The 500406-nt window shown below is 36.9% G+C and overlaps 5 protein-coding genes and 2 long non-coding RNA genes across 17 annotated transcripts; 3 read left to right on the plus strand and 4 right to left on the minus strand.

Moving 5' to 3' along the window:
* Positions 1 to 44911: 44911 nt before the first annotated feature.
* Positions 44912 to 78048, minus strand: COPS2 (COP9 signalosome subunit 2). 3 transcript variants are annotated; one of them, XM_072808461.1, is made up of 14 exons: positions 77890 to 77951; positions 69729 to 69802; positions 64850 to 64963; positions 64103 to 64180; positions 59454 to 59579; positions 57128 to 57217; positions 56934 to 57011; positions 54054 to 54228; positions 53196 to 53374; positions 53025 to 53077; positions 49610 to 49707; positions 48212 to 48294; positions 47635 to 47693; positions 44912 to 47014 (listed from the first exon to the last, which is right to left on the minus strand). In XM_072808461.1, the coding sequence occupies exons 4-14, from the start codon at positions 64124 to 64126 to the stop codon at positions 46870 to 46872; spliced, it is 1110 nt and encodes a 369-aa protein (XP_072664562.1). In that variant the 5' UTR covers positions 64127 to 64180; positions 64850 to 64963; positions 69729 to 69802; positions 77890 to 77951; the 3' UTR covers positions 44912 to 46869. The 3 variants fall into 3 exon arrangements, with proteins under 3 accessions (XP_072664562.1, XP_072664561.1, XP_072664560.1); XM_072808460.1 differs by lacking the exon at positions 69729 to 69802 and having other exon boundaries at positions 77890 to 78048; XM_072808459.1 differs by lacking the exon at positions 69729 to 69802 and having other exon boundaries at positions 57128 to 57238; positions 77890 to 78048.
* Positions 78049 to 78161: 113 nt separating this feature from the next.
* Positions 78162 to 215107, plus strand: GALK2 (galactokinase 2). 5 transcript variants are annotated; one of them, XM_072808455.1, is made up of 10 exons: positions 78162 to 78394; positions 95668 to 95756; positions 98542 to 98665; positions 108214 to 108304; positions 111370 to 111516; positions 158131 to 158229; positions 159696 to 159848; positions 169748 to 169958; positions 197793 to 197994; positions 214227 to 215107. In XM_072808455.1, exons 1-10 carry the CDS (start codon positions 78375 to 78377, stop codon positions 214432 to 214434), a joined length of 1344 nt encoding a protein of 447 aa, XP_072664556.1. In that variant the 5' UTR covers positions 78162 to 78374; the 3' UTR covers positions 214435 to 215107. The 5 variants fall into 5 exon arrangements, with proteins under 5 accessions (XP_072664556.1, XP_072664557.1, XP_072664559.1 ...); XM_072808457.1 differs by lacking the exon at positions 78162 to 78394 and adding an exon at positions 84508 to 84729 and having other exon boundaries at positions 197793 to 198022; XM_072808453.1 differs by lacking the exon at positions 78162 to 78394 and adding an exon at positions 84509 to 84729.
* LOC140622744 (uncharacterized) lies at positions 184413 to 200214 on the minus strand. Its single transcript, XR_012022433.1, has 3 exons — positions 199544 to 200214; positions 199152 to 199258; positions 184413 to 184941 (listed from the first exon to the last, which is right to left on the minus strand). It is a non-coding gene; the product is annotated as an uncharacterized lncRNA (long non-coding RNA).
* FAM227B (family with sequence similarity 227 member B) lies at positions 214661 to 403754 on the minus strand. Of its 4 annotated transcripts, none has more exons than XM_072808449.1 (17): positions 403552 to 403752; positions 393551 to 393677; positions 390314 to 390367; positions 386093 to 386324; positions 384640 to 384707; positions 379826 to 379861; positions 379269 to 379373; positions 375744 to 375842; positions 361529 to 361630; positions 351347 to 351473; positions 345586 to 345723; positions 250058 to 250155; positions 245771 to 245932; positions 222419 to 222495; positions 221462 to 221536; positions 218138 to 218207; positions 214661 to 214930 (listed from the first exon to the last, which is right to left on the minus strand). In XM_072808449.1, the coding sequence occupies exons 2-17, from the start codon at positions 393596 to 393598 to the stop codon at positions 214811 to 214813; spliced, it is 1611 nt and encodes a 536-aa protein (XP_072664550.1). In that variant the 5' UTR covers positions 393599 to 393677; positions 403552 to 403752; the 3' UTR covers positions 214661 to 214810. The 4 variants fall into 4 exon arrangements, with proteins under 4 accessions (XP_072664550.1, XP_072664551.1, XP_072664553.1 ...); XM_072808450.1 differs by lacking the exon at positions 403552 to 403752 and adding an exon at positions 401268 to 401288; XM_072808452.1 differs by lacking the exon at positions 361529 to 361630 and having other exon boundaries at positions 403552 to 403754.
* On the plus strand, positions 275884 to 328282 carry FGF7 (fibroblast growth factor 7). Its single transcript, XM_072808464.1, has 4 exons — positions 275884 to 276177; positions 276951 to 277327; positions 325696 to 325799; positions 327088 to 328282. Exons 2-4 carry the CDS (start codon positions 277042 to 277044, stop codon positions 327280 to 327282), a joined length of 585 nt encoding a protein of 194 aa, XP_072664565.1. The 5' UTR covers positions 275884 to 276177; positions 276951 to 277041; the 3' UTR covers positions 327283 to 328282.
* Positions 403755 to 403858: 104 nt separating the features above from the next.
* DTWD1 (DTW domain containing 1) lies at positions 403859 to 425010 on the plus strand. Of its 2 annotated transcripts, none has more exons than XM_072808462.1 (5): positions 403859 to 403976; positions 408226 to 408544; positions 413063 to 413206; positions 415317 to 415560; positions 424694 to 425010. In XM_072808462.1, exons 2-5 carry the CDS (start codon positions 408281 to 408283, stop codon positions 424939 to 424941), a joined length of 900 nt encoding a protein of 299 aa, XP_072664563.1. In that variant the 5' UTR covers positions 403859 to 403976; positions 408226 to 408280; the 3' UTR covers positions 424942 to 425010. The 2 variants fall into 2 exon arrangements, with proteins under 2 accessions (XP_072664563.1, XP_072664564.1); XM_072808463.1 differs by lacking the exon at positions 403859 to 403976 and adding an exon at positions 406504 to 406592.
* Positions 425011 to 448902: 23892 nt separating this feature from the next.
* On the minus strand, positions 448903 to 451444 carry LOC140622745 (uncharacterized). The gene is made up of 2 exons (XR_012022434.1): positions 451287 to 451444; positions 448903 to 449470 (listed from the first exon to the last, which is right to left on the minus strand). It is a non-coding gene; the product is annotated as an uncharacterized lncRNA (long non-coding RNA).
* Positions 451445 to 500406: the final 48962 nt, after the last annotated feature.

Genomic DNA, 500406 nt, shown 5'->3' on the forward strand with positions numbered 1-500406 from the left:
GTTCACGCATCAAGCATAAGGAAGTGGTTTGGGATGACCCAATCAGCTGGCATCAAAGAAGAGCTGCAGCTGCTCCAGAGATTCAGATGTACAAATGTCTGTTAATATATCTTCCCAAGGGCCACAAGAAAATGCATTGTTTCCTTCACAGGCAGTAAATGTACCCATTCCAAAAGATGGGAAACCAGTGTGTTAATGAAGAGGAGAGGAGGGCGACAGGAGAAGTGCAGTGAGGCAAAGAGGAAGGAGGAGAAATCAGAGCAATAACTAAAGCAATTATTAGTTATTAGCAATAACTAATAATTAAAGCAATAACTAAAGGGACAGAAAGAGGCCTCAGGATGCATGGTGGGCATGGTATGAAGTCTCCCTGTGTCTCAGCACGTCCATCACCAAAGCCTGAGTGCAGGACCGGAGGCAGGTGGGGGCATCCCCCACACACCTGCCCTGCCCCCATCTCCACCCCACCTCATCAAATCTCCCTGGCTTTCTCTCCTGCTCTTCTTCCCCTGTTCACCATCCCTTCCCCTTCTCCATCTCTCCATGCTTTACTTTCTTTCTCTCTGCCCATGTTCTCATTCTGTAAATGCTCCGCTCGGTAGCATGCGGTGCTAAAAGAGCTGCTAGCCCTGGCTCTGGAGCATGACTCATTACTGTGTTGTTATACTGGGAAATGAGGTGAGTGGGACATTTAAGTCCAAAGCATTCAGTGTTCCTGTGCTCACTGAGGTCAGGTCGGGAGGGTTAGCAGTTGATAGCATCTAGCACTTTCAAAGGTGTAACTCAGTTCTGAGTCCGCCTCCTCCACCCAGGACCCTATGGCATCTTTGAAGTGTGTATTGTGTAACATCTTGCAATTCCACTGCTGCAGGGGAAGGATGTTTGCTTGCTATGGGAATCTGTGACTCAGTGCTATTAAGTCTTAACTCCATCCGAGATCTAGTTTGGTGTTGTTTGTACCTTTGTGCTCTTTGAAATCATATGTTAGTGTGATTAAGTTTGGGCTTAGTATTAAAGCATTAAAATATTTGTTTTACCACCAGAGGAGAGTATGTTCTGAGGGGAAATATACTATATTCAGAACGAAATGATACAACACTACTATTATATAGAAAGTTAGATATTAGATGGTAAAATTCCCTCTCTACCGCCATTAGTGAGAGTGCTAGACCATTCCTTCATTCAACACATATTTAAATATGTCAGCAGCGATGCCTGCTCTAAATAAAATTAAAGTTTGGTAAAGGGATAATATATCCAGGAGGGCTATGTTGGAAAGGTTGATAAAAAAAAAAAAAAAAAAAAGAAAGGTTGATCAGGGAAGACCTCACTGAAAAAGTGGCCTTGAAGCAGAGCACTGAAAGGAGGGGAGTGAACCATGCAGACATTGGGGCAAGAACATTTTAGATAGAAAGGACAGCAAGTGCAAGGGGCCTGAGATAGAAATGAGCTCGATGAGCTTAAAGAACAACTAGAAGGCCAGTCAAATTAGAATAGACTTAGGAGGAAAACAGCATAGTCACAGAGGTACACAGAGCCTGCAAGGCTGCAATAAATAATTTTGGTTGGATTATATATGTGATGAAGGATCACTGGAAGGATTTGTTTTAGAAAGATCACTCTGGACTCTGGTTGAATAGTAGAGGAGAACACAGGTATAAGCAGGAAAGCAAGTCAGAAGGCTATTAGGGTAGCCAAGGTAAGAGAGGTTGGGGGCTCTCAGGTTTGGGATATACTTTGGAGAGAGAAGAGGACTTGATAATGGATTCAGAAGTGAGTTTTGAGGGAAAGAAAGAGAAGACTCAAGATCACCTCTAGGTTTTTAGCCTGAGCAATGGGTGAATGATAGAGCCATTTACTGAGATGGGAAAAGTTGGGGGAAACGGTATTAAATCCAGTGTTCCGTTTTATTAAGTTTAAGATTAAGTTTGAGATTGCCTTAGACACCCAAGTAAAGATGCCAAACAGGCAGTTGTAAAGCAAATCTGTAGTAAATTGAGAGGTGACATTTGGCTGTGATCTTGACTAAGACATACTTCTTATTAGTCAATAGTTGGATATTTGAATTTCAAAAAAGCAGTTCACCTCCTACCCAGGTCACTGCAGTCCACCTTGCAGAGCCCTGTTCTCTGTTTCAATGCTGCTTGTGGAGGAGTACCAAATGAGATAGTAAGGAATCGCCTAGCTTATGTAGTTCATAATCAGATCCTCCAAGAGTGTCTCTTGAACAACGAATATTTGACATTTCAAAAGGGCCCCAAGTAGAGAGATTGTGTGCTGCTTTAGATATCGTCCATAACCCTGGCAGAAATTCTGGCCAACAGAAGCAGCTGAGAATAAGGAATGCACGTTCCATAACATCTGCAGATCATTTTCAGGCACAGTAACCACTTTGGAGGATGTGGTGAGTAACAGATTTAAAGGTGTGAAGCACGGATTCTGGATGAGGAAAGGGCACTTTGAAAGAGCATACTATTCAAACGATGCTGGATGGAATAGGGTCACATTACCTGACATTAGATGATCTGAATTATTCACAGAACACTAAAGTCCAAAGATTGAATCGTATTGAGAAGGTTGATGATACATGCTTCAGGATACTTCAGAATATTTAACAGGATTAGTAAATAGCCATGCACACAAAAATGGAAGATTTTTCTCAGCCACGGCATTTCAAGAATCAATGAAGACTTTTCCCACAATATTTTCTCATGGGGTGTCTTGCCAGAATTACCAAATAAGCCTGGACTACTTTAACGTTGTAATGTTCACACAGCTGATCTTGCCAAGGACTTCTTCGTGTAGAAACTATCACTCATCCTTTCTAGAGATAAAGACTTTTGGGAAGGAACGCAGAGACCTGGGGGCAGAGCATCTGTGCTATTAGAAAATCTGATTTTAAAAGGTGTCAGCAGAATTCTCAAAGTATTTCCCAAGAGACTGGGAGCTTATAAAGTTCATTGTGGCTTTGTGCCCTTTAATTGGGTCAAGTCTGTTTGGCATCTCCTCCTTCAAGGAAGTTGCTTACCAGCTAGACCCTGTTATTGTACTCATTCGCCTGAAAGCTAGGCAGGTGTATTTTTGCTATTAGAAAAACATATAAAGAGCTTGGTTATCTGAAGGTCTCTTCAAGTCGGTTGCATGTACCACCATGGTATATATTTATCAGTTGTATACCCAGAGTCATTAACCGGGCCTATGCCTTGAATAGGTAAGGTCAAGAGTTTTGAGTGAGGATTTGCCACTTACTGCTTAGGTGGGCAAACTTGCACAAGTGTCAGATTAAGATAATGTCAGTATTCACTTTATAGTGTTACTGTGAGTATTATATGAGTTAAAGCCCTTAAAGAGATTAAAAGTGTGCCTAGAACATAGCAAGCACACAACATATGTTAGCTACTATTACTATTAGCCTGAATATCTTCAAAGTCTGTTGGCAAAGAGATTTTCTTGTAAATATAGATCCAATACAAATGAAACATTTAAGTAGACTTTCATTAGGTTTCTGCAGTTGGTAAATACCATGTTGTTTGCAAATTCAGAGAATGAAGTTTGATATTTTTGATCAGCTTAAGGCTCCTGATGACTTCTATTTTTTAGATTGAGATAGAATTAACAGAGCGTAAAGTTAACCATACTGAAGTGTACAGTTCAGTGGCACTTTATATATTCACAATGTAGTGCAACAATTACCCCTACCTAGTTCCAACTATTCTGGATCATTCATACAAATGTGATCATATAATAGATGAACTTTTGAGTCTACCTTCTTTTACTTCAAATGACTTATTATTGAAGATGAAATGGCAGATCCCCGAGGAATCACCATCCAGTCATCCCATCATCTCTGATATCTTTAGAATTTTCTGACGCTTGATGGAGACCCTTAGTCTCTAGGGTTTCAGATTCTGTCCTCTGTTAAAGAAATGCTTGAATTAGCGGTGGATGGATTCTTGAGAAAACTACAGGAAGTCCTAAATCATTTTAACATATCAAGCATGTGAGACAAATGATGCCCTCAACATCTGGAGATTTTGGCAATGATGCAGTTCACCCTGTCATTTTATGGAGAAGGACTTTGAGGCCTAGTGTCGTTTTCTTTGGTTTCTATGAGACACATACACTTATTACACTTATATATACATGCACTTATTACAAAAAAACAGTTTCTCTAAGGAGAGTATATAATGTGTTGGAGCCTAATGAAAAACATATTTCCTGATTCAAGCTTCCCAGAATCCATTGGAGAAAAAAAAAAGACAAATGAGTAGACATTAAAATACAATGTAGGGATCCCTGGGTGGCGCAGCGGTTTGGCGCCTGCCTTTGGCCCAGGGCGCTATCCTGGAGACCCGGGATCGAATCCCACGTCGGGCTCCAGGTGCATGGAGCCTGCTTCTCCCTCTGCCTATGTCTCTGCCTCTCTCTCTCTCTCACTGTGTGCCTATCATAAAATAAAATAAAATAAAATAAAATAAAATAAAATAAAATAAAATAAAATAAAATAAAATAAAATACAATGTAATAAGTGCTGTGATTGAATTAAGCACAGGGTACCATGGGATCACATGCGAAAGTACCTATCCCATAGCAAGTTGTTGGAGGGATACTCCTTATACTCCATCTTTCTTCCACAAAAGGCTAAGTCATTGTATTGCTAGTGGAAAAACAGATTTTATACAACATGAGGTAATACTTTTCAGAATGTTAAATGGTTGTTGACTTTGGAGACTGTCTTAACTTATTGTCACAGAGAGTGCTGTTACCATGGGTACTTCTTACATTACTGGTGTTCAGTTTAGCCATTGATGCCACACGGCATTAAAGTTTAGATTGCAAACTAAGGATAACATTCTTTATTGTATGGAACTAGACATTTATTGATTGATTCGGAAATCCTTGCTGGTATTGAGAGAGTTATTTTCTTCTTAAACTATTTAACAATTTAAATTCCTCACAGCTTTTGGGAGGACTTACACTCCATCTCAGCCCTCTGCTACAAACATAAGTCTGCCCCCATTATTTGCAGCATACGTGTGTTATCACACATGGTCTTATTGTCTTTTGCTCAAGATCAATCTCAGGCTGGGTAACAGCTAGTGGTATCACCAAGTTTGTAGCATGATGGGCACACCCATTTTCAAATATTTAAATAAAAATAGCTCTTGAGTACCATCCTCATCTTTCCTTGTCCTCAGAAATTTTAGGCTTCCATTTCTTCTGTCCTGCTTTTGCTGAATTCTCAATCCTTGCCCTGAGTCTCACCCTTTGTATGTACTGAATCTTTTCTGCACCACATCATCCTATATTGGACACATCTGATCTCTCCACTCCCGAAAATGCTACTGATCAAAGCAATATCCGAATGCTTAGAGACTTGAAAAGGTTCTAATGCAGGACAGGAGAGCAAATAACTTAAAACTGCATATTTTACTGGCTCCAAAGTCCCTTCAGCTGTTTCTCTCACTATTTTTTCCCTGCCTCTTTTTTCTCTCCCTAATTTCACTCAGAATTCATATTTTCTCCCATTCTATTATTATGCAGAGCCCCCCAGATCATTATGATGCATGCTAAATGTTGAGAAGCCTTGACTGAAGCAAACTTTGACTATATACAATAAGCACACTTCGTCATATTTAATGGTTATATGGATTTTTTTAAAAAAAGATTTTATTTACTTGTTCATGAGAGACACAGAGAGAGAGAGAGAAAGACAGAGAGAGAGAGAGAGAGAGAGAGAGGCAGAGACACAGGCAGAGGGAGAAGCAGGCTCCATGCAAGGAGCCCCACGTGGGACTCAATCCCGGGACTCCAGGATCGAGCCCCACGTGGGACTCAATCCCGGGACTCCAGGATCGAGCCCCACGTGGGACTCAATCCCGGGACTCCAGGATCACGCCCCACGTGGGACTCAATCCCGGGACTCCAGGATCACGCCCAGGGCAGAAGGCAGGCGCTAAACTGCTAAGCCACCCAGGGATCCCCTGGTTATATGGATTTCATGATTCCATACTCATGGACATTTAAGTCACTTCCAAGTTTAATATATGAACATACACTAGAAGAATATATGAAAAAATTAAAACAATTATGAGAAGGTCCAGCTATTTTATTTTATTTTTTTAAAGATTTATTTATTCATTCAGAGAGAGCGAGAGAGAGGCAGAGACACAGGCAGAGGGAGAAGCAGGCCCCAAGCAGGAAGCCCGATGCCGTACTCGATCCCAGGTCTCCAGGATCATACCCCAGGCTGCAGGCGGCACCAAACTGCTGCGCCACCGGGGCTGCCCAGGTCCAGCTATTTTAGGTGAAAAATTTCTTTAATTCCTTTAGTGTCAGAATATTATTTAACAAAAAATACAAATTGGCACTTAATGGGTTGAGCAATAGGTGTTATACTATATGTTGGCAAATTGAATTAAAATAAAATATTAAAAAAAAACCCAGTCACAAGGACAGAGCTATATGAAAAGACATAAAGTATATAGAAAATGTGGTCTAATGAAAATAAATGAAATGAAATATAAAAAGAAGAAAAGAAATACAGATTGGAAGAAAAAGTGATGTGAAGTAAGCTAACCAAGGGAGGGAGTTATGCGTTCTCCACAGAGGGCACAGGGGGCACACTGTAGTAGGCAAGAAGCTCCATGAGGCTAGGGACTGTATCTGATTTGTTTACTTTCATATGACCAGTGTGTTGAACAGTGCCTGACACATAGCAGGTGCTTCGTAAGTATTTAAAGAGTGTAAGGATTAAGCAAGTGCTGCTGAGTCTGGATTTGCCACAGGTCAAGCTCTGGGCCTGGAACTTTTGGGCCATCCAGGACTGTTCCTGAAACCCTACTTCTTGCTCAGGGCTTGTCTACTTTGGGAAGATGCCCATGATGGTACTTCAGTGAGAAGCCAAGAGTGCACATCAGCACAACTTTTCATTTGCTCCTTTCTTCTGAAAGACCTTAGCTATGACCCATCAGTGGGCAGGTTCAGCAGTCTGGTTCTACACCAGCTGCATAATGGAAGACATTAAGGGATATTGTTACTTTTTATTTAGTTTTAATAATGGTATCATTTCATGCAATAAGCTGAAAAGAGCCAAAGAAAGAATAATGGCTTAGTAATTACGGTTGACCCTTCTGAACAATGTGGGAGGTTAGAGGTACCAACTCCCAGCATAGTCAAGATTCTGGATATAATGTCTGAGTTCCTAAAAACTTATCTATTAATAGGCTACTGTTAACTGGAAGCCTTACCAATAATATAAACAGTTGATTAACATATATTTTGTATGTTATGTGTATTATATACCAATAATATAAACAATTGATTAACACATATTTTGTATATATATTATATACATACAGTGTTTTTACAATAAAGTAAGCTAGAGAAATGAAAATGTTATTAAGAAAATCATAAGGAAAAGAAAATGCATTTATAGTACTGTTTATATTTATCAGAATATGTATTTATCAGAATTCCTGTACAAATGGACCCATGCAATTCAAACCCATGTTGTTCGAGTCAACTGTAAATAAATATATATATATTTAAAAATGTACATGAACTTTATATATATCAAATAAATGTATTTCAAAATCATCAGAATGGGAGAGTTGAAGAGTAGGAGTACAAATGAAACAAGATATGCCATCAATTGGTAATTGTTGAAGCTGGATAATAAATACATAAGGACTCATAATGAATATATTGAATATATATTTATAAAGAATAGCATAATGATTATATCACCTTTTCTTTTTAAAAAAGTTCTTTGAGACACCTGAGTGGCTCAGCAGTTGAGTGTCTGCCTTTGGCTCAGGGCGTGATCCTGGAATTCTGGAATGGAGTCCCATATTGGGCTCCTGCAGGGAGCCTGCCTGCTTCTCCCTTTGCCTCTCTCTCTGTGTCTCTCATGAATTAATAAATAAATCTTTAAAAAAATAAAAAATAAATAAATAAAAATAAAAAATTCTTCAAGTCATCTGCAGGTGTTCTCCCAAAAACCCCATCCTGGCTGTCTCACCTATACACCAACTCCTGAATATGTCTCTTATTCCCTTTGGTACAGCAGAGCACACTCCGATTCCCAGTCATTCTAAAATTTTTTAATGCATTTAATGCTATGAAACATTTCTTCTCTCTCCTGTATCTTCAATCTCCACCTCTTTTCTGGATTTTTACCCTCGGCATTTAAATATAACTCAAACATCTCCCATATTAAAAATCAAATAAACACATACCCCTCAGTTCAGACATCTCCGGTAATTCCCCTTTCTCTCTTTTCCAGAACACCCAAACTTATCATCAAGAATTGCCTACTTTTCTCTTTATATTTCTTTGCTTTTCTCTCAATCTACTCCAGTCTGGCTCTTTTATCACTCAGCATGAATGGCTGTCATCACAAAATTCAGTGTGCATATGCTTCGGCTGTTAAAATAACAGCATCAGCCCAGATAGTCTTCTTTTTGGAGAGACTTCTATCCAAAACTTTGGTGACATCTCCATTTGGATATTCCATGGTTGCCCCAAACTCAGTAGGTTGCAAATAGAACTTGTGGTCTTCCTTCAAACTTATGGTGCTCCATTTTGGTGAACCACCAATAATTAACCAAACAAAAAAACACAAGCAATGTCTTTTTATTTTTAAAACAGCTTTGTTGAGGTGTAATAGACATACCTCAAAAAATGTGCATACTTACCTGATTTGCTTTTCTGTCACTAGAGGTTACTTTGAGGTTTTTTAGAATCTTATGGAAATGGTCATATAGGATGACTCTTTTTATCTGGCTTCTTTCACTCAACAGAGCTATTTTGAAATTCATCCATGTGTTATGTGTATTAATAGTTCATTCCTTTTTATTAGTGAGTAGCATGCCATTTTATGGATATATCATAATTTGTTATTCATTCCCCTGTTGATGGCCATTTGGGTTGCTTTAAGTTTGGAGCTATTATAAATAAAACTGGTATAAACACTCATGTACATATGGACATATGGTTTCATTTTTCTTGGTTCAGCTTCTGTAGGGGGGAATGTCTGGGTTACATGGTAGGTGTGTTTTAATTTTATTTTATTATTTTTCTCCATGGGGAGAGGACTTTTTAATCTTAATTTTTAAAGATTTTATTTATTTATTCATGAGAGACACACAGAGAGAGGCAAAGACATAGTCAAAAGGAGAAGCTCCCCACAGGGAGCCCAATGTGGGACTCGATCCCAGACCCCTGGGATAACGCCCTGAGCTGGAGGCAGAAGCCCAACCACTGAGCCACCCAGGCATCCTTTACTTTACTTTAATTTTATTTAATTTTATTTTATTTTGGCATCCTTTAATTTTATTTATTTATTTTATTTATTTATTTTTTTTATGGCAGTCACACAGAGAGAGAAAGAGAGGCAGAGACACAGGCAAAGGGAGAAGCAGGCTCCATGCACCGGGAGCCCGATGTGGGATTCCATCCCGGGTCTCCAGGATCGTGCCCTGGGCCAAAGGCAGGCGCCAAACCGCTGTGCCACCCAGGGATCCCTAATTTTAATTTTTAAAGAAACTTCTGACTTTCTGTAGCAGACATGGTTGGCTACCTTCCCAACATCTCACCCCTTGATCCCTACTCTTCATTGCCTTTTCATTGGCAGAGGCTGAAAGGTAACATTTGCTTTCCCAGCACTCTTTGCAGCTGCAGTTGGACACAAGACTCCATCTGGCTGCACAGACATGAAGGGAAGTCTACTGGAGGTGTGGGGTAGAGATGTAACAGAAGGATCCGTTGGCACTCCCTTGTCAACACCCCTTCCTACAGGGGGTAGTGTTTGAGGAACCAAGGGGCCACATCTCCTTGAGTCTGCAGCCCCCTCCACATGAGTCTGTATATACCCAGAACTATGAATTCCCTAACCTCCCAGCCCAAGCGCCTCGTGGTCTTCCTCCAAACTGAGCCAGCTAGGCGCCTCGTGTAAATGTTGCCACATATTTAGTCAAGAATAGAATGGGCTGTTTGGAGGAAGACCACAAGGTGCTACGGAAAGCTTCCCAAGCTGCCTTACCTCTGGTTTATGTCAATTCTGGTGGAGTCCCGAGGTGTCTCTTGTGGGTCAAAACATCCTGACTGATCTCTCCCCTTCTTTCTCACTTCTTTCAATCACAAATCCTTTTACTCCTATGTTCTTAATGGGGCTCAAATCTGTCCACTTTTCTTAACCTATCTGCCACTACAGTCCTACAACAGGACACTGTCATCTCATTACTTGAAGATTTGGGAGGTTCTGCTCGTAGGACAAGAGTTGAGTACATCCTTCCTGAAGTCACTGAGTTCAAATCCCAGCTTGCTCCCTATCATCTTAGTGTCTTCTCTGTGCTTCAGTTAAAGGTACTGACCTGCCAAGATTGTCGTAAGAGTGAAATGTAATTTTAAAATGTGGAGGATTTAGCACAGTTCCTGGTTTGATAAAAAAATATTTATTATCTTTTTTTTTTTTAAGTATCCTTGTAATTTGCTTCTGTTGGTTGGTTGGTTTGGAAAACCTTTCCTGGATATTTCTATATCTAGTTAAATTCTACTTGTTTTTAAATTTCAGTTGAGGGACTGGCTCCTTCAGGAAAGATTTCTTGATTAACCTACTCTTTTACTTTCCTTGCCAAAGAACAGCTACTTTACCTTGCTGAAGTACTTTGTCATGGTGCTAATCACACTTCTTGGCCATTATTATTATTATTATTATTATTATTATTATTATTATGCTTCTGAATCCGCACTAGTTAATGATGAACTCTTTAAAGTCAAGGATAATATCTTTAGCATTGAAAAAAGTTTGCTGCCATGAGATTAGTGTTAGTTAAAACTAGGAGATTGACATACTGTATGATTCCAACGTTAATGACATTCTGGAAAAGACAAAGCTATGGAAACTGGAAAATGATCAGTATTTGCCACTGATTTGAGAGGAGAAGGGGATGAGTAGACAGAGCACAGAGGATTTTTAGGGCCGTGAAGCTACTCTAGTGCATAGTGTATGATGGATGCATGTTGTTATATTTGTGGAAACCCATAGAATGTACAACACCAAGAATGACCTTAATGCAAACTGTGGACTTTCTTTGAGATAATGATGTATCTAGTTAGGTTCATCAACTGTAAACAAATATACCACTCCGGTACAGGATGTTGATATTTGGGGAGGCTATCATTCGCGCGGAAAGAAGATACATGGGAACTTTGTACTTTCTACTCAATTTTGCTGAATCTGAAACTACTCTTTAAAAAAAGGACACACACACACACACACACTCACACACACATTAGGTGCCTGAGCATATACCATGACATAAGTCAGTTAGACATTCATTTTTCCTATATGCTAGGTGTTGGGGATGCAGCTGTGAAGAAATTAAATCATTCCTGCCTTTGTGGAGACAGACATTAAACAGACATGATTATGCAAACTATCATTTATTTACCATTTAAGAAATGCTATGGATCATGGGGTCTTCCCTGAGAAAGTACAACATAGCTGAGGACAGGGAGGAGTTAATCCTACAAAAAAGGCTATTCAGGGGTCCCAGGACCAGAATGAACAGTCGTTCCAGGACCATGAGGCAGAGAGGAGAGTAGGTACAGGCAGGCCAGACTAGTTGAAGCATGGTGAGCCAAGAAGATAAGACTGAGGAGGTGAGCAGAGGGCAGACTATGTAGGGCTTAAAACCATGATAAGTTAGGAGCTGTGTCCTAAGAGCAATGGGAAGCCATCAAAAGATTTTAAATAAGAGAGTAATATGGTCAGATTTTAATTTAAAAAGAAAAATCTCTCTGGCTTCTGTGTAAGAGAATGGATCAGAAGGCATAATCTAAAAATTACTGGACCAGAAGGGAGAGTACTGTCATAGTCCAAGTGAGGATGAGCCTATAGTAAATGTGACCTACTTAGCTTTTGTAGACATGCTCCATGTAGCCATGAGTGACATGCATAGTGGTTGAAGACAGTGGAGAAGAGGAAAAGCATGTGGAAAGAAAGGATATGTAAGCAGACAGCTAGCAATAAATGGACATAAATCATAAAATATACTTTTTAGTAATACTATTTTCATATCAATGATAAGTGATAAGAGCATAATGACCAATAGCCAGTATTTATTGTGTCATTACTATGTGGCAGGCAACTGTTCTGGGCTTTACACACATATTAATTTATTTCATCTTTTTTCTAGTTATCTGTTGCCTAGGAACAGATCACCCTAAAACAGTGCTTAAAACACTTACAATATATATTTTGCTCCCAAATATGTGAATTGGGCAAGGCTTGCAGGTTGGAGGAAGCCTGTTCCAAACCTCCTTGGTGTCTACAGGGACAGCTCAGTGTAAGAACCAGAATCTCTGAAGCCTGCTCACTCCCATGCCTGCAGTGGCTGCCACCTGTGTGCCGCAACTCTATGTCTACACTTCTGTTTTTGCACTCAACCTGCTATATTGCAGTGCATTTGCTCACACGTCCAATTCTCTACTAGACTTTGAACTCCTCCAAAACATGAAACATGTCTTACTTATCTTTGTATCACTTATCTTTGTATCACCATGGGGTGCAACCCCACAGTGGAAGCTCCATAAAAGTTTATTGAAAAAAGAACAAAATAGGGGCACTTAGGTGGTTCAGTGGTTGAATTTCTGCCTTTGGCTCAGGTCATGATCCCAGGGTACTCGGATGGAGTCCTGCATCAGGTTCCCTGAAGCAAGCCTTCTTCTCCCTCTGCCTATTTCTCTGCCTCTGTGTCTCTCATGAATAAATAATTAAAATCTTTTTTTAAAAAAAGAAAAGGAACAAATAAATGAATTCTGATCCTCACTAATACAATATTTTCCTTTACCAAATCCTGGAAGGAAACAACCCACTGCCCCTTTGAACATTCCTAGTGACTGGATTTTTATAACTTTGCAGAGCTACAGCTTTATTAGGAAGTTTTTGTCTTTAGCCCACATCTCCTTTTGTATGACTTTTACTCAGTGCTTCTGGTTTGGACTCATAGAACTCCACACAATGAGTCTAAGCTAACTTCCATACAACATCCAAACCCTCAGTGGTAACTATCAGATCACATCTAAATCCTCTTTGTGGGGATCCCTGGGTGGCGCAGCGGTTTGGCGCCTGCCTTTGGCCCAGGGCGCGATCCTGGAGATCCGGGATCAAATCCCACGTCAGGCTCCCGGTGCATGGAGCCTGCTTCTCCCTCTGCCTGTGTCTCTGCCTCTCTCTCTCTCACTGTGTGCCTATCATGAATAAATAAAAATTAAAAAAATAATAATAATAAATAAATCCTCTTTGTGCTCAATACCTCATTTCCTATCATTGTTCTTCCCGGATATGGTTTCAGTGGTGACCTCACTCTTAGGTCATTATTGGGGTTCATAGAGATCGAGGACAAAATGCCTGGACAAATATTAATTGTGAGCCCATGGACACAGAGGAATGAATGAGATAGAGAACCATTCTTCTACCTTCATGAGCAAGTGGGCCACTACAGGAAGTGCAGGGTGGGATTGAGAGGTGAGGATCTAGGGACAACATCCTTTCATGGTCCTTCTCCCTGGAAAGGCTGATCCTGGTGAAAAGCAGATGGAGAATGTTTTCAAAGGTAATCCGACACCCTGACTGGAAATAGGGAAGGAAAAACTGGAAGAGTGGAAAGCTCATTGAAAACCCAGTTGTCCACTTCTCTCTTAAAATACTGTTCCTTGAAGCATTCTTTATTGATCATTTTCATAAGAATCCCATAGCATGCTGGTGAATATGCAGTCCTCCAGCTTAGCCCTACACCTACTGAATGTGTATCCTTTACAAACTCCAAGGTAATTCTTATATACACAGAGAATCTTGTTTTAAGGGCTGGGGGTAAGATGGGAACGGCTCATACTCAGATTTAGGAGTGTTTTTCAAACTGTTTCACAAATCTTCAGAAGTTTCTTGAGATATGAAAAGTCCCAGCTCATGTTTTTAGTCTGTGCACATTCCATCTCCTTAGGTCCTCATCCCAAGCCATGAGGGCCTGAAAGACAATAAAAAAAGAGCTGCCTTTGTCAAAAGATCCTACCACAATAACTCTTAGAGAAAGGCCTCCCACCCCTCAGCCCCCCACCTCCAGGAAAAAAGCAGTTGAAGAATTCAAACCCATGACACATTCTTTCTATTCTCTGTCCCCAGCTTTATTAAATTCTTTCCTTTTTCCTACTGATAGATTTAAAGATGGATTTTCCAATGAATTTTTAGTTAAACAATGAATGGAAAGTGCCAAGTATAGTTATAGCAAACGTAGATTTTATGCTTAGAGTAAGAGAGAGACTAAAATGGAATTTACCTAAAATATGTTTTTTGCTCTTTTAGGAAAATATTTTAAGAACATTTGCTGAGTGTCCTGAGGAAATCAGTGCACATTTTTTCCCTCCTTCCCCCTATCAGTACACATTTTGAAATGAAATTGTAACAGGTGAAAATCTGACATCACTATACAAAAATATAAGGGCCAATTTTTCACATGTCAAAAAATTCTTGCTCTAATACAATGATTTTACAATAGCATTTCTTCAAATAGAAACCTTTGCCTTTTAGTCTATTTCCTCCAATTATTAAAGCTTTTATTTATAGAGTAAAGGAATATAGTGAAAACAGATTATTAATGAGATAATTACTATTATCTCATTAATTACTAATATCTCACTATTAATGAGATAGTGCTAAGAGATGAGCAGTCTGAAATGAGGAGAAAGCATGAGTGATAATTTCATCGTATGTCTTCAGAAAAAGAAAAAAGTGGATTCAAAGTGGATTTACCAAAGCCTTTCAGAACCACTGCTTTAAAAGTAACACAGACTATGGGGTGCCTGGGTGCCCCAGTTGGTTAAGCATCTGCCTTTGGCTCAGGTCATGGTCTCCCAAGGGCCCTGGAATAGAGCCCTGCCTCTGACCAGCTCCCCGCTCTGCAAGGGATTCCACTTCTTCTCTGTGCTCCCACTCTGCCTCATGCACTGTCACTCTTTCAAATAAATAAATAAAATCTTTAAAAAAAAATTTTTTTTTAAATAACACAGACTCACTCATTGACTCCTAAAATATTTATTGAAATCACCTACATTGTGACAGCCGGTGATAGAGGGAACCAAGACAGACACAATTCCTCTCTCACTACAGAGCTCCAAAGCAACCAGGGCCCGAGGCATTTAATTAGGATGTGATGAATACGGTAAAAGAGAAATGCAAAATGCTTAAAGAATAAATTTATCATCATTTGAATGCTAAATTGAGGTTAACCTTAAAGGAGGGGACAAATGTAAAACTTTTTTTCTAAGCTTCAATTTGTAAAGAGTGACCTTCCAAAACATGCATTGTGGGCCAATACATGTTTGTACATTCCCTATGTGCTTCTTCCTTGAAAGCAAGGAAATTCACATTTATTGAGCACTGACTCTGTAGGAGGAATTGGACCCATTTTGCCCAACAACCCAAAATATGTATGTCACCATGCTCTTTTTGCTAAGGAGAAAACTGAGGCTCAGAGAGATGAAATGATTTGTTTCAAGTCTGCGGAGAACCTGTCTTTGCCCTCCCACTTAGCTAGAAAGTGGAGGAGGGGAGAGGGTGACAGATAAAAGGCTAATTTCACTGACAATCAGGCTATTGTTAGTGCAGCTAATGGGTTGAGCCAAAGCAATTAGAGCCAACAGAATGCTGGCTTTTTATCAAAAATAAACGCCCGGGTCTGTAGATGAAAGGACAACTGGAGATTCTTGAGAAAGGAATAGCAGTTGAGATTTTGTGTGAAATATAGTTGGTAATAAAATCAGATTGTACTAAAACGCATGAAGGAGACTTGAGCATTGCATTTCAAGCATTTTACTGAGAAGTGTGTTTTACCTTTAGCGAAGTTGGTAACAGATAATAACATAACAGATTTTATTTTGTGAAATGGAAAAAAATTGCACAACATTAATTTACACAACAATTTAAAGCTGCTGATTTTAAGCAAGGAGTGAAGAAAAGAACTAAGTAATTGGATCAGAGAAATCATAGAATCAGAGTTAAGACTTGTCAACAAACAGTATTACGGGAAATCAAGATTGGCGTCTTTCAGAAGAATAATTGGTTATAATAACAGAAAACAACAAACACTGAGATTAGTAAAATTCTAGTCTGGTCTCTGCTACATCTGCTCAATAAAGGCCAGATGTCAGCTACTCCAGAGAGTTAGAAGATTTTAGTAAGTCCCAGAGCAGCTGGTGAGAATCAACATTTAATTCATTCTAAATTCAAATGTGTCAGGGCCTCATCATCCAAGATGGCCAGCAAAAAGGTGACAAGGTAGGAGCAGAGCAGAGAGCTAGGGTCTAAGGTGAAGAGAGATTGAGACTCACCCTGAGTTTTTATTCTCCATCAGTCATCCTATTTATTCAATTTTCATCCCACTTATCATTGTATGAAAAGACAAACTAAGGGTACATTTACGTGCAAGGAAATATTTATATATTCTAAATAATATTATAGATGATGTTCAATAATGCTATTCTGTTCATTTGGTTACAGAACATTCTCTTCAGTGATATTTTCTATGGTAATAAATTATCTTACAAAAGCATTCTTTTTCTGTAAATAAAAATGTCTGATTTTGATGTCAACATCCAAATAGCAATGTCTGGTTACTCTTCCTCTTTCTCCACTAACTATCTCAGTCATCTCCTAACTTAAAGCAAATCTAAACTCTTAAACCACTCACCAAAAAATAATATTCTAAAAGTCCAGACAATTAAAAGAGAAAGTTACTTGAGATTAATTTGTATATAGGACATAGCCTACTTTCCACTGTGCATTTAAGATATTTTAATACTTTTAATTTATTTACTAGGTAGCAGGTCAAGTCTGTTTAGCCTCTAGTTCCTATCAACTTGAGTAAGAATCCTAGCAATTCACTGGAATAATAGAATCCTAGTTTTTTTTTTTAAGAGTTTATTTATTTATTCATGAGAGACTGAAAGAGAGACAGAGACTTAGGCAGAGGGAGAAGCAGGCTCCCTGTGGGAGCCCGATGTAAAACTCCATCCCAGACCCCAGGATCACACCCTGAGCCCAAAGCAGATGCTCAGCCACTGAGGCACCCAGATGTCCCTAGAATCCTAGTTTAATAAAACAACATGCATATTCTTTTTAAGTATACATGGCTTATATTTATAAATAAATAAGATGAATTTGAGTTTGTATGTCTAATGTTCTATTTTCTTTCCTTTTAATGCAGATTCTCCCAATCGAGTTTTCTATTGACAATCCTACTTGTACAGAAAAACGCAGAAGGGGTGGCAGGGGGAGATCATTCATGATGAATTTTTAAAGATTGTCAGCTCCTGGAAAGCAGCAGTCTATTTATTTTTTAAATAAAAAATATGCCCATGAATAAGAATGTTTCTTTGAGATCAATCAGAACTGTTTCTACTTCGTATCTAATGACAGATCGATTTAAAATAATTGACTTATATCTCCAGAAAGAATTTTAGGCATTTAGGCCATAAATTTTAGAAATTTAGGCCAAAACATATAAAATACCCATGGTAGAATTGTAACAAAGACATATCACAAAAAAATAATAATAAGATGAGGCTACCCATAAGATTAATGCACACGCCTTTAAGTTCTGCATACTTGCTAGAGGTGGGCCCCAAACATGGGTCTGATCTTTTCTGACAGTAAAGAGACATGGTCAGTAAAATGATTTATGGAATCTGTGAGCAAGAAACTTGCCTCTCCTTCAGGTGAAGCACAGCTACTCAGACTTGCCTGAGAAGCTGACACCTCGCTTCAGTCACATGCGACAAGTTGACTGAGGGAATCAGACTCAGTCCGCACTGGGACAAATGGATGGTCCAAGGCCTAACATTCTGTGCCATGGAAGGACAGCTGAACATGCTGTGGTACATGAGGCCATGGTAGCACAACTGGGGAACATTTTTATTTTATTATTTTTTAAGATTTTATTTATTTGAGAGAGACTGAAAGAGAGAGAAAGAGCAAGAGCACACGAGTTGGGGAAGGGGCAGAGGGAGAAGGAGAAGCAGATTCCTCACTGTGCAGGGAGACTGAGTCCGGGCTCCAAGGCAGATGCTTAACCAACTGAGCCCCTCAGGCGCCCCAGGGAATATTTTTAAAGCATGTTTCACCAAAACCAGAAAAACAAACACAAAAAACAACTCTCCATAAACACCTGTACAGAGTCTAACCTTGAGTAGTCCCTTCTGGATTAAGTTTTTTATCAGAGGTGTACTTAGGTAGGTCTCTAAATGAAATCATTTGCTGAATGCAGTTAAATTTAAGCCAGTTCTATCTTGAGAATTGGATACCAACACGGGTGGCTTTGGCTAAAGAGGAGCTGGCTCTTATTTGCTCCATGGCCATCTTGTTTCCTCTCACAACAGAACCAGTTCATCCAGGATTCGAGAAGATCTAATCTTCTGTTTGCGTAGTTGGACGCTGAAGAAACAGTTTGTCTTTCCCAAACTCTGAAATGGGTACAGGCAAATGTGTGGTTACTGGGTATGTTAGCGTTAAACCCACATTCAGAAGAGATAACGTGTCCAAACTGCGGGCCTAAAGAATGCAGAGACAAGAAACCGAGGAGAGTTACAATCACAGGCATTGTGTTGGGCTCCATGCTCTGTGACTGTGTGGTGCCTGGTGAAACAGATTTTGTGGGGGTGCTGTGAAAAAGCTTTTCTTCCTCCAAAATAATTAAATAAAAAGGAGGATGCTCTGGAACGCTGCATAACTCTGGGGAATTTGTCTGCTCTGGGGGAAAAAAAGGCTGAAAATAGGACATTGAATAGGATATGACTTACGAAATGTTGAAGATTTTCTTAAATTCCACTTTAAGGAATTTGCAAAATCCTCAGTCTGTAAATTTAAACAATGCATTCAAGTAGGATGGACACATGCCTTCAAGGTTTTTTTGTTTGTTTGTTTAAAGTGGTGGCTCATGGGAATGAAGTCAGGAATGCCCTAATACCATAGGGTAAAGAACGAAAGGAGCAGGAAAAATTTTTCTTTTTACAAAATGTCAGAGACCTAACCAGAATAACATTACGTATGTATAAAGAATTATATATAATCATTATATATATATACATATACATATATATATATATAACATTAAGTAAAAAGAGAATAATTGAATATGGAACACAATTTCTATGCTGGTTGCTTGTTTTGAGTATGTAAATAAAGAGTGATGACCTCTGAATGCTCTAGCTGGAAGGATTCCAGGACTTCACTTCTTTGTATTTTTTACTTTCATTAACTAACTAATTAATTAATTAATTTTTAGATATGTACACATATACAGATGAATGGGTGGATGGATTAGGAAGACTGTATTACTTTTCCCCTCTTGTATGTTTGGGGGGAAAGCATTGTCTTTAAAGAATTCAAACAGATAGTATACATGGTTATGTTTTTCCAGTAGGAAAAATACCATCCCTAGTGCAAAGTATTTTAATCTGTGTCATGGGCTCTGGGTTGATTGGTTTCTTACACGGGTTTCTTAGATTCATAAAACTGAATATGGCTTTGTTGTGAAACAAATATTCTTCTGCAGTCCAGCTGGCATCCCCTGTATGTAGGCTTTTACTTAATAATCCACACATGGCCTGAAGTTCAAAGCAGTGTGGATAAATGAAGTCAGATCTTTTCGATATTAAAAGGGATCCTTAAAATGTTAAAAAGGATTATAAATGCTTGGCCAGGTTTTTGTTTTGTTTTGTTTGTTTTTGGTTAAAAAGACTTCTATCAGATTAATTATATACTTTTTTTTTAAATTTTATTTATTTATGATAGTCACAGAGAGAGAGAGAGAGGAGGCACAGAGACAGGCAGAGGGAGAAGCAGGCTCCATGCACCGGGAGCCCGATGTGGGATTCGATCCCCAGTCTCCAGGATCGCGCCCTGGGCCAAAGGCAGGCGCCAAACCGCTGCGCCACCCAGGGATCCCAATTATATACTTTGATATTAGTTTGTTTGTATATTTTAGCGATATGTTAGCAATAAGCCTTAGACCATGTTCAGGAGTTGACTTACTTAAAAATATTTTGAGGCAGCCAATATTCAGTCTTAGGTTATAATTGAAAGAAATTATTTCTCATTTCTCTACCTCCTATTGGACTAGTTCTAATTTTTGGAATAAGATTGATGCCTCTTTCTCTGTATAGGTGTTAAATTATTTGAAAACAGCTATTTCCTCCTCCCTAAATCTTCTCTTGTCTAAGCAAAGAATTCCAAGTGATGTAACTTTTTTTTAACTCAAATGTGAGATTTTATAGCAATCCCTGCTAAATTGCAGTGTATTATTCTCATCAATTAGTGCACTCAGAGGATATCCAAATATTTATTCTGGGATCTAGGACGTTAGATACTTCTCCCAAGTTCATGTCTTCCTTCCTTTGAAATACACTGGAAAAAGCAAGAGTCATTTTTACTTTCTAGTTTATGACTAATCAAAAGAGGACAGTAAAGATAAAATTATTGAATTCATCTTTAAAATTTCTCATTTGCACCCATTAAAAGCATTTAACTTTTATTTTTAAATGTTACGTAAAATAGTCAAATATATTTACATATACTTGTTTTCAAAATACCTGAAACACATTTTTTTCATTCTCTTAAGATAATTTATACAGTGACAGATGTTATACTGTACAAAAATATTTTTGAATCATCAGATTAAGCTCATGAATTAGAGATGGTTTCTTTGTCTTGAAACTTTATAAACACTACTTTGGTTAGAATAATGAAAGAAATTCAACTTTCCAATAATATAAATTTAATTCTATGTCATGGCTTTAAGATAAGACCTTCATCTGTCTTTAAGTTGTGAAGAATATGTTTTAGGGTTTTACCAAACAATACTAATATACTTTTTGCAGGAATAGGTTAGGCTAAATCTTTCTATTTTAAAAAATCATTTTTATTTTTAAAAAAAATTTTTAAAGGATTTTATTTATTCATGAGAGACACAGAAAGAGAGGCAGAGAAATAGGCAGAGGGAAAAGCAGGCTTCCTGCGGGGAGCCTGATGCAGAACTCAATCCCAGGACCCCAAGTTCATGACTTGAGCTGAAGGCAGATGCTCAACCACTGAGCCACCCAGGTGCCCCTTAAAAAATTTTTTAGGGGACCCCTGGGTGGCTCAGCAGTTTAGCGCCTGCCTTCCGCCCAGGGTGTGATCCTGGAGTCCCTGTATCAAGTACCACATCAGGTTCCTGCATAGAGCCTGCTTCTTCCTCTGCCTGTGTCTCTGCCTCTCTCTCTCTCTCTCTCTCTCTCTCTCATGAATAAATAAATAAAATCTTTAAACAAGATTTTTTTTTTTTTAAATAAGGTGATTTGCCTTCCTGGCTGGCTCAGTTGGAAGAGTATGACTCTTGATCTTGCAGGTATGAGTTTAAGCCCTATGTTGGGTGTAGACATTGCTAAAAAATAAATAAAATAAAATAAAATAAGGGGGTTAACTTAAGTAATCTGTAAGGTTACTTCTAGTTTTTAAAATTTTTTAATCCAGTAGAGAAATAATCTCATCTCTTGAACTATACCTTCATTAGCGAGTTCATGTACCCCATTAAAAAAATACTTTTAGGGACGCCTGGGTGGCTCAGCGAGGATGCCTGGGTAGGTCAGTGGTCTGACCTGAAGCATCTGCCTTCCACTCAGGTCATGATCCCGGGGTCCTGGGATCGAGTCCCACATCGGGCTTCCTCTATGGAGCCTGCTTCTCCCTCTCCCTGTGTCTCTGCCTCTCTCTCTCTCTCTCTGTGTCTCATGAATAAATAAATAAAAATCTTTAAAAAATATTTTTAAATGATTACTCTTTAATTTTCAATTTCTGTTCAGACAGTATAATTCAGCAGTTATCTATGAATATTTAGTTACAGCTTAGCTAAAGATCAGAAGAATCGGCAAAACTCTTCAGTGGAATAATGCCACGTTTTTGACTCTCAGAATGAAAACATTTGTTTATGTGTTGCTGTTGTTGGAATTTGATTTTTATTTTCTTCTGTAAGACACACCTCAAATGTGCTGGGAAAAATACTGTGGAAGCTGTAGAGCACTTTGCAGCTCTGAGTCTAATGAATACAGGAAGTGGAGCGGGGAGGCTGCTAAGGCACCAGCCACTTTCTCCTTTGAAGGCTCTTCCACTAGTGTACTCCTGGCCACACCTCCAGCCTGGCTGTCGGAAGCCATTCAGGTATTCCTCAGGCACATGGCTACCTTGCTTCCAAATATCACACGGCCCCCTTTGTCTTCCCTAAAGTAATGCTTCCTTCTTTGGATTGCACCCTGACACAAAGCTGTCAGAGTGGGCCAGGGTCTTTCCCAGCTCTGACTTTGAAATAAGCAATCTGTTTATATTAACTCGACAACGATCCTTGGAACATCAAGTGTTATGCTTACAACCTAGCATTTCATGTTTTCTACTTTTGAGAATTGGGGGTGTTGTACCCTGAAGTCTATAATAAAGAGGGTACCAGGGACTACTTAACCAGGCAGATCTGCTTCCACCAGCACTTAGCATCCAACCCCAACTGCTCAGACCTGGCCTGGCTCCAGAGGAGCAGAACCCGATCTGGCTCCGCTCTGAATCCAGGCAGCCCTGGGAAGAGAAATCCAGATTTGGATCAGGTTTGTTTCAAAGGAATCATGAAGGAGAGTTGTAGACAGGGCACTGTTTACATTTAAAGAAGGTTTAAACCTTTTTCAGAAAGGCCTGGTCCTGGGCCACAAGACAGGAGATGTGACATCGGATCCCAGATCTGCTACTGACCTGCCCTTGGATAGGTTATTGTTTCTCTGGGCATTAGTTTTCTCATTTGTGAAATACCAGGTCAACTAGATAGTTTTCTAAACCCCTTCCATTGCACCACGTGCTCCTTTTAAGGAGACCTGAAACCTGAGAACCAAATTAATCACCTTGTACCATACCATACCTTTCCCAATGTAGATCAAATGGTCAACAAGCTGGAGCCTACGGTGACACCAGTCTTCACACCAAGTTAGTTATGGTGTCAGGGTGAAGGCTTTTATTTATGTTCATATTATTTGTATCAGTATCATTTTGCTATTCTCATTACAGATAAGACACAGTTGAATTCATACCAGCTTACCTGGTACAGAATATCTCTTTAAGAAGAAAGAGACTAGAGGCCAGTATTTGATATCTTCACAAAGAAAATATTCTTTTTCTTTTTTTTACAAAGAAAATATTCTGAAGTAGAAGAAGCCAAGATGAGAAAAGAGATGTCAGGTTGTCCTATGTAGTTTACAATCTCAAATTGATATTTTTTTTTTTTTTTGCATATGGTTAAGGACAAAATAGTTTGACTTTGTATTCTCCTTTTCTTTCCCCTTCCGTCCATTACATCTTTTCTCCTTTTTTAGCCCTAACACAAAACTCTGAGTTTTCATATTTCCCTGGACTCCTTTTGTCACAGAAAGCAAAAGCAGGTCTCATAGAGCAAATTCTTTTTTTTTAATAATAAATTTATTTTTTATTGGTGTTCAATTTACCAACATACAGAATAACACCCAGTGCTCATCCCGTCAAGTGCCCCCCTCAGTGCCCGGCACCCATTCACCCCCACCCCTTGCCCTCCTCCCCTTCCACCACCCCTAGTTTATTTCCCAGAGTTAGGAGTCTTCATGTTCTGTCTCCCTTTCTGATATTTCCTACCCATTTCTTCTCCCTTCCCTCCTATTCCCTTTCACTATTATTTATATTCCCCAAATGAATGAGAACATACAATGTTTGTCCTTCTCCGATTGACTTACTTCACTCAGCATATTACCTTCCAGTTCCATCCACGTCGAAGCAAATGGTGGGTATTTGTCGTTTCTAATGGCTGAGTAATATTCCATTGTAGGGATCCCTGGGTGGCGCAGTGGTTTGGCACCTGCCTTTGGCCCAGGGCGTGATCCTGGAGACCCAGGATCGAATCCCACATCGGGCTCCCAGTGCATGGAGCCTGCTTCTCCCTCTGCCTGTGTCTCTGCCTCTCTCTCTCTCTCTCTCTCTCTCTGTGATGATCATAAATAAATAAATAAAAATTAAAAAAATTAAAAAAAATATTCCATTGTATACATAAACCACATCTTCCTTATCCATTCATCTTTCTTTTTTTTTTAATTTTTTATTGGTGTTCAATTTACTAACATACAGAATAACCCCCAGTGCCCGTCACCCATTCACTCCCACCCCCCGCCCTCCTCCCCTTCCACCACCCCTAGTTTATTTCCCAGAGTTAGGAGTCTTCATGTTCTGTCTCCCTTTCTGATATTTCCTACCCATTTCTTCTCCCTTCCCTCCTATTCCCTTTCACTATTTTTTATATTCCCCAAATGAATGAGAACATATAATGTTTGTCCTTCTCCGATTGACTTACTTCACTCAGCATATTACCTTCCAGTTCCATCCACATCGAAGCAAATGGTGGGTATTTGTCGTTTCTAATGGCTGAGGAATATTCCATTGTAGGGATCCCTGGGTGGCGCAGTGGTCTGGCACCTGCCTTTGGCCCAGGGCGTGATCCTGGAGACCCGGGATCGAATCCCAAGTCGGGCTCCCGGTGCATGGAGCCTGCTTCTCCCTCTGCCTATGTCTCTGCCTCTCTCTCTCTCTCTGTGACTATCATAAATAAATAAATAAAAATTAAAAAAAAAATTCCATTGTATACATAAACCACATCTTCTTTATCCATTCATCTTTCGATGGGCACCGAGGCTCCTTCCACAGTTTGGCTATTGTGGCCATTGCTGCTATAAACATCGGGGTGCAGGTGTCCCGGCGTTTCATTGCATCTGCATCTTTGGGGTAAATCCCCAGCAGTGCAATTGCTGGGTCGTAGGGCAGGTCTATTTTTAACTCTTTGAGGAACCTCCACACAGTTTTCCAGAGTGGCTGCACCAGTTCACATTCCCACCAACAGTGCAGGAGGGTTCCCCTTTCTCCGCATCCTCTCCAACATGTGTGGTTTCCTGCCTTGTTAATTTTCCCCATTCTCACTGGTGTGAGGTGGTATCTCATTGTGGTTTTGATTTGTATTTCCCTGATGGCAAGTGATGCGGAGCATTTTCTCATGTGCATGTTGGCCATGTCTATGTCTTCCTCTGTGAGATTTCTCTTCATGTCTTTTGCCCATTTCATGATTGGATTGTTTGTTTCTTTGGTGTTGAGTTTAATAAGTTCTTTATAGATCTTGGAAACTAGCCCTTTATCTGATACGTCATTTGCAAATATCTTCTCCCATTCTGTAGGTTGTCTTTTAGTTTTGTTGACTGTATCCTTTGCTGTGCAAAAGCTTCTTATCTTGATGAAGTCCCAATAGTTCATTTTTCATAGAGCAAGTTCTTTATTTTTTTTTATTTTTATTTTTTATAAATTTTTATTTATTTATGATAGTCACACACAGATAGAGAGAGAGAGGCAGAGACATAGGCAGAGGGAGAAGCAGGCTCCATGCACCGGGAGCCCGATGTGGGATTCGATCCCGGGTCTCCAGGATCGCGCCCTGGGCCAAAGGCAGGCGCCAAACCGCTGTGCCACCCAGGGATCCCGAGCAAGTTCTTTAAACAGAACTAGAAGTGGTGGTGTCTTCCCCAGAGTAATTCATCATTAAAAACCACAGAATTTTTATCTGTTGATAATATTCAAAAACACAGAAAGCAAATCATCAGAGAAAAATCAGCTTTATTCTCACCTTCCTCTCATACTCCTATTAGCATTTTAATTCCTTCTCAACTTTTTGTTGTTTTTGCATAGGTTTCTCCTATGTGGTTGTAACGATATAGTATATGGATTCCATATCTTGCTTTTCTATGTTTTCACATAGCCTTTAATGGTTGTGTGCTAACCCCCTGGGAGCAAGTGACAGTTTTCTTAACAACCATTAAGGGATAGATGAAGCAACGGAAGGACACAGAGGGATTATTGCTCAGTGGCAAGACCTTACGTGCCCTGGGAAGCACATGAGGGAGAGATTTTGAACATTGGTAAAAGTTCATGGGCCCCATCTTCTAGATGCTAAAGGGAGCCCATTATAATGAGTTTCTTTTTCTTTTTTTTAAATTTCAGACTTCACTATGATATAATTCACACACTATAGAATTTACCTATTTAAGGTGTACAGTAGTTTTTAGTATATTCACAGAGTTTGGTAACCATCACCGCAGTAAATTTTAGAACATTTATGGTCAATTTCTACGAGAGATGAGAAACTGAATATTACCTTTATTTCACATGCCATTTGAAATCAGTTTCCATTTTTTAATTAAAACTAATTAAATTAAAAAAATTAAAAAAAAAACTAATTAAATTTAATTGTAAAACTACAATTGTTTGTTTAAAATGTTTTTCAAACCAAGACGGTAGGCTAGTAAAACCCTGAAACTCAGGGATCCCTGGGTGGCGCAGCGGTTCGGCGCCTGCCTTTGGCCCAGGGCACGATCCTGGAGACCAGGGATCGAATCCCACGTCGGGCTCCCGGTGCATGGAGCCTGCTTCTCCCTCTGCCTATGTCTCTGCCTCTCTCTCTCTCTGTGTGACTATCATAAATAAATAAAAATTAAAAAAACAAACAAACAAAAAAAACCCCTGAAACTCTATGGTTTTTACTTCTGGACAGGTAGGAGGGTTAACAGGTTCCAGTGTGCCAGCACACACAACTCCCTTTTAGCCATTGTGAGAGAGCAGATAGCAAATAGTTTTTACCATAGGGCCAGGCTTACCTCTGTGTTCCCACTGCTGGTATTGTGTTTTGATCTACCTTAAATTCTATCAGGAGTCAAGAGAGTTGATTACTTCTGTTTATTTGGTGGGGTTTTTTGTTGTTTTTTATTTTTTAAATAGGCTCCATGCCCAACATGGGGCTCAAACTCACAACCCCAAGATCAAGAACTGCATGTTCTACCAACTGTGCTGCCCAGGTGCCCCAAGATAACTTCTTCCTTTGTGGGTCTCTGTTGGCCTCCAGACCCTAGCTTACTCCTAACTCCAGGTAACTCACTGATACCCAGGTGTCTGCTTAGTGCCTTGGCCTCCTGGCCAGGGTTCTTGAACTTGCTCCTGATCTCTAGCTACACTGGAGTCCTCACCTTCCTGGTGCAAGTCCCAGCCCCTGACACTGCTTGGCCCTCTCCCCAGCTGCTCAGTCTCATCTGTTGCCACCCACACCCTATTTTGAAATCATGAGTGATTATCTGCACTTAAGCAGGGCTGTCTCTCCAACTGAAGATAAAGAAGCCCATATTTCAAAGGTCATGCTTCCAAATTCAAGACTTGTAAGATATACTAACAACCAGGAATAAGCTAGATGGAAAAATAAGTGGTGATTCTTTTTTGGTACAGAGATGTTTAGCATATGTTATTTATAAAATTGAAATATCCAGCATTGGAGGGTAGATGAATGAATTAAGATATATCTCCAAGATGAAATATTACTCAGCTATTGATATTGATATTTATTAAAACCCTTTAACAATGAGGATGCCTGGGTGACTCAGCAGTTGAGTGTCAGCCTTCGGCTCAGGGTGTGATCCTGGGGTCCTGGAATCGAGTCTTACATCGGGCTCCCTGCATGGAGCCTGCTTCTCTCTCTCCCTATGTCTATGCCTCTGTGTGTGTGTGTGTGTATGTGTGTGTCTTTAATGAATAAATAAATAAAATTTAAAAAAAATCTTACAAAACAAAATTAAATAGGGTGTGGTCAGGTACTATACATCTCAGAAGGTGGTATATACAGGTACCTTCACTTTCCAAATTTGCATCACACCAGTTTGCTTTTACAAAAGACCTAAGTTCATGCCTGTTTTCACTAACCAAAAGAAATCCAAAGAGGATTTTTGCTTTTACAAAGAGAAGCCATTACCTTATTAATGGTCTTTCACGAAAGCAAAGTGGCATATAAAACAAAGTTTCAAGAAGTGAGGATACTCTTCACATTATGCCATTTCAGCTTATGAAAAGTTTCACAGGAACACTCTACTCTCAGACAGCAAGAAGAACCTGAATATATGAGAAAAGAGCTGAGATGAAGGCATCAGATGTGTGGCTCTCCAGAGGAAGGAGTATTTCAGGCACTGGAAAAAGCAAGTACGGGGGCCTGAGGAGGAATGTGCCTGGCAAGTTTGAGAAACCGCAAAGAGCCTGGTGTAGGTGGGGTGAAGTGAGCAAGGAAGTGAATAGCAGGTGATCAAGTCAGAAAAGTGAAGGGGGTGGGGGAGTGGAGGAGGGGAGAACAGTCTGGGCAGGGCCATTTTAAGAATGTGTCTTCTGCCCTGAGTGAGAAAGGAATCCAATGAATGGTTTGAAGCAGAGGAGTGAGATCATGGATGAGCTTTAACAGAATCACTGTGGCAGTGTCCCAGGAGTAGACTAAGGGTGGAAACACGGAGACCAGTTAGGAGGCTGTTGAAATAATCTCTCAAGAGACAGTGGGGGTTTGAGCCAGAATGGTCACAATGAAGGTGGTGAGCTGTGGCTAGCAAGATTGTATTTTTTAAAATATATTTTATTGAACATAAATGGATAGTCTCTGATTTTATTTTATTTTATTTTTTAAAATTTAAGTAATCTCTATGCCCAGTGTGGGGCTTGACCTCATAACGCTGAGACCAAGAGTTGCATGCTCTACCAACTGAGCCAGCCAGGTGCCCCTGGCATGGTGGTATTTTGAATTAGGGAGCTTTCAAAAGAAGAAGAGACAAAGGGGTTCAGGAAATGCTAAAGAACCATATTTGAGTAGTATAGAGAATGCTAAATGGGGAGAAGATGGAGATGGAGCTGAGTAATTATGGTAGGATTGAATTTGGTAGAGTATCTAAAAGAGACGGGAGTCAGAAAAATACTTAGCCTAGCATATTAGTCTGCTTGGGCTTCCATAACTAAATACCATAGACTAGGTGACTTAAATAACAGAAATTTATTTTCTCATAGTTTTGGAGGATGGAAGTGCCATATAAAGGGGCTGGCCAGTTGGGTCCTGGTGAGAAATCTCTTTCAGGCTTATAGGCAGCCACCTTCTCACTATGACCTCACATTGCCTTTCCTCTGTGCTGGCTAGAGAGAAAAAATTCAGGTCTCTCTTATTATTATTAGGACACCAATACTATTGGATTAGACCCCACTTTTATAATCTCATTTTACTTTAATTACCTCCTTAATGGCCCTATCTCCAAATACAGTAATGTTAGGGATTAAGACTTCAGTTTGTGACTTTGTAAGGGACACCACTCAGTCCACAGCAATGTGATTCTCTCTCTCTCTCTCTCTCTCTCTCTCTCTCTCTTTAAGCAATGTGATTCTCAAGTAGAGAGTTTTAGGGAGACAAATCTGATATCAGCTACCAGGATGAACTGAAAGAGAAAAGTCTAGGGGACTAATTAAGAAGCCATATTGTGAGGATCAAGACATCGAATATTGCAAGCCTGGACTAAAGGGTAGAGAGATTAGTGAGGCAGCAGGAGAGAGTCTGAGTGGAATCCCCTAGCTCTCTTACCACATTTTTGTTATAGAAAAGGAATTTTGGGTGGGGTTTGGGGGTGACTGGGTGGTGGGCACTGAGGTGGGCACTTGACAGGATGAGCACTGGGTGTTACTCTGTATGTTGGCAAATTGAACACCAATAAAAAATAAATTTATAATTAAAAAAGGAATTTTACATCTTTATTCCCATTTATTGTATTATTGAACATATACCAGAGCACATATCAAAGAGTATACTAGGCATTCAGATACTGCATTTACTCATCCATACACACACACACACACTCACTCACTCAATTGTATGTACTCTCACTTACCCCCACCCACTTGTACATAACTGTATTCATCTATAAAACAGTAATTCAAAGATACAAATGAAGAAGAAAAAGAATGAGTTCAAAATATGAGTTAGTGAGAGAAAAGACTGGTAGGTAAGAGGGAGAGTGGAAAGTGTGACAGTTAAGAGAGAGGGTAGGATGAAGCCCAGGGAAGGATTCATGACTATATGCAATGAATTTCTAATCATTTATTGTGAGAGCCCAGTTACATTTTCCACTATTCCATGGGCAAATAATACACTAAAAACCGGTGTTTCATAAACAGGCATATGTGGCATACAAAGTTGAGGTATCATCTTTGTTAAGTTTTATGTGAAGAGGCCATCTGGCCAAAGGGAACTCCTGCCTTTTACTTTGATGGACAATGTCTGTTAGCTCCTGTTCTATGAGAGTAGCCTGGGTTGAATATGGATAGGACTTTCCAGAAGGGAGACTCAAAAGAAACAAACAAGGTAAAACAGGCCATACACTGTTTAAGCTAATACCATGGATATGCTGACTGGGGTGCACCAATAGTTAAAGGGCAATGTGTGGGCAGAGAAGTGGCAGGTCTTGCAGAGGTGTAGAAGTTAGGTAGCATAAAGGTTAGCTTCTGGCCTCTGGACTCAAGATAGACTTAGGTTTAAATCTCAGCTCCCCTACTTGGCAGTGTGACTTTGAACACATTATTTAGCCTTCATGTGCCTATGTTGCCTTAAGTGAAAGGAACCGAGAGAAGAATAGTACTTATCTCACAGGTTGCTGTGAACATTAAATGTAATAATATATACAAAGCATTCAGCATATCTTGGCACACATTAAAATAATTAAGTGGTGGAAGTTATCCTTAATATCCAAAAGAGAAACCCTTCACGGTGCTAAAAATATTAAGTGTTAAGCTTTCTGTGGAGCTTATTTTTAAAAATCTAACCAATTTATAAGTCCTTAGAATAGTGGGAGTATCTTGGTCAAAAAGATTTTCATCAAACATCCCACTGGTAGAATGAGTTTTCTCACAATCCCATTCTTTGTGAGACTGAATATGGAATGCAGTAGAACTAGACAGGAATCCCACTCCAAGTTTGCTGACCACCAAATGCATGATGACATTTTCCCAAGATATTTATTTGCTTGATTTTTTTTTCTCCAAATAATGAGTCATTATTGTGAGATATTGTTTATTGTAAAACTCCTGTGTTCCTGCCATCCATACCAAAACAAAAGGTCACTTTACAGGCACTTTAAGTTACAGTCCAGAACAAAAGAAAATAATATAATGCTGTGAAATGTCATACTGTGTAGCATGGCGGACACTGTCTTGCTCTGCCTTTTTTATATTGACCTAAAATATACGGATTAAGAACAAAGCAAGTGGAAGAACATTACTTGGGCCCCATTTATGCAAAAATTATATGCCTTTATATGCACAGATAATTTCTGGAAGGACAGAACATAATCTGTTGATAGCAATTAAATCTAAGGTCAAGATTCTCTTGCTTTTCATCATATACCCTATATATGCCTGAATTTAATTTTTAAATGAACATATAGTATCTGCAAATAATTTTTTTGCATATTTTTTATTGGAATTCAATTTACCAACATATAGCATAACACCCAGTGCTCATCCCGTCAAGTGCCCCCCTCAGTGCCCGTCACCCAGTCACCCCAACCCCCCCCGCCCACCTCCCTTTCCACTATCCCTTGTTCATTTCCCAGAGTTGGGAGTCTCTCATGTTCTGTCACCCTCACTGATATTTCCCACTCATTTTCTCTCCTTTCCCCTATAATCCCTTTCACTATTTTTTTATATTCTCTGGTTGAATGAGACCATATAATGTTTGTCCTTCTCCGATTGACTTGCAGAATAATTTTCTAAGTCATATGAAAATGCATACAGAAAAAAAACCTTACATTGCCAGATTAAGAGTAGGTTTCAATACTCTAGGTATAATTTAGGGAGGTGGATAAAATATTGTTTTCTGAAATTATCTTCCAAAATAAAAGACAAATGTAAAGATAAATAAACATACATGTGTGCATGTGTATACGTAACTATTGTATTACAGCAATTGCTTACAGCTTAATTGCTGAGAACAAGGAGTTCCCATTAAGACTTACCTCCAAGCACTCCCATGATTACTCTGTAACTGTGGGAGGCTGAGCCGAAGCATTTTCAGGCAACCCAATGAGGCAACCCAATGGAGTTTAGTACAGAAGAGACTCTTCTGATACAGGTTCTAGCCATACTTCTTGGTGACAGGGATCACCATCTGGTTGTCTCAACCTGGTTGTCCCTCTGGATATATCTTTGCTGCCTCACTCAATTCTGCTCAACACTTTTCCTTCATTGAGTCAGAATAATGATTCTAAGGACTGTATCTGTAACATAAGGGGAATGGATTACCTGTCCCTACATTGCCTAAGTATTTTGCTTTTTATCCTGCACCCACACCCAATTTCTTAACTATCATGACAGAAGAGTCAAATGACATCTATAATCTAATTTGTCTGCAGTCTTACATAAAGATAGACATTTAACTAATGGAAAAGTTCAGTTTCTTGGTAAGAAATTTCTTGATATGGGGGAGCATACGGGAGGGAAACCAGAGAATGAAGTCATGAACTCCCTCCTAAAGTCCTCAAACTGAATGGCAAACAAAATCCAGATTAGGATCAGAATAAGCATTCTAAGGCTTAGGGAAAAGTCTTCCAAAAAGCAGGGGTCTTAGCTAAGCCATGACAAAATGCCAGTTTCTGATAGAGTCCTTCTAAGGTAAGCAGATAGTTATGATCTTCTCTCCCAACGTCTTCAGTAAATATACAAAATAAAATGTTGCAGAAACTTGTAGCTCCTCTACCCACACAGTAATCATTTTTAACTGCTCTATGGATAGTGAGCCTATATATGGGTAGTGTGAAAAGAGTTTATGGAGGAAAAAAGCTTCACTTTGTTCAGATTAACAGAAAGAGACGACATGGCCAACGTGAACTCCCTGCCTTCACTTCATAGGACAGAGTCTGTTAAAGCCTCTCCTAATAGGATGGTTTGGAATGAATTGAGGACAAGGCTTTCTATAAAAGAGATTCAGAAGAAAACAGCAAAAAAAGTCTTTGTCTTTGTGAACCTATAGGTCTCATATGACCTTCTCTGTATTTTACAGAAGCATCTTATAATCTATTCCTTTATGCTTGATTTCCCAGAATAGTAGCACTATAAAAACCAAACCCTTAAATATATTAATTCAGAGTCAACAAAACAGAGGAAACTGGCTGGATTTTGTTTGTGGCACAAGTACAAAAAATACATTATCAATAAGTACCTGGAAGGAAAAAAAAAAAAAAAAAACAAGCAAGAAGACTCACAGTAAAGCAATTGAATTTTTTAGATTAGTTATCTTTTTTTTTGTTTTCCCTTTGGATTAGTTTTCATTTTTTACTATTCAGATAATAGATGTTCTAGCTTTAGTTTAAACCAGGTTATGGGTTCAGTTTTTTTCTTTTTTCTCCATATTATAAGCAGACAAGCAAAAATGGTGATGGGTATGGCAGGCCCCAAGTCTGTACCAGTGGAGAGTCAGAATACTAGGAAGAGATGCTGACCCTACTAAAAAAAAAAAAAGAGAGAGAGAGAGAGAGTGAGGTAAAAGAATGACCTACCAGCAAAGGGAGGGAAACAAACACAGGAAGAACAAGATGTCCTTTTATTTGGGTATGGACAGCATAATGTGGAAGATGCATTATAGAGGGAGCGTTAGGCAGCTGGTTTCAGTTGGCTATGAGGGACCACAGAAAGTTTAGTCAACTTGATGAGTGTTAGATTCTTTGCAATAACTAGTATTCAAATCCTGTATAGTACTGTAGCTTTACCTTTGAAGTTATATGAAATCCCTCCTTACCTTGAGTTCCCTAATGGAAGGTTAAAGCATATGTGGATTTTGTTCTAAAGTTCATTCTCGTTGTTTGCAGAGTTCATATTTGTGAATTCACCTGCTTGCTAAAATTTATCTGTAGTTTGAAAATCAACACTCCTGTTGCTTTCATGGTCATTCACAGACATGCACATGCACAAAGAGGTGGAAAATTTGACTCATGAGCTGCACATTCCCAGCTGAGGTTAAACAAAGTGACACTCTGCCTTCTTGTTTCAACTCTCATCCTGACAACAAGTCTCCTTTTGGAGGTGTGTTTAATCCCATGTTTTTTGTATTTTGGCGCTTTTGGTTGGTGACTTCCCTATTTAAAATGGGCCCAAGCACAGTGCTGAAGTACTGTCTCGTGTACCTAAGTGCAAGAAGGTTGTAATGTGCCTTGCAAGGAAATGTGTGTGTTAGGTAAGCTTTGTTCAGGCATGAATTCATGTTGTTGGCCATGAGTTCAATGTTAATGAACCAATAGGTGAATTACATAAAGTGACTTTAAACAAAACACACATAAAGCAAGATTATGTATTGATCAGGTAATTAATTGGCTCATAGGACACTAGCCCTATATTTCTTCCAAGTTCTTCTTAGAGACCAACTTAATGGATGGGTGTTTTAGTTTCCTAGGAGAGCTATAACAAATTATCACAAACTTGGTGGCTTGCAACCGAAATTTTTCTCTCACAGTTCTGTAGCCAGAAGTCCAAAATCAAAGTATTAGCAGGGCCACGTTTTTTCCAAAGGCCTTAGGGGAAAATTCTTCCTAGCCTTTCTCCTAGCTTTTGGTGGCTCTTGGCATTCTCTGGCATGTGGCAGCATAATTCCAATGTCTGCCTCTGTCTTCACATTGCCCTCTTCTTTGTGTGTCTCTGTGTCCAGATGTCCTTCTCCTTTCCCTTATAAAGACTCCAGTTATTAGGTTTGAGGCTTGTCCTAACTCCAGGATGTTTGCATATTGATATCTTTAGCTAATTACATCTGCAAACACCCTGCTTCCAAATATGTCACAATCTGCAGTCTATGTGTACCGGAGTTTTAGGAGGATACTATTCAACTCACTACATTAGGTTTAATAATAGATTATACAATGGAAAAGAGTATAAAAACCTTGGAGAATGGGTGAAAGAATATCCAAAATAAAGCATGGGAGGCAAAAAAAAAAAAAAAACTGCAAAAAACATCAATTAGGATAAGAGGTATAGATGAAAAGTTCTAACATAGGTTTTGTGTTTTGGATTTTTTTTTTTTTTTTTTTTGAGTCTCAGAAGGAAAGGAGAGGGAAAACAGGGCAGAAGAAATACTTAAAAAGACAATGGTTAATATTCTGCTAAAATTGGTGAAAGATTGGGACGCCTGGGTGGCTCAGCAGTTGAACGTCTGCCTTTGGCTCAGGGTGTGATCCCGGTGTCCTGGGATCATGTCCTACTTTGGGATCCCTGCATGGAGCCTGCTTCTCCCTCTGTCTGTGTCTCTGCCTCTCTCTCTGAATCTCTCATGAATAAATAAAATCTTTTTTAAAAATTGGTGAAAGATGTCAATGCACAGATACAGGAGACCTGATAAAAGCCAATCATAATAATTTTTTGAGACATCTACATCTAGAAACATCATAGTAAAATTGTAGAAAATCAAAGACAAAGAGAACATTATAAAAGTAGCCAAAGGAAAAAAATGACTGATAATTTTCAAAGGCAAAGCAATTAAATTGACAGTTGGCTCTTCAATAGAAACTCTAAAAATGGGTGAAGGTGGTCAAAAGTTACAAACTTACAATTATACGATGATTAAGTTCTGGGGGTTAAAGTACAGCATAGTGATTATATTTAATAATACTGTATTGTATATTTGAAAGTTGCTAAGACAGTGGATCTAAAATTCTCATCATAAAAATAAATTTGTAACTAAGCAAGGTGATAGATATTAACTGAAGTTATCATGGTAATTATTTTGCAATATGTATATATATATCAAATAATTATGTTGTACACCTTAAATTAAATGTAATATTATATGTCAATTTTATCTGATAAAACTGGGAGAAGAAATTTTAAAAAGGCACAAAAACAGTGAAGTATGTTCAATGTACTAAAAGGAAAATAAGAAAATAAAAGCAAACTTAGATTTCTATACTCAGTGAAAATATCCTTCAAAAATTGAGATGAAATAAAGGCATTTTCAGATAAACAAAAACCCAGAGAATTCATCATTAGCAGGTTGAATACTAAAGAATGTACCAAAGAATACTGTGCAGGCTGAAGGAAAAATTATCCCAGGTGGAAAGTCAGAAATGCAAGAAGGAATGAAGAGTAAAACTATTGGTAAATATGCAGGTAAATCAAAATAAATACTGACATAAAAAATGACAACAAAGTTCTTTGCAGTGTCTAGAAACATAATTTGATAAATCAAAATCCATGCTGTAATCTCTAGAATAAGCACTAAAGAAATGGTAAAAGCTTATATATCTTCCAAAGAGATAAAAGGAAAATAATACACTAATGAGAAATAATAGGTCTAAAACATTTAGTGAATGAGTTACATAATATAATAAATATACCTGAAGAACAAATTAGTGAACTGGAATATAGGTCATACAAATAGATCAGGAAGGGGGAAAGAATTGGAAAGAATAGAAAAAAGGTTAAATACACGAGGATGCCTGGGTGACTAAGAGCTTCCAACTTTTAGTTTTGGCTCAGGTCAATGATCTCAAGGTTGTGATATTGGGCTCTGCACTCAGTGCAGTGTCTCCTTGAGATTCTTACTCTCCCTCTCCCCTTCCCTCTGCTTGTACACATGTGCATTTGTGCTCTCTTTCTCAAATAACTAAATAAATCTTAAAAAACAAAGTTAAATACATGAAAGACAAGAATATAAGTGTCAACATGCATTTAATAGGTTTCCAGGGATGAAAGACAGGAATAAATGCAAGGGAAGAAATCTTTCAAGAAGTAATGACAATTTTCTAGAATTAAATGCAGATATAAGTCTTTATATTGAAAGAATACCAAACAGAATGGATAATAAAAACACAATAGACAAAAACCCCTCACCTAAAAATATTGAAATGAAACAAAATAATATTAAAGAAACTGCCAGAAGGTATAAGCGGATTATTTGCAAAGTAATAGAAGTCAGACCATGTCAAATTTCTCTATTGGCAATAGTACATGCAAGGAGACAACAGGATAATGTGTTTAAAGTTTTGAAGGAAAAAAATTGAGCCTAGTTCTAGCTAAATTATCATTTATATGTAAAAATTAGTCAAGATAAACACAGGCATATCAGGAACTCAGAATAATTACCACACAAGATTCTCTTTGAAAGTATTCACCAAGAAATGAACGCAGACTTTCTGTTATTGTCTAAATAAGCAGTGATCAATGTGTTCAAAATATTCTGCAACTTGGGATCCCTGGGTGGCGCAGCAGTTTGGCGCCTGCCTTTGGCCCAGGGCACGATCCTAGAAACCCGGGATCGAATCCCACATCAGGCTCCCGGTGCATGGAGACTGCTTCTCCCTCTGCCTATGTCTCTGCCTCTCTCTCTCTCTCTCTGTGTGACTATCATAAATAAATAAAAAATTTAAAAAAAAATATTCTGCAACTAAAATTCTAAAGGATTCCAACATAATGGTTGGGGGAAGAGAATAAACCAGAGGTAGGTGGGGGAAAATGTGAAGGTACTTTATTTTGTTGATGGAAAGAGAGTGAGATAAGTTTTAAAAATTCATAAATGTACCATGATAATATAAGATGTTAATATTAGAGGAAAGTTGGGTTAAGAGTACATGTTAATATTAGAGGAAAGTTGGGTTAAGAGTACATGTTAATATTAGAGGAAAGTTGGGTTAAGAGTTCTCTATACTATATTTGCAACTCTTCTATAAATCTAAAATCATTAAAAAAAAAAATCCTACTAGGGGCGCCTGAATGGCTCAGTTGAGTGAGCATCTGCCCTCAGCTCAGGTCATGATCCCGGGTCCTGGGACTGAGCCCTATGTTGTGCTCCTCACTTAGCAGGGAGCCTGCTTCTCCCTCTCCCTCTGCCTCTCCCCCCACTGGTGCTCTCTTGCACTATCTCACTCTCCCTCTCTCTTGAATAAATAAAATACTTTTAAAACCCCTACCATGTACTTATCTCAAATCATGCACCAAAATAAACTCCAAAAAATTATTCTACTTGCTCTATGAACAACAAGTATATAAGCAAATGTGTACTTTCAGATAAAATAATTTCTGGATAAGGCATATTGTTGTTCTACAGTCAATTTGAGATTACTCAAATACCAACTCTTAATTGTCACAGTGTTGTTCATATTTGAACAAGTTCCTTGGAGACAAATCCAACATTTCAATAATTCATGATTTTGGTGACATTAACATCCAGCTATACTGATATCCCAAGATATAATGAAAGTTGATAAGCCAAAAGGGCCTTGTTTACATATATAATGAATCCATTCTTCATAAACACTAGGAAGATTAGACAGCTTTTGTAGGGACATGAAAATGTTAAGTCAAGCCATGGATTTGAGACAATTTCATGGTTAATAGGTGTCAAAGAGAAAATTTAAGTTAAATGCTTACGAGTTTAAATATTTTATAAGGAAGAGACATTTTGTAAAAAGTCTGCTTGGTCTTTTAAAAATTTCCTAAGTTCTCTTGCTTAACATTCAGAAGATGTAAAAAATAGATTTTTTAAAAAAATCTTCAATTTATAAGAAATAAAGGACAGTGACTAAAGAAGTTCCTTGCAATTCCATAGAAGAGCTGGAACATACCCATCACTCATTAGCCTCTCGAATGACTATCTTGCTAAATCGTAGGTCTTTATCTTATTTAACCTAACCCCCTACCTTATTTAACCTCTCAGCAACATTCCAAGTTGACCACTGTTTTAAAATACCTAGTTTCTGTGATACTACTATTTATTTCCAAGTTTCTAGTCCACTCTTGTGTTCTTGGCTCACTCTGCCTCTTTTGCCAAAATTAGGATTTCCTAGTTTTTTTTTCATTTTTATTTAATGATACAACTATCTACCAGTTGCTTAGGAAGAAAACCTAGGAAACTTGTTCTCTTTCCTTTACAACCTTCAATTCCAATTCATAAGCCAGTCTGGTTAGTCTATTCTGATTCTGTGCATACTTTACAAAGCCTAATGTGAAAGCCTCTATTACCTATCATAGACTTCTGCAATGGGCTCTTACTGGTCTCCGTGGTCACACTATTGTCTCATATAATCATTTCTACACATGATAGCCAGAATCATCCTTTAAAATGCTTTATCAGAATTTAAATTTCCAATGGTTTCCCATTGCTTTAGAATAAAATCACAACTCATTATTGCAAAACCTAAGGTTACTTATAATCTAGTGTCTGACCACCTCTCCCATCTGAATGTCATACTCTACCTTGCCTGAATTTGATATGCCCATTCTACCTCATATGGATTTAATCTCTGCCTGGACTACTCTTTCCCTAACTCCTTTTCCTCATTCATGTGTGAAGTCAATTTTCACGTACTCAGTGATGCCTCTCCCACATTCATTGATTGACAGAACTTTTCTCTATCAAAAATTATCTTGCTTATCTGCCTCTCCCTGTAGCACGAAGCTTTTAGCACAGGGATTATTTGTGCCTTATGGTATTCTTCAACTTTAGGACAGAGCACCTGGTCCCTAGGACATACCAGGCACACAATAAGTTTCTGTTAAATAAAGATGAAGGGGTTAGAGAAAGTATTCTATTCTTTTCTTTAGTATTCCAGTACTTCCAGATTTCTTTCCTAACTGCCTCTTGGTGAAGACAATAATGAGAAGGGGGGGAAGACCAGGTTTTAAATATCAATCCTACTCTACTCAATAAAATACATCAGTTTGTAGTCTATGTTCACAAGTAATTTTTGACAGGTCCAAGATAGGTAATCCTTCTTAGGTTGAAGGCCACTAACTGACAGTGGATCAATCAAAATACAACAAAATTTAAAATAAGTTTCTAGAAAGAAAACTATAAGCTTCCATTTATTATTCTAAAATTGGATTGGGACCATAAACTTTATTTTTATTTTTTTAAGTAGGCTCAATGCCCAGGGTGGACCTCACTACAACACTTGAACTCACAACCCTGAGATCAAGACCTGAGCTGAGATCAAGAGTTGGACTCTTAACCAACTGAGCCACCTAGGCACTCTGGGACCATAAAACTATTAAGTAAACAAAAATACAACTCAGGATATTTGCTGTATATATTGTGTAGTAGTTCCTTCCTGGGCTAATTCTATCAACATACCAACTACTACTGCTATTTGAAATGTAGCCCAAAGAGTAGTTGATCTGCCTGTTTTCCTCCTACTCCCACAACTTGGAGGGCCAAAGGATTTGCAATGTGCAAAGGGACATTGATTTTATATATTTACATTGGAACCGCGGCCACATGGTTTAGCCTGGAAGTTCCTTTGACTTTCTTTTTTTTTTTTTTTAAGCTCTAGGCTTTTTTTAAAAATTTTTATTTATTTATGATAGTCACAGAGAGAGAGAGAGAGAGAGAGAGAGAGAGGCAGAGACAGAGGCAGAGGGAGAAGCAGGCTCCATGCACCAGGAGCCCGACATGGGATTCGATCTCAGGTCTCCAGGATCGCGCCCTGGGCCAAAGGCAGGCGCCAAACCGCTGCACCATCCAGGGATCCCTCCTTTGACTTTCAAAAGCTGTCTGATTTATCGTATTTTGAGATTAAGGTCCTTTCCACTAGGTTGAAGGTTACACCTGAGACCATTATTTTTTGGATACATAACTCCACAAGTGTTTTCTTACATGTTGCAGCCCTAAAAGGGTTCATTTTAAAGCACTCTAACAAAGATTTAGGAGAGTACATTTTTCCTCCACTTCCTTCCTCAGCTTAATTTCCTCCTTAGAAATGTTTAATTTTATACTGAAGGAGTAATTCCTGAGACACTTGTTTGCAACATGAATTGTTCCAGGATAGATCATTAAACAGGTTCAGGGGAGGCCAACTCCTCCATGAATCAAATAACAAGAAGTAATCTTAAAAATGGAAAGTACTTAAACCCTGAATTTCAAACAAAATAAGCATGATTTTCAGTACTATTTTCTGAGAAATATTCTTAAAGCATTTAAAAGCTATTTCAGGGACATACACGTTATTGAATTACTCAAACAAATATATAAAGTGTACTGTTTGATCCACTGTGGTCTTGTGCTGAGACTAGTATTTACACAGTAAATATTTAAGAGGTAGAATATGTAACTTTTATTACCAATAAAGAATGTGTACTTTCAGTCAAAAATCCTTGAGTAACCAAGTCTTAAGGCATCTTATGACCCATCCTGCACATAACCAATTCTGTTATTAACTTGTGGGACTTCTAATTACAAGTACACATCCTTTGCCATGCTTCTTAGTAACCTGTCTTCTATCACCCAGTTAGTAAGAGCTCAAGAATTTGTCTTTTTTTAAAACTAGTTTAAGAACACTGAGGGGATCCCTGGGTGGCTCAGCGGTTTAGCACCAGCCTTTGGCCCAGGATGTGGTCCTGGAGTCCAGGGATCGAGTCCCACATTAGGCTCCCTGCATAGGGCCTTCTTCTCCCTCTGCCTGTGTCTCTGCCTCTCTCTGTCTCTCATGAATGAATAAATAAATAAAATCTAAAAACCAAACCAAACCAAAACAAACCACAACACTGAGAAGACCTGTAATGCAACCAACTATGTAACATGGCAAAACTATGATTGTGCATTTTCCGTATCATTGCTCTAGTTCTTGGTTGACATATAATTGAAAATTTATCTTAATTATCCCCAAATTGTTATTTAATAGTTGCATAAAAATTTAGTATTGTAGTAAACAGGAGATTGAGAAACACTTTAGCAAAAACTTAGATATTCAACACAGTATTAGCATATACTGTAACTAAGCATGCAAGAACTTTTGAGAACTTCATGGGATGATTAAAACTTTCAGATTTTTATAATCTCTAAATTCACATTAAGATGAATGATGTCCAAAAAATACCTTTATCAATTGACTTTAAACTGCCCCAATTCAGAAATTAAAAAACAACTACCTAATTCCTTTAGGTTATTTTTTTACTTTGGACACTGACTTCCATGAGAAACTTAGTCATGACAGGTAAGTTATTGGTACACTGGCAATTCTTCTCATGGCATATGCCTGAGTCAGAAATAAGTGATAAATGGAAACTGGAAAAAAAATCATGATGAGGAGATTGGGGAGTGAGATTTTGTATTCCCACTTGTATATACACTCACATGTATAAGTGTATACACACACACACACACACACAAATACTGGCTAGCCATTAATGTGGAAATCTTTACCAAGGTTTATTTATTCATTTTTTTAAAGAAAGATTTTATTTATTCATGAGAACACAGAAAAAGAAGCAGAGACACAGGCAGAGGGAGAAGCAGGCTCCATGCAGGGAGCCCAATGTGGGACTGGATCCCAGGAATCCGGGATCGCACCCTGAGCCAAAGACAGATGCTCAACCACGGAGCCACTCAGCGTCTCCTGACCAAGGTTTAAATTTAAAATCCTGGCCAAGAGGAAACAAAGTTGGCCTCAATAGTAGTAAGATAAGTAAGAAATTATTTTTTTCTGCCTATCCCAGGGTTTTAAGGTATAGTTGTTGTCTACCTTTGATGCTGTATTTGACACCATTTTTAATGATTCTGGCAGGTTTTATTTATTTATTTTATTTTTATTTATTTATGATAGGCACACAGTGAGAGAGAGAGGCAGAGACACAGGCAGAGGGAGAAGCAGGCTCCATGCACCGGGAGCCCGATGTGGGATTCAATCCCAGGTCTCCAGGATCGCGCCCTGGGCCAAAGGCAGGCGCCAAACCGCTGCGCCACCCAGGGATCCCCCTCCGGCAGGTTTTAAAGTAACATGACTCTAAAGCAAAAATTTAGAGAACCACACACATCGGTTTCTTTTGGGATATTACCCAAGTTAAATAAATCTTTTCAAGATTCAAAAAGCAAATCAAGTGATACCGAATTTTAACTCTTTGAGAAATATTTAGAATTGGTGATTTAGAATCACTGACAGTTGTTTTGTGGTGCTTAGCATCATAAAACTTAAATTCTCCAAATGACATTGCTATTCTAACTTGCCTTGAAATTCCAAAAGTGAAACCTCATCAAATCTCATTGAATGATTCAAAGAGGAGTAAACAAAATTTTTAAATCATTGGCTAATCCATGCTATTAAGGGCACATGCTAGCTAGAAGATATAGTAAAATCTAATCTGAAGTTAATAGCTGATACACTTGCAAAATTAAAAATCTGATGTCTACATTAAGGCAGTTCTTACAAATGATTCCTACTTATAACTGTATCAAAATATAGGGATGTTCTTATTATGTGTGTGGGGAGAAAACCAATGCAAACACAAGTAAAGCCTCCAAAAAAAAGAAAAGTTTTGATTTTGGTCACAGATATGAAGATCAAAGTCCTTGAGCTTCAAATTGACACCTGACACCCAGTGTTTTATTTATTTGAAGTACTTGGATAGTATTCATTAACACTTTGAAACAAAATAGCTAAAAGTCAATTCTTCCTGTGTTTTGTTAAAATATCTCAGTTCAAAATATTTTATAAATCCCATGTAAAGAATGAAACTCCTAGCTTTACTAGTTTCTTAAGCACAAGTCTCACTTTAAAGACCTGAATCAAATGAAAACTTTTCATGTTTATTTAAATATAAATGATAATTAAAATATTCTAAAAACAAGTTATTATTATTATTTTATTTTTTATTTTTATTTTTTTACAAGTTATTATTTTTAAAAACCATCTTCGGTAAATAAAAGTATCTCGGAGTCCCTTAAAAAAAGGTAAGAGGGAATCTACTAGGCAAATATATTTTTATCCTATGGACTAAACTAAACTGGCCAGTGTTCCTTACCAACATAATCTGCTTTGTATGCTGATTAGATATCCTCAACCCCCAGCCCCACTCCAAAAGTTTACTTACCTGTGTTGACTGAAGATTAAGACTATGGATTAAAAAAGAAAATTAAAAAAAAATTTTACCATCGTAGGTATTTTAAATATGAAGAATAGCTCTTTTCTAGTCCACGACAAACCATTATAAGGTAGTAAATAAGTACTAACCCCCCACTGTGTAGCCCATTTAAAACAGGCCTCACTAAAATTATACCCTAATGTGAAACCAGAGTCTCAGATTCTCCATAGTCTTGAGCAAGTCTTAGTGCATACATATTCATCTCATCTTAAAGTTATTTGAGGGGCACCTAGCTGGCTCAATTTGTGAAGCATGCAAATCTTGATCTCAAGGGTCAAGAATTCAAGCCTCACATAGGGCATAGAGACTACTAAAAAAAAAAAAAAAAAATTACTCTAAGTGCCAGAAAAAGTAGTGGAAATTCAGCTCTTGTAGCAGACATTTATCTATGACTCTCAAATAGCAGCCAAAGTTTGTTGTGGAGTAAGTTTTTCCAGGTTTGGGGTAAAAGAAAAAGGCGATAAACACATTACAATACGATATAAACTACTTGTTACTATAGTTTTCACAGAAGGAAAGATTTAATCAGTAATTCAAAATTTGCCAATTAATTTTTTACTTCTCTTAAATTTAGTTATATTTTGATAGGCAATCTCAAAAAAAGATTTCAACTCTATAAGATGCACAGGAACACAGAACACATTTAATGGGAAAAAAATAAAAATAGCTTTAAGTTAGTCAGACTGTTAAGATGTATCAAAAACCTCTGTCCTAAAACAAATGTGGCAAATAATTTTTAAAAAAGAACTTATATTTAGGGAATATTAAACAAAGCCTATATAATACATACAATTACATTAAAGATTACGGTATAACTTTGGATATTGTTATACGCTTAGCCCAGTTTCCCAGAGTAAGTGCATGCTTTCCCTCTAGAAACTGGAAGATGCACTACTGCCACAGGGCAAGGATATCACAGGTGAACTGGGCATTGTGAAGGTTGGAATTGAATGCAAAGGTTAAATCACATGGTTCAAATCCTTTAAATTCTAATTCCATCAACTCAAAGTTAAGCAGGGCCTTTTCCCACAGTTGTCACATGCATACATATTTGAATACAGGCACAGAAACTTGTCAATTTTATTTGGGTAACAAAGGGTCTCCAAATTATATTGAAAAATAAGTCCTAATTATTATCACTCCTGTAAAAAAAATTTAGCACATTTTTCACAAATGATGTATGTAAAAGAGAAGAAAATACACATAATTTTATAATATCTTAAACTTTTTTATTCCCTACCAGAGACATTTTGTCTTTCGTTTTCTTTCAGTTTTCTACAATTTCCAAGTTGCACCTGTATTTAATACTGCTTTAATCTGCTAAAGACATTAACTGATTGCTTTCCTAAATCTAAGGATTATATAGTTTTAGTATAAATATATATCACATATTTTCGTAAAATTTTGACAAAACCGAATAAGCATGCCTTGTTTTAAGTCCATGCTCCTTCCACTGTTTATAAAATCTGATTTAAATGATCAAAAATTCTTGGTTGTCATTCTTCAGTTACAACAGTCTTCCTTCTGAACTGCCACTCACTTCTTTTTACATAATAACAAGCAATAGAAAAACCAAAGAAATTATCTTAATCTTAGTTCTTCCTTTTGACACTATAAAATAATGTGATTTTTTTTTTTTTAATGAAACAAATACATCCAAAACTCAATACATTCAAATGAGCTGTGTCTCCTTTACGGTAGTTACCGTGGAAGGCCACAGTTCATTATCCTAACTATGCTACCACTGCTCAAAATACCTTTCAAACTCTTTTGGGATCGCCTTCAAAGCCAGATGCATACTTTCTACTATTACCTCAAAGACAGATTAATTTTTGGAAACTGTCCAAAGTCATTTGGTGCCAAATGATGGTGACCATAAAAAAAATTTAAAAAAAATCAAGCTTAATGATACTTTTTGTTTTCTTAAACATGTGTATCATAAGTTAATAGTGCGTATCACTTAAATGAGCTCTGAATGCAATTCTAAAAGAGCAAAACCCAAGAGGTTTTGAGCAATGGTAGATTGCTGGAATTAGGAAATAATTTCCCAGCATGATCACTATACAGGGTAACATTCATTTAGCTGTCTATGTTCTGGCATATTTGTTTAAAGTGAACATTCTGAGTTAGAATTTGTTTTTAAAAAGGAATATCATTCTTAGAAAAAAAAAAAGAATTTTATTCCTTTAAAGCATCACTGTCAAAGTAAGTACTATGCAAGTGTTTTGTTAGAAACTAGTTCTCCTTACTTTATCAATAAAGACTACTTTAAAAAACTTGAAAGCAAATAACCAACTTATTTGCTCCCAGGCTTTTTAAAATCATTAACTGAAGATAAAATAATTTTCTAAGGTACTAAAAAACAAAAAACCCCAAATGTAATAAAAACACATCAAGAACCAAACTACAATTTCTGAGCTGCACTGTTTATTTTGCTGCTTGAAACCTAAGTGACAGTATGCCACTATAATTATGGGGTTTCATCTAAACCTTTACTACACTGCAGGTACAGAAATATACGGACACATTTTTTGGAGAATTGACATTTTGCAAAATGCAGCAAACATTTTTAATTTATACATGAGAAAAGGAAGTGTTCAAAAGGGTATGCATTTCAAGTTATTGCAGGTTATTTGTGAGAGAATTTCTGCAGGTAAAACATGTTTAAATTTAACCAACAGTAACATGTCAGTGTATTTAAAATCATGACAAAAATCTTCTCTCTGGTCATGTTGCCCATGACAAATTACTATGATGTTGTATGTTTAGGGCAAGATGTCAATACAGCATAAATCCCATGGCATTTTGGTTTTCTTCTGGAGATTAAAGCTGTTTTTCTTGGGATAAATGCAGCAGCAAAACACAAACCAGTTGATCAAAAAAAGCACTTCTGCCATAACTCCAATAATTTTCAGGACACATCAACCGACAGTAGTTTTGCCATTCCCAGTTCTTTTTAAGGATTACATCTCTGCACTGTTGCATTAAGTACGTCTGTAAAAGCTTGTTCTCTGTTAAGCCAGTTTACTGACTACAGCCTGGTTGAGAGAATTTAGTTGATTGGTCCATTTATCTAGTGCAGTATATCGGGCACCACCCCTCTTCTGGTGATCCAATTCAAGGAGTTGGTTGACTTGATCAATTCGGCCATGAATAGTGCTAGAAATAAATAAATAAAAGAAGACATGTCTACAAACCATTTTCATTGAGTGTATCTTTTAGACTGTTTCATAAAATATTTAGAATATCAATAAATGCAAAAGAAAAAACTGCTGCCTCCACTAAGTGACTGAATTCAGGATTACTTATTTCATTCATCGCCTTATAAAACTTTAGACAGAAACTGGAATTGAGCTACCTTTCATCAATTTCACTAAAAGAACCAAGAGGCAAAGACTTATATGATTAATCAGGAGCAAAGTGACTAATTTGTGAAGCTTTAAGTATCATATTGCTTTCAAGAAAAATATAATTTCAAAACTATTCTATACCATATCTTATACTTTTAAAAAAATACTATTCACTAACTAGACACGGGTCATATACAGAATCAGAAATCTTACTGAAAACCATTTACAACTTTTTCAGAGATCAAGGGCTTAATATATTTACTCATTCACAAAAAGCCACCATGCATACATAATATATCTCTTTTAATAGAAAATCCTAGCCAAGGGGTGCTTTTTTGAAAACTCAAGAATTCTATTGCTATCTTTGCTCCCATTATTCAAATGTTATGGTCCTAAACATTTTGTGATAAGATAGAGCCAAGTACTTACTTATCCAATATGCACTGCACCAGCAAGCTCTCCACATCAGCTACATCTATGTTTAACTCCTAAGACAAAAGACTCATTATAATTCTACTAATTAACTTCTTTAAAGGCTTTATGATAATGAATATTCTAATTTTAAATTTATTTCTACCACTTAAAAGAAATATAATGAAAAGAAAGGTTAAGACAAATCTCATTATCACATGAAAATATTCCTGAGAACACAGATCTGATCATATTTAACTTTGTAATTTTTATTTTTTTAAACTTTGTAACTTTTAAAGTACATTCTTACCATAATTTTATTGTGGTTGGGTCAACACTACATCAATTACATATTTTAGCCACTACTCTGTCTTCTGATGTTCTCTGAGGCTGAGGAATCTTTAAAAAGAAATTTAATGACTCCTTATTTCTCTTTATTGTTAATTTATGCCAAGAAAACACAGAATGAAAAGGAAAGCCCTAAGTTATGTTGTATTTTGAAAATGTATTATAAAATGTTACCAAAAATCATTTTTAAATATGCTGCATTTATAACTACAAATTGTAAATATTAAGGTCCATGAATATTAAGTACCTTAGAAATAAAAGGAATATGTATTCTTGTGTAAGGCTTAATTAATTTTATGAGCACTTGTGTTCTGATGTTTCGTAAAAGCTCTGAAAGAAAAGACAAAAATGAAAATAAATTTAATAGTTTGTATATCTTCACTAAACATTATGCACTCTAAATCATAATAATTAACTATATCAATTATTTTCTCAAAATACATCTTTCTGCCTGGCAAGGACATAGCATATTTGGCTTTTTTGGTTTGTTAAGTAAGCTCTATGCCCAACAGGGGGCTCAAACTCATCACCCCAAGATCAAGAGTAACATGCTCTACTGACTAAGCCAGCCAGGTGCCTTGGACATAAGGTATCTGGATCCAAAAATATCTGGGTCCAACATACACAGATTAAGACTAGAGGCTGACTTTCCCATCATTTTTTGTTCCCACCTCCCTGATTTTGCTTATGTTGTGATGCTACCTAAAATAGTCTCTTGCCTTCTCAATAATACACCACACTGCTCATCATTTCCTCTATAGTTAACATCTTTCAAGAAGCTCTGATTCATGCCAGTCAAGTCTCTTATTTTATGCTCTCTCAAAGCCTAGAGTAATATATTTTTACAATGATCTTGTAATTTTCTCCAATTTCTTCAAAGACAAGTGCCTTAAAAAAAATAACAAAAAACTAGACTGGAGTTCATATACAGTACTTCTAAGTTTTCCTATATCCACTATGGGTAATATCATTCTAGTTTCCTACAAGAATTTTTAAAATGTCTGCTGAATGAAAGAGAAAGGAAGGGGGGGAGAGAAAGAACATTACTTCCAAAGTATTCTTCAGATTTTCCTGATGCATCTGGAATTTAAGTATTTGAGTTGTTCCAAATGGTCATTTAAAAACCCTCAAATAGATCCATAACAGGTGGGAACACTGGAGGTACAAAAGAGGTCCCAGAACAAGGAATGATTTTTGTCCTTGTTAGTCCAACAGAACTTACTAAAAATCTCATACACTTACTGGTACATTAGCCTACTACCCTTCAAATAAATGCATCTCTGTATCACCTATAGCAGACTTCTTAAAGCTTTTGTTACTTGTCCTAACTCCTAAAAATGAACTGTGAACCTAAATATCAGTAATAAACATGCAATAATATCTAAATTAAAATAAAAAGGTAAAGGGACAGCCACCTTAAATGAAATGGACATATTAGAAATTGATTATGTTAATTAACAGCAGGAAACTGGTGAATAATTTACAACAGCTTCATAATTTTAAATAATATCCTATTCTGTGACAGCATTTAGAAACATTTCTATACTTAGCAACACAGAGGAAAACATGCAGATCCATTAAGAAGCACTGTTTGACAGTGGCAAGCAAAGGAGGTAACTGAATTCAGTTAGTAGAAAGAACATACCTTCAATGTGTTCCCTAATGAAAGGATCATCCATGATGTTGCTGTGATTTGTTTTCAGAATCTTTTCAAATTCAGTAATGTCATTATTCTGATAGGCACTAAAAGAAAAAGTATAAATCTTGTCAAACACAAAGAGGTCATGTATTAACTCAGATAATCCAAAAAGCCTATTTCTCAAATGTAATAATATAAATTACATTGTAGTTTGTCATAGAAATCAGAATTAAACACACATACCCTTTTGCAAATAAAATGAATTTCTTTTTTGATGCTTTTGGTTTTATAAAGGAAAGATTAAATAAATCTTCTGGGGTCATACACTATATTTACTCACTAAAATCTCAAATCTTAGCACTGTTAAAAACTGACAGATATAATAACTGTTTAATGTTTGATACTTTCAAACTGTGCATTTATCATTTAGTCCCTAAGAAACGAAGTTTTATGCATACTACTGTATGGAGGAGTTTGGCCTTATCTTTGAAATAAGACACTACACATCCTCTCTGAAAATCATTCAGAAATGTAGCTTCCTAATTTTTATCTTCTAGAAAGCTACCAGCAACTGCTAACACTCTGCAAAGGGAGTATCTGATTGTAAATTTTCTCTAGCCTTAAAATTCCACTGAGTTATACAGCAGAAATATCAGTGGTAGGTAATTAGTGCCAAATGGGACACACACAAAGGAGAGTGATGGACCCTGCTGCAGAAGGCCAAAGGCTGATTTATATTCATAATTCTCTGAGGTGTCTATTATCTATTCTTAAAATAACTCTGTAGGGCACTATGGGGACTGCTAAAGGTGCTGAGAAGGAAGAAGCCAACCTTCTGGATATGGCACCACTGTCTGCTTTATATGTAAGACATATCATCAGCCATTCTGCACGCCCTCTGCTGTGCTTCCATCTGTTGGGTCGCAATGTAACTTCATGTTAGGGGCAGGTGATTCAAGTGCTTCAACAGGAATTATTTTCCTCTAGTCTGCTGGCAACTGACTAGGAAGATAAAATTAGGAAGCATTACTTTCTCACCTACCCCAAATACATTATTGTAATATATATTATAGGAGGATATATTCAAGTAATGAAAATACTTGCACATGTGTATATTTTAATTAAGTGACATTCTTCCACTATTTAAGTGACTTAGGAAGAAAAAATCTTATATGAGGGATGCCTGGGTGGCTCTGTTGTTGGGCGTCTGCCTTTAGCTCAGGGTGTGATCCCGGGGTCTTGGGATCGAGTCCCACATTGGGCGAGCCTACTTCTCCCTGTGCCTATGTGTCTGCCTCTGCCTCTCATGAATAAATAAATAAAATCTTAAAAAAAATAAATCTTACATGAAATGTGGGACACCATAGACCACTTGTCTGGGTCAAAATTTACCATTAAAATCAGTTGAGTTCCAACATGGAGGTTTCACTATAATAAGTTATATAATATATAAACATAGCTACTGTTTTTTAAAGGTCTAATAAATCAATCTTTTAATCCATTTTAATGTATTTAACCAATTTAATTTAGATGAAATATTAATGTCTAGGGCAAAACTCTCCCTCAATTTTTCTTTAAGAGTTTTAAAAGTTTAAACTGTTGGGGTGCTTCAGTGGCTCAGTAGTTGAGCATCTGCCTTTGGCTCAGGTCCTAGGTTTGAGTCCCACATCAGGCTCCCTACTGGTAATATATTACCTCTGTCTATGTCTCTGTCTCCCTCTGTGTCTTTCATGAATGAATAAATAAAATCCTAATAAAAAAAAAAGTTTAAACTGTTGCTTAGCAATTTAACTTTATAAACATTTTTTCTCAAGTATTATGAAGTAAATCTCTAACCAAATTATCTTTCAGTTAATGTGGCCAAATGTTGATGGAATAAACCATTTGAAATAAAGGTGGAGAAATCTCCTTTCATAACTAAAATCAACATAATTCAACAAATACGTACCAAAATAAACTACAGAAATAAACAATTAAATTATTATTATTATTTTTTAAATCACGCTGATATGGAGCCCAGCAAGAGGCTTGAACTCATGACCTTGAGATTAAGAACTGATCTAAAATCAAGAATTAGATGTTTAACTGACAGAACCACCCTGGCACCCCAAAGAAATTGATTTTTTAATACTGCAATTTAGAGTTTTTATCTCCTATGTTTCATCCTCTTAAAGTAAAATCATTTTTATTTTTTACAGCTAGAATTAAAGTTTCCTTAAACAAACCCAGTAATTTGTAAAACCTATAGCCAGATAAAAACAAAATAAATGAGGACATTTTACATAGGAACTTAATATCATGTAATAAGCTTTTCCTCCAAATATATATATGGGTGACTCATAATTTATAGTCTAACAGTACTTTTAAATCATAAAAGACTATTAAAAGAATGTCGGGGATCCCTGGGTGGCACAGCGGTTGGGCGCCTGCCTTTGGCCCAGGGCGTGATCCTGGAGACCCGGGATCGAGTCCCGCGTCGGGCTCCCTGCATGGAGCCTGCTTCTCCCTCTGCCTGTGTCTCTGCCTCTCTCTCTCTCTGTGTGTCTCTCTTGAATAAATAAATAAAATCTTAAAAATAAAAAAATAAAAAAAATAAAAGAATGTCTGTTCACTTAAGTTATCTACATACATATGCAAAAAACCCCACCCTACCCTCTGTCCCTAACAATATTCTTTTTGTCTTGGTAAACTCAGCTGCACAATCTAAAATGAAAGACTTGAAGAAACTTAAACTCCATTTATTCCCAGGCCAGAGGTAAATTTTTCTTGTTCACTGTTTTCTTTTGCAAAAAGAGGCTTTATTTTCTAGGTTTTCCACTTTGTTTTATCTTCTATAATTTTATTTAATACTAATTGATCATAGCACCTTTTTCAGTTGCTAACCATACCATTCTTCATGAAAGTCATCAATAAATCCTTGGGTTTCTTACCAGTACTTCTCTGCTCCTCACCTGAGAAAATTATCTGAGGGAAACTTTTTAAAAATGATTTTTAAATCTTGTCAATTGAGAAAATGTGTGAATAAAGACATTGTCTTGTTGAAAATATTTTATTTATGTGGACCAATTCATAATTTTATTTAGGATTAAGGCAGTTAGAAACAGCAAACACTGTGAAATTGTTTTAAAGCATCTATTGTCAGCTTTCCACTGAAAACTAGCACACACACATGTGGATAAGAAGAGAAAAAAGGCAAGTAGCCAGTACTGTACTATATAAATCAATACTGTATAAAATCTTGTGACTACTGAACAGAATAAATGACTTCAAAAGATAAAAAATTTCACAAATTTTGGAATATTTCAAACCAAAATACAAGAGTAAATTTAAGAGTATTAACTGAATTCTCAAAATTTCTCTCTTCTTCCCCTCTAATTCACTGCTTTATGAGATTTACCTTAACTGAAATATAAAATCTTACCTTACTAAATTCGTCATTGCTAGAATTTCTGGATCATTTTTGTACGGTTTGGCCTAAGAACAGTAAAATAAATAAATAAATAAATAAATAAACAAACAAAGTATGCTATATGTAAAAAGAAACAGTAACATTTCCACAAAACACAGCTAATAGAAATGAACACACACATACCTCCTGTGAGTCAAATGGATTTATTCCCGATTTCATTAGCATATTTGCTAACACCAAATATTTTAAGCAAGTGGTTCGTCTTGGACTTCCCGATTCATCATAATTCTTGAAGGCTTCAAAAAAATCAGTGTGTGCCTTTTCAAATTCACCTTCTCTCAAGTGCATTTTACCACCACATTCTATAAAGAACAAAACAGGATAAAAGGGCATTTGCAGTTCTGTAGAAAGATTGAGCACTTTATAAAAATCAAATGAAAATTAGGATAGTGGCTTTCCAGTCTTTTAATTCTATAGCCTGAATTGTACCAGCCCAAGGTACTCATTTTAATTCTTTTTCTTAGAGGAGGGTACAGAGGGTGGGGGGAGGGGAGAAGGAAAGGGAGATGCGAGACTTGATCTCACAACCTTGAGATGATAACCTGAGCCAAAATCAAGTCAGTTGCTTAAATGACTGACCCACCTGGGTGCCCCAGTACTCACTTTAATTCTAAAAAGCAGCTCTTCATTAAACATCCAACAAGCATTTGCGAATCTTTATTCTCAGTTCAGGCACAAAGTAATTTTATGTGTATCATTATAATTCAAGAATAGAACTTTTTCTTTCCCTCTTCCCTACCCCATAGTCACAAAAATAGAACTTCTGATGGTAAATTTCCTATTGAAGTATTTCACTGACATAAAAGTATACAAGAAAAAAAATTCAACTTCTTATTTCTAAGACAAGATCATTTCATTGATTTTGGTAACTTTGCCATTTGTTTTCACTAACACAGAAACAACCTCAGTTATTTAGTCATATATAATGATGCCTTGGTAAGTTCCTGTGACACTGCCCACCCTTCTCCAAACAAAACTTGCCTCTGATGACTCCCATGATCAGTGGATGAGGGATGGCAGACTTGATGTGAAGTGACTGTTCATAGAGTGCTTTAAGTTTTTTGTTATTCTTCTGTGCTGTGTACATTTGAATTTCCAAAGCATATATTTCTAATAACTGTGTACCTTTTTTCAGGTCATCTTCTCCATCATCAGTCTAGGAAAGTAAATAATGACCTTTAGTCAAAATGGAATTCACAGTCAACCTAGTAATTTTTGAGTTAGCGTGAGATCTTTACATTTGTAATACTAATTATGTGTGAAAACGCACCATAATTGAGATCTTGAATACTAAGAACACTACCTTTCATAGCCAAAAACAGAATGTACACATCCTTTGTACTTCCTAGTCTTTCAATAAGAGAAAAGTGACCAGATGTACTTTTTTTTAATGTATAAAACATTGTAATGTTTGTTTCTATCTAGGAGATTCTTCAGTCTTCCTCAAATCTTCACAACTACTTTATATTCACTGATCTGATCAAAAAGTAGTTCCAAGTGCCTTCCTAGTGCTAGGCACTGTTCTACCTTGGAGAAATACACAATTAAATATAAGCTAATGTTCCTCTCCTCCAAAAGTTCACAATCTAGAAAATTAATCTGTCAGCAGATAAATTACAATATAAATAAATGATCATGATTCTAGTTGAAGTATGAACCATGAAGCAAATACCCAGAAGAATGGAAAAGAAAGTGACTAACTCTGCTAAGGGATGTTAAAGGAGTAATAAAGATAGTAACATGTTAGTTCAACTTTGAAAAATTACCAACAGCCCAGAAACTACAGACCATGAAAAACAGCATATGGGCCACAGTCTGAGAATCAAATATCAAGTGCTTACACAAAGCCAAAATGTATTATTTGATTTTCCAACTGAATTGTTTAGTCATTCACTAATGAGTTACAACCAGAGTACAACATATGACATATAAGACATAATTTGTACATCTAGATTATCATGTTTCTGCTATTGTCATTATCAGATAGAATCTTCTTATGTTCCAAAATAACCTGAGCAAAAATTTCTCCAGAGGACTTTCTCTTATATATATATATATATACACACACACACACACTGAAAGACCCTCTTCCATTCAGAAATGGCTTCTCTTACCATTTCCACTTTTTTCACTTTTCCACTGTGGAATTGAACTCATAGTTGTTTATGCATCAGATTAAGCTTTTCTAAGACTGTGTAGGTAAGAAAGAATTCATATATAACTAATTTGCTTTATGAAGCAAAACTATTATGAAATAAATACATTTTTTTTTAAAAGACCCCATTCATTTATTCATGAGAGACACACACACAGAGAGAGAGAGAGAGAGAGAGAGAGAGGCACAGGCACAGGCAGAGGAAGAAGTGGGCTCCATGCAGGGAGCCTGATGTGGGACTTGATCCCAGGACCCTGGGATCATACCCTGAACCGAAGGCAGATGCTCAACCTCTGAGCCACCCAGGAATCCCTGAAAACATTTTCTTTAAAAATTGGAAAAAAAAAAAAAAAAAAAAAAGTAAACAAAAATATCTGCAGGTGATTTAGAACACTTTCCTGATCAACTTTTCTCCCACTTGTAGAAATAACATATAAAATTAAAATAGTATGTAGCATAGGAAGAGCTTAAAAACATTTAAAACAGTATTCCCATATAAATTGTAAACCAATATGAAATAACTTATTGATCAAGACAAAAAAAATACAAAAGTATAACCACAGTTAAAAAGTTACAGAGGTGTACTGTCCAGATCATGTGGCTATTCAAATTTAAATTAAAAGTAAAATTAAAAATTCAGGCACACTAACTGCCTGAGGACATGTACAACTGGCACTATCATATTAGTGCAGATACAGAATGTTTCTAGTTTCTAGTTATCACATGATGTTCTAATGGACAGTACTGTTATAGAAGATTCACATATTATAAAATAGAATATGAAATATCTTTATTACATATCTCTCATACATATATTACATGTATTACGTGTTCTCTCCGATTTTCACAGGATCTGTAACTAAACATGAAAGGTTTTTTTTTTTAAAGATTTTATTTATTTATTCATGAGAGACACTGAAAGAGAGGCAGAAACATAGGCAGAGGGGGAAGCAGGCTCCATGCAGGGAGCCCAATGCGGAACTCTACCCAGGAACTCCAGGATCATGCCCTGAGGCAAAGGCAAATGCTCAACTGCCTGAGCCACCCAGGCATCCCATGAAAGGCTTATTCTTAATAAATAAGTATTAATGCCTAGTCTATTTGTGGATACCTGTGCTTCACTCCACAAAAATAATGATTTAATTAAAACAAGAAGAAATATAACACTAAGAAAAACCGAGCTTTTTTTGGTATCTTATTTGCCAATTTTTGTTTTGGGGACGATTTTTTTTTTTTAAAGATTTTATTTATTTATTTATTCATGAGAGATACAGGCAGAGGGAGAACAGGCTCCCTGTGGGGAGCCCCATGTGGGACTGGATCCCTGACCCCAGGGACATGCCCTGAGCCGAAGGCAGACAGACGCTCAACCGCTGAGCCACCCTGGCGTCCCATGGGGATGTTTCTTGAACAAAAACATCCCCAAGTTTCTTTTTTTTTTTTTTAAAGATTTTATTTATTTATTTATTTATTTATTTATTTATTTATTTATTTAGACACAAAGAGAGAGACAGGCAGAGGGAGAAGCAGGCTCCATGCAGGGAGTCCGACGTGGACTGGATCCCAGGACTCCAGGATCATGCCCTGGGCTGAAGGCAGCACTAAACCACTGAGCCACCCGGGCTGCCCCCCAAGTAAGTTTCAAATAAAATTTTTCTTATGCTTTATTATGAAGAAATATTGAGGAAAAAAAAAGAGAATGGTACCTGGCAGGACTGATGTAACTGGCGTAAAATTTTTTGAAGCTTTCCATATTCTTCTCGTTCTAAATATAATTTCCCAAGCTGTAAAAGAACATACTTATTAAAATTAAAAGATTTCAATAGGAAAAGGTGTGAATCTTTAGGAGAGTTTATTAAGGACACCCTCCCACTCTTCAAAAAAGAAAAGTAATTGTTACCTTTGTGTTTGTCTTAAACCACAGTCTATCATTCTTAGCATCTTTCAAAGCTTCCAGTGTTGTTTCATAGAATTCCTGCAGTAAATCCATCTGACATAAAAAATCAGAATTCTATAATTGTAAACAGCAAATTTGTACCTGTTAATAAAGTTAATTTGAGCAAACTAAAAGTGCATCTTTGAACTTTAATACACATAAGAATCTGTTTCCGAATGTGTCAGTCTATAATTTAACAAAACTTCAGCAAAACAGAGACCAAACTTACAAAAAGTGCCAAGATCTGTTTTTATGTGAGTTTTTAAAAAATAAAACCCAGAAAATATCTAATGCTCTAATAATAAAGATTTGTCCTTTCTAATCTAGTAAACTCATCTTGTATTGACAGAAGTGAATGACATCCACATTGATCTAGCTGTGCTGTTATTAACAGCATTTATCTTATTTACTCAACTCTCACTTGGTACCTATTAAGTGGCAAACACTAGCCAAGCAGCTAAAGAAACAAAGAATAACCTCTCAAAAATTCTTCAATAAATGTAATCAATCAAGTAACCGAACTACAGGCTCGTAAGTACTGATAAACTGCTGGAGTTGGGTAGAGGGAAAAGTCTAGCATAATTTTAGCTGTGTCTAAACACTATCAATTTACCAATCTGAGTGTGACATTTTTTTCATGGAAATCATTTTATTTTGTATTATGATAAGCTCCCCTAAGTACTCGCTTTCCACCACATTGGGCTGTGCGTTTGAAAACCTGATTCTCTAGGTCTCTATTTAACAGGATCAAGAGGATCCACGAAAACAGGAAAGTTTAATACTTTCAGAAAACCTTCCTATCTATTCATGACTGTTGATGGCATACTGAATAAGTTGAGTACGCCCACCCAGTATCTATTCTTACTTTCAAAAGACAAAAAGTATACATATAATAGCACGAAGCAACACGCAACCTTGAAGTTTGAAATTAACCCCCCCCCCAACATCTGGCATAACATTTATAAATAGTGTACCAAAAATGTTTTGATGACACTTGTTTGTAAAACTCAGAAAACATTTCCCCACATAAGAAAAGCCCCCTCAATATGTAATAACTTTAGAATTAGTGCCAATACCTACTCATGTTTTAACGAAACATATATAGTTGACCCTTGAACAACATGGGTTTGAATTGCACGGGTCCACTTATATATAAATTTTTTCTGGTAAATACAGTACATTATTATAAATCTATTTTCTCTTCCTTATGATTTTTTCCATAACATTTTCTTTTCTCTAGTTTACTGTAAGAATACAGTATACACATAACATACAAAATACGTCAATCAACTGTTTATATTATATGTAAGGCTCTTGATCAACAGTAGGCTATATTAGTAGTTAAGTTTTGAGAAGTCAATAGTTATACCATGAATTTTCAACTACATGGCAGGGGGGCAGAGGGGAGGGGCTTGGCACTCCCATAACACCCATGTTGTTCAAGGATCAATTGTAAGTTTATTTGTCTCTATTTCCATTACGTGTATTTTAGATATAAGATTAAAAGTAATAAATTAACTCAAAATGATTTCTAGTAGAAAAGACTAGAGAGATTCTGACATGAACATTTTTTTATAAGTATTAAAAGTATTAAATATTTTAAGAAATCCTAAAAGACATGGAGAATAAATGACATAGAGAATACTTTTTGTGCTAAAACATCAGATCACGGTGTTTAAGAAAGCTATGTTGCTTAAAAGATTATGAACAGCAATCCAACTAAAAATTATCTTAGCAATAGAATAAAATCATCATTGCTTTTCTTAATAACCAAAATCTAGAATAACAAAAGCACTATCCTTCCTAAGGCCCACTATAGTTTCTTCATCATTAATTACCCACTCATTCTTTGTAAAAGCGTCTACTAAATACCTATTGAGTAATGCCAAGTACTAATATGAGTACAGGGTCTTCTCTTAAGCATCTTTAATCAAACCTACATAAATCTAACTGAAGTGGTGATGTTTTTTGGAAGGAACTATGATACTAACTATATGGGAGTTTAAGCCTATAAAAATTGTGTAGATTATGTATCTCAAGATATTATTTGAAGAAATTTAGCTAGTTGTTGCTTTTTAATATTGTATAATTAGTACTATAATTAAGAAAATAGTATTATATTATTTCTGAAGCATATCAATGCCTGGCATAACTGCTTAGCTAGAAACTCTAGGCCTTAAAAAAGCCTTTAGTATATAAATAAATAATTATAGAAAGTTGGAAGGGTTTGTTATAACAGTATAAATAATAACACATTGATAAGTACCAAGGGGAAAAACCAGATTCTAACCTGTTTAGAAGTGGAGATATAATCAAGAATAGAATTAATGGATTTTTCAGAATAATTTCTTGTGACTGCACTCCGAATATAAGTCAATAGCTGTTTATATCTGTTCATCATTTCTGGAAAGTTTGTCTGTCAAGAAAGAAGATAAATGCATTATTAGATATGTATTTATGTATTGAAATATCTATATGATTAAAATTATAGCATTACTACATAATTAAAAAACAATAAAGTTTTATGATAAAGTATGTATGACAGAAACACTAAACATTTTAGCTTAAATTTGAAATTTCTAGATTATTGACATGCAAACCAAATTTATGAAGTTATTCGATAAAAAGTACAATTTATAGATTTTCAAAATTTCAGATATTGTTCTCATTGCACAAAAAACATTTATAGATCAAAAGAACCACTAAAATATTCACAGACCAAAAATTATAAATAAATCCAACTTTTCAAATGCCTTGGATACCAACTATACAGGATCAGCTATATCCTCTCCTGAAGATTTACCTCTTGATGAGAAAGCTCTCTAGGAATAGTGGTATGTTTCTTTTCTCCCATATTATTGGATGGCTCAATGATAAAATGTGAAGTGAAGGAATCTTTTCAAGCCCAGCTACTCATTCCCCTATCAAGAAAAGTCCTCCCGAGATGCCTAGGTGGCTCAGTGGTTGACCATCTGCCTTTCATTCAGGGTGTAATCCTGGATTTCCGGGATTGAGTCCCGCATCAGGCTCCTTGCATGGAGCCTGCTTCTCCTCCCTCTGCCTGTGTCTCTGCCTCTTTTGTCTCTCATGAATAAATAAATAAAATCTTAAAGCTTTTTTTTAAAAAAATTTTTATTTATTTATGATAGTCACACAGAGAGAGAGAGAGAGAGGCAGAGACATAGGCAGAGGCAGAAGCAGGCTCCATGCACCGGAGGCCCGACGTGGGATTCGATCCCGGGTCTCCAGGATCGCGCCCTGGGCCAAAGGCAGGCGCCAAACCGCTGCGCCACCCAGGGATCCCTAAATAAAATCTTAAAAAAAAAAAAAAAGAAAAGTCCTCCCTCCCAAGGCTCTACTCAATAGTATATGTAGCTAATGTTGCTATTCCTTGCCGTACTATTTGCACTACTGTGAGTATTCCAAGAAACATGAGAGATCTGAGGAAATAAAGAACTACCAGTCAAATTTCCAGCACTTAAGTATTTTCATGGATGGTCTATTCTCCCTTAGAGTGTACATTTAAGTCAATTTTTGAGTCCAACCTGATAACCTGCATGCACTGTCCCCACAATCTCCAACTGCTGTTAATCCCTTTTTCACTGGGTTCTACTCTACTTTTAATCAAGGAGGTGAGCATTAGCAGATAGAGTGTTTTTCTTGACTAATAGACCATATGTGTTTATGAACATGAGAAGACTCCCTGAAACCTAAGCAAGAACTGACTTACAAAAAAGAAAACAGTAGTTGAGGTGGGTGGGAAAAAGTGGACAGAACAATGGGAAAAGCCTTAATTACGTATATTAAGCTACTTTTATTTCCAAGAATGCCAGTACCATGCGAGGAAAAATAATAGGTAATATCCTATCAGTGAGCTGTTAAAATCCACGTTACAGAAGAACATATTTTATGGCAAAGGCAAATCAGAAACAGGACTGTCCTAGCTTTGAGACTGTAACTAGATACTGAAATAGGATTTTAGCAAAGAGTTAGTTTTGAATTCATTTCCTTATGCTCTAATAGTTTTAAAACTCATTTTTCACTAATTCTGTTATTATATTTAAAGACTAAGGGAAGATTAGATAAATTACACTGGTGAACATAGAGCAGTTGATAACAAACCCTTCCAACTTTTTATTGCTCAAAACCTTCACATAACAACATGGGTTCTATTCTGAATCCAACTAGAAAATGAGGGATGGAAGCTGAAACTACTCTTATAATACCCAACTTATTCACAGATGCTGTTTGAGCAAATAAAAGGCAGAGAAGGAAGACAGGCAAAATAACACAAAATACAAATAATCTTTTCCCTTACTTTCTTCTTGGCTCAAGGTAAAATAGCAAAATCAAGTTTTAAGGGTAGCATGTATGTATGTATGTATGTATTTATTTATTTATTTATTTATTTATTTATTTATTTATTTTGGGTAGCATGTATTTAAATGAGCTCAAAAATTAAATCACTGCTAGTATGTTAAGATAGCAGCTTTCTATAGAGTCTCTTTGTATTATTTCAAATCGTAGAATCCTAAGAGTTGAACATTGGGCTTTTATTTTTATTTAAAGATTTTATTTTTATTTATTTATTCATGAGAGACACAGGGAGAGGCAGAGACACAGGCAGAGGGAGAAGCAGGCTCCTCGCAGGGAGCCTGACGCGCGACCTGATCTCAGACCCTGGGACCACGACCCGAGCTGAAGGCAGATGCTCAACCACTGAGCCACCCAGGCGTTGGGCTTTTAATGTCACTAAAATTGTTTAGTCAAAATCTCTGTCCCTTGAGACACCTGATGCTCCTCCCATATCCTTCTAAACTATGAATTTAAATATAGTATGAGTGTTTAGTATTTTCACAAATAATAAATGAAAAGATAGCACGAGAGCTTTGTATAACATAAAGATATTTTTTGAGAATATCAGCAGAACTAGAAAGGTTAAATTCAAGATAGACATTCTCTCGTCTTTAACTATATTTAAATGCAACATACAATATACTTATTAATGTTTAACATATTTTGAATAGTCTTGATATTTTGGGGGCGAAGAATGAACTAAAATATTTTGTGGATAGTTTTTGTAGATGTAATGGAGGGCCCCTCCCACTGAAGGTCAGTGAGGATGCCAGAGTATGTCAAGAATAGGATGCAAGATTAGTGGAAGTTAACTGGACAAGGCAATAGTCAATTCAGGGAATTGAAAATTAATTTCAAATGGATGGGATAGAGAAGTTAATGAGGAGCGGGAGGAGATATATGAGAAATATAGAGATAGGAAAAAAAAAGAAAGTAGTAATAGATTATCAGCTATCGGAATTCCTGGGGGCCTCAGTGGTTAAGCATGTCTGCTTCAGCTCAGGATGTGATCCTAGAGTGCCAGGATCGAGTCCCACATCGGGCTCCCTGCATGGAGCCTGCTTCTCCTTCTGCCTGTGTCTCTCATGAATAAATAAATAAAATCTTAAAAAAAAGAAAAAAAAGATTATCAGCTATTCTTCCATTTGCAAGTATTTATTTCTGCTAAGCTCCACTTAATATTTTTCTCAAAAATACCTCTATCCAAAAAAAAAAAAAAAAGAAAAAAAAAGAAAAGAAAAGAAAAGAAAAGAAAAGAAAAAAACCCCTGTATCCTTAGGGATCTTAAAGGTTCATATCTGTCCCTAGACCTCTCATCTTTTTATTTTCCCCTCCACCTCTACTCTGCACTCTTAAGACCAGCAATTCTGTAAGAATACAGTGTCATGACAATCCCAGCTTCTCTACAAGTTCATACGACAATATATTTGAGCATCTACTAAATGTCAGCCATTATTACAGGTGGTAGGAATGTAACAGTGAATAAAACGAAGTCCTGCTCTCACGGAGTTTATAGCCTCTGAGGATGAGGCAGCAGAAAGGCACTAAGTAAACAGACCAAGTGGTGATGCATTCAAAAGAAAAAGTAAGATGAATATAAGTGATGATGGGAAGGATGAGATTTTATGTAAGTTGGTCTTACATAAAAGGAAGGCCATAAAAGGAAGAGGAAAGCCATCCTGATATATGATAACACTGAAAGAACTCTCAAAAGAGCCACATGGCTATTTGAGAGGAGAATTTGGGGCACAGGAAACAGCAAATACAAGTGTTTACAAGTAGGAACATGCTTAGGATGACATGAGGACAGCAAGGAACCCAGTAAAGGAGAGAAGACACAATAAGATCAGAAAGGTAGCAAAGGATAAGTTGACATAGGGCCTTATGGGCCATAGTAAAAATCTGGATTTTTATTAAGGAAAGTAGGATCAGAAGATGTAGAGCAAAGGAATGACATAATCTGACCTATATTTTAAAAGTATCACTCTAAAAACAAAAACAGAAGGATCACTCTGCTGCTTGTGGAGAACAGATTGTTAATAAAGCATGGATAAAAGTAAGAAAACCAGTTAAGAAGCTACTGAAATCATCCAGATGAGAGATGAATGTTGGCTTGGACCAGAGTAGTAGAGGTAAAATGGTTACGCAGCAGTCAGATACTAGATATATTTTCAAGATATATAAAGACACCTGGGTTTACCAAAGGATTATTTGAGGGGAGACAGACAAAGAGAGGAGTTAAGAATATTGCTAGTTTTGGCCCTTACCATGAGAGGAACTCCTTGTAATACAAAGTAGAATTTCTAAACTCCAAAATTACACTAAGTTTGTGGAAAAATCATTCTGTTAATAATGCAGCCAGATATGTATCTAGAGGATAAGTTTTCTTAAACAGAAAAGTTTGACTCCTATGCAGAATTTTTACTTCGTGTTACTGTCATCACAAATGAAAAGTAGGCTAAATAGAGAAATATATCAACAATTATTTTAAAGAGGTAGAATGACATTTTGTTGCCACGAGGTTTTACCCACAAAATTTCATTTAATAATGAAATAATTATTGCCCCTCAAAACAAATCTTACCAACTTGAAGTTAATCTTAATCATTTGCTTCAGTGCTTTAAATCCCCATTCTCCTTTTTCACCTTCAAGTTCCAAAACCTAAAACATAGAAGACATGTTTAGTCTTAATTAATGCTAATGTTATTTTCTAATGACACCAATATCTGTTTTGAATTAATTTTACATCATATACATGACAAACATTTCCACCATTTCTCAAGGCCATTTTTAAAAGGCTTTAAGAAAGAAACAGATCTTAAAATGCCTAAGGGTAAGTGAGCTTATTTCGAAGTTTCTTCATCAAAAAATTAAATAAGAACTACTGCTCAATTATTCCGTAGTCCCAGAAGCCCTTTTTTTCCCTCTGAATAATCCGTTGGTAAGAATAAATCCAAAGGTGTATCAGTTGTCAAGAAATCACATTATTTAATAGTGAAACTACACCTGTGTGATCTGGCCCCCAATGGAGGAACAAAATTGCAGGGATAATACTATTGATCATCATGCTGGTATCCTTCTGCCAAAACCATACTAGCTTTTCAGGACAACAGACCTGCTATATATATACATAGCTTGACTAGAAAAAACAACAGGACATCCCCTTTGGAACATCTCTTTGTACTGCATAATGCAAACTTATTGACAGGATTATCACTTGATCTCCAAAACACACTTCTGAGATAAAATCACTTGGAACTTACTTGCTCTAAGATATCGTTTAAAAAAATAAACTTTAAAACACAGAATCAATCATAAAAAAAAGTAAACCTTTTGAAAACTGCTTAATGCTGCTTTTGGGTCATCTTCTTTTAGCGCTTTGGAATTATAGTACTGATTTTCCAAATCCACATTTGGCTCAGAGTTACTATCTTCAGAGTATTCCTGTGTGTTAGAAAGAGATACTAAAATGAAAAAAAACCTACACATTGCCCCATAAAAAGTGAATAATGTTAAGATGCAAAAACCATACATTTATACAAAGCAACTTTGCACAAATAGGTGAAATGCCATTGATACTTAATCATTATTCAAAAAACAAATGAAAAGGCCAAAATCAATAGAAGCGTTTCTTTCAGATCAAAACTACAATTTCCATAGAATTGACAGAAAAGTAAAATGCAAAGAAATAATACTGGTTAATGACCCCCCAATTCTGCAGTGGTTAATCTTTTATTGGTCACAGAGCCCAAGAAAAATAATCATATTTTCTAATTATTACATAAATGCTAATATTCATTTTAAGTTCTAATAGAAATTTCTCTACTCCTTAAGTCTAAGTTTCATTTTTCTAACATGGCCTGACTATCTACGATGATAATCTATACATGGCAGAGTAATTTATTGCTAAATATAATTATATGTTAATAACAAATTTTTGCTTTATGTGCATTCCACATTACCCAATAGCTTTTATTATATTAATACACTCTAACTAGCTTTAACAAATCAAACTAAAAGAAAATGAATTTACATAATTTTATGTCCCTTTCATCACATAAGTTCAGTTCTTAGTACTGAAACAATAAAGTAGAAAGTTGGAATAAAACAACTATTTTGTGGAGCAGTATAAACAAGAGTTTAAATTAGTTCCAAGATATTCAGTTTAATGATGAGGATTATAAAATTTACATAGATTAGCATAATGAAAATCATTAGGAAGACACAAAATTATTTCCATCAACTACAAGTCATTACAAAAGGCAAGCTTCATAAAAAAAAACCAAACAAAAAACAAAAGGCAAGCTTCATGTGAAATTAAGTAAACACACAAAGACAAGAACACTATTACAGTTATTTTTTTTATTATTACAGCTATTTCTAATTCCAAATACTTGATAATTTTTTTGAGCTATTCATGAAAAATTTATAATATTTCATAAAGGCCAAAAAATGAATAAAGTATAGTGAGTGTAATGCTAGAGTGCTCAAAAATACATGAATATAAAATGAATTTTTCCTGTGACCGGCAGATAGAGGGGGATGTTTGATGTTACTACAAAATCAGTTTTATCTGACCACAGAGGTTTTGTAATGTGCACCCTCTAGAGGACAATTATTTCCTTGAGTAAGGACATGAAGCATGGATGCAGTCTTCCAGATTTGATTGGGAATTGTTATGTTTAACTTTATGAAAATCCTTTGTATCGCTTCTCTTTAGGATGAGGTCAAATTCTGGGTGATGAATACATTTCATAATCACTCATTCGCTTCTTGACCTTGTAAGTTAGGTCTGACTACAACCAACCAAACTAGCAAACTAGCAAAGCAATTAATAAAGACTTAATAAACTATTCATCAAACAATGCTGTAATAGTGACAGCTTCTGAACTAGGTTTTGAAAGACCCAAGGGAGTTTGCCTGCTAGAGGAAATAGGGAGAGGGGTAGTAAGAGAATAGCAGATACAAAACAGCATCATCAGGGGCAAGTAAAGAACTAAAAGCAGTCACGTTGTTCGAACATAAAAAGTCCTTTTTGATTCTATCTTCAACATACATCTCAAATTCATGTACTTTACTCCCTCCTCTTCACCACCACCCTAGCCTACCAAGCCACTGGCATCTCTCCACAGCTTTCCCATTCTCATTTTTAACTTTCAAGTTCCAACTTTCTCATGGTAAGCAGCCAGCATCATCTTCATAAAATGTAAATAAGTACATTCCTTTTCTAAAAAATGGTTTCATATTGCTCTTAAAATTAATTTCAAAAATCATCAAAATCTTACTGACTACACATCTGATCATATCTTTTAATTCAGCTCTCCCTGATTCATTCCATAGCAGCCACCCTGGCCTTACCACTCAAGTGGCCAAAACTCTTTTCCCTCTCTCTTCATCTGGTTAACTACTACTGCATAGTATCACCTCCTCAGGGAAGCTTTGGGAATAAGGAATCACAGCTATAATACCTACTTTATACCTTCAGAAATCAAGTCTTTTCTAGCTAACTGTTCAATAACTTACAGGACCAGGTAACTAGATCAAGAAATGATTTTTCTACAACTCAAACCTTCAGAATACATCCTTAAACCTGGACTTTTTTTTTTTTTTGATTTGTATCTATCCTAAAGTCTAAGAATTTGGACTCTCACCCAAAAGTCCATTTATTTTTGCTTTTTTAGACCATAATGGATTATAGTAAAACAACTTAGTAGGCCAGGATATGAGAAGAGGGAAGTAGATAAAGTAATATTTTTAAAAATTAAAAATTTGTTACCCAGGAATTACTGAACTGATTATGCATCACTGAAGACAGGAATCTTTACATCTTCTACCACGTCTAATACAGTTCTTTATCATTCACTGAATGCTTTTATAGTACAAGAATGGTTACCTACAATTTCTGATTGGCTCCAGATTAATATTTCTAAACTTTAGATGTTATAACTCCCCAAAATCACAATGATTATAAGATTTAATCAAGTCCTCAACATTTTGTGAATATATTCTCTTCATTTTTCATATTACAGCTGACCTCTGGACAGCACAAGTTTGAACTGCATGGGTCCACTTACATGTGGATTTTTTCCCCTGATAAATACAGTACTGTAAATCTATTTTCTCATTATGATTTTAATAACACTTTTTCTTTGCTTACTTTATTGTAAGTATACAGAATATAATACATATAATAGAAAATGTGTTAATTGGCTGTTTTGTTATTAAATAAGTCAACAGTAGGCAATGACTTTAAATTTGAGGGGAATAAAAAGTTATACACGGAACTTCAACTGGGAGTGGTGGCATACCTAACCTCATCGTTCAAAGATCAACTATATACGGATGAAGAAGTGGCATGTATAACATTTTTGCATAATTGCAATTCAATTCTTAAATGCTATTGTCAAAATGTATAAATACGTAAGAATTGATGTTACTGACTGGCATTCTTATAATCAGGCAGTCCCCTGTTACGATCTCCAACAGTGTATTCAGATGGTTTGAACCAGGTTCAAACCTGTCATAAACAGCTCAATCAATTACAAGCTGTGTACTACGGCAACTATTCTTCAGTTATTACACAGATATTTTGAGAAGTCTTTAGAATAATTCTGTTGGTTAGATGTCTACTGATACCTATTTAGACACTCAATGATAATGATCTTTAGCATATACCAGTAATTAAGTGTTGCTCATACAAATGCAAATTAAATCTTTCTCCTCTGGGTGCCTGGGTGGCTCAGTCGGTAAGCATCTGCCTTCAGCGGCCCTCATGATCCCAGAGATGTGGGACTGGACCCAGAGTCTGCTTCTCCCACTCCTACTCTGCCTTTCCCCCTGCTTGTGCACCCTCTCAAATAAATAAAATCTGAAAACAAAACAAAACAAAACAAAACAACCAAACCAAAAAAAAAACAAAAAACCTTCCCATCAACCTACTCATGGTCAGACAGATATGCAAATAAAACAGCAATGCTATAACACAATAAAGACACATAGTAGGTATACTGGCAGCTCAAAGAAAGGAGTGAGTTCGAGAAGGAAAAGTTACCTGAAGCAAGTCTAAAAGTATGAATGGGAGTTGCCTGGCGATAAGGAAAGGCACCTGAAACAAAAGAGTTAACATGTGCAAAGGCAAGGAAGCTTGAAATGGTACTGCATATTTGAAAGAAGCATGAATAAATAGATCGGGCTGTGTATAAAGAACTGATTTGAGATAAACTAGTATCAGACTGAGGAACAAGACAATAGAAGTCTAACAAGGAGTTTAGATTAAGTGAAGCCGCTGAACACATTTTACAGGGAAACAATCAGATTGTGTTTTAAGAACAGTACTCTGGTAGTAATGAAGTAGCCCATGGAAGTTTGATTCCAAGTAGTGGGACAGAGAGAAAAGGAAGGACAGAGTAAGTATAGAAGGCAATTGAATAAGTATAGAAGATGTCAGGTGATGTTATAGATGTAAAATAAAAAGGACCCACCACATGGGCATAGGATAAAGGGAAATAAAGTTATCTCTAATGACTGAGGTACCTGGGTAGCTCAGCTGGTTGAGTGACTGGCTTATGTTTTTGGCTCTGGTCACAAGCCCCAAATTGGCTCCTCACTCAACGTGGAGTCTGCTTGAGATTTTTCTCCTCTTTCCCTCTGTCCCTCCCTGCACTTGTGAGCTTTCTCTTTCTCTTAAATAAATAAATCTTAAAAAAAAAATGTTATCTCTAATAACTTGGTTACACACAGTGTTAGAACAGAGACTATACAAAAATATTAAATATTGTTTTTTTTAATATTAAATATTGTTATCTGAATAACATCAGATGAGAAGGGTATAACTAAAATTTGTAAAAGTTTAAAGAAAATGCTTTTAAAAAGAGAAACTGCTATTTCAATCAATATATTAAGACTGCTTTAAACAAAATTAAGCAATATATGAAAAGCAGTTAAACACTGTTAAAGAGATTAAAAAATTAAAACCCACTGAAGTACTTATTTAATAACTCACGCCTTAACATCTCCCCAAAGCAATCTGTGATCCATGCACACCACCCAAACCTACTCTTCCTTCCCCCAAATGTGCCACACAATTCAAAATCTCTGCTTTGGCATAAACTCTGCTAGGAATTCTAAACTAACAACCCTCTTAACACATGTCCCACTTTTCTCCTATGATGTCCTAACACTCCTGGAAAATGTATTCATCAAGGCTTACCTTGTGGTTCTTTCCTCCAGTTCTACTTAGCAAAAGAAATTTTCTCCTTAGTCATGCTTCTACATGACAGGCATCTGTAACATGGAGCCTTGTTCAGTATTTTGTTTGTTTCCACCTCCCCTCATCTCACTACTGAGTTTCTCAGAAAGCAGGAACTTTCTCTTCCTTATTTTGGCATCCCCAGAGTCTGGTATAACACAAAATGCTGAACAAATGTTTGCTTAATTGAAATGAAAAGTGGATGAATGTTTCAAAATAACACACAAGAATACAACAAACAGCCAGGGGCAATTGTGACTCTATGTTGGAATCCACCTACTGCTAATCAGGATCAGTTTCATTGTTTCTACTCATTCCTGTGTCCCTTGTTAACATAGGTTTTTGAAATGTGCTCTAGGAACACAAGACTCATCATTAACAATGCTTCCCAAGCTCTGACCATATCTGGACAGCTGTACTAGATGTCTAGGACAGAGGCAAAAGGGCAAGGTCTCATTATCCTCAAGGACTAGATATAATACAAGTCCTAGGTGGTTGTTTGTGGTTCAGCCATTCATAAAGTTGTCCTGAGTTTTTAAAATTTCACTTAAGTTAATGGTCCTAATTCATCTATGGTGTAAATCAGAACGTTCTTTTATTTGTCTTAAACTTTCAGCCTTCAAATTAAATTTTCCAAAGAGGGAAATCATAAATGTCATGAGACTTGGGCTATATTTTTTATTCTTCCACTAATTTGTCCTGTAAATTTAAGTAAGTCACTCAGACATGATGCTTAGTTTCTCTCTTATCAAATGTGGCGGGTGAATCCTAGGAACTTTCTAATTCCCCCTGAAGTCCATATGTTCATTTTGAGATATAATACATAAGCACAAATTCATGGTGCTGGATAGTCACAGTTTACAGATTTCAGTTAGGGATAAAAGCCCTAAATTTACCTTATCCTTAGCATGTAAGAGCTTTTTCCTGTTACCTATCATTTTAGTTATTCTTGTTTGAACCTATCTAATCTTATTATACAGAGTATACCTACGAGGTAATGCAACAGAACTTTTTGGAAATGCATCAAAACTTATATTCCAGGGGCACCTGGGTGGCTCAGTGGTTGAGCATTTGCCTTTGGCTCAGGTTGTGATCCTGGGGTACTGGGATAGAGTCCCACATCAGGCTCCCCGGAGGGGAGCTTGCTTTCTCTCTTTGCCTGTGTCTCTACCTATGTCTCTCATCAATCAATCAATCTTAAAAAAAAAACCTTATATCCAAAACCAATGTCTATCTTTGAAGTAGTAATTTCAAGAGGTAGTAAAATTATTCCAATCATTATACTGATATGGATTATTAGGTAATGTTTCTGAAACTCTGAAGAAAAACTTCACTAGATGTTTTTAACCTAAAAGAGTATCATCGGCTTGATGGCCCAACTTATTTATCAAACCTGACTCAAAATAGGTTTTGACATCTACAAAAGACAAACTCTATCACTGAAGTTTAAAAACAAAACAAAACTACACATTGTTTATAACAGCAAAAGAAAAGAGGCCAAATGCTTATCAAGGGAGAACTGGTTATATAAAGTATAGCACATCCATACAATCAATAGAGCTGTAAAAAGAAATGTGCGCTTTTTGCATACTTACATGGAATAATCCTTAAGGCACATTAAAAAAAAAGTGTAGAACAGTATGTATAATAGGCTATATCCTGGTTTAAAAACAAAGAGGAGATAAAAACATGTATTTGATTATGTATGGGAGGAATGGGAACTGGACAAATGGGGAATAAGAATGGAAAGGAAAAATTTTATATTTTGAACTATGTGCATGTATTACCTATTTTAAAAAGCTACATGCTTCAGGTTCTTTGAAGATAATTTGTTAAGAACTCTAAAAAACTGTGAGCTATGACAAAATCATTGTTTGGGCTCTTATGATCAAAGTAAGATTTTTGTTCATCATTTGTACCCTAGAATCTGCCCCCTTTCACCTCAGCAATAAAATACAGATTCACTGTGAAAAGTTTGCAAGAAATACACAAATTTTAGTTTTCCTGACACTTTTCAGATCTTCCATTTTTTTCTGTATTTTCCCACTCAACCTAATTTTATTCCCATCCAATATTTATAGTGCACTGCACAGCATTGGTGATCACCCCTTCCTCTCCCAGGTGAGAGGGATTACAATGCCCTACCCACAGAGGAGGGCAAGCAATCTATCTCCCTCTCTGCAGTTGTTCACAGAAGGCTACACGGATCTCTGAGTCAATAAAAGTCCTTTCTAGGGCTTTGCTGTTAGCCCTAGCAAGGAACATCCTTTTGCCTTTGGGGTTATAATACTAGAAAGATGTTGCATTACATCTTGTGGTATAATGTGAAGGCAATTATGCCAATACAGCAAGGAAAGCAGGCCAGGATGAGAGAGACAGTAAAAGACCCACCACCATCATCTGAACCATGAATCCAGCCACACTTCTACTTCCTGGTGATGTGTACTAATACATGCTCTTTTGACTTTAAGCTAGTTTGAAAATATTCCTCTTATGCCCAAGAGTCTTGGCCAATACAATTTACTCTTTTTTTTTTTTTTTTTTAATTTATGATAGTTAGAGAGAGAGAGAGAGAGAGAGAGAGAGAGAGACAGGCAGAGGGAGAAGCAGGCTCCATGCACCGGGAGCCCAACATGGGATTCGATCCCGGGTCTCCAGGATCGTGCCCTGGGCCAAAGGCAGGCGCCAAACCGCTGCGCCACCCAGGGATCCCGGCCAATACAATTTACCAAAGTTTTTCATATCACTAAGTATTGTTTAGAGCATGGTCTGAAATGCCAAAATAATATTCCATCACATGGATACCCCATAATTTATTTATTATTAGTATTAATAGTACTAGTATTCTCCTACTATGGATAGTTTGGAGTTGTTTCCAATTATTTATGATTAAACATACTAAGTTTCTTTTAGAAACCTCAGCTGTACAATCAAATTTCTTCTTCATGAAGAGTATATGTAGAATTCCAAATGTGTGTGCAGCATAAAAAACACCGGCCCAGACCATCAACAATATACTTTGAAAATCTATACTTAAAGGTCCCCCACAGTTTGTGAAATTGTAAGTTCCTGGGACAACAGTCCCAGAGAGTCCCAGAACTTCCAAGCTCCTTATATGCACAATGAATGACAAGTGACAGCCCTTGTACTAAATAAACAAATTCCTAAGGCTATTCTTTTGCACTTGTTCTATATCACCACTTCTTTTTCAAAGAATATATATTCTATCTGTAGTAATTCAAAAGCACCTTTTAAAAATTTAACTATTATTTTTTAATTCGTTACACTATGTCTTAAGGTTCTTTATAACACAAGAAAGTAAAGTTCAAGCCATCATTTGCTGATCTTGTTAAAATGGTGACAAATAAGAGATTCTGTAAGATAAACTACAGCTACAACTCACCTCTCCCCCACCTCAAAAAAGTAGATGAAAGAGAAGCATTTAGAGCACTAAAAATGCAATATATTAAGGCCAAAAACAAACAAACAAAACAAAAACCCACCCAAACCCCAAAAGAAGCATTTAGAGCACTAAAAATGCAATACATTAAGGCCAAAAACAAACAAACAAAACAAAAACCCACCCAAACCCCAATACTAGTAAACACTCATTCACTAGTAACAACTATGAGCTTGACTAGGAGAATATGAAGCTCACAGTTTGGTAATATTTATCTTTTTATTTTATTCTATTTTATTTTTAAAAAATATTATATTTATTTATTCATTCATGAGAGACACAGAAAGAGGGCAGCAGACATAGGCAGAGGGAGAAAAAGGCTTCCTGCAGGGAGCCCTATGGGGGATTCGACCCCAGGATCTTGATCTGAGCCAAAGGCACTCAACCACTGTGCCACCCAGGCATCCCTTGGCAATATATTTAACCCAGTGGAATTATTCTACCTTTTTGACAATTTTTTTTCCTTGAAAAACACTTAAATTCAAATATACAATTCCCTACCTATCACAGGATTAACTAAAGAGTAATTTTTTTAGATTTTATTTATTTATTTATTTATTTATTTATTTATTGAGAGAGAGAGAGAGAGAGAGAGAAAGAGAAAGAGAAAGAGAAAGAGAATGAGAATGAGAATGAGAATGAGAATGAGAATGAGAATGAGAATGAGAATGAGAATGGCTGGGACACAGGCAGAGGGAGAAGCAGGCTCCATGCAGGGAACCTGACATGGGACTCGATCTCGGATCTCCAGGATCACACCACAGGCTGTAGGCGGCGCTAAACCGCTGCGCCACCGGGGCTGCCCTAAAGAGTAATTTTTGATATGAAATCAGTCTGTCTTAAGTCCTTTCTAAAAAGACTATTAGAAGTACTAAGCAACTTTAAGCTAGTGGCCGGACTGTGGAATTACAATACAGTTAACGTATCAATAGCCTTATTAATTTAATGAATGGCAGTATCGTTATTACTTAGATCATCAGACCAGCAAATAATCAAGACATTTACCAGTACCATCTCCTACTTCTCCATTCACTGCTACATAAATTCCCATGCTTACAAAATGCCTGCTTCTGGGGGCACCTGGGCAGCCGACTCTTCATTTTTGGCTCAAGTTGTGAGTTCAAGCCCCAATGTGCGGCTCCATGCTAGGCCTGGAGTCCACTTAAAAAAAAAAAAAAAAAGCCCGCTCTTGCCTCTAATAAAGAAATAAAATAGGTCTCAGAAATAAGAGCTCAAGCAAATTAAATTTTTTTCATGTTTGTTTCTTTTCTTTTCTTTTTCTTTTTTTAAAAGATTTTTATTTCTTTATTCATGAGAGACACACAGACAGAGAGAGGCAGAGACACAGGCAGAGGGAGAAGCCGGCTCCATGCAGGGAGCCCGACGTGGGACTCGATCCCCGGTCTCCAGGATCACACCACTGGCTGCAGGCGGCGCTAAACTGCGCCACCGAGGCTGCCCATGTCTGATTCTTTTTTTTTTTTTTTTTTTTTTTATGATAGTCACAGAGAGAGAGAGAGAGAGAGAGAGAGAGAGAGAGAGAGAGGGGCAGAGACACAGGCAGAGGGAGAAGCAGGCTCCATGCACCGGGAGCCTGATGTGGGATTCGATCCCGGGTCTCCAGGATCGCGCCCTGGGCCAAAGGCAGGCGCCAAACCGCTGCGCCACCCAGGGATCCCTGATTCTTTTTTAAAGTAAGCTAGTTCTGTTTTCTTCTAGATCTTGGGCACAAACCATTAATTATTTTCCTATATAAAAACAGTATAGTTTTAGAAACAGGTTTTTACTTTTTCTGGTGGTATACTACCTACCTATTTCCATAAGATTGCAGAAGCACAAAAAGTGATTTAGAGCATTAAAATTTATCAACAGACAACCTATAAAAGACATGCTGAATATATCTGTGGTCAGAAATACCCATGGCTTTAATTAACATTTTAACTAAGAGGAAATGATGGCAAATTTTCCAATAAACAATACTTTTTTTTTTTTTTTTTTTTTAATAAAAAAGAAATTACCTGGGGCCTCTGGGTGGCTGCTTTCAGCTCAGGTCATAATATCAGGGTCCTGGCACAGAGTCCAAGCCCTCTGCCCCAGCATCATATCCCCTCCCCACTCAACCACAGTGGGCTCCCTCTCAGTGGGGAGTCTGCTTCTCCCTCTTCCTCTGCTTGCACCTTCTTGCTAGTACTCTCTCTCTCTCTCAAAGAAAGTCTTAAAAAGAAGGAAAGGAAAAAATATTTCCCTAAAACAGCAAGTCAATTTTTTTTGACTCTTTAAGCCCAAGAAACGATGTCCCAAGCAAATATCCATGTAAAAACTCCCAACTTCTTTTTTTTTTTTTAATTTTTATTTATTTATGATAGTCACACAGAGAGAGAGAGAGAGAGAGGCAGAGACATAGGCAGAGGGAGAAGCAGGCTCCATGCACTGGGAGCCCGACGTGGGATTCGATCCCAGGTCTCCAGGATCGTGCCCTGGGCCAAAGGCAGGCGCCAAACCGCTGCGCCACCCAGGGATCCCAAACTCCCAACTTCTTTTATCAACATGTAAGCATGAAATGGCAACCTGCCCTGTTAATCATTTTTTTTTTAAATTTCATTTTTAAGTAATCTCTATACCCAATGTGGGGCTTGAACTTACAACCATAAGATCAAGAGTCCCATGCTCTACAGTTTGAGCCAGCCAGGTGCCCCCTCCTTAATCCAATTTTTTTAAAAACATACAGTGGTTTAAGGAAATTAACAAAACAAACAATAAACTGCTAAATACATTTCACCATCAAAGGATTTTAACTCATAGTAAACAGAGCATAAAAGTTTTCACTACTTGGTATCTGATTGGGAATCCAGAGTGGTATCTCCATAGGACAGAGATGGGGAAGAACAAAAACCTATTTAACAGAGTATGGGGGGGGGGGGGGGTAGGTATTTAATTATGTAATAGTGTAAAATCTTACTTTTTTTGGTTAAGAGAAAAAAGTCAAAACAACCATACATTCAACTTTATATTATACACGTAGTGAAGGCTCCAAAAGGCTGAAAAAACCCAGCCAAAGTAAACTATGTTTAATTAAAATCCTTACAGAAATTGAGTACTTTATGCGAAAACAAAATTCTCCTTGCCATTTCTACCTTACATTCGCAATGATGATCTTCAAGTTTATCAGCGCTAATAAGTCACGTACTCAATAAACTATTGCTTAGGAAAGATAAGCAGAAACGTTTAAAAGCAAAAATAAAAAATACAGACATATTTAAAAGAAGCCCTTCCACAGTCATAAAAATACCTGTAATATAAATAAACATGCAATCAATAAAAACCCACAAGTAACACATTCTTCACGCACTGCCTACAACTGGCTTGATCTGCACAAACTAAAACGTAAAGCAGAAACCGTTAACTATTAGCCAAATTAAAATTCGACATTCAACTTTTAAAGAATTACTGAAACCTCGACTATGATTTTCAGGTAAGAGCAAGCCTTTCCCGCTACCTTCCACAAATGTGCCTTCGTTTAAAATAGATTAATTGTAAATGACTACACCAAGAAGTTTTACACGAATTCAGACGAAACTATTAATGTTTAAGAATATTTGGCACTTGAAATATAAGACGAGCCCGATACCCTTAAGGATCCACTTCATAACTTGACGGTAATGCAGCATCACTGTAATATACAAGAAACATACACAAAACGCCCCCAGAATAAAAAACAAAGTTGATGCTAATTCTTGGCCCGGATAATTATCCTTAGCTGGCACACAGTTATTGTTTCTCAAAAGCAATCTGAAATGGTAGTAAATTTTTTTTTTAAAATCTTGTAAATCTGTTTAAGTTAAGCCCTTTAAAATCTTTACAAATCACCATTCAGCTACATAATAAATTCGTTCATTTTTATACTGTTGATATTTTTTAACACTGAATACTGGGAAATCTCTTAAAAAAAAAAAAATCCACTGGGCCAATTCCTTTATCCCTCCCCCTACGTGTACCAAAACAAACAAGCAAAACCTCCTCCCCAGCTTTTCTCAAAACAAGTAGTCTTACTTTTTTTTTTTTTTTTGGAAACAGCTATCCTTGCTCTGAATGCTCTGCTGCACCTTTACCTTAAACCAAAACGGACCCTGGACAAGACTTATTATTAGGCTGTTTCCAGGAAACCCACGAGCGGCGTTTCGCGGTCGGGCCTAGGAGGAAGAAGGCCGTCCCCCCCAGTTCTCAGACCCTTCTCTCAGGATTTCGCACTCGCTCAGTTCCAGGGTGGAGGAGAGGGGCCCGGAAAGCGGGGCCCGAAAGGGCAGTCAGGGCCTAGACCGCTTCCCGATCCCGCAGGCGGCTGCGCCCTGGGGAGGAGGAGAAGGCACCGAAAACCGGACGCCGGAGGCCAGGGGTGTCCATGTGAAACCAGGAGGCGCTCGGAATCGGAGCGCGACGCTCGGGACCCCTCTCGCTGCCTCCTTTACCCTCCCCTCCCCCATGCTGGAGGAGCAGGGCCCGGGCCCGGTGCGGGAAGGGGGAGGAGGTAAACCCGTCCTGTCACTGCACCGGGAGAGACTGAAGAAGCACATGTTCTACGGGTAGAGGCCGCGGTCGCCCCTGCCCCAGCCCCTAAAGCCAGACACCACCCTTAACCCCAGAGTTCCGTCCCCACCGCCTCACCAGGTCGTAGTCCTCCTCATCATCGCACATGAAATCATCCTCCATGTCAGACATCTTGGCCGGGAGGGGGGGAGAGGGAGGAGAAATTGGAGACAACCTCCTCCCACAATCCTCCACGGCTCGGAGGCGTCACTCCCAGCGGCTCCTCGCCTTCCCGTCGCTCGCGGAGCGCCTGAGTGTTCCCGCCCGGAACAAACGCGCTGCGCGTCGAGAGGATTCGCTACGACGCCAAAAGGGAGTGCACTGCCCCGTCTTCCTGCGAGACGGTTGGTGCCTTGGCAACGAAGCCTAGCAACGGGGGAATCGTCTAGTGCTGAGGATCTCTGCTGAAGGGCCTTGGAAACCTTGCGCTCACACTGAGCAGTTTCCAGCCTCCTGGGCAAGGGAACAGTCTCTTCCCTTGCCTGGGACTCTGGAACCATCTCATTCTGGTGAAAATAAGAGGCACCGTAGAATCAGAAGCCTTTCGCGGAGAAAAGGCTGACATGCCCGTCCTATTTGACAGGTAGTAGTACTTCTGCCTTGATTATCTATGTGCATTTCGCCCACACATTGGGGTGGGTGTTGCTGTGATGTCTGGAGACCTTTTCAGCAGCACGGTTTACACAGAATGTTTGTTATATTTGTAGTCGGCGAAACGGTGCTGTAGCTGTCCCAAACCAGCTAAGCATCAATTAATTGAGGCGCCTAAAATCTCATTCAGTTTTTCAACGATTTACAAACTGACCTTTACTGCCCTTAACCTAAATTAATGATAACAGGTAACGATTTTTTTTTAATATGCATTGTTGCACAAAATCATTAGCAGAATTCAAAATGAATGAAATACGCGGGGCAACTGCGTTTTAAACGGCATTTCCCATATAAACTTCCCGTTCTGTCCACTTGAATCAACAAATTTTATATAGTTAGAGCACAGATAAAATCTCGGATTATTTTTGCACCTATTTATGTAACAGCATGGGACAATGTATGCAATATGTTCTCGGCAGTGATTACTTTAGTGGTTGCATAATAATGCCTCCATTGAATAATGCCTCCAATGCACCATGATTTACATAAGCATGCCATTATTGTTATACAGTTAGAATATTGCAAAAGCAGTATGATGTCAAACAATTTTGCAGCGAAAATCCTTGCCACTTTATTTTTTTCTTAGGAAAAAGTCCAAGGGGAGGAATTACAGGTTTGATTTTTTAGTAATCAATTGAATTGCCATCTTTTTGGTTATAGTCCTTCAAAGTTATGTTTGAAGACTGCCTACCTATAAACAAAGTTTTTCCCTAATAGTCCTTTCCTGCCAACTTTTTATTTTGAGAATTTCCGACATACAGGAAAGTTGAAATAGTCCAGTGAATGTGTGTATACCCACAATCAACTTTGTGTTTGTGTGTGTATTCCCTGAATCAATTGAAAGTAGAATGCAGATATTGTGATGCATCACTCTTAGATGCAGCTATGTGTACTTTCTAAAAACAAGGACATTATCTTATGTTTTCAGATCATTATTGCATCAGGAAATTAATAATACCCTGATATATAATATCAACTTCATATTCAAAATTCCCCTATAAGATGGGGCGCCTGGGTGGCTTAGGACATGACCCCAGGGTCCTGAGGTCAAGCTCGTAATTGGGCTCCCTGCTCAGAGGGGAACCTGCTTCTCCCTCTCCCAGCTCTCCCTGCTTGTGCTTTCTCTCTCTCTCTCTTTGTGTCAAATAAATAAAGTCTTTTAGAAATTCCCCTATAAGGATTTTAGAGCCAGAAGAGACTTTATGATACTATCTTAGGGTCCAAGGCTTTCCAAGCATTAGATTATAAACTTCCCACATCCCACATCAGAGATTCTGATTCAGTAGGTCTCGGGTAAAGCTCAGGAATATATACTTATAAACCTCAAGATCTCCCTATAACTGGGGTGACTACACATCCCGGTTTGCCTGGGACAGCCCTGATTTAGTACTGTTGTCCCAGAATAATAATTATCAGTATCCATTACTCTCAGAAGTTTGGACAATAAATCACATGGTTACTTCACCTGAAATCCGTAATTCTTCAAAAGACAAAATAGTATTCCAAGATGGTTAAGAGGTTTATTTGCTCAGAGTAATTGGAACCACATAGTTTTGCATTTTAGGCAGTATAGCAATTATCTAGTAATCATGTGCATAGTAATCACATGAATAAAACTGCATGTTGATTTTCACCAAATTTATTGATACAATTTTCTTTTTAATATAATTCTTTATTCCTACAAGGGGAAAAGAATTATTCAAGTAAACTAGTGACTAGGTGCCCTAGAAAAACAGCTAAATGTTGGGCATAATATTTTTAATAATTTCCAAATCTAATCAACCCAGTCTGGAAATTTGCTAAAACAGGCTAAAAGGTCTTCACAGTGTTTAGCACACTGCTTGAGTATACAAGTGGTAATAAATGTTTGTTGAATAAATAAACATGTTAATTTTTCTGTGCAAAGAATGCCCTTATAGCTATCTCTATGCTTCAGAATCTTTTCTGTCCTTAAAAATCCATTTAAATGTCACCTTACTCACACAACCTATCCTGAATACTTTGTGCAATTATGATATTCTCTTTTTCTTGACATCAATTTTATTCAATGGTAAATAACAATGCATTTTTTTATTTTAACAGGAAGCATTGATGTGATGTGGTGCCCTTGTAGAAAGTGGATCCTATGTTTTAAAAGTATATATAAAAAACTTTATTGAGGTATAATTTATCAGCTTTATTGACGTACGCTTAAAGTGTACAATTTGATGAATTCTGACATATGTATACACTTGTAAAACCATTACCACAACCAAGGTAATGAGCATATTTATCACTGCAGAAGCTTCCTCATTACCTCTTGGTGATCCTTCTTTTTCAAACCCCTTCACTTTTCCTAGGCAACCACCAATCTACTTTTTGTCATATAGATTATTTTTTGTTTTCTGGAAGTTTATATAAATGAATTCTCTTTTGCCTGACTTCTTTTGGTCAATATAATTACTTTGAGATTCATCCATGTTGCTTCAATTTTAGTTCAACTGATGGTTTCTTTTTATTGCTGAATGTTCTATTGTATGGATATCTCATAAGATATGTATTCACTTGTTGATGGATATTTGAGTTTTTTCAGTATTTGGCTACTACAAATAGAGCAGTTAGGAACGTATCTGTACAAGTTTTTGTGTGGACGTATGTTTAGATGGATATTTGAGTTTTTTCAGTATTTGGCTACTACAAATAGAGCAGTTAGGAACGTATCTGTACAAGTTTTTGTGTGGACGTATGTTTAATTTCTCTTGAGTAATGTGGTGGACAGAGGTGGTCTCCTTATTAACTATGCTCTTGGATAATCCTTACCCCCTTGAATGTGGGTGGGATCCCTGACTTGTTTCTTTTTTGTTTGTTCTGTTCAGTTTTAGTGGGGTGTAATTGACAAATAAATGTGACTTGCTTTTAGCCAATAGGAAAGACACAGTAAAGGTGATAAATGTGATTATGTGAACATAATTATATTGCATAAGATTGTAAACTCATTTTACTGGGAGTGAATCTATCTCCCTTGCTGCTTCAGGAAAGCAAGTGGCCATGTTATGAAGGATATGTGGCAATGAGCTGAGGGTCACATCTGGCCATTAGCCAGCAAGAAACTGTGGCCTTCACTCTGACAATCCATAAGGAACTGAATACTGCTAGCAGGTGATCTTAGGAATGAATCCTTCCCCAGTTGAACTTCAGATAAGACTTTGTGAGACCCTAAAATAGAGACTCAGCTAAGCCATACCCTGACTCCTGAACCACAGAAAGTGTGAGGTAGTCAATATGCATTGTTTTATATTGCTATGTTTGTGGTAATTGTTATGTAGTAATAGAATGAATAAATAAATAAATACTTAGCAAAATAAATACTTAGCAAAGGAATGGTTTTAATATTTTAATCCAGAAGTTTTTCTATGGTTTAACTCTTACATTTAAGAGTTTAATTTCAAGTTGAATTTTTGTATATTGTATGAGATAAATATAGAGGTTTATTTTTTTTCTGCGTGTGGATATCAAATTGTTCTAACTTTATCTGTTGAAAAGATCCCTTCTGTGTTGAATTGTCTTGGCACCTTTGTCAAAAATAATGGACATTTAATTCCTAACATAATCTGACCCTTTAAAAGTATGTTTTTGATAGCTTTGCTACTCTGTATTATGATTATTTTATATTCTTTATTAAGCTGAAAGTTCCTGAGGACACAGCTATCTTATTTACTTCTGAATCCCTTGAAACTAAGCATGTGCTTTGCCTATAGAAAATGCTCAATAAAAATGTGATGTGTTTAAACTCTAGCATTCATGATCCCTCACTTCTCTGGGTTGAGACATATGGTTACTCCAAATAGGCTCCTGATTTGACATCGCTTCAGATTGATCATCTTAATTTTTTTTTTTTTACTACATTTATTTAGAGAGGCTGACTACCATAGGTTAGAAGGCAAAAGAGGAGGATTCCTTTTGTATTAGTTAAGATCTGGACAGGAAACTCATGGTATACTCAGGGGGAATAAATAAAAATTTAATGACAAGACTGAGGTGCCTGGCTGGCTCAGTGGGTAGAGCATGAGATTCTTAATCTCAGGGTTGAGGGTTCAAACCACACATTAGGTATAGAGCTTACTTAAAAATATATCAACTGGATTTTTTTTTTTCAACTGGATTTAATGAAACTTAAGATGGACTTCCAACAGCAGCTGTGGTTATAGAGAAACACAGCTACTGCCCTAACTGTGTAGCAAAAGTGGAGGGGATGGTGATAAATACCTCAACTTTGGCTATACCTAAATTATATACTTCACTCAGGGAAGGAATTTTCTCTTTCAAAGGCAAATTGATGACTATGTATTGTTGGAGCATATTCCTTGATCTTACCAAACAACTTAAGTGGCTAGTGAAAATGTTATTTCCCCCTACATTTAATACCCACTCCTTCCTGAGAGGAGTTCTGATAAATACAGTTGGCATGATCTCATTACATTCCCACCGTATAGACTAATGACCTTTCCTAGTTAGTGTTCCTTTTAAGCTGCCTCAATCTTTTCTGATTAAATAAAATGATGTATGTAAACACATAGTGCTTACAAAGTGCTTAATAAGTGTATCATCTTTAACTCAACCAACTTCTCATATTGATCCTTCAGAATGCTCTATACTGCAGTTACATCTTTTATCTCTAAAACTGCCATAGGAGGAATGTGCCAAAAAAAAAAAAAAAAAAAGATGATTGGGCATGCTGGGAGTTTTAATTTCTTTTTTTTTCTTTTTGAAAGATTTATTTATTTATTTATTCATGAGAGACAGAGAGAGGTAGGTAGAGGCAGAGACACAGGCAGAGGGAGAAGCAGGCTCCATGCAGGGAGCCCGATATGGGACTCGGTTCTGGGACCCCAGGATCATGCCCTGGGCCAAAGGCAGGCAGTCAATCACTGAGTCACCCAGGCGTCCCCGGAGTTTTCATTTCTTACACTGACATTGATTTTGTAAAAATGCAATGTTGCACACTTTTAGCAATATTATTGTTGTTTGCCATTTTGGTATCTCTAATGTCCATTTGTTCTTATTCCCACCCTAAATGGTGACCATACATCCCTAGGTCTATGAAATGAACTACCTACTTTTCAGAACGATATACGGGTGTGGAGGCAAAGCAGGGAGCAGACAAAATTCTATTGTCATTACAAATTTGTCTTTGTTCGTTTCCTTTACTGAAATCTAGAAGTTCTTTATGTTCTGCATTAACCCTCCCATGATTCCTCTGTGAACTAAAGCAGCACTGACGGTGCTCAGTTGACAACTCAAGTTTCACTAGCAATCAACAGTGTGACCTTTGGAAGTCACTTCACCTTTCATTTGTTCATTCAGTTCTTCTTACCTGTTAAGAACCTATCTGCCAGGTGCTGCCTGAATACACAGTTCCTACCCTCCACTTGCTTACTTTGCAGCGGTAGTGATGGTGGAGGTGGTGAGGCCACCATAGGAAAGAAAAGAAATATGCAGAACTTATGAGAACGGTGAAGGAAAGGATAGGATGGAAATGCTGTGCCTTTTGAGTAGGGTATCTAGGATTTCTCTAGGTAGCTGTAAAATGAAAGGGTTGAACTGGATGCAAAGAGTTCTTGGCTGTTTGAAAGACATGTATTTTCTTCTTTTCACTATTCATTGTGTTCTAGGAAGGCCCACCAATGCCTCCATTCTGGAAGTAAGCAAATACATTTAGATCAAATGCTGCGTCAATTTTATACTGCCTGATTATTAAATAATCCACGCAAAAGACGTAACTAAACAATTCCGCGTAATTTGGGGGTGTAGCTGCTGGTCACGAAAGAAAAAAAAAAGGCACCCTAACTTTAAAAAAAGGAAAGGAAACAGCCACCTGAGGCGCCAGGTTATAATCGTGTCCTCAGACCTACTGCCCCAGGGCAAGAAAATGAACTCTGAGCGCGTCGGCGGGCGCTAGCGCAGGGGCCCGGCGGGTCCGGCCCGGGTCCCCGAGCTCCGAGCTCCGCGCTCCGCGCTCCGAGCGGCCCGGGGAGGAGGAGCCGTGGGCGGGGCCGGCGGGAAGCGGCGCCCTCGGCCGAGCGCCAGGATTTCCGCGGGGCGAGGGCGAGGGCGAGGGCCAGGGCGAGGGCCGAGGCCGCCCGGAAGCCGAGGCTCCCGCCGCAGACGTCTCGTGATTACCTGGGAGCGCTGCCTCGCCGTGGTCCCTGCGGAGGGAAGGAGGATCTAGCGCGATATGGCTGCGGAGGGCCCTGCCACGCGTCGAGTCCAAGTGGCAGAACATCCCAGGTGGGGGAGAGGAGACGCTGCGCTGGGGGGCCGGCGGGGTAGGCCAGGCGGAGAGCTCCGGCGCCCCTGGCTCCTCCCTCGCCCGCGCGGGCTTTGCTCCCCGGCGTGCACCGAAGGCCAAGGCCGGGGAGCCTCGAAGGCGGCGCGCCCGGGCTTGCAAGGAAGGCCGCGCCGCGAACCCTTTACACCCCGATCCCTCAGGGGTTGGCTGTTTTTCTTGGTTCGTGCAGAGAGATCCTTGCGGAGGGTGGTGGTACTCCCTTTCTGCCGGGCCTTAGCAGAAGTGCCCAAGTTGACTTTGAACCTCTTCTGTCTCTGTCTTGCCTGCCAGTTGGGACTGGTTTTTAAAGTCCCCTTTCTAAAATAGTCATCGAAAACAAACACCAAACCCACACAAAACCCCCTTGGTCTCTACATCCTTTTAAGCGAATCACAAAATCTGTGCACTGTCACTTAGGGAATTCATGGGCTGCCAGTGCCTAGCCACCGAGGTACTGTAGCTTAGGGATACCTGGTGGAGGAGCTTTTCGCTTGAGGGCATCTTGCGGATACTTTGTAGACCTACCTGGTTCTGGCCTAGGAGGGAAACCTCCTAGAATGAAGTCTCTAGCCTGCTACTTTTTAGCCTCGCAGCTTTTCTAAGGTCGACTTGTCTCCCCCTTTGCTGTTTGTGATTTTTACTTTTTTCCCTGTTAATTTTTTTTCCTCTAGGGTTAAGCCCTCAAACTCTCCCTACTTCCTGGTTTTTCATGGTCACGTGACAGTTGATGATATTATAACTTACTAAAACTTGCAAATACTTTTTCACCTCTAAGAAAGCAAACAATGTTTAGTTACCCAGAAGAAACAATTTTTGGCATGGAGACCAGCAGGGCTTTAGACTACTTGTGTATGTCTTTGGATATTCCCTGGAGGTCCTTGGGAGGTACTAATTGGACTTACACACTTGAATAAATTAGGACACATTCTGAAAGATATGCTTCAAATAAAATTCATGAGGAATTCCCTATATGAAAATAATCTGGACCCTTGTAGTTTAGTTTTATTTTTCACATACAACATATCTGTGTATTAATTTCTTCTGTGTTCCCATTCGTTAGGATTTAATCATAATACTATTTCTATAATTACCTGTGGGGGAAGGGAAATGGTGGTAATATGTACGAAAAGTGAAGAGTTGTTTACTAGGTTTCCTTAAAGCTGTTTCTTGCCTTTATGACTTTCACAGTATTCATTCACGCAACAGATATTTATTGTTAATATTTATTCTGTGCTAGCTGCAGAAGAGATCAGAATAGTGGTCAGATAATTGTGTTGTGCCACTTTCTTGTTTTTCACTTCTGCATGAAATACAGTGATAAGTTTCAAGCAATGTTTCAGCCACTTATTCATTTTAACAGGGATGAGTTCAGTTAAATCTAGATAGTGTATCTCTAAGCCCACCTAACTGGTCATATGTTGAAATATGCTGAAGGGGAAAAAAATGCACAAGGGCCCCATGGTCAGACTACCTTCTTTGGAATTCCTACTAGTTCTTTAGAATGCCTCTTCAACTTCACGTGATCATCCGAGTAAAGGTTCTAGTCCATCACATTAAACATTTCAGTAAACTTAATTTCTTTTTTATTCTTTTTATATAAATGTCAAATAGAAATAGAAACTCTAATTTTATTTTTCTGCATTTCAATCTTGCATGCACCCTGTACTGTAAGACTTCTTCAAATTCCACTCTTTTAGCTTTCTTTGCATTCTTAGGAGTGGTGTATGTCTTCTCTTTGGAATGAACTTTTAAATAGTTGGATTGTTATTATTTTTTTATAACAGCTTTATTGATACACAATTCACATACCATACAGTTCACTTGTTTAAAGTTTACAATTAAATGGTTTTTAGTATATTCACAGGATTGTACAGCCATTGCTATAATTGAAGCTAGAACATTTTCATCATCCCCCAAAGAACTCTGTATCCCCTAAACTATCACCAGGCCCCCCATCCCACCCTCTCCTACCCTGCCCTAAGCAACCACTAATGTACTTTCTGTCTCTATAGATTTGCTTATTCTGGACATTTCAAATAAAAGGTATCATATAATATGTGGTTTTGTGACTGGCTTCTTTACTTAATGTAATGTTATTAAGGTTCATTTATGTTGTAATATGTTATCAGTATGTCAATCCTTTTTATGCTTGAATAATGTTCCCTAGTGTGATATATCGCGTTTTGTTTACCTGTTACTGGTTGATGGGCATTTGGGTTGTTTCCATCTTTTGGCTCTGTGAATAATGATGCTACATGAATGCATTCTTAATATGGAAGATTTGGATTCTTTAGAAATACATTCATTAAAGCTTGAAAATCCCACAGTTCCTTTCCTCACTATAGTCTCTGATTGCTATCCTATGCTGCCAATTCTTACTCCCGTCTTAGAAGTTATCCATTTGGTTTACATTCTTGCAATATCATTTTATCTTTATAGTATCACTGTGTCTTTATATCATTATTACCATTTTTTATAAATATGGTATCATTATATTCATACATGTGAAATTTATTTTTCTTTTATTTTTTTCACCTAACAATATTTCCCATAGATCCTGGCATATCATTCCATAAAGATTTATATCATTGTTTTTCTTTTTCTTTAAGATTCTTTATTAGTTTATTCATGAGAGACAGAGAGAGAGAGGCAGAGACACAGGCAGACGGAGAAGCTTGCTCCACACTGGGAGCCCGACATGGGACTCAATCCTGGGTCTCCAGGATCACGCCCTGGGCTGAAGGCGGCGCGAAACCGCTGAGCCACCCGGGCTGCCCTGTATCATTGTTTTTTAGGGCTGAGAGTATTTCATAGTATGAATACCATTATTTATTTAACCTCTAAACTACCGTGTACATTTAAGTTTCCAATTTTTCACTCATATAAACAATGCTCCAGTAACCATCTTTGTACATGTATCTTTGAGTATTTTTGATGATATTTCTTTAAACTTATTCATGGAAATGGAATCAAAGGTAATAAATATTTGAAATTTTGATAATTACTGCCAAATAGCCCTGCAAAAAAAAAGATGCTATTTGATTATCTATTTCTTGAGTTTTTAGAAAATCTTTATGTATGTATGCATTTTTTGCTATGAACAGATGTAGTTTTGGATATAAACCATTTGTTGTTTTGCATATATTATATATTGTTCCCAGTCTAGCACTTTCCCTTTAACTTGATGATATCCTTTGTTGTGTAGACATTTTATACTTTATGCATTATAGTACCCTTGTATATGATATCACCCTTTCCTTATTCTGATTTCAGTGGGGAAGCTTCTAATATTTTGTCATCAAATAAGATGTTTACTATTTCTGATAAATAGCCTTTATTAAATTTAGGACATTTCTTTCTTTTCTAGGATATCCATGGCTTTTTTTTTAACTTTTAAATTTTATTTTAAAAAATTAGTCATAGTTATTGAATATTTTTTTGTGGCATATTTTGAGAGGACCATGGAATTATATAGAGTTTTCGCCTTTTATTCTGTTGTAATAGTGCATTTAATTAATAGATTTCCTCCTACTATCTTTAGATTCCCAGAATAAACTCTGTTTGGTCACAAATATTAAATGATGTGTGTTCGATTAAAATTACCAACATTTTACTTAGGTTTTCTCTGTTTTCACAAGTGATAGTAGCCTATATTTTGCTTTTGGGGGCTATTGTTTTAGCATCCGGGTTTTTCTGGCCTCTCAAAAGGAGATGGAAAGTGATATAGGAAAGATGTTAGGATTGGAAGCTGATGGCCAAGAAAATTCTTGAGATGTCTTTGGTGCAAAAAGATGGTTTTGTTAAAGCACAGGGACAAGACCTGTGGGCAGAAAGAGCTGCACTGGGATTGTGAGGGGTGGCAATTATATACCTTCAAGCTGAGAGGGGGTTAGGGATAGTGTAAGCCTGGAAGAAATTTTGAAAGCAAGGTTTCCAGGATCTTGAGGGGGCTAGCTATTGTTAGGTCATTTATTCTGTCCAATAAAACCTTAGTCATGAGATCCTTCAGATGTATATTGGTGGGTCATAAGCTTGGGGGATGATTGCTAACAAATATCTTGGGGGGAGGTTTAGAGGTAAAGGAAATTTCCAAGGAAATTTTGTATGTGAAATAGACTTACAGGATTTTGGGGCGGGGGGGCAGTGGTCGGGCTAAGATTGCCTTTTGCCCTTAGCAAAGTGTCAGCATGTAGGCAGCTGAGTTCCTAGAAGAATGTCACTTTGCCTGTTTCAAAGACTTGCTGATGGACTGTAAGGAGTAAGGAAATTTAATTTTTCTTTTGCCTTTGTTTCCCACTTCAGAAAGGCTTTCCATAGCTTGTACTGTTAGAACCATTTATAAAAACAAAGGATCATCTTTCTTTTAAGGTCTGGTAGAACTAACTCCTAACATTTTCTGGGCTTTGTTAAGGAGATTATTTCTGACTTACTTTTTCTGTGTCTCTTCTGGCAATTTTTAGAAATTTATATTTTCTTAGAAAAATCACCCCTTTTTCTGTATTAAAAATTTTAAAAATCTTTCTTGAATCTATAGTCTCTTACTTCTCATATTGATTTGAGAATCAATATGAGACTCAAAATTTTTTCTATATTATTGTTTTTATCAAAGAACCAGTTTTTAATTATTTGGACCATGTCTGCTATTTTCCCCCTAGTTCAGTAAATTCTGCTTTTATGTATATATATATATATATTTTTTTTTTTTTTTTTAAGATTTTATTTATTTATTCATGAAAAACACAGAAAGGCAGAGACACAGGCAGAGAGAGAAGCAGGCTCCATGCAGGGAGCCTGATGTGGGCCTGGGTGGAAGGAAGGTGCTCAACCACTGAGCCATCCAGATGTCCCCACTTTTCATTCATTCCTTCTGATTTCTCTATTGCTATCTTCTTGTGCTATATGCATACTTTATTTATATTCATTATTTCTTGTTTTCCTATACTGAAGTTTTTTCTAAGTATCATTATGGTTGCATCTTGTAAGTTTTGATATATAAATCCCTGGTTATATTCTTTTTTTTTTTAATTTTTATTTATTTATGATAGTCACACAGAGACAGAGAGAGAGAGAGAGAGGCAGAGACACAGGCAGAGGGAGAAGCAGGCTCCATGCACTAGGAGCCCGATGTGGGATTCGATCCCAGGTCTCTAGGATCGCGCCCTGGGCCGAAGGCAGGCGCTAAACCGCTGCGCCACCCAGGGATCCCCCCTGGTTATATTCTAAATAATTGTAACCTTGGCCTTAATATCTACTTTCTCTCAGCTTTATCTTTTTTTTTTAGATTTTATTCACCCATTTGACAGAGAGAGCACAAGCAGGGGGAGTGGGAGAAGCAGACTCCCCACTGAGCAGGGAGCCCAAAGTGGGGCTTGATCCCAGGACCCTGGGATCATGGCCTGAGCCGAGGCAGACACTTCACCGACTGAGCCACCCCGGCACCCCTACATTTGAATTTCTGATCAGGAGGAATTTATTGTGAAGGTTTCCCCTCCCTCAGTGACAGTCATCTATGCTTTGAAATGCCCTTTTTAACATTCATCATATTTTCAAAATAACAATTAAAATCATAACTAATAATTTTAGCATGCTTATAAAACCCTCAAAACAGGGGTGCCTGGGTGGCTCAGTCAGTTAAGTGTTGACTCCTGATTCTGGCTCAGATCATGATCTCAGGGTCTTGAGATCAAGGCCTGTGTGGGGCTCTGCACTCAGCAAGAGACTCCTTGGAATTCTCTCCTCCCTCTGACACTTCCCCCCTCCCTCCCTCCCTCTCAAATAAATAAATGCTTTTTAAAAAAAGATTTATTTATTTGAGAGAAAGTGTGTATGAGAGAGAGAGAGAGAGAGAGAGAGAGAGAGGGAGAGAGAACTAACAGGGGCAGAGGGAGAAGCAGACTTCTTGCTGAGGCGGAAGCCTGATGTGGGCCTTGATCCCAGGACCCTGTGCAACCAACTCAGTTGCCCAGGTGCCCTCAAATAAATAAATAAATCTTGAAAAAAAAATCCTCAAAACAAAACTTTGCAGTGAGTTCTGTTATTATCCTCAATTTGTAGTTGTGGAAAGTAAGATATTGAACTCACATAAATCACCATTATAAGAGAGGACTTTTTCTCTCCCTCTTAGATTTAGTAGCTTGGGTCCTCAAGGTCACACTGCCAAAGGTAGATTAACAGGAGAAAAAGTTTATTTCACATGCACTAGGGGGCTTCACAGAAAAGCAGTAAAATCCTCAGAAGTGGTTGGATCTAGGAATTTATATTATTTTAACAAGATGATAGATTGCGAGAAGTGAGTAGGCAAAGGAACGCTGTTTGGGCTTCTAGGGGTGGTAAGTAGTGGGGGTCTATATGGGGAGAACTAATGGAAGGTCAGGGTTATTTTAGTAAGTTTTGTTTATGTAGACTCCAGTGGGTGAAATCTCTAGTGATGAGTCATCTCTTGGTGTGGGAGAGGGGAGGAGAGACACTTTCACAAAGGGAAGGGGAAATGTATGTCCTGCTTTTAAGCAGACAGAGGGAGGGTAGAGAGCGCTTCCTGTGTCTGCTATTTCTTGTGGCCTTCTGCTCAAGATAATCCTATGTCAAATGGCATACTTTGGAGTGGCATTATTCTGATCCCTTTCACCATAAAAATACATATTAACCAATTATTCATAGTAGTAAAAATTAATATTTTCTGTAATGTGTGACTAGGTATCCTGATATTGAAGAGGAAACCAAAGCACAGACAGGGTGGGAGACTTGCCTAAGGTCACAATGGCAAACTAAAGATACATACTTTGTCTCCTGAAATTTTAATTCCTTCATCTCTGCGGTTAGCTATATGATCACCCTGGTGTTTTCTGAGAATCAATCCTTATACTAAAATCCACTTCAATTACTGTAATCATAATTTTTTTCTCAAGTTCTGTTACTAAAACTTCCATTTTATATATATAGACATATATATATATATACACACACATATATATGTGATATATCTTAAGTCAAAAGCATTCAGAGCACTAGATTCAGCAATTTGTATGGTGATCTTTTGGCTAGTTCTGCCTTTAACAGTATAATCTTTGTAGGAGCTATTATTTTCATATTGAAAATACTCATTGTACTTTTCAGGAGGGGGCATACTTTAAATGACCATCTTTTAAGAAATGGAGTCTTGCTGGTGACGCCCAGAGCTTTGAAATCCAGCTACTTCCCCAATTACAGCCATACTGCTTCATTATTAGAGGATTAGGTATGAAGTTTAGAAAAACATTGTACACTTCAGTTCTTTCTATTCTTAGAGAGAAATACTTTTCTTGTTTCCTTTTATAGCCTCCATGCATTTGAATTTCAAAGGGAGGAATGTTGAATGGTAAGCCTCCAGCACTGAGCAGTTATAATAAAGCGAGGACAGAGTGCCTTCCTGAGGTAGTCTGGGAAAACGGCACATTTGAGAACCCAAAATCATTTCATTAAAGCACATTTTAGGAGATGAATTTATTTTAACTTTGCTGTTAGCACTTCACTTTGTTTGTGTTTGCAGTGCTTATAAAAGCAAATTAATAAGGATTCAAATTCAGCGGAACTTGAATTTTGTCTGCATATGATTTCCACAAGCAGAAACAACATGAACCTCTTTTTGAGGCTAGTGGGGTAATGGAAGCCAGAAAACTAGGAGTTACATGCTTCTCCCTCTCTCTCCCTCTTTCTTACTTCTAATTGGTCACCAATTTCTATGGATTTGACTTTTTGAATATCACCTTAATTTAATTTTCACCTTTCTCTATCCCAATCACTAATGTACCCTCAGCCTTTCTCTCTAGGTTTACTACAAATGGCCATCTATTGGATTTCCTTTTTTTTTTTTTTTTTTTTTTTGCTTTGTCTTCCTATAACCCATCTTTCATACATTTCTCAATGAGCTTTTTCAGGTGTGAAACTGATTAATATCATGCTATCTGTAAATGTGTGTTCACATTCATTGCCTATGGGTTAAAAGCCAGATTCCTTAATAGGCCCTTTAAGACCTGGAGTTTGATTACCACAAGCCTCCTCCTCTGATGTATTTAAATCCTAATTATAATTTTCTGAATACAGTATGTTGGGTCTTTTCATTCCATTTGCCTAGAATACATCACTTCATCCCACTTGTCTGACATCATCCTTTAAAATTCAACTATTATTGTTTCTTGGGGAGTCTTCTCTAACTTATCCTCCCCCTTCTGGATTTATTTTACCACCTTCTACAGTAGGGATGAAATAGCTTTTCTCTGTGCTCCCAAAGGACTGTGTTTGTCTGGCTTATCACTCTATTGTCTCTATATTGTACTTTTTAGTTTAGCTATCTTTCTTTTCTGCCAGATTTTTCCTAGAGGCCAGGGGCTGTTATTAATTTCTAAGAGTACTTAGAAAAGCACTAGTAAATGCTTCTTTAAAAACAAAAAAAAATTTTTTTAAGTAGGGCTTGAACTCGACCTTGAGATCAAGAGTCAGATGCTTAACCCACTGAGCCACCCAGGCACGCCTTAAAATTTTTTTAGTTATTTTGGAATAATTTCACGTGCATAAAAGTCAAATATAGTAAAAAAAATTACCATATACTCTTATCCCAGATTCTCCAAGTGGTAACATTTTACCTTACTTGCTTTATAATTTTTTGTTTAATATATGCATACGTTCTTCTTACATATATAATATATATTATAAATTATTATTTGTAACGAATATATTATTTATAATAACTATATTATATAGTTATTGTATATTTAATTATATATTATATATTATTAATATATGAGAATTTACTGATGTGTTCTTTATGATTTAATATATGATGAATATTTGTGAATATTCCATGCTTTCTTAAGTTATATACCCCATTATCAGAGTATGATGTTAAATATATGTGCATATTCATAATCTACTTGATCAATTTTGTTGTTTGAGTCATTCTTTCTTTTGTCCATCTGATCTGTTATTATACTGAGAATGGTATTTTTTAAGTCTCTTATGTTAGTATATTCCTGTCTGTATTTCCTTACATTCCTTATAATTTTTGCCTTATTAAAATGGTTGTAGTTTCATTTGGAGGCATTTCTTAAACTATTGCCTTCATTTTGAAGCCCTCAGCATTAAGAATTTTCCTTGTATGCTCTTTGACTTACATTCTATGATGTTTGATATCAAGATTACTACCTCTGTTTTCTTATTGTTTCCTAAGCTCTGCCAACCAGATTATCTTTTTTGAGAATTTGAATCAATGGGCACAGAGATCTAATCAGATACTATGGGACATTGGAGCCATTAAATCTTGTAGAGTTGTCATGAAAACGGAAGGTATGGAGGAACAGAAACTAAGATGCTAACAGAGGCAACTGAAATGTGAACAGCATTGAGCAAAGGGAAGTAGAGATGGTGTCTTTGGAGGGATGATGGAATTAGACATGAAAAGAGAACCAAAGACACTAAAATAAGCAGTTTCTGACGGCTGTCTGATTCTTTAGAGGCCATCTTGAATAACTTCCAAAGATATTCAACATCTCTTTCTATTATTATAATAAGTTTCCTTTTTCCTTGAGCTGGTTTTGGTGTGATTTTCTATTTCTTACAATGAATTCATCTTTAAGATCAATTAATGAGTCTTGAATATAGTAAGCTTTTATAGATATTTATTGTCCTGGTGTTATTATTCAGATACACTATGATGTGGGATGATAATCAATGAGACGTATTCATTCATAGAAGTGCTTTGAGATTACTTAATGGTATACAATTATTAAATCTATTATAAGACTTTTGGATCTAGAGGAGGCGTATAAGGAATATTTAGTCATATTTTCTATAATTTCACAGAAGAGAGGCCAAGGGAAAATGATTTGCCCCACTGGAATTAGAACTGTGGTCTCCTGATATCCAGTCTAGTTTTCATTTGACTACTTGTACTGAGTTGCATAGTGACTCCTCACCCCCAACCCATTCACGTCCATCTGGAACCTCAGAATGTGACCTTATTTGGATTAGCATCTTTATATAATTATTTTATCAAGTTAAGATGAGATCATAGTGAATGAAGGTAGGCTCTAATTTACTAAGACTGGTGTCCTTATAAAAAGGAAAAACAGAGACACAGATAGAGACACAAAGGGAATTCTATGTGGTGACAGAGGCAAAATTTGGAGTGATGCAGTTGTAATCCAAGGAATGCCAAGGATGGATGGCTATTACCAGAAAGTAGAAAGAGGCAAGGAGGGATTCTCCCTTACAGGTTTTAGAGGTGCATGGCTCTGCTAACACTCTGGTTTTGGACTTCTAGCCTCTAGAACAGTGAGACAATAAATTTTTATTCTTTTAAACTACCCAGTTTGTAGTATTATGGTAGCCCTAGGAAACTGAAACACTACCCTATACTCTTTCTTTTAGTATAGAGATCCTTCTCTGAATATCATTAAGAATTCTGGGATCCCTGGGTGGTGCAGCGGTTTGGCGCCTGCCTTTGGCTCAGGGCGCGATCCTGGAGACCCGGGATCGAATCCCACGTCAGGCTCCTGGTGCATGGAGCCTGCTTCTGTCTCTGCCTCTTCTCTCTCCCTCTCTCTCTCTGTGACTATCATAAATAAATTAAAAAAAAAAAAAGAATTCTACAGAAAGTTATATTCTTTGTACTTGAGGAAAATAGTTTTTCCTGTTGAATACATTAGTCTTTTTTACTCTTCTGTGTTCTTAGCTATACACTATGTCACTTAGGGAATTATCGTATTGTCGTATCCTAGGATTTTCAAAGAAGTATGTCAGTAAAAGAATTTTGCTTTTCTTTTTAGAGATAATTAATGGTGGTAGACATATGAAATGTGTGTATGTATATTTTATGGATTTTTCTGTGATACAGATATTGTGATGTATTGTACTCTTGCTTTCAGATTCCTGAAGCTAAAGGAGATGTTTAACTCTAAGTTTGGATCCATTCCCAAGTTTTATGTTCGAGCACCAGGAAGAGTCAACATAATAGGTATTTCAGAAGTTCCTTCTCTTGACTCCTAACTCTTGGAAATGAACAAGGGGTATTGGAAGGGGAAGTGGGCGGGCGGATGGGGTGACTGGGTGATGGGCACTGGGGGGGGGCACTTGATGGGATGAACACTGGGTGTTATATATTGGCAAATCGAAGTCCAATAAAAAAATAAACAAAAAACAATAAAAAACAAACAAAAAAAAGAAGTTCCTTTTCTAATTTTTTTTCCTCCTTTGGTAAGATTGAAATTTTTGTTAAAATCCTGTTTTTTTTTTCTTAATTTTTCCCAGGAGAACTGAGAAGAGTATTTCATATAGTAAGATAAGCTTTTGTATTAGGGAACACACTATGTTTTCATCTATCCCAATGCATGTTATTAATGTTAATTTTTTCCACTTATTTAAAAAATTTGTTGAAACCTGGTTATTGATATTGTTTTCATGGGCAGCCCATGTGGCTCAGCGGTTTAGCGCTGTCTTCAGCCTAGGGCCTGATCCTGGAGACCCAGGATCAAGTCCCACATCGGGTTCCCTGCATGGAGCCTGCTTCTCCCTCTGCCTGTGTCTCTGCCTCTCTCTCTCTCTCTCTGTGTCTCTCATGAATAAATAAATATAATATTTAAAAAAAGATATTGTTTTCATGAAAGATGAAAAGATTTTTTTTGTGCTGCAGGTTAAATTTTTAGATTGTGGTGAATACTCTTGGTGGTTTTACATTTATTCATTGGATTGGAAGAATACTGGGAAGCCCTTTTAAAAGTGTAGTGACATGTTGGGAGCACCTGGGTGGCTCAATCGATTAAGTGTCTGCCGTTGGCTCAGGTCATGATCTTAGGGCCCTGGGATCAGAGGCCTGAGTCAGTTCCCTGCTTGTCAGGGAGTCTGTTTCTGCCTCTGCCTCTGTCCCTTCCCCTCCCCTCGTCCATCCCCCATCCACCCAGGATGGGTAGGAAATATCAGAAAGGGAGACAGAACATAAAGACTCCTAACTCTGGGAAGTGAACTAGGGGTGGTGGAAGGGGAGGAGGGCGGGGGGTGGGGGTGAATGGATGATGGGCACTGAGGGGGACACTTGATGGGATGAGCACTGGGTGTTATTCTGTATGTTGGCAAATTGAACACCAATAAAAAATAAATTTATTATTAAAAAAATTTTCTATAATTGAAAATGTAAGCATACAAAAAATAGTTGGAGTAATATAATGAACTCCCATGTAACTGATATCTAGCTTCAATTATTATTAACTCAGGCAACTTATTTTACTTTGAGGCAAATAATGGGGGCTTTTTTTTTTTTTAAAAAAAAAGGGATGTTTGAGCATGGTTAAATGAAGGAGGGAGGGGGAATGGAGTAAAGCCAGTGGAGAGAGAGATTGTAGATAACTGAGAAGGGAGGAACTGATGGAGCAGATTTCCTGAAGTCAAGAGGGGCTGGTACCTAGGGCATCAGAAGAGGGCAGCTTTGACTCTTTTAGCAGCAGGCAAAGAAAGAAAAGGATGCAGTTTCATGTAGATAAATGTATAACTTTCTCCTTGTGAAACCACTGTTTTATATCCCTGTCTTTTTGAAGGAAGTTTGTGAGAATGACAGCTTTGAAAACTACTTCTCCGTCATTGTCAATCCATAAAAAAGAACCCAACTCTTTATCATTTTATTTTATTTTATTTTATTTTATTTTATTTTATTTTAATTTTTATTTATTTATTATAGTCACAGAGAGAGAGAGAGAGGCAGAGACACAGGCAGAGGGAGAAGCAGGCTCCATGCACCGGGAGCCCGACGTGGGATTCGATCCCGGGTCTCCAGGATCGCGCCCTGGGCCAAAGGCAGGCGCCAAACCGCTGCGCCACCCAGGGATCCCTCATTTCATTTTATTTTTATCTTTTTTTTGAAAGATTTATTTATTCATGAGACACACACACACACACACAGAGAGAGAGAGAGAGAGAGAGAGAGAGGCAGAGACACAGGCAGAGGGAGAAGCAGGCTCCATGCAGGGAGCCTGACATGGGACTCCCAGTGGGAGGCCTGCTTCTCCCTCTGCCTATGTCTTTGTCTCTCTCTGAATAAATAAATAAAATCTTAAAAAAAAATTGGTTAGGCATTTAGTTATGCCACAAATTTGAATAAAGCAAAGTCCTCAACTTAGCATGTTGGCTAATAAGGAAGGATGAGGTAATGTAAGGCAGAGTGTGCTAAAGGCTTCAATTGTTCATATTTTAAAAAATTACTTCTTTATTTATTCATGAGAGACACAGAGAGAAAGAAGCAGATACACAAGCAGAGAGAATAGCAGGCTTCAGGCAGGGAGCCTAATGTGGGATTCGATCGGGGGACTCCAGGTTCACGCCCTGGGCCGAAGGCAGACGTTCAACCGCTGAGCCACCCAGGAGTCCCTTCAATTGTTCATATTTAACAAAGTAATAGGAAAGAGCAACAGAGAAATGAGATAGTAGTTTTTTTGATACTCCATATAACTAGTCACAAAACAAGATGTTTGAAGATGATCACTATGAATTATAAAGTAGAAAGAAACTTGTGAAGATTTAAAGGAATCTAAAAATTAACAGAAACTAATAAATAATATACTTATTCTAGCAGATGTTTCAGGCTAGAATGTCTGGGAGAAAAAGAGAACTGAATCATTTCCAGTGCATAGTATTTTTATTTTCTGTTAAAACCTGACTTGTGGTCAAATTTTTCTTGTATATCAGCCTACTTTGAGTTTCTCTTATTTCTTATGCTGCAATATTAAAAATTCTTTCTCTTTTTTTTTTTCTAGGAGAACATATAGATTATTGTGGGTACTCTGTTCTTCCTATGGCTATAGAACAAGATATGTTAATAGCTGTGGAGCCTGTGAAAACACAAACTCTTCAACTAGCAAATACAAATCCCTTGTACACGTGAGTATTTAGGATTGATACTATGTGTAATGGGGTGTGTGTGTATGTGTGTGTATTCATATCCAAATGAACTCTTTAGAAGAAATCAAATTTGTAATAAATCATTGAATTTATTGAAAATTTACATCTTAAAAAAAAAAAGAAAATCTATATCTTACTTCCCAAAAGAGTCTAAGGCTTCTCTTTCATATTTTTCATTTGCTCATTCATTTGAGAAACATTTCCTGTAGACTTACTATGTGTATGGCATTGTTTTAGATACTGGGCCATACAAAACTTAAAATAACCCTGTCCTTTCCCCGAAGGTATTCATTATCTGTGTAGGTAGCTGTCTTCAGCCAAATCAGTGGTGGTGCCTTTCTGGTATTACTGGGGCACCCTCTAATTCTCTCGTCATAACATTTTATCACATTATATTATGATTACCTGCTTACTTGCCTGTATTCTCCCAGTAGATCATAAACTCTGTGACATCAGGTACTGTTGTGTCTCCAGTGCTGTAGGCTCAGTGTCAAACTTCAGGTCTTGTGCATAGTATACATAAGTTTCTAGTGCATATGTTTTATCAAGTTAGGGACATACTTTGTATTTCCTGTTGTTTTTGAGTTCTTAGTTTGCTGAGATTAAAAGAAATTTGTTAATGGGTATTGAATTTTATTAAATCTCTATTCAGTATTAAATAATGGTTTAAAAAAAGTACTATGAATTACACAGATGGGTTTTCTTTCTTTTTTTAAGATTTTATTTATTTATTCATGAGAGGCAGAGACACAGGCAGAGGAAGAAACAGGCTCCCTGTAGGGAGCCTGATGCAGGACTCCATCCCAGGACCCCAGGATCATGCCCCGAACCAAAGGCAGATGCTCAACCACTGAGCCACCCAAGTGCCCCTGATAGGTTTTCTAATGTTGAGCTATTTTTGCATTCCCGGATATGTCCTACTTGCTTATAGTATAGTTTGATGGACTTGATTTGCTAATTACAAAAAAAGATTTAGGAATATGTTTGGCACTTTGTATTTTTGGCTTATTATTCATTGGCTAGTTTGCTTACAGTAATACTAGTTCATTCAGTGAATATTTTTTGTGTGCCATTAATAAGGCACAATACAGGTTGTGCAAAATACAGAAATTTCTGACTTTTATGTCCTAGCCTCAGCAATCAGACAACAAAAAGAAATAAAAGGCATTCAAATTGGCAAAGAGGAAGTCAAACTCTCCCTCTTCCCAGATGACATGATACTATACATAGAAAACCCAAAAGACTCCATCCCAAGATTGCTAGAACTCATAGAGCAATTCAGCAGTGTGGCAGGATACAAAATCAATGCCCAGAAGTCAGTGGCATTTCTATACACTAACAATGAGACTGAAGAAAGAGAAATTAAGGAGTCAATCCCATTTACATTTGCACCCAAAAGCATAAGATACCTAGGAATAAACCTAACCAAAGAGGTAAAGGATCTATACCCTAAAAACTACAGAACACTTCTGAAAGAAATTGAGGAAGACACAAAGAGATGGAAAAATATTCCATGCTCATGGATTGGCAGAATTAATATTGTGAAAATGTCAATGTTACCCAGGGCAATTTACACGTTTAATGCAATCCCTGTCAAAATACCATGGACTTTCTTCAGAGAGTTGGAACAAATTATTTTAAGATTTGTGTGGAATCAGAAAAGACCCCGAATAGCCAGGGGAATATTAAAAAAGAAAACCATAGCTGGGGGCATCACAATGCCGGATTTCAGGTTGTACTACAAAGCTGTGGTCATCAAGACAGTGTGGTACTGGCACAAAAACAGACACATAGATCAATGGAACAGAATAGAGAACCCAGAAGTGGACCCTGAACTTTATGGTCAACTAATATTCGATAAAGGAGGAAAGACTATCCACTGGAAAAAAGTCTCTCCAATAAATAGTGTTGGGAAAATTGGACATCCACATGTTGAATTCTTTAAAGAAAACTTTAAATTGCCTCAAACACAATTTTGTGTCATTATTTGTAAACATTTAAAACTGTCTGCATAATAATTTGTTGTATTGATTTACTCAAATTTACTTTACCATTCCCACCATCATAAATATATGGTTTCAGTTTCATTTTTTCTACAAAAGCAGAGCCTGAGACAGACCTGAATGAAAGTAGAGTATTTGGAATATGATCCCAGGTATGGAACTCAAACAACATGGAGAATGATTTAGGGAGGCAGAGATGATTCCTAAGGTAGGTAGTCCTTGCTGTAGGTAAGGGGCTTCATTCTATCAGCACTCCTAGGAAGTATGCAGCATGCCTCCCAGAATTGTCCATATGTTGTGCAACACTCATTGCATGGAGGTACCATAATTTATCTATTCACCATTGATGGGCATTTAGATAGCTTTTGGCTATTATGAACAATGCTGTTGTGGATATTTGTATACAAATCTATGTGTGGACATGTATTTCATTTTCTTGGGTAACTATCTGGGACTATCTAGTTCACCTTTTTAAGAACTTGCCTAACTGTTTTCCAAAGTGGTTGTACCATGTTTCATTCCTACTACTAATGTTCCATTTGCTCTACATTTTTGCTAACCTGTCTTTTTAAAATTTTGGTCACTCTCATAAGTGTGTAGTATTACCACATTGTGTTTTTTATTTTTAATTTTAATTTCTGTAATGATGTTGAACATCTTTTCATGTACTTGTCACCTAGATATCTTATTTGTTGAAGGGCGTATTCAAATCTTTTGCCCATTTTTAAGCAGGATTTTCATTTACTATTGACCTGTAAGATTTTCTTTTATACTGTAGCTACAAGTCTTTTGTCAGATTAATATTTTATAAATATTTTCATTCAGTCTGTGACTTGGATTTTCATTTTCTTTACTATGTCTTTTGAAGAATAATAGTTTTTAACTTTGATGAAGTATAATTTATTCATTTTTTTCATGATTTATATAGTTTTAAAAAAGATTTAATTAATTTATTTGATATATAGGGAGAGAGAGAGAGAGAGAGAGAGAATGAGTGGAAAGGGAGGGACAGAGGGAGAGGGAGAAGCAGACTCTCCACTGAGCAGGGAGCCTAACTTGGGGTTCTATCCCAGGGACCTGGGATCATGGCATAAGCCAAAGGCCAATGCTTAACTGATTGAGCCACCCAGGTGCTCCTCATGGTTTGTAGTTTTTGGCTGTTTTTAAGCACCCTTTGCCAAACCCAAGGCACTAAAAGTTTTTCTAGTGTTTTCTTCTAGAAATTTTATGATTTTAGCACTTATATTTAGGTCTATGATCCACCTTGAATTAATATTTGTATGTAGCATGAGATAAGGGTTGAGCTTTATTTTTTTGCATATGGCTATCCAATTGTTTCCCACCATTTATTGGAAAGATTATCATTTCCCATTGAATTATCTTGGCAACCTTTGTTGAAAAGCAGGTGACAATAAATGTATGGATCTGTTTCTGGACTCTATTCTGTTTATTGTTGCATTTGTCTATCTTTTTTTAAAGATTTGTTTATTTATTTGAAAGAGAGAGAGAGAGAGAGAGCATGCACACATGCATAAACAAGGGGAGGGACAGAGGGAGAGGGAGGGAATCTCAAGGAGACTTCCCACTGAGCATGGAGCTCCACTCTGGGCTCGTTGTCATGACCCTGAGATCATGACTGAGCCAAAATCAAGAGTCAGATGCTTAACTGACTGAGCCATCCAGGTGCCCCATATATTTGTCTGTCTTTATGCCAATATCACATTATCTGAAAACCATAGCTTTAAAAAAATTTTTTTTTGACTACGGTTGATATACAATGTTACATTAGTTTCAGGTGTACAACATAGTGATCCAACTTCTTTATACCTTCTGTTATGCTCATAAATATGGCTACCATCTGTCACCATACAATACTATTACAATATCATGAATATATTCCCTATGCTGTGCCTTTTATTCTGGTGACTTACTCATTCCATAACTGGAAACCTGAATCACCCCTCTTTTTCATCCATTTTGCTCATCCCCTCACTCCCTTCTGGCAACCATCAGTTTATTCTCTGTTTTTAGATCTGGTTCTGCTTTTTGTTATTTATTCATTTGCTTTGTTTTTTAGATCGCACATATAAGTGAAATCATATGGCATTTGTCTTTCTTAGTCTGACTTATTTCACTTCTCATAATACCTTCTATGTCCATCCACATTGTCACAAATGACAAGATCTCATCCATTTTATGGCTGAGTAATATTTCATTATATATATGTACTACATTTTCCTTATCCATTGATCTATTGTTGGACACTTAGGTTGCTTCCATATCTTGGCTATTATAAATAGTGCTGCAATAAACATAGGGGAGCATATATCTTTTTGAATTAGTGTTTTCATTTTCTTTGAGTAAATACTTAGTAGTGGAATTACTGCATTGTATGATGTTTCTTATTTTTTTAAGGATTTTATTTATTCATTTGAGAGAGTGTGAGAGAGAGCATGAGCTGAGGGAGGGGCAGAGAGAGAGGAAGAAGCAGACTCCCCGCTGAGCAGAGAGCCCAACACAGTGCTTGATTCCAGAACCTGAGATCATGACCTGAGCCAAAAGCAGACAACCATCTGAGCCACGCAGGTGCCCCACCTTGTATGATGTTTCTATGTTTAATTTTTTGAGGGACCTCCATATTGTTTTCCCCAGTGGCTGTATCGATCTATACTCCCACCAACAATGCATGAGGGTTCCTTTTTCTCCATGTCCTGTCCTTTTGATCCTAGCCATTCTGATAGGTGTGAGATAATATCTCCTTGGGTTTTGATTTGCATTTGCCTGATGATTAGTGATGTTGAGCATCTTTTTGTGTGTCTGTTGGCCATCTGTGTATCTATTCAGATCCTCTCCTCATTTTATAATTGGATTGTTTGGGTTTTTTGATATGAGTTGTATAATTTCTTTGTATAGTTTGGTTATTAATCTTTATTAGATAGATCATTTGCAAATATCTTCTTCCATTCAGTAGGTTGCCTTTTTATTTTGCTGATGGTTTTTTTTATTTTGATATAGTCCCAGTAGTTTATTTTTGTTATAATAAAAAATAAACTTGCCTGAGGAGACCTATCTTGAAAAATGTTGCTACTACTGATGTCAGAAATTATTGCCTGTGTTCTCTTATGGATTTTATGGTTTCAGATCTCACATTTAGCCATTTTGAGTTTGTTTTTATGCACAGTTTTAGAAGTGGGTCCTGTTTCATTCTTTTGCATGTAGTTATCCAGTTTTCCAGCACCATTCATTGATGAGACTGTCTTTTCCCCATGGTATAGTCTTATCTCATTTGTTATAGATTAATTGACAATATATGTGTGGGTTTAATTCTGGGCTCTGTATTCTCTTCCCTTGATCTAGGTGTCTGTTTTTGTGCCAGTACCATACTGTTTTGATTACCACAGCTTTGTAGTATATATTGAAATCTGGAATTGTGATACCTCTACTTTTGTTATTCTTTCTCAAGATCACTTTTGGTATTTGGGATCTTTTGTCCTGTACAAATTTTAGGATTATTTTTTCTAGTTCTGTGAAAAATGCTTCTGGTACTTTGATAGGGTTTGCATTGAATTTGTAGATTGTTTTGGATAATATGGACATTTTATCAATATTAATTCTTCCAATCCATGAACATAGAATATCTCTCCATATGTTTGTGTTGTCTTCAGTTTCTTTCATCAGAGGTTTATAGTGCAGAGTACAGGTCTTTCATCACCCTGGTTAAGTTTATTTCTAGGTATTTTATTCTTTTCAGTGCAATTGTAAATGAAATTGTTTTCTTACTTTCCCTTTCTGCTATTTTGTTATTAGTGTGTAGAAATGTTACCAATTTCTGGGCATTAATTTTGTATCCTGCAACTTTACTGAATTCATTTATTACTTTGAATAGTTTTTTTTTTTTTGATGGAGTCTTTAGGGTTTTCTGTTTATAGCATCATGTCATCTGCACATAGTGACAGATTAACTTCTTCCCTACCCATATTGTGCCTCATTTCTTTTTCTTGTCTGAAAGCTGTGACTAGGACTTTCAGCACTATGTTTAATAAAAGTAGGGACAGTGGACATCTTGTCTTGTTTCTGATCTTAGAGGAAGAGCTCTCAGTTTTTCACCATTGAGTATGGTGTTAGCTGTGAGTTTTTCATCCATAGCCTTTATGATATTGAGGTATATTCCCTCTAAACCCACTTTGTTGAGAGCTTTTATCACAAACAGATGTTGAATTTTGTCAAATGCTATTTCTGCGTCTATTGAGTTGATCATATGATTTTTATCCTTCAGTTTGTGGATGCTATGATGTTGACTTGCGAATATTGAACCATCCTGCATCCCCAGAATAAATCCCACTTGATTGTGGTGAATGATCCTTTTAATGTATTGGTTAATGTGGTTTGCTAATTGAAAATTGTAGCTTTATAAGAAGTCCTGGAATCAGGTGTAAGACATATCTAACATTGTTTATCTTTCTCAAATTAATTCTGGCTATTCTAGATCTTTTGCATTTCCTTATTAATTTAATTTAATTTAATTAAAAATATTTTATTTATTTATTTGAGACAGAGAGAGAGAATGAGCCAGGGGATGGGGAAGAGGGAAAGGGAGAAGCAGATCCACGCTGAACAGCAAGCCTGATGTGAGGCTCGATCCCAGGATCCTGAGATCCTGGGATCATGACCTGAGTTGGAGGCAGATGTCCAACCAACTGAGCCATCCATTAATAAGCCCCCCTTATTAATTTTGGAATTAGCTATTCAACTTCTATGAAAGAGCACACTGAGATTTTATTGGAGTTATACTGAGTGTAGAGATCAATTTGGGAAAAACTGACATCTTAATAGTATTTACTCCAATCTATGAGTGTGATATATCTGTCCATTAATTTAGGTCTTCTTCAATTTTTCTCAGAAATACCTTGTTGCTGTAAGGGTATATGTCTTGTACATTTTACCTTAAACTTTTCTCTAAGTGTTTATTTTTAAAAGGATTTTATTTATTTATTTGAGATAGAGTGAGAGAAAGCAAGCATGATCTTGGGTGGGGGTGGGGCAGAGGGAGAGGGAGAAACAGACTCCTTGCTGAGTGGAGAGCCCAATATGGGGCTTGATTCCAGGACTCTGGGATCATGACCTGAGCCAAAGGCAGACACTTAACTGACTGAGCCACCCAGGCACCCCTAAGTTTTTTTTTTTTTTTTTATGATACTGTTATTGTAAATGGTCTAGCCCAGTGTCTGGCACACACAAGGTAGACATTGGGCAGAACAAGTCAATCACTGAATAAAATGTATAGGTGGAAATAATGTAGTAAATCGTAACTGTTCATTTTTAGGACTTTTTCCCTAGCATTCTGCAACATGGATGCAAGAGTGGAGAAAGCAGATGGGTGATACAAGTTAGGAATTGATGGGAAAATGTGTGCCTGTTTTTGAATCTTAGGAAATGGTTGGGCAGAGAGGCAAGACATGGATGCTAGAAAGAACAGACATGAAATAACTAGTCAAAGAGAAGTCTTTTCTATGACAGATTTAAGCTATGTTTCTAATTCTGTAGGAACTGGCACTTTTCAGCTTTTTCTTTGATATTTCTCATGTAGCTTCCTGCATCTATAACAAATTTTCTCCTCTTCTTCTTTCAGTATATCACCAGCCCTGACTCCTTCCTGGTTTTCTTTTCTTTGTGGTGACTTTCAAGATTTTGCTTAACTAGAAACAGAATCTGATCAGTTTTGCTAACATAATTTTATCTGCTTTCCAAATTATGTGACTTCTTGTTGACTGTGAGCAATATATTTTAACTTCTGTGGCTGACAGTAAAATGCTTGTGAGCTGGAGACATACTGTGTGTGTTCTTGGAGAGTCACTCAATCTCTCTGAGCTCCCAAGAAGGCCTCACCTCTCCACTCTAATATGCTGATTATAAAGTTGATGCCCTCTTGATCTCATATCCCATTCCATATTATACACCATCGTGTGACAATAGTGTGTGATTATGATTTGTGTTCATGTTTCAGCTAGATTACAAATGCTTAGAAGATAAGCCCCTTGCCTTTTGCCTTTATATTCCTATGAATGCCTTGCATACTTAAATATTTTTTTAGAAGATGATGTGTCCATGTTATTCTTTTTTAAGATTTTATTTATTTATTCATGAGAGAGACACACACACACAGAGTGAGAGAGAGAGAGAGAGAGAGAGAGAGAGAGAGGCAGAGACACAGGCAGAGGGAGAAGCAGGCTTCATGCAGGGAGCCTGGTGTGGGACTCAATCCTGGGACTCCAGGATCACGCCCTGGGTGGAAGGCAGGTACTAAACTGCTGAGCCACCCAGGGATCCTGATGTGTCCATGTTACTGAATTAAGATAATGCATGGAGGGTACCTACTACAGGGTCTGGCGCATAGTGGGTGTTTAGTAAACTAGGTCGAAAGCATGTTCAGTCAATATAGGGAATGTTTCTTATTTCCTCACTTTTTAAATGACTCCCTCCTCCTCCATTTCATGTTATTTTGTCCTTTAGCTGATATAGAAGCCTATTTATCTATTTTTAATTTTGAGATAATTTTTGACTTACAAAGAACTCACAAAATAATATAAAGAATTCCTACATATCAACTGATATGTTCTCAGTGCATGATATCAAGGAGGCACATGATGTCCCTTATTGGTGGTGTTAATTTTAATCATTTGGTTAAGGTGGTGTCTGTCAGATTTTTTGTCATAAGACAAAGAACTTTTGTCTTGCAAAGTATTTTTCCCTTTTCAATAAGTATCTGATGGGGAAATACTTTGAATCTATGTAAATATTTTGTTTCTTATCCAATTTTTACTCCCTAACTTTAGCATCCATTGATAATTCTTTCCTGACACAATTATCATGGAGTTTACCAAATAGTGATTTTTTTAATTTCTGTCATTTCTACTTCATCTATTATTTGGCATTTTACTCTAAGGAAGAGATTTTCCTTCTCCTTCATTTAGCTAGTTTTTCATTTGTTAATTTGTATCAGTATAGAGTCATGGACTCTTACTCAATGAATTATGATACATTAGAATCACCATTACTTGTTTTGTTTTTTTCTGTCTTCTTCTTAAACTGTGCAGATGGTAAAATTTGATGGATGGCAGAGAGTATGGGGAGAGAAGTCTTTGAGTACCATTACAGTTAGAGGTATGCCAAGCAGCAAACCCCAAGGATAAGCATTTAGTGATTTACATCAACATAATAAGGACCATCATGAAATTAAAAATGTTGTAGATTATGCTGAAGTATATTGGTTCCTCTCTGTTTCAGGAAATAGAAAGGGTCAATCAGATGTAGTTTAATTGTAAAGGTCACTATAACTTCCCTTTTAGCATGTGGGGATGTATGTTGTTTTTGAACGGACTGTGAAGTACATAGATGAAAATAAGTCGAAAATGAAATTTCAGTATCACTGTCTTGGCACAAGATGGCAGCAGTAAGCCATTGATTTTGCAGCCCTTTTTTTTTTTTTGTTACCTTTAAAATTAATGGTGTCTTTTGTTTTTGCAGGGACTTCAGTACTAGTGCTAATAATATTCAGATTGACAAAACTAAGCCTCTGTGGCACAACTATTTCTTGTGCGGATTTAAAGGAATTCAGGTAAATTGGTTTATAAGGCAACTACTAGCTGTTGAACTTATAATGTGTATTATATATCAATAATTATTTTATTTTACTTTATTTTATTTACTTTATGTATTTTTTGGTCACCTTTCAATGCTAACTGATGTTTCTGTTCTATTTTGCTGATTTATATATTTCAGAGGATAATGCAGATAAGACTGTTCCTGGGTGGTGTTCACAGGGGCAGGAATGGTTGTTCATTGGTTACATCTGACAAAAATCCTTCTCTTTTTAAAATCTTTGTTCAAGTTTTCTTTTGAAGGATGCAATCTAGTAATATATATGTTCTGATGATATGTAGGTATGTAGTGTAATAGGATTTAAAATCCAACAGCCCTAGGTTTGAATCTGAGCTCTACTCAGCTGCCTAATTCAACCTCTAATTGTCAGGTTTGTTATCTGTATAATGATGTCTTTGCCATCCAGCAAAGAGTTGTTACAAAGATTACACAGTGCTTGACGCATAGTAGGCATTCAATAAGTAAACAACTAGTATTGTTATTACCACTTCAGATGGGGTTAAAAAAAAAGATGTAGTGATGAAGTTAGCTAGGATAAGCATTTTCCTTAGAAACATTGAATAATTACCACGACATCTCTAATGTCATGGGCAAGAACAAAAAAATGAAATGTTTCTACTTTTTCTCTGAATTAAAAAGTGTAAAGATGAAAAGAAAATTGATTTGCTAAATCATTTTGATTTGTTTGTTAAAATCCATGTTTTAGAGTTTGTATTCTTTACTGTCTGGTGGTCCTATATGAAACTTTGTCACGAGTAGCTTAGGACTCAGTGGCATATCCATTACAAAAAAGAATCACATTTATCTCTGATGTGTAGTCCTGTACTCTAGTTATGGTGGTTTTGGTCTTAAGAGTTCCTGCATTCATTTCTTTCTTTCTTTCTTTCTTTCTTTCTTTCTTTCTTTCTTTCTTTCTTTCTTTCTTTCTTTCTTTCTTTCTTCTTTCTTTCTTTCTTTCTTTCTTTCTTTCTTTCTTTCTTTCTTTCTCCTTTTTCTTTTTCTTTCTTTCTTTCTTTCTTTCTTTCTTTCTTTCTTTCTTTCTTTCTTTCTTTCTTCTTTCTTCGTTTTCCTTTGCCTTTTTCTTTTTCTTTTTCTTTCTTCTTCATCCAGACACATGGTAATAACTTATGGGAAGAGGTATTGGCAGCTTTTAAATCTTCAAGATATTTGGCTTATCATATGCATTAGTGGGAATTATGGTATTTGGAAGGATTTGCCTGGCAAATGCAATTTGATCTTCCTTATAGCAACATGCCTTTTATAGCATATGGGTAAAGTGACCTAAATACTGCATGTTGCTTTGGATTGTTTTTGAGAATTTGAGGTCTTACAGCCTTCTTTTTCGGTTTGACAACTTATGTGCAAAAGTAGGTTTGTACAATAAACTTTTGGCAGAGAAGTAATTTAAATGTTAGCTTGTTTAGAAACCTTCAAATTCAAATACTAGAAAATATCAGGATAATCTGTTTATATTAAATTGAACATGTTATCCTTTTGGGATAGAGCTATTACAGAATTTGGCAAAATCCATTTACATTTTTGAATCTGTTGTACATTTTAATTTAAACATTGTGTGATAAGTTTGTAAGTATGATTCACATTCAAGATACACTGTGGATCAGTTTATGGTTAAATATATAGCATTCTCCAAGGATTTTTTTTAAACAAGCTGTCTGATGTTCTTATGAAAGGGCATTGGCAGCAGCAGTATTTCAGTTTATAATTTGTTTGTATTTCTGGAAAGGAAATTTTTAGATGACTTGAAATCAAGAAGAGAAGTACATCCAACAGAATCTCTTTTTTTTTTTTTGTGGTGTGTGAGTCTTGCCAACATAGGAAAAAAGGACAAAAAAAAAAAAAAGGAAAAAAACAGCCTTTAATTTGCAGAGTTCTGTTGTTACTTTGGTTATTCTAACTAGTTTACTGAAATTTCTCCCTAGAATAATATGTATGATGAAATGCATAATTATGTAATATAATAGTATTTTGTATTTTGGTCTTGAGCTGTTTGAGTAATTTGCAAACATGATGGTACTTTTTCTAGAGGAGGAGATGGCCTTGCATTTATTTTTAATCCTAAACCACAAAGATTAAGATATAATCTTATAATATCATCCTAAGTGTCATCCTAGATATTCATCTAAGTATTCTGGAGATTTCCATCTTTAGATCAGAGTCTCATTATTTCTTTGGGCTTTCCTACTTGTAAAAATAAGAGTTTCTCTGCTTCGTTTAGAGTCTGTGTTCTCATTTGTGGCTGAATTCTAATTTGGCCGTCTTGAAAGCTACCATATGGTTTAACTGTATCTATAAACTCTAGTAAAAATCTGGATTTCCTCATATGGCTGACTTATATTAAATCATAGTGACAGTATGCTGGCCCATGTTTCTGACTGCAATGGAGAAGTTCTCAACCAGAAATCAGAGACCTGGGTCCTACTCCCAGCTCCCTATATGTAATGTTGGAAAAAACTTTTAATCTTTTGATGCCTATGTTTTTCCATAAGTAAAATGAAACTGAAGAAATTTAGAACACTTTTTCTTCAGAGGACCTCTTGAAGAAAGATACTCAATAGAAACAAGCTAGTGCTTTGTGTTAGACTTTCACAGTCATGGTGTGTTGGGATGTGGTACATGGGATTTAACCTGCCTTACTAATATTGTATATTTCTTCTCTTGCTACCTGAAAAATTGAATTATAACTGTCTAATATTTTTTCTATATTTATTCAAATCAACATTCAAAGAAAAGATCATCCAAGGTAATTTTAAGAAATGGATCAATAGCTTTTTGTTGAAAAAAGTAAAAAATAATCTTCAGATTACCGAACCCTATGGCCAAGAATCATTAAATGAAATGTCATGTATAGACTCAACTAAATTGGATTGCACAAGTCATTTCTATAAATAGCATAATAAGTCCATTGATAAACGTTTACTCTCTAGGGAACGAAAAGAATGTTTTACTTCTTCTCAAATCCAACACCAAAGTTACTAGCACTTTTTCTCCTTCTATTCTTAGGAACACTTTGGTCTTAGCAGCCTGACTGGAATGAATTGCTTAGTGGATGGAAACATCCCACCAAGTTCTGGACTCTCCAGCTCCAGTGCTTTGGTCTGTTGTGCTGGCTTGGTGACACTTACAGTGCTGGGAATGAACCTATCCAAGGTAACAAACTTGAATATGTTTACCTCACCGAACTCTCTCTTTCCAAGGCCATTAGTATCCGAATCTCAAAATTATAGTATCTTCGTTTGATTAAAAACTTGGCCTTATCTGAAAGGACTCTACACGTGGGCATGCTCTGTAACCTAAGAAATCAATAAGTCTTGCTTATGACAAACCATGATAAGATATCTGATACTTTGGAAATAATAGGCAGATATGTGAATAACTGTATTAAAATGTTCTTACATTAAGTGTGGAGTTTGAATGCATAGACATCTTTTTCGATCACTTCACTAACAAGTTCAGTTTAGACCAAGAAATTATAGGCCTCATTGTTGGACCTGCTTATTTTCAACCGAAACCTTAAATTAAATATTTGACAGGCACTGGGTAAAAAGGGTAAAGAGCAGGCAATAAAGGAACTGAACAGCATATCTGTTTATACTGGCAGGTTAGTCACTGACATAAACTTAAAAAAAAAAAATTGCATTACAAAGAGGAAATGCTTATTTAAAGGAAACATAAATCCTGCGAAAGGTTAGAAAGCCTCAATTTTACAAGTTCACATAAATCTCTGATTCTGCAGTTCAGAGCAGGTGTGCTCAGCTTTAATTAATGTTCTAGAGTTCTGGTTCAAGCAAAATGTTATCATAGGTTCTTTTTTATCCCATGTACATAGATGGTTTGGGGAGGGCATCAGGCAGAGCAAGAGAAAGTCAGCCATATGCTTTGTCTTCAGCCTGTTTCAACTGTCAGTTTGAAAATTTTATGTGTAAGAGGAAAAAGAGAAAGGATAAAGCAAAGGCTCAGATAGAGTTCTCCTTGGCTGTCATTTATAACTAACTACACGTTAGTTACCTCTTTGTAAGCTATGGCTTATTTGGTGTGAAGGGTAACTTACTTGTTTTTTGTTTATTGAGAGGTAAGAAAGCAAGAGAAAGAAAGTCCATATGTAAAATGTACTTCCATTGGTACTATGTTTAATCTGATGGTTTATTTGTTTATTCTCTTGGTCATCATTCAACCATTATTTATTTAGTGGCTACTTTCTACCAAGTAATGTTCAAAGCATTGGAGCTATAATAGGTTCAGTTTTAATCCTCACAGTGCTTATGATCTAAAAGGGGAAGAGAGACAAGTAACAGGCAACTATAACAGAGTGTGATAAGTGGATAAGTAGTGTGCTCTGGTTGCACACTAAATGCAGATTTAGAGAGCATGGAGACTTCTAAGCAGAGACTTAAGGATTTGTAGATGATAATACTGGTAACATTGATAGGCATGTAATAGGTGGAGGGAAACTTGTGTGGGAATATTTAGAGTAAGAGTGATCATAGATTGTTGGAGGAACTAAAGGGGGCTTAATTTGGCTGGAGTAATTTGAATGACAGGATAGGAGACCAGGTGCTGGGGCTTGTAAACCATGTTGAGGAATATGGGCTTTGTCTTTTTAGGAGTGTAAAACCATTTCAGGCTTTTAGGAAGAATGTAACATGGTCTTACCTATATTTTATGAAGATCACTCTGGCTGTATTATAGAATCTAGATATGAGGATAGTAACAATATTAGTAGGAGGGAATTGATTTGGTCTAGGGAAATGGCAATGAGAATGGAGAGACCTGGATCATAGACTTAAAGTACATCTCAGACAGAATCAATAAGACTTGATCATTGATTGGGTATGGGGATGAGGGGCAGAAAAGAGTCAAGGATTTTACCCAGATCTCTGGCTTGGTGTGATTCACTGGAATAGGAATATAGATGAAAGTGAAATGTTGAATAGGGGGAATCTGTGGTCATGCTGATAGAGTTATCTAGTGTTTAGTCACAGACAATATTCTTGAAGGTCAGGAGGAAGATCTGGACTTGAGATGACCCATTTGAGAGTCATTAGTGTTAATTGGGTTTTGAAGCCATAGGAGTAGAGAAGAACATTCAGTGGAAGAGTGTAAGTAGGAAGATAAGGAAGACTAGGACAAGGGGAACAAGGGCTTGACAAGCATGAACATTTAAGGGATGGGCTGAGGAAAAGATGTCCACTAAAGAGACTCAGAAGTAATCAGATAGATAGAAGGAAAATAAAAAAAGATGAGACAACAGCAAAGACAAGGAAGAGAGTATTTCATGAAAGCAATGGTGTCTAATGCTACTGAGATGTCAGGTAAGACAAAGACTAAGAAGCATCCATTGGATTTAGCATCAGAGAAATTGAAGAAAACCTTGGCAAGAACAGTTTAAAATAGGAATGAGTTAAAGGGTCTATGAGAGGTGAGAAAGTGGGTCAGTTCAATTGGTACAAAAAATCTGACTGTGCTGGTGAAAGAGATAATCTGATGTCTGTGGTGAGGGTGAGGTCAAGGAATTCATTTATTAATGAAAGGATTGGTGAAAAAAATTTTTTTTTGCATTTTTTTGGGCCTTTAATGGTTTCCTTTAGTATCTAAGAGAAAAGAAGAAAAAAATGTTGAAAAATGTTGAAAAAACCCAATTGAAACTTTGGAATTAATTTTAGCTATCTCTGTGTTTTCAAAGTCAAAAATAGCAAATGTGTTGGCATGAAAAGAAATACATGGATCAACAGAACAGCATAAAGAGCCCAGAAATAAACCCATGCATATATGGTTGATTAATTTATGACAAAAGTGTCAAGAATATATAACGGGGAAAGGACTGTCTCTTCAATAATTGATGTTGGGGAAAGCTGGACAGCCACATGCAAAAGAATGAAAATTGAACTGCTGTCTTATACCATACACAAAAATTAACTCAAAATGGATTAAAGATTTGAACACAAGACCCGAAAAACTCCTAGAAGAAAACATAACCATTAAACCCCTTGACACTGGTGTTGGTAATAATTTTTTGAATTTGACAACAAAAGCAAAAGTACAAAAACAAAAATAAACAAGTGGGACTACATCAAAATAAAAAAAAAAACTTTTGTACAGCAAAGGAAACCATCAACATAAGAAAAAGGCAATGTACTGAATGGGAAAAAATATTTGCAAATATTTATCTGCTAAGGGGTTAATATCAAATATAATAAAGAACTCATATAATTCAGTAGCATAAGAACAAATAATATGATTAAAAATGGGGACACCTGGGTGGCTCAGCGGTTGAGCATCTGCCTTTGGCCCAGGGCGTGATCCCAGGATGCTGGATTGAGTCCCACATCAGGCTCTTTGTGGGGAGCCTGCTTCTCCATCTGCCTATGCCTCTGCCTCTCTCTCTCTCTCTGTGTCTTTCATGAATAAATAAATAAAATCTTTAGAAAAATAAAAATAAAAATGGGCAGAGTGTCTGAATAGACATTTTTCCAGAGAAGACATACAGATGGCCAACGGACACATGAAAAGATGCTTAACATTACTTATCATCAGGGAAATGCAAATCAAAACCACAATGAGATATCATCTCACAACTATCTGAATGGCTAGTATCAAAAAGAGAAGAAATAAGTTGTTGGTGAAGATGTGGAGAAAAGGAAGCCCTTGTGCACTGTTGGTAGCTATGTAAATTGGTGCAGTCACTATGAAAAACAGTATGGAAGTTCCTCAAAAAATTAAAAATAGAGCTACAATGTGCTCTAGCAATTGCATTTTTTGGTATTTATCTGAAAAAATTGAAAATGTAAACTTGCATCCCTATGTGCAATTATATACACCCCTATGTGAAAAACGATATATGCACCCCTATGTACACTGAAGCATTATTTATAATAATAAGGATACAGAAAAAACCTAAGTATCTGTTGGTGGATGAATGAAGAAAATGTAGTGTATATGTACAATGACATATTAGTCAACCATAAAAAAGAATGAAATCTTGCTAATTGTAACAATATGGAGGGAACTTGAGAACATTGTGCTCAGTGAAATAAATCAGATAGGAAAAGACAAATATGTATGATTTCACTTGTCCAATCTAAAAATATATTTTTTAATGTTTTCTTTTATTATTTTCATTTTTAGAGAGGGAGAGAGAGGTCAGGGAGGGGCACAGGGAGAGGGAGAGAGAAAATCTGAAGCAGATTCCACGCCCAGTGTGGAGCCCAGTGTGGGATTCAATCTCACAACCCTGAGATTATGACCTAAACTGAAATCAAGAGTTGGATGCTTAACTGACTGAGCCACCCAGGTGTCCTTAAATTTTTAAACCTAAGCTAATAGAATACAGAGAACAAATTAGTTGTTGCCGGGGGCGGTGGTTGGGGGATGGGTGAAATGGGTACAGGGAGTCAAAAGGTATAAACTTCTAGTTACAAAATAAATAAATCATGGGATGTAATGTATAGAATGGAGTATAGTTAACAATACTGCATTGCATATTTGAAAATTGCTAAGCAAGTAAATCTTAAAAGTTCTCATCACAAGAAAATAAAATTCTATAATTATGTATGGTGATGAATGTTAAATAGACTTATTGTGGTGATCATTTCACAATATATACAGATATCAAATTACTATGTTGTATGTCTGAAACTAATATAAGTATGTCAGTTATACTTCAATTAAAAATTGAATAAAAAATAACAAATACATTTTTATCAGAACTGACTCCATTGTCTAAGGGGAACAATATATATATCCTAGCTTTCTCTGCTAGTTTAAGTTGCATGTATAATGCTTATATTTCATAGGGGCTTAGCATCATTATTTGGAGAGTTTCTTTGCTATAGTAAGAATCTTAACTGAAAGGAAGCCTAATTTTCTCAGAGCCTTTATAGTTAAGTGCCAATTGTTGACATAGAACATAAGAACTCAATGGACTTTAGAGATGAGCTAGTTCAAACATTTTTTAAAACTGATGTATCAGTCAGTGTCCAATAAGGAAGAAATGGCACTCAGAGTATAATTGAAAACAGTTTAATAAAGAGACTATTTACAGAGATGTAGGCAGGGTCAAAGGAACCAACTAGAAAGAGTTCCCTTGTGAAACCAGGAGCTATTATACTGTAGGGGCTATGGCTATAGAGTAATGTTGCCAAAGATGCAATGAGGCAGGGAAAGAGTGAAGTGGGTAGGAATGGCAGTGAGTGGAATGGGAGAGGAGAGTTGTCCATAGAGGTCAGTCTTCTGGGGCACAGAGAAGTGTGAGAATGGAGGGGCAGGACGGCAAACAGAATAACCAGCCTATCTGATAAGAAAGATAAATCCCACAAAGAGATTGATCACTTATCTCTTCCAATTGATGAATAATCCCCTCCCAATTAATATGTACACCCAGTGTTCCCTATTAAGTTGCAGATAGTAATTACTACAAATGAGATATGACAAGTAGATATGGAATTTGTTAAGTCATTAATAAATGAAATATTGTATGTCTGAAATCACTAAAACAAGAAATTCTGGAAGACTGAAATTACAAATGAGAAGGAAACTGGCAGGAGAGAATATGATGTAATAAAAAGACCTATGAAATAGAAAGGTTTCAAGATGCCAAACCAAAGAACATATCTACTCTTTCTTTCTCCAGCCCTCATTTATTTTTTTCTCAAAAAAAAAAAAAAAATCATCCTCAAACCATAGAGAAAGCAAGAAAAAGGAGGCACAAGCTCCATCTTTGATAAATCAAGGTGATATAAGTAACCCTAAACCACAAGATATAAAGATGGAAAGTAGGTGGAAGGATGGTGCATGACTTAGCAGAGTGAAGAAATGTCAGAGCCAAGTGCCAGTGAAAGGAAATGCAGATGGAAGGCAAGTTGACTCACAGCTGTCTGGAAAGGCTTAGGAATTCGAGGTACCCAGTACCATAGAAAGTAGGGTGATATGGTGAGTGGGACTCTATTTGAAAGCTTTTATGAGGAGAAGATAGATCTTTAGAGCCTACTCTTAACTCCATAAACAAGGAGACCATTCCCCACCCCCAGTTTTGTAGGCATCTCTGGAGAAACAATCAGAGATAGTCTGGGAACACTGAGCACTGAGAAAGTCACTGATGAGAATAGAATTCAAAACTGGGGGATTACAGGACATTCTACATTTGAACAGTGAAATTCCCAACTCTCTTCCTGTTCTCAGCTCTAACATACTGGCAGTCTTACCACTATGCCAGGAATACTGGACGATCCTCCTCAGAAGAAATGGAACCATCCTGGGGAAGAGACCTATAGATACTGACATTTCACCAAATGTGACTTCCTCCCGCAAAAATTTTCCAGCTACCTATAACCTGATTAGAGGCTCGCGTACAAAGTTTCAACTCACCTTTCTGGTGATTCACTCTTAAATATGAAAGGGCATCAAAAGATAATCAGACTTTGGAAGAAAGCTTCCAACATGAAGCAAACAACCAGAGAAACAAGGATTAAAAAAGGAACTCAGTGAAAACAGAGACAATGTTGAGAGTAGGAAAATGCTTCAAAGAAGCCATGATATCCTCAGAGAGATAAGAGAAAATGTTGAAAAAGAGCAGTTTTATTTTTTTGAAACGGACCAAACAATAAGAGCTTTTTTTTTTTTTTTTTTAAGATTTTCTTTATTTATTTATGAGAGAATCAGAGAGAGAGAGGCAGAGACATAGGCAGTGGGACTCGATCCCAGGTCCCCAGGATCACGACCTGAACCAAAGGCAGATGCTCAACCGCTAAGTCACCCAGACTCTCCAAGAAAGAGCTTTTGAATATTAAAAATATGATAGCTAAAACAAAATGTTCAGTGACAGGACTGGAAGAACTCTCTGATAAAGTAGGGGAAAAAGAGACAGACAATAAGAGAGAGAAAGAAAAATTTATAGATCAGTTCCAGACATTTATTATGCAACTAGTAAGGAAAAAAAGAGAAAAGAGTCATTAGAAAATTATATTAAAAAAATAATATTTCAAAAAAAATAAAAAATAATATTTCTCTAAAGTGAAAACATGAATTATCACATTGAAAAAGTGCTCAGCATAATAAATGAAGATAAACAAATTATACCTCCACAATTTTTTTTTAAATTTTTAAAAAAGAAAAGAAAAAAAAACAAAGTACATCATCTGGGAAGTTTGAAACTTAAATGTTAATAGAAGACACACTAACAGCTGATTGAGAAAAGAGGAGAGAAAAGAAGGGAATGAAATTTAATTTATCAAAAGTAGTTTTGGAAGATAGAAGGCAATAGAGTAGTATAATGAATTACAATAATTTGAGTTACAATCTTCAAAATATAAATGACTTCTAGTTTAGAATAAATGAATTGATCAAGGATAAAGATGGAATAAAACATTCTCAGACATGTAGCATAAAAGACTATAGGACATAATCCACCAAAACTAGGGAATAAACCAAGGAGGATGACATGGGAACTAGGAAATGGGAAATCCAATATAGTAGAAAGGAATTGGGTATTTATAGAACATTGGTTAAGACATACATAACACCCATGACACCCGGAAGCTTAGGAAACAGTAAAGATTAGAACCAGGAAAGGGAGGGAAAAAATGGAATTGATAAATATTATCAGGAAAAAATAAAATAACAAGTGGTAAATCTGACATGTTTGACTATATGGAAAAATGAATTGAGAGTGATTTTACAGAGTTATTGTTTGGGGTAAGAAGGCTTAGTTGGACCTGCAAATAAAACTAAGGAAATGAAGAAATTAGGCAATTATTAAGTATAGGAAAAACACAAAAATAATTGTTCCAGAAAGGAAGTCAACAATTTTTCATGACTTGGCTCCTAAGTGAACACTAGTCTCAATAATAAATACACCAAATATGGATTTAAGCAATAATTTTTGGCATAAATTTAGATTAGGAGGAAGGGAAAGTCTAAGAGAGAAAAATCCTTACTCTAATATGAAGGCTGTAGATAAAGTTTAAAATGGAATAGCAAGGAAATAGTATTTTACTCAGCTTATTTGATACTTTTTCTCAAATTTAAATATTTTTTCTTTTTAAAATGTTTTTAAAAATTTAAATTCAATTTGCCAACATAGAGTATAATACCCAGTGCTCATCCCATAAGTGCCCTCCTTAATGCCTGTCACCCATTTACCCCATTCCCCCACCCACCTCCTCTTCCACAGCCCTTTGTTTCCCAGAGTTAGGAGTCTCTCATGGTATGTCTTCCTCTCTAGCAAGAGCTAATAGTGGAAAGTGACTCTGGGCATGCTGCACTGGGATGGGGATGAGACGGGGGAGAGCTATGTTGTTTTAAGCCTTGCAGCTTCTTTGATCTTTTAGATTATGTGCATATATCCCTTTAGCAAAAGTAAAAATTAACTGAAAATAAAGAAAAGGATGGTAAGAATGGGTGAATGGAAGGTAAAAGTAAGGGAGGGGAATTGGAGGGTGGACATGAAGATGCAAGAAAGGGATTCAAGGCATCATAGTTAGAGATTGAGAACAGATGAGCTGTTGGGGCGAGACCAGTTCAGAACAGCCTAGGGAGAGGCTTGCTGATGGGATTTGGGTGAAAGGATCTAAGAAAATACAGGCGACTTCCACTTAACATGAGGAGTCCATTCCAAAAATCAGTTGTTCTGCAAAAACTCATAGGCCTAATTCTTATATTTTAATTAGGAGAAATTATAATGCATTACTCTCAACTCAGAACCTCTGCCTAATTTCCTACTATGTTACAAAAACACAGTAAAAATTCCTCCATGTAAGTAACACAGAAATACAATGAAAAATACTTAAAACAGTCTTCTAGGACATGAAACCATTAATTTGATTGTTAAGAAGCAGTTACTTTACATAGTAATACACTGTATGTCTTCTTGAGGACACCTGGTATCCCAGTATACTGTACATTATTTTGTACAATGTTGTTTTTAGGCTTTAGGATGTAAATATATGTATATTTACATAAATGCCTTTAAAAAAATGTTGTATTGAGAGATATATGTAGCCTATGAAGTTTGAGAATCAAAAAACCACGTGTTCTAACAGGAAAATGTGAAGTAGTGAGGCATTCTGCATGCTTGTGCCTTTTTAGCTCATGATTCAAGTTGCTCTAGACTTGTGTTTAGTTTCTGTCTGTTCTTGAAATGTCCTTAGATGCCAAGAATGAAGGACCAAGCTCCCTTTAAGGATCTTAAATTAGAGGTAGGGGGCTGGCTTGGGAAACAGGTTGCAACTCTGGAGGCTAGCCTTGGATAGTAAGGTGTGTTAGGTGGACTTCCACCCACAAATTCTTTCTTCTATTAGCGTGGGGGTAGGGTAGGGTGTAGACTCTGAATTCAGGAGATGGTAGACTGAGTAAGTGATGTTCAGAAGACCTATTTTGGAGGAGTGAGGGGTATAAAAGAAGAATATAGGGCTGAAGTCCATCCTAATGTTAAAGTCTAAGGAGGAGAAATTCCCTATGAACTTGGTTGATGAGGGTTGAAATGACCAGCAGGGAGCAGTGGGGTTGAAGGGCATTCTGTACACAGTTCTCTTTTGGCAGTTGTCAAAAATACAATTCATGTGACGCCTGAGTAACCTGGAATGTGGATTGGGGATAAAAGTTTCCCTTGAGGGTTCTGTTCACAGAGGAAACTGGAGAAGCTCATAGTTAGGCATCAAAAATCCTGTTTGTTATTGAGAAGCCTAATAGAAATAACACTAGATTTGTGAGGGAGTGCTTCACAGAGAAGATAGGCTTTTCAGCCATGTATGAACTTCCTATCCTAAGTCTTGGTGACAGCATTCAGTGACATTTATTAAGCACCTACCATGTGCCAGGCATTGTTCTAGGCAGCAGGCATACAGCTGTAAATAAAATTGATGAAGCCCTGGCTTTCATCTAACTTATATAGTGGTGGATAGGTGGTGATGGCAGATAATGAACAGCTATACAAATAACTATATAATATAATATCAGCAATGGCTATGAAGAAAAATAGGCTGTAGTGAGGGGAAGTTGCTATTTTATTTTATTTTATTTTATTTTTTAAAAGATTTTATTTATTTATTCACGATAGACATAGAGAGAGAGAGAGAGGCAGAGACACAGGCAGAGGGAGAAGCAGGCTCCATGCAGGGAGCCCAACGCGGGATTTGATCCTGGGACTTCAGGATCACGCCCTGGGCCAAAGGCAGGCGCTAAACCACTGAGCCACCCAGGGATCCCCAGAAGTTGCTATTTTAGATGAGGAGTCTGAAGTCCTCCTTAAGGAGGAGACATTTTAACAGAGTCTGAGGAAGTGAGCACAAAAGGAAAGCAGAAGGAACAGCACATCCCAAAGCCCTAAGGCTAAAATGTGTTTGTCCTGTCCCAGGAATAGCAGAGGCCAGTGTGGGGAGGTGTGGGGAGTGGGGAGAGGGCAGGGTGGCAGGAAGTGAGCTGAAGAGTGGTGATCAGAGCCCACACTGTCACATTGTGTAGAATCTTCTTTGGATTTCATTCCAAGTATAATAGAAAGACTTTGAAGGACTGTGAGCTGAAGTGTCAAGACATGATTTACATTGAGTTGGAGGTACCATACTGTACTCTATACAGGCCAAAGAGAGAAGAATCTAAAAGACAAACAAAAAGAAAAGCAGAGAAACAGCCAATACCCTTATGGAACTTCAGTGCACATAGTGGAATACTAACAGAAGACTTATTGAGGATCTAACTCATATGAGTTATGAAGTATTTTATGTGTAAATGGAGAAGAGGGTTGTAAGAATGGCTACTTGGCAACATTAAATGGGGAAGTTTTCAAATAAGTGTTAAGTTCTAAAAAAGGAAGGGGTGGCTGTGTCTTGACGCAAAATACTGGGAGGGGCCCGGGGAATTTTGGGCAGAGTGAACTCTTAAGTGTATTGTAACAGTTCTCTGAGCCAGGCTGATAAAAACGTGTTAGCCAAGGCCTAGAAATTCCTATGCTGCCTCATGAAATTCCTTTTCAAAACTTTAAGTGATGACACGATGTTTTCTAGTTGCTTGAGTCCCTCTACAAGTTTAGATAACTTAATTTCAGGGGCAAGTTAGTTGTTTAGACATGAATTGGTCCTCTTTCAGAGGAGTGTTTTGGTGTTTGAAATCCATACTATACAAGGGATCTTTGAGTTCAGAAGCATGGTCAGTGTAAGCTCAATATTTTGTGCAAATATGTCCAAGTTTTCATTTACCAAGTTTCCGGAGAAAGTATAAGGATATACTTTTCTCTGCATATAGTTACATTTAAGTTAAATATTTCTTGGCCTTCAGAATGAGATCTTGTCCTTAAGAAGTAAAGACAAGGTCTACATGAAAATGAGAAGCCTCTCACAATTACACAAAAGTTTAAAGTATGAGGAGAATGTTTTAGTAGCAATTTTTTTTTTTTTTAGTAGCAATTTGCTATATAAGAACAATCAGAAAACAGTTTGCATTGTCACTAATTATTATGTTTAGAAGTCTATGGAAGGACATTGTTTCAGTTTGTATAGAATAACAAAAGCCTCCTCCATATAATGGTTAAGGAAAATAGTAGTTTAAAACATCCCAGCCAGATGTGGATTGCTGATGAACGGCAGCAGACGCAGACGGCAGCAGCATGGCCTCTAAGGAGATGGTAAATCCAGAATACAATCTTTGAAAAGGACCTCTTAATTAAGTGTTGGATATGGACTAAAGCCATGTGTTCCCCATGATATTAAGTACCCCACATATGTGCATAGTCCTTACCTACTACATTTACTGTATGCAGAGAAATTAACTAAAAATGAACATACAAGGATAAAATAACCTGGTACAAAAACCAGGAGGGCTGAACATTAGTACTGGGTGGCCTATGTTTCAAAATGTTTGAAATTTAAAGTTAATATTGTTAATATATGTAAATATAAAACCATTCATATAGTTTTATTAATAAAAAAAGAACCAAGTTTCTTTTAATTGTGTGGCATTGTGTTTGTATCCCTCATTATATTCTTTTTTTTTTAGGAGTATTGGAGACTGAATCATTTATTTAATAATTTTGAATAATTTAGATTCACTAGGATGCTGTGACTAAGCTACTTGCAGATTAGAAGCCTTGCTTTGCAGGGGTTTTTAGGTCACCTCTGTTTTTTGTTTTTGTTTTTTTTTTTTCCATTTCCTTTACTAGGTTAAATACGTGTTTACCTTTAGCATAAACTAAGGCAAACAAGACAAATTAGGGAGCAACAGATTGAAAGAATATGGTTCACTGTTTCCAAGTGGTTTCACATGAAACTACTATTGCTGAAAATTCATGCATATGGTTCGGTTGTGTTTTGAACTCTTGCTGTGATCCTCAGATCCTTATCATTATTAGGTCATTGTGTTTCAAGGCCTCCAAGCTTGGATTTGCACCCAGGAATAAGTTATATGTTATATGTTATCTAGTAGTTAAAGAATCAACTGGAACAATCCCCATGATATTAAGTACCCCACATATGTGCATAGTCCTTACCTACTACATTTACTGTATGCAGAGAAATTAACTAAAAATGAACATACAAGGATAAAATAACCCCCTAAAAATTCAGAGAGGTTTGTCATCTAATTCCATTCATTTATGTTTCACAGAGGTGATGGTAGCCATCTTGATCAAGAATCACTCTATGCTGATCCCTAGACTAATTGATAGAGTAAGCAAGACAATCAATGAAAGGCTCTCTAGACTTTGTCTCCCTTCATGACCAATTTGCTTTGTAACTTGTATAAATTCTTCTTTTTTAAGATTTTATTTGTTCATGAAACATACAGAGAGAGAGAGGCAGAGACATAGGGAGGGGGAGAAGCAGGTTCCTCATGGGGAATGATACAGGACTCAATCCCAGGACCCCAGGATTATGACCTAAGCCAAAAGCAGATGCTCAACCACTGAGCCACCCAGGTGCCCTTGTATTAATTCTTTATGCCTTGATTCCTAAGTGTAAGAGAGTAGCTGTCCCTTTAAGTTCACAGGGGTGAACTTGTTAAGTGTGCCAAATATCTCAAGTTCTTTGACCTTCCTAATAGAGGATTTTAGAAGAAGTTTAGGGGAAGAGGTTAGCAAAAAAATAGATAAGGTAGGAAAACAAATTTGTAATCACGGAGATTTTTGTACCTGTGAAATTTTTTGGTCATGGGAATAAATAATAATGAGACACACCACATTGTGTAGAGAAGAAAGTGACCCTAAAGGGAAAAGAAAGGTGAACACATAGGGACTGTTGAAGGCATGAATGCAGTTCTGGAGACACAAAGATTTGGCGGTTACTACTGAAAAATATGACCTTCAGGTTATGTTAGAATTTTTTTTTTTAAGATTTTATTTATTCATGAGAAACACACAGAGAGAGGCAGAGACATAGGCAGAGGGAGAAGCAGGCTCCGTGTGGGGAGCCCAATGTGGGACGATCCCAGGATCCTGGGATCATGACCTGAGCCCAAGGCAGACGCTCAACCACTGAGCCACCCAGGCACCCCAAATTGTGTTAGAATTTATGTGAGAGTAAAGGGTATCTTTTTTTCATTACTAGTAAGCACCTGGGTGTTTTATAAATACTATCTCTAACATTATGGTAGCTTTGCAAAGTAAGTTTTATTGTTTCAGTTTTGCAGAGGAAAATATTGAGGCTCAGAGAATTTATATAATGTGACCAAAGACAGATTGGCCATGAATGGATTGTCTGGATTCCAGGTCAGATAGATTTGATTCAAAATACAGTAGATACTTTTACCACTTAGCCACACTGTCACCCATAATAATGTAGTTAGTATTGCAAACATAGGGAGCACATTGGAGAGGAGTCCAGTTTTAAGATTCTGTGAGCTTTCTGATGTCCTAACACAGTGAAAGTGAACTATAGTTTTTCATGTGTATGCTTAATAATGTGAATTGAATATTTTTAAATAGGTTGAGAGATTTTATACTCTTTGTCAAGATAATGATTATTTTTTCAAATTCTGATATAGCAGAAGCAAATTATTGGATGCTTAAGATACAGAAAATCATGGGTCCCAGATATAGTCCTTGGTTTTAATGAGCTTACAATTTAGTTGAGGAGATTAGATTAGTATAAATTAGAAATGTCACATAAAAGTAGCATGTATAAATTCTTTCAAAGAATATGAAAAGAGAGAACATTTCCCAATTTCTTTTATGAGGCCAGCATAACCATGTTATCAAACCAAATGTGATACCTTGATATCAAATCTGACAACGACATTATAAGAAAAGAAAGTTACAGGTCATTATTTCTTATGAACTTAGATGCAAAAAATTCTAGACAATGTTATTAGCATATTTAATCCAGTAATATAATAGGATGATATATCATGGCCAAGTTGAGTTTATTCCAAGAATTAAAATCAATGTAATTTATATTAACAGAGTAAAACATATGGTAATCTAGATAGATAAAGGAAGGCATTTGATAAAATTTAACATTCATTTATGATTAAAAAAAAACCCCACTTAGCAAATTAGAAATAGGATTCATAGAGTGGCAACCTTTGGCAAACTCTTGCCTCCACAGATGCATAAAACCTCATTTCTATCAACATTCTTCACCAGAGGTTACACCTGGCAGAGCTACACCAACATAACGTTTTCACGTTTTACATAAGAGTTCACTTTTGGTGTCTTACTCTCTGTGGGTTTGGATAAATTTATAATGACATGTATCCTCCATTATAGTAGCATTCAAAGTGGTTTCATTACCCTACAGATCCTCTGTGTTCTCCTGTTTCTCCCTCTCCTCCCTAACCCTTCGTGACCACTGATTTTTTTTTTTTTTTTACTGTCTCCATAGTTTTGTTTTTTTGCAAAATGCCTTAGAGTTGACACCATATATTATATAGCCTTTTCAAACTGGTTTCTTCCATTTAGTAATATGCATTTAAGTTTCCTCTATGTCTTGATATAGCTCATTTCTTTTTAACACTGAATAACATTTCATTGTGTGGATGTTACACAGTTTATCCATTCACCTACTGAGGGGCATCTTGGTTGCTTTCAAGTTTTGTCAATTGTGACTAAAGCAGCTATAAACATCTATGTGCAGGCTTTTGTGTGGGCATAAGGTTTCAACTCCTTTGGGTAAATTATAAGGAGTGCAATTACTGGAATATATTAAAAGAATATGTTTAATTTTGAAAGAAATTATCAGTCTTCCAAACTGGTTATATCATTTTGCATTCCCATGAGGAATGAATGAGAGTTCCTGTTGCTCTACATTTTCACCAGCACTTGAAGTTCAGGATTTTGGTCATTTTATTAGTCATGTACTGATATCTCATTGTTGGTTTTTTTATTTTTGTTTGTTTGTTTGTTTTAAAGATTTTTATTTATTTATTCATGCAGAGATGTAGGCAGAAGGAGAAGCAGGCTCCCTGAGGGGAGCCCGATGTGGGACTTGATCCTGTATGTCTTAATGACATATGATATGGAGCATCTTTTCATATGCTATTTGCAATTTGTATATCTTCTTTGGTGAGGCATCTCTTAAGGCCTTTGGCCCATTTTTTAAGCAGATTGTTTATTTCATATTGTTGGGCTTTAAGATTTTTTTGTATATTTTAGATAACAGTCCTTTATCAAATGTCTTACTCCTAGTCAGTGGCCTCTCTTTTTATTCTCTTGACATTGTCTTTTGCAGAGCAGAAGTGTTTAATTTTAATGAAATCCAGATTATTAATTCTTTTTTTTTTAATGGACTGTGCTGTATCTCAGAAGTCATTGCCAAACACTAAGTCATCTAGGTTTTCTTCTCTGTTATCTTCTTGGAGTTTAATAGTTTTGTTTTACGTTTAGATCTGTGATCCATTTTGGTTTAATTTTTGTAAAGGTAGAAGGTCTGTGTTTAAGATTCCTTTTCTTTTTTGAATGTGGATGTCCAGTTGTTCCAGCATTATTTCTTGAAAAGACTATCTTTGCTCTATTGTATTGCTTTTGCTCCTTTGTCAAAGATTCTGTCCCATTGATTCTCTATTCTGTCCCATTGATCTAATTGTCTGTTCTTTTGTGAATACCAACTGTCTTGATTACTGTAGCCTTATATTAAATCTTGAAATTGGGTGGTGTCAGTCCTCCAATTTTATTTTTCTCCTTTAATATTGCGTTGCTATTCTGGATATTTTGCCTCTCCATATAAGCTTTAGAATCCATTGATAACCACAAAATAACTTGCTGGGATTTTGGTTGGGATTGCACTGAATCTATAGATTAAGTTGGAAAAAATTAACATCTTGATAATATTGAGTCTTCCTATTCAATGAACATAGAATATCTCTCCATTTATTTAGGTTTTGATTTCATTTGAGTTTTATAGTTTGCCTTGTAGAAGTCTTATTATACATATTTTATTCAATTTATACTGAAGTATTTCCTTTTTTTAGGTGCTAATGTAAATGGCATTGTATTTTAAATTTCAAATTCCACTTGTTTATTGCTAATATATAGGAAAATGATTGACTTTGTATATTAATCTAGTATGTTACAACCTTGTTATAATTGCTTGCTAGTGGGGCACCTGGGTGGTTCAGTGGTTGAGCATCTGCTGTTGGCTCAGGTCATGATTCCGGGGTCCTGGGATCAAGCCTCGCATCAGACTCCCCACAAGGAGCCTGCTTCTCCCTCTGCCTATGTCTCTGCCTCTCTCTCTGTGTCTCTCATGAATAAATAAATAAAATCTTAAAAAAAAAAAGTTGCTTGCTAGTATCAGAATCTTTTTTTTGTTGTTGTTTCCTTTGTATTTTCTACATAGATCATCATGTCATCTGCAAAGAGACAGTTTTATTTCTTCCTTCCCAATCAATCTGTATCTCTTTTATTTCCTTTTCTTGCCTTATTGCACTAACTAGGACTTCTAATATGATGTTGAAAAGCAGTGGTGATGGGGGATATTCTTGTTTTGTTACTTATCATTTTACCTTTTGAAATTCATTGTCAAATTTTCATCTAGAAGGATTTTAATATGCAGCAACATTACATGACAGTCAATTTCCCCACAGCCTTACTAACAGTTTATCAACCTTTAAAATCATTTCCAATCTCATAGATGCTCTCATGGCATATCTTTGATGATTAGACAGTTTAAACATCTTTTCCATGTTTTATATTGGCCCTTTGCATTTTTTGGACTTTGTTGGACTTTGTTGAGTTCATATTACTCCATAAGAGCTCTGTATACTAAGTATTCATATATTATGTGTTGTAAACACCCACCTCTTTACTAGCCAATTTTCTGTTTGACTTCTTTTAAACTAATAATTCTCTGTGTGTGTGTTTTTTTAAAGTAAGCTCTATGCCCAGTGTGAGGCTTGAACTCACAACCCTAAGATCAAGAGTTGCATGTTCCCCTGACTGAGCCAACCAGGTGCCCCTAAACTAGTAATTTTGAAGCAGAAGTCACTTTAGTCATATTTAAGCAAATACATAGAATGGGATCATTGTATATCTGTTTACTTTTATCTTCTTTGAGTTGAAAATACTGCACATTTCACTTCATTTTGAAGTAAAGTACTGTACACAAAATAGCCTGACAAACTCAGGGTTTTTTTTTTTTTTTTTCCGTAGGATTGCTCAGGAATAAATCACTTGCTTCATTAAATGAACCCTAGGGCTCTCTAATTTACCACGTTTGACATAGTATCTTTAAAGCTTACTCAGAGGAACTAAAATTATAACTGATTTGTATTTTTTTTTAATTTTTATTTATTTATGATAGTCACACACAGAGAGAGAGAGAGAGAGGCAGAGACACAGGCAGAGGGAGAAGCAGGCTCCATGCACCAGGAGCCCGATGTGGGATTCGATCCTGGGTCTCCAGGATCGCGCCCTGGGCCAAAGGCAGGCGCTAAACCGCTGCGCCACCCAGGGATCCCTGATTTGTATTTTAAACAGGAATATTTTCCAAATAGCATTTGTGCGGTAAGATATATACTTTTGAATTATGAATAATGCAACTTAGCATCTGTTTAGCACTTGGAGAAATGCAAAGAACTTTACAATCATCCTTTTTCCAGTCCACTTAACTCTGTAAAGTAAGGTCCAACTGCCAGCTTCATGGAACAGAGTCTTGCCCCTCAGGACTTCTTAGAGCCTAGCTCCAGGATTATGTCCTTACACTTTATGTTATATCAAAGAGATATGGAGGTTTTACTTTTAGAACATGTTAATGTTACTTCTACTTCCCCTTAAGGTCTGAAAACATTAAACAACAACAATAGCAACAGCAGCAACACAACAAAACTGTTTGGAGGGCACAGTCATTATGTGGGTGGACCCAGATTCATTCAGCCCTTTTAGGGCCTGGGTGAAGCATTGGAGATTCCTTTTAATTTTAATTTTATTTTTAATTTAAAGGGACATATAAATTCATTAAGAATAAAAGAAGGGCAGCCAATCTGGCAAATGGTAAATAACCTTAAAAACTTTTCTCTCTTTCAGAAGAAGGAGATGATTGTATCACTTTCTTATGAGCATCTTTACACTGCCTGGCATAAAGGATACAATTAGTTGAGTTGGATTAAATTAGTGAGTTATCACCACTATCATCATCTGCATAATAGCCATTTCCCCCTATTATTAGTATTGTATTTGGATGAATTAAAGAAAAACATAAAATGAATGATTTGTTCCAAAGAAAGCAGTATCTTTTACTAGGAAAATACATTTCTTTTTATTCTGAGAGTATGGGACTGAAAAACAAAGCTGGGCCTGAATTCTGGTGTTGCTACTCTGTAGCTTTATAGCTGAGGGGACGTCTGTGTCTGGGTCTCAGTTTCCTCAATAGTAAAATAAGTGAATTTAGACCACTAAATCTTTGAGGCCCCTTCTAGCACTAAGATTATGTGATCTAAGAGGTAAAGCAATTCTTAAGACCATCTCTTTTTGAGGAGTTGCTTAATAATAATTAAACTATTGCTTATACTATATCTAAAATCTTCTAATGGATTTTTCAAGATTCTAGATACTAGTGACAAAAAATCAATAATGGGAACAAAACCTGAACCCTGGGAAAGCTATATCCAAAATTTGGAATACTGCCATTTTAGGTACTGATTGTAGTGTGGTAATGTAATATAATTCTGATTGTATTGCTGATTGACAGCTCCCTTCCCAGGAGGAAAAATAAACTCTTGCCTTTCTTTCTTTCGTTATCTTTCTCATAATTACTTTGTTTAATAACTGGCAATCAGGAATTTATTGAATAAAATAAACTTTGGTAATCTTAGTGTCCACTAGATGGAGATACTGAGGTAACCAAGGTCTTGAACTGACCACATATATTTTTACTTGGGGTAGTTTGCACTTAGTTTTAATTAAAATTAATGAAATAGTAAAAAAGGAAAAGAAAAATAAAAGAACAAAAAAAGTGAGGGTGAATATAAATAATAGTGAAAGGGAATATAAGGGAAGGGAGAAGAAATGTGTGGGAAATATCAGAAAGGGAGACAGAACATAAAGACTCCTAACTCTGGGAAACGAACTAGGGGTGGTGGAAGGGGAGGAAGGCGGGGGGTGAGGGTGAATGGGTGACAGGCATTGAGGGGGGCACTTGACGGGATGAGCACTGGGTGTTATTCTGTATGTTGGTAAATTGAACACCAATAAAAAATAAATTTATTAAAAAAAAAGTGAGGGTGAGAACTGAGAGTGAAATTCAGCTATCCATGGCTCCAAGGAAGGATTCAGATACACCGTAAATCATTGTGAAGCATTTCAAAGCTGTACTGCTTATTTCCTGCCATTAAAAAACTAAGTGCATTGATTTAATTTGCAAATACCCGCACCCCTTGAATGATTGCATTTAATTTACTATCTGAAAAATCTAATAAAAACTCATAAGAAAGTTTCATTTTTCAAGTTTTCCTGTTCCTCAAATTTAATTTCTAGATTTAGTATTTATAGACATAATTTTAATTTTTCTCTTTTGAGTATTTTTTCCTATTAAATTTTTAGTAGCTCACTCTTAAAAGCATATTGAGCAATTTATAAGTATTACTTTTACAGAAATGGGATGCATTTTAGTAAGTATATTGTGACTTTTTTTTTTAAAGAGATGGAGACACTTATTTATTTATTTTAAAGATTTTATTTATTTATTCATGAGAGACAAAGAGAGAGAGGCAGAGACACAGGCAGAGGGAGAAGCAGGCTACATGCAGGGAGCCCAATGTGGGTGGGACTCGATCCTGGGTCTCCAGGATCACACCCCGGGCTGCAGGCGGTGCTAAACCGCTGCGCCACCAGGGTTGCCCTATTGTGACTTTTTCTAACACTATTATTCTAAGGACTTTGATGATTATAAAAGCAAGAGGCTGAGGTCAAATCCTAGGTGAAAATGCTAGAAGTGAGACTGTAAAACTAATATGTTTAGGAACATTTTAGTGAAGCAAGTAGGAGGTGAATGATACAGGCATATAAAAATAATTTAATGGTACTTATCCAGGTATGCCCAAAGTGAATGATCAAGACAAAGAGTATTTTAGAAATTAAATTTTTCTTGGTTACCAAGTATACCAGATACTTTAGTTTTCTTCAAGAGTGCGAGAGTGAGGGGAAGGACAGAAGAAGAGGGAGAGGGGAAATAGATTCCCACTGAGCAGAGCCCAGTGCTGGGCTTGATTCCAAGACCCCAAGATCAGGACCCTGAGATCTCAACATGAGCAGAAAGCAAGAGTCAGACTCCCAGTTGGCTAAGCCGTCCAGGCACCCCTACCAGATACTTTAGAAGCACTATTAGAGATTATTTGGAATTTGGATGAATGGATATAATTTCTTAATTTTAATAGTAGCTGAATGGGTAAAGGAAAGGAAGATAAAAAAATAATTTAGCCTGATTATAAGGACTGAAGGATGGAATTAAAAGATGATTGTAGCTCAGCCTCTCACAGGATATTATGGTAGGAAGAACATGTCCTTTAGAGTCAAGAAGACCTTGGACTCCCAGTTCAGAACCTCAAGAGCTGTGTGAGTTGGCACATTACTTAATTTCTCTGACTCTGTTTCTTTGTCTATAAAATTAGGATCATGATATTTACCTAGTAAAGTTGTTGTGAAGATTGGAGTAATTATATGAAATACAACCACTAACTCATAGTAGGTGGTAAGGCTCATTACTGTCATCCTCACTTTATAATGATGATGATGATGATGATGATGGTGATAATAGTAATAATCTATAATTCTCATCTAAATTAACAATTTAGATTTTTCTCTACAGGGGAGAATCTCTGGAAAATGATTAGGCTAGTTTTACTGGAAGCCTTTTTATTTTCCTTCTAACTCTGAGGTTCAGGGACACCATGAACCCCAAATGGGTTAGGAAAGTAAAAAGAACCTTACTTTTCATTCCTTTATTTAACAGTGTTATTTCAACCAGGCACTATTCTAGAATTGGCGATGGAGAAATAAAGTAGACAATGAGCTTATATTCTAGAAGGGAGAGACAGGTATAGGAAATAAGTAAGATAGGGGAGCCTGGGTGGCTCAGCGGTTTAGCGCTGCCTTCAGCCCAGGGTGTGGTCCTGGAGACCTGGGATCGAGTCCCATGTCAGGCTCCCTGCATGGAATGGAGCCTGCTTCTCTCTCTGCCTGTGTCTGTGCCTCTCTCTCTCTCTCTCTCTCTCTCTCTCTCTCTGTGTGTCTCTCATGAATAAATAAATTAAATCTTTGAAAAAAAAATAAGATAAAGTTCATTTGCTAGTTTGCAAAATTTTCCTCTTAAGGGGATTGGTAATTCTCTTTGGATGCAATCTTGCTGATTCTGCCATAAGGAGCCATTTGTAGGTGTAGAGAGACAATGGTAGAGTGGGATACTCCAGGGCCCTGGCAGGTTGGGCTTCTTTCCTTTCTGTGGGATGTCCAAGGTTAGGTAAAAGTACAGTCAGTAGACACCCCTCAAGGGCAGCCTTCTGTGTTTCTGTATTAGAATCTTCTAGTGGATTTCCAGACTTTATTTTGCATGTCTTCTTACCCGTTTTTCCTGCGAGTTCCAGTTGGAGCTGAACACGGGGAACAAGTGAGTACTATTTGTCTCACTTTGTCTAGGGAATCTTAGATGATCAATATTAGACTTAAAATTAAGGGAAAAAACAAAATTAAAGAGGAAAAACTATCTATTGAGTTTTCCGATCAAGTTATTGCTTGGTATTTTAAGGATCCTACTGTCCTCTAATACACTGAATTGTGAAGCTACCCTTCTGGTAAGAAAGTCTCAGACCTTTGGGGCACCTGGGTGGCTCAGTCAGTTACGAATCTGCCTTCTGCTTAGGTCATGATCCCAGGATCCTGGAATCAAGCTCCTGCTCAGTGAAGAGCCTGTTTCTCCCTCTTCCTGCCCTTACTCTCTCTCTGATACATTTTATTTTTCTATTTGAGAGAGAGAGAGAGTGTGCACAAGTAGGCAGAGCAGCAGGCAGAGGGAGAGGGAGAAGCAGACTCCCAGCTGAGCAGGGAGCCCAAAGCAGGGCTCGATTCCAGGACCCTGGGATCATGACCTGAGCTCAAGGCAGAAGCTTAACTGACTGAGCTATCCAGGTGCCCCATAAATAAAATCTTTAAAAAAAAAAAAAAAAAGAAAGAAAGAAAAAGAAAATCTCAGACTTTTGACCCTGGTTAGAGTTACGTATTATTAATACTGCCAATTGCCTCAAGTTCCCTAATTTTTGTTATCAAATCTAATTCTGTTGTTTAGAGTGGTATAATTTATGCTTTTTGCCCTCATTTCATGATGTCTTTGTGTTCCTGCTGTTATCATTTCTCTCTTATATGAAGAGATCCCCCAATAAATTACTAAAATAATGTAAGCCAGAGTTCCTATTGTTTTCTTTTTATATTTCTTCAAAAATAACTATTTTAAGGAATTAAAGCTTTTCAAAGAAGGAAGGATTTTCTTTCTAGATGTTTCAACAGCAAAGGTAACATTTGCTAAAGTTTCATTTCATGTATGCAGACTGTTCAACTGGCAGGTTGGCAATTTGACATTTTAAGGTAATTTACCCCATAATTAAAATATTTCCCATGGAATATTGTAACTTGTTTGAAGCAATAGTGGGAGCATGAGTGGTGAATCCCATTTCATTTTGTTTCTTATAATGAGCTGAGGAAGTTCTTTAATTCATCTTCTAGAAATGCAGGTTGTGCTGTTAACATTTGGGTGCCTGCTTTCTATCAACATGGATATGCTTTTACTAAGGACAACATACGAGGGGGTTGGGTTTTTTGGGTATCACTTTCAAATGATGGATTTTAATGAGTGCCACCCAGGTTACTCTTTGACTAATATGTTGATTTAATTATTTTAAGCATGCAAATAAAATATAATTGTTTCAAAGATCTTGGGTAACATCCCACATAAGAAGAGATTCTGGGCTATTAAACAGTTGTTAATTTTGACTGTGTTTATTTAAATCAAGTGGAAGCAGGGCTCTAGGGAACTTTATGTGTGGTCATCAAAGCTCATAATCTCCTATAATTTAAGAAAATTCAGGGAAGGTAAAATTGGTCATGACTCCTGTGGTTACAAGAACATCCAGAGAATATGTGACTAATGTTTCTTCTTTTGATACAATTTTGGGTGTTTTTGTGAAATATATGCAAAAATTTAAGCAATCAGTAAAATTCAAAATGAAAAGAAAATTTTAAACGTGAATTTATTTTACATGCTGTAAAGACCTCCACCCAGTAAAGAGGTAAAAGTACTCCTTTTTTTTAAAGTACTCCTTTTTATTGTTATAATTCAAGTTGTATTTATGTTTATTTTCATGACAAAATATTCTAGTTGTCAGATTTTATAATTATTTTAATTCTTCAAATTGGTGATAAATTTCATGAAAAAGCAAAAAAAATTGTCAGAAAAAAATTAAAAATGTATGTTTCCTTTAGGAATAATTCACAGAAGCTTGTTTTAATGCAGGATGCTTTAATATTTAGAAGTTTTATTTCATTGATTTGCTTCAGTGTTTTTGAATAAAAGTTGAACTATGATACACGGTTACTTGTTGACAATAGTGTTAAATATTATATAATTAGATCAATTGTTAGCGTAGCACTTAATGCTTTTTTCTCAAGTTTTTATTGTGGGGAAATTTCAAATGTATAGAAAAAGTGCAAGAATAGGCAATGAATATGCATATGTGTTTTACCTATATCCTTGTAAACATTTTGCTATATTTGCTCTTTTTCTCTGCTTTTTTCCTGAACCATTGAGAATTAATTACAGATTTCACCCTTAATACTTCAACATTTGTCTCCTAAGAACAAAGCATTGTTCACCCATAACCGAATAAATTATCACATTGATACAATGTAATTATCTAATATGCAGTCCATATTAAAATTTCCCAGTTGTCCCAATAATAATGTCCTTTACAACTTTTCTTTTGTTTCTTTTAAATTTTTTACTGACCCAATCATTACATTTAATTGTCATATTTCCTTAGTTTCTTTTATTCTAGAACTGTCCTCCAGCTTTTTTGTCTTTCATGACATAAACATAAACATTTTTGAAGAGTCTAGACTGTTTTTTTTTTTTTTTTTTTTTGGTCAAATTTCCTCAATTTGGATTTGTCAAGAAAGTTGTCTTATTGGATTGAGATGAACATTTTTCCCCTCAGTAATACTACATAGGTGATGTCCTTCTCAGTGAATCATATCATATGATTTCTGTCTTCCATTATACTTAATTTTTAATACATAGGTTACTGATAGAGCTCTGCTGTCTATCCAAAAGAATGCTTTAGTTTAGGTATGTAATATAAATTCCCTTTTTATAAAGGTGAGTTTTTTGTTAATAATCGTTTAAACATAGCTTAAAAAGTCCTTTAGGAGTGGAAAAATATAACATATCTAGCTGTCTTTTATGTTTTAATAAACACAATACTCAATGCATATTTGTTGAATGAATGAACATACTGATGACTTAAAAATTAAAAATCCTCAGCTTTGTCAAGGAATTAAACCCTCTATTCCACTGCCATTTAACTATTTTGTTTTCCTTCATTGTTTTGTTTAGGAAACAAAATGTACTAAGCTTAGAATAAACGGTTTGAAATACCTAACATAAAAATAACCCAAGCAAATGTAATTTTAAACTGTCATGGTGTATATAGGGTCACATTATTTCACTTGCAGTCACTCAGGGTTTGTATATATCACATTTCAGTGTAATGACATGGGCTGGCTCCAAAGAAAATACTAGGCAACATGAATTTGGTTTGACTAACAAATATTTACATGTCTCTGTATCTCTAATTATTGTAGTCCTTTAAAGGGTTTATGTTACACAGGCTTAATTCTTTAAAGCTTTCTGTTAGATTAAAAGAGGTTGATCTGTAGTATCAGTAGTAGATCTAACTGTAAAAATGATACTGCAGGCTGTCTAGATAAATGTTGGAGTTAAGCCAGAGCTTCTGCAGAGAACAGGTGGACTTAAGAGTGGCCTGACAAGCAGACAACTGTCTGTCATGTGCATGCATTTTTATGTGTACTAACTTTTTTTAATTTAAAAAAAACATTATTTTACTTAAATTCAATTAATATATAGTGTATCATTAGTTTCAAATGTAGATTTCATTATTCATCATTTGCATATAGCACCCAGTGCTCATTATATCATGACATGCCCTCCTTAATGCCCATCACCCAGTTACCCCATCCCCCCACCCACCTCCCCTGCAGTAACCCTCTGTTTGTTTGTTTCTTTTTTCTTTCTTTTTTAAAATTTATTTATTCATGACAGACAGAGAGAGAGAGAGAGAGAGAGAGAGAGGCAGAGACACAGGCAGAGGGAGAAGCAGGCTCCATGCAGGGAGCCTGATGTGGGACTTTAATCCCGGGACTCCAGGATCACGCCCTGGGCTGAAGGCAGGTGCTAAACTGCTGAGCCACCCAGGGATCCCCCAGTTTGTTTCTTATAGTTAAGAGTCTCTCGTGGTTTGTCTCCTTCTCTGATTTCATCTTATTTTATTTTTCCTCCCTCTCCTATGATCCTCTGATCCTCTGTTTTGTTTCTTAAATTCCACATATGAGTGAAACCATATGATAATTGCCTTTCTCTGATGGACTTACTTTGCTTGCATAATACCTTCCGGTTCCATCCACTGTAACTGGATGTAAATGGTAAAATTTCATACTTTTTGATGCCTGAGTAATATTCCATTATATATACTTTATACACACACACACACCACATCTTCTTTATCCATTCATCTGTCAATGGACGTCTGGGGTCTTTCCATAGTTTGGCTATTGTGGACATTTCTGCTATAAACATTGGAATGCAGGTGCCTCTTCGCATCATAACATTTGTGTACTTTGGGTAAATACCTAGTAGAGCAATTTCTGGGTCGTAGCTCTCTCTTTAACTTCCTGAGGAATCTCTATATTGTTTTCTAGAGTGTCTGTACCAGCTTTCATTCCCACCAACAGTGTAAGAGGGTGTTCCCTTCTCTGCATCCTCACCAACATTTGTTGTTTCCTGATTTGTTAATTTTAGTCATTCTGACTGGTACAAGATGGTATCTCATTGTGGTTTTGATTTGTATTTTCCTGATGCCAGTTGATGTTGAGCATTTTTTCATGTGTTTATTGGCCATTTGTATGTCTTTGGAGAAATGTCTGTTCAAGTCTTCTGCCCATTTCTTGACTGGATCATTTGTTCTTTAGGTGTTGACTTTGGTAAGTTATTTATAGATTTTGGATATTAACCCTTTATCTGATAAGTTGTTTGCAAATATCTTCTCCCATTTTGTAGGTTGTTTTTTGGTTTTGTTGACTCTTTCCTTTGCTGTGCAAAATCTTCTTATCTTGATGAAGTCCCAGTAGTTCATTTTTGCTTTTGTTTCCCTTGCCTCCATAGATGTGTCTAGCAAGAAGTTGCTGTGGCTGAGGTTGAAGAGGTTGCTGCCTGTATTCTCTTAGATTTTAACAGATTCCTGTTTCACATTTAGGTCTTTTATCCCTTTTGAGTTTATCTTTGTGTATGGTGTTAAGAAAACGGTCCCATTTCATTCTTCTGCCTGTGGATGTCCAATTTTCCCAACACTGCTTGTTGAAGAAATTGTCTTTTTTCCATTGGATATTTTTTCCTGCTTTGTTGAAGATTATTAGTTGACCATAAAGTTTTGAAGGTATATTTCTGGGTTCGGTTTTTTTTTTTTTTTCTTTCCAAGTGGGTAGTGTTGATAGAAGTCAGGATGGTCACTTGATCTTTTAGATTTTTCTAGTCATTTAGTTGGTACATTACAGGAAAGAAAAGATAAACAGCGCTATCCTTGGCTTGTAAGATTAGTAGTTGGGTAGATGGGTAGTTGTATTGTTGGCTACAGAACCATTCACATGTGTTTTCCCATTTAGTACCATCCATCTCAATGGCATACTTTTGCTTTTGTGAGATGACCAGCTACAACTGTGGGTTAAATCTGTAAAACCATTTAATGGATTCCTCTCCTGACAAAAGCTCCCTTGTCAATGTGACCACAATATAACCTCTAACTTTACTATAGGGCTTCTCACTTTGTACGGCAAAGATATTTCCCTTGAGGTTTTCAAGCACGGAGGCAGACTATTGCTTTTTTAAATCTCTGGATTCCCAGTGTGGGCTGGTGCCTTAAGAAAAAAATATGCTCTCATTTGCAACATGATAATTTGCTGGGGATAATGTAAATAATTACTCAGGATTTTATTTAGGATTAACACTTGAGATTATATTAATTTGACAGGCTTAATCCAGAAGATTAATTCATTTATCTGCATTTATTTAAGAGTTATTATATTTAGGAAGGATTGATCCACCATTTCTCTTTCCACTCCTATAGTTAATGTCCATTTTGAGTAGTTGGAGTCTGTGCCATACTGTTGTTAAAAATGTAACTATAATCTCTAGTTTCAGGTGTTTGCACTAGGTACTGGATTCCTCTTACTTGCTAATAGGCTTTGTCTGTCATATACATATGTGAAAACATGTCCCATAAATCCAAGCCTGCACATTCGTAGAGATGTCACAGTAATAGGATTTGTAAACACTGTACCTCTTAGACTCCAATACGAACTTTCTGAATTTTATCCCCTGCCTCTTACATTTTCAGGTGAAGGAGTTATTACATAGGGAGTTGTTCAAAGAGCAAAAGAGGTGATGAAACTGACACACTCCTATAATAATTTGTTACCCAAAATAGTGGTGTTTCTTTTTTTTTTTAAATAAATTTTTATTTATTTATGATAGTCACACAGAGAGAGAGAGAGAGGCAGAGACACAGGCAGAGGGAGAAGCAGGCTCCATGCACCAGGAGCCCGACGTGGGATTCGATCCCGGGTCTCCAGGATTGCGCCCTGGGCCAAAGGCAGGCGCCAAACCGCTGCGCCACCCAGGGATCCCTCTTTTTTTTTTTTTTTTTTTTTTAAAGATTTTATTTATTTATTCATAGGGACACAGCTAGAGAGAGAGGCAGAGACACAGGCAGAGGGAGAAGCAGGCACCATGCAGAGAGCCCGACGTGGGACTCGATCCCAGGTCTCCAGGATTACGCCCTGGGCTGCAGCTAGCACTAAACCGCTGCGCCACCAGGGCTGCCCAATAGTGGTGTTTCTAAAGATACAAATCTCCCTTGATAAATGTGAAAACATCTTTTTTTTTTTTTCCTCTAATTGTATTCTTTGTACTTGTATAAATCAACCTATCTTTTTTTTTTTTTTTTTTTAATTTTCTGCTTCCTAATTTTCTTTCCATTGGAGAAAGGAAGCTGTTGTAAAGTAGCAAAGTGAGAGTTTTTCCTTGTTGGCCAGGAATTTAAGATCAATGAAATATTTTCTATCTGAAGTGTTATAGTTAAAATTTCTAAGTATTGACTGAAAGTAATGGCAGTAGGAATACAAACAGTTTTCAAATGGGAGTTTTAGTTTTGAGGACTGCCTATGAGCTGTAGGTTCCTAGAGTCATGAATAGAAGTGGAAACTACAGCATACCATCTTAAATGGGTGTAAAGATAATTTTAATAACTCCAGGTTTTTCCTGATTTCATCAGGAATGATTATAGATTCTCACAACTCAATCAAGTGGGCAATTATAACTACCATTTTTGTAGATGAGTAAATGTATATGCTTTAACCACTGTGTTATACTGATGAGTTCTATGATAGAGCAGAGCATTAGAGTATGTAACTCAATTCTAGGAGGCCATGAAAATTTCCCAGAGGAATTGCTGCTTGAATTTAATCTCAGTGAAAAGAGCAATTAGCAATAGTTAGGAAGATGAGAAGACCATAGAATTCCAGTCTCATTTCTTCACTTGCTTTATCACTTGAATGCACAATAGTGCCTTGCCCATAGTCAGCATTCAATAAATATCAATAAATATCTGTTGAATGAATGCAGGTGGATTAACATTTGCAAAGACATAGATGCATAGAGAGTATATTCAGAAAACTGAAATTAGTTTTCTTAGACAGGAGCATGGACTGTGTGATAAAAGTAGCAGGAGCTTATGGTAGAAGAAATAAGCAGAGGTCAGACCATGAATTTATTGTTATGAAAATACAGCAGGGTATTTTAGTAGCACATATATAATAAAAGTTGATGAACTATAAAGGAGATGATTTGGAGCCTGTGAAAGGATAAAGTGCGGTTGTGTAAATAGTTCCAGAAATATATATATATGATTTTATTTATTTATTTGACAGAGAGTGAGAGAGAAGCAGGTGGAGTGGCAGAGGGAAAGGGAGAAGGAGAAGCAGGTTCCCCATTGAGCAGGGAGGTAGATGTAGGGGCTTGATCCCAGGACCCCGAGTTCATGACCTGAGCCCAAGGCAGATGCTTAATCAACTAAGCCAACCAGGTGCCTCCCAGATATATATTTTAAACTTGATGGAACAAATGTTTAAAACTGAATGTTGGGCCGCCCGGGTGGCTCAGTGGTTTAGCACCACCTTTGGCCCAGGGTGTGATCCCGGAGACCCGGGATCCAGTCCCCCGTTGGGCTCCCTGCATCAACCCTGCTTCTCCCTCTGCCTGTGTCTCTGCCTTTCTCTCTCCCTCTGTGTCTCCCATGAATAAATAAATAAAATCTTTAAAAACAACAACAACAAAACTGTTTGAATGTCTGAATATTCTTGGATTTATAAAATATTTCAAATGCAAATGTAGATATCAAAAGTCTTGCCTCCAAGATAAAAGACACATTCAAGGGATGTGTCCTGAAATGCAAAGGTGGGTTTATCAGCTTTTCCCATGTAATAAACCCTACCCAGGGATCCCTGGGTGGCGCAGCGGTTTGGCGCCTGCCTTTGGCCCAGGGCGCGATCCTGGAGACCCGGGATCGAATCCCACGTCGGGCTCCCGGTGCATGGAGCCTGCTTCTCCCTCTGCCTGTGTCTCTGCCTCTCTCTCTCTGTGACTATCATAAATAACAAAACAAAACAAAACAAAAAAACCCCTACCCAAACTTAGTGACTTAAAACAACAACCATTGGGCTGGATTCAGCTTGACAGTGCTTGGCTAGGCTCATTCACACATCTGTTCTTAGCTGCTGGATAGCTAGGCAGTGCTGCTTCTGGGTTGGCTGGTTGTCAGCTGCGATGATGAGGGCAACTGGGCCACATGTCTCTCATCATCCACCAGGCTAGCCCAGGCTTGTTAAAATGGAAATCTCAGGCTTCCAAGGACAGCAAGAGGACAAGCTCCAAGTATGAATGCTTTTCAGAGCTGTTTATGTCACACTTGCCACATACCTCATTGGTCAAAATAAGTTGCATCCTATATTCAAAAAGTGGAGAAATAGATTCTACTTATGGGAGGAGCTGCAAAGTCACATTGCAAGGGTTTGGAAATAGGGAGGGAAAGGATTTGTGGCCATTTTGTAGTCTACAATAATGGACTATAGCTGGGTTTCGGGAATGGACAGAAATTTAAATGTTATTAGATTTGCCTCTGTCACTGCCTTGGTTTCTTTTGCCTGTCATTCTTCTCTATTTTCAGACCAGCTTCCTCTATTTCTCTGGTCCCTATGGTTAAAAAAGAAAAAAGAAAAGAAAAGAAAAGAAAAGAAAGGAAAGGAAAGGAAAGGAAAGAAGAAAAAGAAAAAGAAAAAGAAAAAGAAAAAGAAAGGAAAAGACTGCTGACAGCCTCTAAGATCATATTGAACAGATCCAGATATCTCTGAACTGACTTTCCCTTTCTCCATTGGGAAGATTCCCTTGGAGAAGGGAATTTAGAATCTGAGTGGGAATCTGGTTAGTTTTCCTTCAGGAAACTGGATCTATGAACTGTGGTGGAGTGGGTGGGGTGAGTGTTTGTATAGATAGATGGAAGATGGGGATTCAAGAGTTATATTGCTATAACCTTGTGATAGTTGGGTTGGGGGAGTAAGGAGAAGGGGATGGTGCCCTCAGAAAACAGTAGATACTGGAAGTGGGTGGCTAGACATACATCTCATAGGGGTCCACCACACTGAGTTTTATGATGTAGAAAACTCAGGGGACTGAGAACACTGGCTGAGACCTTGGAAGAAGAATGTAAGAACTGTTTTTACTTATAACAGCTCTGACGCCAAATGTATGGGTTTTTCCTAACACTAACAGTTCTCCAACTCTCCAGACACCAAGCAGGTGTTATTTAATTCAATCCAATTCAATTCAATTCAGTCCAATCCAATCCAATCCAATCCAATCCAATCCAATCCACTTGGAGTTTTCATCGGGTTCCGTAAGTTCCATAAGGACTTCCATAAAGACTCCGTTAAAATAAGACTGCCCCCTCATTGCAAATGCCAGTTCCAAGTCCCAATTGTACCTGTACTTCTGACCAACCAGTTATAAATTCAGGAGTTCCACCAACCCCTCTTCAGTTTCAATAATTTGCTAGAATGACTCTCAGAACTCAGGAAAGTTTTTAACTTATTATTAATGGTTTATTATAAGTCATACAACTCAGAAACAGTCAAATGGAAGAGAAGCATAGAAGAAATATGGGATGAAGGAGTTGCACAGAGCTTCAATGCCTTTTGTGGGTGTGAACCCTGCCAGCACCTTGATGTGTTTACCAACCCAGAGCTCTCTAAACCCAGTCATTTAGGTTTTTTTATGGATATTTCATTACATAGGCATGATTGATTAAGTCATTGGTGATTAACTCAATCTCTAGGCTCTCTTCTCCCAAAGAGGGTGGGTGGGCTGAAAATTCCAATCCCCTAGTCCATGCCTAGGTCATTTTTGGGACCAGCCCCCATCCTGAAGCCATCTGGGAGCCCTCAGCCACCCATCATTCATCTCATTGGTATACAAAAAACAGTCAAGAGACTCCAAGAGATTTAGGAGCTGTGTGCCAGGAAAAGGACAAAAATAAAATGTTTATTTTTATTTTATCACAAAGGGTAAATTGGGGTACCTGAATAAGAAAAGAAAAGAGTTATGATTCAGTCATAGTTAGAGTGGCTACAAAGGGTGGCTAGGATAAAAAAGCAGATCCACTTATGAGATAGGTGCAATCATGAGATTAAGCCCCACATTGGGCTCTGTGCTCAGTGCAGAATCTGCTGGAGATTCTGTCTCTCTCCTTGCCTCTTCCTTAGCTTCCTCTGTCTCTCTCTCTCAAATAAAAAGATAAATCTTTTTTAAAAAAGAAGGCTTTTTCTGGCAAAGACAGATTAAGGAGGAGGTGTGCAGAAACTATAAGAGGTTAGATGGGGCTGTCACATGTTCCTGTAAATGGAAGATATGGCTGCAGTGGCCTGACTGAGGGGTTAGCTTTTTAGCCTCACTAGAAAGGGCTGGAGAATCCCAATGTAGTTTCAAGTTGAAAGTATTAGGAATCAGATTTTCTGTGCAGATATAGACATTTGTTAATATTTAATGAAAGTAAGAAATCTGGATTCATAAATAAGCAATGACCTATAAGTTACCTATTTGTCGCTTGCTATCTAAGATTTCTGCTACTATTAATTAACTACTCTAAATCAAAGTTTCTTAAACTTTTTAACCATGACTCCAGCAAAACATGTTTTACATTGCAATGTAATATATAATATACATGGTCAAACACACTCTGAGAAGTCTCACCAAACCATATGTACCCTTTTTTTTTTAAGACTTATTCATTTATTTGAGAGAGAGAGAGAGAGAGAGAGAGAGCACAGTGGGGAGGGGCAGAGTGAGAGGGAGAGAGGGTCTCAAGCAGACTCTGCACTGAGCACAGAGCCTGACATGGGGATTGATTTCACAACCTAGAGATGATGACCTGAACCAAAACCAAGAGTCAGATGCTCAACCAACTGTGCCACTTAGGTGCCCCAATACATACCCTTTCTAATTGCAATGATTTCCATTCCATTCTATTTAAAAGTTTTATTTTGAATGATTAAAATGATACATGATCAACTAATAGATTGTTACCAATTGTCTGAAAGCATTGCTCTAAGATGTTTACTAAAATTATGATGAGCATAAGATCAGTATGAAGAAGAGGTATAGAAGCAAAGTAGAGAAGTAAAGCAGTTCTGTCTCAAGGTCTCAGTCCAAGATGGGGAAACACTAATCTCTTTAATAATGGCAGAGGGAGTTCCCAGTAACATACTGAGAAATCTTCTGTTTGAGAATCTCTTAAGTGGTTTTATCATTCAGTTTCTTCTATGCATAGTGTCATTTATTTGATAACAAATTATTTTATTTGGGAGAATTTTCTAGGTCCTTTATTTCTTCCTTTTCATGTTGTTGACATTGTAGATATTTTGATAATCACTGGCACATTTTCCATGAAATAAATTAGAAAAATGGAAAGAAGTGAAATCATTCTCTTTTATATTATTATCAAAGGTGGAAGTTGGAAATTATTGAATATAATGAGTTTTCTGGACTTTTTTCCTGTATCTTAGCACATGGAAGTGTAGGGAAGAATAGACTTAGATGAAATAAAAGAGAGGAAGTGGTAGTTCACTCTCCGAGGTGTGCCAGTGTCATGCAACAACTGAGTAGTGAACAATTCCAGGGTTTTAATTTTGTACATATTCACTTGTTAGGGGCATATTTTTTTTTTTTTTTTTTTTTTAGGGGCATATTTTTGTTTGTTTGTTTGTTTCATTATTATTATTATTTTTCAAGAGGGAGAAGGGGGGAGGGGCAGGGAGAGAGGGAAAGGGAGAATCTTAGCAGGCTCTACATCCAGCACAGAGCTTGAGGTGGGGCTGGATCTCACAACCCTGAGATCATAATCTGAGCTGAAATAAAGAGTCAGACACTTAGCCAACTGAGCTACCCAGGTGCCCTGGGCATATTTTTGTTTCTAAATATGGTAGATTGGTAGCAGAATGAGAAGTTGACATGTATATTCACTTGTTAATGTGTTCATTCAATATTCATTTATCAACAAATAGGTTAGGTATTAGAGATACAGAAGTAAACAGACACATGCTCCCTCACCTCATGGAGCTTAGACAAATGGGGGAGACCAATAGTAAACAAACATACACCAATGTCTTCACACAAATGGTGAAAAGTACTATGATGGGAATAGACTATGAGGAAGAACAACAGGAAGGACCCAGTTTATGTGGGGAGTGAGTTTTAGGGAAGGCCTTGTGAAATTGAGATGTGGAAGTGGAGTAGATGACAGGCAAAAATGACCTGTTTTTTAAAAGTATATGTCATATTTGTTTTTTTTTTAAAGATTTTATTTATTTATTCATGGGAGACACAGAGAGAGTGAGAGGCAGAGACACAGGCAGAGGGAGAAGCAGGCTCCCTGTAGGGAACCAGATGCAGGACTTGATCCCGGGGTTAACAACCTGAGGCAAGGGCGGATGCTCAACCACTGAGCCACTCAGGCACCCCTATATGTCCTATTTGACATAAAGCACAGAATATTCTATTGCTTTGAAGATCTAAAATTTTAGCTGTAGAAATAAAGGATACACACATCCTCCCAAAAGAAGTGGAGGGAAGGACTCATGGGGTGAAGATGGGAAGTGAGCAGAGCTGCCTTCCAAGGCACAGGTCTCAGGACTGCGGCTGATGTTGCAGGTTGCTCTTTGGTCCAATGGCAGAGAGACTGTCACCCACTCTGCAAAGCTGCCAGGGCCCATCCTTACTGGTGTCTCTTAGAAACCTTCTTTGTATTGTTCTCCTCTTCTCTCGTACCACTCCCCTCTGACAACATTAGTGTCTCTTGTTCCATGTGTTGGCAGGATGTAAAGTGGATGTATTTTGTAACAAATTACCTTACTAATTGGGAACATCTCCTGGTCTAGGTTAGCTCCTCTTCCATTAGGAATTGTTTCCCCTTCCTCTGAAACCTTCTGCCAAGAGTTTGCTAAACCTTTGGCATTTCTGTGCTTACATTCAGGAGAGTGTTTATGCAATATCATTTCCAATACTGTTTCTGTTTTCATCTTAGTCTTTTGTTGAACACAGTATTTATAAGATTTGTAATTTAGGGGAGTGTCAGGAATGACTACATGTAGGTACCAAACAAGGAATGAAAATCTGGAGAAGAAGATTGCAATCAGACAGTTATTTTCCAAAGGACAAGTTTTTTTCAGTCAGTTTTTCTACCTTTTGGATTAGTCAGTCCTTGGGATTATTGATTTGTAATAACACTAGCCATTCACGAAACCAGATACTGGATGGATTTTGGCCCTTCTTTTGGTTCTCCTGCAGTACATGGTATAGAGCTCTGAATATATGTTCAAAGATGCTGTATGAAAGATCACATCAATCTGTTCCTAGCCGCCCTTACATAGGGTATAAAGTTCAGTGCAGAGAGGTGGCCTGGTAGATCGCGTGGTGGGTGAGGGTACGCTGTCCTTGTGGCCCCAAGCCAGCAAGTGCCTGAAGGGGCCTCATAGAGATGATGGCTGGGAACTAGGTGTGTGCCTGAGGATTCACATTTTGGGATATAGGGCAAAATGGAAATTCCTTACTGTTTCATGAAGTTCTCTCTTTATTTCCCTCTCCTACCCTACAAAAGACAGACTCTTTTCTTCCCTTGGAAATATTTTGTGAAGTCACAGCAGTCTTTAGGCCTCCTAATTTTCATCTTCATCTTTTGTCAAACAAAATAGTTATAATATTTACAGTCTTGGGGAAGGTGAGGAAATATGTGGTTTCCCCAACAGTTGAAGTGAAGAGGTTCCTGTGTCTGAATCCCAACTCTCAGGGACTCTCTCCTATGTGCATAGTTATTCTAGTCACCTGCCAACTGGAGCAAAATTCTGCTCTTCAACATAGGAGACAATTTTCTGGTTGAATAACCTCAATGATCTCCATTGCTTCACAAATTAGCCCTTTTCATTCTTGGACCACTTTAGTCATGGGAAAGATTTTTCTTTATTTGATGTATAGTGGACATACAGTGTCACCTTAGTTTCAGGTGTACAACATAGTGATCAACAACTCTATATGTTATGCTGTGTTCACCACAAGTGTAGCTACTCTCTGTCACCATACAACACTATTACAATATCATTGACTATGTTCCCTTTGATGTCCCTTTTATTCCCATGACTTATTCATTCCATAACTGGAAGCCTGTATCTCCCACTCCACTTCACTCACTTTTCCCTTCCTCTCTCTCCCCTCCCCTCTGCCTACCACCAATTTATTCTCTGCATTTACGGGTCTGTTTCTCCTTTTGCTCTTAGAGTCTCTCATAGTTTGAAGGAAGTTCTCCTGGTTCCTCTTACTCTTTCTTTGGGTCACATATCCACCATTTTTTTCTGGCTATTCCTTCTGGAATATGGTTACTGGACCTCATTGCTATTTTTACTTTCCCTTCTTAGTACATACTATTGTTTTTCATTGCCCCCCTTAACATGATTATTCCACCTGCTTCATATTATGTCTCAGTTTTTTCTTTTATTTGTTCCAAGGGTCTATTTATTTTGAAAGAAATCTTAAGAATTATATGACCAAGAGTATATATTAAATAAGGTTAATAAATTAGATACAGGAAACGTAGGGCAAAAGAAGGAAATGAAAACACACCTGTTGATGACTGCTAATTACTTAATGTAATTGTAAAAGCTGTTAGTTACTTAATGTAATTGGGTTTTTTTTCAATAGTTTGAGATTCCTGGAAGCCAAATTAATGAGGAAACATAGTAAGTTATATAGATCTTGTGACCAGAATAGAGAAATCATTTCAGTTCTTTAGAAGAGGCTATGTTTTCCCTGGGGGTATTCTAAAATGTGTTTCTTACATGGATTCTTTATAGCACACAAAACATAATGAAAATGACCTCTGCGGCAGTCTGAAAAATGCAACAGTCATGTTCACATGACTTTTTTTTTTTAAGATTTTATTTATTCATGAGAAACACGGAGAGACAGAGAGGCAGAGACACAGGCAGAGGGAGAAGCAGGCTCCATGCAGGGAGCCTGACGTGAGACTCGATCCTGGGTCTCCAGGATCATGCCCTGGGCTGAAGGTGGCGCTAAACTGCCGAGCCACCCGGGCTGCCCCACATGACTATTTCTTATACTGATCTTCAGTAGATGCTCTTGGCATAACATTCTCTTTCTTAGCACTCTCCACCATTTTCTGACCCTAAATATTCTTCCCACTTCTTGTCATAGTCTTTGTGAATTGAATATTGTACACATAGAACCCTTTCTCCAAGGCAAATGTGTACCCCAAGTTATGGATTTGGTTGCTTTTGATGATAATCCGTAGCACTTATTTTTTCATCTTTGATTTGGGTCCATTTCTGTATAGTTGGAGTCATACTAGGAAAACTAACAATTGTTAATTTTAACAATTATGATTATGTTGGGGGGGGGATGTAAATCATACTTAATGCCTCAGGTTCTTCTTTACTTTCTTCCAGAGAGTTTAGATTGGTTTACAGTCAGAGTTACTGCAGTCAGGACCTTGAAAGTGGGACAGGATTGTGCTGCTGTATAAAGAACCCTCCCCTGGGGAATGGGAGTGTCCCTTTGACCACGGGAAGGGACGTCCAGTTCCAGGAAACACTTGCCAAACCCCAGAGATTGCAGGCCTACTGCCCATCCATTATTATCATCGTTATTTAACGTCTTTCAAAGGTCAGAGCCAAAATAAATGGTCTGTCAGCCAAGTGAGCGACACCAGCCTTTACCACAGGCATTGGAGGCCCTTTTGGTATTTAGTAGCAATGACTTGGGTCATATTCTTGTCTGATTCCATCATTGTGGCTGGGCTTCTGCTTTCTGCTGTCTTGCCACAATTAAAAAAAAAAAAAATTGGCAGTTCTCTCACCAGCACCCTCTCCCTCCCTCCCCTCAGTAGTTACTTGGTATGTGTTTGCTGCTTTCTTTCTTTCCTCTTTTATAATTTAAACAATGAAACCGGTTGAATTAATTGTGAGTGATAAAAGTACTCAGGGAGGCTTTATGGGGCTCCTGAATTTTGGGTTCTGGTCCACCTCTGAAATTCTGTTCCCCTTTGGAATAGTATTGTGGTCAAAAGCATAGAGCTAAAAGTCTGAGTTCAAATCTGTCACTTACTAGCTGAATAATACTAGACGATTTACTTCTCTATGCTTCAGCTTCTTCCGTATAAAATGGATTTAATAATAAAAACCTCCCTCATGGATTTGAACTTTGATAGTGCATAAAAAGTGCTTGAAACAGTGTCTGTCTCAATGTGCAGAAGTTATTATTATTAGGTTGTTATTATTAGGCTGCAGAAATCATACCAAGATGTCAGTTTTATATTGAGAACACTCCGGGTTGAGGTTGTTTGGGAAGGAGGTGCTTAGGATTGTATGTGGAGATGGATAATAGGAAAGCCCCCCCACTCCTAAGCCCCAGACCATCCAGTGAAATGGATTATTTTTTTCATCTGGGCATTAAATGGAGTGAAATTATGATAACTTAGAAGTGTCTGCATCCTAAGACTCATGGCAAACTTCATTGTTCATTCTAACAGAAAGGGTGTTCAGTTCAAGCATGCATCAATTTTGCTCCATCTGCTTACCAGGGCCCAGTATCCGGCAGAGCCTCTGTTGCCTGAGGCAGGGGAACAAGGTAGCCTTGTGGACTTTGAACTAGACCTATCTGGCTCTGAATATTAGGTTAGCTTGTTGACCTTTTTAAGTTTCAATTTCTTTCTCTATAAAATAGCAATTATAATTCTGACATTTCAGGGATGTTTTAGAGACTAAAAAATATGGCACATGTAAAACACCCCACATTGTGTCTGGCCTTAGGAGACAGTTGCTTTGTTAGCTTCCTTCCCTTTCTTCTCATTCTTCCTTGTCTGCTAAGTTTATTAAGAAAACCTCAGTGTAGGAAATAATTTAGAGGAGTGCTTTCAAATTTAACGTGGGGTATCTGGGCTTTTGTTAAGCTACAGATTCTGATTCAGCAGGTCTGGGGTGGGGCCTGAGTCTGTACTTCTCATCAGTCCCCAGGTGACACCAATGCCGTGTCTGAGGCCCTCACAGCAGCACAGTTCTGTATTTCCTCTCTTTGCATCTCATGATCACCTTTTAGCTTCATGTTAGTTTTTTAATAGTCTTGCTATACATGTGCACTTCTAGGATTATCATTTGGAGAAATAGCAAAGGCTGTATGTTATCACGCCCCCCAGAGCATTCTCCCTTGTCCAGCGTAGGCAGCAATGGTTGAGGTTTAGGAGAAACCTATCTTAGACATTTTGTCAGAATTACCATGAATCTGGGCTCCCAAACTGTTTTCCATAAAATACTGTGCTCCTGTCTATTGACAGTCTTCTTTCTGAATCTGGGTCCCTCCATGCTCCAGGATGCAGATTGCAGGTCAATTAGGTTGGGGAAGTGGTCTTTGTCTGTCTCTTTAGAGTTTGGGGGGAGCTGACTTGAAGACTGTGCTTCTGCCCTCACTAAGCACCTCAGATATTTTTAGAGCTATGTGTTCCAATTACTAGCCTTCTTCAGGTTTATTAGATTATGTTCTCTCCAATGCACACAGATGGAGGAGTCTACCTTTGTTCTTTTTAATTTTTTATGATACATACTTGTGAGTGCTTGTGGCATATTCTTTGATTGGTTCTAGATTTTATTAGGTTTTTCAGATTTACTTTTGAGAACCTTCGTCACTGTTGTTTCTCTGTAGCATTGGATTTAAAAAAAAAAGATTTTATTTATTTATTTGAGAGAGAGAAAGAGATAACAAGACAGCTTGAGCAATGGGGAGAAGAAGAAACAGGCTCCCCTCTGATCAGAGAGCCCAAAGTGGGGTTCGACCCCAGGACCCTGAGATCATGGCCTGACCTAAAGGTAGATGCTTAACCCCACATTGGTTCTTTTAAATATTTTAACTCCTTTTTTTTTTTTTTTTTTTTCCTTCCCTGCATTACTTACTGGAACTTCTTTTAGCCTGAACCATCATTAGGGTCAGATGCATTTGCTGTGTGCATTTTGGGAATTGGCCCTTATTGTCCTCAGGCAACTTTTCTTGAAGTAAAAAAATGCAAAAGTGACTAATCTCTTTGGGTTATATCCCTTTGAGTTAGAGATGTGAAGAAGAATAGCCTCTTTTTTCTTTTCTTTTCTTTTTTTTTTTTTTGGACACTCCAAAGTGTCTACAAGTTAGAGCTTGGTCATCAGCCATGTTACAACACAAAGCAAGTCTACATCAGTCTCTTTTAGGCTTACCTTGATCCTATTTCATGAAGAGTTTCTCTTACCTGGCTGGGGTCTACCTAATAGGTTTGCCAGCATGGGGAATAATTTGAAAATAGTTCCAGGTAAGAACCCAGGTATTTGGAAAGTTTAGATGGAGAAATATTACAGTGGGAGAAAAATAGGGAGAATATTTGATATAAAGAAAAGTCAGAGGAGCCATTAATATTTTCACCTTATCTAGATATATTAGAGCCATAAAGAAAACCACACACTCAATAATAAAGGACAGAGTACAAAGGTGTTTGGAAATCCAGGACTACTTGTAGCTGAGTTGTTATTGGCCTTGGACCTGAAAGTGACCTTGGCCCAGAAGGGTCTGACCTCATTCTTCTTCCCTCACACATTTAACTTCCCTTTTTCCTACCAGAGCTTTGTGTTGGAAGAACCTAATGGGAAGCAGGATGCGGTGGGAGCCTCTTGATACAGTTCATGATGGGAAGCCTCCTGGGCCAGATAGCAGGATGAAGGTGGGTGGACAGAAGACCTAGAGGGGCAAATAGCTGACTGGCACACTAGTTTTACACTTTCTTTTGAAGGACTTGGTCACTTGAAGATAATATCAATATTGTGAGCTCTTTGAGGGAAGACACTGGCCTTCCCACACTTATCTGTGGAACACTATTTAAAGGATTGTTGAGTAAATGAATGGGGCTGTTCACTTCCTTCCTTTCTCTTGACTTGCACTTGGGGTGGCCAACAATAGCTGGATAATGCTCTTGGCTAAGGTCTTGTGTTCTGAATAGCAAGGCTTCTTATAGTCATGGCTAACTAACTCAAAGAGATTAACACTTCCTGCTTATGTAATTATTCTACTTTTAACAATCGCATTAATAAAATTGCTAAGCAAAGATAGAATTTACTGTATTAATATCTTGAGTCTTTGTTTTATTGTTTTTATAAACATCCAGATTTACGTAGGCAACATGTTCATGAATCTATAGCCCTTCTCAGTGACTTTTTTTTTTTTTTTAAGATTTATTTATTTATTCTAGAAAGAGGGAGACAGAGAAATAGCATGTGAGACTGGTAGGGAGGGGCAGAGGGAGAAGAAGACCAGCAGACTCCCTGCTGAGCAGGGAACCCAATGCAAGGCTCCATCCCATGACCCTGAGATCATGACCTGAACCAAAATCCAGAGTCAGACGCTTAACTCACTGAGCTACCCAGGCACCCCCTTTCTCAGCAACTATTAAATCTAGCCCTGTTATTTCTCCTTTTACCCATGCCCCACTGGCCAGCAGATAGTCAAGCTGTTTCATTTGGGAACTCATGTGACTTTTGATTCTTTCCGAGGCTGCTTCAACAAAACACACAAAGGGATAAATTAGCTTCATTAACTATCTTCAGTAGCTTTAAAAGGAAGTCAATGAATAATGCTGGGTTTCTCGTAACTGTCCAGAGAGCAGGAAAATAGAAACAAGTTTATTAGCCCTAAATTTTGGAAAAGTTCCTCATGCTATCAAATTGTCATCCCTAATGATTCTCAGATATTAGTATTTTGCGGAAAAGGATAGAGCTAAATGCTGCAGGTGACAAGCTTGGAGGCACCTGGGGTTCTTGAAGTATTCAGGTGTAAGGGCAGAAGAAAATACATTGGTGGGAAGGAGAATGAGTCCCTTTTCACATAGAGCTCTGCTATTCTTGCCTCAGGGTTCTCAGGGCTGTGTGTGTGTGGTGTGGGGAGATAGAAAAAATGGGGGAACCTCAGAATACTATAAACAACCAGGAAAAAGATGACTTTATCCTTTGTTAAATTAAGTTGGATCCTCAAATTCTATTTGATCTTTCTTTGGAGTTCCAATAGGTTTCTTCACATACACTTTGCTAATAATGTATTTTTGACAGATTATTCTTTTTCTCATGAAATCTCTTGCTATTTTACATTCTTCAAATGTGAATAGAGTATTGATTATAACTCTTGGAAGACTTTTTTATAGTTCTATTTCCAGGGTCCCCAGAGACAGAATAGGCATGGCTAGCTCACCTGAATCCCTCACCTCACCCAGAATGATAGGCATTTATGCTCCCATTTACACCCCCTGCTGGTAAAGTCACTCCATTAATGTGTTTCTGAGTTTAGGTCATGACATCTCTGGCTGAGGCTATGGACCTACAGAAGAAATATGCCATTTTCTCCCCTTAATCAGGATTTGAGATTTAAAAAAATTTGTTTCTAATTTCTTCACATGTCATTTTATTTATTTATTTTAAAGATTTTATTTATTTATTCATGAAAGACACAGAGAGAGAGAGAGAGAGAGAGAGAGAGAGGCAGAGACACAGGCAGAGGGAGAAGTAGGCTCCATGCAGGGAGCCCGACGTGGGACTCAATCCTGGGACTCCAGGATCAGGCCCTGGGCTGAAGGTGGCGCTAAACCGCTGAGCCACCCAGGCTGCCCCACATGTCATTTTAGATTTGATCTTTTTGCGTTTGGTATGGGGGTGAAAGGCTAGAGCCACTGGAAAAGTTGCTTGTAGGCCTGCAGTTGAAGTTTCTACTACAAGCATGTTTTGTTTGGCAGGCAGGGACTCCTCCCCACAATAATCCCATAGCTAGAGAGGTGAGTATTTTTCTCTGTAGTATGGATGGGGGGTTATATAGCAGAGTGATTAAGAGTATAGGCTCTGAAGTTTAGTTAGACTAAACTGCTTCAAATGGAGCACACACTCTCCTATTTGTCTCAGGCTCTATTACAGACTATTGTTGAATTAGTTCTCCTGGGGGCATCCAGAATCTTTCACATTCTATCTTTTCCTAAACACTTTTAAAAATGTTCTGTATTCCAGAATAATTATACCTGTCTTTACTTTTGACTTGGGACTGAGTTACTTGTGTAAATCAAATGATTCCTTTTTTTATTATGTACAGATAATAAAATTAACAACTGTATAGTTCTTTAGAGCTTATGAGGTATTTTTATTTAACTCACTGGATTATCACAATAATCGCATAGCTAGAGAGGTGAGTATTTTTCTCTGTATTATGGATGGGGGGTTATATAGCAGGGTGATTAAGAGTATAGGCTCTGAAGTTAGACAATTTGAGATTGAATTTCTGGTTTCATAATTACTAGCTTAGCCTTAGCTAATAAACCCACTTGTTTCCTCATCTGTAAAATGAGTATATACTACCTATCTTATAGGGTCATTATAAGAAGTAAATAATTCATACAAAGTAATTAAACACTGCCTGGCATATAGTAAGTGCTCAATAAATCTTAACTGCAAAACTGTCATCCTCATTATTAGTAATAGTATATGAAGAAATGGAAACTCGGAAAAATGAAGAAATCTAAGATCACAACAACTAGTTGGCAGGAGCGCTGGGGCTTTAACCAAGGTTTGAAGGTGTTTGGTACTTTTTTCCTCCATATTTACTACTGATTTCCTCATGCACCCTGGAGAGACTGTAAAGTGAATCATCTTTTTTTTCATTTTTCAGCTTCCTTATCTTCATTTTCTTTTGTTTCCTCACGTTTAGAACTCTTGAGTATTGTCTGTCCAGTCATGGGAACTATCTGTCAGAATTCAGCAAGGTGTAGGGATGTTCACATCCCTACAGGATGGACTCTCATCCCTGCAGGTGGACTCTCCTTGACACAGAGCTATTAGGAGATTCTGGGGTCCCCCCAAATTCTGTCCAGAAATAGTCTGGAAAAATCAACATCCTGTTTAAAGTAAAAGGATCCTATTGTTGCCACATGGAAGACATTTTTAAAAACAATAAATAAGCATATATTTCTCAGTGCATTAGTTCTTTCCTCTTAAAGGGGAGAATACTTAACTTCTAGTGATCTCATTTGTCATTTCACATCCCTTTGAGGTAGTGAAAAAAGGGGTTATATTATCTTCAAGGGTGTGGGACCAGGAGAGGAGTAACGAAGTCCAGTGTGAAAAGAACATAGGCTATGGAGTCAGGCAGATGAGATTCAATGGGCTCTTCCATTTTCTGTTATGAATTCAAGTACCATTTTCCTCATCTGTGTAAGGAGGATAAGCAGAGGAGATACTGCTCATAAAAGAGACCATGCTAGGTACTTTTTTTTTTTTAAGATTTTATTTATTTATTCATGAGAGACACAGAGAGAGAAAGGTAGAGAGGTAGGCAGAGGGAGAAGTAGGCTCCAGGCAGGGAGCCCGATGTGGGACTTGATCCTGAGACTGCGGATCATGCCCTGAGCCAGGGGCAGGTGCTCAACCGCTGAGCCACCCAGGCATCCCTAGGTACTTAATGTGTAAAAGTGACTGCTACTGATATTGGGGACATGAATTTTAACATTGGCTGAGGGTGACAGAGAGACTCAGGTGTCATCATTCTTAACTCGGTGCTGTGTGGACTTCTTCATATTGTTTCTCTACATTTTAAAATCTAGCTGTTTTGATCTTTTATTTGGTGCTTTGTTTTTAAATATACCTATTATGGACAGGTCACTGGCTCTGTGTATTTAGCAAGGCCATGCACAATGCCCAATACGTCAAAGTCCCAAGTTTACCTCATGTCCCAAGTTAATGTTAGTGAATCCACATGACCAACAAGGAGTATGATACAGAATCTCTCAGATGGTATTGGGGCAGCGATTCTCAGAAAGTAAAAGCAGCAGGTATTTATTATTTACAATGTTGCTCAGCATTGTGTAAGGTAGGGGACACAAAAGAGACACCAGACTTTTTGTGTCTTTTAAAAGACTAACAATTTTCCAGGGAAAACAGATGTGACCGAAACCTGACACAATTAAGTACAGTAATAAACACCATGTGATTCAGTCGCATTAGGTAAGTGGGCTCTTGTAGGCTGGTGGGTAAGAAAACAAGTAAACTCACACTTAAAGCATGGTTTGATAAATACGAATAGAATAATATGCAAGGATGCAGAGGAGGTGCCATGTAGTGTGGGTTCCAAGGAGAGGCCATGCTTCAGTTGATCCTGATGAGGGGGGGATGCTGGAGAGAGAAGTATTGAGTGAGGAGGACTGAAAACCACATTTTGAAAGGCACTGAGAGATGAGAAAGTCTAAAGAATAGCATTTGTTCAGCATTCTTGATGGTCCGAACTTAGGTTTTCCAGAGTTATTGGTAGGAGAGCAGACTGGAGAAGTGGGCAAGGGATGTCATTAAAGACATTGTGTTTTTATGGATTAAAGACATTTTGAGAAGTATGAGCATCAGGTTGTTGGCAACCAAGCAGGCCAGAGATGATTATATCAGTGTTTCAGAATGATCACTCTGGGAAGATCTTCTAGTAGAAACAGGTAAGAAATAGTAAGGGCCTGAATCAAGTCTTAGGAGAGAGAAAAAATGAATGAACGAATGGTTGAATAAAAGAGTGAGTAAATGAATAACACTAACTCTAAGTGTTGTAGAAGTTCAGAGAATGGGGATGCCATAGTAGGAACAGTATTTGAGGAAGACTGTATGATGGAGAAAGATTTGAGTGGTCAGCCCAGTAACTTGCCCATACTAGGTGATTGGAAGTAATACTAGGTTGCACAAATGTGTGAGATGGTCAAGTAGACAAATTTAATTGGAAAAGAATGGTAGATAATATGATTTCATATGCAAATTAGTTGCACATTTTAGAAAGCTTTGAAATGCCAGATTGAGGAGCTTAAACTTATTTAATTAATCAGTAGAAAGCCACTGAAGATTCTTAAACACATATTTTGACATATTCGGTTTGGATTAGAACTGTGTGTGTTGAGCCTCTTCATCATGGTTGGAGGAAGATGTGTCTAGAGAAATGATGCCAGTTCTGATTCTTATATTTAATGGAAATGCGACAGAGACAACATTAATTTGGACTGGAAGATAAAGTTGAGATTTTTGGTGATACTAGTCTACAGAGGGTTGGAGCAAGTGGAAAGATGGAAGAAACTGCTTGCCTGATCAAGTCTTTTCTGGAGAGTGAATACAGGGCATGCACAGCCAATATCTCATTCCATCCCACTGCAAACATTAATTCATTATGCTATGTTTTCCTAGTGAATTCAGTGGTAGCTTAGAGTCCTTGTTAACACAATACTTCAGGCAACTTTTGTCAATTGACATTGGAATTCAAGCCTATCTGTCATACCTGAACTAAGAAATGAATAAGAAATTATGGCTGTACTCACAGTGCAAATCAATTTTTACTCTTTCAGGTGGAACTTGCAGAAATCTGTGCCAAGAGCGAGCGTTATATTGGCACTGAAGGAGGAGGGATGGACCAGTCCATATCATTTCTTGCAGAAGAAGGAACTGTAGGTGATATTGAGCTATTTGGAAATATCAACTAGGCAAAGTTCATATGGAGAGGAAGGCCTTGAGATCTTGCACATGATTGACTCTGGGCAGCTAATTCTATTAGATTCTATTCTAAATGGTATTGCTCAACTACTTTGTAATTCAGGGCTGCTACCAGTTCACCTATTCTGTTTCATGTTGATCACATCTTCCTTAGGCTTCCGGAATCATACCTCACATCTGTTTTTCTCTTGTGCCTAGTTTTTCTCCCTTCTATTTCTCTTATTAAGACGAGATTTCTCAATGCCCTAGTTATTAAGATTACCTTTCCTGCTCTTCTCCCAAATCACTTCATCTCATGGCATTTTCATAATCTCATGTTGGTTTTAAACCCAAATGTTAGCTTCTCTTACCACATACATTCATAATCCCTCTTTTATAATTTACTTTTTGGGATCATTTTTCTCTGTCAACATTTTTGGGGCTTCCGTGGTGGGGAAAAGAATGTTGACAGTAAGCCAGGGGTGAATTCCTTAGCTGGATACCACTTCCCCTTGGCTATAACTCCCTTAGGCAGAGTAGAAGTTTTGGGTGTTGCCCATAAACTGTCTATTTCCAAAATAGAAACAGACATTTCTTTAAAATCTTTTCTTAGTTTTTCATCAGATTCTTACAGGCTTGGCTATTTTCCAAGAATACCTGGATTTCTTCTTATTAAGAATATTTATTGTTGATTCCTCCAAGCTAAAGACATGAACCATAAGGATATGTGGTTTAATGTTAAGAAAATACTCTGGGTGTTTTGGATGAGACCTGACAGGCAGACATGGTGGCAAGAGTCCTGATGTTAATGTAAGTTAGCTATAGAGTCTGAACAAAGTCCAAATTCTTTGAGCTTGCAAAGCACTTCATAATGTGGCTCCTGCTTTACCTCTCCATTCTACTCTCTCACCAACTCTCAACCCTCAAATTGAGCTCCAGCCAAATTTCAATAAAGCTCAATTAATACTTCATGGTTGTGTTTTTTCTTGTTGGTCTTTTTTTTTTTCTTTGCCTCTGAACTTGTGTATGTTCTTCTCTCTTTTTTGATATCCTATTTGGATCAAGAAATCCTTTGTCTGCCCTACTCTTGCTTATCCTTTAAGATAGTGTAGATTTCTCTTTTTTCAAAAGAGCCTGCACTAAGTGATTATATGCTTCAATGATGTTCTATAAAGCACCCTGCACTTTGCTACCTTCGTAATTTTGTCCATTTGATTGTCTTTCCTGCTAGATTGTAAGTTCTACGAGGGCAGGCACAGTGTCTTGTTCACTGTTGTAGCTCCAATGCCTACTATAATGCCTGGAAGTCAGTAAACAATATTTGAATTGAATGAGTGCATTTTTAGGAAAAATTTTTGCTAAGGTAAATAAATAGATAAATGATTAAACATTTTCTGGATTCTAATACCTTATATCTCACCTGTCATTTTTCTTTCAATAGGCCAAATTGATAGAATTTAGCCCTCTGAGGGCAACTGATGTGAAACTCCCAAGCGGAGCAATATTTGTGATTGCCAACAGTTGTGTGGAAATGAATAAGGCAGCCACTTCTCATTTCAATATCAGGGTGATGGAGTGTCGGCTGGCTGCAAAGGTATGAACTTGGCAAACCAGTGAAACTTGGAGTAGACTTTCTCTTATCCTTTTTCCTCTTATTTTTTTCTCTGCTACTTTGTCTCTTTCCCTGAAGTTTAGGGCATCATTCTGACTATAGCAGTATTCTAAATGAAGGTCTTTGGGAAGAGAGCAATTTGATTCCAAACTCAGGAGATAAATAAACCTATAAGTGTGCCCTGCAACCTCGAGGTATTTGGAAGCTATATGAACTTCACAGTTGAGTCTCCTAGGGCAGCACAGGGCAGAAGAAGATAGTTTATATCTGTGAAACATAGACCATGAATGAGGTAAGGGTGGAATAAGATAGCTGGAGGTGATATTGATGGGAAGTGACCATAACTGATTTTGTTTCCTCAACAAATGTGATGGTAGCCTCAACACCTGGTCCTCTCAGATGCACCATTTTTGTAGTGGGCCATCACTGGTCACTCTAAAAATATAGGCTTGATATAATGCTCCTGTGCCCAAAAGACTTTTACATGTGTGTAAAGGACACACAAACCAGAAGGGAGTCTTGGCCATTCTCTGTTCTACAGTGTTTTTTTTTTTTTTTTTTAATTTATTTATGATAGTCACAGAGAGAGAAAGAGAGGCAGAGACACAGGCAGAGAGAAGCAGGCTCCATGCACCGGGAGCCCGACGTGGGAATCGATCCTGGGTCTCCAGGATCGCGCCCTAGGCCAAAGGCAGGCGCCAAACCGCTGCGCCACCCAGGGATCCCTGTTCTACAGTTTAGAAGACCTTGGCTGATGAACCCTTAAATCTACTTAGGAAGTATTCATTGAATACCTATTATATGCCTAGAAGCATGAAGATATACAGAAGGATATAAGACCTAAGAATAGAGAGAGTAGAGTGGAGAGTTAAAAATAGAGGGTTGTGAAATAGGAAATGTTAGTTTGTGATCAGGTGATATGTAAGTTGGTGCTCCAAAAAGTGACACAGAAATGAAATGTTGTGGAGGATCCAGAAGGGTACATGGTATGACCAGAAAGGTGGAGAAAACAGGCTGGGAGCCGGGGAGTGGGTTCTGGCTTAGGAGCTGCACTATGCTTTCTCCTAGTTGAAATGATGGTTTAGAAATTTAAATCTGATCAGATAATTCCCCTGCTTGCCACCTTTCAAAACTTTTTTATTTCAACTTTTTTTTTTTTATTGCCACCTTTTCAACTTTTTTATTTATAAAGAAAATAGTCCTTATCACTGCCTGGAGAGCCTTGCAAGATCTGTTGCCTGTGCACCTCATCCTTTAACTATCTTAGCTTCCCCTATTCCCATTACACTCCAGCCATAATGCTTGTTCCTACCACAGGGACTTTGCACATGCCCAGAATGCTCTTCCCCTAGCTTTCTTTGAAGTCCAAGTTTAAATATCCCCCAGAGAAGACTTCCTTGACTTCCTTACTTCTAGATTAAGGTATATCTCCCTCATATTTCATAGCTCTTGAACTTCTCAGTTATGGAATTTATCACAATTGTTTAATATCTGTTTCCTCCTTTTCATTCAATTTTATCTGAGAGTCAGGGCTGCATCCATCTTGCTAACTCTTATATCTCTAATGTCTGGCATAGTGCTTAGGCTGAAATAGGCACAGGATAAACATTTGTTGAATAAATGAATGACTACTCCCCATGTTACCTGCCCTTTCATATTTATTTTGATCAATTTCACAATATTTTACAAGTGTATATTGGACTAGTTACTCTGGAGATATGTAGGTGTGGGCTTATCCCTTGGGACTGACTTGCCACTTCATCCTACTCCCACTCCCTGAAGTTGTGAAATTAGGGAGACTAGAGAGATGATGAGCCAGAAAAATAAAAGTTGGGTTTTTTTTTTTTTTCTGGAAAATTTTGGCATTAACATAAAAAGTCATTTAAATGTTTAAAATTGGAATCTACTCATTTAGATAATTTCAAAAAAATTATTAAAAGAAATGTTTTAATATTAAGCTCTTAACAGTATCTGATCAGTGCATATATGAGAAGCAGTGCAGTAAGCTTTTCAGTAGCAAGGCTTCAGTGAACTGTTTTTTCCTTTAGGACAGGAAGAGCTTCCTCTTTCAGGAGATGGAAGAAATTAGTGCCTTATTTGTTTGAGGGCTTATTCGTGCTGACTTTACTTTGAGATTGATGAGTAAGTGTTGCTTTCCTGAGGAGACTTCAAGCATGTACAATGTTTTCAAAGTTTTATCACGAAATGAGATATCCTCTATGAGATCTCTGGGTGAACTCAAGCAAGTATGAGATGTGAAATAGGTTCATGTTGTGACTACTCTCTTCCTGAGATGCAAGGAGAGAGAAAAATGCAGTTGTGGTGCCAAATCTCCAGTAAAAGTTATCAGAATGAGGAAATGGTCTGAGAGTTAACTGGAAAAAAGGCATCTCTTTTGGAAGTAGTCGTGTCTGAAAACCTTAATGCACTGCAGAACCTCTTCAAGAACAAGAGTTGATAGCTCCATATGAGGCTTTGAGGTACTCTGCTCAGGGAAATTGGCATCTGAATTTTGCTTTTTGCTGCACACTCCTCCCAATTGGGCATACTCTAAGTTTGTCTCTCTTTTAAAATATGGAAAAAAGAAAAGTGAAAGACTTTATCAAGATGGGAAAATGTTTTCTAAATCATGTGGCTACCAATCACTAGAATCCAAGTGTATAATAAATAAAGATAAAAATAAGCTAAAGATAAAACTACTAATATGATCTTGATGTTAACCATACACTTTTGCCTAGGTGGGGCACCTGGGTGACTTAGTCAAGTGTCCGACTCTTGGTCTCAGCTCAAGTCTTGATCTCCAGGGTTGTGAGTTTAAAAATTGATTTAAAAATAAGTAAGTAAGTAAATAAACAAGGAAATATTAAAAAAAAGAATATACTTTTGCCTAGGAACATAGGCTGGAATTCTGCTAAGTATATTTTCCTTATAATATGGTTCTATTCTTTTATTTATATGTGAATGAATATAATATTTGTTTGGAAATGGTCTCTTAAGTTGAGAAATAAACCTCCCATGTAGGAGGTTAAGCATCTGCCTTCAGCTCACATCATGATCCCAGGGTCTTGGGATGGAGCCCCATATCAGGCTCCCTGCTCAGCAAGGGTCTGCTCCTCCCTCTCCCTCTGCCCGGCACACCCCCCCACTCCCCGCACATGTACTCTCTCTCTCTCAAATAAATAAATCTTAAAAACAAAAAAACAACAAAAAAAAACCTCCCATAAAAAAGGTAAGGAACATTGTCTTAATCTGGACAAACTTTCTGTTTTCAGAAAGTAAAAATGAAGTGTCAGGGCAGAAATGACTAATCAGAATAGTTCTGAAAATGAGACAGATCAGATGGGGCTTTACATGGCAAAACTGTAATGAAGGACACTTATTTTTCCACTCCTCCTACCTCTCCAAGATCCTTTTATGAAACTGAGTATCTTTTATATCTACTTAACACAAGGAAGTATGGTGAACCCGTGAAGATGGTTTTTCTTTGTTTTGCTTTAATGTCGATAGTGTCATCTCTATCCTCAAGTTTCCCTCCTGTCCCTCTTTCTCTTTCTCTCTCCTCCTCCTATTCCAGTAGTTTCCAAAAACTAATTGATGAAGATTCATTGAAATTCAGAGTCTTATAGAGCCATTTGAACTAAAATTAAAAACGTTTCAAAGCAAACTCAGTAGAGATTTATAATTACTACTTACGTGATACTTTTAAGTGAAGCACATTTTTATGTTCTTAAATTAACAAAGTGGCCAAAAATCTTTAATGAGCACAATTTTTTCATACTTTACATACATTTAGTGGCTTAAACTTTTCCAGAAATGTTTTATGTTTATGAAAGAGAGTATCCCTTAATTATATTGAGGGATAAAATGTGTGATGCTGATAATGAGTATTATGGGAAGTCAAAAAGGGAAGAGAAATTATTCTATTGCTTTTGCATACCCTGAGCTCCTTGTGGCAACAAGTGAAGCAAAGAAGGAGAGAATTTCATGTGGTCCTTTGGCACTTCAAGGAAATTTTACAGTGTGATTCTTCATAGAGCCTGTTTGGTCAGGGCTGTCACTCGCCCAGTTTTCTTAGCTTCTGCCACTTAATGGTCAATATGGAATTTACTCTCTGTCTAGTGACAGAATGTGAGAAGTGGGCATAATGTCAGAGCTTTGGCAGTTCCCTTGAATTTCGGTGGAAAAAACCTAAATCCCTAGGAATGTGGCCAGTTTTGCTCAGCACCATTGATTCAGTAGAGCAAACCCTGCCTAGACTCTAGTGCAGAATATTCCCACTAGAGGGAATGGAGGGTCCACGCCACAGGGTGGGGGACACTCATGTTGGGGAATACGGTCCATGTGTTTAGTGGGACCAGGTTATGGCAGCGCCTTCAGGGCTGCACTGAGGATCAACCAGGCTTGGTTCTGGAAGCAGTGGGTTGCTGCTAATGTTGTTAGAAAGGTATTTGGTGTATTAACCTGGCAGCAGGAATTTTTGCCTTGGTGGTGGAGAAGTGAGGATGGGATAAAAAGGGAAGAATATGAGAAAAACTGTGACTGAGCCTATATACGGGGCTGAGTATAAGGCTCTCTAGGATTGGGTTTCTGTCCTCCTTTGGGCATGAAGCTTTCACCAGCTACTCTCCCAACTCCAGTTAGGCTAAATGTCCTTCTATGTGCTCTCACCACATCCTGTATTTTTCCATTATAGTAGTTTATCGCAATTGGGTTAAGTTCTTCACAGTGTGATTCTTCTTGAATACCTGCCTCCTCTGGTCGACTGAGCTCTCTGTGGTCAGGAGCTGCATGTGCTCTTCACTGTTGGGTGCCGAAGGCCTGGACAGTGGTGAATGTTCAGCAAACTCTCATCGAGTGCAGGAATGTGAGAATGGAGGAAAAGTGTTGATTTGATAAGCTGCAGTTTCAAGCTTAAATGGTGGGGTGGAAAGCATGGTGCTGCCACTGGTAGGTTTACAGAAGGTTGGGTGGAAAGTGACTGGAAAATGAGGGGCGGTGACACCTCCCCGTTGCGTTTTCACATGGGTGGTTAGGAGTACATCTGAAGGCTGTCCCCTTGTATCACGTGTATCTCTGGGCTTGGGGGAATGACCTTCAGATGTATTTATTTGGAGATAACAGTCAAAGCCAAGAGCTAAGTTCTGTTTGCTGAGGGAAAGAATATGGCAAGAAAAGACAGGAAGGCCAGGGGTTAAACTTGGAAGGCGAAGTCAATTAGGGGAAAAATGAGTCATGGGAAGAAAGGTGCGAGGACCAGAGAAGTGAGAAAGAGACCAGGAAAATCCAGCTCTATCGAAGCAATAAAACAAGGAATTTGAAGAAGGTAGGCACTGAAGAGCACCAGAAGTCACTGACTTATTAAGGGCGAGAGGGCTGAGAGAACTCCAGTGGCTTCAGAAGTGGTTTGGGAGATAAGAAAAGACCATTGGGAGGCCTCATTCGGTGGTGAGAGTGGCTACTGAGGGCCTAGACTGTGGGCCACTGGTTGACAGTGAAAGAGTGGCAGAGATGGAGAGCAGTCTCATTAGGATTAAGGATTCCCAAGACGGCAGACACCTGTATATATTTGAAAGCATGGAAAAAAGTATCAGGGGAGTGAGAACTACCTAGAGGAGCAGGGGAATGTGGGGAGGGAAGGAAACTTGACCTTCACAGAAGTCCCTCTTCCAGGCCGGGTTAGGTGCTAGGTATTTTTATTGTTCTCTTATTTAATCTTCACAGTAGCTTGTGAAGTAACCATTAAGTTTAAGTAGGCCATTTTATATCCTGGGAGTGGCAGGCCAAGGTAGGCTGTGACCTGTTGTAAGTAAGTGCAGGAGTCCTGGTCTGTCTTCAGCCCTGCTCTTTCCATTGTGCCCCTTGGGAATGAGGCGCGCATGAGATCCAGAGTATGATGTTTGGGGATGCCAGGAAGTGCTGAGGGTGCGGTGAGAACGGTAGTAGATCCATTCTGCACAGTTGTGCAGGTTTCTTCAGATTTATCCTATAGCCTGGAAACTGACATGGAGCGCAGACAGTGGGGATTACTAACGTCGGGGAAGGTCAACGTGGTAGTTTTCATGACGGTGATGAGTAGAACATATACTCGAAAGTCACCAGCCACTAAGGAATACTGGAGAACAGCTCTATGTAGTTGGAAGGGGGAAAGGAGGATATAAGCAAAAAATAAAAGCAGTCACGATAAAAGCAACTACATATGATCCCATTTATGTGACACTATATGTGTGTAGGTGTGGAGAAAGTTTGCATAAATATATAATAGTATGGTTATCAGAACAATGGTTGATGGTTATCTTGTTGGGGTAATTACAGATGATTTATTTTACTTTGTATTTTTTTTGTACTTTGACCTGGTTTGAGCTTTTTGAAATTTTAAAAATAAGCATGTGATTTATATAAACAGAAACAAAAACAACATAGCAGCTTTTGTTGTGTGTACAACAGCTTGTTCGATGAATTGTTGTTTTTAGAGGTAACTCAGAGGAGGGATTAGACATTTTAGACTTTGCTGACCAGGTGAAGAAAAGACTTGGTACTTTTCCCATTGCTTTGGTAACACTGCTAAATGTGATGGGAAAGTCAAAGAGAGGTAGATTCTGACCGGCAGGCTCCTAAATTAGAGTGCATATCTTAGCACTCTCCTAGCACGTCCTCTGCCTGGAGCTCCAGCAGCTCTTCCAGACTGAAGAGCAGTCTGGCAGGATCTGAGCTCTGAGTTTGCATCTGAGACAACCTGGAAGTGGTAGGGAGCTAATATACTTGGAAGTAGCCCTCAAAGGATGATGGATAAGAGTTAGTGGGTAAATATCCCAGCTTCCTTGTTACAGAGGGCCCAGAAGACCCAGCCTCACCTGTCCATATCACTGCACCTTGAATTGGCTTTTCCTGTCCCACTCTCCACTCCTCTACTGGCATCTTGGAATCATCCTTCCCCCTAAATCCTTGCCTCAGGGTCTGCTTCTGAGAGACACCAACCTGAGACAGGATCCTAGCACTATTTATCTGCCTCTTTCTGAGACTATGGACAAAACACTTGTTGCCTGCCTTCTTGCCCATAGAGCATGGAACAGGTTCAGGAACCTCCCAGAGGTGGTATCTGATATGAATACTTAACACTTGCAGTGGTGAAAGAAAGTGGTGAATGTTGACAAAGAACTGCTTTCTCTTATTTCCCCACCCTGTTACAAGTGGGGAACTTAGTGATGAAATGACCCATAGCCCTGACTCATAGCCCTGCTTCATAAATGTGATGTAGGCCAATCACCAAGGCCTCAAGTGGCAAATTCCTTCATGAAGTTCTGTCTTTGAGTGACAGTGATCTTACCCACCCACTTCCCTCATCTGCAAGTCATCCTTCTATGTCCTGAGCCAGATTTCAGAGGGCTTAAGCAGCTTTCCTATTTTGTTCCCACAGTGCAGTGCACTGTTATTCAGCAGTTTATGGCTGTGCAGCTGTCATTGACAGCATGTGGTAGATTTCATCCTTAATTGAAATAACATACCAAATTGGCTATGTGGACCCCTCCACCTGGGCAGGTCCACATAGCCAAGAGCAGATGGGGATATTGCTGGAGTGAATTCGAACTTTTGTATGTTAGTACATCTCTGTAGAAGGAAAGCACACAGGGAGGCTGCGTTTGAAAAATAGCCTTGTAGGCAGCAGGCATCCATCCCAGACTTTCTTCTCTCACATCCCTGGCCCAGTTTCCTTGGATCAAGTGCCTGAGGCAGTGCGACTTGTTCAAGTGAGCACAGGGATGGAAACTTGAAGACTGTTGTTGACTAAAAGGTTCATAGGAAGAGCCCAGTCTCATCACTTGGGGGCCGTTCTTTGATGTTTTTCCTTTTCCTTCTTCTTTTTTTAGAGGGAACACATCTATCAAAGTATTTGTTTTTAAATCACTAGAATGTTCATTTCTTTTTTTAAATTAATTAATTTAAAAGTATTTTATTTATTTATTCTTGAGAGACATAGAGAGAGAGAGAGGCAGAGACATAGGTAGAGGGGGAGCAGGCTCCTAGAGGGGAGCCCGATGTGGGACTCGATCCCAGGACTCCAGGATCACGCCGAAGGCAGACACTCAGCCGCTGAGCCACCCAGGCATCCCTAGAATGTTCATTTCTACCACAAGTCTTAGTTTGTGCTTAGAAATCCATTTGTAGGACCAGAATAGCAATTTGAACTAGTGTGAGCAGCACTGCATTGGTATGGGCCATAACTTAACTGAGATTATGGCCTTGAAGAAGCCAGAAAGAGTTAGAGGACCAGGGTTCAATTTCCAGCTCTGTTTATTACTAGCCTTTGAGCAAGTCATTTATTCTTACTTCTTAAATAGAGTAATAATACCCATCTCACAAGGTTTGTGAAGCTTGAAAGAAATAAAAAGTACATTTTAAATCATACAGCAGTATATAGGTATTAATATACTTCTGTTTGCTTCGTTGTTTATTTCAGCAGGATTTGGATTTGTGTTTTAAGAGAGCATCATTCTAGATTATCAACTTCAGCTCTTTTTCTGTATAAAATCAATATATTGTTTTATGTATGTCTTTATAAGGTTTTTCAGATTATTTTTAGAACACATTAGAGTATAGAATTAGAATATATGAATCAATGAATTAAACAAACGAATGAATCTGTGGAGGTAATCAGTCTAGCGCTGCTCGTAAACACTAAGTATGCTGAGCCATCAAAGTCAGAAGAAAGGTTTTAGCTTTAGTCCTTGCTTTAAAAATGGTACCATGTTCTGGGAAATAATTGAACAGAAAAATATAATTCTTTTTTCTTTTTTCTCAGTTCTGCCTTAAAATCATTAACTCCTTTCAATGTATGAGCCAGAGTTTTAAAAAGAGGTTTAATGAATATAAGAACTGCCACTATTAATATTCTTCAGAAGTGAGTGGCCCTAACCAAAGTTCAATGATCTTTTGGTAAACCCTGCTTCCTGTCTAAAAGAAAGAAAATCAAATCATTAGCATAATAGCAGAGTAAATCAGATGCACATTTCCTTGAAGACTAGTTTTCCTTCTTTCATTTGTTTCTTTTTGCTGTTTGTCCTGTGTGCACCTGCCTCACACCAGGGATTGAATTTTATAGACCTCAGGATGAGAGATATCTTCACTGTTTTGATTGAGGGGATTAGCCAGTGCTTTGGGGAGAATGAGAGAAACATATTCCAGAATGAGGTTCCCATGCGTGGACCTGGTTACGCGTGGACCTGGTTTTGTTTGTACTTAACCACCTCCATCAGACTGAGGGATGCCCCAAGATACAGTTGGGAGCCAAACTCTTTTCTTGAGAGTGGAGAAACATACAGCTCTAGGTCTACCAGTGACCCAATGAAGTGGTTTTTCCTAAGGTCACCAATGAGGTTTTCATTTAAAATCTGGGACTTTACTCCAAATGCCCAGATACTTAAATTCATTAGCCATTTTCAAAGAGGCCTGTGGTAAACAGGAAATGCTCTAATGAAATCAGGGATACAGTGTCTACCTCAGGACCCAGGTCACATGAGAGTTGAGCAGTTTTCTGTAGACTTTATAGAGAGTGGTGTATTAGGGATGAACTGAATAGGGATAAAAGAACAAAAATCATTCAAAGCAATAGCCTGAGGGAAAGTGGTGACAGACCAAAAAAAAAAAAAAAAAAAAAATCAGTGGGATATTAGGTTTTTTAAGGAAAAATATTTAACTAGCCTGTGAGTGTCACACAAGCATGTTTTAATTCCAAACATCTGAATCCAGTGTACATTTTCAAGCAATGATGGGAAATGTGGAGAGGTTGAATGGAAAAAAAGAAAACAGTTGAATTTGGCTAATTAAAATAGTACATATCAATTTCTGAAATGAAAGCTAACCATTATCTTGGTTTGAACTTGCAGCTCCTGGCTAAGTACAGAGGCTTGCAATGGGATAAAGTATTGCGACTAGAGGAGGTACAGGCCAAACTCGGGGTCAGTCTGGAAGAAATGCTTCAGATCACAGAGGATACCCTTCACCCTGAGCCCTATAGCCCTGAGGAGGTTTGCAGGTGTCTGGGAATTAGCCTGCAGGAGCTTCGAACCCAAATCCTGAGTCCAAACACTCAAGATGGTGAGTCTGCAGAAGAAAGTGAAGAACATGGGTTGTTCTCCTACTCATAGCTGTAAAGACTCCAGTTTCCCAATGAATTTTCCCAATGAATTTTTTTTCCCCAATGAATTTTGAAGCACACTTGAGGGTATTTGGAGAATATGTATGTTTTGGCAAACTTAATTATCTAGATTCTTGGCTTCATTAAATCCATTGATTTGTTCGTCAGCATGCACTTCCTGATCTCTGCTATAAGCCAGGTATCCTGGCTAGGCAAAGGTTGATAAAACATGGTTCCTGCCTTCGAGAAGGTCCTATTTCAAGAAATTTCTCTTTTTTTCCTCTGTGCATGTTTCTGATTATTATACTATGTACACAAAAAGGTCTAGGTTAGAGCCGTGCTTATAACTGCTGAGACACCCCCTGAAACACCAGAAAGTTCACTGCTTGGACTGAAACTTATTGCCCACTTTTAATGTGAAAGCCTTTTCTGTTTGCCTGCTGCTTTCAAGCAATTTTGTTTTCACACTGATAATATTGGATCCCTGAGATTGGATGTGCAGGATGGAGCCCTGGGGTGGCTTCTCTTCTCAGAAGTAAAGGTTGTCTACCTGTGGGCAGTCAACAGTGGGGAGCGGGGACATCTAGCTAAGATCCAGTTGTCTCTGGAGGTAGAGTGGGAGCTTGGGTCAGCCTCAGGGTACCATTTCCGTTCAGTGCATTGCCTATGCCGCTTAACATGAATGTTAACTTCCTACTCAGTCTGGCCTAATTCTGTGCTGTCTTGTCTCCCTTTTGAGTCCACCCATGCCCAATGGGACAGTGTTGTCTTGGCTGAACCATTCCACTTAGTAATTGCATCTTGGTCTTGCTTCTGGACTTTTAATCCTAAACATCACTGCTCTTTTCTGACTGGAGCTTTTCTGTTTTCCGAAATGTGGTTTCTATCTATCTTAAAAGTTCAATATAATTCTCATCTTTTCCATATCCTTCTCAATCCACAGCTTGTTCTCTCTGTATCCATGTTCCTTTTTCTTGGCATCTGCCTATCTTTCCAACCTCTCTCTTTTTTTAGCATTTAAAAAAATAAGCGAATTTCCCAGAAAACCTTGGAAAACACAAAAAGATAATTTCCTTATCATAGTACCTGTATCGCTGGTTATGTACATATTGAATGTTTTCCTCCCAAAAAAATAATGATTTCATTGTTTTTTATAAAAACGAGGCGTGCTTAATCTTACCCCTTCATCTAAAATAACTTACCCACTGGCCTGCTTGCAATGCTTCCTATAATTTACTTATGTTTTGTTTGTATTTAGTAAATCTATGTTGAATGAATGAATCCATTTTGTAATTCTGTCATCCTCAAAGGGTTTCTTCCTCTTTTTGCTATTGGAATTAGTAAGTTAAAACAAACAAACAAACAAACAAACAAACAAACAAGAAACTATGAGTGTCAGTCAGTCTGTGGGGCTCTAGAATCTTCTAGATATATATCACTTGATTTACTTTTGGAATCTAGCAATCTAACTTCAGCCAAATTTCCAGCTGAATTCTCTTGGCACTCAGCTTTAACGTTAGGGATCAAGATCCTATTGTATCTTTGCCTTGTTCCTTTTGAGTTTGTGCTTGATTGGTCTAAGACCTTAAGCAAATGTTTCTTTTAACCCTTTAGAAGATGAGATTCTTACTAAATGTGCTGCTGCACTTAGGTTGTGTGAATGGGCGAAGAGTTGACATGTGTCCCCAGCAGAGGACTGTGGAGGATGCCTCTACCCTTTATTCCAGCTGCATACATTTTAACATACTTAGTTTTGACTACAACTAATTTTTCTCATCAGGGTTATCATGTCTTTCTCAAAGCGACGAATTCCTCCCTTTTGAGGAATATATAGAGGAATCCAATGTTCTCTTTCTGCCAAAATTGCTTTCTTTACCTGGACATGAGTGTGAGTTGGGAGATACTGACTGTGAGGTGAGAGTGTAGGGAGAGATGTTTACAATCAAACTGTGGCTGGCAGCCTTTGCTAAGGGTACATTTGCCAGAGGCCCATGTACAATTGTTGTTTTCTCTTTCCAAATTTCTAATAATTAGATTTGGAAATGCTCAGAGGCCATTAAAATTAAACACACAAAGGAAAATCCTCAAATCCTTTAGACATTGTTTAGAATGGCTTTAGACAGTCCTTCACTAGAAACTGGCTAGGAATATTTTAAGTACTATTTGTCAGGCCTTGCCCCCAGGTAGGAATAGTCTAAGGGTGCAATGCGTTGTATGGGTTTCCAGAGTCTTGGGGGCCAGGCTGATTTGAGCAGGGGTGTTTCTTAAGGTGTGAACCAAGAGGAAAAGATGAAGCCATGGTCAGAACTAGGAGAGGTGGGCACATATAGCTGGCACAGGGGTGGTCTTGCTGCTCAGATGCACTGTGCTGGGCTGGACAAGAATCTCATTGCTTAGATTAGTAACTGCCTGTGCCCAACCATATGCTGACAAACTGCTGGCCAGTTGCTGACTAATTTGTTTGGATCCTGTGATTTCCAAAGTCGTGAGCAATAATCAGGCTTTTGAGCAAGCACAGGGCAGTGACATGGACTGCTTGTTAGAAGACAGATCTAGAATAAATAAAAAGCAACAAAAAAACTTCTTGTTTGCTTTATGGTTTACATATTATTATTCATTCACATCATATAGTTTGAGTTTCACAACTCTGAGTCATATGGTTATACTTTCCTAGGTGAAGAAAATAAGGTCAGAGAGTTACATGATTTGTCAAGATTTACAGATAGTAACTGCTAAAGCTACATCCCAAACCCTAGTCTTCTGATTTAATCCAATTCTCTTTCTGCTATTCATTTTTTTCTTAGCATATTAACAAGCTGGCCTTAGCAACCCTGCGCCTAGTCAGTATTGAATTTGATTTTGCTTGGCTCTGATTTTTTTCTTGAAACTAAAGACAGCTGATGAAGATAGGTTATTTGTGGTTAAAGGGTTTCTTTTTGGCTCTTTCCCATTCTTGTCCTCTGATCTTAGAAGCGTTAAATAGTGTGGCATCCAGTAGCTTGCTTTATTTAAGGAGCAAACTCAACTTAGCCAGAACATACATGAGCTGTTGTGTTATAGAGGAGCTATAAGAAGTGCTGTGGAATTTCTCATTTGATAAAGGTGCAGTCCTCCTAGATTATCTCAGTCAGGCTTAAAAAAGTAGTTTGTTTTTATGTGATAGAAAAATATAAAGGTACTTTATAAAATAAAAATAGTTGGTCAGTAATTTCATTTTCTAATTAAGTGTTCACAGGTATTAAAGAAATTGATTTAAAAACAGCTTGTAAGATATCAGGCACTAAATTCTATGACCTCAACGCATTTAATTGTTCTTGTAAGAATTTTGGAAGAAAAGTTTTCTATGAAGAGCCTAGAAGAAGCTCCAAACTCCAAAGGAAACTATAGACCTTTCTAGAGTTTACAGATATTGGTTGATAAGAAATCCTTAAAATCTGATGATGGACTTCTAATAATGCCAAATAAAATGAATCTTTCAGTTTTGTTTGTTGTTTTCATTTTACAATATAATAGACTCTTATGAAACAAAGTGTAAAAGGAAAAATCAAGTAACTATTTTTGTTATGTGCAAAAGATAGGCTTTAAGTTGTTTTAGAAGTCAAGTGTGGGGAAAATTAGCTTTCACTTAGTACTTTTTCCTTTCCCTCTCTACCTAGTCTCTCAGTTCCTGTTGACTTCTCAGCTATCTAGCCACAGAGGGCAGGATCATGCCAAGAATAAAGGTTTTTTATTTTCCTAGAAAATAAAACTTTCATCTCTGATCACTTGGGGATAATGCTTCCTTTGTGGGTTTTCCTCTTCTTTCAACTCTGTGCATTATATACCCCTATTTGTTGGCTTACCTTTCCCTTTCCAAATATTTAAGGACCTAAACAGGAATGTGAACATGCCTTATTAAGCATGATTTTAAAGACATGGCATCTTAAAACTCTAAACTTATTTAGTATCCGTGTGTTGGAATCATGCCAGTGATACTTGTGTCCTGGCCAGTGCCTATACCACTGATGGGTAGGCTAGAGCTCAGAACCTCCCCCTCCCACAAGGCTAATAATAGTTCTTGAGCCACCCTGGAGCCACAAAAGCATTCTGGAATTTTCATCCCCTTGTGTGAGAGTTTTAAAAGAGCTAAAATGAGACAGATTCTAAAGGTACATTTTGAGGAGGAGTTGCCCCTGCAGCAGTCTTAAATACATTTGGCCATCTTGAACTGAGATAGGCCCAGAATGAACCTATGAGCTTTACCACCTCTTAATACTCTCTACCTTCAAACCCTTGAGTCCACCAAGTTTCTCGAGTTAATGTCAGGAGAGGACATGGTGTGGTAGAGAGTTAGACCAGTGAGACTAAACATTTACCTGTGTCAGACACTCTGATCCTCTTTGTTGAAGATGAGCATTTTCCTCTGTCTAGGAAGGTCATCCTTGTATATCAAAACCTTAGATTCAGGAAGACCATACATGGTATAGGGAAGGAGGAAGGGGGCATCTACCTTCCTGACAACTGCAGCCCCATAGATCCTGGTAACCTATAGCTATGAAAGTAAGCTGGAAACAACTTCTCCAGCTTCATATGAAACTCACAGACAGTAGTTATTGTAATAGCATTTCCCATAAATAAACCCTGAAAGAGTCACAGCAACTACGTATGAGCCACAAGGCACCACCTTCCCCTAGGATTTGTATCCTTGCAAAAGGGTCCCTGTTTTGTTTACCTCCATATTCCCACAATGCCTAGCAAATATTGCTGCATGAATAGATGAGTTAAATTAATTTTCTTCTATCCATATGGAGAAGTAATGGGTAGGAGGGCAATTCAAAAAAGCACTAAAAGTCTCAGTAAAGGATGGTAATATTTAGCTTTAAAAAAAATCTGTTCATCCTAAATTAATAGCAAGAATGGTATTAACAACATCTAACATTGACTACTTACTATTTTCTAAGCACTTACAGTATTCTGATACCTTTTAAAACATTTGCTATACTTGTCCTCATGTTTAGAGGACCTGCATGAAATAGTCCTTTTCCAGGCTGTAAACACATTCAGACACACACACACACAGATACTGATGCATTCACAGTTCCTTTACACTGCCTTCTCCACCCTCCTAATCTATTCATACTATTGAGATATGACAGTCAAACTCCTCAAATTAGGCAGCTCGTGGGGAATAAAGAACTTTTTGGTAAATGCTCTTTTTGTTTGAAATTTTCTTTAAAAGAGAAAGGCAGGGATCCCTGGGTGGCTCAGCAGTTTAGCACCTGCCTTCAGCCCAGGGCATGTCCTGGAGTCCTGGGATTGAGTCCGTATCAGGCTCCCTGCATGGAGCCTGCTCTCCCTCTGCCTATGTCTCTGCCTCTCTTTTTCTCTGTCTCTCATGAATAAATAAGTAAAATATTTTTTTTAAAAAAAGAAAAAGGCAAATGCATTTTCTGTTACAATAATAATTAGGCTTGTGTTTACTGACGTAACTGCTAATAATGTTGACTATTCCTTTTTCATTCTATAAACAAAGAGTGATACCAATGTTTTGCAGCCAATAGAACATTCTGTCTTGTATCTCAATGTTTTTGACAGTAGTCTTTGAATTCACACATGGACTTTTCTTAAAACATTTGAAATCTATGTAAGTGAAATATAGCACAGGCTACATAGATTTAGTTTAGAGGAGCATAAAGAATAAAGACTGGCTTTCAGAAGATTTTGCTGCTAAGAACATCCCATAAGGTTCCAATATTTTGCTGTTTTACAGATGAGGAAGCTGAGGCATAGAATGATTAAATAACTTACCCAAGCAGCAGTCTTGGGATTCAAACCCATGCAATGACTCCAGAGCCCTCCCTCTACTTAAGCCCTCCCTCTTACCCACTCATGTGGGGCTGTGTTGGGCTTTTATCAGAGAAAGGGATTTATTTATTTATTTATTTATTTATTTATTTATTTATTTATTTATGAAAGGGATTTATTATTTAGATTTGACCACATGCAATTATGTAAGCTGTTGCAACACTATAAGGCTCTATCTTGACATTTGGTGCTGGAGCCTGAAGTCAATGGGAGAGACAGTCAGGCAGTGATGATGGATGTGAAGTGGGCGGGGGGGGGGTTGCAGCAAGGATAAGCAGGAACTCATGAGGATGGACAGGAACGGGAGTCAAACTCTCACCACCTCTAGGCCTGCAACTTTGATGATACTGGTGTCCTGCAGGGGCAGCTAAAAATGTCGCTGGCCCAAGAGTCAGAGAAGCTGAAAGAAGGGCCGGGGGATCGGGGCAGGGGGTGGTGCTATGGACGGAGCTGCTGCTCCATGCCAGTAAAGTGAGCTGGTGGATAAGTGATGAGGTACATGAGTGGCAGTGGCACCTAGTGCCCCTGCTTAGACCATTGAAGCATTAAAAAAATGCCTTTCATCTTTCCTAATATATTTTTTTATTTGCTTGTTTCTTCTATAACTACCTGGTTTCCTGGCCCTGCCAGCTACCTTCTTCACCCCAGCTGCCTCCTTGGCCTTGGCATTGCTGGTGCCCCTGGGCTGCTTAGCCCTGACCACTTGCTACCTTGGTCCCAGCCCTGCCAGCCTTCTTGGCCCTGACCTTGTAGTTCCTAGCTACTTCCTCAGCCCATATGCCTTTTTGACTCCGGTTTTGCTGGCTGTGCCATTCTTGGCTGCCTCAAGGGATGAGAAAGAGAGGAAAGGAAAAAGAATTTCTAAACTTTTAAGTATGTGTTTTTCTTAAGTCTAGGATACGTGACTTGACATTATTCAGTGTTCCTTTTGCTTGAAATTATCATGGATGTATCTCTACCTTCTGAGAGGTAAAATCATCAGAAGGTCAACCATGAATTTATTAGACACTTTGTTTTAAGTAGAATGAGGCTTTTGTGGATAGGAGGACGGCTGACGTCTCAGTGTATTCCGTGTTGCCCCTCTACTGGTTTGAATTAGGAAAACACCTTCTATAGCCTTCATCTACCTAAGAGGACAGACTCTTACTGCTCTTCTTTTACTTTTTTTGCTTTCATTGTCACAGTTTTAAGTATCCATGTAAGTAAATATTTTCCTTGTATACAAAGCTGCTTTCCTTATAGTTAAATCTGTTTGTTTTGGTCAATGTGATGATCTCCTACATTGATGTGTTCAATCTGATTATGTGTCAGTAACAAACAAGTTCAAAGTCTCAGTGGCTTGACCCCTGAAAAATATGCCTACTCTGCATATTCAACGCAGGGCAGCAGAGGGGTTTGTTCATCTGAGACATACAGGAACCCAGGCTTGTGGAGCAGGGGGTCCCTATCTCAATATATTTGTCCATAATTCCTGTGACCAGAAGAGGGAAATTGCTAATCACCCATTAACTTTTAACATTCACCAGAGAGTGAATGTTAAATTCTCATTTTGTTGGCTCAAGCAAGTCATGTGGATGTGAAGAACTTCAAAGGAGGTGGGCAAGTGTGTAGTCTGTTTTAACATGTGTAAGGAACACTGGCAACATTTTGGAAACAACCCTAATGACAACCACACTTCCCAAGATGTACTATGTAGCTACGAGTCTCATCCTTTCAAATCTAAGTGTATCAAATCTAAGTGATGAGAACCAATTTACTTTCTCATGTAAAATTATGAAGCTGGCATTTCTCTCCAGACATCTGGGACAATGAATATTTTCTTCACCAAATTCCAAGTATTTTCACTTAAATATTAGGCATACTGTGATCTCTTTTTATGTTGCACATTTCTCTCATGCTGGCATTTTATCCTTCGGGCATGGTCCAGGAAAACATCTCTAGTTTGATATTAGTTGTTCACTTCCTATGCCTTTGTTATTTTTCAAAGTACCCAGCTTCAAGTGGAAAAAGTTCCTAATAACTTTTAAATTAGAAAATGTATACTTTCTTCCTACCCACATGAGTTTGTGTCGAGTTTCTTTCCACATGAGTCAGGAGAAGTAAGTAGGTATGGATCTAGAGACTTTGAGCAGGTTATTGCCAAATTTTATTTATTTATTTTTTTAAAAGATTTTATTTATTTATTCATGAGAGACAGAGAGAGAGAGAGAGAGAGAGAGAGAGAGAGAGAGACAGAGAGAGAAAGAGAGAGAGGCAGAGACACAGGCAGAGGGAGAAACAGGCTCCATGCAGGAGCCCAACGTGGGACTCGATCCCGGGTCTCCAGGATCACGCCCTGGGCTGAAGGAAGCACTAAACCGCTGAGCCACCCGGGCTGTCCTTATTGACAAATTTTAATAGTAATGGCAACAAAATAATGATCCATTGTATCTGTATAGACATTCGCAGTTTTAGCCCCATGAGATCTTGATAGATTGTCATTCATGCTTCAGATTTCCTGACGAAAACATGACACAACACCACGTTACATTCAAAGGCAGAGGTATTGCATAGCTTTAAAAATCTTTTTATTTATTTATTTATTTATTTATTTACTTACTTACTTATTTAATTAAAATTTAAATTCAGTTTGCCGACATGTAGTATAATGCCCAGTGCTCATCCCATCAAGTGCCCTCCTTAGTGACTATCACCCAGTTACTCCATCCTCCCCCCACCTCCCCTTATGCGACACTTTGTTTCACTTATAATCCCTTTCACTATTTCTTATATTCCCTGTATGAGTGAAACCATATGATGATTGTCCTTCTCCGATTGACTTACTTCACTCAGCATAATACCCTCCAGTTCCATCCATGTCGATGCAATTGGTGGGTATTTGTCGTTTCTAATGGCTGAGGAATATTCCATTGTATACATAGACCACATCTTTATCCATTCATCTTTCGATGGACACCGAGGCTCCTTCCACGGTCTGACTATTGCAGACATTGCTGCTATAAACATTGGGGTGCAGATGTCCCCTGTTTCACTGCATCTGTATCTTTGGGGTAAATCCCCAGTAGTGCAATTGCTGGGTCATAGGGCAGATCTATTTGTAACTCTATGAGGAACTTCCACACAGTTTTCCAGAGTGGCTGCACCAGTTCACATTCCCACCAACAGTGCAAGAGGGTTCCCCTTTCTCTACATCCTCCCCAACATTTGTTGTTTCCTGTTTTGTTAATTTTCCCCATTCTCACTGGTGTGAGGTGGTATCTCATTGTGGTTTTGATTTGTATTTCCCTGATGGCAAGTGATGTGGAGCATTTTTTCATGTCCTTGTTGGCCATATGTATGTCTTCTTTGGAGAAATGTCAGTTCATGTCTTCTGCCCATTTCATGACTGGATTATTTGTTTCTTGGGTGCTGAGTTTGGTACGTTCTTTATAGCTCTTGGATACTAGCCCTTTATCTGGTATGTCATTTGCAAATATATTCTCCCATTCTGTAGGTCGTCTTTTAGTTTTGTTGACTCTTTCTTTTGCTGCGCAGAAGCTTTTTTTCTTGATGAAGTCTCAATAGTTCATTCTTGCTTTCGTTTCTCTTGCCTTCATAGATGTATCTTGCAAGAAGTTGCTGTGGCCAAGTTCAAAAAGGGTGTTGCCTGTGTTCTCCTGTAGGAGTTTGATGGATTCTTGTCTCACATTTAGATCTTTCATCCATTTTTAGTTTATTTTTGTGTATGGTGTAAGAGAATGGTCTAGTTTCATTCTTCTGCACGTGGCTGTCCAATTTTCATAGCACCACTTATTGATGAGAGACTGTCCTGTTTCTAGTGTATATTCTTTCCTACTTTGTTGAATGTTAGTTGACCACAGAGTTGAGGGTCCATTTCTGGGTTTTCTATTCATTCCATTGATCTATGTGTCTATTTTTGTGTCAGTACCACACTGCCTTGATGATCACAGCTTTGTAATACAGCTTGAAATCTGGCAATATGATGCCCCCAGCATTGGTTTTCTTTTTCATTATTCCTTTGGCTATTCAGGGTCTTTTCTGATTCCATATGAATCTTAAGATTATTTGTTCCAACTCTCTGAAGAAAGTCCCTGGTATTTTGATAGGGATTGCATTTAATGTGTAAATTGCCCTGGGTAGCATAGTCATTTTCAAAATATTAATTCTTCCAATCCATGAGCATGGAATGTTTTTCCATCTCTTTGTGTCTTCTTCAATTTCTTTCAGAAGTGTTCTGTAGTTTTTAGGGTATAGATACTGTACCTCTTTGGTTAGGTTTATTCCTAGGTATCTATTCTTTTTTTTTTTTTAATTTTTATTTATTTGTGATAGTCACAGAGAGAGAGAGAGAGAATGAGGCAGAGACACAGGCAGAGGGAGAAGCAGGCTCCATGCACCGGGAGCCCGACGTGGGATTCGATCCCGGGTCTCCAGGATCGCGCCCTGGGCCAAAGGCAGGCGCCAAACCGCTGCGCCACCCAGGGATCCCTATTCCTAGGTATCTTATGCTTTTGGGTGCAATTGTAAATGGGATTGACTCCTTAATTTCTCTTTCTTCAGTCTCATTGTTAGTATATAGAAATGCCACTGATTTCTGTGCATTGATTTTGTATCCTGCCACATTGCTGAATTGCTGTATAAGTTCTAGGAGTCTTGGGTTTTCTATATATAGTATCATGTCATCTGTGAAGAGGGAGAGTTTGACTTCTTTGCCAATTTGAATGCCTTTTATTTCTTTTTGTTGTCTGATTGCTGAGGCTAGGACTTCTAGTACTATGTTGAATAACAGTGGTGATAGTGGACATCCCTCTCATGGTCCTGATCTTAGGGGAAAGGGTCTCAGTTTTCCCCACTGAGAATGGTATTTTCTGTGGGTTTTTCATAGATGACTTTTAAGATACTGAGGAATGTTTCCTCTATTCTTGGACTCTGAAGAGTTTTGATCAGGAATAGATGCTATATTTTGTCAAATGCTTTCTCTGCATCTATTGAGAGGATCATAAGGTTCTTATTTTTTCTATTATTGATGTGATCTATCATGTTGATTGTTTTATGAATGTTGAACTACCTTTGCATCCTGGGGATAAATCCCACTTGATCATGGTGAATAATCCCCTTAATGTACTATTGGATCTTGTTGACTAGTATCTTGGTGACAATTTTGCATCCATATTCATCAGGGATATTGGTCTATAATTTTCCTTTTTCGTGGGGGTTTTTGGTTTTGGAATCAAGGTAATGCTGGCCTCATAAAATGAGTTTGGAAATATTCCCTCCCTTTCTATCCTTTGAAGCAGCTTTAGTAGAATAGGTATTATTTCTTTTCTAAATGTTTCTTAGAATTCCCCTGGGAAGCCATCTGGCCTTGGACTTTTGTGTCTTGGGAGGTTTTTGATGACTGCTTCAATTTCCTTGTTGGTTATTGGCCTGTTCAGGTTTTCTATTTCTTCCTGTTCCAGTTTTGGTAATCTGTGGGTTTCCAGAAATGCATCCATTTCTTCTAAATTGCCTAATTTGTTGGTATATATCTGCTTATAATATGTTTTTAGAATCACTTGTATTTCCTTGGTATTGGTGGTGATCTCTTTCGTTTGTGATTTTATTAATTTGAATCTTTTTTTTTCTTAATAAGGCTGGCTAGGGGTTTATCTATCTTATTAATACTTTCAAAGGATCAGCTCCTGATTTTGTTGATCTGTTCTACAGTTCTTCTGGTCTCTATTTCACTGAGTTCTGCTCGAATCTTTATTATCTGTCTTATTCTGCTTGGTGTAGGCTTTACTTGCTGTTCTTTTTCCAATTGCTTTAGGTGCGAGGTTAATTTGTGTATTTGAGTTTTTTTCCAGTTTTTTGAGGGAGGCCTGTATTGCGATGTATTTCTTTTAGGACTGCTATTGCTATATCCCAAAGATTTTGCGTGGTTGTATTTTCATTTTCATTAGTTTCCATGAATCTTTTTAATTCTTCTCTAATCTCCTGGTTGACCCATTCATCTTTTAATAGGATGCTCTTTAACCTCCATGTGTTTGAGTTTCTTCCAAATTTGTTCTTGTGATTGAGTTCTAGTTTCAAAGCATTTGTGGTCCGAAAAGATGCAAGGGACAATCCCAATCTTTTGGTATCTGTTGAGACCTGATTTGTAACCCAGTATGTGGTCTATTCTGGAGAAAGTTCCATGTGCACTTGAGAAGAATGTGTATTCAGTTGCAATAGGATCGAATGTTCTGAATATATCTGTGAAATCTATTTGGTCCAGTATATCATTCAAGGCCCTTTTTTCTTTGGTGATGTTGTACTTAGAAGATTTCTCTTTTGCTGAGAGTGCCATGTTGAAATCTCCTACTATTAGTGTATTTATTATCTGTGTATCTCTTTATTTTGGTTATTAATTGATATGCTTGGCTGCTCCCACGTTAGGAGCATAAATATTCATAATTTTTAGGTCTTCTTGTTGGATAGACCCTTTAAGTATGATATAGTGTCCCTCTTCATTTCTTATTGCAGTCTTTGGTATAAACTCTAATTTATCTGATATGAGGATTGCTCCCCAGATATCTTTTGAGGACCATTTGAATGCATATGGCTTTTCTATCCCTTCATTTTCAGGCTGGAGGTGTCTTTAGGTCTAAAATGAGCCTCTTATAGACAGCATATAGGTGGGTCTTGCTTTTTTATCCAGTCTGATACCCTGGGTCTTTTGATGGGATCATTTAGCCCATTCACGTTCAGAGTTACTATTGAAAGATATGAATTTAGTGTCATCATATTACCTACACAATCCCTGTTTTTGTGGGTTGTTTCCTTGGGCTCCCTCTATCTTTTACAGAGTCCCCCTTAATATTTATTGCAGAGCTGGTTTGGTGGTCACATATTCTTTTCGTTTCCGTCTATCCTGGAAGCTCTTTATTTCTCCTTCTATTCTGAATGAGAGCCTTGCTGGATAGAGTATTCTTGGCTGCATGTTCTTCTCATTTAGGTCCCTGAATATATCCTGCCAGCCCTTTCTGGCCTGCCAGGTCTCTGTAGAGAGGTCTGCTGTTTTTTTTTTTTAATTTTTATTTATTTATGATAGTCACACACAGAGAGAGAGAGAGGCAGAGACACAGGCAGAGGGAGAAGCAGGCTCCATGCACCGGGAGCCCAACGTGGGATTCGATCCCGGGTCTCCAGGATCGCGCCCTGGGCCAAAGGCAGGCGCTAAACCGCTGCGCCACCAGGGATCCCGAGAGATCTGCTGTTAATCTAATATTTCTCCCCATATAAGTTAAGAATCTCTTCTCTCAAACTGCTTTAAGATTTTTCTCATTATCTTTGGAATTTGCAAGTTTCACTATTAAATGTCGAGGTGTTGAATGGTTTTTATGGATTGGGGGGGGGGTTGGTCTTCTGTATCTCTTGGATCTGAATGCCTGTTTCCTTCCCCAGATTAGGGAAATTCTCAGCTATGATTTGCTCAAATATACTTTGTGGTCCTCTCTCTCTCTCTCTCTCTCTCAGTCTTTTGGAATCCCAATTAGACGTATATTCTTCCTTTTCAAGCTATCATTTTTCCCCCTAAGCCTTTCCTCATGGTCTTTTGATTGTTTTTCTCTTTTCCCCCCACGTTTCTTCCTTTTTATCAACTTGTCTTCTATGTCGCTCACTCTTTCTTCTACCTCATTAACCCTAGCAGTTAGAGCATCCAGTTTGGAACGCATCTCATTTAATTTATTTTTAGTTTTGGTCTGATTAGATCTCAATTCTGTAGTAACAGAGTCTCTAGAGTCCTTTATGCTTTTTTCCAGAGCCACCAGTAGCTTTATAATTGTGCTTCTTCTGAATTGAATTTCTGACATTGTATTTAAATCCACATTCAGTAACTCTGTGGCAGAGAGTATTGCTTCCAATTCTTTCTCTTGTGGTGAATTCTTCTTTCTAGTCATTTTGTCTAGTGCAGAGCGGCTTGTCAGAAGCAAATTTTTTTCTGTCTGTAGCATTTCAGCTGTTCTCTCTTCACCTCTCAGGTCCAATTCATAGGTGTTCAGGATGTTTTGAAAGTTATCTAGGTAAGTTTGTGGGACCAGATAAGTTGAGGACCCCCACTCTTCCACTATCTTGCCTCCTCCTTTACAGAGTTTTTTTTTTTTTTTAAAGCTTGAGGAAGATGGTTCCTCATATTGTTTACAGGCAGGAATGGTATAGGAGAGCACAAGAATGAACACCTTTAGTCTATTAGTGCCACTGGGAGGCCTTAATTCTATCAAGGGTTATTGATGAAGTAAAAAAGACCAGAGACCAGGGAATCCCTGGGTGGCTCAGTGGTTTAGCGCCTGCCTTCAGTCCAAGGTGTGATCTGGAGTCTCCGGTTCAAGTCCCACATCAGGCTCCCTGCATGGGGCCTGCTTCTGCCTCTGCCTGTATCTCTCTCTCTCTCTCTCTCTCTCTCTCTCTGTCTCTCATGAATAAATAAATAAAATCTTAAAAAAAAAAGACCAGAGACCACCTCCCTAGGAATAGCAGTAACATTTAGTCTTTTATTTTTTATTTTTTTAAAAAGATTTTATTTATTTATTCATGAGAGACAGAGAGAGAGAGAGGCAGAGACACAGGCAGTGGGAGAGGCAGGTTTTATGCAGGGAGCCTGATGTGGGACTCGATCACAGGACCCCACAATCCCAGGATCATGCCCTGAGCCAAAGGCAGACGCTCAGCCACTGAGCCACCCAGGTGCCCCACATTTAGTCTTTTAGTGAGAAACTATAAAATGTTCTAAGAACAAGGAGTATAAAATTCTACTCAATAACAACAAATAGCAAGTTATATGCTTCATTTCTGTATATTAGTCCAAGAGGGGAAAGGGTCAGAGAGGATACAAATCAAAAGGAAAAAGTCAGACAAGGAGAAAGGAGAAAAGAATCTGATAAAGGGAGAGAGACTGATGTGTATATAGAGCCAGTTTATGGAAAAGCACATAAACACAAACAAACTCATGCCTGTGTGCATTCACTTGCCACCCTGGTCCCTGGGGAGTCTCATAAACACACGTGTAATCACCGGCTTCTGTGAAATGGCAGCCTCCTCATCTGTCTCTGCAGGACTTACCAGTTTTGTGGTAAGCACCTTGAGAATAGAAACATCTCATTAGATGATTGTGAAAGTGTGCCCTTTTCTCTTCCCTAATATCACACTGTGTTTTGGAAAGTCCAGGTGTAGTGTGGGTCTACTGTCTTAGTACTTGCCATGAGGAAACTAAGAGTGGGGAGGCCTTTTAGCATGTCTCAGAGCTTCCTCCTACTTTCCTCTCTTGTGCAGTGCCCAGGCCACCTTCCTGGTCTGCACTAGTGCGTCCCTCTCAAAAGCAAACTCTGCACAACAGCCTACTCAAGGTAACTGGGTTTCCTTGTATGGTGGATGACATAGCTTCTCACTTGCTTAATCTATCGTTGTAATTTGGCAAACTCCTACTTTTTTATCATAATGACAAATAAATGAGTAATACAAGTAAATAGGAGTAAGTTTTTATTCCTTTATTCAACAAGTACTCAATCGAAGGGCAACTATTCAAGCACCATCGTAGGGACTGTGCATAGCAGTCAGGAAGGCCAGCATAATCCTTGTCTCATTTATTCAGCCTTATGGGAAGTCAACAATAAAATAAATGCTAAAGTGTTCTTTTTTTTTTTTTTTTTGCTAAAGTGTTTTGATGAAAATATACTACTTATTTCTCAGATAAACAATGAGTTTCCCTTTGCCTCTCCTCATCCTTTTTGCTCTCTTACATTTTCCCCATGTAGTTCAATTAGTAGAAGAAAATAAAGACAAGAGCCCATTCCCTTTGATGTTATAATATTAGAGCAGGCCAGCTCTAGGCGAGGATGATCCTTTCCAGTCCTTCATTCAGCTCTGCATTGACCAAGACTCCTTCCCAACTCCCTAGGCTCCTTTTCAAATGACTTTAAATTGTCTTCTTGTCCTTTCACTTTTTCCAAGAACAAAGTTTTAGTGAAATTCTGAGAAGTTAATGGGAAAGTAGTTTCCTCAAGAAAGAGAGGAAAGCATAAATAAAGTGTGGCTCATCCAGGAGGCAGCTTCAGTTCTTTTGCCGATGGGATGGAAGCAAAAAGTTGACATTTATTGAGAATTGAGAATTATTGGGGATTTATTGTTACATTCAAGACTCTCTATTAGGCTCTAGTGTCTGGAGAGAAAAAACTTCACTGCTAATAGAGTCACAGTATTTCAGTGCCGCTTGGGCAGGTGCCATAGTTTGGTTACCTAGCATTCAGGCCCCTGTCCTAGGGAAACCTGCTGTATGTGTATTGATGAGAGGGTGGGTCTTGCTTCCTATGGTGGGAACTGAGGGGTCGGATTTGTTTCTCCCACGTCACTTGTCACTGGGTATGAGCAAGGACCTTAGACTTCTCCAGGTGTCCTGGCATGTACTTATGTCTGTGCTGAAGACAGCACAGCCTCTGCCTTCCTGAAGCAATGTGTGATAACTACACTTAGAAGGGGACACAGTAATTAGGGAGCATGGGTTCTGTCTTGACATCTGAATGGCCCTGGACTTAGCCAAACTGTGGAAGGAGCCTCAGTGTCCATGGAAAGATGAATGGATAAAGAAGATGTGGTTTATGTATACAATGGAATATTCCTCAGCCATTAGAAATGACAAATACCCACCATTTGCTTCAAAGTGGATGGAACTGGAGGGTATTATGCTGAGTGAAGTAAGTCAATCGGAGAAGTACAAACATTGTATGTTCTCATTCATTTGGGGAATATAAATAATAGTGAAAGGGAATAGAAGGGAAGGGAGAAGAAATGTGTGGGAAATATCAGAAAGGGAGACAGAACATAAAGACTCCTAACTCTGGGAAACGAACTAGGGGTGGTGGAAGGGGAGGAGAGCGGGGGGTGGGGGTGAATGAGTGACGGGCACTGAGGGGGGCACTTGACGGGATGAGCACTGGGTGTTATTCTGTATGTTGGTAAATTGAACACCAATAAAAAATAAATTTATTATAAAAAAATAAAAAATAAACTAAAGCTTGTCACAACACACTGAAAAAAAAAAAAGAATGGCCCTGGACTTAACACGGGCCTCATGTGTTCCAGAGTATAAAATGCAGGTTAGGGTGACAACAGCAGAGGGAGGCAAAGGTAGGTTTCAGGATCAGAGGAGTAAAGTTTATTATGACACAGACAATGCTGGCTCTTGCTGCTCTTGAAAATCTGAGCAAGGGAATTTATAAACATGTGGGGTGCCCTTACTCTCCACAGACAAGATGGCATTATGCTGTGGATTTGAAAATATTCACAAATGACGTGTGGAATGTAGTTTTCCATGGATTAATGTGGTTTGTGTTGAAAGTGCATATATATAAAAATATATACATATTTTTTTTATATGTGGTTTTGCTTTTAAGAGCAGGTAAAGACTTTTTCCTCTTAAATGTAAAAATGCTAATTTAATTTAGTTTTGCAGCATGGGAATGGGATGCTAATGTGACTGAAAAGAGCAGTTCATTTTTTGTGGGTTTGACCATTTCAGAAACTTCACATTTCTGAAAAATATTATTAATAGGAAAATAAATTTGAAACCACAGTCCAGCTTCAATGAGGAATATATAGTGTTTTTCCGTTCTACTACTTAAATAGTCCAAAGATTCTATGCCTCAGAGCAGAGACTTATTATAACTTTGCTGCATAGGAAAATAGAGGACTCCAGAGTAGATTTCTGAAGTTTTCCCCATCCACCTCTGGATCGCTGTTCTTGGAAAACAGCTTTTGGGTTAGCCCAGGGGAGCTTTTTGTTTTGAAGAGAAATGTCTAGTAGCATGCAGCTACATGGTGGTGCAAAGACAGCTAAAGACACGACTGCTTTTAGCCCCTCACCCAAATACTGGGTAAGTATTTTGGAGTATGAGAGTCTCAGAAAGATTAATTATATACATACATGAGAAAGATTTCCAGTTCTCCCGGACAAGCATATTTATTTATTCTGTTTTGATTAATTGTCCTGGGATGAAGTTTTTACCCAAGCCTGATTCCCCAAATATTTATCACTTTTGAGCTTGTTAGCTGACGACCAGGGCTTTGCATTCTTACATATCCACACAACCTTTATGCAGCTTGGTAACATGAGGCTACATGAAGAAACTCTGTGTTTTGAGAATGAGGGAGACGATGGTCTAGCCATACTCTGAACTCCTCAGACTGACTCCTAGGACACATGGGGAAATCACCCTTAGAAGGAATAATCAGTGAAGGAGACTTGAAATCCAATCATGAGAGGGAAGCGGGGTGGTTGATCTGGAGAGGAGAAAACTTCACTGCTAATGGAGTCACAGTATTTTACTGCCGCTTGGGCAGGTGCCATAGTTTTGGTTACCTAGCATCCAGGCCCCTGTCCTAGGGAAACCTGCTGTGTGTGTGTTGATGAGACAGTGGGAACTGAGGGGTCGGATTTGCTTCTCCCATGTCACTCATCACCTGGGTGTGAGCAAGGGCCTTTAGGCTCCTCCTGGTATGCTTATGCCTGGGGCTTTGAATCAAATAGGCGCAGGGTCTATTGATAAGGTATCTCAAGTCCAGTGTCATATCTAGATGTGTGAAGTGACTGTGACAGTGTTATTCACTGCCTACTTCCCTTGGCTTCTGACTCAAATGAGCCTGGTTTTCTTGCATTCTAATAGAGAATAGGAATGCATAATTCTAATAGAATTTGTGAGTCTCTAAGATCTTTTATTTAAGTTTTTAAAATATTTTTAAAGATTTTATTTATTTATGCATGAGAGACGCAGAGAGAAAGAGAGAGGCAGAGACACAGGCAGAGGGAGAAGCAGGCTCCATGCAGGGAGCCCGACGTGGGACTCGATCCCAGGTCTCCAGGATCAGGCCCTGGGCTGAAGGCAGGTGCCAAACCGCTGAGCCAGGCATCCCTCTAAGATCTTTTAAATAAACTCCATTTTTTTTTTTTTTATTAAGTTAGTCCATGTTAGTTTCTGTTATTCAGAAACAAGGATCCTGACTGATATAATTGCTAACAGCCTGTAATGGTTTCTTATTTCTAGCTGGAATTTTTAACCTGGATCCAAGGATAGCTTTACAGAATCTTGTGTGTATGGTGTACTATATATGTAGAATTTTGGATATTTGTGCATTCAGATGGGTGGAGGGTCTATAGCTTTTATTCAATTCTCAAAAGTTTCTGTAACTCTAAATAGGCCAAGAACCACTTATCTGCAGGATACAATTTAAATACCTTAGGAAAATTTACAAAACCTTGATGATCTGGCCTCTGTCTGCTGCTTCAGTTTTCTCTTTCATTGTGTTTCCTGTCGGTTCTGCTCTTTGTCTTCATTCCATGCAAGTCACAGCTAAGTACTGTGGATTCTCTAAAAGCACCTCATGTTTTTTATTCTCCATGTCTTTGCTCATGATGTTCTTTCTGCTGTAGGTTCCCAGTCCTTTTTTTTTGTTGTTCTTTACCCCACCTTTTAGTTGGTTTTCTGTATACCTATTTATCAGGTTTCACCTCTTCTGTGAAGGTCATAATCTCTGTGCTCCATCTTCTTGGCTCACCTGATTCCAGCTTTGCCATCAGCCCATGTCACATTAGCATCTTGTGTGAGTGTGTCTTGGGGCATTCTCCAAAGTCACTGAAGGTAGCTGCACTGCCCAGGTACATCTCTGTGGAGAAGTTAACCCCTTTGGGGGCCACAGTGGGCATGTCTGTGGATAAATGCCTCAGGCTTCCCATCTGCTGTTTGGCCTATTCTGAGGCACTTTCTACATGGCTCTTTAGAGAGGCCCCTGAGCAACTGGTACCCCAGTTGTCCATAGTGGTGACCTGTTCAGCACCTTTTATGGGCCTTTCTTTTTTCCTGTCTCCCTTTCCTTCCTCCTCTGCTCCTTCTTCCTAGATTGCTGTTACCTGCTCCCAAGTCTTTGTCTCAGCCCCTGCTTTCAGGTTAACCCAGATCAGGACAACCTCTTGACTTCATGCCTTTACGTGAGCTCTGAGGAGCTGCCTCAGCATCTGTTGTTGATAAATCTTGAGTGATTTCTCTAGAGTAAACTATTATTTCTTTTTTATTTTTCATTGTGATAAGAACAGTTAACATGAGATCTATCCTCTTAACAAATTTTAAGTGTTATATTATTGTTGACTATACATACATTGTTGTACATCTTACTTGTTATTCCTCTTATTTAACGGAAACTTTATGCCTGTTGATTAGTAATTCCCCATTTCCCCTTGGGCCCTGGCAATTACTATTCCAGCCTTTGATTTTGTGAATTTAATGACTTTAACTACTTCCTATAAGTGGAATCATATAGTACTTGTCTTTCTTTTGTTGGCTTGTTTCATTTAGCATAATATCCTCAAGGTCCATTCATGTTATTTATATTGCAGAATTTCCTTCATTTTTAAGGCCGAATAATATTCTTTTATGTGTATATACTACATTTTTAAAACCCATTCATCCCCTGGTGGACACTTAGTTTGCTTCCACATCTTAGCTATTGTGAATAGGGCTGCAATGAACATAGGAGTACTAGTATCTCTTTGAGATCCTGATTTCAGTTTTTTTTTTTTTTTATGTATACCCAGAAGTGGGATTGCTGGATCATACGGTAGCTCTATTTTTAATTTTTTGAGGAACCTATGTACTGTTTTCCATGGTGGCTGCACATTTTGCATTCCCACCAACAGTGTGTAAGGGTTCCAGTTTCTCCACATCGTCACCAACACTTTTCTTCTGTTAAACTATTACCTCTTGAGGGTAAAGAGCTCATCTTATTCATTAGTGTTCCCTCAGTATTAAAAGAAAACTGTATCCTCATCAATGTGTGAAAAAAACATAAGACATGAGAGCTTTCTTCAGATCTCTCAAGGACTGTCTTGTGTTTACAGATCTCTGGAGAGCAGAACTAAGACCAATCAGTAGAAGTACAAGAAGACAGAGTTTAGTTCAATATGGAGCTATCAATACATCTAAGGTGGTGGGGGGTGGTATTTTTTAGTAACAGTGGCTTATTATGGCATGATGACCCACATGGTTTACCCCCTCTTCCCTCTCTAGCCAGGAATTCCTGTAATGGAGAGTTTTATGGAAAAAAGTCTCGTGTGCAGATGCCTACAGGGAACAGGGAGGCATGTAGACTTGTGAGATGGGCTGAGTGTCAGACAAGTGGGAGTGGAAGGAACTATGTGGAAATAAAGTATGTACATTCTTTCTAAAAGGGCTAGCTGTTCCTCAGCTCCAGTCAGCGACCTTTGTGCAAGAATATAGGTTCAGTGCTGCCAGACTTCAATTTTTCAAGGGAAAGCAGAAATCCAGATTCTTATATAAAAATTCTCAGTTTAGGGGTGCCTGGGTGGCTCAGATGGTTGAGCATCTGCCTTTGGCTCCAGGTACTGGGATCAAGCCCCACATCGGGCTTCCAGCTCAGCGGAGAGTCTACTTTTCCCTCTCCCTCTGCCTTTCCCACTGTTTGTGTTCTCTCTCTCTTTTTCCAATGAATAAATAAAAAATCTTTTAAAAAAATTCCCAGTTTAGAACACAATACATGGGCCAAGAAGGCATCACTGTAGCAGGGCGTGGACCATGGGTTGTTAGTTTGCAACCTTTGTGTAGCATGTCTAGTAAAGGATGTTAAAACTTCAAGTGTGAGGACAGCCTCCTCGAGAGACTGCCCTAGGGTCTGGTCAGTTTGCCCTCTTCAGGTCTATAAGCACACTATTCCTGTTCCCAGCTCAGGTCTTTGGCCATCCTCTTTGCAGCAAGGAAGCTCTGTGGCTTGGGCTCTTCTTTGGTACTTCCCACTACTGTTCCACCACCAAACCCTGTCATCTTAATGCATCTTCAGCGTTTCTAGCACTTGGATATCTGCTGCACAGTGGTCTCATAGTTTTAAATCTGTTTAGCTGAGTTGTTAAGTTCCTCAAATCCAGGGCTTCTAATTCCCATGTCTTTCTTATCATTTGGAGCATGGTGTGGGGCACATAGCAGGTGCTCAATAAGAACTATTGGTTGACTGATGCTAGATGGCCATCTTACTCAGGGCTTTTGTCATCACTTTTAGAAGATGAGGTAATAAAAAGGCTCTTAAGTAAAAAATAAAATGCAATTAAGTCAGTGGAACTCCTTCAGCGATTGAATAGGCATGTCCTCCCCATCTCCTGTTGACCTCCTGCTGTTAGAGATCTTATGAGGAAAATGGTGCCTAGCGTGTTACTTTGTCACAGGCTCTTTCTCATTCTTTCTCACTAAAGATGCAGCAAAAGAAGAAATTATCTGTTCCCCCTTTTAGATCCATTGATTAGAGATGGGTTCTGATGATAAGCTATGCAGTCATCCTTTTAAGGTAAAAGTGAGCAGGCACCATAATGTTACAAAGATTGTCTAAAAGAAAAAAAATTATTTTAACTGGTTATGATGATCTATTTCTCTTCCTTCCCTTTCATATGAAACACATTTTGTTTGTTTCAGAAATCTCCTTTCTTCTACATCTGTGAAGCAAAACACAATATAAATAATTCTGTCATCTGTGATAATTCGTATTAGGGACACTTCGGACACTGGCACTTATTAATTGTCTTTTAGCCTCTTTTAGTCAACTTTTCCCACTTTTTTGGTGAAGGTACAAGTAAGCATAAATTGCCAAAATAGTAGGTCTTCTCTATTGCGTTGGTCCCATAATTGTTTATTTTGCCAAGTTTCAGTGTGGTTTTGCTACAAAGACAAGGAAATGACCATTCCTTCAGTGAACATTTGCTGAGCCCCTACAATGTGCCAGACCCTATTTCAGCTGCTGAAGATACAGAAGTGAAATTCTGTAGACAAGAAAGGCCCTTGCTTTCCTGAGGCTGACCTTCTAGTGGTGAGAAACAACCACAAAACGATGGACAAATATATATATAGGACATTTGAGATGGTAGTTAGGTGTTGGGAAAATAAAATAGGATCGAGAGAATATGTATGTGAGGGAGTTAGTCTAGATTGGAACTGAGGGAAGGTCTCCTTGAAGCTGTGCCAGCTGAGACTTGAATGGCAAGTGGGGGCCAGCCATGTCAAGATCAGGGGGAGGAGCATTCCAGGCCAACAAAATAGCTCCTGCACTGGTCAGGAGCCCGAGTGGTGAGTGTCCTGAAGACACAGCCAGGAGGTCAGAGGGAACAGGCAGCTTAAAGCTAATAGCTAATTAAATTATTATATAAATGAACTTATTCAGCAACTTTTGTAGTTTAAATGTTTATGGTCACGATCATTTACATCTTAGAATCTGTGTCATGACTTCAGGATTAGACTCAGTCATTATCCAAGACTCTCACTGGAGAAAGTCAGTGTTTCAAAGTCTGTGTGGTATATCCTGCTTTGAAGCCTCAAATTTCCCATGATAGGATAGGACACTAGTAGTATTTTAGGGAAAGGGTATCTGGTGTAATATTCTTAAATTTGTCTCGGAAGTAATCATGCATGTGGTGAACATAGTAAGAAACAACTTCCTTCATCTTTTAATATCATAATTGCTCTCAAGGATTTTAAGAGCTTATAGACAATTGGAGCATCTGGTTTTAAAGTTAACTGGACAAAGAAGAAAGCTATTATGGACAAAGTTTCATATTTTCTTGGATTTTTTTTTTTTTTTTTTGGTATCTGTACAAGAGACCCAATGAATTCCCAGCATAAAACAAGCCAGAAACCCGGACCCAGAGAGCATTTGTGATGTTCAGCCAACATAGAACTGCTTCTCCTCCCAAAGGGTGGTCTCCAAATCTGTTGTAGCCTTTGGCAAAATTTTTATATCACAATTGAAAGCAGATGCCCTTTCTGCCTTCTCCCTTATTGTCCAACTTACTACCGTTCGGGGGGTGTGGGCCATGGCAGTCTGGCACACACCTTCACAATGCCCTGCAAGAGACCTCAGTAGACATTCAGAAGTCTTGTGTGAAACACTCTGCAATGGAGAATAGATAGAAGAAATGCCAGGTTTGTGAAGTTCTGGTCATCTGGTCAGTGCTTTCTGAATGTTTCTTGTCACAAATGAAAACACCAGTCCTAAGGTTTAGTATAAAACACCTTCCTGGGGAAGCCTAGGTGGCTTGGTTGGTTAAGTGTCTGCCTTTGGCTCAGGTCATGACCCTGGGGTCCTGAGATGGAGCCCCTTGTCCCGCTCCCTTCTCAGCCAGGAGTCTGCTTCTCCCTGCCCCTCCCCTGCCTCTGCTCTCTTTCTCTCTCTCTCAAATAAATAAAATCTTAAAAAAAATAAAACACCTTTCTGGACAGTTTCTATTTTAGTATATTTAATCCTAGTAGAAAAATATTTCATCTTAAAGGATCATGTAATCCTAAAGAAAAACTAAAACATACTGTCCCTAATGGAGGATGTTGAGTTTTATTCCAGGATATGACCCTCAAATGTGTCTGTATTTTATAGACATGACATTGGGAATCCAGAGTTTCAAAAATCACTGTAAGTTCTTGATTAAAAGAGACTTATTAGATATGACAGTGAAATATAACGTGTGGGCTTTGTTTGGATTCTGGTGTAAATCAACTGAAATTTAAATGACAACTGGGAATGTTTAATATGAGCTGAATATGAGATGATACTAAACACCACTGATAATTTTGTTATATGTGACAATGATATGGATGTTATGTAAGGAAATTTCCTTATTTTAATGTACAATCAAATACATAGAGATGAAATGTCACATCTATAATTTATTTTAGAACACTTCAGCAAAATACCAACTGAAACAAATATGGCAAAATGTTAGTAATTGCTCAGTCTAGGTGATGGGCTTATAGAGTTTACTATATAATATTTCCTCTACTGTCCTGTATATTTGAAAATTTTTTATAATTTAAAGTTTGAAAGATCTCTGCACATTAGTACACAGACAGTACAGTGATTTGTCAGCTAAGCAGCACTGTTTTATGATTGTGGTAGGTGCTGCTTTTTGTGCCTTCTGTGCTGCAGCTGTAAATAGCAGTGCACCTGGAAGCTAGATGATTTCTTCATATGTGGGACATTAGTAAAAATGAATCCGTATTCTCCTCTTAACCACCACCCTCCCCTTCCCCCCTATGCTCTGATTTTAAACTTGGCCTATGATTCTAAGAGGTGAAGTAGTTTGGAGGTAAAACTGAAACATGCAGAATCCTAAAGCTAGTATTTTAAACATTTTGCTTTGACCTAAAAAAAACAAAAAAACAAAAAAAAACAGTCTTAAACTACAGTTACTAAAGTCATTTTTCTTCCTTTCAGAATGTATAATCCATAACCTGGATTACATTACCATATATAAAATTATTGGCACTGTCTCAAGCACATGCTTGTCAATCAATGGCCTGCCTTTTTCCTTTTCTGTTCAGAGAGTTTGAGGAGCTGTTATTAAATCTACCTGTGCTGTTTTTTTTCAGAAAGCATGTTTTGGTGGCGCTATATTCTAGTACTGGGTATTGGTAAGACTTTCTTACTTTCGGATATTTTGATATTCAGACCCTAAAAGAAATTATGTTCCCATTTTGGCTGAATGTATTGCCAGAAATAACAAATTCAGTGGGGTTTTTTTTAATAATAAATTTATTTTTTATTGGTGTTCAATTTGCCAACATACAGAATAACACCTAGTGCTCATCCCGTCAAGTGCCCCCCTGTGCCCGCCACCCAGTCAACCCCACCCGCCCCCCTCCTCCCCTTCCACCACCCCTAGCTCGTTTCCGAGAGTTAGGAGTCTCTCATGTTCTGTCTCCCTTTCTGATATTTCCTACCCATTTCTTCTCCCTTCCCCTCTATTCCCTTTCTTCAGTGGGTTTGTTATTGCGGCGTGGGCCGACTCAACATGACCTGACTACTGGTGGAGCAAAACATGTTGTGTTTTTATTCCTACCTACATTTAACTTGTAAGTTCTCTTTTTCCATGTTTTTCATCCATACTTAGTGTCAGTTATAGAGTCAGTAGCAAAGGGTATCTTGCTGTCCCATTTCCTCAGCCTCAAAACTGTAGGAAGCTGTGAGCTGTGAGTATTGGCACCTCATTTATTATTATTATCATTATTAGTATTATTGAGCGACAATGGATATATGGAGGTAACTTGATTTTGAACTAGGATTAAAAATGAAGTCCTAATCATATACCATCATCAACAGTGCCTCCTGTCCTAAGAGGCACTACTGAAAGTGCTCTGGGGTGAAAGGCTATAGTGTGGAATGCATGGAACTAGAAGACCTGCTTTCTGTCTTAGGCAGTTGGTGAACTTTGTGGACATAGACTGTTACCACGGAAAGTGTTTGGTGAGCATCAGTGAGTGCCATGGACGGCAAGAGTGGTATAGAGTCCCCAGATTGTTTCCAGCTGGCGCCATCATGGCTTCTCAGGGCATAGAAACAGAGAGAAAGGGCAGGAAACTATTTCTGTATGGCTGCTGAGAATCCTGAGAAGTGAGGACTGTTTGGGTAACTCTAAGTAGAGGAGTTTGGCTGGAGGGAAGACTTCCTGGTGGGACTGATTATGCTAAGAGCAGGAATCTGGATTATGGGAAACACTGGCAAGGCAGTAAAAGTTTGGGGCAGTAACATGAGTAAGGCTGTGTGGTAGGGGCTCAGTCTGGCAGTGTTGTCCTCAAAGTGGGTAGGAGGAGAGATTAAGATAGGGATATTGATTTGGAAACCACTGTAAAATAGTTCAAGTGGGAAAAGTAATAAAAGTGTAAATTTGGGTAATGACAGTAGCAATATAAGAGGGGGATGATTACAAGACATGTTGCAAAAGAACTGACTAGATTTGATGACTGAATTTAGGTCCTCTTTGAAAGAGAACAAGAAAATTCATATGAATTTGCATCATCCTATTGATGTAAGAAGTTAACTGTGTTTAATATGCCACATATGACTGAATTGAGAATGTTTGAAAGAAAACTTTTAATTTTTTATTAATTTATAGAAAGTTAGTCCCACTCTTGTAATTACTAAACTTTGCACAAATCCTAAGAATGGCTGTTCATAGGATGCCTGGCAGGCTCAATGGCTGAGCGTCTGCCTTTGGCTCAGGATGTGATCCCTGGGTCCTGGGATCAAATCCCACAATAAGCTGTTTCTCCCTCTGCCTATGTCTCTGCCTCTTTCTGTATGTCTCTCGTGAATAAATAAAATCTTAAAAAAAAAAAGGAGGGAGCTGGGGAAGAAATCTGGGGAATAAATCTGACCTACTACTCTCTTCCCCCCATTTCTCAGTGGTTTGTCTTTCCCTAGTCTAGATGGCAGGGAAATCCATGAGGGTAATCATACAGGTCAGCCTCCTGAGGCAGAAAGCAGGTTAGAGAAGAGCTGAGAGTAGAATTGGGGGTGCAGACAGAAGGTAACAGTCACAATTAGCATCCTCTTTACAATATATAACAACATGGGGTGGGGAGAGGAATGCTTGGAAGGAGATCTTCATAGAATCACAAAATGTTAGGCCTGGAAGTAATTCTCAACCTTGTTTTAGAGATGGGGAAATGGAACTCTATAGAGGTAGCAGCTGGATACAGCTTAATTTTCACAGAGCTGAGATGAAATGACAGACTTTTAGATTCACAGCCCTGACTCTTTCTAGTAGGCTAAATGGCTCCCATATAATCACAAATTCCCCAGGCCCACAGCACCAGCTCAGCCACTTCAGCAAGGTTGAAAATGGTAAGGAGGTCCCAGTTGTTATTCAAGGGAATGTGTAAGCATTATAGATAAAGCCATTGCAATAGGACATGTTTCTATAACTGAAGTTAGAGTCATTGTGGATAATCTAGAAAGTATAAAAATTCTTCATTTCTTTCCATGAAAGAAAAACCTATTTAAAGTTTAAGGTATTGATAATGGAGATAGAAATGGAAGTCCTTGATGACTAGTTCTCTTTGCATTGGGTTGTCCATTGAATATTTCTCACCTTGTTCCCTGTTCCCTTTCTTCCTAAGTGCTCACCTTCAAACTCTACCAGCGGGCAAAGCATGTGTACAGCGAGGCTGCACGGGTGCTCCAGTTTAAGAAGATATGTGAAGAAGCCCCTGACAACATGGTTCAGCTGCTGGGGGAGTTAATGAACCAGAGCCATGCCAGCTGCCGGGACATGTACGAGTGCAGCTGCCCTGAGGTGGATCAGCTAGTGGACATCTGTCGGTGAGGCCAAGAGAGCAGCAGGGTGGAGGTGCGAGGGGGGGGATGACACTGCCAAAGAAATTGTTTAAATGAATGAAAAAAAAGGGCATTATTTTCATAACCTTCTAAGTGAAAGGAGAGCCTTCTCCACTTCCTCTCTGAGGTGTCATATACAGAGCTGAACTTGTTCTCTCCTAAATATCTGAGGCAGAAAGATCGGAGACCTGATTCCACCACTTTATGAGGCTCCTGGTTTGAAATCAGTTCTCCCATCTTTCCATCTTAGGATGATTTGGTATTTCAAGGAGCTTTTCTTAGACATGGACCCTGCTGTTACTTTCTCATCATATTTTAATCAGTGCTATCTACAGCAATGGTGGCCCTGCCAGCATCTTCTATATGGTGTCCAAAGTTTAGTAGAATTATTCAAAAGAAAGGAGAAAACAGACATGGGGGCCTTAAACCTGATGAGAGTGTATTCAGGGACAGGGGAGGTTACTGAAGGAATTACTCAGAAAGCCAGCATTTCCTGCCTTCCAGATTTAGATTAGGCAATTTGGAGAATTAAGGATTTGACGAAAGCCTGGTTTATAAATGGTTGATTGAGACAGAAATGTAAAGAGGAAAACTCTTTCACAAAGCCTGAGAACAGCTTCCTTATAATTGTTAGAGAATGAGGATAAAGAAAGGAGTAAATGGTTACTTTACCAGACGGGATTTCATTGACCTTGGGAGAACTGAAAGGGAAATTGGGAGAACACTCAAATGGCATTTACAGTGACATTATTTCCACTGTAAGAAGATAGTACAGAGCTGCCTGCAATTAGTCATGAAAATATAATTAACCACTTGGCGCCTATGGCTTGCCTCACTCATTGCCACACTCCCAGCCTGAAAAGTTTAAATCAGCTAGCTCCAGTGATCACAAATGGCATGTATAACCCAACTTGTAGAGAGACTTGAACATAGCATTGATGAGGATCATTCTGCTGACGTCAGAGTTTGCTCACTAATTGCCAAAAAGCCTTCCAGAGCTTGTTCTGTTACAAATGCTCTTTTCTGAAAGTATCAAGGGCCCAGTAAATGGAAGGAACAAATATTGTTCAGTTCTGGAAATTAGAGGAAGTGGAATGATTTGTGCAGAGATCAGGAAGGTAGTAGGATAGTTTGAACCCCACCTGAAAGGCAGTGAAGGGGCATTTGTCAGCTTTCTGGAATTCCCTTAAAGAACTTTCTCTTCCTGGGATGGCCAATTAGCTCTTGCTCTTTTGAAGCCTACATTCTCCTGGGGAAAGAAGGAGGTGACAATTAAAAATAAATTGAGTGGTAGTGATAAGTGCTATGAAAAAGAAAATAGAAGGGATAGAAAGCACCAAGGTTAGGGGGATAATCTTTCTAGGAACTCTGAGGAGATGATGTTTGAGCAGAGACCTGAAGGAAGTGAAGAAATGAGAACAGCAAGTGCATAGGCCCCAAGGTGGGGATGTGGTTGCCATGTATGAGGAGGTTGGAGGGCAGTAAAGGAGAGAGTAGCAGGTGATGAAGTAAGAGAGGTAGTGGGGACGCATACCACATGGGCCTTGTAGGCCATTGGCAGGACTCTGGCTTTGGGTGGAGAAAGGTGGCAGTGCAAGTGCTAAAGGATCTGATGATCCAGATGCGCCTTGAAGGAAGATTCATAACGTTGCTCTGTAGGTGAAAGACAGGAATCAAACGACTCTTGGGTTTTTGGCCTGAGAAACGTTCCTCATTTCTGTAAAAGCCACATTTTGGGATGCCAGATTTCACATTGTGTGGTCAGAATGATCTCACAGTACCATAAGGCAGGAGGGTAGGCAGGGGCCTTTGATATCTGAGACGGCACTAAGAGGTTAAGTGATTTGAACAAGTTAGCGTAATGAGTCTGTGCAAAGCCTAGCTCCTGATCCAGTGTTTTTGCCACACCTCTTTCTCTCCCTTTGAGTTTACTCAGATATGAAATGTGGGTCTTTTTTTTTTTTTTAATCTATTTTCCTCTGTTGGCTTTAAAGCTTTAATAATGGAGGCTTTGGTTGTCATAGTGTGTGGTGTTGGAACATTGAACAAAACCTTGCTGAGGCGGGGAGGCAGTGTGTGGAGTGGGACAACTGAGTTGAAGTTAGGAAGGTTGAGTTTCTAGCTCTGCCACTTTTCCTTCTGAGCTCTGTGATTTTGGACTGTTGTCTTATGATCTCCGGTGTCTTTTTCTGTTCTAGCAGTCCATAGGTATATATACATATTTTAAAGATTTTATTTATTTATTTGAGAGAGAGAGAGTGTGCACATGCAAGCAGGGGGAGGAAGCAGTAGAGGGAGAGGGAAAAGCAGGCTCCCCACTGAGCAGGGAGTCTGATGTGGGGCTCCATCCCAGGACCCTGGGATCATGACTTGAGCGAAAGGAGGTGCTTACCTGACTGAGCCACTCAGGGGCCCCAGGTCGATATATTTTTTAAAATATGGTTCCAGGGGCACCTGGGTGGCTCAGTGGTTGAGCATCTGCCTTCAGCTCAGATCATGATCTTGGGGTCCTAGGATCAAATTCAGCATCAGGCTCTCTTCATGGGGAACCTGCTTCTCCCTCTGCCTATGTCTCTACGTCTCTCTGTGTCTTTCATGAATAAATAAATAAAATCTTTTTAAAAAATGGGTTCCAGTGTAAGATTTAGGGCTGTGTCCTAAAGGGGAAGAGCACCTTTTATTTATTATTTCATTTATTTGTTTTTGGAAGCTCCTTTCTTAATAACTTTGAATTTAACACTTAAACATTTTATTTCTTAAACTATTTCTGCCTAGCCCATTTTCATCTGCTGTATTGTTTTTCTGAGGAAAATTCAGTTCTGTCTAATATAAGGAGTGCACTCCCTTTTTATACAGTTGTTTTTATTTGGAAAGTCAATTGCTAAGCATCAAAATTAGTTTCTACTTAAGCATATAGGGACCAAGTTTCCAATATAGAAACATTACCTTTTGGCATGTTGTAAATATTGGCCAGAATAGTTGTCTGGTCCTTGAACTTTTTATATAATTAATTTTTTCTTTGCTGCCACTATAACCAGCAGATAGTCTTCAGATGCTCCCACTGGTTGCCAGTTACAAAGGTCCTAAGTGGCAGAGCAACCTCAGAGGATAGCCCACAGGAACTAAAGTAGATGCAGTCATTGATGCCATTCCTTCCATGAGCCAGCAAATACTTTTCAATAGGGTGTTTGTCTCGTATGTGACAATGATGTCTGAACTCCACTTTCAAGAGCTCTCATGCTTTTTTGTGTTGTGGATGTAAGCGGGAAGAGAGAAGAATGCAGAATGAAAAAGATAGTGGTGATATAGGGTGCTTAAAATTGGGAGACAAATATGGGTAATAGAGAGCTGTAGATGGTAAAAGTGTAGAAAGGTTCAAATGAAAAATGAGACACTCTTAAGCCTTGGTTGCTCCTGAAGCTTCATGACCATTGCACTAGGCCAGGCAGAGGAGGCACTGGCTGTGCTGCAAAGGATCCTGGAGAGGCCTGGGGCACTGGTACATAAACTCAACTTTGGGGAGAGTATTATTTTGTTTAAGAATCATGATCATCTCCACGCTTCCCTGTCCCCTTTAAAAATGTTAACGACTAGGGGATCCCTGGGTGGCGCAGTGGTTTGGCACCTGCCTTTGGCCCAGGGCGCGATCCTGGAGACCCGGGATCGAATCCCACGTCGGGCTCCCGGTGCATGGAGCCTGCTTCTCCCTCTGCCTATGTCTCTGTCTCTCTCTCTCTCTCTGTATGACTATCATAAATAAATTTAAAAAAAATTAGAAGTGTTGAATCACTATATAAAAAAAATGTTAACGACTAAAATAATAAATAAATAATTAAAATAAAATAAAAATGTTAACACCAGTGGAGCAGATGTAACTATGACTGGGAAGCCTGAGAAGATTCATTGCCTTTAGTAGAAAGAAGAGGGCAGAGGGAAGCTGAAATGGGTGCAAAGAGGAACAAGGCCAAAGACAATCTTTACTCCCTGGTCCACTTTAAAATTTCTTTGCTTTTCCTGAAGGCCTGCTTGGAAACTATTTGCGTGAAAAGGCAACTAACTGATTGAGTTAATGAAGGATTTCAATGTCCACATACCTAGGGCATTACGTACGAGCTAAAATCTTTTTTTAAGTTTAATTTTTAAAAAGGTTTTATTTAAATTCCGGTTAGTCAACATACTGTGTAATATTAGTTTCAGGTATACAATATAGTGATTCAATACTTCCATTCAACAGACAGTGCTCATCACAAGTGCACTCCTTAATCCCCATCACCTATTCCACCTTCCCTCCACCCCATAACCATCAGATTGTTTTCTATAGTTAAGTCTGTTTCTTGGGTTGCCTCTCTCTCTCTCTCTCTTCCCCTCTCCCCACTTTGCTCATTTAAATTACACATTTGAGTGAAATCATGTGGTATCTGACTTATTTCACTTAGAATGATACTCTCTAGCTCCAACCATGTGCTTACAAATGGCAGGGTTTCATTCCTTTTTATGGCTGAGTAATAGTCCAGTGTGTGTGTGTGTGTGTGTGTGTGTGTGTACACATACATACATACCACATCTTCTTTACCCATTCATCAATTGATGGACATTTGGGCCACTTCCATATCTTAGCTATTGTAGATAATGCTGCTATAAACACAGGGGTGCATGAATCCCTTTGAATTAGTGTTTTTGTATTCTTTGGGTGAATACCTAATAATGTGATTGTTGGATTGTAGTTCTATTTTTAACCTTTATTTTATTTTTATTTAAATTCAATCTGCCAACATATAGTATAACACCCAGTGCTCATCACATCAAGTGCCCTCCTTAAGGCCTGTCACCCAGTTACCCCATCCTCCCGTCGACCTCCCCTTCAGTAGCCCTCAGTTTGTTTCCCAGTGTTAAGAGTCTCTCATGGTTTGTCTTCCTCTGATTTTTCCTTATTCAGTTTCCCTTCCTTCCTTTATGGTCCCTCGTACTATTTCTTATATTCAGCATATGATATTTGACTTTCTCTAAGTCAATTACTTATTTCACTCGGCATAATACCCTCCAGGTTCCATCCACCTTGATGCAAATGGATATTTACATATCCTTTCTGATGGCTAATATTCCACTGTATATATGTACACCACATATTTTTAACCTTTAGAAAGGTTAAATGCACCAGCTTGCATTCCCAGCAACAGTGCAAAGGGTTCCTCTTTCTCCACATCCTCACCAACACATGCCATACAAGCTGAAATCTTAAGGTGATCTAAGCTAGACTATATTCAAAAGACATCTCTAGGTAGCCAGCCTCTAGGGACAATGTGTAAGAAGCTACTATATGACCCAAGTAGGGAGAAGAGGGAATGAAAAGAGGGATTTTTTTTTCAGTTGAGCCTTTTCCTGTTCTTTAAGAGAAAATCAGTTTAGCATCCAAAGAAAGGACCACGGAGGGAGAAGGAAACTACATTTATGCATTTAGACTGTTTATTATTTTTATTAAATTAACATCAGAAAACCTCAATTATGTGAAACAAAGAATAATAATGAAAGAAAAAGATGAAGCTTGTCCAATTATAAAATAACTCTACTAAATGAACAAAATATAAATTTTAAGAAACAGCTAAATTGTAAAGTAGGATTCATTGAGAAACTAGAAGAATTTTGAAACCAGGTCAGTTATATGGGAGACAGCTCATTTGTTACTGGTTTTCTTGGTTATACTTAAGAAAGAATAGTTAATGCCTTTTCTTTCTGTTTTGACACTTGCTGAAATTAGAGACCTCATTGCTGCATCAATGTCCAAGCTATTAAGGAAGATGAATGACAAATGTTAATAGGCTAACAAAGATTAGAAAAGTTAATTTGCTATCCTCCTCAGAAGTCTTTTCAAACTTTATTCCACAGCTAAGCTGCTCAGCCTCTTGTACCCATTCTCCTGACCAGTCAGGGAAGAATGAAGTGTAAACCCATATTTGTATGTTCCTTTCCCCATGATCTTGAGGCTAATCTTCACACTCTGACAAATAAAGGGAGAGGCCCATTTCATCTGCGCTTAGGGGCGCACTTCTATTAGGCTCTCACTTCTCTCTTCCACTTACTGTCCTCTCCAATGCCCCCTCCCCCTGCTACACATATATGCCATTTGTAGGAACAACTGGTCTTTCATAGCCTTTAGTGGCTTACATTTCTCGAATAGACTTGTAGTTGTATTTTCTTATACTTTCTCATTTGAACAGTATTTGAAGTCTGTGGTTTTTTGAATCTAAAGTAATCTAAAGTAATCTGTAAGTGTTTCTAACTTGGCTATAAAAGTCATAGAAATTGTTCTGGAAGGTCTATTTTCCTGAGAGATTCTAGCCAGAGGATTCTAGGCTGTAGAGCAGAAGCTAGAAGTCTTTCCAGATTACATTACTGGCAAGCTTATATTTATATATATATAATATACATAAGTGAGCTGTCTCACAAGTAACTGAAAATTGTTTTATGTGCCTCGGGAAATTCTATTTTAAAATTTGGCTATTTCATAAAAACCGTATTTTGTTCATTCAAAAGAGATATTTTAGGGGGAGGAGCAAGATGGCGGAAGAGTAGGGTCCCCAAATCACCTGTCTCCACCAAACTACCTAGAAAACCTTCAAATTATCCTGAAAATCTATGAATTCGGCCTGAGATTTAAAGAGAGACCAGCTGGAATGCTACAGTGAGAAGAATTCACGCTTCTATCAAGGTAGGAAGACGGGGAAAAAGAAATAAAGGAACAAAGGCCTCCAAGGGGGAGGGGCCCCGCGAGGAGCCGGGCTGAGGCCGGGGCGAGTGTCCCCAGGACAGGAGAGCCCCGTCCCGGAGACGCAGGAGCTGCACCGACCTTCCCGGGCGGAAAGGGGCTCGCGGGGAGTTGGAGCAGGACCCGGGAGGGCGGGGATGCCCTCGGGATCCCGGGGACAGTAACAGCAACTGCGCGCCCAGGAGAGTGCGCCGAGCTCCCTAAGGGCTGCAGCGCGCACGGCGGGACCCGGAGCAGCTCAGGGGGCTCGGGCGGCGGCTCCGCGGAGGGGGCTGCGCGGCCCCGGGAGCAGCTCGGAGGGGCTCGGGCAGAGGAAGAGGCTCCGTGCGGAGGGGGCTGCGCGGTTCCAGGAGCAGCTCGGAGGGGCTCGGGCGGCGGCTCCGCGGAGGGGGCTGCGCGGCCCGGGAGCGCGAATCCACCAGCGCAGGCGCCGGGACACAGCCCAGGATCCCGCCTCCCCCGGGACAGGCAGAGGCCGGGAGGGCCCAGGACAGCGAGGACGCTCCTGCCCCAGCTGAGCAGATCAGCGGCCCCGCCCCGGAGCCTCCAGGCCCTGCAGACGGAGAGCTCCGGAGTTCCTGCGGGGGCTGAATCCAGGTTTCCAGAGCTGCCCCGCCACTGGGGCTGTTCCTTCTGCGGCCTCACGGGGTAAACAACCCCCACTGAGCCCTGCACCAGGAGGGGGCACAGCAGCTCCCCCAACTGCTAACACCTGAAAATCAGCACAACAGGCCCCTCCCCCAGAACACCAGCTAGACGGACAACTTCCAGGAGAAGCCAAGGGACTTAAAGTACACAGAATCAGAAAATACTCCCCCGTGGTTCTTTTTTTGTTTGTTTGTTTTTGTTTTTGTTTTATTTTGCTTTTTGATTTGTATCCTTCCCCCACCCCCTTTTTTTCTCCTTTCTTTTTCTTTCTCTTTTTCTTCCCCTTTTTTTTTTTGTTTTTTTTTCTTTTTCTTCCCTTTTTTTTCTCTTTCTCTTTTCTTTCCTTCTTTCTCTCCTCTCTTTTTCTCTTTTTCCCAATACAACTTGCTTTTGGCCACTCTGCACTGAGCAAAATGACTAGAAGGAAAACCTCACCTCAAAAGAAAGAATCAGAAACAGTCCTCTCTCCCACAGAGTTACAAAATCTGGATTACAATTCAATGTCAGAAAGCCAATTCAGAAGCACTATTATACAGCTACTGGTGGCTCTAGAAAAAAGTATAAAGGACTCAAGAGACTTCATGACTGCAGAATTTAGAGCTAATCAGGCAGAAATTAAAAATCAATTGAATGAGATGCAATCCAAACTAGAAGTCCTAACGACGAGGGTTAACGAGGTGGAAGAACGAGTGAGTGACCTAGAAGACAAGTTGATAGCAAAGAGGGAAACTGAGGAAAAAAGAGACAAACAATTAAAAGACCATGAAGATAGATTAAGGGAAATAAACGACAGCCTGAGGAAGAAAAACCTACGTTTAATTGGGGTTCCCGAGGGCGCCGAAAGGGACAGAGGGCCAGAATATGTATTTGAACAAATTCTAGCTGAAAACTTTCCTAATCTGGGAAGGGAAACAGGCATTCAGATCCAGGAAATAGAGAGATCCCCCCCTAAAATCAATAAAAACCGTTCAACACCTCGACATTTAATTGTGAAGCTTGCAAATTCCAAAGATAAAGAGAAGATCCTTAAAGCAGCAAGAGACAAGAAATCCCTGACCTTTATGGGGAGGAGTATTAGGGTAACAGCAGACCTCTCCACAGAGACCTGGCAGGCCAGAAAGGGCTGGCAGGATATATTCAGGGTCCTAAATGAGAAGAACATGCAACCAAGAATACTTTATCCAGCAAGGCTCTCATTCAAAATGGAAGGAGAGATAAAGAGCTTCCAAGACAGGCAGCAACTAAAAGAATATGTGACCTCCAAACCAGCTCTGCAAGAAATTTTAAGGGGGCCTCTTAAAATTCCCCTTTAAGGAGAAGTTCAGTGGAACAGTCCACAAATACAAAGACTGAATAGATATCATGATGACACTAAACTCATATCTCTCAATAGTAACTCTGAATGTGAACGGGCTAAATGACCCCATCAAAAGGCGCAGGGTTTCAGACTGGATAAAAAAGCAGGACCCATCTATTTGCTGTCTACGAGAGACTCATTTTAGACAGAAGGACACCTACAGCCTGAAAATAAAAGGTTGGAGAACCATTTACCATTCGAATGGTCCTCAAAAGAAAGCAGGGGTAGCCATCCTTATATCAGATAAACTAAAATTTACCCCAAAGACTGTAGTGAGAGATGAAGAGGGACACTATATCATACTTAAAGGATCTATTCAACAAGAGGACTTAACAATCCTCAATATATATGCTCCGAATGTGGGAGCTGCCAAATATATAAATCAATTATTAACCAAAGTGAAGAAATACTTAGATAATAATACACTTATACTTGGTGACTTCAATCTAGCTCTTTCTATACTCGATAGGTCTTCTAAGCAAAACATCTCCAAAGAAACGAAAGCTTTAAATGATACACTGGACCAGATGGATTTCACAGATATCTACAGAACTTTACATCCAAATTCAACTGAATACACATTCTTCTCAAGCGCACATGGAACTTTCTCCAGAATAGACCACATATTGGGTCACAAATCGGGTCTGAACCGATACCAAAAGATTGGGATTGTCCCCTGCATATTCTCGGACCATAATGCCTTGAAATTAGAACTAAATCACAACAAGAAGTTTGGAAGGACCTCAAACACATGGAGGTTAAGGACCATCCTGCTAAAAGATAAAAGGGTCAACCAAGAAATTAAGGAAGAATTAAAAAGATTCATGGAAACTAATGAGAATGAAGATACAACCGTTCAAAATCTTTGGGATGCAGCAAAAGCAGTCCTAAGGGGGAAATACATCGCAATACAAGCATCCATTCAAAAACTGGAAAGAACTCAAATACAAAAGCTAACCTTACACATAAAGGAGCTAGAGAAAAAACAGCAAATAGATCCTACACCCAAGAGAAGAAGGGAGTTAATAAAGATTCGAGCAGAACTCAACGAAATCGAGACCAGAAGAACTGTGGAACAGATCAACAGAACCAGGAGTTGGTTCTTTGAAAGAATTAATAAGATAGATAAACCATTAGCCAGCCTTATTAAAAAGCAGAGAGAGAAGACTCAAATTAATAAAATCATGAATGAGAAAGGAGAGATCACTACCAACACCAAGGAAATACAAACGATTTTAAAAACATATTATGAACAGCTATACGCCAATAAATTAGGCAATCTAGAAGAAATGGACGCATTCCTGGAAAGCCACAAACTACCAAAACTGGAACAGGAAGAAAGAGAAAACCTGAACAGGCCAATAACCAGGGAGGAAATTGAAGCAGTCATCAAAAACCTCCCAAGACACAAGAGTCCAGGGCCAGATGGCTTCCCAGGAGAATTTTATCAAACGTTTAAAGAAGAAATCATACCTATTCTCCTAAAGCTGTTTGGAAAGATAGAAAGAGATGGAGTACTTCCAAATTCGTTCTATGAAGCCAGCATCACCTTAATTCCAAAGCCAGACAAAGACCCCGCCAAAAAGGAGAATTACAGACCAATATCCCTGATGAACATGGATGCAAAAATTCTCAACAAGATACTGGCCAATAGGATCCAACAGTACATTAAGAAAATTATTCACCATGACCAAGTAGGATTTATCCCTGGGACACAAGGCTGGTTCAACACCCGTAAAACAATCAATGTGATTCATCATATCAGCAAGAGAAAAACCAAGAACCATATGATCCTCTCATTAGATGCAGAGAAAGCATTTGACAAAATACAGCATCCATTCCTGATCAAAACTCTTCAGAGTGTAGGGATAGAGGGAACATTCCTCGACATCTTAAAAGCCATCTATGAAAAGCCCACAGCAAATATCATTCTCAATGGGGAAGCACTGGGAGCCTTTCCCCTAAGATCAGGAACAAGACAGGGATGTCCACTCTCACCACTGCTATTCAACATAGTACTGGAAGTCCTAGCCTCAGCAATCAGACAACAAAAAGACATTAAAGGCATTCAAATTGGCAAAGAAGAAGTCAAACTCTCCCTCTTCGCCGATGCCATGATACTCTACATAGAAAACCCAAAAGTCTCCACCCCAAGATTGCTAGAACTCATACAGCAATTCGGTAGCGTGGCAGGATACAAAATCAATGCCCAGAAGTCAGTGGCATTTCTATACACTAACAATGAGACTGAAGAAAGAAAAATTAAGGAGTCAATCCCATTTACAATTGCACCCAAAAGCATAAGATACCTAGGAATAAACCTAACCAAAGATGTAAAGGATCTATACCCTCAAAACTATAGAACACTTCTGAAAGAAATTGAGGAAGACACAAAGAGATGGAAAAATATTCCATGCTCATGGATTGGCAGAATTAATATTGTGAAAATGTCAATGTTACCCAGGGCAATATACACGTTTAATGCAATCCCTATCAAAATACCATGGACTTTCTTCAGAGAGTTAGAACAAATTATTTTAAGATTTGTGTGGAATCAGAAAAGACCCCGAATAGCCAGGGGAATTTTAAAAAAGAAAACCATATCTGGGGGCATCACAATGCCAGATTTCAGGTTGTATTACAAAGCTGTGGTCATCAAGACAGTGTGGTACTGGCACAAAAACAGACACATAGATCAGTGGAACAGAATAGAGAATCCAGAAGTGGACCCTGAACTTTATGGGCAACTAATATTCGATAAAGGAGGAAAGACTATCCATTGGAAGAAAGACAGTCTCTTCAATAAATGGTGCTGGGAAAATTGGACATCCACATGCAGAAGAATGAAACTAGACCACTCTCTTTCACCATACACAAAGATAAACTCAAAATGGATGAAAGATCTAAATGTGAGACAAGATTCCATCAAAATCCTAGAGAAGAACACAGGCAACACCCTTTTTGAACTCGGCCATAGTAACTTCTTGCAAGATACATCCACGAAGGCAAAAGAAACAAAAGCAAAAATGAACTATTGGGACTTCATCAAGATAAGAAGCTTTTGCACAGCAAAGGATACAGTCAACAAAACTCAAAGACAACCTACAGAATGGGAGAAGATATTTGCAAATGACATATCAGATAAAGGGCTAGTTTCCAAGATCTATAAAGAACTTATTAAACTCAACACCAAAGAAACAAACAATCCAATCATGAAATGGGCAAAAGACATGAACAGAAATCTCACAGAGGAAGACATAGACATGGCCAACATGCATATGAGAAAATGCTCTGCATCACTTGCCATCAGGGAAATACAAATCAAAACTACAATGAGATACCACCTCACACCAGTGAGAATGGGGAAAATTAACAAGGCAGGAAACAACAAATGTTGGAGAGGATGCGGAGAAAAGGGAACCCTCTTACACTGTTGGTGGGAATGTGAACTGGTGCAGCCACTCTGGAAAACTGTGTGGAGGTTCCTCAAACAGTTAAAAATATACCTGCCCTACGACCCAGCAATTGCACTGTTGGGGATTTACCCCAAAGATACAAATGCAATGAAACACCGGGACACCTGCACCCCGATGTTTCTAGCAGCAATGGCCACGATAGCCAAACTGTGGAAGGAGCCTCGGTGTCCAACGAAAGATGAATGGATAAAGAAGATGTGGTTTATGTATACAATGGAATATTCCTCAGCTATTAGAAATGACAAATACCCACCATTTGCTTCAACGTGGATGGAACTGGAGGGTATTATGCTGAGTGAAGTAAGTCAGTCGGAGAAGGACAAACATTATATGTTCTCATTCATTTGGGGAATATAAATAATAGTGAAAGGGAAAAGAAGGGAAGGGGGAAGAAATGTGTGGGAAATATCAGAAAGGGAGACAGAACGTAAAGACTGCTAACTCTGGGAAACGAACTAGGGGTGGTAGAAGGGGAGGAGGGCGGGGGGTGGGAGTGAATGGGTGACGGGCACTGGGTGTTATTCTGTATGTTAGTAAATTGAACACCAATAAGAAAATAAAAAATAAAATAAATAAAATAAAAAAAAACAAACAAAACAAAAGAGATATTTTATAATTGGGTAAACACCATCTCTTTATTATTATACTTTGTTTCACATAACTGAAGTTTTCTAACATTAATTTAATAACAAAATAAACAGTCTGGATTGATATTTTAAAACAAATAATCCAACAAGCATGTATTAGAAGTTACCAGATGCCTGGAATTGTGCTGGTCTGGGATTAGAGAGATACAACCTGTCCCTAAATTCAAAATATTCTGTAATAATTAACTTAATACTCATGTGTATAATATATAAATATTTTGAAATAAATAAAATTGATTTAAAATACAAGGCATGCAAGGATTCTTTGTAGTTTATAGCTAAGTTGGGTCTTACTGCATCTTCCTCTACCCTCCCACATTTTTTTTTTTTGTGTGTGTGCCTTATATCTTACTAAGTGCTTTATGGTCCAATCAGTTCATTTAAAGTAGGAAATTTTAGTCAATCTGTATTGGGTGCCTGGAAAATTAGTTATATGAATGTACTTTTCAGTGATAAAAGGATCAAAGGGAGCATTCTTTATAATCTGCATCTTTCATCTGCCCTAGCCTTTGTTTTGTAGATCATGCTTATAATAAGGCAGAGGCTGCTTTTGTTGTTTTGGCCAACCCTTCCACATTATTTCCAATCCAGTCATCACAAAGTATTTGGGGGATTCTAGGGTTTTGATTTTCCTAAGTCTTGCATTGCTTCTCTGATGTGCAATAGCTCAAGGATCTATATTTTTATAGTCTTATTGTTGTCACAGGGAAAACATGGCTCACCTATTTTTCTTTCTTAGTCTGAAGCTTATATTGGTCTCCTAACTTGAGGATTTCTCCCTGAATTTCTATGGCATATGCTAAAGGGCATACTGAAGACCAGTTTGGAACACTGCAGACAGGACCTTTCTGACTTTGGGAGTGTATATAGCTCGGCAGCTGCTGACCAGCTACTGGGGCAGCCCCTTGATGTGTGAACACAAGAGCCACTGACTCGGGCAGAAGGCTATTTATAATAGCATTTATCATTTTCTGAGAAATTTGAACCCTGATGATTTCAGATCATATGGCTGATGCTGCCCAGTCCATTTTCATCTGCAGCAGACAAGGTGGTGACAGAGCAACTCTGGAGACTCAAAAGTGAATAAATTTACCCAGAAAGTCTTCAAGCTTCTGGAAACTACCAGGATGCTGAGGGAAACAAGCCCTTTGGCACAATTCCTATGGGTTTTGTAGCCAGTTAGAAACAACATTCAGTTTGCTTTAGGTTCAGTTTTGAAACCACAGCTTTCAGAAACTATTCAAATGAGAAAGTATAAGAAAATATGCCATTAAAGTCTATTGAGGACCATAAAGGACTGGATAATTTGAGTCCAGCATAGTGGTAAAGCATGGATCTTAGAGAATCACATAAGAGGGCACCCTGTTGTTCTCTATATCAGGCCACAGTTGGCTTTGATGCCCTGATTTTAGGATCTTCCAAAGATGCCTCCACAACACTTCCTTTTTTTTTCCAGTATCTTCCATGGGAAAGATAGTTTGGGGCGACTGCATATCACAACTTATTGTTTTGTTTTTTTCTTTCAAATCATTAAGTTGCAAAATAACCTTTTGCCAGCCTGGACCTCAATTATCCCAGAATCCCACAATCAGAAAATTTTTTCAGCCTGGATGATAGGAGTCTGGGCTCAGTTCAGCTACTGGGCTATAAGCTGAATGTCTGAGGGACAGCAGGAGATGAGTAATTTTTATTTATTTGCAAGCATCTTGTTTTCTTCTTTAAACATCTATTCGTTTGAAAAATATATTTAATGTGTAAAACAGATGATGAAAAGGAATCAATTGAGAAAATCATTGAGGGGGAAATGAATTACTGGGGTGCAAAAATCTGGTGTCTTAGAGGACGGTTAATATTTTACTGATATTTTCTCGGAAGTGAAGTAGCTCATTTAGATGTAAAAAAGGGGACAGAATTGTGCTAAACTAATTATGGAATTTTTAATTTGCTATGAATTTGGAGTAAATTTTATTAGGAAGAATTGGAAGTACATGTGAACTTATATTATCAGGATAAATTACATCTTTTAAAGATGAGGGACCCTTGTGCTTTGCGTTAGGGCCTTTAACTTTGGTACAAAACTGTGCCTGGTTGTTGGTGAATAAAATGACCTCTTTTTGTGTGGAGGTTTAAATGGTGGTTTCCATCCTGATCACACATTTTGACTGATGGTAAATTCTGAGTCCAGTGGTTAGACCAGCTCCCAAGAGCACAGGGAAGAGGCATTTGGAACTGTAGAGACCACTGTCCTTTTTGTGGAAAGGTCTGTGTGACTTCCTATCAGAGATTAAACAGACAGACTGATCTACAGTTTATTTTTATTTATTTATTTTTAAAATTTTTAAATTTATGATAGTCACAGAGAGAGAGAATGAGGCAGAGACACAGGCAGAGGGAGAAGCAGGCTCCATGCACCGGGAGCCCGACATGGGATTCGATCCTGGGTCTCCAGGATCGCGTCCTGGGCCAAAGGCAGGCGCCAAACTGCTGCGCCACCCAGGGATCCCTGATCTACACTTTAATAGCATGTTCTTTGTTGATAAATTTATTCAGCACAAATCTAGGCTATCTGTTGCAGGGGACGGATTCTTTTATTTGGAATAGCCAAGCCTTAAGAACAGACCTTAAGTAGCCACTGGAGGAAGACCTCTCTTGCATAAGGCTTGTATTTAAAATTTTGATTTGACCTCATTTGGAGTCACCTTTTTTTTTTTTTAAGGTTTTATTTATTTGGAGCACAAGTAGGGGGAGGGGCAGAGAGAGGGAGAGAAAGAATCTCAAGCTGACTCCTCTCTGAGTGGGGAGCCCGATCTCATGACCCTGAGACCATGACCTGAGCCAGAATGAAGAGTCGGAAGCTTAACTGACTGAGCCACCTGGGTGCCCCTGCAGCCACCTTCTGATCCATAATGTTGGTCATGTCTGTTGCCTATTGCTTTTTACTCCTTCTTGATCACCTGTTAGCTTGCTATATACAAGTGTTCCGTTGGTGCCTTTATGGAATCAAGACTATATAGTGGGTCACTGCCAGCTCTCAGCAGCCAGGAGTCCTGCTAACTTCTACTACTTAGAACCAAAACCATGGCCCAGTTTTAGATACAACTAAATTTCAAATCACCTTCTGAAACAGTATACATTCATCATGTCCTAAAATGTTTGCAACACTGAACTACCCCCCCCCCCCCCCCCCCGCCACACACACACACACAAGGAAACCCACATATATTCTCTGCTTAGGACTTGGGTGTTGTGTTCTTTGGAAGCACCAGGCAAACCACTCTTATTTGCATTTATGGGTTCTAACATGGGCTTTTTTCTCATTGTTTTAGGAAGTTTGGGGCTCAAGGGTCACGACTCACTGGAGCAGGATGGGGAGGCTGCACAGTATCCATAGTACCTGCTGACAAGCTGCCCAGCTTCCTCGCAAATGTGCACGAAGCCTATTACCAGAGGAGCGACCAAGACTTCACATTTGAGAAGCAGAGTTTGTTTGCTACCAAACCAGGAGGCGGGGCTTTGGTTTTCCTTGAGGCCTAAACAATGTAAAAAATCTCAGAGAAACTATTTAGGGCATTTAAGAACTGGCAGAGCTTCTTATGCCACAGTAAATTAATCCTCTTTCTGTTTTGTATTATGATGAACGGTTGCTATTATCAAGATGTATTTCCAAAGAAACGGTTGAAAGCTCTCTATGCTTCATAATGATTGTTTTTCCATCTTAAAGTATGTTGTCTACCAATAAGCCAAAATTATGCTTGGACAGTTCTCTTCAGGATGATTTACTGAGATTTATTGACTTCAAGATTTTTAAAGATGAATGATAAAAGACACTCAATACTGACCTCCCGGATTGGATGTGAATTAAACATCCTGCTACAATTAAATGGATACAGTTGCATTGCCTGCCATATTCTTAAACACAGTTCATTTCTGGTTGCTCTTGACATTCTTCTTCTTTGCAGTCGTAGTCTTCAATTGATGATGATGATGATAGTGATGCTAGAAACTCTTTCTCAGTTTGAGCTTCAGAATGCTATTAAAATAATACATGATTAAAGATTCACAAATTGTCCTGGACACTTGTATGTGAGCTTACACCAATTATCAAGATGAGAAGACTTACTTTCTTTTTTAAAGCAACAATGGATTTAGATTCATTTACTTTTTACAGACTATGTGATATCAAATAAATAATCACTTTCTTTTTGGCTCTGAGCTTTCTCTATTACTTAATAGAGAAACTTAGCTAAAAGACACTTGCTACTTTATCTCTATTCACATTGAAATTGAGAATTATCTGGATGATAATTCAGATAATTCAATTTGATCATAGAATTTGTTTTCTTCCCACTCTATGCTAACTTCTCTCCAATGCTCTCTGATTCAAAAGGCCTGTTTACCCTTCCAGGAAACCCCACCTATGCCTTGCAACTCTGTTGTGTCTAGCAGGTCTCGCTTGTGCATGTGGACCAGTGTAGGACAGGTGTGCAGGTCTGGGATTGGGGAGGAGAGTTGCTGAGTCCTGTATATGTCTATCAAAAGTGGTCAGAAATGTTTGGCCTTGTGGTGATGCTAAGTGAACGACTTTCTCACAAGAGGGCCTTCCTGAATTATATGAAGGTTTAGACCAAAAAGCATTTTGCTGATATGATCAGATAATTAAGGCAGCAGCAGTCTTATGGTATGAATTATCCAGAAAATTATCACAATTTTGTATTATTCTGTGGTTGTTTTGCTCACTGATGTACAACTTAAAGACTGGACATCATCATCTTGAATCTCCGTTTCAGAGAGGTTGAGGCAAAGCTGGTCTTAGTATATCTCAAAGGACAGCAGGCATATATAGGGTACTAAGAAATCCATTCTTCTTTTCTAAAATAAACTTTTGGTGCATTTTCATTCTTTAAAATAAGGTAAACACTTGAGAAAGCTTAAGTTAAATTTGTTGAAAGAATTTTGAGTTTTTATAACACCTAACAATCCAAAATCTGAATTGATTTTTAATTATAATTCTTTGTTGTTGTTTTAAGATTTTTTTTATTTGTTTGAGAGAGAGAGTGTGAGAGAAAGAGCGAGGAGGAGCGGAGAAGGGGGTCAGTGAGGGGCAGAGGGAGAGGGAGAAGCTGCACCCCCCTGCCCCCGCCCACATGGAGCCCAACACAGGGCTGGATCCCAGAATACTCATGACTTGAGCCAAAGGCAGATGCTTAACTGACTGAGCCTCAGATTATATTTTTTTGTTTTTTAATACCTTTCCATTTTCCACAGAAGATCTGTGGTTGGTACATAATTATTTAAAGATACCTGGATTAATGTAAAAAAAACCGCCAAAACCCCCCAAACAAAAAATGTGGTACTTTCCATTGCTTTGCTATTCTATTTAAATTTTTCACCATGAGATAGCTTCTTGCAACAGGTGAGTAAAAATTTCCATTGTGCCTCTGCTTTGGAGGACACAGTTGTTCTCAGCCAGGGATCTATTCCATATGTGTCTTGTCTGGCTTGAAGGAAAGAACTATTTTTCAATCAAACCATCACTGTTATTCTAGAAATTATGAGAGACATCAAACTTTTCTGGAGGGGATAGGGCTAGGGCAACTGGTAAAAAGCTTCATGAAGAAGATGGAGTTTGAACAGGGCTAGAGGATGAGCAATGTGTGAAAGCTGGCGAGTAGGCACTGCAGACGGGCGAATATCTGATAATGGTCACACATGGGATGTGCACAAGGCTCAGTGGGGGTGTGGAGTTTGCCCTGGGATACAGTGGAGGAGAAGATAGGCTATCCTGGCTGCAGATGGCTTTTGAAGAGCTCCAAGTCCAGCATTTAGAGGAGGGGTTGCAAACTAGCAACCCATAGGCCACATCTGGTCTAGAGATACACTTAGTTTGGCCCCCAAAATATTCAGACATTTGGAGTTCTAATGAGGAATTCTACGAAGAATCTGGATTACTGATGGCAGAAGATCTGATTCTCCCCTGGCCTTCACTCCTGGGGATGACCATGAACTAGAGCTGAGGTATAGCTGCTTTGTTTTGATGACAGGTGGACCCTTCGATGACAGGGGGTGTTACAGTTTCCACAGCTTGTAGCTTCCCTGATACTCAGGCCACATACCATGTGCCAGCTGAGGTCACTTGCCCTTCACCAGCACACTGGCACAGTGGTTTTCTTACACTTCATAAATAATTCTCTGTACCCATGTCTCTAGCAGTAGTAGTTAAGGGAGACTGAGAAGAATGAAAGAGAATTTTGTGTGTGGAAGTAAAGAATAGTCCTATTTGTTTAATACTAAATACTCAGGTGTTTTACTCCCTTCTCTCACCTTTCTGGCTCATATAGGAACTTGATTAGATTATTTGAGCTCTGTTTTTGGCATTACACCTGTAGCTAATAAGGATTGTTCTAGATGACATGCTAAAAATAAAAAGCTCTCTCCTATTCCTGACCTCAGATTGCCCAACCTTCAGATTTATTGCACCCTTTTCCCTACATGCTCTTGCCTGCTGGAAGGGAAAAAGAACCTTTAGATTTAACAGAACTGCCCAGAAGTTAAGGAGGGAGTGCAAGAGGAAGGAACAAAGAAGACTGGAAAGACAGAGAAGGCTCCTTTTCTTTTTTTTTTTTTAATTTTTTATTTATTTTTGATAGTCACACACACACAGAGAGAGAGAGAGAGGCAGAGACAGAGGCAGAGGGAGAGGGAGAAGCAGGCTCCATGCACCGGGAACCCGACGTGGGATTTGATCCCGGGTCTCCAGGATCGCGCCCTGGGCCAAAGGCAGGTGCTAAACCGCTGCGCCACCCAGGGACCCCCTCCTTTTCTTTTTCTCACACACTTTGAGTCCCATTTAGAACCTTGTAATTTCTGCAGGGACCATTCATTTAACACAGTCATTAGAAACCAATATATTTTTGTTGAATTATTAACAAAATAAAATATGACTTCACTGATAATTTTCTTTTAGTTTGAAATTTTGACTGCATTTGGAGCTTTTCAGTTGCATAAACTGCCTGTGGTCGGAAGCAAGGGATGAGGGTAAGTGGGCATGAGGCTGCTACTAATATGAAAAACAGGGATTATCTTAAATGTGCATGTGGATGATTAAATGACAATAGTGTATTTTACCTTCCCACTGTATCTTGGATGTGAAACCACATATTGCTTATTAAATATTGTCCAGGCCATGTAAGAGAAGCCAGAGAGAGAATTCTCAACTGTTTTCAAAAAGGAAACATACCAGTTTATGTAGGAACTTATCAAAGTCATTCCTAACTTCGTAAGGTTTCTTGGTAGCCTTTGCCTGGAGTCTGAAAAAAAAAAAAAAAAAAAACGGTAACCAAACCAATTGTTTTTATACTGACACCAACTAATCACCAACATTTACACAAAATTTAATATGCTGGGTATTTGCCAGCAATTTACACATATTCATTCAATTACCCTTACAACAATCTTATCGAGTAAGTAGTATCACTATCCAGTATTCTAAATGAAAAAGGCTCAGATAGGTTAATTAACCTGCCCACAGCCCTATAGCTAGCAAGTCATACAGGATTTGAACACAAGCAGCGTGACTCAAGCCTTTGATTCAACCACTGTGTGACACTGCGTCCCAGGAGTGCAGCATTCTCGTCAGTGAGATGGTTTGCACAATATTTGCTGAACTGATTCCGCTTGCCTGGCTCCAGTGCAGACTTGAAGGAGTGTCCCAAGGGACTGGCAGGAGAACGATCTGGGGCGGCAGGGAGGGTGGGGGGGTGGAGGGCGCGGATAGAGATAGTGAAGGCTGGAAGCTCACGGAGGAATCCAGGAGTCTATCCTGATTTTTGTCACCAAGTACTCATTCAAGAAATATTTATGAAGGAGTTGGACAGCTGAATTCAGGAGGCAGGAGGAACCTTTGCAGAGATCTGTGGGTGCGGGGAGAGGCAGAGAGGAGTAGGCTGAGGCTTGGACGGGTAAGAACTTGGGACAAGGAGAAAGCAGTATTAGCAAGAGAAACAAAAATGAAATAAAGATATATGGCTATTCATTTCACTGGCAATATTCAAGGGAGACATTTTAAAATTCTTTTTCCTCCATGGAATTTGTAGGAAGTAAACATTTCTGAAAATTCCCAGTGTTCTTTGCTAAACCATGAAGTATAGATTAGCCCACCCCCCCACCCCCCGCGAGGCATCTTCTGGGTTTCTTTAGCAGGTAGTGGGGGGCACCCCCTGGGGCGCAGCAGGGCTGGCTCTTGACCACCCCCTGCACTTGTGCTCGGCCACTGACAAATGCCCCTTGCTTATTCTCTGCTTTACCTCTACCAATTTTATCTCCTCCACTGGCTTTTCTCCCCACTAACGATTACCCTCTGGGCTCTCCTCCTGCTTTTCTCAGATCTGGCTTTCACAATGTGGGTCTCTTTGTCATAGTCCTATTGAGACACACTCCAAAATATCTCTGATGTCCTTTCTCGGTAACACCCTCTTAGGATCTCCTTGAGATGGGTGTTGGACTCAGACTCTGGTTCCATCTCACTTTGTTAGAATCAAGCCATCTTTGGACTCACCCTTTTAAATTTACAGCACCCCTCTTTCTTTTTTTAAATAACAGTTTTATTGACATAGGTCTCATACCATAAAATCGACCTTGTTAAAGTGTACAATTCAGTGGGGTTTTTTTATGCACTCACAGTTTTGCAACCACCACCACTCCCTAACCCCTGTCTTTCTGCTTGCCTTTCCTTTCCTCTCCATGAGTATCTCTTCTTTGAAGATTACAGATAGAAATGTGTATGCTGTGCCTATAGATTTAACAGGCACATGAGATTGATATACGAAGTATTTTCCCCTTTTTTCACCCACAATGTCCCATTGCATAAAACATATTTGAGCACTTCTTGCAAATTACTCTGTCCTACATTCTTCTGTTATATTCTCAGTGATGAGAAATCCTATACCATATAGATTTGATTTTGGGGAACTTGTAAAAGTCACCCGGAATCAGATCTTTCTTTCTTTTTCTTTTTCCTCTTTCTTTTTCTCTTTCTTTCTTTTCTTTCTTTCTTTCTTTCTTTCTTTCTTTCTTTCTTTCTTTCTTTCTTTCTTCTTTCTTTCTTTCTTTCTTTCTTTCTTTCTTTCTTCTTTCTTTCTTCTTTCTTTCTTTCTTTTTCTTTCTTTCTTTCTTTCTTTCTTTCTTTCTTTCTTTCTTTCTTCTTTCATTTTTTTTTTTTTGAGAGATAGTGTGTGTGTTGGGGGTGTGGGGTCAACAGGCAGAGGCAGAGGGAAGAGAGAGAATCCCAAGCAGGCTTCATGCTCCACACACATGGGGCCTGACATGGAGCTCAATCTCACACTCTGAGCCCATGACTTGAGCCAAAATCAAGAGTTAGATTCTTAGCCCACTGAACCATTCAGGCGACCCTGGAATCAGATCTTATAATTTAAGTATCGTGAAGAAGAAATATGAGTGATAAGATATTTGGTGAAAAGAGAGAGAAGATTCTAAAGTAATGAATTGGATTTTCTCATGACTGGGAAAATAGCTTTTTTGTTTTTATTTAAGATCTTATTTTTAAGTACTCTGTACACACAACATGGGGCTCAAACTTACAACCCCAAGATCAAGAGTTGCATGCTCCACCAACTGAGCCAGCCAAAAACTAACTTAAAAAAAGACCCCTGAAGTACAGAGCATACATATAATGTGACATTAGTTTCAGGTATACAACATAGTGATTTGCCATCTCTACAGGAAACTAGCTTTTTAAGTTCCAAAATAGTAATTAGAAGATGAATGGCACACAGCTGTGGTCTTCCACAGATGCTTGTTTGAAGGGCTGCGCTCATCCCACACATTCTTTTGCATGTGGGTATGCTAGAAGTAGTTTAGTCTCAATACTTTATATTTTTCCTTTTTATACACTAATTTATAAAATAAACAAATTAAATGTGCCCCCAAAATGTTTGTGTGTGTAGGGGCAGAAGGGGAACAAAGAACTAGCCCAAGGGAGGCCAGCTGAACAGCTTGTTTTTCTAGTTTCCATCTTCCTGAGGGCAGGGCATGGTTATGGGTTTATTTTTAAAAGGCCTTGAGCTTAAGTACTATAGCTAGAGGAGTAAAAGGAGATGATGATGATGTTTAGCAATTAATTAAATTAGCAGAGTAGTTGGTTCTGTGGACAAAGAAGGTCAAAATGTTATTCCTGATGAAACTGTTGAGTAGAAAATCCCTGCAGATATCTGAGTGGATGTATTTTTACATAATAAACCCATTTTAGTTTTTTGTAGCACAGTTGTTGAATTTAAATGTTTAATGGGTTTTTATTAAAGATTATTTATTTATTTATTCATTTATTTATTTATTTGAGAGAAAGAGAGACTGAGTGGGAGGGAGAGAGATTCTGAAGCAGACTCTGCACTGAGCTCAGAGCCTGACAGCAGGGCTTGATTCCATGACCACGAGATCATGACCTGAGCCAAAACCAAGAGTCGGTGGACACTTAGCCAACTGTGCCACTCAGGTGTCCCTCAATTAAAATGTTTTTAATCACTACAAAATTGAATAAGGAACAAACCTATCAAGCTCCTTATCAATTCTTTCTTGCCGCTGTCTTAGGAGTTTTATTTCTTCATTAATTCTGTGCTTTTCTCTATAAAAATAAAAATTTTGAGTTAAATTTTAAAATAAAGCAGGATATCAAATTGGGAAAGAATAAATTAATAATTGCTAACTTCTACATGTCAGTAAAAGTCCTTTATAAACCAATTCTTCAACATCCCCACCCTATGTACTACTTGGTGAGAGGAATCCCCCAGAACATTCCCTGCTATAAATACATACCAAAGACATCACTCATGACACCTGAGTATGGTTTGGACTCCACCTCGCTGCTTCAACAAGGGCCCTCTCACAAAGTGTTCATACTGGTTCTTTGCACTGAGCACAGGAAATCCAAGGGCTGTGTGTGTGTGCATGTGTGTACATGTGTGGTGGTGGTGGGGGGACTGGAAAGAGATGGGAGGGGAATGGCCACACTTGGTAACCCAAGGATCAAACTTTTGCCCTGCCTGCTGGATAAGACCTTACCTGGTTACTCTTCCATATACCCCTTTCTGATGTATTTGATTGTGCTTTCCTTAATACTGCCCCAAATGCCACCCCAGCTCCAGAGAACTCATACTGCAAACAAACCTTTCTGTTCTTCCATGGCTCATCTTTGTAAACAATCAGTACTCCAGTCTCTATTTTCTGGAGCTCTCTTCTGGTCTTTCCATGCTGGGGTGCATGCCCCCAACCACAGCACAGCAAGGGTTTCTTCCTTCCTTCAATCCCTGACACTTGCCATGGCTCTATGGCTCCAACATACATCCTTGACACTTACCGGAAAAGAAACTCCAAGTCTGTTAGACACTCAGAAGTGACTCTCCTCACTGGTAAAATAAGGAGCTAAGTGTAGCTTATTTCTATGGTTACTTCCAGCTCTAAAAGAGTTTAAGATTTTATATTTAACAATAAGGGGGCAGCAACTTACATCCGAAAATCCTTTTCATTCCTTGCAAATTGTCTTTTTGCTTCTTTTATAATATCACGGTAAGTTGGAGCAGGTGGTGTGATAGGCTTATGGTTAAGGAAAGATTTTTAGTTAGGAACATCTGGGAGAGGAGGACAGTAACTGTCACAAGGAGACTGAGCATGCTGTCTGGCCTGGGCTTCCCAGTCATGAAGGGTCTCAGTTGTGGACATGAATATTACATCTGGAGATATTTGTAATATGCAAACTGAAAGAAGACAGTGCTCATTAGACCACATTAAACTTGTGCCCATTATCTGGACTACACCACCCACAATGCACTGGAACTTAATAGTTTCATAAATTCTGCAATTGCCTTTTTTTGTGTTTTTTTTTTTTTTTGTGTGTGTGTGTGTATAGATTAAAAGCAGCAATTTGTTAAATGTAAATATTAAAAACATACCAAATTTTTGTAACCCTTTTAAGGCATTTCTTCATTTCTACATATACTGAGAATCTCAAGGTCTCTTGATCTCTGGAAGGCTCTGGAGGGGACTGGCAGAATACGTTGGTTGCCTTCAGCTGGTGGCCTCTGCTAACTACAGGAAAGAAAGATGCTAAGTAGAAGGTGTAAGTGTGCTGGTCATGAGCCTGGGGCTCTTATCCCACTGTTTTGGAACAGCCTGTGGTTGTGCTTCTAACCCTGGTCTTAAACCCACATTCCTGACTGACAGAGCAGACGCTTCCCTTCTGAAACAGCAAACAGCAATCAGCAAATGACTCCAGGAGGCAGCCCTCAGCTTGTGTTAAAAGAAGACCTTAGCCTTACTGGTAGACCAGGAGCTCTTAAATCTCTGCGATCGACTGTCCCTGTACGGCCCCACTCCCCCTCCTGAAGCACACTTCAGTATCACCTCTGTCTTTCTCTGAATGCAAATTTATGGTCTATTTCAAGGCTGTCTTTGATGCTCATTTTAACCTTATTTATGCGGTGTAAGAATGTTAGGAGAAGGGCATCCCTGGTGGCCCAGCGGTTTAGCACCACCTTCGGCCCAGAGCGTGATCCTGGAGTCCTGGGATCGAGTCCCGCGTCGGGCTCCCTCTATGGAGCCTGCTTCTCCCTCTGCCTGTGTCTCTGCCTCTCTCTCTCTGTGTGTGTCTGTCATGAATAAATAAATGAAATCTTAAAAAAAAAAAAAAGAATGTTAGGAGAAGCCCAGTGGATTTGGTCCATGGAGTGGGACCACATAGCTACTTATCTTTCTTATCTTAACTTCCTGAGTACTGTATCTCAGTTGAGGTAACCAGAAGGAAAAACATGAATGGCTCCACAACAAAGATGCTCACAATAAGCTTGAATAAAATTTATGTCTTTCCTACTAAGCTCTAAACTATTCAGGAATTATCTTCAATCACTTAAAATTTGAACATCAGAGTCTAGAACCAAGGATAAGAACACCCAATTTTCTGTGCACTCTAGACCACTTTCTCAGCAACACCAGAAGAGATAAATTCTCTGGTCACAGAATCTGTTTAAGCAGGCTTTTAATAGCATCACTGACTATAGAAGGAAGCAGTGCTGACAGCAGAACACACTCTTCCCTACCAAGCCTGGAGTTTAAGAGAGTCGGGGTGAGTATAGTATTCTAAAGTGGATCAAAATTCTCTGAAATAAATTTTAGAGAAGCCTATTTATTGATAAATTCCAAATTTCTTTTTCCCCTTAATCATATCTACGTTTTAGAGTAAGATTTTCTTTAAAGAAAGAGATGAGCCTGACTTCACTGTTTACTGTCACAATGGCATACAGGATTTTTAAATTTATTTTATTTTTTATTTGTTTACTTTTTAAAGATTTTATTTATTTATTCATGAGAGACACACACAGAGAGGCAGAGACATAGGCAGAGGGAGAAGCAGGCTCCCTGCAAGGAACCCAATGCAGCACTCAATCCTGGGAATCCGGGATCACACCCTGAGCCAAAGGCAGACGCTCAACTGTTGAGTGACCCAGGCATCCCTGAACTTAGGATTTATTTTTTTTAATTTTTATTTATTTATGATAGTCATACAGAGAGAGAGAGAGGCAGAGACACAGGCAGAGGGAGAAGCAGGCTCCATGCACTGGGAGCCCGACGTGGGATTCGATCCCGGATCTCCAGGATCGCGCCCTGGGCCAAAGGCAGGCGCCAAACTGCTGCGCCACCCAGGGATCCCTGAACTTAGGATTTAATGGAAAGTTGATTTGTACTGTGTAGGTGAAAATCAAATCGCTGCTTTGACAGCATCTGGCACCCCCAGGAGGCAGACCAATAGTGACAATTGCATGTATACAGGATGAATAATAATTAACTTCAAGGACTCATTCAAGATACAGTCTTCTTCAGGGCAGCATGTAGCAAAATTGGGAAGTCAACAAAGTGTGTGTCTCCGGTGTCCTTTACTCATCTTCTCTCTTGGTGCTCTTCTTTCAGTACCCTCTTAGCTCTTGGTCTCTCCTTGGCTGGCACTCACAGGCCATTTCCCAAAGATTATAGAGGAAGTGCCATCCTGGAGATTGAGCTCTGGTTCTGGCACTGAGGTGAGCACTCATCATCTAGTACCATGGTAGCCAAAGTAGTTAACCAGGCTGACGCTCCTTTTCCTTGTTTGTAAGGGGTGGGCGTTTAGTTAGATGGTCATGTGGCTCCTGTCCCTATTCTGGTTTTCTATGAAATAGAATATGAGCCTTTTTAAGTTTAGAAGTTCAGACTCATCACTAAAATAATGGCAAAATGCTCAGAGAGTGTGGGATGGAATTTGAGATTTTGCAAAGGAATGAAGAAGAATTTGTTGAGTAATAGGAAGGATATGGGAGCTGGATGAAAGATAGGGAGGAGGGGGGAGAAAATGTGGCTAGGGGAGTCTGATATGAGACTATCATATGTTTAATACCTGGGCCCAGGATATCATTGTATCAGCACATCTGGTTCATCTGGTTAGCCCACTTCTTGATTAGTATATTAGGCATGTGGTTAACTAAAAGACCTCAAAGATATTGTATCTGAGGTGGTGGTAAGGAGGTAGGGCAATAATTGGAAATGGAATGGAAAAAGAGAAGTTAACATTTGTTGGATATCCAACATGGACCATGCACTGTGATGGGATCTTTACAGTATTTCTAGAATTCTGCTTGAGGCTCTTGAGACTGGTGTCTTTGCTTACATGAAAATAGTTCTACACTACACACAGTCCTATTTGTTGCACGGCAGAGGACATCCCAGGAAGCCTCTTCCTGCTCAGAGCCTCATTTTGGACTGGATTTCTATTTTCAGTGTGCTTCTACTTTTTTATTTTATTTTTTAAGATGTATTTATTTATTTGAGAGAGAGAGAGAGAGTGAGCGAGCACATGCATTGGTGGGGGCAGGGGCAGAGGGAGAGAATCTCAAGCAGACTCCCCACTGAGCATGGAGCCTGATGTGGAGCTCAGAATCACCACCCTGACATCATGACCTAAGCTGAAATCAAGAGTTGGATGCTTAACTGAGTGAGCCACCCGGGCATCCCAAGTTTTCAGGGAGCTTCTGAGGGCAGTGCATCTTACTTTGGGACAGGCATTTCATAGTAATGTAGGTTATATTTAAATAGTAGCTGTGACTGAACAACTAATGTATCAACTGGAATTTCCTGTTTTCAACCGATTGTTCTGTCAACCTATGGTCAGAAACACAACATTGTCTTCAGGAATTACAGACATTAATGGGTTCTGATCACACTGTACAAATTACCTTGTCTTTAGGGATCTTCTAAATGAATTAAATGTCCACATAAGCTATAGTTTTCTCTTGATATGAATCAAGCCTGAATGAAGTTTCCAAAATAAAACTTCCATAAGCTGGATCAAAGTTACTTTCAAATTTTGGCTTTGAGATTTCATTCCACATAAATAATATTTTTGACTATTCAGTAAATGACAACTTTAGGGATAGATTAGTACTCAAATCTAAAAGAAAAGTAATGAAAGCCTCACTTTAAATAAAGCAGACAAAAACTAAACCTCACAAAATCTCATTTTGACAAGTGTTTCAGTAAGACTTAAAAAATATCACTGTGTAATCATTTCTCAATATACATAAGTCAAATCATTATGCTGTAGACCTGAAACTTATACAATGCCATATGTCAATTATATCTCAATAAAAATAAAAAAATATTACTGGCCAAAGAATATAATAGCAGAATTAATGTAGTCAAAGGAAAAGAAAAAAATTCTCTCAGAATTTCACTTTCCCAAAAAATAAAACTATTTTCATTTTTCTAGGTGCCTTTTCATTTGTCATGTATGAATATATATTTTATGTTATTTTTAGAATGACATGGTTGCTTTCTTTACCCAACTATCATAATTTTCCCATACGTCCAGGCTTTGTAGTCATTATTTTAATGTTTGCAAAAGATTTCAGAGTAAACACTCTGAAGTGTGTAGAGGGGCTCTACGGTCCTGATGCAAAAATTTTGCTGTTTTTTTTAATATGAAATATCAATTTCTCCTCTCTCCCCCAATTGTGTTTTCCAGTATGACATCTCCCAGCCCCACTCTCCACCTTCAAGTCTAGCAAGGGAGGCCTGTGTCTCTCCATACTCAAGTCTGTCTGGGTTCTGGGAAAAGATAGCCCTATTCTTGCTTACCTTTGGAGTGCTTTGATGCTAATGGTCAAGAAACGAGATGGTAGTTCTGTTCATTATGTAAGCAAGAAGCCTGCAATTTCAGTTATGCCAAATTTCCGCCTTTGGTTTTTTTCCTCCTTTGGCTGTCACAGACTGTGAAGAAGTCCAGCAGCTTTAGTAGAGAAGGCTTAGCAATCTTCCTAAATATCTGAAGAGGTTCAGACTACTTTTAATATCTGTCTTACTTTTCTTGCTACATCTAGTGACTGAGACCCTAAGATCTTTTCCTGAGTGAAAATCACAGAAAGTTCAATCTCACAGAGTGATTAACACTTTCCTAAAGTGCACATAGTCTGGAGCTGCTGAAATTTAATTTGTGTGCAGCTATTTCCTGGTAATATTTAATTTCTTTCTCAGAGTGCCGGTCAGAATTTTGAAGATTTTATCCTTCTACAAAGCTATATTGTGCTCTTGACCATGGTTCCCACGATGAAGCATTTATGAGTGAGACGGTGCTTGTCACTCTGAACTAATTGGATTTTCTTCCTTGGACATTCATTATATATAATTGGCATTAAGACAAAGAACTAGGTTTTATTTTCTATAAATTTTTAATTTTGAACATATATCATTAAAATGAACTGGGTATGTACATTCTTTATAAAGTAATTCTCATTGCCCACAGAATTTGGTCACAGTTGTATATTTGTGTTGTGTAATAGGGTTCTGGGCTATATGATGTTGGTACTAAGACCTCAGCATTTTCTTCCACTGTTCAATCATGATGGTTTTTAATAGACTTCTGTTAATGTCTGTTAATGAGTATCCTAATTTTTATTCTCATCAGATACATAAAGTCATCAATTTTTCCTAACTGTAGAAAATTAGAGTACTTAGAGCTTACAAATTATGAAGAATGACTATATTTTATTCCTTGGGGATGACTGTGGCAACATGTTTTCCAAATCCGCTGTCTGAATTGACCTCACACTGTGTTTTCTCATGCAATGCAACACGGAGTTTACGCGGCAAACCACTAAATGGAGAAGGAGCCATTTGGGTAGAAATAAAATGGTCCTGTTCTGGGACTTCACAAGAGCTGTGGTTGGCATATGACATATTAAAACCTGGAGACATCCTAAAGGCCTCAATTCAGACTCTGAGGTCTTTGATCTCCCTTTAGAAACACGGGGTATTCGTGAAATAAAGGACCTTAGAAATTGCAGGGTTCAGTTTGATTATAATATAGATGAAGAAGCGAAGTCTTTTAGAAAGGAAGTACCTTGCCTTTGAGAAGTTGGGCACGTGTGAGACTCAGGAAAAGAATTTCCCAGAGGCAAATTTTGCTTCTATCTGCCAAAAGTACTATCCTAGAATGAAGCTGCAGGAGGCCTTGCTGTCTAACCCATACCCCTTAGATATATTCCTCAGAGTCTCTTTAGAATTGCTAATGAGATGACCAGGTTAGGACCAAAGTATCCATTCTACACATAATGCTATTGTATAAGAAATAAACAGAACCCAAGCAGCAAACAGTGGCCACAATCTCCTCCTTTATACTCCAGCATTCATTTAATTCTTAATCCTAAAAACTAAATTCTTAAAATAACTTAGCATGTGGCCCAAACTGATCTTAGAACAGTTATCTTCTGTTTACTGCTTACTTCTGCTTATGGTCCAAATATTTTAATGTTAGATTTGCAAGAATGCCAAACATCCACAATAGAGCCGTATACCCATAAATGTTTTTAAAAGTTATTACTAACCCCATATGCCTTATTCCATGGGAGACAGCGCCAACTGTTGGAATATCACCCAGATTTCTACATGGCTTGGTATTGTGTGTAAAATGGGGGTTTTAGTAAGTTTCATTATTTAACATATCATTAGAAGCAGTTTTGTAGCATAGTCTAGAAAATTGAGGGAATAGGGCTACCAAAAATATTAATGCAGATTTAATGAAAAGCATTCAACAAACTTGCCAGGGCTTTCAGTAGGCATGGAGACACGAAGATGAGTAAAACGTGATATTTGACTTACAGGAATGAGTAGGAACGAGAAATAACAACAGGCAGTTTTTCAGGTAGAAGACAGAACTATAAAAAATAGGCATAAAGACTATGACAGTCTAGCAATCTGTTCTGCTTCAGGGCAGAGCTGCCTCCAATCGGATGAGGGTGCTCCTCTGTGCTGCTACAGCAACTTGGGTCGGATTCTGTGACTGATGCACTTCCTGTCTTTGCAGCTGGATGGTTCAGCACCTTCATAGGAGCAGCTGGTATGGAAGGAGTATTCAGGGGGTGTTTATTGTTCTTGGCCTCCTGAGCAAGCATTCTTACTGATCTTTCCATGTAGCTGAATCATAGGCTTCATCCTGAGAAGCCCAGTCATCATCAGAAAGTTAATTATATTTTGCTATATTGTTTAAGAAATCTAGGAAGTATGATATATCTTCAAGGAAAATTTTCATAAAAATGGTTAACATAAATTTTGGTGCCGTAGATGGTTGGCTCTAGTTATCTGGAAAACTTAGTTATGGTAACAGTTCACTACCTAAGACTGATAAACAAGTTGTTGATTTATAGAGATTCCATAATTTTTATAATTTATGCCCCTGAACAGACAGCTCTGGAGGGAATTCAGCCATCCTCACTATTTCCATCAACCCCTCCTGCACTCACGAAGCTATTCCAAATAAATATACAAACTGTGGATTTGCTTTGCAAATACGGTGCCTTGCTTATAACTGGATTCAATATCTAAACTAGAAATTCTAGAGACCCTTCTCTCCTGAGATGGGCCAAACTAGATTATTAGTAACAAAACAGAAACGAATACATGTGAGATAACCACCAAAGGAGTCCTTAAAATATGCAGGCCCTAGCTCTAAACTACGATAGGGTTTCTACTTTCAGAGACCCTGGAGCATCTCTTAAGATCACTTGGTGCCGTAAACTGGCAGTAATTTTTATGGGGTGAATGCAAAGTAACAGTGTGGATTTTGTCTCCTTTCTCCTTTGTCTGACCACCTTCTATGAGGAGAAATAGGTTAGGTGAACACAAAATTATAATCTAGTCAATTTTTATATTTAATTGAGATACTGCTTTTTTAGTCTTAAATTCTAAGTATTTGAAAAAGCTATGGCTTTTCCACCTGATTTTTTTAATTGACCAGTAGCACATATAGCAAGAATATATTTTTTCCCCAATGGTTGAAATCATTTCAACTGTTTCAAAATGAAATTTTCTTCTCTTATTTGATATAAATTGGGCATTTGTAATGTAATTTATAATAAGTTAATTTGTAATAAGTTAAAGAAAAGCCTAAACCCTAACTCTTACTAACTTAACTCTCCAGGATGCAAATCCCTTCTGCTCCACAACCCCCACCCTCTTAACTTTCCACTGAGCCAGGTTTATAATCTAAAATCCCAATTGTGGCTAAAAAATTGATACAACCCACTCCCTGGAACCTGATTACCTAAGGCACTAAAGTTTTCTATTTATTTCATTAGTTAAATAACAAGTTTGCTGAATTGTGGTTTCTATCTTGTGCATTTTATTAAAAGAAAGGAAAAGAAAAACCCTAATGAGAATGTAAACTGAGTCTATAAGAAAGAAGGGCTGGCTGGATCTCACAAACAATTTTGTAATTGTCTTTGGCTCAAGGCGGCTGCAAAATGCTTACAATACACATACTTAAGTCATGTAAAACAAAAACCCTTTGTTCTTCAAGTTCTTTTATAAAACCATGATGTTCATTTTAAAACCCCCCCCTTCCATGTTTTTAAAAACTTGGCCTACACTCTGGCAGGGTTTGCGAAAGGAGGAAACTTAGCAACCTACTCGACAAAGTTTAGAATAGCTTCAATTAAAAATCATCTAAAAATAAAAATAAAACCTCCTTCTCTGAGAGCAAAATTTAAATCCTTGTATCATTTATTCTACTATGTTCTATTATATTTTTCTGCTTATAAAGTGCTCTATTAAATAAGTCAGATGTATTTTTTTTTAATATAAAAACTAGTCCTATAAGGAGTCCTTGAGAACCTAGCAGGAGAGCTACAGGTTTATTCTGATAACTGATACAAACTAGCATCAATGGGAATGAAGTAAAGTCCACGGATCAAATATCTGACCGTCAAAAGGCAATCACAGAATTTTATATAGGTCTAGGTTATTCATAAAGTCTTGACCTGGGAGCTTGTAAAGAGAGTGGTAAGCTTTCTTCTACGGATTGAAGCCATTAGGAACAGTGCAAAACTCTGCATGATGCTAAAAGTAGTTATCTCTGAGCAAAACTAAAAATTAAGTAAAACTAGGATAAAGGGGAAAAATCCAACCCCAAAAAGCAAAAGATGAGGGGAAATCCAATTTTGATGGATGGATGAATAATGAATGGATGAATAAATAATATGTAATCTTAAACCACTAAACTTCTAAAATTAGAAGGCTGCAAATGGCAAAGCAAAAGCAAGTTCTGTGTGTTCCGGCTGTGTTCACTTCAGCAGCACATGCACTGTGTGTTCCGGCCGTCTGATATCCCAAGGTGACATCTCAAGTTCTGTGAATAGACTAAACTTTCCTTCCTACTCAAGACAGTGCTGCCCACAGAACATTTTTTGTTATGATGGAAATGTTCAATATCTGCCCTTGTCCAACAGTCACACACAGAGAGTGAATATGTGAAATGAGACAGTATAACTGAAGAACTGTATTTTTACTTTACTTAATTTTATTAATTATTTTTAAAAAGGATTTATCCTGGCTGAGGGGAGAGGGAGAGGGAAAGAGAATCTTGAGCAGACTCCCTGCTGAGCATGGACCACCCCTGACATGGGGCTCCATCTCACAACCCTGAGATCATGACCTGAGCTGAAACCAAGAGTTGGACACTTAACCAACTGAGACACCAAGGTGCCCCATTAATTTTATTAATTTTAATATAGCCACACATAGCTATTGGCTAACATACTGAACAGTGCAGTTCTAAAATTATGATAAACATAATAAATACCCAACTCTATGTTCATATGTCTATTTCTTTAAATCCTGCTCTAAATAGTATATGTTATCATTTTATATAATATTGTAAAATATCACATGCTAATGTTGGTTTTCTAACTATATGTTTATCTAGTTAAAACCATTAAGTTTGTTAACCTCTTACTTGGAGAAGTTATCAAAGGTATAAGAACAGTGAGGAAAAGAAAACCACCATTTATGGGCTAGTTCCACAAAACTGGGTATACATAGTAAGAACCAATGGTCCACCCTTTACATTACCTTCAGAATGCTCCTGAGGGCGCTGTGACTTTTGCCCTTTTCAGAGTCCGTTTTCTCACCTTGATAGTTCTTGCACCTTTTGTCTTATATAAGCCCTTTTATTTTTTAAGATTTTATTTATTTGAGATATGGATTGAGCACCAGCAACGGGAGGGGCAGAGGCAGAGAGAGACAAGAGGCTCCCCGCTGAGAAGGGAGCCCCACCCGGTACCCATCCCGGGACCCTGAGATCATGACCTGAGCGAATGCTCAATCCACTGAGCTACCCAGGTGCCCCTGCCTTATATAATTCCTAAGACTTGGGCAACTTCTCTCTTATTTGCTTCAGGGTGAGTATGTCTTTTCCTTTCCTAATAGTACTCCCAAGGATATGGGAGCCAAAGACAGTGAGCTATTTGGGCTCTTACCATAACCCTTGATGGTTGTCAAACTGACATTGGTAGGTGCCTCTTCTGCTTCAGTGCATGTCTATGCTTCTGACTTGACTCTTTGACTCCAGTTTTCCCAATTCTACTCCCTCCTGTCTCTTTCACCCTTCCAGTGGGATTTCCCCAAATCTTAATCCTGGATAATGCAGATACATAGACTTGTGGAAAGGAAGCAGACTCACCTTTGGTGCTCATTTCATGGAAAGAGCAACCTGGTCAATCTTTTTTTCCAGTTAAGCTTCTGTTAAAGATACCTTTGTTCAGTACTTAAGCACTTCACTTATGTTTCAATTGTTGCTCTGATTGCTTCCAGAATAAGCAAAAAATTACCCATTTCTCTGAAGATTTCATACTTTTCCAGGTAAAGGAAATGTGCTTCCTTGGACATTTAAAGTGTCATCTTTCTTAAAAACCACTGTGCTGCAGCTTTTAGACATTGAGGATGGGGAAGAACAGAAATTGTTCAGGTAAGCATGGGAGGAATGCTAGAAAAAGGCTGTATCTTGGGTAGAGCCAACAAGCTTGCAGACATGGACATCTGTTAGACAATAAATTACCTGACAGCAGAGATGATAGTCATCTCTGCAGCACATAGCATATCACCTAGGACATAGATTTTCCACAAATCTTGTTAAACAAGACATAAGAAAGTCTTGATCTGGAAGCAGGTAATGAAGGCATATTCAGGTAATGGGGCCCTTAAGCAAGACCCTTAAGCAAGATTTGAAGTATCTGGAAAATAGCAATTAGAACAGGCAACACATCTAGAATCTAAAACAAGGATTGCAGCAGGAGAGGAAATCCAGGCAAAGGGCAAGAGTAGAGATAAATAGGTGAAAAGGAGAGATTGCTGATAGGCACATCCAAATCCATTGCATGAAACAGGTCTGCCCACATGCATCACATTTCCCCTTAAAAGTGTATTGTCAAGGCCATAACTCTTAGGCACTTCCATGCTGCACAATTCATATATAGATCACAAGATTTTGAGCTTTAAATGTCTTCTAAACAAGCAAAAATGACTACCAGATATGGGATTGTTGGTCTAATTCAGCATTTAACCACTCCTGCTTCTAGATCATAGTAAGATCTTTCCTTTTTTTTTTTTAAAGATTTATTTATTTACTTATTCATGAGAAACACAGAGAGAGAGAGGGAGAGAGAGGCAGAGACACAGGCAGAGGGAGAAGCAGGCTCCATGCAAGGAGCCTGATGTGGGACTTGATCCCCGGTCTCCAGGATCACACCCTGGGCTGCAGGCAGCGCTAAACCACTGTGCCACCGGGGCTGCCCAGTAAGATCTTTCCTTAGGAAGAAATAACCCTAGAAGATGTGGGAAACCATCTGCCAATTCTGCCCAAACTCTTGCAGCAAGTAGCTCCATTTTATGGTAGCAAATGAGCCCCACAGTACAATGTTGAATTCTTTAAAAATGTAATTCCCATACACTTTTTCCCCTCTGTTTCCATTTAATTGACTATTGAGGATCCAGAAGAAAACTAGTGAGCAATCAATGGGTTGCCTTCTCTGTAATGGTGATTGCTGAAACCAACATTGTTCTCCCTGTGTTAAGTAATACTGGGAACAAACATACTCTCCTAGGTGGGTTTTTGAAAGCAGGCTAAGAAATGGAGATCAGTGTGCAGGTTTATTAGGGAGTGCTCTTGGGATTAACATTTCTGAGTTATAAGGGAAGGAAGTAAAATTAAGCAGAGAGAGAACTTGAACTGTGATAATAGTCCCACTGGAAGTCTAAGCTGACCTATGGGGAGTTCCAAAGCTGGGATGACCCTTCAGTATTGTTGGGATAATGTGATACATTAGTCAATGGACGTGGGCTGCCTTTGAAAGGGGGCATGGTACAGTTATCTATTGCTGCATTAATAACTCTACACTCAGTGGCATAAAACAACAACTGCCATTTGTTATTATTTCCATAGTTTTGGGTGTTGACTGGGTCTTTCATGTAGTTGCAGTCAGGTAGTGGCTGGAGCTGGAGGCATCTCAAAGGCTTCCTCACATGTCTGGTGTTTGATGATGGCTGTGGCTCAACCTCAGCTCTGGCTGCTAGTTGGAGCATGGCCTCTCCATGTGGTCTGATATCTTCCTCAAAGAGCAGTTGTTTCTAGGAGCATTCCAACAGCAACAGCAGAAGCATTAGAGCGGAGGTTGTAAAGCCATCTATGACCTGGCTTCAGAAGTCACACTCCATTGGTTGAGGAAGATATAAACGTCTGCCCAAATTCAAGGGGAGTGGACATAGGTCCTACCTCTTGATAGTATAAGTGGCAAGATCACATTCTAACAAGAACATGTAGGAAGGAAGATACTGTTGTGGCCAGTTTTGAAAAATATAACCTGCCTTAGGGCATGACATTGAGTGAGGCCACTATCATTAAATGACACAATCCTTGTAAGGTATTAGCGACGGAGGGCTTTCTGCCATAGTAATCCCCCAGCAGCCAAAAAATAAGTTGCTTTTGCTTTTTCTGGAAGCAAATCTGGGTTTTCAGAGCATCCACCATATATATTTTCCTGTCCCAGAATTTTTTTCCAGCTTTACTGAGATATAGTTAACATGTAACATTGTGTAAGTTTAAAGTTTATATCAATATGGATATATTGATTTAATACACTCCTATGCTGTGAAATAATTGCCATAGTACCACGAGTTAAGAACTCCATAACCTCATATAATTACCATTTCTTTTTTTGTGGTAAAAACATTTAAGATTTATTCTCTTAGCAACTTTCAAGTACATAATACAGTATGTTAACTATAATCACCATTCTATACATTAGATCTCCGAACTGGTAACTGGAAGTTTGTATCTTTTGACCAGCATCTCCCTATTTCCCCCAGCCCCCAGCCCCTGGCAACTATTCTGCTTTCTGTTTCTATGAGTTTGGGTTTTTTAGATTCCATATATAACTAATATTATACACTACTTGTTTTTATTTGATTTCTTTTACTTAGCATGATGTCCCTAAGGTCCATCTATGTTGTTGCAAATGGTAAGATATCCTTCTTTCTTGTGGCTGAATAATATTCCACTGTCTATATACCCATCTTCTTCATCCATTCATCCACTGACAGACACCTATATCGTTTCCCTCTCTTGGCTATTGTGAATAAGGATGCAATGAAAACGTGGTTGCCGGGAAGCCTTTGTGGCACAGCGGTTTAGCGCCGCCTGCAGCCCGGGGCGTGATCCTGGAGACCTGGGATCGAGTCCCAAGTCAGGTTCTCTGTGGAGCCTGCTTCTCTCTCTGCCTGTGTCTCTGTGCCCCTCTCTCTGTGTATGTCTGTCATGAATAAATAAATAAAATCTTAAAAAACGTGATTGCAGATATCTCTTTGAGATCCTGTTTTTGTTTCTTTTCCTTATAAACCTAAAAGTAGAGTTATTGGGTCATATGGTAGTTCTATATTTAACTTAAAAAATGTTTTTTTAATATAAATTCTAGTTAGTTAACATACAGTGTAATATTACTTTCAGCTGTACAATATAGTGGTTCAACATTTTTATACAATACCCAGTGCTCATCAAAGCACATTCCTTAATCCCCATCACTTATTTCACCCATTCCCCTACCCACATCCCCTCTGATAACCTTCTAGTAACTATCAGTTTGTTCTCACTAGTTGAGTCTGTTTCTTGGTTTGCCTCTCTCTCTCTCTCTCTCTCTCTTTCCCTTTGCTCATTCTGTTGGTTTTTAGACTCCACATATGAGTGACATCCTATGGTATTTGTCTATATTTAACTTTTTAAGGAACTTCCATATTGTTTTTCATAGTGGTCGCATCAATTTATATTTCATCAACAGTGCATGAGGGCATGAGGGTTCCCTTTTCTCCACATCCTAGCCAACACTTATTGTCAAATTTTGTCGTGTTGATAATAGCTATTCTAACAGGCGTGAGCTGATATCTCACTGTGGATTTGATTTGCATTTTCCTAGTGATCAGTGATGTTGAGCACCTTTACATGTACTTGTTGGCCATCTGTATGTCTTTGGAAAACTATTTAGTTCCTATACATATTTTTAATTGGATTTATTTACTATTGGGTTGTCTGAGTTTCTTTTATATTTTTTATATTAACCCCTTACCATATATATGATTTGCAAATATTTTCTCCCATTCTGTAGGTTGCCTTTTCATTTTGTTGATAGTTTCTTTTGGTGTGCGGTTTTCAGTTTGATGTAGTCCCACCTATGAATTTTTTGCTTTTTTTGCTTGTGCTTTTAGTGTCAGATCCAAAAAATTGTTACCAAGACCAGCATCAAGGAGCATTTTCCCTGTTTTCTTCCAAGTGTTTTACAAGTTCATGTCTTATGTTTAAGTCTTTAACTTATTTTGAGCTAATTTTTGTGAGTGGTGTAAAATAGGCATCCAATTTCATTCTTTTGCATTTGATTTTCCACTTTTCCCAACACTATTTACTGAAGAGACTATCCTTTCCCCCATTTGATCCTCTTGTCAAATATTAGTTGACTGTATATGTGAGGGTTTAGTTCTGGGCTCTCTATTCCATTCCATTGGTCTATATGTCTATTTTTATGCTATTAAAACACAGTATACAGAACAATATACACCCAATGTGTTGTATATTTTCATATGGTTTCATGTTACTAATTAGCATTCTTTTATTTCAGCTTGAAGAACTCCTTAAGGCCAGACTAGTAGTGATGAACTCCCTCAGATTTGTTTGTCTGGGAGAGTCTGTCTCTCATTTCTGAAGGACAACTTTGCTGAATAGAGTATTCTTGGCTGGCTTTTTCTTTCTTTTAGTACCTTGGATATATCACCCCAATTTCTCCTGGCCTATAAAATTTCTGCTGAGAAATCCACTGACAGCCTTATGGAGATTCCCTTGTAAGTTACTAGATTACTTGCTCTTGCTGCTTTTAAGATTCTTTTTGTTTCCGATTTTTGACAGTTTTAAAATGATGTGTCTTGGAGAAAATCTCTTTAGGTTGAATTTGTTCCATGAGCTTCATGAACTTGGATATTCCAAATCTCTCCTCAGAGTTGGGAAGTTCTTAGTCATTAAGAGAGCCATTAAGTTCCTTTCTTCCTTCTCCCATTTTTCTTTTGGAACTCCATTAATTCTCAGATTATTTCTTTTGATGGTATCATACAGAACAAGTAGGCTTTCTTCACAGTCCTTCCTTCTTTTTTCTTTGTTCTTCTCTGACTGGAATAATTTTTAAATTCCTGTCTTCTACATCACAGATTCTTTCTTTGCATTTTGTTATGACCTGTATTGCATTCCTCATTTCATCATTATATTCTTCAGCTCCAGAATTTCTGTTAAATTCTTTATGATTCCTATTTATTTGTTAGACTTTGCATTTATTCATGTATTGTTTTCTTGATTTCATTGAATTATATTTCTGTGTTTTCTTGAGTTTCCTTAAAATAGTATTTTGAATTCTTTATCAGGGAAATTAAGATCTTCATGTCTTTGGGATTGGTTACTGGAGGATTATTATGAACTACTGGTGATGTCATGTTTCCTTGATTCTTCACCTTCCTTGAAATTTTATGTTGCTGTCTGCACATTTGAATAAGCAGTCACCTCCCCTAGTCTTTGCTAACTTCCTTCAGGAAAAAATTCCTTCCATCAGCCCTGCTAGGGATTCTGAGGCTTTCTCAGACCTTCTATGGATACATCTGCTCCATGTTTCTTGCTCCCCTTTGTGGCAGAATTCTTAAGCTTGTGTGCCTTCTCTTGATCCTGTAGCATACCAGGGCAAGTGCTAGCAGTCTTCCTTTTGTTTTCCCAAAGGTGGACTAAAGCTCAAGTTTGTGGTCTCTCCTTGAACCACAGACTTGGGCTGGCACAGGTTTTCTGAGTGTGCTCACCAGCCACATGCCAAAGCTTGCTCTCACCATTGCCATTTGGAGCATGCACAGGGAGCTGACCACAGGGTGTGAGTGTGTGTGTGTGTGTGTGTGTGTGTAAAGCAAATGAGTACTAGGCAGGTGGAAGTGGTCTACCCATGGGCTGGTTGGGAAGATGTGCGGGTGAGGTATCTAACAATTTGTGCGCAGGCTTCTTGACAAGTCTATGACACAGTTAGTAGAATCTACATCCCTTTAATCCCCTTTGAGAGTCTTCTCTGCCACTCTTCTAGTCTCCTCTTGCTCCCCAAGTCATGCAGCTCATGATTCAGTGATAAATGACAAATGGGGTAAGAGAGAAATGGGCCTTTCTGACAACAACCCACATAGTTAGGAAAGCTGAGTGCTCATTTATACACATTTTCTCTCACATGAGAAATCACAGCTAAGAGGATCTCTCTTGGCCCTAAGCTATGCCACCTTGGTGGAGGGGTGAACTCAAACTTTTCTTACCCTCTCCAGTGTGTCCACACTCATATATATATAGGGGAGTGTGTGTATGTGTGTGTGTATGTGTGTGTGTGTGTGTGTGGGTGTGGGTGTGTGTTTCCCTTCTATACTAGAGCTGGAATTTCTCCTGGACTTCCACAAAGGCCCTCTAGTTCATAGGTGATTGTTTTCCAGGGGTTCCAGACTGTAGCCATGAGGGGCCAGAGTTGGTTCACAGGCCACTATGGGGCCCATAGCCAGAACTGAGGTCTGTATACCTATTATCTGATACACTCAGGTCCCCCAGTTCTCTTGGTGAATGGTGCTGCTCCCACAGTTCCCCACAAAGGCACTCTTGTCTGCAGTTGGAAGTCTAATTGTTATTGTTAAGAGGAGGTAGAAATATGATTGAGGAATGTCTTATTTAGCTGTCCCTGTGTTAAAAAGTTTGGGAACACACATATGTTTTTGTAATCTCTATATTTAATAATGCTGAGAATAAGAATAAAAATACCTTAGCTACTTGCTCCAGTAAATGCTTTCTTCTGAAAGAAAAGCCTTGACCCTGTTCTAGTACCTTGCTTATGAAAACTCACTTCACTGGGTCCACCAATCCAATTAACACTGCCCAATCCCAGGTCATTCTCTGCCTTGCATAGCCCAACTGAAAATCATCCAACTTAGGCCCTAAAACCTGGTAAATATCATCCCTGAATTTACCCATTATGAGACATTACTGAAGTTCTTTTAAATTGACATACTTTTTTAGCTTTACTTGGTCAACTGGTTATTCTGGTGGCCTTTTAGGGAAGCTGAAGCTGAGAATGAGAAAGTCTATACCCTGAAGAACTTGGTTCTACAATGAGTTGACAAAATGAAAATATTGCCATTTCAGGAAAAAACTGAGTTGTTTACTAGTTAGGCACTGACAGCATGGAAAGTAAAATTCTCCAACAAAATCATAAATTTCAGAATTCAAAAAGACTTGAAATTTACCTATTCCAATCCATCTGTTTGATACAGATGGAGAAGAAGCTAAAATGTGGGCTCAAATGAAATTTTAGACACTCCTTCAATGCAACCAAGGGTTTTTAGATTCCTCTCTACTGCCTTATCTCCTACCTTTGTTCTCTTTCTTTCCCCAGCCCTACTATAACTTTTCCCCATATTTCCTCTTTGCAAACAACTAGAGGAAATATCAGTCTTCCATCACGTTTTGGTGGAGGGCGTTTTGCCACAGGGCTTCAGGGCTGGGTGTTCTCAACAAAAATTTATTTTTAAAAAACTTCCCATTCCAGGAAGCTAACATATGGTTTCTATTATCTGAAAGGTCTCATTAAAAGATAATATTGTCATACCCACACCCCTAGTTTTGAAGCCGAAGGAAAGTGAGGGTTAAAATTGGGGGGTATAATTTCATAAATAATGGAACAAACTTTCTAGACGTGTAGGCCTTCCTAACCATTTCACCCTGATAATTCTGTAAGGACTGAGGGAAAAAAGTATTTTATGTATCTTTACAAGAAAAATAACTAGGTGGGAGGGTTCTGGATTTTTTGAACATTTGTCTTTTAGCTAATTTATCCTTTTAAAAATGTGACTAACAGACCCTTAGTATATGCTAATTACTTGAAATGTCAGTGACTTGAAATGAAAAATATATTTGATAGTAATTTTAGTAACAACTGACAAGTTGTTATTCACATATTAGTGAGGGAAAAAAATCTATGTATGCACATATGACAAAGGTTATTGGAAATATTTTTATAAATAAAAGTGAAAAGAAGTTGCACATGGCTCTAAAGAGTTTCCCACTGAACTCTTACTGTGTGAAAATCGAATGTTATGCAGAGCTGGTGACCTTTCATGAGTCTCAGGATTTCTTCCTTTTCTTTTTTTTTTTCACTGTTGACTACTTGCTTCTCCCACATCATAGATAATTCACAACAGATGATTTCTTTGTATAGCTTTTATTTTTATGTTGGTTTAAGTCTTGCTGTATCCCACATTATTTTCAATTGTACAGTTTTAACAATCGACCCCTGGACAGTTTTTACATGTTAATAAGTCTATATACACATATGCATATGTGGTGATCAGAGCATGACCACTTTGTAGTAACACAATGCACTCTTTATGATATTGCAGAGTTCAGATTTTTTTCTAAACTACAACAAAATGTGAACGTTCTAAATTCATGTTAGAAATATGGATTCTGTCTATAGACTTTTCTTTTTAACAGGACCCACACATAGGTAGAGCCTATAGACCTTCCTTTTTAATAGAATGAGACACAAACTACATCACACAAACTACAGACTACACCAATATTGTGTTCCTGAGGTTTCTTTATCTTGTAAAAAAAAATAATTTGTATTTCACATGGAAAAAATATCAGGCTTTCAGGTATTTTTTTTTGTTGGTCTACTCTCATGATTCCACACAGTTTAAAGACATTGCATATTCAGCTCTGAGTCCTTGAAGTAAAAATTTTTGCCATTTTACTCATAACTGTAATACTAAGTGATCAAGTTTAAGAAATATTCAAAGATAATTCATAAAAAAGATTTTTAAAAAATATTTTATTTATTTATTAGAGACAGACAGAGAGAGAGAGAGAGAGAGGCAGAGACACCGGCAGAGGGAGAAGCAGGCTCCAAGCAGGGAGCCCGACGGGGGACTTGATCCCAGGTCTCCAGGATCACAACCCCGACTGAAGGGGGCGCTAAATCGCTGAGCCACCGGGGCTGCCCGTAAAAAAAAGACTGAAAATTTCTAAGAAAGTTTATTATTTTCTTTATGGACGTACATTGAAAAATCCTGTCAGAATCATGAGCACCCCTGTGAAGCACAATTACATTTGTACCCTTCCTCTTCCTTTCCACAAACATCTCTAGTTCTCATTATTTATATCTAAATTCTAAAATATTGGACAACAAAGCAATTTTCCCTCTTATGACTTTGGCAAGTCACTCCACATCAGAAGAAATATTACTTATAATGTTAAACTTATTTTTAAGTGTATCTGTTCTAAAAGACTTTGATTTAAAAATTACATAATGGGGATCCCTGGGTGGCGCATTGGTTTGGCGCCTGCCTTTGGCCCAGGGCGTGATCCTGGAGACCCGGGATCGAATCCCACATCGGGCTCCCGGTGCATGGAGCCTGCTTCTCCCTCTGCCTGTGTCTCTGCCTCTCTCTCTCTCTCTCTCTCTCTGTGACTATCATAAATAAATAAATAAAAAATTAAAAAAAAATTACATAATGATCAAATATGATATTACTCTGTATTTGAGCTTAAGAAAGTGTATCAAAAAATATCTCATTAAATAAAGGATTTTGAAATAGAATGTGCATGGTCATGTAATCTTACATGTCTGGAGAAAAACTTCTAAAGTAATTTAATGCAGAACCAATTGTAGAAATTTCAAATAACTATTCTCAAATAAGAGGGACATTTCATGGTATCCTTTCTTTTTTATCCTCTGTTGACTTCTCTGCCTTTTACCACCCTTGCCCCAAAACATAGGTGTGATTATCCTTAGAAGACTAGAATATAAAAAAAAAAAAAAAAAAAAAAAAGAAGACTAGAATATACTTTTATCTTCTTCTGGAGCTACACAGTTCTCCTGGGTAAACAGTTAAGTATCAGAGTGTTAGAGTGTATTGGCTGTGAAACCAGACTACCAAGGATAGACTCCAAATGCCATCACTTAGCAACTTACTTTTCTTGTGCCTCAGTTTACTTAATCTTAAAATAGAGACAATAATAGTAACTGTCTCAGAAGTTGACATGAGAATGAAATGAATTAAGTACCTTAAAGTACTTAAAAGACCACTTGGTACACAGTAACTGTTCAATACATTTTTAAAAAAATAATTTTGATAGTGTTGACTTACAAAGATGAACTTTGACCAAAAACTCCCAAATTTCTATCCCTATCCCTGTCCTCCAGGTTTCTTAATATTAATGATGTCTAGTTTTTTGAAAAATAAAATGAAATTTGTCCTTATCTTTATATAAAATCATACTAATTTCACCCATCAGACATTTATTGAACATGTATCATATGCTAGATAATTTTTCCCACGTCAGGAATATAGAGGCAAACGATTCTTTTGTCCTCTACTGGGTGAGAAAAACAAGTGAACTTGACACTACAATCTGATAAATATTTACATTTATTGAAGAGATTAATCTACATCAGATTTTTGCTCAAATGTTGTTGAGTTAGCTATTGATTACCAAGATTTATTTTCTCATGGAGTGTTAGACTCAATTTCTTATGGCTGTTGGCTGGAGGTCTTCCTCACTTCCCCACCATGTGGGCTTCTCTGTACAACATGATAGCTGATTCCCCACCCCTGAGGGCTCTGAGAGAGTGAGCAAGAAATTTCAGGCAGGATTGATGTCAGTCTTTTTTGCAACTGAATCTCAGAAGTAATTATAGCATTATGTTAGCCACATTCTATTTGTTAGAAGCAAGTCATAGGTTCAGCCTACACGCAATGGAAGGGAATTGAGTTATGAAACCAGAAGGAGGAGATCATTGGAGCCCATCTTAGAATCTGCCTACCTCAAATATAATGAATTATATTTATCTTCTCTGCTTTCTCGACTTCCTCCTACTCCCTCACTCTGCATAGATCTATCCACTCTAACACTTCAGGAAAACCACAGGCCTCCAATAAGCACAGAGAAAATTATTAAAAATGTTGTCTATTCTGAATAGCTTAAAAATAAAATTTGAGTGAGAGAGAGATAAATTCAATGATCATATAGTCATCAGATATAATTATGGGAAGTCTGAATAGAAATTTCATTAGCAGCTACCATTATTTTGGAGAAAACATTACTGGGCTTAGCCACCAACCATTAGAATCACTCAGAATTCTAGCCTAGATCACCATGTCAGGAGAGCAGGCATGACTCAGGAAATGGTAGAAGATTATGATGCTGGCTCTGTTGCATGAATCACCTGTGCAAACCATTTACTCTCTTTGTGCTTTGGTTTCCTTATATGTAAAGTGGGTGTGATATGCCCATTGTTGCAGGACTCCTGTCATTTCTGTGATAATACATAGGGGGATTTAACAAATACTTTGAAAAATTGCCACGTGCTGATGAATATGAAGCATCATCATCATTTTGCTTATTATTAGGTATAAGGATATTTTTTCTTGTTGGAGTTATTACATTTTACAAGCTCAGAAAGCCCCATTTACTTTCCAAAGGGAAAGCCCCATTTATTTTACATTTTTATGAAATGAGATGCTCTCCTAACAAGTTTCACACTTTAGATATACATTTCCTTCTCTTCCTACCCCTACACATACTCATCCTACTCATCTCAGTGGTACAAATCCTTACATAGCCATTGGACAAATCCATGCCTACCAGAAATGTAAATACAAAGACTAACATTTTTATAATTATAATTAAAATTACTTAAGATAAAAGCATTTTATTCTGAATAGTTTTATACACCTTTCAAATTTCACTTCTAAACATTTAAAATTTTTGTTTTGGGCTTATCCAAAGTTGATGATAATCTTTGGATCATAACTTAATTTACAAGTCCCTGAGCAGACTGATTTAGCCCTGTAGTGCCTTTCTCCTTTTGTTCCAGAGCTATCTGAGGTAATTCCATGTACACATGGTCAGTGAGGCTCTGGAGGTTATCTTGACTGTAATATAAGAGAGGAAGTGTTCTCAGAAGACATACCTTAAGAGACTCTTAATCATAGAAAACAAACTGAGGGTTACTGGAGGGGAAGTGGGGGGGATGGGGTAACTGGGTGATGAGCATTAAGGAGAGCAGGTGATGTAATGAGCACTGGGTGTTATAAGACTGATGAATCACTGAATTGTACCTCTGAAACTAATAATACATTTTATGTTAATTAACTGAATTTAAATTAAAAAAGTAGAGTGTAGACTGAAATATTAGCTGACTGAGGTATCAATTTACTAAATATTAGTAAAACTTAAGTTTTTTAATTTTTAAAGATTAAATAAGAATATATATATATACATATATATATATACATACAAATATAATATATATTTTTTCTACCCAGAGCTGTATACACTTCAGTTTGGAGACTACTCTACTAGATCCCTTTGGGGTTCATCTGAGTCCCCGGTGAGGCTTGGGCAAGCATGGGTTATGCCAAGGGGGTAGAGGAGTATAAGTGTAAGAACTCTGGGTCCTTCACCCCTGCTACAATGAAAGAGCTCCAAGTTCATTTATATTATATTTTACATATTAACCTTTCTGACAAATTTTCATTGGAACAAAATTACACTCTAAAACATGTTTGAAACATTCCTCTAGAGAAGTCTAGGAGTCCATGATACACAGTCTGACAAATGCTTAAAACTGAATCCTGAACAGTAAAGTTGCAAAGACAGTCTTTTACTAAAAAGCTACATATACCAGGTTCTGGGTTTTATGTTTTTAAAATTTTTTCTTGCATCACAGCCTTAGACCTAAAAGAGAAAATACTTTAGCCAAACACGCTATGAAAGTCTTGAATATAATTAAATGCTAAGTAAAAAACATTGGTTAAAAAATGCATTAAACCTTTTTCTTGATTGTGACATTTAGCAAAAAGTTTTGCACGTTTTAGAAACAGATCACATTAAAGCAAAGCTTAAAAAAGGATATGGTTCTTGCAATATTTCAGTAAGTTTAATCTTGGTTTGTCTAGGGGCTTTGGAAATACCAGCTAACTCATGCATCTTAAGATAATATAAAATCAGTGGACTCTGACCTCCAAAATTGAAGAGTACACGGTTAAACTCTGGACCAGTGCTAATATAATGGGACTGTAAAGGGAAGAAAAAAAATCAAGTCAATTATTATTTTACAAGTTTTTAAAGAACTGTAAATAAATATAACTGAATTGTAACTATAAAAAAAGTTACTATCTGGTATATTAAAAAGAATAGAATAAAAAGAAACTCTGAAAAAGACCTTTTTAATAAAACATTGCTATTTATTTGAGAGAGAGAGAGAGAGAGAGAGCACAAGTGGGAGAGGCAGAGAGAAAGGGAGAGAGAATCCCGACAGGCTCCCTGCTGAGTGGGAAGCCCCAGGCAGGGCTCCATCTCTGGATCCTGAGATCACAAGCTGAGCTGGAATCAAGAGTTAGACACTTAACTGACTAGGCCACCCAGATGCCCCAAGCATCTTCTTAATTAAAGAAATTTACTACAATATGAATCTATGCGTTTGTGCAGTAAGACCCTTCTAGCCTTTTTATTTATCAGTTTGATAGGTCAATAGAGATTATTCTGTCTGAAGAGCAGAAAGAAAAAAGAAATAAAATGAACATAGTTCCAGAAAAAGTGACAGGAAAAAATGTGAAGAAAAACATAACCAAAACCTCCAAAGTTTTGTGGAAAACATATACCAGAAGCTTAACTCCAAGTAGGAAAAATACTCACCTAGATCTGTCATACTCAAAGTGCTGATAGACCAAAATAAAAAGAAAAATCTCAAAAGCAGCAAGAGAAAAACAACATACAAGGGAACCCCAATAAGATTAAAAGCTGAATTTTTATCAGAACAAAGAAAGCTAGAAGGCAGGTGGATAATGTAATCAAAGTGCCGACAGATGAATTCTCTGTCAAGGAAAGTGATCATAAGTATAATTGCTCCAAGATTTTATTAATGACGTCTTGTGGGATACAGGATCAGTATAGCAATTACTCATATATTAAGTCTTTCCTCCATTTTCGTAATGCCTAGATAAGAGAGTTATTATTTCCACTTCCTGTGAGGAAACACAATTTTATTCTCATTTGCTTTTACTGATACATAAATGTTTACTTGTGTTTCTTTTGCTTATGGTCACTTTTTCATTGCTTTCCTTCAGAGATGCTCCATAATTATTTTGAACAGTGGGACTATCATAATCAAAAGCAATTCTTTGATGGTGAAAACTCAATGTCAAAATCAGATATATTTTCTATGATGTAAATCATAGAAAATCATCTGAATCTCCCATGAAAATTCACATGAAAAGCCTGATCTTTTTAAAAAAAATTTTTGTTTAAAGTAACTTTAATTAATATATACTGTATTATTAGTTTCAGAGGTAGAATTTATTCATCAGTTGCATATAACACCCAGTGCTCATTACTTCAAGTAAGTGCCCTCCTTAATGCTCATCACCCAGTTACCCCATCTACCCACCCATCTCTCCTCCAGCAACCCTCAGTTTGTTTCCTATAGTTAGAGTCTCTTATGATTTGCCTCTCTCTGTTTTCCTATTTTATTTTTCCTTCCCTTCCCCTGTGTTCATCTGTTTTGTTTCTTAAATTCCACATGAGTGAAATCATATGATATTTGTCTTTCTCTGACTGACATTTCACTTAGCAAATTACTCTCTAGTTCCATCTACGTGGTTGCAAATGGTAAGATTTCATTGTTTCTGATGGCTGAGTAATCTTTAAATTGCATGCAAAACCAGACCAAGCATTGTCTAGATTAAAAGGAAATATTGCCTATCTTGAAAGATGTTTTTTTCCCCCTGGTTTCTACTTTAGATACTGCAGGAAAGAACCTTGATCTTACCGAAATTCTAAACATAGACATTTCTATTATTTTGCTGCAGCTATCCATTTTTAAATTAGGAAAATCACAGTTAATACCTGCTTCTTTCTCTATAAGGGCCCCTAATTTTTAAAGGGTTGTTCAACGTGCAAGAGCAGAGCTAGGTATTAAATGCTTATAAGTGTTTTGTGGAACCTTAGCTATTTTCTTAGATACTTTAAAGCAGAAGGTTTGAAATTGCCCAAAGAAATCTTGCTAGAAATATTCCAACCCAGAACAATTAGCAGATGCTCCATTGCTTCCATCTACCCTACAAAAGACAATGGCAGAAAATTATCAGAAAACTAAGATTCCATCAAACATGACTTTCAGAGTTAAGAGTCAACTTAGTACTAAATTTGAGAACAAAGTAATCCTATAAACTTTGAAAGAGTCACAGAGATGAGCTAGAAAATCCAAGGGATGATTTTGGTGTTTAGGTTTTTTTGTTAATTTATTAAAGGATAATTGCTGACAATGACTAGAAAGCTAAACTTTGATTTTTGAGGTTTGAATATGCATTTTGCCAATGCTCATGTGGCACAGGCTCCCAATTCAGCATCTAGACAACCCTGATGCTTAGAAAATTCTTTATGTTGAACTAAAAACTGTCTCCCAATAGCTTTAATATATGGGTAAATGTAAAATCTTTTCAGTTTGTATTCGTAAAAACATTTTTTAAGCCACACAGAAAAAGCTTTCCTACATTAGCTTTCAACATATTTGAAAACAGTTATTATGGTCACCAGAGTCTTATCTTTTCTAGTGGAAGTGCCTTTAAATATTTTGGTATTTGTAGTTTTTCCAAGGTTTATGGCATCTACATCTTTTTTTTTTAAGATTTATTTATTTGTTCATGAGAGACACGAAAAGTGAGAGGCAGAGACATAGGCAGAGAGAGAAGCAGGCTCCTCACAGGGAGTCTGACATGGGACTCGATTCTGGATCCTGGGATCACACCCTGAGCTGAAGGCAGACGCTCAACCGCTGAGCCACCCAGGCATCCTGCATCTACATATCTAATAAAAATGGCAACCATATTTTTATTCAAGTTGTTGATAAAATAATCTATGTAAGACAGGGCCAATGATGCAGTGATGTGGTACATTACCAAAGACGTATCTGCAATTTGCTTTCCATCTTTTAACAGTGTCATCTGAGAAAGGTTGTTCAGTCTGTTATAAATCCACCCACCCATATTTCTTGAATTTTTAAAAAATATTTTATTTATTCATGAGAGACACAGAGAGAGGGGCAGAGAGAGAGAGGCAGAGGGAGAAGCAGGCTCCATGCTGGGAACCTGATGTGTGACTTGATCCCAGGCTCCCAGGATCACGCCCTGAGCTGAAGGCAAACGATTGACCACTGAGCCACCCAGGAGTCCCTTATTTCTTCAATTTGTAAACAAGGTACAAAGGGCCATTTTTAGCGATTGCTGAAGATCATACATATAATTTCTATCACATTTCCTGGTTTCTAAATCCAGCAATATTGTATGTGCCCCACATACCCAATGGTGTGACCTCATCATTGATCCCAAATTGACTCCTAGAAGTCACCAATTTCTATTATAAGTACTTACAAAACCATCCTTGGCAGCATTGTAAATGTTGGAAAATATTTTATATATCTGGTTTATTAAAGAACAGGAAATATATGAGTATTGACTTCAGAAAGCAGCTTTTCTATTGGCATAATATAAAATTTATGGTCAGACTTGACTAGACAATTCAGACAAAATTTTAGCAATAAAGACTGCAACAGATTTAACCTATTTGTCTAACAAGAGATCAAATTCAGAATTTCAAGCCAGCAACTTCATCAAATCTTGGCTAAAGCAATATAAGGTGGAAAAACCCATAAGGATTTATATTAGGTGGGCACCATCAGAAATATGGAAAAACTAAGCAACCCAGACTTATCAATAATAGTATCTACATATGGCCAGTTATCCCAGGATCATGGCTTAAGATAGAGACAGGTCAGCCATTGCGAAAACCCTTGTGAAAAAAAAAAAAACTCTTGTGAAATTTTCCCTGCAACTTTGACTAGAACTTATTGAGATCAGAGCCATGTTTGTATATCAACCCAAGGACAAGCAGTGCCAGAACTGTAAGAAGAGATGAATGCTATAGGATTTTTTTTTTCTTTAGACATAAAGGATATTTTCAAAAAACAGTAAGACTTTTTAACATTAAGATTATCCTCTCCAATAAATCACCTATGATTGTTAAATTTTTCTAAAATATATATCAGTTATATAATAATGAAAATTACCTATATGAAGCTATTCAATTAATTATATAGCAAATTAAAGAAGTAAGAATATTTTTAATAACTACTATGCTCCAAACCTTTGTTGTTAGTCTTGATATACTGGATTCTTCCTTGAATGTGGACATTGTATATGCTCTTGGGTTCTTTAAAATTTTTGTCATATTGAAGTCTATCGCTAAAAGAGAAAATAAAACATTTTCTTAAATTCTATTTTTTTCTTTACAAAAAAGCATGATAACTTTTTTCTTCTAGCAGTGTATACTAAACATGTAAAGAACCAAAAATGGATGAGAGAGAGACGGTTAGGTTATTGTGATAGCTTGCTTCTGTTAGAGGAAATAAATATACCATCTCATTTTTACTTAAGAGGGCTTTAGAATTCATATAACTCATTTACTTATATTATCTCATATTACCATCACAAACCATTCTGTGAGCTAGATTTTCCATAATTTACAGATGACATAATTAACTGCAGGAAATTGTAGGACTCTAAGCTATCATTTAAGACACAGGCCTAGGTCTTTTGCTTCAGAGGCTAGAGCTCCATTCATGATCCTCTAGTTTAATGCAATAGGAAGCTTGGGTCTCTGCACGTTAGGGTTCACCTTTTCCATATACTGACAACAAACCGAAATAAGGAAAGACTTCGTAAATTTTCCCTGCAACCAGCATGAATATATAGAAAAGTAACAAGGGACTCTTAACCATGTCTTAAAGAAAAGGAGACTTGTACAGCTTAAGCAGAGTATCAATCAGCCTAAAAGAACAAGCTAGTTATTAAGGATATCTTAACACAGAGCAGAGCAAACAGGTAATCTGAGGTTTGTACTACATTGTGGCACTTATTATTATTATCAGGTATCAGGTAGACTAATTCAATCTACAGGTTGTAATGTTGAGGAAAATCACTCAGATTCATTTTTGACTCTGGACATTAAGAGATATTAGATACCAGCCTGAAATGCTAGAGGCAAATAGGCATTTATCTCTAATAAAGAATTGGTTAGGAAGGAACCTAAATTTTAAAATTTTGAGTAGAACCAATATTAGATTAAGTTGGAGTTAGAATGGGCATGAAAGGTAATAAACCATATGATTTATTTCATTTAAGATGTGCTCTAAAGCAAACAACCTCTTATGGAGGGGCATCTGGCAATATCTATAAAAATACAGACCTATTTTCTCTTTGACCAAGCAATCCCTCTTCTGAGACTATATCCTATACAATCTCCTATATAAGTATAAAAGAACACAAATACAGGTTTATTGATCATGGCATAATTTATAAAATTATAAACAACTCTATTTAATAGTAGTCAAGTATCAGTTAAATAAACTAAGGCAACCCCATGTGATGGAATACTATTCATAAGAAGAAATGAGGAAGATCCTCATAATGATTTGAAGATATCTACAGTACAGGTCATATCATTAAGTGATGAAAGAAAGGTGCAGAACAGTGTATATCATTTGATTGAATATACACAGTATGCTACCTTTAGTTTAAGAGTATATTGAATTTGCCTTCATTTGTAGAAGGAAACATTGTCAAGATAAATAAAAAACAACAAAAATATTCATTGGGAAGACTATTTAAAAAATAAAACTTGCTCAATTTTGAATCATTCTTAAATACATATTTAGGCAATATCACTTAATTTCTGGTCTTTGTGAACAGACATAATATTAATAAATATAAGGACTTTTATGTCATGTCCATTGTACCTATAATAAAAACCTTACTTTTCAGAATACTTAACCCTGGTTGCAAAAGTAGACAATTAGAAGGTCATATACATTAATATCAGTTAAAAATCCCAAGCTGAAAATAATGGCAAAAAGCAAAAAAGTAAGAGATATAAAAAAGCACAAAGTGAGGACATTTTAGGAGTAAAAGTGTCAAAGAAAAAATTTGAAGAAAAATCCTACAAAAAAGAAAAACCCATCCAGATATGATAAAAGTAATAAGTAATCTTAAAATGACTATATTTATTAGCTTTTTTCCCCTATAGTCTCCTCATACATAATTTATTTTAGGTGAGAATATTAACTTTCCCCTGATTACAGTTTTCATAAATCCTCTGTTCTCATATCTCTAAAGGCTTGAGAAGATCATCTGAAAAACCAAATGATTATATTTGATAAAACTATAAGAAAATATGTCTCAGGGCACCTGGGTGGTCAGTTGGTTGTGTCTAACTCTTCATTTCAGCTCGGGTCATGATCTCAGGGTTCTGAGATTGAGTCCCATGTTGGACTCCATGCTAGGTATGTAGCCTACTTAAGATTCTCTCTCTCCCTCTCCCTCTGCACCCCCCACCCCCACTGTCGTTCTTTCTCTTAAAAAGTCTCAACTGTTCTTATTAGGCTTCAGAAATTTCACTAATGACAAAATATTCTACTCTTACTCTGCCTACATTGGAAAAAATTCATTTCCATAATTATCCCCTATTTATCTTAGGGATTTTATTTATTTTATTTTTTAATTTTAGGGATTTTAAAAAAAAGATTTACTTATTTATTTGAAAGAAGGAGAGTGAGAGTGAGCACACATGAGTTGGGGGAGGGGCAGGGGGAGAGACTCTCCAAGCAGACTCCCTTGATACAGGCCTTGATCTCACAACCATGAAATCATGACCTGAGCAGGAACCAAGAGTTGTACACTTAACTGACTGAACCACCCAGGTGTCCCTATTTTAGGGATGTTTAAAAGGAGACACTTATGTAAGTAAGTATGGTTATCTCTATCCACTTTTGTAGTTTTCACTAATAGTCTTTCTGAGATGAAAATAATTAATATATCTTGGCAAAGTTAAACTTCATATAGGCCATATATACTAATACAGTTATTTAATAAAATATAGAAACAAAAAAAGTGTTACTCAGAGATCCATTTTCAATACATCTAACTAAATTAGAATTACTTTTAGAAAGAGACTTTTATCTAGTACTAAAGTATAAAGGGAAACAAAAGAAAGAGAAAACACAAGTAGTCATTATGCAAAATATATATGAACTGAGCAAATAAGAAATAAAACAGCCACAATTTTGTTTCAATAATATAGGAACATGATACAATTATTTCAAAGAAAGTATTGCATACCCATGGGTGCAATACTTACTGTCTTATTGCATATGTTTTCTTACTGTCTTACTGCAATACTTACTGTCTTATTGCATATATTTTCTTATGCTTTCCAGATTTTTTTCAGATCTCTATATACATACTTTCCCAAGTCCCTTCAATCTTAGTATCTGCAGACCCTGTCATTGGTTTGTTTACATATTAGACCTCAAACAGGTTACATCTGTCTATTAGCTGTATATAGAATCATCCTCCCACCTCTCTATATGGAATTTGTTTTAAACTGGCAAAATAAAGCATTAAGGCTTTCTTCACAATGCTCTAAAGTACAATTAAATTTCTTCTTCTAGTAATGTTAACATAAAATTGTGAATAATCTCACAGAGAGTGTAGAGAGTTTAAGTGCCTGCATATGTACTTCATTAACTATGAAGTGCTATGTATGTGAGGTATCACTAGCATCCTTTATTTTCATGAACTTTGAGCTAAATTTAATACCTTGAAGAACATGAAGATTTTATGTGTAATAAGATAGTGATCCACATTATGTTTGTTTCCCAAGGAAAATACAATATTATTACTTTATTTTGGCTTGGGAGTTTACTTTTTTCTATTCTTTTTTTTTTTTTAAAGATTTTATTTATTTATTTGAGAGAGAGAGAAAGAGAGAGAATGGAATGGAGAGAGAGAGAGAGAATCTGAATCAGGCTCCACCAGAGTACAAAGCCCAATGCAGGGCCCAATCCCACAACTGTGAGATCATAACCCAAGCCAACACCAAGAGTGGGACTCTCCACTGACTGAGCCACCCAGGTGCCCCTCTATTCCTGCTTACTATGAATTATATCTGTGTCTTTAAGGACAAAATTATTGCTTAGACAAGTTATAGGTGCAAAGCACAAGTGATCAGGTTTTAAATATTTCTATGGTTTTTGTATAAAGAACTAAGTGACAGGTATTTGAAATGAGGAACTAGTATATTGGCTTCTGTGAAGCCAAGCATTACAAATGTAAAACAAAATAGCTTTTAAGCTTGACTTGATTAATGGTATTGTGGAAGGAAACTGGACCCATTTTAAAAACATTTAAAAAAAACTAACCACTAAATGGGTTCTGAAGCAAAAATTAGAATACATTATCTGGGAAACTATTTTTTTCCCATATCATATGTAAATTGATCCACATAAGAACTTTTAAAAAGATAAAAATTAAGGCTAATTTCAGTGCACATAGTAATACAAAGTATAATTGTTGAAAATAATAAAATTAAAGGGAATTGAGATTACCTTTATTTTATAACTAAGCCTTGATAGTCTTGCCTGGTGTCATAAAAATTCTTTACATTATTCAGATTAGTGATTATATGAACTTATCATTTATGGGTTGTATGATGAAACCATGTTCCCACCATCCCATATCTTAAAATGTTCTACAAAAGAGAAGCCTAGGGCACAGACTCTTGCATTACTACTCAGAGGACTCATCCCTTAATAGCCTGGTTCTGGTAGCCAGTAGGGTTTTTGTGTTCATGGGTTCTATAGGACAGTAGCAAACAAAGAAACAGCTCTTAATTAGCTATTGCCCCAGGGCTCAGTGTGGAGCGAACAGACAAAAATGTCCATCTCTTAATCTTCTCCTAAAAGACATATATTTGTATATTTTCAAAGCCACTGCCTTAGGGTTTGGCTTCCACTCAGCCTGAATCTAAGTGTTGATGGAGATCCTTCCCTTTGGGATACTGACAGTTCTTGACACCCTCAATTACTGGGAGCCACTAAGAACAAAGTAGGCTGTGACTACTTTGGCTCACTGGTTGAGCATCTGCCTTTGGCTCAGGGCATGATCCTGGGGTCGGGGATCAAGTCTCACATTGGGGAATCCCTGCAAGGAGCCTGCTTTTCTCTTTGCCTATGTCTCTGCCTCTGTCTCTCTGTATCTCATGAATAAATAAATAAAATCTTTAAAGAAAAAAAGAAACAGAGTAGGCTGCTTTAACAAATCACAAAGGTTTGAGAGAAACCAAGAGGTAGGGCAGGATTGAATGATAAGGTTCATCTCCTACAAAAGGCCACTCCATGGGCAGCCCGGGTGGCTCAGTGGTTTAGTGCCAACTTCAGCCCAGGGCGTGATCCTGGAGAACCGGGATCAAATCCCATGTCGGGCTCCCTGCATGGTGCCTGCTCCTCCCTCTGCCTGTGTCTCTGCACTCCCCCCCTCTGTGTCTCTCATGAATGAATAAATAAAATCTTTTTTTTTTTTTTTTTAAAAAAGGCCACTCCTTAAAGACTGGGAGAAGTGGCTGTTTTATCTAATGCATGGAAACTAACACAGAGAATGTAGGAAAATGACTAAACAGAGGAATATGTTCCAAATGAAAGAATAAGTTAAAACCTCAAGGAAAAAAATCTTTAGCAAAACAGAGGTAAGTGATTTACTTGGTAAAGAATTAAAATTAAGTCATAAATTGCTCACTGAGGTCAGGAGAACGATGCATGAACAAAATGAGAATTTCAATTTATAGATATAGAAAATATAAGGAAGTACTAAACAGAAATCACAGACATACAGAATATAATGACAGAACTGAATACAATAGAGGGGCTCAATAGAAGACTAGATGATGTGGAAGAAAGGATCCAGGGAGTGAAATTCATCCAATAAGAACAGCACAGAAGAAGAGAAAGAAGAATAAGAAGGAAGGCTGGGGGTTGGTGGTGGGAGGATGAGGAGAAAAGAGGAAGAAGCAAAAAAGTAAAGATAGCTTCAAGGACTTATAAGGCAACCTCAAGTAGATCATATAATATTTGCATTATAAGGGTCCCAGAAGGAGAAAAGAGAGAGAAAAGGGCAGAAAACTTATTTAAAGAAATAATGGCTAAAAACTTCCCTAACCTGTGAAAGGAAACAGGCATCTAGATCAAGGAAGCCCAGAGAGTTCCAAATAAAATAGCCCCAAAGAGACCAACACCAAGACACATTATAATTCAATTGTCAAGAATTAAAGACAAAGAAAGAATCTTATAAAGAGCAATGGAAAAGTAACTTGTTATGTACAAGGGAACTCTCAAGATTATTAGATTTTTTTAGCAGAAACTTTGAAAGCCAGAAAAGAGTGGCACAATATATTTAGAGTGCTAAAAGAAAAAAACTTGCCAAACAAGAACAGTCTATCCAGCAAAGTTGTCCTTTAGAGTTGAAGGAGAGATAAATAGTTTTCCAGACAAGCAAAAGCTAAAGGAGTTCATCACAAGACAAGACAGAGTGGCAAATGGATAAACAGACAAATAAGATTCATCTATATGTTGCTCACAAGAGACTCACTTCACATGTAAGGACACCCAGAGACAGAAGATTAAGGGATAGAAAAAGATATTCCATGCAAATAAAAACTAAAAGAAAGCTGGGGTAGCTATACTTATATCAGACAACATAGACTTTAAGACACAGACTGTAAAAAAGAGACAAAGGTCATTAAGTAATGATAAAGTGGTCATTCCAACAAGAGGATATGACATTTATAAATATTTGTGCATAATCTAGCAAAATTAAGAATAAATAGATAGCCTGAATGGATCAATAACCAATTGATCTCAACCAATTGAGACTGGCATGGTAATAAAAGAATCTCCCAGTAAAAAAGCAGAAAGCACAGGATCAGATGGCATGATGGTGAAATCTACCAAACATTCAATGATGAATTAATACCAATCCTTTTAAAACTTCCAAAAAATAGAAGCACAGGTTAATACTTCCAAACTTATTTTATGAGGTCAGTATCACCCTGACACCAAAGCCAAAATATATCACTCTGACACCAAAAATAAGGAAAACTGTAAGTCCATATCTCTGATGAACTAGATTAAAATTCCTCAATAAAACTCTAGCAAATCAAATTCAACAACACAACAAAAAGATTATGTACTACCATCAAGTAGGACATATCACTGGGATAAAAGGTTGGCTTAACATATGCAAATCAATCAATGCGGTATACTACTTCAGCAGAATGAAAGATGAAAACCACACGAGCATCCCAATAGATGCGGAAAAAACATCTGACAAAGTTCGACATTCATTCATGATAAAAATTCTCAATAAAATTAGGTATAGAAGAAAATGTCTTCAACAGAATCGAGTCTGTTTATGAAAAACCCATAGCTAACATCCTAAGCAATGAGGAAACACTGAGAACTTTTTCTCTAATATTCAGTACAAGGCAAGGATGCCTAACATCGCCACTTCTATTCAACATAGTACTAGAAGTGCTAGCAAGAGTAATCAGATGAGAAAAAGGAATAAAAGGCATCAAAATTGTAAAGGAAGAAGTAAAGTTATTTCTGTTTGCAAGTGACATAATTTTATTTTATTTTATTTTTTATTTAAATTCAACTTACTTAACATATAGTACATTATTAGTTTCAGAGGTAAGATTTAGTGATTCATCAGTTGCATACAACACCCAGTGCTCATCCTAATGCTTCATCACCCAATTACCCCATCCCCTCCACCTCCCCTCTAGCAATCCTCAATTTGTTTCCTATAGTTAGGAGTCTCTTATGGTTTGCCTCCTTCTTTGTTTTCATCTTACTTTATTTTTACTTCCTTTTCCTGATGTTCAGAGGGTAGTTCTATTTTTAGCTTTCTGAGGAACAACTATACTGTTTTCTAGAGTGGCTGTACTAGTATGTATTCCCACCAATAGTGTAAGAGGATTCCCATTTCTCTGCATCCTTGCCAACATCTGTTGTTTCCTGAGTTGTTAATTTTAGCCATTCTGACCAGTGTGAGGTGATAGCTCGTTGTGGTTTTGATTTGTAGTTCCCTGATGATGAGTGATGTTGAGCATTTTTTCATGTGTCTGTTAGCCATTTGTATGAAGTGACATGATTTTATATGTAGAAAACTAAAGATGCAATTGAGAAAAACATGTTAGAACTAATAAAGAAATTCAGTAAAGATGTGGATGACAGAATAAACATAAACAATCAGCTACATTTTCCACACCAACAATAATCTACTTGAAAAGGAAATGAAGAAAACAATACTACTTACCATTGCACCAAAAAGAATAAAATACTTAGAAATAAATTTAACCAAGAATGTGAAAGATCTGTACACTGAAAACTATAAAATGATGATGAAACTAATTAAGGAAGACAAATAAATGGAAAGATATTTTCATGTTTATGGACTGAAAGAAATATTGTCAAAGTGTCCCTACTAAACAAGCAATATACAAAGTCATTGTGATTCCTATAAAAATTACAGTGTCATTTTTCACAGAAATAGAAAAAGTCTTAAAATTTGTATAGAGCCACAAAAGGTCCCTAATAGTCAAAGCAATCTCAATAAAAATGAACAAAGTTGGAGGTACACACCTCCTGATTACAAAGCTATGATAATCAAAACAGTATGGTGCCAGCATAAAAACAGACACACGGACTAATAGAATAGAGAGCCCAGAAATGAAACCAATCATGTATTGTACATACATATATAATCAACTAATTTTTGACAAGCATGCCAAAAATATACAGTAGGGAAGAGATATTTTCCTCAATGAATGGTGTTAGAAAAACTGGATATCCACATGCAAATGAAAGCAGTTAGACTGCATCTTATACCACTCACAAAATTCAGCTGAAAATGAAGTAAAGACTTAAACATAAGACCCGAAACTAAAATATTCCTAGAGGAAAACATAGGGAAAATGCTTCCTGACATTGGCCCTTGCAAGTATTTTTTTTGGATATGACAATTAATACTCAGCAACAAAAGCAAAAATAAATAAGTGGAACTACATCAAACACTACATCAAACACTGTATCTGCACAGCAAAGGAAGCAATCAATAGAATTAAAAGGCAACCTATGGATTGGCAGAAAATATTTGCAAGATATTTTTCCAAAGAAAACATACAAATGGCCAACAGTTACATGAAAAAATGCTTAACATCACTGATCAGCAGGGAAATGCAAATCAAAACCACAATGTGATATCACTTCAAATCCGTCAGAATGGTTAAAATAAAAAACGGAGGAAATAACATGTGTTGGTGAGAATATATAGAGAAAAAGAAACCCTCATGCACTGTTGGTAAGAATGTAACCTGGTATGGGCATTATGGAAAACACTATGGAGACTCTTCAAAAAATTAAAAGTAGTATTAAGGAAGGCACTTGTAATGAGCACTGGATGTTATATGTAAGTGATGAATCACCAAATTCTACTCCTGAAACCAATATTACCCCATATGTTAACTAACTAGAATTTAAATAAAAACTTAAAAAATAAAATAAAATAAAAACTGTTTGCAAAACAACAAAACAAAACAAAATAGAATTACCATATAACCCAGTAATGGAATTACTGGCTATTTACCCAAAGAAAACAAAAATGCTAATTCAATAAGATATAGACACCATATGTTTATTGCAGCATTATTTATTATAGCAAAGAAATAGAAGCAATCCAAGGGACCATTGATAGATGAATGGATAAAGAAGATGTAGTAAATATATACAATGGAATATTACTCAGCAACGAAAAAGAATGAAATCTTACCACTTGCAACAGCATGGATGGATCTAGAGGGTATAATGCTATGTGAAAAAAGTCTGTCAGGTAATCTTGAAAAAAAGTTCAACTGTATCAGTAATCAAAGTAATTCAAACACCACTGATACACCTTTTTTTAATTGAAAGAAAAAAAAGAATGATAATTGAAATGTTATTGGACTCACATGTAATCTCAGGTGCTAATGACTAGCCATAGTCTTCGCTATCAGTTCTCATACTCCCCCAAGTATAGAAGACACTTGGGTTTGAATGACTAGGCAGCAATTTCTGTTTCTTGGTCTCTTTAACTTCCTAAGCTCTTTCTCACTGGGCTGGAGGGGAGGGGGATTACTTCAATACTTTCCTCTTAAGGAATTCTTGGATTCTTCACCGTTCCTTCCTCAACATCTTTTATAGGCTGGAGATAGGATAATGTCCTGCAAGGAGGTCTTTAGGATGTATCTATTGATGTCATCAGTTTTTATGGCCTCAGAAGAAATTTTATTTCTTAAGGAGTATAAATTCATACTCACTTTTACGTCATACTTACAAAAGCTTTGTTGAGAGAAAATATTGAAAATATTGAGATGTGATTGAGTTTTGTTTATTTCTACATTGGAGAATGGAGACGTTCTCCAATTAAGGTAGACTGCAAAGAACTATATATAAGAACTGAATTTTCTTGGCCATCTATAGATCCATTTTTACCAGATTATGCATTGTCTTTGTATTCTTGGTCAACACATTAGAATGTTATAGACTCAACTCTGGCTATATTCACTACATTGACATAGTTCATTACATTATACACAGAGCTTGTCTAGAGAGAGTGTGGTAATCAATTGGGCTGTCCAGAATAAATATTCACCTTTTTATCCTTCCAAGGCATATAGTAACCTCTTCCCTCTTTCGAGTAATAAGCATGGACATGCAGCTTGTTCTCAGCCATGAAGTAATGAAATCTGAGTCAAAATGATGTGTGTGTGTGTGTGTGTGTGTGTGTGTGTGTGTTTTGGGGGCGGGGAGAAAGATTTAAAAGCCAATGCACAGTTCGTTGAGTTCTCTTCTCCCTGCTTCACTGATTATGGTGAATGGAGATAAATTCTTCTTTGGCTTGGATGTCTGAGTTCCTACACTAATAGGGACTCTAGCCTATATGCAATGGATACACAATATGAGTGAAAAATAAATCTTTGTCAGCATAAGCCACTAAGATTTTGCTGACACTGTTACTACATTATAATATAGCCTGTCCTGATTGATATAGAGATTCACAGGAAAATAGTACTATTTAGTTTTAGTATAAGGAATAGATTTACTTCGTGTACACAAATGTTTGTTTTTATTTTATGGATACTTCCCAAGTATGTAAGCAACATTGTCATTTCCTTTCCTTGGCAGATAGAAAGCTTACAGCCAACCTTATTTGTGAGCCAAGTCTAGCAGAAGTAAAAGATCTCTCAGTAGAATTTTGCATTCTAATCTTGTCTCAAACTTTCTTGTTCTATCTCATTTTTCTTGAATCTTCTTTTTCTTATCAGCTTATTTAGCATGCTATTTTATGTTGTTATATTGAACACACTTATGTAAAGCTACCTAAATCCTTACAGGAAAAAGATGGGCATATATATAATTAAATATATACATATGTGTATTGCCTATTGTTTTAGAAAAAAGGATTGAAACATATGATATGCAAGATGAACCTACCTGTGTGCTTCACCTTATCTTTCATTCATGCTTTTCTTGAAATGGCCTAATGGCTCAGACAGCATAGTTATTCTCCTATCTACTGGGGCACATTGGTTGTCCTTCAGAAGAACATAGGATTAGGATTTAGGAATCTAAATTCTAGTCTTATTTTGCCACAAACTACCTATGTAATCTTCAGCAACTCACTTTTCACTAGAGTCTCTACTTCCTCATTTGTAAAAGTGAGGGCTTTAAAAAAAGATTTTAAATTTATGTTCAAATTATGTTCTTTAAATTATATGAATAAAGGCATGAGGGGATAGATTAATCTACCTCTACTAAGTGGGAAAAACCCACAAATGTGATTTCCTGACACTAAATTTGCTATTTTCCATTTATTCATGCATTCCTTCAAGAAATATTTCTTGTAGTCTATGTGAAAGACACTGCAAGGTTATAGAGAAGCAAAGGATACAATTCCTGGCTGCAGTAGTCAATTACAATCAAATAGGCTGATAAAACATATGTAGGTAATATTTGTGAAAAATTCAACTATTACAAAGTTAATATGAGATAAAGAAGCAAAGAGGTTGTATCAAAAATAAAACTTTTAAGGATGAGATAGAGACTGTTTGTGTGAAGATGGCAGAGAAGGCTCCCTTTAAAACTGATTGGATTTACACAGCATGGACAAAGAACGCAGGCCAGTGGAGTGTACACAGGGGTGAGGTTGGGTAACAAGGCATTTAGGCAGGACCTTGAGAAAACCACCCTCGCTGCAGCAAGGGGTTACCTTGGGGAGTGTCCTGAGAATAAGGAAAAGAAAAAGAGCAAAGGAGATTAAGATGGAATGGTTATCCTAATGTAAACAGATTTTTTACTAAGTGTCTGTCAGGAAATAATGCATTGAACTCAAATCTTTGAGGATGATTGAAATAATTGTGGGTAATTATGAGTTCATTTAAATACTATAGTTGCTTAACAAACAATATGACTGATGTGGTTTTACCCTTTAAGTCATAAAGTTGCTAATGAGCCCAATTATTTCAAATTATCATAAATTTCATTTCCCTGTGGATTGTTGGTAAAAGAGAAAGGTAACATGATAGCCTATCAAAGATGAAAGCAACTATGTCTCTTTTATTTATTGTCATCAGATCATTTTAAAATGTTGCCAATGGCTTCAAAGTTTTTGTTAGCTGAGTATAGGCCTTTGTAATAGAAATAATAATGAACCAACCATACTGCTGTGAAAAATGGGGAAAAGAGGAGCCAAGGAATGCATTAGTTACCTGTTACCATAGAGGAATAAGGGGGAATATTGTTAATGAAAAAATTCAAAAGCTTGAAATAACGAACTCAAAGTGGTAAAGAATTCATTCTGGCAAGGTCAGGGTTATGTACAATTTATATGAGATACACATGGTTTTACAAAATGTAGGTGGAGGAATCAAGTGTAGGGGGGAGAAAACTTTTCCAAGGGCTCATTCTGTTTCCTCTTAGTGCAAATGCTAAATGGAGGGTGCTGTGGTTCACCCATATCATTTCCTCTTTGTTTGGAGCCATTGTGCTCTAATGGGAAAAATGCTAGTAGAAGTCTTAGTGACGCAGTGTCAGTTCCCCACCCTTTCTCCAAAATCTTTCCATCATAACATTTACTATAAGTTAGACTTCTGTACTGAACAAAGAAACTAGCATTTTATTCCATTATTTTAAAAAATAAATTATAGGCTCTCAAACCTCTTCAATGGGTGAGTTCTCAATATTCACCACTAATAATATGCCTTAAAATAAGTCCATATTCCAAGATCAAATTTGCAAAATTTGGTTCTGTTTTTAATTAAAACAAACTCTTTCTAAGTGAGTGAGAAATTAATAGCTAAAATGAATGATTAGAATAAGAATTGTCTCTTAGAAGGCTCGTAATGCCAAATCCTTTGGTCTGGCGACCACTAAGCTCCTACCCTGACTGCTGGGACTAACTGAATCCAAATTTAATCAAATCAATCATACCAAGAAAAGGAACACCACCAAAGGTTTCATGTGCAGGACCACAGGACACTAATAGAATTTATGGAAGGTCTAAATTAGTTAGTACCTTGGTAAAATCTGTCCTTTTAAATGACACTTCCTCAGGGAGAAAGATTGAGTGCTGCTACAGTGTGATCTAAGAGCCAATTTTACTTCTAAAATAATTGGTACCACTATATTACAGTGGAAAGTGCATGGGAAAGAACAGAATGGTAAATACAGCAATACTCCTCAAACATCAAAGGGCATAAAAGAATCTTTCTAAAATGCAGTTTTTTACCTTATTGGGCTTGAGGCCTAACCGACCTAACAGGTATTAGTGATGCTACTAGTCTGTGGACCTGTCTTTTGAGTGACAAGGGGATAAATAACACAGACCTGCAATGATTCCTTTCTAACAATGTGACTTTGAACCTGTGTCCTCAGCTGTAAAATGGACAACCAACACCAATGTCTTAGGATCGCTGGAGGGGTAAGTGAAATTGTGAAGTGCTAGGCAAGCACTGAACTTAGGAGCACAGGCCAGGAGAGCAGAGAACATGGGGTGTAATCCTGATAACTGGTACAAAGGCTCTGCTATCTCCTCATTCCCATGATGCTTTGTACGTGTCATTTAGCTATGGACTCTCAGAAATGAATTGCTAATGAGAAGAGTGAATAATTTTCTATGTTTAGTTTCCAAGATTTCTCATTTGAAGAGCTATGTTTCCAAATATAATGGAAACTTTAAATGATTGTCCATACAAACCCTACTTCCACAAACTTTACCTTAAAAAAAAAAAAAAAGCCTGTCAAGCAAGATTCGATGAATAGCTCTTTTTAAAATTATTGGATCGAAGTGGAAATTACAAGAGGTTGCATCATTATGGGTCATTATTTGAGAATTGTTTGTCTTCTATAATATGAAGTTATTCTTAGAGGAGTATGATTAGAATAGAAACCAGATGTGTTTTTCAGGACTTTACTGAAAAAAAAAGATAAACAACTAGAAAATTAATATAAGAATGACCTAAGGAGGTTTCCAGAAACTTGAAACATAAGTATGATAGGAAAAGTGTGTATGTACATATGTGAGCGAGAAAGAGAAAGAGCAAGAGAGAGAAAGAGACGGGGAAAGAAAATAAAAAATGTGGAGGATAAAAACGCAGAGAGAAAGGAAAGGAGGATGAATAGGATAAGAAACAGTTTCAGAGTTCAAAACAGTACAAAAAATTCAAAATCTCTGTAAATATGTGGTATCACCAAGGAAATAGTATAATTTAATTTTACCTATAAACTGAAAAAGTAAAAAACTGGACAAGATGGTCTGTCAGTCTGAAGGGAATAAATTAGGTACCAATGAGATGAGGACCACTGTGGAAAGAAAAAAAAAATCCCCCTTTACACTTAAAATATGAAATGTTCTGGGTATAGTGAAATAATCCAGAAATTTCATATTTTTTATCCCTCTCTTCCTTTTCAAAGGGTAAAAAGAACAATAATGCTTTTGAATGCTTTGGTTCAATAAAGTATCCTTATTACCATAATATGCCAACATCCTGAATGAAATAAAATGAAATAGAAGGCATGAAGAAGGCAAAGGAAGGGAGGAGTGTATCATAAATAATTTCATTACTATTTATGATTTAGTCTTTAATTAGCCCTTTATTTGTATTAAGAACTAAAATTAACCTCTTTTAATTTTATTTATTGAAAAATAAAACAATGAATGTTAACCTAATAAAACAACCTATTTAGAATACTTTATTATTTTTTAAAGATTTTATTTCCAAATAATCTCTACACCCAACGTGGGGCTCATATCCACAAACTCAAGACCAAGAGTCACACAATCTACCACTGAGCCACCCAGGCAACTTAGCATACTTTAAAATATAGTAAAATGTCATTAATTTGAAGTCCTTTAATTCAAAACTTACTACCATTCAAGTTGTGTTTGGGTTGAAATTTGTCTTTTTGGTTTGCAGAAATTTCCAAAATAGTGCAAATTAAGAAGATAAGTCAGTTACCGGGACATCTGAGTGGCTCAGCGGTTAAGCGTCTGCCTTCAGCTCAGGGCGTGTTCCTGGAGACCTGGGATCGAGTCCCACATCAGACTCCCTGCATGGAGCCTGCTTCTCCCTCTGCCTGTGTCTCTGCCTCTCGCTCTCTCTGTGTGTGTGTGTGTCTCTCATGAATAAATAAATAAATAAAATCTTTTAAAAAAATCAGTTACCATGGGAAATTTAAAAAAATATTTAAGAGAGAAAGCAATTTTCAAATATTTTTTAGTACTTTCATATCCATATTTGCAGAAGCTGATAAGCTATTTCCATATTTGTCTTATGGATACAATTAAGCCAGGTAATGGTTTAATTTATTACAAATATAGTACTTGCTTTTAAACATGCTATTATGTGGATTAATAAACATTATTGCTTTTAAAATATGCTATTATGTGGATTTTCACTAATTCAGCACCTTTCTAAATTCATGATATGATGTTTCTCAGTTCCAAGCTACTTAGAATAGGAAATCAAAGCTATAATCATGTGGACCCACGGAATTCTATTAGAAAGAAATCAGTCTTATTTTATTATTCTTTTGGCACTATTAAATGAATGATGTAGCTTTCCTCTCCCCCCCCCACCAAATTAGCCTATTTTTCTTCACATTAGGCAAAATTTTAGTTTTTACCATATTCTTTTTGTTGTGTAAAAACAACTGCTGATCTGAACCACCCTATTCCAACATTCTTCTACTAGCATATTTATTCTACAGAAGGAAATATAGAATAGAGAAGCAACTTTCTTTTAGGTGAAATAATCAGAGAGGTACTAAGTATTGATTTGTTTTTAAAATGCTTACACTGTTATTAAGAAACTCCTTTCTCGGTGTCACAAGAATTGACTGAACACTCTAACTTCCCCTATATTTTGACAAATTTAAAACCCGCTTCTGACTGAAATCAAGGATTAAAACTGTTTTAGGCTTTTATAATAACATAGCTTGAGTTTTGATCACTTCACGGGGCTTATGATATTTTGAGTGTCAGAGACATTCTTAACTAGAAAAATGAGGGAGGATGGCCTTTAATATTTTCATCAAAATACATAATACTGCCATGAGAAAAGCTTCCCTTTTGCACCAGAACTCCTTAAAAAAGAGATTCTGTTTCTACTTCCACACTTTTTGTGGTAATTTATTTGCAATATGCTTACTGGTTCTCATTTCAAGAGAGTAAGAGGTCCAGATCCCTCTGATCCAGACAGACTAGAGTTTGGCTTTTAGAATTTCTCTTAGCTCGACTTTCCAACTGCTTGATTTTCCCATCCACTGCTCTCCTAGGCTTCCTTAGCTATGCAAAATGGCACCACTATTTATCTTGTGGCAAATGTCAGATATCTGGAATTGAACCTTGACTCCTAATCTCTCAGATTCAATCTATCATCAAGTTGTCTCCAACATTTATCTACCCACTCCTTTCACTCTCCCCCCTCCACGATCCTAATCTAGGTCATCATCCCCTCCAATCTGGATTATAGCCATAGTCTCCTAACTGGTCTTATTTCAGCTTTTGTCACTCTTGACCATTCTTCATGGTTTTAGAATGATCATGTGACTCACTGATCATAACTCATTATACCTAGAATCAAATCCAAAATTCCTGTTGTTGGTATCAAGACGCTACATAAATTGGTTTCATATTACCTAACTTTCCTGTTGGTCACTATGCTCCAGTTATACTGTCATCTTTTAATTTCTAGAACATACCAAGCTCCTCAGAACCTTTGTTTACCCTGTTACCTTTGCCTAGAAGGGCTGCCAATTTAAAAAAAATTTTTAGTTATGTATTTATTTATTTATTTATTTATTTGAGAAAGAGTGAGAGAGCACAAGCAGGGGGAGTGGCAGAGGGAAATAGAGAAGCAGGCTCCCTTCAAAGTAGAGGCCCCACATGGGGCCTAATCCAGGACACTGGGAGCATGACCTAAGCCGAAGGCAAATGCTTAACTCACTAAGCCACTCAGGCACCCCTTGACTGCCACTTCTGATTTCTTCTTAACTTTCAGATCTCAGTTTAAATGTATGTTACTTACATTACAGGAGGAAATAAATAGGTTACTTTGGTAGCAAATAACACAAAAGAAAAAGGAAGAAAGAGGTTGTTGGAATCTGGGCACAGAAGGCCTTTCTGAACAACCTCTTTCTTCCTTTTTCTTTTGTGTTATTTGCTACCATAGTAACCTATTTATTTCCTCCTGTAATGTCATCAGAATTCTTCTTATGTGTTTATTATCTGTCCTCTCCTCCATAATTTAAGTTCCATGAAGTCAGGGACTTTGCTTATCTTACTGAACAGTATATCTCTATTATATTTGCATATTATGTAAATACATTGTAAGTGATGATTTGAAGTACTTAGCTGAGTTAACAGAATAAATATGATCAAGGATTTTATTGCCTCATTGAAAATTCAATATGTAAAATTTCAAAAGAAATATCTGATTACATGATTCTTGGATCCTTCATGCAGACTGAAGATATAAGAAGAAGGAAGAGAGAGAGAGAGTGGGGAGAAAAGGTAGAGAGAGAGGATTTGTGAGGAGGAGTTCTTCTGTTGGTCCCTTACCCTATCAAGAGGAGAAGTGGGGAGCAAGTGTATTTCCTTCACCCCAAATCTAGTAAGAGGGTGGTGTTTAAGAAATGTTGAGGATCACAAAGGATGTTGGGAACAGAAGTTTTTATAGGAGGAAAAAAAAAGAAGAATTTTATTCAGGAAAAATGAAGGTGTTATGAGGACTTTAGAGCAGAAATATAACATGATTACTACTGTGCTTTAGAAAGATTAGCCTGATAGCAACACATAAAATGGACTGGAGCTCAGAAAGGAGAATGCAAGAAGGTGAGTTAGGAATAGAGTTGGCATGAGAAAAAACACTTGCCTTAGGTTAGGAATGTGATAACTGATAGGAAGAAACAGTTGTGGAAGAAGTTGTGGTGATAGAATTGATAACTTTGGGAACTGATTCGATGAAGAAGGAGAACTATGACTAAGTAATATTAAATACCATTGAGAGGAAAAATTTGAATAATATTTAAAGATAGTATGAATATTTAGCTTGAAGAGAAGCCTAAGGAGAAGTATCAACCCCCTTTACCTTTTGCATGAATTATTTAGTTACCAGGTTTACAAGAATCTGTAATTTAATGGATACCTGGCTTTTCATGGGTGTATTTTTATACTAAAAATGTTGGACTCCATGACAGTCTTCTTCTTTGCTATAATAATTATCTTTAGGGTAGCCCAGGTGGCCCAGCAGTTTAGAGCCGCCTTCCGCCTGGCATGTGATCCTGGAGACCCGGGATCGAGTCCCACATCGGGCTCCCTGCATGGAGCCTGCTTCTCCCTCTGCCTGTGTCTCTGCCTCTCTCTCTCTCTCTCTGTGTGTGTGTGTGTGTCTGTCATGAATAAATAAATAAATAAATAAATAAATAAATAAATAAATAAATAAATCAATCTTGAAAAAAATAATTATCTTTATTCTATCTCCTTCTGCTACTTTTGAAAACTTTTGTCTGCTGTTAGGGTGCCAGGGTGGTAAAGTCAGTTGGGTGGCCAACTCTTGGTTTCTGCTCAGGTTGTGATCTCACAGACATAAGATTGAACTCCATATGAAGCTCCATGCTTAGCTCAGAATCTGCTTGAGTTTCTCTATCCTCCCTCTGCCTCTCCCCGTGCCCCTACCCCATATGTCTGCGTGTGCTTGCTCTCTTTCTCTCTGTAAAATAAATAAATAAATCTTAAAAAAGGTTCATTTGCTGCTAAAAGTCCTGGTTTTAAAGCTAATGAATTAAAAAATAAACCAATTTTGTTATTAACACATTGACAATTATGAAAAAATTTTTAAAAATTTTGTTAGTTTGCTTATTTCCTTATTTTGCTGCCTTGCTATGTAGACAATGAATATGAAACCAAGAATAACAACATAAAGCAAAGAATGTAATAACCCTAATTGCACAGGGTCTTTGTTGTTTTTCATGATATTCCCTGTCCATTATAATGCCTTTCAACTGTTAGAGTTGGCACCAGGCTTCAAAACTAAGCACTAATATATATAACATTGAATCAAGGAGATGGATTCTTTGCTAAAGTTAAGCATTAATTTAAGTGGGGTCAAGCCAATTAAGAGTGAAATGTATAATGTAACTTCATTATATAGAAATTTCCAAATTGAAAAAAAAACAACTAATAACTCTAGAGATCTTACTCTAGGTCTAAAGTTGCATAGCAATTCAGAAAAGTAATTATATATTTTGAAGAACTCTAACCTAGATTAGCATTTCAGAGAACTTTTTATAAATATTAAATCAAATAAACAAATTTTTATAGGCAGACACAAAATGTCAAGTTATATTTGTAAACTGAGGTATTTACATAGTTGAGTCATAGGCACACCACAATTTTGAACATATGACTCAGACTTTGTACCTTATATACAATTAGTCTTAAAATGTTAGGGAATTATGCCAAGAGTAAACACAAAGTTTACATAACTGAGGATTTACAGGGACCCCAGGCTTGCTCAATTACCTTTGAGATTTTTACTCCTGAGTTTAAACCATTGTCTTTGACCAGGTCCATCAGGTTTGGAGCAGACATATCTATACTCCACCTTCCTATTACACTTAGAATAAGCCCAAATTCCTATTACCATGGCCTTCAAAATCCTTTATGGTCTGGCCTCTGCCTACTTTTTCAGTTTCATTTCTTTCTCACTATTCTTCCCATTGCTAGTGTATTTCATTTACATTGGCCTTCTTTCAGTTCTTAGAAGTTCAAGGAAGCTTACAATTTACCTCCCTGGACAGGCCTTTTCTATTTAAGGTGGGTCCCTCTCCCTGTTTACCCTATCTCCTTGAATATCTTATTTGCATCTTAATATCCACCCCCAACATACACCACAGATTTACATGTTTATGTTTGTTTCCTTACTGGAATGCATACTCTTTAAGGTCAGAGATCACTTCCAGAACATTCACCATTGTATCTCTAAAACCCTAGGACAACATCTGGCACCATGTAGCTATTTGATAAATATTTGTTTAGTGAGTAGTAGATCAAGGAAGTAAACAATATTGGTTGTACAGCATGATCCAAAGTTGGGGTTAAATTTATGGAATGGAAAAAAAAATATGGAAAGGGCCTGATAGGAGAAAAGATAAAGATAAATCCATAGTGTGATGATAGCTGTGGGAATGCAGTAGAAACAGATCTTGGATCATAATCCCAAATATGCAAGAAATAATATATAAAAATGTATGTTTATAAATCAACCTTACTTCAACTTTGAGAATGTTACCTCCCAGATTGGTAAAAAAAATACTTAGCCTACATTGTCCTTGGGTTCCCCCCTTCTGCCTCAAGATGGGATAGGATTCAGGAACAGGGCAAGGTCCTCTGGTTTTTGAATCATTTGTCTTCTCTTGTTACTTCTGGGTATTCCCTGACTCTGCTCACACAGGCAGGGCTTCCTGCAGCTTTCAGATTTCTTTTCGAAACATTGGAAATCTTTTATGAGAGGTACTTATGGTCCTATCTGTTCAGATACGTGAGGTAGTCCTTACTTTCTGGAGCTTTGCTGCTTCTGCTGTCCTATGGTGTTTCCAGAAATGTAGGCACCTGGCTCCCCAAATAGCCATTTCTATGCTCCCTAGTCTATGGATTTTATCTTCCCCAGGCTGCTTCTGAAAGGTACTTTGACGTTTCCCTTCCTTTCATGGTACAACCTGTGAAGTGGATTGAGGGTTTATCCAAGTCAGGAAGTGTATATGATATTTTTTCTCCTTCATCTTTCCTTTCCAATTACAAAATTTGGCTATCTTTTTGAAAATATGAAGAACAGAAAAAAACAGGATAAGTGAACATAATTTAATATTATATAAACTTATTCTGCTAATAGGAATTAAATTAGTTTGGGCCAGAACAGAGACAGGGAGTGTGATTCTGATCATGTCACCCTTTTGCTTAACATACTCTAATGGTTTCCTACTGCTTTTAGGATGTTACTCCCTAACATAGCCAATAGGACCCTGCCTGCCTCTCCAGCATTTTCATGCATTGCAGTCTTTCTCATTCCCTCTAATAAAACCACAGTGGTGTTTCGTTCTTGGAAAAAAAAAATGTTCTCTTTCAATACAGGATCTTTGTACATTTAGAGGTACCTCTTCACCTGCTTAACTCCCTCATCTTTCAGATTGCAGCTCTCCTGGCATTATACAGGGAAAGTTTCCCTACTGCCACCTGTTGTAGACACTCCTAATAGCATATAACTTTTCTTTATATGATATATTCTCTTTCAATGGAGTACCATACAGTTGTAAAACAAATTGAGGAAATTTTCTAAATACTAATGGGAAGACTTTCTATTTTTATTAAGTAAAAAATGCAACATGCAGCACATTGTGTATAGTATGGCGCCTTTTGTACAAAAAGAGGAAAAGTTTTATATATATATGTATGTGTGTGTATATATATATATCTCCACATATATGTATTCAGTTTGCCTATATACACATAGAAAACTCTGGAAAGATACACAAGAAACTAATAACAATGATTATCTATATTTTTGGTAAATAATCGGAGCTAAAAGGACAGGGAATAGGATACAATGTATAAATGTAAAGTAATGAAAATATTTAATGATGTTCCCTTCTATTGATTTTATTATACATACGAATGTGGCATAGGTTTAAAACTAATTATTGAAATGCAAAATTCACTAAACAAAAGGTTTTTTTAAAAATAATTTACCTATTTATGAAATAGGGATATGGTGGAGGTTGTTCAAGCAAAACTAGATGGTGGTTAATCATTACTTTAAGGATCGCTTATGTTTTTAAGATACTCACTGAAATAGATTCAATGTGTTCTTTTTACATATTCTATTCTCAAATCAAACTAGGCAAGTATTAGGCATAATTTCTTTTTGAAGAATCTCAGATGCTTGGGAAGCCTGCGTGGCTCAGCGGTTGAACATCTGCCTTTCTTTGGCTCAGGGCATGATCCCGGAGTCCCGGGATTGAGTCCCACATCGGGTGTCCTGCATGGAGCCTGCTTCTCCTCCGCCTATGTCTCTGCCTCTCTCTGTGTGTCTCTCATGAATAAATAAATAAAATTAAAAAAAAAAAAAGAATCCCAGATGCTAATCTTAACTTTCTAAGAACATTAAAAAAAAAAAAAGCCAATGTTTAGGAATAGACACAAGAATCCTTTGTTCTACAGAATTTTTTTAAAGATTTCATTTATTTATTCATGAGAGACACGCACAGAGAGAGAGAGAGGCAGAGACACAGGCAGAGGGAGAAGCAGGCTCCACACAGGGAGCCCAACATGGGACTTGATCCTGGGTCTCCAGGATCAGGACCTGGGCTGAAGGCAGTGCTAAACCGCTGAGCCACCCAGGCTGCCCTGTTTTACAGATTTAAAACTTTGTTTTACAAATTCAAACCTCAAGAGCTGAAGGTTTTCCAATGAAAAATGAGGTTAAAACAATCCAAAAATGACAAAAGAGATACTTCTTCAAAGTATTTCTGTGCTTAGCCTATTACATATGTACATTAAAATTAGAACAATAAATGCTTATCAATGTTATTAACACTAAGAACTTTTAAAAAAACCCAGAGTGATGGAACATAATAGAGAACTCAGAAATGGACCCTCAACTCTGTGGTCAACTGACCTTCAACAAAGCAGGAAAGAATATACAATGGAAAAAAGAAAGTCTCTTCAACAATGGTCTTGGGAAAATTGGACAGACACATGTAAAAGAATGGAAATGGGCCACTTTCTTATATCACACATGAAAATAAATTCAAAATGGATGAAAGACCTAAATGTGAGACAGGAAACCATCAAAATCCGAGATAATACAGGCAGCAACCTCTTTGACCTTGGCTTCAGCAACTTCTTGCTAGACACATCACCAAAAGCAAAAGCAAAAATGAACTGTTGGGACTTCATCAAGATAAAAAGCTTCTGCACCACAAAGGAACCAATCAACAAAACTAAAAGACAACCTACAAAATGGGAGAAGATATTTGCAAATGACATATCAGATAAAGGGTTAGTATCCAAGATCTATAAAAAGCTTATCAAACTCAACACCCAAGAAACAAACAATCCAGTCACGAAATGGGCAGAAGATATGAATAGACATTTCTCTAAAGAAGACATACAAATGGCCAACAGACACATGAAAAAAATGCTCAACATCAATTGGCATCAGATAAATACAAGCCAAAACTGCAATGAGCTACCACCTCCTACCAGTCAGAATGGCTAAAATTAACCAGTCAGGAAACAACAAATGTTGGTGAGGATGTGAGGAAAAGGGAACCCTCTTATACTGCTGTTGGGAATGTCAGCTGGTGAAGCCACTCTGGAAAACAGTATAGAGGTTCCTCAAGAAGTTAAAAATAGAGCTACCCTGTTACCTAGCAATTGCACTACTAGTTATTTACCTGAAGGACACAAATATAGTGATCCAAAGGGGCACCTGGACATTAATGGTTATATATATATGTTAATTAGTGAATTAAAATAAAATAAAAAAAAAAACCAACCCAGAGTGCTACCTATCTAGAGATACCTAAAATTACTCTTGGTTTTTGGAGAATGCCTCTTGAAGTATAACTATAATAAGGGCATAAGTGAGGTCTTATCACAGCTGTGGTGCTAGGGAAACAGGTTGTGGGCCTATCTTGAATTAATTATTTTCCATTAAGGAAACTGATAATCAAAAGATATAAATATAATTTCCCTTGTTGAGATTAAGCCACTCATTAATATTACAGAGATTATATTCTCAAATCACAGAGTATAATGGCATCTGATGAAATTAAAGTGAATAAATCGCAATTTTATGCTTTGTTTCCAATTTTACAGTTAGCCCTATAGAACAGATTTTAAGGAGGCACTAATATGTCTTTATCAACAAACTATCCATTTCTTTTATTTAAGTCTTGAGCATTTAATTGGCAAATTTTGACTTTTAATCTATTGCTATCTTAGTTTAAAATCTGTAGGGTCAGGGTAGGAACAGATGGATTCGGTAGCTCTTAAATATCTTTACACATGAACTGACTGTTAATAATTTTCACTTCTTTAGAAAGAATATCCAAGTTATAGGAATTTTGACACTGCTCCTTATTATTGTCTATGGGGCTATGATTCAGAAAACAGTAGCATCATACTTTTCTTTCCTTCTCCTCTTCCTCCTTTTGGAGAAATACATGATAGAATTTTTACAGTGACCTATTCAACAGATGCAATTAGAGAAAGACTCACCCTCCTCTGCTCTAGTAAACTTGTAAATTTCAATATCTGGTACCTAAAGAATAACTGGGTACATTTGACCTATTCCATGCTCTTGATTCTGTTCCCCAAAAGCATAGAAATCACATATACTATAATCTGATTGAAAGGACTTAATTTCCTTTTCCTATTTGGTCTACATGCACCACCTGGTGGTAAAGTAGTGCATTTCAAGTGTTGCTGTGTGTGTGTGTGTGTGTGTGTGTGTGTGTGTGTGTGTGCGTTGTGGGGTATTCAATATACATTCCTAAACATTTATTTAGATTAATTAACAATGCAACTGTTTTGCAACAAATATCTAATAAAACACTGGAACACACACACACATATATGTCAGAATAGGAAGTAAAGGAGGGAATAACTCATGTTGGAAAGTAAAATAGCTTTCTCTTATTTACATTAACTGTAGCTCTTATAATTTCATCCTTAGATAAACATTTATTTATTGTGCTAATGTTCTTATTGAGGCAAGAGTCAAATACTGATAACCAGTGTAAAACCATTTTATTTTTAATTTTTAAGGATTATAATTTTTAAAAGTATGCATCCTCTTCCTTATATTAGTAGTTAGTATAAGTCAAGTCACAGAATTTTAAAATTATAAGGCACCATACAATCATTTAGACTAATGTACTAATTTTACAAATGTAGTAGCTGAGACTCAGAAATGCCAAGTGACTTGCCCAAGGTCATACTGGTAATCAGTGGCTCAGCTCAAATAAGAAACTAGGTCTTCCCACTTCAGTCTAGGAATATAAAACATAAAAATTACACTCATATACAATGGCAAAATATCTCTCTATTAAAAGATATGAACTTAACTCAGCCACAGAACACCAAGATGTGATTTAATTGACACGTCCTAGTTTTATTCTAAAATTCTGAGTGCAAAGAAGTATACTAGAAATGCATACATCATAAAGCAATGGAAAAGATTTTCTAACTAGCAAAAATCCTTTTATATATGTTCAAAGGAATATTTTTTAAATTCTATACAACAGCTATGTCGTAAAGATGGTGTAAAAAAATTCCCTTTCCCCTTTTAACTGCTTCAGAATCAGAGATCCGTTTCTACAAAGTAGGTACCCACTGGTAGATTCAAGCATAAACCATGTTCATAGCTCCCTCTCATGACCATTGAATGAATACTATATAAGCCTCCTTTATTCTCGCTGTTGTATTCAACTAACAGCTCACTGGTTAAGTTTTAATTGCTTCCAATGAGGTCAGCAAAGGTATTTATCGAAAAGCCCTGAATAAAAAGGCTCCACACACACACACACACAAGCATACACGCGCTCACACAGAGAGAAAATCCTCTTGCCTGTTGATTTATGGAAACAATTATGATTCTGCTGGAGAATTTCTCAGCTGAGAAATAGTTTGTAGCTACAGTAGAGAGGCTCAAGTTGCACAAGGCAGACAACAGACATGGAATTCTTGTGTATCCAGCTGTTATCAACAGAACAAGTAAGTTACTGTTAATTTGTCTTTAAAAATAATGCTGCATGGTTTTCTAGTAGTTTACCTCTTTCTCTGGTTTTAGTGCTGAGGGGAAAAGTAAAGTTACCAGACTTTTGAGCCATGTAATTATCTATAGTAATTATGTTGTAGAACTTACATAAAGATAAGGTTGAAGTTCTCCAGACAATACTGGCATTTAACTTGAGAAATGTGGGTAGTTAGGAGAAAATAATTGATCAACCACAAACATAAAAGCATACAATAAACAAATCTAGGGAAAGTATTTATATTTTGTTAATAGTGATTTTAGGACTTAATTTAAATCAATAGCTCTAACTGCAGGATGTTTCTTACCAAATAGCAATCAGAATAAATGGTACAATCATATTCTTATTTGTCTCTAATAATGCATAACTTTTATAAATCTACATATGGAGAGATAAAGACATTGACATCCTCTGTGAAAGCTGTTTTAAATGTGCCTTCACAGTACAAACTACACTGGATGTTATAATAGTATTTACCCAGTGAAATTTATACATACAATTTCTCATCTTCCCTCCCCCTCCCTTCCCTATTCTTAATCTCTCATTGCAAACAGAAGTCAAGTAGTAAACAGTGTCGCAGCAACTGAGCTTATTACAACCTGTTTTTATAAGGAAATACCAACAGAGTTATTTAAGGAGGAATCTTGTATTGTTATCAGGAACTAAAAGGATAAGGATAACAATTTGGAAAAAAAACAACTATTCTTTCTTAAATCAATCTACAATTCACAGATAGGAAGAGGTCAATGACCCAGGAGCAACAATCAACTCAAGATTTAATTTTCATTATGTTATTCATGAACACCCGGAGCACTACACTATAATGCGCAAATGGATACTGACATGGATCCTGCCAACTTTGCTCTACAGATCATGCTTTCACATTATCTGTCTAGTGGGCACTATATCTTTAGCTTGCAATGACATGACTCCAGAGCAAATGGCTACAAATGTGAACTGTTCCAGCCCTGAGCGACATACAAGAAGTTATGATTACATGGAAGGAGGGGATATAAGAGTGAGAAGACTCTTCTGTCGAACACAGTGGTATCTGAGGATTGATAAACGAGGCAAAGTCAAAGGGACCCAAGAGATGAAGAACAGTTACAGTAAGTAATGTCTTTTATTTACAGCACTGCTTATGGACCTTAATCTGTGAAAAAATCATCATAGGCTTTCTTAGTTTCCCCCACTTTTTTTTTCTTTTGGAAAAAAATTATCGGGATCCCTGGGTGGCGCAGCGGTTTGGCGCCTGCCTTTGGCCCAGGGCGCGGTCCTGGAGACCCGGGATCGAATCCCACGTCGGGCTCCCGGTGCATGGAGCCTGCTTCTCCCTCTGCCTGTGTCTCTGCCTCTCTCTCTCTCTCACTGTGTGCCTATCATAAATAAATAAAAATTAAAAAAAAAAAAAAGGAAAAAAATTATCATCTTTTAATTTCTCTAAATTTGGATCATTGAATTATGTTTCCAAAAACATCTCCTGGAACTGGTCAAATCTATTAATATTATAGTTGGAACTGATAACCCAAGCCAATTTGAAAATAAAATCCCCATGTCCTAAGCTCAAAATGCTTATAAACTAGACAAAATGTAAATGATCTTATTCACATTGAAATGTGACTCACTATCTTCTAGCAAAATTCATTAGGAACTCTAAAAGAGTATTCAGCAAATAAATGCTCACCCAAAACTACTTATTAGTTTGAGGAACAGAAAAGTTATTTTAAAAAGTAATTTTTCTTTGAAAATATTTCTGTGGTGGTGTGAAATACTTCATCTGTGCTCAAAAATGTATTCAGTGACTTGTACAATTGTGTACAGTTATAAAATAGAAGGGAATCTGTAGTATCCTCATCTCTTCACATCATAATGAGTTTGTATTAGATTGTTTATTTACCTAAGCAAAAAAAAAAAAAAAAAAAGATTCCTCCTAACATTTTCTTTAGATCTTCTGTGCCATAATTCTATGTTACCTTAAGAGAAATGTAAATGTGAAGGAGGAAATAAAAAGTGAGTTGGAAGAGATGTCCATGATTTTCTGTTAGTGTACCCTACGTTTTCTCCAAAACTCAGTTATTTTTTTCGTGTTAAAATATCACGGTTGGACTTATCATTTAGCAGTTATGATTAATACACAATTTCAGCAGTTTTAGATTTAAGGGGGTAAAATACTCAACATATATAGTAAGAATTTAAAAGCCTTGAATGAAAATAAATTTTGTTTGTATTACTAGCACTTGAACAATGTTATTATTATATCATCTTATAATGTTATGTATGTTAAAATCAATTTAAAAAGAATGCATGGGATGATGGTGTAAACATTTGCTTAAGCACTTGCAGTACATTTTGCTTTAGGCTTGCAGTGAGTACTTGACACTTTTGTTGCTTGTTTACTGAATGGTTTTGAGGCTTCTTAATTAATAAACCAATAAATGGAAATTTGGGGAATTATGTTTCCAATATGAAAATGAGAGGAACTTCCTTTTAACTATAATTGATACAGAATGCTAAGGCCATTTTAATGGATTATTAACACTTGTAGTTTAATTATTACTGTTATTAATAAAATTATCATGTTAGTCTTAGAATATTGTTCTGATTATACTAACATTTAGGTAAAGAAATAACTATTTGGAGGAAGGTTCTGTGGATAATTTCTTGTATGTGAGCAACAGAATTTGGACTAAAATCAATTTATTTAAAAGTCATTAAAATTTTTCATGGATAATGGAACCTGGTAGAGGAGACAGACCCCAAGTGGAAGTTATGACACATAGGTCTAATCCTTGTCTGTGAATATTTTTGTAATGGTTTTTAATTCTTTCCAATTCTCTGTTTTTCCATCTCTAAGATGTGGGATATGTACAGATGATCTCCAATACACCTTCTAGATCATACAGTCTATTCTAAGCCATAGAATATATCATATAAATGTGAACAAATTTAAGTACTCATTGTATAATTATCACATACTTTGAATGATATAGGTGACTATTATCTCAGTGATAAGATGAGCTGTCAGAACTAATTTGAAATTGTACACTATGCTTACCAAAACCTAAACACTGTAGAACTCTGTTATATGCCAACTAGTTTCTTTTGAATGCTTTAGTCAAATATTGAAAAAAGTAAAAAATTTGATGTAAAATCCATGAAAATGAATAGTATACATAATTATTTGGGATGAAAAGTACCTATAATTGGGATACATTCACATATGTGTTTTATTTTGTGTTAAAATTTCTTGAAACCACAAAGCTCAAGTGTTTGTAAACATACACAAAATGCCTAACTAATTTGATAGTTTGAAATGCAATTTAGCATTAACCTTGAGTAACCATAAAGCCAATTTGGTACACCATTTCTCTTCTACTCTAATTCTACAGTAAAAATGAAAGAGAGAGAGAAAGAAACTCATTCTATATCACTAATTAGAATGTCACAATACTAATGTATTTAAGGACAGGATATATATTATATAAATAGTCTTCACTTCTATAAGCTTTTTATAGGCTGTATGTATATAACCCTAACCTTAACCCTAACCCTAAAACTATTGTCAGGTTGTGTTGCTATCCTATTGAAGAAGGAGCCAATCAAGCTTTGCCATAGTTAAAAAGAAGCTGTTGTCTATTGGGAAATCCTAAGATATAAAAGGAAATACTTCATCGAAAAATAAAGTGGAGAAAAAAATAAGTGGAGAAGAGTTTTTAGAAGAGAATTCTGGTAGCCATTTCCTATTATTCCAGGGGCAGCCTTACTAATTTTAAGTGTGAATTCCCCATACATAAAATGTGCAAGTTGACACATGTGAAGTTGAAGCTACTATATCCAGGTACAAAGAAAGTGCTCAAAAAAATTTGTTTAAGAAGGCAAAGAAGAACAAAAAAACTTGAAATTATAACTATGAAGACTATTTACATTCCTCAATCATTAATTGAATGAATGAACAAATGAACAAAAGACATTTCCTTCCTATTTAAAATGAGAGTAATAGGTAGTTAGATAGTCTACTAGAGCGAAATGCCACAGAATTCAGAAAGTGTGACAGATCAGAAGCAAACTCTGCATTTCATTTTCAGTATTCCAGTCCCTTAAATTTGTTAAGTTGTTGTTGAACACTTTTTTTTTCAAGGTCTTTTAAAATGGTATAGACTTAAAAATGTCTTAGATGATAAAATTTTGCATGAAACGTGAGATGCCAACTTGTGTGAAACACAGTTGTCCTCTGCATTACGATGAGAAGGTCCCAACTCCATTCTTATGGCTTTGCTTTCAATGAAGGGGAAAGTTACCTGATGAAATTAATAGGTTTTGAAGGACTATTTACTAGCAGAAGGATAACTCCTTCATAAAAATAGATAGATAATGGACTGGAGTTGAGTAGAAGAGGTAAAAAATCTGGGTATATAATTCTGTTTCCAGAAGATTGGGCTGGAGTAGGTAGATGGAAGGCTTAGAGGAAGAGAAGGGGAGAGGTGGATATGATAGCTCAGGTCTCATATCTTTAGGGAATTAAAAAAATTATTTAAGCTATCCTGGGTTGTGAGGATCTCACTTCAGTCTGAAATATAGTGTTATCTTGTGAAATATTTTAAGTTTAGATCAGAATGAGTAAATTGCAGAAAAAGCATACCAGGGGACCCAACAAAAATTAGACTTGTATTAATAGACATATCAGTAAGACCCAACCACGTAAATGTAGGAAGTTGTGAGAGACCAGGAGATGCTGGGCCACATTTCTGATGCTGAGGGGAGAGAAGCTATTACTGGAGAACTGGTCCTCAGATTGCATACTATTCTATAGCCAGAAGGCAAGAAAGCCCGGTCTCTCAGGTCGTTCCACATTTAGCCTCACAATAGGTTTGCAAGTGACAGAACTGAAATCTAACTTGAACTAATAATGAGGGTAATAAAAGCATAACGTGCCCTTCTAAAATGAAATAAAGATTCATGTTCTCTGCAGAAGGAGAGCATCAATAGCTCTTAAGGGGATTGGTAATGGATGGTCAAAACTTCCACTATTGTCATCTGAGCTCTCCCCTTGGGGCAAGGCGAGAGGGTGAATTTAGATAAATTTTGAACCAGGCATTCCATCAACAGACAGAGTCGATCACTCCACACCTGGCAGAAATAACACTGCTGTGTAAGCTGGGAATTGAAGTGCCAAGTGAGAGATGGCAGCAGTGCACTGGGCAACTGACAACTGCCCTGAGAGACAGATGTGGAACAAAGAACTCAGTCCCTCAAGATGACTTTCTTGCTTTTGGTATCCAATTACTAAAAAGTTTTGCTCTTCCCAAAAATAGTCAATATCAGCCTTTTAAGAAGAAATCCTTGATTGTGATAAGCTACTGATTCAAGAGTGAGGCATGCTTCACTTATTAGAATTAAGCATTGCCAGTTCCATAGCAAGAAAAGGGTTAGCCATTCTGAAAACTAGCCAGTGATTTAGCAATATTCTCTTTTGGGTTGTTAGACTGTGACGGGATATGGCCTAACAACTGGCAAAAAGCAAATAAACACAGTGTTGTGGGATTTGACTTTGGCCACGAAATCTTCAGCAACCCAATTGTCAACATTTCTTTGGATAAGGTCCTACTCAGCCATAATCTCTGCTAGTAGCTAGCAAATATACATACTACCTCTAAATATAGAGATGGTGAACTTGCTTATGCTCTAAACAGTTGTTATCAAGTTATCTAAAAGAACAATAATTCACATTATCAACACAAAAATAAGAAAACCAGGGCAACTCCACCTTAAAAAAAATGGACAATGAGAAACATATCTATGGAATTGAATCAAAATCCTAGAATTACTGACAAAATGTAGTCTTGTAGAACTGGTGACCTACATTCCCTTAAGTCAGTTGTCAAGGCTTTACATTATGGAAGATGGATAAATTGCTGGGGAGCAGATTTGGAAATATTAGCTATTCTTTGGGAATTCTAATAATTAAGATTATTTTTTATTGTATAGTTTTCCTCTCTCTCTCTCTCTATTTTTTTTTTTTTTTTTTTTTTTTTTTTTTGGCTAATAAAAGCATCTGGCACTTACAAAGTGCAGGTAATTTACTGTCACAGGAGCATCTCTTATTTGTTTTGTAAATCCTCATTTGAACTGACCATCACTTTCATTTCTTTGCCAACCCAGGGCATCTGAACATGTATTTTCCCTTTTGACTTAGCTGTATTAACAATTTTTTAGCCTACAGTTTTAGAGCATTTGGAGCATTTAGAGCATTCACTTTCCAAGTGGATTGGAGGGAATGCAAGAAGCCAGTTTTCAGATATATGGAGAGGTTCCCTTTTCCAGGTTTTCCTATTTCTCAGCCTTGGCTAAATATTATAATCAGCTAGGGAATTTAAAAAAAAATGCTGATGGCAGGTCCCACCCATGAAGACTCTAAATAAATTGATGTGGGCGGGGGGCGGGGGGGTTGGTGGTGGTGGTGGGTAGCCTGGGCATCAGGAACTTAAGCTCCCCAGATAATTCTGACATGTTGCCAAAGCTAAGAACCACTGGATCATATTAGAGGATCACATTAAATTATTGGGAGACCATAGTTCAATTAAATCAGAATCCTGAGAAGGTGGGGAAGATTCAGGCCTCAATGTTTGTTAAAGCTTTCTAGTGAGTTTACTGCGCAGGTAAGGTTAAAACCCCCCCATTTAATGGGACCACGGGTTCTAATTCAGCCTGGATCCCCTCAGGTCCCAGGAATGTTCTGAAGCTCTTAGATGACTCCACAGTTAACTTCTACCCTGGAGGATTTCAAAATGGGCTTTTCAGTAATGACTCTCTGAATCATGCATTGAGGATGTTCCTCTGGGTCCAGTTGACCTCTTTGACAAATCTCAGTGGCTCCAACATTTGGAGAACTGGCCTGGAAATGTTTGAGATGACAACTCTGTAGCTACTATGTAAGAAGGCTTCCTTGGCAAATGAGTTAATTGCAGGGAAGAATGGGTCCTGTTGCCACAGTCTCACAATGACAGGCAGGTCTGAATCTCTTCTGACACTCTCAAGTGGTGCTACAGCAGGGGACCTGGAGTATAGACATCAATGCCAGTTTACTTGGCACTTAAATGAGCCACTTATGACTATGAACCCAGATGCCCCCAAATTAGGGTCTTACTTCCTATGGCTACCCCACAGAGTTGAAGGTAGTGGTTTAAAGAAATGACTTCAAGTCTAGAAAACCCATGGGGGAAAGAAACCACAAGCCTTGAGGGTCTCTCCAGATTAGTGGAAAGGACATGAAGCTAGGAGTTTGTTTTCTTTGTAAGTTTGGGATTAAAGCAAAGCTTTCCTTCTTTTCTAAAGATCCTAGCTTTCTTCCTCTGTATCCAAAACTTTTGGTAGCACAGTAACTTCTTTTACATCACTACTGGAATGCAATGTTTTTCTACATTTTAATTTCACATATGGCACACAGAAGAAAAGGCAGGAATTGTGCATATCTAATATGGAGAAAAAAAATAACTCATTAAATGAAATGGGCTTCCATATGAATTCCTGCCTTTTCTGAACCATATCCAATCTTTCTTAAAAAAAAAAAAAAACAACATTTTATTGAGGTATGTTGACATACAGAAATCTGTACTTATTTGATGTATACAAATTGATCAATTTCTACATTTGTGAAACTATCACCACAATCTATACCATAAACATACCTATCAGTTCCCAAAGTTCCTTCTGCCTTTTAATTCATATTATTATTTTGTGATAAGAACACTTAACATAAGATCCATCCTTTTAGCAAATATTTAAATATACCATACAACAGTTATAAGCTATCGGCACTACGCTGCACAGTATATCTCTAGGAGATGGTCATCTTGCATAGTTGAAACTTAGTTCCCTGTTTCTCCCTCTCCCACAGCCCCTGGCAACCATCATTCTACTCTCTGCTTCTACGAGCTTGACTATTTTAGATTCCTCCTGTAAGTGGCATCATGTAGTATTTGTCCATCTGTGTCTGGCTTATTTCATTTAGCATAATGTACTCCAGGCTCATTTCGTGTGTCTTTCTATACACGAAATAGGTTGGAAAATGAAAATTCTCTACATTTCACATGGTTCAGAAAGCCACATTAAAGAGTCCTTGAACACTTTACTGTTTCTTGACCAAGATTCACGTCTACATTTGAGATTATATCTGCAACTGATTTAGAAAAAGAAGCCACACCTAATTTGCAAACAAAGGAAATATACCTATTTACCTTAGTTGCCCAAAAGGGTTTGTGTAGTAATATATAAAATCAAAGGGATTAGGGTGGGGAAGCAGAGAAAAGAATTATCTATTATCCATGTCCAGGTAAAATTTGCCTTTTAGGCAGCTAATATCATTCTCAGAGGGAAAAGGTTTGCTGTATATTGGGGAAGAACTGGCTCTAGAGGTTCTCTGACTGTGCCAGTCAACTTCCCTGCCAAAGACTCTAATCACTTCTACTGGAGTGAGCAGGAGTACTTGCTAGAGTCATTAGCAAGTGTCCTTCTGAGAATAAATAGGATGGCAACATCTTTGTAAACAGGAGAAGAAATAGGCAAGAGAGGAAAGGAAAAAAGGACTTTGTATAAAAATAAATGGATTTTGCGTTTTATTTTTTTAAAAAAATTTTACTTTTACGTATTCTATACACACAATTTGGGGCTCAAACTCACAACCCTGAGATCAAGAATTGCACTCTCCTCCAACTGAGCCAGTCAGGCACCCCAGATTTTGCATTTTAGGTTTAAAGTGGATTTAAACACAAAGGATCCTCATAAAATAGGGCTCTATTAACTTTTTTGATGCACTTAAGGAATAAGGGTAATGGAATGCAATAGATTGATGACAGTGGGAGAATTTCTGAGATCAAAAAAATAAACTAGTGTACAGAGGGGTTGAAATAATAATAGATTATTGCAGAAGATACGCAAATAGGAGGTGTGCATCTGTTAGTTAAATTTGTGCCTAAAATTGAAATAATCTTTATTTATCAGGACTATTTGAAAGCTGAGTTTATTTTTTATGATTAATATAAGACAAGGCAAATGAGATATACTTCGATATCCTTAAATACCATACTTATCATGTTACAATTATCATGTAATATTTTCCATTTATCTGCCTATTTGAACTTTAGATGTAATTGTAGATAGTGCTGAGAAAATGCTTTGGGAACCAATTCAGAATCAACTCAGCATGCAGATTTTTCTTTTTTTTTTAATTTTTTTTTTATTGGAGTTCAATTTGCCAACATTTAGCATAACACCCAGTGCTCATCCCACCAAGTGCCCCCCTCAGTGCCCATCACCCAGTCACCCCAACCCCCCACCCACTTCCCCTTCCACTACCCCTTGTTCATTTCCCAGAGTTAGGTGTCTCTCATGTTCTGTCTCCCTCACTGATATTTTCACTCATTTTCTCTCCTTTCCCTTTATTCCCTTTCACTAATTTTTATATTCCCCAAATGAATGAGACCATATAATGTTTGTCCGTTTCCGATTGACTTATTTCACTCAGCATAATACCCTCCAGGTCCCTCCATGTCGAAGCAAATGGTGGGTATTCGTCGTTTCTAATGGCTGAGTAACATTCCATTGTATACATAAACCACACCTTCTTTATCCATTCATCTTTCAATGGACACCGAGGCTCCTTCCACAGTTTGGCTATTGTGGACATTGCTGCTATAAACATTGGGGTGCAGGTGTCCTGGCATTTCATTGTATCTGTATCTTTGGGGTAAATCCCCAGCAATGCAATTGCTGGGTCATAGCATGCAGATTTTTCTTAAGGCAGCAATTTCAAACTTTGTTTCTTAGAACACTGGTGTCCCTCGAGATATTAATGGTGCTTCCTGTAGCACAGTTTCTGTGGCTAATTGATTGGGAAATATTAGGTTAAATAAAAGTGAGCAAGTTTTCACAGTAGAAAATCTCTGAGCCTAATTTATACGAATACAAACTGCAAAACTCCAGGTGGAAATTATATATGGTTTCTTGAACTTGACAACAGAGTACACTGCTCCGGCCGCCCCCTTCCCCCCCCAACTCTCCTCTCTGATTCAGGTAAAACATTTAAATTTCATTAAATTACAATTTGAGAGGGGCAGCTGGGGTGGCTCAGTCTGTTTGATGGCTCAGGTCATGATCGCAGGGTCATGATCTCAGGGTCATGAGATGGAGCCCCATGTCAGGCTCCATGCTCAGCGGGGAGTCTGTTTGAGATTTTCTCTCCCCTTCTCCATCTGTCTTTCTTCCCCCACTAAAATAGATACATAAATCTTTCCTAAAAAATCGCAGTTTGAGAGCTAGAGATCTCTCTACAGTGTAGTGAAAAACTAAGCCAAGCTTCCACTCAGTTTTTTGTTCTAAATAAAAAGGCTGTAGAATGGACCTGAAGCAATATTTTAAGAATGACCTTAAACCAAGAATCTGTGCCAAAGTCAGGAGCCTGAATATAATTTTGGACAATTAGGGTAGTATTTTGGGTATAGATGCATGCTTGGCTGAAATCCAGAGATTTGCAATGAGATTTAAGCCTAGCTTAAAGCTCTTTTCTGAGCTTTGAGCAGCTTTATAGGAGCATGCTCCTAACTTTTTTTTTTTTTTTTTTTTTTAGCATGCTCCTAACTTGAAATGAAGTTTAATACCTATTATTTAGGCCACCTAGAAACTGACCAAAAGCATTCCCTATCATTAACCTAAAAATTTTTTAGGATTAGAACATGATTGAAGAATTCTTACGTATGTACCTAAAAACAATAAACTTTTACTTTTCAAAAAAAGTAGTTTGAGCACAAGTTTGAAGTTCTTTCTGTTTTGTTTTTAAGATTTTATTTATTTATTCATGAGAGACACCGAGAGAGGCAGAGACATAGGCAGAGGGAGAAGCAAGATCCGTGTGGGGAGCCTGATGTGGGACTTGATCCCAGGACCCTGGGATTGCAACCTGAGCTAAAGGCAGACGCTCAACCACTGAGCCACCCAGGTGTCCCTGAAGTTATTTCAATTATATCAATAAAGAACAAGTTTTATTTACTGGTCAAAAACGATTTAGAAATTTGAAATTTAGCATATAACCTGAAGGGAGAACTGCAAATTTAATTAATTTCTGTGCCCTTTAAGAGGTCACTTATAGGAGATGTTAAATAGAATTGCCTTTTCCAGCCATACATAACACAGATTCTTTCTGTTTGCATTTGGCAATGCCACTAAAAAAAAAAAAAAAAAAGTAAGTACTGGAAAGATAAGCATTATGTCTTACTATTCCTTTTGTCTCCCAATGGTAGAAGGAGCAGAGTCCAACACAAGAGGTGGAAGAAGGGAGAAGGATTGACAGTCATTCAATATACTTCTCTCTTAAATTTTTACACATCTAAAATTAGTTATGGATAAGAAATAGATTACTAAATTATCACAAAAATTTAATGCAGACAAGAATTAAAAGTTTTGCTGAAATAGAAGTATACCTCATTTCCCTTTTCTCTCTTGTTCTCTACCATTAAAAGAAAATACTAGCCTCTAGAATCTATTTGACTTAACATTTTTCTAGGTAATTTCAAGGGACTGGTGGAAAAGTTTTATTGTAGATGCCAATAATGTAAGCAGGCACAGGTGGCACTGGTGTTGCTAGAAGGATGATTGACATAGCATGGTGAAGACCAATCCTGGAAAAGTTATGCCTTTCTCAATACCTATTCTTGTTTTCATCTGTCAACTAATTCCTGCATACCAAAAACTACATGCAGAAAAAAATGATAATCAGTTGGTATTGGTTTAAGGAATATCTGCATTAAAAGGATATACGGAAAGAAGTCTTTAAGAATTAAATGAGCTATACTAGTAAAAACAAGAGATGGGCTGATAATTTTTGGGTAGGGAATTTGCCTACTTATTAGTAGCACATACAAGTTTGATCCTGGACTTAGTGACTGGTGTCAAAGGGTGGAGAGGACATATATGTATGGATAGGAAGAGAGAGCTGGGAAAAAGTAGAAAGTTGGTGAATATACTCTCAGTTTGTTTTAGTCCAGTAGCCTGATCTTGGGATAATATTGGTGTTTATAGTGTCTCAAACTGTACCTCTGATAAGAGTCCAGTGGTCTCATTCATATTGTGGCATCTCTCATGGGAAGATCACCTGTAGGCAGTGGACAGTTTCCTCCCTTGTTTGCATGAATAATGAAGACATCATACAAAACTTTGAAAGACTGATGACTTTTTAAATTCTTTTATTAATTCAACAAATATTAATTGATACCTCTCCTAGCCCAGACTAGGGCCACAATAGTAAGCAATTAACAGTTCAGTTGCGAGTGGAGGGTGAACTATAGGTCAGAGGGGCAAGTTCAGAGCAATTAGGGGGTTGTCTAACTCAACTTAAGGAAATGGGCATGGAAGTCTTTTCTGGGAGAAAATGACCTGAAGGATGAGTAGTATGAAAGAAAGAGGACAAATATACCACCGTCAGAAGAGATGCTTTTGTAGATGCCTGTAGTAGAACAGTATTGAAAGGCTGGGAAACAGAATGACTTAATATCTTGCCAGGTATCAATGTTAAGTTCAATAAAGCAAACCTTTCTTTCTATTAAAAATATGAGAACATTTGCCCTTTATCAGTTTTCAGACTTTGATTTCTCTGTTTACTAAAAATGACTATTTCTTTTAAAGAGTAATTTTTTAAGGCTAATGTTTTCCTTAAAGGATAACAATTTTTGGAGGTATAATTTAAGTTCTGCTAATTTAAGTTATACTGTTTTTCTGGATAACCACATACTTTTTCTTTTTAGTGTCTTTTCAATCTTTAATCATAATTATAACCTGTTTAAGTCAGGTGTCCATAAATATTTACTATAAAAGCTACATTATCATTAAGGAGAATATTTTTCCCATAACAGTTTCTTAAAAAATGAGAGAAACAAAAGTTTTGAGGCATAAGTTTGGCTTTTAAGTATAAAATTAGGAAGGTTATCTGCCACATTCTTAAAATAAGCCAACTTTTACTACCATTAGAGCTGCATCCCCTGCTATACAGCTATGTAAATAGTGTACTCAGTAGTCAAGTAGCTGTGCATAGCTTTATTTCTTCTAAATCATGAAGTAGGCAATGAAGCAAGGTGTTTTCCCACTTAGATAAGCCTATCAAGGTGTCTTGGTTTCTGAGAAATTGTTCTCAACTCCTTGTACAAATAATGCATTACAAAATAACATTGGATGTTTACTAGACATAAGGAGGTGCTGTCAACTTTGAAAAGACTCTGGCCAAATTTGGTCTGGAAATTTTCTCTTAACTGGCTTGAGGTTGATCAGATATTGAATCATAATTCATCCCCAAGGATGAGATGAGCGTTAATCTATATCATGGTGATTAAGTTGTATTTAGACCTAAAATTCATGATGTTTTAAAGTGTTATTTAATAGTTTATCATTTATTTACAGTAATATTACTACTAAAATTACTGTACTATGTGGAAATAAATTTTGTTATTGTCATGAATCTTCTAATTTAGTCTATACAAAATTGCACAATGTACAACCTGAAACATTTTCTTTTTTTAAATTTTAATTTAATTTAATTTTTATAAATTTATTTTTTATTGGTGTTCAATTTGCCAACATATAGAATAACACCCAGTGCTCATCCCATCAAGTGCCCCCCTCAGTGCCCGTCACCCAGTCACTCCCACCCCCCACCCACCTCCCCTTCCACCACCCCTATTTCGTTTCCCAGAGTTAGGAGTCTCTCATGTTCTGTCTCCCTCCCTGATATTTCCCACTCATTTTTTCTCCTTTCCCCTTTATTCCCTTTCACTATTTTTTATATTCCCCAAATGAATGAATGAAACATTTTCACTGATTGACTATAAACATAATAAGATAATTAAAATGTTAATTCTTCTAAAATACATATGTCAATATTGAAGTTGGCACAGAACACTTCATTCCATCCTAATTACTTCACAAAATACCTCTTTGCTGTAAGCTTGCAGTTACACTATTAGTCTATTTCACAGAAAGAAAAAAAAAAAAGATTTTCAGGAAATTGGTTAGCCTGATAAGCTTGCTAATGTACAACTTCTAGTTTTAAAGTTATACATAGGACTATTTAGGTGTTGTTCATTTTAATTAAGAAAGATTGGTGTTTAAAAATTAGCTGATGATTGAAATGATCATAACAAAATCCTCTATATGCAATGATTGGATTGTTTTCTGGAAATTCTTGGGTAGTCAGTTAACTCACAGAGAGCAGATATAAATAGCAGGCCTGGTCAGTTCACTGTGTGACTAACATCATTAAGTATTAAAGAGTAAAAAGTTCATTTTCAGAATACTGATTTAAACTTTCCAGTTTCCTTAGAGTCAATACAAGTTACTAAGAGACTTTAAAGGGGCAAAACTGAAGCATTTTTAAGTAATATTTTTCTTCCTGCAATGGTAAACTTACCAAAATCTTACCATGTGTCTGGCACTGTGCTAAATACTTTATGTGTATTACCTAATTTAATCTTCATAGAACACTTATATATAAAATTGGCAGAGTTATGTTCATTTTGTAGATGGGGCAACTCCAAAGCATAGTTTTAGTTATCACCACATGATCACTATACTATTATAGTGCAATTAAAACATCACACATGAATTTGAACAATACAGTGGGATAATTTGCATATGAAGAACAATAAACAGCTGAAATTTTCTTCTCTGTAATATGACCTAATGAGTACTTGGCATCATTTTCTTATTATTAAATAAAAACTCTACTCCAACGCTCCTTGGACAAAATATCTCCATCTGTCTTCCCCTGAATTGGCATAGAAACTTTCAGTTTGTTTTGTGTACAAATTGCTAAAGATGCTGCAAAATTTAATTTTGTGTCATTTTAAACATATTTCTGATATTGAAATATTTATACTTCTGTTCACTAGTATGCACATAACTATTATAGTATACATACATATATACAATTTAATTTCAGAAAATAAACCAGACAATTTTAGGAGTACAGCCAGATAGTTTCCCTCTCTAAAGGCCACTCAATCCAAACAGAACAAACACAAAAATAAATAAAGGGAACAGCAGAGAGTTTGTTCTAACAAGCACTTCTGAAGGATAGGTTAAAAGAGAAATAGTTTACTGGCAAATTAGTTTTTTATTTTGTCCATGATTAATATGTTTTAAATTATTTCTAATCCTTTTAGGACTTAAAAAAAGAGGCAGAAAAAGGGGACAAAAATGATCAGTTAGTACAAAGACAATATATCTGGGATTCTATTTTTTTAAGTTTTTTTTTTTTTTGTGCTTCTGTGTAAGTCATATTGTATCTTTGAAAACTAGACATATACACTATTTGTAACCTGGCTGACCTTAGGTTTTTTCAATATCTTAAAAATATCTTAGAAGGTTTTTATTCTCAAAGTTGTAGTGGTTCTTTTCAACAACTAGAATACTATTTATTGCAATACTGATTGAGCATATATTGTGCTATGTACTGTGGGTACATGGATGTATAGGTAGAGACCCACTATTTGAAAAATTTCAGCCTATTTGAAAGGAAAACACCAAAAACTCAATTTTATTTATTTATTTATTTATTTATTTATTTATTTATAAATATGTTATTTATTTATTCATGAGAGACACACAGAGAGAGGCAGAGACATAGACAGAAGCAGACTCCCCATGGGACTCGATTCCACGATCCCAGGATCACGACCTGAGCCAAATGCAGATGCTCAACTACTAAGCCACACAGGTGCCCTTAAAACTCAATTTTAATAAACTATGGTAAGTATGTGATAAAAATATGTTCAAAGAGGGACCATAGTGGAGGGCAGGTAACATAACCGAAGAGACACTGAGCAAGACTCTTGAAGAACATGATCCTTGAACTATATCTTCAAGAGCTAGTGTAAATGAACTAGGCTAGAGAAGTGGGTAAAGGATTGGGAAGGGAGTCAAGAAAGGGAATTCCCTCCTGGAAAATAGCACATGAGGAAAAGCTGATTGATATTTCAGGAGATATGAATGGGAATTATGGGAATTAGTGTTTCTGGAGTATTGGCTTCAAGGTAGGAAATGGGAAGAGATGAGAATGCAGTGAAGTCCCATTTCTTGCAAAGCTATTTTCCATTCGAGAGAACATGAACTTTATTCTACAGGTAATAAGGAGCTATCAAAGAAGAATGTAGAAGCAGTCATTAATAAAAACAGTTATTTTCATTATTCAAAAAAATGAGCTGGATGGTCAATATTTAATAATAATTGGAAGATTTATTTTATTAGAACATTTTAGCCTCTTTTCTTACCAAAGCTTCTTACTACAACCACCTACAAATGGTAAAGTTAGCTCATATTAATTAAAATCCATTACTTTTCACTGTAGGAGTTTTTGAAAGAACTAGATTGTCCATTGAAGAAGAGAAAGAGCAGAAAAAGTAAGCTTGAACAATTCATCTATGATTACTCAGTCTTAGTTTATCATCCAATAGTTCTCTTTTAGTATAAACATGAATATGTATTATTTACCACCTAGGAGTAGATTGGATTGAATAGAAAGTGAGAGGCATGGAAGTAATACTGTATTTTGTTATTATGAGATCTGGGCTTTAATCCTTTTCCTTCCAGGAATTAACTGATCTTAGGCAAGTACTTAACTATTCTGGGCCTTGGGTTTTGTTTGTTTGTTTATTTTTTTAAGGGGGTTCTAGCAGATTGTTTGAATAGATTTCAATCATAAAATGTTACCAAAAGTACTAAGCAACAGAAAGGGAGAGAAGTATATGAGCTGTCTATTGCTATATAACAAATCACTCAAAATTCAGCAGTTTAAAACAGTATTATCTCACGGGGTCAAAGGGTCCTGAATCTGAGAGAAGCTAAGCTAAGTAGTTCCAGCTTAGGGTCTCTCTGGAGTTAAGCTGCAGCGGGGGCTGCAGTTTTCTCAAGACCCATTTAGGGCTGAAGGCTCTACTTCCAAGCTCTCTCTCATGCTAGTTGGCCGGCCTCAGTTCATAGCAGCCTGTTGGCCAGTAACTTCCTCTTTACTATGAGAGCCTCGCCATAGGCTTTCTCAGTGTCCTCATAACGTGGTAATAACTGGCCCCCCTCAGACAGAGTGATGAGGGAGGGGGAGAGAAAGAGAGGAAGCAAGAGAAGGCATCTTTAAGATGGAAGCTGCGATGTGACACGTCATCACTTTTTCCTCGTTTTATTTGTCATACAGATCATACAGGGAAATGTGGGAAGGAACTATACAAGGATGTGAATGAATACTAAGTGGTGGTGATCGTTACAGGCCAAACCAAAGGCTGGCCCATCACATAGGGTTTCTGTATCTAAAGACATTTTAGTCAAATTGGAAACCAAAGTGTAAAGAAAGAGTAAGTTAAGGCAATAACAGAGCAGCACATTTGTGAAAACAGCCTGCAGAATAGATAGCTGTCCTGACAGAAGCTGTTAATGTGGCTTAAGAGCATGAGGTGCTCTTTTCTTACTACAAACTTAGAGAGGAAACCATATAGTGTGCGTTAATACTCGAAAACAAAAAATCTATATCATTTCTCAATGCTACAAAGTGGGGCTGTATGAGACAAAAACAACTCCATTTCATAGTTAATAGAGCTAGAAGGGATCCTTGAGATCATCTAGTCCAGTGATCTTGACATGCAGTTTTTTCGCGTGGCCCTTAGGGAAACTGGTAAAGAAAAATTGTATACCAAATGTTAGCACGTGGATTCAAAGCTTTCATCAGATTCTTGAAAATATTTGTGTTTCCAAAAAAAGTATACAATGTACTGATTTTGTACACATAGTATACAAAGTTCATCCTGATCATTTTATTTATGAGAGACCCGAGACACAAAGAATCTAGTCTTTTTGAACTAGAATTGAAGTCTGCTGGCTTTTAATTCAGTATTTAAAATGATACAACCATCATTTTTGCAATATATATTGTTACTGTGGTCTGCAAAAGCAAAAGCTTAGCTTATTCTCCTGTATCTAAACACTCTTACTATTAGGATCATTTCCCCTTTTGTACCCATTAAAGAAGTGAGTATTTTTTTATAAGTAAGAGAGTCACCAGAGAGAGGAGAACATTGTTCCAAAGTGTTTATAAAAGTGAAAATCTAGTGTTTATACATAGTGTAAAGAGATTGGCAAACAGATTATAATTGGTCATTTATAGTATAAACCCAAATATTGATCTCCTGTATTCATTCCCTTGACAGATATTGTTAAGCACTTATTGTGTGCCAGGAATCATGCTGGTTGTTGGCGAGGCGATACGACAGGATTCAAGATAGAAACTTCTCTGCCCTCACACAGTTTCTAGCAGTCCTCTCCCATCTACCTGTCTCTATTTCTAGTCTCTTCTTCCTAACAAATCTGTTGAGTGGCGTGGGTGGCATATAACTGGTGGGTGGTAAGAACTGAGTAGAGTTATAGGTGTCATGTAGAAACAGAATGTCATTTTAAAAAGAAGAAATGCAAATGGTGGGGGATTTGAATTGTCTGGTATAAACAGCAACAACTTAGGACTGAGCTTTTTTCTGTATTCAGTTCTTAAATAACTAAGCTAGTGGGTTGCTTTTGCATCAGCTCTATAATGGTAGGCAATTATAAAGGACACTGTATAAAGTACTACTCTATGCAAACTATTAACCTATTGGCTGAGATGGAAGGGGCAGGAAAGGAAAGCAGAGGTGATGAGAAGAAGAGTTGGGGAAGAGTTGATAAAACAGTTGTAAAGAGGTATCACACTTTAAATTCCTGATCCTAAAGTCTAGGAGAATACAATAATATAGTGTAGATATACTACACTATATTATAATGTCCCCATCGACATTATAATTTTATATAAATTCCTGAATTTTTCACTTACTGGAATAAAAACATTATTTTTTATTTAAATTTTTTATACACTTAAACTATGGTATATTTCCAACTACCAAAGCTTTATTAATTTACTTTATTTACTATTTTAAAAATAAAGATGAAATAATCAGTATATTACATTTGGGAGTAGGCTGACAATTTCACTAAAGAAGACTTTAGTGAAAATGGGAACATTTTTAAAGTCAGAAGCCACTAATCATGGATGTAAAAGACAATTTGATCTAGTTTACTGGGATTTAAATTAAGAATTCAAGTCAATTCAATATTTATGAAGCAGTTTTAATGTACAAGGTGACACTGTGTAATAAAGGCTACAGAGATAAATAACTTTTGCCTCTAATGTGCTTTTATAGGAAATAATTTGCTAAGTTTTTTTAAATTTTTTAAAGTTTTTTATTGGTGCTCAATTTGCCAACATATAGAATAACACCCAGTGCTCATCTTATCAAGTGCCCCCCTCAGTGCGCGTCACCCAGTCACCCCCACCCCCTCGCCCACCTCCCCTTCCACCACCCCTAGTTCGTTTCCCAGAGTTAGGAGTCTTTATGTTCTGTCTCCCTTTCTGATATTTCCCACTCATTTTTTCTCCTTTCCCCTTTATTCCCTTTCACTATTTTTTATATTCCCCAAATGAATGAGACCATATAATGTTTGTCCTTCTCCGATTGACTTATTTCACTCAGCATAATACCCTCCAGTTCCATCCACGTCGAAGCAAATGGTGGGTATTTGTCGTTTCTAATGGCTGAGGAATATTCCATTGTATACATAGACCACATCTTCTTTATCCATTCATCTTTCGATGGACACCGAGGCTCCTTCCACAGTCTGGCTATTGTGGACATTGCTGCTATAAACATCGGGGTGCTGGTGTCCTGGCATTACATTGCATGTGTATCTTTAGGGTAAATCCCCAGCAGTGCAATTGCTGGGTCATATGGCAGGTCTATTTTTAACTCTTTGAGGAACCTCCACACAGTTTTCCAGAGCGGCTGTACCAGTTCACATTCCCACCAACAGTGCAGGAGGGTTCCCCTTTCTCCACATCCTCTCCAACATTTGTGGTTTCCTGTCTTGTTGATTTTCCCCATTCTCACTGGTGTGAGGTGGTATCTCATTGTGGTTTTGATTTGTATTTCCCTGATGGCAAGTGATGCGGAATTTTGCTAAGTTTTGAAAGTTGCTGATAAGTTTCATATGAGCAAGGGAGAGATCAGGAGCATTGAAAGTGAATACATTTGGGTCTATCCAAAGAGGTGAAAAGGACAAAAGAGAAGAATCAGGAGAAGAAAATTTCATGGAAAAAGTACATTTGAACAAAGGGGATATTGGCTGAAGATTTTGATAGAGGGTGAAGTTTTCAAGCAGACAAAAAGTGTGCAAAAAGGCATGGATGAAGTAGGGCAGATGTAATGAATGGTGAGTCCTGGAGAATAGGGTGCAAGGAAGTGATAATGCCAATGCCAAGCTAGTAAACTAATGAAATGCTATTAACTTCATATTATGAAAGGAGAAGATAGGAGAGCAGTAAGAGAATGAAAGAGGGGAGACAGAATGCAAGGAAGGAGGTGAGGACATAAAGAATGGAAGACTCCAGCAAGGGAAGCAGTAGGGAGAGTGAACACTAAAGGGAAGGAAAAGGGATACATCGATACATCATGAAATAGGAGAGAGAAAAGGCAGAGAGGTGCTCTGGACGTTCTGTAGTCTACAGAGATTGTGATGGGTATAATCAGAGAGCCTGCCAGAGTTAGGGACTATAGGGGATTTCTCTTTTTGAACAAACCAACTGTGAACCCACCAATATTACCCTAGTCGCTGAATGAAATCACGTTAAAGGTCAGATATGCAAGCCTGTGGTTTCTCACTTTGATGTAAGGCTTTCACAAATTCATCCTTATAATAACCTATGGAGATGGCTCAACAGGTCCATGGTAAACAATTATAAACAATCTTGCATTGTATTGTTACTTCTTTTGACAAGTGTAAAATCTTGAGAATCTTAACTGAGAAATTCCTTTTGTACACTGCTGGCAAAATACAATCTCATCACTTTGAGCTTACTTAGGGGCTAAATCTATTTTGAGCTTCCCTAAGAAGCAAGCCAAGATCACAAAACTAGTTAGTGGTAAGAAAGAGAGAGATATAGAATTCTTGGCTTTGTGAAGAGAAATGATTTATGGAATACTATTTTCAAACAATACATCCGTGTTTTATTTATTTTTTATTTTTTTAAAATTTTTATTTATTTATGATAGTCACACAGAGAGAGAGAGAGAGGCAGAGACACAGGCAGAGGGAGAAGCAGGCTCCATGCACTGGGAGCCCGATGTGGGATTTGATCCTGGGTCTCCAGGATCGCGCCCTGGGCCAAAGGCAGGCGCCAAACCACTGCGCCACCCAGGGATCCCTACATCCATGTTTTAAAAAGCTAATTTGGGTAAAACTGCAGTCCATTCATGGAAAATTGTTAGTGCATGAGAGAATGTTTAAGTTGGAATGATTTTGTCCTCACTTATGACTCCAAACTAACTCAGCTAACTTACCAACAATGTGATGAAGAAACCATAAAATCAAAGATTGACAGATCAGGAATAAAATGAATAAACAGCTGGTTTGCCTTTTGCTTTTCATGCACATTAATATCTCTGGCAGAGGTAGAACCTTCAGGCTATTGTCCTATAGGGATCTAGCTTTAGCTTCTGCAACTAGAGAAGACTGACCCACTTACAGGGTAATAGCTTTAGCTATTCTATTGATTTGAGTATTTTAAATTATTTTAATGCTGAAGAGCAGATAAAGAACTGTAACCAGTGACGTGAAGTTCAAAGGACATAAATATAACACCACATATTTCATTCCTTTTTATTGGTAGGGTGTTAGAGGACAAGATGAATGGAGATTAGTTCTGGAACTATCTCATAAATTACTAAAACTTTCTTTTTTCTTTTTAAAAAGATTTTCTTTATGTATTCATGACAGACACAGAGAAAGGCAGAGACAGAGGCAGAGGGAGTAGCAGGATCCCTTCAGGGAGTCCGATGCCAGATTTGATCCTAATCCCAGGACTCCAGGATCACGTCCTGAGCCAAAGGCAGACAACCACTGAGCAACCCAGGCATCCCTAAAACTTTCTTTTCAATCTTCTCCCTGGCATCATCACTGAGATGAGTTGTTCCCCCAACTCTTCTGTCTCTGCCCACTTCTCCGTCCTCTTCTCTCTCCTCCTTTTTCCTTCCTCTTTTTTCCTCCTCTTTCTTTTCTTTCTTTCTTACTCTGAGCTCTTTTTCTGTTTCTTTGCTTTCACTAAATGCACTAGAGAACTGAAGTACATACTAAATATTCACTAAAGCGACTAAGCAATCGCCTGTATTTGAATTTTAAAAGAAATTTAAAAAGACTAATTTATATATATCAGATTAAAGAACTACTTATAGTTACAACTTTATCAAAAAAGCAGGAAAAATGTTTGAAAATAAATATACTAGATTTTAACAATGATATGTTCAGGTAAATCTCTTTGCTTTTTTCTAGTGGTTTCCAAATAGTTTTTGATGAGCATATACTCATTTTTTGATGATCATGAACCATATATATATTTATGGGTATACATTTAATTATAATAAACTATGTAGTTTTTAACACACATGCCTCTCATTTTCCTCTTTCAGTCACACTTTGACAGGGTAAGAAAAGCTCCCCCAACCACTAGTAGTCTAAGAAATTCAAGACATATAACAAATCTTTTCTTAAAGCTCTTTAAAAATGGAACCTCTTGCAATCCATTCTAGTATTATATTACCCTAACAATTGGAACACTTCTTAATATTTAGGGAAATTATCCCTGCTTTAATTTAAACCCTTTTCATTATGTTCTTTTTCTTCACTTTCAAATACTTAGAAAAATAATACATCTCTTTTCTGTTTATATTCATCTCTTGATGATTTCATCTAGTCTTGGCTAATGACCACCACATTTATGTCTCTAGTCTAAACCTCTCCCCTAAACTCCAGACTCAAATATTCATCTCTACCTACATGGCTATTAGGCATCCCAAACTTAACATGTTCAAGGTAGATCTCAGTATTTCCCCCTCAATGCTTCCTGAAACTGGTAATGACAACACTAGTCTTTCTGTTGATTGAGCCTTGGGCTCTGATATCATCCTTAATGTCTTTCTTTCACATTCTACATTCAGCCTATTAATAAATCTTATTGTGTTTATCTCCCAAATACATCCACACCTGACCACTTCTTACCACCTCCACTGCTTCCACGTTAGTCTAAGCTAGTATCAAGCAGTCTCCCTGCTTCATCCTTGCACTCGTAGTATAGAATTGAGGGATTCTTTCAAAATATAAATCAGATCATGTCACCTTCTGCTCAGAAAACTCTCCAGTGCCTTCCCAATATACTCAGAGTAAAATCCAAGATTTTTATCACCCACAAAGCCCTATAAGATCTACAGCCCTCATCATCAACTCACAATACCACGATCTCCCTTGCTTATGTTGCCCGATTCACTCTGGCCTCCTTATTGCTTTTAGAACAAAATCAGGCAATATCCTGAATTGGCCTTTGCATCATCTATTTCTCTGCCCCAAGTATTTCCTTCCCTAGATATTTATGTCTCTCACTTGTTTCCAGTCTTTACTGAAATGCTACCTTTTCACTGAGACCTTTTCTATCCCCTCTACCAAACATACATACTTCCTATCCTTTTTCCTCTTTTATTTTTCCCCTTAGCTTTTATTATTGACTAACACACTCTATATTATTTTGATTTATCTTCTGTGTAAATTGTTTCCTTGACTGGAAGAGAAAGGTGTTTCATTTACTGTTATATAGCCAGAAATTAGAATGGTGCCTGAACACAGTAGGTGCTCAATTAATATTTGTTGAGGGAAGGAATGGATGAATTTCACAAATATTTATTGACTACTTATTGTCAGGCACTGGGCCAAGCACTGCAGATAGCAAAGAGAACAAATAAAATGTTACCCTTCTTTGAGCACTTAGGGGATGACAAGAAATAAATATATAAATACAGAAATTTGTCAGGGAAAATTTGAACACAAGAAGGAAGGAATTATGGACAGATCAGCTTAAAATGGCTCAATGTTAAGTTTAATTTTAAGCATATGGTTAGGTATGTGCATGTGCCCAGATTTAGGGATATTAGATGACTTAGAATTATCAATTGGTCTTTAAGATCTTAGCACATTCAAATCACTCTGATCTGTAACTAATATTAGAATTATTTTGGCTTATAAGAGTTCTTGAATAACCTATTTTTAGTTATTCAGGAAACATTAAAATGTTTACAAAAATATTTCCCTATTTTTCATTTTAGAAAAATCACTAGAACAAAAAGGTGGTAATATAAAAATGGATTTCAAATATTAAAATAGGGTTTAAGAGATTTAAGATCTGATACTTCATACAACATTCTAATTTAGACCATGTAGACCAACATTCTCATGTAGACTATGAGAATTACAATAAATAAACTATACTACTTTTTCTACAACTGCTTATTCTTGGGAGAATGACTTATAGATATTTAATAAATATTAATTGAATAACTGAATGTCTGGATGACTCAATGAATAAAAAACATATTTATTTCCAATAATAGTAATAAAAATGGGAAGTAATATATATATAATATTTCCAATAATAGTAATAAAAATAGGAAGATATATCTATATCTATATCTATATCTATATCTATATCTATATCTATATCTATATCTATATATCTATATCTATATCTATATCTTTTGTTATGCACCAAGAATTCTGCTAAGTGCTTCACAGGTACAATTATTAACTTAACCCTCAAAACAATTATCATGAGGTTGGCATTATTATCTTCATATTACAGATGAGGAAACAGACACACAGAACCATTAACAGATGTACCTAAGGCCATAGAGGCAGTAGTTGGCAAGACCAGGATTCAAATTCAAGTTGCTTGATCCAAGAGATTAAACTAAACCAGTGCTGCTGACATGCAGGGGTGTGGTGGAGGAAGAGACTGTGCTTAACTTAAAAGGTATATACTATATGACTAATACTATGATGTTGAAGGAAAAGCATGGCTTCTATTTCTAATGAAATAGTAAGAATCAAAACGATTGAATAGTCTGAGTCAGACATGGAGGGAGGTAGGATAGTCTAGCTAATTTGTAATAGATGGAATGCTGTGTCTTTTTCAAAGTCATTGGTGGCAGAGCCAAGACCAGAATCCATCCATTGCTCTGGCGTTCCAAGGCAGTCCTTGTTTCCATTATAATCATGTAGAGAATAACACTTTCTGGAAGAATAATATGGAGAAAAGGCTTTTGGAAATAATCAAAGGATATGTTTGGAAGAGTAGTTTAGAAAATATAAAACACGGGATCCCTGGGTGGCGCAGCGGTTTGGCGCCTGCCTTTGGCCCAGGGCGTGATCCTGGAGACCCGGGATCGAATCCCACGTCGGGCTTCCAGTGCATGGAGCCTGCTTCTCCCTCTGCCTGTGTCTCTGCCTCTCTCTCTCTCTCTCTGTGACTATCATAAAAAAAAAAAAAAAAAAAAAAATTAAAAAAAAAAAAAAGAAAATATAAAACACAGCTATAACTACAAAATATTGTTTTATTTGCACAAGTTTTATGTTCTATGACATGACTCACTTAAACCATGACCAATATATAATTCCCCTGTAATTTCACCATAACAACACTATAGCCTTAATTGTGGTTAAATCAATAAAACATATAGCCTATGCATTGTTCCTGAGTTAATATATGGTATACTGCCATAGCAATACGAGGGTAAGAGTTTGTATGAAGCATTTTTAGATTTACGAATGTATGCATGTATTTGAGGTGAAGGATAGTTGGTAAATATGCAAAAGTTACTTAGGTGTTGATATTTGTTTTGTGTAGGATGTGTAATGTTGAGGTTAGAAGGTACTTCCACTTCTGGCTTATGGGAACAAGGATCACTGTCCACTGTTTGGATGGGTGATAGCTGGCCATAAACTAATTACAGGCCTTTACTTCATTCTAGACCTTTTAGGAAAGGTCCATTGCTGTTCTCTTGTAGAAGCCACAAGCATCATGTCACATCTCCAGTACCTGGCTAGTGAATAGTAATAATGCATGACACTTATGGGACTTTTCTTGGTGTTAAGGCACAAAACTAAGCAATTCATATGACACTCAATTTCATCTTCAAAATAATTGGAAGAAGCAGGCATTATTATTATTATTTTTCTTTTACAAATGAAGAAATAAAGGCTCGGAAGGATTAGGTAACTTAGAATAGATATAATGTCTGAATAAATGACCTGAGTGAGTTTCCAATAAGCATAGAGTTAATGAGTCTACAATGTAAGTTTTTAAGACTTCTATTTTTGTGCTTTAGATGCCTTACACATACTTTCTGGTGATACTTCCTATAATTGAGGTGGTTTGCTAAGTGACTTCAAAATAAATGAGGAATTTCCATAATTAACATTTTATACAACAAAGAGAAAATAATGCCCCTAATGTCATTTAAATAACTACTTTGCCAGTGTAATGAACAAATCTGACAACGGAATTAGGAATCAGTAGGCCAGAATTTGGGTTCTTCATCTATCTGTAGTTTGTTTATTATGGACTACAAATCATTTAATTTTTCTCAGTCTCTATTCTTCAAAAGAAGACTAAACTAGCATATTGCTAGGATCTCTTTTAGTTTTAAAATCTTAGAGTTTCCAAGGTGCCTGGGTGGCTCAGTCAGTTAAGCATCTGACTCTTGATTTCAGCCCAGGTCATGATCTCAGAGTCATGGGATTGAGCTCCTTGTTGGGCCTCATGCTGGGTGTGGATCCTGCTTGAGATTCTCTTTCTCCCTCTTCTACCCTCCCCCACCTTCTTTTTTTTTTTTTGAAGTGAAATCTTAGAGTTCCTGTAAAAATTTTCAGTGATTTTTGGCTATTTAAAATGCTGGGTTGGCTAATAGATAGGGGTTTGAATAGATACTTAAACAATATTTTCAGTCCACAGAGAATTGTTTAGTACTCTTTCTAGCACTACCTCAGACTGTATTACCAAGTCCAAGTTTTTCTTGATAATAAAAGTATTTTCCACCTACACAGGCTCATATTGAGCTTCTAATATTTGTTGTTACTCATTTCTATATGGAATATAATTATCATAAAGTTAAACTACTCAATAATCCAAAATAAGACTCTGGATTAGTAAATGTCTTTTACTCCTATACCTATAAATCATCTCTATAGGACAGTTATATAAAGACATCTATATTTCTGTTTAAGCTTATCATTTCTAGGCTAAACCATATAAATACCCTCAACCATTCTCTTAAATATGATTTTCTAACCTCTCACTATTCACCAATCCTCTCTGGATACCACTTAAAATGAGATACCCAGAATACAATGCTCTAAATTGTGCAAAGTAAGGCCAAGAGCAGCAGAATTACTGCTTCCTCAGCAACATTATACTTCTAGTAAGGCAGCATAGCTTGCCATTTTGGAGCAAATGTGCTATACTGTTGGCTCATCTTAAGCTTGTCTACTAAAAGTTCCAAGTCACTTTCAAAAGATTTGTTACCAAGTCAGGTCCTGTGCAATTGCTGTTTTGAACCTGTATTTATAGCACCTTAACATTATCTTGCTTAAATTGTATCTTGTTACCTCCATTTAATTGCCATTCTAGGCAATTATTTTAAAAAATATAATGTTGCATGTGAAAGAGGTCAAGTATTCCTAGAGATTATTTAACTTTAACAATATTGTCATCCTGTGAATTTCTAGTATAATTCTTGAGTTGGAAAACAGGCTTTTAGGAACATATGGAGGGAACACTGCAAAGACTTATGAAAAGAGGACAATGTCATGCTCAATCACAAACTGTGACACTGCACATTCATACAAATGCAGTTGCATGGACTCATAAGGAATGGATCAGCATGCATGTGTCAGTTGTGTAAGTCTCTAGGACTCAGAAATAAATGAAAAACATAAAGTTGTAGGATAAACATGCGCTCTTAGAAGACAATTCACCATAATGAAATTAGAATGGCAGAAAGAGAATTTAGAGGTGACAGAGACATTAACTGAAAGTGTGTGATCATTGTTCTCCTTGTCACCTTTTGGCAATTGTCTGTCATTATAGGCCATTCTTTTCCTCCAAATCTTGGAAATTTGTTGGGCTCCTGTCAGAGCTCCATTCTAGGGGCCTTTGTCTCAAATTATGTTGTTACAGATTTGTTTTTCTCTGATCCTTCAAGACTTTAATGAATGCCATTTTTTCACGATCCCCCTCTCAGCCAACCACACCATTAGCAATCAATATTATAAACTGATGTAATAATTAATAGCTCAACATGTAAACTGTCTCAGGAATATTTGCCCTTTAGTGCTGCTGGAGATATGATCCTTAATGTAGAGAAATTCATTTCCAGTGGAGCAATTTCAGAGATGCAGCCAGCAAGAATGTTCATAAAGGATGTATTTTAGAGAAGAAAAATTTTCTTTTTGCCTCTTGAATCACATACCATAGGTTTTCAATTATTTTCTCAATCTTTAAATCCAATTCAACTAAAACTTATTTAAATGGAACTTGTTATGAAAATGCATTTGGAAGTAAGGCTCATCTTATTTTTCTGTATAATCTGTTATCGGCAACTGGATAGATTAGGTTCTCAAAGGCTGTCTCTTTTTTTTCACATGTGGGCTGACTACATTTAGAAAATACAACTAATCTAAAGAGATAGCTAGTATATTTACAGCTAATCAACTCTTTTGAATACATCAAGAAAATGTATTGCCTTAATCCGAGCCAGCTGCATGCAACAAAAAATACTCAATTTCTACAAAACTGTTTTTTAAGAGACTGTTTAATTGTGCCAAAATTTTAAAAGTCAGATATTAATCCCATGACTTTTAGAAAAAGTACATCAGAAAACAATTTTCTGTAGAATTTACATGTATTTGCTTCCAAAATATTAACTAAGAGTATGGCTACTTATATGTGAATTGAATAATACTGTCATGGAATTCTAACCAATTAAGATCTTGTCAATTTCTACAAAAAAATTTGATTGACTATCATAATTCTAACATTCGAAATAATAATTTCTTAGGGTATTTATATATCACAGGACCTAACATTTTGTAAGAGAAGAAATTATAAAAAACAATAGTTTTATTAGGCACAAAATTAAAGTGATTTTTTTTCTGTCAAGTGTTGAAACAAGTATAAAATAAATGTTTTTTATGTAACATTCACATTAGAAAGAAATCTATTCATTGTAGGAAATAGTTAAGTTTAATAAAATTTCCAAAGGTTGAACCACTACATAACTATAACCAATACCATAACTATAACTAAGCTATATATCTCAGGTCATAATATCAATAATAAGATTACATTCTGAAATCTTAATTGTATTTAAATTTTAGTCTTTATATTGTAATTTTTCCAAATCCTGTCACAATTCTTCCACAATTCACCTTTATCTGTATTGACTATCCAATAGACTAATTTACATTGATAGTTTGAATAAACTTAAAGTGAAACATAATCATAATCCTAAACTCATCTTAATTTTTAAGCATATCTCAAATCAAGAAACTTATGTTTTAACTTGAAGGCTTTCCTGAGGATTGATAATTTTAGAACATCACTTTACTGAGCTATGATTGACATAGATGTAACAGAGGTGTACATATTTAATGTATATCACTTGATAAGTTTGGAGATAAGTATACATCTGTGAAACCATCATCACAGTTTATGCCATAAATATGTCTATAATTATTTGCTAAGTAACTCTTTCAAGCTATATTTACGTACCGATCAATAGAAGTTAAGTAAACCCTTTGCCTAGGAGAATAAACTGAGACATATTTTGCAATCTTTTAGGTAATAACTTATTTTATATGTGGTTCTTCCAATTGCAACTTATGGTTCTCTAAAAACTGTGGAGATGTGGTTTTTCTAAACAATTGTAGATGTTAAAAATTGCATTGCATGTTAAAATATTGCACTGAGGTCAATGGAAAGTTGTAGCGTGTCTTTCCCACTTTATATTCTCTTTTTGTTTGTTTTTTTTTTTTGTTTTTTTTTTTCCCACTTTATATTCTCTACTATGATTGTCTTCTATTCATATAGTCCTGGATAATTGAATCTATACTCATAACTTCAATTATAACCCCATATTGATTATTCTAAAATCTAAAATTCCATTCCTCTTTCTCTTCCTGAGTTCTTGGTCTGTATATCTAATGGCTACTAGATAATTCTCCTGATAGCCTCTAAGCATTGCAATTCAATAAGTTCCCAAATGAACTCATAGTCTTTGTCCTTAAACCTGCTCTTGTCTCATAGTCCTCACATATGATTTATGCCATCATCCACCGAGTTGACCCAGCTGGAAGCTCTGCCACACTTTTCTATATTTCTACTGGCTAATCTTTTCCCCTTTCTTTGTCTGTTGAGTAAGAAGACAAAATATAAATAGGGCACAATTTTACCAAAAAAAAAGTGCATGTCATATTAAAGTAGAGTTAGCATGTTGTCATTGGAAGTAAGGGCTAAATAAATTGCCTTAGAATCTGTGAAACATACCAGAGATCACCCAGAGATTCACAGGAGGGGTACTTGTCAGGTCTCTCCCATGTAGTAGTTTCTCTTCTTACCCATTTCCAGTCTAATCCCAGGAAAGCAGCATATACAGACAGAATGGGAGAAGAAACACTAACATTTCCCTATGTAAAAATCCTGGTAATAACAATGAAAACCAATATTTATTGCGTCCTTGCTCTGTATATAGAAAGTATTTACCTAATTGCATTTCCTTAAGTAATTTAGTTTTTCTGTGAAATTCTCTATAAATGAGAAGGCATTAGTTCCATGCAACTTATCTGTACTTTTAATCTAGATGAGATCTTAAGATCTAGACATTGCCCACAACTGTGGTCCTAAACTACTCTAGATAGGCCTTCAGTCTTGCCATCCTCTATTAGCGAATTTCAGGGATTAAAAACAAGGGAGAGGAAATAATGACCCTCGGCCTATAGAGTACTGTATTTTAAAGAGTAGATCCTGTATTAGGCTCACTAAATTTAAAAGCATCCTCCCGAAGTTTCAATCCTCATCCACTGAATCAAAATCTCTGTTATTAAGCTTCTCATAAGATCTGTATGCATGCTAAAGACTAGGCACCTGAAGTCTAGGTAACATTCCTGTTCATGTATGTGTCATCACTGTGCCAGATGCTGAATACACAGGCTCAACAGGCGAATGTGACATCCCTAATGTATAGAGATTATCACAATTTTGATGAATTCATCTACCATGAAAAGCCAGGTCAACCTGTATTTCTACAGTGATTTCATTTTTAAAATACTTTTTGATAAACAACATGTACTTTTTAAAAAAGTACATCAAAAGCCAGTAATTTTCAAAACAGCTTTTGAGTTCGCTTAAGTAATACAAATATAGTAAAGGCATGTGAAAGCAGTAAAGTTCTGTATTATCTAGGTGCTTAAATGCAGCACTCTGAGAAGGACAAATATTTTTGAAGCTGAATTTGTGGTTAGATTCATCATTATTTATAAACAGGAATATATGGAAAAGTCCTTTACAAAATATTTTTAATAATTTAATTTTTTATCAAACATCTCATACTGCTAAGTACATATATTTTTAAATGGTAGGGTTTAAAACAAATAAATGCTTTTGGTGTTTTAAGTAGGTGTGCATGCTACTTTCTTGCTGCAAGTAGGAGAAATAAGAAAACAAACTTTTAGGAAAAATTCTACTTTTGGTATAGTCAATAGGAGAAAAATTTCAGTTTGTCTCAAGTTTGCCATCCTTTCACCATTGGGTTATTATTGAACCATGGCTTTACTCTTTTTTTAATTCTGGTACCCAGACATATGCTCCTTCCAATTTTCACTATACAACTTATAAAATGTGTTGGAAACTGTTTCAGAAGGAAACTATATTGTGAAGTGGGAGTATCATAAAAACTCTGGGAGAGCTTCCATTAACATAAATAATAGCTCAACATGTTATTATGTGCTTTTGTGTATTTTTTTTACCATTCTTTTGTGTATTTTTGCCTTTATAACTACTCTTAAGAGATATTCTAAAATTTTATTTTATTTTTCTTAAATTATTTATGAGAGAGAGAGAGAGAGAACACAAGTGGTGGGGAGGGGCAGAGGGAGAGAGAGAAGCAGACTCTGCTGTGCAGGAAGCTTGATGCAATATGGGGCTCAATCCCAGGACCTGGAGATCAGGACTTGAGCCGAAGACAGATGCGGTAACCCACTGAGCCACCTGGGTGCCTCATGATATATTCTAAAATTTTAAATTAAATGTAGACTCTATTACAGCATTCTATTTTTGTTAAGCATATCTTATGGAGATTTTTGAACTTATTATTCCAAATCCACTATATTTTAGAGCCGAATACATTTTATTTTCAGAGTTTCATTTTTTATCCTATCCCACCCTGAGACCTGAATTATTACTCAAATTCCCATATTATGTATGATGATCATAACGGCACCTTTTGTGAAAGAAGCAAGAAGTGGAGAGTTATACTTAAAAGTTGAAAGAAATGGAAAGAGAAAGCAGCTGGAAAGTGTCTTGTTTGCCAAGTTGTATCTGCCAATTAAAATTACTTGACAAGGTTAAGAAAGGTTAATGTAAAATGTCATGCTATGAAGGTAACATATTTGAGGTAAAATTTCTTAAAATTTTATTTCCATTCATAAATAAATGCATTTCTACCATGGGCAAGCATTCAGATTATCTATCTATCTATCTATCTATCTATCTATCTATCATCTATCTATCTATCTCATACTAAAGGATTATGTTTTTTGGCTTTTTCTTCCTCAAGAAGTTAAGTTTCTTTTTTTTTTTTTAAGAAGTTAAGTTTCTAAAAGGAAAGACAGCATAACTACACAAGTAACTATATAATAAAGCAGAATAAAGTCAGTGTTCTTTTTTAAAAGGGTAAGAGATATATGTTAAGAATTTCTGAAAAGGGTAAAATGGGGGAGGCTCAGGCACTTGAATTTAGCTTTGTTTGAAAGATGAACAGGATGTTGAGAGAAGAACGTAAGGTTGAAGGTCACTTTGCAGGCTGAAAACAAAAGGTTTAAAGTTGTGAGAATCTTTGTTAATGAGTGATAAGTCTAACTTTGTTAATGAGTGACAAGATTGGAGAAGGATAGATAACCAATCGCACAAAGTGTTTGGTGCTATGTTAAGTATATTACACATATAATCTATTCTACTTTAATTTCTTAAAAATCAATAGGATTTCACTTATATTGCAGAGAAGGAAACTCAGAATTGGAAAAGTTACTTACCTTGTCTAAGAGTACAGGGTTAGGAAGTAGAGGAGTTTAGATTTAAAGCCATGTCTGAAAGCCAATATTGTTTTTACTACTACAACATGGTGCTAAAATATGAATCCTCTATAATGCAAGGCCGACTTTGCATTTTGTTTCATGGACAGTGGGTAATTATTAAAAACATATAGAATATGTTATTTCTTTAGGAAACAAGAAAGCCATTCATTGGATGGATTGGAATGGGAGAGAATAGGGTAAGAGGGTTATTTAATACTATAAAATTCCCAAGGTAGTAACAATGGCATTCATAATAGAAATGGAGAAAAATGGGCAAACCTTCCCATAGATGGAATTCATGGAGAATGGAAATTAGATGTGGAAGATGAGAAATAATTTTTTTAATTAAAATTTAAATTTAAAAGCTGAATGACTGGGAAAACTGATGCCATTAACTAAAACAGGAAAATCAAGAGGACTAAACTTAAAATTTGGTAAAATATAACTACTTATGTCAATTCTTAAAAATCTATAGCTATAGTTTCTTAAAGAATGAATGCATTGTCAAATTCCTTAAGCAACAGAAACTTTATCCATTTCTCAGAAGGAGAGAAACCACAGAGTACAGACTTGGACAATGAGTTTATTAATTGAGTATGATCTTCAGAGTCTTTGAAGTGGTCCCAAAGTACCAATGATAGTAGATTTCCAATGAATTATTGATTCAGTATTTAGAAAATAGAAGGCGAATGTTGAGGCTTTATTATTTAAAACTAAGAGGGTTCAGAAATGTATTAAAGAAACCTAGTTTTGGAAAGGGTTCATAATAGTAAAAAAACAAAAAAACAAAAAACCCTCTAACAAAATAATCCAGTTAATGTGTGCTAATGATAGCATTAAATGTATTAAATGTATTACTGATGTTGTTTTCCTTTGGGTAGGTAATACTTTCTGAAGTGTTTTTTTTTATCCTGATATTCATTTCATAGCAAAAGTGTTGTTGGGGATATAAAATGAGATAAAATATGTAAAAATTCAAAAAAATATGTAAAAATTCTCTAAAAACTTAGTGAAAGCTGCTGAGATACGGCTTTGGCTTGATAGGATGAATAAGTCAATGTATTTATAATTAACATAAATAACTGGTTTCCCAAGGAAAAGGGAACCAAAATACCAAAAAAGAGTACAGTTGAATAGTCATAATCTACAAATAAGCTATTATTTGGCTTTGAGTCATCTTTAAAGGTCATTTAAACTCATAAACATGCACTTCCAGCCTAGTTAACTTGTGTTTCTAATTAATTATCATTTAGAGGTTTCAATTTTATTTGAATCATTTCTCATCCAAGATTTTCTTGTTCCCTCTTTCTCAATTTAAGATTCAAGACACTTCATGCATTTTAAGATAATAGTCACTAGAAGAAACTCTTTAAGAATGCAATGACTATAAATGGCTTTTTACCATTGCCAGGCTCTTGTCTTTATAGAAATCAGAGTGAACTTTGTGTTCCCATATTCTGACTTTCAGAGTAAGTGAAAATGTAATACATCAGACAACAAAACTCAAAATCAACTTTATGATAATGTTTCATAATAGAATGGGATTAGTTACAGTTGTGGATACCTTTGAAGTTCCTAAAATCTTGTCTTTGAGAAATTTATTCTATATATTCAATTTATAGACAAAAAAATAATACTTGCAGATAAATTCCAATTTTTTTCCTGCACAAGTATCTTGTCAGTTTTCTTACTAGGTTACCCAACATCCTGAGTTGTAAGTAATCGATTATTTTAATTATTTATAATCATTATTTTAGATTATTAATATTTTAATTACTTTTTATTGGGCTATTTGAGAAAAATTACCACTGATTAGAAAAAATATTCAATGCTATCCAGATCAATAAGATAATTCCTGTGATTACTCTTATTTTCTGTTTTATTTTTAAAAGGCTACTCTTAGGTAATTCATTTGCCATATCCTCTCCTTCTTTGGTGATATGAATATAAACATTATAAAGTATCTTATGAATTTACTGGGAGGTTTCAAAATGCTCTCGGTCTTTGTCCAGGAGAGGCACTGCATGTGTATATCCGTTTCTTCTACAACACTTCAGTTGGCTTGCAGTTATAAGCTGTCCTAGAGGAAAGATTTGTACATGAGACATGTCTCTGTGTCAGGGCTCTTAACAACTTTAGCCTGCAGCAAAATCGAAAGTTCTTTTAGAATTTTAACACCTATAATTAGTAAATCTATTCAGTGCATTTTCTGAACCTCCTCACTCATGTATTGAACATTCCTACAGTGCTATTTTCTTGTCTTTTTTTGAGATAAAGAAGGAAAAGTGATTTAAAAATGAACCAGCACTTCAGCAGGTTCATTTTTACCTTCAAAGATAAATGCTTTTCCTTTCCTGATAAAGGGGCTACAATTTCCTATATTTTTATCTTAATGTATCTTCAAGTCCTCTTGTTTTCTTTTACATCTCTTCTATTGTTTTGCAAATTTTTATCTTCAGTAAATTCATAGAGAGTTTGGGGCATAATTATAATAATATTTGTATAGTGTTGTACATTATTATCTTATGCTTTTAAAAAATGATCTTATGCATTTTCAGGAGCCAAGGCCAGGCTATGTTTCACAGTTTGCTGGAGCCAGTTCATCTTGGTTCCTGAGAGCCAACAGTATGCATCTTCTTCCAGCTCCATATTTCTCTCTTAAACCATGTTGGTAGCTTGATAAGGGTATGAAATTGGATATGTGGGAGTATTTATACCATGGAAATTGGCAAATACTACAAATCAGGTCCTTTCTTTTCTTCTGGAGAGTCAATTGTTAAATATTTACCAGCACATCCACTGTACATAAATGAAATTTTCACAGCTATCAGCCTCCTCCCTTGGCACCACACCTCACCCCCACCTGGTTTGTCTCTACCAAGAACAGATTTCATGTCCTTTAGTGCTGTGGCAACCTGTGCACAGAATGTCAGACCTTAACATCACATATCATGGAAGAGGCAGGCTCTGGGCTCTCAAGAGAGGAAGAAAAGTGCTATCGTTTTTCTAGTACCTACTCAAGTTACTTCTGAAGCTTCCAGGAAAAGAAAAAAAAGTTTGAAAAACTCAATGTCCTGGAAACAAATAATTGTATACAATTATATCATGCATCAGTGATTACTGATCTGTCCACACACAGATAAACAATAGGCTGAGACACACGTATAGTCATGCTTATAGGAGGCGAAGATTTTTGTGGAATGAATTAGATTTTATTTGTTTCAGGTGTGTGTTTGGTGTTCAAATATATTCTCTGCACTGCAAAGTCTGGAATGCATGTACTCAAATTAGTTCAAGTTCTAAATCTATAATACCAGGATTACTTTGTTTTTACTACTATATTTTGACATTTCTTCACAGTCCAAGCAATCATTACCAAATATTTGAGGTGGGAGTATTAGTGAATTCCAAAAATGTTCTAGCAACAGCCAAGTCATAAAATAAATATTTTAACCCACACACATTGTATTCATTATATTCTAAAAAAGAAAAAAAAGAACTCTTGATACCAGTCATGTATATTAATGATTACACAATTCTGTAATCCTTCTTGCACTTGTAAAAACTGTAGAGCTTCTCTGTTTTAGCAATATGATTTTTCTGCCCTGAGTAGAGACATACTCTAGGTCAAAGCTGTGTGGTCTTTGTATGTGAAGCAAATATCAAATAATAGAATTTTTTGCTTGTTTTTTTTTTTTTCATAATTTGCTTGGTTTTGTTCTTAGTTTTTCTTTTTTAAAGGACTACTGCCCACACCAATTGTATTATGCTAAAATCCAGTGTTGATAGCTGGTATCCCTGTAGACCACAAAGGAGGGATGCTGTTTAATCCAGGGAGGCCAGCCTTCCCCTGTACACACTGCTCTTTTCCTCTACTTCTCACATTTTGTAAGTCTATTTCCTTCTAGTCTGTTTCTCCCAGACTCAAGCATTGCCATTCAAGGCCATCAGGAGTCCTCCCTGACTGGACTAGTGACACTGGTCTTTTCTCTTCCTTACTACTTTGCAAATTAGAGCTTTCCTTGACATGTGGGCCAATTGTAGTCTCTATTCTCCCCCCACCCCCAACAATTCATTTCTCAAAGACAGACCTAGCAACTTGTTTTCTGTGTCCTCTACATCCTGCACAACAGATCCATGTACAATGCTAGACACAGGGCAGGCACACAGTCAAAACTTTAACTGATTCATTTATTTAGATTTTAAAACTATTAAGTAGACATACTCCTTGGTCATTATTAAAGTTATAAAAAGAGCAATGGCTTATTTGATATCATGTCTGTTTTTCAATGCAGGCAATAGCTGGTCTGAGAAACTGCATAGTTCCTGGCATGGCACTTCACATTTAAGAGCTAGATGTCCTGTCTACACTCCTTTTTAACTTGTTCATATGAGAAAGATCCTTGCATATACACTGGCTAGAAGAGTCTGTGCACTATGTATCCAGATAGAGTAGGTACAGTATGCAGACTCTCAAGGCATTAAAAAAAGGGCAATTCTGATTCTTTTTTTGAGAAAAAAATTTGATATTTGATCAAAACATGACATATATTCAAGTTGAATTTCCTTGCTAATTATTGTATTCATCAATCTCAAATCAAACAGTTGAGAGCTTGCTATCTGTATATGGTTATTAAGACACCCTGATAAACATACTAGATATGGCTTTGGAAAATCAATTATTGCTTTTCTTGTACCTTAACCTCATATAAATCCACAAAAAGGATCCCATTATTTAAAATATCTTGCTCAAAGTCCTTTCTACAAATGTATTTTGCAGGATGAATAGTAAACCCCTAACAGATATGTCTACTAAATTTAGAATATCTCAGATGGGGTTTCATAATATTGGATTGTTCTGCAATCCTTTCTTTCCTCAGACTGGCTAAAGATACATTCTTTATCCAAAAATATTTTTAATCTAGTCCCACAATCTTTTTTTCCAGCATGGGCAAATATAGCTTAAAACTCTCGTTTTATCTTAACCTTGTGTGTCTTGATTCCTTATGAATGATCCACTCCCAGTGGCATGGAACAGGAAAGCACAAGGGAGGAAGGTTAAGAGCAGGCCTTAACCTGGACTTTTACTTTTGCTCACAGATTCTATGACTCCTCTCTTTTCTTCCTTCTCCTGTTTAATTTTCTTTCAATTAAGTTAAAACACAACTTCAAAAGATGAACAACTAAAATATCAGGATATGAAAGGAGCTTAGACTAGTAAAGACTGAAATGCACAAAGGGGTTGACTATCTGGAAGATTATTAATAAATGATAAGCTTGATTTTACATTCAAAATAAAGTATTTTTCCTCTCCAGTTCCTAATGTAGGCATTCAATTTTGGCACACTGGAACTGTGCTATGGTAGATTGGGCATTATCAGGTCCTCTAAATATCAGCAATACTTTGAGTTTTTTTTAAGAGGTTATATTTTAAATCACTCAAAATAGGACTGAGGATCTGTATTAACCATTTATGCAAATATACTCTATAGACCTATTTGAGGAAACAAATACACTCACCTCATCTCCCACAGCCCCAACACCCTTGCCTTGGAGCAGGCATTCATCTGCTTTTTCCTAGACAGTGTTATTATCTCTTCTTTGTTCTTGCCTCTTGCCAAGCCATCCCCCACACTATTAGTAGTAGTACCTTTCTAACCTTTACAGTGGCTTCCTATCCTCTACAGGATAAAAATCTAAACTCAACTAGCACATAAGACTCTTTGGGATCCAGTCCTTGCCTATATTTCTTGGTTCTTTTCTCTTGGCAGTCCCTCTTGTTTATGTCCCAACTATAGCCAACTAACCCTCAAATGCCACCAGTTTCCTATACCTCTGTGCCTTTCTCATATGGTTGATTCTGCCTAATTTTCCCTGTCTCACTCCTATGTTGCTACAAAATATTCACAATGTTTATAGGATAGATGTTGAGGAAAGGTAACAGTTTCTGCGAGAGGAAAATTAAACCTATTTGTTGATGCTCGTTAAGGAAATAAGCATGTAGACATAATTTTTCATCTTCAGAATTGTTTGGTGTGGCTCAATAAACAAGGTTACTTTTTAAAAAAGTCACTATATTATGATCCCAGGACAAAGCTGATCTTTTTTATTGGGGGAGTGAGATACTTATTAAAACCTGGCTTTGAATAGCTTGTGAACTTTTTCCACTCCCAAATACCTGTTGTATATAGAGAAAACTTCTATTAGTATTATTGACTAATTATCGTGATAAGTCCAATGAGAAATGGATTAGGCAGGGTATGATTTTCTAAGGATAGGTAGGAATTATCAGAAGCTCCATGTATAGTTTTAAAAAGTTCAAGTGATTCTGAAAACTTTTTCCCTGAAAGATGTTCTTTGCCCAACAATGCCTGCCCCCACCTCCTACCCCAGCTTATTCCAAGAATCACTGGTTGAAGAAAAAGGAACAAATTCAAAATAAGGAATTAATTTGAATGAATATTTTGAATGAAAACATGTAACAGTGACATTTCTTGGGGATCAATAAAATGAGTCAACTTAGTCAACATTTCCAAATGGCAAGAATATATAGTAAAAATTCCAAGTTTGCAAATTATTCTAATATCTTTAAATTAGTGAAATAAGCTAATGATGAAATGCTGGTAGACAGAACATGTGTATATAGGTAAGTGGAAAATTGGCAGATGAGTTTGAGTGTAATATGATAAAATTTAAGTTATACTTATAAGATAAAGGGTTCTTAATAATAACTTCCTCACAAAAAAGGCACGAAGAAATCACTTTGGATGTTTCCCTAAAGATATTATCTTAATGTGCAATTGTAGCCAAAAGACAAATAAAGTAATGGGCATCATCAGGAAGAAAGTAAGACAAAAAACAGAACATATTATGATAGTTTTGCATAAACAATATGATATATCTACATCTGGAATACAGATGTCCTCTTTGCTCAGCATTAATAAAGACTACACAGTACAAATGGAAAGATATTGGAATTAAAATGAATGAATGATATGACATATATTACATAGGCTAAAAAATTCAGAAATGATATAGAATAACAAATATTTATTTAAGATGAACCATATTCAATGTTTATGAAATCATAGTAACATGGATAAGAAGAACAGAGACTTGTTAGTCATTTCATGAAATATTAGGACTAGCATTCACTTCTTAAAGTCTTAATGTACTAGATCTAAGCAAGGCAGATAAATAGTTGTGCTGTATTATACAGCAAACAGAAAGCATGAGAAAGTTGTTATGCATAGAAGTGTTGCATGCTAAAAATATAAATATGTTGAAGCAAAGTTCAGCCAAAACTAAAAAGGAGAATCTACAACTGGTTAGAAAAGTAGAAATGCTTGGAGTTTGTCTTAATTGTTTTGAGTTGGCATCATAAAATGTAATCTAAGATGGACTGTTGTTTGAATTAACCATGGAATTTTGTGTTTTTGTTTTTAAAGACTATATTTTTGGGCAGCCCCAGTGGCCCAGAGGTTTAGCGCTGCCTTTGGTCCAGGGCGTGATCTTGGAGACCAGGGATCGAGTCCCACGTCGGGTTCCCTGCATGGAGCCTGCTTCTCCCTCTGCCTGTGTCTCTGCCTTTTTCTCTCTCTCTGTGCCTCTCATGAATAAATTAAAAAAAAAAATAAAGGCTATAGTTTTAAGTAATCTCTACACCCAATGTGGGGCTCAAACTCACAATCCCAAGATCAAGAGTCGCATGCTCCACTGACTGAGCCAACCAGGTGCTCTGAGTGCTTTTTTATGTAATTAGGTCAACTCCAAAAACATAATGCAAATTAGAAGGAAATTTAACAAATACTTCTGGTTAATCTTTTATTCTTAGTTTTTCTGATGTTTAGTATGATTAGGAAACTCATTAAATCTTTAATCCTGGAATGATTACTAACTTTCATTTGCTGATTTATAATATGACACACTAGTTACTATGGGTTTATGTGTCATCATACCTACTTCAGCATTTAATGAAAGCCTTCCAGGTACAAAACTCTGTATCAAGTACTAGGGATTTGCAGAAGTATAAGAGAGTCTCCTCAAATAGCTTATAATTTAGATGGAAAAAAAGGACTAAACTTATCAATAACCACAGAAGAACAGAGGTGAGTACTAAGTCATAGTATAGCAGTTGTTGTCCTTAAAGAGATGATGGCTGATTGGAAAATTCTGCAAAACATTAATGGAGGAGCTTGAATTTCAGTTTGGCTTTCAAAGAAAAGTGTCACTCAAGTAAATGTAAGCTGTTAAGATACTCACCCCCAAGCTTCACCTCAGACCTACTGGATCAGACTTTCTGACAAGTAGGAATGGGCACTTGACATTTTTAAAAATTTCATCACATGATTCCAGTCAGCCAGTCCATGAGGAAATGTTTGGGAAATACTGAAATAGAGAGTCTGTATAATTATGGGTACTGGTAGGCAGAAGCAGGAAAAGTACCTGGAAATCTGTTTGGGAGAGGAAGATGAATAAATCAGTGACTTTTGGGGCCAGCGGCTCATGCAAATTGTAGGGGAACAATGGGAGAAAATTGCAAAAGTAGACTACATCAAATTTTGGAGGGCTTTGAATTCCAAGTATAAGAGGTTTTAATTTGTTTTGCTTTTTAATAGAGTGTACCATTGAAAGTTTTGGAGCAAAACAGTAACTTTTATAACATGTTCCCTGGGGGCAGAAGTCTAGGCAAGAAACTGAAATAACAGTTAAGGTACAAATAATAAGACCTAGACTAAATATGACAGCAATGGGAACAGAAGAGAAATGTTAGATCCATATTTGGTGATACAGAAAGGGCACTGGGAGTACCTAGTAAGAGTTTGGGATGTCCAGATCTCCTTTTTAATATTTTAAATATCTTCCTCTATAAACTGAGATGTTTTATTTTCTTCCTTTTTCCTTTAACTTTAATTTCTGTGAAAAATATAACTATTTTGCATTAGAACTCATTGTTTAGACTAATAGCTAAGGATGTGTACCTAAAAATTCTTAAGAAAACCAATGGCCAAAGTGGCTTTAAATCACACTTTAATTTTTCAATGCTGATTACCAGCAAGATTTGAAACCAAAGTGTTTAGAATTATCTTATTGTCTGTGTGGCAAAACATTTAATACAAGTTAAAGAGGGAAAGAAAATATTAAATATCTACCACACAGCAAAAATTCACAGGACATATTAATAGTTAGAATAGAGGGATGAGGTGGATGTGTGGTTTATCTCCGAAACTGGTGTCTTTACATATAAGATGAAGCCTAAATGTCTTGACTTCTAGAGATAGCTGTAAGTAAAATGTTAATGAAAGTTTCCATATCTTCTTCCCTTTATGACCATTTTTCCCTTTCAGTTTCATTCTTGGTACCGTGTGCTCATGCCCTTCAAGCAATATCAAATTCTGCTTTCAGAGAAGATATAGTCACTTATGCCACAGTATGGGTACATACTGTATTTGTATTTTCAACCTTATCTCTAATCCTAGGTAATGAAACTTTTGCTCTCCTATTGAAGGCACCTAAGACTTTGGGAAAAGCCAGAAAATGGGGGAGATTTTCTAGGTTATAGGAAGATATATTTTTCTCATATATTCTGGAATTATATCATCTGCACCTGTTGTGATAATTTTGGAGCCATTTTTAGAATGTAGTAAAGTGTTGTATTTAGCAATTGTAAGTATTCTACATGATCAGATTAAAAAAAACTCTTTCTGAATAACAATTTAGAACCTATAGGGATTGCAGAAGAGTATTTCTTCCTGTTTGATTCAGTGAGAAAACTAGCCCCTTTGTATTCCAGAGACCATAAATGATACGGAAAAGGTCAGGAAACTAGCATAGAAATATAACTCTGTTCAATACAATTCAACGATGTTCCCATGACATACGTTAGTAATATGCCACTGGAATCATCCTATTTGTTGCACAGCTGAATAGTTTGTTTCTAATTCTGGCATAGCTCTAACCCTGCTGAAATAAGCTGTTGCAACTTAAATTCTTTCAAAAGAAAACATTGGCATCACTGTACCACACACTAATGTACTTTCTAAAGATTTTTAAATGCTTTGTTTTCTGAATAAATCTCTAAATGAACTACATGCTTTTTACTTTGACAAATCATTTAAGTGTTTTTTGCATCATTACAGAATAGATATAGGATTGATGAGATTTGTCTCCCCCTGCCCCCACGATAATGGTGGTGTGGAATCAATTCTCTTATGCAGGACATTTCAGTTATATTTGATACAAGCACTTATGCAATCATATGTAACTGTTTTGAGTTTCATGCTGGTTTGATGGGAATTACACTTCCCGGGTTTTGGTAATAATTTATCTACTCGTGTTTCTTTCTTGCTGGCTTTGATTTCATTAGTCTTCTAATTTCTTTTAGTGTATTCCAAGGTTCTGTCTTAGATCTATTATTTAACAGTTACAGGGCATGCTTTTTTTTTTTAAGGGTAGAGTGATCCAAAGATAAGATTAGCATTATCAACCAAATATATTAATTGTGTTATTTACAGTAGTGGGTTCTAGGGTTCATGGGAAAAGTAAGAGAACCTGGACCTGCTGGAGGTTACTATCTCCACAAAGTCCTTTGTGTCACCTACTTAGAGTGAAAGATAATAAAGAGATGTGAGGAAAGTGAACTCACTTCTTTTCCAATTCAAACACTGAATCACTGTCTCCAGGCATTAAAGCCAGCATGTGTACAGCATATCCACTGAATGGTCCTAATCCAACATTAGCTTAAAAAAAGAGATTTGTCTCCAATGTTAAACAATCACTCTGCTTACATGATGGAACAAATTTATTTCAACCTAAGATAATTTGATGTTTGTCTGTTTCCTTATAACTTTTCATAAAGTCAATTTTGAATAATATGCATACATTGCTAAAGGTTACCTCCTTCATGTTCATTAAAGGAAGATGTAAGGGAAATAATTTACTTTGCAGCAGAATCCAATAAGGTTAAATTTGTACTAACACCATAAAGAATACTGAAGAAATGTATTGATTCAACATATTTGCAATACCTTCAAAATTGACTAAATGTATCTATTTAAGGATAGAAGGAGTGATTGGTTTCCAAAGGTCTTTCCACTGTAAAATTGTATGAAGTCAATATTTTCCTTTCCTTCAAGTCCCTTTTACTCCTGCTATTCTTGCCTTTATTCAATATTATATTTTCTGTTACATGAAAAGGAGAATACTGATGCATAGGTTTAGGGTATGTCTCATGCTCAGTTGTAATTAGGGAATTGAACCTATAATGTTTGCTGGTTTTTCTTTTATGGACCAACTATCAATAAATTATAACTGTTGAATGGTAGGAGTATTGTTAATTATATGTGGACACCCTCCCTTTCAGGTCCAGTTATGACAGCATATTCTTATTTGTCCATCTCCAAACCCCTTTCTTCTGGGCCCTGCCCACCAGATTTTTGTTTCACTCTGACACTAAGTAAGCAAAGAACTTCAGAGTTTTTTTTAAAATTTTGTTTCAAGATTTATTTATTTTAGAGAGAGAGAGCGAGAGCAAGAGTGCATGAGCAGGGGGAGGGGCAGAGGGAGAGAAAGAGAAGCCTCAAGCCTCAAGAGAAAGTTTGATCCCAGGACCCTGAAATCATAACCTGAGCCGAAATCAGGAGACTGCTGCTCAACTGACTGAGCTCCTCAGGCGCCCCAAGTAAAGAACATTGTTAAACTTATCCCTACACATTTTGGGGTTAAGGATATAAAAATAAAATCTTTTGATTTTTAGCAACCTAATTAAAAGGTGGGCAAAATATATGAACAGATATCTTACCAAAGTAGATACACAGATGGCAAATAAGCATATGAAAAGATGCTCCATCCTTAAAGGTTCTACCTTTAATTGGGATGAAGATAGACTTGGAAATGGCAAGGTTCCTGAATGAATAATATTTTTTATTGATGTACCTTAAAGTATCTTTCACAAGGAGATTAACAGATCTAAAAGTAGATTGCTTGGGAATACATTAAGTAATGGCAGAATTGGTATCCTAACAACCCTGACTTTCTAATCTGTTTGTCCCATGTGCTGTGGCTTTTACTCCAGAAAACACAAGGATGAAGAAACAAAAGTTACCACTCTTTTGTTCAAATACAGAATAAGAAGTAATGTTTTTACAGATCCACAAAGATCTGCAGAAGAATGAACTATGTAAGCTTATGAAATCCTGCCCTTTAAACCAAAAGCCAGGGAGTTAAAAAAAAAAAAAAAAAGCCAGGGAGTTGGTCAGAAAATAGAACATATATAGTATGCAGATATTAAGGTAGCTACCAAACTTACTGTACATGATTTTTTTGTCTACAGTGTTATCTATTGCCTTATATAAGACAAATATAAGAGTTTGTCTTTTTTGTGGATCTGAATTTATGTCTAAGAGAAGTTTATGTGTGTAAGTGACAGCAAATTTGCTCCCTGTGATGTAAGACATATTACATGGGTACAATTGTTAACATAATGATTGTGGTAGCAGAATGATAGAGTTAAGGGAAAAAAAAGGTCAGCTCATACAATAGAACATGAGAAATGAAACAATAGGTCAAGTAAATTGGCCATTTAGCCTTGTTAATATTTTTGTCAACAATGTTGTCAACAATAGAATCAATTAATTACTTAGGATGTCACCCTTACAAACTAGAGAATATACCCAAAATGACTTGCCTGTTTTTTTTTTCCCCTGTGGCTTAACATTCATAAATCTATCTAAATATTTTTGCCTATTTATTATTTAAACCTGTATCACACTTCTAATAAGTGAGGAAACTTGGTATAAACTGCTATTGCTTTTTAAAAAAATTCTCCAGAATTTACTTTCAGAATTTAAGTGCTCCCCTCATGTATCTTAAAAATTAATGCTGGGGGAGTGTGGATGGCTCAGTTGGTTTTCTGACCTCCATTTAGGTCATGATCTCAGGATCCTGGGTTGGAGCCCCCACGTTGGGCTCCATGCTCAGTGGGGTGCCTACTTGTCCCTCTTCCTCGATTTTTACCCTGCTTGTGCTCTCCAATAAATAAAATATTTAAAAGTAATTAATGCTAATTCGTTGTTCATATTGCCAGTAATATTTGTGATTTTAAGGTGTTTTAACTTTACCGTTTAAATTTTTTTCATTAAGAACTTATTTTTGGAGCAGCTTTAGGTTCATAGCAAAAATGAGGCAATAGTACAGAGATTTTTTTAAATATACCTCCGCCCCAGATATGTATAGCTTCCCTTATTATCAACACCCCCCCACACACCGTACAATTAATAAACCTGCACTGATACATCATTATCACCCAAAGTCCATAGTTTACATTAGGGTTTACTCTTGATGTTGTACATTCTATGAGTCTGGACATGTATCCATTATATTATCATGCAGAGTATTTTTGACTGCCCTAAAACACTTTCTTTGTCTATTTACCCTTCTCTCTTGCCTCCAACCCCTGGCAACCACTAATCTTTTTACTATCTGCCTTTTCCAGAATGCCATATAGTTGGAATTATACAGTGTGTAGCCTTTTCAGACTGGCCTCTTTTACTTAGTAATATGCATTTTCGGTTCCTTTATGCCTTTTCAGGAGTCAATAATGAAAAAAATTTTGCTTCATCACACAGAAATCCCCCCATCCCAGTTCCTTGAATATTTCTTTTCCTTGAATTATATTTTAAAGGTTGAGAGGATACATATTAATATAGATGAGTTAGCATGAAAACTAAAAATTATTTTAAAGTTTAAAATGAAGGAAGACAGTGGTTTAGTAGTTATTAGGCCAATCAGAACATTTAATTACGTCCCTGACCAAATACACTCTCTTGGGCACATTAAAGCTAAGAATTGGTATCAGCAAATAATATTATTTTAAATGTTAAAAAAATGTTAAATGCTTTTTATGATTTTTGTTAAGCCTTTATTGTTGATTAGGAAATCTTAATCATTATATATATAATGGTGTGTGTGTATACATATATATTGTACTATATATATATATATATATACACACCATTATATAATATATATTACATCATTAGATACAATATGTAATGATTATTTAAAAATTTTATATACATTTTCTTTTGAAATTATTTGGCCTAAAATATGTCATTGAATTTGCCATTAGCTATAAATATTCTACAACCATTGTAAATTCTCAGGAATCTTGTCACAGAAATCTTCCACGGGAGGCAACCAGCGGAATCCCTTTGTACCCATATTTTCTTCCTTTATTCCATTCTCCAACTGGGATGTATGTTCTACTTTGTCTTATGAGAACAAAGTGACAGTGAACAGTGAGCTGAATGGAGCCCAGAAACTTGCAAATGCTTTTGTGGAGCAAAGTTGTCACTTCTCCCAATGTTTATTAGATGCAGAAACAAATGATTTTGTTCAAAACAAACCTAGTCTTAACTAAACTAATGTACCTCAATTACATTTTCCTCTCAGGTGTATTCTTTACAAAATGCACATAAAAGTCCAGGAGCCCATTTTTTCAGTTACTCTAAAGTACGGGCCAGAAAGGCAAGTTCTGTTTTCAACACTACTGTTAATAGCCAGATATTTACTTTCATAGCTTTTCCCCGCCCCCCCACTTCTAAACTCATGAGATTAAAGTAGAAGAAGAAATGAAAACATCTGTGCTTTCATGTCTTTCATTTTCCAATTCAGAACCTCAGTGTCCCTAGAGATCTGCAGTCTTTTCTGGTGCAGCCATTCATTCCCACATGGGCCATCATTTATTAGCTTGATAAATCTGCCCCAGGCCTTCTTCGTGTCTTGATATACATGTCAGGAATATTCAGTCCCCTAGGAAGCTGTCTCAAACCTGTGTTGTACTGCTTTCCAGTCAGGAAACCACCAATTTCCTCTAGCTTTTCTCCTTATTGTTACATAAAGCATGAGATACTGTTGCCAATGCTTCTGAACAGCCAGACTCATCATTGTTGGTTATAACAGCATAACTATTCATTTCTAAAGAAAACAGTTTATTGCCATTTAATCATGCCATGCATGCTGCACTCCGCATGTATTTTTATTTCTCTTCCACCCAATTTATTCTTTTTGCTATATTCTTAATGATAGTTTGGATTCCCTAGACTCTTGAGATTTTTTTTCCTCGTGGATTCCCTTCTGAATTAGTTTTTTTCTGTCCCCTCTAAACATGCTTATCTTCTCTAATAAGCTGTAGCATAGAAAAGAGTATCTCAAGGTTTTCACTTTCATATCTAGCCAAGAAAATTTATATTTATATTGCACATGATTGGTGACCATTCAGACAGAAGTACAAACACAACAAATATATCCCAAGTCACTCCAAATAGTTCCCTTGGTGTCCTTACATCCTGGGATTTTCCCCAGCAAGCTGTTGAGTTCAAGAAAGCATTTCTTTTAATTCTTTCAGGCTGATTCCTTTGTCCTTTGCCTCTATATTTTGTTAATCTTCTAGGAAGTGGGGCACAATATTGGAATGAACCACCTTAATGTCAAATATAGCTTCTTTCAGTAAAAATGACACAAATACTCAACATATACTTGACAGAAATGTTTAAAATTATTTCTCTCCCATTTATTCATTCCTTTTGCTATGCCCACTTCTTCAACTTCTAGGCCCAATGGATGTTGAAGCTAAGGCATAAGGATAGGAGCTGGGAAAGTCAAGCATCATTTCAAACCTGGCTAATTTTAAGAATGAGTACAGAAGAAAAGTTAAGAAGATGCTATTTTTACTGGGGTGGGACTAATAGTGTGGTTGTGTTTTGTGAAGATACTGAGTTTTAAATTTTAATTCTTAGAATGTGGTATAGATCAATAAACATTAGCTGTTATCATGATGTTTATTATTATAGTAAATTACAAATGTAATTCTAGGGAAGAAAAAACGAAACTTAAATATGTACCTATTTATTTGAATACAGGTATCTTTTTTTATAGAAAATATCAATAGGTTGCATATACCATATTTAATAAGTACTATTTTTGTGTTTGTATGTGTTATGGGTAGGTAGTCTCAGGCTGGGTAAGTAATCACATTAATAATTTTAATAGCTTCCAACTGAAAAAAGAAATAAGAACAAATGTTCATTATTGGATACTCTGTGAAGCTAAGCGAATAACTGACTAATCTCTCTGTGATTTCTTGCAGATATCATGGAAATCAGGACAGTGGCAGTTGGAATAGTGGCAATCAAAGGGGTGGAAAGTGAATATTATCTTGCAATGAATAAGGAAGGAAAGCTCTATGCAAAGGTATTGATAATTGATAGTTTAGACTTAATTTTTTGAACTTACTTGTGTCAAAAACATCTTGCATTTTTTTTTTGAGGGGAGAGAGAGAAAAGAGAGAAGAGGTAGGGGAGGGGCAAAGGAAGAGGAAAAGAGAGAGAATCCCAAGGAGGCTTTATACCCAGCGTGGAGCCCAATGAAGGCCAGATCTCACAACCCTGAGATCATGACCTGAGCTGAAACCTAGAGTCAGACACAACCAACTGAGCTACCCGGGTGCTCCAAAACATCTTGCCTTTCTGAAAAGTAAAGATGAAACTAATTTCTTTCAATTATATAATTTAATAATTTCATTAAAACACTTTATATTCAAGTATTGAGAAAAATGTTTTTCTGCAGGACCTTGGACAAATTGCTTAAACTCTCTGGGCTGGGGTGTCTTCATTTGCAAAATGAGCTGAATTAACCAGCCTCTCAGGATACTTCCAGCTCTGAGATTCCATGTGCATTTTAGATACTTGTAATCTAAAATTTCCTTCTGAGAGTATTACAGCTCTTTTTGTTGAAGTTCACACAATCTATACATTGCTGACATGAAAATTCTTGGGAAAAACATTCAGACATTTGTTTATCGACATCAATCTCACATTCATGGACTTTGAAATGTAAGCATTCATGTTATTCCAACTTTATTACAATGTGAAATATATAACAGTTCATTCCATCATAAAAAATATAATCGACTTTCCTTTGTATTCCCACAGCCCAGCATAACTGGCACAGGCTAATTACATAATAACATAGATTTAACTGAATGAACGACTGATTGAATGAATAGTTGGACGGATGAACAAATAAAATTAATTTTCTATCACCATTGCAAGCAGTGTAGTAGTAAACGAAGAAAAGTTGTGAAATATGTCCTTCAACTCAAGGAGGCAGATGCTCTGCTAATTATATCTTATCTCAGCAGTTAGGGAATGAGTGATGGGCATGGTAATATGAGAGCTGCTACTTAGGGTGAAATAGTTCCTAATACTAAAGAATAATAGCAGCAACTAACTGCCAAAAAGTTAGATATTTGAAAATATGTTGCATAACTAAATATGTATCATTTTATCCTTTTAAAAAAATTTAAGATATCTATTTTTTTTTTGCAAATATGCTAACCTATATTTAACAAAATGCATTAGGCCCACTCAAAAAAAAAGAAAAGGTCATATATGTTTTAATTTTACTAAATATTACTTGCTTCTTATTCTTTGAATCCCTCTAAAAATCATTTGGATAATGTTATTTGTTGTTTTAACAGAAAGAATGCAATGAAGATTGCAACTTCAAAGAATTAATTCTGGAAAACCATTACAACACATATGCATCAGCTAAATGGACACACAGCGGAGGAGAAATGTTTGTTGCTTTAAATCAAAAGGGGGTTCCTGTAAGGGGGAAAAAAACGAAGAAAGAACAAAAAACAGCCCACTTTCTTCCTATGGCAATAACATAATCATATATGGTATATAAGAAACCAGTTCCAGCAGGGAGATTTCTTTAAGTGGACTGTTTTCTTTCTTTTTCTCTTTTCTTTCCTTTCTTTTTTTTTTTTTTTTTTTTAAGTAACCAAGAAAGGCTGGAAAACTACTGAAAAACTGATCAAGCTGGACTTGTTGCGCATGTATGTTTATTTTAAGAGACTGCATTAAAGAAAGATTTGAAAAATATACACAAAAATCAGATTTAGTAACTAAAAGTTGTAAAAAATTGTAAAACTGGTTGTACAATCATGTTAGTAATAGTAATGTTTTTTCTTAAATTAATTTACCCTTAAGAGTATGTTAGATTTGATTATCTGATAATGATTATTTAAATATTCCTATCTGCTTATAAAATGGCTGCTATAATAATAATAATGCAGATGATGTTATATAAGATATGTCAGACATAAAGGCTGCTGGAATGATTTGTCAGATAATCAAGCCAATACTAACTATTGAAGATGGGCAGTATTTGAAAGGCTTTCTGGTGAAAAATTATAATCCATATAAATCTAATCAGAAAAGAGAATATTCTCAAAAATTCTATGGAGTGGAATCAAATAGGTAGTTTTACGAAAGTATTATATTAGAATATGCTTGTATCTATTAACAAGAAGAAAATTCTAATGCTGCTCAAACTGAAAGGGTATTGCTAAAAGGATGTTTTCAAAAATCTTGTATGTAAAATAGCAATAATGATAATACTGTACTTCATCTCACTTGCCACAAAATAACATCTTATAATCCCTAAAAGCAAAATTGAGAAATCTTTACATTTTTTTCAAGTAACATAATCTATCTTTTGTATAATTCATATTTGGGAATATGACTTTTAATAATGTTCTTCCCACAAATAATCATGCTTTTTCTCTGTGGTTACAGCATTAAACTCTATTTTAAGTTGTATTTGAACTTTATTGTTTTGTTATTTAAGTTTATGTTATTTATAAAAAAGAACCTTAATAAGCTGTATCTGTTTCATATGCTTTTAATTCTAGAGCAATAACAAAACCGTCTGGCTCAACGGCAGGTTCCCCCCTCCCCCTCATGACCAATATCAAGTCTAGTACACAGCATTTGGGCCAGCAAATCCTGGATGGCAGACAAAAATGACAGCCTGCAGCAATTTTTACAATAGATGTCTCACAGGGAACAATACAAAAATGCAAAATATGTTTTGCCACATACTGTCGTCAATTAAATTGGATCATATAAGTAAAATCACTGCAAATAAAAAAACTTAAAGGATTTTAAAGTTAGATTATATTTGAGAAAAAAGAATATATTTGAGTTCATGAATAGAAAAGTGCCATAGTTTTAAAATATCCATATTTAGAGTTAATAATTTTTCCTATGTCTAGAAATTTCTTCTATTCAAAATACTGCCATATTGAGAGTTATTTTCCTGTTAGATAGCAGGAACACAATACCCAAAATGGAATATATAGTCAGGGCTTTAAGGACCTGAATGTCATGAAGGCTTGAGGTCAGGCTACAGACAATAGTCTTATCAGAATGATAAATTCTACTTCATAATTCCTTAATTGGCAGATTTAGTAAAACTTTATGTGTTCACCAACAGGAAGTCAACATTTATCTAAATTAAACTATTGGAATGCTAATCATCGTGGTTTTAATTTCAAAATATTTGTCATCAAGTCCCTTTATTGTATATAAATATTATCAACTAACATATTTATAGGCTAAATAAAAAGGCTAAATCAACAGGAACAACAGATTCACTTGATCTTTTTGTGACTCACCTATACATCCAGGTGGCAAGAAGCTAGAAAGAATTGTTCTTCCTTAGATATACTTTGAGGACATGCTATGAAAGATATTCTGGACTGTTCTCTGATTCATGGACCTTGCTAGGCTAGGTTCCTGGATCAGGCTTCTGTGGCTGGAGTCTTGTGAAAATACTGAGGGCAGAGGAGAATCTATATTTCTCATATTTGTTTCCTTAGCACTTAGCAGAGTGTCTATCCATAATCAATATTTTTATGAATTTATTCAATGGTTGAATATTAAAGAAAATTCAGACAGACTAATCTTCATCTTTAAAAGTAAGGGCAAAACATGATGATATAGGATTTTGAACAGAAATAGTGTATATACATACAAGATATGAACTATGTTAGGACCAAATTGTCTATGGAGTTACAATCAAATCACACAGCAGTGCTGAATTAAGCAAACCAAATTTAGCAGGAAATTAAATCTAGTAGTGTATCTAGAAACACTTTGAACTCACTGTTTATCCTCCCCCTTTTAAAAAACGTATCATGCAAATTTTAGAAAATAAAATCTATACTAGTTACATACATTTAGAATTCTAGAATCTTAAAACTGAAGGGGCCTTAGTCCCTTGTATTTATCTGTAGACCAGGAAACTGAGATTGTGATACATCCAAAGTAGCTGGTTAGGTACAGAGATGTCAAAAAAGTCTAGATCACTTAGCATGCACTTCCTAACCTTAGATTATTAGGATTATTAGCTAATAATCTCCTTCTTTAAAAAATTTCTATTGAGAGGCACCCGGGTGTCTCAGTTGGTTAAGTATCTGACTTTTGATTTGGACTCAGGCCATGATCTCCGGGTTGGAGATGGAGCACCACGTCAGACCCCATGCTGGGTGTGGAGCCTTCTTAAGATTCTTTCCCTCTGCGCCCTTCCCAAACCGTGCTCTCTCTCTCTCTCTCTTTATATATATATATATTTTTTTTTTTCCATTGAGATATGATCTTTCTGTTTGCATGCAAAGGCAACTTACATTTTGGCAGTTCACTTCATACACAATAAGTAGTCCATAATGTTATGATTTGACTCAAAAGGAGGAAAGAAACAGTGCAATTTCAAATCTTGTTTCCTGTTCTACTCTTTCATGTGCCCTTTTATTTACAAATGAGGAACAGTAAGCAAATATCCATATAAACAGAGTAACCTTTTCTAAAATGTTTTTTGAAAGAGAAAATTGGTTAAATGTATAGGTTTCCAACAAGAAGGAAGGCAAAAATTAAGTGAAAGAATATGAAATGTTAAAAAAAGAAGTAATAAAAAGACATTTTTAATTCAATTAGTGAACTAAAATATTTTTATATAAAAAAGCCATAGTATAAATCAGCCTTTGAATTGGCTATAAATCAACCTAATTGTAAAGGAGAAGGGATGCTGGAGCTAAATTCTTAGTTTCTATGTCTTAGAGTTTGCTCCTCTGGTACTCTAGAGTTGCAAAGAACATACAGATTGACTATAAGACACCGCAGCTGTAGTAAAAGTAATTCTATAACCACAAATGCACTAAATCAGTATCTCTCAAAATTCTCCACTGAAAGAACAATAATAGTAGAAGTAGAGTATGAGAAGCTAAGGAATATTACAATGGTGGCACATAAAATATCTTGAAAATCTTTTTTCTCTTAAAACTCATGTGATTTTTGCATTTTATTCTATAATACATTTGTTTGTTCTAATATAAAATTCACAGCAATAAGCAAAAGTGATATATCAGAAAGATGTACAAAGTTTATCATGCAGCTTCATTCACACCACTATCCTACTGCCATATACTTGGGCATGAATGACACAAGAGATCTGTACCTTTCATTATCCAACTTTACACACAGATGACACATGGCAAGGACAAGCATTATATGGTCTCATTCATTTGGGGAATATAAATAATAGTGAAAGGGAATAGAGGGGAAGGGAGAAGAAATGGGTAGGAAATATCAGAAAGGGAGACAGAACACGGAAGACTCCTAACTCTGGGAAATGAACTAGGGGTGGTGGAAGGGGAGGAGGGCAGGGGGTGGGAGTGACTGGTTGGTGGGCACTGAGGGTGGCACTTGACGGGATGAGCACTGGGTGTTATTCTGAATGTTGGTAAATTGAACACCAATAAAAACAAATTTATTATTAAAAAAATTTAAAAAAATAAAGAAAACCAAAACTGGGATGCCTGGGTGGCTCAGCCGTTGGACATCTGCCTTCAGCTCAGGGCATGATCCCAGAGTCTTGGGATCAAGTCCCACATCGGGCTCCCTGTATGGAGCCTGCTTCTCCCTCTGCCTGAGTCTCTGCCTCTCTCTCTCTGTCTCTCATGAATAAATAAATAAAATCTTAAAAAAAAAAAAAAAGAAAACCAAAACTTTATCTAAAGTTTGGTTTTAAAACAGCAAATATTTATTAGCTTATGGTTTATGAGGTCAGGAACCTGGACATGGTTTAGCTAGTTGTCACTAGTTAGAATCTCTCCTAAGGCTACAAACAAGGTGCTGGCCAGGGCTGTGGACATCTATTATTTCAATGCTCAACTTAGAAACGAATCCACCTTTGGTCCTCACTGGTTGTTGGCTCAAAACATCACTTTCTCACCACATGAAACTTTCCATAGCACTACTTAAAACATTGCAGTTTGTTTCTCACAGAGCAAGGAATCAGAGAGAATGCCCAAAATGGAAGCCACAATATTTTATAACCTAATCTTGAAAGTGATATCCCATTACTTCTGCCTATACAAGGTAAGGGAATTACACAAAGGCATAAATACCAAAAAGCAGGGATCATTGCAGGCCATCTTTAAGGCTGTATAACACAAATAATAAATAGGATGTTTTTAAGGTCACTACCATAAGACAGGATTCTTTAGGGCATACTAAAAGTAATTCATGGTTTTCATTGGTGAGCCATTCAGCAGAGAAAAATATGTATATTCTCTGAGGCAACATTCTTGATACTTCCCTGTGGGATATTGTATGGCCCATTCTCATAAGAATGATTGAGAAAAGGTTGGAACCACAGTCTAGACTGCATATTAGCTTGAGTTGTGCCTCCTTAGAACTCCTAATATAGCTGGAAAACTAATAATATCACTTTGCCTCTATATAAAGGAAATGACCCAGCTTTCAGATTTAACCTGAAATCCCTTTAGTCCTCCCTTTCACTTCCCTACCTCATGAGAATATGGTCATATATACCAGTTGCAATTTCCTTGAGCCATAGAGTTTTATTCTAGATGGTAGAGGCAGTCTGTCATAAGTTGCACAAGACCCTGTGAGGAAAAGAAGACCTAAAAAGACTTAAAGAACTATTGATTTTAATGCTAGATGCATATTAATCACCTGGGAAAATTTTTTTGTTTAAGACAATGCGGCCTAGGGGATCCCTGGATGGCTCAGCGGTTTGGTGCCTGCCTTCGACCCAGGGCGTGGTCCTGGAGTCCCGGATTGAGTTCCACGTAGGGCTCCCTGTGTGGAGCCTGCTTCACCCTCTGCCTGTGTCTCTTGTCTCTGCCTCTCTCTCTCTCTCTCTCTCTCTCTGTGTTTGTCATAAATAAATAAATAAAATCTTAAAAAAAAAAAATGACAATGCGGCCTAGGCCTCAGCCCAGGCCAATTGTATCAATATATCTGGGATGGGGCACAGGCAATGATATTTTTAAAGCTCCCCAAGAGATTCTAAAGTGCCTATGCATTTGAGAACCAATTAGTTAACCTCCATTTGGGGGTTGGGGGGTGGGAATGGGAATGGAAATCCCTCTAGGAACTAAACTTGGTTCTTTATCTTTGTTCCTTCCTTAAACACTCTGAAAAGCCTTATGCTGCTTTCCATCTAATTCCATATTTTCCAATATGTTTTCAAAGTCTGCAGTGCTTCTTGGGTCCCTGATTTTCCTAGATGTCTCTATATTTTTGCTATTCATGGTTGGAACTAAAGGAAAATGCAAACACTGGAAAGAGAGCTACGGTTGTTTTTGCATTCAGACAATTATGGAGCATAAAGTGCACAAAGGGAACCCCCACATGTGCCATAATCCTTCCTCAAACAGAGCAGCCACAGTGATTCTGTTAAGTTGTATCTCAGATCTTGCAATTCCTCTGTTCAAAGCTGCAATTATTTCTCATACTACTCAGGATAGAAATTAAAGTTTTTAGAGTGGCCTATGGAGTAGCGATGGAAAAGGTAAGAGATTAAAAGCTTAGGTGTTAAACTGGGTGTGGGCAAGACAACAGGGAAAAATAATAACAATCCAGAATTATGTACTCAAATTCCTTGGCAGATATTGAATTCTCAGTCATTTATTTATTTATTTATTTATTTATTTATTTATTTATTCATTCATTCATTCATTCATTTATTCATTCATTCATGAGAGACACAGAGAGAGAGAGAGAGAGAGAGAGAGAGGCACAGAGACACAGGCAGAGGGAGAAGCAGATTCCATGCAGGGAGCCTGACTTGGGACTCGATCCCGGATCTCCAGGATCACGCCCTGGACTGAAGGAGGTGCTAAACCGCTGAGCCACCCCGGCCGCCCTCTCAGTCTGTTTTAAAGAAACTTGAAATGGACACTGTTGGCAATGTTTAGTGGGCATGATAATTATTAGAATAATATTAATCATAGGAAAGTCCATAGCCCCACAGAAAACCTGATAAATGAATGCACATTGTTACATCTGAAGTAAAAAAAAAAAAAAAATTGAAGGTGTACATATATCAATTTAACAAAAGTTTTCTATTAATCAACCAATTCATTGATCTGACAGGCTAGATAGATGAGAAGACCTCTATTTTACTCTTCCGTATTTAACTATTGTTGGTTATTTCAATTGTTTCAAACTTTTCGCTAACATAAATATGAGTTTCTTGGTATATACTTTATATTTCTAATTATTTTCTTTTTCTAAGACTTTATTTTAGGGCAAGTGAGCAAGAGAGAGCATGCACATGCATGGGGTGGGGGGCGGCTGCTGTGGAGAGCAGAGGGAGAGGGAGAAACAGAATTTCCTCTGAGCAAGGGGCCCCCCTGATGTAAACTCAATCCCAAGACTCGGACTATGACCTGAGCAGAAGGCAGATGCTTAGCCGACTGAGCCACCTAGGGGCCCCCGGTTATTTTCTCAAGATGATTGCAGGAAATCAAATTATTAGACCAAAAAAAAAAAATCCTTTAAAAACATAAATTGAAAAACTGATTTTCAGAAAGCTTTTTCCAAATATGTATTCCAACCAACAGTGCATGGGAGTAGATAAACATTCTAATATTTACACTCAAAATTTAGTCAGCCTTTATTCTTGTCTTTATTTCACAACACTCAGCCAGCTTCTACTTTTTCAACATCTTTAGATGTATCTCTTTCTTGGTCCTTCTACAACCTGATAATCTCATGTCTAGAGGTTAGCAATAGTTCCTTAATCATTCTTCTGTTTCATGATTTCCCAATCTCAGATACTACCTAATTCCTTAAACACTATTTTGACTATGTGACTTGGCACCTGAAAAATCCATATTGGTTCTTGATTGCCTATTGTATTTAAATTGCTTAAAAAATATCATCCAAAGCTGTCAAACAATTGGCTCCACCTTACCACTGTTTAACATAAACTTAATAGTTTCCTTAGTCCACTGTGTTTGTCCCATTGTCTGTCTCCTTACCAACCCATAACTTTAATAAGGAAAATGATCTTACCTGTTGTGTATCCCAAGCACCTCTGAAAGTATCTAGCACAGAGTAAGCGCTCAGTAAATGGTCACTAAATAAGCAGTTAAACCAATTCCAATTTAGTGACAGAATAATGAGCATACCTCAATACAAAGCATGATTCCAATATTTAAGCAGGATACAAATGTAGTTGTTAAAAATGCATAGAAACATACCACCTTGTTTTGTTCAAACCAGTGACTAAATCTCTCAGAAGCATTCAAATTCTTGTTATTCACTTCACCTTAGCATGGCTTTTTCATGTCACTCAATTACATTAATGCAATGAGAATTCACTTTTTTTTTTTTCATGCTATCCAGCACCTCTGACCATTACCACTAATCAATAAACCAACATATCTGGGGGAGGCATTTGCCAGTCACCCTGTGACAGACCATAGAAGATTATCCTAAAAACTAAGTTAGCAATTAGAAAGTTATTTGGTAAGCATGGCATCAAAGCAAAGGGAGGTAAAATGATTTTGAAAAATATATTACTGAAATTATTATAAAATCTAATTTACAATGGTCAGTGTGGATAGTTCTGTAAAAACAATACAGGCTTCTGGTTCTTTAGGCTACATTTATTTTGTGCCACGTATTTTTTATCACACTTTTGTTCATATAGTCTTTCTCCACATAGTGTAAAATACAACCAAAGACAATACAATAATACAACTTATTAAATTACTAACACATTGGAAGTTTATATCTCTGGTCATCTTATTAGTGTCTTGGGTTTTCCTCTCTCTTTAGCCATGTAAATTTCTTGGTTTTCTTTCAATATTTTATTAATGAAAAGCACAATGTCAAGATTTTACTGGCTTAATTCTCAGAAAGTTACTTTATTTCCAAGTTTTAAGGATTCTTTGTTAATCGTCCCTAGACATTGCTGGCAGTGAAGATGTAGCAAATTGACAGAGATATACAAATTAAAGTTCAAGTAGCTAATCCATTGGGCTATTACTATTTTTGGAACATGTCCTTTGCTAAATATCAACTAGTACTTGTGCATGGAGTGACTAGTTTCTAGTATACTAACAATTTTTCTTTTCTATCTCCCCCAGCACTAAGTACAATGATGTACACATAGGTACTTGAAAGTTACATGTTAACTGAATATAAGGATTTTTTATTACATGTAGTTTAAATTAAGTCCATAAAAATCATGAAGTATTTTCATATTTTAACTTTAAAGTTTAGATAAAGAAAAGAAACTGGGTTTAAAAACTAGGAGAGAAGTATAAAGTAGTTTTTCAAAAACGATCTTTATCTGAGTTTAAAAGGTTATATGGTGGTGTACCACAGTAAGAGAAATGAACACTAAAACTTTAGTCTGGTAAATAATCTAATAACACACTGGTTAAGGGGAGCTAGCTTGTAAATCTTGAGTCATTCCAGATACTGAAATTCTATAACTGCTTACATTCCAGTCCTAAAAAGGGAGATATGCCATTTGGTTTGGAAGGCAAATTTTAACTATCTGCTGTCTATTTCATTAAAAACAAAAACAGAACATTTTTTTTAGTTTAAAATTTTGGAGAAGTTAAGCCCACATGACAATAAACATCTCAAATGTGAAGGAAAAGTTATGGTTTAAATATGTTTTGGATTAGAAGAAGCAATTCTGAGACAGCATTACACATGGAGCATAGGTTATTTTATTTCTTGAAAATCATATATATGCACACATGTTTATATATACACTCATGTTTTACCCCAGTTCTGCCCCTGACCTGCCTTAGCATTCCTCCAGCACACAGATTAACATATTTATACACACAAGATACACACATAAGTTACACACGCACACACACACACACACACTCACGTGCACACAACTATAGAGGAGGAAGAGTTCTAAAATCATAAATCTAAGCCACTAGTCTCTATTGCTAATTCCACCTCAATAGTCAACAACCACTTGGGAAGATTATTCAGCATCTAAAAATAGAAGTAATAGAGTAATAAAATGTTAGAAGAGGGGAATACGAAACAATCTAATGTAATCATGTCAGTTTTTTCAGGTGGAAACATAATGCCCAGACAGGTTATATAAAACATAAAGGAATTTAAGTCTTTTATGTGCAAATTAAATATGTCAGAGCTGAAGAAACATTAGTAACTGCAGAAAAGTTTCCAAATCAAAACATACTTATGGCCTAGTAAATAAATTATCAGAGTCTTATGTCTAGGGTAGTCTCCATAGTGATTCCTGAGTCCAGCTTGAGTATAAGCAACACAGAAGCTGTTAAACTGCAAGCAGGATATGGTAGGTCTCAAATGCCATGGTGAAAGCCCCTTCACAGTGATTTCCTGTAGGGCAGTGTCCCTCAGGCATTTTTGTCTCAGGGCTCTTTTATATTCTTAAAAATATAAGAATTATGGATTTTGTATCTACTAGTATTTCCTATAATAGAAATTAAAGCTGAGAAATCTCGAACATTAGTTCATTAAAAATAAGAATAATAAACACATTTCATGTTAAAATAAATAGCATCTTTTTGGAAAAGATAACTATTTTCTTTTTTAAAACTTTTATTTAAATTCTAGTTAGTTAATATAATTTGATATTAGTGCCAGGTACACAATATAGAGATTCAGCACTTCCACACATCACTTTTGCTTATCACAAGTGCCCTCCTGAATCCCCACCACCCGTTTAACCCATTCCCTGACCCACCTCTCCTCTGGGAACCATCAGTTTGTTCTCTATAGTTAAGAGTCTGTTTTTTTTTGTTTGCTTCTTTTTTTCACCCTTTGCTTGTTTGTTTTGTTTCTTAAATTCCATATATGAATGAAATTTTATGGTATTTGTCTTTCTCTGACTGACTTATTTCACTTAGCATTATACTCTCTAGCTCCACCTGTCATTGTGTATGATTTTAAAAAATATAATATGACAGTCTTTGAAAAATATTGGTTCAGTGAGTTATGCAGGTCTTCTAAATGTTACACATTTCTTTATATGATATGAAAATTACATTTGTTAATATTACCACTGACTTATTATGCAGTCTCTAAGCATTGAAAAACTGATTACTACACTATTCTTTAACTGAATACCTGTAGCAGAGATTCTTAGCTATCTTTCAAAATGTGTGGCTTCCCCTTCCATAGTACAGAGTTGTCACTATGTAGCAGCTTCCCAATAAGAATTTTTATTTTCCAGCCCTCCTTACACTTTAATATAGGCATGGCTTATTCTCACTGGAGTGATGTGGGTAACTACTGAGCCAAGACTTTTTAAAACTGATGTATACTTGACATAATTTGTTAATTTCAAGTATACAATATTATGATTTGATATATGAATATATTGTAAAATGACCACAATAAGTCCACAATAAGTCCACAATAAGTCCACAATAAGTCCAAAAGTCCACAATATATCCATCACCATATATAGTTACACAATTTTTTTTCTTATGATGAGAACTTTCAAGATCCACTCTCCTACTTACTTTCAAATATGTAAAACAGTATTATTAACTAAATCACTATGCTTCACATTACATTCCTATGAAGTATTTATTTTATACTTGGAAATTTATAACTTTTGCCAAGACTTTTAAGATTCTGTGCCTAGTTCTCACATATTCTCCTGGTGTAGATTAATTCTAATGACTGCAGTTCTATAGGCTGGTGACCCCAGAAGGTGAAAATAGCCTCGATCTCTGAAACACTATGTGGAGGAGAAGTACTCATTGACTCCTAGCTAATATAAAAACTCAACAAGATAGCCTTAAAGGTAGGCTAGGGCCCTAGAAAAATTTAAGAGCCTCAAAGTTCAAATAAACACATAGATTTCCTAATAGTCACAATCTAAGTAGAAATTTACAGAAAAAACTACTTTGTAAAAAACAAAATAAAACAAACCCAAACCCTCTTTAAGCAATTCTTGACTTTTTGAAATGGTACAACTACACTTTTAATTCCCCTGCCAAAAACACTGGTGCATAGCAGACCTGTGCTTCCTAGTGGAGGCCCAGTTACTTTCAGAGGATTAGAAATTCCAACACTTTGCTGTCAGTATACTTCTGGATTATTTTGACCCCAGAATGTGGGTTTCCAATTCCCCAAACCATTGCTATTTCTAGAGGAATCTATAGAAAAAATTTGGAAACAAATGAATTTTCTCCCTTAGTCTTCTGCTCTTTTTCTGGCCCATCTACTCACGTCTCTCCCTCTTTCCTTCTCATGTACTAAAATTTGATCCCAGGAAAGGATCTAAAAGCTCATTCACATTAGTCATGAATGAAGGATTAAGGCTATGACAACTTTGTAAGCTACATCTCTTATCCTATGATGACAATTTTAAGCCTTAATGTATTTATAAGCTTATAAAATTAACTGAATGAGAGGAAGTATGTGAGGTTGCTGGGTTTAGACTAAGGCCAGAATTTCTTGTATATGAATTCATTTTCCACTATTTATCAGTTATGTGATCTTGGGTAAGTTATTACTTAATTTTTTATGCTTCAGTTTTCCTACTTTATAAAGGATAAAAGAAGTGAACTGCCACATAAGAACATTACTGTTAAGGCTCTAAAAAGTTAATACACATTATCAAGTACATACTTCAAATTGAAGATTTATAGAAATCCAAGATAAATTATTAAATTTTAATTTTTAGCTGTATATGAAAGGAAATGAGGAAATGGATTAGAGGAAAATCTCTAATCTGCCCTCCCAGACTTAGAAGATGTCATCCAGAGAAAAAATCTAGTCATGTTTTAGAGTCAAATATAGAAAGTATTTTTAAAATATTTAGGAGTAAATAAAATATACGATACATTTTATCAAGATTTCCTATTATTAAAATCAAGTGTGTTTGAAGCAAATACAATATTTATGTTTCTGTCAAATGAAAATGATCATTAGAAATACAGTATAAAAGCTCTTTCAAGCATTGTAATTCACCATCTAGAATCTTCATACTAGATTGCAATAAATGGATACTGAAATAACTTCTGAAAATACAAGGATTATCATGAAGCAACATATAAATAGGGGATGCTTGGAATAAACATTATTGAAATAAAAGCTCTTAAGCAGTATTTCCTAGAAAAGAAAAAACTTTCTTGACTGTCTTTAGAGTAACTTAACTATATTTTCTTGATGGTCAAAAATACTACTAAAAAAAATTGATCAATATCTATTGATTATTTTAAATTATTGAATGTTAATTATTGTTAAATTTTGAAATATAAAATGGTTTATGTATTTTATTTATGTAAAGAACATAAAAGCAATATTATATATTATAGACAGAGTGGTATCCACAAATTTCATTATAGTCATTACCTTTGGAGAGGGGGACCAGATTTAGAAATGGTACCAAAAAAACCTGTAAATAAAGGATGTTTATAGGCACATTATCAACAATAGCCAACCTATGGAGAGAGCCTAAATGTCCATTGATTGATGAATGGATAAAGAAAATCTGGAGCATATAATACAATGGAATATTACTCAGCCATCATAAAGAATGAAATCTTGCTATTTGCAATGACATGGATAGAGCTAGAGTGTATTATGCCAAATGAAATAAGTCAGTCCAAGAAAGACAAATACCATATGATCTCATTTATATGTGGAATTTAAGAAAGAAACTGGATGAACATATGGGAAAGAGGGAAAAAAAGAAAGGAGAAAGGAAAACAAACCACAAGAGACTCTTAATGATAGAGAACAAACAGGTGTGTGGGGAATGGGCTAGTTGGGGGATGGGTATTAAAGAGGGCATTTGTTGTAATGAGCACTGGGTATTATATGTAAGTGATGAATCACTGAATTCTAGTCCAGAAACAAGTATTGCTCTGTATGTTAACTAAAACTTAAATAAATTTTAAAAATGGGGGGAAAAAAGAGAAAAGCACAAGTTGCACTGAAATGAGATGATTGGTTGGGAAAGCAACTTTTACTTTGAGTAAAAGTCACTTTTACCTCTATACTCCAGGAGCATCTGGTAGCCTGGTAACCGGAAAGGGCTAAGACACAATGTAAAAAATTGTGGTCTTTCCTAGGAACTTGATTTTTGCCTTTCAGCTTAACTTCCAGGGCACTTTCAGGATTTACTCCATAACAGAAAACTGTTCTTGGTTTATACAACATTTGCCAAATGAACAAATTTTGGTGGTCGTTTTCTTATTTTTTTTAATTGATCCCTACATATGTTCAGTTTTTATGCTGCAGCAATTAGTCTGTTATAGCATATCATGTGAAAGCCTTTCTCTGGATTTTATTTCCTCAGGATTAGGAGAATACTCTCCAATGGTAGAATGAAACTTTTTGGTTAAATGTCTGAAACAGACATACTACTTTCTGTCTCATTTGAAATATTTGGCTAAGACCTTTACTAGGTCTGCAATGGAGCTTAAGGAAATGCAAGATTATAATAAAATTTATCATTAAGAAAAAACCTATGAAAATTGTCATTCATAAAGACATATTCCAGTGATATTTTCCAATTTTAAAGATAATTTTTAAAATCTTGGAAAAGTAAAACAAAATTCCCTAAATTAACTGTAAAGAAAGAATAAAATAGTTGGCTTTAGACTTCTCTACTACACTAATTAATAGAAAATAATGAAGCAACATAATACAGTTTTAAGGGAAAATGTTGAAGATTTCATATTTAAATTATAAAATAAAGTTGATATTTAAATAAAATATTTAACCTACACCAATCTGACTTCCCCACAAATAAAAGTTATAAATTATTGAAAATATTTTTAAAAAACACAACCATTTGGAGGTACCAGAGAATGACCAACAGCAGTTAGAAATTGGAGGGGAATTGAGCCTTGTAAAAGGCAACCTCTAGTGGATGCAATTTGTGTTCATGAAGTTGCATGCAGGTTTTTGGCTGATGATACTACTTAGTTGTCATAGCATGTAAGTGGATGGAATTCAAACATAAAGTGGAAATATTTTTGGTTTAAGGAGCTGATGTTTGGGACTGCCAGATGGCTGAAAAATAAGGAAGTTATAGAAATCCTGGAAAGAAAGAGGATGCAGTGGGGGAAATCCAGAATCTGAATATTATAAACTCTTTATAAATTCTTGGCTGGTGTCCGAATTACTCATGAATAGGGTGGGAAGAGGGAGATCTACAGGGATAGGTAGAAAGGAATAGCTGGGTGGCTAAAAGTTCTAAGTGGAGATTTTAGTGGCTGACCATCACAGAACACATAACATTTGGACTTTGAATACAGCTAAAGTAAATAACTTGAACAAAATTTAATGTTGTTTACTGGAAGTTAACAGAATTCAGAATATCCTCAAAGTATCATTCAACTTCCCAAGATTACATAAAAAGTTATAGGACATGAATAGAAACAAGAAATTGTGTTTCACAGTCAAGAGAAAGATAGTCATAGAAATCAATCTCATAGTTATCCAAATGTTGGTATTACCAGACAAGAACTCTAAAGCAACTATTTTAAATATGTTGAGGACTCAAAAGAAAATATGGTCATAACTAAAGAAGAGAATCTCAGAATAGAAATGGAAACTACTGAAAAAAGAACCAAATGGGAATTCTTTTTTTTTTAAATTTTTATTTATTTATGATAGTCACACAGAGAGAGAGAGAGAGAGGCAGAGACATAGGCAGAGGGAGAAGCAGGCTCCATGCACCGAGAGCCCGACGTGGGATTCGATCCCGGGTCTCCAGGATCGTGCCCTGGGCCAAAGGCAGGCGCTAAACCGCTGCGCCACCCAGGGATCCCCCAAATGGGAATTCTTAACTGAAAAGTACAATATATAAAGTGAAATATTCATTTATTGGATTAAGAATAGATCAGAGACCACAGGAGAAAAAGTCAGTGAACTTAAAATGAAATAGTTAGAAATTATGAAATCTATAAAACAGATAAAAGAAATTGAAAAAAAAAAAAGACAAAGTCTCAGTGAATTGTGGACAAGATTAAGTACTATAATACATGCTAAACTCAAGTCCCAGAGGAGAATAATAGAACAGAATCCATTTGAAAAATAATGGCAAAAAAATCCCCAAATTTGGTGAAAAACATCAAACCACAAGTTTACAAGTTTAAGAAACTTAATGAGCCCAAGTAGGATGAACACAAAGAAAAGTATGTCAGCACATCATGGACAGATTTCTGAACACCAAGAACAAAGAGAAAAATCTTGACAGTAACTAGAAGAAAAAAAGCATATTGAATAAAGTAGGAATCAACAAACTACAGCCTGCAGGTCCTGTCCAGCCCATGGCTTATCTTTCATGTCATTTAGAATCTAAGAAGGGTTTTTATACTCTTAAAGAGTTGTAAAGAAAATTATTATGTAAAAAAAAAAAAGAAAATTATTATGTGACAGAAACGATATGTATCCAATAAAACCTAAAATATTTACTATTTGGCCCTTTACAGGAAAAGTTTCTGACCCTAGACATGGTGAAATAATGTCTGATGTTTCATTAGAAATAATAGAAACTGGAACACAATGGAACAATATCTTGCTAAGAGGCAAAAGAAAAATGAACCAGAATTCTATACCTAGCAAAAGTATCCTGTAAAAAATAGAGGCAAAATGAATACTTTTTTTAGATAAATAAACAAGGAAATTAATTGCTAGCAGAATTGAACTATGAGAATTGCCAAAAGGCAGTTTCTCAGGCTTAAGGGAAATAATATCACAAGGAACTGAAATTTATAGCAAGGAATGAAGTGCCAGGAATGATAAATATATGAATAAATATAGAGAAGTATTTTAAGTGTTATCTTAATCTTTTAAAGGTGCATAATATTCCATGTTGGGCTCCATGCGTGGAGCATGCTTCTCCCTCTGCCTATGTCTTGGTCTCTCTCTTTCTCTCTGTGTCTCTCATGAATAAATAAACAAAATCTTTAAAATAAATAAATAAATAAATAAATAAATAAATAAAAACACAATATTGCTTCTACTTCTAGCTATTATACAGTAACAAGGACTGGATTTACTCTTCTTTCTTAAACAACTAAAAATTTTTTTTAAAGATTTTATTTACTTATTCATGAGGACACAGGCAGAGGGAGAAGCAGGCTCCATGCAGGGAGCCCGATGTGGGACTTGGTCCCAGATCCCAGGATCACGCCCTGAGCCAAAGGCAGATGCTCAACCTCTGAGCCACCCAACAACTAAACAATTTGACAAAATATATGAAACAATGGTTTCCATGTGTTAGACAATAGGCAGCAGAGGTCAGCAATCCCCAAGGAAAGAGAAACAAATGTAGGAGCCCTTCAATTGTCTCTTCTGCACAGTGCAAGGAGTGGGAATCCAAACAGAATCCACTAGTCTCACTGAGCCAAAAAAGGAAAATTTAGCATTCAGGAAGGCAAAGGCAAGCTACAGTTCATAGGTCAGCATAATGTGGAGGAGACAGATGCACACAGAGAGCATTCTAAAGATTTTCAGAGGGTTATCCTTGAATCTTTGCCTGAGGTTGGTAAAGAGCCACCCAAAGGAAGGAGCAGCTTGGAGCTCACACAAAGCTCATTTTCTAGATAGTCAGATGGGAAACCTTCTATACACAGAGCAAGAAGTAGAATACTGTGAAGGGTATTGACTCAGCAGGGGAAACTAATTAGGCCTAGACAAAAGACTTCACTGGTTCTACCTAATGAAGCTTGAAAGTAAGGCTCAAATGCATCAAAATATTTCTAAGTAACTGAATTATATATCAGAAAAAAACCTCAAAAACATTTAAAGGAATAAAATAATTCATACAAAACAACTAAGTTCATTTAAGAAGGAACTGATAATTGAATAGTCCTACTAGAGAAACTGAATTTGTTGTCAAGAAATTTCCCACAGAAAAAATTCTAGGCTTTGATGGTTTCATTGATGAATCCTACCAAATATGGGAAGCAGAATAAATACCAACTTTATACTAACTCTTTTAGGAAAGAGGAGGGAACAAAATCCTTATTACTAAAACGAGACAGATTAGTATAGGAAAAGAAAACAAAATTTTAGCAAATTAAATCTAGTAGTACATGAAGAAGTTAATACACAATGGCCAAATGGGATTTATCCCAGAGATGCAGGGTTCAGTTAACATTTGAAAATCAATCCCTGTAATTTACTATATTAAAAGACTAAAAACGGAAAAAAATAGTTTAATTTCAACAGATGCTAAAAAGCATTTGTCAAGATCCTACATCTATCCATAAATTAAAAAAACAAAAACAGAAAACAAAACAAACAAAAACAAAACAAACCTCTCAGCAAACTGAGAATGAAACTACCTCAACCTGACAAAAGGCATCTATAAAAACTGGCAGTCAAAATCAATTTAAAGGCAAATAACCTAACATTTCCTCTCTCAGGGCAGGAATGAGGCAAGGATGTCCATTCTCACTGCTTTTAGTTAACGTTTTCCTAGGGTCCTAGTCGTAGGCACATAAAATAAACAAAGGCATATAGATTGGAAACAAAGAAGTTAAATGCTCTTTATTCTCAGATGGCATGATTTTCCATGCAGAAAATCCTAAGAAATCTATAAAAAGGTTACTAGAATTAACAAGACTGTAGGATACAAGATCAATATAAAAATATAACAGGCAAGTGGGAGGATGAAGTTAAGCACACACCACTTTTATAATGAAAAGCTAAAATTTAAAGCAATATTCAAACTATTGTTAACAACGACTTACAAATCAAATGTTATTTTGAGACCCTCTCCAAAGAATTAATCATTGGAAAATCATAATAAACCATTAATATAATATATTTTATTTTGGCTACTTCATCCTGCAGTTGACAATAAATGTACTTACCAGCTGTGATACGTGCCTGACTTCTTTCAATCCTATCCTTTATAGATGTTGAAGGTGCTTTCTTAGTACCATGTATGGTTGTTGTGGAGAGCTCTTTTAGTTTCCAGTAGGTCCAAAAGCCTTTTTGAGGTTTTAAACCTGTTAATATAAAATGTGTATTTATTTAGTCATGGAAATTAGCACTTGAAAATATCTTTAATTTATAAAAGCATTTTTATGAGTATTACATGTTTCGGCCTCACAAGAACCCTGTGGAAATTGTCAGTCTCAAGTTTTATATGAGGGGAATTCTTTAAGAAGTATTAATGTCCATAAACCAGTGAATTAGAAAAGAGGCAAAACTTGGTATCATCTTCTGACTCATAGACATAATCCAAGTTCATTGATGGGCAAAGGAGGAAATTAATTATTGCAAAAATTTGGAAAGGACCTATACATCCAATAAGAATACATCCATACCTTGGATCATGAAGTATCCACTAAAAGTTATAAATATTTAACATAGAAAGGCATTTATAATATGTTTTTTGGGAAGAACAATTTTACCTCTTGTGTATGTGTGGCTGTAGCTTAAATGTTAACATGATCACTTCTGAGTATAGGTGACTATCATTATTCTTCCCTTATTTTTTTAAGTAATATTTATGAATCAGTTGTAGTAACCAAAAAGTAACAAAAATAAATTTAAAAATTTTTTAAAATTTAAATTCTATTTAGTTAACAAATACTGTATTATCAGTTTCAGGAGGTAGAATTTAGTGATTCATCAGTTGCATATAACACCCAGTGCTCATTGCCCTCCTTAATGTCCATTACCCAGTTACCCAATCCCCCAGCAACCTTCAGTTTGTTTCCTACAATTAAGTCTCTTATGGCTTGCCTCCCTCTCTGTTTTTATCTTATTTTATTTTTCCTTCCTTTCCCCTATGTTCATCTGTTTTGTTTCTTAAATTCCACACATGATTGAAATCATATGGTATTTGTCTTTCTCTGACTTATTTCACTTAGCATAATACCATCTAGTTCCATCCACATTATTACAAATGGCAAGATTTCATTTTTTTGATGGCTAATATTCCATATACATATTATGTCTTCTTTATCCATTCATCTGTCAATGGACATCTGGGCTCTTTCCATATTTTTGGAATTGTGAACATTGCTGCTATAAACATTGGGGTGTGCCCCTTAGAATCACTGTTTATGTCCTTTGGATAAATACCTAACAGTGCAATTAATGGGTAAGAGGGTAGCTCTATTTTTAACTTTTTGAGGAACCTCAAAAAGGAACCTCAATATTCTTTTCCAGAGTGGCTGCACCAGTTTGCATTCCCACCAACAGTGTAAGAGGGTTCCCCTTTCTCCACATTCTCACCTATATTTGTTGCTTCCTGAGTTGTTAATTTGAGCCATTCTGACTAGTATGAGGCAGTAGCTCATTGTGGTTTTGATTTGTATTTCTCTGATGATGAGTGATGTTGAACATTTTTTCATGTGTCTGTTGGCCATCTGGATGTCTTCTTTGGAGAAATGTCTGTTCATGCCTTCTGCCCATTTCTTGACTGGATTTTTTGTTTTTTGGGTGTTGAGTTTGATAAGTTCTTTATAGATCTTGGATACTAGCCATTTATCAGATAAGTCATTTGCAAATGTCTTCTCCCATTCCATAGGTTGCCTTTTAGTATTGTTGACAATTTCACAAAAATAAATTTTAAAAGTTCTATTTTTGTTCCAAAAGCTGTGTATGATTGAATAATTTATTTAATCACACCAAACATGTATAGCCCCAGCAATAAAGATGAGGACAATATATATTCCTTTGTATACTTCATATGGTTGTTCTGAGAGTTAATGTTAAAGTGTTCAATAAATGAAAAATATGAGCTACTCTTATTATTATTATCAATAATACTATATATTGATATACTCCAAAATATAACCAATATTTTTTTTAGTAGTGAATGTTCAATGAGGATTACTTGCTATATATATTCAGCTGTCAATTAGAATTTTCTCAATGGTTTTAGATTGGGCTATCACTTATTTCACATAAGTTGCCACTAGATAAAACGTGCAGAAGACTTCAGTTTAATTCACTTGAATGTTTTCTTGGTAGATTGTCTGTTTTAAAATATAGTGTATTAACAGGAAATATGAGAGATAGTAAGGCTAAAAGATCAGGAAATGACTGGCATTAAAAAGGTAGTTTATTACTCACAGTTCTCAAGAGAAGGGGACACACCATGGCAAAGTTGACCACACATGGAAACACTGGGGTCAGTCAGAACACAGGGGAAGAAGGAGAAACTGTGAAAAAGAGGCTCTATTGAAGCTTCTGAGGAAGGAAGGGACAAGGCAGGGTAAACTGGCTCAGAATGGACTAACCTGAATAATTTTATCAGGTTCTGTGGCATAGGGCCTGTCCCTGGTTGTTTGGTACCTGGTTCTGGAATGATGCAGATAAGGGGATAGGGATCCACAATACGAGAACCCAATAAATAAGGTGTTGTAATGTGGCCTCTGAATTGGTTTTATTTGAAAATTATGTTTTAAAAAGCATGTTTATGGGTGAGTTGTTTAATATCTCTAGGATATGGCTAACTATGGCAGTGCAGTCCATTCAGGGAAAGCAAGGCCCTGTATGTCAAGGTATCAGAACATCAGAAATGGTTAATACAGTCTAATGTTGAATAATCATTCCATTTCTGGGCCAAAACTTACTTGGTCCTTATAATAAATAAAAATAACATTCAACAAGCACTTGAAGGCTTACTATGTACTAAACTATGTGTTTGACACAAGGGACTCAAAATTCAATCCAACTTAACCCTTGATTGACAGACGCCTAGATTGTTTCCATATCGTGGCTCTTGTAAATAAGGCTACAATGAACATGAGAGTACAGATATCTCTTTGATATGTTTTTATTTCTTTTGGATATATACCCAGAAATGGGATTGCTGGGTTACATGGTAGTTCTATTTAAATTTTTTAGGAATCTCCATATCATTTTCCAAAGTAACAGCACCAACTTACATTCTCACCAACAGTGCACAAGGGTTCCCTATTCTCTACATCCTTGCCAAGACTTAATTCTTGTCTTTTTGGTAATGGGCATTCTGACTGGTATGAGATGAAATCTCATTGTGGTTTTGATTTGCATTTCCCTGATGATTAGTGATGTTGAGCATCTTTTCATGTATCTATTGGCCATCTATATGTCTTCTTTGGAAAAGTGTCTGCTCAGTTCCTCTATTCATTTTTTAATTAGATTTTGTTTTTCTTCTAGTGAGCTGTATGAGTTCTTTATATATTTTGTATATTAGCCATTTGTCAAAATATGATTTTCAAATATATTCCATGAGTTGCCTTTTAATCATGTTGATGGTTGATGGTTTCACTATGCATAAGATTTTTAGTTTGATGCAGTCCCACTTACCAATTTCTGCTTTTGTTGCTTATGCTTCTGGTATCATATCCAAAAAATTGTTTACAAAATGTCAAGGACTTTTCCTCTATATTTTCTTAAAGTTTTATAGTTTGTTTTTTATTTTTAAGTCTTTAATCCTCTTTGAGTTCATTTTTGTGAGTGGTATAAAAAGTACAATTTCATTCTTCTATATGTGGTTTTGCAGTATAACCATTTATGGAAAAGAGTATTGAATATTAGTAGATTGTATTTGTGATGGTTTATTTCTGGATTCTGGATTCTATTCCATGGGTCTATGTCTATTTTTATGTCAGCACCATATCATTTTGGTTACTGGAGCTTTGTAGCATACTTTGAAATCAGCAAGTATCATGCTTTCAGCTTTGATCTTTCTCTGTATTGCTTTGGCTATCCAGGTTTTTTTGTAATTCCATACAATCCATTAAAGATTGTTTTTTCTATTTCTGTGAAAAATGCCATTGGAATTTTGATACGAACTACACTGAATCTATAAATGGCTTTGTGAAGTATGAGCATTTTAACAAAATTAATTCTTCTAATCCATGAACACAGGATATCCTTCCATTTGTTTGTGTCTTCTTCAATTTCTTTCATCAAAATTTTGTAGTTTTCAGTATACAGATCTTTCATCTCCTTGGCTAAATTTATTCCTAAGTACTTTATTCTTACTAATGCTATTGTGAATGGGATTATTAGTTTTTCAGATATTTTGTTGTTAGTATAGAGAAATGCGACTATTTTTGTATAGTGATTTGTATCCTGCAACATTGCTGAATTCACTGATTAATTCTAATGTTTTTTTTTTGGTGGAGTCTTGAGGATTTTCTATAAACTGAATATGAATAGCACAATAAAGTCAAATGAATTTTTTGATTTCCCAATGCATATAAAAGTTATGTTCACACTATGCTGTAGTCTATTAAATGTGCTATATAGCATTGTGTCTAATTTAATATACATACTTTAAAAACTTTATTACTAAAAAAATGCTATTACCTGAGTTTTCAGTGAGTTGTAATCACTAATCACAGATCACCATGACAAATATAATTACGAGAAAGTTTGAAATATTGTGAGAATTACCAATTTCTCTCAGAGACATGAAGTAAGCAAATGCTGTTGGGAAAATGGCACTGATAGATTTGCTTGATGCAGGGTTACCAAAACCCCTACAATTTGTAAAAACTGCAGCATCTGTGAAGCACAATAAAATGAGGTATGCCTGTATAAGAGTGTATCATCTACAAAGAAAGGCAATTTTACTCCTACCTTTTCCTTTTGGATGCACTTTACTTATTTTTTTTTCTTTTCTGATTGCTATGGCTAGGATTTCCAATACTATGTTAAATAGGAATGGTAGGAATGGGAACCTTTGTCTTGTTCCTGATCTTAGAGGAAAAGCTTTTGCACTGAATATGTTAGCTGTGGGCTTGTAATAGATGGACTTTATTATGTTAAGCTATGCTCCTTTCATATCCAATGTGTTGAGTGTTGGTTTTTTAATCATGAAAGGATATTGTAATTTCTCAAGTGTTTTTTCCGCATCTGTTGAGATGATCATATGGTTTTTCTTCATTTTATTAATGTGGTGTATAACATTTGTTGATTTGCATATGTTGAATCATCCTGCATCCTAAAGATAAATCATGCTTGATCCTAGTTTATGATCCTTCTAATGTGCTGTTGAATTTGGTTTCTAATATTTCATTGAGAATTTTTGTGTCTATATTCATTAGGGGTATTGGTCTATAGTTTTTTTTGTAGTGCCCTTATCTGCCTTTAGTATCAGGGTAATGCTGGCCTCATAAAATGAGTTTGGGAGTTCAGGTTACTTTTGGAAGAGTTTAATAAGGATCAATATTAATTCTATCTAAATGTTTGGTAGGATTCACCAATGAAGCCATATGGTCCTGAGCTATACTTTCTTGGGTGGTTTTTATTTTTAATTAATTAATTGATTTATTTATTTAAATTCAATTTGCCAACATATAGTATAACACCCAGTGTTTATCCCATCAAATGCTCTACTTAGTGCCTATTACCTAGTTACCCCAGCCGCCCACCCAGCTCTCCTTCCACAACCCTTTGTTTCCTAGAGTTAGGAATCTCTCATGGTTTGTCTCTCCTCACAACAAAACTTTCAAAAGAAAATAGATTATTGTTATTTTTAAAAAACAACATTGGCATGATATGGCATATTTTGTAAGGCAAAGAATTACCAATTTTTTAAAATTGGAGTAAAAAAGATACCATATATGAAAAGCTTTAGGTATCAAAATAATGATCAATATGTAAATGATATACTCATACCTGACAACCAAAGAAAAATATTATTCCCTAGATCTTCTTTAAATTCATCATTAAAAAGATTACTGGATTCTGGAAATGCTTCCTGGAATGTTGCATAGATAGCTTGTGCCAAACAGTCAGGATACACCTACCAAAAATAGAGTCATATTAGAATGATTTCATATTTTATATAGTATATCTCAACCACCAAAGAAATTATTATTAAGTTTGTGAAATACACATGTCCTTTTTCCCTTATAGCTTGTGTTTGTCCATTCAGAACTCTTTTGTATCTCAAGTTGAGAAAAATGAACAAAGAAGAGTTAAAAATAAAATCAATTTGGCTATTTATTGGCATTTTAGAAGATTAAATTTGGATAAAAGGATGAAGTTAACAAGTTTGATGATTATTTCATTTAACCTTGGTATTATCCTCTTTTATAAAGTGACATATACAGATCAGTATAATAAAAAGTATATTTACTTAATTATTTAAGTATTTTTAATACATATAAGACATAATTGACATATAATACTGTGTATATTTTAGGTATACAGCATGTTGATTCGATACACATATATATATATATATATATATATATATATTTTTTAATACTTTTTTTTATGATAGTCACAGAGAGAGAGAGAGGCAGAGACACAGGCAGAGGGAGAAGCAGGCTCCATGCACCGGGAGCCCAATGTGGGATTCGATCCCGGCTCTCCAGGATCGCGCCCTGGGCCAAAGGCAGGCGCCAAACCGCTGCGCCACCCAGGGATCCCGATACACTTATATATTGCAGCATGATTACCACCATAACATTAGCTAACACTTCTATCACCTCACATAATTATTCTGCGTATGTGTGAGGTAAGAGTAACAAGCATATTTTTAAATAACTGAAGTCTCTTTAGGTGAGTTAATATATTGCAATTACTACTGTAGTTTACATATGAAAACTTATGGTCATATATCAACAAATATATGGTGCTACCATTATTCTGTTAGACTTAAAATCCCTAAACTACTAAATTCCTTTTAGGAAGTGACTAAACATAAAAGTTACAGTTTTATATTATAATTTTTTTAAAAAATTATTTATTATTATGGTACTCAGCAATCAAATAAATATCCAAGATCACATTTATCCCTTAATACTAAATGTAAAATTTTGTAATCTAAGTGTCCCTTAGAAGTCACTGTCCTAATCCTTGGAATGTATAAATGTTCATGTATACAGCAAAAAGGCTTTGCAGATTTCATTAAGTTAAGAATCTTAAAATGCGGAGATTATATTGAATTATCCAGTGGGTCTTAATTGTAATCACAAGAGTCCTTATAAGAAGGCTATGGAAATTTTTACTACAGAAGAGAAGAACGTAGTGGGATGGCAGAAATAGAGATTAGAATGAACAGAATCTAAGAAATGCTGGCAGCTACCAGCAGCTAGAAGAAGCAAGGAGTGGATTCTCCTTTGTGGCCTTTTAAAGAATTGGCCCTGTTGATACCTTGATTTTAGCTTTGTAGGACTCATTTTGGACTTTTGGCCTCTATAACTCTAAAACAATGAATTTTTGTTGTTTTTAAGGTCACTAAATTTGTGATAACTTGTTATAGCAACAATAAGAAACTAATACAGTAAGCAAATCCAGAAGTGCTCAAATTTGCTGGTAATATGCTTTGGAGAACACCACAATTTTTTTGGTGGTGGTGGGGGAATGCTTTAATATATTGGTATATTTAATTTTATTGAAATGAATCATGAACATTTTACTGCCAGAAACAATCACATATTATATTTTGGTATAAAAATCATACTATTAAAATTAAAAGGTTGAACAAGGTGAATAAGGATAACTTCTAAAAATTTTCTATGAATATCTCATCTTCATGATTAAGGTCAAGTGTCAAATTAATTGGGAAAATTTCTGAAGGTCTATCATTGTGGGACAGTGGAAGAAAGAGAAGTCATAATAAATATGTTTAGATTCAGCTAATTTGTACCGAATAGTGGGACATGAAGATGACTCTTTGATTCTTAAAAATTAACAAATTTCTCTTTATTAGGTAAGATGAATCAGATGAGCAAGCAGTAACAAAATCCTGACTTATATGAATGAGGTAAAAATAATGGAAGTTGGTCAATGAGATGAGACTTTATTTCTACTTAAACAGCTCTGGAGGAGATAGATATATAGGGAGGTATCCTCTCATTATGAAGCATAGTAACAGAGAGATAGCATTAACAGAAGACTGAACCCAGGCCAAGGGGTCAAATCACCAAGACATATATCTTTGTTTGTCCTCAAAGAGCCTTTGAATCTTGATTAAACAACTTACTTCTCCTTACTTCTCCTCAGAAAAAGCCACAGAAAATAGGAATGCAGAAAAAAAAAATCAAGTCATGATTTGAGAAAGGCTATAAATATAACACTTATCAAAAGGCATATCCATTCCAGGGGAGAACATTTTTTCTCCCCCAACAAAGATGTAGGGCTAGAAATTGGAGAATGGGGGATATGCAATGTGTGCCACTACTTCTTTCTTCATGCACTTTAAACAGGCCTGTTATCCTTTTCTCAAGAGCATTATGTTAAAGCATGCTTGATTTCATCAAACCATGTAGGTAGGCTAGAGTCACTCACCACAAAAGGACAGACTAAGTGACAGATTATGGCTAGGAGAAACAGCTGTTTTTGTCATGTCTAGACAATTTGCCAAAAATCCTAACCCTTAATTTTTACATGGAAATAAGAAAAAATATTTTAATATTAGCAGAGAAAATCCTAGTCCATCTTACAGAACACCACTGTTCTATAAAATTAAAATCTATGAATCATGACTCTTTTTTCCCCAATAAATTAATTTTTTGTTGGTGTTCAATTTACCAACATACAGAATAACACCCAGTGCTCATCTTGTCAAGTGTCCCCCTCAGTGTCCGTCACCCATTCACCCCCACCTCCCGCCCTCCTCCCCTCCCACCACCCCTAGTTCGTTTCCCAGAGTTAGGAGTCTTTATGTTCTGTCTCCCTTTCTGATATTTCCCACACATTTCTTCTCCCTGCCCTTATATTCCCTTTCACTATTATTTATATTCCCCAAATGAATGAGAACATACATTGTCCTTCTCCGATTGACTTACTTCACTCAGCATAATACCCTCCAGTTCCATCCACGTTGAAGCAAATGGTGGTATTTGTCGTTTCTAATGGCTGAGTAATATTCCATTGTATACATAAACCACACCTTCTTTATCCATTCATCTTTCGATGGACACCGAGGCTCCTTCCACAGTTTGGCTATTGTGGACATTGCTGCTAGAAACATCGGGGTGCAGGTGTCCCGGCGTTTCATTGCATCTGAATCTTTGGGGTAAATCCCCAGCAGTGCAATTGCTGGGCCGTAGGGCAGGTCTATTTTTAACTCTTTGAGGAACCTCCACACAGTTTTCCAGAGTGGCTGCACCAGTTCACATTCCCACCAACAGTGTAAGAGGGTTCCCTTTTCTCTGCATCCTCTCCAACATTTGTGGTTTCCTGCCTTGTTAATTTTCCCCATTCTCACTGGTGTGAGGTGGTATCTCATTGTGGTTTTGATTTGTATTTCCCTGATGGCAAGTGAGGCAGAGCATTTTCTCATGTGCATGTTGGCCATGTCTATGTCTTCCTCTGTGAGATTTCTCTTCATGTCTTTTTGCCCATTTCATGATTGGATTGTTTGTTTCTTTGGTGTTGAGTTTAATAAGTTCTTTATAGATTTTGGAAACGAGCCCTTTACCTGATACGGCATTTGCAAATATCTTCTCCCATTCTGTAGGTTGTCTTTTAGTTTTGTTGACTGTATCCTTTGCTGTACAAAAGCTTCTTATCTTGATGAAGTCCCAATAGTTCATTTTTGCTTTTGTTTCTTTTGCCTTCATGGATGTATCTTGCAAGAAGTTACTGTGGCTGAGTTCAAAAAGGGTGTTGCCTGTGTTCTCCTCTAGGATTTTGATGGACTCTTGTCTCACATTTAGATCTTTCATCCATTTTGAGTTTATCTTTGTGTATGGTGCAAGAGAGTGGTCTAGTTTCATTCTTCTGCATGTGGATGTCCAATTTTCCCAGCACCATTTATTGAAGAGACTGTCTTCCTTCCAGTGGATAGTCTTTCCTCCTTTATCGAATATTAGTTGACCATAAAGTTCAGGGTCCACTTCTGGGTTCTCTATTCTGTTCCATTGATCTATGTGTCTGTTTTTGTGCCAGTACCACACTGTCTTGCTGACCACAGCTTTGTAGTACAACCTGAAATCTGGCATTGTGATGCCCCCAGCTATGGTTTTCTTTTTTAAAATTCCCCTGGCTATTCGGGGTCTTTTCTGCTTCCACACAAATCTTAAAATAATTTGTTCTAACTCTCTGAAGAAAGTCCATGGTATTTTGATAGGGATTGCATTAAACGTGTAAATTGCCCTGGGTAACATTGACATTTTCACAATATTAATTCTGCCAATCCATGAACAAGGAATATTTTTCCATCTCTTTGTGTCTTCCTCAATTTCTTTCAGAAGTGTTCTATAGTTTTGAGGGTATAGATCCTTTACCTCTTTGGTTAGGTTTATTCCTAGGTATCTTATGCTTTTGGGTGCAAATATAAATGGGATTGACTCCTTAATTTCTCTTTCTTCAGTCTCATTGTTAGTGTATAGAAATGCCATTGATTTCTGGGCATTGATTCCGTATCCTGCCACGCTACCAAATTACTGTATGAGTTCTAGCAATCTTGGGGTGGAGGCTTTTAGGTTTTCTATGTAGAGTATCATGTCATCGGCGAAGAGGGAGAGTTTGACTTCTTCTTTGCCAATTTGAATGCCTTTAATGTCTTTTTGTTGCCTGATTGCTGAGGCTAGGACTTCCAATACTATGTTGAATAGCAGTGGTGAGAGTGGACATCCCTGTCTTATTCCTGATCTTAGGGGAAAGGCTCCCAGTGCTTCCCCATTGAAAATGATATTTGCTGTGGGCTTTTCGTAGATGGCTTTTAAGATGTCGAGGAATGTTCCCTCTATCCCTACACTCTGAAGAGTTTTGATCAGGAATGGATGCTGTATTTTGTCAAATGCTTTCTCTGCATCTAATGAGAGGATCATATGGCTCTTGGTTTTTCTCTTGCTGATATGATGAATCACATTGATTGTTTTACGAGTATTGAACCAGCCTTGTATCCCGGGGTTAAATCCTACTTGATCTTGGTGAATAATTTTTTTTAATATACTGTTGGATCCTCTTGGCTAGTATCTTGTTGAGAATTTTTGCATCCATGTTCATCAGGGATATTGTTCTGTAATTCTCCTTTTTGGTGGGGTCTTTGTCTGGTTTTGGAATTAAGGTGATGCTGGCCTCATAGAACGAATTTGGAAGTACTCCATCTTTTTCTATCTTTCCAAACAGCTTTAGTAGAATAGGTATGGTTTCTTCTTTAAACGTTTGATAGGGGATCCCTGGGAGGCACAGCGGTTTGGCACCTGCCTTTGGCCCAGGGCGCGATCCTGGAGACCCAGGATCGAGTCCCACGTCGGGCTCCCGGTGCATGGAGCCTGCTTCTCCCTCTGCCTGTGTCTCTGCCTGTGTCTCTGCCTCTCTTTCTCAGTGTGACTATCATAAATAAATAAAAAAAAATTTTTTTAAACATTTGATAGAATCCCCTGGGAAGCCATCTGGCCCTAGACTTTTGTGTCTTGGGAGGTTTTTGATGACTGCTTCAATTTCCTCCCTGGTTATTGGCCTGTTCAGGTTTTCTATTTCTTCCTGTCCCAGTTTTGGTAGTTTGTGGCTTTCCAGGAATGCGTCCATTTCTTCTAGATTGCCTAATTTATTGGCGTATAGCTGTTCATAATATGTTTTTAAAATCGTTTGTATTTCCTTGGTGTTGGTAGTGATCTCTCCTTTCTCATTCATGATTTTATTGAGTCTTCTCTCTCTTCTTTTTAATAAGGTTGGCTAATGGTTTATCTATCTTATTAATTCTTTCAAAGAACCAACTCCTGGTTCTGTTGATCTGTTCCACAGTTCTTCTGGTCTCGATTTCATTGAGTTCTGCTCGAATTTTAATTAACTCTCTTCTACTGCTGGGTGTAGGGTCCATCTGCTGTTTTTTCTCTAACTCCTTTAGGTGTAAGGTTAGCTTTTATATTTGCGTTCTTTCCAGTTTTTGAATGGATGCTTGTATTGCAATGTATTTCCCCCTTACGACTGCTTTTGCTGCATCCCAAAGATTTTGAACGGTTGTATCTTCATTCTCATTAGTTTCCATGAATCTTTTTAATTCTTCCTTAATTTCCTGGTTGACCCTTTCATCTTTTAGCAAGATGGTCCTTAACCTCCACGTGTTTGAGGTCCTTCCAAACTTCTTGTTGTGATTTAGTTCTAATTTCAAGGCATTATGGTCTGAGAATATGCAGGGGACAATCCCAATCTTTTGGTATTGGTTCAGACCCGATTTGTGACCCAGTATGTGGTCTATTCTGGAGAAAGATCCATGTGCACTTGAGAAGAATGTGTATTCAGTTGAGTTTGGATGTAAAGTTCTGTAGATATCTGTGAAATCCATCTGGTCCAGTGTATCATTTAAAGCTCTCATTTCTTTGGAGATGTTGTGCTTAGAAGACCTATCGAGGGTAGAAAGAGCTAGATTGAAGTCACCAAGTATAAGTGTATTATTATCTAAGTATTTCTTCACTTTGGTTATTAATTGGTTTAAATATTTGGCAGCTCCCACATTCGGGGCATATATATTGAGGATTGTTAAGTCCTCTTGTTGGATAGATCCTTTAAGTATGATATAGTGTCCCTCTTCATCTCTCACTACAGTCTTTGGGGTAAATTTTAGTTTATCTGATATAAGGATATTTATAAGCTACCCCTGCTTTCTTTTAAGGACCATTTGAATGGTAAATGGTTCACCAACCTTTTATTTTCAGGCTGTAGGTGTCCTTCTGTCTAAAATGAGTCTCTTGTAGACAGCAAATAGATGGGTCCTGCTTTCTTATCCAGTCTGAAACCCTGGGCCTTTTGATGGGGTCATTAAGCCCGTTCACATTCAGAGTTACTATTGACAGATATGAGTTTAGTGTCATCATGATATCTATTCAGTCCTTGTTTTTGTGGATTGTTGCACTGAACTTCTTCTTAAAGGGGAATTTTAAGAGTCCCCCTTAAAATTTCTTGCAGAGCTAGTTTGGAGGTCACATATTCTTTCAGTTCCTGCCTGTCTTGGAAGCTCTTTATCTCTCCTTCCATTTTGAATGAGAGCCTTGCTGGATAAAGTATTCTTGGTTGCATGTTCTTCTCATTTAGGACCCTGAATATATCCTGCCAGTCCTTTCTGGCCTGTCAGGTCTCTGTGGAGAGGTCTGCTGTTACCCTAATGCTCCTCCCCATAAAAGTCAAGGATTTCTTGTCTCTTGCTGCTTTAAGGATCTTCTCTTTATCTTTGGAATTTGCAAGCTTCACTATTAGATGTCGAGGTGTTGAACGGTTTTTATTGATTTTAGGGGGGGATCTCTCTATTTCCTGGATCTGAATGCCAGTTTCCCTTCCCAGATTAGGAAAGTTTTCAGCTATGATTTGTTCAAATACATATTCTGGACCTCTGTCCCTTTCGGCGCCCTCGGGAACCCCAATTAAACGTAGGTTTTTCTTCCTCAGGTTTCGTTATATCCCTTAATCTATCCTCATGGTCTTTTAATTGTCTGTCTCTTTTTTTCCTCAGTTTCCCTCTTTGCCATCAACTTGTCTTCTATGTAATTTCCTCGTTCTTCCACCTCGTTAAGCCTCGTCGTTAGGACTTCTAGTTTGGATTGCATCTCATTCAATTGAATTTTAATTTCTGTCTGATTGGATCTAAATTCTGCAGTCATGAAGTCTCTTGAGTCCTTTTTGCTTTTTTCTAGAGCCACCAGTAGCTGTATGATAGTGCTTCTGAATTGGCTTTCTGACATTGAATTGCAATCCAGATTTTGTAACTGTGTGGGAGAGAGGACTGTTTCTGATTCTTTCTTTTGAGGTGAGGTTTTCCTTCTATTCATTTTGCTCAGTGCAGAATGGCCAAAAACAAGTTGTATTGGGAAAAGGAGAAAAAGAGAAAGAAGGAAAGAGAAAAAGAAAAAAGAAAAAAGAAAAAAGGAAGAAAAAAAGAAGAAAAAGAGAAAGAAAAAGAATGAAAGGGAAAAAAGGGTGGGGAAAGCAAACAGAAAAAAAAAAAAAAACCATGGGGGGGTATCTTCTGATTCTGTATAGTTTAAGTCCGTTGACTTCCCCTGGAACTTGTCCGTCTAGCTGCTCTTCTGGGGGAGGGGCCTGTTGTGCTGATTTTCAGGTGTTAGCACTTGGGGGAGCTGCTCTGCCCCCTGCCTGGTGCAGGGCTCAGTGGGGGTTGTTTACCCCGTGAGGCGCCAGGAGGAACAACCGCAGTGGCGGGGCCAGCTCTGGAAACCTGGAGTCAGCCCCCGCAGTAACTCCAGAGCTCTCGGTCTGCAAGGCCTGGAGGCTCCCGGGCGGGGCCGCTGATCTGCTCAGCTCAGGGCAGGAGCATCCTTGCTGTCCTGGGCCCTCCCGGCCTCTGCCTGTCCGGTGGGGAGGGGGTAGGCCGGATCCTGGGCTGTGTCCCGGCACCCTGTGCTCCGGGGCCTGCGCTGTTGGATTCGCGTTCCCCCCGCCCCCCGCCCGCAGCCCCCTCCGCGGAGCCGCCCCCGAGCCCCCCCGAGCTGCTCCCGCCCCGCAGCCCCCTCCGCGGAGCCGCCCCCGAGCCCCCACGAGCTGCTCCGGGTCCCGCGGTGCGCGTTGCAGCCCTTAGGGAGCTCGGCGCACTCTCCCGGGGCGCAGGTGTCTGTTAGTGTCCCCGGAAGCCCGAGGGCATCCCCGCCCTCCTGGGTCCTGCTCCACCTCCCTGCGAGCCCCTTTCTGCCCGGGAAGGTCGGTGCAGCTCCTGCTCCTCCGGGACGGGGCTCTCCTGTCCTGGGGACACTCGCCCCGGCCTCAGCCCGGCTCCTCGCGGGGCCCCTCCCCCTTGGAGGCCTTTTGTTTCTTTATTTCTTTTTCCCGTCTTCCTACCTTGATAGAAGCACGAACTCTTCTCACTGTAGCGTTCCAGCTGGTCTCTCTTTAAATCTCAGGCCGAATCCGTAGATTTTCAGGATAATTTGAAGGTTATATAGGTAATTTGGTGGAGACAGGTGATTTGGGGACCCTACTCTTCAGCCATCTTGCCCCTCCTTCCTGAATCATGATTCTAATTAACCCCTTCCAACTATGGAACTGAGAGACTAAATGTCTTGCCAAGATCACCCAGATAATTAGTAGCATATCCTGGACATGAGGCCAATCTTCTTATTCCCAGCCTGCTACTGGTTTCCTTTATAGACACTGCACCTATAGTATATGGCTGTGAGTAAGAAAGATAGATCAAGGTTGAACATGTAGTTTGGCAATGTAAGTTTATTTATATTTTCACTTTGAAGGACATTTAACTTTTTTTAAGTTTGTTTTGCCCATGAAAATAGCTATCAACTCCAAAATATGAATGTATTTCTGAATTACAAATATCAACACAACAAAGTATTTAAATGTGACTTCAGCTTTGAGATGCTAGATGTTTACATTTAAAAGTATCTAATGAAACTCCTACACATTTTCATTTCACATTACTGAAGAACACAAATTCTTTTAATCAATCGTATTCACTAATTACAACAAAAAAAGGGAAACAAACATTTGATTATGAATATGTCCATTATTGTTTACTGTAACAGGTACCTACGTATTACATAATACGTATGTTTATTACATAAACTTCTCAAGTCCTCTTAACCAGATTAAAAGGTACATTATAAAGTAAAAGAAAAATGATAATTTTGAAGGTAAACAGCAAAACTCAAGAATATGCAAATATGCACAGAATAAATCAGTAGTTTTCAAATTATCAATATGCAAATAAAATATCTATACCACACTAAGGAGATTCTGTGAGACTTTTAGGTAAGGGAATACAATATAAGGAGGGGGAAGCATAACTTAAAATATGACCATTACTTACTCTATTTCATGTAATTTGCTTTCAAAATAACAAAATATATTCTAATAGGTGTTTAAATAAATAAAATATTCTTTAAATTTCATTTGCTCTAAAAATCCTTAGCATAACCAGTTAGTTTCTATGTTTACCTGAAGGAATGTATCTTTTCGACTTGCAGGGATGCTCATGAAAAGTGTCACATAACTTTCTGAAATTCTGTCAAACAAGAAATCTTGATTTTCTCTGTCAGGCTTAAAAAATAGAACATGTATGAAATTAAAAGCATTAATATCACAATTCAAAATTGGAATTTGTGGTACACCTTGGTGGCTCAGTTGGTTAAGGGTCTGCCTTTGGCTCAAGTCATGATCCTGGGGTCCAGGGATCTAGCTCCACTGCAGGTTCCCTGCTGAGCTCTCCCTCTTCCACCGGCTTGTGCTCTTTCTTGCTATCTCTCTTTCTCTCAGATAAATACATAAAATCTATTAAAAATATAATTGGAATTTGTACACATATCAGTAATTTTATTTATTTTTTTTAAAAGATTTTACTTATTTGTTTGAGAGAGAGAGAGGGCTGGAGCATGAGTGGGGATGGACAGAGGAAAAGGAAGAAGGAGACTCCCTGCTGAGTAGGAAGCCCAATATGGGGCTCCATAAGGGGCTCCATAGGGGGCTCCATCCCAGGGTTCTGGGATCTTGCACTGAGCCGAAGGCAGACACTTAATGGACTGAGCCACCCAGCTGCCCCAGTAATTTTATTTATTCTTAAAAGGCAGATGAGTTGCTATAGTGAAGATGAGCATGGGTTTGTTACCATGCAAACCTGAATTTGAATACTGGTTTTATTATTCATTAGTTGCCTTACCCTGGGTTAGTTAACTAGCCCTAGTTTCCTCATCTGCCAAATGTATGTAAAATATATATACCTTAAAGTAGCATAGTAAAATAAGGACAAGGATCATGTTTTTGACTTTGTATTTCAAGGACTCAGCACAGTGCCTGGCACACAAAAAGCACACAAACATCTGGTGAGTTAATGAAGGTTCTTGAATTAGAGCTGGCATGTAAAGGCAAATCAATGTCTATTACTCTATTACTTTCTTGTCCTATAACCACTCCAACTCTATCATTATCAGTAACTCAGTATGAAATTAAAGCAGTTAGTAGGATGAGACAGCCACAGCAAGAACTAGTGAAATTGTGATACGTTGGCTAAAGGCACAGTATATATGTTGTAAGAAGGAAGTATTGTACAAGTAATAATAATGCCAATATTTTAGTAAACTCCTGATAGGATATGTTTGGGAAGGTGGTGCAGTAGGGAGTCCCTGAGCTCATCCCATCCACATTTACAACTAGATATCATCCATATCCAAGTTAATAAACCAGAGTGCAATCTGAAGAGTGGCAGAACAAACTCCACAACTAAATTTAGAGAAGAAACTGCATCGGAGAGGTTAGGAAGGTCAGAAAGGTAGATTGAAGCTTCCCGCAGGATGGAGGGAGCTGCATGCCTGGAAAGGGCAAAGAAATGGGTCCTCACGGGCAGCCCGGGTGGCTCGGCGGTTTAGTGCCACCTTCAGCCCAGGGCGTGATCCTGGACACCCGGGATCGATTCCCACGTCATGGAGCCTGCTTCTCCCTCTGCCTGTGTCTCTGCCTCTCTGTGTCTCTCATGAATAAATAAATAAAATCTTTAAAAAAGAAAGAAAGAAAGAAAAAGAAATGGGTCCTCACAACAGGAGCTCACATGGGGAAGACTAATCTCCATAACATTTAACTTTAAAAACTAAAAGGGTTGAGTTTCTTGTGTTTATATAACCAGTGGGACTTGGAGCCTGGAGCTTTATAAATCACCTGACTCATCACTGGGTGATCCAGGAGGTTAAGAATAGCTGGGTCACCACCCTTAAAGAGACACCAGCCTGTGCAGAATGGCAACATAAAAATGACAGTTTACACAATTATGGGGGCAAATAGGAGACAAATCTGTTCATACTGACTTCAGAGCGTGTTGATAGACTTCTCCAAAAATGAGGGAGCTGGCAGGCACCTTTTCCTTCCCCATTCCCCAGCATAAATATAGAATCACCTGTGTGAGGCAAGGCTATAAAGACATTTATAATAAAAGGACTCAGGTCAAATTTTGTTAAAGCTACATGTGTGGCCTGTCCAGCTGCCAGGTTCACAACCGCTGTTTCATGCCATGTCCAGCCACCACGCTATTCCTAGCTGCATGCTCCAAGGTACCATCACATGCTGGGCCCAGCCTTATTCCCCCAGCTGCCCTGGTATACAACCCCAGCCACAGCAGCACTCTGGGGGGATCCAGCATAGGCCTAGTGGCCCAATGCAAATTTTGCTAGCACTGTTACCCCACTTCCACATTCCCCTGCAGGCAAGTTCCCTCAGAGCTGGCCTGCCTGAGTCTCCCTAGCACCAAAGAGAGCAAGCGCAACCCACAACAGGCAGAGTCAGTATAGATGATTGCAGAGAAAGGAAAGGTAACTCAGACACAACAGCAGGGTATAAGGAAAACACATAGGATACTATCCTGAAGTGCCAGGTTCTGGTGAACAGGGACACTGAACTTCTGGGCACTCTGGGACACCCCTTCATAAAGTCACTACTTTCAAGAGCAAAAGACATAGCTGACCCTCTTAACACAGAGAAATAGACACAGAGAAGCAGATAAAATAAGAAGACAGAGATATTTATTTATCTCAAATGAAAGAACAGGACAAGGCCACAGTTTATATCTAAGCAAAACAGATATAAGTAACATGCCTGTTGGAGCATTTAAAACAATGATCATAAGGATATTCACATGACTTGAGAAAAGAGTGGAAGACATGAGTGAGACTCTTAACAGAGAGGTAAAAAATAACATAGTAAAGATAAAGGGCTCAATAATCGAAACATGAGCTTGAATGAATGAATAGCAGGATGTCAGAAGCAGAGGAATGAATTAATGACATAAAAGACAGTAATGGAAAATAATCAAGCTGAACAAAAGAGAGAAAAAGAGTTATACAAAAACAAGAAAGGACTTAGGGAACTCAGTGACTCCATCAAATGCAATAACATTCATCCCAGAAGAAGAGAGAAAAAAGTGGGCAGAAAATTTATTTGAAGAAATAAAGCTGAGAACTTCCCTAATCTGGGGAAGGAAATAGACGTCCAGAACCAGGAGGCACAGACAACTCCCATCAAAATTAGTATAAGCAGACCCACACCAGACATATTGTAATTAAGTTTGCAACATATAATGATAAAGAAAAAAAATCTTAAAAACAACAAGACAAAAGAAGTCAGTAACTTACATGGGAAAGCCCCTAAGACTAGCAGAAGATTTTACAAAAGAAAGAAGAAGAGGAGTGGAATGAAATATTCAAAGTGTTGAATGAGAAAAATCTGCAGCCAAGAATACCCTATCGATATCATTCAGAATATAAGGAGAGATAAGGAGCTTCCCAGAGAAACTAAAATGAAAGGAGTTTGTGATCCCTAAATCAGCTGTTCAAGAAATATAAAGGGGACTCTTTGAGTGGAAAGAAGAGACTAAAAGTGATGGTATAAAGGTAGGAAACACAAGAGCAGTAAAAATAAATATTTCTGTAAAAAAATCAGTAAGAATATAAAATATGACACAATATACCTAAAACGTGGGGAGGTGGGGAGAAAAGAATAAACGTAAACAACCATCAATTTAATATAGACTGCTATATGCAGAAGAGATTATATACAAACCTAATGGTAACCATATGCCAAAACAACTAATAAATATATAAAGAATAAAGACAAAGAAATCCAAATATGTCACTAAAAAAATCAGCAAAACATGAAAGACAAAAAAAGAATCAGAGAAAATCTTCAAAAACAATCATAAAACAAGTAATAAAATGGTAACAAATACATATCTATCAATAGTTACTTTAAATGTGAATGGACTAAATGCTCTAATCAAAAGACACAGGTAACAGAATAGATTAAAAAAAATAAGATCCATCTATATGATGCTTACAGGGGACTCATTTTAGACTTAAGACACCTGTAAATTGAAAGGGAGGGGATGGAGAAATATATATTATACAAATGGATGTCAAAAGAAAGCCAGAATAGCAATACTTATACATAAGACAAACAGACTTTAAAACAAAGGCTGTAACAAAAGACAAAGAAGGATATTATATAAAGGGTATAATCCAACAAGAAGGTATAACAATTGTAGATATTTATGCACCAAACATAGAAGTAATCAAATACATAAAAAGGTTAATAACAGGGCACCTGGATGGCTCAGTGGTTGAGTGTCTGCCTTTGATGCAGGTCATAATCCTAGGGTCCTGGGATTGAGTCTCACATCAGGCTCTGAGTGGGGAGCCTGCTTCTCCCTCTGCCTATGTCTCTGCCTCTTTCTCTGTGTCTCTCATGAATAAATAAATAAAGTCTTTTTTTTAAAAAAGTAATAACAAACATAAAGGAACTAATCAATCATACAATAGTAGAAGAAGACTTTAACTCCCCACTTATATTAATGGACAGATCATATAAATAGAAAATCAACGAGGAAAAAATAACTTTAAATGACACACTGGAACAGATGGGTTTAACAGATATATTCAGAACATCCCATCTTAAAACAGAATACACATACTTTTCAAGTACACATGGAGCATTCTCTAGAATAAGTACCATATTAGCCTACAAACCAGCTTTAACAAATTTAAGATTGAGGTCACACCATACATCTTTTCTGATCACAATGCTATGAGAATAGAAGTCAACCACAAGAAAACATCTAGAAAGACCAAAAATAACATGCTACTAAACAATGAATAGATCAACCAGGAGATAAAAGAAGAAATAACAAAGTACATGGAAATGAGTAAAAATGAAAACGCAATGGTCCAAAACCCTTGGTATGCAGTGAAAGTGTTTCTAAGAAAAAAGTTTATAGCAACACAGGCCTATCTCAAGAAACAAGAAAAATTTCAAATAAGCAACCAAACTTTACACCTAAAGGAGATAGATAAAAAACAACAAACAAAATATAAAGCCAGCAGAAGGAAATAATAAAGATCAGAGCATTACATAAATGATACCAAAACTAAAAACAAACAAAAAAAACCAAAACAGATCAATGAAACCAGGAGCTGATTCTTTGAAAAAAATCAGTAAAACTGATAAACTTCTAGCCAGACTTATCAAAAAGAAAAGATAAAACTCAATAAAATCACAAATGAAAGGAGAAATAAGAACCAACACTACAGAAATACAAACAATTCTAAGTGAATATTATGAAAAAATATATGCCAACAAATTGGACAGCCTAGAAGAAATGGATTAGTTTCTGGAAACACATAAACTACCAAAACTGAAACAAGAAGAAATAGAAAACTTGGACAGATCTATATCAAGCAAAGAAATTGAATCAGTAATAAAAAAAAATGTCAACAAATAAAAGTACAGGACCAGATGTCTTTATAGGCAAATTCCACCAAACACTTAAAGAAGAAAATACCTATTCTTCTTTTCCATGGAATGGAAAAGAAAACTTCCAAATTCATTCTATGAGGCCAGCATTATCCTAATATCAAAACCAGATAAAGATACCACTAAAAAAGAGAACTACAGGTCAATATCTCTGGTGAACATAGATGCAAAAATCCTCAATAAAATGTTAGCAAACCAAAATCAAGAATATATTGTTAAAAATCATTCACCACAATCAAGACTCCACCAAAACACTGCTATAACTAGTAAATGAATTTGGTAAAGTCATAGGATACAATTTTAATATATTTGCTGCTGAAGCGAGCATTAAAGTCATAGGATACAAGATCAATGTACAGAAATCCATTTCATTTCTATACACCAATAATGATGTAGTGGAAAGAGGAATTAAGAAGAAAATCCCACTTGCAATTGCACCAAAAATAGTAAGATACCTAGGAATAAAACTAACCAAATAGGTGAAACACCTGTACTCTGAAAACTACAAAACACCTATGAAAGAAATTGAAGATTACACAAAGAAATGAAAAGACATTCCATGCTTATGGATTGGAAGAACAAATATTGTTAGAATGTCTATACTACCCAAAGCAATCTCCACATTTAATGCAATACCTATCAAAATACCAACAGCATTTTTCACAGAACTAGAACAAAGAATTCTACAATTTGTATGGAACCACAAAAGATCCTGAACAGCCAAAGCAATCTTGAAAAAGAAAAGCAAAGCTGGAGGCATCACAACTCTAGACTTCCAAGTTGTATCACAAAGCTATAGTAATCAAAACAATATGGTACTGGTACCAAAATAAACACATGGATCAATGGAAGATTATAGAAAACCTAGAAATAAACCCACAAGTATATGGTCAGTTGATCTTTGACAAAGAATATCCAATGGAATAAGGACAAGAGTCTCTCCAACAAATGGTACTGGGAAAATTGGACAGTAATATCCAAAAGAAAGAAACGAGATGACTTTCTCATACCATACACAAAAATAAATTCAAAATGGACTAAAGATCTAAATATAAGACCCAAAAGTATACAAATCTTAGAAGACAGCACAAGTAGTAACCTCTTGACATTGACCATAGCAACTTTTTTCTAGATAGATCTCCTGAGGCAAGAGAAACAAAAGCAAAAATAAAGTATAGGTACTATATCAAAATAAAAGGTTCTGCACAGCAAAGGAAACAATCAAACAAAACTAAAAAAGGCAACCTACAGAAGGGGAGAAGACATTTGCAAATGATATATCTGATAAAGGGTTAGTATCCAAAATATATAAAGAACCTATTTAATTCAACACCCAAAGAGCAAATAATCCAATTTAAAAATGGGCAGAAGACATAAACAGACATTTCTCCAGAGAACACATCCAGATGGCCAGCAGACACATGAAAGATGTTCATTATCACTTATCATCAGGGAAATGCAAATCAAAACTATAATGACATATCACCTCACATCTGGCAGAATGGCTAAAATCAACAACACAAGAAACAATGGGCGTTGGAGAAGATGTGGAGAGAGGGGAACCCTCCTGCTCTGTTAGTGGGAATGCAAACTCGGTACAGCCACTCTGGAAAACAGTATGGACACTCCTTAAAAAGTTAAAAGTGGAACTACCCTATGATCTGGCAATCCCACAACTGGGTATTTACCCCCCAAATTAAAAAAGACACAATGCAACGAGATAACATACACTAGTATATTTATAGGAGCATTATTTACAATAGCCAAAACATGGAAGCAGCCCAAGTGTCCATCAATGAATGGATAAGGAAGATGTAATATATATATACACACACACAATGGAATATTATTCAGCCATAAAAATGAAATCTTGCCATTTACAATGACAAGGATGGAGCTAGGAAGTATAATGCTAAGTGAGATAAGTAAGTCAGAGAAAGACAAATACCATATGGTTTCATTCATATGTACGATTTAAGAAACAAAACAAATGAACAAGGGGGAAAAAAAGAGAGAGAAATCAAGAAACAGTCTTTTAATTATAGAGCACTGATGGTTACCAGGGTGGAGGGAGCTGGAGGGTTGGGTTAGATAGGTGATGGAGATTAAGGAATGCAGTTATTATAATGAGCATCTGGTGATGTATGGAAGTGTTGAATCAGTAAACTGTATACCTGAAACTAATATAACACTGTATGTTAGCCAACCAGAATAAAAACTTTAATAAACTAAAGTACAAGCATCCTGACTTCTTGCTCTATTAAGCAATGCAAAGATGAATTAGAGTTCATATACATGAATTAAGCAATAAAGATAATTCAAAGAGTCCAAATTTATTTATGATGTCAATTATAGATAAACAAACTGGCATTAATCAATATGGCAATAAACACCAAAAACTATCAAATTTAGCGGTAGTTTTCAATGAAATTAGCAAGCAAAATGAACTAGGATTTATAAATGTGTAGGATCTTAGACCTAAAATGGAAGTTAGATATCACCTTAGCTTAAATCCCTCTACTTTAGTGATTACACTAATGTTCAGAAAGATTAAAAGGCTTAAGATTATACAGTTAAGTAATTGAGAACCAGACTAGAATCTAGATCTCCCAAAACCCAATAGCGCTCCCATATTTGTGTAATAAGTTTATGGAAGGACAAAATAGCAAAAATAATAATATCAATAGCATTTTTTAATAGTGGTTCTAAGATAGAGAGTTGTATGAGAATTAAATGAGATTCTACATATATGTAATTTACAAAGTTAGCATGCTTCAACTATACAATCTATACTTAATGTGTATGAAGAATAGAAATGATCTTAAACAGAAAGATCCAGAATATGTATTTGATTAATATGAGTTAATCTAGTGTCTATACCATAAATAACCTCCAAAGGAGACTAAATAGCAAAGTGGTATGGTCATTTTTAATAAATATTTTGGTATGGGGGCACCTGGGTGGCTCACTCAGTTGTGTCTGCCTTCGCCAGATCATGACCTCAGGGTCCTGGGATCAAGCCCCACATTGGGCTTTCTGCTCTGTAGGGAGCCTGCTTCTCCCTCTCCCTCTGAAGATCCCCCCCCCCACCTTGTGCTCATTGTTTTTCTGTCTCTGTCTCACAAAAATAAATAAAATCTAAAAAAATCATATATATATATCACATATATTATATATACGGTATTTATATATTATACCAAAATAATATAATTATTTTTGGTATGCTTGAAAAGAAAATTTGTCCTGTAGCTCTTGGGTATTCAGGTTACTAGCATTAGATCAAACTATTTAACATATACTAAATCATACTTGCATTCTGGGACTAAATCCCATTGGTCAGAGTGTATAATCCTTTAATGTGCTGCTGAATTGAGTTTGCTAGTATTTTGTTGAGGATTTTTGCATTAATATTCATCAAAGAGGATACTAGTATGTAATTTTTAAAAACGATTTATTTATTTATTTATTTATTTATTTATTTATTTATTTATTTATTTATTTATGATAGACATAGAGAGAAAGAGGCAGAGACACAGGCAGAGGGAGAAGCAGGCTCCATGCTGGGAGCCCAACGCGGGACTCGATCCTGAGATTCCAGGATCGCGCCCTGGGTCAAAGGCAGGCACCAAACTGCTGAGCCACCCAGGGATCCCCTAGTATGTAATTTTTAAAAAGATTTTCTTTATTTACGTGATACAGAGAGAAAGAGCACATGCACATAAATAAGAGGAACAGCAGAGGGAGAAAGAGAAGCAGACTCTCTGCTGAGATTGCCCAAAGCGGGGTGCAATCCTAGGACCCCTGGGATCACAACCCAAGCCAAAGGCAGACACTTAACTGACTGAGCCACCCAGGTGCCCCAAGGTTTGTTTCTTATAATATCTTTGACTTTGGTATCAGGGAAATGCTGGCTTCATAGAATATATTAGGAAATGTATCCTTGTCTTTGATTTCTTGGGAGAATTTGAAAAGGATTGGTGTTAATTCTCTAATGTTGCTAGAATTTATCAGTGAAGCCATTTGGTAGAGGGCTTTCCTTTGTTGGGAGGTTTCTGATAACTTATTCAATCTCCTTACTAGTTAGTTATATGTCTACTTATATTGTCTATTTTTCGGTAATTCGGTTTGGGAAGATGGCATGTTTCTAGGAATTTGTCCATTTCCATATAGGTTATCCAATTTGTTATACACTGTTCATAGTACTCTTATAATCCTTTTTATTTCTTTGGTGACAGTAATGTTCCCACTTTAATTTTCTGATTTTAATAATCTGAGTCCTTTCTGTTTTGTTCTTGGTCAATCTAACTGAAATTTTGTCAATTTTGTTGATCTTCTCAAAGAACTAACTTTTCATTTTCTATTCTCTATTTTATTTGTCTCCATTCCAATCTATATTATTTCATTCTTTCTGCTGGCTTAGGGTTTATTGTTCTTCTTTTTCTAGTTCCTTAATGTAAAGTTAGGTTGTTAATTTGAGATACTGTTTTTAAATGTATTCACAGCTATAAATTTTTCTCTTGGCTTTTGCTACATCTCATAAGTTTTGTTAGGTTGTGTTTTGTTTTCATTTATCTCATGGTATTTTGTAATTTCTCTTGTGGTTTCTTCTTTGACCTATTGGTTGTTTAGGAACTCTATTAATGATGGGAGAATTAATTTGTACATCCAGTTTGGAAACAATTTGGCATTATCTTGTTAAGCTGAACATTTTCATATTTAAAAACTCAGTAATTCCATTCCCTCTTCATGTATTTTGTAATTTCTGTTTGAAACCTGGACATCTTCATAGGACAATAAAAACTGAGGTGTTTATGCTTGGAAATAGGTGTGGTTCTTCTTTCTTCTTTTGTCAGCCTTTATGGTTTGAGTCAATTAAGTCAAGTATTGAGCTGTATTTGTGAAATACCGGCTTCCAATTCCTCTTGAATTACCTTGTTTTTAAGATTCCTAAAGGACCAGCTTTTGGCTTTTTGATTTTCTTGAATTCCTCCTTTCTTTTCCAGTTTTTCCTTTTATTGGTTGCCTCTCTGATCTTTATGAGTCCCCTTCTTCTGTTTATTTTGGGTTTCCTTTATTCCTCTTTTTCTAGTTTCTTATAGTAAAAGCTGAGGTCATATTTTTTTGAGAGCTTCACTTATTTCTAGCATAGGCATTTTAATCCTCTAAATTTCTAAATACTGCTTGAGTTACATTCTACAGATTTCATTTTATTGTTTTCAAAGATTTTATTATTTTGAGAGAGAGTGCAGGTGTGAGCACACGCACACACAGTCAGTGGGGGAGGTGGAGAAGAAGAAGCAGACTCCCTGTTGAGTGGGGAGCCCATTGCAGGCTTGATCCCAGGACCCTGAGATCATAACCTGAGCCAAAGGCTGACGCTTAACCAGTTGAGGCATCCAGGCACCTCACGTCCCACACATTTTAATGTGTATTTTTATTAAATTCAAAATATTTCCAGTTTCTGATTTCTGGTTTGACCCAGAGTTACTGAGAAGTGTGTTATTTAGTTTCCAAATATTTGAGGATTTTCTGGATAGCTTTCTGTTATTCATTTATAATATAATTCCATTTTGGTCCAAAAACATACTGCGTTTGACCTGAATTGTTTTAAATTTATTAGGATGTTTTCCTAGCTCAGAAAGTAGTTGGTAAATGTTTAATGTGTACTTGAGAAAAATGTGTATTCTGTTGTTGTTGGGAGGAATATTTAACAAATGTCAATTAGATCAATCAAGCTGGTTGACAGTGTTGCTCAAGTCTTCTGTATCATTACTGATTTTCTGTATAGTCTACCAATTACTGAGAATGAGGTATTGAAACATCCAAGTACACTTACAAATTTTCCGATTTCTCCTTAAAGTTTTAAATTTTTTATTAAATAAATATTTTTATTATTTTTTTATTTAAATTATGCTTTATGTTTTAAAGCATTTTTAGTAGGTGCATATATATTTAGGATTATTATGTTATACTGGTGAATCAACCATTTTATCATTATACAATTATTCTCTTTTTTCCTGGTAACATTCTTTGCTTTGAAATCTACTCTACATGATGAATTCAAAAAAGTTGTAATCTTATAGGTTATATGACTTTTCTTTGTTGTTATGTGTGTGAGAATGATGTGCTTTCCAGCTTTTTGAATCTTTTCAGGAGCACAGGGGCAATTTTTAGAAAACACTAAGTATATTGCAATATCATTACTAAAGTTCTTCTAATCAAACATCATCAGGGAAACTTTTGTCATTAGCCTATACATTGGCCAGCAATCTTTAGAACATAGTGTTCTCTCCATTAATATGATAACAGTAATAATAATGATAATGATGGTCACGATAGATGTACCCATTGAACACTTACTATATACATAGCTTCATATAAACAATTTTACATGCACTTTCTCATTTAACCCAACAAACATATAAAGTAGGTGATTTTTTTATTTTATCAAAGATTTAGAGAGGTAAATAATTATGCTAGGTCACATCATTCACTAAGTGGGTAAAACTTGTTTTTGAAAGCCAGATCTCTTAACTCTATTATATTGAATCCTATGTTACATTTATATAGTATTTCATAGTTTACTAGGTGTTTTCTTATTTGTGTAATTTTTAATAAAACAACCCTAGGGAAAAAAGCAGGGTATATGTTATTTTCTACCTGTTTTTTCTTTTAGAGATGAGATAAATGAAGCTCAGAGAGATTTTTTGACTAGCTCAAAGTCTTAAAATAACAGGAAAACTAGATTTAAAATTCTAGCTTTCTGGATCCAAGTTCAGTAAATTGTCTACTAGATGAAATTAGCACTAAATAAAGAAGATTTTGCTTTATATTAATCATACAACATTTACTGAAATAAGTTTTAAAGCCACATTGAAGCATGTTATATTCTAGAGTATGATTATATATTTTTTCATATTATACTCTTGGTAATTAGATTGAACAGGTGGTTCATGGCTTTACTATATATACTCTAGGTATAAAATCAGTACTATTTATTCTTCCAAAACAGATAGAATTTATGTATTTTGCATCCATTTTAACATACATACTTATATATATCACATATATTTTTTTAATGGTAAATCCTCTTAGATATAAAATCGTAGATAAAATGCAATGAACAAAACAGATGAAAGAGGAACTGTTCTAGTTAAATCATGGAAAGTTTGCTTCAATTTAAGTTGCTCCTTCAGTTCGCTAGCACATTAGCAGAACACTGATCCAGCTGAATATATTGCTTTTTACAACATGTCAAGTTATAATGTTTAAAATTATTATTATACTATTACATTTTAATTTCAGAAAGCTGGTTTCTAGAGAATAGTTTGATTAAAGATTAAAAATTCTAGGAGCACCTAGGTGGCTCAGTTAGTTAAGCGTCCAACTCTTAAATCTCAGCTCAGGTCTTGATCTCAAGGTTGTGAGTTCAAGCCCCATGTTGAGCTCTCTGTTGGGCGTGGAGCCTACTTAAAAAAAAAAAAAAAGATAAAACAACTCTAATTCCTTGTTATTCCAAAATAATCCTGTAAATGTAGTGAGTCATTAATATTTTTGTGTTAAATCTGTTTGTTATTGCCTGAAAAAACAATTATTAGGAACATTGCTAGATTATATTTCCTTTTTATATATAGTCTCAACAGATTTAAGTGGGAATGTAATGTTTCTCTGTTTTCATGGAAAAATATAAATTTAGGGTCTAGATCTAGATCAAGAAATTTCAGGTAATGAAACTCTCCTGATTTCACAATTTTCCCTAGATCATTATCTTTGTATTACTGATATAGCATTTCCTATGCTTCATCCAGAGCTCCTAACAATATAAGAAATATGGACAGATACTCTTTATCTAGAGTTATTGTAATCTATAGTTTATTCTAACATAAAGCCCTAACTGAATGGTTTGCATATAAAACTAGTTAACATCCAGTTTCTTCATGGTGTAAAACTGCTGTGACAATCCATATGCAGATTTGTGTGAGAAATTTGAGCTGGGGCAAGGTGGAGAGTGGAGTCTATTTTCAGGCTTTCCTGATGGGGTGGTACAGCTTCTTAATGCTTAGATTGTGATCCCTGAGGTTGCTCTCATCTTCCACTCTCCCAGATCCAGAAGCCACACAACAGACATTGGTATTCATCACTTTTTCCGGGCTCACATATTCTCTAACATAAGACTCATGTGCTGCTTATTTCCATTCTCTTATTGTTTCCCAGATACCTTTCCCAAATATCCAGATGTCTTTCTCTTCTTAATCCTAATCAGAGCTTTTTACCTCTCTGAATCAAGTAAAGACACTTTCTCAATCTGCTCTACAGATTATTTTCCAAATGAAACTTCTTTCAATGTCATTGATTTGCAGTGGGTTTTCTGTTTAACTGTTTGTCAGCACATTATAGTACTAAGTTAAGCTACAACTTCAGTATTCATTACACTGCTTGATTTCACTGATATTTTTGTAATTAATGAAAACTCAGGGTCTTTGAAATCCATATTAAAGTTTTAACTTCTCTGAAAGAACTCTAGATTTTGAGCAGGATTCGTAACATGTATGGAATACTAAAAATCCAAATTCTGTGAAAGGATCTGGAAATATATTTTTTTGTACCAGTGCCACCTCTACTAAAAAATTAACTGTGCCACAAATCAACTTAAAAAAGAAGTTTGGGCAGCCCGGGTGGCTCAGCAGTTTAGCGCCGCCTTCAGCCCAGGGCATGATCCCGGAGAGCCCGGACGGAGTCCCACGTCGGGCTCCCTGCATGGAGCCTGCTTCTCCCTCTGCCTGTGTCTCTGCCTCTCTTTCTGTGTCTCTCATGAATAAATAAATAAAATCTTAAAAAAAAGAAGTTTAAAAAAATAACATTATACCTTAAATTTATGCAGAAACCACCACCAAAAGGAATCATGTAAAAGAGCAATAGAGGCTTCTGAGAGAAAATGGGTCTTCCAGATTTTGAAAACCTTTTCCTAAGGAACAAAAGATATAGAGGTCAAATTAAAATACATTATAAAACATATTAATGCAAATAGGCCTTATAAAGAGTATGTCTTCAGTGGTTATAGACTAGCACTGTTCAATGAAATTCTATTGTGCCATATATATATAATATTACATTTTCTGGTAGCTACTTTATAAAAGTAAAAAGTGAAATTATTTTTAATGAATATTTTATTAAACCAAATATATTTAAAATGTTATCATTTCAAAATATGGGCATTAAATTTTTAATGAAATATCTTACATTCTTTTGTGGGAGTAGGTCTTTCAAATATTGTATATTTTATACTTGCAGCACATCTCAACTTGAATAATAATTTTTGTCATAAATACTGGATCAGTGTTCAGACTTCATAAAATACATAGTTGTGATTTTGCTCCAACCATAATTGAAGGTTTTTAATAACTAAATCAAATATTAGTTTTAAAATTTATATATAAATTAAAAGAAATAAAATAAAAAACTCATCTCAGTTACATTAACCACATTTCATATACTCAGTAATTACATTTGCCTAATAGCTATTGAAATGATAGTATAGGCTAGACAAAGAACAGCAAGACTCCAAAAAACATGGTACAATTTCTTTTTATACTAAGGACAGATACCAACAATCTTGGAATTCTATATCAACAAGCCCCATCACAAGTCTAGACCCCATCCATACAGAATATACTCTGTAAGAAATTGATAAAAAATTGTCAGATAAGGTAAGATCCATTTTCCATGACTGTAAATCTTGGCTTAAATGGATATATTCAATAGAGCATTTTTATCTTATTTTATTTACCTAAAGTTTTTAAATGCCAGATTCAATAGAGTTCAAGACTTACTTTAAGGAAACCCATAACTAGGAATTCCTGTTCCTCAACACATGTCTACAAAAAGGACATCATGCAGACTTTTACACCAAAAAGATTACTTATTATGTATTCTGTGGGGGCACTTCTCTTCCATTGGCTACTAATTATAGTATGGAATTCATTGGTACCAGTTTAAATTTAGCACTTAACAGCTTAGATTTCATATTTTTTAATTACAAAAACATATGTGGAGTATATAAAGAAGAAAATTGAAATATAGGGAGGAAAACTGAATAATTTTGTCTAAATTATTTGCAAATTTCAAGCAAAGATGCAATTAGTGTACACTAAAAAGTATGGTTGCTTCTATTCCAAGTTTGGTCATGTTTCATGTCACTAACTTCCTTTTTCAGTAAAATTTCAAATTCTTTAAAAGTATATCAATATTTAGTCAAAACAACCAAAAAATGGAAATTAGCTAAAAAAGCTCAAACCCAGTTTAAGAAGTTGTATGGTTCTCTCCTCTGGCCTCCTCATTTTGTGATACTTTTTTGATTCTAGTAAATGTAAATATACCTTAAAACCTAGATTATCTAACTTGGTTCTAACATTGAGTTTAGGTTGGACAAAATTACTTCTTATTTTCTCTTGAATTTCTGTTCATGTATATCAGTATGCCTGTGGCTTAGCTTTCTTCTCTTATTCATAATACAGGTCATTTTTCATTAATTTTAATTCAATAAAATTTTACTGAGCATCACCTCTTCTGGGCGGTACAGAAGATAATGTGTACTTTTATCAAGGAATTTAATTAATGACTGTATGCACAGGAATGTGTTTAGATGGGTATAAGTGAATTCATTCAATTCCATGGATTCCCATACCTTCAATCATGTAACAATAAACCTATATAACCTTCTCTTTCCAAGTTTCAGATCCATAAATTCAGTCTCTTGATCTTACTATAAGCATTTCTATGAAATAATCTTCCCTAATATTTTTATTTTCCTACACTTATATTCTCTTTATCATCTACTTATTTTAATGCTATTGCATTGGACATACTATAATAAGCCGATTTAAATTCTTTTTTGAAATCAGGTGGGGGTACTAACAAATAAAACACTGGTATCTATGCCCAGATATACCCAGATGTTTGCCATACTCCACCCACTCCCAACCAGTATCTACTCCTACTCTTCACTTTATTTCTTTCAATAATGCCAGCATCCTCCAAATTAACCATATTAAAAATTCCTCATATTGTGCTTCTATGCCTTGTTTATGTGATTGCCCTATGATTTGTGTTAGATGTACATACAACCATATTTAAAATACAGTACCATCTTAGAACACAGAACACAGAATGTTATAAACAATATTATAGGTTTCCCAGAACATTTATAAACTTATTTTAACAATAATTTATCAATTTCTTTTTATAACAATAAAATCTTTTTTCCTGAGGAAATTGTGGAAAATATAATCAGAGAAACAAATAAATACGCTTCTGATCCAGGCATAACTACAATTAGCATCTATAGTTTTTCTCTACAAAAATGGGATCAGGTAATCATATAAAGGGGGCAGACTAAGCCTTTACTCTCACCAAAATCCCACAAAATATAAAAGAGAATTGAAAAACATTTGGATTAGCATGAAAAATAAGAGAGTGTCATTACTGAATCATTCTAGATATAGTTGTTAATTGAGGTGCTTAGTGGTTGCCTAACTGAAGGGTACACAGAGGATCCAAATCAGATCAATCACACTTCCTGGAACACTGCATCTTGAACAGAGTGACAAAAAGGGGTTTAATGATTGATTATGCTCCTTCTGATGGACCATAGTAGGAGAGAAAACAACAGGGATTTTATGTTGAGAAATGAAGAGGCACAGGAAGGCTGAAAGTGAGGGATGGGGAGGGATGAAGAAGTAAGAGATGTACTTGGTCCCTAGAAGGAGGGGTTTAGGTGAATTCCAAGGCCACGTTCATCCCAGAGAACTATCTAGAAGGAATCTGCCTGGAGTACAGGGAATATTGTTGAAGCCTGCAGGAAATAGAAACCTTGTTAGGTAACCACCTAATATGTAAGGGAGAAATCAGTATCAGGTACCATCCAACTCTCATCCTACCCTTGGCAAGCAGTGGGCAATGATCTAGTTACCTTCCTATGCTTGCAGTTTTTCAACTGGCTATCCTATTACTCAAAAATTCCCCCAGACACTTGGGGGTTCAAAAGGTGAGGTTATGGAGAAGGCTCTAATAAGTTGTTCTGGGGTCAACATAAGCAGACTAAAATCTCTTGAGCTAATAAAACAAGCAGAAGGAGGGGAAAACACTTGTTCCAGTCACATGCCAAAACAGTGCACAGTAGCAACTTCAGACTCCTGAGGCAGTAACACAGAATCTAATACATTCTTTTCTGGTGATCAAGGTATTAAATATCACTGGTCTCTTCCTGCCAGACTTAATGCCCTCAAAGTTCAATCATGCTTATCACCTAATTTGTTATAGCTTTAAATAAAAATCTGATTCATTAAATCATATTCTCAAAATGTAGCATACAATAAAAATAATGTTTACATACATCAAAGTTATGGGCTTTTAAAATAAAAAGATAAATTCGTTCAGCATCCAAATGTCTGGGTAGTTGAGTAAGCTCATTTGTTTTGAATCCCGAGAAGTTGCAATCCTAGAAAGAAGGAAATATCACAGAATAGTAATTACTTTACCCCTTTCAGTATAGCACTCTCACAGGACTACAGAAGACAAATATTTAACCATAACCCATTAATTATTTACTTTCATTTAATAAAATAACTATTTATCTTACTTTAAAAAAATCTTCCTATTTCCTGATTCTCTCAAATTAAGAGCCCTGGCATATTCATATGCCAAACCCAAACGCAAAACAAAATCATATTTCAGAACCAACTTTGACATAACTCAAATGACCAAGAATTTTAGCTAGATTACCCATAAAGAAATGGACTAGGTAGAAGGAGAAAGCTTCTATGCTATTCCTACTGCTCTCTCTCAGGGCCCCACCTGTATTTATAGCTACATCTATATTATTATAAACATTCTTTTATTTCTACATAATGCTTTTGATACATAATCTTATAGAACAGAAATTTTAAATACCTCTATAGTCTTCTTTGTCTCCATTTCATCTGAAAGCTGGAAAACATTTAAAATAAAATATTTAACATTCTAAATTTTTATATTTTGTAAATTTGTTGTTTGTGCATGCACATGTGTGTATGTGCATGTACATGTGTGCATGTGTGTGTATCTCCTACTAAAGCCTAGAATGTTGTTGCTATGCTAGATGCTAGAAATACAATTCTCAAGCTAGTCATAGTTCAAGAGGGTAATCAGATACATATACAAGCAAACCACAAAGAGATAAGGGCTATAATAGAAATAAACCAGTTATTTCACTTTGGGTTCAATAGGAAATAGACTCTGAGGTAGAGTTTTGTATTCAGAATGTCTATTGGGAGTGCCTTTGGAATCAGTATCTATGGAAGTCAAGGGGAGAGGTGTAATTGGGAAGTTGGAGAAATCAGGTATGATACAAGTCTAATAGCTTCAATGGACTCTAAAAGGGGCTCTAGAGCTGAAAGGGCCCATCATAGTTGTCCTGTATTGGGTTGAAAGAGCCAGGCCTTTCTGCCCCCAACTTGATCAGTCACTGGATGTAGGTGGTTCCTGGAAGCGTATGTCTTTGGAAGAGGAAGTTCTCTGCAGATGTAGTAACCCCAAAGGGGCTGACAGCTGAGGGGTGCCTCCTAACAGCATTCTTAGCAGCTAGGACAACAGATTCTTCCTTCATGGGGAATCTGAGTGGTGCATCTCTATGTCCACCACACTACTTTACACAGAGAATAAGTAGCCTTCTGTGTACATTAGTTTCTGACCATCTAGACATGTTGATAAGTTATTAATTTTCACATCCTCACTTCTTTCAGAACAACTAAGCTCACAGGCAAAACATACACACATATACACACACATTATACAATACACATAGAGAGAATGACATAGGAAACAAATGTTAAAGAATGGTAACAGATTGTTAACAGAAAGAGAATGACATTGTCATTTTAAAAAGTATGCAAAGGAATAAAAAAGATTTAGAGATAATGAAATCAATTATGATAAGAAAGAAGGCTTTGTGTTTGAGATTATATGGATATAATAAGTCAATGAGGATGGGGGTCAATTTAGAAAGTTGTTAATGTTAATCTCAAAATCCTGGCTTTATTCTGCAGGAAGCAAGGAAACCCTGGAAGTTTTCAAGGAGCATAATAATAACACAAAACTAGTTCTTGATCATACAACCTGGAAAAGATACCACAAAAATATAAATAATATGTGTTAAAATCCAAATAAAAAATCAATGAAACACATTTAGCAATAAAAATAATTATAACTTTGGTCAGTATAATTAATATACAGGTCATTGCAATAGATCCTTGGAAGTTATCTGATAAAAATTTGAAAGTCAGAAATTTTGAAATTCTTTTGAAAATTAAAAAAAAATTACCAGTGTTTTCATGTTCCCACAACCTAGAATGGATTACTGTTGACATTTGTTTTTGACTATGTTTTAAATAAAATGTGAAATTATATAATAAAGTTCAGATTCTCTTTTTACCATGGCCTTTTTTCCCCAAGATTTTATTTATTTATTCATAAGAGAGAGAGAGAGAGAGAGGCAGAGACATAGGCAGCAGGAGAAGCAGGCTCCCTCAGGAGATCCTGATGCAGGACTTGATCCCAGGACCCCAGGATTATGACCTGAACCAAAGGCAGATACTCAAGCACTAAGCCACCTATGTGCCCCTACCATGATCTTTATAGTTCTATTCATGTGTTCCCTTTCCTTGAAATAGTCACTATTATTTGTTTGGTTTGCATCCCTTCCATTCCATTAACATACTTTTACATATATGTGTACATATATTTAAAGAATATAAACACTTCTTGTGTGGTTTTATAATTTTAAAAAATGATATCAATGGTATATATTATTTGGTAATTTGCTTTTTTTCCACTCAAAATTATGTTTTGACAATCTATCCAAGTTGATATTTATAAAATCTGTTACCTTCCACACAGCTTTTCTACCAACCTGTCTACTCTTCTCTGGAAAATATAAATAATAATTAAAAGCAACAGAAGTTCATAGTCAACGTTTGCCAAACATTCACAGAACAAATGATATCCCATATAACTACTATGCTCTATAGTCAATAGACTGGAAAGAGAAATAAAGATAAATAACTCAAAACCAAAAGAAAATCATATCTTATCAAACATGGATGCAAACATCTACACAAAACAACAGTAAATCAAATCCAGTAATGCAATAAAAAAATATACTCTAAGAATATAGGAATGTCTCAACTTCTGAAAAGCTATTAATGTAATCTGCCACATAGATTAAAGGTTAAAAGTAGCTTCTGCTATCATCACAGTGGATTATTTTCCTCTCCATTTCAAAGCATGGAGATTTTTTTTTTCAAATGTTTGAGCACAGCGATACCTGTATCTAGATCTCTAACTGATCTACCTCTAATCCACATCATATCTACATACCTTTAATAAACTACAAATAGAAATAAATTTCATTAATCTAAAAAAGATAGCTATCTAAACATTTAAAATGATGCTTAATAGCAAATTATTAGCATTCTTTCCAAATCAAAGATGAGAAACCACTAACATTATTGAATAATACGCATAGACCAAAAATAATTTCCTATATGCCAACAATAACCCATTTAATAACATAATGAAAAAGTAATTTCACGGACATTAGTAATAAAAATTTAAGATACCTAAGGATAAATTTAACAGAGAATAGAACTTATATGAAGGGATGCCTGGGTGGCTTACAGGTTAAGTGTCTGCCTTCAGCCCAGGGGGTGATCCTGGAGAACCTGAATCGAGTCCCGCATCGGGCTCCCCGAATGGAGCCTGCGCCTCTGCCTGTGTCTCTGCCTCTCTCTGTGTGTCTCTCATGAATAAACAAATAAAATCTTTAAAAGAAAAACCTTATATGAATAAAATCACACAAATTACTGACCACCTAAAATAAAATCCTTATATTTTACTCTCTTATCCAAAAATAAAGGCTAGATAAAGAATTAAATACACACACACAGATATCTTGCAATAATAACAGAGCAGAAGACAAGTGAATATATCTATAATCTTGTGACAAAGTCTTCTTAAATATTATAGCACTAATGGCAGAAATTTTCAATAGAAAATTATAGATCCATAAAAATGCAAAATTCTATATAACAAAAAACCCTCTTAAAAGGCAACAAAGACCCAGCAGTCTTTTCCATTGCTTCCAGAAGATCTGGCTCTGTTAGGTATATGGAAAGATGCCACATGGGTCTCCAGCTGGAAAAAAATATCCAAAATAAAAGGCAACAAAGTATATAAATATGTATAATACATATTACTGAAAGTGTTAATATTTTTAAAGTATAAACAGCTCTTAGAAATAAAAGAGCAGCCAAAAAAAAAAAAAAAAAAAAAAGCCAAAACTCGTAAATAGGCAATTCACATTAACAGAAATGCAAAGACTAAGGAAAACCTAAAGTATCAACTTCATTAGTAAAACATATGCAGTTGATAACATTTATGCCTATCAACTGTGCAAACATTAAAAAATACAGTATTAAATGGACAAGGAAATGAGTAAGAGATCAATCACAAACCCTATTGTTACAAATATAAATTGGTACTGCCTTTTTAGAGAACAATTTGGCAATACATATCAAAACACTTAGATTTTCACATTTCTTTTCCTATGTAGTTCCACTTCTAGAAATTTATCTTAAGAAAATAAGCATGGATACCCACAATCTTTAGTTTCAAATATGTTCAGAGCAGCTTTGTAAGTAATAGCAATGAAAACTACCTAAATGTCTAACCAAAGGGTTATTACATTAGTTAACTTTTAAGATAGTGGAGAATATTTATTAATGAAAATTTCATAATACTTGTAATGAATTAGAAATATATTACTTAATCTGAATTTTTAAAATTATTTTTTAAAATAAAAGAAAAATGAGGGCGCCTGGGTGGCTCAATGGCTGAGCATCTGCCTTTGGCTCAGCTTGTGGTCCTGGGGTCCTGGGATTGAATTCCTGCTTCTCCCTCTGCCTATGTCTCTGCCTTCCTCTGTGTGTCTCTCATGAATAAATAAATAAAACCTTAAAAAAAAAGAAAAGAAAAATGAAAGCAACAACTAGTGAGATACATGCGATTTATCTATAAATGATAGAATTAGGGTGTTTATCCTTTCTACTGATTATCTATTGCTTCTAATTTTCTAAAACAACTACTTCAGTCAGAATCAGGAAAAAACAAAGAAATTTTGAAATTTGAAAAATAACATTAACTGGGGTGGATAGACTAATGGTGGCACTTAAAGTCTTTATAGCTTTAACATTATATAATTTTAGAATGTATTTTTTATAAGGACTAAGTTTCTAAAAGTAATTCAAAGTCTATTATAATTCTAATCAAACTCTCAAAGAGATTTTTTTGAAAAAAATTGACAAAGCAATTTTAAAGGTAATTAAAAAGAATTTAAAGAAATAAAAAAAAGAATTGATAACTTTTTCTAAAGGAAGAGGATTGATATGGAACCTGCACTACCAAGTATAAGTTACTATAAATTATTAACCAGAGGTTGGAATATATGCATCAAATTAAATCTTCAAGTAACTTATAGTAATGTGAAAATGCCAACACTCTAATATCAAGTATTGAAGAATAGGAGTCTACCTATTTTAAAAACACGTAGATAGATAGATAGATCTATTTTATTATATAATAATAAAAGACTAACAGAAAAACTTTAAAAATGCTATCAGTGCTTATCTGTGAAATTTCCTCTTCAAGGAATATGAAAACAAATACCATACCATTATCTTCTTTCTCCTATGGTAGTTCCTTAGAAATGCCTTGTATCTTTCCAATTTTCCTTTAGAACCTTTAAAAGAGTGATATATATATATCATATATAGTGTGTGTGTATATATATATATATATATATATACACACACATTATGTATACACACATATTTTTCAAAGTGAAAAAATTTTAATGCTTTAAAGAACTTATATGTAAAAAAAAATCAAGGAGATCAACTAGCTATTTTGATAAGCATCATGCTAGACACACATACCCTTAGTTGAATGAATAAATACTGTATCTTCTGTTTCCTCTTTTTAGAAATGTCATGTTCCAACTACTGGTCTTTGATACTTACTCCTACATCTAAAGTTTTATCTCAATCCCTTCCCCATGAACAAGCCCATGTTTTTCAAATAGCTCAGCTACTTACATTTGGTTGTTTCATGGTCATCTTAAATTCAATAAATTACAGTACTTTGGAGCAAGGTCTAATGAAAGATTATGGGGGATGACTTTGAAGTCAGGTAACCTAGACTTGAGCCCAAACTCAGATATTTATATATTGAGGACAACGAGTATATATTATTTTTTGAAAGTGCACACCTACTAGCTCATTCTCTATGTCTCCCTCCCTCCCTCCCTCTCTCTCTCTCTCTACATATAGCTTATATAATTTTAAAAATATTTTTTATTTAAAAAATGATTAAAGATTTAATAAGAAAATTTAAAATAAAACAGTAGTGAATTTAATAGTAGTATATTAAAACAAATTCTCAGAATTTGAAAAATCAAGGTCCAAAAAAGGATATTAAATATTTAAGTAATATAACTAATTAAATGTATTTAACATATAGAAAATACTTTATAAGTCAACTAATATCATTTTTAAGGCTTGTATTATGAGAAATTTGCCTATTACATAAATAATAATCATTAGTATCTAAAACTATTCTAGAAGTATTAATATATACAACTAGATAAGAAAAATGTTATATAAATACTGGAAAGAAGTAAAAATGATCATTACTGGTAGATACGCTTTTCCCTCAGTGTGCAGGTTTTCAGTACGAAATGCGAAACACTTCCTACAAGCTCACCTAGCTCATGGAGCTCAATTTACTTTGGATTTTAGTGTTTCTGTTCTTAGGTTCTGACCCTTGCTGACTTGTCTCTGGTACCAATACAGGGTTGATGCAACTCTGTTTCCTTGATACTCGGCCACCTCAGCCGCAGCGTAACAAAGTTCACAACTACTTTAGGCTTTGTTCTAACAACACACATTAAATCCACATGTTCATATTCAGCTAAAAATCTTTATTGAACTATGCTGAAATGAAGGAGTCTTAAAATAAAATAAAGTTTATGCTCTTAGATTATTTTATACCTTAGGATTTCATTTTTTATGACAGAGTCACACAGACACACAAATCTATTACTTTACTCATAAAAAAAAGATTTACGTGTATCAAAAATTATGCTTCTCCATTCAAATATTTTAGAGGCATGACTCTTCAAAAGAATGGAACATTCCCCTAATCTTGACTCCATGGCCATGACTGCATCATGTATTCGAGGGACAGTTCCCCACAGATGTGTATAAATTGAAGTAAATGAACTATCTTCTTTTATTTTCTTCATGGTGTGTAACAATTTATCATAATCTTCAAAATGGATTTCCCTTGGCCAATAATCCTGCAAAAAATGTGAAAGATATAACTTAAGTCATTTTTAGTGAATTTAAATAATAGAGTTCAAAATCAATGAGCTAAAATTGAGATTTAATTCCATAGCAATACCTTCTTTTATATTATTTAAGTATAACTGACACAATGATATATTAGTTTCAGGTATCCAACACATACAACACAGCATTATTTTTTACTAAATGCCATTTTTTTTTCAAAAATTGTGAAACAATCACCAACTTTAGAAGTTTCAAATATTTCACAAAAAAACTTTCCTGAATCATTTGAAAATAAGTTGCTTACTTGACTATGCCCCATCATCCTTGAATACTTTAGTTATTTCCCAAAAACAAAAGCATTCTCCTACATAATCAAAATATAACCATCAGAAATAGGAAATTGGCATTGATACACTGTGCCTATCTAATTCTCAGACTCTGGTCAAGTCTTATCACCTGAATCAGTAATGCCCTTTTTATAGCAAAAGGATCTAATTCAGTATCTTCATATGTCTTTAGTCTCTTTCAGTCTAAAAATTCCCTAGTCTTTTCTTGACCTCCACAAGTTCACAATGAAACCTGAAATTCCAATTCCAAACATTCTAGTATTCTCTCTTTCCATATTACAATTACCATCTCCAACAGTGAAAATATTTAGTTGGCTTATCTTTAATACATATACTTATTTTAAGGTAACCAATCTCTCCTATCCACTGGGAGTCTTTTCTGTATAGATAACCCTTTTCATACTGCTTCAACTCTTTTTAATACCTAAGGAATTGAAAAGGACTAAACAAGTATGACACTAGAGAGAAATACTGCAGAAGGGTGATATAAATTCCATGATGGCAAGGATTTTTCTCTGATATGTTCATTATTGTTTCTCCAGTATCCAGAACAATACCCGGGATCTGGTAGGTAGTAAATAAAATCATTAAATGAATGAATGAATAGGAGAAGTACAAGAACTGATAGTAATATAACACTATTGGAACAGGAGATTGTTATAAAAATAGAATATAAAAATATTTTTATAAAAATAAAAATAGAACAGTGATGGAGTAAAGGGGAAAGAAGGAGAAGGGAAAATGTGAGAATTGATCAAATAGATAAATGAGAAATGATTGAAAGTAGAAAAAAGTATACAGAAGTATACAGAACCATAATAAGAGGAAGAGGGGAAAGATAGGAGTAGAAAGCATAAAATATTATAAAAGAAAAAAATGGTAAGAATCGGTTGAAATGATACAGTTTTAGATGATGTGACAAAGGATAAATTATAAGATATGAGAAACTAACAGCTAACACGTAGGTTCCAGGTACTGGTTTAAGGCTAGCTAGTAGCAGAGCTGGGATCTGAGCATAGGCAATCTGACACCAGTTTACCAGTTTGTTTTTTAAGATTTTATTTATTTATTCGTGAGAGACACAGAGAGAGAGAGAGAGAGAGAAGCAGAGACACAGGCAGAGGGAGAAGCAGGCTCGATGCAGGGAGCCTGACATGGGACTCAATCCCAGGTCTCCAGGATCACACCCTGGGCTGATGGCAGAGCTAAACCGCTGTGCCACCTGGGCTGCCCCAGAGCCTCTGTTCTTAACCACTTTACCACCATGCAGATGTATATCTTTCCTTTCACATTTTAGAGGGAAATTAAAATAGATAGGTTTTCCAGGAAGTCATAAGCAGTTTAGAATGTATTTTAATTTGTTTTGTTTTATTCATTTGTTTATCATATGCCTCATTTCTTAAAAAATGACAGCTCGATGAAGGTGGGGATCTTTGCCTGTTTTTATTCACCGGTATATTCTAATTATTGATGTGGTTAGCATGTAATAGGTACTCAAAAATATTTCTTGAATAAATTTGAGGAAGTTATTATTTCTTTTGTAACAATGCCTCTAGACAAAAGTTTTATTCAGCAAACAAAAAATTAAATATCCAGTCATTTTATTCCTGGATATTTTGAAATAACCAATAGCTTGGCAATGCATAGACATAGTCATACCTTAAAACAAGTAACTACAGAATATAAGCATTTGGTTAGGAAATCCAGACAATAAGAAACATTTTACAGATAAACTCATTTATGAGAAAATGGTACAAATGGATATATGTTGTTTTGTCAAATGACATCTGATAAAAACTGAAGGCTGACAATATAAACATATACAAGGATAGTGTTTCTTACATATCATTAATAAGATCATATGCTTTGATTTTGATTTTATTCTATCTTTAGTGAAGGGCTGGCATAAACCTATGATCTTAATTTGATTAGCATTATTTTTAAGTAGAGTGTGTATGCATTTTCCAATTCAAATAATTAGAAATTTTCATCTGAAATCACAGATCCTTAAACATGTATGATGGTATAGCCCAAATGTCTCCATAATTATTTGCTGAGTTTGCCTTAATTTTGACTATATAATCCTTTTCCCTTGGCATTAAAAGACCTCAAACATTGTGATTAGGTTACAGCACATTTCCAACATTATTTAAATCAAAGTAATTGCAAAAAGCTTGTACTAATAGTAGTTTAAAACACTAGGCTCTTCCACAGTCATTGAAATACACTCTTATAAACTGGAATATTTTCATTTTCTATTTGATCCTAAAGGGTACTCAGTGCTTTTCTAAAACATTAAAAAAATAAAAATAGATATTTTTGAAATTCTCTTCTCAATAGTTTAGTCATAGCAAATTGTTTATATATAAGTACAAATAGGTGCAAATAATTTAAAGTCCAGTCTTCTCAAAGTATGTACACATCTCATTAAAAAAAAGCCTCCTTGGGGATCCCTGGGTGGCTCAGCGGTTTAGCACCTGCCTTTGGCCCAGGGCGCGATCCTGGAGTCTCGGGATCGAGTCCCGCATCAGGCTCCCGGCATGGAGCCTGCTTCTCCCTCTGCCTGTGTCTCTGCCTCTCTCTCTCTCTCTCTCTCTATGTCTATCATAAATAAATAAAATAAATAAATCTTTTTTAAAAAAGCCTCCTTTTCTTTCTGTTTTCCACACTAACATCCTTATTATAGTCCTTGACACTCTTCAATGCAAAACAAACCTAATCTTTAGACTCACAAGTGTATAGACCCAAGGGAAAACTTATAGTAAGTCCAATAATGGCAGAAGTCAGTATTTACACATAACAATGGAAACTGGAGCTTTCAAAATGAAAACACATTTTGAATATTTCACTCTGATTCAATAATCAAGGAAACTCAACACATCTGCAAATTACCTGTGCATCTAAGCTGTGGTACATGGATAAATGAAGTAAGTACTCATAATCAGATATTCTTTAAGGTGTAAATATTTAAGACAAACATATTAGCAAAATTATATAAAAATATTTGTATAATTCTTCTGATAGGATATACAACTAGAATTCTCAAACTCAAAAAGAGAACAGAATACTGACAAGAGGGAAACGCTAGAACAGAGTCTACAGAAAGGAGATAAATATTTATAAGTATTTCCCCCACTGAAATGAAGTTTTTTGATTTTCTATTCTTAAAGTCTTTCCTAAGCCTTCCACATCTCCATAGCTGATTTATTTTATTTTGTTATTTTTATTTTATTTATTATTTTTTGAGAGGGGGAGGAAGAGAGAGGCAGAGGGAGAGGTAGAAGGAGAATCCTAAGCAGGCTCCATGCTGGAAGGGCTCCATATTACAACCCTAGATCCAGACCTGAGCCAAAATCAAGAGTCAGATGCTGGGGCACCTGGATTGCTCAGTGGTTGAGCGTCCACCTTTGTTTGGCTCAGGTTGTGATCCCAGGGTCCTGGGATCGAGTTCCACATTAGGCTCCCTGCAGGGAGCCTGCTTCTCCTTCTGCCTATGTCTCTGCCTCTCTCTGTGTCTCTAATGAGTAAATAAATAAAATCTTTAAAAAAAAAAAAGAGTCAGATGCTTAACTGATTGAGCCACCCAGGCACCCCTCCACAACTTATATTTTAAAAGATGCTTTGGCACATAAAATAGATGTTTTACTCACCCAATTTTGAAACTTTAAGAATTCTTCAATATTCCTTGGAGGTTGTTGCATTTTCTAATGAAGTAAAATCAATATTGCTAATTAACATCAATTCAGACTGGTTATGATATTTACATATAATTTACTTAAGTAGATGATATTGGACTTAAGTTGTAATTTTCAGAGCCATAAGACATTGTAAAATATGCACTTTTACATTGTAAAGTTCCTGTACCTTAGAAAGGAACAGAGATCAATGTTTAAATCCCAAGCATCCAAACCAAATTCTGTGAGAGGCTTCCCTGTTATATATTGCTCCTAGAAAAAAAACTCTACATGAGTCCTGTTGAATATCCTCATTTCAAATTCCTATGAGAGTTCTGAGATATTTTGGGCTATCTTGGATGGTGTCTACAATAAATCCAAAGCCAAAAATATAGTAACTTGCCCCTCTTGCTGATGATGTATTTAAAAGGCCACACCAGTGACATGGTGAAAATAATTTAAATATTCAATATCTCAGTGTAACAAGTAATAATCGCATTTTTATTAGTTTCCTCATAAGTTGAAAACATATTCTTTCATTAGACAAATTAATTTTAATCAAGATCACATTTTGTTCTTTCTTGCCTTAGAGACTGTATACACATTCTTTCTTCTGCTTGGAAGGCTCCCTGTTCCAAACTCCCTCCAATCCTTTCTTGGTCTATTTAACTTTATTTTATTTTTTAAAAAGATTTTATTTATTTATTCATGAAAGACAGAAAGAGAGAGAGGCAGAGACACAGGCAGAGGGAGAAGCAGGCTCCATGCAGGAAGCCCGATGTGGGACTCGATTCCGGCATTCCAGGATCACGTCCTGAGCCAAAGGCAGACAGATGCTCAACCGCGGAGCCACCCAGGCATCCCTAACTCTTATTTTAAATATCAAATTAAAAGTCACTTTCTCTAGGAAGCCTTCCTTGTTCCCCCCAAATAATTATCTATGGTAACACACAGCTGATTCATATCTATATGAGGAGAGAAACTATGGTATAATCACCATTGAACTGTCAAAATTTCATACAGTGACCGGCTCTGGGTGAGTGCATAATAAGTACTTGCAATGTGTATAAATTAATGAATAAATGAGTAGAGAAATGTTAGAGAAATGTGTAATTATTTAGAATAATAAGACCATTCCTAGAGAGTGAAAAACCAGTGAGAAGGCAAAAATAAGAGGAATTCAGAATATCCTAATAATCTGATGATGACCTGTCCAAAAAGATTATAATGTAATTTACTAAAACAGATTTTTCACATCAATATGTAAAATGATTAAGATTATAAAATCACCATATTTTTGTAAAAATAGCTACACATTTGAGGTTGAAGAGAATATTTCATTCTCTAATATTGTTTAAAATATATGACAAAGGGCACCTGCATGGCTCAGTGGTTGGAGTGTCTGCATTTGGCTCAGGGCCTGAACCCAGGGTCCTGGGATCAAGTCCTGCATCAGGCTCCCCACAGGAATCCTGCTTCTCCCTCGGCCTATGTCTCTGCCTCTCTCTGTGTCTCTCATGAATAAATAAAATCTTTAAAAATTTTTAAAAAATATATGATAAATATAAAGCAAATATATAACAGTTAATAACAAAATAAAAGGTATATATGCCTATCATTATAAAAATCAGTTTTCAGAAGCAAAACTACATAGATCTGTCAAAAAATTTAATGGAAAACATAGGATTCCAGACTGACAAGGATAAGAAATAAGAGATGGTGTGCAGAGAATGCTTAGAGGCAAAAAAAAATGTTCAGGATACAATATCTTCAGAGACAGTGAGTGTAGTAGTTTTGCTAGAAGAAAGCTATCAGTATATTTTGAAATGCATGGAACATAAAGAAGCTGATAAAAACAATCTAAATGTTGGCTTTTTTACTTGTAATGGTGACCAACCACTTCTAGTACAAAGCAGTAAAAATAATACCCACATTTCTTTTTTTTTTTTTTTTAATTTTTACTTATTTATGATAGTCACATCACAGAGAGAGAGAGAGAGAGAGAGAGAGAGGCAGAGGGAGAAGCAGGCTCCATGCACCGGGAGCCCGACGCGGGACTCGATCCCAGGTCTCCAGGATCGCGCCCTGGGCCAAAGGCAGGCGCCAAACCGCTGCGCCACCCAGGGATCCCTACCCACATTTCTTTTTTAAAAATTCTTTTTCTTTTTTCTTGAGTACAGTTGACACACATTAGTTTCAGGTGTAAAACATAGTAATTTGAGAGCTCTATAGTTTACACTCTGCTCACCACAAGTGTACTTCCTCCTTTCCCTATACAACACTATCACAATATCACTGACTATATTCTCTATGCTGTACCTTTTATTTCTATGGCTATTCATTCCACAACTGGAAGCCTCTATCTTCTATTCTTCTTTACCCATTTTGAATATCCCCCTAATTCTGGCAACCATCAGTTTGTTCTCTGTTTTTATAGTTCTGGTTCTGGTTTTGTTTATTCATTTGTTTTGCTTTTTAGATTACACATATAAGTGAAATTATATGGTATTTGTCTTTCTCTGACTTATTTCACTTAGTATAATACTCTCTAGGATCATCCATGTTGCTGCAAATGGAAATATCTCATCCTTTTCATGGCTGTGTAATATTCCACTGTGTGTGTGTGTGTGTGTGTGTGTGTGTGTGTGTGTGAGAGAGAGAGAGAGAGAGAGACAGAGAGAGACAGATCTTCTTTATGCATTAAAATAACACCCACATTTGAATTAAAGGAAATTAGAATAATGTATTAAGGAAGTGAAACTTACATGAGAAAGTTCTAGCTAACTCCAATATAAAATTCCAAAGTTCTCTAAGGCTAATGTTCAAAGAAGACAGGCATAAGTTAAATGGACTTCTGCTCTCAGTAGAATGCAGAAAGATTCAAAACACCTATGCTTCCATGGTAACAACAAAAGAAACCCAGACAAAATAAAAATCTTCCTTTTTTATGAGGTTGGTGAAAAGTGGTGGGTGCTAGTAAGCAGCACTGGCTATGTCATTTTTGCCAACGTAGAGACCCTTGTTCAAAAATAAAGAATTTTAAGATGATAACATGAGACCATAAAACCAAGTGTAGGGTCCATTTAATCACAAGGCCCTGTGTAACTGCAAGCCTGTGAAGCTTCCCTACCTGGCAGCCTTAATGACCAGAAATCCATAAAGAAATATTCTCTTTTTAAGTGAGCATCAAGCTGTGGCAGCTAGCTTCCTTACCCAGCAGTGAGCTCTGACCATCCACTGAGGAAAGAGTTGGCCTGCCATGGTGCAGTGACTTTGCAGAGATGAAGAAAAATCAGCTGGATCTTAGCCGTTGACATGAGCTGGAGGAACAAACTGGAGTCTGAAAGACACACAAATACAAAAACAAATGACTCAAACAGTCCCTTCCCAGACTCCTATGCCTCACTTCTGAGTTTTGTCTAAAAAGCAGCAGTAAAGGAGGGGCTGGAAAGGTAGAGAACTTATACAGGCCAACAAGATCCTATGGTACTTGGGTTCCAGGGCTCTGACAAAGCTCTGACTCAGAGGGTGAAAAAATCATTAAAAAACTTCAGTCCCAGCTTCTCCCAATTCATTATTGACAAGATCTGAGTTGGCTATGATGAGGGCAGTTGGAAGTTGTGTTATCACAGGTGAACTCAATCCAATTAAAGCTGAAGCCAACCCTAAAGTTCAATTCCAGTCTAGGAGGAATAAAAAGATCAGTATCTCACTTTGCCCAGGAGAGTAATAGGCTTGTGCTCTTTGAAGACTAAGCAACACTAAGTTACACTTCACCCTCTACAATTTTTTCCACATAATGTCTAATCCACAATAAAACAATTACAAGATGTATAAACAAGAAGTAAAATGGGACTCATAGTCAAGGCAAAGCACAGTCACTACAAACTAATTCACTGAGAACCCAGTTGTAAGCAGCAGTCAAGGACTTTAAAGCATCTATTATAAACATGTTAAAAATTTTACAATATAGGTTAGATTGTGGTGCATGAAGAGATGGAGTATTTCAAGAGAAATAGAAATTCTAAAAAAGAAACAAACGGAAATTCCTGAACCATGCACATAATAATCATAAGAAACTGTTGTGTCAACATTAATATTAGATAAGATAGACTTCAAAACAAGAGGTATTACCAGGCATAAATAAGGTTATTTCATATTGATAAGAGGTCAATTCATTAAGACATACCAGCGCTAAATGTGTTTGCATCTAAATAAAAGAGTCTCAAAATACACATGGCAGAAATTTACAAAACTTAAAGGCAATATAGGCAAAAACCACAATTACAGTTAGAGATCTTAACACACCTCTTTGAATAATTGATGAATCAAATATGTACCATACACACAAATTAGTAAGGAGATAAAAGATTTGAACAACATTTAAGTGAAGCAACTTAATTGACATTTACAGAACTATGCTTACAAGTACAGAATACACACTCTTTTAAAGTAATGGAACATAGTGCATTCACTGAGATGGACCTATGCTATACCATAAAACAAATCTCGAAAGCTACAAATAACTGAAATTATTCAGGGTATGTTCTCTGACAACAAGAGCAGTAAAAGAGAAAACAGCAACAAAAAGACATCTAGAAAAATCATAAATATTAAATGATCCATTTCTACATAAAATGCGGTTCACTGAAAAAATAACAGGGAAAATTGGAAAAAAATTCTAACCAAATGATAATGAAAGATAATGAAAACACAACATATCAAAACTTGTGGGATGCAGCTAAAGCTATGCTTAGGAGAAAACAAAGTGCTTAGGAATCTAAAGCAATGAATTAAAAAAGAAATAGAAAAAGGATAAAAAAAAAAAGGTATAAGCAGAAACCGATGAAATAAAAATATGAAAACATAAATCCACAAACTAAAAATTGGTCTTTTAAAAGATGAGAAAATCAATAAAGTCCTGGTAGAAATGAATCTTAAAATTTAAAGGAAAATAGGGGCTCCTGGGTGGCTCAGTTGGTTAACTATCTGCCTTAAGCTCAGGGTCCTGGGTTTGAGCCTGCTTCCTGCTCAACAGGGGGATCTGCTTGTCCTGTCCCTCTCCCTCTGCCCTTTCCCCCTGCTTGTGCACTCTCTCTCCCTCTCAAATAAATAAATAACATATTTTTAAAAGATGAAAATATATCTAGAGGAAAAATCATCTGCTAGATTAACTGATATATATTTTTAAAATTTTAAAAATTAAAAAAATTTTAAAGAGTTTATTTATTCATGAAAGACACAGAAAGAGAGGCTGAGACATAGGCAGAGGGAGAAGCAGGCTCCCTGTGGGGAACCTGATGCAGGACTTGATCCCAGGACCCTGGGATCATGCCCTGAGCTGAAGGCAGACACTCAAGCACTGATCCACCCAGGTATCCCTAAAAAATTTTTTTATCAAACTATTTGATTATAATACTTTATTACTGGCAGAATGTTTGAGGACAGATTACTATTAAGTACATAAAAATATGGCTATTATTAAGACAAAAGAAAGTAAATGGTTGTATTAAATGTTAATATGATCATATCTAGCTCGGGGCTGAATGATATTTACAAAAGTTGATTTAAACAAAAATTAGGATATCTCTATATTAGAGATGAGGGGAAAGAAGAACGTATGGGGTTAGAAAGAGAAGGAATGTTCGTTCATATCCTGAGGACGGTGTTATAAAAGAGTTTTATCATTGGCTTCTGTATGATAAAGTCAATGGATAATGTTTGAAATTGTAAATCAAAAAGTTGCAACATAAGTATATTTTGAGAGCACTGGGCGCCGGGACACAGCCCAGGATCCAGCCTCCCCCGGGACAGGCAGAGGCCGGGAGGGCCCAGGACAGCAAGGACGCTCCTGCCCTGAGCTGAGCAGAGCAGCGGCCCCGCCCCGGAGCCTCCAGGCCCTGCAGACGGAGAGCTCTGGAGCTACTGCGGGGGCTGAATCCAGGGCTCCAGAGCTGGCCCTGCCACTGGGGTTGTTCCTCCAGGGGCCTCACGGGGTAAACAACCCCCACTGAGCCCTACACCAGGCAGGGGGCACAGCAGCTCCCCAAGTGCTAACACCTGAAAATCAGCACAACAGGCCCCTCCCCCAGAAGACCAGCTAGACGGACAAGTTCCAGGGGAAGCCAAGGGACTTAAAGTACACAGAATCAGAAGATACATCCCCGTGTTTTTTTTTTTTTTATTTTGTTTTGTTTTTTTATGTTGTTGTTTTTTTTTTTTTTGCTTTTTGATTTGTTTCCTTCCCCCACCCTTTTTTTTCCTTTCATTCTTTTTCTTTCCCTTTGTCTTCTTTTTTCTTTTTTCTTCCTTTTTTCTTTTTTTCTTTTCATCTTTTCTTTCCTTCTTTCTCTCCTCTCTTTTTCTCCTTTTCCCAATACAACTCGCTTTTGGCCACTCTGCACTGAGCAAACTGACTAAAAGGAAAACCTCACCTCAAAAGAAAGAATCAGAAACAGTCCTCTCTCCCACAGAGTTACAAAATCTGGATTACAATTCAATATCAGAAAGCCAATACAGAAGCACTATTATACAGCTACTGGTGGCTCTAGAAAAAAGCATAAAGGACTCAAGAGACTTCATGACTGCAGAATTTAGATCTAATCAAGCAGAAATTAAAAATCAATTGAATGAGATGCAATCCAAACTAGAAGTCCTAACGACGAGGGTTAACGAGGTGGAAGAACGAGTGAGTGACATAGAAGACAAGTTGATGGCAAAGAGGGAAACTGAGGAAAAAAGAGACAATTAAAAGACCATAAGGATAGATTAACGGAAATAAATGACAGCCTAAGGAAGAAAACCTACGTTTAATTGGGGTTCCCGAGGCTGCCGAAAGGGCCAGAGGGCCAGAATATGTATTTGAAAATCATAGCTGAAAACTTTTCTAATCTGGGAAGGGAAACAAGCATTCAGATCCAGGAAATAGAGAAATCCCCCCCTAAAATCAATAAAAACCGTTCAACACCTCGACATCTAATAGTGAAGCTTGCAAATTCCAAAGATAAAGAGAAGATCCTTAAAGCAGCAAGAGACAAGAAATCCCTGACCTTTATGGGGAGGAGTATTAGGGTAACAGCAGACCTCTCCACAGAGACCTGGCAGACCAGAAAGGGCTGGCAGGATATATTCAGGGTCCTAAATGAGAAGAACATGCAACCAAGAATACTTTATCCGGCAAGGCTCTCATTCAAAATGGAAGGAGAGATAAAGAGCTTCCAAGACAGGCAGGAACTGTAAGAATATGTGACCTCCAAACCAGCTCTGCAAGAAATTTTAAGGGGGACTCTTAAAATTCCCCTTTAAGAAGAAGTTTGGGATGCAGCAAAAGCAGTCCTAAGGGGGAAATACATCGCATTACAAGCATCCATTCAAATACTGGAAAGAACGCAAATACAAAAGCTAACCTTACACCTAAAGGAGCTAGAGAAAAAACAGCAAATAGATCCTACACCCAGCAGAAGAAGAGAGTTAATAAAAATTCGAGCAGAACTCAACGAAATCGAGACCAGAAGAACTGTGGAACAGATCAACAAAACCAGGAGTTGGTTCTTTGAAAGAATTAATAAGATATATAAATCATTAGCCAGCCTTATTATGAGAAGAGAGAGAAGACTCAAATTAATAAAATCATGGATGAGAAAGGAGAGATCACTACCAACACCAAGGAACTACAAACGATTCTAAAAACATATTATGAACAGCTATACGCCAATAGATTAGGCAATCTAGAAGAAATGGACGCATTTCTGGAAAGCCACCAACTACCAAAACTGGAACAGGAAGAAATAGAAAACCTGAACAGGCCAATAACCAGGGAGGAAATTGAAGCAGTCATCAAAAACCTCCCAGGACAAAAAGTCCAGCGCCAGATGGCTTCCCAGGGGAATTCTATCAAACGTTTAAAGAAGAAACCATACCTATTCTACTAAAGCTGTTTGGAAAGATAGAAAGAGATGGAGTACTTCCAAATTCGTTCTATGAGGCCAGCATCACCTTAATTCCAAAACCACACAAAGACCCCACCAAAAAGGAGAATTACAGAACAATATCCCTGATGAACATGGATGCAAAAATTCTCAACAAGATACTAGCCAATAGGATCCAACAGTACATTAAGAAAATTATTCACCATGACCAAGTAGGATTTATTCCCGGGACACAAGGCTGGTACAACACTTGTAAAACAATCAATGTGATTCATCATATCAGCAAGAGAAAAACCAAGAACCATATGATCCTCTCATTAGATGCAGAGAAAGCGTTTGACAAAATACAGCATCCATTCCTGACCAAAACTCTTCAGAGTGTAGGGATAGATGGAACATTCCTCGACATCTTAAAAGCCATCTACGAAAAGCCCACAGCAAATATCATTCTCAATGGGGAAGCACTGGGAGCCTTTCCCCTAAGATCAGGAATAAGACAGGGATGTCCCCTCTAACCACTGCTATTCAACATAGTACTGGAAGTCCTAGCCTCAGCAATCAGGCAACAAAAAGACATTAAAGGCATTCAAATTGGCAAAGAAGAAGTCAAACTCTCCCTCTTCACCGATGACATGATACTCTACATAGAAAACCCAAAAGCCTCCACCCCAAGATTGCTAGAACTCATGCAGCAATTTGGTAGCATGGCAGGATACAGAATCAATGCCCAGAAATCAATGGCATTTCTATACACTAACAATGAGACTGAAGAAAGAGAAATTAAGGAGTCAATCCCATTTACATTTGCACCCAAAAGCATAAGATACCTAGGAATAAACCTAACCAAAGATGTAAAGGATCTATACCCTCAAAACTATAGAACACTTCTGAAAGAAATTGAGGAAGACACAAAGAGATGGAAAAATATTCCTTGTTCATGGATTGGCAGAATTAATATTGTGAAAATGTCAATGTTACCCAGGGCAATTTACACGTTTAATGCAATCCCTATCAAAATACCATGGACTTTCTTCAGAGAGTTAGAACAAATTATTTTAAGATTTGTGTGGAAGCAGAAAAGACCCCGAATAGCCAGGGGAATTTTAAAAAAGAAAACCATAGCTGGGGGCATCACAATGCCAGATTTCAGGTTGTACTACAAAGCTGTGGTCATCAAGACAGTGTGGTACTGGCACAAAAACAGACACATAGATCAGTGGAACAGAATAGAGACCCCAGAAGTGGACTCTGAACTTTATGGTCAACTAATATTCGATAAAGGAGGAAAGACTATCCACTGGAAGGAAGACAGTCTCTTCAATAAATGGTGCTGGGAAAATTGGACATCCACATGCAGAAGAATGAAACTAGACCACTCTCTTGCACCATACACAAAGATAAACTCAAAATGGATGAAAGATCTAAATGTGAGACAAGAGTCCATCAAAATCCTAGAGGAGAACACAGGCAACACCCTTTTTGAACTCGGCCACAGGAACTTCTTGCAAGATACATCCACGAAGGCAAAAGAAAGAAAAGCAAAAATGAACTATTGGGACTTCATCAAGATAAGAAGCTTTTGCACAGCAAAGGATACAGTCAACAAAACTAAAAGACAACCTACAGAATGGGGAAGATATTTGCAAATGACGTATCAGATAAAGGGCTAGTTTCCAAGATCTATAAAGAACTTATTAAACTCAACACCAAAGAAACAAACAATCCAATCATGAAATGGGCAAAAGATATGAAGAGAAATCTCACAGAGGAAGACATAGACATGGCCAACATGCACATGAGAAATGCTCCGCATCACTTGCCATCAGGGAAATACAAATCAAAACCACAATGAGATACCACCTCACACCAGTGAGAATGGGGAAAATCAACAAGGCAGGAAACCACACATGTTGGAGAGGATGCGGAGAAAAGGGAACCCTCTTACACTGTTGGTGGGAATGTGAACTGGTGCAGCCACTCTGGAAAACTGTGTGGAGGTTCCTCAAAGAGTAAAAAATATACCTGCCCTACGACCCAGCAATTGCACTGCTGGGGATTTACCCCAAAGATTCAGATGCAATGAAATGCCGGGATACCTGCACCCCGATGTTTCTAGCAGCAATGTCCACAATAGCCAAACTGTGGAAGGAGCCTCGGTGTCCATCGAAAGATGAATGGATAAAGAAGATGTAGTTTATGTATACAAGGGAATATTACTCAGCTATTAGAAATGACAAATACCCACCATTTGCTTCAACGTGGATGGAACTGGAGGGTATTATGCTGAGTGAAGTAAGTCAATCGGAGAAGGACAAACATTGTATGTTCTCATTCATTTGGGGAATATAAATAATAGTGAAAGGGAATATAAGGCAAGGGAGAAGAAATGGGTAGGAAATATCAGAAAGGGAGACAGAACATGAAAGATCCTAACTCTGGGAAACGAACTAGGGGTGGTGGAAGGGGAGGAGGGCAGGGGTTTGGGGTGAATGGTTGACGGGCACTGAGGGGGGCACTTGACGGGATGAGCACTGGGTGTTATTCTGTATGTTGGTAAATTGAACACCAATAAAAAATAAATTTATTATTAAAAAAATAAGTATATTTTGACATATGCAATAAATAACAGAAAAAATACTGAAAAGATTTGAAAGAATTCTCCTTTTGAAAGAAGAACTGAAAATAGAATGGACGAACTGGGGACTGTGGGATTTTGATGAAAAACCTAGAATAGGGTAAACTGTTAGTGTTTACTAATATGTATGTTTCTCTACACTTCCCAGGCTTGCTTGCAGTTAAAGTGGGGGCCTTTGGAATGTGGGCAAAGTGATAATATGCCACTTTCAGGGGGGACCTCTAAAACCTTCTGTGTGATTCACCATGCTTTCTTTCTTGTCAATAAGCTGTGGACCCAAGTCTTAAGAGATAGTAGAACCACTAAAATGTAAAAACAGAAACAAAAACAAAAAACAAACCCCAAATCCAAAAAACAAACAACCTGCCTCCTTAAATCTCATGTTTCATCTGACTAGTAACATCCTCAATGGATTTCCTGTGAGGAATAAAAGTTTATTTTATTAAACCACTAAAATGTTGGGGTTTTCTGTGACAGTACTTAATTCATTATGGTGTTTTATTAAAAATGGCCACAAATTCCTTGAAGTCTGATTGCCCGGCTGCCATACTCTAAGAAAGTTCAGGCCACATGGAGAGGCTACACATATGATCTCTGCTAGCATTCACAGACTTTCAAGCTGAGTTATCAGAGAAAAGCTGTCCCTCTGTGCCCTGCTGAACACACAATTCATGAACACAGCAAAAAGTTGTTTTAAGCCATATTTTGGAGTAATTTCTTACATGGTAATAACAGTAAGCCAATACTCATACACCTCAATTGATAAATAGCATCATTTGCTTTTGTCATCTGTGCACCAGAACTAAAGCAGTTAAAAAATAAATGGGTATAAATTACTTATTCCTAGCTTGGAGACTTTGCTATTGCTAGTTTATAATCTTACTCAGCTCATCTTCCTTCATAAAGCAGTGGCTTTCAAACTTTTTAAGGATAAATACACAATAAGAAATACATTTTATAAACATGACCTAGTATGCAAGGATGTGCACGTGTACACGCACACACACACAGATCTTCCTTGACTTATGATGGGGTTATGTTTCCATATACCCATCCTAAATTGAAAATGCATATAATACACCTAACCTACTGAATTAGCTTAGCCTAATCTGCCTTAAATGTGCTCAGAATACTCATGTTAGCCTACAGCTGGGCCAAACCATCTAACACAAAGCCCATTTCATAATCATGTAATAAATGTTAAATACCTCATGTAATTGAATACTGAAAGTGGTACACAGAACGGTTGTTGGGTACAAAATAGATATAAGTGTATTGGTTGTTTACTCTTGTGATGGCCTGGTTGACATGGCTCTCCATTATCACAAGAGAGTTTCATAGGGGCAGCTGGGTGGCTCAGTGGTTGAGCGTCTGCCTTTAGCTCAAGTCGTGATCATGATGGGGTCCTGGGATCGAATTCCATATCGGGCTCCCTGCAGGGAACCTGCCTCTCTGTATCTCTCATGAATAAATAAATAAAATCTTAAAAAAAAACACACCCACAAAACCGAGAGTTCCATAGCATGTATCATTAGTTCAGGAAAATACCAAGTCAAAACTCAAAGTATGGTTTCAACAGAATGCATAGTGATTCCACATATTATAAAGTCGAAAAATCCTAAACCAAACCAACGTTTAAGTGATGGACTGTCTATAATTCAAAACCCCACGAGGTAAAACTTAACTTTACCAAGTGCCATGCACTGACATTTTCACACTATACTAATTCATTTTTTTAAATGCGTAGTTTTGGAGAATTTGGGGCACTGGCTGGATCAGAGGGTGGAGCCTGTGACTCTTCATCTCAAGGTTGTGTGTTCAAGTCCCATATTGGACCTAGAGCTTACTTTAAAAAATTAACAAAATCAAAAAAAAAATTGTGTAGTTTTGACTCAATGCAGTTCCTTGCTTACAAATGACACTCCTACCAATGGGTCCCACACAGTCCCTTTGAGAAGCAGTGCTCTGAACCGTAATCATCCTCCAAGACCTTACTCAAGTCCAACCACTAAGCTTTCATCGACCACTCCATTCTGAGCTCTTGCAAAATTCCTACAAATTATTAGTCGTGTTGATCTCTGTACGACCCGTTTTAACTTGTCCTAAATTCCTCTAGGGCAAGCTTCTGTCCTTTCTCCTTCACAGGAAAAATTCAAAGTACTCAATAAATAGAATGCTCAACATCTGGCCATTGTGTTTTAAGATTTCATTTATTCATGAGAGAGAAAGGCAGAGACACAGGCAGAGGGAGAAGCAGGGGGAGCCCTACGTGGGACTCGATCCCAGGACCCCGGGATCAGGACCCGAGCCAGAGGCAGATGCTCAACAGCTGAGCCACCCAGGTGCCCCACACTTTTAACGTCCACTCCTGAGGTTTGGATTTTCTCTGGGGCGGACCAAAGAAAAGTGGCTTTTATAATCCATCCCCATATGATGCTTAAGTCCAAAACGGGAAAGGGCACAAGGTCGTTAGTTCCAAGTCTTCCGTGTGTTTCGTTCTCCCGGAAACCAACCAAACCATCGAGATACAGTTCTTGCAACAGCTCTGGCGACCACTAGGCCTCATCCTGACACAGCCATAAACAAAGTAGAGAACCACGTTTTCACGACTACACGTGTTTCTGTAGGAGCAGCATTTTTTCACGACTCACTGCAACTGAACCTCGGGAGTTTACGTCCAGAACCGCGTCTCCTCCAAGCGGCCTCGGAACCGGGAACCCAGCCCCGGGCTGTCAGGGTGTGAGGGCCCGCCTCGCTCCGGGAGCCCGAGCCGGGCCGAGCGCTAGAGCCGCACCGCCCGCCGCCGACCGGCCGAGGCGGGACTTCCGCCTCTAGCCCCGCCCCGCGTCTCTCCCCGCCCGTTACTTTTGTCGCGGGACTGCGCGGCGCCCGTCTCTAGCAACGGCCCTAGCAACGGCCGTAGCAACGGCCCTAGCAACGGCCGGGCTCCGCCCTCCTGCGTCCCCCGGAAAGCGCTCCGCCGCGCCCGGAGCGCGACCTCCGCCGGGCGCGCGCCTCGAGCCCCGGCGGAGCGGAAGACGCGGGAGCTGAGCGAGGACCCGCGGGCGGCGCAGGTGTGAGTCCCACTGCGGTCCCCGGTGCGGGTCCCGGCGCCCCTCCGCGGACCAGTGGTCTGGCGGGCGCCGCGCTGCAGGGAGCGGACGCCGCGTGGCCGGGCCTCGTGGCGGGCGTGCCCGGTGTCGCCTGTGAGCGGGGCCCTCCCTGGTCCCTGGGCTCAGGCGCTTGCATTTTCTTAGGAACCTGCGGGCCCTTTGGGAAAAAGGCTTCCAGATTTTTCCTCAAAAAAAAAAAAAAAAAAAAAAAAAAAATTTTTTTTTCCCCCTAACAATTATTTTCAGTGGTTTCCGCCCCCAAAGAAAGTCTGTTCTGGCAGGCAGTCCCCTAGGCACTGTTCTTATTATTTTTTGGTGTTTGGAGTGGTTTGGGGGATTGGGAATCACAGAAGCAGCTTAGTACACAGTGGGCCATGCTGTGTATTTAAAATATTAAGACAGTGGTTACTAAATAAAGCCAAGGAGTCTGTTTCTTATGTCTAAATTTTTCTTGGGAATGTAGGACAAGTGAAGAAGTATATTAATACTTTAAGATGCTAGTTCACGGAGTTGGATGATAAAACCTCGGCTTGACTTAAAACCACAGCATGGAAGGTTGTTTCTGTCTGAACCCCAGTGTGCAGTGATGGGTGGTGTGGGAGGGGCCGTTGGACCTGTACGAAAAGGGTCACCTTGGATTTTAAAATATGAATGTTGGGCCCGTGTATATTATGTGACCAGGTTCTTAAAAATACTTAAGGAAAAAAAAACATTTGCAGGGGGTTATATCCAGCACTGAATTGGTCTGCGATACATGGTAGGGGGGTTTTATATAGTATTCCTTTGGGAGGCAACTTGTAGCTCAGAGCTTTTAACATCGTTTTTTTGGGGAAGAAAAAAAAATCTGTCATGCTGCCACTCGTGCCAAGTTGCAGGTGACCGTTAAATGCGGATGCCAGGTTTGTCAGGTTCCTCAGTAGGGAGATGCATACATATGCTTTCTTTTTCAGAATCATTTTGATTCAGTAAGTGAGTGTCAAATTCCTCCTGCTGCATAAGACACAGGGATAGATACGAAGATCAGTAGAGAATTCTGTTCTTGCAGAGTTGGCTGATAGGACGGATAGCTTGGCTAAAAGGCAACTCCAGACTAAAGCAGGTTTTTCTAGGCTAAATATGTGGCACCAGTAATAAGTGGGCAACGGTAAAGAGAGGGCAGAGATTGAGATTACACCCCACCTGTGTAAAATCCCTAAATAATCTCTTTTTATGTGACTGTGGCCCTTTCCCCAGCCCCTCTTTAGAGGGGTGCTTTTAGGACACCGTGGGGTAGGTCCCTCCCTCGGCTCTGCTTCTGGGAAAGCAGGACACTGGGCCTGTCTCTCCCCTGGGCGCCGGGCGGGCCCGGCCGGGGAGCAGACCTCACTGGGAACACCCCGCTATTTATTAAATCACAGTGATTGGTGTTCAAAACAAAACAAAACTAGATTGATCATCTAGATCCTGACTTTAAGACTAAAAATGGAGTATTATATGCAAGGCAGAGTTAATGGGATTTGATGAGTAATTAGTTTTGTTGGAAAAGAGGTTAGAGGAGGAGTAAAAAATGTTTTCAACCTAAGTTAGAGTGATGAATGTACCATCAGGTTAAAAGTATTTGTTCTTTAGGAGTAAGTTGTTTTTATGTTTTCTAGGTAACTCCCACAACTCCACTTGTATTCCCTGCACAGATTTGATGTTAATAAGTATTTTTTGAAGGTTGTGAACCATCACGTTTACAACAAACTATTGGTACACATTTGAGGCAGGCTGTTAGGTCAGGACAGATGACTTCATTATATGGTTCAGAGACATTTGGAGGGAGCAGCCCATGACTCTTTCTGGCCTCTTTTAGGTGGCCGTCACAGCCCTAAGTGAGAGTGTATGGGTGAGACAGGGAAAGGAGCCAAAAACATTTCACTTTCACTGCCTTATACAGGTTTATGTTGTTTGGGGTTTTTTTGTTTGTTTGTTTGTTTGTTTTGAGAGGAAGAACATTTATATAAAGCTTCATTAATATCCATTCGGCTTTATGGATGGAAAGCCAAGTGAAATATATAGGAATAATTCTGAGGCAGAAGGCTCTTTGAGGGCGCTAGAAAAACATATCAGTAGTTTTCCATTGGATGTCAGGAAACACATTGACTTTTCATGGCATCCCCAGGAACTGTGTACTTCAATCCCATTATTGCCTGGGCCTTTTTGTGGCATACGCAGACCCCCTAAAAAGCTCCTGGAACACCTAGGAAAATGGAGTCAGGTTGAATTAGTCTGGGGCACCTGGGTGGCTCAGTCAGTTAAGCATCCACCTTCTACGCTGGTCATGATCTCAGGGTCCTGGGATTGAACCCTGAGGATTGGAGCCTGTGTCAGGCTCCCTGCTCAGTGGGGAGTCTGCTTCTCCCTCTCCCTCTGCTCCTCCCCTTCTGCTCTTCCCCCTGCTTATGCATGTGTGCTCTCTCTCTTTCTCCCTTTCTCTCAAATAAAATCTTTAAAAAAAAAAAAGTCATTTTAAGGACAAGAGCAGCTTTAATGTCTGGGAAGAGATCCTATCAGTCTCTGGAAATCGGAGCTACAAATCACCTGTTGGGCAACCAAAGGTCAGCAATTGTCACAAGCCAATAGGGGTCTCATTACTGCACTTAGGAAGGTAGTTAAATTCCCCTTAAATCTTGGTTTGGGTTTACTCTGGTGTTGCCTGAGGTCCTTACAGAGAAACATTTTTATTGTAATAGTCGTGAGTTACTCCATCATGGGACTCATCCTAAAAAAGAAACTGGACTGAACTAATTCAACTTGACTCCATTTTCCTGGGTGTTCCAGAATGACTTTTTGATCGTAGTCAGGATTTTTCCACCTGGATCTGTAGACTCTCACAGATCTGCAAGCCACTTGAAATTGTGTTCAAAATATTGTGTTTGTGTATGCATTTTCTGCAGATAAGGTCCAAGACACAAGATCTTAAAAGGATCTGGGACTCAGAAAAAGGTGGCAGCTCGGTAAATTTACTTTGAGTAAATTTGACCAGCATATTTTATTTTTCCTTGTGGCAAGGAAAAAAAAGTGGCAAGCATCTTTTTCTTTGCATCTTTTTGTTTGGGTCTCAAACTTACTGGGATTTACAATCTATGAAAAACTCTTGATGAGTAATTAAATTAGTATCACTAACTTCCTGTTGGTTAATTATGTTGCATATTATGTTCTACTGGAGTTTTGTTCACTTTCTATTTGGGATACCACAAAAAAGTTTCCTGTTGCAGTCACAGCATCTCCCCTGTCTGTTTGTACTCAGAATGCCTGGGGCTTCATAGTTAAACACCACAATGTCATAAAGCTTTATAATGAGAGACTCGTTTTACAGCTTTGGAATGCATATCAAATCAAAAGGGCCCTGGTCTCTTTTCTCCTTTAAAAGATACTGTGCTTACAGAGTATTTTAATAACAGTTGGGACAGCCATAATTCTTCTTGAAAGGAAATATTTAAATGGGAAAGTTATTTTACTATTTTATCACTTAGAACTCAAGAATCTGAATGATTCATATTTTTAAAAAGTGGTATGAAGTCTTAGAGCAAGAGGACATTAATGTTACTCTCCAAATTTTTTAAATTTATAAAATTACACTTTATTTCTCTGGGTATGTATTTCATCATTTGGGATATTTTACAAATTGTAATTGGCAGTAGATGCCTGTCCTATTTTAATGGATGTTTAGTTATATTTTTCTGTGTGTGATTTAAGTTGGGGAAGAATATATCCTTTAGAACATAACCAACTAAATTTTACTAATTTCACTGCAACCTTGTATTTTCATTAGGATTCAGGTTGAGATTTGATGTCATATAACATCAGTTTAAAGTCAGATCCTACAGAGTTGAATACATTCCTGGCTGATACATTAAAACACTTATTCCTATATAAAACAAAATAAGAGTCCCTGAAAAATATATTGTTGGTACCTAAATTTTATATTTGAAATACTTTGTCTAAGAGAGCACCTTTTTATTTTTATGGAGGGAATGGCCCAGAAGGGTAACTTACTGTTTTGAGTTTATTACTTTTTAATTTTGTACTTTCAGTCGTGCTAATTTAGTGGTTTATTAACACTTGTTAATAAATACTAAAAATAGCACGCAGTTGTGAGTTAAATTGAGTACTTTTCTTTGTGGAGGCAAGGAATAAAATATTTCCTGTCTTTATTTCACCCCTCCACTTTTTTTTTTTCTTTTGCAGTGCACCCGTGATTTATGTTTTAGAAATAGATGTTAAACTTTGGTTTGAATGAAAAATGTCTCTCAATCCACCTATATTCCTCAAAGAAAAGGAAGAAAATAATTCAAAATTTGTAGAAATACAACACTCACAAACTACTTCCATAGCTGCAGAAGATCCTCTTCAAAACTTACGCTTAGCATCTCAAGAAGTCCTTCAAAAAGCTCAGCAAAGTGGAAGATCAAAATGTCTCAAATGTGGTGGTTCAAGAATGTTCTATTGCTATACATGTTATGTCCCAGTTGAAAATGTACCTATTGAACAGATGCCACTTGTGAAGGTTGGTAAGAAATTTAATTATTTGAAAGTAGGGAAAGAAGTTTTAAAAAGACATCTCATATATACTTTCTCTGATACAATTGATAAGGGTGATAAATAGTATTATTATGGAAATGAATAATATTAATAGAAAAATTAATCTTACAGACTGGTAGACCTATTTGTTTTTGTCTCTGGAAAAAGAGATACACACTGCTAAAATACTTGGGTCTGAGATAAATGGTATTGTTTTGAATGAAATCAATTACTTTTTCATTAATGATTATAATTCATCTGAAACACAGGGGAAAAATATGATAAACATGAATACTACAAGAGACAAGTATATAGATTGCCTGAAGGAAGTTCAGAAGCTCCCTCAGGATCTTGGACTTCTTTTTAAGAAAACATATCCTGAAGGAGCTAGGATTGATTTTTGCTTAGACTTTTGTAGAACAGACTTAGACCCATCCTAGATGGAGATGGAGCTCATGTTGGTGACCAAAACTAAACTAAAATTAAAAAGACTAAGATGTGGGGTCTCTAGGTGGCTCGGTTGGGTATCTGGCTCTCGATTTCAGAACAAGTCTCAATCGCGGGGTTCTGAGTTCAAGCCCCACATTGGACTCCACACTGGATGTGGACCCTACTTTAAAAAAAAAAAAAAAAAAAGTAAAGACTAAGATCTACTCATTTGACTATGTTATAATTGTAGCGTTTGAAGCCAGATTTTAAAGTGTTGATTTGAATTGATTGCTTTATACTTTTGGTTGCTTACCAAGACTATTCTTGTGTAGATCAAAGGTCTATAGACCATGATGTCTATGTAATCAAAAAATTTATTACATATATGTCAACTTGTCTCACATTGACATGAACTTTAGGAGTAAATCAAATAATGTATAAAATTTGCTGCTTACTAGGACTTTAGAGAGATTAAACTCTACACATGGACTCATTAGAACTTTCTAGTGAGAAAATAAGTTAAAACTGTAAAAATATTTAATGTGATGATTTTAAGATTCATTTAAATTTGACATAAAGCATTTTAATACTTAAAATTTTCTACTTGAAATTCAATTTAGCTTATATGTCATCTTGGCAAGTCCAGGGTCTCTTTGGGGATCTAAAATCACTCTTAACAAGCTATTGGAAAGTTTATTGTCCAAGAAGAAGTAAGCATGGAATCTAATCAGCTTCATAGTTACTTTAGAAAAACTGAGGGCTTGAGGAAAATAATCTTCTTTAAGTTTCCTGTTATCTTGTAAGAATGTTACATTTCAAAAGAATAGTTTTTGAAGTATATACAGAATTTTCTATCTTCTGTTTACATTATAGCCACATAAAGAATATCCCTTTAAAAGTTTTATCTTAAGATGTATTGTGTTCAAAAGGATTGAAGATCAGAACAAGAAAAGTCAGTAGCATACTGACTTTTCATAATAATTTATCTTCATAGAAATTTAATAATAGAGGATTATTTTCCAAAGCAGTGGTTTAATGTCCACTCTTTAGAAGTGACTTAAAACACTATGCCATGTGTTTGATCAACTCTAAATGGCCTATTGGAGCATTCAGAGTTTTTTTTTTTTGCATTCAGAGTTTTTTAAAGTGTTTATATTTTAATGGCCAAATGTAAACCTCAGTATGTTAATATATATTAATAATAAAAACTAAAATTTTTTCTAATTTTTACAAATCATTCAGCATATGCTTTTAGATAGCCTGCTTGGGAAGGGAAGACGACTACATAATGAGTAAGTGGCTCCCAAGCTTTAAATTTTAATCTATGGAATAAATTCATAAATACTGATTTCTTTTTTCATGCAGAATATAGTTTTTTTTTTTTTTTAAATGTCATGAGAAATGCATGACTAGAAGTAAAAAGATGCTCTTGGTATTTTTTAGAAGAGGAGCAAAAAAACCCCACAAGATCAAAGAAAGCATCATCTTTATTAGAGTCCTAGAATGTAAGACTCTCTTTAGGAAAGTTGATGATCATATAGGAAAAGACTTAGGACTTCCTGCTAATGATATTTTGATAAATTTGGGCAGAATGGTTTGGTAAAACACTTATAGAAAATACAGGTGTTAGCAGATTGATGTTCTTTATGTGTTTGAAAACAGAACATCTCTATTTGAACTGTGTCTGGTCAGCACTACTGGTGTTACCCTGTACTCTGTCATTAATTAAGAATTATCTTCCTTTAAAATGTATGAACTAGAGCACAAACATATGTTTCCATGATTTGATCTGTGTCTTTGCTTTTGTTTTGTAGTGTCAGAAATTTTAGGCTTGCTCAGGGAGAACTAAAGGAACTAGACTGGGTCCCAGGAATACTTCTTGAACACAGATTTTTCATAATTGTCTTACACCTGTAGAATTTAGTTCATAACAGGCAAGGTACATGACTTTTTTTTTTAAGATTTTATTTATTGGAGAGAGAGTGAGAGAGAAAGAGAGGAGAGAGAGAGGTAGGGAGTGAGCATGAACAGGGAGATGGGCAGAAGGAGAGGAAGAAGCAGACTCCCTCCTGAGCAAGGAGCCTGACACGACATAGGGCTTGATCCCAGAACCTGAGCCTAAGGCAGAAGCTTAACCCACTGAGCCACCCAGGTACTCTGGTACATGACTTTTAAATACATGAATAATAGTCCTGTGTTCTTGATATAAATGATACCCTTCAGACATAGCAAGCTGATGAGAAATGTTGATGGTTACCTTTGGAGTTTTCAACTCTACTCATCAGCCATGTAAGAAAGTCAGTTTTATTACTAATAGAATACTTTGTCATGATGTGCTTTCTTTTTCTTCTTTCCTCTTTCCTATCTTGCCTGGGCTAAGATAATGCTGACCTGGGACTGAGAGACCCCGGGGAAAGGGAATGTAGTGTCAACTGAGACTGAGCATCATGAGGAAATTCTGATGTAGAGTTCAGCCAGAAGTAGACTGATGTAAAATCATTTGTGAACTGCCTACTTAAATGGTAAATTTTCTATAACTAGAAGTTGGTTTGATGATTTAAAGCAATTGGCCCTAATTGGTCACTAGGCCTAAGTGGGGAGGGAAGGAGACACAGGGTTTGAAACCCTAAATTGAAAACTATTTGGGATACATATTTATGGCCCTTCCGGGATATACACCATCCTTTTTCCACACAATCATCCGGACAGATAAAGTCTATGCAGTTGAGGTCATTCAGTAGCATGCAGCAACTGCTTCTTTGAAAAACAGCTCTGTAATTGATGATACACACAATAATATGGATAAATCTCAGTTATTTCAAGTAAAAGTAGTCAGATGAAGAGTACATACTGTATGATATTATTTATATAAAATCCTAGAAAATGCAAAGTAACCTATAGTTACAGCAGATCAGTCATTGCCTAAGCATGGGGAAAGGGGAAGGGGGAGGCACAAGAAGGCCTTTGGGGATGACAGATATGTTAATGATTTTGATTATAGTGATGAATTCAAGGATGTTAAAATGTATTATATTGTACTCTTTAATTATGTGAAACTTATTATACCAATTTTATTTGTTAAAGCTGTTTTAAAAAGCAAGAAAAATAATTTTGTACCTCAGGGTAAAATTAGCTTGCCCCAGGGTAAATACCTGGAATCCTGGCTGTTCTAGGTGGGGTGGGAGCTGGAGGAGTGCTTATAATAACAAATAAGTAACTTATAATCGACAGTGAAGAATTAGTCTTAGAGAGTTTCTTACATATATATTATGGGGGGTAATATGACTGGGCTTTCATTTTCATAATCATGGCTGACTACAGCACTTGTACAGGCATTATACAGAAAACTACAAGTCAGTGAAATAATAGTAAAATCTAACTCAAAAAATGTTAGAGAATATCATTTTTGCAAAGAGGTAGGATGTAATACATAACAAATAATTAAACTTTAAGGAAAATAGACCATGATTTTGAAGAGAGTTGATTTTTGTATAAAGTGTGTACCTCCTAGACCTATTCTGTTACTTTTCCAATTGATAATTATTTCATTTGTGCTGTTAAAGACCACTGATGAGGGTCATGATGTTCATAACAAAGGGTCCTTTGAAGGGTGGTACCTTTGGTCTCAAAGGATGTATAGGGAACAAAGTTTTGACTTGAATTAGATGTGAGGCCTTTACCCAAACTTATATTTCCTTTACTGTCATTAACAAACCTAAAGTTTATAGGAATTATAAAAAATGTTCTTGGCACAGATACTGAAATGCAAGGAATTGGACTCAATACCTAAGTAGCTTAAATAAAAATGACCTTGAAGTTTTGCTTTAAGAACAGATTCTGTGTTAAATGAGTTGGAAATAATTGTTCTATTTTATATGATCAACAATATCAAGGAAGAAATTTGGGTTTGCTTTATGACTCTTAGCATTCCTAATATTCTGGTTTGAAAAGTATGCCTTTCAAATTATATTATAGGAACTCAGTTGAGCTTGTTTAAGCTTTGAAGAGAATTTTTATTAACATAAAAATTAGAATTTTTATATTTATTGTGTTCGTCTTTTTTTTTTAATTTTAGCTCCCACTGAAGATTGATATCATTAAACATCCAAATGAAACAGATGGCAAAAGTACTGCTATACATGCAAAACTATTAGCACCTGATTTTGTAAATATTTACACGTATCCCTGTATTCCAGAATACGAAGAAAAGGACCATGAAGTAGGCAGCTTATTTTTTATAACTCTTCATATTGAATCTAAAAAAGAGTTTTAAATTCTATTGCCTTTCTGAACTTACTTGAACATAATTTAATATTTTTATTAACGACCTGGGGTTATCTTTATGTAGCACTAAGCAATACAATTTATTTATTTCATTGGTATCTTCAAAGATCAAATGATCTGAGATTGTTAACACTTTTTTGAACCTTGTCTTTCTACTTTTTATAGTTTTTCTGCGTTATTTCTTCAGGTTTTTACTCTGCTAATATTACGGTGCCTGCTTTTACTTTCTAGCCTCTCCGTTTTCCTGCCAGTACTATGTATAGAGGATTTAATTTCATGCAAACTAAGAAACCATATTACAGTTGTTGGAAATTGGAGACATTGTTGGAATTTCTCCAAAAGAATAAAAGAAATTCTGAATTGGAAGAATTTTCAAGAATTCTCTCTGAATTAAGAGCTTTATAAAATGGCCTTTGTAACATCTTTTGGCTGCTTAGAGGCCTTACTTTGATCATTTTTAGATTCTTAATTGGTTTTCACAGAGTTGAAATTGTCACATTGGTGAGATATTACTTCTCTTGTTGAAAAGTAATAGATCTCAAAAAAACTAGGCCTTGGGTACTTCTAAAAGAAGTATGTAAACCCTTTTAGTTTTGAGACCATTTATTGGTATGGTTAATCTGGAAACAATTAAAAATCAATGTGTTCATTTGTTCTAGGCAGACTTAGTTTTTCCTTTCCCATCTCTCTCTATATATATTTTGGTTGAGTTTATATAGAAAGTGTTTGTAAATGAGTTCTGGGTTTTGGATCTTGGAATATATTTGTGTTTCCCTCTCTGGTCAGCAAAGTATCATTTGAATAGAAGACAGTGCTAGGTTCTATAAAGCGATGTGATACGCTTCAATCCAAGAAAATTACAAAGCCCTGAACTTTGCTAATTGGGTATGGAGGAAACCTAGGCATGCATTATAAATGTTTGAGAAACTTTTACAACTCTGAAGTTTTTAAATTCAAGATTTTTCTTTTATTTTATACTGTTATACTGCTTATTTTATACTTTTATTTTATTATTATTTTATAATAATAAAATTTTATTTTTATACTGCTTATTTTTTCATATTAAAAATGGAATATGCTTTTATTTTTATTTTTATACTGCTTATTTTTTCATATTAAAAATGGAATATGCTCATTAAAAAAATTTGGGAAACAGAAAAATATGGGCGATAAAATGCCCATGATTTGACCAACATTTGTTCATTTATCAAATATTAATTGGTGCCTGCTTTGTGGCAAGACCTGTTCAGACATTGGAGGCTCTGACAGTGTGTAAGGTTTCAGTTAAAACATGCTGAAGAAAGATAGAATTATTCCTTGAAAGTCAGATTTTTCTATTTTAATTTTTAATTAAAATTTCCTATTTTTAATTTTCCCTGTAATAAATATATTTTAACAGATATTCTGGGTATTTTTCCCTGTAATAAATATACTTTAACAGATATTCTGGGTATTGTGAGTTGTATAAATTCCCAAAAGTGAAATAATCAAAAGGTATGAACATTTTAAGACTCTTGATTTAAAGTGCCAAATTGCTTTCATGAAGAGTTATATTATTGAAACCTGGTATCAGTAATGGATATAAAGGCCCAGAACACCATATCCTCACCAGCATTGACTATATTATTTGTCTTCTCTCTGATTGTCATAGAGGTGAAAATCGTGTTTAATTACTGTTTTTCATTGGTTCTTTTACCCAGTATGATGTACTTTGTCTCTTATGCTGTGAAATATAACAGGATTTAGTTTTTTGATTCCTTATACAATTAACTTGGCTTCTATCAATAGGCAAATAACTTATTTTGAAGCAATACTTTTAGCTAGTATGTTATGATTTATAAATTATTATGTAATAGCCAAAAACTTTACCATACTTATTAAAGATACATAAACTTTAGAATGGCTCAAGTGGTTGTTATAGAACCTAATGTTTGTTTCTCAGATATTCAACATGTTTGTTTTTCTTAAAGTTTTAAGAATATCAGAATATATTCATTTTGAAGATCATAACAGCATAACCACTAACTTAAGTTTCTTTGCTTTAGGTTGCGCTTGTTTTTCCTGGACCTAACTCTGTCTCAATAAAAGATATTTCTTTTCATCTGCAAAAAAGGATTCAAAATGTTAGAGACAAAAATGATGACCCTGACAGGCCATCTATTAAACGCAAGAAAATGGAAGAACAGGATTTGAATGACAAGTGCCAAGACGCAACACTGAAAAAAATTATATTTATAGATAGCACCTGGAACCAAACAAACAAAATATTCACTGATGAAAGACTTCAAGGTAGGAATACAGAATGTTATGGATAGCTTCTTCCCCTAACTTTCATTTCAAATACTTCAAACCTGCAGATTTATTGGAAGAATTGCATGGAATACCCATACCTTTTGCCACATTTGTTTCATTTCTCTATTATATGTGTGTGTGTGCTTAGATATTATACACATTTTTTGTTCAACCACTTGAAAGTAAGTCACAGGCTTTGCAAATACTTCACCCTTAAATACCTTACTGCACATCTTTTAAGAATAATTGCATAATTGCAATACTATTATCACTCTAGGAAAATTAACAGAAGTTCTATAATATCTAATATAATCCATATTTACATTTCCCTAACTGATCCAGAAATATCTTCTGTAGCCTTTTTTCTTCTGCTACAGCATATAGACTCATATTCCATATAGTTTTTTATGCCTCTTCAGTCTCTTTTTATGTAGAGCAGTCCCCTGTTTTTGTTTTCTATGACTTAGACTTGTGTGAAGGGGACAGTTGTCTGAATGCTTTGTCATGATTAGATTCAGTTTAGTGTTTTTGTAAGGATACTTAGAGATAAAGATAAATCTAGGGTTGTGCATGACAATTCCAGTTTATACCTTTTGTTTTGATATAATTATTAATAGCATTCCCTTTCACTTTCAGAAATGAAGCTATTAAGCTGATAAATTATATGATTACCATATTCATAGATAAAGTTATATATTTATTGCATCAAATCAGGAGCTATATAATTTAAGTTTCATTATTAGTAATAACTTTAATTATTTTATCAAAGTGAGGATTGCCAGATCTATTATAAAAATTCATTTCTTCTTTTTGAATCTAGTAGTAATCTTTGAGGTGATACTTTGAGACTATGAACTATTTCCCAGCTGCTTTTCACTGAGTGGTTTTAGTATTCATTGATGATTTGCCTAAATCAGCGGATACATTGAGGATTGCAAAATGATGACATTTTAAAGTATTCTTTCTTTTACATTTGTTAGCTGGCATTCTTATATGAAGAGCCTTTCTTCCACCTATTCCTTTTTTTTTTTCTCTTCCCTTTTATGAGATCAGTATGGGATTATCATATGTAATACATTGTGATTGTATTCCTTTTGATACCCAAATTGTCTCAGATCATTTTGCCAGTAGGAGCCCTTCAAGTCTTATGTGGCATGGCCTCATCAGTCTTTCTGGTACAGCAGGATGTCCCAAATTCACTTGTACTTTTTTCGTGCCCGACCTAGAACCAGTGATTGTGCAAAGGAGCTATGGTTCTTTTTAGTGCAGAGTGATATTAGAAACCAAGATCTGGTAAATTTGGGGCACTTGGGTGGCTCAGTGGTTGAGCGTCTGCCTTTGGCTCAGAGAGTCATCCCCAGGTCCTGGGATCGAGTCCAACATCAGGCTCCCTGTGGGGAGCCTGACTCCCTCTCTGCATAGGTCTCCACCTCTCTCTCTGTGTCTTTCATGAACAAATAAATAAAATCTAAAAAAAATAAAAATAAAAAAAATAAAAATCTGGTAAATTTATTACAACTTGGATGTCATTGTTTCAGTGGATAGAGCCAAGGAAAATAAATATATATCATGAGTTCACATGGATAGTTCCAATTCCAAGACTTAACATTATAGGGATTTCCTTCCTTTTGTTATACCTTTGTACTCCCTTTCTCTTAGAGTGAAAAGTTCAGTTCCTAATAAAATAGTTTAAAAGTGTTGCTTTGCTTGTCCAAGTAGCACAACTAGTAATAGAAGCACAACTAGTGCTCAGAAACTCATGGTACCTCTCTTGTTTACTTGCATCTTACTCAGTTCTTCAGGCTTTATCAGTAGCTTCTCTAGAAACTAGATTTATTTCCAGCCCTTGATGACTTTGTTTGTATACCATGTATGATTAGATGGCAAGAGAGAGCTACTTAGTTGGTTTTAGGCAGTTGCCAAATAGATTCAACCTAGGAGAGGTTTTCTTAGACTGCTGTGAAAAATGCATGTCACTTAGAAAAGAAAGTTAATGACAATTTTTGGAGTTTAACTTGTGGTGAGTAATCCCAAACTAAAGTATAGTGACAATACTAGATTTAGTTTAATTGACAGAGTTCATACCTCTGAGGTCAACATACATGTTAGTTAGATTGTTTTGTCATTCTAGTTGTGTGTTTGTATGTGAGAAAGATAGGCAGAAAAATAGAGGCAGAGATTTGTGTGTGTGTGTGTGTGTGTGTGTGTGTGTATGTGAGAGAGACAGACAGACAGACAGACAGTGGGGGAGAGGGAATGTGAGAGGGAGAGGAAATACCTGAAAGAACCTTTTGCTGTTTAATAGAAAGATGAAACCCTAAGGCCCTGCTCTTTGGAGTGCTACCTGTGAATATTATTACCTTGGATGGTTACGGCATCAACTCAGGCATCAACTCAGGCATCAACTCATTCTTCAGTTTGAAGATTTTTCTGAGCCACTTTCTTTATAATTACCTTATATGGTAATTGAAAGGATCAAATGAAAGAACTGAGTGAGAATAGTTCAAAAAACTATATAAGGAATTATTGAGGCACAATTCAAAATCTGTTTTCAGGAGTGTTCATACTTAAGCTTAAGGCTTAAAATCAGATTTGGAAAAATTTCTGTTATTCCTTCCAGATCACATAGTAAGTATCATATATTGTTGTGCCCAAGATCACGAATCCGAGAAACCACCAACAACCGATGCAAACACATGAGGGTTCATTTACAAGCTCGAGCCTGGGTCCAAGTATACCCGACACAGCGGAGCAGGGACTTGGACCCCAAGAGGCTTAGCAACTTTATAGGGGCCAGTGGCCAATGGGATACGCAGAAAGTTGCACAGTCATGCTGATCCACTCGCAGGTGGCTGATTGAATTACATTTTACCTTAAAGTATCCATTTGAACTGGCCTATCACTGAGCCGGATTTCCAGTTAGGGTGTGCCCTGAGTTTGACTAGGGTGGGGCAGTGCCCTAAGTAATAAGCAGGTCAGCACAAGGCGGGTGCAGCACAAAATAGAGTCAGTCCTGCTCTGCTTGTCCAGGGGTAGGGGATTTTGTTAAATTTCCTAGGTCCCACAATATTTCAATTCTGTGCTACATGAAAAATTTTAAAAGGGATTTCTTAATTACTTCAAAATCATGGAATAAACAGATTCAGTTTTCTCTGCATACCCTACTTCAGCCTCTCCCGTTTCTGGCTCCTTATTGCACCATACGGAATATTTGGGGCTCTGCACATATTTATAGTCTCTGTATATGTGAAATACCAGTTTCCAGATAAACCAAGTTACTTTTTCAAGAAACAATCCATGTTTGCTATTAATCATTGCCTTTAGGTTTTAAAATGTTTTATTACTTGATGGGATTAAGCTAAACAAACCAGCTCTAAACCTCAGATAAAAACCTCAAATGTAATATATGGGAAATTATGTTTCTGTTATCTTAGGAATGCTGAGGTTAAGATGCCCTTAACAATATAAAAATATACCGTTTTGCCACATTTTACAGAGAAATATCTCTGAATATTTTACTGCTGTCAATATAAAACACTTGAAGGTTGACTGTGTAGTTTAATCATAAAATGTGAACCTACAAGTGAAGAATGTCATAACATTCTTGAAAATTCACTATAAGAAGCCTTGGGAGGACTTGGTGGGGAAGGATGGTATTTTTTTGTTGGGAAGGTAGTCCAAATGATAAACACTGGCATTATATTGTAATTTGTTTTAAAAATTAGCCAGCTCTCTGCCTTCATTTTGGCTGTATTGATACAATGTTTAAAGTGACTGCTTTTTTTCAGATTAAAAGCATTCCCTGAGCTGTATTCAGTGTGTCATTGATTGCTGTATCATATATTGCCTCATTTAGTCCTCACAACAACAGTATGAGAATGACTCAAGATTTTTATTCTCACTTTTCAGTTGAAGAAACTCAGGTAGTAATTTTGAAGAGAAATCTATTTATAGTTATCTGCATTTAAGTTCTAAAAAAATTTTCTGAATTCATCATAAAGTTATCAATTACCAGAAATGCTAGTAAAAGAATTTTTTAATGTATGTGTTGAACTTTTAAAAATACATATTTTCTGTATAATCCCATGCCTGTCTATTTCAGTGTGTTTTAAAAGGTTCTATATACTTGTGAGTAAATCTTCACGACAGGATGGATTAGTTGTAATATTCACTAAATTATGATTTTTATTTTTAACATTTTAGAGCATACAGTATTAGAAACCAGCACTATTTAATAGTAACTCTTTGTTCTTTTAGAAATTACATGTAATATCAAATCCTATGTGAAGATTTAAATTATACTAATTACTTAGAACATTTTCAAGTGTCTGCCTTACTTCTTGGGTATAATCAACATTAATACAAATAGTACAATAGGGTTTGGTTTGGTTTGTTACAACTTTTGTGTATCTTTGAATCAGAATTGTTCAAATTGAAATATTTTCAAAACAGCTAGATAGAATACTTTAAAGCTTTTGTGATTTGTCCGTTTATTCAGTAATATTGGTTAAACACCTGTTCCTAGACAGGTGGTGTCCTAGATTGGCGGATATGAAGGAGAATAAAGCAGTATCTCTACCTTCCAGTCGATCACAATGGCTATTAGTTAGGGTTGTCTCACCACTTGAAACAGAAACTCAGATAGAATCTGAAAACAAGTAGTGGGTTTACTTTTTATGGGTTAAAGTCCAGAAATGGGTAGTCCAAAGCTGTTTCAAAGATTTCACAATCCCTATAAAGACTTAGGCTCATTCCGTTTTCTTCCTCCATCACTTTCATCCTTACACTTGTAATAGTTGCTGGGTCTTGAGACATCCATATATATTTCAGGCAAAATAAAGGACAAAGGGCAATATGTATATGACCACTGAGTCTGTCTGTTTCATTAAAAGTAAATATAAGAATAATAATAATAGCTTTCTTGGAATTTCCACCTAGGAGATTTCATTTTTCCTTTCTTTGGCCAGAATGCTTTACCTGAGCACTCTGGCTGTAAATAAAGCTGGGAAATTTTTAGCTGGTATAATGGTATAGCACATAGTGATACAATGAATAGTTAAGAACCCAAGCACCAGAATTGTATCAATAACTTTTATCTGTGTGCTCCCCTATGCCACTCCACTTCTTCCCCAAACAGAGTTAACTGTTCTCCTGAACTATGTTTTTATCATTACTTTGTATATTATTTTTATACATCTATTTTCATATTCTTTATATTATTTAATTTTATTTTGACCTGCATGTTGTATTCCTGGGGGCCTGAAATCTAAAGTCACCATTTTGTTTCTAAGCTTTGTCTATGTTATTATATGATTAGCTATAGTTTGTTCATTTTTACTGCTGTATATTATCTGACTGTGTGAATATACTATAGTTTATCAGGCTCCTACTGATGAAACACTTGAGTTTTTTCTAGTTTTTGCTCTTACAAATAATGAACCTACAAACATTCTTATGCATGTATAAGGTTCCTTAAGGAAATATACTTAGAAGTGGAATTTTGGGTTGAGAATGGTCACTTCTACAGATAATACCAATTGTCTTCCAAAGTGTGGGTATATAAACTTATACACCCATCACTGATGTATGAGAGTTCCCATTGATCCATGTTGCCTCCTATTTTGGTATTGTCAAATGTTTGATTTTTGCCAATATAGTGGATATAAAGTGGGATCTCATTGTGATCATAATTTGCCTTTCTTTAATAATTGGATTGAGCATCATTTTGTTCACTTATTTGGCCACACACATCCTATTCTGTGAAATACCTATGTGCATTTTTCTAGTGTTTTTTTTATTGATTTGTAGGAATTCTTTATATCTACTAGAATGTAGATAGTAATCTTCTTGCAGTTCATGACTCATCTTTTAAATTTCTTTATTGTATTTTTTGAGGAACATGTAGAATTTATCAGACTTTCATGTTGAGCACTTACTGTGTCATTTATTTAAAACAACTTTTTAAATTGTTATTTCTTTTAAGATTTTATTTATTTATTCATGTGAGACACAGAGAGGCAAACAGGCAGAGGGAGAAGCAGGCTGCCTGCTGAGAGCCTGATGCAGGACTCCATCCCAGGACCTCGGGATCATGCGCTGAGCCAACGGCAGATGCTCAACCACTGAGCCACCCAGGCGTCCCTTGTGTCTTGTTTAAATCCTCTCTACCCTAAGATACTATATTTTTTCAAATTTGTTTATAGATTTTAAAAGTATTTTCTGTGTAAATAATGTCAATTATGTTTCTTCTTTTTCATTTATTTTGCATCTAATTAATTTATTGTTTTTATTACTAAGTTAGCTAAGACCTCCAGTGCATTGAGCAGAAGCCCTGTAGTGCTCATCCTTGTGTTTCAATCTGATAATCTCTCTCTTTTATATGGTAGGTTTCATCTATTCACATTTGCGATGAGTATTGATATTTTTGGACATGTTTCTACCATCTAAAATTTTATTACTGTTTGTCCTGTTTTTAACTTTTTTTTCCTTTTCTTTGAAAACTCGAGTTTTTCTTTTTTCTTTTTCTTTTTTTATAAAGATTTTATTTATTCATGAGAGACACAGAGAGAGAGGCAGAGATCTAGGCAGAAGGAGAAGCAGGTTCCCTGCAGGGAGCCTGATGTGGGATTTGATCCCAGGACCCGGGATCAGAACCTGAGCCAGAGGCAGATGCTCAACCCAGGTGCCCTGAGTTTTTTTTTTTTTTTTTTTTTCTTATTCCATTTTTTACTATTCCTATTTTGGTTCTTTTAGAAAATTGGACTATGTACATGTGACTTAGAATAATTCAAAGTTTAAACAATATTTTAACCTCTGCTTTTGAATATGCTCTAAGGATTTACTACACTTAAGTTTGATTCAGCTCCCTCTTAGTTGGCCAGCTTATTGTTATTTTTGTTCTATCCTTTATCGTCAGCCCACAAATTAAATATTTTTATTTTTTTGTTTCATTCAGGCAACATTTATTTGGATTTGCATAGATGTTTATTGTTTTCTTTGTTCACCATTCTTTTAACCCAGACTGTCTTTGCTGATATGCATTCCTTAGAAATTCTTTTCATCTGGTTTCCTATTGGCCTGTGTTCAATTTTTATTTCTCTACTAATGTTCTCATTCATGTTCTTAATAGATAGTTCTTCCGGGTACACAACTTTGGGTTGTTAGTTTTTTCTTTTGATACTTTGGAGATTTTTATTCCATAGTCTTCAATACTCTGTTATTGCTAATGAAAAATCTCCGGTCATTCTGATTACCATTCTTTTATATATGATCTGCCCCTTCTTTTTTTAAAAGATTTAAAAAAAAATTTATTTATTCATGAGAGACACTGAGATAGAGAGAGAGAGAGAGGCAGAGATAACAGGCAGAGTGAGAAGCAGGCTCCATGCAGGGAGCCTAACATGGAACTCGATCCCAGGTCTCTAGGATCAGGCCCTGGGCCGAAAGTGGCGCTAAACCACTGAGCCACCAAGGCTGTCCTGACCTGCCCCCCGCCTTTTTTTTAATTTTAATTTTTTTTAATTGGAGTTCAATTTGCCAACATTTAGCATAACACCCAGTGCTCATCCCGCCACATGCCCCCCTCAGTGCCCGTCGCCCAGTCACCCCAACCTCCCGCCCACCTCCCCTTCCACTACCCCTTGTTCATTTCCCAGAGTTAGGAGTCTCATGTTTTGTCACCCTCACTGATATTTTCACTCATTTTCTCCTTTTCCTTTATTTTTTTTTATTATTTTCCTTTATTTTTTATTTTCTCCTTTTCCTTTATTTTTCCTTTTTTTATTGGTGTTCAATTTACTAACATACAGAATAACCCCCAGTGCCCGTCACCCATTCACTCCCACCCCCCGCCCTCCTCCCCTTCTACCACCCCTAGTTTGTTTCCCAGAGTTAGCAGTCTTTACGTTCTGTCTCCCTTTCTGATATTTCCTACCCATTTCTTCTCCCTTCCCTTCTATTCCCTTTCACTATTATTTATATTCCCCAAATGAATGAGACCATATAATGTTTGTCCTTTTCCGATTGACTTATTTCACTCAGCATAATACCCTCCAGTTCCATCCATGTCAAAGCAAATGGTGGGTATTTGTCATTTCTGATGGCTGAGTAATATTCCATTGTATACATAGACCACATCTCCTTTATCCATTCATCTTTCGATGGACACCGAGGCTCCTTCCACAGTTTGGCTATTGTGGACATTGCTGCTATAAACATCGGGGTGCAGGTGTCCTGGCATTTCACTGCATCTGTATCTTTGGAGTAAATCCCCAGCAGTGCAATTGCTGGGTCATAGTGACCTGCCCCTTCTTAATGGCTACTTTAAAAATCTCTTTATTCTTGTTCTTTTGCAGTTTTACTATGTTGTGACGGATCTAGACACTAATTTCTTTGTATTTATTCTGCTTGAGATATATTATTTCATGTATCTGTGACTTTGCACTTTTAAAAATAGTCTCTGGAAAAGTCATAGGCATTATCTTTTTAAATGCTATCTCTTCACCGTTCTCTTTGTTCTCTTTCCCTGGGAGTCTTATTAGACATTGGATCCTCCTTATCTCTTAACATTTGAATTTTTTCCTTAGCAGAGCTAAAGAAACAACTCTAGGTACTTTGTTCATGAAGATAGAGCCAAAAAGTGATAATCCAGAAATAAACTTTTAACCATATTAAGGGCCATTAATCTGCCTATCTCTTTCAGTGAGTTTTACAATGATATTTTAAATGTCAGTTCATCAAGGAAATGAAACTCTTCTGAATATTGGTGAATTTAGTCCTGTCGCTAGTTAAAATTAAAAAAAAAAAAAGACACTGGTAGATAGAAGATAGAAATAATAATACCTTATAGAAAGAGGTGAACATCTTAATTGTTAACTACTTTTAACTCATGATTGTAAGTCCTAAGATTTATAGATAAGTTAACTGTCATGTATAAGATTTTGTTCTGTTTTATATTACTTCTGTATATACCTTAATGCATTTAAGAAGATATTGTACTTGGAATTGGGATTGAAGGAACTTACCTTTACTCTTAAAGTCCTTTTTAAAAAAATTCTTAAAATAATTAAGAGAAATTATCAATATTGTGCCAGGCTCTGATTTATACTTTTTTTAAATTTGTCTTTGGCAGGATTGTTACAAGTTGAGTTGAAAACAAGAAAAACTTGCTTTTGGCGCCATCAAAAAGGAAAGCCAGATACCTTCCTTTCCACAATTGAAGCCATTTACTATTTTCTGGTAGACTACCATACTGATATATTAAAAGAGAAATACCAAGGACAATATGACAATCTCTTATTTTTCTACTCTTTTATGTACCAGTTGATAAAGAATGCCAAATGCTCTGGAGATAAGGAAACAAGAAAACTTACCCATTAGTTTTTAAGAAGCTACTTATGTCATTTTATTTTGCTAAAAATCAATAAACCTATAATTGTGCTTTGTTTATTCTTAGGAAATATCAATGTATATTATCTGTAAGACCACTTGAAAACATAAGGTTTCATTTGTTTATCTCATATTTTTTAAAGGGAGTTATTTCTAAGGGAATTTTCAGAAACAGAGTTGACTGAAAAACTCATTTCAGAAGTTATCTGCTCAATTTTGGCAAATCTCAATTTTATTACTATATTTTAACATAATATATTTATAACTATGTAATTAGATATAATTGGATATTTGTTTAGGCATCTTCATATTTTTCCATCTATACCCACTCTCACATTTGGAGGTGGGTGGGACCAGAATCTCCTTGCTGAAAATGAAGTCATAAATCATTTGGTAGAGGTTTGTGGCAAACACAGGTAGAACTGGAATTGTGGCTTCACTCCCTAGGGCTATTTCTTTAAGTCCATGCTGCCTGTGATGGACATCTGTTGCTTTTTACATTTACCTGACATTTTTGTTTAGGAAGAAATTCTTGGCAGTCATGTCCTGCCATAGGTATGGACATATGACCCAGTTTGGCAAGGAAAATGACCAATGACCAAGGATGAGCACATGACCCAGCATCCTTTTTGATAAGTGATTTGAATGCTGTAGGAGATAGTGTTTATTTTTCAAAAAGCAATACAAATACAGTGCAGTAATTAAAAGCACAGACTCTAGAGCTAAGTACCTAAATCGAAATTTCAGCTCTTCCTTTTGTACTCACCAGTCATTATGCCAGTTTCTTCATTCTAAAGAGATGGTAGTACAGTAGCTCCCTTATAGGATTATTATGAGGATTAACTGAGCTAATATATCCAAGGCGCTTTCAACAGTACCTGGCAAAAACTAAGTGCTATATATGCGTTTACTCTTTATTTTATCTGAAATTGCAAACTAACCATGCTACAGCCTAGAGCTGTTGGTGGCATCTGTGCTGCAGGTGATAGGAACTTGCCTTAGAATGAAGGCAGCAAAAGAAAGCACAGTGGAGAGAGAAGACTGAGTCCTGAGGACATCATTTAATCACCTAATCTAACTGCTTGTGAATGGAGCCTTATGTGTAGGATAGCTTCTGTTTGCCCCTTTGAATCACCCTCCACTCTTTTCCATTCCGCTCTCTGCTCTGTAGGTGGGTCCCCTTGCCCTCTGGCTTTTGGTTAGGTTCAACAGATAAAAGCACTAGCAAGAGATTGGAGGTTGAAGGAAAATGAAATTGTGTTATTTCCCTTAGCTGTGTACCTCTACTAGAGGCCATCCTATCAGGCATTTTTCCCAGGTAGTTATCCCAGTTACTCCTCTAATTTCAAGTCCATGTTCCATCCCTTTATAGGAAGGAATGGCTCCTAGGTGTAAGTAGCCCCAGAGTAGTACATCACTCCTTGTTGGTTTCCCTGAACGCTGCCTTTACTCAATAGTCATTTTGTTATATTCTTCTCCATTGTCCCTGTGTGCAGTTGCCCTCTATCTCTTTCTGGGGCCCTGACTGATGAATTCAACCATGTGGATGCTAGCAATTAATAGTACATTTACCTAAGTACGTTCAGGGCAAAACATAACCTGTTTTATAAGAAAAGGAATCATTGGTGAAATTTGCTGCACATTATATTCCCCTCTTAGAGATTCAAAAGGTACAGCTTAAAAGTGAAAAGTCTGGAAGTAAACATTTTGAACTTTAAGTTAGTATTTCTTAAACTTATCTGAATAAGTAATGCCTACTCACATCTTGTGGATATGAGATACTTGGAACATTGCGATTTAAAATAAACCCTGATTATGTAGGCAGCTGAGACCTAAAGAGATTAAGTAACTTGCTCATGGGTTGCACAGCTAGTTGGTAGGATCTGGTCTAGCATCTGGGACTTCTGATTTGGTTCAATGAAGTCACCATTTTATTATGCTATTTCATAAAAAGTAATGTGGATTATATAAAGTTTGAACATTATTAGTCCCATAGCTTTAGCCAAATCAACTGGTTTGCCTATTTAACATTTATTTTACAAGAATGGAATTAAAGTGGATTTCTTCATGTTTAGAACTTGGCTATAAGAACAGAGGAAGCACCGAATTGATTTAAGCAGGGCCAAAGTTGGATTTCTCTGGCTAAATTTGGACTTCCCTGAGCCAAAATCTATTGCCATTTAACTGGCTCTACCATCCAGCTAAACATAACAGGTAAGAGGGAGGGGATTTGCTCCCATCTCACAGCTGGCATCAAAAAGATGACCCACATACTTTGTAAGAGCCTAATTTATATCTGAGGCCAGAAAAAATCTCAAGTTTTTCCAAAGAAAACAATAATACCTTTTAGAACAATGAATTGTTTTTTCTTTGGTAGGATAGACTGTAAAAATGTCCCTAATTCTTTACTTTTCCCTGTATTTATAGTCCTTTTTCATTCTCCTTTCAAGGACCCTTTCACTCTGATTCAGGGCCATCTTTATTTCCAAAGATCTAGTGTATTCTTACTTACTCTTGTGCTTCTGCTGTTGCCATAAGCACATACATGCTTGGGTTAGCCTGCTGGAGGGTCAGACACACATGGAGCAGAGTCAAGTTATTGGTTACCCTAGCTCAATCCTGCCTAGATTAACTGATAGCCCGTCAACCCCCAGATATGTGAACAATCTTCTCTGGGATCAGCAGAACCACCTTACACCTTTCTGACTCCAGATGTGTGAGCAAGAAATGTCCATGGTTGTGCCACTGAAGTTTTATAGCTGTTTATTATACAGCATTATTGTGCCAATAGAAGCCTCATTTTTAGATTTAGTATAAGGCATATCTTCCTCAAGTGCCTTCTCAGATTCTTGGCCTCACTGTTTTCCAGACCACTAACCAACCACTCACTTTGCCATAGCTGCCATCCTGCATAGATATTAATGGACTATCAGCAGGCTGTGCGATTCCTCTGCCTGAGGTCAACTAGCCATATGCTCAGAATCCCAGGCCTATCCCAACACTTCTACATTCTAGGAAGTACCATGCCACAAGGTTTTCCCAAGTGACTGTCAGAAGGGCTAGGTGATATATGTGAAAAAGCAGTGAAGTTAACCATTTGGAAAACTTGGATCAATGAATTAGAAGAAGCTGTCAGATCGATTTCTCTCTTTTCTTCTGACAGACTGCTTTGAGGCATAGTTTTTCACCCTCCTGCCGAGAAATACTTGCTGAGTGGCAATGTGTCTTCATGGCTTTTGATGAAACAGAAACCAAGTGCTATACAGTAACAATTTGCATTTGCTTCTCATCTTTGCTAGCCTTTCTTTCTTCACTTTCACTGACATGGGGATTGCCCCTTCTTATAAAGTAATATATTAAGTTTTTGCCTTAGGCTCTCTTTTCTAGGGCAGCCACATGTTTTAGTCTAGATTTGGTGAGGAAAGTAGATTCATTACAAGTATTACATGAATAAAGAGGTTTAATAGAGGAATTAGGGTTCACCCAAATATAGGAGTCACCATGGGAGTAAAGATCTGGAAGACAAGCAGAAACTGTCATTAACTAGTTCAGCCCAAGATATTCCAAGTATTCATGACTTAGTTTATAGACATGTACATCTTGAGCATATCAATCTTCTTATTAGTCTTTTTTTTTTTTTTAAAGATTTTATTTATTCATGAGAGACAGAGATTGAGAGAGAGGCAGAGACACAGGCAGAGACAGAAGCAGGCTCCATGCAGGGAGCCCGATGTGGGACTCGATCCCAGGTCTGCAGGATCAGGCCCTGGGCTGAAGGAGGCACTAAACCGCTGAGCCACCGGGGCTGCCCCCTTTTTACTAGTCTTAATTAATCAATCCCTTAATCTATCAGGTAGCTCTTTATTTTAAGGGAAAGGCATCCCCTTTCATCCCTTCAGAGGTCTTTAAAAAAAAATGAGTGTATTGTTATACTCTTTATTAGGTCTTTTTCTTGAGGCCACAGTAATGGCAATATCCTGGATTTGGTCTTTGTCCTAAGGCTACATTTAACTATCACACATTTGAGTTGGTGAAAAACATTTCATTTTCCAGCTCTGCCCACTTAAGCTCTGTATTCTGTTTCTATTCTATTTGCTTACACCTCCTTATTTTTGAACTTGTCTTTTTCTTTGACTAAGTACTTTATCCATTGCAGCTAATAGCAACCAGCTTATTTTTTCAAAATTCTGCCTTAAAATCTCACCCAATGCCATGAGTGCCATTAGGTACATTTTCTGTCTTCCATGTTATTGGAGGCAATATTTATACCAAAATTTTGGCTCCAAATACTAACAAAATACTCTTGTGAAGTTTGGCTAAAACACTTAATGAGCTTTTAATGAAGACCACTAGCCAAAAAATCAACACCCATAAATATGAGCCAGGTATCACTAGACACTTGGTGAAAGCTTAAAAAAAGGGGCTCAATTAACAAGGAAGGGGAAATTTAAAGGAACCAGACAACCTAATAACAAAAGAAAAAAACCACTAAATATCTCTTAAAAAGGAGATAATATTGTATAGTTTGTGATAGTATAACAATACAAAAAGAGATCCTACAGATTAAAAAATGATTGCTGAAATAAAAATTCGTTTTAAGAGCATATAAAATACAGCATAAGAATAGAAAATTGTAAGATCCTTGTCCATTCATCTTTCGATGTGGTCTATGTATACAATGGAATATTACTCAGCCATTAGAAGTGACAAATACCCACCATTTGCTTCGACATGGATGGAACTGGAGGGTATTATGCTGAGTGAAATAAGTCAGAGAAGGACAAACATTATATGGTCTCATTCATTTGGGGAATATAAAAAATAGTGAAAGGAAATAAAGGGGAAAGGAGAGAAAATGAGTGAAAATAGCAGTGAGGGTGACAGAACATGAGAGACACGTAACTCTGGGAAACGAACAAGGGGTAGTGGAAAGGGAGGTGGGTGGGGGGTTGGGGTGACTTGGTGACAGACCCTGAGGGGGGCACTTGATGGGATGAGCACTGGGTAATATGCTATATGTTGGCAAGTTGAACTCCAATTAAAAAAAAAAAAGAAAATTGTAAGATCCAATAAAGTCCAACCTTAGTTGAGAGTTGTACTTGAAACCAGGAGCTACATGCTAACATTTTGCTAAAAAAAAAAAAAAAAAAAAAAAAAAAAAAAACCTTGAAGGGAAGTTATTTATTGATGATCATGCTAATATTAGTCATTATTCCTTGTAAGAAAGGGGTGGCTCAGTAGTTGAGTGTCTGCCTTTGGTTCAGGGCATGGTCCCCGAGTCCTGCTATTGGGTCCCACATTGGGCTCCTTGCAGGAAGCCTGCTTCTCCCTCTCTCTATGTATCTGCTTCTCTCTCTCTCTCTCTCTCGCTCTCGCTCTCTCTGTGTGTCTCATGAATAAATAAAATCTTTAAAATAATAATAATAATAAAGGAAATTATGTGTAACACCCACCAGTGAGCATCCACTACTGAAAAGGCACTAACAATAAAGAAGACTGAACAAATTGCCCAGTTGACGTCATCCTTCCTTCCTTAGCCCATTAGCCATCAGGTGCTGGGACAGCAAGCACATGAATGCAATGTCTGCTGTGTAAAGGATGAAAACTAACCATGGGTTCAACAGCATGAATTTCCTCTGATCAAGGCTAATTTAGCTCCTGTTGCTGCTGAATGGCCCAACCTACCAGCAATAGAGAATAAGACTGAATTTCCAATGTAACATTCCTCGAGATCAAATGTCAAGTTGTCTACATTCAGCCCTTTCCATCCTGGAGAGACCAGAAGTTCCTTGTCACAGAACTAAACACATAATGCAGGTATGAGTTTGCTTTTGCTGCCCACAGAACCTCAACCAGTACCACGATCTGAATGCTTACCTAATGTTAGATTCACTGGCATGGGACTCCATATAATATCACATCAAACCAGGGAGGCTGTTTTACAGAAAAGGAAGTATAAGAGTGGACCCTATCCACAGGATCCACCAATAATATCACATATCTCACCACCCAGAAATTTCCAGACTGACAGAGCATTGGAACAACTGGCTAAAGATAGAGCTGAACATCAGTTCCAAGAAAATAGTCTGTAAGGATGCCATACTCAAAAACGCATTATATGCACTGGATCAGCTTTTTATATGGCACTGTTCCCCAATACAAAAAATATGGGTGTAGGAACCAAAAGGTGGAAACAGAAGTGCCCCTCACCCCCTCACCCCTACAATTACCTCTAATGAGCTTTAGGGTACATTGTGCTTCACAATTCTGAAGTCTGCACAGTGAGAGGTCTTGGTCCCTAAAGGGACACACTTTTGTCAAGAAATATAGCAAAAATCACATTGAAATAGAAGCTTCAGATACTTTCTTGGTACTCTGGGTTCCTTGTGTCCAGAGACCAGCAGGCGAGTAAAGGACTCACCATCTTCCCAAGGACAATGGACTCTGATCATCAGGAGGAGATAGAGATCCTGCTACACAATCAGGGCAGGAAGGAATAAGTGTGGAGCCCACATAATAGAACTAAAAATTGTGACTATAATGAATAGGTATAGCAACCTCACCCTGAAAATTGCATGATAGCAGAAATTCAGGCTTCTCAGAGAACGCAGTTGAGCTGCAGCATCAGTGAAGCTACCAAGGCAGCCTAGGTGGTAGTGGACATTAAGGGAAATCTAGAATTAATGGTAGAGGGGGAGATGATGAGTATTGATTGTGTCCAGCAGTTGGACTGCAGCAGTGGGAATTGGAATTTTTTCCATTAAACCTCCATTTTTCCTTCAGGAAAAGTGTCCCCTTCAATCCTGTAGGAGCAACTCCCTAAATATATATGGAGAAATAGACCTACGTGAGCAAGGGGTGGATTGTGGTAAGCAAAGAGATAATGTTGCCCAGATTCATCTTCAAGAAAGGACTTGTTGCCCAGCTGCAAGGAAGGAGGTCAGCAGCCTCCAGCTGTCAGCTTCCTCAGAGTCTGCCTCAACTGCAGAGAGCCAGTCATGCCCTTGCCACATCTGGTGGCTAAGTGAAGTCAGCTGAATGCAGCTGTAGAAGTGATCCTAGCACACATGGGACCAAAAAACCTGAGCAGTTAATTAGAGTTGTGAAAGATAATGAATCATTTCAAAACACTACATTTTAGGATGGTTTGTTATTTAGTATTAGATACCAAAATTGGTATCTGGAATGGGGTACTATAACAAAAAGCTGACACATGTGGTATTGGCTTTAGGATGAGGTGGAAGGTGCAGATTGGAAGAATGACAAAACTACTATTCGTTGAGGTTGAAAAGGTAATGTGGTACACAGAATAACACCCCTCCCCCGCAAATATGTCCACATCCTAATCCCCAGAATTTATGAACATGCCTCCTGTGGTAAGAAGGATTTTGCAGATGTGATTAGGGATCTTGAAATGGGTAGAGTACCTCAGATTATCCAGGTGGGCCTAATATAAGGACCCTTAAAGTAGAAAAGTGATACATAAGAGAAAGTCAGTATGATACAAAATGAGGGCTAGCCCTCTGTTGCTGGCTTTGCAGATGGTTGAAGGGAACCACAAGGCAAGAAACACAGTTGGCCTCCAGAAGCTGGAAAAGGTAAGGGAACAGATTCCCTCTTGGAGCCTCCAGAAAGGAATACAGTTCAGCCAACATCTTGATTTTTTTCTATGAGATCTGTGTTGGACTTCTAGTCTACAAGGCTATATAATATTAAATTTGTATTGCTTAAGCCTATTAAGTTTGTGGTGATTTGCTAAAGGAGCTAGAGAAAAAAGCAGGTGGTTAGGAGGTTGTTAGCAAAGGCTTGAAGAATAGCAAATGAACAGTAGAGAGTGAAAAAGCAGTTAAAAAAATCATCAAATGCTAAAAGATGTAGGACTTGATCTATGCATGAAAAAATGCTATGCTTAGCAATACTTTTGTCTGTCATAACAGAAGATAGAAAATGAGCCTTATGAACTTACAGATCTCTTAAGATTTCCACACGGAGTAGTGAAAATATCAATTAACTTTTTAAAAAGATTTTATTTATTTACTTTGAGTGAGAGAGAGAGAGAGTGCACAATTGGAGGGAGGGGCAGAGGCAGGGAGAGAGAGAGAGACTCTCAACCAGACTCCATGCTGAGCACAGAGCCTGACTTCAGGGCTAGATCTCATGACCCTGAAATCATAACCTGAGCCAAAATCAAGAATCTGATGCTTAACTGGCTAAGCCACCCAAGTGCCCCATCAATTAACTTTTTATAACTACTGACAGTAATGTACAAGAAGAGAGAAATGAGCTAAAGAAGGAACTGTTTAATTTTAAAGAAGAATTTAAAGGAAACATTTCCAACCCAGCACTTGGCATTTCTTATGGAAAAGGAAGCATGCATAACTGAATGGTACAGCAGACTGAAGAAAGGATCCAAGAAGCAAAGTGAGTGATGGATTAGGAAATCCCCATCAGAGGGATGAACTGAACCACAATCAAGGACTATCCTTGCCCTTGGTGGTGCTCTGACTATTTTAGCTCTTGTTTCCCTGCCCCCTGCCTTTTGACTAGGAATGTCTGTGTGATTTTTCTATCCTAGAAAACCTGGACTGAGAGGCCACTTCCAAGCAGCTACATCTGAGGAGCAATACCTTGAGGATTTTTATCTTGATTTAGACAATAAGCTAATGAATTTAAACCTATGTCATAATGGAATGATATTTTAGGGTACAAAGTGAGCATATTTTTGCATATGGGTTGGGCAAGTTTGTGGCCAAAGGGTGGACTATGATAGAGTCTTTAAAGATGGTCCCCAAACAATTTCTTGCTTCCTTTACAAGCATACCATTCCTCCCTACAAGGGGTGAAGTCCATTTTCCTTCCTCTTCAATCTGGGCTGGCCTGGTAACTTACTTTGACCTATAAAGTGTGGTGAAAGTGAGGCCTGAGAGTTTCTACTTTCATGTTCTTGGTTTCCTAAGTCATCATGTTAGAATTCTAGGCTATCCTGTTGGAGAGAAGGAACATTTGGAGAATCCCTAGAGAAACCACAGGGTAATAAAGGCCACATAGGGAAGAACTGAGATACTCCAGTGAATAGCATCAAGGCCCCAGGCACATGGGAGAAGTCTCCTTGAACCTTCTAACTCAGCTTAACCACCATCTGAATGCAGCCACATGAATGATTCCAGCTGGCTGTCACCATTTTAGAGCAGAAGAACCACCAGTCAATCCACAGAAACAGGAAATTTAAAAATAATTGTTTCAGCCATTAAGTTTTGGGATGGCCCGTTTGCATAGCAATAGATAATGGATACAGCAATCTTTTTGTTTGTAGAGGAAGGGTTTAAGAAAAAGAGACTTATGAAGAAAAGAGCCATAGAGAGCTGGAGCCAAGAGATTGTTTTTTCGTTTTGAACTGCCTCTGTCTCCTTTAGCTGGACAGTAGTATCTTCATCAATATAATTTTCTTAAAAACTTTATGATCCTTCCATAGCAAATTAGTCTACATCATTAGACAAAAGTCACTTCTATAAATCTCTTCTAGACAGGTTCCTTCTACCATGGGTTGAGACTCAGGGTGCTGTGGAAAATGCTCATAGTGTTCTGAGCCCACAGGCCCTATGAGGCATTGCTTGACATCATTCTAAAATCTTAAAGGGTCTTATAGCCTCTGATTAATCACAACCTTGAGACTATGTTTTATTTTTGGCACCTTGGGCTTTTTATCTTTGCCTTGAGACTACTTATAACGTTGAAAATATTTTTCTAGCTGGTCAAGTTGAGAATAAAAGTAGTAGAGAATACTTTATAGAGACAGTTTTGTATGCTCTGTGAGTTTATAGGAGGATATGATGTCTACATTTTTTACTTTCCTCTCTAGACTCATCATAAAGAACTTTAAAAGTGGTACTTTTAAAAACGAATACAAGTTAAACTTAGAGGTAATATATATTTTGTTATTGAGTGCATTATAAACATTCATGGTAGTGAAATATGGTATAATCATAGCATCCACAAACATTTAATGAACAACTTAATTTCTGAAGCAGAAAGGAACATGAATGAAATTCTGGTTAAATTTTTATGGAAGCAAATTATTTATTAGCATAGAAATACTTTATGTTTGATTATCCATATGAAAGTGTTGATTGCATCTGGTTTTCTGCTGGGAATTGAAAAAACAATTCAAATACTTACAAAACAATATTTATCTTATTTATTCCTGAACATTAGTAACAATGTTTACAACCTTATTATCAAGGGCAATGATTCCTTTTAAAATATATATATCCTTGGCAATGCTGCAGATGGAATCTAAATTACTGAAACAAATTTTCCAATTTGATGACTCCTTTTACTTTTTTAACTGATTATACATTTTGGAATTTTATAACTACCCTGAATCTGAGAAATAAATATTTTTGTTATCTTCAGAGTTTTTTAAGTCTAATAGATTGTAAATATAATGGAATAAAAACAATTCTAGATTTCTTTTGTTCTTGAAGAAGTTTACCTAATTTTCTTTTTATCACTTATTTTAGGCAATTTTTTCCACAGTGATAAACTATTAAACGTTCATTATTATAACCTATTTTTCTCTTCTAGTTTCCCAAGTAAATATTTCACAAACACTTTAGGAAACCCTAGAGAAACTTTTAATACTTTAATACATAATGAGTTCTGATTTTAAAGCACTTTGTCTAGAAGGAAGGAAGGCAAAAAGGAAAAAAAAATACAGACTGAATCAAGTGGACTAATGTTTTATAATCTTAAGGGGAAAAAAATCCTTTTTTTCTTTCCAAGACATATTTCCCTGAAAACATGTTTTTTGTATTTAAAAAATAGAAGCCTTTGTTACTTTTGGAAAATACTTTTGTAAAGTTAAAAACGTTTTCCAAGTCTAAGTCTGGACACCTCAATTTATTTTAACAATAGGAGTTAAGAAGCTACTCCAAAAGTAAATTGATTTTACTTCTCAGATGTAATCAATGTACAGAGATATTTAAAGCTGGAACATGGTATCTCCAGAAATCCAAGCTATCCTTCTGGAATTGTGGCAGATCCTTTGAGGCACTATGTGAAAAGAAAGGCCACCTAGGGAATAAGTGAAGTACCCCAGTCAATAGTCCAAAGCCCCAGATAAGTAGAGAGACCATCTTGAACTCTCTAGCTCAAATTAATTACCAGTTGAATGCAGCTACAACAACAAACCCAGTTAACATCCCTTGAAGCAGCTATAGAAAATATTTAAACTGGGTACCACATAACCTTTATATTAGGCAATCAGGTAGTTGGCTGAATATTTTTCATTGTCTAGTCACTGATTCTGTTGTAATATGAAAGTAGCCATACTTGACACTTTTGCCATATATGAGAAAACTGGAGGGGTGCCTGGGTAGCTCTGTTGGTTGAGCATCTAACTCTTGATCTCAGCTCAGTTCTTGATCTCAGGGTCTCCATGCTGAGTGTGGAGCCTACATAAAAGAAGGAAGAAAAGAAGAAAGGAAGAAAGAAAAAAAGAAAAAGAAAGAAAGAAAGAAAGAAGAAAGAAAGAAAGAAAGAAAGAAAGAAAGAAAGAAAGAAAGAAAGAAAAAGAAAGAAAGAAGGAAGGAAGGAAGGAAGGAAGGAAGGAAGGAAGGAAGAAAGAAAGAAAGAAAGAAAGAAAGAAAGAAAGAAAGAAAGAAAGAAAGAAAATGAAAAGCTGAAAGTTTGCCATCATTGCTTTTCTCCCCCAAGATTGTCAACATTAGGCCTTTAAATATAATGTGCACATTAAAAATAGTGAGTAGCATATTGCTCATTGAAGTTGGCTTGCACATTGCTGAAAATCACCTTATTACATCCATCTATTAGTAATAATAAGAAATACTTGGTATTTCAAATTTCAGTTTCCTAGAAAGCAAGGCATATCATTATATATTATTCTATATAAAAGATTTTGATAAGGGTTGGTGAACAATTGATTGTAATTAAATGATAACCAATCAGAGTCTTTTAGGGTCAGTGAAACTTTTTTTATTAAGCTTTTAATTTTAATTCCAGTATAGTTATCATATAGTATTATATTAATTTCAGGTGTACAATATGGTGATTCCACAGTTCTATACATTACTCTGTGCTCTTCACGATAATGAGAGGCAGTGAATTTGAATATAGAGGTGCTGCTTTTTCAGTCTACCTGTATTAAGATCTTCTTTTCAAGAGCAATGGATTAAATGTTTCTGTCCCCTTCCCCAAATTCATGTGTTGAAATCCTAGTCCTCAGTGTCATGGTATTAGGAAGTGGGGCCTCTGGGAGGTAATTAGGTCATGAAAATGAAATCCTCATGGATCAAACTAGTACTTTTATAAGAAAAGAAACCAGAGAGATCATCTCTCCTTATATTGGTTAGGACAGTACCACATACTCACCCCAAACTAATTGTTGACAAGGGCAGCTCAACCAGTATTTGCCTTTAAACTAGATTGATTTCCTTGAGGTAGTACATATCTGAATAAAGTCACATTTTATTTAAACAAAGAGGGAAGGAGGAAGGGGATGATTATTGGGTTAATATTTTTCAAACTGCAGGTTGCAACCCATTAGAGGATCATGAAATCAATTTAGTGAAGTATAATCAGCATTTTACAAAATTAAATAAAATGAAACAAAATAAATGGTAACCTCATTATATTTAATAGGTGTTAACATGGTTTGTGAAACTTATATTTCAGTTATGTGAGTGTATACTCAGTCATGATCTAAGATGAATTTCTTAGTGTAGGTCAAAGTAATAAAAGAGTTTGAAGCCACTTGAGTAGACAACCAGCTGTGTCTGCTATAGACATTCATCACTGGTTTTCTGAAAATTAGTTAAAGGAATATCTGATCTGATTCTTCCCTAAAACATGAGGCTTACCAGGCAAAAGAAATCCAAGAACAAAAATTATGTACAATACATGGACTATCTAAAATGCATGGGCTTATATAATTATTTAAAAACAAACTACATAATAATAAAAACTGCCATCTAATGAGAAATTATGCACCAGGGATTTTATATGCAATCTCTTAATTTTCTCAGCATCCTAAGATTATTAATTAGTCTCATTTTAAGATGACATAAAGCAACCAAACAAAGCTAATAGGTTAGTAATTTGGTGAAAGTCACATAGTAAATAAGTAAGAGAACTTGAGTTTAAACTTAGGTCTTTCTAATTTAAAAAAACTCAAGTTCATTGACCACATTAATCTACCTCTCCAATGTTCAAATGCTTTCAAACAATATATTGGCAAATTGAATTTAAATAAAATAAACAAAAAACAAATGCCTCCAAATAATTTACCACCATAACAGCAGTTTTATTCTGTGGAACAATGACAGTGTAAACTTAAAGCCATTCTAAAATTATGCAAACAGAAGCAACCACATAAAATATTTCATGTTTTTAAAAAATATTTTATTTATTGATTCATGAGAGACACACAGAAAGAGGCAGAAACCAGGCAGAGGGAGAAGCTGGCTCCCTGCGGGAGCCAGATGTGGGACTCGATCCCAGGACACCGGGATCACACCTAGAGCCAAAGGCAGATGCTCAACCCTGAACCACTCAGATGTCCCAATATTTCATGTTTATTTTTTATTTTTTTTAATATTTCATGTTTAATAAAGAAAGGAATCAAACCTCATAAATTTCTAAGTAATTAAGGTTTTTCTATTGGTGATTTCAAAGTGGAGTCTTTGGCTATTTCCCTTATTTCTAGTTGAAGTTTTCCAATCAGTGAAAGAAATGGCATACTATGTTTTATTCAAATTTAGGCATATGGTGCAAACATTCTTCTATTGTAGGCTATTGGCTGAATAGTTGTGTTAATATATAAGAAATTTTGTTCCAACAATAATTTTTACACATAAATGTTAGGAGATGAGCTGATATATTTAGACTTTTTAAAAGCTCTTATTTCATTTTTTTTCTTTTATAGACTTAAACCCCATTTATCTGCTTGAAAAGATGGATACAAATAGTTTTATTACTGAGTACTTTAAAATGAGCAATGTTGGGGCACCTGGGTGGCTCAGTTGGTTAAGCATCTGACTCTTGATTTTGACTCAGGTCATTATCTCAAGGTTGTGAGATTGAGCCCTGCACTGGGCTCTGATCGGCATGGAGCCTGCGTAAGCATCTCTTTCTCTCCCTCTCCCTTTGCCCCTCCCCACTTTCTCTCTAAAAAATAAATACACTAAAATAAAATAAAATAAAATAAAATAAAATAAAATAAAATAAAATAAAATAAAATAAGCAAGGTGTCTCTCTTGGTGCTCAAAAACAGACCTTAAGACTGCCAAATCTTCCCTGTTTCACCTGCTAAAACGGAGTATGTACTACAAGTATTCAAAAGAACTGCAACACTATGAATATAATAATGTAAAAAAGTAAAATTAATAATAAGTAACTAATAAATATGTGTTCACTTTACTAAAGATGTAGTGCTGACTAGAACTGGTTTCACATTCTAAAATGAGAGTTGGAATGGATGTATACTGCTAACATTTAGAGACCTGATCTCCTGTTATCAGCAATGTTAATCTTGAGAATTCTTGCTACTCATTTGTCAAAAGATTAATAAATTCAGTGTAATTAAGATTACTAAGAATATGCAAATATAATTTTTAATTCTTCTGATATATGGTAATCAACTCAAATGTAGAGAGTATATTGCTTAAAACAGAGTTACAAGAAACTAATACTCTACTAGAAGCTTACCTACCAAGAAGAATCAATGCCCATTTAAATACCACAACTAAAGGGAATTCTAGCATTCTTGGAGTGGATTATTAAACATGCTTTAAGCCAGTCTGGCTACTTCTAGCTATCTAGCTTATTCTCAGCTGCTACTATCCATGAGTAATTGTTATACTTTTGAGGATATCAGACCATGTTAACACTACCGAGAAGAACATATTTTGAAATGTGAACTTATTAAAAGCCAAAAGTAGAATGCATTTGAAATACAAATTGCACATTTATTCAACAAATATCTATTGAGCATCCTCTATTTGGCAGATATATCCATACACTTGTGACTAGTTTTTAAAATTTTATTTCCAAGTTTCATTATTAGTATTTAGAAATGTGACTTATTTTGTATATTGGCCTCATATGCTATGAATTTGCTAAACTCACTAAGTGAGTTTTGTTTTGTTTTGTTTTAGGTTCCTTAGGATTTTCTACATAGACAACCACATCATCTGTGAATAAACAGGTTTTGTTTCTTCCTTTCCAGTATGTATGCTTTTTTTTTTCTTGCCCACTTGAGTAGGCCAGGAGTTCCAGTATAATGTTGGATGGAAGCGTGAGAGCAGGCATCCTTTCCTTGTTCCTAATATTAGGGGGAAAGAATTTAAACCTTTACCATTAAGTATGATATTAGCCTTAAGTCATATGTGCATATGCATGTGCATGTTTATACGTGTTACCCATTATGAGATTAGGGAAGTTCCCTTCTATTTGTAGTTTGTTGAGTTTATATGTAAGTAATGAATGGAATTTGAACTTTATCAAATTTTTTTTGTTTTTTGCATCTGTGAGATTTTTCTTCTTTATTGAAATGGCAAAATACAGTTTTCTAATTTTATTTTCTAATGTTGGACAAGCCTTACATTCCTAGGATAGACTCCACTCAGTTGTATTATATTATTCTATTTATGTATTGTTTTATTTGATATATTTTTTGATCAAATATAACTGGTATATTGAATATATCTGAGATATTGCTAATATTTTGTTGAAGATTTTTGCATCTCTATTTGTGGGGTATGTAGCTCCATTGTTTTTTTATTATGTCTCTCTCATTTTGGTAACAAAGTAAAACCAGCCTCCTAAAATGAATTATGAAGTGTTCCCTCCTCTTGGGTAGGTTTGTATCCCTCTTTCTTAAATATTTGGTAGAAATGACCAATGGAACTATCTGGGCCTAGAATTTTCCATTTGGGGAAAGTTTGTAAGTAAAATTCAATTCCTTTATAGATATAGGAAAATTTAACTTTTTTTCTTTTTGTGTGAAATTTCGCAGTTCATCTCCTTAAAGAATTAGTCTGATTCATCTAACTTGTAGAATTTGTGGGCATTGAGTTGTTTGTAGGATTCTCTTATTATCCTTTTAATGTCTACAAGGTCGATAGTCTTCTATTTTTCTTGATTAATCTAGGTAGAGGTTTATCAATTTTATTGACTTTTTCAAATAATAGACTTTTTGTTACCTGGATTTCCTCCACTTTTTAATTAATCAATTTTGCTGATTTATGCTTATATTTATCATATTTATCATTTACTTTTTTGCTTGCTTTGAGTTTAATTTGCTTTTTTCTAGTATTTTAATATTAAAACTTAGATTACTGATTTGAGATCCTTTTTATTTTCAAACATAAGCATTTAATGCTATAAATTTTCTTCTAAGCACTACTGTAGTTACACCCTATAAATTTTGATGTGTGTCTTCATTTTCAATCAGTTAAAAATAATTTTCAATTCCCTTTGAGTCTTCCTCTTTGACCCATAGATTATTTAGAAGTATGCCTTTAATTTTCAAACAATTGGGATTTTCCAGAAAGCTATTTATTTCTGATTTAATTCCTTTTGATCAGAGAACAAATTATTTTTCAATTATTCTAAGTTTGTTATGATTTGCATTATGGCCCAGGATATGACCTATCATCATTAATTTCCAGGAATACTTGAAAAAAGCATATGTTCTGATGTTAGATTTTCCTTCCAGTGTCAAGTAGGTTGATGGTATTGTTCAAGTGGTCCGTGATCACTGGGAGAGATAGATTGTAGTTGGCTTACTTCATCTTGACCAGCAGTGGAAATTTTGGATTTTGAACCCCAATTTTTTTAAGTTAATATTTTCATTATGCCATAATGAAACATTTAAAACTTTTTCTAAAAGCCCCCACAATCCCTTATGTATTGTGTAACATAATTCTCAATTTTAAACTTATCTTTATGCTGCAAGTAAGTTTTATTTTTGCTTAAAAGAGAAAAGTCAAAATTTACTTAGGAAATGTACACGTTTTTCTTGTTTTTATTGTTTCAAGTAAAACAAATGTTTTAAAATTAAAACATTTTATTTCATTGACAGCTCATTACGAATAGGCTTTACATATATTTCCTAGTATATTCAAATTTTAAAGGCATGCCATTCTGACTCTTTTATTTTCATTTTTTAAAGTTTTTATTCAAATTCCAGTTAAACAATCAGTGCAATATTTGTTTCCGGTGTACAATATAGTGATTCAACACTTCCATACCATACCTAGTCCTCATCACAAGTGCACTCCTTAATCCCCATCACCTATTTCACCCATCCCTCCCACTCTTCCCCTTTGGTAACCCTGTTTGTTCTCTGTAGTTAAAAGTCTGTTTTGGGGATTGCTTCTCTCTCTCTTTTTTCCCTTTGCTTGTTTGTTTTGTTTCTTCAAATCCATATATGAGTGAAATGATGTGATATTTGTCTTTCTCCAACTGACTTATTTTGCTTAGCATAATACTCTGTAGCTGCAATCATGTTGTTGCAAATGGCAAGATCTCATTCTTTTTCATGGCTGAATAATATTCCTTATATAAACATACATACATACATACCCCACATCTTCTTTATCCATTCATCAGTCAATGGACTCCTGGGCTATTTCCATAATTTGGTTATTTTAAATAATGCATTCATTTCCTTTTGGAAGGGTTACTTCCCCTCAGCTATAGAGGGAAAACTGAGTCATACTAAAGGAAATAAATCTATTAAACTATTGCATCAGTTACTGAATTTGAGCTTTTATTCTCTTCTGGCTGACAACTCTTCCATGCTTGTTTCCATTCATTATAAGTTAGAGAGGCAAGTTAGAGCAGTGTTTCTCAGTCTTTAAAAAGAAAAAGAAAGAAAAGAAAAAACAAAAAGATTTGTTCCCTTTTCACAAATATAAATATTCTATACTCTTCTTATATTACATTTAAATTTTCTAAATTAATGAACATTTTGACTGAAAGAAAAATTTCAAGAATTTAGGGTATTTCCCCCCAAATTCCTCATGTTTCCCTCTCCTAAGATTCAAATACATTCCCTAAGTGTGAGACACCATATGTTGGAAGTGCAAGTCATTTCTCCCCACCAGAGTCATTGGTATCTGTCCATTTGGGGATCCTTTGTCAGTCTTCTTGTTCTTTAAAGTCTTTTTCGCCCTAAATGGTCAGACTATGGTTCATCTGTATGTCCAGAAATAGAGCAGTTTCCACTACTATAGATAGTCTCCTCATTTTCCCCCTGTAAAACCATGCCTTCCAGAAAAGAAGGACACAAAGAAGCCAGCTAGTTCACACAAAAGTGTGCAAAGAAGTCACTTCTCTGTTTTCAAAGAAAACAGCCCATGAAAACACTAGTAACAGGTTAGAGATGGTTGGCCAAAGGCTGAAGTCCAGCAAACTCTTGGGGGCAGGTAAGCATTACTAGTGACTACTGGTCACTAGTAATGAGAAACTTTCTTCTTTGCAGTTTGTTATAGAAGTGAAACCATATTGGCTCTGCTACCAAGTCTGCCATCATTTAAGCAGAGCCAACAGAGAGACTACCAGACAAATCTTTTAACAGGTATCTTCTCCAATATACTTGAAATAATGGGAAAAAGTAACATGACATGTTATTTAAATGGGTCATATTAATCCCTTTCTTTTTTCTTCAAGTTGCTTTTGGATCTTGGGTATATTCTGTGGGATGATATGGGATATTTCACAATTTTCCTAGAATCCCTATAATATTACATAAAATGTGAGTAAGGTCTATAGACGTAGGGAGAAAGAAAGGCAACGCTAGAAATAGAAGCGAGGGGGTGAATAAGGAAACAGGCCAGGGTAAGAATGAGAGTGTGTGTGATATTAAAGGCCTGGCATATTTTAAGCCAGGGATTAACATTATTTATTAATTGATCTTCTTGCTTCTATTTTCATCCTCTTCTGATGGAGCCCCTTCTCTGCCACAGTCAATCCTTACACTACAAATTTAACCATATTGGTCCTTTCTTAAAAATCTTTGGAGAATGAAGTCCTTTCATGATATGACCCCAATCCTCTGCTGTAGTCTCACCAATTGTCATCCTTTGCAGTTGGTGATTAGGTGATTTTCATTTCCTTTCAGTTTCTGAAGACACTGGGCTATGTCACTCCTCTTTGCCTTTGCATTATTCCTTCTCCCTGGCATGTCTGGACCTTGTCTTTGTTGGCCAGTTATGTTGTGATACCTCCTCTATGACTTCTTCCCTGGCTGCTCATTCTATGATGGTTAATTTCTTCTTCTGCAAAACATTGTACATAGTACTTTCATTATAACATTCATTGTTATATGTTAATTATTGGTTTTGTGTTTGTTGTTGTCACTGATCTGTGAACTTTTTGTAGATAGGGATAAAGTCTTATCATTTTGTCATCTGTATCTAACACTGCCTGCTACACCATAAACTCTTAGAAAATGTTGGTCGCTCTAAGTCAAATAGAACTGTACTGAGAACTCATCATACAGTCTTTGACTTCATAAACCCTTAAGCTCAAATACACAGCTGTGTTGTGCTATTATGATATATACTTTATCTGCTTTACAAAAAAAAACCCAACAGTGTTATTTTAGGGAGATATCTGGGTCAAGCAATCATGTTTTCTTTTTCCATTGGGATAAGGATATTCCAAAGGGAAAATAGGAACAGAAGCCTTTTACACTAATCTTTTCTATTTAGGGGGGAAACGGATTGCAATTTTTTTCCAAAGCCAGTTAGAAAAATTGGGCCCCTCTGCAATGTGATACTTCTAAAAATAATGCCCAGAGGAACAGCAGTTCTAGAGAATACTAAATCCAAGTGTGGCTAGATTCCATCTTCATTTTGGAAACAGCCACAGCTGTGGCCAGCCCAGTCAGACAATGGAATGTAGTTGGGGATTTGATATGGGGGGGAAGGAGAGGGAACTTGGTTTCCTGTCCTGAGGCAGTTGGCACATAGTCTCAGGTCCTTCCCCTTCCCCCATTTCCAGCCCCCAACTCTCTCCTCATCACTTAGGAAATAGATTGGTGATTGGGGTAAGACCTGGCATTTGGATTTTGTTTGTCCTCTTGGGAATATTGTGCTAATGGGGACTTGAAAAAAACTAAGATGACAATATTATACTGTACATCTCTAACTCTCTCCAAGTATGGACACGTACCAAGTTAAGCCACAGAGAAATGTTTTCCTTCTTTTAAAAATTTTTCTATAAATGGTATTTTGCAATTTATCTGAGACAAAAGAAACACAGTAGTTCCAACGTCATTAAGTTTCCTTTCTCTGAAATATTATAAGATCATGTGCCTGCTGGAAATGACACACTGGTCTTAACCAACAATATTTTATAGAATAGATAATTTCCAGTCCTATCTTCTGTGTTTTGCTTGTTCTCTTCCTACTTCTCCCCCTTTATTAAATCATCAAAAGATCACATAGCAAAGATGAGAGCACTATTAGCAACTACAATGAAGTAGCCTGTCTATTCTGTTAAAGAGCTACCAGGAAAACTAATATATGTCTATGTTACTTAGGGTGGTGGTTACTTTTGGGAGGAAAGGTTGATAGTAACTGGAAGGAGGCATGTGGGGGACTTCTAGGGTGATGCTTGTGCTCTGTTTCTTGATCTGGTACTGGTTACATGGATATGTTTAATTTTTGACAAATTACCTATATCCTTATGATTTATGTACTTTTCTGTATGTATGTTTTACTTCAGCAAAAATAAATAACAATAATTGCAGTATTAGGCCCATGTTGGATGAAAATGCCATTTAGCACAAAGAAAATAAAGATCAATAAATCCATGTCTATATGATAATAGACAATAAGTATATAATACCGTAATATAATATACAATGAGTATACCTATAGGAGTATATGGAATATACCTTTTAGTAAGAGGTTATTTGTTTACTTTGGGAATAGGAGGCCCAGAAGCCTAGTCTTTTTTTCAGTGAGTAAGAGGCAGGAAAGTTTCTCCCCAGCTCTTGTTGTCACACTGCCTGTCTCCTCTTCAGTTGCCTTCATATTGTTATAGAACAGCCCTTTGGGAAAGAGGTCAGATATTATCAACTCATCTTAGAGGAGTCTGAGATAATAAATTAATAATTTACTTAAGATAATAAAGTCATTGGTAATGCTAGGGTCTGAATCCAGGTCTGCTGGTTCCCAATGAAATTTCCAATTCATCCAAGTCAATATGATACATCAAAGTCAAAAATCACTGTGTCCAATTCCCTCTTTTTGATATCAATCAAGAAAATACTATGATTATTGAGAGACAGCCTCATTTGGACTCTGTTGACCTTGATCGACCTTGATCAAAGCCTTCTTTGCTGAACTCTTTTTGACTAATCCTGCTCAAACTTCTATCTAAGGGAACAATACCCACCCCTCTCTGGAATCTCCTGCAGGCAGGAAGACCTGAGATTTCTCAGCTTTCCTCAAATAGCAGACAAAATTAGCAAATCTGCGGGAGGAGTTTTTGGTGAAAGAGGCTGGTGGAGTTATATGGGATACCCGCCTTATGAGTTTCTGAGAGCTCTGTGAGAACCCAGCAGTGGCTTCCCAAGGGAAGGGAATAGGGGGCTGTGGAAGCTGTCTGCTCTGGATGCAGGAAATAGGAGGGTGCATTTTCTGTAGAGAATTTTTAAAAATAGTAAAGCCAAATGAAAGTGGTCAGTCTGCTTTTTATTCCTACCATGTGCCTGAAAATCCTTAGGAGCTCTTTCTGGAGACATTCACCAGACCAGAGTGCAGTGGTGAGGAGTGCAACTGACCCTTCCCGCCATCTCCACCCCTATGCCTCATTTTGATATTAAAATGCTAGTTCTTGTAGTTGTAAAACATGTCATAAACTGTTAGTGCACCGGCCAGCATGCTCCATCTCTGGGGCCAAAGGGATGAGGGAGTTGTTTGTAGTTGTTGTAGGGAGATATTCTGGCTTATTCTGGGTCTGCACCTATCTCATGGCCACATTCTGGCACTTCTTCTCAGAACTGGAGCCCACAGTATTTGAGCAGATGATTGAGAACATGTGCAGGGTTTGGCTCAGAGGCCACTGTAAAGGAGGCACTCTTGTTCCTCTCACTCTTAAGACCACAGTTTTTCCAAGGTGTTGCCTACTACCTTTAACAGCTGCATAACTTCTCCCACTACCCTCCCCCCAACAAGACATCTCTGTTTTCATCATCTACTCAGGCTAAGCCCACTCTTATCTCTCCTACTCTCCACCATTGTCAAAATAAGTTAAAAGCTCCAAAACAAATGCTAGCTTATAGCTATGGCTGGTCAGTGACTAAGGAAGAGAAAGGAAGTGGAGAGAACTGTATCTCCTTACAATAAGACTGGATATCTGTACTGAGGTGTCTGTTACCATTGTGCCCTATGCCAAACTTATTTTGCCTTAGTAACTGACTCCAAATGTAGTTCCAAAAGTTTTAAAAATAAAGGATATTGAAAAATAAATCAAGTTGAACTAAGTAAATGACAACTTAAAGCAAAAATGATAATCTTAGGAGTCCCTGGTTGGCTCAAGCAATTAAGTATATAACTCTTGATTTCAGGTCAGGTCTCAATCCAGGGTAGTGAGTTCAATCCCAGCCAAGCATAGAGCCTACTTTAAAAAAAATGATGAGGTTAATATCAGACAAAGTAGAATTTTAAGAGATCATTAAGTATAACAAAGAAGATACTGTAAGTATTTATGTATAAACAATAAAACCACATAATATATATTGAAAAGAATAATTGGAGACACAAAGAAATGTATAGAAACTCAATCTTCATAGTAGATTTTAATGTATTCTTTTCAGAAACTGATGGATCAACCACATGGAAAAAATAAATTTATTGAAAGTAGGTGAAAATGAAAAATATAAACAATGATGGATAGTATGGATGATATGAAACAGAATAATAGATTATTCAAATATTCTTAGAATATTTTATTTTATTTTTTAAAGATTTAATTTATTTATTCATGAGAGACACACAGAGAGAGAGAGAGAGGCAGAGACACAGGCAGAGGGAGAAGCAAGCTCCATGCAGGAAGCCTGATGTGGGACTCGATCCCAGGACTCCAGGATCATGCACTGGGCTGAAGGCAGGCGCTAAACCGCTGAGCCACCCAGGATTCCCCATCTTGGAATATTTTTAAAAATTGATTATGTAGTTCATTAGGTAAATCAAATCTCTGAGTCCACGTTTTATTTTCTTTTTTAAAAAAATTTTATTTATTTATTTATTTATTTATTTATTTATTTATTTTTATTTATTCATTCATTCATTCATTCATTCATGAGAGACACAAAAAGAAAGAGGCAGAGACATAGGGAGAGGGAGAGGGAGAAGCAGGCTCCTGGCAAGAAACCTAATGCAGAACTCGATCCCGGACCCTGGGATCACGCTTTGAGCTGAAAGCAGATGCTCAACTGCAGAGCCAGCCAAGCGTCCCTGAGTCCACATTTTCTGACCAAAATGTAATTAAATTAGAAATGAGAACAAAAAGATAGCCCAGAATGTTTATTCTCTTAGAAATTTCCATAACAAATAGTCTCTGTGAGCAAAAGAAGAAACCAAATTTTCTATAAATCTATTTAGAAATACAATGAATGCATAATGCATCAAAACATATAGAATTCCACCAATACATATACTTATTAAAAAACAAAAATGATGGAAAATAAGTGGACTAGATTCAACTGAAAATCTGAAAAAGAAAACAACAAAAGAAAATCAAAAGAAAAGAAGTAAGGAATTTATAAAGATAATATCAAAAATTAATGAATAGGAAGATGTTTTAAAGTAGATGATAAATAAAACAGCTCCCTGAAAATATTAATAAACTGAGAGATGTGACCAAGAAAAATGAGAATATAATGCAAATGTCCATTTATTGAGTGCTATAACAGTCCAAATACTGTTCCTACGCTGGGAAATTAGTTGTTGTTGTTTTTTTTTTTTTTGCTTGTTCATCATCTTTTCTTTTTTAGAATCAGTACTCCTTCCATTGCCAAGGTTACAGTCACATAGCCCTGATTTTCCCACATCAACAGTAAGTAATTACCCAGATTGGCCAATTCCTCTGGATACAGTGATTTATCCAAGCTTAGATGTTTGACACAGATAGGCCCCAAAGGGTCCACTTTTTGGGGATCTGAGAAAAACAGAGTCTCTTTTTGTAAGATACTAAATTTTAAAGGACAAACAAGTCTGAAGTTCCTGGGACCCTCTTTGCTGCCTGAAGATGAAATCAATGCAGAAGATTTTTGCCAAGAGACAAAGAAAGAGAGAGTAAAGGAAAGTACATACATGCATGAGCACCTTGCCACAAGAGTGGCTTCGATTCTGGAGTTGCCAATGTTCCACCTTTAACCTTAAAACAAATATGCTTTCTTGGTCTTGATGATTTAAGTCTGAGCACTCCGCATGCTTTGTTTTCTGGAAGCCATTACTTGCTTTTATCACTGAGGAAGACAACCCTGAGAAAAGAGTATAAAAAGATCTGTAAGTGTTTAACAAGTACTTTACCATTATGATACCACTGAATCCTCACTGTTACTTACAAATGAGCAGAGCCCCAGAAAAAGATACATACATGAATAAAACAGGCTAAAATCCAAGTGTTCGTGGAACTTATATTCTAGTGGAGAAGAGAGACAATAAATTGTGAACATAATAAATAAGTAAATAGTATGGCATGTTAGAAGGGGACAAATGTAAGAAAAATTGAGTAAGCTTAGGGTTCCAGGAATATGTAAGTGTTTTTGGGGTAGCACAGGTTGCATATTAAGTAGGGTGGTCAGGGAAGGCCCTGGAGAAGGTATCATTTGAATAGGGATGTAAAAGAGGTGCGGGCATTTCCCAAATGTATAATTGGGGGAAAGGAGGTGGATTTCAAGACTGAAAAAACAATTTTGCAAGACCCTAAAACAGAACCATCCTATTGCTTGTCCACATAGCCTTCCTTTCCCAAAACCTTCGTTGCCACTTGACAGAAATGTGTGGTAGTAAACAGGTACATCTTATCTATCTATCTATCTATCTATCTATCTATCTATCTATCTATCTATCTATCAATCATCTATCTATCTATCTTTTTTTTTAATAAAGCTAGCCCTGATTATCTTAACTATGTCTAACCTAACGAAAGAAAACAAATTGTTGAGATGAGGTGATTATAATATACCATAAAAATAACAAGCATAAAATAAACATTTCTTCTCTATTCCTCTCTCGTAACCAATTATCTATCATTTATTTATTCATTAATCACCATCATCACCATAATACTATATTAAATATTAAAGCAATATACCGTTTACAAAGTATTTTAGACTATTACCATAATTGATAGTCAATAATCAAGTAGTATCTATATCACATTGGTGAGGAAATTCTAAGAAGCCTCTATGCTTTCCTCTGTAAATGATCGGACATCCTATTTTTATATATAAAATGCTGAGGAATCCCTTCGTGGCGCAGCGGTTTAGCGCCTGCCTTTGGCCCAGGACGCGATCCTGGAGACCCGGGATCGAATCCCACATTGGGCTCCCTCTGCCTATGTCTCTGCCTCTCTCTCTCTCTCTCTCTCTGTGACTATCATAAATAAATAAAATTAAAAAAAAATAAAGATAAAATAAAATGCTGATAAGTTGAGTATTTGTTAACTGAATAGTACCTATAGACCATATTAGATTTTGGGGGGATACATAATGCTAACCAATTAATTTTCAAGCAAAGTTTTTAATAGACCATTTTTTTCCAAGATCATTCATTATATATTTGAATCATAGCTTAACAAACTCCACCAGGTTTTAAAGACATCTGCTTCCCAAAATGAAGCATGAAGCACCTCTTACCTAAAAGTGATAGTCTTTTAGAAACAGTATCATGGAGAGGATGCTGCTGGTACCCTACATAGATGCCCTTTACGATTCAGGAAATCCATCCCCTAGATGCTAATATATTACTGCTTCTTTTTCTTGTTTCCCCAGAAAATTGCTCTCAGCCAAACAAAAGCCATCTCACCCAGTAACCTATTTTTCCTTCACTTAGTTGCTCTGCACTATATGGCTTTTTTCACTCTGCTTCCCTTGAGGGCACTCCTCCAATAAATCAACTGATCAAGAATCCCTCTCAGGCTCTACCTCTCAGGAACTTGAATAAAAATACATTTGCTCTTTAAATGAATACATGTCCTGAAACATACTATAATTTAGTGAGAATTTGAGGTGCTGAGCATGCTGGAATGCATGTAATGGGAAAGTCAGAAATAATCATTAGAAGTGTTCTCACTTTTTATTGTGGGGCAGAGAGTTCTCTTGCTTATTCTCTACTTCGGTTACTGTCAAACAACTTGGCATTTTAGCGTTTCCTGAACCATACAGGGTCAGTTCTGGTAAGGTCCTCAAAGCACCAACTGCTGTGGGTCAAGGTAGCTTCATGTTGGATCCATTCCTTAAGAACAAGATGGGTAGAACTCTGTTGGCAGAGGTTGAAATTATAATGCAACTTGGCACACGATCTATCTCTTTAGGGGACCTTATGAATGAAGACAAAGAGGACGGAGAATGAGGGTGATATGTCACTCCATATGTCACATATGGAGTATGACTGGGAAAACCAAACCATATGAATTTGTTCATTATAGCCAACGTTTCTCTGCATGGAAAAGGAGTCTAAAGGAAAGCCTTGTTACCAATTAAAATAATTTATTTTCTTGCATGTCAAAGAGCAAGTCAGATAGTATTACTCATGTATATTTTCATCTATGTACATAGACATGTATAGACATATTAGCAAGCACTAAGAATATGAACACAAGATGGCTCATCTTATCTTGCTTTAATAATACATTGTCTTTCACATATATCTTTAGGTGTCATTTTAATAGTGTTTTTCACATCATTACAGTAGTTATAGCTATTTGTGATTATTTTTCATGATGCCTTCCCTATCATATAATTTTGAGTTCCTTAAGGGGGCAAGACATGATGTCCCTCATAGAATTGGGCACAAAGCTCAGCACACAGCAGGAAATCTCTGTTTACCAAAATGGAATGAAGATGGCCCTGACCAACTATCAATAAGGCACATACAGTTACCTTTTCAAATTGTGGGGATGGCTTTATTCTTACTATTGTCCTCTCTCTGTTTGGAAGAGTTTCACTTTGTGACATAGAACATTAATTTATAGGACGGTTGTTAAGTGGAAGCTTATGATTGTAAGACATAATTGGATTAATTATCCTGCTTTAGGATTAAAATGGGCAATGGAAAATGGTTTCATTGACCAGGAAGCTGGAAAACATTGCCAATCAAATCCTGCTAGATTGACTTGGTATTCCAGGTAAAGTAATAATAATAACAATATTTCTTCCTCAGATCTAGTCCCTAATCACTTACTCTTGGAACATTTGTTTTGAAATAACTATTTAAGAAAAACTAAAGCTTTGGCATTTTCACCGGACTCAGCTGTAAGAATTCAGGAGTGACGGTTTTCCCGTCCAGTGCTAACCGAGCAAAAACTCTGTCTTTCCTTATTTCTTTTGTTATCTTCTTTTTTCTCGTTTATAAGGAAGATGGCTCCCGGTGTCTTTTGTGAATATAAGGATTCCAAACTGGCTCTTGAAAGTGAATTGTCGGGATCCCTGGGTGGCGCAGCGGTTTGGCGCCTGCCTTTGGCCCAGGGCGCGATCCTGGAGACCCGGGATCGAATCCCACGTCGGGCTCCCGGTGCATGGAGCCTGCTTCTCCCTCTGCCTGTGTCTCTGCCTCTCTCTCTCTCTGTGACTATCATAAATAAATAAAAATTAAAAAAAATTAAAAAAAAAAAAAAAAGAAAGTGAATTGTCTATTAAGTAATTAGTTTGACCAATGTTTTCACCAAACAGACTTGGTCAACCCAAATATGCAGGCTGTGTGGCAAGATGTGTGTTTAGTAAGCCGAAACAAAATTGTTTGCTTTTGGATTTTTAACACAGATGCAGTCACTAGTCTTTCTAGACTTATTTTATTTTCCTTTCAGTTCCTATGTAACCTCTTAGCATGAGAAACCAGGATAGTGTACTCCATTGCAAAAACAAGACCAAATAAATTCAACTTTTCTGAAGAGTCTAGACAAGAAACAGCTCTTAACTTCACTTTCACGTCATGAATACCCATTTACCTAGAGTCTACTTTGTGTGTGGAAGGTTGACAGACTCATTGTCTCTACTCATTGCCTCCAACAATTTTCTGAGGTAATGGACCTTCATTCCCATCTCTAGGGGTTGCCTATATGGTCTCCCTTCCCTCTTCTAGATACCTGGAATCTTCTCACTTTCCTATCTATATTTCTCAGTTTCTTCTACCTCACGAATCTTGCATACTTTCCTCAGCCTTTTGCCTGGATTCTGTTATTTCCTTCCATCAGCTTTTCTCTCTGGATGGAACTGAATGAGCTAAAAGAGGTAAGAATTTTTTTTTTTTTTTAAGAGGTAAGAATTGATGAGGTTGTCTTATATTCTTTCTTTTCCCTATAGATTCCATTATCAAGACCAAGCATCTTCAAAACAATCAGAATTTTCACATTGCCAAAAGTGACCCACGTCAAGAACAGCATAACTATTAGGTGCGATTATGCTAATACTTCAGTTTTCTATTTTGATTTACTTTTAAAAAGACCTGTTCTGTAATCATGGTTTGGTGAAAGCCTGACCTTAAGAAGGTAGTTAGGGGTAAGGGTGCAGGGGGTGGGGAGGGAGATGGGAATAGATTAGCATATATCATGCACCAGAAAAATAATACAGGAAATGGAAAAGCAAATAAACAAAAAAAATTCTGTCTTGTTATGCTCAACTGTGGGTGAAGGAAAATGGAGTCAGTCTTTGGAATAAGGCAAATTTAATTCTAGTGTTTTGACTTTTGTTAATGTTAAAAAGCCTTTAGGTTGGCTGATACTGATCCTCTGTGATTTGAACTGGACTTTAGTTTCTCAAGTGCTCTTGTTTAAAAGGAAGAGAATATTTGATCAGCCTGTTATTCCTTACTTTATTTCTACTAATAGCTTTTATACTTCCTTGATCTCAACCCAGAACAAGATGGCTGATTAGAAAGATATTTCCTGCAAGAGGGCTGATCTAGACATATCTACAACAAGTCAGAATGTTTGAGCACCATCCAAAAGAGCAGAAAATATGTTCTGTGTTATTAAAAATGCTGGAATTGAGGTACAAAGTAGTACACAGTAAGTGAGAGCATGTTTTATTTCTGTGACAGGGTTTTCTGACATTAGAGGCTCAGACTAAAATCAAAGAAAATGGTGCAGCAGTATTCTAGCCCTTGGCTTTGTTAAAATGCCAGGGTATGATCACATCTTATTTATTTTTCAAGATGATAAAGTAACCAAAGAAAACCTAGTCCACAAGAAGATTCCAGAAACTGTGTATTAGCAACCCCCCAAAGGATATATAATGATTATTTGTTCCTCAGTGGAGGTAGTGGAAATAGAAATGGAGGTGAGGGGCAATGTTATTATGGATATTGAGGATCACTAAAATATTGATAATGGTGATGGGATAAACTTCCTTGGGGCTTTACTGGCTGCTAGGTGTTATCTCCACTCTTATTAGAAGCCAGTGAATTCTCAAGGGCTGGCTTCTGAAGAAATAAAGTGATTCTACTTGAGCTTCTTGAGACTGAGACTTTCTAGGAGAGGCTGAGTATTTAAAGGAAAAAGTTATAGGAAAATTTGAACTTGGGTTATCCTGCAGTATTTCAGTTAATCACAGCAAATATATTCCAGAGGAATATTTTATTTGTGAGGCCCTGAGGTACTGCTCCCAGGATAAATAACACAGTTTCTTCATGGTTACCAAGTCATCAGTGGCCCTGAAAATTGATGCCACTCACTGTTTACTATTCAACAAATCATACCTAGTTTACCTGTTGGTGCTAGGTTGGTTCTTGCCCACCTGCTATTTTAACTTTTGCAAATGGCATCTGGCCTTGCTAAGACAAGCTTATTGGTTTGGCTATTGAAGGCCTCCAGCCAGCTTTTGTACATGGCTGACTTATCTGATGGACCCAAGACAAGCATGGTCTTTCTGAGAAGCTTCGCAGCATTGCTCTTCTCTTTCCTAACACCATACTACCTCCATCTCAGAGGCCTCTGATCTGTTGGTTCACTGGGGCTATGATTGGCAGTGCTTCTTTTCAGAGGGCAGAGAAGTTGAAACCTTAGAAAGGAGTTAAAATATGCACCAGTAGACAGTCAAAGGCAGCTGAGAAGAAATCACAGAAAAGTTCAGGCCACCTAACATTCTTCTCCCACGGTCTTCTTCTTGATCTCTGTTTTTTTTGTTTTTTTTTTTTCCACCTTGATCTTGATCTCAGTCTCTCATTTCTTACCTCCCTTCCTTCCAGTCTACACAAAGATGAAGATCCCAAGAAATAGTTAAAACAGGATAAATAGATAAGGCTTTTTTCTTAGTTTTGAAAAATATAGGCACAGATGTTTTCTAACAATATATTTTACAATAAAATAAAATGCAAAAGAAAAACTATATTTATATGCCTTATATGCCTATAATGCCTTTAAAAAGCATTATTTATCCTCTGACTCAAGTGATCACTGATAAAGCTACAAATAGTGTTCACTTTGAGGGAGAGCAATAATTTTCAACTATTAATCACAAATATTTGTTTTCTTCAACAAATATTTGTAAAACAGGAACTTCTCAGGAGTTTACGGGGTGAAAAGTCAGGAGCTCATTGTGAGAATGAATTACTCAGAGAGAAAAGGGGAAAATGGAGTTTGTGTAGAAAACAGGAAGACACAAATGTGAGAGAAAACACCTGCTTTCTTATAAACATTGGACTTAATACATTTCCCAGAAATCTTCAATGAAATAGCTGTTAACAAGAAATTCAAATTCAATTAACATGACATTACAATTTCAAAGGTCAGGAGAAAAAACTGCCTTCCTTTTCTCTTTACTTTTGAGCTTGCTCCTCTGGAATCCTCTGGTGATGTAGCCAACAGATGGAATTATTTCTTTTTAAGCTTAAAGAAAGGTCACAAATAGCTTTCAACAGATTACAAACAACTTGACACATGATTTCAGAAGCTGGGAAAATTCCATGGATGCAGGAAAACTTCAAGAATTGATGAAAAGATTTCATAACAGTGCAAGCCAAAATTAACATTGCTAAGGCAGGTTCTATTTTAATTAATTAGGTGCAAAGCATAGCACAATCTTCTGGATCAATTGTGACTGTTGTGCTAGACAATTTTGAGAAATCTTTGATTTTTAAATTTGATGTTATTGCCTAACAGTGAAAGGCCTTTTGTTATATTAAGGTAAAAAAAACCTCTCTGCTTTCATACCCAGATCAGTCCATGGTGTAATTTGAAGGATTACAAACGCACTGTCTTGTCCAAAATTATTTTCATTAGGTTCAACTGAGACAATATTCTTATTCTATGCTCCATACATGGAATAGAGATCCTTTTCATTGCTACAGATGGCAAGGTGTTCCTTCTTAAAGATGAAGGAATTCTCAGAGATGCCTGGTCCCCTGTTTTAATAAAAGGTTCCTGATACCAGGAGAAATTCTAGGATACTGAAATTTTCTTTTAAGCAGACTGGTTGGGGGTAAAAAAAGGTCTTTTATTGCTTGAAGGAGAATAACTTGGAGATTTCTTTGAACGTTGGGATGTGAATCTTCAAAAAAATATAGTATTTATTTTTATCTTTTCTAATTGATTTCAAAGAGATTGACAGAGCCACTATGGCTCTTAAGCTCTTTCTGTCTTTAGTTATTAGTACAAGGAGGCCAGTCAACTACAGCAATAAATAGTAAATATATTCATTTCAGGCCAGTCAACTGCAGCAATAAATAGTAAATATATTCATTTCAGGTAAGGTAGTACCCTATACCAACAGGAGTTAGGAAGAGTTCTTTTCATCTGGTTACAACAAATGTTCTTTTTTTTTTTTTTTTTCCTCACCTTTGCCCATATTTATCCTGGTAGTTCAGAGTATCATAAGTTTTCTCCCAAGGTTAAAGAAGAATTTTTCTTTATTCTTTATAAAAATAGTCTTATAGATTTCATAACAGCATAACCTTGATGAGAGTTTCTTTATCTATTTCAGTTTCATTTTCCTCATTTGTAAAATGAAGGGTAGTTTACAGTTTTCTTATAGCTCTAAAAATGTTATGACCAATACATTTTTTTTTTTTTGATCGATGGTGTGACTCTGTGGTATTCAGGAGTGTGTATATACTACCCATGCACTCTTCCTCCCAAAGTCCTAAAAAATGTACTCTGTCAATATAAGGGATTAAATCAAGAAAGAGAAAGACCTAGAATCTAGGATCTAGAGAAGTCATTACAGGAGATGTGAAGGAAGTCTCTTGATGGCAGTAAACAAAAATCCTAGGACAATATGTGGGTAGCAAGACTACACAGTAACTACTTGAGGTCAAAGTAAGAGGACAGAAGCCTCCAAGAAGGCTACCTTTAAGGAAAAAATAATATGGAACTTAACAATTTTTGGTTGTGTTTGACATATTGAAAAGGGTTTTAAAATTCTTTAGAAGAATTTGCGGATGAGTTTGAGTTTAGTGCATAAAGAAGTAAACACTGACAAATTTAAGGTATAATTAACTCCAGGGAAAACAAAAGTTGTACAAGCAAGCAAATTGTAATATACATTATGTGATTTTACTTATATTCATGTCTTGATAATGATATAAGTGTTATTCTATACAGCTAATGACTGCATTATAATTATATTGAGATAATAGGTATGAGTTCATAAAAGGAAATGGTGTGTATATAGTGGGGGAGATTGGCTATGTGAAAAAGCTGTATCATATTTTATAGCTAGAAATCATAGATACCATCTAAATATTGATAGCAGTTTATACATACAATCTAGAAATATGGACATAAATACCAGGAGAAACAACAAAATGTGTTTAAAAGTGCCTCTGGGAAGTGGTACTCCATAGTGCGGATGGCTCTTATCCCTTTTATCATTATACTGCATTTTGATTTCTCAGCTATGTATAATAATTACTTCAATAAAAATTAAAATATCTTAAAAAGAATCTTGGATATGTTCAGAAGAAGGATACCATCATTTGGCAACTGTTTTTAGTCAGGATGATTTACTTTGTTTCAGAGTGGTGCTTTTATTTTTAACCTTCATTTATATTTGTAGAAACGAGATTGTCTACACTGATAAAATAACAGTCATACACCTACTCTCAACATAGATTGGAAATCAATCACTTAAGCTCTGAATGCTAAAGATGACATGTGGGTTCATTTTTAGCAGTGACCCCTGCCATAATCCTCTCTTTGTTGCTTGTAGTGTGTACTTGCCTGCTACTTCCTAGGTTTGCCAGAAAAAGTACATTAAATTTGAATTTCAGATAAATAACAAATAAATTTTTAATATAAGTATGTTTTAAGTATTGCATTGGTAATGAAATAAAAATTAATTGTTTATTTGAAATTCAAATTTAATAGGGTGTACCATAATTTTATTTGCTAATTCTGGCAACCCTACCATATCTAAGTGTTAGTGGGTTCCTTTAGTTGCTGGAGTTAATGAGTGGTAAGCAGCCTTAATGATTTCCCCAAACTCTGAACTTTTCAGGTTTCTTGAGGTTATTATCTCCCAATTTCTGCCCTCTTGCTTGCCAAACTCACTGAAGATTCTATTTAGAAGATGGTAGTCTACAAACAAAATAGTAACAACAGCATACACCACACAAAAAAACAAAACAAGACAAAAAAAAAAAAAAAAGAGAGAGAGAAAGAAGAAAAAACAAAAACAAAAATAAAAACAAGGAAAAACCCCAGTGATGTAATCTCCTTGACCCTGGAAGTTTCTACTTCATATATCCTGTACTCTCCCATACTATATACTCATGGCCCAAAGCATTTTTATTCACTGAATGACAAAACAGGAGAAAATGCTTTATGTTAGCAATTTAGTTAGCTATATATTTCATTGTCCAACCCAGTACATTAGATAGAGAAATATTTGAAGGATATAACAGATACTGATTATTTTTGGATATGGTTTGCTAAATCAGTTCTGTCAACTGATATTCATCTGGTTAGAGCACACTTCCACTCATTGCCTCTTTCAGGCATTTTACCTAAAAATAAAAAACAAACAAATGAAAAAAAAACCCAAAACACCTTAATGAGTTTCAAATGCCCGATGACATAATGCCATAATCCAACAAAATAATCAAAATGAATGAGTACCATGAGGGTTTAAAAACAAGTAATCTAATGACTCGAATTTTTTGTGGCTAACTCTGTATCCAAATAGATAATGAAAAAATGACCTCTCATACAGCTTTTTGAATCTATACTTCAGTGGTACTCTTGCTTCTAATGAGAAGCAGAGGTTTCATAAGGTGTAGGGAAACTGTCAGAATCTGTGTTGGTACCTGAAATGGGTGCTAACTATGGATGGACTGCTTTAGATGGTCCAACAGAAATGTTTCTTAGTAAAATGGGCATGAGTGTTATATGGGTAAAAGCAAGAAAATTCCTAACTCTGAATACCTTCCTAAACTAAAAATAAAGTACGGACCCAGAATTGCAAAAACAAATAAACAAACCCTACTTCGGGCAGAATTCAAAACCATGCACTTCACATGGATGACCTTTTCTCAAGGTAACCAACCTTCTATAGCACTTTATGGTACTACACTTGGTTGAACAGTAAAGATTTCTGTCAATTTGCACAGGAAAACTATACAGAAATTTTTTTCTGAACTGTAAAATATCTGTTTTATGCAAATTCAAAAGAATCCTGAGACTAAATAAAAGAAGGGAAGAGAGAATAAAACAGTTGTCTTAAATTCTGACCATTAGATTTTCTATCAGCCTCTCACATCTTTTACTGTTGTATTTTTAAAATCTGGAGACAAAAAAGAAAGTAGTTGAGCATCTGAATATTATTAAAGCAAAAAGACCACACAAACATTAAATGATCCCTAAATGGCATTGTCTCCTTTTGTTCGTCACTCTCTGTCATGTTTTTGACCCCTTTGTTTTTATTATGAGGGGAAAAACAGGAGGAAAAAAAACTTTCAATAAAGGAGGAAAAAATTTTTTTTTTTGTTTTAGGCTTATAATCACCTTCTACAATTACCCTGTCATCTTTGTTTAACTTTTTAAGATCCCGTACATTTGTAATGCTAAAACCATTTATTTGTTTAATTCCTTGCTTTAGTCCATGGAACTAGCTAAAGACAAAAGCCTTTGGGATCCTGAAAAGAATTTCCTTCTTCCTATCTGCTTTCTGTAGACTTCCAGTGACCTTCCTATCTTCTTGCCGCCCAAGAACTGGCTTGACTGAGTTTCCATGTTGAGTTCAGAAAATAGTTTGCATTTGAATAAACAAATCTGAATCATCTCATGGGTGAGGTTTAAACAATGAGATGAAAAGTTTCAGTCAACTGAGAATATTATCTACATATATGATCTTTGTGGGCCTAGAGAGTGATGAGAGAATTGACCACTCACCCCTCCCACCAGCAGGGACAACAAAGGACTTTCTCCTTTCAGTAGCTTCGTAGAATATTGTTAGGTACCATGAAGAAAGTGATGAGAACATTATATGGTCTCATTCATTTGGAGAATATAAAAAATAGTGAAAGGGAATAAAGGGGAAAGCAGAAAAAATAAGTGGGAAATATCAGAAAGGGAGACAGAACATGAAAGACTCCTAACTCTGGGAAACGAACTAGGGGTTGTGGAAGGGGGGGTGGGCGGGGGGTTGGGATGACTGGGTGGCGGGCACTGAGGTGGGCACTTAATGGGATGAGCACTGGGTGTTATTCTGTATGTGGACAAATTGAACACCAATAAAAAATAAATTATTAAAAAAAGAAAAAAGAAAGTGATGAGAGTGTTTGACTGTTTCAATGAGTACACATCCAAGGGAAATGTGTTATTTTAAATTTTTATAAACCTGAAACCTCAAGATCTTAGTATTAAAAAACTTTGATCCATAACTTAGCATTGATTAAAGATCTTGGAACCTAAAATGCTATTACATAAGAATGGGATAGTAAATTCAGAATTCCTGATAGTAAAATTGCTTGCAAAAAAAAAAAAAAAAAAAGTAAACACACTATTGCAAACTTAAAAGCACAACATTTTCTACATTATTTTTTCTGATTTTCCATTTTCCTACATATATTTTCTTAAAGGCATTTTTTTACAGCCATTTCTTAGGTTGAATATTCTGGATAAGTCTAACTGTTGATGATAGAAATTTTGAAAAGTAAAAATTTTGAAAAGGTGCAGACTCTTTCCTGTCTTCCAAGTGACTTGAGAAGAAATATATACTTAAGATGCTTTTCTAACTTTTGCTTATTAATCAAATATCTGTCCAACTGAAACATGGCATGATTAACTGATAAAGGAGAATCCATTCTTGAGAGGGATGCAATTATCAGCTTTGGATATAGAATATTGAGTTTAAAGTAATGATGGGGATTTCAAACTGGGTCTTAGAATAAATGCAAATTAAAAGTAAATTCAATAAATGCAAATTAAAGACAAATTCTTGAGAAATTGCTTTTGCATCATCCATCCATCCAAGAGGATTAGTGAGATAGTGAGATAGTGAGAAGAAAGAACAGAATTCCCATAGTCAAAGCATGTAAAGCATGCATGGTTTTAGGCTAAAAAAATAAAAATCAGAAGAGGCAAGGTTTAAAAAAGATCAGAATAGTTGAGTTTGTAGAAGCCAACAGAAAATTTTTTTAAAGAATAGGTAGGCTTCATTAAGGTCCCAAATAGTACAAAGAGGGCAAGAAAAACAAAGACTGAAGAAAAATATGTGGAGACCATCTATCAGATGATCTAATGAAGGTAGTAGCAAACAGATTTTGTGCTACTGGGAGAAGAGAACTACCCTTGGGGAAATTTTCATGATTCCCTGAGATTTCAGCTACATAGGAAATCTTGATATTGGGATATGTTAGTACAAAGGCATGCTATCTATATAAATCATGGAATCTAAAGACATCGACTTCACCACAAATCAGAGACCACTTCACTGATGTCATGTGATGTAAGGTCTGGGAATGAGCTGTCAAGGAAGAATTCTTGAGACATTTTTGGTGCAAAAAAGGGTGGTTTTACTAAAGCATGGGGACAGGACCCATGGGCAGAAAGAGTTGCCTAGGGATTGGGAGGAGCAATTGGTTATATACTTTTAAGTTGTGGGGTACAAGAGTAATTTCCAAAAGGATTTTCATGTGTTAAAGAAGATTTACAGGATCCTGGAAGCCTGACTATTGTCAAGCTAAAGTTGTTGTTGTTGTTGTTGTTGTTTTCTAACAAGGCATTAACATTAAGACTCTTGGGAATTCCTGGAGGAATTTCATACTCTGCCTCTCTCAAGTATGGGCTGCAAGGTATAAGGTGATTTAATTTTGTCTACATTTCCTCTTGTCTTTGTTCTCCACCAAATGGAGGCAAGTTATAAGTTCATTGAACAACTTAATTTTAAGCAGTCTAGTGTGTGCATAAATATGACTTCTACTCCTGATGACATACAAAATAATCTGGGAACACAGGCATTAATATTCTTTGTCTAATTTTGATAAAGTTCTCTACGGATATTTTGTGAAATTGAGGACCTAGTCATATCAACATTTCCATGTCCAGAGCCGTAAGTTTTAAAAGGTACATAATAAGAACTTAAACTACAAAAGTGTTATATCTAATCCCTAAAATTGTCATGGCATAGATGTATCCATACACTTTATATGGTTTTCTATTCCTAGTTAGTTGTATCCTTTCCACTAGTTCTTGGTACTTATTGAGTATTATGTGATGGCAACCCCAAAAGTTAATTTATCCTATGGATCAGTCATGGCAAACTTAAAAGATATTGCCCAAGATCACACAACAGTGATAAATGAAATAGGTATAGGACAAATAAAAGGGAAAATTAGCTTAATTTGGGAAGGGCTCTCAGAGCTGGGAACATTGGAGATGGGCTTTGAAAGACAACAAGAGGGATTTATAATCAGTAGCAGAGAGAGGGGGTGTTGTTATACAAAGGCAGAGACTCATCCATCCTTCAGATAGACCCTTGTTGACATTTGGTATGAAGGGCTTGGGTTAGGAGATAGGGATGGGGTGTCACTTGCCTGAGGGCTTCCTGCTGAGAATGAGAGGGGAGAAAACCAGATGAAAATGCAAAGGAGAAGCTGAGCACAAAAATAAATCATAGGGGTAAAATATGAGTAAAACAACCTCAGTAGGAAGCAAACCTGGACAATTCTCTGAGCTAAAGTAGTAGCTGTGTGGGGTTTTTATAGAGGTTTTGGATATTACCTAAATAGTAGCCATTGAAGGAACTGACCCATTGTAGAACTGAATGGATGGAGACATGAAAAACCTTAGAGTGTTCAGAGACCTCTTTACTAGAGCATAAAGAAAGGTGAGGAAATGGTTTAGAGGAGCCAGGCCTAAACATACGCAAATAAAACAATGGTTGCGGCAGTGGTGATGGAAAAGAGAGAATGTATTTAGAGATTTTTTAGATCATATGTGAAGCCAGGGCTGTTGATTGGTATGGAGAGGAGGGAAATGGAGGAATTGAAAAGTCTTTTTGGATTTCTGGTTTGAGTACATAATGATGGTACTAACTGAAGTAGAAACTCTAATAGGAAGAATACCTCTAACAGAGAAGATGTTGGGCATGTTGAGATTGAAGGATCTTGACATCCTGGTGAAATGCCTTGTATGCAGTCTGATATATTAGTCATAAATCCAAAGGAAAAGATGAAATTGGATTTATAGGCTATTTTTTTTCAATTCTATGAATTTTATTCTACTCATTACTTTCATAAGTAAGATCTAAAAGAAAAAGTCACTTCACTCTCCAAGGATAATAATATAGTATTTGAATACAAACCCATGTGTTGGTATTGGAAGGACTATTTTGAGTAGCTTGGCGTGCCTATCATTCTGTTATGGGTACAGCCTGTACTTGGAGAGAGATACCCCTAATTTAATCTACAAACTCAGCCAAAAATTTAGGAGTGTTTGTCTGCAGTGGTTTTCTGACTTCCTGACTTGTGGACTTCTGGGAGAAATTAAGGGAGAACTCACTGCGCTCTAGGACAATGGGTAAACTATTGAATGAGCCCTTACATCACGGAAATTTAATTAGAGAAAATTGTATGCATCTTGAAGAGTTAGAATGAATTCAGAGACATCCCCAGAGGAAACCACTGCACATGAAAGAGTGCTTATTCAAATATAAAACAACTTGTCTTTCTCTGTCCCACATCCTAGTTTCATGACAGGATGGTCTGTCAAAACTTACCTATTTGTTGAGAAATGTTTTATTTCCCTCCCCTCCTCCACCCCGAGGCAAGAATATTAAGGAATGGAATTCAGCAACCACCAAAGATTTGAAATCTACTTCAGAAATTTGTTTTATCTTGTACCCATTTCACAAGTGGAAAAAAAATAAAACTAACAATAAGCAACAGATAAAAAGCCCTGGCACAATGATGTATAATAGACTTGTCTTACCTCTTTTAAGTATTTCAGGATAATTCCAACTGACAACAATAGAAGTTGATGTGCAGGTTTGGGCATAATTTTGGCTGTGTTTAGTTCTCTTAGGCAGACATTATTTTCATTGCCTTGTCTTAAATGAATTAAAACGAAATATTCTAGATGTTTATTCATTTGAAATTTTTGTTACAACACAATGACCCTAACTCAGTGACCTTTGGGCTGTGACTGTTGTACAAAATGTGCTCGAGAAAATTTGAGAACTTTATCTTCTCAATGGGATTTGAGGAGAGAGAAGAGAAAAAAACTTTTATTAAAAATATATAGTAGTACAAATCTCAGTGATTTACCTCCTACTGTGTTCTGAATTGAGGGGATAGTGTAGTGAGCAGCAGGAATATGAGTGCTCATGTCCCACCAACTTCCATGGTGTGCCACTACTTTTAATATTACACAGAAACCACCAAGGCACAAAGAAGCTTTCAGACTAGCATTGATGTTGACCCTTATTCCAGTTTCTAGGGTTCTAGAAACAATTGGCTAGAGCCAACAATTATCTGTTGTGGTTCAGGCCTGAGAAAAGTGTGGGAGAGAAGGCTCTCAAACTTAACATATATAAATCTGAATTCATTAGCTCTACACTTCGTTTAAAAAAAAAAACTATTCCTCTTTCTGTGTCTTTGCAATAATGCTACCATCCACCTAGTTACCTATGTCTTGAAACAAACTCCTCCTCCAGAATATAAAAAGACAATGAAATATAATGATTAAGAGTAAGGATGCTGGTGCCAAACTGGAATTGGGTTCCAGTTCCAGCACCAGGGTTCAAATCCTGGCTTTATCATTTATTAGCTGTATGACCTTGAGCAAAATTCTTAATTTTTTAGTCCCTTGGTCTCCTAGGCCAAAAAAGCAGAATTATACAAAGAATACAAAAAGACTAATTCAAGGGAATACATGTATTCTGATGCTTATAGCAGTATTATCTACAATAGCCAAATTATGGAAACAGCCCAAGTGGCCATTGATTGATAGATAAAGATGTGGTATATATACACAATGGAATATTACTTGACCATAAAAAATAATGAAATCTTGCCATGGATGGAGCTAGAGAGCATTATACTAAGCAAGATAACTCAGAGAAAGACAAATACCGTACGATTTCACTTACAAGTGGAGTTTAAGAAAAAAAACAAACATACAAAGGGAAAAAAGAGAGAAAGAAACCAAGAAACAAACTTAACTATAGAGAACAAACTGATGGTTGGAGAAGGGGTGGGTGGGGGGATGGGTGAAATAGGTGATGAGGATTCAGGGGGGGCACCTGTTTTTTTAACAAAAAATTTTAAAAGATTTTATTTATTTATTCATGAAAGACAGAGAGAAGCAGAGACACAGGCAGAGGGAGAAGCAGGCTCCATGCAGGGAGCCCGATGTGGGACTCAATCCTGGGATTCCAGGATCATGCCCTGGGCGGAAGGCAGGTGCTAAACCACTGAGCCACCCAGGCATCCCAAGGTGGGGCACTTGTGATGAGCACTAGGTATTGTATGGAGGTGTTGAATCACTAGAGTGTACACCTGAGTCTAGTATTACACTGTACATTAGCTAACTGGAATTTAAATAAAAACTTTAAAAATAAGTGGGATGGTAATAATAGTACTTAACCTCATAGGGATGTTGTAGTTATAGGGGATGATGAGTTAATATTTATAAAATGCTCTGACCAGGGCTTGACTCATAAGTACTATGTAAATATTTATTTAAAAAATTTAAATATGTGTTATCCTTAGGACCTTATCAATCACTGGACTTTGCTTCTAACCAATTCCTCTGTTTTCATTTTTCTCACAACTTGTCCTTCATACTACAACATGAAACCTTTCAATGACTCTCCTTCAATGAGCTATAGGATGAAGTCCCAGCTTGGCCTCATCTCTTCTTGCTTCTCCTCACATTGTCTCATGACCTGACATAATTTCAGTTTTTCCTTTTTCCTGGAGGGTGCTCCAGCCATTATCTACCAACCCAATTTCTATTCAGTTTTCACTACTAAGTTCAAGCATTCAGTGGCCACTAGATCAATCCCCTCATCTAACCAGACACAATTAGATATTTCCTTTGCTCTCTCATGGCACTCAGCACATATTCTATCAGCAGCTGGGCTGCAAATATCCATTTGTGTTTATCTCCTCAACCAGACTAGAACTTCCATGGACATCTCCAGTACCACGTTCAGTTTGTCACGTATTTGGGGCTAAACCATGGTGGTGGGTAAAGCACACAAAATTTTACCTATTTCTCTTCAAGGAGTCTAGGAATCTACTGTTTTATGTTTTGGAGATAGAAGAGCAGAAAAGTATGTATAATACATGATGAAAACCTGTAGGAATTTATTTCAAATGTTAAGACTTAAGTCAAAACTCTATAAAGTTGAGATGAGCTGGCTGAGTATAGGCTTGACTAATGATCAACTAAAAATGAAATTGGTAGCAGTATTATCACAAAATTGACAAATACTTAATTTTCCAATGATTAATGTTGTCACTTTCTGACTAGCAAGTGAAGATCTTAACAGCTATTTTTATGTAATATGTAAACTGTAGCTTGCTAAAGCTTATTCAGTTCTTACACTATACCTGGAATGTACTAAGTACTTTACATGAATTTATTTGAAAACTCATGTAGATATTCCTATAAAATATAATAATTGGAACAGTATTAGTTATGAAGAGTAAATCCATGCCTAAAACTCCACAAGTACATATATTATGAGGCAGCAATGAAAATATTAGTTTAAATAGAAAAAAAGTGCCACATATTTTTAAAACTGCTCTGTTCTTCTCTCGTTGAAGACACTGTTTCCAGGGTGTCAGAATGGCCTGTCCCCCTGCCTCTAAGAAGAGAGAGTGTATGTTACTGAAATAATCTATCAAAACTGCTTTCTTGATATATGACATTAGTGAGAGAAAAGCCACACCTATAACACTAGTGCATATGTATTAAGTGATAATGTATATTTGGAAACCTGCAAGATTCATTGAGTATGGCATAAGCTAAATTTGTAGATGTTTCATTAACCAACTTCCCTCCTCCTTATTATAGCTCCAGCCCACTGTTATTCAATAATCAATTGCAATTTCATATTTTTTCCAAAGTACAAAATCTCTCTGCTTTTCTTGCAGGGTCCCTTAGATTAAACTAGACTTTCTAGAAAAGAATGTTCTTGGTGGAAGATACTCATGAGGAATTAGAAAATTTCTAGTTTTCTTTTGTAGGTGAAAACTAACAGACAATTGCCAGTATACCTACTTTTGAGTTTTTTTTCTCAGTGTTCTGCTAGTCCATCCATGCATTGGCATCTAAATTCATCTACTTTCCAGTCACTGGTAAGGAACTACTGTGACTAGTTAGGGAAATCTTCATCTAAAATATCTCTTTACCTGCATGTAAATATTGTTGAAGCATACCTATTCCTCATGCACTTCAGTTGGGATATTATTATTCCATTGAAACTTCAGCTCTAGCCCTTGCCAACTCCCTGGAATGAACAAACTATTTCAAAGATGCCGTCTCACTCTTTCTCCTACTTCAGCTCCTCAGAATTAGAACTTTTTAAAAAAAATCTGTTGATAATTTTTCTGAATTATTCTAGAGCATTACTAAATGCTCCCAAGTAGAACATTTCCTACTTGTGTACCAATTACAAACTGAAAACAAAGCAGAGTCTGGTCTTTACCAAATATCCCAATTTTTATCATCAATTTATTTATTCATATTTTCCTTAAGAATTAAAATCCAATGAATAGAAAAGTAATATCTATATATGTAAGTCAGAAATCGGATATTTGGATCAGTCAAACCTGAATAGTTATGCATTTATGTTGTAACTGAGAAAATAAGCACAACTATCCTTTCATTCTCAATTTTTGTATCACTGTTTCTCTGATGATCCAATTAAATCCCTTAATCCAAGTCATCCTTTGGCTCAAGGTGAAAATAATCTTTGCATGGAGAAATTGTTTTTGATCAATTCAAGATGCAGCTGGAATAAATGCTACTGGCTTGAGTAGCCATGGTTCTTGGCAAATTCCTCTAAGCAATAAACAATGAACACCACACCCTCATGAGAAAAGGAGTGAGGGATGAGGATAGTCGCTGTTCTCATTTTATATTGCTAAATATTATTATGGTCTATTTTTGTGCAGTGGACACTGACATGTAACATACTTGATACAGAACAATACAGAACAATCAGGAGTTGTGAGTTGCTGGAGACCAGTATTTCAAGTGCTTAGTTTAATAAGCTTGGCATTCAATCATGAAACGAACACTCATTGCAGAATATATTTAAAAAACGAACAATTACCAATAAGGCAGTAGGAGGAAATTTTGGAAGGTAGTCAAGGATTGAGTATATAGATTCTCACAGTGTTTATTTGGAAAAGGGATAAAGCATGTGCAAGCTTTGAAAAATGTTCCTTGCTTTTCTGATACTATTTATAAATGGAAATTAGTGTCTCATCAATTGTGTTTTCATTCGATCATTAAGTAAGATTTCAATAAGTGGTGTTTTACAATAATGTGTTTCTAATATTTTGAAGACAGAATATCACATTCCTTATCATATTAAAATTGATATTGTGGCTCAATGATGGTGGGAGATCCAATTCCACAATGTCAAACACTGTGTGGATTTGAATGTTGGAGCCTATATCTTAAATTCAGAAGATTTTCTTGTAGCATTGATCACCTTCCCTATTAAACAATTCAGACTTATTTATCTGAGCTGAACATTTTGTCAACTATTCCTATGGCAAGTGAGTGTTTAAAGGCATGGAGGTTAAGTGGAAAGATAGTGTACTATAATTGACAGCAATAGGTTATACTCATCCTTTAAAGACATGACCATTTGAAAATGTAGAACATGGCCTTCATTCACCGACCTCTACCCAGACAAGAAAACTCATGGGAAACTTCATAGTTATGGGGAAAATTCAGAATAATGGCTAAGAACACGGGCTTTGGATTCAGAGACCCCAGGGTAGGAGTCTTAGCTCCATTGCTTACAAATTCTGTGGCTTTAGGAATATACATAATCTCAATATGCACACTGTTATAGAAATGGTGCCTATCTCATAGAATTTCTATGAGGATAAGATAGAGCAATACATATAAAGTGATTGGCACAGAGCCTGAAATATACTAAATATACGTATAATTGACCTTCACCATTCATGGATTCTGTACCCATCAATTTGGCTACTTGCTAAAACTTATTTGTAGCCACAAAGTCAATACTCAGGGCATTTGCACAGTCATTCACAGACGTGCACATAGCAGTGAAAAATTTGTCATGCAATGGGTATATTCCCAGCTGAAGTAGAATAAAGTGATGCTCTGTTATCTATTAAGAGGGAATACTCCCTTTTATTTTGGGGACCCTTACCAGGGCATTTTATCTTAATCTATTTTTTTTTTCTCTCACAGTCTTCAGGCATTCTATGGGAAGATTCCAAGAGCCACATATGCAGCAGAGCTATAAATGGACCCAGTTCCTTGTGTCCATACATGTTACTGAGCCTACTCTCCCCGTTTGATCGTTAAGTCAAATCTGAATTAAGGTTGACTTTACTTTACTACAAAATGAAATTGTCTATATTCCAAATTTTTCCAGTTTATTTTTTACTGTTAAGATCTCAAAACTTATCACCTCAGTAACCTTATATCTTTCCCCTCTGCCTAGAATGCCTCCCTTTCTTCCCAAGGAATGGCAAAGTCTTTTAATTCAGAACTCAGTGTAAGGATCATCATCCTAAGGGGCCTTTCCTAGCTATCCTATTCAAAGTAAGTGCCTCAGTGTTACTGATCATGGCATCCTACAGTTTTCTTCTCCGCATTTACCACTGTCTATAATTGCTTTTCATCTGACAGTCATTTCTTAGGTGACTTCTACACCAGCATCTAAGTTCCATAAAGGCAGAAACTTGAACTATTTTGTTCATTGGTTATTTCTTCATTGCCTAAACCTTTGACTAGTACAGACACCTACTAAATAGATAAATGAGTGAATCCTATTACCTTTTGTTGGTTTGAATCTTCACATGTTATTTTTAAAACTAAACAAAAATGGTTTATTTGAGATGGATTCTATTCCATTTTTTAATTACCATTTCTGGCATCATCCAGCAAAAGATAGCATGGAGAAAGAAAGAGAAAAACAGACTTTTACCAACTTTGCACACTGTGGTCAAGTGTCCATGTTATTAAATTCAACATATCAGATCCTAACCTCATTTCCCAAATTCATACCATGAATTAAACTTCAAAAAAAAAAAAAAAAACCCAACAAACCAACCCCGTCATTTGTTTATAGGGCTAGTGATATATGAGTTTCTGTATTGGGAAATCTAAATGCTAGATAAATACAACTGAGATTTTTATCTAGGACCTAAGGTAATCAAATGTGTGACACAGTTTAGAAGAACACTGTTCTAAGAAACAGAAAACACAGGTCATAATAGCTGTTCTGCTACTAGCTTACTGCATGACTTTGGGCAATATTTTAAATCCCTGTGGACCTCACTAAATCTCTAAAAAAAATATGTATTTGGACCACTAGACACCACAGTTCCCTCCAATTCTCTGTGGCCATAAAAGCTGTATAGAATTCATCTCTTATTTCACAGAAGAGGAGGTGGTAGGGGCTGAAGTTTAAAGAGTTAAGACCTGCCAGGTCGTTTCTGACTGGAAGCACTACAGCAGGCTCTTGCCAGGGTCTGTTGTGTGCGGCAAGATGCTACATGCTGAAGACACCTTAGTGCAAGTGCCCAGTGAGGTCACAAAGAGAAAGACCAGGTTTTTAAATCCATATAGCTATAGTGGTTTCTAGTTAATAGGCAGACCTACACAGGAAGTCACAGTGTAAAGAGGATTGCTCAGTGTACATGGAATTACAGCAATGGAGCAGAGGAAGAAAAGGAGGAGTTGAATGATAAAGTGTCTGCTGAAAGAATTTGAAGCACCTTTCCTAACATCACTCTTAGTGTTGTTAGTCATAATCCTAAGAGTCTGACTGACAAAAATTGCTTTCTTTGAACAGTGCTTTTGTCATTATAGCTAGTTTGCTTCTGTGATCCTTCACCCACTCCCAGTTTTATTGAGGTATGATCACCAATGAAAATTATATATATTTAAGTTGTACAATATGATGTTTTGGTATACACACACACACACACACACACATATATATATATGATTCATCTAGTTTCATTCTTCCTGCTCAAGATTGCTTTAGTTATTTAAAATCTTTTGTAGTTCTATACAAATTTTAGTGGTTTTTTTTTTTTTTTTTTTTTTTACTCTCCTTTTCTTCCCTCCATGGCTGACTCTCTGATGTTACTTCTTTTTTTTTATTTTTTATTTTTTTCTGATGTTACTTCTTTAGTATTGTTAATAAAATCTGTCTTAGGCAGGCTGTAAAAACCCTGGAAACTGCTTCAAGTATTTACAATGGAGAGGTTTTATTTTCAGGAATTAGTTATGCAAGTGATGTTGTAGCTAAAAAGCAAAACAAGGAGTAATGGTGAAGCAACTCCAAAATTAGCAGTAGCAGGAATTGACTCTTACCAGGAGGCTAACACTGCACTGTCTAATATAGTAGCCAGCCACACCTGGTTGGTGAGAATTTGAAATATGGCTAGACTGAACTGAGATGTTTTTAGTATGAAATATATGCCAGATTTGGAATTAATATGGAAAAAAGAAGAATAGCTCATTAATAATTTTTATATTGAATGCAAAAAAGTGACATGTTAAACATATTGGGTTAATTAAAATATAGTATTTAAATTTATTTTGACTTTTTATTTATTTTATTTTTTAAAATATTTTATTTATTTATTCATGAGAGACACGGGGAGAGAGAGAGGCAGAGACAGAGGCAGAGAGAGAAGCAGGCTCCGGGCAGCCCAGGTGGCTCAGCGGTTTAGTGCCACCTTCAGCCCAGGGTGTGATCCTGGAGACCTGGGATTGAGTCCCACATCAGGCTCCCTGCATGGAGTCTGCTTCTCCCTCTGCCTGTGTTACTGCCTCTCTCTCTCTTTCTCCTCTCTGTGTATTTAAATAAATAATAAAAAATCTTAAAAAAAAAAAAAAGAGAGAGAGAAGCAGGCTCCATGTAGGGAGCCCGATGTGGGACTCGATCCCTGGACCGCACTATCCCTTCAGCCCTGAGCTGAAGGCAGATGCTCAACTGCTGAGCCACCCAGGCATCCCCTTATTTTGACTTTTTAAATGTGGCTACCAGAAAATTAAGACTTACACACATGGCTCACATTATATTTCTGTCTGATGGTGCTGAGCTAGAGAAACAAATGTGAGAGGTGATGTTACTAAAGTTCAGAGTCCCTGGAACCTTGATGAGCTAGCCCATGAAGAACTGGAGGCAGGAAGGAAACACAGCTGTTGCTTGAAATGCCAACTGGAACTGGAAAGAAGGGGAAGAGAACCCTGGCTACACCTTGTCACCCCAATTTCCTATCAGTGCTGCTGACCCAGCAGGTAGTCACCTAGAAAACATAGCCCACAGAGGTTAATCTTCCTATGATACAGAGTTGAGTGGCACGAGGGCAAGGAATGCAACTGAGGGGAAATTGATTTATTTAGATTACAGTCAGGTCCTGCTATGTCCTTTTTGTTCATTCATTCATTCACTCAACATGTATTTATCGAGTACTGCTTACCCCACAGATCATGTCAAATTATTTCCCTTCATTCCTGAACTTTGCTGTTTAGATTCTTTGCTTGATTTGGTTTCAGATACCCTTACTGCCTGGGTTACTGTCTGGATACTTGTAACTTTCCTGGTCTTTGATCAAATGAGTCATCCTGTCTTCTGTTATGTTCTTAACATTTTCTAATGATAGTGTTTGAACTCATTGTCTTATCTTGTTCTCATAATTCCAGTGGCCTACCTGAGATTTTCACTCAATTATTTATTCAATATCACTTATAGTGCCTATACAACCCTTAGTATAAATAACCAGCTCCTCCTACAGAATATCACCTACTGTAGCCATATCGCAAACCACAAGCCTTCTGGCTTTCTTCTTTCTTGCTCCCTGCTTCCTTTCTATAATATACCACCCACATGGGAACAATGATGAAAAAGATGACCTCTTGACTCATGGCATAAAGAGATAGCTAAAAGAAAATATGTAGATCTTCAGTCTAAAAGTGAATTTTCCTGACTAAAAGCTAATTGCCACAAAGTATTTTCTTTGAATAAGTTTAGAGCCTGATAATCATCAAGTTCATAGAGAAATATGTGCTTTTATCATCAATAAACATTTTCTGGGTAACTATGATGTGTTAGGCACTTTTCTAAACATCAAAACACAAAGATGAAAAAGTTAAAAAAAATTCCTAGAGGGTAGATATAAGAAAAGATATATAATCTAAGGTGTCATGACAACAAGTGGCACAAATAATGAAAGCCTGGGAGTTTAAGTGAAGAACTCCTTGTGTCATGGAGTGTTTCAGAGGAGCAGGGAAACTGAGCTGGGCTTTGAAGAAAGGCAAGGATTAGATAAACAAGATGGAAGAGAAAAGTTTTCCAGGAAGAGAAAACTGTATACACAGCAGGAATATCCAGAAGCAGGAATAAATTCATTCCACATTGAAGGGGAATGTATATGGTCAGGAAACTCCAGTCTATCAAGAGCAGTCTACATCAAGTGATACCCCAGAGCAATCTCAACCTGAGTGAAGGACCCTATAGCATTTTTAAATTAAAATTAAAAATATGGCTAGAAAGTATAGCTCATTGGGAGGTAGAATGGGATGCTTTCATGGTTAGTACTCTCTACACTACAGTGTGGCTCAGTAACCACTTTGTACCATAAGCTGCTTGAGGGACAGTGCCTTTCCTGTTCACTGTTCAATCCCAAGGTATATCCCAGAGTAGATGCTTAGTGATTCCACGTTGAGTGAATGAATGCCAATAAATTGTGTGATAGTGCATGAGTGTCTGGGCTGAGGAGACCCATGGCAAAGCTTCAGTCAATATTGATGTATTCCAGAATAGCATTTAGGGAATTAGAAATGGAGTTAGGCATTATACTCCAAGTATTAGGAGATATCCCTTCAGAGATTTTGGGCAGTGTGTCCCCTGGACCACAATTGTGGGGGATTTAGGAATCCTAGTGGAGAATTTGGTCAATCTGGTATGTTATTAGGAAATGATAAAGTTTATAATGTAATTGTCACTACTTATGCCTTTGTAATAATTTTCTTTATGTGTTACCCATTTAAGGCTGACTCCATCAGGTATATCTGGATTGGATTAAAAGGCATATTAGATTTATCCCAGAGCTAATATTTTAGAGACCAAATCCTTCCTGGCCAAGGTAGCTTATTAAATTCTAAGATTCAAAACAGATACATTATTATCACAAACTCCAGAGAACCATAAAATTTATTGAAAGCCTGAGGAGAATGGCATTAGATGAGGGAGGCTGTTGAAAAGGTAGAACTCTATTTACTTACACACTGGGGAGTGTTGCTGTATGTCAAATACAGGCTGTATGTTAATCCAGCCCTCAACCCAATGGAGGCCATACAACTGTCTAGAGTGGGCATTATTTCCAGAATCAGCTAGAGTTAGAGTCAAAGCCTGTGTTCTACACATAATACTCTGTAAGCTTAAACAAGTGATGAGGATAAACATGATGCTTACACCATATGATAGTCACAAGAATTCAATAAAACAATGCAAGTAAACCCCTCAGCACAGTGCCTATCACAGATAATGTGTTTGGTGAATGTTAATTCTTTCTATAAGAACAGCAGAGGTGTGCCTTATACCCAGTAGTTTTTAGTTTTCCGAAGAGGAACCTCCCCCCACACACATACAAGTCAGGGAATTCATCCAAACCAACTGCATACATGCCCTGTTTCCTATGCCTTACCCAAAACATAATCTCTGCAACTCTTTACTCATTTTGATCTTGGATTTGCCTGTGAATCTTTCTTTTTTTTGTATGCCTCTTCCCCAAATGAATGCTTCTTGCTCTGACTACAGTGCAGCCCCTGTCCTGGTGTTGCTTCACTGACAAGGCTTCGGTGCATGAATCTTCCTGTCTTAGCATATGACCTAAAGTTTGCTTCTGTTTTCTACTTCTATCCTCCTGACGGAAGGTCACCTCCTCATGGTGACCTACACACTAGTGGAGAGGAAAACAAACAGAGAGGAAACAAAGTAACCAATATCAGATTGCTTTCTGAGAACAGCTTTTGATGAGGAAAGGGAATGACAAGTGAAAAAATACAGCACAAAATCACTGCCTCTTGGTCACAGATGGGAAGAGTTGGAGAGAGTTTTGGGGTGGGGGTGAGAGTGGGACAAAGATGTATAGAGCACACTTCCCCTGCTTTATGATGCTGTCTGGAGATTTTGACAGTTAATACTAGCCTCAGTGACAGATCTTAGTCAAGGAGCCACTGAATTAGGAAATCTCTTTACCCTTAAAAATACCCTCCATTTCTCTAATTTTGGAAATGGAAAGAAAAACCTATTTCTGTGGTTTCTAAAATCCCTGCATTTGTAGTTTGGGTGCAAATTTTCAAAGTAGTCTCTGCCAGAGTGTTGCTTTTATAAGCTTAGAACCAGGCATTCAGCTTTAGGGAAGCCAGGGATTTGGAGGTAAACCATGGTGGGCCCAGTGCCAGCTTTCAGACTTCTGATGTTTTATGGCATTTACAACTCACCACTCTTCATCAAAGCCATTGCCTCAGATGAGGGGATAAGACAAAAGTGTGGCCTTGTGAAGAGCCATCCTAATCAGAGAATTACCCTAGGTCACTGGGATACCTGCTTTGTTGTGGGAAACCCTGCAATTTGAGCATTGTTTTAATTGAACATGGTAAAGACTAGAGGAAACTGATGCTAACAATGATTGAAGTTTCTTTCCACCTCAGCCATCTCATATGCAACATATAAGCCTATCAATCTGTCCCCACCTTTCCACTACCCCCTTTCAGAGTCATTAGGGCAATCTGGGAGCTGGTTGTCTGGCAGCATCAGGTTCTGCCCATAGAGAGAAAGGTCTTTCCCACAAATACAGTCTTCCCCCAGTGCCTCCTTATTCCTGGCAATGTTTTACTTCCTCTTTGTTAAATATTCCAGGAGATTTTCTCTATGTCCAGTAACATAGTTCAGGGATTCCATTCTAACACAAAATGTAGTACATTAGATGGTTTTAAAGTGCATTACAGGAAAATTAACCATGAATAGTGAGATAGAAAATGAAGTGTTGCTATTTTATATTAGTGTGATCAGAGAAGGTCTCTTTGGGAAGGTGAGTGGATAATTGAATAAAATGCCACTTCTATCACATAATTATAAAACTAAATCATGAGAGAAAATATAAAATGCAATCCAACCTTAGTGTTCACATATCATCAAAGAAATATGCCGAGAAGTTTCTTCTTACTCCCTGATGCCTCCTGCCCCTTGCCCAACTGTTTTAGGATTCTGGTTGTTCCATTATTCTTTTAAAGCTTGAAGTATCTTCTTTGGGACATTTCTGGATAGAGATATTTAGAACAGAGTAATCCTTCTCCTAAAAACAACAGAGCATAAAGCTTTCAAGAGATGGAATGTGTCTATGTAACATTTCATTTGTTGTCTCATTTCTTCTGAACCATAATGTGCTTTATTTCCATTTGCAAGCATCCTAACAGCAGACATGAATGGCTCTGAAAAAACTGCTACTTTTCTTCCCTGAGGTTTACTACTTTCTTCTTGATTGAAACATTGCTTGGACGTAGTGACACTATTTGGACTTTTTTTAAAGATTAATTAATTAATTTATTTATTTATTTATTTATTTATTTATGATAGAGAGAGAGAGGCAGAGACACAGGCAGAGGGAGAAGCAGGCTCCATGCCAGGAGCCTGATGTGGGACTCGATCCTGGGACTCCAGGACCACACCCGGGGCCAAAGTCAGGCGCCAAACTGCTGAGCCACCCAGGGATCCCCTATTTGGACTTTTTAATGGTAAAGTTGTTTTTTTTTTAAGTCAGATTCTATAGATATTTTAAGTTCAACACACTAACTGCATCCTGCACTAGCATCTAATTCAAGTTCCTATTTATAGGACCTTCTTTCCCTGCTTCCATTACCTCCTTTGTGATCAGGATTGGTATCTTTCTGTGTGTGTGCATGACATCTACAGCCCAGCATCCTACACTTCAGATGCATTTGCATAATGAAATTGGCCTGGAAAACCAATACTAAAAATTTTGTCTTGGTCTTGAATTATTAGAAAATCTTGACTTCTTAGAGAAAAGTGTTAAAAGTTTTGTCTTCGTCTTGAATTATTAGAAAATATATTGGGGTGTTTAACAAGTTTAAACATGTCAGTGAACAGAATCATAGATGTGTCTTGCTGTCAATTTCCTCTTAGCACTTTAAGACATTTTCTTATGATTTCCCCCAAGAAACTTACTTACAACTTTTGTTTTAATTGAAGCAGGGATTGTTTTTTGACGAATATGAAAATCATGAACAACATTCACAAAATAAGTATTATATATGGAAGTGTATTAAGAAAACATATGTGCTTTTATTCATATGCTGAGAGAGAAGATGCTCAACAATTAGGAACCCAAATTATCAAACTGAGCACCAGAAGTTACTTTGGCATGAAGCCATTCAGGCAAAACAAAAGTTGACAAAATGGTAGGAGTTATACAGGAAAAGAAAAAACAGGATAAATGGCATTCTATAGTTGCCTTTAAAGGCAAACATTTTGATCTGTGGACTCCTTCACACAATCCCAAAACAAACTATATTAAAATTTCAACTTTTTAATATTGAGAAATGTGTGACATAATCATCCTTCCTCCATTCCCTGTCAAAGAAACTAGTAAGGATAGGTAAGAGTTGGGGCAGAGGGGAAGGTAAGGATGAAGAGACACCCAGACACCATCTAGAAGACAAACTACAATCAAGAGGCATGTATTTACCAAATTCATTTCAAAAAAGGCCATCAAAACACACACACACACACACACCAAAAAAGGCCATCAATCATTCTTAACTAATGCAACTATCCATTCTCTAAATGAATGGCCTAAGTGTCAAATTCTGATTTCTCTTTTAAAGCTATAATAGCCATACTAATTTACTTTAAATCAATACATAGAACCTCTGCTTAATCATGATAGCTGCTTTTTAAAATGTGTTAATGAAGATAAGTATATATATATTTTTGTGGGCTTTCTGATATATGTGAAATTTGGGAAAGGGGGGATATGTTGGCATAATTTGATCTGCTAATATTAGCTTAGATATCCATAGGGAATCTTTCACTGTATACTTAATGATTTTCTCAGCCCTCAATAAAACACATATATTAATATATATAAAATGAAAGTCTCCTAAGATTTCCTGGAGTTAATGTGTTCTACTATTTCTTGGTCATTAAAAAAGAGGGGTAAAGCTTGTACATTAGATGCCATTTTAATGTATTTTGATTCAGTTGTGCCAAATAGCTACCTTGTTAAATGTGTTAAAAAGCCTATCTAGTCAAAAGAGCCTTGAGAAAATGACTCCATAAAATTTTCTTGTTTCAAATGGAATCTTAGGGATAGAAATTAATTTGGATTTATAGAATGTAGAGAATTCTGTTCTTTTCATTATGAGAATGATATATAAAAAGTTTTTTCCTTCATTGCTTTGAAGGATGTATGATTGTGCCTTTTGGAAACCACCAGATCAATCTCTTATTTTCTATTGCAGCAAAATGTCAGATACCCAGAATACTTGAGAAATGGTGAAATCTGGTTAGCTCTTTATTTTATGATATTTAAGAACTTTTTTTCTGTGCATGGTTGTTTGAATAATCATTTTATTTTTTTATTTGTTTTTTAATTTATTTTTTATTGGTGTTCAATTTACCAACATACAGAATAACCCCCAGTGCCCGTCACCCATTCACTCCCACCCCCCACCTTCCTCCCCTTCCACCACCCCTAGTTCGTTTCCCAGAGTTAGGAGTCTTTATGTTCTGTCTCCCTTTCTGATATTTCCCACACATTTCTTCTCCCTTCCCTTATATTCCCTTTCACTATTATTTATATTCCCCAAATGAATGAGAACATCATTTTAGGAGAGGTGGGTATAAGGAAAACATTATAAAATATATTAGTCCTTTCTCTTGCATTAGTTGAATATTTATTAATTTAATAAACATTTATTGATCATCTTTTTGCTAAGCAACATTGGATGAAGAACTACATGGTTTTGCCCTCAAAAGCTCACTGTTTCACAGGAAAAGACAGGGTGCAAATGCAATTATATGTTAGTCAAAATAGGCTGACTGCTGTAACAATGTTAATGTGCAATGGTTAAATACAACAAGGGCAGGTGGCTCAGTGGTTTAGCGCCTGCCTTCAGCCCGGGGCGTGATCCTGGAGTCCCGGGATTGAGTCCTACATCAGGCTCCCTGCATGGAGCCTGCTTCTCCCTCTACCTGTGTCTCTGTCTCTCTGTCTCTGTCTCTCTCTGTGTCTCTCATGAATAAATAAATAAGATCTTTAAAAAAAGGAAACACAACAAGGATTTATTTCTTGGTTATTTTGTTGTCCACTGTGGGTTTGCAGAAAGGGTGCAGTGGGATTTCTGCCCCATGCAGCCCATTCAGGCTTCTTCCATCTAGTGACTATGCCATCTATTTTGGTCCTCAGAGAGCTCCACTAGATTTTCTACATCTGTCTAGCAGGCCCAGAAAAATGAACATGGAGTATTACAAGGGAGGTTTCATGGGCCAGGTCTGGGAAGCCATCTTTAAACACTCCATTGGTCAGAACTCAGTCATATGGCTGTGTCAAACTTGAGTGTTTTATCCATTTCAAAGGGTTTTAAAGATATTTAAAAAACATCTATGTACCTATATATGTATGTATGTATGTATGTATGTATCATCTATCATCTATCTCTCTACGTATATGTAACTTTGTTTCTGGGCTTGCTGTTATAATCCATTCATCTATTATTTATTTCTGTATTATAAGTCCAGTATACGTTAAGTGGAGATTCCTCCTTACTTTGTTCTCTATTTGCAAAATAGCCCTGGCAATTATTTGCTATTTGTGCTTCATCACAATTTTAAATCACCTTATGAAAAGTCCCATGAAAAAGCTTGTTCCACAAAATGTTTTAATTTAAATTGCATTTGATTATAATTTTATTAGAATTAAGTTTGTATCTGATTAATCTCAGACTTTGTTACATTGTAGCTGCTTAATAAACACTTTTTTATTGGCTAAATGAAAGATAACAATTCTGTTTCAGGACAATGTGCCCATTATAAGCTTTAACTATGATCAGAATCACAAACTAATTTTAAGACTGAGCAAACTAAAACTTAAAATTAACTGTTGCAGACTCTCTACAATGCAGTCCACTGATAATATTGACTTTTCAGGACACTGGACTTACTCATTTGGATATTTAAACATGATAACATATGTGAAGTGCCTAGTACATCAGTCAGTCTTGTTATAAATAATAACAGATAGTATGGTTGAATACATGGTAATTCCCTTTTGCTCTTCTACTTTTTAGCAAACCTCATTAAATGCCCATGCATGAATTTAAGAAAAAATAAAAAACAGCCCGGGGAAATAAAACATAAATACTGATATTTTATTTGTGACTTTTAGAAAACTATGTAATACTTTAAAATTTAATACTACTTTTTAAAATCAATTAATTTGAGTGCTAATAGCCACTAAACAAGCTACAGCTACTTTTCTAGGACAGCTGCTTGCTTGCTGAAGTTTAATAGCGGAATACATAAACTTAAAAGTTACTTTTACAAATCATATGACTATCTTCTAAATATCTAAAAAATTTAATGTGGATCTGTAGTGGCACGCTTCTTCTAAGAGGTAAATGACTACCAATGTAAGTTAATTAGTAAATCTTAGTATTATATGAAAAATAGCTGAGACAAAAATTTTCCAAGGAAAGGAAACAAATACCAACTGGTCTGCTTACCTACATAAAAATGATCTAATTGAATAACACATTCCCAGAGTTGGAAGTCACCTTGATAAGATTCATGACTATTTCCTTCCTCTCTCCCCATCTTCCTTCCCCACAATGTCTCTGTTTCTAATCAGGAAGAATGAAGTTCATGGCTGAAAGCCAGTTTGGAAATCCAGATGAGCAGCAGGAAACCACAGGTCGATTTTCTGTTTACAGGCCCAAATAAAGTAGTTGACATGGTCTATCAAATTGACAGGGTTGGTCATTAATGGTTCATTCTTTCCCTGAACCTGTAGACAGAGGTGAAGGCTAAGGAGATTCAGCATAGACCTACTGTGGTACAATAACATTACAAATGGTGAGACAGATGTGAGCAGGTCCCAAGCTCTTGTCAGGAAATGGTAAACACCACCTTTCAAGGTGTCTATGAAAAAAAAAAATCCCAACTTGAACTTCTAATTTTACCACCAATCTACTATCAGGCTATTTCAAGGGACCGAAAATGACATAGAGCTTGTGCTCATACACACATGTGGGTTTCTAGAATCTAAAGCAGGCAATTTGGAGTTTTAGCAAATTGGCAGATTATAGCTCTGAAGTAAGAGTCATTCATAAAACTGTCTTGAATGCTAGAAACAAATAAAAACATAAGAAATATTTATCAGGTAGCATTTTCAGTTCTCTCCTGTGCTAACCTTTGGAAATAATAGGAATTTGCCATAGTTGGAGAGCAGGCCCATTCTCTGTCCTCTTATTACCAGAAGTTAATTGCACACCCATGTGCTCCATCAGAGCATGGAGTGGAGGGAAGAGCTCAGATCTCGGAGTCAGCAGTTTGGGTTGGATCCCAATTGTTACTTACCAGCCATGTCTTCAGCCCACACTCTTGGAACCTCGGTTCTTTCTGAAATATGGGAATAAAAACACTGATCACATTGCTGTGGGGATAAAGTTAATGAAGAAGCTCCTGTTAGAAAAGGCCCTCATGCCTCACATCACTCACCATTGACTCTGAAGTACCTGGAACTCCTGCATGACTCTGAGATAAGTAGGGGTAATGCACTAAAAATGGGAATGTATGAGGTGCTGGTGGTAGAGGTGAATGATATTTTCAAAGTAGCATCTTGGTCATCAGTTACTTTTGCAAACGAGTTAATCAGTGATTATGCAGGAAATTCATAGACCAGGGCATCATGTAGAAAAGTTTTAAATATACAAGGGTATTCAGAAGTGGAGTATGAGGACCATCAGGCAGGGCAGGTCTGGAGTGGGAGACAGAAGTCATACTGGAGCACTTGGGTAAGTTACGTGAGAGTCTTTAGAGTTAGAAGAGGGTAGTAAATTAAAGCAAAGTGGAAGTAGGGGAGAGAAGGGGGGAGCTGTGCACTAAAACAACATTTGGAGCTGGAGCCATCCTTGATTTCCCTCTCATACCTATAGCCAAATCATCAGCCAGTTGTACTTCCAAGGTTTTTCCAGGCTACAACCAGTTCTCACCACCTCCACAGATACCTGGTCTATACCACCTTCTTCTCACATCCTATTTACCATATCCTAGCTTCCTACTTGTGCTCTGCCTACTGTTCCTTCCTACTGTCTGTTCTCTGTGACTTTTTATTTTTATTTTTTAAAGATTTATTTATTTATTCATGAGAGACACAGAAAGAGAGAGACAGAGACACAGGCAGAGGGAGAAGCAGGCTCCTCTCAAGGAGCCCGATGTGGGACTTGATCCCAGATCCCAGGGTCATGCACTGAGCCGAAGGCAGACACTCAACCACTGAGCCACCCAGGCGTCCCTCTGAGTGTGCCTTTTTAAAACATAGTGTCAGGTCGTATCACTCCTTCCTCAGAACTCTCTAATGATTCTCATGTCACAAAAGAATAGTAATAGTAATAGTAATCCCAAATCCTTTCGATGGTTTGCTCTCCTGGCCCCATGTGATCTAGCTCCCACCAACCTTCTGACTCTCCTCCTCTACCTACTGTGCTCCAGATGCACTGACCTTTTTACTGTAACTTGAACATTCTCCACCCTCAGGACATTTACACATTTTCTTCTCTTTCTCTGGAACTTTCTATTTCTGAGAATCTACTTTCTCCCTCAGTTTATTCCATTCTAAATTCAAATATCACTTTTTCATCCCACAGCCTTTCTGAACATCCTGTTGAATGCAGCACCAGGTATCCCTTCACCCCTTATCCCCTGATGTTGGTCCTGTACTTGACCAACACTGCCCAATGACAGCACACTATTGGATTCGCACAAAGAATACAACCACTTCACAGAAGCATGAGCTGCCACACACGGAAGAATCTGAAGCCCTCCCTTTAAATTGCTCTAATCTGCTCTCAGAGTGCCAGGAACTAGGTTTTGTGGACTTCAAATGTCTCTGCCCTGAAACTTAGTAGCAAAGTAGGTGCTGGGAGCATAGCCAGTTAGGAGAAATCCTAGATAGTACATAAGCAACCAGGAACACCTATCTTTTGCAAGGCATTTATTTCACCCTCACAGAAGCTATTTGGCTAGAGGCCTACCTAACAGGACACCTTAAAATACAGACACACTTCTAAGTAACCTCAGAAAAAGTTTAAAATAGTTTTTTCCCCACAGAAAATAGCAAAATGGTCTCTCAAGAGCCATGATCTGAGCTGCAGAGAAATCTCAGTGGGAGTTAAGTCTCAGTGATAGCTGGTTGCTTTTGGGTCAGCCAGAAGCTCTCTGAGGGTAGTGAATGCTCTGGTGTGTCATCCAGTGCCTGCTGCAGGACAGACATACTCATTCTCCCAGTGCTGGATGTGTTGCCTATGATGACTCACAACCAAGTACCTCTCTGGGCCTTGCCCTTAGTGGAAGGGAGCTGTCTCACCCAAAGTTATATTCTCTACCTAGGGATAGCCTACATCTGATGACTAGTCAACATGGAGATAAAAGGTCTTGTGTCTGTACTTCACTTTGAAATAACTCTGATAGGTTTTCTCAGCTTCAGAACACCTTGTGGGACTGGCTGTGGCCCGTCTGGCAACTGCTTTGCCAAACCTTGCCTCATTCCCTCACAGGGAGTGTATACCTAAGTGTGCCTCCCATTTAACTTATTGCATTCAAATCTCTACCTCAGAGTCTGTTTCCCAGGGAACCCAACCTAAGACACTGATGCAATTCAATCTAATCATTGCAATGGCCAGAAGAACCAGTCTGTACTGTCTTGGGTCAGGTTATTGCCACTGTGGCTTATTTAGGGACTTGGGAAAATGTACTGGCTCTTACGGACTGCTAATGAGTTGGAATTGCAGAGCCAGGGCTCAACCCACACCTTTCAATTCCAGCTAAGCTTTTCAGAAGAGAGCTGGATCCATTGGAAAGACACGCCACCCGCCTAGCCTTCCCCACATTGCAGCCAGACTGACCTTTCCGCTCTTCAAGCAGGCTGAGCCCTCTTCTGACTCAGGGCCTTTGACTTTGCTATCACTTCTTTCTTAGAAATGTTTTTCTGCAATCTTGGCTTGACTGGCTTCTTCTCAGCCTCAAGGTTTCAGCTGAGTGCTGCATCCTTAGGGAAACCTTTCTGGAATGTCCCTACCAAAGGTATTTCTCCCACTTTATTCGATTCCCACTTATCTCATCTTGCTTATTTCTTCCAGGGCCATACTCTAAATTATCTTGTTTGTGTCTACTAGACACAATTATTTTTCATTTCTTCTCTTCCTCTACAGAATGTAAGCTCCACGAAGGTGGAAATGATGTCTATCCAGTTCACTCCTGTACCCTCAGTGGCTAGAACAGCACCAGGCACATTGTAGGTGTGCAGTAAATGCACTAGATGAAAAAAGTGAACATCCTTTCTGTTTATTAGTCTTTTCTCTACACCCTACAAAAAGCTGAGACAACTTATAAACACACACGTACCAAAATGTTTATAAAGGAATTGGCCAACGCCTAAACTACAAGGTTTAGGGAGAGGTTTTTTCTATTGTCTGTGTTTATAATACTGACTTCAAGGGTTGGTGTGGGTGAGGATATTTGTAGCCTATGAACAAATTGTGAAACCAAGAATTGGGGATGGGAGTGTGAGTAGGGTGGAAGTTTCTATTTGATGCAATGTGAAATTGAAATGTACTGCCTTTTAACTGACAAACTGACTTTCCTGGAACTGCTCATGTAATGAAAATGAAACTTACATAGTTCAATCTTTCTAGTTGAGAAAGAAGAGAGCAGAAAAGAGCAGTCTTTGGATCATCAGAAAAAGTTCTAGCTGACCAGCTGTAAGTGGAAGAATGGCTGGAAGTGAGACACATGTGGAAGAATGGCTGGAAGTGAGACACATGTGTTTGTTCTCGATGTGTGCCTCAGAGGTCTTGCAGGAGTAGAGGGCTCATGCTATCCTGTGGCCTCCTCTCCCCACCAGCCCTACCACACTTGTGAAGCCCCCATTAAAGTGGCAAGGTGCCTAACCCTGCATGCATCCCCCTGATCCACATCCCTGCCAGCCTCTGCCAGAGACCTGTAGCACCACAAGTTGTCTGAGGCAGAAGGGGCTCACCCCTGCAGCAGCTTTTTGTGCTGGGTCCTCTGCTTTAACCACAACAGCTCTCCTTTTCACGTGTTTTCTGTATGTCACTGAAGAAAGGCAGTGTACTTCTGAAGAAACTAGAAACTACTGAACATCCCAGCTCCTCATGTTAGAGTCGAGGAAACAAGAATTCAAAGGTGTGCTATGAAGGCCTAATAGTTCTGAAACAATTAGTGGCAGAATCAAACTATGACTGTGAGTGTTGGGTTTTCAAACCTAGCTCCATGTCTCCACCACATGCATTACTGCCTGTGCCAATCACCTGATATGGCGTTCTTTGATACTTAACTTACCCCACATGTTAACACTATTCTTCCCACCAGTTCTTAGGGCCTTTAAAGGGCAGGACAGAGCACAGCATGACACTCTTTGTGTCTCTAAGCCCCACAGAGTCCAGCCCAGAACACTATATCTACTAGGTACTCAGAATGCCTTAGTACTTGAGTGATTGCAGCTGCCCTCTCCTGGCTGCCCAGAGCCTGGGAAGCAGAGCCAGCTCTGCCTTCTTCACTTGGCACAGTGCTTCCCTACTGGGGTTCCAGAGAAAGGCAGAACTATGGAAAAAGTAGAAGAGGAAAAATGTCCTCTAATCCAGTCCCATACTGTTTTGCCCTCCAGTAGGATCCACCCCTTCAATTTATCTCACCTGGTTTCTCAAAGTAGTGCTGATGAGATCCATTCTGCTTATCTAAGATTAGGAATGGGTAGAGGTGTGGTTACTCCCAAGCCAGCCCTACCTGATCCATAGTGTCTGCTCTTTGGACTTGCATTCTACATCCCCTTTTTCAAAAGGGTGAGTTGGTGGTGAAATTACATATTAAGAGGATATATTAGTTAGCTATTGCTGTGTAACACATTAATGTGAATTTAGCACAGCTTAAAATGACATACATTTATTATTTCACAGTTTGCAGAGGTCAGAAGTTTAGCTGGCTCCCCTGCTTAGGGTCTCACAAGACAGCATTCAAGGAGGCTGCAGTCTCATTTGAGACTTAGAGGTCCTCTTGCAAGTTCATGTGGATGTTTGAAGAATTTATTTCCTTATTATCTATGGATCTCATGACAACTTACTTCTTCAGGGCCAACAGGAGAAAGAGAATCTTTGCTGTCAGGAGATTGTGAGCTTAGAAAAAGAATAAGCCCGCTTTTAAAGGACTACCTGATTATAGTATACCCATCTAGGAAAATCTACGTTTCATTAATTCAAAGTCAAACCTTACTTTGATCTGCAAAATCCTTTATGCCACATGATCAGGGGAGAGACATCATGTGACCATTGACATATTCTATTAGTTAAAAGCCAGTTTTATTCATGCCCACACTCTGGGGAAGAATATTTGGTGAAGTCGTGGATATCAGGAGGCAGTGATCACAGGGTCATCTTAGAATGCAGCTACCAGACAGAGATTCTTAGATGAAGAATAAATGCTAAACTTAATTCAAGATAAGGAGATGAAGGCTCAAAAGGGTAAGAAATTTATTCATGGTTATCTCATGGCAGAATCAGGTTTCTAATTAGGAGTGCTTGAAGTAGGACTTATTTAACTTTTTTTTTTGTTTTTTTAAATTGAGGTTTGACTTGCCAACATATACTATAACACCCAGTGCTCATCCCATCAAGTGCCCCCCTCAGTGCCCGTCACCCAGTCACCCCATCCCCCTGCCCACCTCCCCTTCCACTACCCCTTGTTCATTTCCCAGAGTTAGGAGTCTCATGTTTTGTCTCCTTCCCTAATTTTTCCCACTCAGTTTCCCTCCTTTCACTTATAATCCCTTTCACTATTTCTTATATTCCCCGTATGAGTGATATGAGTGAAACCATATGATGATTGTCCATCTCTGATTGACTTACTTCACTCAGCAATAATACCCTCCAGTTCCATCCATGTCGAAGCAGATGGTATTTGTCGTTTCTAATGGCTGAGTAATATTCCATTGTATACATAGACCACATCTTCTTTATCTATTCATCTTTCAAAGGACACCAAGGCTCCTTCCACAGTGTGACTATTACAGACATTGCTGCTATAAACATTAGGGTGCAGGTGTCCTGCTGTTTCACTGCATCTGTGTCTTTGGGGTAAATGCCCAGTAGCACAATTGCTGGGTTGTAGGGTAGCTCTATTTTTAACGATTTGAGGAACCTCCACACAGATTTCCAGAGTGGCTGTACCTGTTCACATTCCCACCAACAGTGTAAGAGGGTTCCCCTTTCTCCGCATCCTCTCCAACATTTGTGGTTTCCTGCCTTGTTAATTTTCCCCATTCTCACTTGTGTCAGGTGGTATCTCATTGAGGTTTTGGTTTGTATTTCCCTGATGGCAAGTGATGCAGAGCATTTTTTCATGTGCTTGTTGGCCATATCTATGTCTTCTGTGAAATTTCTGTTCATGTCTTTTGCCCATTTCATGATTGGATTGTTTCTTTGCTGTTGAGTTTAATAAGTTCTTTATAGATCTTGGATACTAGCCCTTTATCTGATACGTCATTTGCAAATATCTTCTCCCATTCTGTAGGTTGTCTTTTAGTTTTGTTGACTCTTTCTTTTGCTGTGCAGAAGCTTTTTATCTTGATTAAGTCCCAGTAGTTCATTTTTGCTTTTGTTTCCTTTGCCTTCATAGCTGTACCTTGCAAAAAGTTGCTGTGGCCAAGTTCAAAAAGGGTGTTGCCTGTGTTTTCCTCTAGGATTTTGATGGATTCTTGTCTCACATTTAGATCTTTCATCCATTTTTTTTTTTAGTTTATCTTTGTGTGTGGTGTAAGAGAATGGTCTAGTTTCATTCTTCTGCACGTGGCTGTCCAATTTTCTCAGCACCATTTATTGAAGAGACTGTCTTTTTTTCCAGTGGATATTTTTTCCTGCTTTGTCAAATATTAGTTGACCATAGAGTTGAGGGCCAATTTCTGGGTTCTCTATTCTGTTCCATTGATCTATGTTCTATTTTTGTGCCAGTACCACAGTGTCTTGATGATCACAACTTTGTAGTACAACGTGAAATCCAGCATTGTGATGCCCCTTGCTTTGGTTTTCTTTTTCAATATTCCCTTAGCTATTTGGAGTCTTTTCTGATTCCACACAAATCTTAAGATTATTTGTCCAACTCTGAAGAAAGTCCATGGTATTTTGATAGGGGTTGCATTGAATGTGTAAATTGCTCTGGGTAGCATAGACATTTTCACAATATTAATTCTTCCAATCCATGATCATGGAATATTTTTCGATCTCTTTGTGTCTTCCTCAATTTCTTTCAGAAGTGCTCTGTAAATTTTTAGGTTATAGATCCTTTACGTCTTTGGTTAGGTTTATTCCTAGGTACCTTAGGGTTTTGGGTGCAATTGTAAATAGGGGTGATTCCTTAATTTCTCTTTCTTCAGTCTCATTGTTAGTGTATAGAAATGCCATTGATTTCTGTGCATTGATATTATATCCTGCCACATTGCTGAATTGCTGTATGAGTTCTAGCATCTATTGAGAGAATCATACAGTTCTTGTTTTTTCTCTTGTTGATGTGATCTATCACGCTGATTGTTTTACGAGTGTTGAACAAGCCTTGCATCCTGGGGACAAATCCCACTTGGTCATGGTGACTAATCCTCTTAATCTATTGTTGGATCCTGTTGGCTAGTATCCTGTTGAGAATTTTTGTATCTGTGTTCATCAGGGATATTGGTCTAGAATTCTCCTTTTTGGTGTGGTCTTTGTCTGGTTTTGGAATCAAGGTGATGCTGGCCTCATCAAACAAGTTTGGAAGTAGTCCGTTCCTTTCTACCTTTCAAAACAGCTTTAGTAGAATAGGTATTATTTCTTCTTTAAACATTTAATAGAATTCCCCTGAGAAGCTATCTGGCCCTGGACTTTTGTGTCTTGGGAGGTTTTTGATGACTGCTTCAATTTCCTCCCTGGTTATTGGCCTGTTCAGGTTTTCTATTTCTTCCTGTTCCAGTTTTGGTAATTCGTGGTTTTTCAGAAATGCATCCATTTCTTCTAGATTGCCTAATTTGTTGGCACATAGCTATTCATAATACATTTTCAAAATCGTTTGTATTTCCTTGGTGTTGGTTGTGATCTCTCCTCTTTCATTCATGATTTTATTACTTTGAGTCTTTTCTGTTTTCTTTTTAATAAGACTGGCTAATGGTTTATCTATCTTATTAATTCTTTCAAAGAACAAACTCCTGCTGGTTTTATTGATCTGTTCTACAGTTCTTCTGGTCTCTATTTCATTGATTTCTGCTCGAATCTTTATTATCTCCCTTCTCCCTGGTGTAGGTTTTACTTGCCATTCTTTTTCCAATTCCTCCAGGTGCAAGGTTAGCTTGTGTATTTGCATTTTTTTCCAATTTTTTGAGGGATGCTTGTATTGCAATGTATTTCCCTCTTAGGACTGCTATTGCTATATCCCAAAGATTTTTCACAGTTGTATCTTCATTTTCATTAGTTTCCATAAATCTTTTTAATTCTCTAATTTCCTGGTTAACCCATTGATCTTTTAGTAGGATGCTCTTTAACTTCCATGCGTTTGAGTTTCTTCCAAATTTCTTCTTGTGATTGAGTTCTAGTTTCAAAGCGTTGCAATCTGAAAATATGCAGGGGACAATCTCAATCTTTTGGTATCAATTCAGACCTGATTTGTGACCCAGTATATGGTCTATTCTGGAGAAAGTTCTATTTGCTCTTAAGAAGATGTATTTAGTTGTGTTTGGATGGTAAGTTCTGTATATATCTCTGAAATCCATCTGGTCCAGTGTATCATTTAAGGCCCTTGTTTCTTTGGTGATGTTATTCCTAGAATATCTGTCATTTGCAGAAAATGCCATGTTGAAGTCTCCTATTATTTGTGTATTATCTAATATCTCTTTACTTTGGTTATTAATTGATTGATATACTTGGCAGCTCCCACATTAGGGGCATAAATATTCATTATTGTTAGGTCTTCTTGTTGGATAGACCCTTTAAGTATGATATAGTGTCCCTCTTCATCTCTTGCTACAGTCTTTGGGATAAATTTTAATTTATCTGATATGAGGATTGCTACCCCACCTTTCTTTTGAGGATCATTTGAATGGTAAACTGTTCTCCAACCTTTCATTTTCAGGCTGCAGGTGTCCTTATGTTAAAATGAGTCTCTTGTAGACAGAAAATAGATGGGTCTTGCTTATTTATCCAGTCCAATACCCTGCGTCTTTTGATGGGATCATTTAGCCCATTCATGTTCAGAGTAACTATTGAAAGGTATGAATTTAGTGTCATCATAATACCTATTCTGTCCCTGTTCCTGTGGATTGTTTCTTTGGGCTTCCTCTTTCTTTTACAGGCTCCCTCTTAATATTTCTTGCAGAGCTGGTTTGGTGGTCACATATTCTTTCAGTTTCTGCCTATCCTGGAAGCTCTTTATCTCTTCTTCTATTTTTTTTTAATTTATTTTATTTATTTATGATAGTCACATAGAGAGAGAGAGAGAGAGAGAGAGAGAGGCAGAGACATAGGCAGAGGGAGAAGCAGGCTCCATGCACCGGGAGCCTGACGTGGGATTCGATCCCGGGTCTCCAGGATCGCGCCCTGGGCCAAAGGCAGGCGCCAAACCGCTGCGCCACCCAGGGATCCCCTCTTCTTCTATTTTGAATGATAACTTTTCCGGATAAAGTATTCTTGGCTGCATGTTCTCATTTAGGACCCTGAATATATCCTGCCAGTCGTTTCTGGCCTGCCGGGTCTCTGTGGAGAGGTCTGCTGTTAATCTAATATTTCTCCCCATATAAGTTAAGAATCTCTTGTCTCTCACTGCTTTAAGGATTTTCTTTTTATCTCTGCAATTTGCAAGCTTCACCATCAAATGTCGAGGTGCTGAATGGTTTTTATTGATTTTTTGGGGGGGAACCTATCTCCTGGATCTGAATGCCTGTTTCCCTCCCCGAATTAAGGAAGTTCTCGTCTATGATTTGTTCAAATATACTTTGTGGCTGTCTCTCCCCCTAGGCGTCTTCTGGAACTCCAACTATACATAGATTCTTCCTTCTCAGGCTATCATTTATTTCCCTTAGCCTTTCCTTATGGTCTTTTAACTGTTTTTCTCTTTTTTCCTCAGCTTCCTTCCTTACCATCAACTTGTTTTCTATGTCATTCAATCTTCTACCTCATTAACACTAACAGGACACCCAGTTTGGATTGCATATCATTCATTTATTTTTTAAATTTTGGCCTGATTAGATCTCAATTCTACAGTAATGAAGTCCCTTGAATCCTTTATGGTTTTTTCTAGAGCCACCAGTAGTTTTATAATTGTGCTTCTGAATTGGCTTTCTGACTCCAAATTGAAATCCATATTCTGTAACTCTGTGGCAGAGAGTACTGTTTCTGATTCTTCCTTTTGTGGTGAATTCTTCCTTCTAGTCATTTTATTCAGTGCAGATGGCTGTATGAGTGGGCTGAGTCAAGAATATCAATCACGACCTAAGTAAATTCCATCCTAGATGATTCTGACAAGATCAGAGACCAGAAAATGAAAAAGAAGATTGGAACAAAATAAAACAAAAGGATCACTAAAGTGAAAAACAAATTTTACAACAAAGTAGTAAAAAATAAGAGGATAAAAGGCTAAAAACTCAAAAGAAGACAAAAGAAAAAGAAGTAAAGAGGAAAAAGAGGAAAAAGGGGGGGGGGGGTTGAGGAATGGTAGTGGTGAAGAAGGGTAGTGGAAAGAGAATGTAGTCTACCTGAGGGGTCCTAGAGGGTGATCTTCTTGGTTCTGAAGTAAAAAATATATCTAAGACATGTAATTGTAGGAATATGAAAGTCAAAAAGAAAAAAAAACTTAAAAATGAAGAGCTGGTAAAATATTGTAGTTAAGGTGGGAAAAGAGAAAAAATATTGGAAATTTTTAGTCTGATATAAACACGAATTGTAATGGAAAAAGAAGAAAAGAGGGAGGGGATCCTCTAGTTCTTTATACTATATTTCTTCAATTTTCCTTTGGTCCTGAGGCTTTCCAGTGCTGCTTGGTCAAGAACTTGCTCTTCCCCTGTCCATCCACTGGTCTTCTGGGCGAAGGGCTGCTGTGCTGACTCTCAGGTGTGTGCACCTGGGGAGATGCCCCGCCCCCTGCCAGGTGCCGGGCTCAGTGGGAGCTGTTTACCCGGTGAGGCCCCTGTTCCCTGGCGGCCTGCTCCGTCCCAGGCAGGAGGTGACACAAGGACGAACAACCACACGGTGGCGGCCAGGTCTCCAGCTCTGGAGTCAGCTCCGCGGTAACTACCGCAGTCTCCCCATCCACACTGGCCTAAGTGCTCCCGGGGCGGGGCTGGGAGCGCTACTGACCTGCACAGCTTGGGGAGCGCCCGGAGGCAGGAGCGTCCTCCCTGTCCTGTGCCCTCCCCGCCTCCCCCTGTCCGGGGGAGCGCAGGATCCTGGGCTGTGTCCGCTCAGCGCCTGGGAATCCGGGGCCTGTGCTGCTGGAACGGTGTTCCCGGGACCAAGGCTCCTGAAGGGAACGGGCACAGCCCCCTCCACCCAGAGCCCCGCCCGCCCGCCCGGCTTCCCCAGGCCCCGCCGGGCGCGCTCCAGCCCTTTACCGAGATCAGCCTGCAGTGTGAGGTGAGCTTCCCCCTGGGCGCCCCTCCTCTCATAGTGACCCCGGGAACCTGGAGGCTCCACTGCCCCTCCTGCGGTTCTGCCCCAGTTCCCTGCTGAGCACTTCTCCCCCCGGGAAAACTCCTGCGTGGATTTGTAAAGTTTCTACTTCTCCGGGGTGGGCTTTCCTGTCCGGGGGCTCTAGCCTCAGACCTTAGCCCAGCTCCTCGCGGGGCCCCTCCCCAACTTAATTCATTCATTCATTCATTCATTCTTTCTTTCTTTTCTTCTTTCTTTCTCTTTCTTTTCTTCTTTCTTTCTTTCTTTTCTTCTTTCTTTCTTTCTTTCTTTCTTTTCTTCTTTCTTTCTTTTCTTTTCTTCTTTCTTTCTTTTCTTTTCTTCTTTCTTTCTTTTCTTTTCTTCTTTCTTTCTTTCTTTTTCTTCTTTCTTTCTTTCTTTTCTTCTTTCTTTCTTTCTTTTCTTCTTTCTTTCTTTCTTTTCTTCTTTCTTTCTTTCTTTTCTTTTCTTCTTTCTTTCTTTCTTTTCTTTTCTTCTTTCTTTCTTTCTTTTCTTTTCTTCTTTCTTTCTTTCTTTTCTTTTCTTCTTTCTTTTCTTCTTTCTTTCTTTCTTCTTTCTTTCTTTCTTTCTTTCTTTTCTTCTTTCTTTCTTTCTTTCTTCTTTCTTTCTTTCTTTCTTTCTTCTTTCTTTCTTTCTTTCTTCTTTCTTTCTTTCTTTCTTTTCTTCTTTCTTTCTTTTCTTCTTTCTTTCTTTCTTTTCTTCTTTCTTTCTTTTCTTCTTTCTTTCTTTCTTTCTTTCTTTTCTTCTTTCTTTCTTTTCTTCTTTCTTTCTTTCTTTCTTTTCTTCTTTCTTTCTTTTCTTCTTTCTTTCTTTTCTTCTTTCTTTTCTTCTTTCTTTCTTTTCTTCTTTCTTCTTTCTTCTTTCTTTCTTTTCTTCTTTCTTTTCTTCTTTCTTTCTTTTCTTCTTTCTTTTCTTCTTTCTTTCTTTTCTTCTTTCTTTTCTTCTTTCTTTTCTTCTTTCTTTTCTTTCTTTCTTCTTTCTTTCTTTTCTTCTTTCTTTTCTTTCTTTCTTTCTTTTCTTCTCTTTTCTTCTTTCTTTCTTTCCTTTCTTCTCTTCTCTTCTCTTCTCTTTTCTTTCTTCCTTTCCTCTTCTTTCTTCCTTTCCTTTTCTTTCTTTCATCTATCATCTATCTATCTATCTATCTATCTATCATCATCATCATTTGCCGTCTTCCTACCTTGTTAGAAGCAAAACCTTTTCTCTCTGTAGCTAGCATTCCAGCTGTTCTCTCTTTAAATCTCAGGCCGAATTTGTAGGTTTTCAGGATGGTTTGAAAGTTATCTAGGTAAGTTGGTGGGGCCAGGTGAGTTGAGGACCCCTACTCCTTCACTATCCTGCCCCACCTCACAGGGCTTATTTATTTAACTTCTTTGACCTAAATCACATATTTGAAAAACAAAGACTGTTGTGAGGTTCACTGATAAGAAACCTGGACAGACAATCAAAGACCTGTTCTCTCTTCCAAATTTGTCATCTAAATAGCCAGGTATAACCTTTGGTAGCTCCTTAACTTTGTGTCGCATTTTCTTCTCCCCACCTGCTTTTTGTGGAGGATTAGTGAAAAGAACAAAGCAGTGCAAACAGTAGGTACCCATAAATGCTCATTAAACTAAAATAAAAGGTAGAAGGAGGTTGACCAATTTAGCCTCTTCCTTGTTCTTCCAAGTTTGGTCTAGAGTGTTAGTGTGATTGGAGAAAGGAAGAGAATGATGGAAAGAGACAATGTTCCTGAGACATCAGTGTCCCTCTGACAGTCTCCTGAAGGCCCAGGGGACACACTGGAGCAATTCTGAGTAGCACAGTTTTAGGATCAGATTTCTGTTTCAGAAAATTTGCTCTAATGGTGGAGTAAAAGAGGAGACCAAATAGACAGCTGCTACAGAATTCTGGGTGAGAGATAATGTTGACCTGAATCAAGGCAGCAAGAAAAGGCTGGAGAGGAATGGGAGAGCCTCTGTAGATACAGAACCTATGGGATTTTGTGGTCATTTTCAGGCGAGGATAAATAAAGAGCTAAAAAAAAGTCTAAAATCATTGCTGAAGAGTTAGGAATAAAAGCAGCAAGGTTCCTATGAAAAGATGGCAGTACTTACCATTGTCACCATCTCTCTGAGTCGGGGCAAAAAGGGGGTTTAGCGGAGCTGTAATAGCAGGTAAGGTGAATAGAGCTTATCTCAGGCTGGGTCCCAATGCTTCCATTAGTCTGAAACCCTGGGATTGGCATCACCTGGGAAATTGCTAGAATTTATTCCATCCCAGTCCTATTGAATTAGAAACTTGGCATGGGGCCTAGCAATCCATTTTATCAAGCCCTCCTGGTGATTTCTTTTTTTTTTTTTTTCCTCCTGGTGATTTCTATACACATTAAAATCTGTGCACTTCTCTAGAATTATGGTTCTGAAAATACATCCATTCATAAAAGCAGTCAGGCAAAATGGATATATAACCAGGGGCCTCTGAAATGGCCCAGGACTCAAGCTAAAGAACAATTGGCTAGACAAGTAACAACATAATGAGGAAAATGCTTACTTTTCAACTCCAAGGATGCTAAGTGAAACATTCCAAATTCTTGAAAGAAAGATGCATCTGACTCATATCATGTTTGCCTTTAAGTCTTGGTCAAAAGAAAACATTTTCTTTTTTTTTTTTTTTTTTAAAGATTTATTTATTTGAGAGGGAGAGAAAGAAAGTGAAAGCACATGCGGGTGGGGTAAGGGCTGAGGGAGAAAGAATCTCAAGCAGACTCCCTGCTGAATGCAGAGGCCACTATGGGGCTTGATCTCAGGACTCTGAGATCATGACCTGAGCTGAAATCAGGAGTTAGAGACTTAACTGACTGAGCCACCCACATACTTCAAAACAAAACATTTTTAAAAGGAAAGAAAAAATGAAGGGGGGAATGCAAATGCCATACCACTTAGTGTTGCTTTTGGGAGTGCCAGGCCTTGCTTCCTCACCTTGCCTTTTTAGTTACCATCCCCAGAGTTTGCTCAAAGGCCTTACCCAGAATATCCTGTTGTTTTAGAATCTACAGGGCAGAGGAGTGTGAGTAGAAGGGGGTGGCCCTTAAGGGGCCCTTTCCCCATCAACTCTTCTTAGACTCAGTTAACCAGGCAAGAATTCTAGAGATACTTATAAAGAGAGACAACACAGTTCCCTCATTATTGCAGCAAGAGGATAGGCAAGACCTGGAGTGATACTTGGGTGTAAGGCTATTCTCTACTACCTGCAGTAGGGACCTCAGGATAAGTTTCAGTGTACACTTCCACCTCTGAGCCTTGGCCCAGACATCTGAAAATGAAAGAATTGAGCTAAAAGATATACCTAGTATGTTAACTTCTGTTTTTTCATGCCCCAGAATTCTTGGCCCTACAAATGGTTATCAGTTTAGTTCTTGGGGCAAGAGAGAATGCTACTCATCTGAATCTATTATTGAGGGAAGATTTTCAGGATTGTGTTGATCTTAAAGCATGGCTAAGCTAGACAAAATCATATACTCTGAAAGGGTTCTGTGAACATTTTTATCTTCTATATTGAGAGCTAGTAGTTTTGGAGGCTATTAAATTTCCATTGACAGAGATTTGAAGTATTCAAAGGTGTCAGTTTCTCCAATTTTCAAAGTGGCTCTAGGGGAATTTTGCAATCTTTCAAATGTCTTTGAAACAGAGAGAAAAAAAACCATCCCTCTGAAGGAGCACCTCAGTCCCACCTTTCTTTAACACCTTCATCTTCAAATTAAGGCATTGAATAAGTTAGGGTGGGATTTAAAAAAAAAATTTATACAATTGTAGCCTTGAGATTCCATAGCTGTGTAGTCTTTCCACACAAAATTAGTTCCTTGAGTTTTAATGTTTCTTTCATTCTTTTTTTACTTGAAAAAATACTATGAACGAGACTTAAAGGCAAATGGAATATGAGTCAGTGGCATCTTCTTTCTCTTGAAAATTTGGAAGGCTTTACTTGGCAACTTCAGGTGGAGAAGAAAGGTGAGCCATTTCCTCATCTTAAATGTCTAGCCAACTGTACTTCAACTTGAGCCCTGGCCCATTTCAGAGGATTGTAAATCTGTTTTGTCAATTTGCCCAGAGTTTTTGTGAATTGGTGCTTTTTCAGAATCAAACAAAGTAACAAAAGTAAAACACACACAACTTCTTGGGGAAAAAAAAGACTCTGAACTGTTTTCTTGATTTCAGCAGCTATGGTACCCTTTAATTACAATTTGAACCAAAGTATTAATTCTTGAACTGAATGTACTTCCTTGTTTATTCTCTCAAACAAATGCTTGTATAATTTTGTCTTGCATGTAATCTTTCCCTGCAATTTTTATAGTAACTGAAAGTAATTTCCAGAATTATTTTGAAAGTTAAATGGCTCCTCACAATATTTCTATGAAAAGAATTTGGTGAGGGGTTAGAAAATATTGTTTCCACACCAGAGTAAAGGCAAAGAAGCATGAGGCAATAAATTAAGACTACCCAGTGAATTATTGTTTGTACTAGATTAGAATTTAGTTTATTCATTCAGTAAATACTCAGTAATATTCCATTATCAACCTAGTTCCTCATATACTAGGATATATTTCTTATGTTTTGTCTAATATACCATGTGATGTATTTAAAAAAAAAACAAGCAAAGTAATTTGATTGTCTCACAGTTCTAGAGGCTAGAAGTCTGAGATCAAGATGTTGGTAAAGTTGGTTCCTTCTGAGAGTTGTAAGACTGTTCTGGGCTTCTCCTATAGCTTCTGGTGGTTTGCTGGTAATTTTTGACATCACTTGACTTGTAGAAGCAAGTGATCTCTGTCTACTATTCATATGGCATTCTCCCTGTATAAATATCTGTCTCCAAATTTCCCTTCTTTAAAGAACACCAGTCATACTGGATTAGGGCCCACCCTATGACCACCTTTTAACTTGGTTATCTCTGTAAAAATTCTCTCTCCAAATAAGGTCATATTCTGAGGTACCAGGGTTAGGACTTCAATATACAAGTTTTGGAGGATGGTGAGGAGAAAAACCCAACCCCAAAACTGTGTATTATAATAGCAAAAACATGTGTTTATTATTAATTTATAAGTATTTATTGAACATCCACTACAAGCAAAATCCTATGCTCATGTGCCTTTTATAGGGATAACTTTATCCCAATATTTTCCCAACTCTTCCCAATATACATTCCAAACTCTCATAATCACATTATCAGACAGGAAACCTTGCTACTCTGAATCCAAAGAGAAAGAAGAGGGCAGCCCAGGTGGCTCAGCGGTCTAGTGCTGCCTTCAGCCTAGGGCATGATCCTAGAGACCCGGTATCGAGTCCCATGTCGGGCTCCCTGCATGGAGCCTGCTTCTCCCTCTGCCTGTGTCTCTGCCTCTCTCTCTCTCTCTCTCTCTGTGTGTTTCATGAATAAATAAATAAAATATTTAAAAGAAAGAAGAAAGAAAGAAAGAAAGAGAAAGAAAGAAAGAAAGAAAGAAAGAAAGAAAGAAAGAAAGAAATTAAAGAAAGAAAGAAGAGAGACGAGTTAAGGAAAGAAAAATTAACAGAAGTCCAAGAAGGCACACTAGAATGATTTTTATCCTTCAGCTGTAATAGACAAAAATGAAAGGGTTTCCAAAACAGGACCAGGATTTCCCCCTGCCACCATTTAGCAATGATCTTTACACAAAACCTTCTGTGGAATTTCCCTTAGTATAACTCCTGATTCAGAAAATCCTCAGTGTTAAAGACTAGATAACTTTAGAAGATTAAGACCTTATTATAACTGATATGTGTATTTTAGAGATAGCAAATACTCTCCTATGTAAAGTTAGAGGATAAAAGATTGCTAGAGCTAGAAAGGATTCCAGAGATCATCTGCTTCGTTCCAATTCTGGAATCTCTTCAGGATTCCAGATATCATCTGCTTCCATCCTATGTTGTTTTAAAATAGATTTTATGGGGCACCTGGGTGGCCCAGTGGTTGAGGAACTGCCTTTGGCTCATGTTATAATCCCAGGGTCTGGGATTGAGTCCTGCATCAGGCTCCCCACAGAGCCTGCTTCTCCCTCTACCTATGTCTTTGCCTCTGTGTGTGTGTGTGTCTCTCATGAGTAAATAAATAAAATCTTTAGAAAATAATAAAATAAAATAGATTTCATTGTTATTCAATATGGTAGAGCCAACAGATCAGGAGACAGCTGCCACTAAAAAGGCAGTTTTTAATATTCATAGATCCCAAGAGAAAGGATGTATGTGATACCATGAGGAAGAGGCATGTGGAGGAAGCACGGAGATTGGGCAGGAGGGAGTGGGGACAACTATGGAAAAGAGCTGCAGGAAGAAATGGGCAATGCAGGGAAAGCAGGATTAGTATTGACTAGTTTGAATAATTTCAGAGAGTCTAGGATTTACGCACTATTCTAAGTTGTCTAAGTTGTCTAACTTAGTTGTCTGGTATTTTGCCCTGGGGTGATTAGGACAGCTGGATAGTGGCTTGGTGTGGCAGCCTGATGAAAGAGGTGATTGTGGTGAGAGCTCTATATTGGCCAGTGGTCAGTCTGCATTTGAAAAGGTGCTCCTGGAC

Source organism: Canis lupus, chromosome 32 (assembly GCF_048164855.1).
Source record: "Canis lupus baileyi chromosome 32, mCanLup2.hap1, whole genome shotgun sequence".
NCBI classification, from domain to species: domain Eukaryota; kingdom Metazoa; phylum Chordata; class Mammalia; order Carnivora; family Canidae; genus Canis; species Canis lupus.

Excerpts from the sequence above, each read along its gene's own strand:
- COPS2 (XM_072808459.1), bottom strand. The coding sequence starts at position 77,943 with ATGTCTGACATGGAGGATGATTTCATGTGCGATGATGAGGAGGACTAC. Across the intron at positions 53,078-53,195 it reads ATCCATTTGACTCACAGGAG|GCCAAACCGTACAAAAATGA; the intron begins GTATGTGTGTGT and ends TACTGTTCTTAG. Across the intron at positions 49,708-53,024 it reads GCAATGACGAATTTAGTAAG|TGCCTATCAGAATAATGACA; the intron begins GTAAGATTTTAT and ends TTTTTCTTTTAG.
- GALK2 (XM_072808453.1), top strand. The coding sequence starts at position 84,677 with ATGGCTGCGGAGGGCCCTGCCACGCGTCGAGTCCAAGTGGCAGAACAT. Across the intron at positions 108,305-111,369 it reads GCGGATTTAAAGGAATTCAG|GAACACTTTGGTCTTAGCAG; the intron begins GTAAATTGGTTT and ends TTCTATTCTTAG. Across the intron at positions 111,517-158,130 it reads TGGGAATGAACCTATCCAAG|GTGGAACTTGCAGAAATCTG; the intron begins GTAACAAACTTG and ends TTACTCTTTCAG.
- FGF7 (XM_072808464.1), top strand. The coding sequence starts at position 277,042 with ATGCGCAAATGGATACTGACATGGATCCTGCCAACTTTGCTCTACAGA. Across the intron at positions 277,328-325,695 it reads AGAGATGAAGAACAGTTACA|ATATCATGGAAATCAGGACA; the intron begins GTAAGTAATGTC and ends GATTTCTTGCAG. Across the intron at positions 325,800-327,087 it reads AAGGAAAGCTCTATGCAAAG|AAAGAATGCAATGAAGATTG; the intron begins GTATTGATAATT and ends TTGTTTTAACAG.
- FAM227B (XM_072808449.1), bottom strand. The coding sequence starts at position 393,598 with ATGGCAGGCCAACTCTTTCCTCAGTGGATGGTCAGAGCTCACTGCTGG. Across the intron at positions 379,374-379,825 it reads AGACAAAGAAGACTATAGAG|GATTGCAACTTCTCGGGATT; the intron begins GTATTTAAAATT and ends CCTTCTTTCTAG. Across the intron at positions 222,496-245,770 it reads CTGAAATATTGCAAGAACCA|CCACCTGCTCCAACTTACCG; the intron begins TATCCTTTTTTA and ends AAGCCTATCACA.
- DTWD1 (XM_072808462.1), top strand. The coding sequence starts at position 408,281 with ATGTCTCTCAATCCACCTATATTCCTCAAAGAAAAGGAAGAAAATAAT. Across the intron at positions 413,207-415,316 it reads ACGAAGAAAAGGACCATGAA|GTTGCGCTTGTTTTTCCTGG; the intron begins GTAGGCAGCTTA and ends TCTTTGCTTTAG. Across the intron at positions 415,561-424,693 it reads CACTGATGAAAGACTTCAAG|GATTGTTACAAGTTGAGTTG; the intron begins GTAGGAATACAG and ends TGTCTTTGGCAG.